General features: G+C 39.6%; 2 protein-coding genes, 1 long non-coding RNA gene and 1 pseudogene across 8 annotated transcripts; 3 read left to right on the top strand and 1 right to left on the bottom strand.

Moving 5' to 3' along the window:
- Positions 1–103,599: 103,599 nt before the first annotated feature.
- On the bottom strand, positions 103,600–104,942 carry LOC130091132 (uncharacterized). The gene is made up of 3 exons (XR_008807776.1): positions 104,874–104,942; positions 103,715–103,752; positions 103,600–103,637 (listed from the first exon to the last, which is right to left on the bottom strand). It is a non-coding gene; the product is annotated as an uncharacterized LOC130091132 (long non-coding RNA).
- A 57,367-nt stretch (positions 104,943–162,309) lies between these two features.
- On the top strand, positions 162,310–185,807 carry lepr (leptin receptor). 2 transcript variants are annotated; one of them, XM_056258835.1, is made up of 18 exons: positions 162,310–162,440; positions 165,333–165,527; positions 167,044–167,164; positions 167,557–167,735; positions 171,197–171,342; positions 171,566–171,704; positions 173,897–174,169; positions 174,268–174,373; positions 174,462–174,685; positions 175,582–175,733; positions 176,077–176,230; positions 178,729–178,811; positions 178,934–179,147; positions 179,531–179,734; positions 180,601–180,678; positions 180,954–181,047; positions 184,336–184,411; positions 185,016–185,807. In XM_056258835.1, exons 1-18 carry the CDS (start codon positions 162,368–162,370, stop codon positions 185,739–185,741), a joined length of 3,237 nt encoding a protein of 1,078 aa, XP_056114810.1. In that variant the 5' UTR covers positions 162,310–162,367; the 3' UTR covers positions 185,742–185,807. The 2 variants fall into 2 exon arrangements, with proteins under 2 accessions (XP_056114810.1, XP_056114809.1); XM_056258834.1 differs by having other exon boundaries at positions 162,311–162,440; positions 178,931–179,147.
- Positions 185,808–213,528: 27,721 nt separating this feature from the next.
- Positions 213,529–445,917, top strand: pde4ba (phosphodiesterase 4B, cAMP-specific a). Of its 5 annotated transcripts, XM_056258836.1 has the most exons (17): positions 213,529–213,900; positions 258,946–259,041; positions 290,370–290,608; positions 398,395–398,589; positions 399,651–399,687; positions 399,780–399,850; positions 401,269–401,318; positions 433,537–433,649; positions 441,101–441,194; positions 443,172–443,347; positions 443,440–443,538; positions 443,633–443,797; positions 443,889–443,988; positions 444,075–444,229; positions 444,343–444,465; positions 444,623–444,805; positions 444,905–445,917. In XM_056258836.1, exons 2-17 carry the CDS (start codon positions 259,000–259,002, stop codon positions 445,256–445,258), a joined length of 2,196 nt encoding a protein of 731 aa, XP_056114811.1. In that variant the 5' UTR covers positions 213,529–213,900; positions 258,946–258,999; the 3' UTR covers positions 445,259–445,917. The 5 variants fall into 5 exon arrangements, with proteins under 5 accessions (XP_056114811.1, XP_056114812.1, XP_056114813.1 ...); XM_056258837.1 differs by lacking the exons at positions 213,529–213,900; positions 258,946–259,041; positions 290,370–290,608 and adding an exon at positions 311,007–311,433; XM_056258838.1 differs by lacking the exons at positions 213,529–213,900; positions 258,946–259,041; positions 290,370–290,608 and adding an exon at positions 370,461–370,601.
- Positions 291,548–291,664, top strand: LOC130091155 (5S ribosomal RNA; annotated as a pseudogene).
- Positions 445,918–481,947: the final 36,030 nt, after the last annotated feature.

Genomic DNA, 481,947 nt, shown 5'->3' on the forward strand with positions numbered 1-481,947 from the left:
ACTAGAAAATGAATAAAATAGAATAGAATAGAATAATAGTACATCCAAATGTGCTATTTAGAGTTTTTAATTTTTAATGCATATTTTATAAAAAACAAAACTCAAAGACCGAAAAAACTATGCATCATGCATAAAAAATAATCTTTGGGATACACATTTCCTGTGATTTGGAACTTGCGAGATAAAAAAAAAAAAGTTTGTAATATTATTTTAAACTATGATAAGTTTTACAACTTTCCAGACAGTGAAAATGCAAGTATGTAAAGTTTTAGCCAATTTGCCAAAAATTAGTTCATAAGTTACAATGATGGCGTCCTACAAAAGTTCAAAGGTCAGATGTAGAAAACAAATTTTAGAAAATTATTTTAATTTTAATTATACATAGCCTAAATATAAAATAATTATCTTTTTAGAAATGTAATTTCACATTTCAATGTGCATGTGACAAAAAGCACTTTATGCACTCCAGGGTGTTATGGATATAACAGTGCAGCATATTTTACAGATATGTACCTAGATCATAACGGTAAATGGCCCGGGTCATTATGTTAAAAAGTGGACTCATTCCTCCACTGAGTGTCCATAACAAAAAAGCTCTTGTTTGAGCACTGATCCTTCTAACAAGGCAACTCTGAGTCATCCTCATAAGTGACTGTAATGGGGTGATCAAATTCTGCTCTATCAAGAACACTTCATATTCTCTCTACCATGTGAACCTGTCCTCTGGTCTTCTCAGTACTTGAGGCACATTGATAATCTACTCATTTTTTTGTTAAGATATTACCAATCATTATCCCTATAACCCAGAGCAAATGTGTTTCCTTATTGACTTCTGTAACATTTTGCCAGAGGTGGAAACTAAGTAACTAATTACAAATACTTTCGTTACAGTATGCCTACTTGAGTAGATTTTTCGATTTTTTCTACTTTCTTGAGTATAATTAAAATGTGGTACTTTTACTCTTACTTGAGTAGAATAAAAATAAAGTATTCAACTTCGCTACATTTATTTTTCACCAAAGGTACAAAGTAATAGCGCCTATACTACTTTGACAAAGGTGCCGAGACGGAGCAACAGGGCAAGCTGACATTTGACACATAGACATAATAAATACATAGACGCCCAATTCATGACAGGTCTGACTCGGGTACAAAACCAATCAAAACTTTCAGTTCGGCTGGGGGGCGGGGCGTTCAAACCGCGACATTCAATCACTGGCGCTCGTGTTTCGTTTCAATATTTCAGTGAATGTAAGTGAGCTATGCCGGTCAGGGGATCTCTGGATAATCCGTAATTCGTTTGTAATTATAAAACGAAAATACCGTTTTTCTGTTTTTTGTTTCAAAACGAAAAACCAAATAACCGTTTTTGGTGTCAGAATCAAAAAACGAAAAACCAATTAAAAACGGCCCGTTTTTCGTTTTTTGGCGATCATTTTATCGTTATTCCTTTTTGAACAAAGAATGAAGAGAGTCTTTAAACTTCAGTCAATTCGTTTTTCGTTTATAAACCAAAAACGGAAGTCACGTGGTCTATTCCTTTTTTGGAAGCGAAAGTAACCGGAAACACTTTCAAAATAAAAGTTGGCTAACTATAGTTAGCGAGGTGATTGTAGACTAAAACTGAACTAATATAACGTTTTTTAGTACAACTAAAGTAGCACTGGGTGTGAAAAAAAAAACACTTTAGTTTACTGAAATAAAAATTTAAAATAATAAAATAATAACTCTGGCTGTTAGGGAGAATTAAACATTTGTAAGACCATTGGTGACCTGTAACTTCAGATTAAGACAAGTGAACTCATTTTATATCTATCTTAGGATAGCAGGTAGCCTATTTATTTATAAGTTTCTATAATTTAATTCACATTTTAGTTTTGTAACATATTTATAGCCCTTCTTGCTATGTGGAAGCTCAACCAGCAGAGGTCCCTCTCCCCCTTCTCTACCCCCTTCAAGCACCGCTACCAACAGAAGCTAATCACTGAGTTTGAAGGGTGTGCAGAACTTCACCTGCCTTCCAGCTCCTCTTTCTATGGCACTATATCTGCTAAACACTCTCAGCTTCCACCATCTACTGTTACCCCTTCTGTGTCAAAACAAAACTCTTCCAAAACAAATCTATAAAGTTGTATACTTTTTATTTTCCTTTGCATTTTTCTCCAGTGTAATTTTTTTATGCAGCTTGTAGTTCTCATTAGTTATGTAGACCTACTTGTGTGTGAAACCTAGTATTACTCAGTCAAAAAATGATCTCTAGCTCTGGGACTTTCAGATCTTTTATTGCTTTTTTTGGGTTTAATTCTGTTTGATGAACCACCAGGGAAGGCAGTGCTCTGTACGCTTGGTACTTGTGTAAAGTAAAATAAAAGTGAAGTTGAATCATTTAGTTTTTCTCCCTGGTACTCATCTCAGGACCTTCCAGATTTGACCCAATACCTGGAGGCTGTGATCCTGTGCGCTGTGTGCGGGCTTTAAGGACTGATGATAGTACAGCAAGACTGGCCCCAGTCACCATCACTCTCTCTTCAAATAAATGCTGGACTGGCAGGACAAAGCAGCACACCACTCCTTCCTCCGGCACCATAAAAGGGCCTTGTTGTCACTTTCAGATATTTACATCATGGTTTATGGTAAGCCACATCTTTGAATTGTGGCACTACTTTTGTGGAATTGGATATTGAAATAAGTGTATACTAAGACTAATTGTGACTTTGGTGCTACAAGTGCGGCACCCAGTGTCACTAGTAATGCTTCTGTTGGAAATAGTGGGACACAAGTGCCACTAAATGGAGTGTAATGGAAACTGTTAAAAAGAGTGACCAGGGCACAAATTAGTGGTTGATTTTCCTTTATCACCAGCCCAACAAACAATACTACTATTATGTTTATGGTTAAAATTGAACATTCACCCAAACAAATTAATTTTTTTTTTAGTTGTCACAGGTAGAACTATTCGTTATGCTTTTCATTAAGTTATTTATTTAAATGTATTGTTGTTATTCTAGTTCTCATGGCTGTGCTGTGTTTATTTAATTTGCTTGACTGTTTCTTCTTTTGATTCTCCCTCAGTTGTTTTCTTATGTTAGCTGTTTATTGCTGTTATTTGGCTGGTTGTCTGGTTTCACACACAAGTAGGTCTACATAACTAATGAGAACTACAAGCTGCATAAAAAATATTTAATCTACTTAACTAACATAATAAGTAGGCTATATTACACTGGAGAAAAATGCAAAGGAAAATAAAAAGTATACAACTTTATAGATTTGTTTTGGAAGAGTTTTGTTTTGACACAGAAGGGGCAACAGTAGATGGTGGAAGCTGAGAGTGTTTAGCAGATATAGTGCCATAGAAAGAGGAGCTGGAAGGCAGGTGAAATTCTGCACACCCTTCAAACTCAGTGATTAGCTTCTGATGGTAGCAGTGCTTGCCTTCTCTTTGATATAAACACAAGTCAAAAGGTCAAACCCTTGTTGCCTGTTGTCGCCACAGAAAGAGTCGTGCACAGAAGGGGGTAGAAAGACCTCTGCTGGTTGAGCTTCCACATAGCAATAAGGGCTATAAATATGTTACAAAACTAAAATGTGAATTAAATAATAGAACCTTATAAATAAATAGGCTACCTGCTATCCTAAGCTACATATAAAATGAGTTCACTAGTCTTAATCTGAAGTTACAGGTCACCAATGGTCTTACAAATGTTTAATTCTCCCTAACAGCCAGAGTTATTATTTTATTATTTTTAATTTTTATTTCAGTTAACTAAAGTGTTTTTTTTCACACCCAGTGCTACTTTAGTTGTACTAAAAACGTTATATTAGTTCAGTTTTAGTCTACAATCACATCGCTAACTATAGTTAGCCAACTTTTATTTTGAAAGTGTTTCCGGTTACTTTCGCTTCCAAAAAAGGAATAGACCACGTGACTTCCGTTTTTGGTTTATAAACGAAAAACGAATAGACTGAAGTTTAAAGACTCTCTTCATTCTTTGTTCAAAAAGGAATAACGATAAAATGATCGCCAAAAAACGAAAAACGGGCCGTTTTTAATTGGTTTTTCGTTTTTTGATTCTGACACCAAAAACGGTCATTTGGTTTTTCGTTTTGAAACAAAAAACAGATAAACGGTATTTTCGTTTTATAATTACAAACGAATTACGGATTATCCAGAGATCCCCTGACCTATGCCAATATTCTGATTTTAAATTTGAATTAATCCCATTGATAATTCCAGAGCACTGAGCAGTTAAAGTAAATAAAAAACTCGGCTCATAATTTGGACGGAGCAAGAACAATGTAAGTGTCTAAAACGCGTGCACAGCTCAATTAAATGGTAAAGCTCGCCCTCTTTAACAATACAGTTAAACTAAATGTACGAAGCAAACGTTGTACAAAGCTGAAAAAACCTCAACAACAGTGAAATAAGATCGCATGATTTATCTGTCAATCAGAGGCATGTAAAAGTGTAACGTTAGTTCGTTACAATAGCAACAATGGCCTCCCAGCACATTATCGGTAGAACGAAAAAAAGGGTATTAATGTTAACCCGTACCCCACTTAAGTTTTTTTTTTTTTTACTGGCACTTTTTTATTCATAGGCTACTGTAGTAAATCTCTTTTTTATGGGTCCTCTCACTTCTTTGCTTTCAATTTTGAAATGATTCAAATGAAACATTTAAATGATCTTTCCTGGACTTACTTTTCAAAATCACAATACATGTCAGTTGTGTTTGAAATTTGTTTCATGTTGCTTCTTAACACAGAGTGAGAATATATTTATTTTATTAAATTATATGATACAAGCTATGTTGATTCGCATTGCATTAAAGGGTTGAGTGTTTAGTGCTCCATATCGCTATCATCTTCCCATTTTGGGTAAAAATAGAAAAATAATACTTAAGTACTTTGTAACGTAGTTACTTGAGTAGTTTTTAAGCAAACACTACTTACTTACTTACTTACTCTTACTTGAGTCATATTATTTTTCAGTACTTCTACTTCTCAAGTAAATTACTACTTAAGTAGCAATACTTTTACTTAAGTACAATTTGTTAGTACTCTTTCCACCACTGCATTTTGCCAGATGTTTTGATACTTTTCTAGGTAAAATATCGTCTAAAATTTTTTGCTTGCACATGCATACATCATATTGCATGTCCATACCTTTAAAAGTATAGTTCACCCAAAAATTTAAAATCCTGTACTCACCCTCCGTTTCAAACTTGTATGCATTTATTTCTTACAACATTTCAGGCGGCTTTGTTAGACTCCGGAGTAATTGATTCTGTGAACAGTATGAAGTCATCAAACTCTAATTCTATGTTTCCTCCTAAAATAAAAAGTTCAAATAATGGCAGAGATGTTTTGCTGAGCTTTTATTGCCTGCTTTTCCAGTTCTAAGCAATCCTCTATGTGGGGTGCATCAGGTCATTTGATTCCCTATTGGCCGTTAATGTGAACAAAACATAACAGTGTTTGTACAGTTTCTAAAGTAACCAAAATGGCAGTTTCATCACCATGCACCTGCACTGTAACTCACCTGCGCTATCAAAATGACGTGTACTTGACATGCATGGATATTCATGTAAAGATATGGAGACGTGCGTAGACAGGAATATGTTTTTGTAGTTGTCTGCGTCCTCCTTCACATCCAAATCTCAGTTGGCATTGCAGCTCCATTTATGTCAGTGGGCTGCGAGGATGAAGTTTTAACAAGGCCAGAGACGAGTCAGGCCAGAAAACTTTATGAGTGACAATAAAATAAAATGTGCTTAACACAAAATGGAAAAAAATGATTTTGTGGTCCAAGAGAAACATGAATACAGCACAAAAGCTGTCAGGATGGCAAAGAGGGACCTTCGTTTTGACAGTAGCTTAAATAAATATTGTGAAAGTTTTGCCATCTTGTGCAGATTAACATTCTGTTGGGTCTCTTTCTCTCACTCCTGCTGCTGCTCTCCAGGAATAAGTAAAAGTAATGCCCTAATTCTGAGCCAAGCCCCAAGGTTCAATTATAGCAGCCACATTAAAGGAGTAGTTCACTTTAAAATTAAAATTAGCCCATGATTTACTCACCCTCAAGCCATCCTAGGTGTATATGACTTTCTTCTTTCAGGCGAATACAATCGGAGTTATATTAATAAAGACCCTGACGCTTCCGAGCTTTATAATGGCAGTGGATTGCAACCATTGCAACCATCAGATTAAAGCTCAAGAAAAATATTCATATTTAATATGCCTTATTCAGCCAGCCGCCATTTTGATTCCAGAACGAGGCTGTGAGGGGAAAAAGGAAATATCAACAACCGGACATGGCCGTGTGGACTAGCAATCTAACGTTTCTTCCTCCTCTTACTATCAACGTAGTGGAGTCGGTGGGCGGACAAAGACTCAAAATTACCTAGGTCCATCCTCCTGAAGGGATACAGCAATTGGATTGAGGGGTATATTCACGATGTTGAAGGTAAAATCTACTTTTTTCGGCTTTCTTGTGCTGTTAGCTTAGCGAGGTGACAGAGCTAATATTACCGAACGGGCTAGTAAAATTATGCTGAAAGCATGTACCGATTGTATATGTGATGACAATATTAGCCAATTCAAAAACAGTTAACTGTAGTATTTGATGTATGTGATACCTGTGGTTTACAGTGAAGAGAAACGAAGCAGGCTGTAATGTTAGGGCCCGGTCCTTTCGCTCGATGCGAAAGAACGAGGTACCTTACACCATGAAGGTATTCTGTATATTTGTTTGCAATGTTCTGCAACCTCCATGTTCAGGATGGTTCATATGAAGTTCAAGGTTTTAGTTCGTTTTTTCAACCTTTTGTGTTGGTTCATACTAAATACCAGGGGCCTCATGTACAAAGACTTGCGTTGAATTCATACTAAAACATTGCGTACGGACAAAGCTGTAAATGTGCGTACGCACACAAAAAAGCAGATGTATGAATCTCTGCGTACGAAGGATCCCACGCATATTCTCTTTGTACATCCCAATTAACGTAAAATTGAGCGCACATGCACGAGCACAACGCCCCACCCAGTCTCCTCCCCCAATTAAATTAATTTAAATATGGAAATTAGTCCAATTTGGCAAAAGAAACCTGCAAGAACATGGCTAAAGCAAGCAAGAAACGAAATTTCACTGAAAATGTCTTCTATGTGAATATATAGTACAGTGTAATTTATTCCTGTGATCAAAGCTGAATTTTCAGCATCATTTCTCCATTCTTCAGTGTCACATGATCCTTCAGAAATCATTCTAATATGATGATTTGATGATCAAGAAACATTTTTGAGTATTATCAGTGTTGAAAACAGCTGTGCTGCTTCATATTTTCGTGGAAACCGTGATATACTATTTTCAGGATTCTTTAATGAATAAAAATTTAATTCAAACAGATATAGAAATCTTATAATCTTTTGTAACATTATAAATGCATTTACTCTCACTTTTAAACACATTCAATGTGTCCTTGCTGAATAAAAATATTACTTTCTTTTTTATCTTTACTGACCGAATTAATGAAGTTTATTTTTTATTCCTAGTTAAGCCAACGCTGCCATTGCTAGACGGGTTGTATCAGTTTGGACATGCTTTATATAGCCTATGTTCTTACTTAATTGCATAATATAATATTTTAATAAAACTCGTGTGACAATATGTCAAATAATTTATCAATTACAAATTATAAGCAATATCTGACAGCTGGTGGTGCGATAGAACAATTCGTAGTGTAATGTTTGCCACTTCACTTTATTGCCTCTATGAGTCGCCAACGGACAAAAATCACGACAAATGTACGTACGCCAGACATGAAGTTTACTTGGAGGAACGCACATTCTTACGTTAATTTCACTGTTAGTACATCTGGCCGTGAACGTGAAAGCTGACGTACGCCGTGTTTTTGTGCATACGCAGTGTTGATACATGAGGCCCCAGGTGTTTCGGGTATAACGAGTCATTACAGAATGTAGGTGATGTGAATATAGATTATTGATATAGAAGTATTCTAAGTAAGTTAGTGGAATGTTTGGAACACTTGTGTTCTTTGTAATCTATACGGATAGGATATATTAGCTCTTAGTTGTTGTTTTAAAATATCATGTTGTAGCAACTAGCAATGTATTATTGTTTAAAGGAAGGTACAACATCTTTACAACATAGAAATTAGCAATTAGCCAACAGGCTAATATGCAGAACTGATATTATATAAACAATGCAGCACTTTTACCTGAAAATTAGGTCCAATGCCGCGTCTAATTTTAACAATCCATGTTCTTTTTCCTGTGGAAATTTGTGAAAGGATGTATTTTCTTTATTTTGACGGCTGAATGGCCGACAACTGGACCGACACAACAGTACGCCATATAAACGCTCTATTCCTCACAGCCTCGTTCTAGAATCAAAATGGCGGCCGGCTGAATAAGGCGTATACTCTACAAAGTAAAATTCTAGCTTCCAGGCAAACGGCCATACACAGTCTACTTGCATAATGCGCAACTTATGACGTCGGAAGTAGCGTAGTGCGTCATGGCGTAGCATAAATATCAGCAGCCAGTACGGCACATTACTCGCATAAGTTGCGCTTCACACTTAAGTCGTATCCATATGTCTGTTTGGCCGGAAGCTAGTTATTTTACTTTGTAAAGTTTTAAAAATTTATATTTTTCTTACACAAACTCATCGTTTTGCTTCAGAAGGCCTTTATTAATCCCCCGGAGTCGTGTGGAGCACTTTTATGATGGATGGATGCAATTTTTGAGCTTCAATCTGATGGTTGCAATCCACTGCCATTATAAAGCTCAGAAGCGTCAGGGTTTATTAATATAACTCCGACTGTATTCGTCTGAAAGAAGAAAGTCATATACAGGTCCTTCTCAAAAAATTTGCATATTGTGATAAAGTTCATTATTTTCCATAATGTAATGATAAAAATTAAACTTTCATATATTTTAGATTCATTGCACACCAACTGAAATATTTCAGGTCTTTTATTGTTTTAATACTGATGATTTTGGCATACAGCTCATGAAAACCCAAAATTCCTGTCTCAAAAAATTAGCATATCATGAAAAGGGTCTCTAAACGAGCTATTAACCTAATCATCTGAATCAACTAATTAACTCTAAACACCTGCAAAAGATTCCTGAGGCTTTTAAAAACTCCCAGCCTGTTTCATTACTCAAAACCGCAATCATGGGTAAGACTGCCGACCTGACTGCTGTCCAGAAGGCCATCATTGACACCCTCAAGCAAGAGGGTAAGACAGAAAGAAATTTCTGAACAAATAGGCTGTTCCCAGAGTGCTGTATCAAGGCACCTCAGTGGGAAGTCTGTGGGAAGGAAAAAGTGTGGCAAAAAACGCTGCACAACGAGAAGAGGTGACCGGACCCTGAGGAAGATTGTGGAGAAGGACCGATTCCAGACCTTGGGGGACCTGCGGAAGCAGTGGACTGAGTCTGGAGTAGAAACATCCAGACCCACCGTGCACAGGCGTGTGCAGGAAATGGGCTAAAGGTGCCGCATTCCCCAGGTCAAGCCACTTTTGAACCAGAAACAGCGGCAGAAGCGCCTGACCTGGGCTACAGAGAAGCAGCACTGGACTGTTGCTCAGTTTTGCATGTCATTCGGAAATCAAGGTGCCAGAGTCTGGAGGAAGACTGGGGAGAAGGAAATGCCAAAATGCCTGAAGTCCAGTGTCAAGTACCCACAGTCAGTGATGGTCTCGGGTGCCATGTCAGCTGCTGGTGTTGGTGCACTGTGTTTTATCAAGGGCAGGGTCAATGCAGCTAGCTATCAGGAGATTTTGGAGCACTTCATGCTTCCATCTGCTGAAAAGCTTTATGGAGATGAAGATTTCATTTTTCAGCACGACCTGGCACCTGCTCACAGTGCCAAAACCACTGGTAAATGATTTACTGACCATGGTATTACTGTGCTCAATTGGCCTGCCAACTCTCCTGACCTGAACCCCATAGAGAATCTGTGGGATATTGTGAAGAGAAAGATGAGAGACGCAAGACCCAACACTCTGGATGAGCTTAAGGCCGCTATCGAAGCATCTTGGGCCTCAGTGGCGTAACGAGCCAACACCGGGCCCTTATGCAGGATTATCAAGGCGGGCCCCCCTACAGCATGTGATGACGCAATGTCCACGAGTAGGCTACCATGAATAGGACAATAGCCGCTTTCCGACCGGAGGGACTTTTGCAGTTCCTAGAACCTAACGTTCCTATAACCTTTTTTTTTGCGTGTTCCGACCGGACTAAGTTGGGGATTTTTTAGTTCCTCAGACCGTAGTTCCTATAACTCTTTCAGTACCTAGTCTAGAGCGAGGACTTTTTTAGTTCCCTTTCCCTAGGTCTACGTTGATTGGTTCAACTTATAAGTCACGCCCAGTGTCAACACATTTTATTCACTCTGTTGCAATTCGCCTATGTATGCTATGCTAACTCATAACATAACGCATTCAACCAGCTAATTGCTATGTTTGCTAAACTTACCCGTCGTTTTGTTTGTCTCCTGCGCTCTGCACTTCTATCTTCTTCCATTATATTACTTAAGATCATATTACGCTGGAGCCTTCGTCTTCTTTGTTTCTCTGTACAGAACTCAAGCATAGTCTTTAAACGCCGCCGTTCGTACTCGTTATTAAGCTCCCGGCAAGGCAGAACAGGAACATTCCGATAGCCTCCTCCATGCTGGTTTGTTGTTGTTGTATGTGGCGCCGCCGCCGCCGTGCTTGCGTCACTCCCTTACCCCTCCTACCAGTTCCCATGGCCACTTGGCCAGTGCGAATGCAAACAGCAAAACCGAGTTTGGGGGAGAGTAGTTCTTAGAACTGTTTAGAAGTGGACAGTTCCTATAACTAAGTTCCTGTAACTACTTGGTCGGAAAGCGGCTAATATGATCATAGAGACACAGCATATAAGAGATGAGATGACTGACAAAATCAGGAGTAGCCTGTCGATATTGTCTGTCTCAAGTTCATCGTTTTTACTGTTTTGCACGCAATACGCATGTTCACTTACCAACCCGGGGATTCCCCAGTCCCAATTCGAAACAAATTACACCAAAATCCATCATTGGTCTTTTCATACTTGTATCTAATGATCAGTACACTATGTTGTTGTCATTATTTATTCAAATAAATTCGCGATAAAGTAAAATGCGATCAGACTAAACGTAGTAAAATGCGTTAGGGGGCCCGGCTGTCAATCAATATCTTCCAGTCACGCGCGGGCCCCTGATTGGTCCGGGCCCGTAAGCAACCGCGTACCCTGCTTACCGATAGTTACGCCTGTGCTGGGCCTCAATAACACCTCAGCAGTGCCACAGGCTGATTGCCTCCATGCCACGCCGCATTGAAGCAGTGATTTCTGCAAAAGGATTCCTGACCAAGTATTGACTATTGAGTGCATATCTGAACATAATTATTTAAAGGTTGACTTTTTTTTTTTGTATTAAAAACACTTCTTTTATTGGTCGGATGAAATATGCTAATTTTTTAAAACAGGAATTTGGCGTTTTCATGAGCTGTATGCCAAAATCATCACTATTAAAACAATAAAAGACCTGAAATATTTCAGTTGGTGTGCAATGAATCTAAAATATATGAAAGTTTAATTTTTATCATTACATTATGGAAAATAATGAACTTTATTACAATATGCTAATTTTTTTAGAAGGACCTGTAGGTTTCTTTTGACTTTCTGATAATCGTATTTAATATTTATTGTAAGTATTGCTTTTATGTCTATATTTTCACTCCAATTCATGTGTATAATGTTATTTTAATTACCTGTGTGATTATTGTTTGTCATTTTACCCTTTTTGAGTTATGTCTTCTGCTAAATATGTGGAAATGAGAGCACATGCCGTGCCCCCCATTTATGAGCCAGAGTTTTGGTTTTGAATCCTAACTACCATCCACACAGAACTGTTGGTTCATTATGTGAAATTACATGACGACATTTACCCAAACACAGTCTCTTTCGAGTCAGGCAGGCTTCACAAATGTAATTGATCAGTTCCTTGAAGTGTGATTTCAATTGTTGATCTCTGTACCTCCTTTAGAAGTTAGCATTGCCACTGTGACATTTCCTGAAGATGTGTTTTATCTAACCCAGTATAATGGTACATTTTTATTCATCTCACAATGTTCAGAATGAGAAAATATTCCTCCAAGCTTACCGGAGGACAGGATCTCAATTTCTCTACTGGAAACCCAAGGACAGTCGTATGAGGATACATCAGCCCAGTATTGTTGTACATGTGGCAAAGAATAAAGACAAACACTAGAACTATATCAGTATGAAAAATGCACATCATAACTCAGAAGATATAAGTAGTTTATCTCTTCTTCACTTGTCCACTTCGAGACACCAGATATTAGTTTAGTCAATATTTAGGTTTTATTTTGTGGTTAAATGCTCCTGTGAATGTTTACATAAAATGAACTTTTGAATACATATTTTAACCAATGAATATATAAGGAAATATATAATATAATTTTTGATGCTGCAACTGGTCATCATTTTTAATCACCTTTAAGTTTTTGCAATTCAGTTAAATAGACCTGCTGTGTGACAAATTAATGTATAAAATTGAAATAGAATGATGATTAGTTATGTCTGCGTGTATGACGTAACAGATGATGTGTATGGAAGAGACAGTTGATGGAAGTGAAGTGTGTGTATGGTGCGGCTGCTGAACAGTTGTTAACGAGTTCACCGAAAGATTCAGTAAAAGTTCAAAGAACAGAATCATGGACATTGTATTATTTTGCACTATACAAGGGTTTACTACAAAAACAATGTAAAAAAAGTTAATAGATCATAAAAATTGCATAATAATTGCACAACTGAAATTTACAATAAAAAACAGTCGCTGTGGTTAACAGAACTTAACCGTAAAATATATGCTAGAAAATTTGAGGTTTTACAGATTTAACTTCATTTTACAGTAAAAAAAAATCCATTACATTAACTAATAATGTTAATATACCATCCTACTGAAGAACTAAAATCTGTTATAAAGATAAAATTTTGTATCTTTATAATACACTAAAAAAAAAAACAGCTGGTAATGAAGCCACATGAGTTCATCACACATAGCTTATCCACAAGCGGGTAAATAGTGTCAAGATATTTGACTGATATGAAGCGCACGACGAAGGAATAAACTAAATAGTCTTTAATTATAACTTCCAACACAAGAAACTGAAGAATAACGTGGAGAAACACAACCTTGTAACATAAATATCAACTTGTCCTGACAAGGGACAGACTGAAACTGAGGGCTTAAATACTTAGGGCAAGCATAGGAGTTAATTATTGAGGGACAGGTGAATAAGATGAACCAATAAGACAAACGGGAAAACTGGGTCTAAGGAAAATAGCAACAGAACACATTGAAAACTTAGGGTACGTTTACACGACAACAATATGCTTTAAACGGAGAAGTTTTTCCTTTGACTTTTTCGCGTACGTACAGCATTGTCAAAACGATTCCCATTCACACGGATCTGCGAAAACGACTAAAAACACTGTATTCTGCTGCCAGGCCATTAGATGGCGATCAAACAAGATTGAAGACATAATACGCATGTGCATGACATTATTTTTTAGAGATTTGCGTTTCTGTTGTTTACACGGAGACCGTTTTCAAAACTGTTCACTTTGGCTATGTTTACACGGAAACGATCTGAAGAGAAAACGCAAAAGTGGCGTTGCGTTATCACTTTTTATTCTGCGTTTAGACGAGCGTTATGGTTGGGAAATCCGCGTGCATATGGTGACGCAAAAGTGTGTGAAATTCGATGTAGTATGCACTCCAGGCGGCGCAAAAGTGTGTAAAATTCGATGTAGTATGCACTCCAGGTGGCGCAAAAGTGTGTGAAATCCGATGTAGTATGCACTCCAGGCGGCTAGGTGGCAATGTGAAGCACAGAACCAGGAAATATGACCATATTAGCCCGGTTCTGTCAACACTGCATTGGCTGCCTATTAAACATCGTATAAATTTTAAAATATTGTTGATTACTTACAAAGCACTAAATGGTTTAGCTCCGCAGTACCTGAGTGAGCTTTTAACGCATTATAGTCCTTCACGTCTATTGCGATCTCAAAATTCCGGCCAGTTGATAATACCTAGAATATCTAAATCGACTGCTGGCGGTAGATCCTTTTCCTATTTAGCACCAAAACTCTGGAATAGTCTTCCTACCATTGTTCGGGAAGCAGACACACTCTGTCAGTTCAAAGCTAGACTAAAAACACATCTCTTTGACCTAGCATACACATAATACATTATAGACTTCGATAATTCAATGTTAGGCTGCATAGATTAGGTCAGCCGGAACTGGGAACACTTCCCTTAAATCCTGATGTACTCGCTACATCATAAGAAGAATGGCATCTACGCTAACTTTAGTGTCTTTGTTTATCCCGAGGTTTTCCTGCAGCCTGCGGGATCCAGGGCGTATCCAGATCTGACGAAGGAGATTCGCCTGGACCCGATGACAATGCAGTCCTGAAGTGTCAACTATCCTCTCCCTATGGAGGATCCCTTTCCCACTCTACAGATAAAGCGTTGTTGAAAATCCGGTTCGTACCCCAAAGTGATAAAATAAAATTCTGTATCAAATTTATAGGCAAGACAAGTAGTTTGTTTAGGCATGGTTTGTAGGGAAATTACAAACCTGCGCACATATATTCAAACGAATATAACTATAGAATCAATTTTTAATGCGCATGTGAACGCCATCAGGTCACAGGTTCGCGTTTAAAGTCTGTTTAGAGAGAACGCCGTCGTCTTAGTGGCCCCTAATGTAATAACAAATGATAATTTTGCTGGAAGTGAATCAATCAAAACCAACTTTAGCCGAAATAACATTATTCAAAATCGCTATAAAGCCAAAACAATCTCTGTTACCGTAAATTGTATGTTTATCTCTGTAAAGCTGCTTTGAAACAATCTCCATTGTTAAAAGCGCTATATAAATGAAGATGACTTGACTTGACTTGACACTGCCACACAACAACACCAATATCTTAGAATATTTTGTACAACTGCTGAAAAGACTCTTGTATGTTTTTCAGAGCTGCTAGGGCAACTTGAAGGTCTGACGTATGGAAATAATCTGACATGTTGGTTGTTATTTTCCTGTACTGGCGCATGCATGTGACGTAAACGCGTACGCGACGAGAGCCACCGTGAGCAGATTTGCGTTTTTACCGTTTAGACGTGAACGCGACGGTGGAGCGTTTTTAAGATTTCCACTCTGGAGGGTGGTTTCACTTTTTTGCGTTTTTTAAGCCCCCAAAAAGGCCGTTGCCGTGTAAGCGAAAGGCACATCCGATAAAATATTTTTACGTTTTCACCCGGAATCGTTCTCGTGTAAACGGGGCCTTAGGAGCTGTATTCAAAAGTTGACGTTTTCAGGCACCTAAAACGCCATTGTCGTGTAAATGAACGGCCAAAACGCATAAAAAGTTTTACGTTTTAAGTTGAAACGGTGTCGTGTAAACAGCCAAAGACAAAACAAAACATAACCCTGATATACTCCCCCCTCCCGGATGGTGCGACCTTGCGCTAAAAGAGGAAGGAGGTCGGAGTCGTCATGACAGGTGACCAGGGTGATGAGGGCAGGCTAGGTAGTCTCCAGAACAGTACCGGTATTCAGGGGGCCGGGGAGGCGCCGGCAGCTCAGGAGAATCGACCTCCGGAGCTTGGCTCGGCCACTATGGCCAGGGACGCATAACACCAGGGCAAACAAAGGATCTAACGAGCTAATTAATGAGGGGACATGTGAATGAGATGAACCAATGAGAAAAATGGCGCCCTCTGTTGGCCAGCCGCCCCTGGTAATAAACATTAATTTAACAACATAAGATACCCTACTGAACAACTGATTACAAAAAACAATTATTTAAATGAAAAACTTACTGCTAACCAATTAACTTTTTTTTTACCGTAGCATTTTTTACTGTCTTTTACTGTTAAAATGACAATTTTTTTACAGTAGTGTACTGCTGTCACTGCTTGCCATTTCATGTCATTTATTTACCCAAGTCTGCACATTATTCCACACAGTTTATGAAACTGATATTGAACGCTCTTTTGAATGTGTTCCAGCAAAACCTAAAAATAGGCAATTTTCCGTCCTCTTTTACTGTTAATCAGGATACACATTGCAGCTGCCGCTGTGGAAACTACAGCTATAATAGTCAAAATAATAAATAGTTTGGAGGAGGTTTATGGGAAATGTTTAATCTTAACCAGAAAAACAGGTGTAGGGATTTCACACAGTAGCTTTGATGGAGCCATTTATTTCGTCTGTCAAGAATAGAAAGCTTTAAAATTTAAGATGAGCAGATAGCTGTGAACAGCTGTGAACTGAAATGCTGTGAGATATTGCAAAAGAGATTGTTGAGATTGTTTATGTAGGTAATGCAATGCAATGTTTACCACCTATAAAACAATTACATGGCGATTAGGACTCAATGGAATCAAAGGAATCTATCTTGACTGTATGCAAACAAATAGCATTTTAGTTTAATAATAAGATTTTCCAACAGGAGCTTTGCATATTGGATCCACTGTCTTGCTGATGTAAAGGAAACATGCTGGCACATAATAAACATTCTGAATATGCAAATACATACACATGTATTTTTAGTGAACAATCCATTACTTTTTAAAACCAAGTATTTGTTGCCTGGCAAATTCAGAATGAGTCTTTTGCCAAATCACACACACGCACATATGCACGCGCACTAGTTGATTGGTGTGTATTTCTGGCACTCCCTCTCAAAATAGCTTTATGTTTGCCTGGAGACCCACGGGAAAGTAGAGATGGGGTCTACAAATTCACTGGAAGAAAACTTAGCTCTCTTACTTTTCACTAACATTCACTGATGTTTTCTCACTTTTCAAGAGCACAGGCTGCATACAAACAAAACAGGTGAGTTTCTCAACTTTCAGCAAATCAGTAGCATAGTTCTAGATTCTTGTTTATTCTTGAGTTTGCAAGTGTATATCAGTAGCTGTAACTGCTGTATTTGGTAAAGGTATATCGTTGAAGCCTATAATCATATGTAAATGGTCAGCTGGTGAATTATATTTTGAGTTATTATTTTATAGGGTAGCTGTGATACCAGATGGAAAATTAATTTGAGGATTACATGTGATTTAGTTATGGCTTACAGATGCAACATGTGGACATGGCTGTTCTATCTACTGTATCTATTCCTTGATCCCTTAGTAGCCTCAGTTCGCCAACTTGATTCAAACCGAAGCCTAGGTTCAGGTTATGTCATATATTTACTCAGATCTTGCACAATGAGAGCTGAGGATTGTTTTGTTGTCCTATAAGGACAGAAAGAGAGCCCCTGAGTGCACCTTATCTGCTCCTGATCTAGTTGATTAAGCAGCCAGGTGGGGTCACCAACAGCAGCATCCCAAAAACGTCACGTATCTTCAGTTAATGTTCAAAAATCCTTTTCTAAAAACCCATTTGATATTTGATGGTGAATTATCCTCCCAGGTTTTCTTAACCCTTGTGTTATGTTGCGGGTCAATTTGACCCGTTTACATTTTCTAGTTGTTGGAAATACTGGTTAACTTTTGTTTGTTTTTCTTGATATTTTGTGACTTTTTCTCATTTATCATGATGAACATGCATGCATGTTCATTTTCAACATGCTGATGTGTTTTTACATATACAAACAAAATTACTGTTACGTTCATGATGTTCGCGGGTCAATTTGACCCACATATTTTAAAGCTCTAAAGCAACTGTACCGACCCTAAATAATAACATTTCTTGGTTATATTTTGTTATTTGGTTTTTTTACAACCTTATAAAGCTAAAAAAAAATAGCTTTTTCACACTTATTTCAATACAGAAAAATATTTTGTCAGCCATAGATTGTAAAAATGAGCTATCGTTTATTTTTTTAAGCTACCTGAAATAATATTAAACCTTTGTTTTTTTTTCTTGATATTTTGCGACTTTTTTTCATCTATCATCATGAACATGCATGCAAAGTTCGAACATGCTGCTGTGTTTTGACATATACAAACAAAATTAATATTACGTTCGGGGTGTTCGCGGGTCAATTTGACCCTCATAGGCAGCCATTCAAAAGCAACTGTACAGACACAAAATAAAAACATTTATTTTATGTATGTCAGGGCACATCAACTCCAGTTCTAACGTGCAGGTGTATCTAAAAGTGCTCTAACCCTAACCAAACACACTTGAAAAAACTAAAATCACATTGTTTCACAGATGAAAATCTTTGTCAGACACAGATAGTAAAAATAAGCTCTCATTTCTATATTCAATATATCTGAAATACCTAGCTTTTAACCAAAACTTGTATGTAGGATTTTCAAATGCAGCATTACAGAGCCAAACAATTAATAAAAAAAACATTTATTATATGTATGTTTTTCTTATGTTTGGTTTCTCACTCCCCTGTGAGTGAATGAGCTTTCCCACAATTTTGCTTAGTGTGGCACGAGACTTCAACATAGAAAGCAGAAAAAAATTGCTCCCAAAGTGTTACGAACTGGCAGGAATGAAGCAGAGAGTGAATCCAATCGCAAGCACTTTAATGATCCAACAAACGAGTAATCCAGGGTAAATACAGAGAACAAGGTACACGGAACCTCGCAACAAACAATAACCGACAGCCAACAACTGAAACACAGGGGTTTAAATACACAGACAAACAAGCTAAACAAGATAACAAGGGGGCGTGGTTAATCAGAAACACATGGGGAGACTAATCAACAAAACGGGGAACAGCTGAACATGAAACAAGACACATGGCAGGATAACATGACAAACAGGGAATCACATGACAGACAAGAACAAGGAACAAAACAAAACCCACACCGTGACATAGCCCCCCACCCTATGGGCGGCTCCCGACGCCCCTTAAAACAAAAAATACACAAGTTCCGGAGGGTGGTGATGCGGAGGTGGTCTTGGGGGAGGGAAGGAGGGCTCAAGTCTGTGCAGGGGAATGGGACCAGGGCATTGCAAGGGCGCGCAGGCGGCCACGGCGGTGAAGACCCCTCGGGCGGCCACGGCGGTGAAGACCCCTCGGGCGGCCACGGCGGTGAAGACCCCTCGGGCGGCCACGGCGGTGAAGACCCCTCGGGCGGCCACGGCGGTGAAGACCCCTCGGGCGGCCACGGCGGTGAAGACCCCTCGGGCGGCCACGGCGGTGAAGACCCCTCGGGCGGCCACGGCAACAGACACACACTGGCTCTAGTGTGTGCGCAGCCCACACACACCATATGGCTGTGGCCATAATGGCCAATGTGTTGCGGTCACTGAGGGTTCAGGCGGCGCACACGTGGCGTGACCAGTCTCTGGCTGAGCAGATGTGACGTGAACAGTCTTTGGTTGGGCAGACGTGACGTGAACAGTCTTTGGTTGGGCAGACGTGACGAGAACAGTCTCTGGCTGGGCAGACGTGACGTGAAGCTCAGTCTCTGGATCGGCAGACGTGACGTGAAGCTCAGTCTCTGGATCGGCAGAAGTGACGTGAAGCTCAGTCTCTGGATCGGCAGAAGTGACGTGAAGCTCAGTCTCTGGATCGGCAGAAGTGAAGTGAAGCTCAGTCTCTGGATCGGCAGAAGTGACGTGAAGCTCAGTCTCTGGATCGGCAGAAGTGACGTGAAGCTCAGTCTCTGGATCGGCAGAAGTGACGTGAAGCTCAGTCTCTGGATCGGCAGAAGTGACGTGAAGCTCAGTCTCTGGATCGGCAGAAGTGACGTGAAGCTCAGTCTCTGGATCGGCAGAAGTGACGTGAGGATCTGGCTGGACGTGAAGCTCTGGCTGGACGGTCTCTGGCTGAACGGTCTCTTGCTTAGGAGCCACCGGACACCTCGTTGAGGAGGCCATTCTTCTCCTCCGTCTCCGGACCACCGGACTCGGGACCACCGGAACTGGGACCAGTGGTGAAGGCCTGTCGTGACAAGGTATGAAGCTCTCCAAACATCTAGAGAGCGCCTCTCTCGAGCCCAGACCGGAGAGATCGGGGAGTTCCCTCGGGTTGACCTCCTTAGCCCCCAGCCGGTAACAGACCTTAATTGCCTCATCATCCAGGGAGCATGAGGCAGCAAGAGGAACAAACCCCCACGTATACTGGAACAGATCAAGGCTTTCCAGGGCCAAGGCCGCGATCTGTCCAGCAAACGAATCGGTTACCTAACGTAACCTCGGTTCTCTCTAGAAGAGGGAACGAGTATTGCGTAAGCTAGCTTACGCTGCGGGAAAGATTCATCTTTGCTGAGATATTGAAGCCAAAAAATTATTTCATAATTTTGTATCCATACACAACGCAGTTCCTCTGCGGCAGACCTAGAGCGGGCTAGCTAGCAGCTCATTGGTTCGCTCAGAGAGAACTGCTTAAGCCTATGGGAGAGCGGGGCTGAACCCGCTTCCAATGAGAGGCGCCCGCGCGCTCATTGCGTCATGACCCGCCAGAATGGGCGTGTCCATGGTGTATATAAGGCGCTCTCCCAGGCTTATATGTTGATTTATTTCAGCGTGAAGCGAAACGCTAGTAGCGCAAGCACGGCCGGGAACGCAATACTCGTTCCCTCTTCTAGAGAGAACCGAGGTTACGTTAGGTAACCGATTCGTTCTCTTACGAGAGGTTCTCTCGTATTGCGTAAGCTAGCTTACGCTGCGGGAACACCTGGCCAACGCCGTGCGCGCTACGAATCCACTCATGAAAAACCCAGGGATATACCGGGGGAATTTCTTAACGTGGAGTGAATGTACAAAGAGGCCGCAGAGCGGGCTCATGAAGTGTACACATAAGCATGTATGGGGCCAGCAGAGCGGGCACATGAAGTGTATAAGCATTACAGGAGAGCACAAGGGGCGAACCGGTTGTGAGGGACCTCCAGAAATGCAGCTTCTTAGAGAGCTGTTCGTCAGACAGCTAGTAATTTTGCCTGCAAGGCGGGAACTTCCAAGTTATAAAACCTGACAAAAGTGGACGGGGAGGCCCATCCCGCGGCCACACAAATGTCATGAATGGAAATTCCACAGGACCATGCCCACGATGAGGCCATGCCTCTAGTGGAGTGCGCCCTGATGCCCAGAGGGCAGGGCAGGCATTTAGATGCGTAAGCAGAGGCGATAGCGTCCACTATCCATCTAGACAGTGTCTGTTTTGAGGCGGCCAGACCCTTGGTGCGCCCCCCAAACGACACGAAAAGCTGCTCAGCGCGTCTGAACGCGGCAGCGCGCGTAGTGTACAATCTCAGAGCCCGCACCGGACAAAGGAGATTGGCATCGCGCTCACTATCGGATGAAGGCAGAGCCGATAGGGAGATAATCTGAGCCCTGAACGGGGTACCAATCGCCTTCGGGACATAGCCATGCCTAGGTTTGAGAATGACAATCGAATCATTCGGTCCAAACTCAAGACACGCGGCGCTGGATGAGAGCGCGTGAAGATCCCCAACGCGTTTAACTGAGGACAGAGCCGTCAGGAAAACGGTTTTGAGCGAGAGGTATTTCAGATCCACAGACTCGAGCGGTTCGAACGGGGGTGCTTTCATAGCTTCAAGGACTATAGAAAGATCCCAAACCGGAACCGACGGGGGCCGCGGAGGGTTCATCCTCTTAGCTCCCCTGAGGAAGCGGATGACTAACTCGTCTTTGCCCAATGACTGAGCGCGTCGGGGTTCCGCGAACGCCGCGACGGCTGCCACATAAACCTTGAGAGTGGAGGGGGACCTGCCCTTGTCCAGCATCTCTTGAAGGAAAACAAGCAAAGACGGCACCTCGCACGACCGTGGGTCCAGCTGTTTGTCGGTGCACCATTTTGAGAACACAGACCATTTAGACGCATAGAGCCTTCTCGTGGAAGGTGCTCTAGCCTGTATGACAGTGTTTCTTACTCCCTCTGGCAAATCAACGAATAGTCGTTGATCACCCATGCATGCAGCGCCCAGCGCTGTGGATGGGGGTGCCAGATCGTGCCGCGAGCTTGAGAGAGGAGATCTGCTCTGACTGGGATGGGCCACGGGGCTGTCTGTGACAGCTGCGTGAGCTCCGGAACCCAATTCTGACTCTCCCAACGCGGGGCTATGAGGAGCACCGAGTGGCGTGTGTCCCTGATCCTCTGAATTACCTGTGGTAACAGAGCGATCGGAGGGAATGCATAGAGCGGGCGGCGAGGCCATTCCTGGGCTAGCGCGTCCTCGCTCTTCGAGAAATATATTGGGCAGTGAGCGTTCTCTTCTGACGCGAAGAGGTCTACTTCTGCTCTGCCGAATAGTCGCCACAGTAACTGGACCGTCTGTGAGTTCAGGGACCATTCACCTGTGGAGATGAGGTTCCTGGACAGTATGTCTGGACCGTCGTTCAGATGGCCCGGCACGTGCGTCGCTCTGAGCGAGAGCAGGCGGCTCTGAGACCAAACTAGAATGCGGTGCGTCAGTCGACAGAGATTTCTGGATCTGACACCGCCCTGACGGTTGAGATAGGAGACCACGGCCATATTGTCCGAACGGATCAGGACGTGGTGTCCCTGGATGCGCGGGAGAAAGTGCGAGAGCGCGTTCTCGACCGCCAGCATTTCCAGACAGTTTATATGTAATGGGCTTTCCTGAATCGACCAGTGGCCGAAGGCCGGTGAGCCCTCGCAGACTGCACCCCAACCCGTGTTGGATGCATCTGTCGAGATGACTTTTCGGCAGGAAAAGGTCCCCATCGTGACGCCTAGACGAAACCATTCTGCTACTGTCCATGGCTGCAGCGCCGTGAGACACGTTTGCGTAACCCTGATCAGCTGGCGACCCGTGTTCCACGCGCGGTGGGGTACACGGCTGTTCAACCAGAACTGAAGCGGGCGCATGTGCAGAAGGCCCAGCTGAAGTACAGCGGAGGCTGAGGCCATGTAACCCAGCATCCTCTGAAAAGTTTTCAGAGGCCTGCGGGTGCCCATCTGGAACGAGGCGGCTAGACGCTGAACACTGTGCGCGCGCTGTGTAGACAGGCGAGCCGTCATCGTGACCGAGTCCAAATCTATTCCTAGGAAGGAAATCGATTGACTGGGATGAAGGGAGCTCTTTGTCCAGTTGACAGAGAGGCCCAGCGTTTCCAAATGGTCGAGGAGAACTGCGCGGTGCGACAGAAGCTCCGTCTGTGATTGGGCCAAAATCAGCCAGTCGTCCAGATAATTCAGAATGCGCAGCCCCTGGCTTCGCAGGGGGGCGAGCGCCGTATCCATGCACTTCGTGAATGTACGGGGCGCCAGAGATAAGCCGAACGGGAGAACGGCGTATTGATAAACAAGACCCTCGAAGGCGAAACGTAAGAATGGCCTGTGACGGGGATTTATCTGGATCTGAAAATAGGCGTCTTTCAGGTCTAGAGATATGAACCAGTCCCCTTGGCGCACCTGCGCGAGGAGTTTCCTGGTAGTGAGCATCTTGAACGGTCTCTTCATGAGCGCTTTGTTCAAAGACCTGAGATCTAAGATCGGTCTGAGGCCGCCGTCTTTCTTGGGAACCAGAAAATAACGGCCGTAAAACCCCGACTCGGTCATAGATGGCGGGACTCTCTCTATCGCGCCCTTTTGCAACAGCGTCGCAATTTCTGAGCGGAGCGTGCCGGCGGCCAGCGGGCTGACAGAAGATTCGAGCTGCGCGCGCGCACGAGGCGGGCGGCGGCGAAACTGTAGCAGGTAGCCGTTCTTTATAATGCTTAACACCCACGGGGAAATGCCTGGAATGGCTTCCCACGCTTTGGAGCATGCGGCTAGTGGCCGAATGGCTGTATTGCCCTGATTGCTGCACATAGCGGGCTGGACACAGTGTGTGGGCGCGCTTTGAATGTGTGTGGCAACGGGATTTGCACTCAGAGAGGAGTCTATGGGCCGTGACACAGAGCGAGCAGAGAGGGGACACGTGCACGAGCTCGTGGGCGTGTTTATGTTCTCTGATATTAGAGCGGGCTGTGCCCGTTTCATGTGATGGGGCTCTGATAGAGACACGGGATATGTTATGCTTGTGTGTATGGGTGAACACATGATTGTGGGCACATTTTCTACACAACTGGCAAAATTTCTCTTTTTGAGATTTCTCTGGGTAGCCGTAAAAACGGCTTTTTGTCGCTCGCAAGCGGGCTGGGACACCGGCTTGTTTGTGGCAGTCAACACTACAGCAGTCGGCGAAATAACGGGGACTGGCAGAGGGCGAAGCTTTGACGGCGGTCCGGCCGCGGCGGGAGAGCACCGTCGTTTTCTTGACATTGTTAGGCAGACTTCTGATGATCAGGCTTCAGCGTGATCTTGGGTCGCGGCCCACGGGGGGGCGGCGGTCTGCGGCGGCTGTCAGAGCGAGAGCGAGGGCGAGGGCGGCCGCTCTGACTGCGCTGAGTTGTTTGAGTCTGCGGAGGGGGGCGCTGTGATGGGGCTCTGGCGGAGGGCTCGTGAGAGCGGCCCGCTGAAGAGCTAGCGCGGCGGGGTAGAAACAAGTTCATCGCCTGAGAAGCTTTCTGTACTTCAGAAAAGCGATCGACAATTCCCGTGACGGCAGATCCAAACAGGCCCGTCGGGGAGAGGGGCGCGTTGAGAAACGCGGCGCGCTCAGAATCTCCCATGTCGGCGAGCGTGAGCCATAAGTGTCTCTCAGCAACACAAAGGCTGGCCATGCATTTCCCCAGAGCTTGTGCGGCGGCTTTAGTGGCGCGAAGGGCGAGATCCGTAGCACTTCTCAAATCCATGACGGCGGGGGGGGGTTTTCTACCGCCTTCGGCCCATTCACGGAGAATATCGCTCTGTAACACTTGGAGGACAGACATAGAGTGAAGCGCAGCGGCGGCCTGACCGGCGGCGGCGTAAGCGCGAGCATGAAAGCTCGAGGTCGTTCTGCAAGCCTTCGAAGGAAGCGTGGGTGAAGAACGCCATCTAGCGGAGGGCGGGCAGAGGTGTGTGGCGACCAAGTCCTCGACGGGCGGCATGGCTGCATAGCCTTTCTCGGCGGCTCCGTCCACCGAGCGCAGCGAGGCGGATACATCGGAGCGATTTCTAGCCGAGAGCGGTGCATTCCAGGATTTTGTCAGCTCTGCGTGAAGTTCAGGCAGGAATGGAGCGGCCCGGGTGCACGCGGGGGTCGAGCGCCGATGAAAAAAGCTACCGTCCATTCGGTTCGGGGCCTGCTCGGGTGGAGGAGACCACTCGAGACCGAGGCGTTCGACGGCCTGTGAGAGGAGGCGCATCAGCTCCTCTTCTATCCCGGCGCGGGTCCCCGTCGACTCTCTCGCGGATCCGAGAGATGACCAGTCTTCACTGTCAGAAGCGAGCAGTGAACAGGAGTCCTTCTCCTCCGCGGCGTCATCGGAAACAACAGAGCGGCCACTCGGCGGCAACTGAATGTCCGGCAGGGGCGGGGAGGGAGAGCGGGAAGCGGGAGGCGGCGGCGGCGGCCCGCATGTTTCCGCTGGGGGCTCCGGCGGCCTTTGAGAGCGGCGTTTCTTTTTACGCGGCGAGAGAATAGGCGGCGCGGGAGCGGTTTTCACTGCCAGAAGTCGTGCCCGCAGGGACGATAACGGCAGGCTTTCACAGAGGTCGCATCCTCCATCAGCGAGGGCGAGTTCTGCATGCTCGAGTCCCAAGCAGAGAGCGCAGATGACATGGCGGTCTCCGTCCTCGAGACGAGCGCGGCAAGAGCCGCAGGAAAAACGAGACATCTTTAAAAAGACGCTCGGCTCTTTTAGAAATAGAGAAAGGATACAATCGTCGGATGGCCTAGCTTGCTGGGCGGCTGAAGGTGGCGAAGACGGCCGGCTTCTTCAGGGTCCTTGAGCTCGCTAGAGGATGCCTTCTTCGACGGCGATGGCTTTTCTCAGGAACAGCAGAAGCGTGCAGCTTGCTGAAGATGAAATGAATCAACATATAAGCCTGGGAGAGCGCCTTATATACACCATGGACACGCCCATTCTGGCGGGTCATGACGCAATGAGCGCGCGGGCGCCTCTCATTGGAAGCGGGTTCAGCCCCGCTCTCCCATAGGCTTAAGCAGTTCTCTCTGAGCGAACCAATGAGCTGCTAGCTAGCCCGCTCTAGGTCTGCCGCAGAGGAACTGCGTTGTGTATGGATACAAAATTATGAAATAATTTTTTGGCTTCAATATCTCAGCAAAGATGAATCTTTCCCGCAGCGTAAGCTAGCTTACGCAATACGAGAGAACCTCTCGTAAGAGAACTCCCAGTCTATCCAGTGTAGATCAGGCGAGATCCGTGCTGCTGGATTCATATTTGGTCGGTTATTCTGTTACGAACTGGCAGGAATGAAGCAGAGAGTGAATCCTAGTGATGTGTCCTCCCGTATCGAGGCTTCGAAGCGTGTGTCGAGTAATCCGGGATGATTTCTGTGAAGCGCGTATCGAGGCTTGTGTCGGTGACGTATGTGGTGACGTTTGAAGCCTCGCGAGCCGCCTGTGCCACGTGACTGCTTCAGGAAGTGGTTCGCGGTTTGGCGGTCTATTTGAAATATAAGGGCCAGCAAAATGCAATAGATTCCCCCTCACATTTTGTGGACTTGGGACTTTGCGAGTTTGTTAGCGATCTATTCAAGCTTATTTTTCTTCATTCAATTCATTCAATGCTTCAGACACCAAAGCCATAGTGTCATTATAATCACACTGCACGTTTTACATTTATTGTCCACTTGATGGCACAATAGAGCAAATGAAGCACCATGAAGCTTCGGCACATGAGTGAACCAATTGGATGAAACGCTTCAATGCTTTATGAAGCTTCATCTCGCCATCACTAGTGAATCCAATCGCAAGCACTTTAATGATCCAACAAACGAGTAATCCAGGGTAAATACAGAGAACAAGGTACACGGAACTAGGAACCTCGCAACATCAAACAATAACCGACAGCCAACAACTGAAACACAGGGGTTTAAATACACAGACAAACAAGCTAAACAAGATAACAAGGGGGCGTGGTTAATCAGAAACACATAGGGGGACTAATCAACAAAACGGGGAACAGCTGAACATGAAACAAGACACATGGCAGGATAACATGACAAACAGGGAATCACATGACAGACAAGAACAAGGAACAAAACACAAAACCCACACCGTGACACAAAGATTGACAGTAAAATAAGTAATTTCACAGGTTTTTGACTGTGATACTGATACAGATGAAGATGTTTCAGAGTTAGAGGATGCTTCAGAGATTGAGGAAAATGTTGTTGAAGATACAGAAAATGAATGAAACTATGGAAACTATAGGGAACTATAGGTCTTAGGAAACTAGGGAAAGTTACTTTGGAAAATTAAACATTTTCATTAGGCTATACATCTAAATTTAATTGTTCAGTTATGATGTTCAAAGCATAAAATGTAAAAAAAAAAAAAAAAAGTAAGTCAGTATACTGTTTATTTTCAAATTTTGTCAAAATAAAACTGTTATAAAAAATGGTTAAAAAAAACATTTTCAGGAATCATATTTTTAGATATATTGTTTTGTAATGTTTGACAAATGTTGATATTAAAAGTTTACAGTTTGTATCTAAATCTTTGTTGTTTTTTATAGTGTGATTTTTAAGGAATTGTATTGAATCCAATAGAGTCAATTTGACCCGCTCTATACAGGGTGTGCACAGATATCGAACAGTGCACAAGGGTTTCTTAAACTATAATAACATAATGACTAAAAAGCTATCTATAATCAGAATAGTAACCAAAATATATTGTGCAGGTACCAAAACTATGTGTATGAAATCTCCAACAAACTATTTTACGTTTTGGAAAATTGGTGGCTAAATTGTAGAAATTAGTTTGATCTCATTCAAAGTGTTTTGTATAATCTGTTTCCGCCCCACTGACAGTTTTAGTGTTAAAATTCATGCTTACTTTTACTTACAAATTTACAAATTTATATGAATACGAAAATGCCACCTCATAGTCATAACATAGTTACGTTTTGGCATGAGATCAGGTTTAATGCTATAGGGAACCAGTGAAAGCTTGAACAGCACAAGGTTCATTCTTAAGGCGACAGAGTTTTCGGGATTCAAATTTTGATTAGCTTTTTCAGTATGTTGTAAGAATGGCTCATATGATTATCTTCACTGCATTAACACTAATGACAAGCACAAAAGCTGCGGACATGGTGAACGGCTGTTAGTGCGGGATGCAGGATTGTTTTGTTGATGGGTCATCCAACCATGACAGTTCAGCAGTTCCAGGAATATGCATGCTGTCTTATTCTAATGATCAATTAGCATTAGTGAATCAGTGCGGTGTGCTCTCGTTCCATTTAAGTAATAGTATAATCCAGTATGTGGCTATTTATGTGCCATTAGGGCCAAGCTATCAGGTCAGGTGGGTGACAGGAGCTTGTGCCAAGACTCCTTCGGAACTCTGATCATTCTAATGTTGATACTTTACTTGCAAAGAATTATTTTGTTGCTCTGCTGTCACTGGCTATAGCACTGCTGTGTTTATAATGTTGATTAATCAATGTGTAAATCACTAATGTGATATATTATAGTATATTAGATCTCTTATATGGTCAAATAAATGTTTACCACAGAGGCTCCTTGCATGCACAAGTGTAAAATAGAAGATCCTGTAAACTCATTCTGTGAGTTATCGCACACACACCATCAGTTATTTAGTTTGGCTCTATAATCTGAGTGGGTTCATTCAGAAAAATGGAGCAGTTCTGCACATGAATAAGTCTAATAGGTTTCGCATTCCCCCACCTGCTGGATGAATGGTGTTCATATAAGACTCTGAATGTGGATGACATTGTACAGTTCCCACATGCATTCCCTCATCACACATAATGAAAGATTATGTCGGTGAGTCTAACACCGTAATGTAGCTTTTATGGCCTATGCATGTATACATAACTTGCAACATGTTTTCTTTTTCATGTGCTATGTAAAGACATTAGAAGTTTGTGACATTTTCACATTATGTGATGTGACACAATCAATCATTCTTTATTGTGGAAAGGAAACTGAGGGATTTGTCATACAGTAATATCAGCTTACACCATCCACTTTCACAATCAGTCTTTTCTTGTCCATGTTTGGATGTTTAACATACAGTATGAGGATGAGGGGTGGTACTAAGGACCAGTGAGATGTTAGTGTGGGCGGAGCTATGTGGTACAATGGTGCATAAATAGAAAACAAAACATAGGCTGAGCTCAGAAGAGTATGTATGTTAAAGCTAAGTAAAAACTGTAAGTGTACACTACAATTCTTGTGCCTAGTATGCATAGTAATATAAATAGTGGAAGTAGTGTGTTCACACTGAAAAATTCCAACAGAAAAAGTGGACTTCAAATACTAGTGATGGGCGGATCGATCCTGAAGTATCGATAAGTTACTTCGATACTGACGTGGTATCGAAAAGGATCGATCCTCACATAAAAATATCGATCCAAATGTGTATTTTTTTTTACCAGTAATTTTTTATTAATTAAGCACGCAATTCAGTGCGTAAAATAAGCTTCTAAGTGGAGAAATAAGCGAATGTTAGCGGGTAATTGTGTAGGATAGAACCTTTTCTCCTAGTCATCTGTATACAAGACGAAACCAATCAATCACAGAGAGCGTTCGATGGTGGTGCTTCGCTGAGCTCACAGGCCCAGTGCGTTTGGGAAACGAAGCCTTGCTTAGATGACAAAGAAACAATCGGGAGTTATTTCGCAATAAACAAACCAAAACTGTACATAACGGTTTAAAATGTTTACGTCAGTAAGATCTTTTTTATGAAATTAATATTTTTATTCAACAAGGATAGATGCATTAAATTGATCAAAAGTGACAGTCAAGGGTTTTACACTGTTAAAAAAAACTACTTCATATAAATGCTGTTCTTTCAACTTTGTTCATCAAATAATTCTGCATAAAATGTTTCATGGTTTCCAACAAAATATGAACAATCTGTTTTCAACATTGATAATAATAAGAAATGTTTCCTGAGCAGCAAATCAGCATATTAAAATGAATTATCATGACTGGAGTAATGATGCCGAAAATTCAGCCTTGATCACATGAATAAATTACAGTTTACTATGGCATAGAAAACAGATAGCCTATATTAAATTGTAATATTACAGTTTTTACTAAGAGAAATAAAAATCTTACAGACCCCAAACTTTTGAACAGTATAGTACTATAATTAGGGTAGTTTTGTAAAAGTCACTGACTAATTAAAGGGGAGTTGAGAGCACAAATCACAAATCAAAAACGTGTTCAGATTTAGCATATTAATGATGCATTCACCTCATAAATCATGACACACTGCTCTAGCACAGGAAAGTGCATACAAGTTCAAATGCATGCTTTTAAAATGAAAAAGTATCGGTATCGGTATCGATATCGGCGATACTGGCCCTGTATTTACTTGGTATCGGATCGATACAGAAATTTGCAGTATCGCCCATCACTATCAAATACCTGGATGATGCACTTAATTAACTAAAAAAAAAAAAAAAACAATGGAATGTTGGACACTTCCTGTCACAGCTTTCCTTATAGCGGAAGTTCTATCTGAATATACACAACTCTGATTAATGGTTTGGAATAAAAGTGTATATTTTTAAACTAACATGTTTGCTCTATTTTGAAATCAACCTACCCCAATAACTTGGAAAGTCTGCTTTTAAAACCTACTTTTATGGAATTAAAGGGAAGAGAGAATTAAAACACTGCAGCAAGTTTTTTATTTTATTTTTCAGCTCATTGCTTGGATACAGTTAAACTGACTCTACAAATTTTGCTCAATTTATATCTCTTAGTGTTAAATCTTAATACCTGTCTTGGCTGAATAGATCTGCTACACTGCTGCTGTTGTTGATTATTGCCGCTGCTTTAGAGCAAGTACGGGACTTGCTACTGCCAATACATACACAACACACTGCTGTGAGAAAGTAAGACATGCTGTTGCTGTACAATATAGCGTACATGAATTACCCGTTGCAGATCTTGCAGGTGGAGCTGGGGAAGGTAAAGGGTTTCTGAAAGTGCTCTGCACTGCAGCAAACACTGACCAAGCATTTGAAGGTTGAGCATGCAAACTCATTGGCTACTGATACAGCAGGAACCAATCAGCTGTGCTCTAAAGAGAATTATATTATTGCAAGCATTTGAGTTAAGGACCTATTGGCCTTTAGCCTGCGCCATCTAGAGTTTTATTACAGAACTTTGTATTTATGCCAGAACAAGAGAAAAGTGCTGTTTTGACAGTTATAAACTGTAACCTCTAAGTAAATAACCCAAACTTTGTTTTTGATGTGTTCTCAAGCTAAACTATGTCAGTATTAAGAAGGTTGGGCTTCTGTTTTCTGTTTTGAGAAAAGGCTCTGGTTAAACACATCTGGGAAACTTTGTATGAAGGACATGATGTACATTACTGCTCAGTTTTATGCCAGCAAGATGTCAGTTATGAAATCCACATGTTTTTTGTGTAACCAGGCCACCCTGATGACACCAGACTCTTAGTGTTGCAATAGATTATTTAGAAGACAGGAAACGTACTCGGTTACTAACGTAACCTCGGTTCTCTCTAGAGAGGGAACGAGTACTGCGTAATAGCTTTACGCTAGGGGAAAAACTCTTTTCCGCGAGATATTGAAGCCAAAAATTATCCTTTAATTTTTTATTAATGCAAAACGCTTTGCAGCAGCAAGCAAACATAGGCGAAACAGCTCGCGCGCCTATTGGTTGCTCTGCAGCAAATGCAGCAGCCTATCGAGAGAGACTCTGCGTGACGTAATGACCAATGGGGGCAATTCGCGCCCATATCGTCACGTCCCGCCAGAAGGGGCGTGGTCTCGCCCTATAAATATGCTCGTTAGGCTGATACAAGCTGGTTTTTATCGCTGAAGCGAACCAGAGCGTATTCCACGCACGGCAAGATACGCAGTACTCGTTCCCTCTCTAGAGAGAACCGAGGTTACGTTAGTAACCGAGTACGTTCTCTTACGAGAGTATCTCTCGTACTGCGTAATAGCTTTACGCTAGGGGAACACAATGCAACACGCCGTGCGTAAAGGGATCCAACACCAAAGTCCCAGGGGCCGAAGCCCAGGGCTCATGTAGTGCATAATCACCATAAACTCACATAGAGTAAAGGAAGAGAGGCTGGAAGCGTCATTCCCTATAAAAAAGCACCCAGCGGGGCTATTATATGACCATCAAACGCGCAGCCAGGGTGAAAGCATTCAGCCTGATCTGGGCGGCCATACGTGAGTCAACACTCATGGGGCTGCAGTAAACTCAGCATCTGGGCCGCAGAGCGGGGCAGATAGCACTGAATTTAGACCGCCAAAAGCTTAGCTTGTAAGGCGGGTACCTCCAGGTTATAGTATTTTATAAATGTAGACGGCGAGGCCCAGCCCGCGGCCGTACAGATATCTTGCAGGGAAACCCCGCTAGACCATGCCCACGAAGAATGCGCCCTGACACCCAAGGGGCACTGTAAGCCCTTCGCAGAGTAAGCGAGCGCGATGGCATCCACTATCCATCTGGATAGGCTCTGTTTTGAGGCGGCGAGTCCCTTGGAACGCCCGCCGAACAAAACAAAAAGCTGCTCCGTCTGTCTGAAAACAGACGAGCGTGCCACATAAGCTCTCAATGCCCTGACGGGGCAGAGGAGACTTGCATCCTCCTCCTCACTGAGAACCGGAAGGGCAGACAGGGAAATGACCTGGGCCCTGAACGGCGTGTTGAGGGATTTCGGGACATACCCGTGTTTCGGTTTGAGAATGACCTTTGAGTCATTAGGCCCAAACTCCATACACGACGCGCTTACTGAAAGCGCCTGTAGGTCCCCTATGCGCTTCACTGAAGCGAGAGCCATGAGAAACACTGTCTTGAACGACAGGTGTTTCATGTCCACCAGCTGGATTGGCTCGAACGGGGCGCCTTTCATGGCCTCCAAGACCGTGGAAAGGTCCCACGTCGGGACTGAAGGGGGCCTTGGAGGGTTCAGCCTCCGAGCTCCCCTAAGGAAACGCACGACTAAGTCGTTTTTCCCAAGCGACTGGCCAGACACCGGTTTTGCAAACGTTGCTATGGCCGCCACATATACTTTGAGCGTGGATGGGGTCCTGCCCTTATCCAGTAGCTCTTGAAGGAAGGAAAGCACTTCCGCAACCCCGCACTCCACAGGTGAAAGGCTCTGGGCCTGACACCATGTAGAGAAAACAGACCATTTCGAGGAGTAGAGCCGCCTGGTAGACGGAGCTCTAGCCTGCGCGATCGTGTTTAACACTCCCTCTGGGAGGCTAGCGGGTACCCGTTGATGGCCCATGCGTGCAGGGACCATAACTCCGGGCGAGGGTGCCAGATCGAGCCCTCCACCTGAGAGAGGAGGTCTCTCCTCAATGGTACAGGCCATGGGGCAGTGCTGGTCAGCTGCATCAGGGCAGGGAACCACGTCTGGTTCGTCCAGAGCGGGGCTACAAGCAGCACTGGGCATCCGTTTTCCCTGATTCGTTCCAACACCTGAGGCAGGAGCGAGACAGGAGGAAAAGCATACAGGGGGCAGCGGGGCCAAACATGAGCCAACGCGTCCTTGCTTTTCGAGAAAAACGTACTCGGTTACTAACGTAACCTCGGTTCTCTCTAGAGAGGGAACGAGTACTGCGTAATAGCTTTACGCTAGGGGAAAAACTCTTTTCCGCGAGATATTGAAGCCAAAAATTATCCTTTAATTTTTTATTAATGCAAAACGCTTTGCAGCAGCAAGCAAACATAGGCGAAACAGCTCGCGCGCCTATTGGTTGCTCTGCAGCAAATGCAGCAGCCTATCGAGAGAGACTCTGCGTGACGTAATGACCAATGGGGGCAATTCGCGCCCATATCGTCACGTCCCGCCAGAAGGGGCGTGGTCTCGCCCTATAAATATGCTCGTTAGGCTGATACAAGCTGGTTTTTATCGCTGAAGCGAACCAGAGCGTATTCCACGCACGGCAAGATACGCAGTACTCGTTCCCTCTCTAGAGAGAACCGAGGTTACGTTAGTAACCGAGTACGTTCTCTTACGAGAGTATCTCTCGTACTGAGTAATAGCTTTACGCTAGGGGAACACAATGCAACACGCCGTGCGTAAAGGGATCCAACACCAAAGTCCCAGGGGCCGAAGCCCAGGGCTCATGTAGTGCATAATCACCATAAACTCACATAGAGTAAAGGAAGAGAGGCTGGAAGCGTCATTCCCTATAAAAAAGCACCCAGCGGGGCTATTATATGACCATCAAACGCGCAGCCAGGGTGAAAGCATTCAGCCTGATCTGGGCGGCCATACGTGAGTCAACACTCATGGGGCTGCAGTAAACTCAGCATCTGGGCCGCAGAGCGGGGCAGATAGCACTGAATTTAGACCGCCAAAAGCTTAGCTTGTAAGGCGGGTACCTCCAGGTTATAGTATTTTATAAATGTAGACGGCGAGGCCCAGCCCGCGGCCGTACAGATATCTTGCAGGGAAACCCCGCTAGACCATGCCCACGAAGAGGCCACGCCTCTCGTGGAATGCGCCCTGACACCCAAGGGGCACTGTAAGCCCTTCGCAGAGAAAGCGAGCGCGATGGCATCCACTATCCATCTGGATAGGCTCTGTTTTGAGGCGGCAAGTCCCTTGGAACGCCCGCCGAACAAAACAAAAAGCTGCTCCGTCTGTCTGAAAACAGACGAGCGTGCCACATAAGCTCTCAATGCCCTGACGGGGCAGAAGAGACTTGCATCCTCCTCCTCACTGAGAACCGGAAGGGCAGACAGGGAAATGACCTGGGCCCTGAACGGCGTGTTGAGGGATTTCGGGACATACCCGTGTTTCGGTTTGAGAATGACCTTTGAGTCATTAGGCCCAAACTCCATACACGACGCGCTTACTGAAAGCGCCTGTAGGTCCCCTATGCGCTTCACTGAAGCGAGAGCCATGAGAAACACTGTCTTGAACGACAGGTGTTTCATGTCCACCAGCTGGATTGGCTCGAACGGGGCGCCTTTCATGGCCTCCAAGACCGTGGAAAGGTCCCACGTCGGGACTGAAGGGGGCCTTGGAGGGTTCAGCCTCCGAGCTCCCCTAAGGAAACGCACGACTAAGTCGTTTTTCCCAAGCGACTGGCCAGACACCGGTTTTGCAAACGTTGCTATGGCCGCCACATATACTTTGAGCGTGGATGGGGTCCTGCCCTTATCCAGTAGCTCTTGAAGGAAGGAAAGCACTTCCGCAACCCCGCACTCCACAGGAGAAGGGCTCTGGGCCTGACACCATGTAGAGAAAACAGACCATTTCGAGGAGTAGAGCCGCCTGGTAGACGGAGCTCTAGCCTGCGCGATCGTGTTTAGCACTCCCTCTGGGAGGCTAGCGGGTACCCGTTGATGGCCCATGCGTGCAGGGACCATAACTCCGGGCGAGGGTGCCAGATCGAGCCCTCCGCCTGAGAGAGGAGGTCTCTCCTCAATGGTACAGGCCATGGGGCAGTGCTGGTCAGCTGCATCAGGGCAGGGAACCACGTCTGGTTCGTCCAGAGCGGGGCTACAAGCAGCACTGGGCATCCGTTTTCCCTGATTCGTTCCAACACCTGAGGCAGGAGCGAGACAGGAGGAAAAGCATACAGGGGGCAGCGGGGCCAAACATGAGCCAGCGCGTCCTTGCTTTTCGAGAAAAACTCCGGGCAATGAGCGTTTTCTTGGGACGCGAATAGGTCCACCTGAGCTCTGCCGAACGTTTTCCACAGCAGCTGGACCGTCTGCGGGTGCAGCGACCATTCCCCTGCTGGAACGTTGTTCCTGGACAGTCTGTCTGTTCCCACGTTCAGGTGACCAGGCACGTGCGCCGCTCTCAGTGAGAGCAGGTTGTGCTGAGCCCAAACCAGGAGGCGTTCCGTCAACCTGTAAAGGTTTCGTGACCTGACGCCGCCCTGGCGATTTATGTATGCCACCACCGACATGTTGTCCGACCGGACCAAGACGTGGTGGCCTGTTATCTGGGGACAAAAACGCCGTAGCGCTTTGTCGACTGCTATCATCTCCAAGCAGTTTATGCGAAGGAGCTTTTCCCGTTCTGACCACAGGCCAGCTAGCGGTCTGCCCTCGAGCAGCGCTCCCCACCCCGAGGTGGAGGCGTCCGTAGACACCACCCTCACGCTCGAAGCGGTCCCCAGACTTACACCTGACTGATACCAGTCGGTTTCTCTCCAAGGTTTCAGAGCTGAAACGCACTGAAGGTCGACCCTGAGGCGAAACAGACCCGCTGTCCATGCCCTGGGTGGAACCCGCGTCTTCAGCCACATCTGCAGTGGGCGCATGCGGAGCAGGCCCAACTGGAGTACAGAGGCTGCTGAGGCCATCAGCCCCAGCATTTTCTGAAACCTTTTGAGCGGGACTATCGCGCCGTGGCGGAAGGATTTCACGCCGCGCTGAATATTTAGCACGCGCTCTGGTGACAGGCGTGCTGTCATGGACAGCGAGTCCAACACGGTTCCCAGAAAGGAAATTTTCTGACTGGGAGACAGTGAGCTCTTCGCCCAATTGACTGTGAGGCCCAGCTTCTCGAGGTGCTCGAGCAATGCGGCCCTGTGTTCTATGAGCTCCGATCGTGATCGAGCTAGAATCAGCCAATCGTCCAAGTAGTTCAGAACTCGCATGCCCTGAAGTCTCAGGGGCGCGAGCGCCGCGTCCATGCACTTCGTAAATGTACGAGGCGCTAGGGACAGGCCGAACGGCAGGACTGTGTATTGATATGCCTGGCCCTCGAAGGCGAATCTCAAAAATCGCCTGTGATGGGACGCTATTTGTATTTGGAAATAGGCGTCTTTCAGATCTATCGACATAAACCAGTCCCCGAAGCGCACCTGCGCGAGGATTTTCCTGGTCGTAAGCATTCTGAACTGGCGCTTCACAAGCACTCTGTTCAGCTGCCGCAGATCTAAAATGGGTCTGAGACCCCCATCCTTTTTCGGTACCAGAAAATATCTGCTGTATAGGCCCCCTTCGCTCTGAGCCTGAGATAAAGGTTCTATAGCCCCTTTGCTCAGTAGTTTCGCTATTTCGGCACGAAGTAGATGAGATACTTCGTTTTTCACCGTAGTTTCGACGCGCGCCGTATAACGGCGCGGGCGTCGAGCGAATTGTAGCGAATAGCCTCTCTTTATAGTGTTCAGCACCCATTCTGAAACCCCGGGAAGCTTTGACCACGCATCTGCGTGAATAGCTAGAGGCAGAATGAAATCCGGGCTCTGGCCGCGACAAAACGGCAGCTCGAGAGCCTGGGCATACTGGGAACACAACACCGTGTTTACAGCGTTCGAGGCAGGGGGCGCGCTGATCACAGCGGGCGACCTGGCCGCGCTCAGCTTTTTTATGGCAGATTGTGCAGAAAAAGCGAGCGGGGGAGATCCCGTGGGAATCGGCGTGTCTGTGAGAAAATGTGGGCGCGGGGCTGCGGGCACATTTAATACACTGAAAACACTGTCGTTCATGGCCGACTGAATGTGTGTTGGTTTCGTTTTTACAGAAACCATGGGACACGCAGCATGTAGTGTGAGCGGGCATGGTGACATGGGCGCGTTCACTACATTGTTTGCACAATCGACCTGAGTCGAGTTTATTTGTGCTAGCCCTGCACCGTGGCGGGCTGTGTCTGGGTGTGGGAATGGGCACTGGGTGGACATTCTTACAACACTCATAACACCATCGGCCGTGGCCGGATTGTTTGTGCGAGCCCTGCATTTTTGCGGGCTGTGTTTGTGTGTAGAAATGAGCCCTGGGTTGTAGGCATTTTCAATACACTCATAACACCATCGGCTGTGGCCGGAATATCAGAAAATACACCATTTATGTGATTTATCTGGGTCGCCGTGGGAACAGCATTAGTGTGCAGGCAAGCGGGCATGGTACTGGCTTGCTTACTGCAAAATACACTGGAACAGTCACATTTTCTGGAACTGAACGAGCGAAAATTTCAGTGGAAGTCTGGCCACGGCGAGACTGAAACACCGTCAATTTCCTAGGAGGCTAGGAAGACTTGTGTTGGTTTCGTTTTACAGAAACCGTGGTAGTGTATGTGGGCACTGGGTTGTGGGCACATTCACTACATTTAATGCACAATTGTGCGAGCCCTGTACCGTGGCGGGCTGTGTTTGTGTGTAGAAATGAACACTGGGCTGTGAGCATTTTATTACACTTATAACACCATCGGCTGTGGCCGGAAAACCAGAAATACAATGATTTTTCTGGGTCGCCATGGAAACGGCCTTTATGTGCAGGCAAGCGGGCCGTGGTACCAGCTTGTTTACTGCAAAATACACTGGAACAGTCGCATTTTCTGGAACTGAACGAGCGAAAAGTTTCGGTGGAAGTCTGGCCGCGGCGAGACTAAATTTTTTTTTTTTTTTTTTCTGCTGCGAGAGCCGGGATCGAACACGGGTCTCCCGCGTGATAGCTTCAGGTTCCGCCACTGGGCCACAGGGAGAACTACACTAGCGCAAGCAGATAAGAGACCGTCATCACAGTTTTGTGTGTGTCGGCGTTTGTATGCAGGTGTGCGTGTTATACAACAGGCTCATTGCTGCAATAATGACATTTTCAGCCGCTCAAACTAGGAGCTGAGAAATGTTTGAGAAATGGAGATTAATCCGGCCTCGGCGGGGACTAAAACACACTCTTTTCTCATTTGCCGGTGACGCACGCCCATGGGGGGCGGGGTAGAATGCTGGCCCGTTTCCTTGACGACTCGCGGACAGAAGGCTGAGGTCCACAGAGCTCGCCTGTTGCGCGGCGGTTGCGCGGGCGCCTCCCAATCGAGGCCGATGCTTTCAACGGCCTGAGAGAGCAGACGCATCAGCTCAGTCTCAATGCCGGCTCTCTTACCAGTGGTCTGGCGGGAAACGCTAGCGGAGGGGAGATCCACGGAGCTCGCCCAATCCTCACTATCGGACGCCAGAAGAGAACACGCCTCGGAGGGTTCGTCAGGCTCGTGGATGGACGCGGCGGCAGGCGGCGGCCGTTGTCCGTCAGTGAGCGACTCGAGCGAAGCCGGCGAAGCAGGCGGGCGAACCGGCGAGCTTTGGCGGGCTGGAGATAGCTCGGGAGCGCGCTGGGCGCGGCGCTTTTTACGGCGCGGCGTCACGGCGGGCTGTGGTGAAGGCTCGGAGAATGATGCCAGGCGCGTCCTCAGAGTCACCATGGGCAAAAACTCGCAATGAGGGCATCCGCCGTCAGCGAGCGCGATAGCCGCGTGATCCTCACCCAGACAGGAAACACAGATGACGTGTCGATCTCCATCGCTGAGCGGGGCGCGGCACGAGCCACAGGAAGGCATCTTTAAAAAGACGCTGCTCTTTTTGTGAGAGAAGTGTAAGTCGCGTCAAGTAAGCGAACAAACACTTCTCAACAGAGAAATACACACAGAGTATTTGAAAGGATATATAACGCCGGAAAGCGCAGCAGGTACGGCAGATGAAGGCGGCGAGGCCAGCGACTCCAGAGCTCGTCCCGCTGAAAGGCTTGCTTCGACGGCGCGGCTTCTCACTCCGGATCCAGCGATGCGTGTGCTTCGCTGAAGAGGTAAAAATCAGCTTGTATCAGCCTAACGAGCATATTTATAGGGCGAGACCACGCCCCTTCTGGCGGGACGTGACGATATGGGCGCGAATTGCCCCCATTGGTCATTACGTCACGCAGAGTCTCTCTCGATAGGCTGCTGCATTTGCTGCAGAGCAACCAATAGGCGCGCGAGCTGTTTCGCCTATGTTTGCTTGCTGCTGCAAAGCGTTTTGCATTAATAAAAAATTAAAGGATAATTTTTGGCTTCAATATCTCGCGGAAAAGAGTTTTTCCCCTAGCGTAAAGCTATTACGCAGTACGAGAGATACTCTCGTAAGAGAACTCCGGGCAATGAGCGTTTTCTTGGGACGCGAATAGGTCCACCTGAGCTCTGCCGAACGTTTTCCACAGCAGCTGGACCGTCTGCGGGTGCAGCGACCATTCCCCTGCTGGAACGTTGTTCCTGGACAGTCTGTCTGGTCCCACATTCAGGTGACCAGGCACGTGCGCCGCTCTCAGTGAGAGCAGGCTGTGCTCAGCCCAGACCAGAAGGCGTTCCGTCAGCCTGAGAAGGCTTCGTGACCTGACGCCGCCCTGGCGATTTATGTATGCCACCACTGACATGTTGTCCGACCGGACTAAGACGTGGTGGCCTGTTATCTGGGGACAAAAAAGCCGTAGCGCTTTGTCGACTGCTATCATCTCCAAGCAGTTTATGTGAAGGAGCTTTTCCCGTTCTGACCACAGGCCAGCTAGCGGTCTGCCCTCGAGCAGCGCTCCCCACCCCGAGGTGGAGGCGTCCGTAGACACCACCTTCACACTCGAAGCGGTCCCCAGACTCACACCTGACTGATACCAGTCGGTCACTTTCCAAGGTTCCAGAGCTGAAACACACTGAAGGTCGACCCTGAGGCGAAACAGACCCGCTGTCCATGCCCTGAGTGGAACCCGCGCTTTCAGCCACATCTGCAGTGGGCGCATGCGGAGCAAGCCCAACTGGAGTACAGAGGCTGCTGAGGCCATCAGCCCCAGCACTTTCTGAAACCTTTTGAGCGGAACTATCGCGCCGTGGCGGAAGGATTTCACGCCGCGCTGAATACTCAGTACGCGCTCTGGTGACAGGCGTGCTGTCATGGACAGCGAGTCCAACACGGTTCCCAGAAAGGAAATTTTCCGACTGGGAGACAGTGAGCTCTTCGCCCAATTGACTGTGAGGCCCAGCTTCTCGAGGTGCTCGAGTAATGCGGCCCTGTGTTCTATGAGCTCCGATCGTGATCGAGCTAGAATCAGCCAATCGTCCAAGTAGTTCAGGACTCGCATGCCCTGAAGTCTCAGGGGTGCGAGCGCCGCGTCCATGCACTTCGTAAATGTACGAGGTGCTAGGGACAGGCCGAACGGCAGGACTGTGTATTGATATGCCTGGCCCTCGAAGGCGAATCTCAAAAATCGCCTGTGATGGGACGCTATTTGTATCTGGAAATAGGCGTCTTTCAGATCTATTGACATAAACCAGTCCCCGTGGCGCACTTGCGCGAGGATTTTCCTGGTCGTAAGCATTCTGAACTGGCGTTTGACAAGCGCTCTGTTCAGCTGTCGCAGATCTAAAATGGGTCTGAGACCCCCATCCTTTTTCGGTACCAGAAAATATCTGCTGTATAGGCCCCCTTCGCTCTGAGCCTGAGATAAAGGTTCTATAGCCCCTTTGCTCAGTAGTTTCGCTATCTCGGCACGAAGTAGATGAGACACTTCGTTTTTCACCGTAGTTTCGACGCGCGCCGTATAGCGGCGTGGGCGTCGAGCGAATTGTAGCGAATAGCCTCTCTTTATAGTGTTCAGCACCCATTCTGATACCCCGGGAAGCTTTGACCACGCATCTGCATGAATAGCTAGGGGCAGAATGAAATCCGGGCTCTGGTCGCGGCAAAACGGCAACTCGAGAGCCCGGGCATACTGGGAACACAACACCGTGTTTACAGCGTTCGAGGCGGGGGGCGCGCTGATCACAGCGGGCGGCCTGACCGCGCTCAGCTTTTTTATGGCAGATAGTGCAGAAAAAGCGAGCGGGGGAGATCCCGTAGGAATCGGCGTGTCTGTGACAAAATGTGGGCGCGGGGCTGCGGGCACATTTATTACACTGAAAACACCGTCGTTCATGGCCGACTGAATGTGTGTTGGTTTCGCTTTTACAGAAACCAAGGGACACGCAGCATGTAGTGTGAGCGGGCATGGTGACATGGGCGCGTTTACTACATTGTTTGCACAATCGACCTGAGTCGAGTTTATTTGTGCTAGCCCTGCACCGTGGCGGGCTGTGTCTGGGTGTGGGAATGGGCACTGGGTGGGCATTCTTACAACACTCATAACACCATCGGCCGTGGCCGGATTGTTTGTGCGAGCCCTGCATTTTTGCGGGCTGTGTTTGTGTGTAGAAATGAGCCCTGGGTTGTAGGCATTTTCAATACACTCATAACACCATCGGCTGTGGCCGGAATATCAGAAAATACACCATTTATGTGATTTATCTGGGTCGCCGTGGGAACAGCATTAGTGTGCAGGCAAGCGGGCATGGTACTGGCTTGCTTACTGCAAAATACACTGGAACAGTCACATTTTCTGGAACTGAACGAGCGAAAATTTCAGTGGAAGTCTGGCCACGGCGAGACTGAAACACCGTCAATTTCCTAGGAGGCTAGGAAGACTTGTGTTGGTTTCGTTTTACAGAAACCGTGGTAGTGTATGTGGGCACTGGGTTGTGGGCACATTCACTACATTTGATGCACAATTGTGCGAGCCCTGTACCGTGGCGGGCTGTGTTTGTGTGTAGAAATGAACACTGGGCTGTGAGCATTTTATTACACTTATAACACCATCGGCTGTGGCCGGAAAACCAGAAATACAATGATTTTTCTGGGTCGCCATGGAAACGGCCTTTATGTGCAGGCAAGCGGGCCGTGGTACCAGCTTGTTTACTGCAAAATACACTGGAACAGTCGCATTATCTGGAACTGAACGAGCGAAAAGTTTCGGTGGAAGTCTGGCCGCAGCGAGACTAAATTTTTATCTGCTGCGAGAGCCGGGATCGAACACGGGTCTCCCGCGTGAAAGCTTCAGGTTCCGCCACTGGGCCACAGGGAGAACTACACTAGCGCAAGCAGATAAGAGAGTGTCATCACAGTTTTGTGTGTGTCGGCGTTTGTATGCAGGTGTGCGTGTTATACAACAGGCTCATTGCTGCAATAATGACATTTTCAGCCGCTCAAACTAGGAGCTGAGAAATGTTTGAGAAATGGAGATTAATCCGGCCTCGGCGGGGACTAAAACACACTCTTTTCTCATTTGCCGGTGACGCACGCCCATTGGGGGGCGGGGTAGAATGCTGGCCCGTTTCCTTGACGACTCGCGGACAGAAGGCGGAGGTCCACAGAGCTCGCCTGTTGCGCGGTGGTTGCGCGGGCGCTTCCCAAGAGGCCGATGCTATCCACGGCCTGAGAGAGCAGACGCATCAGCTCAGTCTCAATGCCGGCTCTCTTACCAGTGGTCTGGCGGGAAACGCTAGCGGAGGGGAGGTCCACGGAGCTCGCCCAATCCTCGCTATCGGATGCCAGAAGAGAACACGCCTCGGTGGGTTCGTCAAACTCGTGGATGGACGCGGCGGCAGACGGCGGCCGTTGTCCGTCAGTGAGCGACTCGAGCGAAACCGGCGAAGCTGGCGGGCGAACCGGCGAGCTTTGGCGGGCTGGAGAGAGCTCGGGAGCGCGCTGGGCGCGGCGCTTCTTGCGGCGCGGCACCACGGCGGGCTGCGGTGAAGGCTCGGAGAATGATGCCAGGCGAGTCCTCAGTCACCATGGGCAAAAACTCGCAATGAGGGCATCCGCCTTCAGCGAGCGCGAGAGCCGCGTGATCCTCACCCAGGCAGGAAACACAGATGACGTGCCGGTCTCCATCGCTGAGCGGGGCGCGGCACGAGCCACAGGAAGGCATCTTTAAAAAGACGCAGCTCTTTTGTGAGAGAAGTGTGAGTCGCGAAGTAAGCTGACAAACACTCTCAACAGAGTAAATACACACAGAGTATGAAAAGGATATATAACGCCGGAAAGCGCAGCAGGTACGGCAGTTGAAGGCGGCGAGGCCAGCGACTCCAGAGCTCGTCCCGCTGAAAGGCTTGCTTCGACGGCGCGGCTTCTCACTCCGGATCCAGCGATGCGTGTGCTTCGCTGAAGAGGTAAAAATCAGCTTGTATCAGCCTAACGAGCATATTTATAGGGCGAGACCACGCCCCTTCTGGCGGGACGTGACGATATGGGCGCGAATTGCCCCCATTGGTCATTACGTCACGCAGAGTCTCTCTCGATAGGCTGCTGCATTTGCTGCAGAGCAACCAATAGGCGCGCGAGCTGTTTCGCCTATGTTTGCTTGCTGCTGCAAAGCGTTTTGCATTAATAAAAAATTAAAGGATAATTTTTGGCTTCAATATCTCGCGGAAAAGAGTTTTTCCCCTAGCGTAAAGCTATTACGCAGTACGAGAGATACTCTCGTAAGAGAACCATTAGTTCTTTGCATCATGTAACCATGTGTGAAGCTCATTGTTTATCTTTGCTTCTTAAAATACAAACTGAACTTTTTTCATACCACAAAAAAATAAAAAGGTTTTGAGGGGGGTTAAAAAAACAAAACATATGAACACTTGATGTGGTAAAACGTTTTTTAAAGTGACCTGTTTGCCTGCTGCCATTCGCTCACTGAGGAAGGTTTGTTTATGTCACTATTTAGGGCCCAAGCCTTGAAAAGGCGAAGGCCCTATTGTTTTCCTAAGGATTATTATTTATTATTATTAGGGCCCAAGCCTTGAAAAGGCGAAGGCCCTATTGTTTTCCTAAGGATTATTATTTATTATTATTAGGGCCCAAGCCTTGAAAAGGCGAAGGCCCTATTGTTTTCCTAAGGATTATTATTAGGGCCCAAGCCTTGAAAAGGCGAAGGCCCTATTGTTTTCCTAAGGATTATTAGGGCCCAAGCCTTGAAAAGGCGAAGGCCCTATTGTTTTCCTTAGGATTATTATTATTATTAGGGCCCAAGCCTTGAAAAGGCGAAGGCCCTATTGTTTTCCTTAGGATTATTTTTAGGGCCCAAGCCCAAAGGGCGAAGGCCCTATTGTTTTCCTTAGGATTATTTATTATTATTATTATTCTTATTATTTTTCTGCTACCTTTTGGACACTTTTGGAGGCCTTAACATGCTCAAAAACTCCTGAAACTTTGCACACTGGTCAGAACCCGCGGCCATCAGGGCCGGGCTGAAGATGGTACCCGGGCGTGGCAGGGGGGCTCGACAGCGCCCCCTGGAACGGGGTCCGAAAACATGGTCCATAAATCAAACACGCTTGCATGTAATAATATGAAACTCGGTACACATGTAGATCTCCTCGTTTCATATATACTTCACACTCTTACTTTTTACCCCAGCCCAACAGGAAGTCGGCTATTTAGGGTTGTTGGTAAAACACACGCAATGGAATGTGAAATACTCCTCCTAGAGAATTCAAACAAACGGCACGAAACTCGGTCAGCATGAAGTCAAGACATTGAGGATGAAAGTTTGCGAGGGGATTTTTGATATCTCGAACGGTTTGGCCGTGGCGAGGAAACAAAATTATGGCGAGAAACGTGAAACAGGAAGTGTGTCATAACTACTGCATACATTAACTGATCTTGATGAAACTTCACCAGTGTGTTCGCTGTAAGAGCCCGATCACATGGATGTGACTATTGTGAGTCAAAGTTATAGCGCCACCAACTGGCAGAAGGAAGTGTGTCACTTCCTAAATGCTTTGAAATCACCCTCTTATTTTTACCCGATTTGCTTCAAACTTCACTACTATAATGTAAACACACGGCAGATGTAGACCTGTGAATGGATTCTTGATATCTTAGATACTGTTGTCGTGGCAACGCATCAAACTTTAATATTCTTTTTTTATGCTTTTGAGACTCTTAGCATGCCTGAAATTGCTTAAAATTGCATGAAACTCGACAGACACATCTCATTTATTAGCCAGTAGACATGTGCAAAGTTTCAGAAACGGGCGTGTTGAGGGCTCAGTAGCGCCACCTTTTGTCAAAAGTGGGGGGATTAATTTTATCTACAGTAATAAAAATCGGTATGTGTATTGTTCTCCTCCAGCCAGACAAGTTTCTAATTTACACTCAATAGCTCCAACCAACAGGAAGTCAGATATTTTGGTTTGAAAATTGTCATTTTATGTCTCTCTCTCTCTCTGAGCCTACGTCTCTGTGTGTGTGTGTGTCTGTGAGTGTGGGGAGGGGGAGGGGGGCTAGATTAACCATTTGACTGCTGTGTTGTTTGGCCTGCATTAAAAAAGAAAATAAATGTCTTACGCCTTGTATTTTTTAAATAAGTTGTATTAATAAGTAAAGGCATATAACCAGTTGAATTGTAGTGCATTGAAAATAGTTTTATATAATTAGTTTATTAATTAAATTAACTTGGTCCATAAACTTCGTCAGAAAATTTGGTCCATAAATCAAACACACTTGCATGTAATATTATGAAACTCGGTATATAGATCTCATCGGGCCAAACAACTTTAAGCCAGCCCAACAGGAAGTGGGCTATTTTTGTCTTAATGTGGATGTTTTGCAAAACCAGGCTCTACATTTTTACCCACTCCTCTTAAGTGGTTTATTTTATTCCCACCAAACTTTTTCAACATGATGAAAATACATTAAAGAAGCATAATTGTGAATATCTATTGAATATCTCTAATTGTTTTGCTATGGCGAGGGATTAAAATCATGTAAAAAAAAAAATAAACACTAAAAGCCTCATATCTTCTAAAAATTTAATTATACACCATTTATTTCTAGATAAAATTATACAAATATCACAACTAAACCCATTTTATTCTTGTTTTCAATTTAAGAGTAATGTACAAGTTTAAAAACAGCCAGGATGCACTATTCAGTTAAAAAAATAAATATATCAAATAATACATAGGGCTATACTGCCCTCTTGTGTTCAAAATCAGGTAGGCCTATTGTATTTAAATATATTAGGTAGCCTATGTGACTCCGAGAATATTTTCTCACCGGTTATTTGACGTGTAAAACGTGTTAAATCGCTAAGTTAAAAGTGAAAGTAAAGTAAGGACGTCCGCACGGACATTTATAGTGGTGGCGCTCACAGTGCGCTCGAATGAATTTCTATGGAAGTAGAAATGAAAAAACATTCGCTCTGTTTTGCTCGCTCGTCGCCATGGACGCGCACCGTTATGAATTCCAGTGCAGCCGCATACTTTTTAGTGTCACTTGAAAATTAGCGCCATATCGGGGACCGATTGCTTCCGGTTTTCAGGGAAAAGACAACAACAAAAGAGTAAATGACAGATTCGCTTATATAGGCGCTTTTACACAAAATATTCCGTCATAATTTTTCCAGTCAGCTCTTCACTCTCGTGATTAATGAATTTTGACTCCTGTTGCTGATCTTTGCTGCAACTTTCGTTCTGCTCACAATTTAGTAAGCAAATACGTTCAAGTTTTAATTGTAGTGACTAAATGATTTTATTATACACACACCAAATTGACGGTGGGGGGCCATGGTATATTTAAATCTGCCAATTGTAATATCTGCTGGGCACCCCTAGTCTAGTCTTATTAAATGTATGCTTCATCTTTCATTTTTAATTTGTAAATTTGATCAATAAATTCAATTATTTAGAATAATAACCGTCATTAGGTGTCGCCAGGCGACCGTCTTAATGAGTGAGTCATTGATTCATTCGTTCAAATGATTCGTTCGAACGACTGAGTCATTCATGAATGAGACAATACATGTTTATGGATTGGTCATTGAATCTTTGAGTCAATCGATTCGTTCAAAATGCTGAATCATTGTGTCTCTTACAGCGACAAGAGTTTAACCCTTGTTCAAGTTTAAGGCCTTGTCTTTTTGGATATATATCTTTTTTTTAAATTCCAAAATATGCATACAACCCATATATTTTAAATGTATCGTTTGCTTTAAATTAAATTAAGATTGTATGTTTGGTAATTTAACCTGAGATGAATGTGCTATATTTCAGATCAATATATTTGTTTTCCTTAAAATTTGAACTAACACTAACTTTATTCTCATCTGAATTATAAATAACTTATTCCTGTATAAAATAAAAACACATTAGAATTTTCTTTTTTAATCAATGTAGAATGTGTAATTGAAAAATAAACAGATTAGGGCTCTGAGGACAATAAATGAAAATCAATGCGATATGGTGAATGTCCAAAAGATGGCTCCCACAGACTGTTTTAAATGGGGTTGGATAAATATTTTTTGCTTTTAGACAGTGTGTGCGTGTGATTTTAGTTGGGTGACAGTTGTAGGTTACAGTTTGACAAGAGTTTATAGTTTGACAAAAGCACTTTGTTGTGTTTTATTGCGAGTGTACACAAATATAAGTAAACACTTTGCAGTTTGAATGATGTCCTCTATGAACAAAATGACGGAGTATGTTTTTATGTGTAACAGTTCAATCGCACCCGCACCCGCACCCGCACCTCACCCACACACACACACAGACACACAGACACACACACACACACACACACACACACACACACACACATATTGAAACCTGAGTGAAGTACAAAGCCCATAATGAAGAATAGTTTAGCATCCAAATACATCGCAAATGTTGAAACAGTTTGATTCTAATGAGAGAGTTACGTGAGCCAAACACCACCTACTTTCACTTTCGCTTTCAATTATTTCGGTTATTTCTTAATTATAGTTTTTTTTTATTCTTGTTCTGTTCTGAATATCATTAAATTTAAAGAATTGCTTGTGTAATATTTTGAGTGTATCATCAAAACAGATTAATTCTCTCGGTTTAGTGATTCCCTAGTTATTTTTTTATTGTTTTCATTGTTCTAATCCGGTAAGGCAAGTGATATATATATATATATATATATATTTTTTTTTTTTATATATATATATATATATAATTTATATATATATATATATATATATATATATATATATATATATATATATATATATATATATAAATATAGCTGCGAGCAGCGATGAAGGGCCAAAGCCGGCGGCACCGCCACCCCGGTGCCTTTAGGTAACTAAAGGAACCGGGGTTGCGGTGCCACCGGCTTGGGCCCGTAATCGCTGCTCGCAGCTATATTTTTTTTTTTTTTTTTTCTCCTCTTTTATTTTTCTTACGACTATTCGGGCACTTTTGGGGCTCTTAACGTGCACGAAAACTCTTGAAACTTTGCACGCGGGTCAGAACCCGCGGCCATCAGGGTCGGGGTGAAGATGGTACCCGGGCGTGGCAGGGGGGCTCGACAGCGCCCCCTGGAACGGGGTCCGAAAACTTGGTCCATAAATCAAACACGCTTGTATGTAAGAATATGAAACTCGGTACACATATAGATCTCATCGGTTCATATATACTTCATGCTCTTACTTTTTACCCCAGCCCAACAGGAAGTCGGCTATTTAGGGTTGTTTGTAAAACGCATGCAATGGAATTTAAAGTACTTCTCCTAGAGAATTCAAAGAAATGCCTCGAAACTCGGTCAGCATGAAGTCAAGACATTGAGGATGAAAAATTGCGAGGGGATTTTTGATATCTCAAACGGTTTGGCCGTGGCGGGGAAACGAAATTATGGCGAGAAACGTGAAACAGGAAGTGTGTTATAACTTCTGCATACATTAACTGATCTTGATGAAACTTCACCAGTGTGTTCGCTGTAAGAGGCCGATCACATGGATGTGACTATTGTGAGTCAAAGTTATAGCGCCACCAACTGGCAGCAGGAAGTGTGTCACTTTCAAAATGCTTCGAAATCACCCTCTTATTTTAACCCAATTTGCTTCAAACTTCATCTGTATAATGTAAACATACGCCAGATGTAGACCTGTGAATGGATTCTTGATATCTTTGATACTGTTGCCGTGGCAACACATCAAACTTTAAAATTCTTTTTTGATGCTTTTGAGACTCTTAGCATGCTTGAAATTGCATGAAACTCGACAGACATGTCACATATATTAGCCAGTAGACATGTGCAAAGTTTCAGGAACGGGCGTGGTGCAGGGACTCAGTAGCGCCACCTTTTGACAAAAGTGAGAGGGTTAGTTTCATAGTTTTACCTGCAATCTTAAAACTCGGTAGGCATATTGTTCAGATCAAGCCGGACAACTTTCTAATTTACAGTTTTTGGTTCCGAACAACAGGAAGTCAGATATTTTGGTTTGAATGGGATGTTTTGGAGTAATCTCTGTCCCTCTCTCCCTCTCTCTGCATACCTCTGTGTCTGTGGGGGGAGGGGGATGTGTCTGTTTGAGTGACAAAGCTTTTAATTATTGTTGATCAAGGTTTCGGGGGCTTTTGGGGCCCTTAACATCCTCTAAAACTCTTGAAACTTTGCACACGGGTCAGAACCCGTGGCCATCAGGGCCGGACTGAAGCTGGTACCCGGGCGTGGCAGGGCGGACCGACAGCGCCCCCTGGACTGGGATTCGAACACTTGTCCATAAATCAAAGACACTTGCATGTAATAATATGAAACTGTGTACACTTATAGATCTCATTGGGTTAAACAACTTTCGTGCTCTAAGTTTTACGACATCCCAACAGGAAGCCGGCTATCATGGTTTGTTTGGAAACGCATACCCCTGAAATTCTATTTAATTCTCCTTGGGAATTGATCGGATTTCAAGCAAACTCGGTCAGCATGACGTCAAGACATTGATGATGCTAAATTCCGGAGGGATTTTTGATATCTCGAACGGTTTGGCCGTGGCGAGGAAATTAATTTTATGACTAAAAAAGGACACATAAAGTGTGTTATAACTTTGCTCGTTTTACCTACAGTTACAAAACTTGCCACGCATATTGTTCTCATCAAGCCAATCGACTTTCTAATTTAAAGTCATTAGCTCAGAGCAACAGAAAGTCAGATATTGTAGTTTGAATGGATTTCTTGTCCCCCTGCCATTCTGTTTGTGTGTGTGTCTGTGTGGGGAGGGGAGCAGTGGGGAGGGGAGCAGAGGGGAGGGGAGGGAGGGAGGGTTGGTGTCTGTGTTTATGTGTGTGTGTGTGTGTGTGTGGCTGGCTGTATGATTTTTCCTGCATTAAAGGATAAAGAAATCTCTAAGTCCTTGTCTTTTCGCATAACAATTTTTGTATTTTTTTTTAAATGACAAAATATGCATCACTCCTCTTAAGTGGTTTATTTTATTCCCACCAAACTTTTTCAACATGATGAAAATACATTAAAGAAGCATAATTGTGAATATCTATTGAATATCTCTAATTGTTTTGCTATGGCGAGGGATTAAAGTCATGTAAAAAAAAAAAAAAACACTAAAAGCTTCATATCTTCTAAAAATGTAATTATACACCATTTATTTCTAGATAAAATTATACAAATATCAGAACTAAACCCATTTTATTCTTGTTTTCAATTTAAGAATAATGTACAAGTTTAAAAACAGCCAGGATGCACTATTCAGTTAAAAAATAAATATATCAAATAATACATAGGGCTATACTGCCCTCTTGTGTTCAAAATCAGGTAGGCCTGTTGTATTTAAATATAGGTAGCTGCTATGTGACTCCGAGAATTTTTTCTCACCGGTTATTTGACGTGTAACACCGGGGGCTTTTATATCGCTAAGTTAAAAGTGAAAGTAAAGTAAGGACATTTATAGTGGTGGCGCTCGCAGTGCGCTCGAATGAATTTCTATGGAAGTAGAAATGAAAAAACGTTCGCTCTGTTTTGCTCGCTCGTCGCCATGGATGCGCACTGTAATGAATGCCACTGCAGCCGCATACTTTTTAGTGTCACTTTAAAATTAGTGCAATATCGGGGGCCAATTGCTTGAATTGTGAGTTCAATAGTCTATTATTTTTCACGGAAAACACAACAACAAAAGAGTACAATGACAGATTCGCTTAAATAGGCGCTTTTACATAAAATAGCCTATTCCGTCATCATCTTTTCAGTCAGCACTTCACTCTCGTGATTAATGAAATTTATTGCTGATATTTGCTGCAACTTTCGTTCCGCTCACAATTTAGTAAGCAAACACGCTTCAAATGTGTTTTTATTTTATTTTTGTGTATATATATGTGTGTGTATATATATATATATAGCTTATGTTTCAAATATGAGTTAATTAACAATCGTTTGAAAGAATGATACTTTTAAACATATCACTAAACCATCATTAGGTGTCGCCAGGCGACCGTCTTAATGAGCGAGTCATTGATTCATTTGTTCGAACGATTCGTTCGAACGGCTGAGTCATTCATGAATGAGACAGATTATGGATTGGTCATTGAATCTTTGAGTCAACCGATTCGTTCAAAATGCTGAATCATTCAGTAATGAGAACGCGTTGCTGTGAGATGCTCGATGGTTCTGCTGTGATCTTTGTTTAACTATTTTCGCTGCTGAAACAGAAAAAAGTCAATATTGCATCTAAAATGTAAGTGATTTGACTTGTGTGTGTCTGTGTCTGTGTCTGTGTCTGTGTGTGTGTGTGTGTGTGTGTGTGTATGATTGTGTCTGTTACAGTGATTGTTTAACCCTTGTTAAAGTTTAGGCCTTGTCTTTTTGGATATATATCTTTTTATATAAAAAAAATAGGCATACAACCCATATATTTTAAATGTATTGTTTGCTTTAAATTACATTAAGATTTGTATGTTTGGTAATTGAACCTGAATGAATTTTAAATGAATGTGCTATATTTCAGAGTTTTCCTTAAAATTTGAACTAACTTTATTCTCATCTGAATGATAGACTATTTATTTTTGTATAAAATAAAAAAGAGATTTTGGTTGGGTGACAGTTGTAGTTTACAGTTTGACAAAAGCACAATGTTGTGTTTTATTGCGATTGTACACAAATATAAGTAAACACTTTGCAGTTTGAATAATGTCCTGTATGAACAAAAGGACGGAGTATGTTTTAATGTCTACATTGTTCAATCACGTTTCACACACACACACACACACACACATACACACACACAAACTTTTTTCTAATCAGATCAGGCAAGTAATATTCTGTCTTGGCACACTTGATTTAACTTTCAATCTTGTGTACTTATTTCATGTGTCCATTAAGTCCATGAGACCGTAGGGTGTCTCATTTTTCATTTTAGGTTTCAGAAGGTTGCTCACGCATATGATATGTGCCCTCAATGCACACTTTTGCAGAGCCCACACCAATGCAAGCTCTACAGTACACATCTTCTCAACAGTCAAAGCGGGGTTAAGTTATTGCCCGTCATGCACAGTAACCCTAAAGGCACCAGGGTGGCGGTGCCACCGGCTTGTTTATATATATATATATATATATATATATATATATATATATATATATATATATATATATATATATATATATAAATATAGCTGCGAGCAGCGATGAAGGGCCAAAGCCGGTGGCACCGCCACTCCGGTGCCTTTAGGTAACTAAAGGCACCGGGGTTGCGGTGCCACCGGCTTGGGCCCGTAATCGCTGCTCGCAGCTATATTTATTATTATTATTATTATTTTATCGACTATTCGGGCACTTTTGGGGCTCTTAACGTGCACGAAAACTCTTGAAACTTTGCACACTGGTCAGAACCCGCGGCCATCAGGGCCGGGCTGAAGCTGGTACCCGGGCGTGGCAGGGGGGCTCGACAGCGCCCCCTGGAACGGGGTCCGAAAACTTGGTCCATAAATCAAACACGCTTCCATGTAATAATATGAAACTCGGTACACATATAGATCTCATCGGTTCATATATCCTTTGTACTTTTACTTTTTACCCCAGCCCAACAGGAAGTCGGCTATTATGGTTTGTTTGGAAGCGTATGCCCCTGGAATTTGATATACTCCTCCTAGAGAATTCAACCAATCGCAACGAAACTCGGTCCGCATGATGTCAAGACATTGAGGATGAAAAATTGCCAGGGGATTTCTGATATCTCGAACGGTTTGGCCGTGACGAGGAAACGAATTTATGGCGAATAATGGAAACAGGAAGTGTGTTATAACTTCTGCATACATTAACTGATCTTGATGAAACTTCAGCAGTGTGTTCGCTGTAAGAGGCCGATCACATGGATGTGACTATTGTGAGTCAAAGTTATAGCGCCACCAACTGGCAGCAGGAAGTGTGTCACTTTCTAAATGCTTTTGACAAAAGTGGGGGGGTTAGTTTTATCTACAGTAACAAAACTCGATATGTATATTGTACTCTTCGAGCCGGACAACTTTCTAATTTACCGTAATTAGCTACGACCAAGAGGAAGTCAGATATTTTGGTTTGAATGTGGATTTCAGATTCTGAGTTTTTAGCTACTCCTCCTAAGTAGTTTATTTTATTCATGCCAAACTTTTTCAACATGATGAAAATACATTGAAGATGCTAAATTGTGAACAGATATTGAATATCTCAAACGGTTTTGCTATGGTTGAGGGATTCAAGTAATGTCAAAAAAAGAATCAGGGCATGTCTCATATCTTTCTAAAATGTAATTATACACCATTTATTTTTATATAAAATTATACAAATATTAGAACTAAACCCATTTTATTCCTTTTTTTTCAATTTAAGAATTATTTTTAAGTTTAAAAACAGCCAGAATGGTTGTTTAGTCAAAAATAATAATAATCCAAATCATATATAGTGCTATACTGCCCTCTTGTGTTCAAAATCAGGTAGGCCTATTGAATTTATATATATTTATATATTAGGGATGTTACTATGGGAATATTTTCCCACCGGTTAATCAACGTGTGATTGTGTAAACCAATTGTGTAAACCTCCCGCTGGGGGGTTTAAAAACACTAACTTGAAAGCGAAAGTATAATATGGACGTCCGCACGGACATTGAAATGGTGGCGCTCGAATGAATTCCTATGGAAGTAGAAATTAACTAAACGTTCGCTCTGTTCTGCTCGCTCGTCGCCATGGACGCGCACCGTTATGAATGCCAGTGCAGCCGCATACTTTTTAGTGTCACTAAAATTAGTGCAATTTCGGGGGCCGATTGCTTGAATTGTGAGTTCAATAGTCTATTATTTTTCACGGAAAACACAACAATAAAAGAGTACAATGACAGATTCGCTTAAATAGGCGTTTTTACATAAAATAGCCTATTCCGTCATCATCTTTTCAGTCAGCTCTTCACTCTCGTGATTAATGAAATTTGACTCCTGTTGCTGATATTTGCTGCAACTTTCGTTCAGCTCACAATTTAGTAAGCAAACACGTTTCAAATGTGTTTTTATTTTATTTTTGTGTATGTGTGTGTATATGTATGTATATATATAAATATATCTTATGTTTCAAATATGAGTTAATTAACAATCGTTGGAAAGAATGATACTTTTAAACATAACACTAAACCGTCATTAGGTGTCGCCAGGCGACCGTCTTAATGAGCGAGTCATTGATTCATTCGTTTGAACGACTGAGTCATTCATGAATGAGATAGATGTTTATGGATTGATTGGTCATTGAATCTTTGAGTCAACCGATTCGTTCAAAATGCTGAATCATTCAGTAATGAGAACGCGTTGCTGTGAGATGCGCGATGGTTCTGCTGTGATCTTTGTTTAACTATTTTCGCTGCTGAAACAGAAAAAAAGTCAATATTGCATCTAAAATGTAAGTGATTTGACTTGTGTGTGTGTGTGTGATTGTGTGTGTGATTGTGTCTGTTACAGTGATAAGAGTTTAACCCTTGTTAAACTTTAGGCCTTGTCTTTGGGATATATATCTTTTTATATTAAAAAATAGTCATACAACCCATATATTTTAAATGTATTGTTTGCTTTAAATTACATTAAGATTGTATGTTTGGTAATCGAACCTAAATCAATTTTACATGAATGTGCTATATTTCAGATCATATATTTGTTTTCCTTAAAATTTGAACTAACACTAACTTTATTCTCATCTGAATGATAGATTATTTATTTCTGTATAAAATAAAAACACCTTTGATTTTTCTTTTTTAATCAATGTAGAATGTGTAACTGAAAAAATAAACAGATTAGGGCTCTGTTTGATGACAAGAAATGAAAACCAATGCGATATGATGAATGTCCAAAAGATGGCTCCCACAGACTGTTTTTAAATAGGATTGTTTGATATTTTTTGCTTTTAAACTGTGTGTGTGTGTGTGTGTGTGTGTAAGAGATTTTGGTTGGGTGACAGTTGTAGTTTACAGTTTGACAAGAGTTTATAGTTTGACAAAAGCACAATGTTTTGTTTTATTGCGAGTGTACACAAATATAAGTAAACACTTTGCAGTTTGAATAATGTCCTGTATGAACAAAAGGACGGAATATGTCTTTATGTCTACATTGTTCAATTACGCCACACACACACACACACAAACACTATTTTTCTAATCAGATCAGGCAAGTAATATTCTGTCTTGTCTCTTAAAAAAACAATATATATATATTTATGTATATATATATATATATATATATGTGTGTGTGTGTGTGTGTGTGTATATATATATATATAAATATAGCTGCGAGCAGCGATGAAAGGGCCAAAGCCGGCGGCACCGCCACCCCGGTTATAGCGCCACCAACTGGCAGCAGGAAGTCTGTCACTTTCAAAAAGCTTTGAAATCACCTGATTGCTTCAAACTTCACTACTATGATGTAAACACACGGCAGATGTAGACCTGGATGTAGACCTGACCTTTCAGAAGGTTGCTCTCGCATACTTTGTGGTTGATATGTGCCCTCAATGCACACTTTTGCAGAGCCCACACTGATACAAGCTCTACAGCACACTTCTTTTCGACAGTCAAAGCAGGGTTACGTTTTTGCACGTCGTGCACAATAACCCTAAAGGCACCAGGGTGGCGGTGCCACCGGCTTTATATATATATATATATATATATATATAAATAAATATAGCTGCGAGCAGCGATGAAGGGCCAAAGCCGGTGGTACCGCCACCCCGGTGCCTTTAGGTAACTAAAGGCACCGGGGTTGCGGTGCCACCGGCTTGGGCCCGTAATCGCTGCTCGCAGCTATATTTATTTATTATTATTATTAGGGCCCAAGCCTTGAAAAGGCGAAGGCCCTATTGTTTTCCTAAGGATTATTAGGGCCCAAGCCTTGAAAAGGCGAAGGCCCTATTGTTTTCCTTAGGATTATTAGGGCCCAAGCCTTGAAAAGGCGAAGGCCCTATTGTTTTCCTTAGGATTATTATTATTATTATTATTATTATTATTATTTTATCGACTATTCGGGCACTTTTGGGGCTCTTAACGTGCACGAAAACTCTTGAAACTTTGCACACTGGTCAGAACCCGCGGCCATCAGGGCCGGGCTGAAGCTGGTACCCGGGCGTGGCAGGGGGGCTCGACAGCGCCCCCCCGGAACGGGGTCCGAAAACTTGGTCCATAAATCAAACACGCTTCCATGTAATAATATGAAACTCGGTACACATATAGATCTCATCGGTTCATATATCCTTTGTACTTTTACTTTTTACCCCAGCCCAACAGGAAGTCGGCTATTATGGTTTGTTTGGAAGCGTATGCCCCTGGAATTCGATATACTCCTCCTAGAGAATTCAACCAATCGCAACGAAACTCGGTCAGCATGATGTCAAGACATTGAGGATGAAAAATTGCCAGGGGATTTCTGATATCTCGAACGGTTTGGCCGTGACGAGGAAACAAATTTATGGCGAATAATGGAAACAGGAAGTGTGTTATAACTTCTGCATACATTAACTGATCTTGATGAAACTTCAACAGTATGTTCGCTGTAAGAGGCCGATCACATGGATGTGACTATTGTGAGTCAAAGTTATAGCGCCACCAACTGGCAGCAGGAAGTGTGTCACTTTCTAAATGCTTTTGACAAAAGTGGGGGGGTTAGTTTTATCTACAGTTACAAAACTCAGCGTGTATATTCTTCTCCTCAAGCCAAACAACTTTCTAATTTAAAGTAATTAGCTCCGACCCTCAGAAAGTCAGATATTGTGGTTTGAATAGGGTCATTTTCTCTCTCTCTCTCTCTGAGCCAATATGGCAAGCCGCTTTAACATTTAATCATTTTAACCTACTAGTCTCTATTTTCATGCTACTAGTACTTATTTTTAGATATTAGTATCTATTCCATTAAGTACTGGTACTTATTCATTAGCGACTAGTGCTTATTCTTTAGTACTAGTGCCTATTCTTTAGATACTAGTGCTTATTCTTTAGATATTCTTTTGAATACGTATTAGTAGCTAATGAATAAGTACTGGTGTCTATTTAATAGGTACTAGTATCTAATGACTTAGTACTAGTATTTATTGAATAAATACTAGTATCTATTAATAGGTACTAGTATCTAAAAGGTCATTTTCTCTTTCTCTCTCTCTGAGCCAATATGGCAAGCCGTTTTAACATTTAATCATTTTAACCTACTAGTCTCTATTTTCATGCTACTAGTACTTATTTTTTAGATACTAGTATCTATTCCATTAAGTACTAGTACTTATTCATTAGCGACTAGTGCTTATTCTGTTTAGAATATTCAAAGTGCTTATTCAATTTTTTTGCTTATTTATATTTTCAGAGCAGAAAATCCGATTTTTCTGCTTATTCAATATTGCATCTAAAAATGTAAGTGACTTGACGTGTGTGTGTGTGTGTGTGTGTGAGAGAGAGAGAGAGATGTGTCTGTTACAGTGACAAGAGTTTAACCCTTTAAGGCCTTGTCTTTTTGGATATATTTTTTTTTTATTTAAAAAAATGTGCATACAACCCATATATTTTAAATGTATTGTTTGCTTTAAATTAAATTAAGATTGTATGTTTGGTAATTGAACCTAAATAAATTTTAAATTAATGTGCTATATTTCAGATCAATATATTTGTTTTCCTTCATTTTAATCAACACTAACTTTATTCTCATCTGAATTATAAAGAATTTATTTCTGTATAAAATAAAAAATCCCGAATAATCCAGACCAACCAGAGCGCACTATTTCTACAACATCATCAGTGCTGAAGCGAAACTACCAGAGCCGTTCGGCAGATAGCAAGCAGATATTTGTCACGTCGTGCACAATAACCCTAAAGGCACCAGGGTGGCGGTGCCACCGGCTTTATATATATATATATATATATATATATATATATATATATATATATATATATATATATATATATATATATATATATATATAAATATAGCTGCGAGCAGCGATGAAGGGCCCAAGCCGGCGGCACCGCCACCCTGGTGCCTTTAGGTAACTAAAGGCACCGGGGTTGCGGTGCCACCGGCTTGGGCCCGTAATCGCTGCTCGCAGCTATATTTATATATATATATATATATTTTTTTTTTTTTCTCCTCTTTTATTTTTCTTACGACTATTCGGGCACTTTTGGGGCTCTTAACGTGCACGAAAACTCTTGAATCTTTGCACACGGGTCAGAACCCGCGGCCATCAGGGTCGGGGTGAAGATGGTACCCGGGCGTGGCAGGGGGGCTCGACAGCGCCCCCTGGAATGGGCTCCGAAAACTTGGTCCATAAATCAAACACGCTTGTATGTAAGAATATGAAACTCGGTACACATATAGACCTCATCGGTTCATATATACTTCATGCTCTTACTTTTTACCCCAGCCCAACAGGAAGTCGGCTATTTAGGGTTGTTTGTAAAACGCATGCAAAGGAATTTAAAGTACTTCTCCTAGAGAATTCAAAGAAATGCCACGAAACTCGGTCAGCATGAACTCAAGACATTGAGGATGAAAAATTGCGAGGGGATTTTTGATATCTCGAACGGTTTGGCCGTGGCGAGGAAACGAAATTATGGCGAGAAACGTGAAACAGGAAGTGTGTTATAACTTCTACATACATTAACTGATCTTAATGAAACTTCTGCAGTGTGTTCGCTGTAAGAGGCCGATCACATGGATGTGACTTTTGTGAGTCAAAGTTATAGCGCCACCAACTGGCAGCAGGAAGTGTGTCACTTTCAAAATGCTTTGAAAGCACCCTCTTATTTTTACCCGATTTGCTTCAAACTTCACTACTATAATGTAAACATACGCCAGATGTAGACCTGTGAATGGATTCTTGATATCTTTGATACTGTTACCGTGGCAACACATCAAACTTCAAAATTCTTTTTTGAGGCTTTTGAGACTCTTAGCATGCTTGAAATTGCATGAAACTCGACAGACATGTCACATATATTAGCCAGTAGACATGTGCAAAGTTTCAGGAACGGGCGTGGTGCAGGGACTCAGTAGCGCCACCTTTTGACAAAAGTGAGAGGGTTAGTTTCATAGTTTTACCTGCGATCTTAAAACTCGGTAGGCATATTGTTCAGATCAAGCCGGACAACTTTCTAATTTACAGATTTTGGTTCCGAACAACAGGAAGTCAGATATTTTGGTTTGAATGGGATGTTTTGGAGTAATCTCTGTCACTCTCTCCCTCTCTCTGCATACCTCTGTGTCTGTGGGGGGAGGGGGATGTGTCTGTTTGAGTGACAAAGCTTTTAATTATTGTTGATCAAGGTTTTGGGGGCTTTTGGGGCCCTTAACATCCTCTAAAACTCTTGAAACTTTGCACACGGGTCAGAACCTGTGGCCATCAGGGCCGGACTGAAGCTGGTACCCGGGCGTGGCAGGGCGGACCGACAGCGCCCCCTGGACTGGGATTCGAACACTTGTCCATAAATCAAAGACACTTGCATGTAATAATATGAAACTCGGTACACTTATAGATCTCATTGGGTTGAACAACTTTCGTGCTCTAAGTTTTACGACATCCCAACAGGAAGCCGGCTATCATGGTTTGTTTGGAAACGCATACCCCTGAAATTCTATTTAATTCTCCTTGGGAATTGATCGGATTTCAAGCAAACTCGGTCAGCATGACGTCAAGACATTGATGATGCTAAATTCCGGAGGGATTTTTGATATCTCGAACGGTTTGGCCGTGGCGAGGAAATTAATTTTATGACTAAAAAAGGACACATAAAGTGTGTTATAACTTTGCTCGTTTTACCTACAGTTACAAAACTTGCCACACATATTGTTATCATCAAGCCAATCGACTTTCTAATTTAAAGTCATTAGCTCAGAGCAACAGAAAGTCAGATATTGTAGTTTGAATGGATTTCTTGTCCCCCTGCCATTCTGTTTGTGTGTGTGTGTGTGTGTGTCTGTGGGGGGAAGGGGGAAGGGGGAAGGGGCTCTTTGAGTGATAGTTTAGTTTAAACACCAACTCATACATAGGGCCATACTGCCCTCTTGTGTTCAAAATTATATACATATTTGGTATGTGACTGAGGATCGAGAGCTTTTAAATACGGACGTCCACATTGATAATGGTGGCGCTTGCAGAGCGCTCGAATGAATAAATTAACTAAACGTTCGCTCAGCTCTGCTCGCTCGTCGCCATGGACGCGCACCGTTATGAATGCCCAGTGTTTCCCCTAGGATTTTTTTTCAGGGGGGGGGGGGTGGGGGATTGGGGGAACTGCTAGTGTTGCGGAGCAGGTGTATTACGAATACGTGGTGTAAATTTTTTAGCAATCAAAAAGCATGTCTAATTAATTGAAATAGTGTATTATGAATCATTAAACGTATACAACATTTAAAAAAATATATGAAAAAAAATGTCACACTAATTCTGTGTTGTGTTTTTTCTGGTAATAAAATGAAGACATAAAACACAAATTTTATCATTTATCATCAATTTTAATCATATGAAATTAAATAAACTTTTTGTCAAATAACGTGCTGCACAATGAGCTTTACTGTTAAAATTAAAACATGGATTATTCCTTAAATTCAGTTTTGATGATAATTTATTTGGATTAGTGTTAGTATTATTACATTGGGACATATCTAAATTCTACTGTACACCGGTAATATATTTCTGTCAAGTTAAACCGAACTTTTATTTTGACGGGTTGCCGTGAAGACATTTTGAGTTTATGTCATAATGATAGTTTTTCTCAAATGAAGCGGTTAAATGATCACGAAGTGACTTTCGGAGTGGATCTAGAGCCTAAATACTAGTATCTATTAATAGGTACTAGTATCTAAAAGGTAATTTTCTCTCTCTCTCTCTCTCTCTCTCTCTCTCTCTCTCTCTCTCTCTCTCTCTCTCTCTCTCTCTGAGCCAATATGGCAAGCCGTTTTAACATTTAATCATTTTAACCTACTAGTCTCTATTTTCATGCTACTAGTACTTATTTTTTAGATACTAGTATCTATTCCATTAAGTACTAGTACTTATACATTAGCGACCAGTGCTTATTCTGTTTAGAATATTCAAAGTGCTTATTCAATTTTTAAGCTTATTTATATTTTCAGAGCAGAAAATCCGATTTTTCTGCTTATTCAATATTGCATCTAAAATGTAAGTGACTTGACGTGTGTGTGTGTGTGTGTGTGTGTGTGTGAGAGAGAGAGATTGTGTCTGTTACAGTGACAAGAGTTTAACCCTTTAAGGCCTTGTCTTTTTGGATATATATCTTTTTTTTTTTATAAAAAAAAAAGTGCATACACGCCATATATTTTAAATGTATTGTTTGCTTTAAATTAAATTAAGATTGTATGTTTGGTAATTGAACCTAAATAAATTTAAAACTAATGTGCTATATTTCAGATAAATATATTTGTTTTCCTTCATTTTAATCAACACTAACTTTATTCTCATCTGAATTATAAATAACTTATTTCTGTATAAAATAAAAAATCCCGAATAATCCAGACCAACCAGAGCGCACTATTTCTACAACATCATCAGTGTTGAAGCAGAACTACCAGAGCCGTTCGGCAGATAGCGAGCAGATATTTTGTGTCACGTCGTGCACAATAACCCTAAAGGCACCAGGGTGGCGGTGCCACCGGCTTTATATATATATATATATATATATAAATATAGCTGCGAGCAGCGATGAAGGGCCAAAGCCGGCGGCACTGCCACCCCGGTGCCTTTAGGTAACTAAAGGCACCGGGGTTGCGGTGCCACCGGCTTGGGCCCGTAATCGCTGCTCGCAGCTATATTTATTTATTATTATTATTATTATTATTTTACTACCTTTTGGGCACTTTTGGGGGCCTTAACGTGCTCGAAAACTCTTGAAACTTTGCACACATCTCAGAACCCGCGGCCATCAGGGCCGGGCTGAAGCTGGTACCCGGGCGTGGCAGGGGGGCTCGACAGCGCCCCCTGGAACGGGGTTTGAACACTTGGTCCATAAATCAAACACGCTTGCATGTAATAATATGAAACTCAGTACACATATAGATCTCATCGGTTCATATATACTTCATGCTCTTACTTTTTACCCCAGCCCAACAGGAAGTCGGCTATTAAGGGTTGTTTGGAAAACACATGCAATGGAATGTGAAATACTCCTCCTAGAGAATTCAAACACACGGCACGAAACTCGGTCAGCATGAAGTCAAGACACTGAGGATGAAAAATTGCCAGGGGATTTTTGATATCTCGAACGGTTTGGCCGTGGCGAGTAAACGAAATTATGGCGAGAAACGTGAAACAGGAAGTGTGTTATAACTACTGCATACATTAACTAATCTTGATGAAACTTCAGCAGTGTGTTCGTTGTAAGAGCCCGATCACATGGATGTGACTATTGTGAGTCAAAGTTATAGCTCCACCAACTGGCAGCAGGAAGTGTGTCACTTTCAAAATGCTTTTAAATCACCCTCTTATTTTTACCCGATTTGCTTCAAACTTCATGTGCATAATGTAGACACACGCCAGATGTAGACCTGTGAAAGGATTATTGATATCTTAGATACTGTTGCAATGGCAATGCATCAAACATTAATATTCCTTTTTTTAAGCTTTTTCATGCTTTTTTATGCTTTCGGGCACTTTTGGGGTTCTTAACGTGCTCGAAAACTCTTGAAACTTTGCACACGGGACAAAACCCGCGGCCATCAGGGCCAGGCTGAAGCTGGTACCCGGGCGTGGCAGGGGGGCTCGACAGCGCCCCCTTGAACGGGTCAGACAATTTGGTCCATATATCCAACACGCTTTACCCTATTTGCTTCAAACTTGATGTGTATAATGTAGACACAAGCCAGATGTAGACCTGTGAAAGGATTGTTGATATCTTAGATGCTGTTGCCGTGACAACGCATCAAACTTTAATATTCTTTTTGGATACTTTTGAGATTCTTAGCGCACTTTTGGGGCCCTTAACATGCTCAAAAACTCTTGAAACTTTGCACACGGGTCAGAAACCGCGGCCATCAGGGCCGGGCTGAAGCTGGTACCCGGGCGTGGCAGGGGGGCTCGACAGCGCCCCCTGGAACGGGGTCCGAAAACTTGGTCCATAAATCAAACAGGCTTTACCCGATTTGCTTCAAACTTGATGTGTATAATGTAGACACACGCCAGATGTAGACCTGTGAAAGGATTGTTGATATCTTAGATGCTGTTGCCGTGACAACGCATCAAACTTTAATATTCTTTTTGGATACTTTTGAGACTCTCAGCGCACTTTTGGGGCCCTTAACATGCTCAAAAACTCTTGAAACTTTGCACACGGGTCAGAACCCGCGGCCATCAGGGCCGGGCTGAAGCTGGTACCCGGGCGTGGCAGGGGGGCTCGACAGCGCCCCCTGGAACGGGGTCCGAAAACTTGGTCCATAAATCAAACACGCTTGAATGTAATAATATGAAACTCGGTACACATATAGATCTCATCGATTCATATATCCTTTGTACTTTTACTTTTTACCCCAGCCCAACAGGAAGTCGGCTATTATGGTTTGTTTGGAAGCGTATGCCCCTGGAATTCGATATACTCCTCCTAGAGAATTCAACCAATCGCCACGAAACTCGGTCAGCATGAAGTCAAGACATTGAGGATGAAAAGTTGCCAGGGGATTTTTGATATCTCGAACGGTTTGGCCGTGGCGAGGAAACGAATTTATGGCGAATAAAGGAAACAGGAAGTGTGTTATAACTTCTGCATACATTAACTGATCTTGATGAAACTTCAGCAGTGTGTTCGCTGTAAGAGTCCGATCACATGGATGTGACTATTGTGAGTCAAAGTTATAGCGCCACCAACTGGCAGCAGGAAGTGTGTCACTTCCTAAAGGCTTTGAAATCACCCTCTTATTTTTACCCAATTTGCTTCAAACTTTATGTGTATAATGTAGACACACGGCAGATGTAGACCTGAGAAAGGATTATTGATATCTTAGATACTGTTGCCGTGGCAACGCATCAAACTTTATTATTCTTTGTTGATGCTTTTGAGACTCTTAACATACTTGAAATTGCATGAAACCCGACAGACACATCACATTTATTAGACAGTAGACATGTGCAGAGTTTCAGAAACGGGCGTGGTGAGGGGCTCAGTAGCGCCACCTTTTGTCAAAAGTGGGGGGATTGATTTTATCTACAGTAATAAAAATCGGTATGTGTATTGTTCTCCTCCAGCCAGACAACTTTCTAATTTACACTCAATAGCTCCAACCAACAGGAAGTCAGATATTTTGGTTTGAAAATTGTCATTTTATGTCTCTCTCTCTCTGAGCCTACGTCTATGTGTGTGTGTGTGTGTCTGTGAGTGTGGGGAGGGGGAGGGGGGCTAGATTAACCATTTGACTGCTGTGTGGTTTGGCCTGCATTAAAAAAGAAAAAGAAATGTCTTACGCCTTGTATTTTTTAAATAAGTTGTATTAATAAGTAAAGGCATATAACCAGTTGAATTGTAGTGCATTGAAAATAGTTTTATATAATTAGTTTATTAATTAAATTAACTTGGTCAGAAAATTTGGTCCATAAATCAAACACACTTGCATGTAATATTATGAAATTCTGTACACATATAGATCTCATCGGGCCAAACAACTTTAAGCCAGCCCAACAGGAAGTGGGCTATTTTGGTCTTAATGTGGATGTTTTGCAAAACCAGGCTCTACATTTTTACCCACTCCTCTTAAGTGGTTTATTTTATTCCCACCAAACTTTTTCAACATGATGAAAATACATTAAAGAAGCATAATTGTGAATATCTATTGAATATCTCTAATTGTTTTGCTATGGCGAGGGATTAAAGTCATGTAAAAAAAAATAAACACTAAAAGCCTCATATCTTCTAAAAATTTAATTATACACCATTTATTTCTAGATAAAATTATACAAATATCAGAACTAAACCCATTTTATTCTTGTTTTCAATTTAAGAATAATGTACAAGTTTAAAAACAGCCAGGATGCACTATTCAGTTAAAAAATAAATATATCAAATAATACATAGGGCTATACTGCCCTCTTGTGTTCAAAATCAGGTAGGCCTGTTGTATTTAAATATAGGTAGCTGCTATGTGACTCCGAGAATTTTTTCTCACCGGTTATTTGACGTGTAACACCGGGGGCTTTTATATCGCTAAGTTAAAAGTGAAAGTAAAGTAAGGACATTTATAGTGGTGGCGCTCACAGTGCACTCGAATGAATTTCTATGGAAGTAGAAATGAAAAAACGTTCGCTCTGTTTTGCTCGCTCGTCGCCATGGACGCGCACCGTAATGAATGCCACTGCAGCCGCATACTTTTTAGTGTCACTTTAAAATTAGTGCAATATCGGGGGCCAATTGCTTGAATTGTGAGTTCAATAGTCTATTATTTTTCACGGAAAACACAACAACAAAAGAGTACAATGATAGATTCGCTTAAATAGGCGCTTTTACATAAAATAGCCTATTCCGTCATCATCTTTTCAGTCAGCTCTTCACTCTCGTGATTAATGAAATTTGACTCCTGTTGCTGATATTTGCTGCAACTTTCGTTCTGCTCACAATTTAGTAAGCAAACACGCTTCAAATGTGTTTTTATTTTATTTTTGTGTGTATATATGTGTGTATATATATATATATAGCTTATGTTTCAAATATGAGTTAATTAACAATCGTTTGAAAGAATGATACTTTTAAACATATCACTAAGCCGTCATTAGGTGTCGCCAGGCGACCGTCTTAATGAGCGAGTCATTGATTCATTTGTTCGAACGATTCGTTCGAACGGCTGAGTCATTCATGAATGAGACAGATTATGGATTGGTCATTGAATCTTTGAGTCAACCGATTCGTTCAAAATGCTGAATCATTCAGTAATGAGAAAACACGTTGCTGTGAGATGCTCGATGGTTCTGCTGTGATCTTTGTTTAACTAGTTTCACTGCTGAAACAGAAAAAAGTCAATATTGCATATAAAATGTAAGTGATTTGACTTGTGTGTGTGTCTGTGTGTGTGTGTGTGTGTGTGTGTGTGTGTGTGTGTGTGTGTGTGTGTGTGTGTGTGTGTGTGTGTGTGTGTATGATTGTGTCTGTTACTTTTTGGATATATATCTTTTTATATAAAAAAAAATAGGCATACAACCCATATATTTTAAATGTATTGTTTGCTTTAAATTACATTAAGATTTGTATGTTTGGTAATTGAACCTGAATGAATTTTAAATGAATGTGCTATATTTCAGAGTTTTCCTTAAAATTTGACCTAACACTAACTTTATTCTCATCTGAATGATAGATTATTTATTTCTGTATAAAATAAAAAAGAGATTTTGGTTGGGTGACAGTTGTAGTTTACAGTTTGACAAAAGCACAATGTTGTGTTTTATTGCGATTGTTCACAAATATAAGTAAACACTTATGAGATAGATGTTTATGGATTGATTGGTCATTGAATCTTTGAGTCAACCGATTCGTTCAAAATGCTGAATCATTCAGTAATGAGAACGCGTTGCTGTGAGATGCGCGATGGTTCTGCTGTGATCTTTGTTTAACTATTTTCGCTGCTGAAACAGAAAAAAAGTCAATATTGCATCTAAAATGTAAGTGATTTGACTTGTGTGTGTGTGTGTGATTGTGTGTGTGATTGTGTCTGTTACAGTGATAAGAGTTTAACCCTTGTTAAACTTTAGACCTTGTCTTTTTGGATATATATCTTTTTATATTAAAAAATAGTCATACAACCCATATATTTTAAATGTATTGTTTGCTTTAAATTACATTAAGATTGTATGTTTGGTAATCGAACCTAAATGAATTTTACATGAATGTGCTATATTTCAGATCATATATTTGTTTTCCTTAAAATTTGAACTAACACTAACTTTATTCTCATCTGAATGATAGATTATTTATTTCTGTATAAAATAAAAACACCTTTGATTTTTCTTTTTTAATCAATGTAGAATGTGTAACTGAAAAAATAAACAGATTAGGGCTCTGTTTGATGACAAGAAATGAAAACCAATGCGATATGATGAATGTCCAAAAGATGGCTCCCACAGACTGTTTTTAAATAGGATTGTTTGATATTTTTTGCTTTTAAACTGTGTGTGTGTGTGTGTGTGTGTGTGTGTGTAAGAGATTTTGGTTGGGTGACAGTTGTAGTTTACAGTTTGACAAGAGTTTATAGTTTGACAAAAGCACAATGTTGTGTTTTATTGCGAGTGTACACAAATATAAGTAAACACTTTGCAGTTTGAATAATGTCCTGTATGAACAAAAGGACGGAGTATGTCTTTATGTCTACATTGTTCAATTACGCCACACACACACACACACACACAAACACTATTTTTCTAATCAGATCAGGCAAGTAATATTCTGTCTTGTCTCTTAAAAAAACAATATATATATATTTATGTATATATATATATATATATATATATATATATATATATATATATATATATATATATATATATATGTGTGTGTGTGTGTGTATATATATATATAAATATAGCTGCGAGCAGCGTGAAAGGGCCAAAGCCGGCGGCACCGCCACCCCGGTTATAGCGCCACCAACTGGCAGCAGGAAGTCTGTCACTTTCAAAAAGCTTTGAAATCACCTGATTGCTTCAAACTTCACTACTATGATGTAAACACACGGCAGATGTAGACCTGGATGTAGACCTGACCTTTCAGAAGGTTGCTCTCGCATACTTTGTGGTTGACATGTGCCCTCAATGCACACTTTTGCAGAGCCCACACTGATACAAGCTCTACAGCACACTTCTTTTCGACAGTCAAAGCAGGGTTACGTTTTTGCACGTCGTGCACAATAACCCTAAAGGCACCAGGGTGGCGGTGCCACCGGCTTTATATATATATATATATATATATATATAAATAAATATAGCTGCGAGCAGCGATGAAGGGCCAAAGCCGGTGGTACCGCCACCCCGGTGCCTTTAGGTAACTAAAGGCACCGGGGTTGCGGTGCCACCGGCTTGGGCCCGTAATCGCTGCTCGCAGCTATATTTTATTATTATTATTATTATTTTACTACCTTTTGGGCACTTTTGGGGGCCTTAACGTGCTCGAAAACTCTTGAAACTTTGCACACATCTCAGAACCCGCGGCCATCAGGGCCGGGCTGAAGCTGGTACCCGGGCGTGGCAGGGGGGCTCGACAGCGCCCCCTGGAACGGGGTTTGAACACTTGGTCCATAAATCAAACACGCTTGCATGTAATAATATGAAACTCAGTACACATATAGATCTCATCGGTTCATATATACTTCATGCTCTTACTTTTTACCCCAGCCCAACAGGAAGTCGGCTATTAAGGGTTGTTTGGAAAACACGTGCAATGGAATGTGAAATACTCCTCCTAGAGAATTCAAACACACGGCACGAAACTCGGTCAGCATGAAGTCAAGACACTGAGGATGAAAAATTGCCAGGGGATTTTTGATATCTCGAACGGTTTGGCCGTGGCGAGTAAACGAAATTATGGCGAGAAACGTGAAACAGGAAGTGTGTTATAACTACTGCATACATTAACTAATCTTGATGAAACTTCAGCAGTGTGTTCGTTGTAAGAGCCCGATCACATGGATGTGACTATTGTGAGTCAAAGTTATAGCGCCACCAACTGGCAGCAGGAAGTGTGTCACTTTCAAAATGCTTTTAAATCACCCTCTTATTTTTACCCGATTTGCTTCAAACTTCATGTGCATAATGTAGACACACGCCAGATGTAGACCTGTGAAAGGATTATTGATATCTTAGATACTGTTGCCATGGCAATGCATCAAACATTAATATTCCTTTTTTTAAGCTTTTTCATGCTTTTTTATGCTTTCGGGCACTTTTGGGGTTCTTAACGTGCTCGAAAACTCTTGAAACTTTGCACACGGGACAAAACCCGCGGCCATCAGGGCCAGGCTGAAGCTGGTACCCGGGCGTGGCAGGGGGGCTCGACAGCGCCCCCTTGAACGGGTCAGACAATTTGGTCCATATATCCAACACGCTTTACCCTATTTGCTTCAAACTTGATGTGTATAATGTAGACACAAGCCAGATGTAGACCTGTGAAAGGATTGTTGGTATCTTAGATGCTGTTGCCGTGACAACGCATCAAACTTTAATATTCTTTTTGGATACTTTTGAGATTCTTAGCGCACTTTTGCGGCCCTTAACATGCTCAAAAACTCTTGAAACTTTGCACACGGGTCAGAAACCGCGGCCATCAGGGCCGGGCTGAAGCTGGTACCCGGGCGTGGCAGGGGGGCTCGACAGCGCCCCCTGGAACGGGGTCCGAAAACTTGGTCCATAAATCAAACAGGCTTTACCCGATTTGCTTCAAACTTGATGTGTATAATGTAGACACACGCCAGATGTAGACCTGTGAAAGGATTGTTGATATCTTAGATGCTGTTGCCGTGACAACGCATCAAACTTTAATATTCTTTTTGGATACTTTTGAGACTCTCAGCGCACTTTTGGGGCCCTTAACATGCTCAAAAACTCTTGAAACTTTGCACACGGGTCAGAACCCGCGGCCATCAGGGCCGGGCTGAAGCTGGTACCCGGGCGTGGCAGGGGGGCTCGACAGCGCCCCCTGGAACAGGGTCCGAAAACTTGGTCCATAAATCAAACACGCTTGAATGTAATAATATGAAACTCGGTACACATATAGATCTCATCGATTCATATATCCTTTGTACTTTTACTTTTTACCCCAGCCCAACAGGAAGTCGGCTATTATGGTTTGTTTGGAAGCGTATGCCCCTGGAATTCGATATACTCCTCCTAGAGAATTCAACCAATCGCCACGAAACTCGGTCAGCATGAAGTCAAGACATTGAGGATGAAAAGTTGCCAGGGGATTTTTGATATCTCGAACGGTTTGGCCGTGGCGAGGAAACGAATTTATGGCGAATAAAGGAAACAGGAAGTGTGTTATAACTTCTGCATACATTAACTGATCTTGATGAAACTTCAGCAGTGTGTTCGCTGTAAGAGTCCGATCACATGGATGTGACTATTGTGAGTCAAAGTTATAGCGCCACCAACTGGCAGCAGGAAGTGTGTCACTTCCTAAAGGCTTTGAAATCACCCTCTTATTTTTACCCAATTTGCTTCAAACTTTATGTGTATAATGTAGACACACGGCAGATGTAGACCTGAGAAAGGATTATTGATATCTTAGATACTGTTGCCGTGGCAACGCATCAAACTTTATTATTCTTTGTTGATGCTTTTGAGACTCTTAACATACTTGAAATTGCATGAAACCCGACAGACACATCACATTTATTAGACAGTAGACATGTGCAGAGTTTCAGAAACGGGCGTGGTGAGGGGCTCAGTAGCGCCACCTTTTGTCAAAAGTGGGGGGATTGATTTTATCTACAGTAATAAAAATCGGTATGTGTATTGTTCTCCTCCAGCCAGACAACTTTCTAATTTACACTCAATAGCTCCAACCAACAGGAAGTCAGATATTTTGGTTTGAAAATTGTCATTTTATGTCTCTCTCTCTCTGAGCCTACGTCTATGTGTGTGTGTGTGTGTCTGTGAGTGTGGGGAGGGGGAGGGGGAGGGGGGCTAGATTAACCATTTGACTGCTGTGTGGTTTGGCCTGCATTAAAAAAGAAAAAAAAATGTCTTACGCCTTGTATTTTTTAAATAAGTTGTATTAATAAGTAAAGGCATATAACCAGTTGAATTGTAGTGCATTGAAAATAGTTTTATATAATTAGTTTATTAATTAAATTAACTTGGTCAGAAAATTTGGTCCATAAATCAAACACACTTGCATGTAATATTATGAAACTCTGTACACATATAGATCTCATCGGGCCAAACAACTTTAAGCCAGCCCAACAGGAAGTGGGCTATTTTGGTCTTATATGGATGTTTTGCAAAACCAGGCTCTACATTTTTACCCACTCCTCTTAAGTGGTTTATTTTATTCCCACCAAACTTTTTCAACATGATGAAAATACATTAAAGAAGCATAATTGTGAATATCTATTGAATATCTCTAATTGTTTTGCTATGGCGAGGGATTAAAGTCATGTAAAAAAAATAAACACTAAAAGCCTCATATCTTCTAAAAATTTAATTATACACCATTTATTTCTAGATAAAATTATACAAATATCAGAACTAAACCCATTTTATTCTTGTTTTCAATTTAAGAATAATGTACAAGTTTAAAAACAGCCAGGATGCACTATTCAGTTAAAAAATAAATATATCAAATAATACATAGGGCTATACTGCCCTCTTGTGTTCAAAATCAGGTAGGCCTGTTGTATTTAAATATAGGTAGCTGCTATGTGACTCCGAGAATTTTTTCTCACTGGTTATTTGACGTGTAACACCGGGGGCTTTTATATCGCTAAGTTAAAAGTGAAAGTAAAGTAAGGACATTTATAGTGGTGGCGCTCACAGTGCGCTCGAATGAATTTCTATGGAAGTAGAAATGAAAAAACGTTCGCTCTGTTTTGCTCGCTCGTCGCCATGGACGCGCACCGTAATGAATGCCACTGCAGCCGCATACTTTTTAGTGTCACTTTAAAATTAGTGCAATATCGGGGGCCAATTGCTTGAATTGTGAGTTCAATAGTCTATTATTTTTCACGGAAAACACAACAACAAAAGAGTACAATGATAGATTCGCTTAAATAGGCGCTTTTACATAAAATAGCCTATTCCGTCATCATCTTTTCAGTCAGCTCTTCACTCTCGTGATTAATGAAATTTGACTCCTGTTGCTGATATTTGCTGCAACTTTCGTTCTGCTCACAATTTAGTAAGCAAACACGCTTCAAATGTGTTTTTATTTTATTTTTGTGTGTATATATGTGTGTATATATATATATAGCTTATGTTTCAAATATGAGTTAATTAACAATCGTTTGAAAGAATGATACTTTTAAACATATCACTAAGCCGTCATTAGGTGTCGCCAGGCGACCGTCTTAATGAGCGAGTCATTGATTCATTTGTTCGAACGATTCGTTCGAACGGCTGAGTCATTCATGAATGAGACAGATTATGGATTGGTCATTGAATCTTTGAGTCAACCGATTCGTTCAAAATGCTGAATCATTCAGTAATGAGAAAACACGTTGCTGTGAGATGCTCGATGGTTCTGCTGTGATCTTTGTTTAACTAGTTTCACTGCTGAAACAGAAAAAAGTCAATATTGCATATAAAATGTAAGTGATTTGACTTGTGTGTGTGTGTGTGTGTGTGTGTGTGTGTGTGTGTGTGTGTGTGTGTGTGTGTGTGTGTGTGTGTGTGTGTGTGTGTGTGTATGATTGTGTCTGTTACTTTTTGGATATATATCTTTTTATATAAAAAAAATAGGCATACAACCCATATATTTTAAATGTATTGTTTGCTTTAAATTACATTAAGATTTGTATGTTTGGTAATTGAACCTGAATGAATTTATGAATTTTAAATGAATGTGCTATATTTCAGAATTTTCCTTAAAATTTGACCTAACACTAACTTTATTCTCATCTGAATGATAGATTATTTATTTCTGTATAAAATAAAAAAGAGATTTTGGTTGGGTGACAGTTGTAGTTTACAGTTTGACAAAAGCACAATGTTGTGTTTTATTGCGATTGTTCACAAATATAAGTAAACACTTATGAGATAGATGTTTATGGATTGATTGGTCATTGAATCTTTGAGTCAACCGATTCGTTCAAAATGCTGAATCATTCAGTAATGAGAACGCGTTGCTGTGAGATGCGCGATGGTTCTGCTGTGATCTTTGTTTAACTATTTTCGCTGCTGAAACAGAAAAAAAGTCAATATTGCATCTAAAATGTAAGTGATTTGACTTGTGTGTGTGTGTGTGATTGTGTGTGTGATTGTGTCTGTTACAGTGATAAGAGTTTAACCCTTGTTAAACTTTAGACCTTGTCTTTTTGGATATATATCTTTTTATATTAAAAAATAGTCATACAACCCATATATTTTAAATGTATTGTTTGCTTTAAATTACATTAAGATTGTATGTTTGGTAATCGAACCTAAATGAATTTTACATGAATGTGCTATATTTCAGATCATATATTTGTTTTCCTTAAAATTTGAACTAACACTAACTTTATTCTCATCTGAATGATAGATTATTTATTTCTGTATAAAATAAAAACACCTTTGATTTTTCTTTTTTAATCAATGTAGAATGTGTAACTGAAAAAATAAACAGATTAGGGCTCTGTTTGATGACAAGAAATGAAAACCAATGCGATATGATGAATGTCCAAAAGATGGCTCCCACAGACTGTTTTTAAATAGGATTGTTTGATATTTTTTGCTTTTAAACTGTGTGGGTGTGTGTGTGTGTGTGTGTGTGTGTGTGTGTAAGAGATTTTGGTTGGGTGACAGTTGTAGTTTACAGTTTGACAAGAGTTTATAGTTTGACAAAAGCACAATGTTGTGTTTTATTGCGAGTGTACACAAATATAAGTAAACACTTTGCAGTTTGAATAATGTCCTGTATGAACAAAAGGACGGAGTATGTCTTTATGTCTACATTGTTCAATTACGCCACACACACACACACACACACACACACAAACACTATTTTTCTAATCAGATCAGGCAAGTAATATTCTGTCTTGTCTCTTAAAAAAACAATATATATATATTTATGTATATATATATATATATATATATATATATATATGTGTGTGTGTGTGTGTATATATATATATAAATATAGCTGCGAGCAGCGTGAAAGGGCCAAAGCCGGCGGCACCGCCACCCCGGTTATAGCGCCACCAACTGGCAGCAGGAAGTCTGTCACTTTCAAAAAGCTTTGAAATCACCTGATTGCTTCAAACTTCACTACTATGATGTAAACACACGGCAGATGTAGACCTGGATGTAGACCTGACCTTTCAGAAGGTTGCTCTCGCATACTTTGTGGTTGACATGTGCCCTCAATGCACACTTTTGCAGAGCCCACACTGATACAAGCTCTACAGCACACTTCTTTTCTACAGTCAAAGCAGAGTTACGTTTTTGCACGTCGTGCACAATAACCCTAAAGGCACCAGGGTGGCGGTGCCACCGGCTTTATATATATATATATATATATATATATATATATATATATATATATATATATATAAATAAATATAGCTGCGAGCAGCGATGAAGGGCCAAAGCCGGTGGTACCGCCACCCCGGTGCCTTTAGGTAACTAAAGGCACCGGGGTTGCGGTGCCACCGGCTTGGGCCCGTAATCGCTGCTCGCAGCTATATTTATTTATATATATATATATATATATATATATATATATATATATATATATATATATATATTTAGGGCCCAAGCCTTGAAAAGGCGAAGGCCCTATTGTTTTCCTAAGGATTATTATTAGGGCCCAAGCCTTGAAAAGGCGAAGGCCCTATTGTTTTCCTAAGGATTATTATTAGGGCCCAAGCCTTGAAAAGGCGAAGGCCCTATTGTTTTCCTAAGGATTATTAGGGCCCAAGCCTTGAAAAGGCGAAGGCCCTATTGTTTTCCTTAGGATTATTATTATTTTTTTTTTTTTTCTCTTTTATTTTTCTTACGACTATTCGGGCACTTTTGGGGCTCTTAACGTGCACGAAAACTCTTGAAACTTTGCACGCGGGTCAGAACCCGCGGCCATCAGGGTCGGGGTGAAGATGGTACCCGGGCGTGGCAGGGGGGCTCGACAGCGCCCCCTGGAACGGGGTCCGAAAACTTGGTCCATAAATCAAACACGCTTGTATGTAAGAATATGAAACTCGGTACACATATAGATCTCATCGGTTCATATATACTTCATGCTCTTACTTTTTACCCCAGCCCAACAGGAAGTCGGCTATTTAGGGTTGTTTGTAAAACGCATGCAATGGAATTTAAAGTACTTCTCCTAGAGAATTCAAAGAAATGTCTCGAAACTCGGTCAGCATGAAGTCAAGACATTGAGGATGAAAAATTGCGAGGGGATTTTTGATATCTCGAACGGTTTGGCCGTGGCGGGGAAACGAAATTATGGCGAGAAACGTGAAACAGGAAGTGTGTTATAACTTCTGCATACATTAACTGATCTTGATGAAACTTCACCAGTGTGTTCGCTGTAAGAGGCCGATCACATGGATGTGACTATTGTGAGTCAAAGTTATAGCGCCACCAACTGGCAGCAGGAAGTGTGTCACTTTCAAAATGCTTCGAAATCACCCTCTTATTTTAACCCAATTTGCTTCAAACTTCATCTGTATAATGTAAACATACGCCAGATGTAGACCTGTGAATGGATTCTTGATATCTTTGATACTGTTGCCGTGGCAACACATCAAACTTTAAAATTCTTTTTTGATGCTTTTGAGACTCTTAGCATGCTTGAAATTGCATGAAACTCGACAGACATGTCACATATATTAGCCAGTAGACATGTGCAAAGTTTCAGGAACGGGCGTGGTGCAGGGACTCAGTAGCGCCACCTTTTGACAAAAGTGAGAGGGTTAGTTTCATAGTTTTACCTGCAATCTTAAAACTCGGTAGGCATATTGTTCAGATCAAGCCGGACAACTTTCTAATTTACAGTTTTTGGTTCCGAACAACAGGAAGTCAGATATTTTGGTTTGAATGGGATGTTTTGGAGTAATCTCTGTCCCTCTCTCCCTCTCTCTGCATACCTCTGTGTCTGTGGGGGGAGGGGGATGTGTCTGTTTGAGTGACAAAGCTTTTAATTATTGTTGATCAAGGTTTCGGGGGCTTTTGGGGCCCTTAACATCCTCTAAAACTCTTGAAACTTTGCACACGGGTCAGAACCCGTGGCCATCAGGGCCGGACTGAAGCTGGTACCCGGGTGTGGCAGGGCGGACCGACAGCGCCCCCTGGACTGGGATTCGAACACTTGTCCATAAATCAAAGACACTTGCATGTAATAATATGAAACTGTGTACACTTATAGATCTCATTGGGTTAAACAACTTTCGTGCTCTAAGTTTTACGACATCCCAACAGGAAGCCGGCTATCATGGTTTGTTTGGAAACGCATACCCCTGAAATTCTATTTAATTCTCCTTGGGAATTGATCGGATTTCAAGCAAACTCGGTCAGCATGACGTCAAGACATTGATGATGCTAAATTCCGGAGGGATTTTTGATATCTCGAACGGTTTGGCCGTGGCGAGGAAATTAATTTTATGACTAAAAAAGGACACATAAAGTGTGTTATAACTTTGCTCGTTTTACCTACAGTTACAAAACTTGCCACGCATATTGTTCTCATCAAGCCAATCGACTTTCTAATTTAAAGTCATTAGCTCAGAGCAACAGAAAGTCAGATATTGTAGTTTGAATGGATTTCTTGTCCCCCTGCCATTCTGTTTGTGTGTGTGTCTGTGTGGGGAGGGGAGCAGAGGGGAGGGGAGGGAGGGAGGGTTGGTGTCTGTGTTTATGTGTGTGTGTGTGTGTGTGTGGCTGGCTGTATGATTTTTCCTGCATTAAAGGATAAAGAAATCTCTAAGTCCTTGTCTTTTCGCATAACAATTTTTGTATTTTTTTTTAAATGACAAAATATGCATCACTCCTCTTAAGTGGTTTATTTTATTCCCACCAAACTTTTTCAACATGATGAAAATACATTAAAGAAGCATAATTGTGAATATCTATTGAATATCTCTAATTGTTTTGCTATGGCGAGGGATTAAAGTCATGTAAAAAAAAAAAAAAAACACTAAAAGCTTCATATCTTCTAAAAATGTAATTATACACCATTTATTTCTAGATAAAATTATACAAATATCAGAACTAAACCCATTTTATTCTTGTTTTCAATTTAAGAATAATGTACAAGTTTAAAAACAGCCAGGATGCACTATTCAGTTAAAAAATAAATATATCAAATAATACATAGGGCTATACTGCCCTCTTGTGTTCAAAATCAGGTAGGCCTGTTGTATTTAAATATAGGTAGCTGCTATGTGACTCCGAAAATTTTTCTCACCGGTTATTTGACGTGTAACACCGGGGGCTTTTATATCGCTAAGTTAAAAGTGAAAGTAAAGTAAGGACATTTATAGTGGTGGCGCTCGCAGTGCGCTCGAATGAATTTCTATGGAAGTAGAAATGAAAAAACGTTCGCTCTGTTTTGCTCGCTCGTCGCCATGGATGCGCACTGTAATGAATGCCACTGCAGCCGCATACTTTTTAGTGTCACTTTAAAATTAGTGCAATATCGGGGGCCAATTGCTTGAATTGTGAGTTCAATAGTCTATTATTTTTCACGGAAAACACAACAACAAAAGAGTACAATGACAGATTCGCTTAAATAGGCGCTTTTACATAAAATAGCCTATTCCGTCATCATCTTTTCAGTCAGCACTTCACTCTCGTGATTAATGAAATTTATTGCTGATATTTGCTGCAACTTTCGTTCCGCTCACAATTTAGTAAGCAAACACGCTTCAAATGTGTTTTTATTTTATTTTTGTGTATATATATGTGTGTGTATATATATATATATAGCTTATGTTTCAAATATGAGTTAATTAACAATCGTTTGAAAGAATGATACTTTTAAACATATCACTAAACCATCATTAGGTGTCGCCAGGCGACCGTCTTAATGAGCGAGTCATTGATTCATTTGTTCGAACGATTCGTTCGAACGGCTGAGTCATTCATGAATGAGACAGATTATGGATTGTTCATTGAATCTTTGAGTCAACCGATTCGTTCAAAATGCTGAATCATTCAGTAATGAGAACGCGTTGCTGTGAGATGCTCGATGGTTCTGCTGTGATCTTTGTTTAACTATTTTCGCTGCTGAAACAGAAAAAAGTCAATATTGCATCTAAAATGTAAGTGATTTGACTTGTGTGTGTCTGTGTCTGTGTCTGTGTCTGTGTGTGTGTGTGTGTGTGTGTGTGTATGATTGTGTCTGTTACAGTGATTGTTTAACCCTTGTTAAAGTTTAGGCTGTCTTTTTGGATATATATCTTTTTATATAAAAAAAATAGGCATACAACCCATATATTTTAAATGTATTGTTTGCTTTAAATTACATTAAGATTTGTATGTTTGGTAATTGAACCTGAATGAATTTTAAATGAATGTGCTATATTTCAGAGTTTTCCTTAAAATTTGAACTAACTTTATTCTCATCTGAATGATAGACTATTTATTTTTGTATAAAATAAAAAAGAGATTTTGGTTGGGTGACAGTTGTAGTTTACAGTTTGACAAAAGCACAATGTTGTGTTTTATTGCGATTGTACACAAATATAAGTAAACACTTTGCAGTTTGAATAATGTCCTGTATGAACAAAAGGACGGAGTATGTTTTAATGTCTACATTGTTCAATCACGTTTCACACACACACACACACACATACACACACACAAACTTTTTTCTAATCAGATCAGGCAAGTAGTATTCTGTCTTGGCACACTTGATTTAACTTTCAATCTTGTGTACTTATTTCATGTGTCCATTAAGTCCATGAGACCGTAGGGTGTCTCATTTTTCATTTTAGGTTTCAGAAGGTTGCTCACGCATATGATATGTGCCCTCAATGCACACTTTTGCAGAGCCCACACCAATGCAAGCTCTACAGTACACATCTTCTCAACAGTCAAAGCGGGGTTAAGTTATTGCCCGTCATGCACAGTAACCCTAAAGGCACCAGGGTGGCGGTGCCACCGGCTTGTTTATATATATATATATATATATATATATATATATATATATATATATATATATATATATATATATATATAAATATAGCTGCGAGCAGCGATGAAGGGCCAAAGCCGGTGGCACCGCCACTCCGGTGCCTTTAGGTAACTAAAGGCACCGGGGTTGCGGTGCCACCGGCTTGGGCCCGTAATCGCTGCTCGCAGCTATATTTATTTATTATTATTATTATTATTTTACTACCTTTTGGGCACTTTTGGGGGCCTTAACGTGCTCGAAAACTCTTGAAACTTTGCACACATCTCAGAACCCGCGGCCATCAGGGCCGGGCTGAAGCTGGTACCCGGGCGTGGCAGGGGGGCTCGACAGCGCCCCCTGGAACGGGGTTTGAACACTTGGTCCATAAATCAAACACGCTTGCATGTAATAATATGAAACTCAGTACACATATAGATCTCATCGGTTCATATATACTTCATGCTCTTACTTTTTACCCCAGCCCAACAGGAAGTCGGCTATTAAGGGTTGTTTGGAAAACACATGCAATGGAATGTGAAATACTCCTCCTAGAGAATTCAAACACACGGCACGAAACTCGGTCAGCATGAAGTCAAGACACTGAGGATGAAAAATTGCCAGGGGATTTTTGATATCTCGAACGGTTTGGCCGTGGCGAGTAAACGAAATTATGGCGAGAAACGTGAAACAGGAAGTGTGTTATAACTACTGCATACATTAACTAATCTTGATGAAACTTCAGCAGTGTGTTCGTTGTAAGAGCCCGATCACATGGATGTGACTATTGTGAGTCAAAGTTATAGCGCCACCAACTGGCAGCAGGAAGTGTGTCACTTTCAAAATGCTTTTAAATCACCCTCTTATTTTTACCCGATTTGCTTCAAACTTCATGTGCATAATGTAGACACACGCCAGATGTAGACCTGTGAAAGGATTATTGATATCTTAGATACTGTTGCCATGGCAATGCATCAAACATTAATATTCCTTTTTTTAAGCTTTTTCATGCTTTTTTATGCTTTCGGGCACTTTTGGGGTTCTTAACGTGCTCGAAAACTCTTGAAACTTTGCACACGGGACAAAACCCGCGGCCATCAGGGCCAGGCTGAAGCTGGTACCCGGGCGTGGCAGGGGGGCTCGACAGCGCCCCCTTGAACGGGTCAGACAATTTGGTGCATATATCCAACACGCTTTACCCTATTTGCTTCAAACTTGATGTGTATAATGTAGACACAAGCCAGATGTAGACCTGTGAAAGGATTGTTGATATCTTAGATGCTGTTGCCGTGACAACGCATCAAACTTTAATATTCTTTTTGGATACTTTTGAGATTCTTAGCGCACTTTTGGGGCCCTTAACATGCTCAAAAACTCTTGAAACTTTGCACACGGGTCAGAAACCGCGGCCATCAGGGCCGGGCTGAAGCTGGTACCCGGGCGTGGCAGGGCGGCTCGACAGCGCCCCCTGGAACGGGGTCCGAAAACTTGGTCCATAAATCAAACAGGCTTTACCCGATTTGCTTCAAACTTGATGTGTATAATGTAGACACACGCCAGATGTAGACCTGTGAAAGGATTGTTGATATCTTAGATGCTGTTGCCGTGACAACGCATCAAACTTTAATATTCTTTTTGGATACTTTTGAGACTCTCAGCGCACTTTTGGGGCCCTTAACATGCTCAAAAACTCTTGAAACTTTGCACACGGGTCAGAACCCGCGGCCATCAGGGCCGGGCTGAAGCTGGTACCCGGGCGTGGCAGGGGGGCTCGACAGCGCCCCCTGGAACAGGGTCCGAAAACTTGGTCCATAAATCAAACACGCTTGAATGTAATAATATGAAACTCGGTACACATATAGATCTCATCGATTCATATATCCTTTGTACTTTTACTTTTTACCCCAGCCCAACAGGAAGTCGGCTATTATGGTTTGTTTGGAAGCGTATGCCCCTGGAATTCGATATACTCCTCCTAGAGAATTCAACCAATCGCCACGAAACTCGGTCAGCATGAAGTCAAGACATTGAGGATGAAAAGTTGCCAGGGGATTTTTGATATCTCGAACGGTTTGGCCGTGGCGAGGAAACGAATTTATGGCGAATAAAGGAAACAGGAAGTGTGTTATAACTTCTGCATACATTAACTGATCTTGATGAAACTTCAGCAGTGTGTTCGCTGTAAGAGTCCGATCACATGGATGTGACTATTGTGAGTCAAAGTTATAGCGCCACCAACTGGCAGCAGGAAGTGTGTCACTTCCTAAAGGCTTTGAAATCACCCTCTTATTTTTACCCAATTTGCTTCAAACTTTATGTGTATAATGTAGACACACGGCAGATGTAGACCTGAGAAAGGATTATTGATATCTTAGATACTGTTGCCGTGGCAACGCATCAAACTTTATTATTCTTTGTTGATGCTTTTGAGACTCTTAACATACTTGAAATTGCATGAAACCCGACAGACACATCACATTTATTAGACAGTAGACATGTGCAGAGTTTCAGAAACGGGCATGGTGAGAGCAATTAGAGAATAATGTTTAAGTTTAAAAACAGCCAGAATGGTTGTTTAGTCAAAAAAATTTTTTTTCCAAATCATACATAGTGTTATACTGCCCTCTTGTGTTCAAAATCAGGTAAAAAGCGAAAGTAAAATAAGGACGTCTGCACAATTCATTAATAATGGTGCAGAGTAGAGTGAGCTTTTTCAATTAATTCCTATGGAAGTAGGAATGAACTAAACAACGTTCGCTCTGTTCTGCTCGTCCCTCACCGTGGGCGCGCAGAGTTATGAATGCCCGTGCAGCCGTGAGCATTTTAGTTTCATTTTAAAATTAGCGCCATTTCGGGGGACGTATTACTTTAATTTATTTAACAAAAACACAATGTTGTGTTTTATTGCGAGTGTACACAAATATAAGTAAACACTTTGACGTTTGAATGATGTCCTGTATGAAGAAAATGACGGAGTATGTTTCACTGTTCAATCGCGCTGAGCCACCCAGACCCCCACACACACACTGACACACACACACACACACACACACACACACACACACACACACACACACACACACACACACACACACACACACACACACACAAACACACACACACACACACACACAATAATAAAACATTCAACCTAACATATACAAATTACACTGCTATGTTGAAATAGTCAGTAGTACAATTTGTATCATTCACAGTAAGCACCGCTCCACTGTGATTTTTCCAAGCACATTTTTGCACAAGTGAAGAGGATGATTTTTTCCGTCGATATTGGAACGTGAGTGAAGTACAAAGCCTGTAATAAAGAATAGTTTAGCATCCAAATACATCGCAAATGTTGCAACATTTAGATTCTAAAGAGAGATTTACGTGAGCCTAACACCACTTACTTTTACTTTTGTTTTAAATTATTTCGTTTTGGCTTTATTATAGTTATTTTTTTATTCGTGTTCTGTTCTGAATATCATTAAATTTAAAGGATTTGTTGTGGAATATTTTGAGTGTATAATCAAATAACACTAAACCGTCACTAGGTGTCGCCAGGCGACCGTCTTAATGAGCGGGTCATTGATTCATTCGTTCAAACGATTCGTTTGAACGACTGAGTCATTCATGAATGAGACAGATGTTTATGGATTGGTCATTGAATCTTTGAGTCAACCAATTTGTTCAAAATGCTGAATCATTCAGTAATGAGAAAACACGTTGCTGTGAGATGCAATGGTTCTGCTGTGATCTTTGTTTAACTATTTTCGCTGCTGAAACAGAAGAACAGTCAATATTGCATCTAAAATGTAAGTGACTTGACACGTGTGTGTGTGTGTGTGTGTGTGTGCGTGTGAGTGCGTGCGTGCGTGCGTGCGTGTGTGTGTGTGTGTGTGTGTGTGTGTGTGTGTGCAATCAATCCCAGGTAAGAGGCATGAATAATGAGAATTGGACTTCTAGGAGTGAGGTTAATATTCCGGAGACGGTTCCCTCGGATTGTGAAAAGGAGGCGGCGCGGGAGTGGCCAGGCATTGCGCTACTTCTATTTCAAAGTTTAAAACAATGCTAATATCATTTTTTTGAACGATTTCATTACAAATGTTTATTTTATATATTTATAAAATATTATAAAATATAATAACTATGTTTTGTCCTATTAACAAAAGACAGGCAATGTACTATTAACAAATGTTAATAGTTTTTTAAAAGTTAAAATGATACTTTATGCATTTGTTTTGTGTCAGATGATTAACAATATAAATTAAACAAAGCTTAAAACAAACAAAATAATAAAACGAAAACAAAGCTTGAACATTTTATTTAATTGAAAAGCCTTTTTGAAATAAAATGTGTTTTTTTCCCTCTGAAATAGCAAAAGCATCGCACACTTAGCTGTACCTGCTCTAAATAAATAATAGTATTTAAATAAAAATACAAAATCGAAATAAATAAATTATATAAAACAAATCAAATCAAAGAAAATAAATCTTATTAAAGTTATGCAGGCAGACATTTAACAATAATTTTCAAGTGACAAATAAAATCAATCAAAATTCCTTACACATGGAGTTAATCCTGACGATTCCTGAGGCGCCTTTCCTCATGACACTCGCTTTTTTTTTCGAAGATATATTTTCTTTGGTTTGATTTTGTTTTTGTAATAATTTATTTTATTTAGTTCGATTTTGTATTTTTATTGAATTACTATTTTTTATTTAGAGCAGGTACAGCTAGTGTGTGATGCTTTTGCTATTTCAGAGGAAAACAATAATTTTATTTAATTAATAATTTTTGTTTCAGTCCACCATATAATTATGTTGTGTTTGATCTATGGAAAAAAGTTAGTTGTGAAATGGTTGAATATTAACAAAAGTTAATAGTTTTTTACAAGTTAGAATAATACGATATATATATATAAACAAGCCGGTGGCACCGCCACCCCGGTGCCTTTAGGGTTACTGTGCATGACGGGCAATATCGTAACTCCGCTTTGACCTTTGAGAAGATGTGTGCTATAGAGCTTGCATTGGTGTGGGCTCTGCAAAAGTGTGTGTGTGTGTGTGAGGCGTGATTGAACAATGTAGACATATATATATATATATAAAGGCACCGGGGTGGCGGTGCCACCGGCTTGTTTATATATATATATATATATATATATATATATGAATATAGCTGCGAGCAGCGATGAAGGGCCAAAGCCGGCGGCACCGCCACTCCGGTGCCTTTAGGTAACTAAAGGCACCGGGGTTGCGGTGCCACCGGCTTGGGCCCGTAATCGCTGCTCGCAGCTATATTTTATTATTATTATTATTATTTTACTACCTTTTGGGCACTTTTGGGGGCCTTAACGTGCTGGAAAACTCTTGAAACTTTGCACACATCTCAGAACCCGCGGCCATCAGGGCCGGGCTGAAGCTGGTACCCGGGCGTGGCAGGGAGGCTCGACAGCGCCCCCTGGAACGGGGTTTGAACACTTGGTCCATAAATCAAACACGCTTGCATGTAATAATATGAAACTCAGTACACATATAGATCTCATCGGTTCATATATACTTCATGCTCTTACTTTTTACCCCAGCCCAACAGGAAATCGGCTATTAAGGGTTGTTTGGAAAACACATGCAATGGAATGTGAAATACTCCTCCTAGAGAATTCAAACACACGGCACGAAACTCGGTCAGCATGAAGCCAAGACACTGAGGATGAAAAATTGCCAGGGGATTTTTGATATCTCGAACGGTTTGGCCGTGGCGAGTAAACGAAATTATGGCGAGAAACGTGAAACAGGAAGTGTGTTATAACTACTGCATACATTAACTAATCTTGATGAAACTTCAGCAGTGTGTTCGTTGTAAGAGCCCGATCACATGGATGTGACTATTGTGAGTCAAAGTTATAGCGCCACCAACTGGCAGCAGGAAGTGTGTCACTTTCAAAATGCTTTTAAATCACCCTCTTATTTTTACCCGATTTGCTTCAAACTTCATGTGCATAATGTAGACACACGCCAGATGTAGACCTGTGAAAGGATTATTGATATCTTAGATACTGTTGCCATGGCAATGCATCAAACATTAATATTCCTTTTTTTAAGCTTTTTCATGCTTTTTTATGCTTTCGGGCACTTTTGGGGTTCTTAACGTGCTCGAAAACTCTTGAAACTTTGCACACGGGACAAAACCCGCGGCCATCAGGGCCAGGCTGAAGCTGGTACCCGGGCGTGGCAGGGGGGCTCGACAGCGCCCCCTTGAACGGGTCAGACAATTTGGTCCATATATCCAACACGCTTTACCCTATTTGCTTCAAACTTGATGTGTATAATGTAGACACAAGCCAGATGTAGACCTGTGAAAGGATTGTTGATATCTTAGATGCTGTTGCCGTGACAACGCATCAAACTTTAATATTCTTTTTGGATACTTTTGAGATTCTTAGCGCACTTTTGGGGCCCTTAACATGCTCAAAAACTCTTGAAACTTTGCACACGGGTCAGAAACCGCGGCCATCAGGGCCGGGCTGAAGATGGTACCCGGGCGTGGCAGGGGGGCTCGACAGCGCCCCCTGGAACGGGGTCCGAAAACTTGGTCCATAAATCAAACAGGCTTTACCCGATTTGCTTCAAACTTGATGTGTATAATGTAGACACACGCCAGATGTAGACCTGTGAAAGGATTGTTGATATCTTAGATGCTGTTGCCGTGACAACGCATCAAACTTTAATATTCTTTTTGGATACTTTTGAGACTCTCAGCGCACTTTTGGGGCCCTTAACATGCTCAAAAACTCTTGAAACTTTGCACACGGGTCAGAACCCGCGGCCATCAGGGCCGGGCTGAAGCTGGTACCCGGGCGTGGCAGGGGGGCTCGACAGCGCCCCCTGGAACAGGGTCCGAAAACTTGGTCCATAAATCAAACACGCTTGCATGTAATAATATGAAACTTGGTACACATATAGATCTCATCGGGTTGAACATCTTACCCCCGGTCAAGTTTTACGCCAGCCCAACAGGAAGTCGGCTATTATGGGTTGTTTGGAAAACGCTTGCTGTGGAATGTGAAGTACTACTCCTAGGCAATTCATTCAATCATCGCCAAACTCGGTGTGCATGAAGTCAAGACATTGAGGATGCTAAATTGCGGACGGATTTTTGATATCTCGAACGGTTTGGCCGTGGCGAGGAAATGAATTTTCATGACTAAAAAAGGACATATAAAGTGTGTTATAACTTAGTTAGTTTTACCTACAGTTACAAAACTCAGCGTGTATATTCTTCTCTTCAAGCCAAACAACTTTCTAATTTAAAGTCATTACCTCCGACCCTCAGAAAGTCAGATATTGTGGTTTGAATATGGTCATGTTCTCTCTCTCTCTCTCTGAGCCAATATGGCAAGCCGTTTTAACATTTAATAATTTTAACCTACTAGTCTCTATTTTCATGCTACTAGTACTTATTTTTTAGATACTAGTATCTATTCCATTAAGTAATAGTACTTATTCATTTGCGACTAGTGCTTATTCTTTAGTACTAGTGCCTATTCTTTAGATACTAGTGCTTATTCTTTAGATATTCTTTTGAATACGTATTAGTAGCTAATGAATAAGTACTGGTATCTATTTAATAGGTACTAGTATTTAATGACTTAGTACTAGTATTTATTTAATAAATTTTAGTATCTATTAATAGGTACTAGTATCTAAAAGGTCATTTTCTCTCTCTCTCTCTGAGCCAATATGGCAAGCCGTTTTAACATTTAATCATTTTAACCTACTAGTCTCTATTTTCATGCTACTAGTACTTATTTTTTAGATACTAGTATCTATGCCATTAAGTACTAGTACTTATTCATTAGCGACTAGTGCTTATTCTGTTTAGAATATTCAAAGTGCTTATTCAATTTTTATGCTTATTTATTTTCAGAGCAGAAAATCCGATTTTTCTGCTTATTCAATATTGCATCTAAAATGTAAGTGACTTGACTTGACGTGTGTGTGAGAGAGAGAGAGAGAGAGAGAGAGAGAGAGAGAGAGAGAGAGAGAGAGAGAGAGAGAGAGAGAGAGAGAGAGAGAGAGAGAGAGAGAGAGAGAGAGAGAGAGATTGTGTCTATTACAGTGACAAGAGTTTAACCCTTTAAGGCCTTGTCTTTTTGGATATATATCTTTTTTTTATTAAAAAAAGAAATTGCATACAACCCAAATATTTTAAATGTATTGTTTGCTTTAAATTAAATTAAGATTGTATGTTTGGTAATTGAACCTAAATAAATTTAAAATTAATGTGCTATATTTCAGATCAATATATTTGTTTTCCTTCATTTTAATCAACACTAACTTTATTCTCATCTGAATTATAAATAACTTATTTCTGTATAAAGTAAAAAATCCAGAATAATCCAGACCAACCAGAGCGCACTATTTCTACAACATCATCAGTGCTGAAGCGGAACTACCAGAGCCGTTCGGCAGATAGCGAGCAGATATTTTGTGTCACGTCGGGCACAATAACCCTAAAGGCACCAGGGTGGCGGTGCCACCGGCTTTTTATATATATATATATATATAAATATAGCTGCGAGCAGCGATGAAGGGCCAAAGCCGGCGGCACCGCCACCCCGGTGCCTTTAGGTAACTAAAGGCACCGGGGTTGCGGTGCCACCGGCTTGGGCCCGTAATCGCTGCTCGCAGCTATATTTTATTATTATTATTATTATTTTACTACCTTTTGGGCACTTTTGGGGGCCTTAACGTGCTCGAAAACTCTTGAAACTTTGCACACATCTCAGAACCCGCGGCCATCAGGGCCGGGCTGAAGCTGGTACCCGGGCGTGGCAGGGGGGCTCGACAGCGCCCCCTGGAACGGGGTTTGAACACTTGGTCCATAAATCAAACACGCTTGCATGTAATAATATGAAACTCAGTACACATATAGATCTCATCGGTTCATATATACTTCATGCTCTTACTTTTTACCCCAGCCCAACAGGAAGTCGGCTATTAAGGGTTGTTTGGAAAACACATGCAATGGAATGTGAAATACTCCTCCTAGAGAATTCAAACACACGGCACGAAACTCGGTCAGCATGAAGTCAAGACACTGAGGATGAAAAATTGCCAGGGGATTTTTGATATCTCGAACGGTTTGGCCGTGGCGAGTAAACGAAATTATGGCGAGAAACGTGAAACAGGAAGTGTGTTATAACTACTGCATACATTAACTAATCTTGATGAAACTTCAGCAGTGTGTTCGTTGTAAGAGCCCGATCACATGGATGTGACTATTGTGAGTCAAAGTTATAGCGCCACCAACTGGCAGCAGGAAGTGTGTCACTTTCAAAATGCTTTTAAATCACCCTCTTATTTTTACCCGATTTGCTTCAAACTTCATGTGCATAATGTAGACACACGCCAGATGTAGACCTGTGAAAGGATTATTGATATCTTAGATACTGTTGCCATGGCAATGCATCAAACATTAATATTCCTTTTTTTAAGCTTTTTCATGCTTTTTTATGCTTTCGGGCACTTTTGGGGTTCTTAACGTGCTCGAAAACTCTTGAAACTTTGCACACGGGACAAAACCCGCGGCCATCAGGGCCAGGCTGAAGCTGGTACCCGGGCGTGGCAGGGGGGCTCGACAGCGCCCCCTTGAACGGCTCAGACAATTTGGTCCATATATCCAACACGCTTTACCCTATTTGCTTCAAACTTGATGTGTATAATGTAGACACAAGCCAGATGTAGACCTGTGAAAGGATTGTTGATATCTTAGATGCTGTTGCCGTGACAACGCATCAAACTTTAATATTCTTTTTGGATACTTTTGAGATTCTTAGTGCACTTTTGGGGCCCTTAACATGCTCAAAAACTCTTGAAACTTTGCACACGGGTCAGAAACCGCGGCCATCAGGGCCGGGCTGAAGCTGGTACCCGGGCGTGGCAGGGGGGCTCGACAGCGCCCCCTGGAACGGGGTCCGAAAACTTGGTCCATAAATCAAACAGGCTTTACCCGATTTGCTTCAAACTTGATGTGTATAATGTAGACACACGCCAGATGTAGACCTGTGAAAGGATTGTTGATATCTTAGATGCTGTTGCCGTGACAACGCATCAAACTTTAATATTCTTTTTGGATACTTTTGAGACTCTCAGCGCACTTTTGGGGCCCTTAACATGCTCAAAAACTCTTGAAACTTTGCACACGGGTCAGAACCCGCGGCCATCAGGGCCGGGCTGAAGCTGGTACCCGGGCGTGGCAGGGGGGCTCGACAGCGCCCCCTGGAACAGGGTCCGAAAACTTGGTCCATAAATCAAACACGCTTGAATGTAATAATATGAAACTCGGTACACATATAGATCTCATCGATTCATATATCCTTTGTACTTTTACTTTTTACCCCAGCCCAACAGGAAGTCGGCTATTATGGTTTGTTTGGAAGCGTATGCCCCTGGAATTCGATATACTCCTCCTAGAGAATTCAACCAATCGCCACGAAACTCGGTCAGCATGAAGTCAAGACATTGAGGATGAAAAGTTGCCAGGGGATTTTTGATATCTCGAACGGTTTGGCCGTGGCGAGGAAACGAATTTATGGCGAATAAAGGAAACAGGAAGTGTGTTATAACTTCTGCATACATTAACTGATCTTGATGAAACTTCAGCAGTGTGTTCGCTGTAAGAGTCCGATCACATGGATGTGACTATTGTGAGTCAAAGTTATAGCGCCACCAACTGGCAGCAGGAAGTGTGTCACTTCCTAAAGGCTTTGAAATCACCCTCTTATTTTTACCCAATTTGCTTCAAACTTTATGTGTATAATGTAGACACACGGCAGATGTAGACCTGAGAAAGGATTATTGATATCTTAGATACTGTTGCCGTGGCAACGCATCAAACTTTATTATTCTTTGTTGATGCTTTTGAGACTCTTAACATACTTGAAATTGCATGAAACCCGACAGACACATCACATTTATTAGACAGTAGACATGTGCAGAGTTTCAGAAACGGGCATGGTGAGAGCAATTAGAGAATAATGTTTAAGTTTAAAAACAGCCAGAATGGTTGTTTAGTCAAAAAATTTTTTTTTCCAAATCATACATAGTGTTATACTGCCCTCTTGTGTTCAAAATCAGGTAAAATGCGAAAGTAAAATAAGGACGTCTGCACAATTCATTAATAATGGTGCAGAGTAGAGTGAGCTTTTTCAATTAATTCCTATGGAAGTAGGAATGAACTAAACAACGTTCGCTCTGTTCTGCTCGTCCCTCACCGTGGGCGCGCAGAGTTATGAATGCCCGTGCAGCCGTGAGCATTTTAGTTTCATTTTAAAATTAGCGCCATTTCGGGGGACGTATTACTTTAATTTATTTAACAAAAACACAATGTTGTGTTTTATTGCGAGTGTACACAAATATAAGTAAACACTTTGACGTTTGAATGATGTCCTGTATGAAGAAAATGACGGAGTATGTTTCACTGTTCAATCGCGCTGAGCCACCCAGACCCCCACACACACACTGACACACACACACACACACACACACACACACACAAACACACACACACACACACACACACAATAATAAAACATTCAACCTAACATATACAAATTACACTGCTATGTTGAAATAGTCAGTAGTACAATTTGTATCATTCACAGTAAGCACCGCTCCACTGTGATTTTTCCAAGCACATTTTTGCACAAGTGAAGAGGATGATTTTTTCCGTCGATATTGGAACGTGAGTGAAGTACAAAGCCTGTAATAAAGAATAGTTTAGCATCCAAATACATCGCAAATGTTGCAACATTTAGATTCTAAAGAGAGATTTACGTGAGCCTAACACCACTTACTTTTACTTTTGTTTTAAATTATTTCGTTTTGGCTTTATTATAGTTATTTTTTTATTCGTGTTCTGTTCTGAATATCATTAAATTTAAAGGATTTGTTGTGGAATATTTTGAGTGTATAATCAAATAACACTAAACCGTCACTAGGTGTCGCCAGGCGACCGTCTTAATAAGCGGGTCATTGATTCATTCGTTCAAACGATTCGTTTGAACGACTGAGTCATTCATGAATGAGACAGATGTTTATGGATCGGTAATTGAATCTTTGAGTCAACCAATTTGTTCAAAATGCTGAATCATTCAGTAATGAGAAAACACGTTGCTGTGAGATGCAATGGTTCTGCTGTGATCTTTGTTTAACTATTTTCGCTGCTGAAACAGAAGAACAGTCAATATTGCATCTAAAATGTAAGTGACTTGACACGTGTGTGTGTGTGTGTGTGTGTGTGTGCGTGTGAGTGCGTGCGTGCGTGCGTGTGTGTGTGTGTGTGTGTGTGTGCAATCAATCCCAGGTAAGAGGCATGAATAATGAGAATTGGACTTCTCATATTTTTTTTTTTTTATTTATTTAAAAGGGACAATGCATATGAATGAACATAGTTTTTAGCAATGTACATATGCCAAAATTAGCCCCCAGGCTATTTTACATTTGTAGTCCCATGTGAGGTCATCAAACATTACCCAATAACACAGCTAAACATTTAATTTAAACATGAATCGACATTTAAAAAAAAAAAAAAAAAAAAAAAAAAAAAAAAAAAACGATTAACAACAACCTATACGAAATGACACAGATTGGTAAACAGGGCATCTAATATGGCATAATCATACATGACGGGCACATGCAAAATACACATACATAGTAAAGTGCTACTTAAAGTGCATTAAGTGCTATATCAAATTCTTCAAGTGCTATTAGATGCTGCAAAATGCTAGATCTAGTTTGGTATACATACATACATACTTCTAGGAGTGAGGTTAATATTCCGGAGACGGTTCCCTCGGATTGTGAAAAGGAGGCGGCGCGGGAGTGGCCAGGCATTGCGCTACTTCTATTTCAAAGTTTAAAACAATGCTAATATCATTTTTTTGAACGATTTCATTACAAATGTTTATTTTATATATTTATAAAATATTATAAAATATAATAACTATGTTTTGTCCTATTAACAAAAGACAGGCAATGTACTATTAACAAATGTTAATAGTTTTTTAAAAGTTAAAATGATACTTTATGCATTTGTTTTGTGTCAGATGATTAACAATATAAATTAAACAAAGCTTAAAACAAACAAAATAATAAAACGAAAACAAAGCTTGAACATTTTATTTAATTGAAAAGCCTTTTTGAAATAAAATGTGTTTTTTTCCCTCTGAAATAGCAAAAGCATCGCACACTTAGCTGTACCTGCTCTAAATAAATAATAGTATTTAAATAAAAATACAAAATCGAAATAAATAAATTATATAAAACAAAATCAAATCAAAGAAAATAAATCTTATTAAAGTTATGCAGGCACACATTTAACAATAATTTTCAAGTGACAAATAAAATCAATCAAAATTCCTTACACATGGAGTTAATCCTGACGATTCCTGAGGCGCCTTTCCTCATGACACTCGCTTTTTTTTTCGAAGATATATTTTCTTTGGTTTGATTTTGTTTTTGTAATAATTTATTTTATTTAGTTCGATTTTGTATTTTTATTGAATTACTATTTTTTATTTAGAGCAGGTACAGCTAGTGTGTGATGCTTTTGCTATTTCAGAGGAAAACAATAATTTTATTTAATTAATAATTTTTGTTTCAGTCCACCATATAATTATGTTGTGTTTGATCTATGGAAAAAAGTTAGTTGTGAAATGGTTGAATATTAACAAAAGTTAATAGTTTTTTACAAGTTAGAATAATACGATATATATATATAAACAAGCCGGTGGCACCGCCACCCCGGTGCCTTTAGGGTTACTGTGCATGACGGGCAATATCGTAACTCCGCTTTGACCTTTGAGAAGATGTGTGCTATAGAGCTTGCATTGGTGTGGGCTCTGCAAAAGTGTGTGTGTGTGTGTGAGGCGTGATTGAACAATGTAGACATATATATATAAAGGCACCGGGGTGGCGGTGCCACCGGCTTGTTTATATATATATATGAATATAGCTGCGAGCAGCGATGAAGGGCCAAAGCCGGCGGCACCGCCACTCCGGTGCCTTTAGGTAACTAAAGGCACCGGGGTTGCGGTGCCACCGGCTTGGGCCCGTAATCGCTGCTCGCAGCTATATTTATTATTATTATTATTATTTTACTACCTTTTGGGCACTTTTGGGGGCCTTAACGTGCTCGAAAACTCTTGAAACTTTGCACACATCTCAGAACCCGCGGCCATCAGGGCCGGGCTGAAGCTGGTACCCGGGCGTGGCAGGGGGGCTCGACAGCGCCCCCTGGAACGGGGTTTGAACACTTGGTCCATAAATCAAACACGCTTGCATGTAATAATATGAAACTCAGTACACATATAGATCTCATCGGTTCATATATACTTCATGCTCTTACTTTTTACCCCAGCCCAACAGGAAGTCGGCTATTAAGGGTTGTTTGGAAAACACATGCAATGGAATGTGAAATACTCCTCCTAGAGAATTCAAACACACGGCACGAAACTCGGTCAGCATGAAGTCAAGACACTGAGGATGAAAAATTGCCAGGGGATTTTTGATATCTCGAACGGTTTGGCCGTGGCGAGTAAACGAAATTATGGCGAGAAACGTGAAACAGGAAGTGTGTTATAACTACTGCATACATTAACTAATCTTGATGAAACTTCAGCAGTGTGTTCGTTGTAAGAGCCCGATCACATGGATGTGACTATTGTGAGTCAAAGTTATAGCGCCACCAACTGGCAGCAGGAAGTGTGTCACTTTCAAAATGCTTTTAAATCACCCTCTTATTTTTACCCGATTTGCTTCAAACTTCATGTGCATAATGTAGACACACGCCAGATGTAGACCTGTGAAAGGATTATTGATATCTTAGATACTGTTGCCATGGCAATGCATCAAACATTAATATTCCTTTTTTTAAGCTTTTTCATGCTTTTTTATGCTTTCGGGCACTTTTGGGGTTCTTAACGTGCTCGAAAACTCTTGAAACTTTGCACACGGGACAAAACCCGCGGCCATCAGGGCCAGGCTGAAGCTGGTACCCGGGCGTGGCAGGGGGGCTCGACAGCGCCCCCTTGAACGGGTCAGACAATTTGGTCCATATATCCAACACGCTTTACCCGATTTGCTTCAAACTTGATGTGTATAATGTAGACACAAGCCAGATGTAGACCTGTGAAAGGATTGTTGATATCTTAGATGCTGTTGCCGTGACAACGCATCAAACTTTAATATTCTTTTTGGATACTTTTGAGATTCTTAGCGCACTTTTGGGGCCCTTAACATGCTCAAAAACTCTTGAAACTTTGCACACGGGTCAGAAACCGCGGCCATCAGGGCCGGGCTGAAGCTGGTACCCGGGCGTGGCAGGGGGGCTCGACAGCGCCCCCTGGAACGGGGTCCGAAAACTTGGTCCATAAATCAAACAGGCTTTACCCGATTTGCTTCAAACTTGATGTGTATAATGTAGACACACGCCAGATGTAGACCTGTGAAAGGATTGTTGATATCTTAGATGCTGTTGCCGTGACAACGCATCAAACTTTAATATTCTTTTTGGATACTTTTGAGACTCTCAGCGCACTTTTGGGGCCCTTAACGTGCTCAAAAACTCTTGAAACTTTGCACACGGGTCAGAACCCGCGGCCATCAGGGCCGGGCTGAAGCTGGTACCCGGGCGTGGCAGGGGGGCTCGACAGCGCCCCCTGGAACAGGGTCCGAAAACTTGGTCCATAAATCAAACACGCTTGAATGTAATAATATGAAACTCGGTACACATATAGATCTCATCGATTCATATATCCTTTGTACTTTTACTTTTTACCCCAGCCCAACAGGAAGTCGGCTATTATGGTTTGTTTGGAAGCGTATGCCCCTGGAATTCAATATACTCCTCCTAGAGAATTCAACCAATCGCCACGAAACTCGGTCAGCATGAAGTCAAGACATTGAGGATGAAAAGTTGCCAGGGGATTTTTGATATCTCGAACGGTTTGGCCGTGGCGAGGAAACGAATTTATGGCGAATAAAGGAAACAGGAAGTGTGTTATAACTTCTGCATACATTAACTGATCTTGATGAAACTTCAGCAGTGTGTTCGCTGTAAGAGTCCGATCACATGGATGTGACTATTGTGAGTCAAAGTTATAGCGCCACCAACTGGCAGCAGGAAGTGTGTCACTTCCTAAAGGCTTTGAAATCACCCTCTTATTTTTACCCAATTTGCTTCAAACTTTGTGTATAATGTAGACACACGGCAGATGTAGACCTGAGAAAGGATTATTGATATCTTAGATACTGTTGCCGTGGCAACGCATCAAACTTTATTATTCTTTGTTGATGCTTTTGAGACTCTTAACATACTTGAAATTGCATGAAACCCGACAGACACATCACATTTATTAGACAGTAGACATGTGCAGAATTTCAGAAACGGGCATGGTGAGAGCAATTAGAGAATAATGTTTAAGTTTAAAAACAGCCAGAATGGTTGTTTAGTCAAAAAAAAATTTTTTTTTCCAAATCATACATAGTGTTATACTGCCCTCTTGTGTTCAAAATCAGGTAAAAAGCGAAAGTAAAATAAGGACGTCTGCACAATTCATTAATAATGGTGCAGAGTAGAGTGAGCTTTTTCAATTAATTCCTATGGAAGTAGGAATGAACTAAACAACGTTCGCTCTGTTCTGCTCGTCCCTCACCGTGGGCGCGCAGAGTTATGAATGCCCGTGCAGCCGTGAGCATTTTAGTTTCATTTTAAAATTAGCGCCATTTCGGGGGACGTATTACTTTAATTTATTTAACAAAAACACAATGTTGTGTTTTATTGCGAGTGTACACAAATATAAGTAAACACTTTGACGTTTGAATGATGTCCTGTATGAAGAAAATGACGGAGTATGTTTCACTGTTCAATCGCGCTGAGCCACCCAGACCCCCACACATACACTGACACACACACACACACACACACAAACACACACACACACACACACACAATAATAAAACATTCAACCTAACATATACAAATTACACTGCTATGTTGAAATAGTCAGTAGTACAATTTGTATCATTCACAGTAAGCACCGCTCCACTGTGATTTTTCCAAGCACATTTTTGCACAAGTGAAGAGGATGATTTTTTCCGTCGATATTGGAACGTGAGTGAAGTACAAAGCCTGTAATAAAGAATAGTTTAGCATCCAAATACATCGCAAATGTTGCAACATTTAGATTCTAAAGAGAGATTTACGTGAGCCTAACACCACTTACTTTTACTTTTGTTTTAAATTATTTCGTTTTGGCTTTATTATAGTTATTTTTTTATTCGTGTTCTGTTCTGAATATCATTAAATTTAAAGGATTTGTTGTGGAATATTTTGAGTGTATAATCAAATAACACTAAACCGTCACTAGGTGTCGTCAGGCGACCGTCTTAATGAGCGGGTCATTGATTCATTCGTTCAAACGATTCGTTTGAACGACTGAGTCATTCATGAATGAGACAGATGTTTATGGATTGGTCATTGAAGCTTTGAGTCAACCAATTTGTTCAAAATGCTGAATCATTCAGTAATGAGAAAACACGTTGCTGTGAGATGCAATGGTTCTGCTGTGATCTTTGTTTAACTATTTTCGCTGCTGAAACAGAAGAACAGTCAATATTGCATCTAAAATGTAAGTGACTTGACACGTGTGTGTGTGTGTGTGTGTGTGTGTGCGTGTGAGTGCGTGCGTGCGTGCGTGTGTGTGTGTGTGTGTGTGTGTGTGTGTGCAATCAATCCCAGGTAAGAGGCATGAATAATGAGAATTGGACTTCTAGGAGTGAGGTTAATATTCCGGAGACGGTTCCCTCGGATTGTGAAAAGGAGGCGGCGCGGGAGTGGCCAGGCATTGCGCTACTTCTGTTTCAAAGTTTAAAACAATGCTAATATCATTTTTTTGAACGATTTCATTACAAATGTTTATTTTATATATTTATAAAATATAATAACTATGTTTTGTCCTATTAACAAAAGACAGGCAATGTACTATTAACAAATGTTAATAGTTTTTTAAAAGTTAAAATGATACTTTATGCATTTGTTTTGTGTCAGATGATTAACAATATAAATTAAACAAAGCTTAAAACAAACAAAATAATAAAACGAAAACAAAGCTTGAACATTTTATTTAATTGAAAAGCCTTTTTGAAATAAAATGTGTTTTTTTCCCTCTGAAATAGCAAAAGCATCGCACACTTAGCTGTACCTGCTCTAAATAAATAATAGTATTTAAATAAAAATACAAAATCGAAATAAATAAATTATATAAAACAAAATCAAATCAAAGAAAATAAATCTTATTAAAGTTATGCAGGCACACATTTAACAATAATTTTCAAGTGACAAATAAAATCAATCAAAATTCCTTACACATGGAGTTAATCCTGACGATTCCTGAGGCGCCTTTCCTCATGACACTCGCTTTTTTTTTCGAAGATATATTTTCTTTGGTTTGATTTTGTTTTTGTAATAATTTATTTTATTTAGTTCGATTTTGTATTTTTATTGAATTACTATTTTTTATTTAGAGCAGGTACAGCTAGTGTGTGATGCTTTTGCTATTTCAGAGGAAAACAATAATTTTATTTAATTAATAATTTTTGTTTCAGTCCACCATATAATTATGTTGTGTTTGATCTATGGAAAAAAGTTAGTTGTGAAATGGTTGAATATTAACAAAAGTTAATAGTTTTTTACAAGTTAGAATAATACGATATATATATATATATAAACAAGCCGGTGGCACCGCCACCCCGGTGCCTTTAGGGTTACTGTGCATGACGGGCAATATCGTAACTCCGCTTTGACCTTTGAGAAGATGTGTGCTATAGAGCTTGCATTGGTGTGGGCTCTGCAAAAGTGTGTGTGTGTGTGTGAGGCGTGATTGAACAATGTAGACATATATATATATATATAAAGGCACCGGGGTGGCGGTGCCACCGGCTTGTTTATATATATATATATATATATATATATATATGAATATAGCTGCGAGCAGCGATGAAGGGCCAAAGCCGGCGGCACCGCCACTCCGGTGCCTTTAGGTAACTAAAGGCACCGGGGTTGCGGTGCCACCGGCTTGGGCCCGTAATCGCTGCTCGCAGCTATATTTATTATTATTATTTTACTACCTTTTGGGCACTTTTGGGGGCCTTAACGTGCTCGAAAACTCTTGAAACTTTGCACACATCTCAGAACCCGCGGCCATCAGGGCCGGGCTGAAGCTGGTACCCGGGCGTGGCAGGGGGGCTCGACAGCGCCCCCTGGAACGGGGTTTGAACACTTGGTCCATAAATCAAACACGCTTGCATGTAATAATATGAAACTCAGTACACATATAGATCTCATCGGTTCATATATACTTCATGCTCTTACTTTTTACCCCAGCCCAACAGGAAGTCGGCTATTAAGGGTTGTTTGGAAAACACATGCAATGGAATGTGAAATACTCCTCCTAGAGAATTCAAACACACGGCACGAAACTCGGTCAGCATGAAGTCAAGACACTGAGGATGAAAAATTGCCAGGGGATTTTTGATATCTCGAACGGTTCGGCCGTGGCGAGTAAACGAAATTATGGCGAGAAACGTGAAACAGAAAGTGTGTTATAACTACTGCATACATTAACTAATCTTGATGAAACTTCAGCAGTGTGTTCGTTGTAAGAGCCCGATCACATGGATGTGACTATTGTGAGTCAAAGTTATAGCGCCACCAACTGGCAGCAGGAAGTGTGTCACTTTCAAAATGCTTTTAAATCACCCTCTTATTTTTACCCGATTTGCTTCAAACTTCATGTGCATAATGTAGACACACGCCAGATGTAGACCTGTGAAAGGATTATTGATATCTTAGATACTGTTGCCATGGCAATGCATCAAACATTAATATTCCTTTTTTTAAGCTTTTTCATGCTTTTTTATGCTTTCGGGCACTTTTGGGGTTCTTAACGTGCTCGAAAACTCTTGAAACTTTGCACACGGGACAAAACCCGCGGCCATCAGGGCCAGGCTGAAGCTGGTACCCGGGCGTGGCAGGGGGGCTCGACAGCGCCCCCTTGAACGGGTCAGACAATTTGGTCCATATATCCAACACGCTTTACCCTATTTGCTTCAAACTTGATGTGTATAATGTAGACACAAGCCAGATGTAGACCTGTGAAAGGATTGTTGATATCTTAGATGCTGTTGCCGTGACAACGCATCAAACTTTAATATTCTTTTTGGATACTTTTGAGATTCTTAGCGCACTTTTGGGGCCCTTAACATGCTCAAAAACTCTTGAAACTTTGCACACGGGTCAGAAACCGCGGCCATCAGGGCCGGGCTGAAGCTGGTACCCGGGCGTGGCAGGGGGGCTCGACAGCGCCCCCTGGAACGGGGTCCGAAAACTTGGTCCATAAATCAAACAGGCTTTACCCGATTTGCTTCAAACTTGATGTGTATAATGTAGACACACGCCAGATGTAGACCTGTGAAAGGATTGTTGATATCTTAGATGCTGTTGCCGTGACAACGCATCAAACTTTAATATTCTTTTTGGATACTTTTGGGACTCTCAGCGCACTTTTGGGGCCCTTAACATGCTCAAAAACTCTTGAAACTTTGCACACGGGTCAGAACCCGCGGCCATCAGGGCCGGGCTGAAGCTGGTACCCGGGCGTGGCAGGGGGGCTCGACAGCGCCCCCTGGAACGGGGTCCGAAAACTTGGTCCATAAATCAAACACGCTTGAATGTAATAATATGAAACTCGGTACACATATAGATCTCATCGATTCATATATCCTTTGTACTTTTACTTTTTACCCCAGCCCAACAGGAAGTCGGCTATTATGGTTTGTTTGGAAGCGTATGCCCCTGGAATTCGATATACTCCTCCTAGAGAATTCAACCAATCGCCACGAAACTCGGTCAGCATGAAGTCAAGACATTGAGGATGAAAAGTTGCCAGGGGATTTTTGATATCTCGAACGGTTTGGCCGTGGCGAGGAAACGAATTTATGGCGAATAAAGGAAACAGGAAGTGTGTTATAACTTCTGCATACATTAACTGATCTTGATGAAACTTCAGCAGTGTGTTCGCTGTAAGAGTCCGATCACATGGATGTGACTATTGTGAGTCAAAGTTATAGCGCCACCAACTGGCAGCAGGAAGTGTGTCACTTCCTAAAGGCTTTGAAATCACCCTCTTATTTTTACCCAATTTGCTTCAAACTTTATGTGTATAATGTAGACACACGGCAGATGTAGACCTGAGAAAGGATTATTGATATCTTAGATACTGTTGCCGTGGCAACGCATCAAACTTTATTATTCTTTGTTGATGCTTTTGAGACTCTTAACATACTTGAAATTGCATGAAACCCGACAGACACATCACATTTATTAGACAGTAGACATGTGCAGAGTTTCAGAAACGGGCGTGGTGAGGGGCTCAGTAGCGCCACCTTTTGTCAAAAGTGGGGGGATTGATTTTATCTACAGTAATAAAAATCGGTATGTGTATTGTTCTCCTCCAGCCAGACAACTTTCTAATTTACACTCAATAGCTCCAACCAACAGGAAGTCAGATATTTTGGTTTGAAAATTGTCATTTTATGTCTCTCTCTCTCTGAGCCTACGTCTATGTGTGTGTGTGTGTGTCTGTGAGTGTGGGGAGGGGGAGGGGGGCTAGATTAACCATTTGACTGCTGTGTGGTTTGGCCTGCATTAAAAAAGAAAAAAAAATGTCTTACGCCTTGTATTTTTTAAATAAGTTGTATTAATAAGTAAAGGCATATAACCAGTTGAATTGTAGTGCATTGAAAATAGTTTTATATAATTAGTTTATTAATTAAATTAACTTGGTCAGAAAATTTGGTCCATAAATCAAACACACTTGCATGTAATATTATGAAACTCTGTACACATATAGATCTCATCGGGCCAAACAACTTTAAGCCAGCCCAACAGGAAGTGGGCTATTTTGGTCTTAATGTGGATGTTTTGCAAAACCAGGCTCTACATTTTTACCCACTCCTCTTAAGTGGTTTATTTTATTCCCACCAAACTTTTTCAACATGATGAAAATACATTAAAGAAGCATAATTGTGAATATCTATTGAATATCTCTAATTGTTTTGCTATGGCGAGGGATTAAAGTCATGTAAAAAAAAATAAACACTAAAAGCCTCATATCTTCTAAAAATTTAATTATACACCATTTATTTCTAGATAAAATTATACAAATATCAGAACTAAACCCATTTTATTCTTGTTTTCAATTTAAGAATAATGTACAAGTTTAAAAACAGCCAGGATGCACTATTCAGTTAAAAAATAAATATATCAAATAATACATAGGGCTATACTGCCCTCTTGTGTTCAAAATCAGGTAGGCCTGTTGTATTTAAATATAGGTAGCTGCTATGTGACTCCATGTATGTATCGCTGCAGCCCGGAGACCTGCAGGTGGGAGGAGCTTACGCCGCAAGTGGGAGGAGCTTATGCCGCAAGTAGGAGGGATTTCACGAATGTGCAAGTAGGAGGAGTTTACGCCGCAAGTGGGAGGAGCTTATGCGGAAATCCCCAAGCTGTCATTGCCGAGGACGGCGGTGAATGAGTATGGCAGGAAGTAGCGACAGTAATGAAAATAAACGATCAAATATTACGTTCCTCATCATGGTCTGATATCTTACAGCTTTGTTATTATTGTGTGTGTCCAATACCACTCACTGTCAATGATGAAGTCACGTCTTTACACCTTTTTTACCATACTTAAAGTGATGGTGTTTTAAATTCATCAGGCTGTAGGCCTTATTTCAAGCATATTTCTGAATATTAGCTACATATTCTACAGTATCAAGTAAATTAACATTAAAATGTGATGCAATTGGACTCAGTGAAGTGAATGTGTAAATACATGAAAAACATTTCGCTAATGTAAAAAAAAAAAAAAAAGGTTACCATCCATTTTTACTGCATTTTTATTTTTTTAAATACAGACTAATGTTCTTCTGAACGTTTTACACATATATTACATTTAAATCTCAGGGTGGATAAACTATTTTTTTCAATGAATAAAATCATGTACAAGTCACTCAGAATTGATTGCAAAAGTGTTTATTTTATTTTATTATTTTTAGTCTTTTTTTTATTTTTTATTTGTAAGTACACTATATCAGCTCATTAGAACTGATCTGCATGCAGTGAAAACGGCAAAATCCAGGGTGGAAGGTTTCTGAATAAATGCCCTTGAGCTCGCCTTGCTTTCCCTTCCCAGCAAAACCTGGTGGATACACAAGAAGCACAATAAGAACTAGGGTTTATAGTTGACATTGAACATTTACAAACATTACGAATAATTTCTCAGCTCTGTAGCTCCATGCCATGCAAGTGAATGGTGTCCAGAACTTTTAAACTCCAAGGGATGACATAAGTAAATTAGATTTTTAGTTTTCCTTTAGACTAACAACTAGTTTATTCATCACCAATTTACACAAAACGTACCAGGTGTGCAGCATTTGTACTCAAACCCACACTCCAAACAAGTGGAGATTGAGTACATCCTCCAGAAGAGCTGTTTGTAGTGAGATGACTTATTTTTCCGGCATGCAAAACCTGAGCTGAAAAAAATGAACATAACATTTAACATTATCAATGATGTTCTTGTTATGCGTTTTATTTTTTAATGTCAATATTTACATTCTAGCCATAAGAAGTGTGCCTGATTCTGAACCTTGAGCAAGCCAATGACAGGGGCATGTAGGCAGCATCTTCTTATTGAAGAACAACTTCAAGTAGTATGTTCTTCAGCAACGCTCCTGATAACTGAAAAGATAGCAACAGTTAGCACAGGCCGTTAATTTTTTATTAAAAAAGCACATTATATAACATTATTCAACTACCTTGAAGATGCAGCATGATGGAGGGTCATCGTCTTTTAACAGCTCATCCTTAAAGAAAAATATAAGTGGATTAAAATCGTTCTATGATACACATTTTAAATCATCATTAAAATGATTATGGATACCTTGCTAAAAACAGAGGGCACAACTGGGGTTTGGTCTGCTAAAATGAAGTAATTTAAAATTAGCTGACCAATATTATAGTTACATAATTTGAAACCCAGCATAGTATATGTACTTTGTTTCATATCAAAGTTCTTACTTTCATATGCAAGTTCAGTTTTTTTCTTCCCATAGGTTTCAGGGAGTGCAGTGCATTTTTCTTCTTCTGAAAGAGGATTAGAATTTAAAAAAAGTGATAAAAATTATCCATTAATTTTTAATTTGACAAAATAATATCAGCAAAATATAAAAAGCTGACAATACCAGCTACAACAGCTCGTTTTCTCTTTCTCCCATGTCTTCCACAATTTGTTTGTCATGCAACAAAAACAAATAAAGTAAGCAATAGAACAAGTACAATATCAAAATTAATTGAATGCAAGGATGCATTACATTGATCACAAATGAAATTACAGTAAAGACTTTTGTAAATAAAAAAATAAAAAAATCTAATTAATGGTCCAATATAATTTTTTTTTTTTTTAAACGTATTCACCAATGAATACAACAACATTTCAAAATCTTGCCAACCCCTAATAGTATTAAGAACAGATATTAAAGGAGTTTGATAGAGCAAGTACAAGTAGTGTTTACACCTGCTGATTTTCATCATCACTGAAACACTTTGCTACTCCTTTTCACTCAAAGGGTCTGCAGAATATATTTTTACTGAAAGTAAAAGTAGTGTTATGAGCGAGTCACTAAATCATTCCGTTCCATGACTTCCCAAAACAGTTTACAGAGTGAACAAGATTTCTTCACTTCTTTAAGGGATTCTTAAAAACACCACGTGTTAAAAGTACAGCTAATTTTTTCACACTTACTCTAAAAAAAACTTTCAAGCAAGATGGCACACCACCATTTTCTTATGTTCTTCATGTTTAGCTGTGTACATAAAGTAATGAATTAGTATAATTTTCAATTATATTAAAATGCATGTAGCTACAAAAAAATAAATACTTACTTCAGTGAAGTCAAACTTCTGTCCCAGAACAACATACAGTGCATACTATAATATGCAAAGAAACACAAAAAAAGTTAAATGGGTAACAGCAATTGATTACGATTGGATACGATCTCCTATTCATAGTGAATATAACAATAATATTTTGGTCAACTTACACCCATGTACTACCACCCAAGATAAATGGGACTGAAGGTGGCCTGTTGCCTGGAAGTTCTCATCAAATTTGATATTGTCCTTAGGACAAAGCAGGCAGTGAAACTGTGTGCACTTGAGGCACTGGTACGCCTCAAGAGTGTCCTGCTCATCTTTCACTGATAAGTGAACCTAAAACACAATAACATGCGTTTCACATTTTTTTTTCACTGATTGATATGAGTAATACATTTTATAAAATAATTATGATATTAAAACAAATGTTTCAATTACATTACATTACATTGTGGATTACAGAGAAAAAAAGCATAACTACAATGATAACAAGTTTTAAAAGAATTGCATGCATTGTACAATTAAGTTAGGAGTTGTATTCTAATATCAAATCCATTTACAAAACGTTTAAGACATTTACAATTTGAAAATCAATGCAGTCCTAAAACGTACAAAAATTACACTGCCACAATACCTTATTATGGTCTTCAGAATCCATAATCTGGAGAGCAAATTGTAGAAATCATGCACGTTACAGATTTTGTAATTTGTGTGCTACTAAAAAAACTACAGAAATTTATTTGGATACACTTTACCCTTATTCTTTTTTAATACATCAAGACTAAACAGTGTACAAACGCCATAATGAAATGGTCTTTTTCAGAACTTATAATGCTTTTTTATAAAACTAAAAAACTGTACAACAAGCTTACTTCATCTCAACGGCACGCTGACATGTGATTGTGAACGCTGACATTTTCTTCTTTGTTTTCTAATGGATCGCAACAAAACTTACACATTACCGCCACCAACCGTGGAGCATAAACCAATAGCTACTACAACACACAGGTGATACTAAATAAACCAATCAAAATCCTCTGGAAGTTTGTACAGCCCACTTGCGGCTAAAGCTCCACCTACTTGCTGCTAACCCACCCATTTGCAGCTGGCTCCGACCTCCGTTTATACCCTACTCTGTGACTCCGAGAATTTTTTCTCACCGGTTATTTGACGTGTAACACCGGGGGCTTTTATATCGCTAAGTTAAAAGTGAAAGTAAAGTAAGGACATTTATAGTGGTGGCGCTCACAGTGCGCTCGAATGAATTTCTATGGAAGTAGAAATGAAAAAACGTTCGCTCTGTTTTGCTCGCTCGTCGCCATGGACGCGCACCGTAATGAATGCCACTGCAGCCGCATACTTTTTAGTGTCACTTTAAAATTAGTGCAATATCGGGGGCCAATTGCTTGAATTGTGAGTTCAATAGTCTATTATTTTTCACGGAAAACACAACAACAAAAGAGTACAATGATAGATTCGCTTAAATAGGCGCTTTTACATAAAATAGCCTATTCCGTCATCATCTTTTCAGTCAGCTCTTCACTCTCGTGATTAATGAAATTTGACTCCTGTTGCTGATATTTGCTGCAACTTTCGTTCTGCTCACAATTTAGTAAGCAAACACGCTTCAAATGTGTTTTTATTTTATTTTTGTGTGTATATATGTGTGTGTATATATATATATATAGCTTATGTTTCAAATATGAGTTAATTAACAATCGTTTGAAAGAATGATACTTTTAAACATATCACTAAGCCGTCATTAGGTGTCGCCAGGCGACCGTCTTAATGAGCGAGTCATTGATTCATTTGTTCGAACGATTCGTTCGAACGGCTGAGTCATTCATGAATGAGACAGATTATGGATTGGTCATTGAATCTTTGAGTCAACCGATTCGTTCAAAATGCTGAATCATTCAGTAATGAGAAAACACGTTGCTGTGAGATGCTCGATGGTTCTGCTGTGATCTTTGTTTAACTAGTTTCACTGCTGAAACAGAAAAAAGTCAATATTGCATATAAAATGTAAGTGATTTGACTTGTGTGTGTGTCTGTGTGTGTGTGTGTGTGTGTGTGTGTGTGTGTGTAGGCATATGTGGTTTATGAGACCAATTTTCGGGTTTACATACCAGCATTACAAGACCAATCGGTTTATGAGACCACTTTTAGTGACCTCGTAATTCTGAAATTTTTTATTGTAATAATTATTGACTAATAATAATAATAATAAAAAATAATGCTTGTATGTTTTCTACATTACTACTTGTGTTAATTAATGTATCTATTGCACTGTTATGACACTCCCTACCTTTTTTATAACCTTTACAAACACTGTCCTCTTAAACCATGATGTGTATGTGTGTACTCGGAACAGTGCCCCTGTAGGTGGGAATTAGTATTGCAAAGTATACACATTGGCGCCAAATTACACACACATTAGCGCCAAATTAACGCAGGTTGTTTACGGCAGAGAAGATTTGCAGCGCTTCAGTGAACAACGCAGCAGCTGGATCTATGGTGAAATAGTAAGTACTTGATAATATCTTCTTCTTTTTTTTTTACATAAATATGAAATCCTTGATTCCTCAGCGTTAGTTTCAGTTGTCAAATGTTTATTTGATGTAATTTAATCACTTAAACTGTAGTAATGGCGCGTGAGAGGAGCACTGCTTGTAGAATCAGCTCTGAGACGCAAAGATGATGTAGATCGCAACGAATGTGGTAATCATTAAAAAATACAATTTAAATTAAATATATCGTTGTGAAATAAAGTGGCCTTGGGCAGAGCACACTGCTAAAAGGTCATTGCGTCTAATAAGAAAATACTTCTGCGATATATATTTTCATAGTTTATCAAAGTTCAAATAATACGTTACAGTAGATCGACATCGGAATAAGCCCAATCTCCTCTAATGCCTCGTTTCCACTGAGCGGTACGGTAAGGTACAGTTCGGTTCGGTACGCAATTATTTGCGTTTCCACTGTCAAAAGTTGTGAATGGTACCAAAAAGCCGAACCGTACCGTACCACTTTTTGGGTACCCTTCCGTTGGGGTACCTAGCACAGTGGTACGGTACTAAAAGGTGGAGCTAGACTCACTGCAGAACGGTGATTGGTTGACAGAGTAACGTCACTTGCGCGTGCTACAAGGGCATTAGAAGCATACAAAATATAATACTACTGTTATTGTGTCACGAAATGTAGTTTTAAGAGTTTTTCAGGCGAGAAAGTAGTTTTTTAAAGCTTAAATCTGTGCATGGTTTATTTATAGATTTATGATCATTTGAAGATCCATTCCAAGCAATCACCGGGTGCTCGGCGCTCAAGTACCCCGCCTGGAGCAGCCTTTCCCCGGCTAGCCGTTCTGATGTTTGCCGCTGACTCTGACGTCTCTGTAGTGGTTAAACATGAGATATAATTCGTCTTGTACAGACCTAACAGGCGATCTTTGGTCTCGTGAATCTATAATTCGTTCCCTGGCCAATCGTTTTGGCAGAAGGCTAAGTGAAGTTTCATATAGGCTATTTGAGCGCTGAATTTGTATATTTGACTGAATTGTTTGCTTTGTGATTAAAGCTTTACTGTATATATTTTTGTACCTTTTACTTATACTTTTATAATGGCTATTATTATAAAACTGAAATTCACCAAAAATAGATAGTTTTGTCATTTATTTTATTTTATTACAAGATCATCTGTAGGCCTAATGTTGTTTATTGCAACATTTGTACCAATGCAATATGCAATTCATTGCCTGGAATATGTTTAATATTTTTAAATTTAAACGAAAAGAGGCAGGATTGTGTTTTATATTTAGTTTTGTTATAAATATAACGTTACATACATGCAGTGAATATAATCAATAGGCTATGCGTTGCCTGAACCACATTTGTGTGCTTATAATGTTTAAAATGTATTTAAATTAAATCGAAAAGAAGCAGAGTGGTGTTTTATAACATATTTCGTTTTATTGTTGCCTAAAATGTACATAACCGGAGTAGCAGAGCGAGCTGAGTGGCGCATTCAAGAACGCGCTGTTCCATCAGCAGAATTACTGGACTCGCGTCCTCGGGATCATTCTCCTGAGTCGGACTTTGCGTGGCTACTTGGTATTGAGAAACGCCTAATGCCAGCGCTTGTTTCTTGTGACAAACATCCCGAGAAGCAAGAACAAGATCTGCTGTCTGTCATCCATTGTTGTTTACTATGTCGCTTTTGTTCGCGCGAAAATGAGGTCGATCGCTTCTCTCCGGCATACACCACGCCTATCAAGTAGGGTACTGTTGGCAGTGGAAACGCGAGCCCCGATCATGGTTTAGCGACCCGACCCGAACCGTACCGTACTGAACCGTACCGTACCACTCAGTGGAAACGAGGCATAATGTCGCTGTCTGTGCGGTCGCGGCGGTCTGAGCGGGAGAGCTGGCAGGTTTAGCCGGCTGAGGTGCACTCCTAACACGAGGAGTCACGGCCTTGAGACTGGAGCTATTTTCTCACCCAAACAACTGCCGCGAATTTCACGGACGAGGAAACATTAAAAGCATTATTAGACGGTTTACAAGGCTGCATTATATGTTAAACCCATTTAATTATTATTAAATTATAATAAAGCATAATGCTATTGTGAATTAATAAACCCTATGATTTAAATAAATATATGCAATGCAGGTTTATACAGTATGCAATGTAATTATTTACATGCGTTACGTTACGTGTGTGCATGCCAGAGCAGCTCTGTTCACAATAAGTTAACTTACTCTGCTCCTCACAAACTTATCATTAAAATGCGTGGATCGTCTCACACTCTATCTTTGCATCTCAGTGTCGCTTTTAGTTATAATTACTAACTTTTTAGTAAAGTTTTCTGCCATTAAGCAGCTCTCTAGTGTGGAGCCATAGCTAATGATAAAAGCTTTTTTAAATATTTAACATCATAATAGTGAATATTTAACATCAAAATGTTTGTAGTATTATTTTTATTTTTGTATTTATAGTGTTTATAAATAATATTAATATTATTAATATTAATATTATACTGTTTATCTGTAAAGATTGACTTGATGATATTTTGTAGTGATACTGAGTCATCGGATCAGAGGACCAAATCCTCTAAAAGATGCAGAAATCAATGTAAAGCTGGGTAAGGACAACGACGTAATAACCGGAGATATATAAATCCTGTCAAAGGTAAGTTTTTTTTTTCTTTTTTTTTCATAAACCTTAGCCTATCTATTAATTAGTTAGTCGACTTCTATTATACTAGATACACAATGTTCAACCAGAAATACAATCTCTTGACGTGTACAGTGTAACATGCATGCCTTGGATAATCTAATAATGGAGTATAATACATTTCAAAATAGATCAAAGTGTCAGATCTAACCACAAAGAAGATGGAACCTAGGGTGTACTCACAGTAGATGATCTGATCTGAGCTGTGCCCGAGCACGTTTGACCCCCAGAGCCCGGTTTGTTTGACTAGTGTGAGGCCATCCTTAAAAATATTAGATCCTACTAGATATCTAATAGATAATACTAGATATCAACAAAAGTGGATTTTCAGAGGAAACAAATAGATTACAATTACTTTAGAATTCACAAAATAACAGTTGTTAATAACAATGTAATACCTAGGAGTAAACATGTTAGGCCCTGTCCCATTTCTCCCCCCTTAAAACTTTCACTTGGTTTTGAGTGCCCTCGAAAGTAAAGTCCCCTCAACGAGGGAAGTGGAGTTGAAGATCTTTCCCTATGAAATGGGACACCACTATATGCAAATTAGCGCGGCAATCCTCAATACGTCACGCGCAGCGTCAAAGTGTCTGTCTACTACTTCTACTACTATTTTCATTCATAAAATTGCCGGTTCCAGTTGTTGTGTTGCCTGTTGTGTGGGCTGTTTTCGTTTATCTACATCTGATGAATCAACAGAGAAGACATGTGGAATATAGAAGACGCATTTCCGGTAATTTTGCCATATATTTGTTTGTATCTGATCGTTTAGAAGCGCACACAAAACCCAAAGTTTGCTTGTCTAACGTTAGTTGCAATCCGTTTCCGAACGCGCGCGCGCCGCCATGGGAACCGGGGCAACGTCTCTTGCGCGGATCATTGTGCTTTTAGTAGCTGTTTTTACCAACAACGTCCCGCAATTTAGAAACCGCAGACACTGCACTTTACAACAATCACCGATTGTGCTCAGTGCTGATTCTGACGTTAGGTTTGGGTTTAGAGAGAAATGACAGCGCGCTGTGAAGGGAAGATGATGCGCTAGACGAACGCGGCTAGTTTTGAATAATTTTACCTCACATATCTTCTTTTTATAATCCTTGGAAGCCAAAATCGAAAATAAAATTAGATTAACTAACTTACCCAGATCAGATGTATATTTGATTTGCTTTTGAAGCACTCGGCAGATATCATATGAACATCGTCAGATAGCTTCGTGAAATATTTTCTAACATTAGTGTTGAAAACTCAACAGTCCATTGGATGTGCATCAAACTAACATATTCCAACATATTTCGACATTTTAACATGCGTATTTGCGAAAATATACTTAAAATAAAATTGTTCCTTTCCAGCGGTGTCCGCCATCTTAGTTGAAAAATTTGACCGGCTCGCTGAGTTCGCAAGGTATCCTGGGTAATTTCATCTTCCACTTCGTTTTAAGCCTGCATCGGACCGCACTATGTTTTGAGGGTTGATTTTAATGGCAGAATAGCACTCCCCCTTGCTCTTTGGAGTATTGGGACACCCTACCCCTACACGAGAACGCGCAAAAACAAGGGTTAGGGCAGAAATCTAGGGTAAGGGGAGGTATTGGGACGCAGCCTTAATGTGTTACATTAACAAATGCATCTAAATTTAGTTTTTCACCGATGTCTAGGGGCTGTTTACACCTGCCCACTAAATGCGTTTTCTCAATAAAGGATAGCTATCTGATTTATCAAAACGATCCATTTACACCTGATCACATACATTTCTTTTTGCGGATATAAATCCGATCTTCAATTCCCGCGCTATATGCAGATTTAATGGAGTGCACGTTGCTTTCGGTGATGAGATGCATTTTATTGATCATCAGCTAAAATGTCAAAATCAAAGACTGCAATAGGAGAGAGAACGTAGCCTACGTTTGTATGTAGGCCTAGGCAATTTATATTCACAATACTTACTAAAATATAACTAATATTATTTTATTGCATTTGTATTAGTTGTTTGAAGAGTTTAAAAAAAATCGGTCTGTCTTAACGCAAGTTTACAACCGACAAGTCGGTTGGACTAAAAGGGAAAATAAATAAATAATTGGGTCGGTCCTAAATTGACAGGGTCGGTCGGGTTACGGCAAACAAGAATATTTTTAAGGATGGCCTGATTGCTTACACACCTATTCATCTAAATCAGTGGTTCTCAACCCTGTCCTGGCGTACCCCCAACACTACACTACACTACATGTGATAATGAGCTGATGAGTTTAATCAGGTGTGTTTGATTAGGGAGATAAGGAAAACGTGTAGTGTTGGGGGTACACCAGGACAGGGTTGAGAACCACTGATCCAAATGCAGGGCTCCAGGTGCACAGGTGCTACTGCCCTTAAATGTTAGTCCTAAATAAATGTATTTAATACTTATAATTAGGTTGGTCTTCTTTTCTGTTTTTGGTTCATAATATAAAAAAAATGTGTATGTTTGTATAAGTGAAGTACTCTTCAAATGTGTTTTGGTCAAAGGCAGGGTAGGTGATTTGGTTCAAAAACATTTTTTGTTATGCTGGTTGAAATTCTCTTCACATCCTGATAGCAAGCACTAAGTTAAGTGGTTTAAATGTATTTATATCATCTGTGGATGGAGTAGAACCATAAAATGTCTGTCTAATCAAAATGCTCGGTCTAGGGATGGAAATTATCGATTAATTCATTAATCATTCATTTATTGACCTTATCGATCGATTAACGATTAACTGATAAGCGGCTATTTTCCTGAGAATGTACATTTCTCACGGTATCAATAGTGTCTTTAACATAAAAAGCAAAATATTGCTTATATACTGAATAAAAATGCATGTTATATTGCTCAAATGATGTTTTATTGTAACAGTTGGGATACGGTACAGAATGGCATTTATGTAGTTTAACAAAATAAATTATGCACAGAAAATTAAAATACATAAAAAATAATTGTGCACTGGCTCACCTGTTGCAAACATTTGGCTTAGCCTACACTATATTAAGCCTACATATAATAATCTATCTGGTAAACTACTTGTATGAAAAACTTGAATCAGTAGCAGCAGCACTTATAATCCCCCTTGGTCTGAGAAAGGTAACAGTAAGATTACTAGACCTGGAAATAGGGCTGTCGCGGTGAAGGAATTTCCCTTGCGGTAATTTTGAGTGGCTCAATAGCGCGATATGCGGTATTACCGCCATTTATTTATTTATATTTATTTGTTGCTATAAATACGTGTTATGATGTGGTCAGCATACACAAAAACAATGTAACCAATGTAACCGAAACTAAACAGCGCCTCTGCGCATATTTCATTTAGGTCGGGGTGTGTTTGCCACAACACGTATCGTGAAAGGTTCCTTTATTGTTCAATATAGGGGAACATCTTAGAAAAATGGAAGTTGAAAAAAACAACAAATGATTATACATACTACTTCAAAAACAGAGGGTGTGACTACTGGTAAGTAGACTGTATTTTGCTCTATGTAAATTCCTGTGCATCTTTTGAAATGTGTTTCTCAACCCTGAAACCAAATACCACACACAGTTTTGGGGCAGATTAAAATGATTACCAATTATGTATTCCTTTCTAGAGCATAACTTTAGTGAACATTTGTAACAACTACTTTTTTTTCTCATATAGCATTGATGCCTCCTCTGATGACGGTTCACTCTGGAGAAGCCAAATGGCAAAAGCCAAATGGCAAAATGAAGAAAATTGAACTGGAAGGAAAGCCTCATCTTTGTTTATTTACTGTGAAAGACATCAATAAGGGTGAAGAGATAACCTATGATTATGGAGGACATGACTTGCCATGGCGTTCTCGCTGTGGGCAGAAAACGTGCAAGGTAGAATATTTCCAAAAGTTATTAAAAAAATTATACTATTATCATCCAGTTGCTTCAGATTTCTTTCAGATTGCTCCTTTCTCCTTGTTTCTGTCTTCCAGCTTGTCCATGAGCCTGACGCTCCAGCCTTGACAGGAAGTGAAGTCACATCTCCTGAAGAGGTTTGTTAATACTTTTGACAATTAAGTTTCACACGCGTTATAACATGATCTTAAGTGAAATTATGTTATTGCTACTAAATGTGATTTAGCTGTACACTATTGTTAAAAACACTTGTGTGTGTTAACCGTACCATGAGTAAACCATGAGTAAACACACACAAGTGTTGTAAAAAAGTGGTCTACCGCTAAGTAGCATACAATAGTCATATGAGTCCTCATAAACGGAATAATGTCCTCATAAACCATGAGTAAACACACACAAGTGTTGTAAAACAATAGTCTACCGCTAAGTAACATACAATAGTCATATGAGTCCTCATAAACCGAATAATGTCCTCATAAACCATGAGTAAACACACACAAGTGTTTTAAAACAATAGTCTACTGCTGAGTAACATACAATAGTCATATGAGTCCTCATAAACCGAATAATGTCCTCATAAACCATGAGTAAACACACACAAGTGTTGTAAAACAAAAGTCTACTGCTGAGTCACGTACAATAGTCATATGAGTCCTCATAAACCGAATAATGTCCTCATAAACCATGAGTAAACACACACAAGTGTTGTAAAACAATAGTCTACTGCTGAGTCACATACAATAGTCATATGAGTCCTCATAAACCGAATAATGTCCTCATAAACCATGAGTAAACACACACAAGTGATGTAAAACAATAGTCTACTGCTGAGTCACATACAATAGTCATATGAGTCCTCATAAACCGAATAATGTCCTCATAAACCATGAGTAAACACACACAAGTGTTGTAAAACAAAAGTCTACTGCTGAGTCACATACAATAGTCATATGAGTCCTCATAAACCGAATATTATCCTCATAAACCATGAGTAAACACACACAAGTGTTTTAAAACAATAGTCTACTGCTGAGTAACATACAATAGTCATATGAGTCCTCATAAACCGAATAATGTCCTCATAAACCATGAGTAAACACACACAAGTGTTTTAAAACAATAGTCTACTGCTGAGTAACATACAATAGTCATATGAGTCCTCATAAACCGAATAATGTCCTCATAAACCATGAGTAAACACACACAAGTGTTGTAAAACAAAAGTCTACTGCTGAGTCACATACAATAGTCATATGAGTCCTCATAAACCGAATAATGTCCTTATAAACCATGAGTAAACACACACAAGTGTTGTAAAACAATAGTCTACTGCTGAGTCACATACAATAGTCATATGAGTCCTCATAAACCGAATAATGTCCTCATAAACCATGAGTAAACACACACAAGTGTTGTAAAACAATAGTCTACTGCTGAGTCACATACAATAGTCATATGAGTCCTCATAAACCGAATAATATCCTCATAAACCATGAGTAAACACACACAAGTGTTGTAAAACAATAGTCTACCACTAACTAACATACAATAGTCATATGAGTCCTCATAAACCAAATAATGTCCTCATAAACCATGAGTAAACACACACAAGTGTTGTAAAACAATAGTCTACTGCTGAGTCACATACAATAGTCATATGAGTCCTCATAAACCAAATAATGTCCTCATAAACCATGAGTAAACACACACAAGTGTTGTAAAACAAAAGTCTAATGCTGAGTAACATACAATAGTCATATGAGTCCTCATAAACCGAATAATGTCCTCATAAACCATGAGTAAACACACACAAGTGTTGTAAAACAAAAGTCTAATGCTGAGTAACATACAATAGTCATATGAGTCCTCATAAACCGAATAATGTCCTCATAAACCATGAGTAAACACACACAAGTGTTGTAAAACAAAAGTCTACTGCTGAGTCACATACAATAGTCATATGAGTCCTCATAAACCGAATAATGTCCTCATAAACCATGAGTAAACACACACAAGTGTTTTAAAACAATAGTCTACTGCTGAGTAACATACAATAGTCATATGAGTCCTCATAAACCGAATAATGTCCTCATAAACCATGAGTAAACACACACAAGTGTTTTAAAACAATAGTCTACTGCTGAGTAACATACAATAGTCATATGAGTCCTCATAAACCGAATAATGTCCTCATAAACCATGAGTAAACACACACAAGTGTTGTAAAACAAAAGTCTACTGCTGAGTCACATACAATAGTCATATGAGTCCTCATAAACCGAATATTATCCTCATAAACCATGAGTAAACACACACAAGTGTTTTAAAACAATAGTCTACTGCTGAGTAACATACAATAGTCATATGAGTCCTCATAAACCGAATAATGTCCTCATAAACCATGAGTAAACACACACAAGTGTTTTAAAACAATAGTTTACTGCTGAGTAACATACAATAGTCATATGAGTCCTCATAAACCGAATAATGTCCTCATAAACCATGAGTAAACACACACAAGTGTTGTAAAACAATAGTCTACTGCTGAGTCACATACAATAGTCATATGAGTCCTCATAAACCGAATAATGTCCTCATAAACCATGAGTAAACACACACAAGTGATGTAAAACAATAGTCTACTGCTGAGTCACATACAATAGTCATATGAGTCCTCATAAACCGAATAATGTCCTCATAAACCATGAGTAAACACACACAAGTGTTGTAAAACAATAGTCTACTGCTGAGTCACATACAATAGTCATATGAGTCCTCATAAACCGAATAATATCCTCATAAACCATGAGTAAACACACACAAGTGTTGTAAAACAATAGTCTACCACTAACTAACATACAATAGTCATATGAGTCCTCATAAACCAAATAATGTCCTCATAAACCATGAGTAAACACACACAAGTGTTGTAAAACAATAGTCTACTGCTGAGTCACATACAATAGTCATATGAGTCCTCATAAACCAAATAATGTCCTCATAAACCATGAGTAAACACACACAAGTGTTGTAAAACAAAAGTCTAATGCTGAGTAACATACAATAGTCATATGAGTCCTCATAAACCGAATAATGTCCTCATAAACCATGAGTAAACACACACAAGTGTTGTAAAACAAAAGTCTAATGCTGAGTAACATACAATAGTCATATGAGTCCTCATAAACCGAATAATGTCCTCATAAACCATGAGTAAACACACACAAGTGTTATAAAACAATAGTCTACTGCTGAGTCACATACAATAGTCATATGAGTCCTCATAAACTGAATAATGTCCTCATAAACCATGAGTAAACACACACAAGTGTTGTAAAACAATAGTCTACCGCTGAGTCACATACAATAGTCATATGAGTCCTCATAAACCATAAGTAAACACACACAAGTGTTGTAAAACAATAGTCTACCACTAACTAACATACAATAGTCATATGAGTCCTCATAAACCAAATAATGTCCTCATAAACCATAAGTAAACACACACAAGTGTTTTTAAACAATAGTCTACCACTAACTAACATACAATAGTCATATGAGTCCTCATAAACCAAATAATGTCCTCATAAACCATGAGTAAACACACACAAGTGTTGTAAAACAATAGTCTACTGCTGAGTCACATACAATAGTCATATGAGTCCTCATAAACCAAATAATGTCCTCATAAACCATGAGTAAACACACACAAGTGTTGTAAAACAATAGTCTACTGCTGAGTCACATACAATAGTCATATGAGTCCTCATAAACCGAATAATGTCCTCATAAACCATGAGTAAACACACACAAGTGTTGTAAAACAAAAGTCTAATGCTGAGTAACATACAATAGTCATATGAGTCCTCATAAACCGAATAATGTCCTCATAAACCTTGAGTAAACACACACAAGTGTTGTAAAACAATAGTCTACTGCTGAGTCACATACAATAGTCATATGAGTCCTCATAAACCGAATAATGTCCTCATAAACCATGAGTAAACACACACAAGTGTTGTAAAACAATAGTCTACTGCTGAGTCACATATAATAGTCATATGAGTCCTCATAAACTGAATAATGTCCTCATAAACCTTGAGTAAACACACACAAGTGTTGTAAAACAAAAGTCTACTGCTGAGTCACATATAATAGTCATATGAGTCCTCATAAACCGAATAATGTCCTCATAAACCATGAGTAAACACACACAAGTGTTGTAAAACAAAAGTCTACTGCTGAGTAACATACAATAGTCATATGAGTCCTCATAAACCGAATAATGTCCTCATGAACCATGAGTAAACACACACAAGTGTTGTAAAACAAAAGTCTACTGCTGAGTAACATACAATAGTCATATGAGTCCTCATAAACCGAATAATGTCCTCATAAACCTTGAGTAAACACACACAAGTGTTATAAAACAAAAGTCTACTGCTGAGTAACATACAATAGTCATATGAGTCCTCATAAACCGAATAATGTCCTCATAAACCATGAGTAAACACACACAAGTGTTGTAAAACAATAGTCTACCGCTGAGTCACATACAATAGTCATATGAGTCCTCATAAACCGAATAATGTCCTCATAAACCATGAGTAAACACACACAAGTGTTGTAAAACAATAGTCTACTGCTGAGTCACATACAATAGTCATATGAGTCCTCATAAACCAAATAATGTCCTCATAAACCATGAGTAAACACACACAAGTGTTGTAAAACAATAGTCTACTGCTGAGTAACATACAATAGTCATATGAGTCCTCATAAACCGAATAATGTCCTCATAAACCATGAGTAAACACACACAAGTGTTGTAAAACAATAGTCTACTGCTGAGTAACATACAATAGTCATATGAGTCCTCATAAACCGAATAATATCCTCATAAACCATGAGTAAACACACACAAGTGTTGTAAAACAATAGTCTACTGCTGAGTAACATAAAATAGTCATATGAGTCCTCATAAACCGAATAATATCCTCATAAACCATGAGTAAACACACACAAGTGTTGTAAAACAAAAGTCTACTGCTGAGTCACATACAATAGTCATATGAGTCATCATAAACCAAATAATGTCCTCATAAACCATGAGTAAACACACACAAGTGTTGTAAAACAAAAGTCTACTGCTGAGTCACATACAATAGTCATATGAGTCATCATAAACCGAATAATGTCCTCATAAACCATGAGTAAACACACACAAGTGTTGTAAAACAAAAGTCTACTGCTGAGTCACATACAATAGTCATATGAGTCCTCATAAACTGAATAATGTAGGGGTGTCCCCGACTAAGGATTTTCATAGTCGAATCAGATTCGTCAAGTCCTGCCTATAGTCGACTAATAGTCGAATCATGTGTGTGTTGTTGGGGAGGGGGCGGGGCTTTAACATTTTAAAGCCTCGATGTACAGAACATCACATAAAGATATAGAAGAAAATGTATAAAAACATTTTGGATCAATAAAACTAAGAAATAACATACATAACTGCAGAAAGGCCACACTGCAGATAGGATTTGCATTTCACATGCAAATCAAATTAAATCGGCTGAATTGCCTGTACGAGCATGTTCTAAGTAGGCCTACAGCGCAACATCGATGCACTGAAAAATAATCAACAATTAAGAACACAATATAGGCCTACATTTATAATAAATAAAAATACAAAACGAAATAAGTCAGAATCAAGTCACAAGAAGCAGAACAAATGTGTGCAAAATGCCTAAAGTGCAGGGGAACAAATATTCAAAACACAAGTCACAAATAGTTAAATTAGATCACCCTGAGTGATCAATTAATAAAATAAAAATAAAGAAATTATTAAAATAACGAAAGTATGGCCAGGATTGTCAACTTTGTCTTTTTAACTGCAGAAACAACAATAAACGCTAAACTGGAGCGGCAGTCTTTTTAGCTAAACATGTTCACAGTATCCAAAAATCAAATTAGAACCGGCTGAAATGTTTTGAAATCACTTGTACCCTACCCATACCTGATCGAGAAAACAAAATCCAGTCTTTCACTCGGCCTGTGTCCGTTTGAGTCTTTTCAAATTGTGTGCTCGGATAAAATACATTCTAAAACGCTTAACGTGAAAAACGCTTAACGGCTTTGTCCTAAAACTGTTATATTAAAAGATCAAATTCTATTCTGTACACACCTTATTAATAAAGCATAGCCTACTATATAGCCTACAGAAAAGCAGATGAGCCCAGAATATGAACGCAACGCGTTTTATTACGTTAAGCATTTTCCTCCCATAGAAACGCGTTAAAGAAAAAGCTTTACGTGACTTTCTATAGGAGAAACGCGTTGCGTTCATATTCTGGGTTCATCTGCTTATCTGCACATGGAATGGTTTCTTAAGGTGTGTAGCCTACTGTGTACATACATTAAGCACGTTAAAGTGCCATTTAAGCGTTTTAAAAGCTTTTTTCACGTTAAGCGTTTTGGAACGTCCCGAGGAAAACCAACCTGTTAAGGTTGGCCGGCAGAAGTGCGATCATGGTTTTCCTGATGCTTAATCCAGCCTTGGAGAATATCCAGTTTCTGATGGTGTGCATCTTTAGATTTTCTTATCCCAGACATTTTTAAAGTTTTAAATCCCTGCCGACAAGACGCTCCTCTGTCGGTCACGGATCGAAAGTGAAACTTAAATCTGTCACGGCCCGGGGTGTTTGGATTTATTCACGCTGCACGCACGTTAAAAAATATTTATTAAAAGCTTCTTTCTTTGCACATTTTTATTGACAGCATTATCATAATAGGCTGTATATTAACGTATTGACAGAAAACCAGTAGTTCTATGTGAAATCAAACATTGAGCACACTCATATAGCCAAAATGGCATAATCCTCGTTTAATAACACATCTGCAAAGATTCGACCATGAGATTGGTAGTCGAATCAGGCTCCTCCTATCGAAGCATCGAATCTTCGACTATTCGGGGTCACCCCTAGAATAATGTCCTCATAAACCTTGAGTAAACACACACAAGTGTTGTAAAACAATAGTCTACTGCTGAGTCACATACAATAGTCATATGAGTCCTCATAAACCAAATAATGTCCTCATAAACCATGAGTAAACACACACAAGTGTTGTAAAACAATAGTCTACTGCTGAGTAACATACAATAGTCATATGAGTCCTCATAAACCGAATAATATCCTCATAAACCATGAGTAAACACACACAAGTGTTGTAAAACAATAGTCTACTGCTGAGTAACATACAATAGTCATATAAGTCCTCATAAACCAAATAATGTCCTCATAAACCATGAGTAAACACACACAAGTGTTGTAAAACAATAGTCTACTGCTGAGTCACATACAATAGTCATATGAGTCCTCATAAACCAAATAATGTCCTCATAAACCATGAGTAAACACACACAAGTGTTGTAAAACAATAGTCTACTGCTGAGTAACATACAATAGTCATATGAGTCCTCATAAACCGAATAATATCCTCATAAACCATGAGTAAACACACACAAGTGTTGTAAAACAAAAGTCTACTGCTGAGTCACATATAATAGTCATATGAGTCCTCATAAACCAAATAATGTCCTCATAAACCATGAGTAAACACACACAAGTGTTATAAAACAAAAGTCTACTGCTGAGTAACATACAATAGTCATATAAGTCCTCATAAACCGAATAATGTCCTCATAAACCATGAGTAAACACACACAAGTGTTGTAAAACAATAGTCTACTGCTGAGTCACATACAATAGTCATATGAGTCCTCATAAACCGAATAATGTCCTCATAAACCATGAGTAAACACACACAAGTGTTGTAAAACAATAGTCTACCACTAACTAACATACAATAGTCATATGAGTCCTCATAAACCGAATAATGTCCTCATAAACCATGAGTAAACACACACAAGTGTTGTAAAACAATAGTCTACTGCTGAGTAACATACAATAGTCCTATAAGTCCTCATAAACCAAATAATGTCCTCATAAACCATGAGTAAACACACACAAGTGTTGTAAAACAAAAGTCTACTGCTGAGTAACAAACAATAGTCATATGAGTCCTCATAAACCGAATATTATCCTCATAAACCATGAGTAAACACACACAAGTGTTGTAAAACAATAGTCTACTGCTGAGTCACATACAATAGTCATATGAGTCCTCATAAACCAAATAATGTCCTCATAAACCATGAGTAAACACACACAAGTGTTATAAAACAAAAGTCTACTGCTGAGTAACATACAATAGTCCTATAAGTCCTCATAAACCAAATAATGTCCTCATAAACCATGAGTAAACACACACAAGTGTTATAAAACAAAAGTCTACTGCTGAGTAACATACAATAGTCATATAAGTCCTCATAAACCGAATAATGTCCTCATAAACCATGAGTAAACACACACAAGTGTTGTAAAACAAAAGTCTACTGCTGAGTCACATACAATAGTCATATAAGTCCTCATAAACCAAATAATGTCCTCATAAACCATGAGTAAACACACACAAGTGTTGTAAAACAATAGTCTACTGCTGAGTAACATACAATAGTCATATAAGTCCTCATAAACCGAATAATGTCCTCATAAACCATGAGTAAACACACACAAGTGTTGTAAAACAAAAGTCTACTGCTGAGTAACATACAATAGTCATATAAGTCCTCATAAACCGAATAATGTCCTCATAAACCATGAGTAAACACACACAAGTGTTGTAAAACAAAAGTCTACTGCTGAGTAACATACAATAGTCATATGAGTCCTCATAAACCAAATAATGTCCTCATAAACCATGAGTAAACACACACAAGTGTTGTAAAACAATAGTCTACCACTAACTAACATACAATAGTCATATGAGTCCTCATAAACCGAATAATGTCCTCATAAACCATGAGTAAACACACACAAGTGTTGTAAAACAAAAGTCTACTGCTGAGTAACATACAATAGTCATATGAGTCCTCATAAACCGAATATTATCCTCATAAACCATGAGTAAACACACACAAGTGTTGTAAAACAAAAGTCTACTGCTGAGTAACATACAATAGTCATATGAGTCCTCATAAACCAAATAATGTCCTCATAAACCATGAGTAAACACACACAAGTGTTGTAAAACAATAGTCTACTGCTGAGTCACATACAATAGTCATATGAGTCCTCATAAACCGAATAATGTCCTCATAAACCATGAGTAAACACACACAAGTGTTGTAAAACAATAGTCTACCACTAACTAACATACAATAGTCATATGAGTCCTCATAAACCGAATAATGTCCTCATAAACCATGAGTAAACACACACAAGTGTTGTAAAACAAAAGTCTACTGCTGAGTAACATACAATAGTCATATGAGTCCTCATAAACCGAATATTATCCTCATAAACCATGAGTAAACACACACAAGTGTTGTAAAACAAAAGTCTACTGCTGAGTAACAAACAATAGTCATATGAGTCCTCATAAACCGAATATTATCCTCATAAACCATGAGTAAACACACACAAGTGTTGTAAAACAAAAGTCTACTGCTGAGTAACATACAATAGTCATATGAGTCCTCATAAACCGAATAATGTCCTCATAAACCTTGAGTAAACACACACAAGTGTTGTAAAACAAAAGTCTACTGCTGAGTAACATACAATAGTCATATGAGTCCTCATAAACCAAATAATGTCCTCATAAACCATGAGTAAACACACACAAGTGTTGTAAAACAAAAGTCTACTGCTGAGTAACATACAATAGTCATATGAGTCCTCATAAACCGAATATTATCCTCATAAACCATGAGTAAACACACACAAGTGTTGTAAAACAAAAGTCTACTGCTGAGTAACATACAATAGTCATATGAGTCCTCATAAACCAAATAATGTCCTCATAAACCATGAGTAAACACACACAAGTGTTGTAAAACAATAGTCTACTGCTGAGTCACATACAATAGTCATATGAGTCCTCATAAACCAAATAATGTCCTCATAAACCATGAGTAAACACACACAAGTGTTGTAAAACAATAGTTTAAAGAAAAAAGAAACGTAACACTTATTTCCTAGTTCTGAACACTGTTTAATAGGTTTAATTACGCAAGTCAAATGCTTACATATATTTGTATTAGTTCAACCACGGAACAAGTTCTGGTTAAAAGGCACATGACTTAAAAATGGTAGTCAGCAATGCTAACAATTTAACATCTTGTTTGTTTTTAGTCTCAAGCAGAGGAAAGCGGACACCCAAAAGACCATGGACAAAATTTGAAGTGAATGAAGTAATGCGTCACTTCAGATCTCACATTAGCAAAGGTCACTTGGCTTTAATGAGAGAATGTGAGGTGTGCAAAAGGTGTGAGCATCCAGTGCTAAAAAACAGGACAGTTCAAAACATCAGAGACTTTGTTAGGAACCGAGGGCTTACCTTTAAGCGCATGGAGTTTAATTAATGACAAAAGTGACAATGAGTCACAATGTTCTGAACGCGATGTTATTGTTTTTAGAAGTAACGTTTTGTAATTCCTGTCACTAAGTGAAAATGTTCTGAATGTAATGTTATTGTTTTTAGAAGTAACAGTTTTTTTAATTCCCGTCACTGTACTCTATAAACAGAAGGTCTTGTTACACTACATGGTGGGCATGGTTTAATTTTGTGGTGTTGTATTCATGTATTCATAGTCTGTTTATATTACCCTGTAGGTATTCTGATTACCATTGTTGGTATTATCATAGATGTATTCATGTATTCATAGTCTGTTTATATTACCCTGTAGGTATTCTGATTACCATTGTTGGTATTATCATAGATGTATCCATGTATTCATGTCTCCATGTATTCATGTCTCCATGTATTCATGTCTTATTTTACCTTGTAGGTATTTGATTACCATTGTTGGTATTATTATAATTGTTAACTAAGGTCATATATGGTGTGTATTTAGGATGTGTTGTGTTTTGTTTATGTTTTTTGTAGTGCTGGGCAAGTTAACGCGTTATTATCGCGTTAACGCATTTATTAATTAATGCCGACAATTTTTTTATCGCGCGTTAACGCAGAGGTTTTTTTTAGTATTATTTTGAAAGTCCGTTGCTCACTGCCTCTGAATACACATAGGCCTACAGTCAAACCATGATCATGGGAGGGGTGGGATGTTGGTCAGCCAGCAAATAACCCACCCAAACAAGCAGTGGAGAGGCTTTGGCAGGTTCTCTCAGGTGAACAGAAAGGGAGACAGCGCTCCGCGAGTGAATGACAGGCGCTCTATGGATAGTAACCATGGCACCGGCTTCTGTGCGCTACGCAGCTGTAGCCTTTTTAACTTAAATTAAAATTATACATAACTTTACCTGATAGGCCTGCGTTTAGTTTAGCGGGGATGCTCTGCCATGTGAATTCCCTCCTGTTGATGTCCTGATAACTATTTAGATTCTGGAAACTCACAAACAGCGAGCCGAGGATCAGTCTCTCTTCCAATGATTTGTGCTGCGCGTCGTGTACAAAAAAGTAAGACAATTCAACTTCGGCAACGCGCGGGCGCGTGCGTGAGGCGAGCATGAACGCAACAGTTTCACAGGAACGCACCCGCTTGTCGCTGCACCTGTGCTCGACCACTTCACCTCAGTCTAGGCTGATTTATACTTCTGCGTCGGACTTACGCCGGAGCCTCTACGCTATAGACAACGCGTTGGTTTTCATTTATATATCTGCGTCGTTGTCCGCGTTGACGCGCAATTACACATGAGGGAGAGTGTGAAACCCGGGGAGCGGTTCTAGCAATCACAGCGCTTGCGGTACGCGTAGAATTGACGTTACATTTTTGGAGAGATGCACGTCAGGGTACGCGCGCTACACAGCTACGGCGTGAGTTCGATGCAGAAGTATAAATTGGGCTTTATCTCTGTTTAATGTAATCTTACGTGGGAAACCATGGCATGCCATGACCAAACCTAAGCTGCTATCAGAGAAGTAACGTTGGTCGACTTATATCTGTAGTCGTGATCATGACCCTTTGACTACATAGACTGTTTCTGCTGCTCCCTGATACAAGATACCTGTTCAGAAAAAAACACACAAGAAAACTGGACTCTTTTAACAAGCTAGATAAAAGGTAATGCCCTGGCATTGGCAAATAGCTTTGTTTAAATATTTGATTTGATTACATTAATGTTTAAGTTGAGATTTACAAGAAATATTTTATTGATACTGTGTAAAGGGAATACTGCTGGTATAAAAGCACCTTATTTGTTTAAAGTTTTTGCAAACCACATGTTATTGCACTTTTGTAGCAGTACATTTAAATCAAAAGTGCGCAATACACTACTAGAATTCATTATTCAATTTTGCGCGTAACAATGCGATTAATCGCGATTAATCGCAAGAAAATCATGCGATTAATCGCGATTAAATTTTTTAATCGTTGCCCAGCACTAGTTTTTTGGTATTGTTTTGCTTTTTTGGTGGAGGAGAAGGTTTGACATGTAATGTTATTGTTGTTTTTACAAGTAATGTTTTTTTTTAACTCACTGAGTGACAATGTTCTTTTTAATTACTGTCACTGAGGCTATGTTTACACGGAAACGATCTGAAGAGAAAATGCAAAAGTGGCGTTGCGTTATCACTTTTTATTCTGCGTTTAGACGAGCGTTATGGTTGGGAAATCCGCGTGCATATGGTGACGCAAAAGTGTGTGAAATTCGATATAGTATGCACTCCAGGCGGCTAGGTGGCAATGTGAAGCACTGCCACACAACAACACCAATATCTTAGAATATTTTGTACAACTGCTAAAAAGACTCTTGTATGTTTTTCAGAGCTGCTAGGGCAACTTGAAGGTCCGACGTATGGAAATAATCTGACATGTTGGTTGTTATTTTCCTGTACTAGCGCATACCTGTGACGTAAACGCGTACGCGACGAGAGCCACCGTGAGCAGATTTGCCTTTTACCGTTTAGACGGGAACGCGACGGTGGAGCGTTTTTAAGATTTCCACTCTGGAGGGTGGTTTCACTTTTTTGCGTTTTTAAGCCCCCAAAACGCCGTTGCCGTGTAAACGAAAGGCACATCCGATAAAATATTTTTACATTTTCACCCGGAATCGTTCTCGTGTAAACGGGGCCTAAGTGACCATTGTTTTTACCCATTTAAAAAAATGAATTTTCCATTGAACGTTTTTACTCTCCTGCTGATGCTGTTTAATTTTTTAAGGTTTTTTTAAACACCAAGAAAAAAACAATCAGCAATTTAAATAAGAAAAACAAATACAGAAATACAAACATCTGAACTGCCTCAGTTGATCATGAATATTGTATTACAGTTTTTTTCAGTCGCTAACAAGCGTTTGAGTTATGGATTGTTTTTGTAGTATTCACAAATGTTAACACACACCATCCCACAATAGCAAAAACAATATTCCAAACCTTGGATACAGTATAAAAACCTCTGCTTCTGCATTGATATCAGTTCAAAAACAATATATCTCAGCTGATAATAAACAAACAAAATGCAGTGAGAGGTGCAGATGCAGTGAGAGGTGCAGATGCAGTGAGAGAGGCAGGAGTAGTGAGAGGTGCAGGAGCAGTGAGAGATGCAGGAGCAGTGAGAGGTGCAGGAGCAGTGAGAGGTGCAGGAGCAGTGAGAGGTGCAGGAGCAGTGAGAGAGGCAGTGAGAGGTGCAGGAGCAGTGAGAGGTGCAGGAGTAGTGAGAGATGCAGGAGCAGTGAGAGGTGCAGGAGCAGTGAGAGGTGCAGGAGCAGTGAGAGAGGCAGTGAGAGGTGCAGGAGCAGTGAGAGGTGCAGGAGCAGTGAGAGGCAGTGAGAGGTGCAGGAGCAGTGAGAGGTGCAGGAGCAGTGAGAGATGCAGGAGCAGAGAGATGCAGGAGCAGTGAGAGGAGCAGCGAGAGATGCAGGAGCAGCGAGAGGTGCAGGAGCAGTGAGAGATGCAGGAGAGGTGCAGGAGCAGTGAGAGATGCAGGAGCAGTGAGAGGTGCAGGAGCAGTGAGAGATGCAGGAGCAGTGAGAGGTGCAGGAGCAGTGAGAGGTGCAGGAGCAGTGAGAGATGCAGGAGCAGTGAGAGGTGCAGGAGCAGTGAGAGATGCAGGAGTAGTGAGAGATGCAGGAGCAGTGAGAGGTGCAGGAGCAGTGACAGATGCAGGAGCAGTGAGAGGTGCAGGAGCAGTGAGAGAGGCAGTGAGAGGTGCAGGAGCAATGAGAGAGGCAGTGAGAGGTGCAGGAGCAGTGAGAGATGCAGGAGCAGTGAGAGGTGCAGGAGCAGTGAGAGAGGCAGTGAGAGGTGCAGGAGCAGTGAGAGGTGCAGGAGCAGTGAGAGATGCAGGAGCAGTGAGAGATGCAGGAGCAGAGAGATGCAGGAGCAGTGAGAGGAGCAGCGAGAGGTGCAGGAGCAGTGAGAGATGCAGGAGCAGTGAGAGATGCAGGAGCAGTGAGAGATGCAGGAGCAGTGAGAGGTGCAGGAGCAGTGACAGATGCAGGAGCAGTGAGAGGTGCAGGAGCAGTGAGAGATGCAGGAGCAGTGAGAGATGCAGGAGTAGTGAGAGATGCAGGAGCAGTGAGAGGTGCAGGAGCAGCGAGAGGTGCAGGAGCAGCGAGAGGTGCAGGAGCAGCGAGAGATGCAGGAGCAGTGAGAGGTGCAGGAGCAGTGAGAGATGCAGGAGCAGTGAGAGGTGCAGGAGCAGTGAGAGATGCAGGAGCAGTGAGAGGAGCAGGAGTAGTGAGAGATGCAGGAGCAGTGAGAGATGCAGGAGCAGTGAGAGATGCAGGAGCAGTGAGAGGAGCAGCGAGAGGTGCAGGAGCAGTGAGAGATGCAGGAGCAGTGAGAGGTGCAGGAGCAGTGAGAGGTGCAGGAGCAGTGAGAGGTGCAGGAGCAGTGAGAGGTGCAGGAGCAGTGAGAGATGCAGGAGCAGTGAGAGATGCAGGAGCAGTGAGAGGTGCAGGAGCAGTGAGAGATGCAGGAGCAGTGAGAGGTGCAGGAGCAGTGAGAGGTGCAGGAGCAGTGAGAGGTGCAGGAGCAGTGAGAGGTGCAGGAGCAGTGAGAGGTGCAGGAGCAGTGAGAGAGGCAGTGAGAGATGCAGGAGCAGTGAGAGGTGCAGGAGCAGTGAGAGATGCAGGAGCAGTGAGAGATGCAGGAGCAGTGAGAGGTGCAGGAGCAGTGAGAGATGCAGGAGCAGTGAGAGGTGCAGGAGCAGTGAGAGATGCAGGAGCAGTGAGAGGTGCAGGAGCAGTGAGAGATGCAGGAGTAGTGAGAGATGCAGGAGCAGTGAGAGGTGCAGGAGCAGTGAGAGGTGCAGGAGCAGTGAGAGGTGCAGGAACAGTGAGAGGTGCAGGAGCAGTGAGAGATGCAGGAGTAGTGAGAGGTGCAGGAGCAGTGAGAGGTGCAGGAGCAGTGAGAGGTGCAGGAGCAGTGAGAGATGCAGGAGCAGTGAGAGGTACAGGAGCAGTGAGAGGCAGTGAGAGGTGCAGGAGCAGTGAGAGGTGCAGGAGCAGTGAGAGATGCAGGAGCAGTGAGAGATGCAGGAGCAGTGAGAGGTGCAGTGAGAGATGCAGGAGCAGCGAGAGATGCAGGAGCAGTGAGAGGTGCAGTGAGAGATGCAGGAGCAGTGAGAGGTGCAGGAGCAGTGAGAGATGCAGGAGCAGTGAGAGATGCAGGAGCAGTGAGAGGTGCAGGAGCAGTGAGAGATGCAGGAGCAGTGAGAGGTGCAGGAGCAGTGAGAGGTGCAGGAGCAGTGAGAGGTGCAGGAGCAGTGAGAGATGCAGGAGCAGTGAGAGGTGCAGGAGCAGTGAGAGGCAGTGAGAGGTGCAGGAGCAGTGAGAGGTGCAGGAGCAGTGAGAGATGCAGGAGCAGTGAGAGATGCAGGAGCAGTGAGAGGTGCAGTGAGAGATGCAGGAGCAGCGAGAGATGCAGGAGCAGTGAGAGGTGCAGTGAGAGATGCAGGAGCAGTGAGAGATGCAGGAGCAGTGAGAGGTGCAGGAGCAGTGAGAGGTGCAGTGAGAGATGCAGGAGCAGTGAGAGGTGCAGGAGCAGTGAGAGGTGCAGGAGCAGTGAGAGGCAGTGAGAGGTGCAGGAGCAGTGAGAGGTGCAGGAGCAGAGAGAGGTGCAGTGAGAGATGCAGGAGCAGCGAGAGATGCAGGAGCAGTGAGAGGTGCAGTGAGAGATGCAGGAGCAGTGAGAGATGCAGGAGCAGTGAGAGGTGCAGGAGCAGTGAGAGATGCAGGAGCAGTGAGAGGTGCAGGAGCAGTGAGAGGTGCAGGAGCAGTGAGAGGCAGTGAGAGGTGCAGGAGCAGTGAGAGGTGCAGGAGCAGTGAGAGGTGCAGGAGCAGTGAGAGGCAGTGAGAGGTGCAGGAGCAGTGAGAGGTGCAGGAGCAGTGAGAGGTGCAGGAGCAGTGAGAGGCAGTGAGAGGTGCAGGAGCAGTGAGAGGTGCAGGAGCAGTGAGAGATGCAGGAGCAGTGAGAGGTGCAGGAGCAGTGAGAGGTGCAGTGAGAGATGCAGGAGCAGTGAGAGGTGCAGGAGCAGTGAGAGATGCAGGAGCAGTGAGAGGCAGTGAGAGGTGCAGGAGCAGTGAGAGGTGCAGGAGCAGTGAGAGATGCAGGAGCAGAGAGATGCAGGAGCAGTGAGAGGAGCAGCGAGAGATGCAGGAGCAGCGAGAGATGCAGGAGCAGTGAGAGATGCAGGAGCAGTGAGAGGTGCAGGAGCAGTGAGAGGTGCAGTGAGAGATGCAGGAGCAGTGAGAGATGCAGGAGCAGTGAGAGGTGCAGGAGCAGTGAGAGGTGCAGTGAGAGATGCAGGAGCAGTGAGAGGTGCAGTGAGAGATGCAGGAGCAGTGAGAGGTGCAGTGAGAGAGGCAGTAAGAGGTGAAAAAAACTGATTTGCTTTTTACTGAAATGCTTTTGAATGTGAACATTACTGCACATGTGTGGACATACAGTTCCCAACCAAGAAATGTAGTGTAAAAACGGTGGATTGCATGTTTTGCATGCAAATACCTGTAAAACTGAAACATCAAAGTCTATGCAGTTTTTTAATGTTAACAACAGCCAGTATTTTGAAACCTGGTGTACTTTGATTGACTGCATGTACCTTGTGAAGTGAAAACAAGTGTTATTCTTTGACAGAATAATTTCATTTTGAGACAGATTTCAAGTGTTTTGGTAAAGTTAGTGTGTGCAGAGAAAGATGTGTTCTATTTTAAAATGAAGAGTTAGTATATATTTAACAAATTGTGTTTTTGAGAAGAAAATTATCCATTTGGCCAATTGTGTTTTGTAGGTGTGAGTCTGTGTTAAGAGTTTAGAAAAAGTATCTGAAGTATGGGTAAGCGCTTGTTAGCGATTGAAAAAAAACTGTAACAGTAACAGTAACAGTCACACCAGTTGACGTGAGAGAATCTCGTGGAGAAATCAGAAAAAATTAGTACAGACAAAAAAACATATAGAACAACCACTGCTGTTCAAATTTAGTATTTACATTTATAGTTTATGATGTAGCCTAGTTAAGCAACATGAGACGGCCAGTAGTGTTGTTTCCCGGATATCAGCACGATTGCAGATTTAACATTGATTTTATTCACTCAATAAACAAAGTTGCAATAAGTGGCTTACACTTTTAAATAGAATACATTTTAAATTATTTCCAAAAAAAAAGATCACTGCAGAACAGTCACGCATCTCTGAGCAACACACAGTGGTGTTTCTTAACTGAATGATTCAGCATTTTGAATGAATCATTCAAGTCAATGATTCAATGATCCATTCATAAAGACAGGCACTTGCCTTCGTTCTTTAATGAATCAGTCGTCTGAATTAATTAGTTGAACTAAACAATCAAACACTCACTCATTAATTCAGTCGTCTGAATTAATTAGTTGAACTAAACAATCAAATACTCACTCATTAACACAGTCCTAAACTTGCATATGTGTATATTTTAAATTATAATTAATGAATTATTATTTTAAGCATTAAACCTTTTTAGTTCATAGCTTGATTTTTCAGTATGTCTAGCATTCAACATCTGTTGGTACTTTGTTAAATACATTTTTAAATATCTGCACATGTATTTTTACATTTAAAACGGCGTACTGATCCAAAATTCTGTTCAGAGTAAATTGTGTACGTTTTCTCAAATATCCAAGATTATCATCATTGCATTGTCAATTTTAATTAATTGAATTGTCAAAAATACAATAGAAAACGTAATATTGTGAACTATTTTCAATTTATAATAACTGTTTTTTATGTGAATATAGTTTAAATATATAATTTATGGACCACATAAATTATAATTTATTCCTATGATTGAAAGTTGAATTTTCAGCATCATTACTACAGTTGTCATATTTTTTTGTGGAAACTACATTCAAAAGTACCATTTAAAAATATATATATTTTTTTTTTATAAATACTTTTATTTAAATTGTGATAGTAGACCTTGTAATGTTTGTCAGTCCCCTTAAACCAGGATGAGGCTAGGTTTGTGTGTTGTGTGTAGAGTGACCTCATAAACCACAATTCGGCATGTTGTGTGTAGAGTGACCTCATAAACCACAATTGAGCATGTTGTGTGTAGAGTGACCTTATAAACCACAATTCGGCATGTGTGTAGAGTGACCTCATAAACCACAATTCAGCATGTTGTGTGTAGAGTGACCTCATAAACCACAATTCAGCATGTTGTGTGTAGAGTGACCTCATAAACCACAATTGAGCATGTTGTGTGTAGAGTGACCTCATAAACCACAATTGAGCATGTTGTGTGTAGAGTGACCTCATAAACCACAATTCAGCATGTTGTGTGTAGAGTGACCTCATAAACCACAATTCAGCATGTTGTGTGTAGAGTGACCTCATAAACCACAATTGAGCATGTTGTGTGTAGAGTGACCTCATAAACCACAATTGAGCATGTTGTGTGTAGAGTGACCTCATAAACCACAATTCGGCATGTTGTGTGTAGAGTGACCTCATAAACCACAATTGAGCATGTTGTGTGTAGAGTGACCTCATAAACCACAATTCAGCATGTTGTGTGTAGAGTGACCTCATAAACCACAATTCGGCATGTTGTGTGTAGAGTGACCTCATAAACCACAATTCAGCATGTTGTGTGTAGAGTGACCTCATAAACCACAATTGAGCATGTTGTGTGTAGAGTGACCTCATAAACCACAATTGAGCATGTTGTGTGTAGAGTGACCTCATAAACCACAATTCAGCATGTTGTGTGTAGAGTGACCTCATAAACCACAATTCGGCATGTTGTGTGTAGAGTGACCTCATAAACCACAATTGAGCATGTTGTGTGTAGAGTGACCTCATAAACCACAATTCGGCATGTTGTGTGTAGAGTGACCTCATAAACCACAATTGAGCATGTTGTGTGTAGAGTGACCTCATAAACCACAATTGAGCATGTTGTGTGTAGAGTGACCTCATAAACCACAATTCGGCATGTTGTGTGTAGAGTGACCTCATAAACCACAATTGAGCATGTTGTGTGTAGAGTGACCTCATAAACCACAATTCAGCATGTTGTGTGTAGAGTGACCTCATAAACCACAATTCAGCATGTTGTGTGTAGAGTGACCTCATAAACCACAATTCAGCATGTTGTGTGTAGAGTGACCTCATAAACCACAATTCGGCATGTTGTGTGTAGAGTGACCTCATAAACCACAATTGAGCATGTTGTGTGTAGAGTGACCTCATAAACCACAATTCAGCATGTTGTGTGTAGAGTGACCTCATAAACCACAATTGAGCATGTTGTGTGTAGAGTGACCTCATAAACCACAATTCAGCATGTTGTGTGTAGAGTGACCTCATAAACCACAATTGAGCATGTTGTGTGTAGAGTGACCTCATAAACCACAATTCAGCATGTTGTGTGTAGAGTGACCTCATAAACCACAATTCAGCATGTTGTGTGTAGAGTGACCTCATAAACCAGTCAGGAGAGATAGTAGATTAACATGGGAGGATTTGAACTTGAAAAACTGAATATACTGACGCCTTTCCGCAGTTAAAACAACATTCCTTCTGATGTTCATTCATATTTATTTGATGCTATAAATGAACTAGAAGGAAGAGATGATCGGTTCACGAGCGGCTTTAACTGAGGCTCTACAGCGATCTGTTAGACACATTAAAGAGTCACAAAACCGTATTTATTGTTTAAATTTCTTTCAAAAAATTACTTTTGAAAGGTGAGACTTTGTTTAATATGTTTAATATCAAAAGTAACCCGAAAAGTAACCTGGTCTGTTCTGTCTGTCAGCGTGTTGTCAGTCTCCTCTCTGATCCGCGATGTATTTTTCACTGCGTGAGAACATGGTTGTGTGTGTGTGAGAGCCAGGGGCGCAACTACCCTGTGTCAGAGGGGTATGCAGCAACAATTTTTGCGCCCCCTCCCCCGCCCCCCCAAAATAAATAAACAAATAAATAAAGTGTGCCATGTAATACGTGAGTAGGAATGAGTGAGAGCTAACAGATAAAATAAGTGCAAAATTGTCATTTATTAATACAATTAAACTATAGCTACTCCACTGTGATGAACCCCCCTAAAAAAAACTATAAGCTCCATTGGAACAGCAATACCAGTGTTTCTCACAGGATTTTAGGTAAAACTGTGGTAGGTGGACCTCTGTTTCTCTAGGGGGGTTCGGGGGCATGCCCCCCGTAAGAAAATTTTCTGTTCTTTAATGTTAAATTCAGCAGTCTGGTGCACTTTGAGAGTTCAAAATTAAAAGCTCCAACCCATATTCAGGGTGCAAATTAAACAAAGAAAAATTTAAACCTCTTTTAGTTAGTGTCTGTCTACATTACACTACTACATAATAATAGTTATAATATTAATCCCATGATAGTAATAGCCATATATTGTAAAACAAATGCACTGAAAAATAAAGAAAACTTTCATATTTAGTTTTGTACTAATTTCTATACTTGAAAGATATAAGCACATGATGACATGTTTCATGGGCCGGTGTGTCAGAAAAAAACTAACGCTGACTTTTTTTGCCCAATGCATTACACCGGCACTAACCCAGCGCCTCTAATTAAGCAAAAAAAAAAACGAATGGGCCGCCGATGTTCGAGTTTTATGGGCCGTTAAGACAAAAAAAAAAAAAAAAAGTATGAGAGTACGAAAAAGCACGTCGGCCCACCGGGAATCTCCCGGTAGCCCCGATGGCCACAGAGATATAGATAGCCTACATGCCTGGATGTCGCACTTTAAATCCTACCTGTTGGCTTTCAGCATGCACTTATTTAGCTGCTGTCACATCAAATGACATGCCATCTCATTTTCCCTCCTTCTTTTTCTATTTTTAGCCCCCCAGCATTTTGTTTTATCCATCTTTTTCGACGACAAGTCACTAGGCTACTTGTACCTCCTCGCTCAGCGCTCACGGCGCCCCTGCCCGCTCGCGATATTATTACCCCGCCCCCCTTCTCCATGAGGGCGCCTACTCTAGCCTGTTAGTCCTCTAAAATTTTATATAACATTGAAGAAATGCAGAAATGATTTAGAAACGCACAACAGCAGCTACATATAGAAAATACAATATATATATATATATATTTTTTTTATTAAATTTAAATTAAAAAAAATGTACCATCGCTTTGGCGCCCCCCATGGTGCTGCGCCCCTATGCGCCGCATATAGCGCATACCCACTTTTTGCGCCACTGGTGAGAGCGGCGTAGCTTGTCGGACATAGCGACTAGGGGTGGGACGATACAGGTACCTCACGATTCAATTCTGTGGCGATATGTGGTCCACGATATGATAATATCACGATTCGCGATATCTACGATATTCAATATATTGGAAGAAATCTCATCAACGATATATCACGATATATGTGACTGAAAAGAAAGATTAACAATGCATGTGTACATATTGAGAATTAATATACCGTAAAACTTCCCATGTTTTTATTTTCCCAAATCGTCGAACTGCACCGGCTTGTATTCGAGACAGGCGTCTATATGAGACAGGCCTTTATAATTTAGTGTTGAGATGTTGTTCATTGAGTTTAGGCCTAGAGTCTCTAATCTCTAAAAATCTCCAAATGCTCCACGTGAAACTGCGGTCTTCCGACCTTTTACTATCGTGTCAATTGATTTTGATTAATATGCGCGAGGGAGAGAGCAAGACAGCGCTCGTGTTGTTTGAAGACGTGAGAGTGCGCGCGCGCGGCCGTTGCGCTCTCTCTGCTCGTAAAACCCGAAGTGTCTCCACACTTTAGAGTGGAAACTAGCGGGTGGGTCTTTGATTCGTTTTATATTGTTTTCCGCCATTCTTCTCGCTTCTCTCTGTTGTTGTTAGTTAACTTGTGTTCTTCACCGGCCGCTGTTTGCGCCACTTTACCCCTATTTACTCGAACAGCGCCCCCCGCAAACAGAATGGTAGATATTGGGTAGTGACAGTGACACTGACAACGGGTAAATTAATCATTTTGTGTTGTAATAAAATATCGATATTGGGCGTTAGTGTATCGATTATTTATTGCGACAGAGAGCACAACAATATATTGCAATATCGATTTTTTTTCCCACCCCTAATAGCGACAGTAAATAAGGGGGGTGGGTCTTTGCGAAGGGTCAATTCGGCATGTTGTGTGTAGAGTGACCTCATAAACCACAATTGAGCATGTTGTGTGTAGAGTGACCTCATAAACCACAATTGAGCATGTTGTGTGTAGAGTGACCTCATAAACCACAATGGAGCATGTTGTGTGTAGAGTGACCTCATAAACCACAATTCAGCATGGGCCTCATAAGCCTGTGAAATGTCACATAATAATTATTTGTGTGTTGTAAAAGTGAAATTGCTATTTTGAAGCATGGATTGTTTTTTGTAGATCAAATTAAATTTTTTGACATGACTTTCATGTCGATTGGATGTTGGGAAAGGTGTGTCCCCGTAAACCACTAAAAAGTCACATTGACCTCATAAACCACATATGCCTGTATGTGTGTGTGTGTGTGTGTGTGTGTGTGTGTATGATTGTGTCTGTTACTTTTTGGATATATATCTTTTTATATAAAAAAAAATAGGCATACAACCCATATATTTTAAATGTATTGTTTGCTTTAAATTACATTAAGATTTGTATGTTTGGTAATTGAACCTGAATGAATTTTAAATGAATGTGCTATATTTCAGAGTTTTCCTTAAAATTTGACCTAACACTAACTTTATTCTCATCTGAATGATAGATTATTTATTTCTGTATAAAATAAAAAAGAGATTTTGGTTGGGTGACAGTTGTAGTTTACAGTTTGACAAAAGCACAATGTTGTGTTTTATTGCGATTGTTCACAAATATAAGTAAACACTTATGAGATAGATGTTTATGGATTGATTGGTCATTGAATCTTTGAGTCAACCGATTCGTTCAAAATGCTGAATCATTCAGTAATGAGAACGCGTTGCTGTGAGATGCGCGATGGTTCTGCTGTGATCTTTGTTTAACTATTTTCGCTGCTGAAACAGAAAAAAAGTCAATATTGCATCTAAAATGTAAGTGATTTGACTTGTGTGTGTGTGTGTGATTGTGTGTGTGATTGTGTCTGTTACAGTGATAAGAGTTTAACCCTTGTTAAACTTTAGACCTTGTCTTTTTGGATATATATCTTTTTATATTAAAAAATAGTCATACAACCCATATATTTTAAATGTATTGTTTGCTTAAAAATTACATTAAGATTGTATGTTTGGTAATCGAACCTAAATGAATTTTACATGAATGTGCTATATTTCAGATCATATATTTGTTTTCCTTAAAATTTGAACTAACACTAACTTTATTCTCATCTGAATGATAGATTATTTATTTCTGTATAAAATAAAAACACCTTTGATTTTTCTTTTTTAATCAATGTAGAATGTGTAACTGAAAAAATAAACAGATTAGGGCTCTGTTTGATGACAAGAAATGAAAACCAATGCGATATGATGAATGTCCAAAAGATGGCTCCCACAGACTGTTTTTAAATAGGATTGTTTGATATTTTTTGCTTTTAAACTGTGTGTGTGTGTGTGTGTGTAAGAGATTTTGGTTGGGTGACAGTTGTAGTTTACAGTTTGACAAGAGTTTATAGTTTGACAAAAGCACAATGTTGTGTTTTATTGCGAGTGTACACAAATATAAGTAAACACTTTGCAGTTTGAATAATGTCCTGTATGAACAAAAGGACGGAGTATGTCTTTATGTCTACATTGTTCAATTACGCCACACACACACACACACACACACACACACACAAACACTATTTTTCTAATCAGATCAGGCAAGTAATATTCTGTCTTGTCTCTTAAAAAAACAATATATATATATATTTATGTATATATATATATATATATATATATGTGTGTGTGTGTGTGTATATATATATATAAATATAGCTGCGAGCAGCGTGAAAGGGCCAAAGCCGGCGGCACCGCCACCCCGGTTATAGCGCCACCAACTGGCAGCAGGAAGTCTGTCACTTTCAAAAAGCTTTGAAATCACCTGATTGCTTCAAACTTCACTACTATGATGTAAACACACGGCAGATGTAGACCTGGATGTAGACCTGACCTTTCAGAAGGTTGCTCTCGCATACTTTGTGGTTGACATGTGCCCTCAATGCACACTTTTGCAGAGCCCACACTGATACAAGCTCTACAGCACACTTCTTTTCGACAGTCAAAGCAGGGTTACGTTTTTGCACGTCGTGCACAATAACCCTAAAGGCACCAGGGTGGCGGTGCCACCGGCTTTATATATATATATATATATATATATATAAATAAATATAGCTGCGAGCAGCGATGAAGGGCCAAAGCCGGTGGTACCGCCACCCCGGTGCCTTTAGGTAACTAAAGGCACCGGGGTTGCGGTGCCACCGGCTTGGGCCCGTAATCGCTGCTCGCAGCTATATTTTTGATTACTTTCCTGTCCTGACGTTCTTTGGCTGTGGGCGAAAGAAGCTGCGGTGAATCAAACCTGTTTGTTCTTGAGACCTTGTCCTCAGTCTTTATTACTTCAGTACATCTGAATGTCTCAGAGACAACACAATAAAGCGGACTGACACATTATGTGTGGTATTATGAGTATAGATGGTAGCTGGGGGAACAGAGGTGGAGATGGAAATTTGGAAGGCCAGTGGGTTCGTGCTAGGGTCAAATGGGGACATCGCTCTTCCTGGAGAAGCAGCTGATTTAGCATGTTTGAAGTTCACATATAAAGTTCTTGCAGGGCAAAATGTTCTGTTTTAAATATTTGAATGTACAATTTATTAATTTAAATTATTTAATAAAATATTTTGTATATTAAATGTTGCCTAATCATTTCACTGAAAAGCATTTCACTACAAATTTTATAATGGGAACCATGCATATAGGGGAATCTTTTTTTCCCTGTGTAAAAGCTTTTTTTGTTGCCAAATCTTTAAGATATGTGCCTATAGAGAAATTTAATTTAAGATATAAATCTACACAAGTCAAGTGTGACAACTTGCCCCAGGCTTATACAGAGCATGTTGTGTCATATACTAAAACATGCTAACTGACTGTAAAAACTAGCAAAAAAGCTCATACCATGTGAGATGGTTTCATTTGTTTTTGTAAGAAAGGGGAAGGAAGTGAATGGAAATGTAATTTGCTGTGTGCCCTGTTATAAAAACAAGTAGCAGAATCCCCTCCTCAGCAGTTTTAAGTTTTAACTTTCACTTTCTCTGAATTGTTTTCTTTTTCCTTACAGTTGGCATATAAAACACTGTTAAATTTGCTCACTTCTGGGAAATGAACATCTTTGGCTGAAGTTAGCCAGCTGCCGTAGGCTAGACTTGTCAACCATGTGACATGACTTAAGGAGTCGGACTTTATAATTTTTTGCAGACTACAACTAAGCCTTTACTACTGTGCTGATTATTTGCTCACACATATTAAATGCAAAACATATGAAAGTTTAATTTGAAGTCATTGAACTTGCAGATCAGCACAAAATCATAACAAAAACTTAAGAGAAAGAATCCAGAGCTCAAATGTTTCGTGCAAACCCATGTGCAGAGTGGGACTCTAGACTTACAACTGCACTTTTTATGACGTAAACTGTGCGATTAACCTTTAGGCTAGAGGTAATTTCCTTTCACTGTGAAGACAGCATTATTTATTCTGTCTCCCATGGTACTTAAACCAAATCTAGTTATTGATCTGTTGACATGCATTTCGTTTTCCTATATCTGCAGGCAGAAAAAAGTCTGGTTTGCATAATTTTGTAGAACAGCCATGATGGAGGCTTAAACCAACATAGAAGATTTCAGAAAAGAAAATCGTGGCAGCAGATAGCTGCATTTTTTCAAATAAAGGGATTATGCAAATCAGAGATGGTGTAAATGAGCCCGTTTTGAACTTTTATGGCAAAAGGTGCAATCTTTATAGAAAAGAGGTGTGTTTGCAGTGCACTGAAAGTCATGACGTCACAGTGGTATTCCAGTATATTTCTCTCATGATTAAACTGGATTGCGTATGTTGTAGACACATTTTTTAGACATATTTCAGAGTTTTGTGCTGAAATATAGTGGCACAACTGTTTAATGAAATCTCCCCACAGTAATTTAGCATCTCAATGTGACTAGTCACAATCCTCACACAGATATTCATTCATACTGAACCCTTCAAGCAACATGGCATGGGCTCAACAACAATAAGGTGGGAAAATATAGAGCTTTCACAGACAGAAAAAGGGCCTCTATGAATTCAGGAGAAAATAATTGCCCATGATTTCCACCTTTGCAGACATGAAGGGAAGACATTATCGCTTATTACGTAGTTACCTGTCTTTTGGCAGAAGTTGTTTTTCCAATGTGGCCTATGGTACACCAATTGCAATGGTAGACCCCCTAGAGACACCCAGTGTTTGCCTTGCTCGAGGACATAATAACATGGTAAAAGTGCTACTAACAGGTTTTGCATTAGCAGCCTGGATCATTAAAACTTATGCTAGCAGCACCACTTCTCTGTAATTTACATAAATGGAATGTAGACTGGTCTTGTGCCTATGCTATTTATTCCCTGTTAGGAGTTTGCCATCAGTATTGGATTATCAGTTCATGCCAAATATACAGTTCATCAGTCATTTTCCAAAAATCTCCCTTAGTTTCAGGTGAAAGAACATGGGATCCCACATACCAGTCCTGCTCCTGGAGGACCACTGTCTTGCAAAGTTTAGCTCCAACACCAATTAAATACACCTGAACCAGCTAATCCAGGTCTTACTGCATTCTGGGATTCAATACTGCCCAATACTGCACTTGAGTACTCATACTCATTACAATTTTCTGATACCAACAACCGATACCATGCAGCGTGTACAGTACAGTGCTTGTGACTAAACGCAGACAACAGAGCAAACAGAGAGCAGAATGGATATATCAGAGAAGGATGTTTATGAAGTAAATGTATCGAATTAATAGAATGTTATACAAATGAAATATTTACACCTATATAGCTGGTGTGCGCGAACAAACGCGCAAGCTGTTGAGCGCATCACTTTTTCACAGACACTGTGGAAATGTTGTAGTTCGGTCGGATATGTCAATAGCACATAAAGTAAAACGAGGCACATATTACTAATGTTAACTGATGGTAAAGGGAGAGAGCACACTTCTGTTGCATCCTGCTTGATTCCTGATCGTTCACTCAGAACACATGCGTCGTTTGGATAAAAACCAAATGAGCCACTGTGCCACCCAACAGACAACGAATTCTCTTTCACATCTTTGCGAATTCACATAAAATAATGTAAAAACACCTGTCTTTGGAAGTATCTTAGTAAACATAGTTGGTTATGTCATAAGTGAACGTAAACAATTGAGAAATAAAACGCATGTGTAACAGTACATTGGATCCGTGCATTTGGTCTTAAAGAGACAGCAGCTCAATAAAACTGCTGCTGTGTTTTATTGTTAACCAAATAATAAAGGACAAATAAATCACTCACTGCTCTGACTGAATGACTTTAGTAACTTTAATAAAGATTAATCTATATTTAATTTATACAGTGAATATGCAGTGTCATTTTACATTTGATTACTTTATTCAATTACCTGAAAACCTGAAAAGCACTGTTTTGTATTTATTTGTGCTATTTGTAACTGGATTATTTCTTATTTTATTACAGACTGTTTACTTGTCTTTAATAATGTTATAAATTTTAAATATGTATAATTATTAAAATATGATAGAGCAATAGGATGAACAGTGAAAGTAACTATACATTATAACAGGCACATTTAAGCATGAATAACTGAAGGAAATATATTTGCTAAACAAATTAAACCAATGAATATGATTCATATTCTTTTGGTTTCTCTACCTAAAATATTTAAAAATTACAAATGTAAGGTAGTGGTATCGGCGAGTACCAAAAATGAAAGTATCGATATCGGCCTAGTTCTGGAAAAAGTGGTGTCGGTGCATCACTAGAAACTTCCAGGCAGGTGTGTTGAGGCAAGTGAGCTAAACTCTGCAGGACAATGGCCTTCCAGGACCCGGTTTGGACAACCTTGCTACGGTGGCCCAAAAAAGTATTTAGACACTTAAAATGCCACACTTAAAATGTACAATTGTCATTGAATTACGTAATAAAATATCAAACCAAGAGATATTTATTTTAAAGAAAGGTAAGTAAAAAAGGCATTTTAAATTATAAAACAAACCAATATACGGTTCAAAATTAAGGCAAAATTTTTTTTTTTTGCAAGTAGCAATCCAGCCATACTGCATCCACCATGTTGGCATTGTCACGTGATCTACATCGCCACTTTAGTTGCTTCCTTGGCATTTGTGTCTCCTCTCCCTTGTAACAGTCTTCCAGCCTGTTACTATTTCTCTGACAGGCTGCAATTTCATTCCTCACAAATAGGGGGCGATCTAATGATGCTGGGTTTAGATAGTCAGTTGACCAGTAAAAGAAGAGAGTATGGCTACCTCTCAGGTATACCAACCTGCCTTGCTGGCTGTGTTTTGGAAAAGTCCTTGTTGGGAAATGTTTGGTTTCCTGCTCAACTGTAAGTAAGTCAAGATTATGCATGGACTACCGTGGCTTAAATGCAAAAACCTATCTGGATGCTGCTACCCCATACCTCAAATTCAGGATATTCTGGAATCAGTACATGGAGCGACAGTGTTTATTACACTTGACCTAAAGTCTGGCTATTGGAAAATGGAAATGGAATCAGAGAGTATACAGAAGACAGACTTTGTTACATCTGCAGGTCTATTTGAATTTTTGCGGTTTGCCTCAAAAATGCTGCTGCTTCCTTCCAGAGGCTGATGGAGCATGTTTTCCGGGACCTGAAAGGAAAATGTTGTCTTGTGTACATTGATGATGTAGTAGTTTACTCAGAAAATGAAGAAAAGTACTTACAACATCTCAATCAAGTGTTTAAGCTGTCTCTATAATGCAAGCCTCACTCTGAATCTTAAGAAATGCAACTTTTTTTTTCAGAGATCCCTTATTTTCTTAGGCCATCTCATATCTGGAAAAGGAGTCAAGACTGATCCGTCCAAGGTGTCTGCAGTATGTGAGTTTCCTCTGTTCCTCAATCTCTCAAGGACGTACAACGTTTTTTTTTTTAGGACTGTCAGGATGGTCTCGTCGATTTATACCCAAATTTTCAGAGAAGGCTGCTCCGCTACATGCCCTAAAACAAAAGAAACATGATCCTGGACGGATGATTGCCAAAAAGCTTTTGATACCATCAAGCGGGACCTAACCAATGCACCGGTGTTAGTTCCACCTGACTTTACCAAGCTATTCAAAGTACAGACGGATGCTAGTGTGGCTGGCTTATTTACTAAATGGTTTAAAATTCATGTTAATGTTTATGACCCTCCCTAAAATCATATTTATAGCACTTGTTCAAAGAAGCACGTGCAGTTATAGCCTGATGGGATGTCCAGTGGATGCGCACTTCAGAGTCTCGGCATAAGTATGTCATCTGTACTTTTCGCCTATGCTGTTTTATAAACACTGAAAATTCAGGCATCAAATACTAATCATTTCACATACTACTTTCCAACTTTTAATTAAACTTTAAAAAACATTTTTTTTCTATAATATATATAATTGATCTATTTTTGTAGTTATCACTTGATATTTTGTTATCAAAAAACAAAATTTCTTCATTTTTAAGTATGGCTTAAGTGTCCAAATTCAGAAATAATTTAAAACCAATTACACAGAAGCTTAAACTAGCTTGAGTGTGTGTGTTGATTTGTGGTGATCAGGCAGATGCTGCTGTATGAGTCAGCTCATTAGAGGGGGTTAATTGAAATGGTGACTTAGGGCTCAAATATGTGTCAGTTTGTCTGGGACCAACAGCTTCGTACTCAGAATTAAACATCTAAATCTGTTACTGACCTTTTCAAGGCTTATAGATCATGCACTGCATTGACAAGAAAGTGAGGTGAAGTTCAAAGGGTTTAAATTGGTTTCACAGATAATGTGTCCTGTTTTGGAGAAAATTAATATCTATAGCCACACTGAAAATAGAACATTTATAGCATTAAAAAACAAGATGTACAGTATAATTTCTCAGATTGGCTTCATTATCATTATTATATTCCACTATTATCCTCCTGCTGTCAATTTGTCTTCCTTGCTCTTCAGTCTTGATATTGTGATCTACAATAACACCACAAATTTTACTGTACTGTTTCCATCAAAAGACTGAGTCAATATAATGTTGTTGACATTTTGTTCACCACTGTATGTAGTTGATGTTTGCAACCTCATTACGGTAGATATGCTTCTCATTAGTTACCCCATACATCTTACAGTCCTCCTGACAATATCTCAACCCTGATTGTGAATGGTGGCTGGTCATTGGGTGCCAAAGGAAAGATTGTCGAATTGTAAATCTCCTTTTGTCTTCAGCATGCCGTAAAATTCGCCCTTACCCATTGCTTCATTTCTTCCCTAGAAGGAACAAATCTCGGTCAGAGCCTATTGTGTTTAAAATGGTTTAGCTTTAACGTCCAACTATATGTCTGAGCTACACATGCACCTCTGTTTTGGAATAATGGAGCATTTGACCTCCTTTATTTCCAAAACTAGTGTGTGAGAAAACATCTGAATATTTAATTAGTGCTGCACATGCAAGTTCTCTTGGGATCATGACATAGTGAGTGCATGAGGTTGACGTGCATGATCTCATGTGAGTGCATGAGGTTATAATAATAATAATTCATTACATTTATATAGCGCTTTTCTAGGCACTCAAAGCGCTTCACATGGAAGGGGGAATCTCCTCAACCACCACCAATGTGCAGCATCCACTTGGATGATGCGACGGCAGCCATAGTGCGCCAGAACGCTCACCACACACCAGCTTACTGGTGGAGAGGAGACAGAGTGATGAAGCCAATCAGTGTATATATATATGGGGATGATTAGGAGGCCATGATGGACAGAGGCCACTGGGCAAATTTGGCCAGGATGCCGGGGTTACACCCCTACTCTTTCGAAAGACATCCTGGGATTTTTAATGACCACAGAGAGTCAGGACCTCGGTTTAACGTCTCATCCGAAGGACGGTGCTCTTTGATAGTATAGTGTCCCCGTCACTATACTGGGGCGTTAGGACCCACACAGACCACAGGGTGAGCACCCCCTGCTGGCCTCACTAACACCTCTTCCAGCAGCAACCTGGTTTTCTCAGAAGGTCTCCCATCCAGGTACTAACCAGGCTCAGCCCTGCTTAGCTTCAGTGGGCAACCAGTCTTGGGCTACAGGGTGATATGGCTTATCCCTCCTGATGGTCAGAGATCCACATCCTATTCCTAACTAAAGGAATTTGACATAATCCACATCTTAACTAAAGGAATCTGAGCAGTGCATCCTCAGTCTTTTATCTAAATTGTTTCTTCAGTCACACATTTAGTGCTTTGATAGAATAGAATCAATATACACTCACCTAAAGGATTATTAGGAATACCTGTTCAATTTCTCATTAATGCAATTATCTAATGAACTAATCACATGGCAGTTGCTTCAATGCATTTAGGGGTGTGGTCCTGGTCAGGACAATCTCCTGAACTCCAAACTGAATGTCAGAATGGGAAAGAAAGGTGATTTAAGCAATTTTGAGCGTGGCATGCTGTTGGTGCCAGACGGGCCGGTCTGAGTATTTCACAATCTGCTCAGTTACTGTGATTTTCACGCACAACCATTTCTAGGGTTTACAAAGAATGGTGTGAAAAGGGAAAAACATCCAGTATGCGGCAGTCCTGTGGGCGAAAATGCCTTGTTGATGCTAGAGGTCAGAGGAGAATGGGCCGACTGATTCAAGCTGATAGAAGAGCAACTTTGACTGAAATAACCACTCGTTACAACCGAGGTATGCAGCAAAGCATTTGTGAAGCCACAACACGCACAACCTTGAGGCGGATGGCCTACAACAGCAGAAGACCCCACCGGGTACCACTCATCTCCACTACAAATAGGAAAAAGAGGCTACAATTTGCAAGAGCTCACCAAAATTGGACAGTTGAAGACTGGAAAAATGTTGCCTGGTCTGATGAGTCTCGATTTCTGTTGAGACATTCAGATGGTAGAGTCAGAATTTGGCGTAAACAGAATGAGAACATGGATCCATCATGCCTTGTTACCACTGTGCAGGCTGGTGGTGGTGGTGTAATGGTGTGGGGGATGTTTTTCTTGGCACACTTTAGGCCCCTTAGTGCCAATTGGGCATCGTTTAAATGCAACGGCCTACCTGAGCATTGTTTCTGACCATGTCCATCCCTTTATGGCCACCATGTACCCATCCTCTGATGGCTACTTCCAGCAGGATAATGCACCATGTCACAAAGCTCGAATCATTTCAAATTGGTTTCTTGAACATGACAATGAGTTCACTGTACTAAAACGGCCCCCACAGTCACCAGATCTCAACCCAATAGAGCATCTTTGGGATGTGGTGGAACGGGGAGCTTCGTGCCCTGGATGTGCATCCCACAAATCTCCATCAACTGCAAGATGCTATCCTATCAATATGGGCCAACATTTCTAAAGAATGCTTTCAGCACCTTGTTGAATCAATGCCATGTAGAATTAAGGCAGTTCTGAAGGCGAAAGGGGGTCAAACACAGTATTAGTATGGTGTTCCTAATAATCCTTTAGGTGAGTGTATATGAGCTATACAAAATACATAATAACATCATACTTTCTCAGACTTTTGGCATTTCGAAGACTTTTTGTAATTTTTTAGGGAAAAATGCACATTTTGCAGATTCTCAATTTGATGCACACTTCAGAATGTGGAAGTAGTATAGGTCATTCATACTTTTCGCATACTGTTTTTCACCACTACAGAAGTGAAGTATGTACATTCAGGTGCAGGGCTTGAGTTGGTTAAACTTAATCAGAAAAAAATGGCTTAGAAAAGTGTTTCTGAAAAAGGTTTAGCAGGAGTTAGTAATAATAATAATAATAAAAGTATTTATTTTTGCAGTTACCACTTGATTTGATAACTGCTTTTGCCTCATTCAGTGCTTTGATATGACAGATGCTATATATATGAGCTAAAACGGACATAATCACATGATTCTTTTCCAGACTCTTGGCATTTCTAAGACTTAGAAGTTAGTAATTTCTAGGAAAAATACATTTTTCAGATTATCCATTGAATGCACACTTCAGAATCTCAGCGGAAGTAGGATAGTAGGTCATTGTACTGTTTTATAAATATTGCTAATTCAGACCTACTACTTTTCACAGTATGCATATTCAGACAAGAATTAATATGGTTAAAAATATTTGTGAAAATTAGTTCAGAGATTTTTATTTTTGCAGTTACTTCTTGGTTTAATAACTGATTCTGCCACTTTTTCAGTGCTTTGATTTTTTTCAGATGCAATATGTGCTACAACGAACGTAAACACATGATACTTTCCTCTAGCCATTTCAAAAACTTAAAAGTTTGTAATTTCTAGGAAAAATGCATATTATGGTTCTTTAATTGGTTTATATTTTTTGATGCTTTTACAATTACAATCAGTGCAACAGTTGCTGTGCAGCCATAATGCAGTATTAGAGCCAGAGGCCATGTGACTCATTTGAAATATCTCCCTTGGTGATGCTCCCAGGCTCTAATGATTTAACCACAACTCATGCTATGCATGACTAGTCTCATTTTTCTAGGCCAGACCTGAGCAGAAGGAGAGTGTCAGCCCCTCTGCAGTCAAAGAACACCTACACTACACTGAGATTCATACAAACCATTTGCAGCCCACATGCAAACATTTACCCACACAAACACATCTGTTCTGCTGTCACCATTTACTGCGGCAACACCAGTAAACTCAGAGAGCCTGCGGGGAGAACAACATGAATCCTTTGAATGTTTTAAAACGAACAAGCATCTTATTGCATCTAATCACTGAACTGAGTCAATGAACTGAGAACCAACTCTTTTTGACATGTTAGATTCATAATGAACTGAAGGAATGTGCTGAAGCTTATAGAGCATGTGAAGTGAACTGGGGATTTGACTGATGCATGAGGCAAAAATAGCTGACGACTTCACTGTACGACAGTTTTATCAACCAATATGAAACATGATAGATAATAGTTTTAATACTTGTTTAATGTGAATGTGTTACATCCACCTGCTGGAGTGCCCCATGATCTCCATCAGAGGGCACTGCCTCGACTCCTTTATCTCACCATGAACTACATTTCCCATAACCCATTGCCTGGACTTGGTTTGATTACTTCCACCTGTGTGTCATTTGCTTTTCAATGTTGCCTATAAGATCTGGTTGTTTCTCAAATGGAAGGCTGCATCCTACGAAGGCTGCATATCTCGGCTGCCACGTCATCAAATGTTGCTAAAGCCTTCATTTTTTGTCTTTCATTCTGCCTGTTGTGAAGTATGCATCGGATGTATTTTTTGTGGCCCTATATTACCCACAATCCTTTGCACACATTCCAATTCACGGAAATAAACTGACGGAGAACGAGTCGGTACTGAGCTTGTCTTTGTTTATTATGAAATGTAAGACAAAAATAATGTTTTTGGACATGAGAGTATAGATGTCATCTTTGGTTTTGCTGTAAATGAATCACTAATACTGAACTGACTAATTTACTGTATTTCATTAATAAAAAGCCAGTTAATTAAAAGATTTGTAATACCAAGTATTTTTTTCTAAATGAAGTTTTATTATTTTCGTGCCGTGACTGTGGGGACGAGAACAAGCGCTCTTACTAGACCATCTCACTTAGCGTTTAATTGCTGAGGATTCTACAAGCCTCAGAGAAGGACTGATATTAGGAAGGACGCGTCTCGGTAGGATGCAGCCTTCTGTTTGAGAAACACCCTTCCACTCACACCTTGTGAAGACTTGTTGATATTGCAACTGCATTTCTGAGTTTGGTTTCCTGTTCTTTGGTTTGTATCTTCTGCCTGTTACCTGGATTGCCTTGTTTGCCTTATTACCTGTTTCTTGGACTTTGCAAATGGATTATTCTGTGTGTTTTTGACCTATTGCCTGTTCTTGGCTATTATGGATTACCTTGAAATAAAGCTGCGTTTGGATCTTTCACCAAGTCTCAGAACAGTTTGGTAACAGAATGCATCATATGTATAAAAAAAAAAAAACATATAAAACAAAAATATTTACTGGTAATTTTCTGCCAGGACATTATCTAGTAATTTTACGGAAATTTCCATTAACCCTTAAAACACAACCTCCTAATGCAATGCTTATTTCAAAATACAGGCAAAACACCTGTAAAAAAACCAACAATATTTATAATTTATAAATATTATTTATATTTATACACATTAATCACATTGTGCCCTATTTTTTATTTATTTATTTTTTACAGATTTTTACAGTGTTATAGCCTATATATATATATATATAAAATATGGTTGGCCAGTTGTACACACTAGGCTACACCTTTATTTTCCACAGTTTTAAATCCAATTCATATTGTTATGGATATATAATGGATTTTAAGGTTTTTATTAAACACGGTCACCATCCAAATTGCCTCCTGCTGACTGTCTCCGTCCTGCTGTGAACATCTAAGGAGATGGTGTTCTTGGTTCATAATATCACAGCATGAGAGGGGCCACACAGTGCATGTTTAAATGTTTATTGTGAGCACTGGGCTTGCTGTAGCAGCATTATGTGTATATGGGCCTGGAAAAAGCTGATAAAAATGGATAAATATTCAAGCCTCTGAGCATCATTGATAACTTCTATGCTGCTTTGGTGTTGGTATCTGCATTCACATATGCGACTCAAATTTTTGCGAGTATTTTGTGCATAGCCTTACCGAAAATCGCTTGTGGGTTCAACATCATCCAAGGTCTAATAGATGTCATAGCAGAAATGAATAATCGCCTTTATGTTGTTATAATATTTAGGTTTAATAATAAATAATGATGAAATATATTTTCTTGTGAAAGGCTAAAATAAGTGATTGGTCAAGTAAAAATAAATAAATAGATTGTAATAAGTGAGAGATGGGTTAAGTATTATGTAAATGTGTTCCACACTGAAAATCAGATGTGAAGTAAATTTAATTTGTCCACAGTTTGGCAAATCAGAGAAGCACGTCACGTGAGCGAGTGCCTCCTCGTGCTCATTTTAGATGATGGCAGCATGTTGAGATCATGCGGATGACGTTATGTTGCTAAACTATGGAGCCAGATCAGACTCATTAATAATTCACGCAAAAAATACGATTCACACATGCGTAGACAATTTCACATGCGTGAAACCTAATTCACGTACACACAAAAAAAATTCACGTGCGTGAAAAAAAAATATATTCACAAAAAGCAATTCACATGCGCAAAATAAAATTATATATTCATAAAATACATTTCACAAATGCAAAACACAATTCGTAGATATACAACTGTGCACAAAAACCTTTGAATCTTTAAAATGTACGAGTGTGCCCTTGAATTTGAATGTGCAAATCGTCATTCACATACGAATCGCCTTGGATGTGTGTGTGTGTATTTTTGAGACTTTCCTGGCAGCGCTTACTCGTAAAACAGAGCAGTCGTACTCTTCAGCCAATCAGATTTAAGCTTATCAATCGACCAATCAGTATCACATGAGGGCGGGCCTACCTGCATGTTACGTCATCAGCTTTCGACCAGTTCATGGCTGAGCAGAGGTAAGTGCAGTTACTCGTTCATTTCTGTGTTAACTGAAGTTAAAGAAGCTTGAGATCAGTTGATGCAATAGTTTATTAACTGCTGTTCAGTCCACATGTGAACATAAACATTTATTTTTAGTATTGATGGATTTTCATGTCCTGTCCACCACACATTCAACTGATGATAATGTATGTAATGACGTGCATATATAGGAGACATGTTTTGTTTTAAGCATCATATATTATGTAGTTTTATTGTTTCAGATTTCCGAGACAGATGATGTATGAAGTTGCAGACAACCAGAACTGTGATCTTACCATTCCTACTGTAAATCTTTGAAAACAGTCATGTTGCAAGCCAACCATTTTGACAGTTGTTTCAACAAGAGGTTGAAAGTGATGCATTGTTACTGTATTCATTTGTCTCCTGCGGACTATATGTACACGCTCTAGGAATACAGCCTTGCTATGCATGCATTATTAAATGTTCTTGTCAGAATGAAAAGATTCAAAGACATAGTTCAATTTGATGTACACGTTTTATTAATTTTAACGTTTCCGAAATTCTTTGGGAATAAAATATATATAAAATGACTTCATCATGATTTATGTTCCTGTTACATATGAAGATCATGAACATTCAGTACAGAGAAATATACATCTCTTCCAGAGTTGTGAGATCCAGTCAGAGTCTACTTTGCTTTTAAAGTATATAAATATAAGTGCAATACATCAAGTGAAAAGTGAACAAATGAATTGTGTTCAATCCAGTCATCAGTAGACCTCTCTGTTAGGACATATCAGATTTTGTCCTGATATTTAAAATAGTAACAACCTATAGTACGAGAGGTGCAGACAGAGGAAGTGGGAAATTAAGTGATGGTATTTGAATAGAGTTTACTGAGTAATCTTAGTCGCATAATCTTAATTGCCTCTCTATGATAAGTACCTTTGTCTTATCAGCACAAAATCAGATTTGCCTATTTTACTAAGCAAAGTAAAATTAAAGCTTCACAATATTGTCCTGTGAGACCTTAAGATGACAATAAAAAACCTTATTTAAAAACCTTAAGATGACAATACAGCACAAAACATAAGGAAATGCATGTTGAATATTGGTAACACTACAATATGGTACAATAACATTACTTAATGTATATTAACTAACCATGAGCAATACATTTGTTGCGGTGTTTGATAATCTTTGTTAACATTAGTTAAAAATATAGCTGTTTATTGTTACTTTACAGTGCATTAACTAATGTTAACAAGATTTTAATTAAGTATTAGTAAATGCTGAAATTAACATTAACAAAAAATAATTAAAGGCTGTTAACGTGCAGTTCATTATTAGTTCATGTTAACTAATGAAACGTTATAGTAAAGTGTTACCAATTAAGACATAAAAACAAAAGTATAAAAGAGAATAAAGAAACAACATGGATTAAGATGTTTGTGACTGCTATCCAGATGTCACACCAAAGGTGAGTAATCCTGAAAAATGCAGCGAAACAAGTGTTAATAATAATTTAACAACATACACAAATAGCAAATAAACACTGGGTGCTCATTAAAAAGGTCTATTCACCATTATAAGAACAATCTCGATGAGGCCAGTGCTGAGAGAGCTAGGGTGGGTATATTGACCACAGATGATTGTTTTGCAATCATTAGCGTGATGATTGTAGCTGAGAGCTGTCTAAAATACAACAAAACAAGCATCATCCTTCTTCATTTTTGACACGATATGGGACATCTGATTACAACAACACTTGCTTACATCAGTTAATAGTTCATAAACTATTGCTTCAACTGATCTCTAACTTCAGTTAACACCGAAATGAACGATTAACTGCACTTACCTCTGCTCAGCCATGAACTGGTCGAAAGCTGATGACGTAACATGCAGGTAGGCCCGCCCTCACGTGATTGGTCGATTGATGAGCTTAAATCTGATTGGCTGAAGAGTACGACTGCTCTGTTTTACGAGTAAGCGCTGCCAGGAAAGTCTCAAAAATACACACACACACATCCAAGGCGATTCGTACGTGAATGACGATTTGCACATTCAAATTCAAGGACACACTCGTACATTTTAAAGATTCAAAGGTTTTTGTGCACAGTTGTATATCTACGAATTGTGTTTTGCATTTGTGAAATGTATTTTATGAATATATAATTTTATTTTGTGCATGTGAATTGCTTTTTGTGAATATGTTTTTTTTTCACGCACGTGATTTTTTTTTGTGTGTACGTGAATTAGGTTTCACGCATGTGAAATTGTCTACACATGTGTGAATCGTATTTTTTGCGTGAATTATTAATGAGTCTGATCTGGCTCCATACTAAACTGCAACAGTGCAAGTCATGGGCGTCAGTTTGGTTTGAAATGTGCTGGGGACAGAGACCCATTCGAAAGTGCATTTTCAAAAGTGCTGGGTACAATGACACTTTTTTTTCTCTTTCGCGCAGGTCATGTTTTGAAAGACGATGTCCTGTAGCTTACTGATGTAAATAAATAAAAATGTATACAAAGATGTGATGATGTCCGACCAAAAATGTGATGGGTGGGGGGGTTAAATAGTACTTTGGGTTTAATTGGTCGTACAATGAGATCTAATATATGTTTAGTGTCATAGATCAGCCTAATGTATGTATGTACTACAATGGTCGAGTGGCAGAATTTTTCCCAAGCGTGTCGGAGGTTCTCGGTTCTAATCCACACGCCACTCGTATAGTTTTTTTTTTTTCTCATCAAAACCGATAATGTTTATCAGTGGTTGTATATCAAGCAGGGACACTTTGTTTGCATTTTGTTTTGCGATTTCACCGGAACAAATAGAGAATCTCCGCAACGGATTGAAGCGCGCGTCCGAGTGAAGACATTGCGGCGCATGCGCGAGCCACAACAGAACACTATCCGCGGCTCTGATCGCAGAGGCAACGAGCACATGATCACTTGATTAAAAAAGCAACACATTTCAGCGCTAGATCGCCTCTTATTTAACTAACGAACGAAACGAATGCTCTGCTAGTTAACTGGAGATGTTTTACTTGTATTGGTACATCCGAGATGTTTCAAAAGTGGTGGGGACAAAATCGACCCTGGCAAAATGTGGTGGGGACATGTCCCACCCGTCCCCCCCGTAAATGACGCCTATGGTGCAAGTGATACAGTCATACAGTATAGGCTATGACATTCGTTTTAACCAATTATTAGGCTACTCTGTTGAAACAGTTACGATAGTGTATTATTATTATTATTTAAAAATACCACATTATTGATTGAAGTGTGATCAATTTCAACTTTAACTTATTTCTGTTCTTATGTCGGAAGCGTTTAGGATTTAAAATAAAGAAATTAACATAAGCATGGGAAGCCAAGCCAGTAAGCCTACCCGAATATGAATTTCACTGGAATAGAATAGAATAGAATAGAGGTATTCATATATTTCCTCAAGGAAGGTGTGTACATAAAAATGTTGCAGACTTTCTTTTCCTTGCCAAAAATGAAACAATGAAGATGGTTATGGTGTGACGCAATAGGCTCCGTAGATGTTGCCCCTCCCTCCGCCGGGAAACTCACAGCACAGCGGCAGTGCTCGAGTTCAGGATGCCGACTCCGAGCTCTGGAAACATTCAGAAAGTTACACGCCTCTCCTAGTCTGCATAACCGACTACAGACATTCTTTATTACAGGAGGAAGAGTTTACCTCTGCATCTGAAGCTCATTTTTGTGAGGAGTAGGACACGTAAGACTTTGATAAGATAGTTGGATCAAATCTGGGGACAGGCAGAAGTGCGATTCAGGTGAGACATTCTTCACATATTTCACACTGTGAGTTCAAGCGGATGATCTCAGGCAGCAGTTATAACGGTAAAACTGATCGATCACTTCTAAGTCACTTCATCTCCCTTGTCATCTTTTAATCATAAAACCACGATGACGTTTTCATTCATTTCCTATTTGTTTAATCAGCTTTTATAATTCAGTAACCTGTTTTGTGCGCGCGCTTATCCAAACATTATGCTACACTAGATTTGTTCCTCCAGTGACCAGTCTAATGTTTTTTTTATCTACACAGACACGATTCATGTTGTGGTGTTGCTTAGAAGTTGAATATCAGAGGCAGTAGCCTACTTTTCTTGGGGTTTCCTCCATTCTGTGTCGGGAGCAACCTCGGTGTTTCTGTGTCCATGATGTCAATCGACGTCCAATTCGTGGACGAATCGTTATTTGAGTTGGTAGCCTACTTTTAGATATATAGCCGATTACAAATCGGCTATGCTTAACCTAAGGCTGAACAAGTGTTATATTTAGATATTTAAATACCTTGATTGTTTGTTTTGAAAGTGGAAGCATAAATAAATCGGTCTGAGCAGTTTGAGTCAACAACTCACTGAACGGATTAATTGAACTGGGAATCATCTCTTTCAGACATGTTCGATTCATTTGAGTTACAGCATGTGGACTGAACTGAGTATTTAACTGATGATGCGAAAGTTAATGTTTGTATGACAGTTTTATCACCATTTTTTAATGTAAATTCATTATTACAAGCGAATTTTACACATTATACTTAGATTCTTTGTTTTTTATAAAACTGTATAGAAATTACAGTAGCCTAAACATCGTTAGGCCTACCCCCCAAGGTACATGGTTGTTAGTAAATTCTTATTTTTTTTCATGAAATCTTGCTATTTGCAGTGTTTATAAATGATTTATCTGTGCACACCATTTTAAAAAAAAATCAATCTTAATAACTTCCCCTACCTCTTGCAGCCACCTCTAGTCTCTTCTCTGATTATGTGTTTTTTGGTGTGAGGGTGGGACAACCTGAGATCACAGCAATAGCAAACCAGAATGATCCAACAACCCAATTAATTCCTGACAGACAAAATAAAGTCCTGGCCTATAGTAAGGTGCAGAGGAGTTGTGTGTGACATGGAATCCTGTGTAAACATGATGGTTGTTGTACGTCTAGACTAAATATGAGCAGGCATTACTCATCTCACTTGCACAAAACAGATTCAATATTTCTGTATTTTATGTATTTAATCTCACTTTATTAACCAACGTCTTTGTTGCTGACCTTTGACGATCCAATTCAACCATACTAATAAACAAAAGTGACTTTAGTTAAACATCACATTTGCATTTCATTTTTTTTGTTTTTATTGCTGAAGTAAGAGGGTGCTTCTCATTTCTTATTTGTGATTCCTCGTTTCCTTTCCTCGCGTCTCAGCTCCACCCCCTGTAGGATGCGAGGGAAGGCTGCAAGGAAAGAAAATGAGGACGGAGGAATCGAGGGAAATCTTATTTGTATATTGGAATATTCTTGATCACCGGAGCATCAGTTCAAAGCGTCATCAGCAGCACTCAAAGGATCTGACCTTATGTTGTTAAAAGTTTTCTCGACAAGAAAGACTTTCCTCGCACATACTGTAGCTCCTCTCGAAGCTTCCTCACTCCTCGTTCCTCTCCTCCTCGCGGTGCTTTTAGAGAATTAAAATGTCCTTCAAGATGGCTGAATTCGATCGGTTTCCGGGTCACGGGCTGGAGGATGGAGGACGGAGGAGTGAGGAAACGAGGAAGTATCAATTTGAGTATTGAGAAGCACCCAGAGTGTTGATCTGTCTTCTCTGCAATCCAGAATAGCAGCACAGCGGAAAGGTTTGTTTGAGCTGCGCCCTCTACTGTACAGGCTTGAATTTTCATTTCATTTCACTTTTAGTGTAAAAGAGCCTTTCATCCATTTCAGTCGTATCCGTATGGTGATTCACTATCCATGAATTTTCTTGCCGATGATTTTTCTTCAGGAATAGGTCGCCAGGTCTTTCCCAAACCCTTCCCAATACATGGCTTGGGACTCTCACACACACACATGCATTCACACTTACGGACAATTTACTCTCCAATTCACCAATACCACATGTTTTCGCATTGTGGGGTAACCCACACAGACACAGGGAGAACATGCAAACTCCTCACAGAAAGGCCTCCTAGCTCGACCGGGACTCAAACCACTGAAAAAGCCTTTACATTTGCTAAAAATATAACTTTTTTTGTTGTTATTACAAACAAACAAGCAATTCCAGCCCAGGTGTAAAAAAGTAAAGCAGAAGTAACTTAACACATTCCATTCCATAAAAAGTAACTTACTCAATTAGTTACTTTTTTAGGGAGTAACGCAATATTGTAACATTACTTTTAAAAGTACATTTCCCCTATACTGCTGATTTTCAAAAAATGTTTTGCTTCAAATCAAAGTTTGTAACCACCTTGTAGCTCGTTGGTTTGGTTCATGGCTTTTATAACTCTTTCATGAAGACTTTTTAAAAAATCCCTATTGAAAAAATACTTCTGGAACCAAGGCCGCTAAAGAACAAGAAGCCTTTTGTATTTTTTTACCGGTTCTTTGAAAGGACCATTCAAAAGTGTACGTTTCGGACTTTGCGTTGCATGACAGTTCAGAAAATCAGAAAAGGCGTGTAGGATTCCAATTGCTTATCAACTTTGATGGGTTGATCAATTTCTGATCCTCTAATTAAAAGGCATTGTAATTAAAATGGTTAAAGATCTGTTTGGACTAGTAACTGAAAGGTTGTAGGTTCAAACCCCTTAAAATCTTTAATTATCTCTATTGTGTCACCTGAAGTTGGTCATTTGGGGGTAAACATCTATTGGTTTGATCTTTTTGCCCAGTTCTGCAGCATTTAATTTGATAATCACCTGTGGGTGCAATTGAAGGCACAATTCCAGAACATGTGGACTCTGTTTTGAGTGGCTGCACTATATCACCATTTTCCCTCATTGCAATAATCAAACCATTTCTGATTTGTTTGTTTCTGTCAGCTTCAAGACGATAGTTTTCTTTCTCATGTCTCTAGCTTTAAATATGCAACTTCGCTGCATAACGAAAGCATAAAAGTGACCATGGAGCTGGATATAAACTTATACAAATAGATGGTAGAAATTGTGACATTAAACATTTGGATTGGAATTTCGTGTTTGTCACATTGTTTTAACCGTTTGAGGTAGGCTAATAATGTTAGCATCCTCTCAGTCTCGACAGAAAACAATGCTGTTCTCTACTAATGCAGAATTAAGTCAAGTCAAGAAATTAATTACTTTATAATAATATGAAAACATGTACGGTAGTGTATTGTATAGCATACCGTTTTATTGTCCGTTTTAAATCCGCATCTGAAGTGTGCAGCGTGCGGGACAAATAGGGTGCGTGTATATGGCTGGGTATCGATTCCGATGTCCCGTTTCGATTCCGATTCACAAGATCTCAATTCGATTTGATTCTCTATTTTCGATTTGTTATTGTTTTGTTGTTTGTGCAGCCGTGCAAGTTCTCTTCCGCTTCAATGCTTAAATTGGCAAGGCTTGAAAACGTGTGCAAATTATAAACTTTCGTGTCCATGCAGCACTGGTCTGGTCTGGACACTGACAGTGTCCTTCAACTGTCCAGAACGTCTTTCATGCTGAAAGTCAATCTTGCATCCACCATGTTCAGCACTGAATGAATGTCAGGGTCCCCGCTGTAACAACGGCACGCGGTATGTAAATAAGAGAATGACATCTAGTGGAGAAGACTAATAATAAGATTGACGTCAATCAGATATTATGTTTAATGTTTGCAGGAATACATATAGAAAAAATATTGTTTCATGGCTTTTGAGAATCGATATGGAATCGACCACATTTTAAAAAACGATGAATAAAAAAAAATCTATTTTTTTTGCCCAGCCCTAGTGTCAAAACAAACTCCATGAGGCTTCAGTGATAGTTTTTATTTCGCCTATGAAGGCCGCTCTTGTAATGACAGCAGCCCCATCTCTGCCACTCTAGCAAGGGACGCAACCAAAGACTGTAAAAAAATGGACGCAACCCAGAAAAACGATCAATATATTTTTGGTATGATTTGGTAGGCCTACCTCTAAGATGTTCCAGCATTTGACCTGAGTGAATATTTGTTTAGATGAGCATTTGGTTTTATGTTGTTGACACAAAATTGAACATCATCAAAGTTGTTTTGATATTTGATAGGTAACTTTATATGAATATATATTATGTTATCACAAGAGCCTTCATGGAAAAAGGCCACTTGGCTTGTCTCCCTCCATATTCATGTCTGATCTGTTTTTATGTCAGATTATCTTATATCAAGTTTGGTTCAGCAGCAACTCCAGGTGGCTCTAACAGATGGTGTGTAAAACATTGCATTATGGGGTCTGTAGTGTTATATTTGCTGAATGAAAGTCAGGTAACAAAACATCAGTATTGACATTTTTTATACATTGACTTTGTTCACTTGTGTACTGGCCGGAACATCATTGCATAATTGTGGCAAAACAGGTTTCTGATTTCACAATATTGCTTGGAATAAAATGCCAGGAAATGCTTAAACATGGGCGTTGCTGTCGTTAACATGTTTGTGCAGGCATTCAATCAAAACAATGTTTCGCTTTGTTAATTTATCTTAGAATTTAAATACATCCACTGGCTGAGAAAACGGGATTCAGGGAAGCATGTCGTGCTCGTCATTGATTTGAACTAGAAAGGTGACTTGCCTCATCAGAGAGAGTATGCCAGTGAATCCAAACAAATATGGTTAGAGCAGAGTAATTCAGTCTGAAACTGGTGTCATATTACTGCCTGATACGTGAAATGCGTGGCAAAAACTTTTTGCCTGCTCTATTTTCCACTAAGTGATTCAGGAATGAAGTCTGTGTCCCTTAAGAGAGTCAAACTATGCCTACGCTTTTCTTCTTCAGTGTTTTCATGTTAATTGAATTTGTCTGTCTAAGAATTTTCCCACACAGAGGTTCTTGTCACCATTCCTCTCTTTTTCTCTCTCATTGCAGGCTCCATCACTCCACCAAGAAGAGAAATGAAGCTCACGATTAAGTGAAATGATGCAAGTATCTCTAATTAGATTTTATAAGGCCTTGGATTATAGCATTGAGGCATATGACTATTACTTGTCATTGATTACTCATTTCCTAATGGTTAATGAATTGTTAATGAGAGGGAATTTGCATTTCTGTAATTTGGTTGAGTTGTTTTGTTTTGGAGTATGTAAAACTAGCCATGTGATATCGCACACATTTCATGCAAAGAGTTTGATGACACATTCTTCTAATTGTCTTTCTTAACATTTTCCAATGTAGCTTGATGGGGAGAGGCGTGCTAATTGCTTTTAATAAATCTCATAGACTTTAGAGCTGAACTGTACTGTATATCGGCACCAAATTTCTTATTGGCTGACATTTTATCGGTAACGGTACCGTTTATCGGTATTTTATCTTATCACAATATTGTGAATGTTTAGTATTGTGGTGTATAAATGTGCATGTTAATTTACCTTTGTCCTCAACCACAGCTAAACTAAAAAATATATCAATAATTTAATTACACTGTTAACTTTAATGTAATCTTTAGCAAATTTTTCATACTGTACATTTATAATGTTATGATGCTTCAATTTACTTGAAGCATTTAAAAACATTAAAATAATTATCGCCTTATCGGTGTCAGTAAGAACTGTTATAATGGTGCATCCCTAATAGACTTCCATTGAAGGTGGGACCCGAGTCATATATTTGTTAATATTTGCCAATAGCGACCATTTAAAACACTCCAGCAGTGTTGTTAACTAAAACTAACACTATTAAAAATATTTTTTCGTTAATTGAAATAAAGATGGAATTAAATAAAAAATAAATATTATTTTGAGAAAATTAAACTAAAAAAACTTGCATGAGAATTAAAAATGTTTCTTTAGCAACTGATTGTAATGTTGAAGTACTAAAATTACTAAACCTAAATAAATAGAAATGAAAACTACAGTAAATAGAAATATTAAGAAAAATGACAAAAGCAAATAACAAAATTACTAAAACTTAAAATAAAATGAAAATATGAAAACAAAAGCTAATTCAAATAACCTACTGTAACATTGTGATACTTACGTTTCAATAGGTACTAGTCACATTTTAATTATAAAATGTTCAAATCTATGTCATTTTGTTGGAAGCTTTGTAATAAAACAACAACAGAAATCATTTGAATTAAGCAGCATTGGAATGGGACTTTGGTGTATAGTGAGTCAACTAAACACTGTCACACTGTTTGAGCTTAAATGAACACTCCACCGTTTTTTGAAATAGGGCTTATTCACCATCTTTCCTACATTTAGATAGGTGGGCAAATGCATTTTTGTCTCAGTGCATGCATTGTTATAGTTTGGCAGCGCCACCGCTAGCTTAGCTTAGCATAATGAATGGAATCCTTTGTTGCCAGCTAGCATGTTGTGAGTAAAAGTGATAACCCCCCCCCCCCCCCCCCCCCCCAAATAAAAAAAAACGTATTACTTCTTGTGGCCTGCGTATTCACAACGAGTACAAATAACAATGCAGATTAAGACTAGGTGATTTCCTAGGACAGAGATATCACGCAACACCTGAAATCCCCCAACTTCAGTCAACATACCGGCGTGAATAGTAGCTGGCTATTTTTCCTACAGTAGACATAGTGAATGGCGAGGAACATGGCAGATTTTGTGAGAGACGAAGAGGGTGACTTTTAAGACAGTCAAGATCCAGAACTATACCTCCATGAACCAGAGTTTTCAGAAGAGGAGCTGCGTTCTTTGGAAATAGAATGACAACAGGAGGAGGTTGCGATCGCTCAACAGCCTGAGGATGTGAGGATGAGAGCCAACATGAACTGGTGGTGTGAATGTATGTCCTTTGCTTGTTCTCATAACCTTTTGCTATGCAGGCAATTACCATGTTTGCTGTAACTTCTCAAACTCAACACAATCCAAAAGTGAAGATACTCGGTGCAGGTCACGCCGGTATGTTGACGGAAGTTGGGGGATTTCAGTTGTTGAGTGATATCTCTGCGCCCAAGTAGCGCCTGTGCTTCACCCCAATATAGTCCCAAGTCAATATCTGCCTAGGAAATCGCTTAGTCTTAATCTGCATTGCTATTTGTACTCGCTGTGAATACGCAGGCCACAAGAAGTAATTAGTATTTTTTATTTTTATTTTTTTATCACTTTTACTCATGACATGGTAGCTGGCAACAAATGATTCCATTCATTACGCTAAGCTAAGCTAACGGCGGCGCTGCCAAACTAAAACAATGCATGCACTGAGACAAAAATGAGTTTGCCCACCTATCTAAATATGGGAAATACGGTGAATAAGCCCTATTAAAAAAAAACAAACAGTGGAGTGTTCCTTTAAAGATTTGACCATTCCAGCATGGAAGAAGATAGTGAGTCATATCCTTACTGAACCATTTTACAGATGTCCTCTCTTTCCCACAGGTTTTTGTTTATCACGCTTCAGCTTCTAGCGAATTTCATTACCATTTCACAAGGTGAGTCGTTGATGCATTTACTGTAACTACTTTGCTAAAATGATGCTTCCTGTTTTCATTCAAATTCTCGGTGTTATCCTGACCCGCTATCTAGGGTCTTCACATTGTTTTCCATTTCCCATTTGCTGTCGAGGCAAAGACCTACAAAACATGCTGGACACCCACCAGCTGTCAACAGTCCCTCTGTCCACCTCAGAGATGCATTAGTGGGGGTTATGCTTGAGCGCACAGAGTGCAGGAGGCTGATGAATGGATGGAGAGATAGGAAAAGACAGAGAGAGAGAGAGAGAGAGAGAGAGAGAGAGAGAGAGAGAGAGAGAGAGAGAGAGAGATTGAAAGTAAGGGCTGGAGGAGGGTGATGATTACACCCACATCATGAATCAGACTATAAACCTTTAACGCCCCCTCCCAGGGGCCTCACGTATAGACAGATGTACAGATGAGAAAGGGCCACAGGCCTTCAAAAACAGTAGTAGTGCAACTGGTAACTGAAGGTGAAGTGTATTGTCGTTTAATTTTGTTGTTTTCTGCTAAATTAATGAATGTAAATGGATAGGGATGCACGATATGTCAGTGCCATATTGATTATCGGATGATTTTGGAATTTTATTAGTTAATAACATAACATTATGCCACATGGAGGGCAAAACAAGGCTTTTCTCAATTTCCTGCATTTTTACCAGGTTTGTACCAAGTGCTAATGTAGTAAGACAGTGCTATTAAAAGACCAAATTCAGTATACACCTTATTAATGATGAATACTATGTACAGGCAGGGAAATAAATCCATAATATAAATGCAACGCACAGTTTCTTGTTAAGAATTTTCCATAGAAATCTTCATAAAGAAAACAGCTAACCTTTTAGAGCGTTGCGTTCATATTCGGGGCTCATCTGCTTGCTTGTATATAGAATGTACCATCAATAAGCTATACAAGATCTTTTTATATAACTGTATTAAGGCATTTTAAGTGCTTGAATATACTGTAATACATCATTAAGCGTTTTAGATCATCTGTATTAGGGAAATACTGCAGCAGGTGCTGAATATAATTCTCAAGACCAAAACTTGCAATTTGCAATAAACTTGTCCACATATTTGAGTTTTTCTTCATTTGAGTGGTGAGCTAAATATTTGTGGCTGAAAACAGATGGAAAATTGAGAGGCCTGTCTGTGCTGCAGTTCAGTTCTGTGCATGTTTTGCCCTCGAGGTCTCTTGAGCTGTTTACACCTGGCCACTTCATGCGTTTTCTGTGATCGTATAGCTATCCGATCGTGAAAAGACCAGACGTGTAGCCTGGTTAAAACCAGACCATTCTCAGTTGTAACTGAGTTATGGTCTGGCTAAGCGTCATAGACAAATCATTTCCAGAGGGGCGTCACCAACGGACGTCGCGGATAGACCTAAAACCAATCAGAGCGATGAAGGAGATGACGTATGCAGAGCGGCGGAGAAACATCTCCGAGTGTTGTTCTTTGCTCGGTTTTTTAACAAAAAGGAAACGTTCAAATCGCTTAAAACAGACGCGATAGCTGATTCGAACGAGTGATGTTCGACGGCGGCATCCATCTTTGTGATGTAGGCTACAAAATCTGCTTCAAAATCCCAGCGCTGTCGTCATCGCGTAAAGCCCGCCCCAACGTTTCTGATTGGTGCCTCGATTTCGGCGGATTGGAAATGAGCTTGAATGAGCTCTTTGCCAGACTAACTTTCAGAGCAAATCTAAATTTGCCGGAAGTTGTCTTGGTTTTCCCAGGCTACCAGACGTGCCCTCCGAAACGCATTTGAATCCGATCACTCAAACCACATCAGGAGGAGGTCTGGGCCGCATTCCAGACGAAAGTGTACGCATCTGGTTGTTGAAACCACATATGTAAATTTTACTCCTCCCAAAAATGCTAAAAAATAAACATGTGAGATCGTGTTATAGGCTATAGCATGTAATGTTATAGCTATGACGGCGCTACTGCAGCACGCATTACCGCAGATGAGAAGCTGAGCATCTATTCATCAAGCCAACGAGCAAACTATCGCAATTCAAAGTGAAAGTAAGTCGCAGAAGCTTAACGCACAATCATCATCATTAAAAGTAAAGAAACGAAACAATCTTACCACTGTTGCCGCTCTCTCTTATTGCGGTCTTTGGTTTTGATTTTAGCTGATGCCCAATAAAATGCAGCTCATATCTGTTGCATTCGGTGACGTGCACTCCATTAAATCTGCATATAGCGCGGGAATTGAAGATCGGGTTTATATCCGTTTTAAATTGTTAAAAAACACATGTATGTGACCAGGTGTAAATGGAATCGTTTTGATAAATCAGATCCGATCTGAGAAAACACATGAAGTGGCCAGGTGTAAACAGCCCCTTTGTTAGTCATGTGACTGAAAACTGAATAGCCTAACACACAGTAATTCAACTGATGGCATTATTTGGGCCGGGGATATCTGTTTTACCGACCAATGACAGATGGGGGAGTGTTCAGGAAACTTGTTTGAGAATAGTCATAATTTTTGTAGTTCTGTGTGGTGCAGAAAGTTAACACACTACATTTAATATATTAATCGTGCTATTTATTAAGACAAAAAGCTTGAAGATGTTAAGATTTTCTTAGAATACGTGTGAGTACACACACTCATGATAAAAAAAGACTCTTTGTCTGGAAATATATGATAGCTCGCTTATGTTGCAGTTCTACACAAGTTGTGTCGTCCTTGAGCAGCTTTCAGATGAATGTTCAATTCTGAGCACTTCTAAGAATTGAATCTGTCTATAGATAAGATGTTTTTTTCTTATAATTGGCATTGGTCTGCCGTTTGTTTGTTTTTCCCCACTGCTTGATTGTTCAATTTGAACAGTTTTGACTCACGTTGAGATCCTTGTGTTTCAGGTCTTGCTGCTCTGAGTCCTTCAGATGGCAGGGGTGGTGTTTATGAAGACCTGAAGTGGACGTCTCTGCTATGTTGTGAGCTGCCCTTTGCTCAGACAGTTGACAGTGGTCTTTCAGAACACCAACCTGCAGAACCGTGTCAGCTGCTAAATGCTACAAAACCGGAATCCTCTAGTAAATCACTCACCCTTTCTGGTAAATTCATCACGTCTGATATTACAGTCATTGTTTTTATTCATTTATAGCTATAATGTTTACACTGGCATTTTAGGAATACAGAAAGATTACATAAAAGTACAGGTTTTTTTGTCCATGTTTGCAAAAATGTTGGAGTAGCAATATTTGTTGATAGTCACAGCATTGTCGATCATCTGCGTTAATATGTAATTGTCTTTTATTGGTAATTTCATATGTAATTGTTCTTTTTATTGGAGAAGAGCTATAAAATTCAATTGATTTTTGTTTCACAATTAAATGTCTTTATCAGCGTTCTGTCAGCATAATGTAATATATGTTTGTTTGTTTACGTTTTGACGTCAGTACCAGAGAAAGGTTCAATACATTGAATTTCCTTTAAATGTTTTCTTGCTCTGTCAGGAAAGATAAAAACATTTTATAATAAGTTGATTTTAGATAGTTATCAGCATTTTGTTCTACAGACACTAACGTTCAAAAGTTTGGAGTGATTAAATCGTTTTTTTTTTTTTTAATAAATAAATAATTTTGTTCAACAAGGATGCATTAAATTGGTCAAAAGTGACAATAAAGACTTTCACAGTACATTGTTACAAAAAAATCTATTAAATGCTGTTCTTTTGAACTTTCTTTTCTTTAAAGAATCCTGAAAAAAGTATCATGGTTTCCTTCTAACATATTAGGCAGCACAACTGTTTTCTTAGATAATAATAAGAAATGTTTCTTGAGCACCAAATCAGTATGTTAGAATGATTTACTGTTTTTACTGTATTTTTCATCAAATAAATGTAGCCTGAGTGAGCAAGTGACTTCGAAATCTAAAATCTTACAACCCCGAACTTTTGAACGGTAGTGTTCAAAATAAATGATAGACAATATGTGAGTTAGTCTTGCCATTTTCATTTCTCAAAAAAGCTGTTTAGTTTATATTTGCATGATATGACCTTGTCCATTAAGTGAAGAAGTCTTAGCTACAGCTATGAACCAGAGAGACCCCTCCAGACAAGTAGATGGGTGCCAATACACATGCTAATCAATTCTCATTACTGTCTCTTCTGTGCAGTAGGCCTCAGGACAAAGTCTACAAATAAATGTTGATTTAAATGGAAATAAGTTAGTGTTTACAATCCTATTAAAGTGTGAAGTAACTTTTCAAAAATAGACAAGGAATCAATACAAATACTCAGATGTAGATGCTTATTTTTCATTAAAAAAAACTTTTCATAACATTTTAAAGCATTCATAAAACTCAGTTTAAAGAGAAAAATAATCCCCAGATACTTTTATTGGACTCCTGCAAAAGTGCAAGTATAAAACTCTTAACTAGACTATAAAAAATGTATATTTATTCATTTGATGTTTCAATGCACCGTGTTTATATCTTCCATGTTATTTGCACACCATTTAATGACCCTGTGTTCTGACATGAATAATTTGCAGATGTTCTTTCTAGAGGCTTCTAATTGCGATAGGCTGTGATGAAAGAAGCTAACAAGGGAATGCAATCTCTTTTCAGGAAACTGTTTGGACATCCAGTGCTGGCTTGAAGGTGAACGGACAAATTTGATTTGTAATGCAAAGAGCCACAGAGCAGCAGCCGCTGCCAGTCTGTTCACTGTTAGTCCTCAACAATTAGTGTGAGTCCTCTGTTTTCATTCTGCTCTCCACAGACTACTGATTGGCTGAATGGCTGCTGGTGTATTGGTGCTCCCACAAATTAAGCGTGTATGTGGGGAGATTATGCAGATGATGTATAATACATCTCTAGACTATACTATTAATGGTTTTTAATTTTCATTATCATTTAAATCATATTATTTATTTTTTCCCCTGTATAGATAATCTGACTTATTACTACTGATTATTTCCCCTGTGAAAAATATTATCCTGTTTTGATCCCAAACGTAGGACACCTATGATGAAGCAACTGTTATTTATGTTGTCTAAGAGTGCCTAGGAGTCTTATTGTAGTGTTGTGGGTACAAAATAAGCCTTAATGATTGTTTTCCTTTTTTGTTTTTCATTTTAGTCTACAGATGGATATACTTTCAGACAAAAACCATCCTGCTCAGTGTGCCGGGGAAGATACTGCCACGTGCTCAGTTTCTCTTCATGGCAATGATGCAACTGTCTCGTTGACCCTCAGTATATCTGTGAATGGGACTACTGCACTGTCACCGAAGATGCAAATCAGCACATATCATCTAAGTAAGAATTTCATTTTGATTTATAGTTATTTTAAGATTTTCTTTTAAAGTATCATCCATACATACTACATCCATACATACATACTACATCCATCTATCCATCCATACATATTTCCTTCTTTCCTATGCATGTTTACTTTGGAAGCTGTTAAGTTACTAGTACTGCTGAGTTTCCTTTTTGCAAAATGCACTGCAGATTCAGGTATTTCATATTTCTACATGTAGGTCTTAAATATGGTCTCATATCACAAACCTTTATTGGGGACAACTGCTAAATTCCTTTTATTTTATTTGATAACTCAAGTAGAAATGGGCAAACATTTCAATTTACATTTAATTATTATTGTAAGTGATTATTATTTATTTACTAACCAAAGTAAAATGTTATGGTAATCTGATATAAGTGATCATACAGTCAATCATTATTTTTTTAGTTGTGAAAATATTTTCTGAAATAAAATTAATCTTCACAGTCATCTGTAAATGCGTGATTATAGCCTAATTGTTACTATGAAACATATGTTAAAAGCATGAGTTCATGGAGACCAATGCCAGGGCAACAGGTGTTTTTTTAGGGTGTGTTTGTTCCTTGGGCCGTAGAATACACATCTCTCTCAAGTGGTTTTCCAGGCAGTGGATTGAAATGGAATTTCCCAATGGCATGGTTAAATGACTTAGAGGTCCAAACCTTTAATCAATCTCTTTTTTTTTGGTCTTTTAAAACATTTTTTTATTTATTTATTTAAATAAATTAAATCAATAAAGTATTAAAAGCGATTTTGCACTTGAACAAATATTGTCCTTTTGTCGAATATTCTCATAAGAGCAGTAACATCCTAAATGAACTTAAAGAGTTGTGAGAAAATGAGATGTCCATCAGATCCGCGTCATGTGCAGCAGTGGCAGATCTTAAAGTGACAGCAGCCTAATAAACCCTTTGCTGTGATGTCTGTCATTAATGTTAATCAAAGAACAAAGGTAACAGAAAATTCTAGCTTTAATAAGGATTAATCTATATTTAATTTATAATTTATGCAGTTAACACTGAAGTGTTACAACTCTGATGTTTTTAATCGCGATTAATTACAGAAAAAAATGTGTATACATGTATGAAAAATATATATACATATATGAACGGCTATATATAGACTGTAGCCTGTTCTTAGAACTTGCTTTAGATCTTCTTAGTGCCTTCACATTATATACAGTATAATACTTAAGTATTTAACAACAGAAAGTGCACAGTCCACTTCATGACACTGTTTTTCATTTTTAACACTGCAAAGCTGTTTGCTTTAAAGCATTCTATTGTATAAAGTGCTATATAAATAAACATAATGTGACTTGACTGGAGTATCGAATTGCAGAGCTGGTGCAAACATATCCGTATTGCTATGATCAGATGCTTTCTTAACTGCTTTTTTCTCACCGCTGTTATTTTTGTTGCATGTTTATTTTGTCATTCAGAGGAAAGCGTGCAGCACATATTTACATATTCATTTAACCGCTACTCTCAGCAGCGCGGATGGCGTCGGGATGTTATTTGAGCTCTTATTCAGTGTGTTTCCTGATTATTGGATTTTGGCATGGTTTATATTGCAAACAACATGACTCTTGTCAATCTTCTTAGTGCCTTTATTATAGTGGAAGCCAAAATGAGTCCACACTTCTGCTCTGTACTCTACGGTGGGAGCTGGTATAATTATTTTGTCTTCCGTTGGTGGCAACTATTGAGCTGGGTTTGCTAATGCTAACGTTAGCAGTGCATCCTTGTGCTTCTCCCTGTTACAGTTTATGTTCAGATTAGATATAACAACAATGGCATCTAGTGGTTGAGGTTCCACTGCCACGAAACTTGAATTTAAACAAATATATATATATCAATAGAGATTTTTAGGAATCGCCAAAAATAATATCGCAATATCGATATTTTCTTATACCCCTAAGCCAAAAATCTTGACCAGCAGCTGTCAAATTCCAGAAAGGAAAATAAAATAAACAAAACTATAAAAACATCACTTTCACTGAAATTTAAGTCGTTATTCACCGAAAGTCACATGGTCACCGTTTAATTTCCTTGTATGGATTTGACATTCTGCAAAATAACTGTGTTCCATGGAGCAAAGAAAGTACCAACATGAAGGCGAGTAAATGATGACAGAATTGTCTTTTATTTTGCTGAATTTCCCTTTGAAATAAAAAGAATTGAAATCTACGTAATGTGTCTTTGTTAAACAATCTTGTTGTACCTGTACAATAATAATACATTATGTCCAAAGTTTATTTTTTTGGGTGAACGATTCTTTAAGGTTCAATATCAAGAGAACAAGTTGTCCTGACATTTCTTTGAAGTACATTGGACGTGTGCTGGAAAGAAGTAAATGAGAAAAATCATTAAATGAATAAAAAGTCCAATCAATGTAAGCCTATTTGTATTAAATGCAACTGCAGAAGCCATTTACTTTATAATATGTTAGTGTCAGTGAGGCGGTGTTTTTAGAAGATAATGCCTGTTAATAAAGACTGCCTCAACTGATTGCTATTAATGGTATTGCCATTATTGAAATAAAGAAAATTGCTTTATAATAAAGAAACATGAGGCTGAGGCCATCTTGTTCTAGACAGACTTAAACGCTGTCTGCAGAACAAAATAATATTTGAATTTGAACAGCTACATGTATGTTTTTAAATAAACAATACTAGCAAAAGGAAAACCATGGATTTGTTCTTAGTTTTGCTCTCATACTCTCTTAAAGAAATTCAGAAGTTCACCCAAAAATGAACATTTGCTACTAAAAATCATCTTTAGTGTTCTACTGGATGGCCTGAGGTTTGAGTAAATTAACAGCAAAATTTCATTTTTGGGTGAACTACTCCTTAAATGTTGATCACATACTCTCTTGATGTCTCTTGATGGTTCACATTCGGCCAGGCTTTTGTAGAATGAATGAATTTTAATTGCACTTGGAATTGGTTTCCATTTGCTGAAGATGTTTTGCTGAAGATGATGCCAGTCTTCGAAAAATGGGGATTCCCCTTCGAAACTGTGGAGTGTAGCAATGTTAAACGGGTGATTTTTGCCTAATTAACACCCTCCACCACTTTTTCTCATAATGCAATGTGTGGATTCCCCACCCTCAGACAACGGTCGAAGACACTCTCAAAAACAAAATCTCATAAGGATGATTAAAAAATAAAATTATGATACATCATGAGACGGCGTTCTATCTTTAGGATGTCTAGACATAGAACGGTTGTTGGCCTTACAGGCTTTACTAGTTGTTGTTTTGAAGTAACATCAAGTCAATTATTCATCAGTATTACTTATATTTAATGGACATGATGGTTGATCACGATCACCCATAACAACTGTAAAAATAAAATGATATTTATATATAAAATAATTTATTTTCTTTGCAAATAATAACAATTTAATATATTGTGAATTTCTGCCTTTCACAGGAAGACCAGACCCACCTTTCAATCTGCATTACAATGTGACGAAAGAAGGCGAAGTCATTTTCAGATGGAGTGGCACACAACCTGACAGTGATGCCATAAACTATGAGATCCGATACTCTTCCAATTCCTCGCTTCAGCAGTGGGAGGTAATTGGACTCATTTGTTGGTCTAATGAATATGTTGTAATGGCATTACAAAGTAATGTTTGTGAGAACTATGTAAAAATATATATTACGCACCACGCATAATTTAAACGTTAGTTTTATTTATTTATTTATTTTTTAACTAAAATCATCATTTCATGTAATATGGCAAAGCAATTTGACCTTCACAGTGTGAATGGATCTGTATGAACTGTGGCTCTTTTAGGTGGTGAAGGTCAGAGGTTGTTCATGGGTACCTCTGAATGAGCTCAGTTCTGGGATCAGATACATAGTCCAAGTGCGCTGCCAAAACTACTTAAACTACTGGAGTGAATGGAGCCAACCTTTCTATTTCACACTAGATGGTAAGGATCTGTAGTACAGAAGAACTCTACATACTACTTCCCTTCATGCTGTATGTTTATACATTCGAGTAATAAATTCATTTAGGTCTGTAATCAAAGACCCCCTCCCTTTTAATGACTCATCAGGTATAGGCAATCAGTAAATGTATGCAAATACTGACATTTGTGAAAGAGTACTTAAAATTTCTGCCTGATATTCTCAACAACAGAGTGCACAGGTTGAGACATTTACCCTTACATTAGCGGCTTTTAGTGTACGTCAGACTTCATGCAAAAGTGCTTTTGCTTTTCCAGTTATATGTATCTTTCAGAGAGATCCATTGTCTTCTCTAAGCCTCCATGTTAAGAGTTTAATGTTTGATAATTACATTCATATCTACTCTTTGCTACTCTGAATCCGAATAGTACTTTGGCTTGTTGCATCTCTTTGGCATCTAATTCACTGTCAATTTTCAGAATTAATAACCATGGTAAACAATGTTCAATGTTTTATAAAAGCATTAATATGCCATTTTCTTAGCAAACTGAGGTCAGGCATTGCATTCGCCAAGGTATAGGGTATTTGCATACTTATTACTATTAAATCAGATGTACACTAGGGCTTGTGCATTATTGAAATGTACATATTTTAATCATGAAAACTCTCGAAATAGTTTTAGCATGTATTTGGTCTTGGCGGACTAGACCTGCTACATGTATGGACTTGCTACTGCTAATAGATACACAGACACACTGCTGTGAGCATGGAAGATAAGCTGCTGCATGAATAGACATACAAAACCACAGATCTAGGCAGGTGGAGCTATGGGAGGTGGAAGGTTTCAGTGGAACTGTTATAGGACTAGCCTGCAGCAAACACTGAACCAGACTATTTAAATGTTAAGCAAGCAATGTCATTGGCTGCAGCAGGATCAGCAGAGGCCAATCAGCTTGTGTCATGCGGTAATGATGTGATTGTAGATCGCATGTAAAGGATCTATCAGCTTGCGCCTCTAGAGTTTCATGACTGAACTAGATATATAAACCGAATTTAATGTCAAAATGGTGTTAACAGGGTTGGATGTGTGCATGTATGTCCCCAGTTTAAAATAGTTGCAATATACTTTTAATCATTCACTTGTCGCCAACTGGTTGCGTAACAAGAGTTTTAAGGAGCATAAAATGCATCTCAACTCCTGTGAGTTTTTGTAAAAGGTCAGAACATTGCTTAAACGTGTGCACACACACCTGTACACACAAGCACACCTTACCGTAGAATGACTCAGTATTATGAAATAAGCATTTCTTTGTAACCTGAATGAAGCAACTTGAGATGAACTGTTAAGATATAAACACACCCCCATGGTAGAATAGTTTTTAATTTTTCTGCTTAGCCAAATTCTGACACTAATCAGCTGGGTGTCTTATCTTGCTATTAAAATACCCACACCACATCAGTGCCCATAAATAATATTAGATTAGTTATATAACAATTGAGTGCTGTATCCAGTCATAGGTACTGCTGCCAACTAATGCTGCACTTAGAGCTGTCTGCATATTAGATAATGTTTCAACCGTTTCAGCTTGATTTAACCTCATGATACAGCCATGAAAGACTGGATTCTGTCTGTTTTCCTCCTTGGACACGTTTTTTTTTCTGATATGTCAGTTGGGTAAGGGTTGTGTATTTTCAGAATCCATGCTGTGCAAGTCACCATGGCAACTAAGCTTCAGGTTGTTGACTAGCATTACAATAAAACAGCTTTCTCATTTCTGCAAGGGACCAAGATGGGAAGGGGGGGAAATAAGAATCAATACAAGGCTGAATCTCGTAACACCTGTCAGGAACATGTCCAGTTTATTTTTCCATCTTAAAATCAAAAGAAACATTTCAATGAAGCCTGTATTTATAATGCATTATTAGGGAATTCTTAATGCATTATAATACATGCATAATGCCATACAAACAACCGTATAATATGACAGTTGTACAACAGTTACAATACATTTTAATACTTCCCTAATAGAGCACAATGCATTATAACACCAGATGAAGCCTGCATTTATAATGTATCATAAGAGTAAAAATTAAACCAGACATGTTTTTTTTTACTTATATGCCACATGTTTTCTAAAGTTTGGTTTATTTATGTGTGTAATGCTCAAAACACTCACTATCTGCTTTTTTCACACACTTTTTCTGCTCCTCAAAGTCAGTTACATCCCTGCTGAAGTCTTCACGACGCCCGGTTCAGAGGTAACGGTTTATGCCGTCTTCCACAACCGCAGCTGGAATGCGAGTCAGGCTGTGTGGATGCTAAACGGGCAACAGAAGATTCCGGAAAGCCAGTACAGGGTGATCAACGATCAGGTTAGCGCAGTCACTATGAAGGTAGATGAACCCGGGTTTGATGTTCTGATGTGCTGCCAGCCGTGGGGAGAGAGGTTCAAATGCAGCATCGCCTATGCCAAAATATACACAGAAGGTGGGCTATGAATTATGGAGGACATCTTTAACCAGACAGTTAATCCAATTTTACTTGTTTGAAAAGCTAGATAATTTAAAATGGGCTCTTTTCTTCAGGGAGGTTCAATGCGGATATTACCTGCGAGAGCAAGAATTCAATGGTGGACACCATGAGGTGTGAGTGGAATAAAAGTGTTTGGGCACAGGTCAGACTCCTTTACAGGTATGAACACATTCATAGCTCATCCGTTTTCTATTCCCGTCAGATTGTTTGCTGCACAGATGCTAAAGATCTTACATTTTTGTTATAGACAATATACCTCAATATGTGAAACCATAGCAAAGACGCAGGGCAGTGAAGAAGCTGAAGAAAACATGTCTTTGGTAAAGGAGTGCCCATCTGGAGCAGGAGACCACAGAGAATGCACTTTAAGCGACCTTAGCTTGTTCTTTTGCTACAAAATCTGGTTGGAAGTGGAAGGAGGGCGTGGCAAAGTGAGATCACTTCCTGTCTATGTTTTACCCATTGACTATGGTGAGTTCCAAAGATTTCCAGCAGCATTATGATCCAATCTCCAAAGTTATAAATATTCTGTTGGCTTTCAATGACAGACTGAATTGCTGTCTGACAAATGAAACTGGAAACTTTCACTGAAAATTAATTAGGTCAATATAATATTATATATTAGTTTTAATAAATTATAAGTGTATTTTGAAATGTAAATATTATCTATCTATCTATCTATCTATCTATCTATCTATCTATCTATCTATCTATCTATCTATCTATCTATCTATCTATCTATCTATCTATCTATCTATCTATCTATCTATCTATCTATCTATCTATCTATCTATCTATCTATCTATCTATCTATCTATCTGTCTGTCTGTCTGTCTGTCTGTCTGTCTGTCTGTCTGTCTGTCTGTCTGTCTGTCTGTCTGTCTGTCTGTCTGTCTGTCTGTCTGTCTGTCTGTCTGTCTGTCTGTCTGTCTGTCTGTCTGTCTGTCTGTCTGTCTGTCTGTCTGTCTGTCTGTCTGTCTGTCTGTCTGTCTGTCTGTCTGTCTGTCTGTCTGTCTGTCTGTCACGGCAAAGCTGGTTTTTGAGCATCTTTATTCCAGTGTTCAGTGTCACATGATCCTTCAGAAATCATTCTATTATACTGATTTGGTGATTCTGTAACATTTCTTCTTACACAGTTGAAAATGGTTGTGCTGCTTAATGCTTTTGTGGAAACCATCATGTGTTTTTTTCAGGATTCTTTGATGAATAGAAAGAACAGCATTTATTTAAAATATATACTAATATATATATATATATACTTTTTGTCTTTGCTGTCACTTTTAATTCGTTTAAGGCATCCTATTCTTGCCACTGTATTCACGTTTCAAACTGAGATGAATAACAATTTCCCTCTGTGTTTTTCAAAGTGAAACCATCTCCTCCCTCAGTCCTTGAAGCGATCACTTTGCCAAACAAAACCTTGAGCGTAAAGTGGAAACCTCCCCATTTACCTGCATACGACATGGAGTATGAGCTGCGCTTCGTGCCTTTGCGTGGGATGGCAAATGTGCAATGGGAGGTAGGAAGACGTTTTTGGAAGATGGAGTCTCAGGTGGACAATGAAACCAGACAGCTGAAGAAAATATATTTTAGCTAATGCTTCATGCATAGTGCTCCATCACAGGGGGAAGGCAATGAAGTACTGTGGTCTGATCTGTTTATCTGTAATTGAGATGTTTCGGATTGAAATGATTAGCTAAACTGATCCTAAATTAATAAATCAAAGTTAAACGTTCCTCTTCTTATGCCCACTAAATTCTTAGAATTTTATTTTCAAATTATCCTTTTTAGATTTCAAAAGGAAGATGGTTATGTTCTGTACTGACTGGGATAATGTCTTCAATTTTCTGTGGCATTTACAGGTCATCAGTTCTCTATTGGAACCACAGGCAGAGATTCCGCTTGAAGATTCCTGTGTTCAGTTTAAAGTAGAAGTTCGCTGTAAAAGACTGAATGGCTCTGGATACTGGAGTGACTGGAGCAGGAGTCACACTTCGATGGTTTACAACAGGAAAGGTAAAGTTATCAATATAGTTCTGCCACTATTATTTATGTTATACAGAAGCCTTAATTTTCTTCTAATCTCAACATAGCAACAGGTATTAATTGCTCACCATTTCTCTGGTCATTCGCAGACCATTTATCTGTCAAACATCATTCTATAACCATGCAGACATCCTTTGAGCTGGCTGGCAGTGAAATTACCCATATGTTCTTCAAAGTGACTATAGTGTCGACGATAGTGTCATACTCCTTCTCAAATGTCTGAACTAGTCTCGGGTCAAAGAAATAGCTTTTGTTACCTAAAGATCAAGAAAACTTTTTTTGTTATGTTGAGATCACAAGGAAATTAAGATTTAAGGAAAACAACTTTTGTTATGTGGAGATCACAAGAAAATTGTCAACATCTTGAAAAAACTTTTGTTGTCTGTTGTAGTCAATGTATGCTTTTTTCCTGTGAGATGCATTTTTTTTGCATAGTAAAATAATACCTTTAGTTGTAGTTTGCCTTTTTTTCCAAATAATTTTTTAGATAAATAATACCATAACCAAATTTAGTTTATTGTTCTTCCCTCATATGTAATATATTTTAAAAATATGAAACATTTTCTTTATATTTCCATGGTTTAATCGAACTTGTAGGGTCATTAAAAACAAATATCCCCTCGGACATCGCTTTTGGCCACTATTGTATAACAAAATATATATGGAATGGAAATTTGATTAATTTTTGTTGAAATCATTTGTGATGAAACCCACATTACTTTACCAATAGGCTATGTATGACAACAGCATAAAAGAAGACCAAACTGGAACTGGTGAAAAGAATGTGCAGCTGAAGGCTGCTAGCTCTAAGGCAAGATTTAAAAAGATGAAAACAATTAAAAAGATAAATCAGAAGAAAAATCATTCTTTCATTTTGGCCTTGGTAGCCCATGTGATTCTTAACTTATTCTGAACACACACCTGCTTTATAATAGCCATTTGTATGTACATGAGTCATGAGTACTTTTGTAATTTGTGAGAACTTCACATGAATGAAGTATGAGTGATGTTTACAAGGATGTATTCAGAGGGCTGATGACAATTTAGAATTTTATTTCATTGTTTTATTTAGTTGTCAGAAACCCTGAATATAAGTTACTCATTGGTTTAATTTGTTAGTGTGATTGTAATCATTTAAATGGCTCTGCATATATTAATTGGCTTTGTCTTCATATTGAGAATGTTTTGAACTGAACAGAGTTACGTTAGAAAATCCATTTGGGTTAATGGAAATTGCACCACACATTACCCACCTAAACTGCAATGCAACTGCTGAGGTGAAGATCAATATGTTCTTACAACACCATTTGTCAGCTCTTCACTGAACCTTTCTAAAATGGTGAAAAAACCTTTCTTTACGTTGGTGCAGAGGTGTGTGCTAGTGCCAGAACTCATGCTAAGACATTTTCAGAAGAAACTATTGGTAGCAGAGTGTCGTCAACATTTCAGGGTATAATCACAATCATTCTTGTCTGGTACAGTAAGTATGGGGTTGTAGGAATTTGCCACACCTTCTTTCTTAGATACAAGAATACTTAACTGGAGGTTTGTAGTCAGAAGGTATGCTAGTGACAGATAATAGAGAAATATTTCATATGATAAGCTTTCTAGTAAAATTACAAACAATGTGGCAGTCATAGCCTTGATGACAGCGCTCCGACATACAGTATGGTGAGAGCGATTCGTGGCTCGATCCCATTCCCCTCTCTCCTATCAAATTATTTCCTGTCTTTCTGGGCTTGTCCCTTCCAAATACTGTAAAGGCAAAAAGTCCAAAAAAGAACTTGCTTACTGAATGAAAAATGCTTACTGTGTAATTTTGAAAATGTAAAGATGTGTAATCCTTTTTTTGAAGGTTAATTTAAGTTTATTATGCTTATATTAATATTTATTGTATAATGTATAACATTTATTTAAGAACAATCCAACTACATGAAGGAACCAACAACTTCTTTTTAGGTTTGGGAAGGTGGTTAAATACGAGTTTTTTTTGTGACCATTTCTCATTTCCATTTTTTTCCACTGGTTTATAATTAAAAAAATTATTTGAAATTACATTTTTGAGTTATGCCTATGTACACTACAGTCCAAAAGTTTTGGGATCAGTACGACATAATATATTATGTTTTTTTATATATTATAATGTTGTTATATTAAATTGTTGTATATTTACTATATTCCTGTTTTTACTGTATTTTTGGTCAAATAAATGCATCTTTGGTTAGCATAAGAGACTTATTTAAAAAAAAAAAAAAACTTTTGATCCCAACCTATACCATTCCCCTCTAATTCATCCATAGTTTCCCCATCCCCTCTTTTCTTTTCTCAGTAATAAATAGAGCAAAAGATCAAAAATGAGACATGGTCTATTGAAAAGACCACACTCTATTTCAGCTTTAATATACCTTTTTGAACGTTAGATATAGTGTTCTGGAAATATTCATAACTGTATAGCCTTGTAATTTCAGCACCAGAAATGGGACCAGACTTCTGGCGCGTTCTACAAGAGGATCCTGTTAGGAATGTGACAAATGTCACACTGATCTTTAAGGTTGGTAAAGATTGACGTGATTGACTTTCTTTAGCAGCCAAATGATTGTGTTATAAAAAAAGTCTGCTGTGTTTGAGCCTGAATGTTTTTTTTTTTTTTTTTATTTTTTTTTTTTTAAGCAGCCTGTCCTAGCAGGAGATCCATATAGTTGTGTGGAGGATCTCGTGATTGAACACCAGGCCTCAGGTGGAGCCGTGTGGTCAAAAGAAACAACCTTGGCTCAGTTTCACTCGTTCCAGTGGAGGAAGGAAGTGCACACAGTCACTGTAATGTCTCGCAACGCTTTGGGCATCTCTACACGGAATAGCAACATGACGCTGTTACATCAACCCAAACGTGAGCTGACATGCTTCATACCCTTCCTATAACATCACACAAAAGTCTTTCATATTCAGTCTAATGCATTTCCTATGTTTGATGCACAAGGAGTTTTGTTTGCCTTCAAACTAAATATTTGTCTATGTATGTGCCTAATGATGGTGTTTTAATTCATCCGGCCCTAAATTTTCAAAGTACCTGTTTTGATAGAAGCTTAATGTTGTTTTGTTGGTGAAAGTGTTAATGGAGAAGAAGATTTGGATTAGTTATCACATATATACAATGAAAGATAATAGGATTCTCTGATATTTTGTTCCTGCTTGTTATTATGTTCCCGCACATAGAAATAAAAAAGTGTCCCCTATTATTTGAATTAATAATGTCCTTCTTTCCTTTTTTAGGACGATGTGTACGTTCGTTCAGCGCAGTTGCAAATGTGAGCTGTGTGCATCTCTCCTGGAGCCTGTTACCTGATCAGCCGGTGCCTCAGTCATTTGTCATCGAATGGTTAGACCTGAACAAAGACCCTAAACAGGACGGATCTCTAACTGAGAGGCTACAGTGGGTCAGAGTTCAGTCCGCATCGAGGGATCTCTCTCTTTGCCGTATGTTATTTTTGTTGATATTTTCAGGGTTCCCACGCTTCTTGAAAGTACGAATTTTAGACACATGAATGGGGGAAAAACATGGAGGCAGCCCTGCATGATGAACCAGTGAGAAGCGTGGAGCTAGGGATAGTTCACCCAAAAATGAAAATTTAGTGATAATTTACTCACTCTCAAGTTGTTCCAAACATTTATGTTTCTTTCTTCTGTTGAACACAAAAGAAGATATTTTGAAGAATGTTGGTAATCAAACAGTTGACAGTCGCCATTGACTTCCATAGTATGAAAAAAAATACAATGGAATTAAATGGCTTCCATCAACTGTCCGGTTACCAACATTCTTTAAAATATCTGTTGTGTTTCACAGAAGCAAGAAGTTGAAATGTTTTCAATAATGATTCATAAAAAAAGGAAAACAAACCAGTGTGAAATAAATGTTAAAAGCAGGAATAAGAAAGCTGCAAACTGCATCTTTCGGTCAAACTCGCTCTCTCTCGTACAGATTCTCCTCATTGATTTTTTAAAAAGGTCATATGACCTTTAAATTTGATTTTAGTTGTCAGAATATGCCTTAACATTACTGCAGTAATGATAGACACAGGTTCAGTGGGTTTTTGATACTGTCCAGATTGGTAGTAACAAATCCACCTTTATTGTCTTTATTGTGCTTGATATAAAATAAAAGATGCTGTAAAAAGTCCTTGAAAGTCCTCGAATCTGGTATTCATGAAAGAGTAAACCCTGTATTATAACATAACATTCACATTATTTCTACAGATTTTCATATCAAAACATGACACAAATAAAAAAGAGTTTATTCTTAGCAGTATAAATGATCTTTGACAGAATAATTTGTTTTTGTACAGGTCGTTTTTATGGCTCAGAGAAGTTCACATTGTATCCAGTGTTTGTGGATGGTGAGGGGGAGCCGGTTCGATACACAGGTGGGTTTTATAGCAGTGACAAACAATGCATTGACGTCATCATTTGATCAATTAACCAACTGAAGCCATTTTTTTACACACATTTGGTGTTTGGCAAGTGGTCCCTGGTTGACATACATTGTAGTATTATCTAAAATATACATTTATTGACTGACAACTGTGTTCACATTATACAAATAGCTGTCTGAAAAAATAAATAAAAAATGTTCATCTAAAGAAAATATATGAAAATCATATTGATTTAATTGTAAGTTGTTTTTTGTTTTGTCTTCCAGCTACTAGGGGCAACCCTGCAGCGTACATACTGCTATTGATCATTGCGTTCCTGTCAGTGGTGCTGTTTGTCACACTCATGATGTCACAAAACCAGTAAGACCTACAACTATCTTCTCATGCTCAAGATAAAGATAGCTACAGTATCACAGGTTTTGTCTGCGACCCCTAGAGTATCCAGTGAGATACTGCAGGGGTCTGCCAAATATATCTGATATACTGAGTTTGTGAAACGATTAAAATAATTTAGGGCTGTCGATTAGTTATAGAAAAATAACGCAAATACAATTATTTAACGCGTTTAAAGCACACGCCCCACCCCAGAACTATGTAGATCATCTTTCATACAGTTGATTGGTGATGAACATAAGAAGGAGGGCAAAAACTCACTGCTTGATTTAGCCTATATAATTCAGTTAGAATGCCCCTAAAATTCAAGATATCAGGGCAAAAATACTCCTGTATGAGTTTTTGCCTTATATTTATATAATATGATATAGTTAACCAATGTCACATGAGTAACAAGTGCAATATTACGAGTGTTGTTTTTGTGCCAAATAAGTGCAAATGTGATATTGTTTTTATACAACATTCCAATAAATAAGTTAATGTTGTTATATTTTAGACACAATTTTGTCTGTTTTTGCTCAATTTTGCCAATGAAAATATTACCTGTAAAGCCAGAACAGAACTATTGTGCGTCTCCGAGCAACACAGCGGTGTTTCCTTTCTGAATTAATCTGCGTTTTTGAGCTAATCAATCTGGTGAACCAATGACTCAATGGCCCATTTATAAAGAGAGACATTTACTTAGAAATGTTATTTACTTTACTAGAAATAGTTCACTTAAAAATGAAAATTCTGTCATCATTTACTCACCCTCAATTGTTTCAAACCTGTATGAGTTTCTTTCTTCTGCTGAACACAAAAGAAGATATTTTGAAGAAGGTCGATAACCAGACAGTTGATGTACTCCATTGACTTCCATAGTAGGAAAAAAAATACTGTGTAAGTCAATGGGGTACATCAACTGTCTGGTTACCGACATTCTTCAGCAGAAGAAAGAAATTCACACAGGTCTGAAACAACTTGAGGGTAAGTAAATGATGACATAATTTTCATTTGTAAGTGAACTATTCCTTTAATTCCTGAACGAATTGAATGAATGAATAACTCATTTAGACATTTACCGCCACCTACTGGCAGTTTAAATTTCTTATTTAGAGTATCACTTAATTAAAAAATATATATTTTGGGAATAGTTTCCCCAAAAATGAAAATTTTGTTTATTTACATTACTCACCCTCACGTCGTTTCAAACCTGTATGACCTTGTATGTCTTTCCTTTGCGGAACATACAAAAATATATTTTCAAGAGTGTTGGTAACCAAACTGTTTTGGTCTGTAAATTTATCTAAATACCAATTCAGATGCAGCCATGGCCGTTGTAGCCATAAGGTTTATGTTTAATAAATTTGACCTAATTAATTACATGATGTGCCAATTAATTAATCTAAAAAATGTAATCGCTGGACAGCCCTAAGATAATCATTAAATCAAAATATATTAACTTATAAATATTAAAAAGCTTAAAGATAAATGTTTTGTTCACATTAAAATTAATTTAAGGTTAAATTATAATGTGCAATAATTATAAATGACTCAATAATAAGTATTTAATTGCTTTGCAATGCAACTATCATGACAAAGTATGTACCGGTACTGTAAATGCATGCCATGTTATAGGGATGTCACGGTACCAAAATTCCAGTAGTCGGTACCGATACCATTAAAATGTTACGGTTCTCGGTACCAATTTCGGTACCACAGCAAAATCAGTTTGAACAATTTTTTTTTTTTTTTAATTTATTTAACTATTTGAAAAAAAATAGATATATATTCAATTCAATTCAATGACTTTATTATTTATGATGGTAAATGTATGAAAGGATTGAAGGCTACATGCTGTTTAAACGAAAATATTGATGATATTGAGAAATATTGCTTATAAAAAAAGTCAAGTGAAAAATAAGCAACCTTCTATGCACACATTATTATTATTAGTAGTAGTATCTTGAATTAATGGAGACGTAGTTAAATCTATTGTACAGTAGCCTAATATAATTATTTCTGTCAATTTCTTTAAGTTAAACCAAACTTTTATTTTGACGGGTTGCCGTGAAGACCTTTGAGTTTCTGTGCGTGTATGATATGACGATAGTTTTTCTCAAATGAAACGGTAAAATGCTCATGAAGTGACTCTCGGAGATGAACTGAATCATAAATCATGTCATCATATCGTGAGGCAGCAGAGACTGAAAACAGCGCGAGCGTCACTCGATCGTGCTTGTGTGTGTGTGTGTGTGTGTGTGTGAGGTAACGTTTAATGAAACCGCGCGTCTGCGCCGTTCATTCACACAGAGACAAGCAGAACATGAAGGGTTCATATTTAAATAGTCGTTTTGCAGTTTAATATACACAGACACCACATCAGCAGCGCCGCCGGTCGCCATGTCTCAGCGCTTTCATGAAGCGGACGCAACTTCACGCCCTTCGTGCATGCATGCGCGCGCATCCAGAACCGGGTTTGACTGGGTACTCGGTACCACCGGGACTTGGTACCGTGACGTTTAAATTTTTTTAGTACCGACTTGGTACCGAAGTACCGAATATTTTGACAACACTACCATGTTATTATAGCCTTGCTGCTCTATTCACCAATGGATGATGGATAAATAATACTAAAAAACTGGCCTGAAAGAAAAATCAGTCAAATCAGATTATAAAATCACAGTTTATATACCTAGGTTACCTGTATTCTAGCAGAACACATTCAAAAGATTTAATGTGTTTGTTGGAAGCTACAGTGTATATTGATTTTGTAAGACAAGTTTGAATTAAAGCGAGGCATTGTAAGCTGATTTTGTATGGGATTTTGTTTGGTTGTATTGAATGTCAGATTTACAATACACAACTGGGTTTACAGAGTGAATAAGGAATGTAATGTACATAAATTGCTGTCGTAGTCGTTCTTAGCAATGGTGTAGTTTGCTTGAGGGTAAATATTTCACAGATAATTACCAAAGTAACTGATACAATCATATTGCTTCTCATCTGTTTAGACTTGTTCCTCAAAGGATACTATCGTGACTATGTGTACCACAAAAAGGGCCATGCCTATTAAGCCCTTTAAGGAGTGGCAGAAGTGCTTATTTTCTTGTTTGAGTACAAAATATATTTTGTGCATATACACACACATACATTTACATTACAGTTTAAAAACATTTTCGGCGTGTAAAATTTTTAAATGTTTTCGGAAGAAGGATACATTTGATTGATCAAAAATTCAGTAATATAATAATCCTATAATCCATCATTTTACAGGATGAGAAAACTCATGTGGAAGGATGTTCCAAATCCCAACAACTGCTCCTGGGCCAAAGGAATGGACTTCAGGCAGGTCAGTGTGACCAACTGTCACATAAACAACAAATTAGCATCCAGTGACAGAAGATTAGACCATTTCAGGTTGAAATTTCTGCCTTTCTGTTAAGGGCTAAAGATATTATTATATTTTAAAATATACAAATTAGAGATGGATCTGAATGGATTAATTAAGCAGAGTACACAGTTGCTTTTTCATCACACAGAGAACCATTGTTTGTATTGGACCATTGTTTAATTAATAAATGAAAACACAAGCGATTTTTTTTATTTATTAAATTGACTACGGAATGTTACATACATATTTCAGGCATGTAATGTAAACATAACAGCCCCATTCAATTCAATTCAATTTTATTTAATTCTCTCCCCTCTCACTTCTAGCTTCTTGATTGTAATATTTGAAACTTGCTTTTTCTGTAAAAAAAAGCACTATACAAATAAATGTGAATTGAACCGAATTGAGTAGAAAATACAGATCCGTGTAAATTCTGAAAAATCACATCCCTGGTGTTTTTGTAAAAAATATGCTGCAGGTAAAGCTGATAGGAGAAACTTTTAACACATTCAAAATACAGTTATCACATTTCCACAACACTTCTGTTTCTTGCTCCTTGCAGATTGACACCATGGAGAACTTGTTCCCTCACCCAGAAGGTCTCACTGCCTGTCCGCTGCTGCTGGTCTCTGAGAGCATCTGTGAGGTGGAAATCGAGAAATCCCCTCCCCTCATGCTTGAACATGAAAAAGAAAATGAAGTTCTCATTTATAACTCTGGAGAACAGGAAACCACAGACTCCTCTGAACCTTTATCACTGGAGGCTTCCACTGCCGCTGCTACCCCAGAAACATCAGGCCAGTCCTCAGTGACATACTCGACCGTTCTCCTCTCCGATCAGCCTGCTCTCCTTCGAAAGCAGCAGGAGAGTCTGAGCAGCTCCAGCGACGAAGGCAACTTCTCTGCCAACAACTCAGACATTTCTGGCTCCTTCCCTGGAGGACTCTGGGACATGTGCTCGGACAGCACCAATCCTCGCCATTCCAGCTCCTACAACTCCGTGGAAGAGTTCTCGGAAACATCGGAACAAGATTATGAAGCATCGGAAAGCATTGGTGTAGCCAAAGACCTCTACTACCTCAAGATGAATGAGGAGGAGAAGCAGGAAGGAGAAGAGGATATTGAGGAAGCACAGGATGGACAGGATAGGATTGAGATAGTTATGAGGGTGGACGCCAGGCCTCTTCTGGAAGGCAAAAATTCCACAGCCGTCGATTCCAATAATGTATCTCATAGCATTCCACTTTATCTGCCTCAGTTTCGAACTGACTGCATTAATCCACCCTGAAATAATGAGAACAGCACCACCTGGTGGTAATGTGGGATAATTTTATTCCTCACTGGATGGAAGTCCTCAGTGGCTTTCCAACAGGGCTTTTTCTGATTGAATTTTTGACTTCTGTTTATAAAGTTTTATTATTTTTTTAAAGCTCCAGGCTGAACAATTTGAGGGGAAAAAATCGATTTACGAATTTTGTGATTATACAGTATGATTATAAAATACAGCATTACTATAAAATTATACATGTTATTATCATTTTTTATTAAGATTATTAGTATTACTAAAATAAAAATACTAAGCAAAATAAAAATATTACTATTGTAATATTTCACTGTAGAATAAAAATAATTTAAGAAAAAATATAATAATAATATTTTATTTTACAGTATAACAGTAAAATTACATTACTAATATGAATGGCTATCATTTTCACAAATTAAACCATCAACTACTGGGAAAACTGCAACAGAGCCCTTAAAGTGTCTCTTTTGTTGACAACAGCCAGCTTCTCGTTACAACTTTGGGAAGATGCTTTTACGCAAAGCATAATTAAGCAGATACAGAGCAAATGCAGAGATGAGTTTGTGTGGAGCAGTATTTACTGAAAGACACTGAAAACACCAGATCATGAGCTGTGTGTGTGTAAAAGAACACAGTGTGGCGCTTCACTCTGAAACATGCAGCGCATATATTTATTTAATTAAATCGCAGCCTTTTAGATATGATAATTGCACTAAGCCATATTGCGATTTTGGTTTTATTTCCATTAATCGTGCAGCCCGATTTTCTACCCCCAACCTGTATCCAACAATATCTACCCTCCATTCCATGTCCTAATTTCGTCTATCTTGAGTAAAACAACCAAAACATTGTCACGTTTCACCTCCTACCAACTGAGTGTTTTAGTTAGACTCTCTTTTATGATCGGTTTGACTCACCTCTAATATAATATACATTTGAAGGTTTACAGCCAGATTTCCCAAGCTCTGCTGATAAGGGCATCCAAGCACAGTTTAAACTCTGAATGTCTCTGATGGGTTGATGATCAGCCTGTCATTGCAGGAACTCGCTGCTTCCCACCTTCATCAACATGGAACATTTCAAAAGTGTTTGAAGGCTGAAGTAAAATCTTATAAAGACCACACTAACTGGAATGAAGTGCTATAGCAGAAAGAGACTGAAGAAGGAAGGACTCTCTCAGTGTGGTGGTCACAGTCGCAGTCACGCTTTAGTGGCTGTTTGTGCTTCATCAAGTCCAGCTTATAAGTGAAGAGACTTTTTAAGACGCGTCCATCTAAATATCAGCTTTGTGAAGAAATAGCTTCTCATGTCTGCTTTTACATTGGGCTTATTCATTCAATATGAATGTATATTTTGTCAGTGAGGTCTGTGTTCTTTGGAAACTCAAATATTTTGAGTCTACAAAATGTCCTCTATTTTCAGTGTATGGTCATTTTTGATGAAATGAGGGTTGAATGTAACTCAGTGAATAAAACTGGTTAAATACATGTCAATCAGTAAGAATGTGTGTACAGTACACATGTATTTCTTGTCTATTTTTATGGTCAGAATAAACTATTTATTGCAGTTATGGGCAAATGTTATTTGTTTACTTCTATTTAATTAGTTACAACATTTCTACATATTTTAAGAAATAAAGCTTGTATCCATCTATCTGTTTACATTAGCTATGCCTGCTGCCTTTAACATTGAATGTGTTTGCCTTGAGAAAACCATTAGATAAAATGATTGATTTCAAGACATAAATTTCATTTAAGAAAATAACATGAAAAATCCAAATAAAGAGGATCACTATTATAGTATTTCTACTATGCGAGTTTCTGCTTAACGTGCATGTAGCAAGATTTTCTGCCTGTTGTTGCGGAATGTTGACTTTTGTGAAAACAATGGAAAATAGTGAATGGGAATGCATCTCTGCACCTCAGTAAATTAATTTACTAAAAGGTAGGGTAGGCAATAAACACTTCTTGTTATTCTGGTTGATTCTCTCTTCACATCCTGATAGCAAACAATTATAGAAGTGGTCTAAAGCCATATCACCCTGCAGCCCAAGACTGGTTGTCTACTGAAGCTAAACAGGGTTGAGCCTGGTCAGTATCTGAATGGGAGACCTTTGCTGTTGGAAGAAGTGTTCGTGAGGGCACTCACCCTGTGGTCTGTGTGAGTTCTACGCCCCAGTATAGTGACAGGGACACTATACCGTAACAAGCACCGTCCTTCGGATTAGACGTTAAAACGAGGTCCTGACTCTCTGTGGTCATTAAAAATCCCATGGCACTTCTTGTGAAAGAGTAGGGATGTAACCCAGGTGTCCTGGGGGGGTTAACTCTGAGCTCGAGCCGAACCTTGGGTTTGATCCTCCTCCGAGGACGTTATAGTATCCTGGAGTAACCAGGTGTCGTTTGTGTATTACAAGTGTTGTGTTCTTATCTGGAAAGTTAGTTGAAGAAGATGTCCCATGTTGGAGGCTTGCTGAATCTGAAATCGCCCCCTAAACCCTCATTCCCTATTCCCATACTGTTTAGTGTTCACTTTAAGGAGTGAATGAAACCGAGTGAGCAAATTCAGATAGCCGTTGAGCGTACATCGGTTGTACACTTAATTGCAGTGCAATGTGGGATTGAATAAGTGCACTCAATAACGTCCACTATGGTTTCAGGCACCACTACAAATGGCTGTCCCTTCAAATAACGCCCTATTTGAGGGTATAGCTGGCAATTTGGAATTCAGCCATTTATGTCTGTTGCTGTAACTGCTGCAAAGTAAAGGGTTATCTTCAACTCAATTCATGTATTAGTCTTATTTATATTGAAGATAATACAGACAGCAAGCCAAGTTAATTTATTATTAACCTTTAAGGCTGAATGGGCAGGCGAACTCGTGAAATGTTATGTTCTTTGAGACATGAGGTATTAACGCCAGCTTTGCTGAATCTGCTCTGGGATCCGTTTCCCATACAACGTAACTCGCTGCTTAACTACCGTAGTATGATGCATTGTTCAAGAAATCAACTAGCAAGTCACGACTGTTTCCTGAAACCATATTGTCGCAAATTGGTCGTTCAACCAAGTTGGTTAATGATGTCATGCACGTGGTTCATGGAGTAATGACTTTTTTAAATGAATCTGTTTGAGATCTAATTAATGCTAAATGTTTTGCTTTAAATTATTAAGGACATGGCATCTAAGGACTATTTCTCATTTTTCTCAGTTGTTTTGCTTTATTTCCAGATTCAATCATCGTTCTTACGTACTAGAGCACGTTCGCACATGCGCACTGTTCAAAAACGACGTTTTAAATCTCTTGACAAACTAAAAGACGTAAATGACATTTGTATGTATTCTAAATAAAAGATATAGATTGTACTGAATGTCAGCTTACTTATTTGGCTCAGGAAAAGGATGTATTGACTCCACATGCCATGCAAACAAGAAATTATATGCTTCTAACCACAGGTCGAGAGCTGTCGTTCCAAACACACAACTTTGCCATGCTGTTTGCACTATGGTTTCGGGAAACACTGACTCGTTGAACTATGCTGATAATGACAGAACGTGCGCCCATAGTTGGCTAACTATGCTTTTGGGAAACGCACCCCTGGCTGATCTGCACGTTCATGTGTTTTGAAGGAGGCGTGGCTTTGGAGACGCTCTGAAGGGAGGGTGGGATTAAATGCTTTCAAAGCTAGCTTGCTATTGCTAGCCGCTCCCAAATTGCCTACCCTACCTTTAATTTACACGCGCTTCATCATATGCACGTTACAGCAAACGTGCCCATTCAATATGAGTGAAAAAGAGAAATATCGAATCCGTATATTTTCATTTAATTTATTTTTTGTAAATTTGTTCACTGATACAATTATTTAAGGGGAATTCTACATGTAAATGCACGTTTGTGTGTTAATTGTAACGTTTTTAAGTGTTTTGTTATCCATGTGTTGGCTAGTTAATCAATTGTCATTAATAAATAAAATATAAATAAACAAATTAAATTAAATATAATAGAATTATTATTCTAATTAAGCAAAATTCTCTTTTTAAAATCATTGGTCATGATGGAGAGAGTACCTCCCAAAAGCTGATGCTGATGCAAAAACTTTAGGCTTATATCTGCAGGACAAACCACACTACACAGCTGTAAGCCGTACTTGGTATATCCATATTGATTCGTAGCACTTGGTATATCCATATTGATTCGTAGCACTTGGTATATCCATGTTGATTCGTAGCACTTGGTATATCCATGTTGATTCGTAGCACTTGGTATATCCATGTTGATTTGGCTGCGTTGGTTTTCCTGTGAACAGAGAGAAATTTCACTGCTTCTAGGTGGCCAACAGATGGCACTGTAACACTGTTATTTGCCATCATACACCTGCCAGCGCATTACTCATGCAGATCAGTCCTTCTTGTATTATTGTGTGTGTGTGTGTGTGTGTGTGTGTGTGTATGTGCGTGCGCGTGTGTGCGTGCGCGTGTGTGTGTATGTATATGTATGTGTATGTGAACCATAAGCACAGATAATGAAAACCTTCTTTGGTTTATAACTGCATTAGAGCAGCAAATGTTTCTGACCAAGGGACCCCCACCTAAGACAGAACAATAACTTAAATAAGATGAACAAATATAAACAGTATAGATCACATTATCTATTTCAATATTGAATTTTTAAGTAAATTTCTAAATGCTGCATGGCAGCATATGACCTCCTGTAACTCCATGGATGATGCACAAGGAGCTGTTTACATGCTTCACATTGCTTTTTATGCAACAATTTATATGATTTATTGTAATGTCTTTAGCTTCCCCAAAATTAAAAGTGTCTATTTCCCAATCATATCTTTGAGACGGAAAACAGACTCAATCCAATAATGGTTTAATCAACAGGTCTGAGTGCACTCCTCATCTCTGATACTTCGACACCGCTCCGTAATCTACTTAAGACAGCTTTAAAGATATCATTAGAGACAGGTCAATTGGTCATGCACTCACTCATTCTTATATCCTGCTTATCCTGCTCAACTAACAGACACACCTGCTTTAAAGAATCTCTCTGCAGCTCAACAAAAAATCTGATCCTTTGAAAGAAGTCTCTTGCTGGCCAAGGCTGCATTTGATCAAATAGGCTACAGGAAAAACAGTAGTATTGTGCAATATTATTACAAAACAATTTAAAATGACTGTTTTCTGTTTTAATATATTTTAAAATGTTATTTATTCCTGTGACGGCAAAGCTGAATTTTGAGCCAGTCTTAATTGCCACAGGATCCTTCAGAAATCATTCTGATTTGGTGCTTATTAATATTTCGAAACCATGTTACATTTTTTCAGGATTCTCTGAATAATAAAAAGTTCAAAAGAAAATAATTCATTTAAAATATAATTTTAGATTTTTTTTGTAACAATAAAGTATTTGGTGTTACTTATATAAATATATATAATTTTATTATTATTATTTTATTACCATAAGTTTATCCTGTCTTCACTGAGTAATAAAACATAATTTGAATTGATAAAAAGAACCAACATTAATTAATTGGCTGATTAATTAACTTAGCAAATCATGTTGTTGACATTAATGTGTGATAAAGGGTTTCTGTTGACAGGTATTCATAATTTCTGACAGATACATCAGTATATGAAAGTGTTTGACACTTGCAGTGTTTTAATTACGACACATTGACCAGTATTAATATGTGAAGCAAATGCTGCACTTGTCTTGTATGGTGTCCTTCATGTCATCTGAGAGAAAATATTACATTTTGTTTTTATAGGTCTTTTGTTCAGAAGCTATTAGATCAAATGTATTTTGTCTAAAGATGTTTTAACTGTTGGTGACGCCTAGAGGGGTTTGTGAAACTGGCACCGTGATATTGCGATCCACCCATAGTCTGCATAAGGATTTTCACAGCTGCCAGACTCCAGTCAGAACACATAGAATAAAAAGAAAAACAACAGATATGGTGCTTGGCCCCTAAACATAACCTTATGTTTGAAGATTTGGAAGCAATACATGCTTGTTAGCCAATCAAACTATTGGGAAGATTTTATTACATAAGATTATTGTGTTCCTTGAGGCAATGTACAACGAGAAAATGCTGTAATAATCTTAGAGATTTATGTCATATCTATTTCAGTTCTCCCTAAGAGTTGGAAGACTGATTATATTTGATTTATTGGCGCTGGATGTAAAAAGTGGTTTCAAACGGAAACAAAAAGTTTCTTCCATTTATAACCCTTTTATAAACACATTTATAAACACCTTTTCTCATTACCACTAGAGGTAAATGCTCCTCTGTGACTTGGGAATAATCTTCAGCTCAACCTTTATGGGCATTTTCTCTAAAGCTTTCACAAAGCTTCAAATATGAGACACTAAACAGCTCAGTAGAAACTCTGTGCAGGGTAGAGAGGACTAAATGGGTTGGAATAGAATAAGATTGTGGTGTGCTTGTTCAGGTACCAGTGAGTGCTGCTAAGTGGCTCTTTCATCCAGTGAACAGTCCAAAAATTGGACTCCTGCTGGAATCGGCATTTCATATGAGATACTCCATTAGGTTGCATCTGATGGACCTCACTTAGACTGCACAGGAACTGCTTTCACTTTGAGAGCCTCTGATGCAATGTAGTGATTTTGAGGTCATTGCAAGGCAGAAGAAATCATTATCTTCTGAAATATAAACACTGGAATAGTATCCAAATAGATATCGGAAAGTTTACTGTAAATGGGAAAGGATAGAGAGAAAAAAGCATAACGTTGATTTTTGAATGTGTGTGGCTGTATGAGAGCTGCTTTCTTCTGTACAGCGAAATGTTCAGGGAACAGATGGGATCGGTGATTTGAATGTAGTGGAACAGAAATAGAAGGAAGAAAAAGCATGGAACTTATCAGACGGTTGACTGATCAGTCAAGGTTATTTTCCTGAGGGCTTGGAAACACGTTACATAACTTGATGTATAGAAACATGTTAGTCCTCAGCTTACAGTAATTGAAGGGCAGGAAGAAAGTCACTCATAGTTTACATTCAAGTTTACATAAAAATAAATAGCATAGAAAAGCAAAAACTCATGAACGTTTCCCATAATACCGCAATCTGTTTTCACTCCCAAGGCATCAAAAACCTTTAGCGTCACTATTGATGAACTGTAGGAACTCCATTGCTTTCAATGAGGGCTTTGTCATTTTATCGTCATGAAATTATATATATATAAATAATGGGTATAATTTTTTTTACAATGACATATGTTGGGGTATAATTTTCAATTTAAACAGCAACAATAATTTTATATACATTACAATATTTAGACTTGTTTAAGCACCTAACCCTATAAACCTAACCCTAACAATTTGTCAATATATAAAACAATATAAAACCCATTAAGTAGATGCAATGTCATAATTTATTCAAAAATAACAAATTCCAAGTCTTGGAATAAGGCTAAACGATTGCTTTGTATGAGGAAAAACCCCAGAAGCGATCGCTGTCTCCATCAACCATAATGCTCAAATCACAGACACATTTAAGCTTTGATTGGGAAATTGCCGCCTACCATTGGCTCTAGTCTGTCTCGGAACCTATTGCACCATGCTAAAGTTCGGATTTTAAATGAGGTATGATTGTGTTAATGGAGCAGGGTCATTTTCAGCACTGTTCCTCACATAAAGATGTTGTAGCCTATGGCTTAAGAAGAAATGGAATGCAAGTCGTTTGTAACACTTGAAGGCTATATTATTCAGACTGGAAAACACAATAGCCCCGGGACGTCGGGCTAGCGATTTTGCGAGCCCTGTATATATATATATATATATACAGTATATATATATATATATATATATATATATATATTACTACATAAATACATACAGTATATACATACAGGTCCTTCTCAAAAAATTAGCATATTGTGATAAAGTTCATTATTTTCCATAATGTAATGATAAAAATTAAACTTTCATATATTTTAGATTCATTGCACACCAACTGAAATATTTCAGGTCTTTTATTGTTTTAATACTGATGATTTTGGCATACAGCTCATGAAAACCCAAAATTCCTATCTCAAAAAATTAGCATATCATGAAAAGGGTCTCTAAACGAGCTATTAACCTAATCATCTGAATCAACTAATTAACTCTAAACACCTGCAAAAGATTCCTGAGGCTTTTAAAAACTCCCAGCCTGTTTCATTACTCAAAACCGCAATCATGGGTAAGACTGCCGACCTGACTGCTGTCCAGAAGGCCATCATTGACACCCTTAAGCAAGAGGGTAAGACACAGAAAGAAATTTCTGAACAAATAGGCTGTTCCCAGAGTGCTGTATCAAGGCACCTCAGTGGGAAGTCTGTGGGAAGGAAAAAGTGTGGCAAAAAACGCTGCACAACGAGAAGAGGTGACCGGACCCTGAGGAAGATTGTGGAGAAGGACCGATTCCAGACCTTGGGGGACCTGCGGAAGCAGTGGACTGAGTCTGGAGTAGAAACATCCAGACCCACCGTGCACAGGCGTGTGCAGGAAATAGGCTACAGGTGCTGCATTCCCCAGGTCAAGCCACTTTTGAACCAGAAACAGCGGCAGAAGCGCCTGACCTGGGCTACAGAGAAGCAGCACTGGACTGTTGCTCAGTTTTGCATGTCATTCGGAAATCAAGGTGCCAGAGTCTGGAGGAAGACTGGGGAGAAGGAAATGCCAAAATGGCTGAAGTCCAGTGTCAAGTACCCACAGTCAGTGATGGTCTGGGGTGCCATGTCAGCTGCTGGTGTTGGTGCACTGTGTTTTATCAAGGGCAGGGTCAATGCAGCTAGCTATCAGGAGATTTTGGAGCACTTCATGCTTCCATCTGCTGAAAAGCTTTATGGAGATGAAGATTTCATTTTTCAGCACGACCTGGCACCTGCTTACAGTGCCAAAACCACTGGTAAATGGTTTACTGACCATGGTATTACTGTGCTCAATTGGCCTGCCAGCTCTCCTGACCTGAACCCCATAGAGAATCTGTGGGATATTGTGAAGAGAAAGTTGAGAGACGCAAGACCCAACACTCTGGATGAGCTTAAGGCCACTATCGAAGCATCCTGGGCCTCCATAACACCTCAGCAGTGCCACAGGCTGATTGCCTCCATGCCACGCCGCATTGAAGCAGTCATTTCTGCAAAAGGATTCCCGACCAAGTATCGACTATTGAGTGCATAACTGAACATATTTATTTGAAGGTTGACTTTTTTTTTGTTGTATTAAAAACACTTCTTTTATTGGTCGGATGAAATATGCTAATTTTTTGAGACAGGAATTTTGGGTTTTCATGAGCTGTAAAATCATCACTATTAAAACAATAAAAGACCTGAAATATTTCAGTTGGTGTGCAATGAATCTAAAATATATGAAAGTTTAATTTTTAGCATTACATTATGGAAAATAATGAACTTTATCACAATATGCTAATTTTTTGAGAAGGACCTGTATGTATATATATAGGCCTATATTTATATACTGCAAAAACTGAAATATAGGCCTACTGTACATATTTATATATATACATATATACATATGTATATGTATGTATGTACATACCGTATATATACAGTAGGTATATTTTAGTTTTTGCGGTCTGTGACTACTTTTATCTGTTTTATCTATCTTTTATGAGATTTATATTGTTGAGAAGTGGTCAGATATCGTCAGGGTGGCGTTGGGAGCTCAAAAATATCTATCGACGTAAATTGTATACAAATAATTTCTCCTAATACAAATGCATGCAAAGAATTAAATGTATCTTGATCTGAGGCAATTTCCAGTTAGTTGATATAGTGATGCCTATATAGTGATGCACAAGGGACTTGATTTGACTATACAGTTTTTGAAGAAATGTTTTTTTTTCAGAGTTTTTGAGAATGGTTTAGGGGAGACCGGGGACGGTTGTAACACGGGGCTAGTTGTAACACTACCAATTTCACCAATCAGGGATAAGATAGGAGTCATGTGACAGTTTCAGTTTCCTCAGGCTTCCTTTACGATCTCACACGGAGGTTTTTGAGGTTTTCAAGTCTTTGTTGCAATCTCTCCTGAAGCTACAGCAGAAAATCAAATTCTGAGATAAGAAAGTAAAAAAACATAACAGGATAATATTTTGTTTAGTACTTCTACCGTTGTAGATAATGTTGTATGAGTTATATCAGGTCAAACTGTAGTTTTTATACAGTAAAGAATGATGTATCAATCTCATGCTAATTTCAAAGCACCATGCTAATACAGCTAGTTAAACAATTGTGACAGTGGTGGGGTAGGTTGTAACACGTGTTTTGAAAGTGTTATTGTGTTAGTATATAAGTCCATTGTGACTTAAAATTCATTTCATTTGTTTGTTCTTGTCACCATTGTGACGTAAAATGCATTTCATTTGTTTGTTCTTGTCACCATTGTGACTTAAAATGCATTTCATTTCTTTTTTTTTTTTTTTTTCACCATTGTGACTTAAAAATGCATTTCATTTGTTTGTTCTTGTCGCCATTGTTTACACATGCACAAACACAAAATATGCACATACACCCCCCATATTCACACATATTTTATTGTTGCATCCATTCATTTAAAATAAAAATGTTGTTGTGGCATATCACTTGGAATACCCTTAGTTTTTGTGCATTTTGTCTACCTGTTACAACTTACCCCAGTGTTACAACCTGTTGTAACAAAGGACCACCTTGTATTCATGATCATCTCACAAAGTCTGTGATATATTTTGAAGAAATTTAAATTGTTGGCATTTGTAGTAGACAAATATGGGTACTTTGCCTAAAAGTTTCAGACGTGTAGCTAAAAAAAAGAGGTCGTTTTAGGTGCTGAAGAAAAAAGTGTTACAACCGTCCCCGGCTTCCACATAGCAAGAAGGGCTATAAATATGTTACAAAACTAAAATGTGAATTAAATTATAGAAACTTATAAATAAATAGGCTACCTGCTATCCTAAGATACATATAAAATGAGTTCACTTGTCTCAATCTGAAGTTACAGGTCACCAATGGTCTTACAAATGTTTAATTCTCCCTAACAGCCAGAGTTATTATTTTATTATTTTTTATTTTTATTTCAGTAAACTAAAGTGTTTTTTTTTTTCACACCCAGTGCTACTTTAGTTGTACTAAAAAACGTTATATTAGTTCAGTTTTAGTCTACAATCACATCGCTAACTTTAGTTAGCCAACTTTTATTTTGAAAGTGTTTCCGGTTACTTTCGTTTCCAAAAAAGGAATAGCCCACGTGACTTCCGTTTTTGGTTTATAAACGAAAAACGAATTGACTGAAGTTTAAAGACTCTCTTCATTCTTTGTTCAAAAAGGAATAACGATAAAATGATCGCCAAAAAACGAAAAACGGGCCGTTTTTAATTGGTTTTTCGTTTTTTGATTCTGACACCAAAAACGGTTATTTGGTTTTTCGTTTTGAAACAAAAAACAGAAAAACGGTATTTTCGTTTTATAATTACAAACGAATTACGGATTATCCAGAGATCCCCTGACCGTGTTTCCATAACCCCTTCAGTTATCTCTGGTGAATATACCTCTATATATATATACAGTGTGTGTGTGTGTGTGTGTGTCTGTGTTTTGCGTAAAAGCTTGATATGCGTGGTTTTGTATTAATCTTGTCACTTTAATATTTTAAAAGAGCATGAAAAAAGTTAATCATGTTCACTGAATAATACATGAAGCTGGTTTGTCCCCTTCAGGTATAGGTAAGGATGAATTCTTCCTCTGAGATACTTCAAAGGTGTTGCACAGTCTAATTCATATGATCTACTATCATGTGGCAATGTCCTCCAAGAGCGTAGGAGATGCTGTTGCCACTGCAGCGGTACCACACCATATTTTGATATTTGTCATTCAGACATGCTTAACTATTCAAACTTCTATTTTATTTCTGTCTATAAATTTATAGACTATAAAGTTATATCAGTTATGTCAATCCTCAAACTTTCTGTGTCATCTACAATTTATTATTATTATTATTATTTTCTTTTAGTGAAGGCCAATTATGGTAAAACATACTCAGATTTTGCCCTCTACATTTAACCCATCCAAGTAAGTGCACACACATTAGGAGCAGAGCAAAAAAAGATACACTTTCAGCTGAAGTAAATATTTCCCAGATTTTATTTTTATCTCTTCATTTGGGTTTAGTTTATCACAGTATAAAAGCCAATCATTTAATTTTTGGAACAAACATATTGCCCTTATAATATTATGCTTACTATTTTTATCATATTAGTTTCTATAAACTATATATAGCTGACTTCATATTTTAAAAATGGGGGTTCCTTTGAAAGTGATCATTATATTCTGGGCCTTTAGCATCAAACAGTTTGAAACCCTTTGGTCTAAATACCTGAGTGTAGATTTCTAGTATTAGACAGAGTCTACTTTCTGGATTTGCCACTGGAATTGAATCGAATTGCCAGAATCCTTTGAAGAGTCTGTAACACTACTAGGACTTCTATTCATATTCATTAAATTCAGCCACTGAGGAGAATAATATCTGAGTGATATTATTGAATAGCTTGTTTTCATATGACGTCACGCCACTGCGTTGCCATGGCGCGAAATGCAAATGGAGGGCAGGAAGTGATTTGCTGTATTTAGAAAGCACTATAACAAACTCAAAATGCCTATGTTTTGCGTCGTTTATGGTTACTTAAATCGATCAAACCACGAGGAGTTTTTATCGTGTACCAAAAGTTGTTGTTCATAAAGGGGGAAAATGCAAGAAATTGACCGAAAAACTCCGGAAAAACGGCTTGCAAACCTACGTCTGCGGTCGGGAGGAGCCGAATGGGAAAATGCCCGTTTGTGCAGTGATCACTTCGTCAATGGTGAGTTAATACAACTTAAGTGGCTATGTTTGTGTAACGTGTAACATTTACGAACTTTGTAAAGTCAAAGTATGTCTGTAAGACGAGGTAGTTGCTGATATCTACCGCCTCGATGGCAGGAAAATCTTTCAATTCAGTTGAAAATCGCTCCTCTTCATAACGTAAGGATCACGTCCAACATATGTTTGATTTTTTGTTTATATCTTTCTCTTGTAATAGCGTGTAAAGTAGTACAGTACGGACTTTCCTCCATCTCGTCCATTGCGCTCTTCACTCCCCTGCCCTCCATCTGAATTTCGCGCGTCATCATAATCACGTGACTGAAACCCAGCTATGACCGTGTTTGGGCAGCCAAATGACTTATTAACGTTGACCGGCCGCACCGCACAGTGGTTAGCTCAAATGCAAGAAGAAATAATAGACGAAATAAAAGGAGGGTGAGCTGAGAAGGTGGAAAGGAAATGAAGAGAACGACAAGAACAGCAAAATGGCTTGTTAACAAAAGAAGAATAGATGATTCCAGGGTGTGCGTGCAGGAGGGGAAAAAGCTTAGCAAGTAGAGGACAGGAACGTGAGGATTTAAGGAGGACAAGAGGAGAATTTCCAACAAGGAGAAGGAGACAGAGTGAACGAATGAAGATAAGTGGTATAAAGGAAGCAGAGAAGCAGGAGATATGGTTGAGACGTTTTAGTATGTGCATGTGAGGAGAAGAGTGATATTGGAAAGTCAAGAGTGGGAACTGACAGAGATAGAGCAATATAATGGAATGTGTTTCATAAAGGAATATGATAGACATATGTGAATGGAATCAGAATCTGATATAATCTTGTAGAAAGAAAGGAATAAGAGAGCGATGCGTAAATAGATTCAGGAGGAATTTTTGGCCTTGATAGTGACAAACTATCTGCTCAGAAGTACCCACAGCACAGTTCAGTTCCTGTGTTTTAGCTCCTGTTTCCTTTGTTTCTATTTTCATCTGGTTAGTTTCCATAGATACCCTTGTTTTTTTACCATGCCAACTAATCACCTACACCTGCCCTTAATTTAGCGCCTTGTCATCTTATAAAACCCCTCAGTTATCTATTGTTCTTCGTCTTGTGTTAACGTTTTCTGTTCCTTGTGTTCATTAAATGTGATTTCATCGTTCATCGACATCAAGCCTCTTTAACCTGGATTATCAAGTCAGTCCATTATGTGACAGTAGCATTATATTATATTATATTATATTATATTATATTATATTATATTATCAATTAAATAATATATATATATATATATATATATACACTCACCGGCCACTTTATTAGGTACACCTGTCCAACTGCTCGTTAACACTTAATTTCTAAGCAGCCAATCACATGGCGGCAACTCAGTGCATTTAGGCATGTAGACATGGTCAAGACAATCTCCTGCAGTTCAAACCGAGCATCAGTATGGGGAAGAAAGTTGATTTGAGTGACTTTGAACGTGGCATGATTGTTGGTGCCAGAAGGGCTGGTCTGAGTATTTCAGAAACTGCTAATCTACTGGGATTTTCACGCACAACCATCTCTAGGGTTTACAGAGAATGGTCCGAAAAAGAAAAAACATCCAGTGAGCGGCAGTTCTGTGGGCGGAAATGCCTTGTTGATGCCAGAGGTCAGAGGAGAATGGCCAGACTGGTTCGAGCTGATAGAAGGGCAACAGTGACTGAAATAACCACTCGTTACAACCGAGGTATGCAGCAAAGCATTTGTGAAGCCACAACACGCACAACCTTGAGGCGGATGGGCTACAACAGCAGAAGACTCCACCGGGTACCACTCATCTCCACTACAAATAGGAAAAAGAGGCTACAATTTGCAAGAGCTCACCAAAATTGAACAGTTGAAGACTGGAAAAATGTTGCCTGGTCTGATGAGTCTCGATTTCTGTTGAGACATTCAGATGTTAGAGTCAGAATTTGGCGTAAACAGAATGAGAACATGGAACCATCATGCCTTGTTACCACTGTGCAGGCTGGTGGTGGTGGTGTAATGGTGTGGGGGATGTTTTCCTGGCACACTTTAGGCCCCTTAGTGCCAATTGGGCATCGTTTAAATGCCACGGCCTACCTGAGCATTGTTTCTGACCATGTCCATCCCTTTATGGCCACCATGTACCCATCCTCTGATGGCTACTTCCACCATGTCACAAAGCTCTAATCATTTCAAATTGGTTTCTTGAACATGACAATGAGTTCACTGTACTAAAATGGCCTCCACAGTCACCAGATCTCAACCCAATAGAGCATCTTTGGGATGTGGTGGAACGGGAGATTCGCATCATGGATGTGCAGCCGACAAATCTGCGGCAACTGTGTGATGCCATCATGTCAATATGGACCAAACTCCCTGAGGAATGCTTCCAGCACCTTGTTGAATCTATGCCACGAAGAATTGAGGCAGTTCTGAAGGCAAAAGGGGGTCCAACCCGTTACTAGCATGGGGTACCTAATAAAGTGGCCGGTGAGTGTATATATATATATATATATATATATATATATATATGTGTGTGTGAGTGTGTGTGTGTGTGTGTGTGTGTGTGTGTGTTTGTGTGTGTGCGTGTGTCACTGTCACTGATTTTCCTAGAAAACAGATACATGACGCCCTTGCTCCAACTTATTTTCATGTTGTATTTATGAATTCTTAATTTGTGCGTGCTTTTACACACTTTACTTTGAGCCATGATAGGGATGGTAAACGATTGGATTTCCCTCTAATTTCCTAAATATAATTCCGACATGTCAAAGACACACACATGGCTGGCAGCTGATAAGAGCTGGTGGGGGGTTGGGGTAGGGGGTGGATTGGGTTGCTGGGTGCATCCCACGCTAATAAAAAATTATGTTTACCAAACGATGTTAATTACCCTTGTCCTGATGTGTGATCCGCTTCTCTCTCAGTTCTATTAATTACCTTAATCAGCAAGCTGAGACACCTCCAGCTACACGGTTTTTAAAACAGGAAGTGGGAAATAGCAATTTTCTATGTTATTTCCATGTTATCTTAATAAATATTATCCTCTCTCACTTTTTCTTCACATGTGCTCATAAGATGATTATTCATTATTAATCGCAGTGGCATGTCAGGATATATTACATAAGTGCTCTCTTCTGACAGGGAAACACCATATTCAAAGGGCTTTTTATCTTTTGGCAGGCTGAGCGAGGATGGAGATTTCCTAGCCTAAAATATCCTTATAAATGGCAGAATGTCATAAAATGTGTAACGGAGGGGAATCTGCCTTCATCTGAATCAGAATTTTAAGGTCATTATACTTGTTTATACGGTTGAATATTTCAGAAAAAAATGTAATTGTGCATTTAATGAACTATTTTAAAGGGATAGTTCACCCAAAAAGGAAAATTAGCCCATGATTTACTCACTCTCAAGTCATCCTAGGTGTACATGACATTCTTCTTTCAGTCGAATACAATCAGAGTTATGTAAAAAAAATATCCTGGATCGTCCAAGCTTTATAATGGCAGTGAATGGCTGTTTCTGTTTTGAAGTCCATTAAAGTGCATCTATACATCATAAAAGTGCTGAAGCAAAGTGATGCGTTTGTGTAAGAAAAATATTCATATTTACCACGTTACAAAGTACAATTCTAGCTTCCAGCCAAACGGCCATGCGCAGTCTACTTGCGCCTAATGCGCAAAATATGCCTTATAACCTTATTTTGAGCAATCTAAAGCCTATGTTTCAGGTGGTTTAAGACACCATTGTACCAAGAGCAACATAGTCAAAATAAGTAACATCTAAAAGTAACATAATCAAAACCTAAAAGTAACATAAAGCTCATAAAGTGGCTAAGCTCATATCTCTCAGACAGGCAACAATTGGAGTACCACAAGGATCTGTTCTTGGTCCGCTGTTGTTTTTGATATACGTGTTACGCAACATGGTAGTGGAAATAGCACGAAGATGAAGGAGGATGATAATAATGGTATTTAATGACAATACTCAGTAACCAGGAGAAAACCACACTAAGCATTAACGAGAACGGACAAAGACTTAGGGAGAATACACAAAGCAAACAAAGGAACTTAATTAGATAATGAACAGGACACATGTGAAAGAAATGACTAATGAAACAGATTGGGGAAAACTAGGTCACAGGGAAACACGACACAGAGCATATATGTAACACTACGTGCTTCCTCTGGGTCAGATCATCCGACATCATGGTCTTAATTGCCACAGTTATGCGGATGATACACAAATATATCTTTCTGTTCATCCCAATTCTGTTTTTCCTCCGCCCTTCATTATATCCTGCCTATTTGATCTCAAAGCATGGATGGCTCAAAACTTCTTAAAACTGAATACTGAAAAAAAATGAAATTCTGTTAGTTGGCCCTAAATCCCCTTTCTCCTACCAACATGAATTCTTCATTCATATTGATGGAGTCATAGTTTATTCTTCACATACTCTACACAATCTTGGGGTACTATTTGATTCCAAATTATGTCTTAAACCCCACATCCATCAGCTTAAGTCCTGTTTTTTTTCATCTCCATAATTTCGCCCATATACGACCTTCATTAAATCTCAAAGATGCTGAAACTGTTGTCCATGCTTTTATAACCTCACGTCTGGACAATTGTAACTCTTTGTTCTATGGCCTACCAACTAAAACCATCAATCGCCTTCAACTAGTTCAAAACGCAGCTGCTCGTGGCCTTACAGAACAAAAAATCAGCTCATATCACTCCAATCCTACAGCAGTTGCATTGATTCCCTGTCATCTAACGGATTCACTTTAAAATACTTGTCCTAGTTTTCAAGGCTTGTCATGATATAGCACCTTGTTACCTTTCAGAATTAATACACCCATATGTCCCTGCCTGTATGCTGAGATCAAGTTCTGAAAACTTGCTCGCAGTGCCTAAGTTTAAACTTTCTACTGTTGGTGGTAGGGCCTTCAGCATTTCAGCTCCTAAGCTCCCACAACACCTCCGTGCTGTCTCCTCCCTCCAGAGTCCAGACCTTTAAAACTGATCTCAAGACTCACTTATTTACACTACTCTATATGTTAACTAATTGTATACTTTAAATTTCAGATCCATGCTGTTACATGTGTGTCCTGTGTTTCCCCAGCTTAGTGTTTTTGGTTTAGTCCTGTCAGTTTTCCCGCTCCTCGTTAGTGTTCAGTTCATTCACCTGTGTTTAGTTAATTTGCCCCAGCTGTGCCTTGTTTCCCTAATCTGTTCTCTGTGTATTTAAACCCTGTGTTCTCCCTCACTCCAGGTCCGTTCTCGTTTATGTGCAGCGTGGTTTCTGTAATTCCTGAGTTTGATTATTAAATACAAGTTTCCTGTTCTTCCTCGTCTCCTCTAGTGATGGGAAGTTCGGATCATTTTACTAACTCTCTTGTTCAACCTCATTCATCAAAATGAACAAATCTTTTTTCGAGTCGTTTCGTTCATTAAGTGGCTTTAAATGTTATACATTTAACAGGCAAATTCCCCGAACACATCCACCTACGCAATATTGATCATATTCTGAATTAAGAAATCATTATTATGCAGGTCAAAAATAATTTACAGGGAACATAAATAATTACTTTACCATCCGAGTCTTTCGTTCATTTGTCACGTGACAGATGCAAAGAACGGATAGTTCATGAAAGACCCATCACTAGTCTCCTCATGCTTTTTACCACCACACCCGTAACAGAAGAATGGAACATAGACTGTACAAGGATGGCTGAAGACAAACTCCTCTCCATTTCCCAGAATGGGTGATTATTGGAGAGGTATGTGGAAGAGTTCCTGAGTCTTTATCATCAGGTGAGCTGGGGTAACTCTACTATTAATGCAACATGACATCATGACTTTGCGTAAACATACACGGCACTTTCAAGTCAAGTGGCGTGTTATCTATACGCATTTTGAGCTATCCGCGTGTATGTCCACGCCGAAACCAACCGTCATGTTTTGCGTGTATGTCTACGCCGTTAAATGTCCGAGCGAAACGAAGCAAAATGTAGATCTACATGGGGAGCGATATTTTTTTTTCCTAGGATGGTAGGGGAAGACTCATAAATGGTATTAACCCCAGTGACGGGTAGGTTTACGGACAGGGTTGGGGTAGGTCATATATTTAATATAACGTTAAGTCAACGGCGTTGATAAACACGCTGAAAAGCAATTTTGCGTGTTGATAGCACGCCAAAAATGGAAATACGAATTGGCGTGTCATACATACGCCATTTCATGAGATCAGTCTGATTAATGCCTGCTTCCGGATGGGACTGGATGATAATTTATTCAGATTTATCTCCTCTGATGATTGTTACAGGTCAATCCCTGACTTCATTAACTATATCCTAAAATTACATGGCTCTAATTTCTTTGTTGATATAGTAGAAGACAATCAATATCGTCATCCAGTCCCTATCTGAAAGCATGTAGATACCCCAGTTCACCCCGAACCAGCACCTTTTACATACCTCTCCAAGGGTTTGAAGTCCTCCGGCTCAGAGCCAGAGCTTCACATCACGCCTGCCGAGCCAGAGCTTCACGTCAGGTCACGCCTGCCGACCCAGAGCTTCACGTCACGCCTGCCGAGCCAGAGCTTCACGCCACGCCCGCCGAGCCAGAGCTTCACGTCACGCCTGCCAAGCCAGAGCTTCACGTCACGCCTGCCGAGCCAGAGCTTCACGTCACGCCTGCTGAGCCAGAGCTTTACGTCACGCCTGCTGAGCCAGAGCTTCACGTCACGCCCGCCGAGCCAGAGCCTTCTCCGCTGGTCCCGTCTAGTCCCGAGCCACGTCAGCCACGCCGAGCCTGCGCTCCACGTCAGCCACGCCGAGCCTGCGCTTCGCTTCAGCCCTGACGAGCCTGAGCTTCACTTCAGCCCTCACTTGTGCACTGACGAGCCTGAGCTTCACTTCAGCCCTGACGAGCCTGAGCTTCACTTCAGCCCTCACTTGTGCACTGACGAGCCTGAGCTTCACTTCAGCCCTCACTTGTGCACTGACGAGCCTGAGCTTCACTTCAGCCCTGACGAGCCTGAGCTTCACTTCAGCCCTCACTTGTGCACTGACGAGCCTGAGCTTCACTTCAGCCCTGAGCCTTCTCCGCTGGTTCCGTCCAGCCCTGCCGAGCCTGCGCTCCGCGTCAGCCACACCAGCCTGCGCTTCGCTTTAGCCCTGCCGAGCCTAAGCTTCGCTTCAGCCCTGACGAGCCTGAGCTTCGCTTCAGCCCTGACGAGCCTGAGCTTTACTTCAGCCCTGACGAGCCTGAGCTTCGCTTCAGCCCTGACGAGCCTAAGCTTCGCTTCAGCCCTGACGAGCCTGAGCTTCGCTTCAGCCCTGACGAGCCTGAGCTTCGCTTCAGCCCTGACGAGCCTGAGCTTCGCTTCAGCCCTGACGAGCCTGAGCTTCGCTTCAGCCCTGACGAGCCTGAGCTTCGCCTCAGCCCTGACGAGCCTGAGCTTCGCTTCAGCCCTGACGAGCCTGAGCTTCGCTTCAGCCCTGACGAGCCTGAGCTTCGCTTCAGCCCTGACGAGCCTGAGCTTTACTTCAGCCCTGACGAGCCTGAGCTTCACTTCAGCCCTGACGAGCCTGAGCTTCACTTCAGCCCTGACGAGCCTGAGCTTTACTCCAGCCCTGACGAGCCTGAGCTTCACTTCAGCCCTGACGAGCCTGAGCTTCACTCCAGCCCTGACTAGCCTGAGCTTCACTTCAGCCCTGACGAGCCTGAGCTTTACTCCAGCCCTGACGAGCCTGAGCTTTACTCCAGCCCTGACGAGCCTGAGCTTCACTTCAGCCCTGACGAGCCTGAGCTTCACTTCAGCCCCGAGCCTTCTCCGCTGGTCCCGTCCAGCCGAGCCTGAGCTTCATTCCAGCCCCGAGCCTTCTCCGCTGGTCCCGTCCAGCCGAGCCTGAGCTTCATTCCAGCCCCGAGGCTTCTCCGCTGGTCCCGGTCAGCCCTGAGCCTTCTCCGCTGGTCCCGTCCAGCCCTGAGCCTTCTCCGCTGGTCCCCTCCAACCCCGAGCCTTCACCACTGTTCCCGTCCAGCTCGGAGCCTGTCCCGGTCCCTAAGCACATCCCTGAGCCTGTCACACTGGGATATGGGGCCATGGCCGTCCGAAGGGGCGTCTCCGCCTTGGCCGTCCGAAGGGACGTCACCGCCATGGCCGTCCGAACAGCCTGCTCCGCCTTGGCCACCTACACTGCCAGCTCCACCCTGGCAGCCTGCACATCCTGCTCCGCCCTGGAGGCTTCCTGCCTCGGGTAGGCCACGCCCTCGTCAGCCTCCAGGGCGCCCGCGTATCCTGCGTGTCCAACTTATTATTATTATTATAAATACAGCTGTAAAAATGGAAATGTTTTGACAAATTTAAACAAATTTTACTTTCTCTGGAATTTTTTTTTTTCTGTTCTGTTAAGGGTTAAATAACGTTTTTGAACAGTTGTGTGGACGTTTCCATTGAACACCTTTCCATTGAAATCAGTTACAAGTAAGTCAAAGTTTGGAAAAAACGCATCTGGATTCTCCCACTGCGGCAGCTAAACATGAGAGATTCTTTATTACTTTTAGGTTGGCCGCCTTTATTTTTGCATGCATGCGTTTTTCTTTCAAACCACATATTTAGAATCAAAGAGAGTGGGATTATGCATTCAGGTGCATAAATAAGCAAGTATACCCATTACTATTATGCCCTGTTTGCCTGTAATTCATCAGTTCAAAATGAATGCTCTAAGCACTGCCTGGTGCACATTTGAATATGTAAATGATAGTAGGACTAAACGGAGACTGTTGCACAGTGATGTAAGAGTGATGAGTCATGCCTCAGGGTCGAGTGAGCAGTTGTTGCGGTGACGGCCTCTGATTTGGGTGGGAGGCTGCACTGTGGCTGCTCACGCCTCTTCCATTAGATGAGTAACACCCCACTGGGTGAACAGTACTGATGCTCAGCATGACTGTTACAGCGAATGCCACGTAGCTGTACTGAAGTAAACATACAGTCATCGGTGGTAATGTAGTCCTCAGAGTTAAAATCCAAAACATGAGAAAGTGTAATAAAAAGACACTGAAGGTCACCTAATGACATTAGCCAAGTGTGTGATGGTCATTTGTTTTGGGGAACAAATGCCAATGATCCCCACAAGAAAACAACTTAAAGGGGAAGTTCAAACAAAAATGAAAATTGTGTCATCATTTACTTACATTAATGTTATTCCAAACTAATATGACTTTCTTCTGTGGAACACAAAATAAGATATTTTGAATGCTTTTGTCCATACAATGAGGTCCGAAGTCAATGAGGTCCAGAACATCAATAGACACTGCTGACAAATGGATAAAATAAACACAAAAGACGTTAAAAAAAATTGTTGTTTAAGTGTGTGTGTTCCACATACAAGTTTGGCACGACATGTCATGAGTAAACAACGACATTAATTTGTCAATTAAATATCTCTCTACTAAAAACACCAAATACTGTCTTAATGAAAATCTAAAAAAAGAAGAAAGTTTTCTGTCGGACAAAAAAAGCAACAGAACAATGCAAAGTCTCACCCAGAAGTGAGCTAAATCTGACACAACAAACATAGGCTCATTAGAAAAATGTGCCTCATTTTTGTGGGTTAGGTGGTACGATATTTTTAACAGAATATAGCATTACCTTGCGATAGCCTTTTCTTCTCTATTGTGATTTGTGCTGTCTTCACATGCTATCTGAATTATAAATATGAGTTTCCTAGTTAAAAATTGGACATGAACGCTCTCTCAAGTCATATTTACCACTGGAAAGCTCTATAGGATCATTTTGATACCCAAGTTCCTAAGTTGAGCGGGCCATAAACATTAACATGGTGGAGGGGAGAACGATTGCAACTGTGACTATTATTTTTTTTCCAGGTAACACTTTATTTTAAGGTGCTTGTAATAAGCAGTAATTAACAGTTAATAAGACACTTATAAGACCTTATAAGATGCATATAAGATGCATATAAGCATTAACTAATGATAACAAATAAATTAAATTAAATAATAAATTTCTCAAGTATCAATACATTGCACTTTTAGAACAGCCGAACAAACATAAATGGTAACACAAACTCCCAGGCCCTTAAAAATGTACCTTCCCAAGAGGGAGTAGTTTCCCTGATCTCTTCAGGGCCTGGACCTTTAATTAACCCTTATATGAAGTAGTTAATGCTTATGCATCTTATATGCATCTTATAAGGTCTTATAAGTGTCTTATTAACTGTTAATTACTGCTTATTACAAGCACCTTAAAATAAAGTGTTACCATGTATGGTTTTATTCACAGCAAAAATAGCCTGCATTTGATCAAAATTGTAGAATCGTCAGCAAGCTGACAATCTCGATAGAGCGGTGAATGTTCTATATGATTGTCAATGAATGGGACGCTAAATAATTTTTTATAAGATTTTCCCAATAAATAGGCAGGAATAAACCTGTCCTCCATGATTCCTATTCTTTTCGACAACAAAGCACTTGAATGCGACGAGCAGGAAAGCAGGACATTTTCGATAGCACACGAAGGCAGCATAATATCCGAATGAAACAGCTTCTCAAACAAGAAGAAATGTGGGGCAGGACTTGATTTTGTCCATCAGGAATTAGTTTGATTGTTGTGGTTTGCTATTGCTACGATCTTATTTGAATGACGGGTTGTCCCGCCTTTGCTCCAATAATCAGGTCATCCAACGAGATGTCGCTGCAAGAAGGAGGGAAAGTTGTTTTGATTAAAGGTTACAAGGGCAAATTAATTTTTAAAAAATGAAGATGGCCATGGATAAATCATTCATAATAAAATGTCCACTCACTGGACATTTTATTTTTCAAACTTCTGCAATACTTATAACAACCAGTGTAATAAAATGTTGTCACATTCTCCTTCATCTGTTTTGAATAAAACAAAATGCTCCTTTAGCTCCACTCACTGGACACTTCGCTTTATGAAAATGCAAGAAGCAACGTAATATTTTTTTGCAGAAAAGTCGCCGTCGACATGTTTTTCCAGTGAGACTAGGTTGGACAAAACTTTGTTTGGGGACATCCTCATTTGTAAAAAAGGTTTAAAAGCAAAGTTTTTTTTTAAATGGTGGGTTAGGGTTATGTATTTGTGGTACTTAGGTATGTTGTGGAACTAGCTGTAGCCTACAAAAACGAGAAGTCTATGAAATCTCCCCATTTAACCAATGTGCCAGTGTTTCAGAACAGTTTTCGTCACTTCTAGACAGAAATTTTGTTTTCTGAAAAAGTATTGTCCTTTTTTTACTTTTCAGAAAGTTTTAAGAATTTTTAAGTATTTTCCTGTGACCCTTGTTCTACTGCATTTACAGTGAAATCTGTAAACACATGTAAAAACATATCTTGATTTCTAATCTAAACATTAAACAAGGCCTCTGTGGGGGTCATTAATCGCTAGGCTAATTGCTGGGTGGTTACTAATGAGAAGACAGTGCTGGTGTTACAGTGTGTGTAATTGTGTCCTCAGGGACCTCGATATCCTCCTGCTGTGTCTAGATTTAAAGTGGTGTGTCTGAGAAATCGAATGCTGTCTTATTTGTCAAGCTCTATCTGTCTACAGTGTAAGTGTGCCACAGGGCGAGAAGAGTTCGGAATATATGTTCTAATCCAAAAATATTTAAAGTGGACAAGATGTTTAGATGGACAATACACAAACACAACACTCTCTCTCTCTCATTTACCATTTCAGTCGTATCCGACTCTTGGTGATTCTATGGCCATCTCTTGCCTTACGCGAGAGACTGTCCATGAAGCCTTGGCAATGGGATTTTCGGGGATAGGTTGCCAGGTCTTTCTCCAACCTTTCCCATTACATGGCTTGGGACTCACACAGACAGACACACGCATTTACACGTATGGCCAATCCATTTAACCTGCATGTCTTTGGATGAATGGGGGAAACAAACTGGAGCACCCGGAGGAAACCCATCCTGACACGGTGAGAACATGCAAACTCCATACAAAAAGGACTCCTTGCTCGGCCAGCCCTCGAACCGGGGACCTTCTTGCTGTGTATACCAACTAAGCCACTGTGCCTCAAACAAAATATAAAGCATTTTTCTCATTGCCACTAAACTAGATGCTTCAGTAAAATGTTGGCCGTAAATGGTAAAGGCTTGACCATATTAAACATCTGTGTACGGGTTTTGTCATGAGTTTTGAATTAACGTGTGCATGACAGAGAGAGAGAGAGTGAGAGTGCACATGTGAAAAAGCTCCTGTCATTCTGACACAGGATAGCAGATGGTCTTGTTTCTTAATCATGGTCATGGTGCTTAAGCACTAAATCCTCACTGGAACAATACAACTGGGCTTTAGCTTTAGTCTTTGCCTGACCACCTCAAACACCCGCTTTTACTGGCACATACTGTACACTGGTCTTGTCCCAATTCCCTTAGTGGGCACACTAGCCTCATCTTCTTCTGCCGTTATTAGGGATTTTCAGCCATTAGTAGTCTGAGAATCTAATCAATGCTTCATTATCAAGTAGAGTAACTCCAAAGCCGATTATGAAAAAAATCAGTGAGAAAAATGTCATTAAGGTTCATAAATATGTTTTAACCACCTTGCAACGACTGAGTGCTTTTAACATCTGGTAGATTCCTAAGTGTTTTTTTTCCCGCCAAATTAAACATTAATGAATGAAATTGTAATGCATAACCTTGCATAATTGTATAACTAGACTCATAATCAGGTGGATCATTCAGCTGTTCATTCATTTCATCATCAGTATTGAATAGTGTCCAGATTTTGTTTTCATCATGTCTTCAGCTACATATTTTAGAAATTCAAATCTGACATTTCATGGTGTGTATAGATGAATGTTCTTATTAGACATGCATTTACATAGAAAATCTTATTAGACATCATCATAGAACGAAATTTAAACAAGTAACAGTGAAGATTAGTATAATCAATTTTGCCTTTGTAAAAATGTAAAGACACTTGAGCAGTGTGGCAATGAGGATCCCCAGTTTGTGCCTTTCAAAATGACAAGTATCTTTTCAGTATTTTTTTGACAAGCCATTGTAGTATTTTATGATGTCCAGTGCAGTTGGAATCATCAAACCTTTTCTCACCGTGTGTGTGCTGTATAACTGACACAGCCTCTTCATATCACGTGGTGCATTATTCTCTTTTTGCCCACTGTGTGTGTGAGAGCATGTTCAACATAGTCCATTTCTGCAAAGTTGATTTATACAAGCCTTTGGAAAAACTGTGTCAGCACTGCTCGTCACCTGATTTTAAAGCATGAATCAGGAATAGTTGTCAAATGGGGAAATTAGTCACAAGGTCTGTTTCAGAAACTACGTTTTTTTTAAAACACTGGTTTTAAATCAGTCAGTTTTAAAAAAAAATCATCAATATCTTTTATTTTTCTTCTAGCTGCTCAATAACAAGTGAACATAATTACACACCCTGGCATACATTCAGGGGTCATCTGTAGGCTATAATGAAGGTGGATTTTTAACCAAAAAGCTGAACAATACTCTCAAGACACGTATTTTAAGTTGTCATATTTAGGCTCATGCCCTGTTTCACAGACAAGGCTTACGTTTAGTCCCAGACTAAAATGCAAAAGCAACTTGCACTGACAAATCTTAAAATATATAAGTGCCACTGTTTTGTCTCAAGATGCACCAGTAATTTTTTTCTAAGGCATGTTTAAAAGCTTTTAATGTTCTAATTGAACTAAGGCCTAACCATGGCTTAATCTAAACCCTTTCTGTGAAACCAGGCCATAATATAATATAACATAATATAATGTTGGAACGAATGTGTAATAAAATTCTTCATAAATATAATTGGTTACACTTTATTTTAAGGTGTCTGTTACGTCACGTGGTATGGAAATAGCATGAAGACGAAGGAAGATGATGATAATGATCTTTAATGACAAAACTCAGGAACCAGGAGAAAACCACACTAAACATTAATTAGAACAGACTGAGGGAGAACAGGGTATAAATACACAGAGCAAACAAAAGGAACTTAATTAGATAATTTACAGGACACAGGTGAAGGAGATGACTAATTAGACAGACAGGTGAAAACTGGGTCACAGGACTAAACCAAAAACACAATGAAACAAGGGAGACAGACCATACGTGTAACAGTGGCATTGTTACAGTGTAATAATATATTTAAGTATTAAGCAACTACATGTACTTACTATAGGGTTGTGTAGGGTTAGGATTTGGTTGAGGGTTAGTTGCATGTAATTATGCATAATTTACTGTTATTATGGTAAGTAGGCTACATGTAACATTATGTAACAAATAAAGTGTTATCATATAATTCAATGATAATGTTTTTGTTAGACAACTTTTTTTTGCCTTTTAATCAATTTTATTTTTTATATTTGTTTTAAAACTAATCATCTGTCTGTATTATTCTCTTTGATGGTAGGTTCCCAATGTGATGACAAATCCTCATTTGAGACATAATGCTGTCACCCAAGGTCAGTGCGTGTTAACTGTATCTATTTTCCTAAGCAATAAGGGTAGAAATGTTCAAGAAAGAGTTTTTTGTTGTTGTTGTTTCTGCAGCCAAGGCTTAACTGTATGCTTGTAATGCTACCTGTAATAAAACTGACTTAGAAACACCCTTAAAAAAACACATTAACTACCGTAAAAAGTGACACTATCTCCAGTCTCAACCATGGCTGTAAATGACTCATACAGGAATGGACAAATGTTCTATTTGAACCGATGCATGGAGACGAACATAAAATAAATTCAATAGATTGAGCATTCATCCCCCCATCGAGTGACTTAATCACACGCATCCCACGTCTCAGTGTATATAAGCGCTCTCGTATTAGAGATCCTCCTCTGCTTTTGACAGGCACACAGTGAACGCTCAGCCCCTGAACGAAAGCGCAAGCCTGGTGCGCGTGAAAACCGCCTGCATCTCGCCAAAGCGAGACAAAAACCGAATACATTACCAGCATCTTTTTCATTGTATTATTGTAGTTGGAGTGCTCGTTTTCTGTACGGACCCCGTGTACCAGTTGAGACTGTCTGAGACTGACAGTGTTGAAGGACAGAAGCGGAGCGGGTTTCGATACCGGGACAGAAGATGCTGGTTCTTCTTCATTGACGGATCTGGTCCAACCCATGGGCTATACACACAAAAACACAACGGCACATCACTCGTGTTATAGATCACGAGTTTAAAACGGGATCCCTTTGTGCCTCTTTTTTCTCCCACGTGCAATAAAGTGGATCCGTATTTGAGGTGAGAATGTTATTTTCAGATGCTTGTTCCTGCTTTTGTTCTGTGCATTACACTGTTGCCTTTATTTGTGATATTAGAGTGTTAGGCTATATTTTGAAAACGGAGTGTGTGTTTTCATCTCCAGATTCTCAGTTGGGATGCTGAGGGCTGTTCATCAGGATTATTCAGTGACCTCTGATTAAGTTGCTCTGAGATTTGATACCAACGCTCATTACAGCGTTTTTTATTTTATTTACAACAACGACTGTACAAATTAGGTTTCCATAGATGATATAGGTACTTTTTGAGTATGTTCTTATAAATGTAGCCTACTATTCTGTCTCCGGTTGTACAGCAGCACATTGTAGTCTTTTGTAACCAAGTGTTAGTTCGGAATCAAAATAGTTAATTCATACTAGAATGTAAAGGCAGCCAGCGATAAGGCGGGGAATAAAAAAAGAAAAAGAACTCCACAGCTTAAAAAAAAAATGTTACAAGAACGGGTTGCTAACGTTCCCAAACGTTATTTCTGAATGTTCAAAAATCTTTTATTTTTTTATTTTTATATATTTCAAAAACGTTTTTTTCTTGGTTAGGCCTATGTGGACGTTAGAGAAAACATTAAGGGAATATTTTCTGTATTTCATCATTTTGCAAGCAAGTATTATGGGAACGTTGCTTTTGAATGTTCTCTGAACCATTTGAAAAAAAGTAGTAATTAGTACAAAAGCAATATTGCTCATGTGGCAAACCATAGCCTAGCCTAAAAACTGTTTTTTTTTTTTTTTTTTAGAGTGATTTATAGCACACTTTATTATGAACTATAGGCTATGCAAGTAAAGTAAAAGGACATATTTGAGCTAAGTTGAAGTTTGTTACAGTAAAATGCACAACAAATATAAAATTCATGTTTTTTAAATTAATTTCCTCAATTAATCTGATGCACCAGAAATGTTTGTCAGATTTAGTTTAATCTGTTGCAAGCACCCAGTTTCAAGTTGTACTTTCTTTCAGTTTGACTTATCCATGCACAATGATATCTCCACATAACCACATTACATTTTCATGTTTTTTTTTCTGTAGTAAATTAGTGTGTGGTTTCTTATTATGACCCCATTAGAGTTTTTGTGTCTTCAATACTTCTCCTTTCCCCCTTCAGTCCTGCCACATGTATGTCACACATTATCTGCAGCATGCTTGTCAATATAACTTTTTTTCAACACAGCGAGTAGGAAGATCTGTATTGCTGACATGTAAGATATTTGCATATTTTCTGCTCATATGTAAAAAATAGCACTTCGGTTTAGCAGTATTACCTACAGTAATCTCTCAAACAGAATTGTATCTGAATTAGCAAACAAGTCTGATAAACTATTATCATAGCATCTCTATATGGTGTTCCACTGGGAGCTGTTATAGGTCCAATTTAGTTCTCAGTGTAGATTCTTTTACCAGCTTAAGTTCCTTCTGTAGTCAATCTTGATGAAATAATAACATTTCAATTAAATTATTATCACTGTTCACATGAGTCCAGAGGCTCCTTATTAATATGACCCAAATATTTTCTAGGCCCATATCAGGCATAACTATAGCAAATATTTTTTTCTAGAATAACAGAAAAATGTAAGATCGATTTAGGTGATGCTTACACATACAAAAATATCAGTTAATCAAATTACGTGACAGTTTTTAACCATTTTTGATGGCTCTTATTATACACATTGCTCTAAGTTTAAAAAAAAAAAGACTATTGTCTTATTTTATGTCCGAATATACCACATACTAGAAACCATTGATGCATTAAATATCTCACAAAACTCCAGAGAAGGAGAATGTTTATGTGAATTCGTTTGGCCTCCTAATGCTACTTGGCTTTTCTCCTATTCTGAGGCTTTTCTCATAATTACTTGCCCTGTTCAGACAAGCATGTTTGCAGTGATCATCTCATGGACAATCAATCATACCTTGGTTGAACAGATGGACCCTCAGTGACACAGGATAAATGGTTTGTCTGATAAATTGCATACAAGAATAACACATGCAATGTATTGACTTGCAAGAAAGTCTGTATTGTAAAGTGTGAGTGCTGTGGGGAATTGCTCTCCCACTCAACTGAATGTGTGTTGTGAGCTTGCATCTATGTTATGAGGTATTTGTAACAGGCTAGTTTGCTTTCCTGAGCAGATATCCTAGGTCTTTTCTTGATGTTTGTATGTGTGCTATGATTTCTCATGTATAATTGTTGGTGCAGAACCTCAGCTACACAGTAGGCTCATCTGTTAGACCGTAGCATATGGCAGTTGTCATCAATCTCCCTGATTGTTTGTTCACTTTGGCTAATGAAAACCATACATTTCAGTATTTCAGTCCATTGTTTAAAAAATTATCTAGAATACTGAATAAACCTCTCTATTCTCCAAATATGGAAGGGATGAAAGACAGACACAGTTTCATGCTTCAGAAATTCGTTTTCTTGGTCAAAAATACAAATATAAAGGAAGAGTATTCTGAGGGTGGCCAAAAGTCAGGTAGGCCTATATGGTGACCTCCAATGTTCAAGACAGAAGCGATGGGTTGATCCAGAAGAGTAGGGCCAGGTGGTCATTGTTTAAGTGGCTTCCCAGTTAAGTTTAGCTATTTTGGACCTCAAGGACAAGCTCTTTATGTGCGGTCAGAATTGGCGTGAATTAGCGTTCCTTGTGCCCGACAGGCTGATCAGACTTGTCAACTCAGGACACCTTCCACCAATGGGCCAGAACTGGTGCAGAGATTGAGGTGGAGGGGTTTAGGCACTGGTGATAAGGTGCAAAAAGCAGCAGGTGCGTCTCATTGCACTCTGCCAGCAGCTCTCATGCACCTCCTCATTGCCATGCACTCCTATTGTGAGCCTGGCCATGGGCCAGTGAGAGGAGGGTCAGTGTGACATTAATTATAGCGTTTCATTCTGTGTCTGTTTGAATATGCATGAAGATGGATATAAAGAGTGCCCTCAAATTTCGCAGGACTTGGAGCCACCAGTATCTCTATTCACATTTAACATAGGGAAGTGATATTAAGGCTGCATCTAACATAAATTGTTAACATCCATCAGTTTAAAACAATGAGAGTCTGATGAAATTATTAGTTAATTTAATTTATTAATCTCCTTTCTCTTAAAACTTTTCTGCTTTAGCTTCAGGTTTGTGATTAATTGCAGATATTTATAATTTTCAAACTGGCTGTAACCTTAAAGGGGGCATGACATGGCACTAATTTTCCATTAAAACAAACCTGCAAGTTTCATAGCTTAAAATGTCTTCATCAGTAGGCTACAAAAAAGAGGATTTAAATAAATAAGATCCAAAAATGGCACATTTAAATGTGTTTTTTTTTTGTTAAGAGGGGCAAATACATTTGCAGATGACTGCCTCTAGTGCAAGACATTGATGAATATTTTTACATCATCGCACCATAGGCCCCTCCCACTGCCATTCAGTCGCTAAACAGCTGACACCTGCTCGCGAATCCGAGTGTCTTGTCAAAATGCAAATAAACTCATTATTATCATTGACACTGTTTACAACTGGATACAGACAGTAGAAAGATGCTTGTCAATTTCTTATCTACTGCATCCATGCACTTGAGCTGATCCTGACAACAGAACAATTGAGAGAATAAAATAACTTTTGCTTTGATGCAGGGGTTGATACTTTGTTCAATGCAATGACGTAAGCCAGTCATAATAGTTGCATTTACTAACAAGTCTTAAGGGTGACGGCCCCTTAAAACAGATCATTTTAGACAGTCATAATGAGGGTTGAAAATAATAATTTGTGCTAATATATGCATTTCTTTGCAAAAAAACTTTATTAACATTGTAAGTGAACCTCAAGAGACATATTAAAATAATAATGATAAAAAACATGACATGACTTCTTTAGTGAGGCAATTATGCTCAGTCGTTTCTGAAAACATTCACAGATGCAGTCTCAATATCACTATCTTAGGCTTATTACCGAAGCTATTGCTTTTCGTATGTTATTCTCCTTTCTTTTTAGTATTTTTTTTTTTACTTCGTGACCACAAAGTTAATAATTATGAAACTTTGCATGCCTGTTATTTCAACGAGCACAGGTTTTAAATTTGAAAAACGCACAGAATTTGAAATTTACTGCTATTGAAGAATGAACTTGCTGACAGTATGTCCATGTTCTGCTTTTTTTCGTTTATTAGTAACATGCTAAAATTTGTTGTCTTGAACCACTGAACGTTTTTGCTGAAATAACTGAAAGGGTAAACGATGACAGAGAAATTACAAAATGAATGTTTCAGTCAATGAGTTTCGAGTGCAAACAGCCCGACAAGCCTCTAGGAAGGAAGAGCACATGACCTGCTGATGTTGGGCAAACTTTCATGGTTGTGGTTGCAAGGTTTTAGCAAACTGAAATGGGTATGACAACATTTTTTGTTCTGCTTATTTGCATAACAATGACAAAACAGACATTTCCTCTCGCACGCCACTATCACTCTTCTAAATACATACAGTCACAGTAACATACTTTCTTTTCAGCATGTTCTCTGTAGATTGGAGCTTTTTGCATCTATACAAAAATACTTGATCTTTAGCAAGACATAATAGTATCCAGTTTCCATTATGTGGACTGTAGGTGTTTGTTGAAAAAAAAAAACTTAGAACATTGTCTCATGTCTTGTCATTGCAATTGCTAGATTTATTTAGTCTAATTTTTTTTCTAGATGTGCCGAACCAAGATTTGTGTCTTTTGCATGAGACCATGGGAACAGCATATTAGCCATGAGATATTTGTCAGCATTGGCCCCAGTCCATTCAGTTTTATGTAACACAGTTCATTAAATCTATAAAAGGCTGAGTTTTATTAACTTTTGATGAGATAAGTAGATGCATTTTGTCAACTGTGAATTTGCCCCTGTTTCAGTGGCATTTTCATAAGTCTACTCTAGACAGAATGATTGGATCATTCTTCACGTCAAGATTAATCTATTTTATTTGCCCACTGAAGCTCTTATGCAATCCTATCTTTAGGGTAATATGCAACTCAATTAATATATAGTTTTGACTGGTAATATTATAAATGCAGGACTTTAATAGCTCAATAGTATAAGTGATGATTGCATATGGTATAGATATGGTATAGAAGCAAAATTCATCATAGTTGGGTAAAATTATATAGCGGTGAATGAGAGAATACATTAATTTTTTTGTGCATGTTATGATACATCTATTTAAATTCAACAACAACGTTTTCACAACTTTCAAAAACAGAAAGTAAATAGAGAGAGGTTGATAATGGCAGTCAGAAGAGAGAGAGATGTCAACTTCACCGTCACTCCCACAGACGCTGTAGAACACAGGCTGTTTAGAAACACCCTCACAGCAGTGTTAACTATTATTTTGTAATTTGATGCAACTGTAATATAATACTAATTATCGTGTTATAAATGAACATAATAATAATATATATATATATATAACTTTGCAGGATTTACGATGCTGATGACCGTTAAAATGCGTCATCACAGTCTGTGAATAGGGTCCACATTTTAAATGATTTAATTAAATATATTTTTATAGCTTTTAATGAACCACCATAAATCATCCCTCTATAGGCTCAAATTACAAACTCCATAATAATAATCGTTGCTATCGATTAAAATGGTTTTTAATTTGAGAGTCACTGAGCTTAGTGTTTGTGTTGAATATGACATTCATATCCGATCAATTGACAGATTTCTTTTGTAGGAGCACAGCGCACAGTGCCAGCTTGACCTGATTCAACATGGCATTAACAGTGACAGTGATTTGAAAAGCTGCTGTTGAGATGATTTGTGGTTATCGCAGCTCTAGATACCATGGAGAGTCAGATTATCTCTTTAGATTTTAATGCATGGAAGTATTTTAACAAGCAAAAAAATCTGTATTCACTATGGTTTTGCAGCCTCTGAATTAGGGCACCAATTATTCAGATTACAAATGACAATAAAATCCTGGGTTTGCGCTTTGGCTTAAATCATCTTTGTTAGAAAATGATAAATGCAGAGTGAAGCAGAGATGTGCAGAATTGAGCTAAACCCTAGAAAATATAATCCGTGGCCCCGAGAATATTATGAAACTGAAATGACCAAGGTGGATGTTAAATAAAAAAATCACAGTCAAATGGTAGCAGGGATTGGTTTCTAGAACATGATTTGTTTACAATGAAGGTCTGTAGTTAAACCAGTCAGGTCTGTAGGAGACAGCAGGATTAAAATCAACAGTATATTCAATTAAAGCTTCAGATCCTTTATGTGGACAATTAACTGAATCCAAAATCCATCCACTTGGCTTTTTAATCATAGAAAATGGAGGAGGGCGCATAGTGTGGTGTATTGCGGCTGTGTCATGTTTTACTCTGTGGTGACTTATAGACTCATTGTGTGTGTGTGTGGAGAGAGGAAACCTGTTTTTTCCACAGGGTGTCTGGAAGGAGCTAATACATCATGATGAGGATGGCCAAGCTGCTCCATTTGATGCCTGCATGTGTGGCCTTTGAGAATTTATATGGTTTCAGTTCTGCTATTATAACCTTTAATAGATTATAGAATGAGAAAGCTGCTCCTAGATGGTTTATTTGGGAATTGTGATTGTCCAGATTTTATAAAAATAAAATTTCCCTTAGTTATACATGGCCTCTGGATGGCCACAGGCACTGAGTATACTGTATACTAAATAAATAAACACACACACACGCACGCACACACACTAACATTCAAAATATTGGGATAAGATTTTATAAAATAAGATAAGCCTATTATGTGCAATTAATGCTCCATTTATTTGATCAAAAATACAGTAAAAAATTATGATTACACAATTTAAAATTATTATTTTCTATTTTAATATTAAAAATGTAATTTTTACTCCAGTCTTCAGTGTCACATGATCCTTCAGAAATCATTCTAATATGCTGATTTGCTGCTCAAGAAATTTTTTGAAAACAATGTTGTGCTGCTTAAGATTTTTGTGGAACACCGTGATGCATTTTTTCCCCAGGATTCTTTGATAAATATAGAAAGTTCAAAAGATCTATATCTTTTTTTTTTATAAAACATTATAAATACTGTCACATTTGATCAATTAAATACACCCTTGCTGAATAAAAGTATGAATTTTTGTCTTACTGACCCCAAACTTTTGAACAATATATACACTTTTGTTTATCAAAGATACATAAAAATAGGCTCAATGTACAAAGGATACTTAAATAGGTAGCACTTTATTTTACAGTCCTGTTCCCCATGTACTTATTACAGTAATTACAATATGTGTAATAACTAGGTAATAACCCTGAACCTACCCCTAAACCTAACCTAACCCCTGTAGTTACCTTATATTACCCAGTATTTTCTTAGGTACACTGTAAGTACATGTACTGTAAAATAAAGTGCAACCCTTAAATATTTTAGGCCGCCTCATATTTCTAGCACCTCTTTGAGATACAAACCTGAACAAAAGTAAATTGCTGTTTTAATGTACAACCCAAGAGAGCTGGTCATCGTATAAGAGTGTGAACACTTTATGCATATGTCTCTATGCAATTTTGTCTAGGATAATAAAAAATGTGCCAACTATGCAGTACAAACCAAACCTAAAATGACAAACTAAGTCTGCATTTAATGCCATCCACTAAAATTTGTAGCAAAAACAGTTAAACCCTTTGTGACCCTCATGCTTATTATCTTGTGACAGCATATTTGATCTGAACGCTGGCTGAACTAGGATTTGTTACACAGTCTTCCTTTTTTATGAATACGGATAGTGCTGGTGGCTGTTGTGAGAATGGTTTTTCATTTAAATTTATTTGTTTAAGTGTTTGAATGTGTGTCTGAACCCAAAGCATATGTTCCTGTGAGACTGTGCCCAAAATCAAGCCAATGCTGCTCAGGTTCTGCTGGGCCAGATGTTGAATGCTTCTCTGCCAGCCAATTCACTATATCACAATGTCAATTGCTGGGAAGAGCTAACAGCTTGGCATGCTGTTCCCAGGTGTACCTAGTGTAATTTGGAGCTGTCTATGGAAATCGTGCCCCAGTTTGAATATTTCATATTGTTGTCAGGCTATTGTTTTGGGTTTGTCATAAAATGATGTGAATGTGTGTGTGTGTGTGTGTGTGTGTGTGTGTGTGTGTGTGTGTGTGTGTGTTTTAAAGATTTTCAATCCAAAAACTTGGTCGATAGAGAGACAGAGCAGGGATACCCTCTTGCATGCTGTGTAATAGCTATATGAGCAATATCACAAGAAGAAATATCGCTCTATATCAACACGGCTGCCAGAACTGACTCTACGCTTAATTTAAGTTGCATCTTATAAGGTGTTGTTAAAAGTAAAAACAACATCCTTGTTTACAAGGTATTGAAGGTATATTGAAAGGCTCCGTTAATTGTGATTTTGATTTCAGTGAAAGTTACATTATTACTCCATTAGATGGCAGAAAAGACTATCTTTATGAGTGAGTCAGTAAAAGGCTTTTATAATGAAAGGGACTGAAACAAGGTTGCAAACAAGGATGTTGTTTTTACTTTTAACAACACCTTATAAGATGCAATTTAAATTAAGCGTAGCGTCAGTTCTGGCAGGTCACGTTAGTCAAGCTTGCATCAGCTGACTCAGCTGATCCACGTCTACCTATAGGAATACGACGCCTATCACTGTATACATATATAAGCTCCTTCAGTATTATCAACAGCTATCGCGTTTCTCAGGAGCTTATTACCCTCCTCCATCCCCAGCTCCTCCTCTCGTGCAGTCAGGATTTGGCCTTCTGAGTGCCATTTGAATCAGAATAAATTCTCGAATTATGTTGTACTTAAAATCTTGAATTAATGATATCTGCAATACATTCATGTTGGTTCTGTTCTGTTACCCTAAGGGGGGTTATTGCTGCTCTCCCTGCTCTTATCCATGCTAGGCCATACCATACCGCTAATCCTAACTATATGCAATTGCCAATCGTATTTGATGATAGTGATCCTGACAGAACCATATCTACATAAGAGCCATTGGCAAATTCCTGAAGGACTGGCCGAGATCAAGGTGTTGTCAGTGGGTAGGCCTACATGAGTGTTGAGCGGCGGCTGAAGGTGTGAGCTCACATATCCGAAAATAGGCGCTGGTTATATAAGACGCATATTTGAGGTCTAAATAACTACATTTTCGCCTAAAAAACTATTCCGTGACACAACAACAGTAGTATTTGTAAAAATGTGGATGGATTTGCTCGTCAGCCATGACACTTGGTCTGAGAAATTCTGCAAGCGGAGTGATACAAACAGTGAAACCAGTGGCGGCCTTAAGCATCTGGGGGCCCGTTTCAATAACTAATATGGGGCCCTACCCACACAAAACATAAACATAATAGAGAAGAAAAAGCAAGGATTCCTGTTGTTTTGCATCAATGGCAAATTATTTTATTACGTGCACTTTAATGAACAGCCAGCCAGCTTCATGAACAGGCACCTCAACATAGAAATAATCCAACCTTATTTGATTAAAACTATACAATTACACAGCGTTTTACATTGGAATAAGCCTTGCCCTTTCACGCAGGGAAACTTCACAATTGATTTGCGCAGTATATTTTCAGCTGTCTATATAACGGCAAAAAAGGCAAAGGTATAAACACATACCGATATTATAGCCTACTTCAGATCGCTTAAAGGGTAACTGGCTAATATGGTCATGCAGAATAGGGCATTAATATGTGCTTTATAAGTACTAATAAACAGCTAATATCCTAGTAATATACATACTAATAAGCAACTAGTTAATAGTGAGAATTGAACCCTAAAATAAAGTGTTACCAAATTATAATATCACATTATATTTTATACAACATTTTTTTCTGGTTCTCAAATTTGATTGGCTGAGAGCCTTTTCCAGCCATGCGATATCCTACCAGCATCACCACGGGAACCGTTTCACCCAGACGCGGCCTTACCTACGTTTCACCCGTTTCAATTGAAACAGGCCCCGCCCTCCAAGGGGGGCACCAACAGACCAGTAAAATCCCATTCATTTTCTCCGTAGGATATTGATTTTCAAAGATAATGTCTAAACCATACTTGTACATTACATTACAATTTGACTTGATATTGGCTGGACAATAAAAATGTTAAACTTAAGCTGTGGTTGAAGTTAACTTGATGTTATATCATTTTTTTTTAATTTCTTCACGAAATTAATAATGGGCTGACCCCTTTTAGTACCGCTCGCAGACCCCCTGTTGAAGACCCCTGGTATGATGGAACAAGAATTGTTGTATTGAATTTATTAGTTTTTTCTTCATACTGTCAGATATGCCAACTTGCACCATCTGGTGTTCACCAGTACATGAGATGAAACGTCGGTAAGTTTAATAGAAAACAGGATTAGAAAAGCACATGTGATGAAAGGGGCAGAAATACTTGGATTTGAAGGAGCATGAGGGAGGCAGTAAAATGGATGTATGATAAACAATTCCACTTGGGAGGATTCTCAGAAAACACCTTGTAATTAGTTGGAAAGCACACTGTAGTTTCAAAGCACCTTGTCCTCTTCCCAGCCACCAGTGACTTCAAATTGCTGGAGGAGCTGGGTCAAAGGTAATGATCTCAGAATATTTGTTGCGGAACAAGCACTGCTCTAGGGACCTTCTGTTTGCCGTGTCTCTGCTTTTACGTTTCTCTATGCACTTTCTCAGTAAATAATGAGAGAAGGTGACGAATGGAAACGGAGAGTGGGAGGATAAGAGAGGGAAATTGGGCTAGAAACAATGGAAGCATGTGAAAGAGATTACATGAAATGGCTGGACAAAAAGATAACTGGCTGTGTTTTTCACAGAAACGTAAGAAGACAGAAGTGACAGAAGTTGGGAGAGAATGAAAAAGAGAATCAAATCACTGACAGAAAGGCCTCCATAGTTGCGTATAAACCCCAGAAATGGTCTCCTCTGGGATGATGTCTGGCTATTTTCTTTCCATTACACACAGAGGCAGCAGAATGCTTGTCTGTGGTCTCTAAGAACATTCATCAGTCTTCTTTCTTTGTGCTATATTTGGTACAAAGCAAAATGTGTATATGTATATATATATATATATATATATATATATATATATATATATATATATATATATATATATATATAATTTCACTTAGCTGATTGGTCACTAAAAACCCTCAGATCGTGTTTCTACGTTTAAATGTGACATGACATAAATCGGTGAGTGAGTTGTTTACTTACTTTTTAATTAGTCTTTCCATTAATACCATTATTTGTTTATCCAGACTGATTCACAGATGCAGAATGCGCACACAAAAACGAGGGACAGGATTTATCGCATGAACAGCCATCATAATGCTATGGAGGCATTGCCTCTTCTTACATGACTTTTCTCCATTCATTCTCAGTTACCAAAAACACTCTTTTAAGCTCCATTTTAGATACATAGATAGATATACATAAATATATTGAGATATAAATATATAAAAAGTTTTTTTTTTTAGTCTCTCATCTGTAAGGGATAATTGTGAATTAATGCCTTATTCTTCTATACATCTTCATCTTAATAATCCTCAGCGTTTTTTTACAACCATTTTAACACTGTTGAATCCTCTAACACTCATCCATGAATCTTCAGTTTGTGTTGATTTATTATTGGCACTGACCAGCTAAGCATCATTATTGAATGGGAAAATTTTACATAGACAACATTGGCGAGGTGACATTATTTTCGCTAATTGACAGCAGAGCACAGATGGCGTCGATAGAGCTTGACTTGTGTTTAACACTTTATGTTCCTTTAATATATTTTAGGTCTAAATTGGGATTTATTTCCATGGTATTTATTTCAGCATAAATCTGAGAGAAACCATTCTGTCACACCATATGCTCATAATGAAGTTCATTTTAAAATTCTGGACATTTAAATAACCGTGCCCTGTCAACCACCCACAAACACATGCCTACACATAAATATATGCACACACAAAGTAAAGTATTTATAATAAATGCTTTTGACTTCGTGTAATCTTTCTTTGGAATGAGATTAAAACAGCATGCCATAATACTTCAATTCAGCTTGGCAGCTCTATTAACTCATAAAAGCTAACTAAAGCTTTGTTGGTAACACTTTAGATTATGGAAAATATATGAACTAACTCCTATTAACTAGGAGGTTTCCCTCAATAACCCCCTAATTACTGCTTATTAGTTAGTGAGGTAGTTGTTGTAGTGGTTATGTTTAGGTATGAGGTAGGGTTAAGGGATCCGGTCATGCAGTATAAGTCCTTAATATGTGCTTATAGTAAGTACTAATAAACAGCCTATGCTAATATGCATGCTAATAAGCAACTAGTGAAAAGTGTTCCCTAATCTAAAGTGTGTTACCACTTTGTCACTTTGAAATCAGCCGTCCCTTCAGCTGCATCCGCTGAACTTATACTTCAGAATCAGAATCAGAATCAGAATGAGCTTTATTGGCAAATATGCTTACACATACAAGGAAGTTGTCTTAGTGACAGAAGCTTCCAGTGTACACACAGAATTACAGCGGATAATAAGACAATAAGATAATAAAAATAAATATATACAAATACTTGATGAAAATATTTGTATGTACAGGTTTGTTATACAATGCAAGGAAATGTGAATAAGAGGTATGGCATACTATATGAGTATAAATAGTGTACAGTGCTCTTACGATCAGACAGCAACAGTTCAAAGAGGAAGTGGGGTCAGGGGTCCAGAGTGATTTTACCAGCTCTTTTACTCACTCTGGATGAGTACAGTTCTTGGAGAGTGGGAAGGGGGTGTAGCGATGATTCTTCCAGCAGTCTGGACTATCCTCTGTAGTCTTCTGAGGTCTGATTTGGTGGCTGAGCCGAATCAGACAGTAACAGTGCGGAGGACAGACTCTATGACTGCAGAGTAGAACTGCAGAAGCAGCTCCTGTGGCAGATTCAACTTTCTCAGCTGATAAAGGAAAAGCAACCTCTTCTGGGCCTTTTTCCACAATGGAGCCTATATGAGTGTCCCATTTCAAGTCCTGAGAGATGGTAGTGCCCCGGAGCCTGAATGACTCCACTGTTGCCACAGTGTTGTTCATTATGGTGAGTGGGGGGAGTGTTGGGGGGTTTCTCATAAAGTCCACAATCATATCCACTGTTTTGAGCGTGTTAAGCTCCAGGTTGTTGTGACTGCACCAGACAGACAGCTCTTTAACCTCCTGTCTGAAAGCAGACTTGTCACTGTCCTGGATGAGGTCGATGAATGTGGTGTCGTCTGCAAACTTCAGTAGATTGACAGAGGGGTCTTTTTCAGTGCAGTCGTTGGTGTTGAGGGAGAAGAGCAGTGGGGAGAGCACACATCTCTGGGGGTGCCAGTGCTGATTGTACAAGTGTTGGATGTGAATTTTCTCAATCTCACTAGCTGTTGCCTAGCTGTCTAAAAGCTGGTGATCCATTGACAGATGGAGATAGGAACAGAGAGCTGGCTTAGTTTGGTCTGGAGGAGTGTTGGGATGATGGTGTTGAAAGCCAAGCTTAAGTCCACAAACAGGATCCTCACATAAGTCCCAAGTCTGATGAGATGTTACAGGATGTAGTGTAGTCCCATGTTGACCGCATCATCCACAGACCTGTTTCCCCAATTAGCAAACTGTAGGGGGTCCAGAAAGAGTCCAGTGATGTCCTTCAGATGGGCCAGCACCAGTCTTTCAAATGACTTCATGACCACAGACTTTAAAGCAACAGGTCTGTAGTCATTCCAACGCTATCTCACGACCAATTCGTACGAATTCGTACGAGTGATTAAAAGGTGGCTAATTCGTACGAATTCGTACGACCTCACTCATACGAATTCGTACGACCTCACTCATACGAATTCGTACGATTTGTCTAAACCCACGTGATGGGTAGGTTTAGGGGCGGGGTAAGGGGTAGGTAATTCGTACGAATTCATACGAATTTGGTTACTCGTAAAATTCGTACGAATTGCCGTGAGATCAGGTTGGTCATTCAGTGCTGTGATTTTGGGTTTCTCTGGGATGGGGATGATGGTGGAGCATTTGAAGCAGGAAGGGACTTTGCATAGCTCCAGTGATCTGTTGAAGGTCTTTGTGAAGATAGGGGCCAGCTGGTCAGGGCAGGATTTCAGACAGGCTGGTGAAACGCCGTCTGGGCCTGCTGCTTTCAATAGCCGTGTTTACACTCACAGGCCAAAGGCGAGCGTGCTAGTACGGGCCAGTCGCATTTACACTGTCACTTCCGGAGCTTGATTGGGCCCAAGGGGGTAATCCATCAGCCAGAAGTTGAAGCTGCCTCCGGGGGCCGCCATTGTAGCTGGCTATCACCTGCTGTTAGCATCCCATTGACTCCCATTCATTTTGGCGTCACTTTGACAGCGAATAACTTTACATCTGAGGCGTCCAAAGACTCCATTTGTCCATTATCTATTTCTAAAGAAACACAACAATGTATAAAAGGCTCCATTACTTTGTATCTTACGGTATGGCCCCGTAGAAGCCATTCTTGTAAAAATAGGCTAACGATTGCGTCATAACCACGAGACGCTCTGTCGCACAGTAGAGAAATTACCGTATAGACTGAAGTAGAAGCTCGTAGGCAATCGTTTACTGTCTATGAGGCAATCGGGTGGACATGGAGGCATAAAGTCAAGGGAGAAGCCCATAGATAGAGAGTTAATAAAAGCAACGGGACAAAATATTTCAACAACAGATTTGTTTCAGATTTCAATTCAGATTTGTCCCGGCACAGCTACTAGAAGGTCAGAACAGTTGCTCACGTGACAACTACGTCGTCAAGCTCAGTTTGAGCCTGCGCAGTGCGCTTGGCTATCAGGAAGTGAGTGCCCATGTTGGGCTTCAACTCTCTCCGTTGAAATCAACGGGGTCGCTGTGTCCATTTCTTTTACTGTCTATGATTGGGCCTTATCGGGACCAACTGCCAGGGGTTTTTTTTGACACGCCGAATACCTTGGGGTAACTGGGGCTTGAGGAGTGGTCATGAACAAAGGCAGAGTTTACCTGAGAGGGTCAGCACTGCTGCACATTATCATACCAAGCTACTAGCTAACCTAAAAATTTAAGACATTTAAAACAATTTTCAGCTCAAAACTTACTTTCAGACACCAGTATGTATGAAATAACTTACGATTGTGTTCTGATCACAGAATGAGGTAGAAATATATTTATATGCAATGCTAAAGGCTACGTATGCTAACCATTGCGATAATAAATGCACATTATGGAAAATACCAGAGACTGCTTAAAGAATGTAGACAAATCATATTTGATTATAATTGTGTATTTATTTGGTTTCATGTTTCATCTGTCTCTTTCCTGTGCCTTTGTTGATACCAGACTAGGTGTTAATAAATGCATGGAGAGAAGAACAGGTGGGGTTCTGACCTTCCCTCCACACATGAAAATACAACTATGGAAGCCAAATATGGAAAAGACAAACTCTTTAAATAGATTATTTTCTCAATGTCCAAAATGCTCTATATTTATATTTTTGTTTAGAAGCATACATACTTTATGCTAAACATACATACTATTCTATTGTAATGATAAAAGTACTGATAAAAGTATTCATAAAAAACATGCTATCTTTTCCTATGACTGAAAGGCTTGTCAATATATATATATATATATATATATATATATTTTTCCCGCATTGACTACTGCAATGCACTTCTTGCTGGGGTTCCTAAAACCACACTCAACAAATTGCAGTGTGTGCAAAATTCTGCTGCTAGGATCTTGACTGGTGTCAGGAGAAATGAACAGATCACTCCAACATTGAAGTCCTTGCACTGGCTCCCAGTCAGGTTCCGCATTGATTTTAAAATCCTTATGCTTCCATACGTATAAAGTATAAGGCACCTCAGTATCTGTCTGCACTTTTAACTTTATATAATCCTAAGTGTCATTTGCACTCCTCTAAAGCTGGTTTACTTACTGTTCCATGTAAAACACGTTTGCGATCTGTAGGGGACAGGGCTTTTTTCATCCTATGCTACTCTGGAACTCATATTAGAGATGCACAAAATTTAAGCCTTTTTAAATCTAATCTAAAAAATTGTTTGGGGGGGTTAACATTTTCTTTATGGTTTTACCTATTTTGTATTCCAGTGTGGGTTTTTGTTGTTGTTGTTTTGTACGCTTTGTATTTCTATCTGTGTATTTTTTTTTCCTTGTATTCTTTTTATTGTGTAAAGTGCCTTGAGAAGCTGCTTTAAAGGCGCTATATAAAATAAAGTTTATTATTATTATCATTATTATTACAACTCAGATAAATGGTATGTGTTTTTCTATTTTTATTTTATGTGTTCTAGTCAGTCAGCAAGCATTTTTAGTGTTCAGGATGATATGAGCAATTTTTACACAATTATTTCAATGTTTGTTAACTTTGACCTTTTATCTGCTGGAACAAATATACACATATAAGTAGCTGCTAATGACAGATGCAATATTCAGAAATGCAATTAAATACAGCCCTAAAGGCATTACTTGAATGACTAGATGTCAATAAACAAGTTGGTGTCATTTGGGGGCAGAGGCTACATCAGCTTTGCACATACTGTAGAACTTTAGCCTCTGGATGTTTAATCTTAGGATAAGAGTGTTCTCTATTGACTGTGCTCAAAGTCATTTTTCTTAATGCCTGGTTTTCCACTAAGTAATCCGCACTTCAGATTCTTGACACTTCTCAGTGCACCATGGGAGGGATATTCAAGTTCTTTATCAATCCCTTAGAGACCAAGTTGTGTAGTGATTAAAAGTTATTCTTAAATTAAAATAAATAATTAAAAAAATATTAATTAACTGTTTAGTAAGTAAGTAAGTAAGTAAAGTTTATTTATAGAGCGCTTTTCACAGATAAAATCAAAGTGCTTTACAAAGTGCAACCACAATAATAAAACAGTATACAATCAGTAAACATTTGATGGGTAGCCAGTGCAGGGAGGACAAAATGGGTGTGATGTGTGTCCTTCTGCCAGATCTTGTTAAAAGCCTTGTCGCAGCATTTTGAACCATTTGAAGACGATTTAGAGTAGATTTGTTACAAAAAGTAAAAAGAGAGTTACAGTAATCTAAACGTGAAGAAATCAAAGCATGGATAACCATCTCGAGATCAGAGTCCGATAAAATTACCCTCAATTTTGCAATATTTCTTAGATGATAAAAATAATTTCTGACCAAAAGTCTAGAATGGCAGTCCAAAGACATTGACTGTTCAAACCAGACACCTAGATTTCTGATGCTCGACTGGACAGAGGAGCTCAAAGAACCAAGGATGGATGGTATTTTATTGTCTGGGGCAACAATTAGGGTTTCAGTCTTTTCCGAATTTAATTGGAGACAATTTAACAGAAGAAATACATTCCAATAAATCCGTTAGTTTGTGGAACTCGGAGTCATTGAACGAGCAACACAACTGTATGTCATCAGCATAAAAATGGTATGACACATTGTTAAAATGGCTCAAAATTTTTCCCAAAGGGGTAATGTACAGTAAAAACAAAAGTGGACCTACTGGCTTCAGACAGTATACAATTTACATATACAGAAAAAGTTATGTCACTCAAGTAAGAGGAAAACCACTTTAAAACAGACCCAACGATGCCAATTTTTTTTTTATCTATTCAACAGTATTTTGCGGTCCACTGTATCGAAAGCTGAGGATAAATCCAATAGAACCAATACTGAGTACCTTCCATGGAGTCAGCAGCCATCTGTACTTCATTAGACACTTTGAGGAGAGCAGTCTCAATAGAGTGCATCTTTCTAAAACCAGACTGATACTCATCCAAAAGTTCATTGTTACTTAGAAAAGCTGTCAGCTGCTCAGCTACTATCTTCTCCATGACTTTTGAGAGAAAAGGCAATTTTGATATTGGCCTATAGTTACAAGGCTCCGCTGGGTCCAAATTGTTTTTTTTTTAAATGGGGCTTATCACTGCCTGTTTATAAAAGTTTGGGACGGTCCCAGTGGAAAGTGAGGTCAAGTGTTAATAATTTTGACGACAAGAGGAGCAACAAGATCAATCACTTTAAAGAACAAGGAAGTTGGTAATTTATCCAATGGGCATGAGGATGGCTTCATCTTGTTAAGTAAGACCATGACATCATCTAATGAGACAGCAGAAAAGCTAGCCCAGGAGCAATTTGGAGTATCTACAACAGTGGTGCTCTCATCAGATGGTTTTACACTTGCTCTGATCTCATTCACCTTATTTACGAAGTTTTAAAAAAAATTGTTGCAGTCATCAATGGTGAAAACAGGCACAGTGGAGTTGAGGGTGAAACAATATTCTAATAATGTTTACACAAACATTAAATGTATCATAACATGAAGTTTGGCAGGAGAATATTTACAATTTCTATCACCCACACATTTTGATCTCTGTGGTCAATGCCAGTGGTCATCATTGCTAACTGTTGTGAATTAAACTTTAAAAGGAAAAGGAAAAGGAAAAGGAAAATTCCAAGACTTTCAAGTAACAACTGTTTGACCTTTATTTTTCATCTGTTCACAGATTTAATAGAACATGTATTATTTATTTAAAAATAATTTCATTTCATTTGGAGCTCAATATACTGTGTAGCCTAATCAAATAGAGAGAGGTCTGCTATGACATTTCAACCTTCTAACTTATTGGAAAGGCTATTTATAAAGGTCAAAACAACTGCATTGTACAACTCTAAATATGCTTTTTTCAGTTTTTATACCATAGGTCAGTGAGGTGTAGAAATGTCCAAGGATCAGGAAACCAGAGAGTGTTTGAGGGCTCGTGTGAGATTTCAGCCTACTAGCTTACTGGGAGAACCATTACAAAGATCAAAGCTGCTGTAGGCCTTTGCCTAAATATGCATTTTCAGTTTACTTTACAGCAGGGTCAGAAAATCTGTAAAGAATATTTGAGTGTTTAAAGCCTTCCAGCTACCTGGGAAATCTTCTCAGGAATGAGAAAGCATTTGTATTTGTATATTTCAACTGGAAGATGTTTAAATGAAAATTGAATTCACTGGTCGCCACGTCTGCTATACTGTGTTTCTGCATTCAACAACATCCTGCATTCATGCTTACAATTCATTCTATCAACATAGTTGTGAATGCTGTAAGTTCAATACTCAGAATGTTTTCCTTTTTAAAATTCATTATGAAGGCCATGCTTCACGGCTTCCAATTAATACAATACAAGTAAAAAAATCTTAATTTTGAAGTAAAAAAAAGAGTAAGGCAGAAACAGATAATAGGTGTTATGAAGCAGCTGAGAAGGAGGAAGCAGGATCCAAATGCAAGCACAAAAATGGAATTAAACGAACAGGTAAATCATAGAAACTCAGGACAGGGGCAAGGCTACAAGCAACATAACAACTACATTAAGAACTCACAAACACTGTAACAAGACACAGGGTTTAAATACAGAGACTAACAAGCTAAACAAGATAACAAGAGGGCGTGGTCAATCAGAAACACCTGGGGATACCAATAAACTAGAAAAACTACAAAGGACTACAAAACATGACACAGAACAGGAAATAACTAAAGTTCACACAAGACAAGGGAAACACAGACAGGAATCAGACATGAACCCACACCGTGAAAATAGGAACAGTATAAGTCGAGTTTTGTACATGCAATGATAATATTTATTAGAAAAGAGTAAGAATATAGGCAATATAACTTCTTTTTTTTTTCTGATACCACCTCTACTAAATTACCAAGTTATACAATTTCTAAGGTAATTATAGCCATTTATTATTACATATATACTTGCTTTTTATATAAACAACATTTACAGAACATGATAAACCATTTAATAACTTTTAAATGGAACATCACTACATGTGCATCATTCTCTATCACAATCTCTGGCAAACATGAGTCTTTCTGTAAACATGAGTGCTGTCTGTCTGACTACTTGCACTTTTCAGCATTTCTGCTTGTGTTCAGATGACTGAAAGGAAAATAAGTTCCTATCTTCCATACTTAACGCTGTTTATTTTCACTTTGAAGTTTATAATACACAATATTCAGGTTAAATAAATATATAATAAAAATGCTAATAACAAATGTCAAATATTCAGTCCTTCAACAGTATTGGTAACTAACCTAATTACATAGGTTAACTACCAGTCTTCACTCTATTTTGAGCCAAAAATAGGAGGTTAGTATAATAATAAAGGGGTCAGCTGGGCATGGAGAAAAAGCACAGCTGCATAGAAGAAAATTGAGACACACACCAATTTAATTTAGAAATATAACAAAATTAGAATTTTGTTAAAAAAAAAAAGTAGTTTAGTCCTGTTCAGAGCTGTGACAGATAATTTCTAAAAACCCTCCAAACAAATCGTGTAGGCCTAGTATTTATATTACTAAAACGTGTATGTGTCAGGGTTGTGCAGGTAACTGAAGACGAGAAAACAGAATTTCAATGCAGCTGGTTTATTCACAAACTCAGGTGACAGGAAAGCAGGAACTCAGAAACACACAACCATACATCAACGACGACCAACAAACACTGAGGGAAAACACAGGGCTTAAATGAACAGGGACTAATAGGATGATTAACTGAACACAGGTGAAGGGAATAACTAATTAGTCAGAGCGGGAAAACTAACAGGACTGAACCAAAAATCACAAAAGACGGAGGTGAACAAGATCACAAAACTGAACTAATAACAAGACTAAACCAAAATCACAAATACAGGGGGAAACCAGATACCAAAACAGAACTTAAAGGAGAACTCCGGCGCAAAATGAACCTTTGGTCTAATAAAACATTGGTACTTAGTCAACTGTTCTCTGAGATTTGTTTTCATGATAATCAAATGTAAAGAGTTTTATCTCTAAAAACTGTTTAGCGTATAACGCTAGTAATGGGGGCATATAATAAGTAAAAAGAAATCGCTAGTTTATACCACTAACAAGGCTCAAAATAGCCCCACACGAACACAGTAACATAATGAGGGTCCCTACATGAACTCTATGAAGTTCGGTGAACTTCTGAACTGTATGAATGGCGTTCGTGGTTTGATTAGTCGAGACTGTTTTCCAAAGATGGCTCCTGTCTGTATACACGAAGTGGACTGTCTTTATCTTTATCTTCTTATTAAACGGTCTGTACACTTACAAAGTTCTCAATGCTTCGTTTTGCATGTAGGGACCCTCATTATGTTACTGTGTTCGTGTGGGGCTATTTTGAGTCTTGTTAGTGGTATAAACTAGCGATTTCTTTTTACTTATTATATGCCCCCATTACTAGCGTTATACGCTAAACCGTTTATAGAGATAAAACTCTTTACATTCGATTATCATGAAAACAAATCTCAGAGAACGGTTGACTAGGTACCAATGTTTTATTAGACCAAAGGTTCATTTTGCGCCGGAGTTCTCCTTTAAACACATTGAAACATGACAGTATGTGAAATATTATGACTAGGATGTCCATTTTCAGTTTTCAAGAATATTAATAATCAATTTGCATTCAAATTAATGATCGTTAAAATTTGTATGTTAAAATACGTTCTCACACTCTCTTAAACCAGTTTATTGTTCATTGTCTACTATTACTATGCCATTCATGGGTTTGTCTCCCTCAATAGTATAGCCATTGAGCCTCCTCAGGCACCATCAAAACACTGAGAGCGGCCCGCTCAGATCCGTCAATCTCTTTCTAACCGGGCATGGCTACTGTAGCAGGATGAGCCAGAGGGTGTTTAGCCGGTCTGGGACCATGGCTGATGTGTTACATGAGAAAACACATTCAGCTTCGGTTATAGAAGTCCAAAGCAAAATTTGCTGCATTTAGACCTTTTAACAAGTCATGAACACATCAAAGTGAATGGGCATTGTGATGCAACGCGCTACAATGGATGCTTCAATACCATACAACATCACGATGCACCCGTTAAGAGAGACAAATGTATTAGTTTATAATGTTTATTTTGATGTGTCCAGTGTAGACCGTCTATAATGGCGCGTCATGTCAAGAATGCGCTCGGTGCAGAAACGTTATTATAAGCAAGATGCCCGCGTTCGCTCTGGACAGAGTGTTTGCTTACAACACAGCTAAAAGTATTCCTAATATGTTGGATATGTTTTATTAAAAGTAGCCTGCTTTTACCTGTTGAGACATGCAGACAAGAGCTGTGCTTGTGATATTTGAGTTGGGAGAGGCGGAATGGGTGAAAAGCCATGTAAGGGGCATTTGAAATGTTGTTCGAAAATATGCTTTATTCTTGTAATTTTGCAAGGTGCCATTAGTGTCATAGAAGTTTAATACATCACCTTTATCTTGTTTAAAGAAGTTACTGCTCGCCACTGGAATGCATGTGTGCTAGACTGATGTTGCGCCAATTTTCCACACTTCCCGTCTGTCATAAGTGCTGTTAGCAGACACTGGAGGCACACAAATAGTGCTCTTAACATGAAGTGCACCAATCTATTAAAGGTAGGCAATTGCAGAGAGGCTAGCAATAGCAAGTTAGCTTTGAAAGCTTGAGATCCCACCCTCCCTTCAAAGCGTCTCGAAAGCCTCACTTCCTCCAAAACACATGAATGCACACAGCAGATTCTGAAAAGTGTTATACGAGAGACAGCGTTAAATTACCTCATGTCCCAAAGCACATAACTATACAATAATAATTTTTGATTATTTGAAGTTTTTTGATTGTAAAAAAACGTACAGAGCTCTGACTTGTACTACCTGACTGCTGCAGATTCATTTCGCCGCTGATTGTGTTGACATAGAAACGCATCAATCAGTCTGAGGACGTGAACAGCTCCGGGTAGAAGTTGAACGTCACGGGTTGCCATCTTGTAATTACTGTTACGACATGCTGTACACACAGCATAAGCTCATTGTTTTGGTTCAGAAGGGACTGCAAAAAGGCGGCTGCTGTTTTTCTACATATCTGCATAGCTTTACGGAACACGCTGATGATGTGTGATGTCTGCATGAGCAGGGTGTGCGGAGTTATGGAAATACATATGTTGACTGGCAGTGAAATGCAAAGACTGGACGAACATTTTTTGGTCCTGAGACTTCCACAGAAAATGTACATGTTTTAATATTTAGACCACTTCTATCATTGATTGCTATCAGGATGTGAAGAGAGTTTCAACCAGTATAACAAAAAGTGTTTCTAAAACAAATTGCCTACCAATGTTTCTGAGCCATGCACTCTATCAGATCCCAAAAGCAATACACTCACTATGTGCTGTAGACAGAGTACTGAAATACTGTATTTATATCTCCATACTGAAATCTCTTTTGGCCATGATAGTGATTCGTCTTTTCTGAATCGTCAAAATATCAGGATGCCGTGATCCAAGAGACTATACACAGTGAGTTTTTAAAAGCTTAGCTTAAATGTATGCTATACACAAATAGTGCCCATACAAGACTGTTGAGAACGTATTTTCAATTGAAACGGAGTGGAAAGCTTGGACCCGGAAATGGTATTAGTTACATCATAACTTAACAAGCAGATTTCTCCTTCTGCTCATCTGAACACGAGCAAAGATGCTTATAGACACACAGACAGCACTGACCTCTAACATCTCACTCACAGTGCTTATTCTAACAGAGAAGAGCTTATTAGAAATGACAGAGAGGCAGAATAACATTGTCACCATAAATAAGGCTGAAGTACTTGTTGCCATGTTATACTTTAGACATTTGATCACAGTGTTTGAGGTGCCCATAATTTTACTTGCAGATTAATTTTTTCAATCAAGGCAAGGGTGTGCGTTTTACATTATACAGTACATGCAGCGTGCAAGGTGTAGTGCGCACACTAACGTTGGATGATTTTATAGACGGTTTTCGCCACCTGCTTGTATGGTTACTGAATGCAGTTGTGCTGTAATTTAATCAATAATCTGTAAACCTAATAGATTAAATCATTAATCCAGATTAATTGATCAACAATTAATCATTAACATCCATAATTTGCTTTATATGATATAGCTATAACTAGTTATATACTGTGCCCTTCAGGTGAAGTCAGAAATATCGCAGTTATGAGTTCTGAGCACTTGACTGATCAAATGAAGTTGTATTTAAGTGGGAAACTGTATATAATGCATAAATTACCTTGTTGTGATGTTAGTAGGGAGTGAAGTGTCGATTTTAAACATTGCGGAAACAATTTTAATTGTATATGCTGCATTTCAATCATTTTAATGGTTTGATGTAGGAAAAATTTGTAAAGTTATTCATTCGAACTCAGTTACGGATTACAATGATATTTTGTTGGGCTAACAGTGTCATGCTAACCAGACAAACCTTGATCCCATGGCAAAAGCTCAGAATTAATATTCATTGAAGAACAAAAAAGGTTTGATTGTATTTTGCTTTTTTAATTAGAAAGCATGTGTCTAACTAATCAAAACCTAAGCCTGATGCAGTTAAGTAAATTCTTGGTATTGGTTCCTCAGATAGCTGTTGGGAACTGCTGTACTTAGAACTCCAGTTTGGAGAAGCAAAAGAAGTGTTTATTCACCATGTCCCACCTGAGAGCAGAATGCCAGTGTGACTGGTATCTGGTGGTGACATTACGTCAGCTGGGAATCCGTTGCACGCAACAGATCAGATAGAGCAAACAGGAAATTTTCCATGGTACCTTCATATGCATTGATTCCTACGTTCTTCTGACGTCCGGGAACTTGTTTCTGTCCTATAGGGAAGACTTTAAAAGGCACAGACCCACTGGGTGCAATAAGTCGCTCATTCATTATTTAACAGATCTGATGATGACACCTTAGAAATTAGATAAGCTGTATGATATGCTCAGGGACTGCTTTAACAAACTTATTTCCTCCTGAGTCCTGGAGCCCTTGTTTGTGTGTTTAACAAGTGCTGTAACATTGCTGTTGCTCGGTAATTGATGTTTGTGCCTCCTTCTGTGTACAGGTATTGAGTTTCCAGAGTACTAAGTGAGAATCAATGACAGATGGTGCTCGAAAAATATTTGCCTTTCCAATCTGTCACTTATTTTTTTAAAGTCTTAACTTTTCTATATGAATACCGGTATGTTTTGCCCATATAACAGTACAGCATCTGTTCCTTGCTGTTGCTTGTTTGTTCTTGTTCTTTGATATGGTGTTGGCACACTGCTCACACTGTGATGTAAAAGCATTCGCCACAAGCATAGCTTTCTGAGTTTCTGAGTTTCAGGCTTCCTTTGAGGAATGTTCTCTGGGCTCGGTTAAAGCAAACTGTGGGCTGACCATCAACCACACTTTAAAAAATAAATAAGCAGCAAAGCGAAAATAGCAACTTTGACCAAAAGAGAATTTCTAATCAAGAAGTTAGGAGGCTTCAACAACCTGATTAAATTGCTTGAAAGAATGTAATGGCATTGTGAATAGCTTAATAAAACTGCTATTTTCAATTTCAGCAAATAATATTCTCATTTTACTCTCTTTGAACGAACTAAAAGTGCACCAAACGTAGACAAGAAATACAGTATTGTGCAAATGATGCTGTAAATAAGGATATATTTTAAAAAAAAGTCAAATTTATCATTGAACTTCGAATCGCTAAATCAAAATAATATTTGGTGCCTTCAAAGCACACTTTCAAGGTAATTTGCAGGTAGGTTGTTGAGGTGAGCATTTTGGAAACTTTCCCATGCTTCATCTATGAATTTTTTCTTCACTTGCTTCAGTCTCTTAGTGTAATTCCAGGCTGACTCGATGAGGTTGAGATCAGGGCTCTGTGTGAGTCATACCATCTGTTGCAGTACTTGTTCTACAAAACTCTCATGGATTATGACAATATTTGGAAAAGAAAGGTTTGAATTTGGTTATTTCCTACTGAAACTCTAAAGCAGAATTTTTTTTAATTAACCATCTAATATTCACACGCTGTGTGGTTCTGGTGTGGCCACTGGAGAGCACCATCATGGATCAGTGTGGATTGTAATATCTATCTATCTATCTATCTATCTATCTATCTATCTATCTATCTATCTATCTATCTATCTATCTATCTATCTATCTATCTATCTATCTATCTATCTATCTATCTATCTATCTATCTATCTATCTATCTATCTATCTATCTAGTCTGTGTTCCCTCTTAGTTATAAAGCTCAACAGAAATGCTGATAATCCCTGATACATGTAAGCCATTTCCCCTCTTCCACTCTGGATTATTGCTTTACTGAAGAAATCCCCTGCTACAGACACAGGTTATTAAGGAAACCTAAATTGCCTCACTGGAGGGGAGAGCAGCTCAGTGACAAGGAGGTCATTTTCATTGAGATTATATCATTAGGACAGATTAAACACTAAAGACCCTTTATCCAATCGGAATCATTATCTGTTTGTTTTGATGCTCAAATGGGTGTGCGTGACTCTGACTAAACATTGTCATGGGAATGTTCCCTATGATCCAAAATACACAAATCTACAAGGAAGTATAGCATAGCAACAAAAAGTTTGTAGCTTTACCTGCTACAAGGATTTCAAAACACCATGGATTACCTGCAAAAGTCAGTCTCTTGCTCAAAATCTTTAGTTCATCTCTCAAAAGTAAATATCTGTGTCGATGAACATGTCAGTGCCGTCAGAATGACAAGTCCTTGTGTCATTGTGTACGGATAAGACAGTCAAATTGCTTAGTCATGTTGTCAATATAACAGTGTACTCTGGAGGGATGTTCTGATGTAAACTATGGCTAGGTTTGATGACAATTACAGTTTTTCTCCATTGGTTTGGCTCATTTCTTGAAATAGAAATTGCATTCTCAAAACTCTAAGATCATTTGGCAAAACAGTCTTACAGTTCAGCACAACACCATGGTTCACCTGCAAAAGCTCATACCTCTCCCAAAACAGTTCACTCATGTGTCAAAACTAAATTTCTTTCTCATTTAAACAGCCAGTGCCCCCAAAATGCTTCGTCCCTTTGGCATTGTGTAAGCACTGCAAGTCAAAGTGTTTAGATGTTTTGTCACTATGGCAGAGGACCATTGAAATATCCCTCATGTCCACCTTTCAGTCTTAGCCCAGTCCTTTATTGACAATGGTTACTATACTGTTTTAGCTAACAGAATACAATTGTGTATAAAACTGAAAAAAAGAAATAGGATTTTAGGGTAAGTGTAGCCTCCAAGGTTTGACATCACACATTGCACTCATATTGCCAAGGAAATTGTAACCATTATCATTCACACACATAAAGTGACTTCCATACATCAGAGTAAAAACAAAAAAGTATACAGCATAATATACTGTAATATAAACACACAAACAAAAAAACAATGAAAATGATATGCAGCCTACAGTGCTGTAAATAAAGCTGGAGTTTCACAACTAACAGTTCTTCACTGGTCGCTGTCCTCACCCTCCCTCTCCTGGCCACCGTACTCTATCGTCCATGGTGTCTTTGTGCTCCTCGGTCTCTTCCCCCTATTCCACCACCACGCACCCTTACTCCTCTTACTCCTCCTCCTCCTCTTCTTCTTCTTCCTCCTCCTCTTCCTCGAGCAGGCAGTTGCCCTTGTTAATTTACTTGGCCAGGTGCCTCCATGTTCAGAAATTGTACTGGTCCTGCATGGTCAAGCTCTTTACATACATGTTTGGCAGCATTCACAGTTATGGACAGCACCTGTCAAGTAACTAAACATACTGTTTGATTGGTCATCTGAGATGTGTGAAACTCCTTTGTTAGTCAAGTTCTAGTTTCACCTGACTGTTAATTGCTGTAATAAATGTATCAAATGTTCCAAGGGATTCATATACTGTATGCGTGTATGGTATTCATGGTATCATGTTCTTGACTAATTTTGACAATTGAACAGACTATTGTGCATGTGATGAATTATACAATGAAATGACGCTGACACGTTTTGGAGCGAACAACCATTAGACTGAGAATCAACAATCGGTTTAGATCAACAAGATCTATTCACTTGGAAATTGTGCTAAGTGTAGGCTACCTGTACTTAATCATTTGCAAAGATGTACTGAGACATTGAGACATGTACTTAGACATTTGCAATTTGATGAAAATGAATGAGAAATTCAATTCTGTTGTGAACAATTGCCAAGTGGTTTGGAGGTTTGTCCATGTTGTTTTGAGAATGTAATTTCTGTTTCAAGAAATGAGCCAAACCAATGGAGAAAAACTGTATTGTAAATTGTAGGTTACACCTTAGTGTATGTGGGCGTTTGATTGCAAGAGACTGGACAAGATTCACATTTACGCTTTTACTGTTTGTACTGTAATTTGTTGACAAACCATGTCATTGCGATACAGAAAGGAAAAGACTGCACTGCATAGCACAAAGGGAAAAAAAGAGCAAAAAAACAAAAGTAGAAATGTGAACAGGACAGATTTAGAAAAAAAGTATATAATGGAAATGTATATAAATATGCTTGCCATAATATGACAACTTGTTCAACTATTTTGCAAAGACTTATGCTATGAACTATGAGCCTAATGGGGGGTGAGACTATTCAACAGAGACCCGTTATATACATTTTGATCAACATGACATAAGCAATTGATAATGTAGGAAACAGCAGAGAATTGTACATAATCATTTATGTACCAAAGCATTTGCAACTTGTTCAAGGGACGGCTGCTCTATTATGGGCGCTGGGGCGCCGCCCCTCCTACCAAGTTTAACAAAAAATAAAATAAAAAAAAAGTTTAAGTTTGACAAAAAACATGACTTTCTTCTGTACAGGTGTACGTGTTTTATACACCAAGGACGGGGGGGGGGGGGGGGGGGGGGGTATTTTTGTCTGTCAGCTTCATCGTGTGCCGCATAACATCATAAATGTGTAGTTTTATGCTCGGGGCGCCGAGAAAGGGCGCCCTCGCTATCTAACCAATGGAGCTCTGATACGCTATTAAAACGTCACTAAATATGATCAATTCAACCAATCAGTGACGCGCAGTAATAATTCTCCGATGGGCGCTTTGCCTCTGCGCCCATCGGAGAATAACATGGAGTTTTACTCTACTTGGTGTGGTCACGTGGCAGTGAGATTCGGCGGGCGGAGCCAGCCAGTCAGTCTTTCTTGACAAGTTGACAATGGCGGCGCCGGCGGCACGAGAGAAAGAGACCGTGCAATCTCTTCTTCAAACTCCGTTTGAAAGACGACCACTGGCTGAAAAAATAAAAATAAAAGAAATGGGACCGGACCAGCCACAAATTAACATCAGACAGCAGGTGAAAGACAAGGAAGCGTCTTATACTAGAGGCTTTTCGCGGACATGGTACACTAGGAAGCCGTGGCTAACCGGCTGCGGAGTAGCTAACTCGCTGTTTTGCTTCCCTTGTTTGCTTTTTAAAACTGCAGCGACCGATCGAGCCTGGTGTGAAAACGGTGTTCAGGATATGAAACATTTTTCGGAAAAAATAAAAAAACACGAACACACAAAGATTCATATTGACAGCTGCCTGAAATTTGCGTTGCTGGGGAAGGCTAACATTGCTACTCAGTTGGATGATGGCCATCGTCTTTGTATAAGAAGGCACAATGAGGAAGTGGACAAGAATCGATATATTCTTTCTAAACTGATTGACTGTGTAAAATTTTGTGGTGCCTTTGAATTGGCTTTGCGTGGCCACGACGAGACTGAAGCCTCTGAGAACCCAGGCATTTTTAGGGGCCTTGTTAACTTCGCCTCGTCATTGGACGCTGCTCTGAAGGAGCACCTGGAGGGAGCTACTGTGTTCAGAGGTACGTCCAAAACGATTCAGAATGAGCTGCTGGACTGTATGCTGACTGTTGTTAAGGAGTACATTCACGAGGAGGTGACTGCGGCGGATTATATTGCCATTCAAGCCGATGAAACATCTGACGTGTCTGTCCAGTGCCAACTTGCCCTTGTACTTCGCTACATCGATCGCTACAATGTCATTCAAGAGCGCTTTTTTGAGTTCATACCGATTGAAAACGCGAATGCTGAAAACATCGCTCAAGCACTTTTGGAAAGGATGAGTGCATTGATCCCACCCAAAGACAAGACAAAATTAATAGCTCAAGCTTATGACGGAGCGAGCGTTATGCGGGGTGCCACTGGAGGAGTTCAGCGTAAAGTGATGGATGTGTATGAAAACGCACACTACGTACATTGTTACGCACATCAGCTCAATCTGGTAATGCAGCAAGCCACCTCAAAGATACCCAAGGTCTCCACATTTTTTTCGGAGCTAGGTGGATTTTGTGCATTTTTTTCAAGGTCGCCCAAACGGACCAGCGTGCTTGATGATGTTGTTGGCAGCAGACTTCCGAGAGCGTGTGCAACAAGGTGGAACTTTCACAGTCGCTCAGTGAACACTGTATATGAGCACAGGGGTGATCTTCTGAAGTGTTTTAAGACCATTCAGGACTCTGGGAACTTTGATGCTGTGACTGTGAGAGAAGCAGGAGGGTTTGTGAGGATGCTGGAGGATGGTACATTTTGCTTTTTTCTCCAACTATTTCACAAAATCATGCCACACGTCGACATGCTCTTTCAGCAGCTTCAGAAACGAAACATTGACCCCATCTTCATCAAAGCTGCCATCTGTAATTTTGCCGACAGCATTAGAAACATCAGGTAAATGTGAAAAATGTGAAAAATCATAGAAATAACATGAATGCAGAATAATGTAGTATTAAGCAATTGTTTTATGTTTAAACAAGGTCTTCCATATTCACTGTGCGAGAGGAGATTCCAGCTGCCAAGCGACAGAGGACACTGGGGCCCGCAGAACAACATCGGATTGCTATTGAGGTACAGCTTATTTCACTTTCATAGGCCTCCTCTTGTGCTCTAGTCTACAGTAGTGCTTCACAAACTGCTGCACGGTTACTGGTGCCACTCAAAGGTCCTCTGTTGTTCTATAGTTTTAATTTTGTGTTATGTTTGGAGCAGTTACTAATGTTTTGCCAAATCAAATTCACTTTATCCGTTAGGGACTTCATTTGCTGAGAAAGTGCCACTACAGATAAAAACATAGCACATGTACTGTACATTACAATAATTTTATTTTGGATTTCCTCTTAATCTCAATTCACCAATGATTTAGTTCTATTGTAGATCCTTGATTAGTTTTGGTTTAGACAACAGTATTTCATACTTGATTTTTGCATATCCACATTTACAACTATATTCAAAGTATTGTGACATAATATAATAAAGTTATATGTAAAGCAATTAATATGTTATTTATTTTCTATGTTTTACAGGTGTGTGATACCATCTGGGCTCAGACAAAGGAGCGCTTTGCGTTCACTGGGCACCTTGTGAGTTCAACACTGCTGCAGGGAGAGCTGTTCTCACAGCATGCTAAAACCTTTCCAAGTGCTGCATTGAATGCCACTGTGGAGGCCTATCCGATGCTGAACAAGGCTAGACTGAAGACAGAACTATCCTTGGTCTATGAAAACCCGGAGTTTGAAAAGTGTAGTGGTGCAGTGCCTCTGTATCAGTTTTTTATGGAGAACAACCTTCAGTGCACATTTTCAGAAACTGTTAATCTTCTGAAAATCCTTATCACTACTCCAATGACATCAGCAGAATCTGAAAGATGCTTCTCCACTCTAAAAAGAATCAAAACGTTCCTAAGGAGCACAATGTCTCAAGAAAGACTGAATGCCCTTGCCATGCTTTCTATGGAGAAAAAGATTGTGAAAGACATGCCCAACTTCAACAACAAAGTTATTGATAGGTTTGCAACCCAGAAAGAAAGGAGAGCCAAATTTCTTTACAAGTGACAGTGCATAATCATCTCGGCTGCTTCTCACCATCAGGAACTCAGCATCTCGTCTGCTCCTACAGGGACATAACAGCATCTCCACTACTCCTTCAAGCACTCAGCATCTCCACTACTCCTTCAAGCACTCAGCATCTCCTCTGCTCCTCAAAGCACTCAGCATCTCCTCTGCTCCTCCAAGCACTCAGCATCTCCTCTGCTCCTCCAAGCACTCAGCATCTCCTCTGCTCCTCCAAGCACTCAGCATCTCCTCTGCTCCTCCAAGCACTCAGCATCTCCTCTGCTCCTCCAAGCACTCAGCATCTCCTCTGCTCCTCCAAGCACTCAGCATCTCCTCTGCTCCTCCAAGCACTCAGCATATCGTCTGCTTCTCCAAGCACTCAGCATCTCCTCTGCTTCTCCAAGCACTCAGCATCTCCTCTGCTTCTCCAAGCACTCAGCATCTCCTCTGCTCCTCCAAGCACTCAGCATCTCCTCTGCTCCTCCAAGCACTCAGCATCTCCTCTGCTCCTCCAAGCACTCAGCATATCGTCTGCTTCTCCAAGCACTCAGCATCTCCTCTGCTCCTCCAAGCACTCAGCATCTCCTCTGCTCCTCCAAGCACTCAGCATCTCCTCTGCTTCTCCAAGCACTCAGCATCTCCTCTGCTTCTCCAAGCACTCAGCATCTCCTCTGCTCCTCCAAGCACTCAGCATCTCCTCTGCTCCTCCAAGCACTCAGCATCTCCTCTGCTCCTCCAAGCACTCAGCATCTCCTCTGCTCCTCCAAGCACTCAGCATCTCCTCTGCTCCTCCAAGCACTCAGCATCTCCTCTGCTCCTCCAAGCACTCAGCATCTCCTCTGCTCCTCCAAGCACTCAGCATCTCCTCCTCCAAGCACTCAGCATCTCCTCTGCTCCTCCAAGCACTCATCATCTCCTCTGCTCCTCCAGGGGAGATGCTGTTGTGCTTGGAGGAGCAGAGGAGATGCTGTTGTGCTTGGAGGAGCAGAGGAGATGCTGTTGTGCTTGGAGGAGTAGTGGAGATGCTGTTGTGTCTCTGGAGGAGCAGAGGAGATGCTGAGTGCTTGGAGGAGCAGAGGAGATGCTGAGTGCTTGGAGGAGCAGAGGAGATGTTGAGTGCTTGAAGGATTTTGATTTTATTTTTTGTGTGTGTCTGCCTTAGAGGTGGTTTGCTGAAGGATAAGATTCATGATTGACTCATGTGAACACTGGAGACAATGTATAGCATTTTTTATTGACTTGCTCCCCATTCCAATTAATGTACAGTCTTCTCCATCTAGTGGTTACTCCATATAATAACAGCGATTATTTAACTCTTTGTGTTTATTGAATATTGACTCTGTGCACTTACTGTAATTCATGCAAATTATAGCAATTAGTTCACCTTGTATGACTTGGTTTCCAAATGAATCTCAAATTGGCACGTCTTTGAAAGAACAATATTTGAAATCTACAAGGACGTTCTAAATTCATACTTTAATAATTACATTAGATGCTATTTGTTTTTGAGCCGTTACTTTGGTGTTAATGTAATAAATAAACGGCAGCAATTGTTTAATTGTTAAAATAAAAATTTTAAAACCACATTGCACCTCAGCCCCCCCTACTTTTTCCATCACCAGCCGCCACTGGAAATGAGAAACTGCTTTTTTGATGTGCACAAGTGACACAATGATGCGAAGATTGAACAGTTTTGAGAATTTCAATTCTGATCTGAGAAATGTACCAAAGCGTCTGAGAAAAACTGTATTGCAAATTGTCTGTCGTTCTTTCTACTTTGAGTAAAGATAAAGGATGGAGCAACATTTGTTTTACAAACGTTTATGTTACATCAGTCATTCAAGTTAGTGCTCTGCTTACGTATGCACCGTTAATGATACAGTTCCCACATGTGCACCAAAATAAATGAGAAATATACACATCGGTTTGTTGGTGGACATACTCTTGTTAATGCTGATGCTGAGGAATTACAGTTGTAACATCTCATAATGTACCTCAAACTGAGTATAGTCTATCACTATGACAATCAGAGCAGAGTAGGTTCACTGAAAGCAGGGATTTAGAGAGACTGATTCATCCGTCAAGTCTTTTGAGAATCCTTGAAAAATGTGGTGATGTGAAATGTATATTATGAGAAAATTAACTTTTTTTTGACCTGTGATGCATGTAAACCTGTTGTAGGAGACCTCCGAAACAAAATTAGGAGCCTTTAAAATATCATAATAGGGCCACTTTAACCCTCATCTGGTCTGGGAAGTAAATTTAGAATTCCTCAATGAACTTTCACACAAAGATTGGCCAACTGATAATGACTCACAAAAATGTCATTTAGAAACAATTCCAGCTTGACAATGTCCCAAAATGAACATTTTGTTTAAAGTAAATCCTGCTGGAATTTGATGGTTTGAATTTTATGAGTAGTAGGTACCTCCACAAAACAACAAATCGAGCACAGTATAATGCCAAACTCAACTGATGTACCAGGTGACAGGGTTTATTTAATCACTATGCTCTATGATGCAAAACATTGTTCTTCAGATTGTCTTTTATTGTTTATATGTGTTTTATAATGTAATAATGGTAACAACAAATACTTGAACATTGTCTCCTAGAGACAAGTTTTCTTTCAGTGATGTCACTAGTTCTGCTGCATGCAAATGGACTGTAACTAATTGTGTTTAACCACTGAAACACTGTCTTAGAATATGTATTTTTGCTTGAAGGGGCATTATACTTGCTGTCTGTCAGATGTCAAAACATCTGGCAAAAGAAGAGCTTTAGTCACAGTGATTATTATCAGGATGTCAGAGCCTTTCACAGAAGAACAACAAAACGACAGCAGTGGGACCAGATTGTGCTGTTGCCCAGAGGACGTCTCAACTATTATAACCCTTTATGTAATTGTCTAATGAGAATAGACTCGTCAGTGCATGTAATGCTGTTTTTAAAACTCAACGTTGTAGCAAAGTGAGCGAGCAAGCAAAGAGCATAACAACAAACTTGACTTTTCGGTCGAAGAAAAACTAAATCTTATTTAGTATTCCGTTCAATTTATTTGTGAAGTGCTTCTAAATATGCTTATTATTCTAAAGCAGCTTTGCAAAAAATAGTGGCAAGGAAAAACTCCCTTAGATGTTTGAGAAGACGACAAATAAATAAATAAATGCAAATTATGTAATGTAGCCACATAGTAAATGAAAATGATTAATAGTTTGTTGCTTAATTAAATGCAGCAGAGAGGAGCAGCAACTGGCTGTGGTTGAGACGGAAATATTCTGGCTGGCTGTGTACAGGCCGCCATGCGGTTTCGTAGAATTCTTGAAAAACCCGAAGAGTCTGTTTATTTGTATAGTTTGCATAGTAATTACAGTTATTACGTTACTGTGTATATTGCGTGAATGAGGGTTGGTGTTTGGGCAGATATTGTGTTTTGCGGTAGGTAGTATGCCATACGGAACCGTTGCCACTGAACCTGCTTTAACGACGACAGTGGGGCTCGACAGCCTTAGCCAAACGGGTTGGCGCGCATGGTTGGGTTGCGGAGAGATTGTGGTTAGGTCTCAGCAGCAGGAGGGATGTAAAGGTCAGCTGGGCTGAGTTGAGTGAGGGATGGGACACCAGAGTCACTGTCGAGCCCTCTTGAGGTGTCGTGGGCTAGTCGACGAAACACTGAGGACGGAAGGTGCCCACTTGAAGACCCTAGAGATGTCCCCTACTCGGCTCAATCCAGACGGTTGTCGTGCTGGTCCACTAGGGAGACCACACTAGTTGCAGCCGTTGTGTGTGCTGACACGCCAAGTACACTGCAGCCATTAACGCCGGACAGAAGGAGATTCACATCACCATATGGAAGGAAGCGTAAATGGATGGAGAAGCATAGGTTACTGTAAAGCTACGTCTTAGTTTGTGCTTATCTTGGCGAAAGCCGAGTACAAATCAGCATGACGTTTTAACATCTACTCTCGTGTAATGGAAATCATGAATACAATGACTAAAACAATAGGAATCCATGCAAAATGCATTTATTTTTATTAAACCAGAGAACAAACTATTTGAGTTCAAGGTCTATGGGGGAAGATACAATGTGAAGGAAAACAGGATTTGAGATCCACATATACTGACATATTCATGCTGCATCTGTACAAGGCTTTGTAATTAGTAGGGGGGCGTATATTGATTTAATGGGGATGGTAATTTAGCTGGCAGTGACTCACACAATTTCTGTTGTGTGCTGGTGATTGTGTGGATTGCAGCAGCTACAGTATTATATTAGAACACATTTATCATTCATTTACTCTTTGAATGGGGAGAGGTGAATAGGTAAATAGGTAATTAGGCCCTCAGCCTGTGAAGTGTCTGTGGAGCTGATGTTTTTTTCTGATGCCCCAGTGAATGTGCATCCATTCTTTAAATGGATAGGTTTGTCAAACTCCTGTGACTTTTATGTCAAGAGTTTCTGATAACAGTCTTGAAATGTAGACTGTAGACCACTTTAGACCTTCAAGATATTTATATGAAATAAGTCTCCCTTAAATGTGCTTTTATTTCTTGTAATTCAGATTTGTTTTATCTCAAATTTTATTTTGTTTCTCGTAAAAATGATTTTATGTCATTTTTATGATGATGAAATTATTTGATTTTATTACCCGTTTAATTTTTTTACGCTGAGGCTGAAATGTGTTTCCATAGTTGTGTGAAGTATTTTATATATATATATATAAACTAATAATCAATACTAAATACTAGGGGTGGAACGGTACACAGAAGTCACGGTTTGGTTCATACCTCGGTTCAAACATCACGGTTCGGTACGATTTCGGTACAATGGAGGGAAAAGCAAAACAAAAATGCAGAAGGCATTGTATTTTTTAAATAAGTTTTATTAATAAAGGCATAGAACCAGTTTATTTGTAGTGCACTGACAATAGTTTAATATAATTAGTTTATTAATTAAATTAATAAAAAGACAAAAAGACCTTGCGATATGTTTGGTAATTGTACCTGAATTAATTTAAAATTAATTTGCTATATTTTAGATCAATATATTTGTTTTCCTTAATTTTAATTAACATTATTTAATTATTTGAATTATAAATAATTGCTTTCTGTATAAAATAATTAAAAACACATTCGATTTTCTTTTTTAATCAATGTAGAATGTGTAAGATTAGTGCTCCGAGGACAAGAAATTAAAACCAATGCAATATGATGAATGTCCAAAAGATGGGACCCACAGACTGTTTTGAAATGGAGTTGGATAAATATGTTTTGCTTTTAAAACAGTGTGTGTGTGTGTGATTTTGGTTGGGTGGCAGTTGTAGGTTACAGTTTGACAAGAGTTTACAGTGTGACAAAAGCACAATGTTGTGTTTTATTGCGAGTGTACACACATATAAGTAAACACTTTGCAGGTTTAATGATCTGTATGAACAAAATGACGGAGTATGTTTTTTATGTTTCCACTGTTCGATCGCGCGCCTCTCTCTCTCTCGCACACACACGCACACACACACACACACACACACTCCAGCATTGCAATCTTGACATCGCAGCCTGTTCATTATGCGGCCACGGTCACACCAAACGCGAATAGAGCGTTAAATTCGCGTCTAGTTCGACGCTGGTCCAAAGCGAATAGGACCCGTGTATAAAGCCAACGTTTGAAGTGAACGCGCGTTCAGAGCTAAGCCGATGGTACAGATTATGTGTCCCTAAAGAACCCGGGTATCTAACAGTAGTTCCGCATTACATTAATTAATTTGCACGCGAGTTTTATTTATTTTATACCGTGTATTCTCCGTGTAAATTCGTGCACCGAACCGTGACGCCCGTACCGTTCAATACGAATACATGTACCGTTCCACCCCTACTAAATACTAATCAATACTGATATTGAACAAATCCTAAATTGGAACACAATGAAATATTGTCAGCAACACAATGAAATATTGATTAATGTGGTAATTGATTAATAAAGGGGTGGCAGTGGCTCAGTGGTTCATTGTCTACAAACCAGAAGGTTGGTGGTTCAATCCCTGGTTCCACCTGACCAAGTGTTGAGGTGTCCATGATCAAGACACCTAACCCCAGCTGCTCCCGACTAGCTGGATGGCGGGAATGTAATGGCTGGATTAAAAAAATGTAAAGCGCTTTGGTGGCCATGGGGTCTGTGAAAGTGCTATATAAATGCAGTCCATTTACCATAATGTACAATTGGTGGGTGATTTAAAAAAAAGAAAATTATTGAACGTTTAAAAAAACTGCCTGTAATATTCTTGGAAAATGTCTCGGTTACATTTTGATCCCTGAAAAGGTAACGAGATGCTGCGTCGCCTAGCCATACTTCCGCCGGGCCTGTGATCGACTTGCTTCAGCCTATCAAAAGCTGACATTGTATGGTTTGGGTACGCTTTATAGCTTCCTGGTCATGACGTCCCGTCACGCCATTGGATTAATTTCACACGTACTTCAGGACGCAATCCTTGACGCAGCGTGAAAACCCTTGACGAAGGATGAGTGACTGTCATATAAAAGACACATATACTGCCAGAGACTTCTTTCCACGCCACATATTCACCTAATTCAATGAAGTCAGTGACAGAGGCAATATGTTAAGTGAGCTCTTACTTACCGTTAGACCCGACAGGGCATTTAAATCCTTCTCTGGTTAATGTCAGTATGACCAGGCGGCTGAAAGCACATAAAACAGACAAAGTAAGAAAGCAGAGGTCAAATCAATAGAAAGTGGTTATGGAGTCTTCTCAGGCTTTCAGCTGTTGAGAGACAGCTGCCAAATTCCAAATTCCCTGCAGGCTGTACTGTCCGTCGTATTCAGTGGCTGAGGATTGAGCTTGGCACAGAAGTGGCTGACGGATTGACAAAAGAACTTAAAGTGCACCTATTATGCAAAATTCACTTTTACATGGCGTTTGAACATAAAAAAAGAGTACTGAAAAAACATACTCCAGTAAAATTACATTCCAGAGTCTATAGTGTCCAAAAAACTACTTGAGTAAGAGTAAAAAAGTAGCTCATTTAAAAGTACTCATGAGTAATGAGTACTGAGTACTGAGCTGCGGATTCTACCCCCTTATACTGTAATAAACACTGTGCACTACAATTAATAAAAGAAAAAAACATGGTACATACTGTAATTCACATTATCTTTTGTTCTTTGTCAGAAAGATTGAAGAATATATATCATCCATCTTTTTAAAATGCATCAGAACAGTACACTCATCACCGTTTAAATATTGTTTGAAAAAAAAAAAAACATTTAAAATTAGGCTTAAGGCCACTGAGCCTGAGCATGCTATTGTTGCACATAAAATATCAATGTTTGGAACAGTGCAAATAATTCAAAAACCTTTAGAAACTCATAAGATATTTCAGCATCACACACACAATGAGATGGGTTAAATAGAGAGATTAAAAAATACCCAATTTCTCTCCAAAACGGTACCAGTTTTTGTGTATTGATAAAGAAATGAGAATCATTAATATCATCAGTTTACCTCACCTAATGCACTGAAAAAGGCTAAGATAGTGAGAATGCAGTGAGAATGCACTTCCACAGCAGCCACGAGTAACAGCCGCGGTTAAAGTTTTCTATGCAGAATTTGATTTGACGACTACGATTACTCGATCCTATCACGTTGATGGATACATTTTTTTTTTTAAAAAGCATGTAACGAGTAACGACCACAAACGGAAGGAAAATAGAGGAGTAAAAGTACAGATACATCACTTAAAATGTACTCAAGTAAAGTAAAGTACACAATTTTTAAACTACTCAAAAAGTTACACTTCTAAAAAAAAAACCCACTTAATTACAGTAACGTGAGTATTTATAATTCGTTACTTCACACCACTGGTTGGCAGTGTGTACATAACCACCCTATAATGATGAAAATAAAACCCCATAAATCATAAGCAGCTGTCTCAGAACAAGCCGTTCTCAGATTCTGGGCAATGTGACGTACTTTTGCACAGGCCCCTCACACGACTGTTGACGGACACTGCAGTTTTAGCGTAGACCCGCCCTGAGTGAGCTAAACACAGTCCGCCATTGTTTCGACACCGGAGCAGCTGTAGACAAGAATATCTCCTAAGCGATTGAGGTGTTTTGTTGTTGGATGTAAGAATGAACATAGCAGTCTTCATTTACTCTCGTTTTTACTCGAGGATGGATCTGTACTAACTGTTGGTGATCCAGCTTATAGTCTCCGGAGCGATAGGCCTAACGTTACTGATCACAGTTTATAGGCTACTGTGTTTATTCAGCTCTTATGGTGATTTTCTGGAGTAAAACTAACACTTCATCTTTTGTGTGATGTACAATAAACTTCATTGAACTCATCAGTATATTTTTGGCCATCATTCGGATGCAGTCCACTACAACAGGCTTGTACTAATAGTGGATAAAAGCAAGATGAAAAATAAGTTATAACCGTAATTAAACTAGACTATACCTATTCTATTTCCATACAGCATATATTCTCTGGCTCCAACTCTGGGACGAAACAATGAACATTGCTACTGAGAGTTTCTGTTCTGATTTTATAATTATGTGAGATGAGATTGTCCTGACACTGAAGCTCGAGCTTGTGAGGCTCCGCACTCTTCTCCTCTGGGCCGGGAGCAACAGCTCATTTGCATACACACTAAAAGCCCCAAAAAGTGACAAATTTTGAGCCCCAAAAAGTGACAATTTAAACATGCTGTAAAAATTATCTGTTGGGTATTTTGAGCTAAAACTTCACACTCTGGGGACCTCAGAGACTTATTTTACATCTTGTGAAAAGGGGCATAATAGGTCCCCTTTAAAGAGATAGTGAAGAGAGAACCTTGGCAGTGGTTGCGAGACAACTACACACACAAAATAACAAGATGTTTATTAAGGATTACTTAGGGGGGAAAAGTGCTTCTTACACCATTACTTTTATTTATTAATTCACTTTATTCATTAATTAATTTTTGTCATGAAAACTCTCGTTTAAGTGTTTGGCATGGTAATGACAATGCTAATATGTTTGGTCTTGGTGGAGTAGATCTTCTACGCTGCTGCTGTTGTTGATTATTGCTGCTGCTTTAGAGGAACTACGGGACTTGCTACTGCCAATACAACAGACTGCTGTGAGAAAGTAAGACATGCTGTTGCTGTACAATATCGCATGCATGAATTACCAGATCTATACTGGTGGAACTGGGGAGGTAGGGTTTCTAAAGGTATCCTGCACACTGCTAAAGCGAACACTGACCAAGTATTTGAAAGTTGAGCAGTGAGCTCATTGGCTGCTGCCCTATAGAGAACGATGAGAACCAATCAGCTGTGCCCTATAGAGAACGATGTGCAAACAGATTAAGGCTAATGCCGCGTTCCAGGCAACCTGTAACCTGTGTTTTTCCAACTCGTAACTGGGAGTACATCGTTCCAGGCAACCTGTAACCCGTGTTTTTCCAACCTTATACCCGTGAAAGTGCACTGGAACGGCAGTCAAACCCGTGACTTCCCATCCGTGAACTCGTCCTAGATCGATGTACTCCCAGTTACGAGTTGGAAAAACACGGGTTACGGGTTGCCTGGAACGCGGCATAAGGACCTATCAGCCTGTGCCATCAAGAGTTTCATGACAGAACTTTGTATTTAATTATTTATTTATGGCCAATAAGATAATAAAGATTGACAGGAAAGTATATGGAAAGAGAGAGGAATGGGATTGGCATAATATGACATAGGTCGGTCTTGAGCTGATTGTAAACTACTGTAGAAATGTTGCTGAACAAACACACACACATATATAATAAATCTAAATAATTCCATACTGTATATGTGTTTTGTTTCAGACAGGGTTGTTGCTTACATATAGTTTTATTTTATTTTTCTTCAATAGACCGTTCCTTAAATTGATTTTTTAAAAGCCCTTGGAATCTTTACGGTTGAGCAGCTCCAATTTACAGCAACATTACATTGTCAATGTATTATTTTCTTTCTGGTTAATGTTGCTTGTTTTAATATCATATTCAAACTGGTTTGCAGTATTTAATTCATTCAGAGTCCTGCATTTGCTCAGCTATAAAAATCAGCCCATCTGTATGGTGATCCTCAATCAGCACACATCCATAGAAGAGTAGGATCCTCTAAATGATTCTTCTCTAAGCTCTGCCTTCCCTGGCTACTGTTGCTAACAAGCTTTATGTCAGGACTATGTTTAGTTTAGTTGTCTTTTTGTTCCCATGTTTGTTTCTGGTGGTTCGGTTTAGTCCTGATTTGTTCCCTTGGTTACTGATTACGTTCACCTGTCAATCATTATATCTCCATGTGTATTTAAACCAGGGATGGAAATTAACTTTTTTGTCCACCGGCCACTGTGGCTGGTGGATTTCAAAATCTACCAGCCACTCAATGTTTTTACCAGCCACTTTCTTGTTTTTAACCGACAATGTGTAACTGCATGTGAAAATTAATACTACAAGAATACTTAAGCAGTTCATTTAATCTCAAGTCTCAATGAAATACTGACATTTTCTCTTTCTCTCACCCTCGGCCTCATCCACCTAATCTGTCATTTATTTTTGTTTTGATGATAAATTGAGCCAGCCTCCAAAAGTAAATAACCTGTCCTGTGATTTTTTTTTCTCTCACACAACACTCTCCAGACACGGATTTATGAGCTATAGTATGTTGGTTGCCTTTACATTAGAATAATATTTAATATAATCTAGATATGAAATGGAATAAATAGCATTCAATACAAAATGAATATGTCTCATATATTGAAATCAAGTTTTATGTGATAAAATATTTGCTTTGTTGTGCATTAGAACCACATCAGGCATTTAGTACAAAATAATTTATTGAAGCATCCAGATACTTCACCACGTGACAGCAGCTAGGCTCCTGATTGGTTAACGCGGCACGAATTGACGCTAAAGTTCAGATTTTTCAACTCGGGCGGCAGACGCGAATTCGCGTCAAACGCGTGAATGCACAAAAGCACTCAATAAAATCATGCGCGCGGAAAGCGTCAGACGCTCAAACTTGCCGCGCGAATGAGGCGTATTCGCATCTACAGCGCCGCGCTCTACACCTCATTCACGCCGCAGGAATTTTTTACGCGCGTAACGTCTTTGCATTGACTTAACAATGAAATCACTTGCGCCAGACGCTCTATTCTCGTCTGGTGTGAACGCACCATGTTGTTTTCTCTGCAGACCTCTACGCCTGCGATGTAACGCCACATTTTGTTTGAAGGTGTGCCTCCTCTAAAAGTTTCCGCCGTCCGGGTGAAACAGTATGCTATTTTTATTTACCCGCCACGGTGGCCGGTAGGTGAAGCAAGTTTACCCGCCACAACACAAAATCACTCGCATTTTCACCTGTGATCTGTGTCTGTCTTTGTGGAGTAATAAAGCATTTGTTTGGGTTTTCCTGCATTGTGGGGTTACTTCAACCAGTATGTGACACTTTACAGAACATAAGAATCAACTGGACATTTATGTGAACAGCATGATTCAGTAAGATGTACTCATAAAATTGTAGGAATTGACTGAAAGTTATTCATCAACGTGGGATGGAATTATTAGTTAATATGTATGGGATAGAATGAATGATGATATTGCGAAGTATTTATATCTAGGTTATCATGTTTGTTTGGAAGAAACCGCATAACATAAATCAAACTTAAAGCTGCAGTCCGTAGCTTTTTTAAGTTAAAAATAATCCAAAATAATTATATTAAAAAAAACTTATTCTGCCAGTGGTCAAAACTATCTGCTTGCCATAGCTAGATTCAAAACGGTTAGCTTGTAATAATGATTTTAATTCCAGTGGTACTGGTGGGTTTCCGCGGGAAATTCGAGCATGTCTTTGCGTCATTACGTCACACCCGTACACATAAAGAAGGAGTTTCGGCTAGCCGGCTATACTGTGCGTGACGAGATGTTTAGATGTATAGACTTTTCTCGCAGCACTTTACATAATTAAACTTATGGCATCCAGAAAGATCCAAACAACAATCATCAGTGTCAACTGGAGATTCAGCAGTTATAAAACCCAAAAGACTTCGTACTTCGGATTTAAGGTGGCTAGAGAAAGAGAAAGAACCCGTCTCATGCGAACACAAGGATTTAAACATCGGCGGGGCTTTTGAAAAGTGCGTGAACTCCGTGTTTTGAAGGGGTTCAAAACGGAAGAAGAGACGGCTTTTTTCTGCTGAACAAGTAAGTTAAGACATTTCAATAGTTCAATCGTGTAACAGTACGTTTTCTTAATTCACACAGTTATGGAGTTTCCTTTGTTGTGCCTTTCTCGTTTTGCTATTATGGAGAATATGAATTCTGAACTACACAGGTAACCATAAAACACATTAAATTTAACATTAGTCACGCAATGCTGATGTGATGTTGTTAACATGAACAATTTGAGAACAAAGTAGGCTATAATTTGCACGGTTGCTGTAAATCGCGTTGATTAAATCTAACGAAGCTTATCATGTCGAATGCTTTTTCCCCCTTAGTTGGTCAGAACAAAAATGGATGTTACTTACTTGTTCAGAAGACATTTTCTTATGAAAATTCTTATGTTGGTCAAACTTTCAAAAAGTGAATCTGTGATTCTGTATGACAGTATCCACACAGCGCGGTGACTGACAGCACCACTCGCCTCAAAGCACTGTGTTCATCCGCGCTGTTTCATGCCGATTTACAACCCACGTAAAGATGATAATTCCGCGAATCACTGCAGTTACAGATTTCGAACAGAGAGATGGCGACAAAGAGGAAAAGCTACGGACTGCAGCTTTAAGGCAATCAAAAATATAGGTAACATCTTTTTACTGTCAAATTAAAAGAGAACAGGATCATTTGAAAGTGATTGCAAGTGAAAACACTAACGTAACATTTCTACAACACGCTTTTATTTTAATTTCCGCTATTACAACATCATGCACAAGGGATGTAAAAAACAGTCTCTGTACAGGGATCTTTTTGAGATCGTTTTTGCAAGTCAGTTTAGACAGGCTGAAAAAACATTGAGTGTAAAAGCTGATGAAGAGGTTACTGCAAGGGTTTAAGAGATACTTGTCACTGTCAGACTGCAGACAAACTCTGCTGCTCTCTCTATCACTCACAGAAGAATAAAGAAAGACTCTCTATCTTCACTTTACACTAAGGCATCTCTCACGAGCAAGCAAGGTCATATGTCTTTTCTTTCTTCTATATTTTTTTTGTCTTTGCTGAGAGAGATGATTGTGTGTTTGTGTTGTTTTGTGCAGGAGTGTCAGCAGAGCAGGCCTGTGCAAGACAAGGAGAGTAAAACTTCACAGAAGATGAGGAAGAGCCGGAGCGTTCTTACTGTGTCACCTAATGAGGTGAGTACTGGGAATATAACACATATTTAAAAAAAAAACGACTAATTGGTTGACTAATTTGTGTCAAACAGCTCTTTGGAATATTTGATCCTGATTGGTCATGTGCAGCATTGAGCGGTCAGATGTTTTGGAATTATTTAATTGGTTTTGTACAATGAATATTTTTGAGGAATTTTTTCCACACTTAGTTCCGGACCTCAAATTTGATTGGCAGAATAGTGCTCAAAGAGTGATGACATTTAGTCAAAAGCATACGGAGCCGTCTGCTCTCTAATCGCTCTCGCAGTACTTTGATGTCATACACCTATCGGCCTGTGTAGCGCCGCTTCAAGTCGAACATGCATTTTGTTCATGCGTTCCAGAAAACTTTCCAGATTTTTCCTTGATGCTTTATGCAGGTTACATCGTTTTGCCACTAGATCGCATCAAGTCTTTATGAGTGTTAATAGTTGTGTTCTGAATAACATACTATATATTATACACTTAAGGTCACATTTACTGTTTTTCTGTCAGGTCCATTAAGTCAAGAACACACAGACAAAATAATTTAGAATTTAATTGAATACATTGCAACAGGTTCATGTTCCTGAATTGAAATTTGGCGGTATGGCTCTGTTCAGGGAGTCCTCTGACCTTTCATGAGCACCATGAAATAGCAGAGAGTCAGAGGACAGCAGCAGCAGCATTAGGGAACGCTCACACAGTTTTAGACTGTGAGAGCTAAAATATCCCCCTGTGAACAGAGCAGGCAACATGACATAAGCAAATGCCACGTTATGCATAAGGAGGAGCTGGGGAGGTGGCGGGCAGCAGAAGCGAGCAGCAAGCCAGCAGAAGCGAGCAGCGAGCCAGCAGCAGCGAGCAGCAAGCATGTATGAGCAAGGTGAATGAGCTTTAAATAGGGCGCCTTGTTTCAGCTTTGGCCATTGAGCAGCGAGGGGAGTCAACCAGCTAATGCAGCTCAGCTGGAGCAGATCAGCTGACGGGACAGTGTTGATAGCAAATAGCATAAGCAGCGGCTTGACTACCTGGCCTGCCAGAACTGACGCTGACACTCAATTTCTGTCAGGTCCATTAAGTCAAGAACACACAGACAAAATAATTTAGAATTTAATTGAATACATTGCAACAGGTTGATGTTCCTGAATTGAAATTTGGCGGTATGGCTCTGTTCAGGGAGTCCTCTGACCTTTCATGAGCACCATGAAATAGCAGAGAGTCAGAGGACAGCAGCAGCAGCATTAGGGAACGCTCACACAGTTTTAGACTGTGAGAGCTAAAATATCCCCCCAAACAAAACCACACCTGGCACTCCTCTGTGATACAGAGGATGATTTATTTGACTACATGAGCTATTCCCCCCAAAACAAAATTGAGTGTCTCGAACGGTGTCGACTGAGCCGCCCTAATTTAGTGATTTATAATAGTAAAAATATTAATTAATTACTGAAATGACTAATCAAGACCGCAATAGCTAAAACATGCTGTTACCTAGATTATCTTTCTTTAAACTGTTTGACAGTCTACAGTGTAAGCTCTATGGATAGATGACTAATCCACCTCTGAGAACGAGCTAGATGAATAAATTAACAGCTGATAGCGCATTCAGGGGCGTTAACTGAGCAGAGCGCGAGCAAATTAATGATCAAATGTGTTTTATTAACGAAACAAATTAGAGACTTGAGCTCATGGCTTTCTGGGCGTCAAGAATATCCCGAACATCGGGGCGGAGGTATCGTTCGTAAGCAGCAGAAACCACCGCCCCATAGCTTAAAGGGTTAAACCGGCGCGAGTGTCGCCGCCGTAGTTGCTGCACAATGCGTAAGAATGAGCAGTATACGGTCCGGAGGCAGTCCGCAGAAGTTAATTCCTATCACAGCAAGCTGCTTGAATCTGCGCTGCATAGTGGTAAAAGTCAGCGTGAGCAACGCGATCAGTTGCCAATGACAACAATAGTAACGCACATAGCCAATATGATCGCATAGCATTTTACGAAAACGACTATTAGATAAGCCCAAATGCCACACGGATAGCATTAACAACAAGCATGTTGCCAACACACCGATGCTTTTAGCAATGAATATTAAAAGGAACTTAGCTTCGTGAAAACTTCAGAGATGAATGGAGAACGAATCACGTCGAATCCTGTGTCAGTATTGCAGCAGAAGCGAGCAGCGAGCCAGCAGAGCGAGCAGCAAGCATGTATGAGCAAGGTGAATGAGCTTTAAATAGGGCGCCTTGTTTGAGCTTTGGCCATTGAGCAGCGAGGGGAGTCAACCAGCTAATGCAGCTCAGCTGGAGCAGATCAGCTGACGGGACAGTGTTGATAGCAAATAGCATAAGCAGCGGCTTGACTACCTGGCCTGCCAGAACTGACGCTGACGCTCAATTTGTTTGTCAGATTTTCAATAAAGGGACCTTCTGTCTCAAGGACAGGGGACGATTTCCCATCCCCGCCCCGAGCTTTGGAACCTTTATGTTTGGCCCTTGAGGGGGACCAGCTAAGAGATGCTGGACTCCCAGCGGATGTAGTAAAAAGACTATTTTGAGTGCCAGGGCTCCCTCCACTAGAAGAATGTATGCCCTTAAGTGGCGTGTTTTTGAAAGGTTGTGTACTATACATCTTGCAGACCCAGTTCACTGCCAGATTGTTTCAGTGCTGGAGTTTCTGAAGGAAAAGTTGTCAGGCATAAGTCCTGCTTCCTAAAGTTCCATTTTCGACCATCCATCCGGTCATTCTTGAAGCCTTCTGTCCTCCGCCGTTCATTACGCCGGAGCAGGAGAAACTCCACTTTTTGTGTCCAGTTAGTGCTCTTCAGATTTACGTCCACCATACTACCCAGTGGCATAAGTCAAAGCAGCTTTTCATTTGTCATGGGGGCCGTAACCAGGGGGCTCCAATACAGACAATGTCGCATTGGGTGAGGGATACACTGTTAAGTGTCTACTTTTATTTGTATACACTCATAATTAAAACAAAATGTTGTGCTTTTTGAAAAAAATTAAAATAAAACAAACATGATGCGGGTTCTGCCCTCTCTCTTTCTCAGTGAACTCAGTGAAACCAATGCAAGGTTAAGTTTTTCAAGTCTTGCTTTATCATTCCTTTCATCGAGTTTGGAAGATGAGCTGTGAGTAATAAGCTTAGGATTTACCTCAGAAGAAGAAGAACGCAATCCAGCGGAGGCAAGTAATTTACTTACATTAGCTAACATGTTTTTATTACATAAACTTTTACTAGTTAAAGGGACATTGTGTAGGAATTTTTCCCATCTAGCGATGAAATTGTTTTTTTGCATTCAAACGAATTGTGCTCTCCAGCGACTCGCTTTTTCAAATGCGTGTTGCATCTACGGTAGCCGTAATGTACCAAAGAGCTATGACAGGATGTCTTATGATTAGGGCTGCAACAACTAATCGATAAAATCGATAATAATCGATTATGAAAATCGTTGTCAACGAATGTCATTATCGATTAGTTGGTCTGCTTACGTCACGGGGAGCGTTTACTGGTGATTGGTTGAAACAGGCCAATCAGGATGCTCTCTGTCTTACACGCGCTTCATGAGGCACACACGCAAGGTCTCTCTCCCTCCGTTGCTCTGCCGCGCGCTCGCGCTACACGGTTTAGAGCACAGTCTCTTCTGTCTCGCATGCGCGCTCTTGCTTGCGCGCTCAAATCCCGAGAGTTTGAACTAATTTGCGAGCCGCTATCAATATGCGGGTGACTTCCAGAACTTCCGGGAGACTTGGGATGTCTGTATTTTGCGTCTCGAGCATCAGGTTGCGCAATCAGTTCGCTCGCAACATAAGTGATGGATTAAAATAGTGCTACCGCAGAAATATTAAATTAAAACAGTCTTTACAAAGCGAAGCACTAAATATAAAGGCAGTTAATAACAGCAGCAGTAAATTATTGTTTTTTAGTCACTGTACTCAGTGGTTTTCAGCGAATGTTTGTGCACTAATGCATAATTTTTCCTGTTTTTTTTATCAAGCCTGTTAGCTTGCTGCGTACCTCCACTCCGCTCTCTTTATATAGCATTTGTCTACTATTAAGTTTTAATTGTTTTTCAAACGCGATCTACTGCGGCTCTACGTTCACACGCTTGTTTTCAGTCGTTCTATATTTATTTTTACAAATTATCCTTATAATTCAATTAATTTTGAATAAAAATTAAATGAATTATATATTTGAGATGTTTTTAGTTTATATCTTCACATCTGAACAACATGTCTGTAAATTTGTTTTAACAAAAATTGTGTTAAAACAATATGTTGGATATAATTTTTTTTTTTTTTACATTAATCATGGTTGTCAACTTGCCATCAGCAATTATCACTAAAAACAATGCAAATATTGATATTTGTAAAACTCAATGTGTGGCTTTTGCACTTTTTAAAGTACACTTTTACACATAAATATCCTAATTTAGGGTTTTAGGTACTTTATTTTACGGTGTCCTTGTTACATATGTTACATGTACTTACTGTAGTAATAACAGTAAATTATGCATAATTACATGCAACTAACCCTCAACCTAATCCTACCCTATTCCTATAAGTACATGTAGTTACTTAATATTACTCTGTACTTAAATATATAATTACACTGTAACAAGGACACCTTAAAATAAAGTGTAACCGGGTTTTATTTAGTCATAATAAACAAAAAATCTAAGTGAATTTTTTATCCGATTAATCGAAAAATAATCGTCCGATTAATCGATTATTAAAAATAATCGTTAGTTGCAGCCCTACTTATGATAGCAATTCGTCAAGTTTTCCTTCGGGTGAACAGGTTGCAAGAACAATCATATGCTCTATTAAAATATATTCTTATCGAATTTCTAGGTTACAAAAGTAAACTTACAAACCTTGTTTTTAGCACCTTCTCTACATAGCTGTTATTCATCAAAGAGCCTGTTTAACTTTTAACTATAAATGTTCATCTGTCTATATAATAAAGTACTCAACCAAGCAATGAAAAAAGCTTGTAATTAAGACTGTAACATTGACTTACCTGTCGAGAAGAAAGCAGGACTTCAGCGTCTCTTTTGAAATCTTTCTCCTGCTTTAACATTAGCTCTTTCCACTTGGAAAAAGCTATCCCGACATTGTTTTTTGTAATCTCCGGTCATGTTTCCTTTTACGTTCTATTTTGGACTTTATGTATGGTTTGCCATTAAAAATAACAGTGCAATGCAGCCTTTTAAACTTGCCGGGGCAGTGACAAGCGCCTCTCACTGCTGCTCCTCCGTTTCTGCTGCTTTCAGTTATGTGACGCTGGCTCTGAACGAAAACGCGTTGTGGAAACGCGTTGGCCTAGTACTTTTTGTCCCTCTCTTGCTATTATAGTTTTTCAAGATGGCGGAACTACATGGAAGCCTCCGTGGACCTACCCGTCCCATGTATATAAAGATAATAAATTCTTCGTTTACAAGGATAAGTCCGATAATTGGCAGAGGTATTTGTACACCATTGAGGACATATTTATGAATAAAAATATTGATTTTAGATAATAAAATACCTAAAAAAGTACACATTGTCCCTTTAAACTATTGCCAGACTACAATATGTGAAATCGATGGAAACATGTTGAAATATGAAATATAGACAGGTAGGCAACCTTTCTTCAATGCTAAATAAATATACATGTACGACACAAGGATCAAGGATCCCATTCTCCATCTTCATTAGTTTACGATCTGTTTAACAGTCCTGTCTAATATGTTATTAGATAGAACTATTATACAAAATAGGCAGTATATGAAAAAGTATTAGTATTTGCCGTGTGGTTGATGTACAATATCGCTAGCTGAGCAGAAATACATAATCATGTTTTGGTTGGTCCCCTCAAAGTTGCGTTGGATTTTCTCCTTAGCGTAAAGGCAGAGAGAGGTCCATCTATCACTGTTTTTCATGTTCGTAGAGTTAGTTTGTGGAGTAAAATATAGGCTGTATACACTGCTTTTTAAAAATGGTGGGTGCTGGTTTTTCACGTGTGTATGACCAATAAGCGTACACTTAGGTCACTGGTAGTTCCTATTGTGCTGGGTTCTATGAAATAGTCGTGATTCACCTCTTACAACGTAACATGCTCTTAACACACCTCTTAAGCACCAGCAGGGCCGTAGCTAGAGGATTCGGGAAAAAGTATTGATGTGGGCCCCCACCACCCTCCACCAATATCATATACTGTACAATAGATGAACATGGAGGCCCACATAACAGAAGATGGTGATGTTGTTGTAAAACCTTTATTTTAAAAGTTAAATGTTTATATAAAAATTAGAAACTAATAAAAAAGCAAGAAATTGTTAAATAATAATAAAAACAATTTTTAAAAAGTAATAATTTTTTTCCCCCATCAGTCTGTTATAATTCATAAATCAAAAAGTAAACATTTAAAAAAATTGACAAGAATGCAGTCTAATTCAAAAAATAAAAGCATTCATTGTCTTATTTTTTAATAAAGATAATATGGAACTGGTAATATTATTAAATAAAGCGAATACATTTATTCATCCAAGTGCAGTGTGTTGTATTCGTGTTTTCTCGATGTTTTAAATATCATCAGCCAGCAGGTCAGATGCATAATGCAATGCGTCGTGACTCGTGTAATTTTTTTTAAAACTCTAGTTACAATACTGTAAAAAGACAGGAATTTAGACCACGTAATCATTCGGTCGATTGCGGCGCGCAACGATAATAAAAAATGACTGTACACGGCAGACTGTAGACGGAAGTTTTCTAATTCCCAGCGAAATAACAATATATAACCGGTCTTTAAGAACGTCTTGATCGACTGGGATACAACCACTCTCCTTGCCTCCCTCTCCGTCTTTCCCTGGCATTTCTGGTTCCCTGATTTGTTTTCTTTTCCCCGACATTTTTCAGTCAGTCAGTCCTGCTCTTCCACCAACTTCATCGTTAACTTCAGGCTGCCGCCTCAACTCTGATTGGTTCTGTTCACGAGCTGGGGCGGGACTTACAATTTTATTGGGTCCATCTGATGTTTGTCACTGACTCTGACTGAATAATTAGGCTTGTTTGAGATGCGCCTTGCCTCGCCTGAAATGTAGTCGAGAGTAGGCGGCTGCAGTGAGAGGAGGAGTGAAAAAAGCGCAGGCAAGCCGGACAGATCGCTCTTCTCGCAGTGGATCTGACACCTGTGAGATCAAAGGCGGATATCGCGGGATTCACGGGATTCACACTCGTGCACGGTGTTGCTAATAAATGGATGTATTTTAAGTTTTGTTGCTTGAATATGAAAATAAATATAATGAACAAGACACCCAAAGTACTTATTTAATTCCATTTTAAATAGGCCTATATGTTTATGAATCATTTTTTTCTTTAATACAGATAGGCCTATGTGTTTTTTGTGTGTGTTTTTTTTGTGTGTTAAATTACATCACATAGATCGCACTGTCAGAGAGTTTGGGGATATCCACACATAATCTATACACATAAAACATGATATCAGAGTTTTAAAATCAAACATTTTAAAAGAGAACAATACATCACGGTTGTTTAAACCAATGAGCATTAAGCTGTGTCGTCAGCAAGTCGTTTCCCATCATGCTTTTGATCAGCGCAGTCGGTGGAGAGCAACTGTGCGCGACTGCAGAATCCGACACGTGCGCCTTGCGGTCGCGAGACTTTTTTGACTCACGTCAGCATGACATCAGAGCAAGGCGGACCGCACTCGGACACATTTCTAACCGGCATGCATCTCGCGCTGATCACCGGTGATCGGTTCTGCGCAGATTTTGCTCATCTCAAACAAGCCTATAAATACATACTTTAGGTCGGACTAAACCATTTTTATGGAGGTAAGAGAAGCAGATATTTGGAAAAATATTTACCCAAATTGCACGTTTTTGTGGTTTTCATTTAAATCTCAGGTATACAACTAATATAAATATTAGAATTATTCATACTACAGGGGCCTAAATAGTATAACTGCTGGATTTTGTGGGGCCCCCTGGGCAGCGGGGGCCCCTATAATTGTCACCACCTTTCACCCCACTAGCGACGGCCCTGAGCACCAGAATAATGTAAATTGACTTTTTTTCTAATCACGGCTTTGAACGATTACGTAAGCGTGGCATCCGTATCATAATTGCGATTAGAAATTCGATTAATTGTGCAGCCCTAGAGAGCGCTGTACCAACATCAGCAAGATTCTACATGAACATGGTAAACTGAAAAAACAAACACTTTAGGAATGACAGGTATGTTGAACAGGAACTGTTTCAGGAACGGCACAAAGGTGTGTGAATGTTCAAGTCTCTCCGTTTAGATCAGTGTGCTGAATAATGTGCCTTTTTGTCCGTTGTTGTGTATATTTGGATTGTGTTATGTTGTAAGTAAAATCCAAACAACCAAACTTTTAAACATACATAAACGTTTACATACATGCTGCTCACATTATTTTAGAAACAAGTCATGTTTTTCCTTTGAGGCCAAAAGGAGGCTTGTTGCTGCTACTTTCATGTCAGTGCTGGACTATGGTGATATTATATACATGCATGCATCTATTACAAGCTTAAAACTGTTGGATACTGTTTACCACGGAGCTCTTAGGTTCATCACAAACTTTAGAGCACTTACTCATCACTGTTCTTTGTATGATCGGGTTGGTTGGTCTGCATTGTAGACTTGTAGACTTAAGCTATTCTTGGTCTGCTTCCCTTATATCTTCAATCTTACATTAAAAAGAAAGGCACAGGAAGATATTGCCTTCGTTCTGAGGACTTAGTATTGTTATCCCTCAAGTCCGGACTGAATTATTCTGACGATCCTTAGCTGTTGTTTATCGCTTGTGATAAATAGATATGAAACTTTGATTTTTATGACCTTGTAACTCACTATTTTTTACCGGCGTAAATTGTTATATGTTTTATGTTCATGTTATATGCTATATGTTTTTATGTCTGCAACCTTGTTAATTGTGCTGCTGCCTGTCTTGGCCAGGACACTCTTGTAAAATAGATTTTTAATCTCAATGAGTTTTCTTTCTGGTTAAATAAAGGCAATATACATATTATTGTAGCAGAGTTTGTGCTGAATATAGTGTAATCAGACTTTAGCTATGAACATGTTAGAAGTAACAGAAATAAGCACAAATGTCAGTGAATGTCAAAACACCTCCAGGGCCCAGAAAACAGACCACAGAGGGTTAAGTAACCCGAGGCCTATTAATACCTACATATTACCAATGAGATCAGGCTGGAATTTTCATTGAGATCACACTACTTGCACTATATATATACTACAAAAAGGCACAGAATAGTGCCTCAAGGTGAACGCATACCTTGACGCTATAGGGTCAAACAATTAAAAATCAAGTCAGGAATCTCAGTGTGATTTTGGAGTCAGACCTTAGTTTCAGTATTCATGTCAAAGCAATAACTAAATCAGCATACTATCATCTCAAAAATATTGCAAGAATTATATGCTTTGTTTCCAGACAAGACTTAGAAAAACTTGTTCATGCTTTCATCACCAGCAGGGTGGATTATTGTAATGGACTCCTCATTGGCCTTCCCAAAAAGACCATAAGACAGTTGCAGCTCATACAGAACGCTGCTGCCAGAATTCTGAGCAAAACCAGAAAATATGAACATATCACACCAGTCCTCGGGTCTTTACATTGGCTCCCAGTTACATTTAGGATTGATTTTAAAGTATTATTACTGGTATATAAATCACTCAATGGCCTAGGACCTCAATACACTGCAGATATGCTCACTGAATATAAACCCAACAGATCACTCAGATCATTAGGATCACATCAGCTAGAAATATACAAAGGGTTCACTCTAAGCATGGAGAGTCCGCTTTTAGCTATTATGCCAGCCGCAGCTGGAACCACCTTCCAGAGGAGATCAGATGTGCTCCTACATTAGTCACATTCAAATCCAGACTCAAAACACATCTGTTTAGCTGTGCAGTTACTGAATGAGCACTGTGCCACTGTACGTCCGACTGATTACTCTGTATTTTATTTTTGCATCCTCCTTTTGATTCTTAACTGAACTCAAATGGCACTGAGAATTGGGTTAGAGACAAACATAAATTACTTAATTGGGGAAATTGAGAGATGAAACCATGCTGATGACCTGGGTCTGTGGTGGAGTAGTGAGTTCGATGTGTAATTAAACTCTAGGTTCTGTGGGGTGCGAACTAGAACGATTCCATTCCTAGAGCTTCCGAACAAATCTTTGGGGTGCGGACTGATGGGGCAGTGAACCTGAGGTTACCCCGTGAGTCAGTCCTAGAGCTCCTCCTGTCCGATTTTAGGGAAAAATCGGGTCCATCTGAGACGTCCAATAGATTTCTTAGACGTGCCGAAAGAACACCACAGACAGAGTTCAAAAACTCTGAAACCTTAATTCAGGAAAGAAGCCAGTGACTGTCAAGCCACTGTCTTCTTTGTAAGTGAATCATTGAATCAATCAATCAATCAACTGATGTATTTAAAAATACTGATTCATTTAGGAACTCCACCATTTCTTAATATATAAGGGTTATTACCTAAAATGGCTGGAGGTGCGTAATAATGGTTCTTGAGAGCAAATGTGAAGACAAGGACGTCAAAAGTTGATCTATATCCCTTAGATAGGGAATGACATGAGAAGGAATGGGTGAAGTTAAAAGGAACATAGAGGAGATGGAGAAGTGCAGGGAAATTGTCCCCAGATAAGAGCTGAGCCAGTGATCAAACCGTACAAAGTGTTCCTTGACAATCAGACTGTAGGAATAGGTGTCTGAAAAGATAAATGGTGAAGATAAACTGCATTTCTTTCAACTATCTCTCTTACTCATCCTCTCACTTGGTCGACATTCTTTTTTTTCACTGTGACGATCTCTGTTTCTTTATCATCTCTTGATAAAAAAAACTCTTGACTTTTTAAGTGGCATGTTGGTTGATTAATTAATGTGGTTAGGTTAAAGCTGCTGTAGGTAACTTTTGAAAAAAAATATTTTTTACATATTTGTTAAAACTGTCATTATGTCCTGACAGTAGAATATGAGACCGATAATCTGTGAAAAAATCAAGCTCCTCTGGCTCCTCCCAGTGGTCCTATTGCCAATTGCAGAAATACACGCTCCCGGTCAGAAACAACCAATCAGAGCCAGGAGGAATGTCTTAGCAGTGTCAATCACGCTCGTGTACGCGCTGATCACACCCCTCTTGCACAGCGCGAGCGCGTACAGTTGTTCAAACTCAAGATTGCCGGCGTGCTGCAGCTGTGCTTGTGATGGAGAAACAACCTAAACTGCCAATTCTCGAGTGACACCTGCTCATAAAACAAAGAGGTAAAAGGAAAAAGACCGCTGACGATAAACAAGCGAAAAAGAAAGAATTACACAGAGCCCATTGATTCGGTGTCAAAACTCTAGCCGCATAACATGTAGATAAAATGTCACGCACTCTGCTAAGCAACAATTGAAACCTGCTAATTCAGCCCTGTCTCATCCCAAGACGTCATATGACTGACGCTTTTGACCATACGTCAACATCCGACGTTTTAGGGTACCCTTTAACGTCAGTTAGATGACGCTATCTAATCCTAACCCTACCCCAGACCTAAACCTATCCGCGTCATCTAACTGACGCTAAAGGTAAAGCGTCAGTTAGTTGACGCCCTAGGATCGTCATCTAACTGACGTTAAAGGGTACCCTAAAACGTCGGATGTTGACGTATGGTCAAAAGCGTCAGTCATATGACGTCTTGGGATGAGACTGTGTTAGCTAATTCACTGGCTTGTCATGTTGCTGAAATAATGTACTAGCACACCTTATCTAGCATTATATATCGCTAGAATAATTACTTACATACTGTAACGTTAGTTACCGTTATATTAACGTTATCTTACTAGCTATTTATAACTTATAGAAAGAGTGCAACGTTACATGTATTGCAAAATACATTATGATTTGAGGACCAAGTTTGTAGTCAAAGTATGGGCAGGCTTTAGTCAATGTAAAGCATATTGTTGACGTTTAGTCCCTATTAGTGAATGTGCCATATAACTTTTTATCCACTGTTATCGACGGTGGCCCTGTTTACTAGCCTGCGCGTTCACGACAGGCTCTGCTGTGGAGGACGAGCTGTGGAGGGAGGGCTGTAGCGCAGTAGAGAGCAAGGGGGTGGGACCTGTGTATGTTGTACTTGTTCAAAATTTTAGGCTAAGTCAACGTTTTCTCAAAACTCCCTACTGCAGCTTTAATTCAAGATTAACCCAATTTTAACATTTTAGAATCATTTTACATTATCGAATATTAGAACTACAATAGGCTGGTTATTACTAACCCTGACCTAACAAACGTTTACATGTTACATAGCTGTACATAGTAGCTGGTGAATTTCAGTGCCTGATGACATTTGGAAGCAGTGTTTGAAGATCATCTAAGAAGGTAAACCAAAGGTCGATGTTTTTGACACATGAAGTTACATTTTTTAGTAGGACATTTGTGTTTGCAGGAGCCATTTCAAGGAAACTGATTTTTTTCTTCTCTTCCTTTTATTCTCACATGTACATGTAGCGGAGGCCAGCTAGTAGTTGCTGTGCGAGTAAACCTCACTCCTCTGAACTCAATAGGCGCTCTAGCGACAGATGCTAGAGGCTGCAGTCTTTAGCCTCCTTGTTAGAGCGCCTGACTCTCACGCCGGAGACCCGGGTCCGAGACCCGCTCAGAGCGGGGTGAGAAGGACCCGGGTGGAGGGGTTACATACACACAGACAAATGTGTCTGTCAAAACGTTTCAAAATGATTGGTCTTTAAATGTACTTGTCACAGTCATCGTCTGCACCATTCTGTCTTCGTCTGCACTACACTTCCCAGAATCCTTCTTGTCTCCACACCTGGGTCATGTTCAAGTTCAAAACGGTGCGCAACGTTTTGCTACTGTTTCCGGGTTGAACGTCATGTTTTCTGGAAACGGCGTGCAGCGGTGTACAACGGAGTCTGAGATACGTTTTCTCTTGTTTGGTGGGTGTGTCAGAAATAGAGTCATCAGCAGCAACATGTATATAAAGCACGCGGTAATAAAGTGAACTCGCACAATGGGTTCAAGGAAAGTAAATTACAAATGTGTTCGATGCAGCTCGGTATACGCAACAACTGAGGATATTAGAAGACATGTTTGTCGTAAGTTTTATTGTAAAAATATAGCATATCAACATAATGATGTAGTTGTTTATATTTTTAGCTTCATTGCAAGTGTATGACATATGGTATAGAAATAAACAATGGTAATTAAGTGCTTTTCCTAAAAATGAGAAAGGGTATTAAAACAGTATGAACTACAAATAAAGTCAATATGTGAGGCTAAATAGATGTGTTTTAGGCTGAATTAGGTAAGATGTGTACTTCCATTTCAATTTCCACAAATCCCTTCGATTGGGATGTTCTCTGCCATCGGGCATATTTTGTAGTATTAAACACATATTTATACCGACTTCATCAGGCTCCGAAAATTCTTCACAAAGAATGGCCTTCTCAGCTGCCATAGTTGCAACTCTTGCGTCATCAGAACAGTGTGTTCAACGCATCACCGTTTCTGTTTATAAAACGTTGTGCAACGTTTTGTCGGGGCTGAACGCAGCCCTGCATTTACTCCCTCATTTACCCTCACCTGTTCATCGTCATCATCGTTGTCACCTGTGATCACCTCTTCATTGTTTGATTTGTGTCTGTATTTAGTTTTCTTCTGTTCAGTTAGTCCTGGTCGGTTCTTGTTAATGTTACATTGTATCGTGTGTGTGTAAACCTTCTGACCGTCATCCCCGTACCTGTTTGAAATATATTAGTAAATGTTTGAATTGGAGCCTTTTGACTCTGCCTCTTCTTCAGCCTGCACCACATCCGTGACAGTACTACAGTATGGTCTGCAACCTTGGACCTATTAACTGAGCTCACAGTGCTGTGTTTAAAAATTGATAGAGACTGTTGCCAATGCCTGACATGATGAAGACATGAATCGCAATAGATTGTGTAACCACAAGGTCCTTACAGATGGAAATTTAACATAAAATATTTAATATAAACCGCAGAACACTACCAGACTCAGTATTTTTGAATTTATTGCAGAGAATTCTGGTTGTGGAGTATTTGAATGTGTTAACTTAACATATGCTCTGTTCCAAGAACCAGTGAGCTGCCGAGATACACTGCATTTTAAGGCATCATAGATGCAAAAGCTTATTTAGAATGTAAGCATTTTAATTATGCTGCCACATAAAAACCCAGTTTTCCAAATTCCATGGCTTACATCCTTCACACAGAATACAATCCCATGATGGGTTCACTGAAAAAAAAGAAACCCAAAATGGCAGGCGAGGCGAAATAAATGTTTAGAAATACAAACATACAGTATTTGATACAATACCGAAAAGTATTGATAAAATTCAGTGTAGTGATGGGAAACTTCTAATCAATTGAACCAATTGAGTCCCAGGATGATTCAATGAAAGCTCTAGCGTAAGTTCTGCCAGGAAGACTCAAATGTTAAGTCACTTATTACCTTCAGATCTATCTAACCAATAATGTTCTAATACTTGGAGTATAAAAGATCGGTATTTATACATGTCTGAGTTCGCAGATGCTGATGCCAACATTAACCTCCATCCTCCCAACCACCACCAGGATGGTCCCTGACCATACCTCCCAGGGGGTCAGCTGCGCCCCTTGCCTTCATCTTCAGGCAGGAAATGCAGAGTCCGTTACCCTCTGAATGTGAGCTATGGACGGGGTCTACACCAAAGAATCTCATAATATAATACCTACTTGCATTTGCTGGTCTGTTAATAAATGAATGCTCTGTTATGTCATTTTGCCTTCCGAGTCTTTCTGGTAGAACGGGACTCGTCCAAAGGTTGCAGACTGCAGATGATGGTGAAGATGGCAGGTAAACGATAAGGTAGAGAGTCAGGTAAGTCTTGCACATGGTGGAGACGAGACCAGACAACTACATGTGGGTGAGAATGGGTATATATGCAAGTCCCCAGGGCCGGATTAACCATTAGGGCAACTGGGCACTTGCCCAGGGGCCCACGACATCTAAGGGGCCCTGGGCCCCAGGGGCGGAGTGGCAATCGGGAGAGTCGGGAGTTTCCCCGGTGGGCCGGTAGTGTTTCGAGGCCGCGAGGGCCGGTCTGATAAATGTATTCATTGCAAGTTCGCCATGCGCACTTGTGGCCCAAGCGAGGGGAAGGAAAAAAAATATTTTAGATAACGGAGCGTATATTTGCACTAAGTGCCTGTCTTTTAAGTAAAAAGACGCCCGTCACGGAATAGCTACAGTGGCGTAGGTCCTAGCGCGTCAAGTGCTTGAAAGCAGGTTTTTTCCCGAGTTTTCAGCGAACTCTCTCTTCTCCCTTTTCCCAACACATATGAGATGTAAAATGTATAACCTAACATAAAGGTCTCTAGCGTTATATTTTGCCAACGAAATAAAATCGAAACCATGATATGGCTTTGTGCCTTTATAAAACAGCACAATACTTTAAGAATAGGCATCCTGTTTGTGCTGGGTGATTTAAAGAAAAGTGTGCACTTTGCTCACGCGATCAGCATGGTCATCTGGTGTTTTCTCCTAAATAAAAGCTCAAGGGTTTATTTCTTGCAAGTGAAGAAATTAGGACAAAAGTATTTTAATTTTCCTGTATTATAGTGTAATGTAGACTAAAATATACTTTTGAAATATTCATTTTCATTTATAGTACATTTATAGGCTAAATGGATTTTACGTCATAGGAATAATTATATAAATCATTATTACATTATTATAATAATTGTTTGGCATCCTAAAACACCATTGATAATGTAATGTAGACTGAGACTCTCATAACTAAAAAGATGTTTGAGCCCTCTTTATTGTCCTGGTACAAATCAATGCTTTTTCTTTGTTCAACGAGCAGTTCATGGGTTGAAGCTCTTAATTTTGATCTCTCAAAGAGCACCAGATTGATGCATTTAACCTTAAAATGTACAAAATTTTCTTCCCCCGAACCCCCAGAGACACAGAGGTCCACCCAACATAGTTTTACAAATTCCTATGGGAAAGAACTACCATTTATGAACTTTACTCCAGCATAGTACAACAAAGTTCCTTTTAAGTCAGTAAAACTGTTAATGCCATATTAAAATGTCCTTGGACAAAATATACATTTGGCCTGCCTAAGGGGGGGCCTACAAGACATTGTGCCCAGGGGCCTCTGAACTCTTAATCCGGCCCTGCAAGTCCCGGGTGATTAGTGACAGGCAGGGCCAGTGCCACGAGGGGGCAAAATGGGGCACTGCCCCTCAGATCTGATTTGTGCCCCCTCAGTTTTAATTTGTCTTACCCTCCACCCCTGAAACGCGATTGATTTTAACCCATTGATGCGTACGATCACACCGGTGCGATTAGAACGTTCAGTGCGTCACTGCTAAATTCAAACGTGCAGTCGCGCTTTGGCTGGCGCTGAGCCATAAGCTATGTTTCCATCCACACGTTTGTATCCGCATTAAGTGATATCGAATGAAAAATGCCTTATGGAAACAGTAAAATTCGATTGAATTTCATGAATATCGACTAAAATGAAATACAATCGGTCTCATCAGATTTTATCTTGATCGATATACGGCTTATGCGATAAACGCGGATGGAAACGTTATTATGGTGCAATCCATTTTGCCTAGTAAAACTTTGTTCGCAAATGTTGGCTTGAATGTTGTGCAATTCGGTGAGAAAATGCATGGAAACACCTTAACATGTCTCAAATCAATTCGATATACCAATTTGATCGCAAAACAGCATGCGACGTCATTACGCACAGGTTTTTATCCGCTTCAAAGCCGTATGATGGAAACACACTTTCACCAGCTTTATTCGCATGAGGTTTTTTACCGAACTTCAGATAATTCGATTGACAAGTGGATGGAAACAAGGCTATTGACGGACGTGCTCGGTGCATTTCATATATCACAAATATTCAGTGTTTTCAACCACATAATGTTTATTTGAGGTTTCATAGATTTAAATAGACATTTTAATGAAAATATATATATAGTTTATGGAAGATATTTATAGAAGACATTTATAGTTTGTTAAATTCAAATTCCATGATGTCTATGGAAGCTGCAATAATAATCCTTTCAATTATAATTTGATAAAGGGTTTTATTAATGGTTAAAATAACGTTAAAATAATGGTTGCCTTAAAAAACTCTGCTAATACTGAGCAGGGTAGAATCAAGAACATCATCACATGGTATCCAAGATCTCTCCTAAGGACCATAACCCTCCAAGTTGATAAGTATTCCAACTGGCTGCCTCGTCTTGAGTCGAGGATAGAGTGTACCGAATAGATGTGGTGTTCCAGTTCGATAGCAAGAGGAGGCACATCAGCTGCGTCAGACCCTGTGGAGAAGGGAGAAGAGAGAAGAGAAGGTTGTGAGGTTTTAAGAGAGACACATAGAAGGTAGGTGAAATTGTGTATTGTGAAGGTAAGTCAAGTAAGTGACTGGGTCGATCTGACTTAGGTAAATGGTCCGATGTATCTGGAACTCAGCTTGCGGCAGAGCAGCAGTATATTCCTGTGATCTCGACTGGATGGCCCCCTCCAGCCAGTTATGCCATTCTTCCAACAGCATATTGATAGCGAGAAGTCATTCTGTTCCACCGGGGATGACTTTTTGGAGAAAAAAGACACATGGGTGGAGTTTTGGTGGGATGTATCCCTGGCGAAGAGCCTCTTCTACATACTCCTCCATGGCCTTTTGTTCAGGAATGGATAACGAGCACACTCTTCCTTTAGGCAGGGTGGCACCAGGCAGTAATTCGATTGTGCAGTCCTGTGGCCGATCAGGTGGTAAAAGCATGGCTTGTTGTTTTCTGAACACATCCTGGATTCCCCAAATTTCACACATTTCAATTTGCGCAATTTGAAGGGTAATGGAAACGTGGCTTCTGATACAGGATTGTGAAGCAGAGAGGTTATTTTGGGATGTACATTAATGTTACTCATCGCTGGGCGAGGTGGTCGTTCAGGGCACTCTGACATCAGATGTCCCTCAACTCCACAATAAAGGCACAAATGTTGGTTTAAAAATATGATTTCTTTTTGGTGGTCCTTGCTAGTTGCTATTTTGTCATGTCAGGGGATCACATGCTGTATAGCTTGCAGCCAGTTATTATCTTGCTAGAGTTTCACCTTGCAGGCATGAGAGTTTGTCCTTGTATGCTTTCAGATGGAAGTCTTTGTGGTGGGCTGTGAAATTGGAAAAGAAGTCTCCCCGGTCTGTGCGTAGTTCAAACATGAGGTCAATAAGTACAATTCTGTTTCCACTTCATTTGTGTGCACTGGGGACACAGCCTGTCATCTTTCTCTGTCTACTTTTCTCTCTTCTGACCCTTTCTGCATGAATCTTTGGGTACTTTTCATAGTTACTGTGTTTAAATATTATGCCAATTTGCACTCTTTGGCGATAGATAGCACTCCAATGTACTTTTTTTGTGATGTTGCTTCTGTCCAATGTTTGAGGTTTAGGTTTTTCTCTGTTTGTGTTTTAATAATTTGTATTGGTCAATTTATTTTGGATTGCTAAGCCAAGTCCTGGACTAGCTAGCTGAAAGGGCTTCTGTCTTGTTTTAGCCATTGAAAGCTCAGAACTTTGCAATGGAGTGTTTTAGTCACTTTTTTTAGGTGCTTATAGAAATTAACGAATGACTATTTTGATTGTTTATTATTAGTAGATTATTAGTAGATACAATCTTAATTCTGTTAAATGCATTATTTACAATTCTGTCTGCAGAATCTGATATTCTGTCAGTTCAGAAAGTGTGTTTTACATTTATACACTATAAGAAAAATATCTATAGAAAAACAGAAAAAGTATTAGTAATTTTCTGCCAAGTTGGCAGACATTTCCTAATACACAAAACAATGCAAAATTCTAAAAGCAGGTAAAACACCTGTGAAAAAAAAATACAGAAAATTAATTGATATCAACAGAGATTCTGTGGATAAAAGTGTCTGTCAAATGCATGAATGTAAATTGGTCTCTGTTAGGTGTGTGTCCAATTTATTGAACTGTTGGTTTATGAGTAGCCCCCTGAACTCACATATATAGTGTGACGGGTCTCTACTGTCTCTCTAGTCACTATTAATGATTCTCTTTATCTGATTTGGGATAATTGGACTAGCCATTCACAAAGGTACTGAACATAGTTAAGCTACTTACCTCATTATATTTGTTAGGATTACGTGTAATTAGTTGTGAAAGTATGTCTTTACACTTGGGATTTGTATATAGAATCATTATTGTAGACACATGCTCAAAAGTCGATTAAAAAAGGCAACAATACCAGTCTTCCAGTATAGTACCAACTCAGTTCTGTACCTGAGGACTGTCTGACTGACATGTGGAGGCTTTCAAATCCCCAAATACTGAATAGGTTCTTTCCTTCAAAGAAAGTCAGAGAGAATCAAAAACCATATGGTCGAAGATATTTTGTTTGAGTGTCTGTGCTTTGGGTAATTTTAGTTTGAAGGAGAAAAGGTTCTCTTTAGAACACAGGGCTGTTTTATAGCTCAGAGTGATGCTGCATTAGTCTAATGAATTAAAAAAGAATGTGGTCTCGGGTGACTGCAGGCGCTGACAGCAGAGTGTTCCAAACACAGGGAATCTCAGGAGGTCACCTTGGTCATCCCTGGTCTGTCTGATTTCTCTGTCGTGCTCCTGTGCTCTCCCACAGAGTTCATTCGGGGACAAAACGCTATAATTTTTCACAAATAAAAATGAGTCACAAACAGGGCTGGGCCAATCGGCTGGATAACATCAACTTAGGAGGATACTGTCCAATCACAAAATGATTTGTTTACCGTGAGCTAATGTTTGGATCGGTCAAATGCAGATTAGTTGTCCTTTGCCTGACATCATGAGCTCATAGAGGACATCTTAATTCTGCAATAAATCTTCATATTTGGCCTTTATAGGGGGATGAATCTGAACACTGTGAACACACACACACACACACTTGTTTACTAGAGTATTATCATGTCTTCTGAAGGCATACAATATCTTTGTGAGAAACATACCAAATTAAAATCTTTGTTAAAGACCCCCTGTGGGGAAAATCAAGTTTTTAATGTTGTTTATATGTCTATGTGGTGTTTTTAATATGCTTTAAAGCCTGCCTGTAGTAAATCATTTTATTCATTAAAACTCAAATGTGATCACCAAAATGACATATTTAAAAGTTTTTTCCTTGAAAAACAAATGATCATGCATGCAATAGCTTGAATGTAACTCTACACCCTTGCCTCATTATGCAAATTAGCCCCGCCCCCATTCACCCACACCAGCTCAGAGATCCACTCGTTGATGATCACACGTTGACGTGATTTGTTAAGGTAGTTTGTGATGTCAGAAACACCAGCGATTTCAAAATGCGTTTCTGAAACTGTCTTTGGTTCACTGCAGTTTTAAGTTTGAAAATTTGCACATGGTTTGTCTTAAAGCATATTAAAAACACCACATGGACATTAACAATTATTAATTAAACATTAAAAGCTTGATTTTCACTACAGGGGGACTTTAAGACAAATGTGTTATAGACAAATGTCACAATGTCAACACCATTGCTGAGTATTTTCTCCTTTAAAGCTACAGTCCGCATTCTTTCCTCTTTGTCGCCATCTCTGTTCGAAATCTGCAATTGCGATTGTTCACGGAAATTAACAACTTTACGTGAGTTGTAACTCGGCACGGCACAGCGCGGATGAATCCAATGTTTGAGGAGAGTGTTTAGCTATAAGTCACCGCGCGGTGTGGATACTGTCATTCGCAATCACAGATTATTCTTTTGGAAGTATGACCAACATAAGAATTTTCACCGGAAAATGTCATCTGAACAAGTAAGTAACATCCACTTTTGTTCTGGTTCTGACATTGCAGTAAATCGCGCTGATTAAATCTAACTGTGACGATCTGCGGCTGGAGTGCCCGCTTGAGCCTCTGGGGGGCACTCCTTCCTAGTTTATTGTTTCCATTATGTTTTACCCTGGACTGATTATGCTTGATTTTACGCACCTGTGTTTTATTATCTTGTTTAGCGCACCTGTCTTAAGCCTGAGTTTTCCCTTGGTTCATTGCTCAGTATTGTATGTGTCTCACTGCATCCTAAGCGTTTTCCTAGTTTCCTAGCGTTTCCTTGTATTCTAGTGTTTCGGTTCCCTGATTATCTGCCTGTTCCCGGTTTCCCGTTTGCCTTATCCCTGCACGGATTTGATGTTTGTTTGGACTGCTCACCTGGTTTTGACCCCTGCCTGTTTCCTTGTACCTGTCTCTGGATTCTCCTCATAATAAAGCCTGCATTTGGATCACCTCTGTCCTTGTTCCACGTGCAGTTCATGACAGAATACTGAGCCACGACTGATCCAGCGGCTGAGAGAAACACGGACCTCGTCATGGAACCCACAGCGCAGATCGTAAGCCTCCGTCAAGGCGAACGTCCTCTCAAGGTTTTTGTGACAGATTTTTTGAAGCTCGCTTGTCAGTCCTACTTGAATGATTTCTGTTTGATGATGTTCTTTCGGGGAGGACTGTCTGAACCGCTCGGCTCTGCTATACCGTTTCCGAGTCCAAGCTGGACTCTTACTCAATATATTGACCTGGCCTTTTCCATGAGCGGTTCGCTTTTTACTGTGGATTTTTTGGAACTTTTCCTTCACAAAAGACCAGACGATTCGCCACTTTACAAGGTACCCACTGAATCCACGCATCAATTGTCTCCCGGCGAACCCGTGCTTCACTTCAGCCCTGCCGAGACCGCGCTCCACAAGCCTGCAATTCACGTCTGTCCAGCCGAACCCGCGCTTCACGTGAGCCAAGTTGAGCCTGCTTTTCACGACATGCCTGAGCTTCTTCCCGCCGAGACCGACATGCCTGAGTTTCTGTCTTCCGAGCCCGCGGTTCACGAGTCAAGTGAGCCGAGTGCCGAGTCAAGTGAGCCGAGTGCCGAGTCAAGTGAGCCGAGTGCCGAGTCAAGTGAGCCGCGTGCCGAGTCAAGTGCCAAGTCAAGTGAGTCAAGTGCCAAGTCAAGTGAGTCAAGTGCCAAGTCAAGTGAATCAAGTGCCGTGTTAAGTGAATCGAGTGAGTCAAGTGCCCAGTCAAGTGAGTCAAGTGCCAAGTCAAGTGAATCAAGTGCCGTGTCAAGTGAATCGAGTGAGTCAAGTGCCCAGTCAAGTGAGTCAAGTGCCAAGTCAAGTGAATCAAGTGCCGTGTCAAGTGAATCGAGTGAGTCAAGTGCCAAGTCAAGTGAGTCAAGAGCCGAGTCAAGTGAGTCTAGTGCCGAGTCAAGTGCCGAATCTTACCAAGTGAGTGAATCTAGCCAAGTGAGAGATTCAAGCCCAGTGAAGCGCCGTCGCAGAAGGAAGAGGAGGACTCGTTTGGCTCGCCAGGCTCCGGAGGGCGTTCCCAGATGCCTCGCCCTGCCGGCCCCGCCTCTGCGCCTCGCCCTGCCGGCCCCGCCTCTGCGCCTCGCCCTGCCGGCCCCGTCTCTGCGCCTCGCCCTGCCTGCGCCCTTCAAGCTCCGGGAGGTCTTTCCTGAACCCGTTTACCACCTGGAGGTTTCTCCCGTGGATTTCCCCAAGTATTTTTTTGGGGGGGGCAGGAGGTACCCTGTGAGGGTCATGGCGTCGACGTCGACATGGACCTCACCCTCGTCCGAGTGTGCTCCGCCCTGGCTCCCTTCCGAGTGTGCTCCGCCCTGGCTCCCTTCCGTGTGTGCTCCGCCCTGGCTCCCTTCTGAGTGTGCTCCGCCCTGGCTCCCTTCCGAGTGTGCTCCGCCCTGGCTCCCTTCCGAGTGTGCTCCGCCCTGGTCACCGGCCGAGTCTGGTCCGCCCAAGCTCTGTGGCCCAGGCCCGCCTGGGCTACTTCCTGGTCCCGTTCCCCTGCACGGGCCTGGCCCTCCATCCCAGCCCCCGTTTACCTCCCCCCGGAGCTCTTTGGAGCATCTGGAAGCCGCTCCTTTGAGGGGGGGCTATGTGACGATCTGCGGCTGGAGTGCCCGCTTGAGCCTCTGGGGGGCACTCCTTCCTAGTTTATTGTTTCCATTATGTTTTACCCTGGACTGATTATGCTTGATTTTACGCACCTGTGTTTTATTATCTTGTTTAGCGCACCTGTCTTAAGCCTGAGTTTTCCCTTGGTTCATTGCTCAGTATTGTATGTGTCTCACTGCATCCTAAGCGTTTTCCTAGTTTCCTAGCGTTTCCTTGTATTCTAGTGTTTCGGTTCCCTGATTATCTGCCTGTTCCCGGTTTCCCGTTTGCCTTATCCCTGCACGGATTTGATGTTTGTTTGGACTGCTCACCTGGTTTTGACCCCTGCCTGTTTCCTTGTACCTGTCTCTGGATTCTCCTCATAATAAAGCCTGCATTTGGATCACCTCTGTCCTTGTTCCACGTGCAGTTCATGACACTAACAATCGCTTATCATATCACTTAAAACCGTGCAAATTATACTTTGTTCTCAAATTGTTAATGTTAACAACGTCAGCATTGCGTGACTACATGTAATGTCCTTCCGATATGTATCCTTGTTTTCGCATGGGCCCGGTTGCTCTTTTTTTCTGTAGCCACTCCGAAGTCCAAACGAAGTCTTTTGCATTTTACAACGGGTGAATCTGTTGTCACTGGTGATTGTCGTTTGAACCTTTCTGGATCTGCCATCAAATTGATAAGTTTAATTATATCAAGTGCTGTGAGAAAAGGCTATAAATCTCCACCTCCAACATCCTCACACGCAATATAGCCGACTAGCCGAGACTCCTCCTTTATGTGTACAGATGTGACGTAATGACGCAAAGACAAGCTCGAATCTCCCGTGGAAATCCACCAGTACCACTGGAATTAAAAACATTATTACAAGCTTACCGTTTTGAATCGAGCTAAGGCAAGCAGATAGTTTTAAACACTGGCTGGTTATGTATTTTCTCAAAAATGTATTTTGGATAATTTTTAACCCAAAAAAAGCTACGGACTGCAGCTTTAAACTGCAGTAAAAAAAAAAGACAGTCTCAAAAACATGGTTTGAAATCGTATGTGTTTCTTACATCACAAACTACCTTGTAACTAATCTCCTCAACGTGCGAGCGGGCTTTTGCATATCATTTACAGTGCTGCGAAGCAGCAAGAGAAGCCAGGTTATCCCGGTATATTTTTCTGTTGATATGAAAAATTGTATGCATTTAGCAATAGTGGGTGAATTATGTATATGATGTATATTATGATGTTATGATGAACTATATATGCCTTTCTCCACTGATGTTCTAAGTTGTTCAACGCATTTCTAAGGATGCTGATTTTTAGAAGGCAGCTGTCTGGCTCGGAGATGGCGAATGGGAGCATGGTTTGTGTAACATTGTGCAAAGTTTACAGTAAAGTTGAGCGAGCTTATGTGAGTGAGTGGAGGTGAGGCTAATTTGCATATTCATGGTGCAGGTATATTAAATGAAGCTATAGGGTGTAGAGTTACATTCAAAATATTTTAAGGCTTGAATAATTTTTTTTTAAATATGTAATTTTGAAGATCCAAATTATTGACTACAGGGGGACTTTAACTGAAAATCTTACCTTTCAGAGAGCTGATTACACCACTACAACTGGATCAACTTGAATCATTCAGATTTATGAATAAATTAAAATGAATCAGGTTGATCGTGGCGGGTCAACTGATTCACTGAACAGATCTGACTCAAACGAATGATTTATTCACAAAACAAACATCGCTACATTGCTCATGAAAACACTTAAGTAGAGATAGACTGGATGTGAAGTTTTTCATTGAATAATGGGCTAAAGTCAGCATGAAATGGAAGTTGTGATAGTATATTCTTCTCTACTTTGATGTATATCTGAGTGAAATGGTTTCTCGAATGAGAAAAAATGTTGGGTGGGATCAATTAAAAATCTATGTACTATTGCTGTGATCTAATCACTGCGATGTGGGTGACTGGCAGGGTTATTATCATTAACTAAAACTATACAGACAAAAAGTAATTTAAAATATTAACAAAACTATAGTATCTTAAAGATACTAAAGGTGTGTTCACCGAATATTCCGACTTGTAAAAACAATTCATGTCCTCGTAGAACATGTAATTGTAAACTCAGAATTTTAAGAGAGCTCTGACTTGTACCACATGATCGCTTGAAAAGTCTCTGTAACATCTGTCTTTCTATAGTCACCTCTAGCCAGTAGACGTCTTGTCAGAAAGAACAGACCAAACCTTGAATAAATATCCATATATGTCTGTGCTGAAAGTTGAACTTTTCTGCTGTGTCCCTGTCAGAGTGTTTTTGAGTGTCAGCATGATTCATTCACCCAGGATGTGATAGGATAGCAAATTGTTCCCAGAAATCAAAGTGAATATTGCATTTAAGGACTAAAGCAGCAAAAAAAAAAAAAAAAAAGCACATGAAAGTCCCTGCTAAAGGAACTACATTAGGAGTAGTTTTGTTTACAGTCTTTAAAAAAAATGTAGGGTTCTACAGCAGGGTTGTGGAGAGTAAGACTTATACAGATATTTCTACAATTTGACCACGTATGGAGATCTGATTGGCCGGCGGTAATGCAGTTTCTATTAGGTTGGGGCATCATTTGGCCTCCTTGTGCTCTGTTTTCAGATGAAACCTTCCCCTTGAATTTGTTCTAGTAAAGAGAGTGTGTAGGAGTGCTTTTTTGTCTTAGCATCTAGATACTAGAGCTCTGCAGCTCTGACTGTTTAGATGAGAATTTTAGCAGATGCTGTCCACAATGTTCCTCTTCATAACATGGAGCTCTTTTCACTTCTGAGAGTTTTTCTCATGGTCCCTGACAGATTATGCAGAAATACTCTTCTTCTTTTCTCAGCTGTACTGATGATATCAGTTGCTGGCAAGTTTCCTTTGCTTTCTAGCCAGTGTTGGTCTGCTATCAAACACCTTCAGCTGCCCACGTATCTTCCCATCACACTCACTATCACTGTGTTGGCAAGGAGGAGGCAAGGGATGTAGTGCCTCCTTAAAACAATTGGATTAAAAAACAATCCACAGTACAAAAATAAAACAATGCAAATATTATGGAATATGGCATTAAAAGTGGCATATAAATTGATCCTTGTTCAGTTAATTATCTACAGTGGACAATGAAACTGAAACACTGGCCAATATGGGCTGCATCTGAAAACTTAGGAGGACGCATTTCAAGGTAGGAAGGCATCAAGGCACATCTGAATCCAGTGTTAGCTTCACTTCCTGTCTCCTGAGATATCTTCATCTGATTGATTTTTGAAGGCAGCATAGATGAATCCTTCGCTGTCTTTGATATCCCACAACCCTATGCGTTCCATTTGGTGACAGTTGAGCTAGAAAAAGAAAGATGGCATCTGAGAGTTACGGTTGCTGGCCAGTTTTTACTACTGGTCAGTAAATCCCTACTTCAGTATTTAAATATTTGTTTAGTTCTCACCAAAGCTCACTCTAATTTTCTGTAAATCATTAAACTGTTACTCTGCCCCAGAAGTCTGTTCAAAATCAGTTTTGTGACGTACCTTTGTGTGCACATGCTGCCTGCAGAGTAATTGCCTATAAGACAGCTAGGCAACTAGTCAGCTGCCTAAGTTTTCGGATACAGCCATAATGTTGGAGTTTTCATATGCTTGGTGGCCAATCTTCACTAATTTTACATTCCATCAGTAGAGCAGAGTGTGAAGGTTGAATTAGCAGAGCTATGGCACAGCTGTAAAATATTGCAATCGACACAACATAATTAGGAGACATATCAGAGTTTAAAAGTGGACAAATTGTTGGTGCGCGTCTCGCTGACTCTTCTGTGACCAGGACAGCAAGTCTATGGCCCTGTCCCAAATGGCGCACTTCATGCGGACTCTCGGTCTCGTGGACTTAAACTGCGCGTGCTCGCCGAGTCTACGAGTCCGTAGGCCGTCCCATTTAGCATTTTAACGCTCTGAAGTGTGCTCAGCAGCGCCCCCTTTGTACCCTTGAAGTGGTCTTCCGCGAAGCCCCCATAGATACAGGCTCCACGCACTTTAACTACCCAGGAATCCTTGCGAAAGGCCAATCAGACAACGGATGGGAGGAGATTTCGCTCACGGACAATTGTTAACATGGCTGAGAAGAAAATGTTTAAGTGTAATTATCATTACGGTTTTTATGACAAGTTTATTCAAACATTATGATCATCGACCAGTGGTTGATGTCTCAAACATATAGGCTAATAATAGCGAGCTGAATAATACGATCGCATTATGATTCATTAAATAAATAGAACAGAATGTTAGGGCTTTACTGAGTCATATGTAAACACAAGAACAATAGGCAGCATATTTCCCCGAACCTGTAGCTCCTGTCCATAACAACAACCAGACCGTCTTCCTGTTTCCGGCGTGACGATCGAGTCTGTCCCAAAAATACCTCTCAATGCGCCCTCGCGGACTCGCGCTAAGGGCCCTATAGGTCTGCACTACATGACGTCACCGAAGTGTGGACTCTGAGGAAGTCCACAAGTCCGGAGTGTGCCATTTGGGACAGGGCCTTTGTGGTGTATCGAGAGCTATGGTATTCTGTCAGCATACCACCACGTTGGATGAACCACATCCAACAGGAGTAACTGTCGATGCAAGATGAAGCTGTCTGAAAGGGATGTTCGGGTACTAACCCTGATTGCATCCAAAACACACAGACAGACACACAGCTGCCCAAATCATTGCAGAATTAAATGCGCACCTTGCCTCCCCTGTTTCCACCAAAAGTGGTCAATTGGAGCTCCATTTGTTTGTTTGACTACAGGTCGTGTGTATGTTTGATTTTGTGTGCTCCTTTTGAGGATGACTAAATTGAAAGAAGCATTTGCTTCAAACTTACAGTCTGGTAAGGTAATGGGAAATGTATTTACAACGACTACAGCATCAATCAATGCAAAGTATTTCTCATATCTCAGATCTGTGGGGGACTTTTATTTTTATTTTGTTTGTTTCTATTCCTTTTCCTTACAAAACGTACAATGGAAGTATCATAGTAAGATGTTGTTTTTAGGGTGGTAGAACTTTGCTAACCAGTATGCATTTATCATGGATTTTCATGGCACTCCAAAATACCTAAAACAATACCACGTCCAAAAAACACAACAGTACCATATTACTTTTTTTTGCTTGTTTGTTAGTGTTGTAACACGATTGAATATATAAGACTGAAGATTTATCTGACTCGCCTTAAAGGATTAGTTCACTTTTAAAAAAAACTTTTGCTGATAATTTACTCACCCCCATGTCATCCAAGATGTCCATGTCTTTCTTTCTTCAGTCGAAAAGAAAGTAATGTTTTTGATGAAAACATTCCAGGATTTTTCTCCATATAATGGACTTCAATGGTAGCCAAACGGTTCAAGGTCTAAATGACCGTTTCAGTGCAGCTTCAAAGGACTTTAAACGATACCAGACGATGAATAAGGGTCTTATCTAGCGAAAAGATCTGTCATTTCAAAAATAAATAAAAAAGTTAAAGTGTTATAGGCACAAATGCTCGCCTTGCGAACTCTCCTGTTCTTAGGGCTGGGCGATATGACCAAAATCTCATATCACGATAGAAGTCATCTCATATCCCGATAACGATATATATCACGATATACTGTAAAACATCAAATAATAGCCCGGGCTTTTATTTTCCCAAATCGCCGAACTGCACCGGCTTGTATTTGAGGCAGGCGTCTATGAGACAGGCCTTTCATTTAGTGTAGGCCTAGAGATAACGAAGATTACGTTTTATTTATAAATGTGTTTAACAAATCCGTTAATCTAAGAATTAGCCTAGGCTACTTTATTATGTCTAAAGGGGGTCGCTCACCGGACGAGAAGCGCGCGCGCCGTGTCTATAGCAACTCGAGGTATCGCACACCGGACGCGCGCTGTCAGTTTATGGCCAGCAAATTGTTATGTTTAAGGACATTATGGAATTAAGATCATGTCTGTACTATGTTATGATAGTACTGTACAATTAAATACAATCGTTGCTTAGTCTGCAGTCTGAACACTTTACCTCAGAGCGTCCGTTAACTGAATGAATTTGGAATATCACCTGAAAATCCGATAACAGCATCAATTTGAATTCAACCAGCTGATTTCTGTAAATGAATGTACAACTAAATGTATGTTGCAGCACAGGGTGAAGTCAGTATATACATAACGATAATTGTACATTTAATATAACCATAGCTTTTAGATTATTGGCAGAATTTAAAAAAACGAAACGATGTGACAGCCATGGGCTGAACAATACATTACTGGTAATATCCATCGAGCCTATGAACTTGTTGCCCGAAACACATCAACAAGAAAGAATGAAGGCTATACCCTGTAAAACGATCTCCTTCTCTCTCCGGCCTCCGCTAACTCTGCTTGCGCTAACAACTCCGCCCAGATGCGCGCAATCTGCACCACAGAACTGGTTTAAACAGACGATCTGACGGGTTTTAGAAGATTAAATACAAACCGAAACTAAAAAACAGACTAGGCCTCTATTTGAGACTGGCGTTTATTTATCCAAACCACCCTAAAATGGTCAATACAACAAATAGAAAGTTAACCAAACCATCTAGCCCCTCGTTTAGGAACGAGCTCCTCGGTTTGTTCTGGCTGGTTCTTCTCCTGCTCGGAAACACCCGGTTCTGTCACCCCTTCATTCATGCTGTTATTCACGTTTCTGCCTGCATCCCCATGGTGGCGTGAAAGATCGCAGTCATCCAAATTTTTGCCGTAAACAATGTTTTTTTGCGACACCACGATATAAACGATATGGCATAATATGAAACGATAGGCTTTTTATATCGTCCATCCGATATATATCGTCATATCGCACAGTCCTACCTGTTCTTCTTCTTCTTCTTTGGGCTTATTGGCGGTTCGCATTCTTAAAAAGAGCATTACCGCCATCTACTGTAGGTAATAGATCAGAGACAATTTCACAACTCCCAGAACAATCAGGACTCGTGCTTTCAATGTTGCTGCTGTTCAGCTCCTCCATCTACAGCCAAAGTCCCTCATCTTCCAGAGCGGGATACTGATACTAAAAACACTAATAGCCTATCTACTGTATATTCTATAGATCAAATTTGTTCTATTTAAAAACTTTATTATTAACCTACCCCCCTCTACTGAGTTTAAAACCATTTTTAATGTTAATTGTTGATTATCTTTAATCTCAAATTCTTCAATTATCTTACTTCTTTCTTCAGAATATTTATTACACTTGACTTAATAAGTACATGCTCCACTGTTTCTCTGATTCCACACCAATCACATAATCCTGTAGGATGTTTTCCTATTATTTGCATTGTTGAATTAAGTCCTGTATGTCCCAGTCTTAATCTAGAAATAATACAGTCTTCTTTCCTTCTCCCACTTGAATTCCTTCCTCTACCTACCAATGGTTGTATTAAATGTAAATGTCTCCCTGTTTCCTCATTATCCCAATACGATTGCCAATTTTTATTTATCTCCCGTTTAATTATTGAACTCTCCTGTTCGAACTCGTTCATCAAAATGAACAAATCTTTTTTCGAGTCAATGACTCGAAAAAAGATTTGTTCATTTTGATGAACGAGTCAATGACTCGAAAAAAGATTCGTTCATTTTGATGTACGAGTTCGAACAGGAGAGTTCGCAAGGCGAGCATTTGTGCCTATAACAATTTAACTTTTTTATTTATTTTTGAAATGACAGATCGTTTCTCTAGTCTAGATAAGACCCTTATTCATCGTCTGGTATCGTTTAAAGCCCTTTGAAGCTGAACTGAAACGGTCATTTAGACCTTGAACCGTTTGGCTACCATTGAAGTCCATTATATGGAGAAAAATCCTGGAATGTTTTCATCAAAAACATTAATTTCTTTTCGACTGAAGAAAGAAAGACATGGACATCTTGGATGACATGGGGGTGAGTAAATTATCAGCAAAAGTTTTTTTAAAAAGTGAACTAATCCTTTAACCAAATGTGAAATATTAATTGCAGCTATTTTCTGTTTTATTTAGATTCTTTCCACATTTAGAACTTATGTGTTTGTAGAGCATACTTCTATTAAATGTAATTTTATGTACAGTCTTTACAAGAAAGATTTAAATTGAATGTTAAGTGAAAGGCGATGATGCCCTCTAGTGGTATGAAATACTTTCCCACGTCTGCTCAAGTTATTGCCATACTATTCAGTTTCAGTTCTACTGAAAGGAATCCCCATCTTTACCCTCTCCTTTCACCCTCTCTTTCTCCAGGACAGCAAAGAGCCTCCGGACTGCAGACTAAGTGAATCTTTCACCTCTACTGGTTGCACGCTGGGTGTAGACCTGCACAGGAGGAGGCGCCGGTTCTCTGGGAACCTACAGTTGCCTCCTTTATCATGGCGGCAGATGGAGAGGTCACGCAGTCCGGATGACGAGTTCATGGCAAGACCAACTACCCTGCCCTTCATCGCACCCCCTCGCATTGACATCACACCTGTGGACTCTGAATGGTGAGTCCATCTCAATCAGCTCCTATCATTGCTCCTCTAATTTCAGAAATCTGATTCTCTTAAAAATCATGTGTGTAAAATGTCTGATGTTAGGGAACTTTCTCCAATCCCGGTTTAAAACAGTGTTTCTGTGGCACTTTGAGCTTGACAGTTGAAATGTTTGGGAAACAATCATTCATTCTTTTGGCATAGATTATATAAGCTTTATATTATATAAGCCTATATAATATAGGCTACACTAGCGTTCAAAAGTTTGGGATTAGTAAAAAGTTTTTAGTCTTTTATGCTTACCAAAGCTGCAGTTATTTGACCAAAGATACAGTAGAAATCTGTCAAATATTAGTACAATTTGAAACAACCATTTTCTTTTTTTTTTTAAATATATTTAAAAATGTATACTTGTGATGACAGCTGAATTTTTAGCATCATTACTCCAGTCTTTAGTGTCACATTATCCTTCAGAAATCATTATAATATGCTGATTTAGTGCTTAAGAAACATTTATTATTACTATTATTATTGTGCTGTTTAATAATTGTGTGGTACACTTTTTTTTTGCAATCTTTCATGAATAGAAAGCAATTTGATGCATCCTTGATGAATTAAAGGATTTATAGAAAAATCTTACTGACCCCAAACGTTTATAGTGCACGTTACTTATATAAGCATTAAAAAAGGTCATGTCAGGTGCCCTCGAACCCTATTAGCTTTACAAGTCGGGGTGTTGTAGAATTAACAACAATACAGTCTGCATAGCCCTTAGTGTCACTATTTAGTCATCTGTTTTTTTAGTTTCATTTTCGTGGACTTTTAATTTGCTTGTCATTACTTCCTGTTGTCTTTGTTCATATTTCCCACCACTTGTTTGTTACCATGGATATTCATTTAATCATCACAGCGGTTCATATTTGAATTTGTTATTATTGTATAGTCAGTATTGCCAGCAGCCATATCACCCTGTAACCCAAGACTGGTTGCCCACTGAAGCTAAGCGGGGCTGAGCCTGGTTAGTACCTGGATGGGAGACCTTCTGGGAAAACCAGGTTGCTGCTGGAAGAGGTGTTAGTGAGGCCAGCAGGGGGTGCTCACCCTGTGGTCTGTGTGGGTCCTAACGCCCCAGTATAGTGACAGGGACACTATACTGTCAAAGAGCACCGTCCTTCGGATGAGACGTTAAACCGAGGCCCTGACTCTCTGTGGTCATTAAAAATCCCAGGATGTCTTTCGAAAGAGTAGGGGTGTAACCCTGGCATCCTGGCCAAATTTGCCCAGTGGCCTCTGTCCATCGTGGCCACCTAATCATCCCTATATACTAATTGGCTTTATCACTCTGTCTCCTCTCCACCAGTAAGCTGGTGTGTGGTGGGCGTTCTGGCGCAATATGGCTGCCGTCGCATCATCCAAGTGGATGCTGCACATTGGTGGTGGTTGAGGAGATTCCCCCTTTTATGTGAAGCGCTTTGAGTGCCTAGAAAAGCGCTATATAAATGTAATGAATTATTATAGTTCCTGTGTAGTCCAGTTCATTGTCGGTTATTGTTTGGGTGTAGATGCACTGTTAATTGCGTTGGATTATTTTCTCATTAAAACTCATTCGTTTTGAATTTCTTGACTCATCTTTGGAATTTAAAAAACTGTGACTCTTAGATGAAACCAGTTGAAAAGAATGTATAAAAACTCATTATTTTTTGTTTTGGCAGTTTCTTTTGCTTTCTGGTCTGTAAATTATTCATAACCTTATAAAATATCTTGAGAGGAGTTGTGCTCATTCTTATGACAGCTCTCAATATCAAAAGTTTCGAGTATATGAAGGCTTGTGCTGTATATACATTTAAACATTTGTTGCCAGTCAATCACTGCATTGCCGTTGGACATTTTACAACATTAGCACTGTTATTTTCCTGTTTGTTAATGTGAAGTTGCTTTGAAACAATCTATTGTACAAAGCACTGTCTAATAAATGTCTTGACTTGGCTTAACTTGCTGATCAAGTTTTCGACTATGGATCATGGAATGGATCATACACATAAATATTTTCAGAAAACCAAATTTGCCAGATAAGAATTATCATTAGAATGGTGCAGAAATTGCACATTTAAAATAATGGTATTTAATTGCACTGGCATTTAATTTGTACAAATATTTTTCTTCAATAAAACATAGATGCAGTCAGTGGCTGTTTTGGTTTATGTGACTGTTGCTTCACGCATTCTCATCCCAAGGTGTCATAAACTGACGCTTTTGACATTTCGTCTAAATCCAACGCACATGGCACCCTTTAGCGTCAACATAGTTATGGGTAGGTTTAGGTCTGGGGTAGGGTTAGGCTTAGACCACTAGGAGGCGCCTTCTGGCCCAGATATATATCTGCGTCTCATATTGACGCTAAAGGGTGCCATGTGCGTTGGATTTAGACGAAATGTCAAAAGCGTCAGTTTATGACGCCTTGGGATGAGAACGGGCTCGTTGCTTTAGTAGCTGTTTCTGAAGTTGATTCTCAATTTTTTTCAGTGTCTTACAATGTTCCCTGACAACATTCAGATTTGAATGATATGAATAGTATTGAACTAGTTGCTGTAGATGTGGAGAAATGTCTGGAAAGCTGGTAAATAGTAGCCCTACACATATTACAGCACATTGAATAATTAGAAATCTCCTTAAATGGCTTGTTTGGTCTTAACAGCTTTACATATAGTCTAAAATTATGTAAATCTCAAACTGCGCATGATGGGAGATGAACTATATCAATTTTGCTTGCAGCACACTGGTGATTTAAGCTGCAGCTGCTCAGTGTTGTTGCCATGAGGAGAGGGAAATCTGTCTAGTTGCAGTTGGCTACACAGCAACAGCTGGTTTATAATCATCAATCAATCATTCATCAATCAATTTGTCTGGTAAAAAGACGTGATTTGACATCAAAGTTGCAATAGTTTGATCACCCCAAAGCAAATGCACTATGAGACCCAAAAACTTTTGTGTGTAGATACTTATAGTACTTGATCAATTTTGTGGGGTTTCTGCCTAAAAATATATTTTTTTCTTTATGCATTGATGCATTTGATAAATGTTTACCATTAGATGACATTTATTACGTTTGTAGTTGTTATCGTTTGCCAGTGGAGGGCAGCATTGAGACTAAAATACATCATGCCACCTATGTTTCTGTGTGACACCTGGGGTGCTTCTCATTTCTTATTTGTGCATCCTCGTTTCCTTTCCTCGCTTCCTTTCCTCGCGTCTCAGCTCCACCCCCTGTAGGACGCGAGGGAAGGCTGCAAGGGAAAAAAACGAGGACGGAGGAATTGAATGAAAGCTTTTTTAATACATTGGAATACTTGATCACTCGAGCGTCACTTCACTGCGTCATCGGCAGTGCTCAAAGGATCTGCCCTTATGTTGTTAAAGTTTGTTTATTTAAGAAATTCATAATAAATAATAATAAAGCAAGATACCTTGTTGAAATATGTGAGTTGTGTGGTTTATGTAAACTACAAAAGTAAAGTATAAATTCAAATGATTGTGACAGATGTGAAGGGGGAGGAGAATTGATACGTGCGTCATGTTTAGTCGATAAAACTCTTCCGCAAAGGGTACACCTGTGTATCCTCGCTCATAGCTCCTCTGGAAGCCTCCTCACTCCTCGATCCTCGCCTCCTCGCGGTGCAATTAGAGAATTGAGATGTCCTTCAAGATGGCTGAGCTCGATTGGTTTCCGGGTCATAGGATGGAGGACGGAGGAGCGAGGAGACGAGGAGGGATATTGAGAAGCACCCCTGGTTTAGTAGTCCTCGTGAATATTCATCCGTCTGCCCCCATCCAAAAACACTACAGACCCATACAATTAATCAATGTAGGCCATTTGGTTGCATGCCTTTTTCAAATGTATAGCAAATTGAGGTTATTCTGGATGTTTGTCTCAGAATGTTTATTTTAAGGAATAGTTCATCTAGCAACACAAGAGGTGAATGATCTATATAGTAGGTGCATTTTCTTTTGAGGATATTTTCAGTGAATTGTTGATCAGGATAACACAACATCTTACTGGATTATCATTAAAAAATTACTTACATTTCAGTCTGTTTGTCACACAAATATATTGTATGACAAGTTATACGGGCCATTTTTATGATACTTTAATGCTGCTTTTTGTTGTTGTTGCCATTTTGGCTCGAGTCATGGGAAAGCTGGCCAGATTTTTTCATATTTTGTGTTCCAAAGTAAGTCAATTGAGTTTATAACAATATGAGAGTAATAATTAGTTTTCAGTTTTCATCTGTTGGTGAACTGTTCTTTTAAAGTGAGATTTAAAGTGAGATTGTCACAGTCTAAATGCTTTAGACAGTATTGATGGCACTGCAGCATATGTGAGCCACAAAAATATATTAGTCCCTTTTTAAATTCTATACAGGTTCATATGTAAGCATGAACCTGTGCAGAAGCTGTGTAACCACACACACACACACACACACACACCCTGGAAAGCATTCATTATTTTCCTGCTATCTCACACTCATGCATTTCTGCTCTTGTTAGAGCTGTCTGTTTGATGTGTGTGTCAGGAGAAATGGGAGACAAGGTTTAGGGAAAGTGCTATATTTGGAGCACAATTATTTTTCTGCTGACGTGACTCCGATGCAGATTGATTTGGGCGCTCCCAGGTGGCTTGTGGGATAGCTTTATGGGCCAGGCATAAGCAATGATGCTGGAGGACAAGACACTACAGGGCACTGAGCTGTCTTCCGAATGAATTCATCAGTGACTTCACCCACTTTCTCAGGATCGAGCACTCTTTTATGTGCGTGTGTTCATGAGAGAAGAGAAAAAAAATTCTGACATCACGTCACAGATTCATTCAGAAATGCAATTATAGAAGACTCCAGGGCAGATCTCCTCACGCTCTTGGTCTGGGTCAGGTCGAGGTCTGTGCGTCCTAATCTGTCGCTTCCTGTACTATGAATGACTGGATGATGTAAGAACACGTCTGTCTTTGTAAAGTTTAGTCAATTGTCTTAAAGCAATATTTAATATACTGACCCTCATGTTGTGTGAAACCTGCATGACTGTGTTGTCAGAGGAACACAAAAGGAGAAGTTTAGCAGAATGTTGAAGCTACTCTTCTAATGACTATAATAATGGTTACATTAATGTAAACACCTTTACAAAAGTATCATTCACCCCAAAATGAAAATTACTCACTCTCACTGTCATTTTAAATCTGTATGATTTTTTTCTTTCATTTTCTTCTTTGGAACACAATAGACTTTTTTTCCTGAAAAATTCAGAAAAGAAATTCAGAAATTCGATTAAATTTTTTTTGAAAAATTTCTCAGTGTTGTTGTTTTTTCCCCATACAATGAAATCAATGGCATATAGATATTTTATATTGGCCAATATGTTGATTATATGCTCTAAAACTTTAAAATATTACCAGTTAATAAATAACATTTAAAGAAATAATTTATCTTTATTGGTTCATCTCTAGACCTTTTTCTAAATAGTTTTCTCTGTGCTCCATAATAGAAGAATAATTTTATGGGTTTGAAAGACAAGGGTCAGTAAATGATTAAAACATTCTGTGTACATTTGTGTCAGTGTTGTACCATATTTTGGGGAAAAATATGTACCCACCAGTGTACCCAGTAAGTCTGACAAAATCTCCTTTGGGGGCATCCTCATTGGTTAAAATGGTATAAAAATACATTTTACAAATACAAATGTTTTCTTTTATGGTTATGGGTGAGGTTATAATATTTATAACTAGCTATAAATTAAAACAATGGAAGTCTATGGAATGTACCCATTTAGATAGCGAAGTCAATTGTGTGTGTTCTTTCCCAGTCTGTTATGTTCTCATTTCTCAGTGGCCTTTCTTGCGAAAGATTAGAATTGTCTTTCTCAAAGGTTTTTTGATTTTGTCTGGTGTCTTTCTAAGCTTTTGGTGAAGGATTTTGAGACATCTTTCATATTACACTTCACCTGAAAATGGTAGAGGAGCCATCAGACGAGAGTCAGGATGAAGGATGGCTGGGACTCACTTGCTCGCTCACTCACTCACCTGCTGTATCATTAGAACTTGATCATACCACTGGTCATAGTCACACATATTGTGTGTGTGCAAATAATTTTGTTGGATTACTTTGTCATCAAGTTTTTGACTTTCAAGCTCGATTTGTGCTTAGAGACCATGTAATGGAGGCAGGCTGGGGAGTGGGACTGAGTAGGCCTACTACAGTAATCAGCTTCCCTCCAAATCAAACTGACCTGTATTTCCCACTGTCAACTGCAATGTGTCCTGCTGTGGATTGGAGTACTCATTCTAATCATTTAAATGAACTTACTAACAGCTCAGAGAGTCTGTCCCACATATCCATAAACTACAAGAACTGCAATTCAGTGCAACTCCAGGAGTTGCTGACTGCATGGCTATAGTGCAGTTACAAAAGCAGTAATTGAACTAGATTTACATTTCCTTTGCATTTAATTTTTTTTTGCCTTGGCTCTATGTAAATACAGCATCAGAGCTGCTTTGCCATTATTGGTACAATTGTGTCTTTACAATTAGTAGGCTTCTGTGCTGTTTTTGCAGTGAACAAGCAGTATAACGTTTATAAAAACTAAACAGATGAGACTTTGTTAATGTCACGGTACGGTTACCAAAAGTGAAGGAGAGGACTCAAGTGCAGCATAAGGGGTATATTTATTAACAAAACACAAAACAAAAACCCACGAGCGGGAAAACATAAAAGATAAAGCATAAAACAGAACCAAACTAGAAAACCAACCTGACAAGGAACAACATGAGCATGACAAGGAACAACATGAGCATGACAAGGAAAACCGGGGAAACATAAAGCAAAGATCCGACAAAGACTGCATACAAGGGGAGACTTATAAAGGGAACAAATCAAGAGGGAAACAGGTGGTTGAACTCAAACAATAATCAGGTAACGAGGGGGAGGGATCAGACAATGACATGAGCACATGGCCCAACATAACAAACACCCAAGTGTCACACAGGACAGGACAGACACGTGACACTACCCCCTCCCTACGGAGCGGCTACCAGACGCTCCATCCGGTGGCACGGGAGGGACACACCAGGGGGACACGGGAGAGACAGGAACATAGGGCGGCCAGGGCGGTGAAGAGCCCTCGGGCGGCCAGGGCGGTGAAGAGCCCTCGGGCGGCCAGGGCGGTGAAGAGCCCTCGGGCGGCCAGGGCGGTGAAGAGCCCTCGGGCGGCCAGGGCGGTGAAGAGCCCTCGGGCGGCCAGGGCGGTGAAGAGCCCTCGGGCGGCCAGGGCGGTGAAGAGCCCTCGGGCGGCCAGGGCGGTGAAGAGCCCTCGGGCGGCCAGGGCGGTGAAGAGCCCTCGGGCGGCCAGGGCGGTGAAGAGCCCTCGGGCGGCCAGGGCGGTGAAGAGCCCTCGGGCGGCCAGGGCGGTGAAGAGCCCTCGGGCGGCCAGGGCGGTGAAGAGCCCTCGGGCGGCCAGGGCGGTGAAGAGCCCCCGGGCGGCCAGGGCGGTGAAGAGCCCTCGGGCGGCCAGGGCGGTGAAGACCCCTCGGGCGGCCAGGGCGGTGAAGACCCCTCGGGCGGCCAGGGCGGAGACGGCCCATCGGGCGGCCAGGGCGGTGGAACAGGAGCAGGCACCGGCTCGGGAACTGCAGCAGGCACCGGCTCGGGAACTGCAGCAGGCACCGGCTCGGGAACTGCAGCAGGCACCGGCTCGGGAACTGCAGCAGGCACCGGCTCGGGAGCAGCAGCAGGCACCGGCTCGGGAGCAGCAGCAGGCACCGGCTCGGGAGCAGCAGCAGGCACCGGCTCGGGAGCAGCAGCAGGCACCGGCTCGGGAGCAGCAGCAGGCACCGGCTCGGGAGCAGCAGCAGGCACCGGCTCGGGAGCAGCAGCAGGCACCGGCTCGGGAGCAGCAGCAGGCACCGGCTCGGGAGCAGCAGCAGGCACCGGCTCGGGAGCAGCAGCAGGCACCGGCTCGGGAGCGGGAACAGACACCGGCTCGGGAACAGACACCGGCTCGGGAACAGACACCGGCTCGGGAACAGACACCGGCTCGGGAACAGACACCGGCTCGGGAACAGACACCGGCTCGGGAACAGACACCGGCTCGGGAACAGACACTAGAACAAACACAGTCGCAAAGACAGACACAAACACAGACACAAAAACTGGGTCAGGCTCAGGAACAGGCACTGGCTCTGCCTCCGGCTCTGGAACGAGCACCGGCTCCGCCTCCGGCTCCGCCTCCGGCTCAGGAACGGGCACCGGCTCAGGAACGGGCACCGGCTCCGGCTCAGGAACGGGCACTGACTGTTCCACTGGCTCAGCCTCCGGCTCGGAAACGGGCACTGGCTTTGCCTCCGGGTCAGAACCCGCAGACACTGGCTCTGCCTCCGGCTCAGGAACGGCTGAGACTGGCATATCCAATATCCGAGCCAGACGCTCCAGGTAGTCCCCGTTCAGGAAGGCAGAGGAAACAGGGACAGTCTCTCGCTGTGCAGACGGGACGGGGACAGTCTCTCGCTGTGCAGACGGGACGGGGACAGTCTCTCGCTGGGCAGACGGGACGTGAACAGTCTCTCGCTGGGCAGACGGGACGGGAACGGTCTCTCGCTGGGCAGTCGGGACGTGAACAGTCTCTCGCTGGGCAGACGGGACGTGAACAGTCTCTCGCTGGGCAGTCGGGACGTGAACAGTCTCTCGCTGGGCAGACGGGACGGGAACGGTCTCTCGCTGGGCAGTCGGGACGTGAACAGTCTCTCGCTGGGCAGACGGGACGTGAACAGTCTCTCGCTGGGCAGACGGGACGTGAACAGTCTCTCGCTGGGCAGACGGAACGGGAACAGTCACTCGCTGGGCAGACGGGACGTGAACAGTCTCTTGCTGGGCAGACGGGCCTTTCCTCCTTCTCCGTCCGCGACGGCGAGAAGCAGGTCTCGAATTGTCCCCATGGACCGATGAAAATTTGGTTGAGCAAAACGTAGCGATGAAGTAGTCCGGGCAATCCAAATACTCGTCATCCATGTGATGATTAACCAGATTCGCCCAGTAAGACTCCTCGTCCTCCATGCTGCTGAGTCCCTTAGTGGTCGGATCTTTCTGTCACGGTACGGTTACCAAAAGTGAAGGAGAGGACTCAAGTGCAGCATAAGGGGTATATTTATTAACAAAACACAAAACAAAAACCCACGAGCGGGAAAACATAAAAGATAAAGCATAAAACAGAACCAAACTAGAAAACCAACCTGACAAGGAACAACATGAGCATGACAAGGAACAACATGAGCATGACAAGGAAAACCGGGGAAACATAAAGCAAAGATCCGACAAAGACTGCATACAAGGGGAGACTTATAAAGGGAACAAATCAAGAGGGAAACAGGTGGTTGAACTCAAACAATAATCAGGTAACGAGGGGGAGGGATCAGACAATGACATGAGCACATGGCCCAACATAACAAACACCCAAGTGTCACACAGGACAGGACAGACACGTGACAGTTAAATGTTTTGGGCTGAATTAAAGCTGCAGTCCGGCATTTTTCCTCTTTGTCGCCATCTCTGTTCGAAATCTGCAATTGCAGTCATTCGCGAATTATCAACTTTACGTGAGTTGTACTTCAACACCCTCGACACGGCACAGCGCGGATGAACACAGTGTTTGAGGAGACTGTGAGGCTGTCAGTCACCGCGCCGGTGTGGATACTGGCATTCAGAATCACGGATTATTCTTTTTGGAAGTATGACCAACATAAGAATTTTCACCGGAAAATGTCATCTGAACTAGTAAGAAACATCCACCTTTGTTCTGGTTCTGACATTGCAGTAAATCACGCTGATTAAATCTAACAATCGCTTATAAGTTATCATATCACGCAAAACCGTGCAAATAATACTTTGTTCTCAAATTGTTAATGTTACGTCAGCATTGCGTGACTACATGTAATGCCCTTCCGATATGTATCCTTGTTTTCGCATGGGTCCGGTTGCTCTTTTTTTCTGTAGCCACTCCGAAGTCCGAAGTCTTTTGCATTTTACAACGGGTGAATCTGTTGTCACTGGTGATTGTTGTTTGAACCTTTCTGGATCCGCCATCAAATTGATAAGTTTAATTATATCAAGTGCTATGAGAAAAGGCTATAAATCTTCACCTCCAACATCCTCACACGCAATATAGCCTACTAGCCGAGACTCCTTCTTTATGTGTACAGATGTGACGTAATGACGCAAAGACATGCTCGAATCTCCCGCGGAAATCCACCAGTACCACTGGAATTAAAAACATTATTACAAGCTTACCGTTTTGAATCGAGCTAAGGCAAGCAGATAGTGTTGAACACTGGCTGGTTATGTATTTTCTCAAATATATATTTTGGATAATTTTTAACCCAAAAAAAAGCTACGGACTGCAGCTTTAATAGCAGAAAATTGCTTTTTTACATCACTGTAACTATAACCTGCACTCTAAAAGATGGATTTTCAGTAGCTGTAAATAGATACATAATCTCTTTAACTTGATACATTATTTACTTTTAAAGGCTGAAACCACAACTGATGCTCTCAGTGTTTGGGGTAAAGTAAATCTTACTTGTTCTTACAGATTCACAAAATACTTAGCAGCTCTGTGTAGGGTGAGAAATGTAGTGGAGAGATGTTGGAGTTTACGAGACAGCTTCTCACAAATTGTAATCCTGTGAAATGATTTTAAATTCACTCTGCAGGGGTTGTGTTTGCCCTCATTCTCATTCTGTCACTATACCACACTTCTCTCTCGTCTTAGCTTACTCGTAATGTTCCCATTGGTGGCTAGCATCTCTCATTCTTTTTACTATATGAACTAGCATTGTGAGCCATATGACTTCCCTCATTGCAGCAGTCAGTAGTAAGGAAATGTCTTTATGTAAGACCTCCAGTTATGTAAGACCTCTCCACTAAGGCTCCATCAGTGAATAGGCTCACAACACAGAAAGGTCAGAGTGACTTGATCACATTCCTCTTCATTGAACTCGATGCTAAACTTGCATTACTGCACAAGGTTTGGAATACACAGTAGTGCAAACCACTACAAAGGACTGTAGTAATAGTAGTTTAATAGTAAATGTGGGAGCGCAACCCAAAAGTTAGAGGTTCAAATCCTGGCAGCAGTGACTTATGAACTTTCACCATTTAGCAACCAATTTCACAAGAGGTTGATCCTGGAGGACTGTCTGTTGTGTAAGTGTATGCTAAATGGAAGTCCTACCATCTGCAGGGTCCTCAAATGGTGTTTACAGATTTGCACTGTAGTTTGCACTATGTTTTTATCTCTCTACATGGTACTTTATATGTCTAAACTGTAAATAGAATAAGAGCCCAGTTTCCCCTCAGTGGGAGCCAGTTTTTTTCCACATTGGTGAAGATCTTGAGGGAAATACAGAGCAGGTTAAACATTGACAGTCACCTTTACACTTCAAAGACTGCACTGAAGCCGTATTATGGCTGTGTTTACAGAACCAGAGCATAAAACAGTAAGTTTACCACACAGGCATATACTTTAAAGCTGAAAGTATACTCTCCTTGTCTGAGTTCTGCTCCGAGCACTAGGTAGTGCATATGTGTCGTATGACCATTTGCACTCATGGTCTATAGAGTATACTTTGAAGGCCTGCGCTGCAAAAATAATGTATATCCGGTAGAGGTCTGCTACCCGACCCGAGCCCGACGGGTCCCGAAAAAGGTGCGGGTTTCGGGTCGGGTTCGGGTTAATGTTTAATGAACAGCCTCGGGTTCGGGTCGGGTTCGGGTTTAACTAAGAAAAACTAAATAGGCTATATATAGTTTGCGTGCCGTGTGCTTTGCCTGCTTGCTGTGTTGTGGTGACCGGCACGCGAGAGAGAGAAAGTACATACGTGCGCAGATGTGCAATATGTGCATACACACAGACACACAGGCTCTCTCTCTCAAATATAATGATAATGATAATGATAATTTTTGTTTTATTTTATCATATGATTTGCGCATGAGCGCATGTAGGCCTACCGCTCTCGCGCGCTATTTCAGTCACAATACACACAGACAGCAGACGTGAAAAAATGGTATTTGCTGTGAGAAACAGAATGGACCTCGTGGGTTCGGGTCGGGTTCGGGCTTAATATGTAAATGTAATTGTCGGGTCGGGTCGGGTCGGGTTAAATGATCGCGGGTACGGGCCGGGTTCGGGCTTCAGTTTAAAGCCCGTGCAGACCTCTAATATCCGGGTCTTAACCCTCTGGGGTCTGAGGTGTTTTCTGGGCCCTGGAGGTGTTCTGACATGCGCTGACATTTGTGCTTATTTCTGTTACTTGTGACATTTTCATGGCTAAAGTCTGATTACACTGTATTTAGCACAAACTCTGCTACAATAATATGTCAGCAGCATGTATGTAAAAGTTTGTAGTTTTGAGATAATTACATTTATGCGTGTTTTGTGAAATAAAAAAAAAATTGTCACTGAAATAAGGTCATGAAACCCATACTGATTATTATCTCTTAATATAAGAATGTTGAAAATTGTATCACGTAGCCTAGAATATTTTCTTCAAAACTATGTGAAAATCATCCTGCGTACTCATTCAGATAAAACAATATATTGATTTAAATTTTGTAAGACAGGTTTTGTGTAAGAAAGCTCTATGCGAGGAGGGAGTGAATCATCATGAATATTGATGTGTTTCACTCCTGAGAAAGACAAAGACCCTCCCATAATGGCCCTATCAGGTGCTAACAGGCCCTATCATATGAGGAACCTTGCACAAAGAATGAGTAGAGATTTAAAAAAGAATGGCTTTTTGATTGTTTGGATTTATTTACAACACAACATAATCCAAAGATACACAACAAATGACAAAATAAGCACATTATTGAACACACTGATTAGGGATGTCCCGATCCGATCACGCGATCGGAAATCGGGCCTGATCACGTGGTTTCAGACTCGATCGGAATCGGACGTTACCTCCCGATCAGGACTCGGATATATGTAAATTAGTGGTGTAACGGTACATGTATTCGTAATTATTGAACCGTTTCGGTACGAGGCTTCCGGTTCGGTATGCATACAAACCGAACGATTCCTAGGACCATTTTTCCTGCAGACAAAATCTGCTCTGGCACGATCACCACGACGTTGCACAACATCAAATGGCAAACGTAATGAAAGCGGAACGAAACTGCGCTACTCATTATATTGTGCTTAACGGACCATTTATCAGTTCGGACCAGCAACATCTGTGCAGCGCGAGATCAAGCGACACTGTGCTAAGAGATCCAGTGAAGAAAACATTTGAATTCGCCACTGAAGTAATAACATTGCTGCGAGATCTAGTGAGAAGCATTCAAATTTCTCCGTTATTAACCGTAGATCTCTATTAGATCAAACAGCGCTGACGTGGGAACCAGGAGAAACATTGTGCCGTGAATGAACATGGATTTAATGTTGCACTTCAAAATTCAAATATTATAAATATATATTTAAATGTTATTTTTAATGTGATTACCAAAACATTATTTGTTCATCCTTCAAAGATTACCCCCATTTATAAACCTGAAAGTTTCAAGATATAGGAAAACTCAAACTTATTTAAAAATAGTTTTTCTTTTAATAAATAGGACATTTCTCTAGCATTTCTTTCTTTTTGCTGTATCGTATCGAACCGCAAATTTTGTGAACTGTTACACCCCTAATGTATATATATATTCTCATTATTTTTTTTATACACTTTTAAACCATTTTTATTTTTTGTTTGCATGCCTGCCAGGTATTTTAAGTTGAGGTGCTATTTGTTTTTATATTAGACTTTTTCTATATTTACTGTTGTACTAAAGTTCAAAAGTGAAGATTTTATGTTATTTATTACTTGATTGTTCAAGCTACCTCACAGAAGTGCTCTGTTTGTTAACAGAGTTGTTGAATGTTAAAATAAGGCGAATTAAATAAAAAATAAGGAACATCCTGGATCTGTTTTTTCTCTCTTCTTTATTCTTTTTTTATGTATTATATAAGTATCGGATCAGGACTCGGTATCGGTAGATACTCAAAATCAAATGACTCGGACTCGAGGGCAAAAAAACCTGATCGGGACATCCCTAACACTGATTTAAGACAGAGACTTGACCAGTCACACACCTTTGTGCCATTCCTGAAACATAGTAGGCTACATACCTGTCATTTCCAAGGTGTTTGATTTTTCACTTTACCATGTTCATGTAGAGACTCATGTGAATGTTTAAGTCAGCAGGACTCAGTGGCATCTGGTCCCTGTAAAAAAAAAAAACGGGAAAAAAACCCCGCTGTGAACATGCTGATATCAGGAGAAACTATAGGGCTGCACGATTTTGGGAATACATTTTAGATTTTTGTGGTTGAAATTGCGATTTAAAATTTACAAAATACACACACACACACACACACACACACACACATATATATATATATATTAGGGCTGTTTTCGACTAAGGATTTTCATAGTCGAATCTGATTCGTTAGATTTTGCCGTAGTCGACTGATAGTCGAACCTTTTTTTTTTTTTTTTAGATAGCAGCTAGATTTTTTCCATTTCAAACAAAAGAGCTAAAAAAAAACTAAAATAAAAACATGGTGTGTAACAAATACCTTTTATTCATTTAAAGCCAGATGAACAAAACATATCACACATATATCAAACATCAGAAAAGTTCACATAAAATAGGAACAAATTGGCTTCGAAAAACAACAACGTGCTTTGTTTTAAATAAATCACACACAGTAAACAAAACCTTAACAAAAAAACTTTGCAATGAACTCTGCAATTTAGACATGCAAACTGCGTGCCGGTGCGGTGAGACGTAGCCTACATGCCGGGGCAGATTCGGCTTGCGGCGTCGCGCGCGCTGTTACAAAAAAAGCTGTGCACACAGCCAAGCGAAATGGGGTCTTGCCGGTCTTGCGCACCCAACGCGTCATTTTTTGCCATGCGCACCTTCGCACTCGTGCGGACGCGTCGAGTATAAACAAGGCTTTACTCCGTGTCAGCGCGCGCTCTGATCGGTAAAGGGGCACAGACCTCTCCCGAATCATCTCCAGCACTCAGCCTCCGAAGCACCATTAATTCCGCCTCCGTTTCCCTCGTAAGATGATATAAGTATTTCAACATTCTCTATGATACATTTTTTTTTTGTAAAAAATATTTTAATAGCACGGTTTTGGCGGTTATAGAGTTCTAATGACGGTGTTCAACTATAACCGTCGGTCTCACGGTTATATAATAACCGTCACACCCCTATTGGTTACATAACACTTCCCTACTATTCGACTATGAGGTTCATATATATATATATATATAATGAACACCAGGTTTGTTGTGCCTTGTGGGCATATAGGCTATGTGTAGTGCTGCATAAAATAATAATTACAATAGCCTATAGCAGGCGGCCTATAAATTGTTAAAAAGGAACACTTCAGTAACACTACACTAGAGAAAAATATATGGATTATCATATGTTACTTCAAATGTTTCCATTCGTTATGACGTTATGAAATGAGATTGGAGTAAAAACACGAAGCCTAATGTTTGGCACGTTTTGCTTTTAAAACTCACAGTGCGTGCAGAGAACATTTACTGAAGCGATCGAGCCGCTCCAAACTATGAAACATTATTGTTACCATATTATACATATCTAAGTTTGAGCAGATATCCACAAACACAGTATTTAACAGTAAACAGGTCTAAACAATATTCACCATACTAGAGTAAACACTCATACTAGCCTACTTTTATCATGCTGTGTATTTTATTATCGTAAAACATCCTTGTGTCGTACATGTATATAAATTTAGCATTGAAAGGTTGCCTACCTGTCTAGTTCACATTCCAACATGTTTCTGTCTATATATAGATACATATACATGTACGGCATTAGGCTTCATATTTTTACTCCAATCTCCTTTCATAACGTACATTTTAGTCTGGCACCAGTTTAACTAGTAGCTACAATGTAAAGTTTATACAACAATAACATGCTTACTATTATGAGTGGAACTGTCTTAACTTAAAATTATTCTCATCTTCAAATCGCGTTCTTCTAATTCTTCTGAGGTAAATCCAAGGTAAACAGCACAGCACAGCACAGCACAAACAGTCTTCCAAACTCGATGAAAAGCAGAGGAGTACGTTACTGAAGTCTCTGATTCTTTGTTTTGAGGTGAGGAGGGCGTTTACAGTTCTGTGTTCCTTCACGTGGACCAGGGGCGTCACTAGGCCCTTTTTAGGGGGGCTTCAGCCTTCTGCCTACTTCTGCCTAAACTTCTGCCTAGCCCCCCTAAAAATGTGAGATTAATGTAGGCTACACAAATTCGTGTTCGCTTCAGTCTTGTTATAATCAGATTCAGCGCGTTCTTCATCTTCAATCCGCAGCGGCGCCGACAGAGAGCACGTCAGAAACAGAGGACAGGGTGTGTGTGTGTGTGTGTGTGTGTGTGTGTTCATGTGTGTTCATCTGAGCCTCATTGGTCTGTCACTGCTCGTCAATGTCAGAATATTTGAGATGACCAATCAAATCAAAGTAGGCAGGCTTTATGTTCACAGATGCTGCTGAGCGCGAATTTTAACAGTGCGACTCGACGCGTACGGTCAAGTGCGAGATAAGATGTAAGTAGCTAAACTTAACATTTCATATTTTACTTTTTTTAGGTCATAAATGTTAAACGAATGACAAAAAATAATCAGGCAAACTAATATAGTTTTGTCTAATTTCGCCATTTTGAACTGAAAATAGGCTGTAACTTGACTCATGTAATGTAATAATTAGTTTACAAGAAACATTAACAAAGCCGTTTTCATCATGTTAGGCACAAGATTAATAATGAATGTGTACATATTGAGGATATAATACAAATTGTAGCCTTTAGTAAATTAAAAAAGCTCAGCTTTAGGAGGGGAAGAGAAAGGGACGAAGAGACTGAGAAAAAAAGAAAGAGTGATGGAGATGAGAAGAGAGCAGGTATTGACAAATAATCTGCCCACTGACATGGTTTTAAAGCTATTTCTTATCCTTTTTTGGTCTTCAAACTTCTTGAAATGCACATATCAGAGAAATAAAAAATTTGAACCCCCTACCAACCTCAAATTTAGGACCTCTGTGACTAAAGCCCTGTCTACGGCCCTGTATTAGGCATAAGATCAATAATAAATGTGTAGCCTACATATTGTGAATGCATTTAATAAACTTAATTACCTTTAGTAGCTTTCAGTAAATAAACGCGTCTGAGAAAATGATTCATAGGCAAAATCAACCTATCAATTGACCCTAAGTTTACTTTCTTCACTGACAGACAAAAATGAAAAGCCTATATCAGTCAAAGCTCAGCTTTAGGAGGGGAAGAGACAGGGCAAGATAAAAACAAAGAGAAAAAGAGTGTGATGCTGATGAGGAGAGAAAAATAATCAGCTGCCCACTATCCAAGTTTTTTGGCCTTCAGAACATCTTAAAATGCACATATGTAGATCAGAGGAATCAAAATTTTCTCGGGGAGACCCCGAACCCCCTTATTTGCCCTACCTCACATTAGGGACCACAGTTATTATAAATCCGTGCCTTTGCATCGTAATGAAAATGGTTATTAGTGATCTTTAGATCCTAAACTAAAGTGTTAAATTTTTTTATTTAAAAAAAAAAAAATCATATTGGGGGCTTAGGTTTCCTGGGGCCGGTTGCACCAGCTGTGCGTAAGTTACAACTTAGCCTAGTTTTGACGTAAATGGGCACTAAGTTACAACTTACGCACTACTAAATATTTTTCCGTTGCACCATTAAACTTAGTTTAAACGTAACTCTACGTTCCAACTAAATATTTACGGCAGCTCCGATCAGGAGTAACGGTTGGAATAAAATATCAGACAGACTGAACTGCATCAATAAGCTCTTCTTTTACCTGACAGACTTCAATTCTTGAGACATATATGATAATGCTGACATTTACACTCGCTTACATTTTAAGAGAGAGAACATTATGTGAAAAGATTACTTTGTTAGCAGCTCTTTAACACGAACCCGTCCTAAACATAGACTGTAAAAAATAGGTCCTAAACAGCGCCGCTGTGTGCATCGGTCCATGTTGTGCATGTCAAATATCAGTCATAATCAATAAACGTAATTTCTTGTTTTTTGTATGAATATTTATTTATTGATCCTTATTAATTTCATTTCAAATACAGTTTCTGAATGTTATTTATATATAAAAACACTTATGTTATTCATGATCAAGTATCGTATTAAATGGAAACTTATTTTTACCGTTAGTAACGTGAGGCAAAAGAAGTTAGAATGAAGGATAAACTGAAATTCACGGCATTTCAACACAACTTCTGCTCACGTATTTGAAGGCTGCTATTGGTTCATCGAGGCTAAACGTCATATTATGCGACTACGCATTACTTTACGGAGAGTTTACGACCTACTAGCTAAGTTCTACCTTACGAACAAATGGTGCAACGGAATAAAGTACAGAGTTAGTTACAAACTAGCTAGTAGTTACTAAGCCTCTAGTGTGGACTTTACGTTACAATTTAAGAAAGAAGTTACGAACGGCTGGTGCAACCCTGGAGAGAAGGCATGTCCAAGATTTATCAGCTAGTAAGTGGGGAGCCTCAGGATTCAATTCTGGGTCCCTTCCTTTTTCAATATGGACAACCTCACTGGTCACAATCATAGCTCCTCAGGTGACCAGTGCATTTTTATGATGACCTTGTTCCAATTTGAATGCAGTAGACCAACTAGTTTCAGTAACCCTAAATGATATGGATACAGTCCAAACTGATACTTATAGCCATACAGATCTCAGTTGCTTTCTGATATCTGTTCTCTCCACATCAATCTGCAGAATTTTACCCCTTTTAGTTTCAACCCAGATCTTTACTTGCTTAACTGGGGAATTTAAGTTATCTATCATAGGTCTTCTGTGTTGAAAGATCTGTCAAAACATCACATAAAATATAAGATTTTACCATCTGTTCCAACTTTTTTGTTTATCCTCTCATTCATTAATTCATTCATCTTTTCCTGTTCTCATTACTTCCTCCTTTCCTTTGTCTCCATGGTGAAGTCCTGGCTGCCGGCGGGTGTTGACTGGCAGGTTGATAGCTGGCTAACATACTTCCATTCTTCCGCATGTCTCTATGAGAGCCGGAGATAATCCCGCTGTGCTGCTGTCACACAGGGCGAGCGATATGCTGTTTCACGTTCAAATGTGCTTTGAAGGGCATTTAACAACTCACCTTCAGAAATTGAATCACGGTTTTGCGATTTGTTTCTGTAGGTGTTTATTGATGTATAGGTGATTAGGTATCTAGGTCACATGTAACATGTAACATCCAATTACATGTAACATGAAATGTTATTTAAAGAAAGGTTTTGCATCGATTTTCCTGGGTGGTTGATCAAATTAAGCATGTTCTGCTAAATATGTATTGAGGACATTCACACATTTATTACGGTTTCTGTCTTTTTGTGTCTGTTTTATGCTCCCTGCTTTGTTTTCTTTCCACCTGTATGTTCCATTTAAATCATTTTCTCTTTCCAATTCACTCACATTATTTTCTCTTCAAACTAGCCACTTTAGCATCTAAACCCTCATTTAACTCAGAGCTATATTTATATTTCCCCAGACACTGCTAATCCTGGGCTTAAATTGCTTTTTAAATATTTTTTCTTTTATCAGTGTCTTGAACGCTACTGAGCTGTGAAAGGGCAGAAGCCCTCATCAGAATTCAGCCAGAGACACCCATCAAACTAACCACAGCTCAGCCAATCAGCTGCAAGGAGGGGCGGAGCTTTTACCGTCACTATGCACATTTTCTTAGGGTTTTTTTTTTTTAAATCCAAGGATCTTAAAGCTATTCTGCTTGTTTTAAAAGCAGACAGCACCTGGGGTAGCAGAGTAAAGTTCGCTCAGTCGGTTCTTTCCTCTGGGTCTCCTCTCCACATCATGAGAAGCTCTGCCTGGTAATTCCTTAAGAGAGGAGCCACTGATGGGAGAGAAGACCTGCTCTTGCCCACTGTTGAATAATTTAAGACGGAGTTTCCTGGAGCTGAGTTAAGTAAGTGCGAGTCTGAGGAAACAGAGTAGGAGGAGTGAGTGGGAGAAAGAAAGACATCTAAATAAATGAAAGAAGAAGATCTAAAGAGTCAGTTATGCCAGTGTAGGAAAGACAGAGAGGGCTCTTTTTTCTCTCTTTGCCTAAAAGGAGAAAGACAGAGAGAGGTGTGGTTAAAGAAAGAGAGAGAGAGAGAGAGAGAGAGAGAGAGAGAGAGAGTTTTTTCTTCTTCTCACAGGAAGGAGGTGTGACTGCACTGACGGGGACTGCTCTCAGTGTGTCAGTGGAACTGAACGAGAGAGGATTATTCTACTGCATTGCCGAAAGCCTAAGCTGACAGAGGAAGCTAGAGAATAGAGGAGCTCAAGCGCACACATTTATTCCTGTCTGACACACAAAACATCAGCCTGCATGGCATAACCTCTAGTTGACTGAGAGAAACGGAGGGAATAGTTGGTAGTGTGACTCAGAAAGGGCGAAATAGGGCTGTTTCCATCCTCAGCATCACCATGTCCTCCAATGAGTTGAGTGCTCCGGAATCGGACCCCTGCATTCGTACCTTTAAGGAGCACATGCATTTGGAGCTGGAGCCTCCGAGACTGGGTACTGGCAACAAACGCATTACCTCCCCCAAAATATCTCCCCGCAGCTCCCCGCGCCTCTTCCGCAAGCTCATGGTCAACAAGGGCGGCCGCCACAGGCGCCGATTCACCGTCGCACACACCTGGTAAGCGTGTCTGGGGTATGAAGGGTAAAGAGTGACGGGTCGTGAGAGGAAGTGTGAATGGGAGGGTTTTAGTATTATGCTGTTTTGAGGTTTTTTATGAATGACAGTGAATTAGTTTGGGTAAATGTTATTATGGGTCAGTGAAGTGTGATGTCACTGCAGGTATGAAATTGTATTGCTTTGACCAAAAATAGATCTTAATGACAAAAGAAACTAGTGAATGATGTTGGATGTATCAACTGCAAACCAGAGAAGCTGAAACAGGGTAATTCTGTCAATGTGACATGACATATTGTGATGCTCTCTTTGGTCTCTCTAAGTGGAACCGTCGCAGTCTCCTTTCAGGAATGAGTTAAGACTGTTAACCCTTTCTCTGCAAACTACTATACAGATTTTGAGGCAATTTATGTTCAAATTTTATAGGCTTATTTCACTGTTGGCAATGTCAACATCATAGCCTAAACATGGTCAAAACCAAAGTATTTAAAATGATGTGCATTTCTTAGTCATATTTACTGTATATTTTCCATAACACATAAATATGTAGACAATGTATAATGTTTATATGTGTAATGTTGAATTATTTTTTATAATTTGTTTTTATATGTAGCATCAAACTAGATTTAACTATGTTTATGTACATAATATAATGTAATATTACTTCTATAAACTAAATTTTTTAGTATATATTTTCTACTACTAAGTGATTGATGTTGATACAAAATAAACTCTCCTCAACATAAAATCTTAATTATTTGATACATTAATTTAGAAAATGAGTTGCTTTTCTCGTTGTTTCCCATTAAATGTGGCCGCTCAAAGCATCGGCTTTAAAAGAAGGTTTTGCGTCACTCAAAATAATAACATAGCAAGAGTCATATCCACTCTTATCACTTACTGTAACAAAATGAAAGCTTTGTGTCGTGAGATGCTTCCTGTCCATTGAAGAGATTGGATCAGTGCTAGGAGGATGTGGGCAGGATATGATGTGACATGGAAGGTTTTATCCTTTAGTAAATAGAACATTTGTCATCCTGTCTAGACTCTTGCTATGGTTATGTTATAGAACAATGGAACTGAGAGACCATTTTTATGAGATCCACAGAAAAATAGAGGCCGCATGAAAGAATATTTAAGTTTTATGTTCTAGAATGCAAGGTAATTGATTTGTTTGCAAGTTTTTCGTTATATTTGCGATGTATGTGGATTGGACGGGCCACTTGTTTAATTGTTTAGAATTTAAAGCCGTAAGATATGTTGTTCTTGGAATAGAGCCGTGGATATTCGCCACACATGTGCCTCTATGGTAACTGTTTCACATTCATTCTGTCAACATGAGTCCCTTCTGCTTAGTTAGCTAGGCAGTGTGTGTTTAATGTTTAATGTGTTAGGTACAATACACACTGTGACTAGATTACACCGTGAAACATGTCACAGCCACCAGCACCTATGCATTACTCATCCAGACAGCCATTAGACACAGACAGAAGAGTGTTTAATAGGGGGAGTTTAATGGTGCAGACTGCAATAACTGCAGTGATTTGTACAATTATAGTGTCTGAGACTTTTAGCACCAATCTGCTGCGCACGTTGTCAATGGAAGCGTAGGCTTTGGACTTCAACCATTCATAAATTGAACCACAAATGGAACCAGAGTGATCAGAAATGTCATATCTGGTCTCTAAAGGAATGCTCCTAGAGCCTTGAGTTATGGTTGTCATCAATTCTACTGACAGATTCAAACTTGAGTATAGAGAAGTGGTTCTCATGAACATTTCAAATGCAACCTGAATGTCCTCAGATTATCGGATCTAAACTTTTGCAACTCATCGAACGTCTTATCGCAGTTGTGCATTGCGTAACCAGTGGTTTCACATTTTGTGCAACAGAGCATCCACGTTATTGTGAGTGGAGGCTTGTGTCAGAGTTCTTTTTCTGGTTTGGTCGTTGCTGTGTTAGGTAACACACACCGGGAATGGAGGGAGGGGGCAGGATTGTCTTGAGGGAGTGAGGTGGTGCATGAACATGGAATTGAGGTGGAGAGAAGACAAGTGCAGTGGTGTGGAAAATGCTGAAGAGAGCCTCATCCCTTCATGATAAATGACGTTCAAGGAGAAAATGGAAGGATAATCTCTGATTAACCTTAGGTGTTTTTTTTTTCATATTAGCCTCTCTATCATATACAGATATATTTGAAAGTGACAGGAATTATTGGGAGATGTTGCAGGTCAGACTCAAACCCACTCAATGTCTTTAGTATGTGTCATAACTGCTGTGCATGTCTCTGACAAGAATTATTATTATTTTTTTAATGTTTTGACCTTGAATTAAAAAAAAAGGAATATAATACCATATCCTAGGTGTGACGAGCAATGAGCGCTTTCAATATCTTCCATCCCAACCTAAGTTTCTGTCCCAATCAGCTGCGACAAGTGACATGACATTTTGTTTGAGCGCTTTATTTTGTTTTTTGATCTGCTGGGTTGCCCCACCCACAATTAAATCGTCTCGGGTTATGAATGCAACCATTGTTCCCGGAGAAGTGAAACGAGACACTGCGTCCTAGGACGCTTTGGGGACTGCCTCCAGCGTGACCAGTTTCTGAAGCAAGTGTCTAAACACAACAATAACATTGGCCGGCGACAGCCTATGACGTCACTACCAGTGTGACCAGAGTATAAAAGGGCGCCTGTAAAACACGTCAACAACTTCTTTTGTCTGAAGGAGACGTTGCCAGGCATACCTGAAGCATGGCTATGAGACGCAGTGTCTTGTTCCCCTTTTCAGGGAACCATGGTTACATTCATTACCTGAGACGATCCCTTTCAAATGGGAACTCGCACTGCGTTCTAGGGCGGCTTTGGGGAACAAATACCCACTCTGCCATGCTGAAGGAATGAATGCCGTAACAGCTGACATAAAGTCAATGACTCCACGGAGCTAGGTCCAGAGTCACATTTCCCCATCATAGATGGTACGCACCAGCGGCTGTTGTGACTATTCCCTATGGCCTAAAACCCAGGCCACAATACCTCGCGGGAAGAGCTCAGAGCCTGGTATTTTTCCGAAAAACTTCAAGGGAATATGGCCAAGGATAAGGAATATCCTGCATGTCACTTCAGGGGACACTATACCCCTGACGAGTGAAGGTCTCAGTAAAACCTCTCTCAAATGAGAGGAGACCTAGCAACTCTTAAAAATATCATCAAGGAGAGCCAATGACTTGATATAGTAGCTCTAAGAACGGAGGCCTCAGCAAGAGAACTCTCTAAAATGAGAGGAGGCCTAACTAAGCTCTACGCTCAAAGATCACCTCACCAAGGAGGCTCACAGAGAGCCACACACCTTGAACGTTATGTTATGCGGAGTTCTGGGGAGTGGAGGTCTTAGCATGACAACTCTCTAAATCAAGAGGAAAGCTAACAATGCTCCCTAAGGGTGGTTCCGCCAAGGAGGCTCACAGAGAACCATACGACCCGGCGTAGAACCGGGTGCTGAGAGGCCTCAGCAATTTTTTTTTTTTTTACAAATTTTGACTACATGGTTTTAAAGTGAAGAAAAAGAAGTTTAAAAAGTTTGAAAGTTAAAAAGCATTATAAACAGTTTTATGGAATTAAATTCAAATTCCACCTCATGAACTGAAAAGGAGCAAATTCTTTAATTCTGAATTTTGCCCAACTCTGCTGATTGTTGTCTAGCAGTTTTACTTGCATGAGGACACAGTGAAAGAACATTCTGAATTTAATGAAGGTTAGACAATTTTCTTCAGGTTTTGAATATAAATCTGAAGGTTATCAAATGCACATTTAAAAAATGGAGGAACGTGCAAGGCAGATGTTACTAAATATATAACGATAACATTCCCCCAGCTGTATCTAAAAAGAGAAAAATCAACAACATCCTTCCCTTTTTTCATACTAATCTGCTTTCTTCTTCATCTAATGAGATATTCTTTCATTCTGCCTCCCCAGGGCCTAATATTTGGATCTGTTCCCTCTCTCTGTGGGAGACATTATACTGCATTAGCATACATAAACATCCGAATAATCTTTAAAAAGTTTGGTACGCTCTATTAAAAGTTAAGCAAACAACTCCTTTCCGTTACTGTGGCTTTGGTGCAAAACCAAGTGTGAAAGACTTTTATTCAAATATAATGTTTGGCAAACGCAAATGTCTCAGCATCACTTCAAACTTGGGTCAGTGTTTGCTCGAGGAAATCTGATTATAAACCTACGGTTGTATTTAAAGATTCTTTATTTGGACACATCATTGACTTGCATTTTTAAAAGGGCTAATTATGCTGGCGTGTCTTGCATTTTTTTTGTTTTGTAAACTGGCCCTCCTGTCCCCAGTCAGTTTGAAAGTGCTTGCTTACTCTGTGTTGTGCAACATGTAAGTGTTTATGCTCCTCTGCCTTGGATTCATCAGGCCACTGGACTGGAATGGTTGATATTCAGAAGAGTGAGAGAAGAAGAGAGATTCGTGCATGCATAAAAGTGCACTCATACACGTGCGGATCCTCTTACATATTTGCTTTCTTTAATGTGACAGGCCTGAATCAGATGCCATGGGGTCACATCTCAGCTCTTGTCACATATCAAGAGTTTGAGCCTTTTTTGTGAATTCAGTGTTGGCTTGTTATGGAAGCACAATGTGAGCAATATTCAGATTTAACTCGGTTTGGGCCTTGTACATTTAATCTTTTTGTACTGTAATGCAGTGTTGTTTGAATTCCATAACTTGTACAAAATGAATATGTGTTGTCATTTTAAGGATGTTCAGAAATGCAATCTGCAAAGATAAATACTGCTGTTTTCACTTCATGGCTAATTAAAGTTTGTACGGTCTATTTTCCTCCAGTGATGTCACTTCCTGGATGATGATGTTATTAAGCAGTAGAGGCTGACCAATATATAATTTTTACCGATTAATTGTAATGTCCATTTTCAAAAATACACTTTATGAAGTTGTTAAACGCAAATGAAACATTTTCTAAAACATGAGCACGGTACAACGTTCATGTGAAGGCACACAAGTTATATAAAGCCATTCTCTCTCTCTCTCTCTCTCTCTCTCTCTCTCTCTCTCTCTCTCTCTCTCTCTCTCTCTCTCTCTCTCTCTCTCTCTCTCTCTCTCTCTCTCTCTCCATTTCTTCTACATTATTTATATATTTCATATGATACTAAAATAAAAATAATAAAAGCATCTATGTGTCAGTAGTGATGAAAAAAATGTATAAAAAAAAATGTATAATTTTCTAATAAAGATCAGCACTATTTTATATGATATTATGGGTCGACCTCTATTAAGTAACTGGTATTTGTCAGTTTAGGGGATATTACAAAAGTTGTGAGCTGCAGTCAGTCTAGATTGGACTCATTTCACTTCCATTCAAACGCATGCAAATCACATTTATTAAAAACAGAAGGGCTAGAGTGCAAAGTCATATCCTGTTGTCCATATTATTGTTTCTTAATAAACTGTGAGCTTTACGAGTAAGTGCATAGCACTAGCACCATGCTAGTTTAATGTTTTGTACAATATATTAGGCATAGGGGACATGAACATGTAGAGATATGTTGACTGCTTGCTATCAGCACAAGGGAGGAGGGTGGTGTTGTCTTTTATCAAGGTGCTGAGTAACAGGATAAACAGAAGTAACATACAGCCATACTCTTGTTAGACACATACGAGGCCAAATGCCAATTGCTTTTTGAACCAAACTGACAGTTTACCAGTTGCATGAGGCCTCCTCAGGTTAGATACAATTAGAGCACAAGTAGAACAGACATGTGGTTCAGGCATCTCTTCCTCTGATGCGATTGAACTTGCAAGATTTGGGTTAAGAGGTCAAGATAACTTGCTGGTAAACAAATTTACCAGCAGCTTTACCAGAGCTGATTCATTGCTACAGATACATTTAGATTGAACTAGTGATTTCTGTTCTCACACGCTTTATTGCCATCATTAATGCTAATGCAGACATACAAACACATATGCCCTTTGTTAGCCTGTCAGTACATTTAATTAAAGGTCTAAAAAGGTGATACAATGTGTGTGTTATACTCTATGCTTGTGATCTCATCAGCCTCATGATTCATAGTAACAAGATAAAGATTACATATTAATTAGAAGTACTTTATTTTAGTGTCCTTGGTACACGCTACATGTAGTTACTATTGTAATAACTATAAATTATGCATAATTACATGCAACTACTACTAAACCAAACCCTAATCCTTCCCTAACACCATAGTAAGCACATGTAGTAGTTCATTAATACTACTCAGTACTTAAATGTATAATTACACTGTAAAAATGACACCTTAAAAATAAAGTGTAACCTGAAATTCTTTTAGCTATTTTTACATTGTAATTACACCTTTTGAACCCCACTGTATTCATTTTCAAAGACTACAATGTTGTGGCAACATTGTAAGAATAACTATACTGTATGTGACCTTTTGACTTGCCGGTTGTTGTTAATGCACCGGCTCTCAGACATTTTCAGGCTGTTAGAGTCACTTTTTGCCAGCGAGTTAATCAGTCTCCAGGGCTGAAGTATCTGGAACACAGTTGGTCTCCTGGAAGCAGATTCACTCAGCTGGATTTATGGCTGCAGTCTCATCTACTCCATAATTATTACTCTATCTTTCACAAGACTCCTGGTCAAGGCCCACATACTTAATAAAGTGAACACTAAAGGGACTACAGTTGCAGTTTAGGGTATGAGAAGCTAAGTTTCACAATTGATGCCATCAAACTGACCAAATCCTCAAAAACAGCTGTAAATTGACCTGCGAAAATACTCTCTCGCTTCTCTCTTTACAAAGTGGAGTCTTATATGAAGTCGTTTCAAAGGGTTGCAAATATTTACACGCACACGCACACACCACTTTATTAGGTACACCTTGCCAGTACTGGGTTGCACTCTTTGGACCCAGGTTGCCTTGATTCAACAAGGTGCTGGAAACATTCCTCAGAGATTTTGGTCCATTTTGACATGATGGCATCACACAGTTGCTGCAGATTTGTCTGTTGCAGATCCATGATGCAAATCTCTTGAGATCAATTGAGATCTGGTGACAGTGGATGCCAATTGAGTATAGTGGACTCATTGTCATGGTCAACGAATTTGAGCTTTGTGACATGTTTTTATCCTGCCGAAAGTAGCCATCAGAAGATGGTACGCTGTAGTCATAAAGGGATGGACATGCAGCAACAATACTCTGGTAGAATGTGGCATTTTAAACAATGCTCAATTGGTACTAAGGGGCCCAAAGTGTGCCAAGAATATATCCCCCACACCATTACACCACCAGCAGCCTGAACCGTTGATACAAGGCAGGATGGATCCATACTTTCATGTTGTTTATGCCAAATTCTGACCCTACCATCTAAATGTTGCAGCAGAAATCTAGACTTCTCAGACCAGGCACATTTTTTTAAGTCTTCATGTCTTCAATGTCTACATACCTAAATGCATTGAGTTGCTGCCGTGTGATTGGCTGATTAAATGTTTATGTTAATGAGCAGTTGAACAGGTGGCCAGAACACTATTTTTAAGAAATTTTCAATGGCAAAATATATGACTGGAAAAATAGTATTTTATTTGACTGAAAGTCACAAAATGCAAAACAATGCAGGTGCATTCATATAATTTTCTAATCATTTTGTAATGAATGCAACTTCAGTTCTACAATCTGAGTATGAATGATCACAGACCTTTTGACTTTCTTAGTGCAAGAAACTTTTGATTTTTTTTATTATTATTTGAAATGTAAAACTGAAGAATTTAAAGTATACAATAACAGTAATTTACAATATGCATCATTGTTACTTTTTGCAATGCATGCAGGCTTTAAAACTGCATTAAACATTCATGATTATCAGAGTGCTTAAAATGATATGTTCAAATGAGTGATTACTGTTTACTGACACATATTGCCAGCCTCCATCCCTCCACCCTTTTATTTTGCTGTCTTCTAGATCTTTAATCAATCAACGTGTCTCAGACTGAAAGTAAAAACTTGTGACATTCGGTTTTTTGTCCCAAAACTGAGATTAGGATATCAAAGTGGGCTCAGCGAGCTGGACAGCAAGAGGCTGTGAAGAGCTTTGCAGGAAGAGCTAATTTAATGACTGACGTTAATAATGCTGATGTCATGCATGCCCTGAAATGATAATCTTTCAGTGGCTACATGGATTGTATGAGATTACAGCAAATATATAATATTTTGATGCTAGGATTATGGTGTCCATTATGTTGCAAACTCATTTTTTATATTATTAAATTTTTTTCTTGAACAGTAAATGCCATATATTTCCTGTAAAATAGTATATATATATATATATATATATATATATATATATATATATATATATATATATATATATAATTGATTTATTTATTTAAAAGTTTGGAATAATTAAGATTTTTAAAATGTTTTTTAAAAGAATCATCCTATGCTCACCAAAGCTGTATTTATTTGATCAATTTTTGTTTTATTTGAACATTGATTTGATTTCTGAAATATCAAGTGAGTGACACTGAAGACTGGATTAATGGCTGCTGAAAATTCAGCTTTGCCATCAAATAAATAAATTACATGTTTTACTGTATTTTTGATCAAATAGTTCAGTTCAGTTAATTTTTTATTTCTGTCATGCCAAACATTTGGCCCATCCTACATGGGATTTACAAGACACCACAACCTTAATTTACAAACATCTTCCGGTCGCATATACAAATCATTCAGAGAAATACATGAGTACAAAAATAAATACGTACACACATGTATACACACACACACACACACACACACACACACACACACACACACACACACACACACACACACACACACACACACACACACACACACACACACACACACACACACACACACACACACACACACACACACACACACACACACACAAATCCTCATCTACAAATCATCTCGATAAAGAGCTTTTTTCCTCTTCTCCCAGGCTTTCTCAAGATAGTTGGCTATGTTTCATATGTGAACAGCCATCTCAATATTTGAGCATCATCCATATTTACCAAATCAATCTCTGGTTTTATCTTACAAAACAAAACAAAAAAATCACGCTGTTCACAATAAAATGGACAGTAGAAAACAAAATGAAACTCATTTTCTATATCATTCAAACAACACATGGGACAGATTCGTTTTTCAGGGAGCAGCTGATCAAATAAAATTTATATTTAATACAGCCTTTGTGAGCGTAAGAGACTTCTTTAAAAATAATTAAAAAGTCTTAATTATTTCATCCCAGGCTCATTGGGAAAACGTACCTTTGTATGTTTGATATGTTTGTATGTTCATAAATTGATATGTTGGATTATACACGTTTCATTATACTTTAACTAAAAAGTTGTCAAATGAGTGGTGCTAAAAGTGTGTTCAGATTTATCTGGAAATATTTTATTATGTTGGCTGTTGTAAGTAAGTACCATGGCAGTTCAGAATATCCGGTGAGTGGTGCTAAGAGGTCAATGCTCTAAACCCTAAACATACCCGATAGTGTTAACAAAAGCAAATGTGGGATAAAAACACATTTAAAAACCATGACATTTTGGCTTGCTTCGACAAGTCTTTGAGCTCTTTTATCATGGCTCATGTTTCAAGCGCTCCGCATTATAAGTGCAATGCAATGTGAGCCACTGAGCAAGTCTGCTATGCCAGAAAAGCTACACATAAGGAGCTAGTTATGTGATGCAAACATGAGAATGTATTAGTTTACAAATGATGCACTATGCTAATAGTTTTGAGGTCATAACATAGTATTGTGCAAGGAACCACACGTGTGAAAAGAAATTCAAATTGTTGCGGTTTCACTTGCTCTAGTGTTCATTTCAGCATTGGTTTTGGTTTTGCATGCATTGGTATGTTTTTTTCGATGAGCCTGTTGATTAATTTTGTTATAAAACATGATGAGATTGCACAAGAAATATCAACTCTGAATGTGGTTGTCTTGAAAAATACAGCTTATTGACTGACCTGACTTCCTTTACCATGACAGCAACCCCGTGGAGAGTTGCCCTCGCAATGTATTTTGGGACCATTGCAGCTTCTGCCATTGCAGTGGTTTTGTCATGAATAAACCAAAAGCCAAATGCACTCACTGCTCTTAGTGTCTCCGTTGTTTGAGTGTGTTATGTTGAAAAGCTTTAACGGACTTGCCCTACATGTGTGTTTGTGTACCAACTAATGGTCTGCTCTAATTTAAAGCATACTTGAGACATCGCGGTGCCGTTTACTCTTTCTATTCTGAAGTTCAAGCAAACACTTCTCTCTCTTTTTCCCTCTCCCTCCATTCATCAAGATCTCCCAGCCAGTAATTTATGACATTTATTATTGCACACTTATACACACTTTTCTTATCTTCTCCACGCAGAACTGTGTGCAAAAATGTTAGGATGAATGCTAGGAATGAATGTTAGGATGAATAGGAATGTTAATAGCTTTCTCCAGGTACACCATTGTACTTTTTTTTCGTCCAGCAAGAATGCATTACATTGATCAAAGGTGACAGTAAAGACATTTACATTGTTACAAAAATATACTATTTCTAATAAATGCTGTTCTTTTGAACTTATTATTATTTGATTATTAATCAAATAATCCTGAAAAGATCATCAACTGTCATAACATTGATAATAAGAAATTTTACTTGAGCGCCATTGTGTGACACCGAAGACTGCTGAAAATTCAGCTTTGCCATAACAGGAATAACATTACATTTTAAAATATACCTCAACTTTTGAATGGTAGTTTATCATAGACCTCCTTGGTTTTGCAATTAAAATATGACTTGTAAAGAGACTGTATGTTGCATATTTTTTGTCCTTGCATTTCCAGAATGGCAGGTGGACTTTGAGTCATTGGATCATCTGTAACACCAGATCAATTTGTCATCCTCTCCAGATTGCCGAACTGAATTCCAAGAGATTTATTAGGGGCTTAATCTGCTGTTTGATTCAAAAGCGGTCTCTAAATATGAGCATGCATCCTTTTATTGAATATATTATGTTCTCTTTTAATCACTACAGAGTGATAGCACAGGGTCCAGTGCAGTTTTCCAGTGCCTCATTAGTGCCTGTGAGATCCAATTTTGCTTCTTAAGAAAGTCCACCCACTTTCTCAAGAAACTTTTAGTGCTCATTAACAGCCTCTTCATTATGGAGTACCTACTGAACATATACACACCACAGGTGACCACTCTCCTACACACTGTACTCCCAAATCACAACTATAATTAGAGCAGGGAGCTGAATTTAGTTTTGACTTTTAACTCACTTTCATTCTCTGTGCCCAGCACAGCGTAGACATGAAACATTCTTGTGGGAATATGTTTCTTCCTTTGTGAAACTGAAAGTTTAGATTTGTCCAGTAAACCCCATCTGATACATGCTTAAAAGGGAATACTAGAAGAGCTTGTGCGGCTGAAATGTGTTGCTGTGGTAATTTCTTAAAAAGTATTTTAAAGTTTTACACTAAGAGATTAATAGTACTTTTGGAAAATAGGATTAAAATTATGTAGTCACAGGCCTGTCAGAAAGATTTTTTAATGTTTTTGAAAGAAGTCTCTTATGCTCACCAAGGCCACATTTAATGGATCATAAATACAGTAATATTGTGAAATAGTTACAAATATTGTAACTGTTTTATTGTATTTTAAAATGTAATTTATTCCTGTGATGACAAAGCTGAATTTCAGCAGTCATTACGCCAGTCTTCTAGCTTGACGTCGTCATACTCAGATTCTAGTCCGAATGTGAGTCTGATACTGCTCCATTGGGCTGTGATTATGGGGCGTTTCAACCGAACCAGGAAAGAAAATGCCTCTGCACTCAATTGGATTGACAAATGCCCCATCAATCTGCCTTCTCTGTTCCTCTTTTAAAATGAATGCGCTGTCGATATCTTCTATAACAAATGCGATGGCGGAATCTACACATCTCAAATCTCCAGCGGCAGCCATTCTTTTTTGTAAACGAATTCAACACAAGCGCTCTTTGGTGACGTGGATGATTACGTTACTGTTGATCATCGTCCATCATCGTATAAAGCCCGCCCTGACAATTTGATTGGTCCGAACAGCTTTGGTTCGGGCATACTTGCTTCACAACGGATCAAGTCTAGACCGAACTTCCCACCCTCAAATGTTATGGGCGGGGCTAAGTCCGGCTGGCATCCAGGCTACCAGTCTTCGGTATCCAATGATCCGTCAGAAATAATTCTAATATGCTGATTTGACACTCAAGAAAACGTATCTATTATTATGAATGTTGAATACAGTTTTTCTGCTTAATGTTTTTGTGTAAACCATGACACGTTTTTTTTTTCAGGATACTTTGATGAATAGAAAGTTCAAAAGAACAGTATTTATTTTAATATCTAATTTATTTAGAATCTTTTGTAATATTAGACATGTCTATACTGTCACTTTTTATCAATTAAATGCATCCTGGCTAAATAAAAGTTTTACCTCAAACTTTTAAATGTAGTGTACATCAGAGATGCTCACAAGTCTCTGAGCTAGAGTCCAAGTCAAGTCTCAAGTCTCTGAGCTAGAGTCCAAGTCAAGTCTCAAGTCTCTGAGCTAGAGTCCAAGTCAAGTCTCAAGTCTTTGAGCTAGAGTCCAAGTCAAGTCTCAAGTCTCTTGTGGTTATAAGTGTTGCATCACGTACAGCGACCCATCCAGGTTGCTTAGAACACTGCATAGCTTTATATAAGGAATTCAAAGCATGTAATATGTTAGGTTACACTATTTCGATAGTCCACTTTAGACATTCTACTAACCATGTACATTTTTAACTACATGTCAACTAACTCTCATTAGAGTATTAGTAGACTGTAGTAGACTGTCAGGTTATGATGTGGGTTCGGGTTTGGAGAACAAGTTGACTTGTAGTTGCCAAGTTACTTATAGTCAGTAGAATATCTGTTGGGGAACCAACAAAATAAGATATTATAATATATAATTAGCAGATATTAAGCAGACAGCCTACTAATACTCTAATGAGAGTTAGTTGACATGCAGCTGCAAAGTTACTTATAGTTAGTAGAATGTATAAAGTGGACTATCAAAATAAAGTGGTACCATATGTTATTATGACTCTAGATAGTTATTATGCTAATAGATATGACTATCTATTAGCATACAGTATCAGCTTTGATTTTGGTATATAATCAGTGTAAACAGGCTATTGCAACATGACAAAAACAGCAAGAATGCTTTACTTTTAGTTAATTTCTTTATTTTGCCTTGTAGCTTGAACATACCAAGACATAAGACCAAATATAGAAAATGATATAACTCGCAACACTAAAATTGACACTCCTATTTAGTGCAAAACATCAGTGTAGCTAAATGCAAATAAACTATTGCATCCAAATGAAATTAACACTACAGTGCACTTCCAAAACATTAAAATGCTCAAAATCTTTAGTGTAAATGTGAAGCAACTGACCAACTTATGGCATGTAACTTGTTAAGAACAAAATGTTTAGAAATAAAAAAATCCAAAGGGTGAGATCAGACTGGTTAACCTTCTCTTCTCTCAACACACTAGGTATGGGCCACAAAACATTTCTGGCTTCTTCTGGCTGCACTGCCTATGCAACTAATCATAGCTTATATACTGTAAGTCAACACATCCCAGACTCTCAAACCAGTGTAACGTTATAACTAAATGAAACAGTAACGTTACATGATCAACAATAAACCTGTTTGTAGACAACGGGCAGCCAGCGGCACGTAAATGATTAACGTTACGTTAATCGACCACCACAAGTTTGGCAATTAAACAAACGCTCATTCATATTTCATAAGGAAGACAGTCGGAGTTAACCTCTCGTAACGTTAGGTAGCTAAAGCAATAAGCAAGCTAACGGTAGATGGTCAATGCTGAGCTAAACATGTTTACTCACCTATCAGGGTGCGTTTTCAGATGCCTGATAAAATTAGATGTGGTTGAGCCAGAATCTTTTATCGTGATACTGCATATTTTGCATTGAGCGCTTCTTTTGAGCGCGTCTTGTTTGAAGTTTTTGAACCCAAAGCTAACGATGAATGGCACAGCAGCGGCCGGTGCAGTCGAACTTTTTGTTTGTTATCCTCTCATGTGCGGTCGCGCGCGCGCTGCCAGCAATAGGCCACGTAGTACGTGGTTACGTAGGCAGGTTATAGGTAACGGAGGGAGGGGGATAACAGCTAGCTCATCAGACGTTTCCTAAAAATAAACATTGTTCACGAGTCCCGCAGCTCGAGTCCGAGTCGAGTCTGAAGTCTTTCGAGGACGAGTCTCAAGTCGAGTCTGAAGTCACTGTGTGTGGGACTTAAGTCGCACTCGAGTCCGAGTCTCAAACTCGAGTCCCCATCTCTGGTGTACATTGAGCAGGTTGTCCCCTCATCGGTGGTGCCATATTTAAATCACATTTCATATAATACTACTACTAACAATAATAACAATAATAAAATGCGTTCATCTAAGTCACAAACATTGCAGATAGAGCGGTTCTAGTAATTTGATCACAATCAAATATGTGTATGAGAGAGAGAGAGAGAGAGAGAGAGAGAGAGAGAGAGAGAGAGAGAGAGAGAGAGAGAGAGAGAGAGAGAGAGAGAGAATGACAATGAACAAAAAACTGCAACAGTAAACAATCTTCATACACCCATGCCAGTAGTTGTCATTATAGAATCCAAAATCACTAAAACAAAGAAAAGCCAACAAATTCCTGTACTTACTCAAGCAACCAGTTCTTTATTTACCCTTGCACTGCAAATAAGCAGAGACAGTCTCCAAAATGTGTGTGGTACTTCATTCTAAATGGAGGCAGGTGGAGCTACTGTATGGGGTTTTACCAACAGTCTGTGGATCCACTGTAGTTATGAGTTTTAGTCACAAGCTCTTAGTATACAAAGTTATATTCAAGCTCTTGGGTGAAGTATAGCCAAAAAAAATAAAGTACAAAAAAATAAAGTACAAAAAAAAAAAAACGTTATTAACCGGTATTTTTTCTAATCAAACCGCAATGTTACATAAGGAACACACCAACAGTTAACGTTAAAATTCTGATTCTGCTCAAACCGATTTATTTTTTTAAGTCCTGTTAAGAGTGTTCTGTTATTTTCTTATAAAGAGCAAATTTACACTTTTTTTTCTCTCTTTTCAAGTTTCTCTTATTTCATCAGGCAGAGAGGCTTGAATTGGTTTGTTTTATCAATGTTAATCTTTTCAGTGACTTTTCCGAATATGGCACAATAGCCCTCATTTATATAGACAGAAGACATATTTGCTCTGTAAAAGTACAATGACCTAATTAAATAACCAATACATGGCACAGAGCTAGACTGGCACAGATAGAACCTGGTTAAACTGGTTTGTCGGTAGCAGGTCTACCCAGGTTTTTGTGCTGAAATACTGAGCACTATTTGGTGAATTTGTCAGTCTTTTTTCTCCAATGGTAATCACAGTATCCATGCCACAATAACAAGGACAAGAAAGGTGTCACATACATAAAAATGTGAGTGTTGCATGTTTATGTGTTAGCCTTCTCCACTCAGCAAAGTCTATTTAATGCTCTCAAACTTTTGTCCTCGAGCCATGCATGTGTATTTACAATTACTGTACATCTCAATATCTGTGTGCGTTGCGCAGAGTTGAAGTATTTCATGCAACTACATCTATAAGTAGAGGCAGCTATACAGTTGACATTTATCTCTGAGTGTGGATTAGTCATAATATAAGTCGTATCCAAGGGTATTCTGCCCTCACTGTTAGACTCAGACACAGCTATGCAGATAGATAAACTCCTCGACAATTGACAGTTGTGATGTCTTTTTATTGACGTATCCTTCAATTATCGACAGAGTGAAACTACAAAAAGAAACAAATGTGACCAGTTACGGAAACTAGGGACACAAGTCGTTCTGGAGCATTTTGAGTTATTCACAGATTCTGAAAGTGTGGTCTCCAAGCTTTCCAACGATGTGTAACACATGGAAATCTGATAATATTTGGAGAAGTTGTAGCCATTTGAAGTTAGGCACTCAAAAAAACTAAAAGTGGAGAAAACCGCCTCGAAAGATGTGCAGTTCTCACCTCTCTCTGCTGCTGGGAGTGACAATAGGGCTCATTTACATCTCATTTAGATAAGCCATACCCCCTGTAAAGCTCCCCCTGTGCTTTACAGCTTTTTTTTCTTTCCTGAGCTAGCTAATAACAATAGGTAGGTATGGGAAGGTCTAAACAGACTAAACATGAGATAACATGTACCTGTTCTTAGAATTAAAACAAAACGACAAACTTTAATGTTTAATGCAAACTCACCCCCAGGACCGGCGAATGCACTTCTGCCGCTCTAGGCGAAAAACAATTGTGCTGCCCCTCTATTTGCAACGTTTACCAGCAACAACACACAAAGACCAATATGCCATATACATATAACGCAAAACCAGCAACAACACACAAAGACCAATATGCCATATACATATAACGCAAAACCAGCAACAACACACAAAGACCAATAAGCCATAGGCCTACATATAACGCAAATAGTGCGCAACGTGCGTGTGCCCAAAATGTCAAGAATATTAAAGTTTATGCAGGAGGTAAATGCCTGCTGGCATTTTTATTTAAGCAGTCATGACAGGAATTTTCCAAATAATCATATTTCCTCCTCAGATTACTGTTGCAAATCTCTTTACACCACTTTCTTATGTGCGTATACACACACAAATGAAATGTCCGCAAGCACATTATATCATCAGCAGGTTCAGCATCTTACATAACGACTAAGGAGCAAATAAAGCTTAACTTACGTTTCAGAAACGCGCACGGCAGGCCTTCATCGCAGCAAAGGTCTTAACTGCATCCTCTATTTCGATTCTCTGTGCCAGTTCATGTTCTATGGAGATTGTTGCCAGTCCATTAAGTCTGTTCCCTGTTCACAAAACGTTCCCCATTCAAAGCAATCGGGACGTCACATACGAAACAGTTAGCCACCGCTGTCAGCGAGCCGAGCCGCCGTATTCAAGCACCGAGGGCGCGCGCGCCGCGCCCATACCTCCGGTTCAGTTTCCCGAGCCCACAAAGTGCGGCGAAAACATTTTCGGTGTAACTGCCACGGTTCAGCTCGTCTGCGACTATCTTTGCGGCATCGATCTTCATTGAATTTTGATATCAGACAGAGCCGGCCAGAGTGCTGCATAATAAGTAGCCACGCTGTTGGGGGGCGGGGGCAAAAGCGCCGGCGGCTATTCAGTATGTAAATACACACAGACAATGACACGCCCCTACTGCATGCTAGAATCTCCGAAAAACAAGCCGATTTCAACCTCAAAATGTACGCTTTTAAATATACCAATACTGTTATCTCAAACATGGAGAGGCTTCTTCGTGATCTCAACTAACAGATTCTGCAAAAAAGCGGAAATCACCAATTTTGGAAAAAAACGCTTCTTTCTCATTTTGCTCGCAAGTTGTGCTGCCGACTTGTGTCCCTGGTTTCCGTGACGGGTCACAAATAAACAGCATGTATTCTAATGCATGTTCATATGTATTTATGCAAAGTCTGGCTAACATTCATCAAAACTAAAAACTATCAAATATAATCTTGTTTAACAAAAATGTTCACAAATATTGTTTTCAAGACTAATATTAAACATAAAATACTCACAAGCAATGCTTTCTGTAAGACAACAAAGAAGGATGAATGTAGATCACGTCAGAAGTGGATTCTGCTGTCAGTCATATTTCAACATGTGCTGTATTTCTAACTCTAATGCTAGTAAAGGTTAAATATAACACTTGTAACAACTACAACGCCTCCTGCTGGAGGGAGAGAAAACTACTCCAGCACACTCCCCGCCTGACGTCCATAGGATGTCACCCTTAATTCTTGGACCGTTGGCTACATTCATTGGAGTTGCGCAGCAGAAGTACAGTCTCTGTAACTGGTCTCAAGAAAGATTTGCACGTACCCCCAGAAGCAACTTTTATCTCTACTTTCCTGACTTTTCCATCTCGGCTGGGGAAGGTATTGATCACAACTCCCATGGGCCATTGGCATCTTTTGGCTTGGTTGTCTTTGAGAAGTACAAGATCTCCTACTTGTAGATTTGGCCTGTTCGTCTGCCATTTTCTTCGATCTTGCAATGTTGGCAAGTATTGAGTTCTCCAGCGGTGCCAAAAGACATTAGAAAGATGCTGCACCTGTCTCCACTGGCGTCCATACAAGTCTGACTTGCCAAAGCTTCCAGGAGGGATAGGTGGAGATCCAGTCTTCTGGGTGAGGAGTGTAGCAGGTGTAAGAATGAAGGGACAGTCGGGATCAGATGAGACAGGAATAAGAGGTCGAGAGTTCACAATGGCGGTTACTTCTGCAAGAAGGGTTACGAGAACTTCATGAGTCAGCAGCTGAACTGAGTTGGTAGTTAACATTGAGTCGAGAATACGCTTCACAATCCCAATCATGCGCTCCCAACTTCCTCCCATGTAAGGGGCATGAGGTGGGTTAAAGACCCACGTGCATTCACTCTTATCCAAGAAATCTCGTAGCTCCGGGTTATCACACTGGTTTGAGGTTATACCAAGCTCCTTGCATGCACCCAGGAAGTTGGTTCCGCAATCAGACCTGAGTTGCTTTACTGGTCCACGAATGGAGATGAACCGTCGTAAGGCGTTGATGAAACCGGATGACTCCATTGACTCGATTACCTCGACGTGGATGGCCCTGGTACCCAAGCAGGTAAAAATGACGGCCCAGCGCTTACTATTGGCAAGACCTCCACGAGTTCGACGAGAACTGATAGTCCAGGGTCCGAAGACATCGACACCAACGTAAGTAAATGGTGGGCAGACAGTTACGCGATCAATTGGTAGGTCGGACATCTTTTGGGTTTCTGTGTTCCATCTCAGTTTGCGACATTTGACACAGTGGTGAATGATGGAGCTGATGCAATGTTTTCCGCCAACAATCCATAATCCGGCTGTTCTTACAGCGCCCTCTGTGAAATGGCGTCCCTGATGCTGTACTTGTTGGTGATGATGCCGTACCAGTAGTGTACTCACGTGGTGCTTTCCTGGGATGATGAAAGGATGTGCTTCATCATTTTGCATGTCGGCTTGTGAAAGACGACCTCCAACTCTAAGGCAGTCAGCGTCATCTTTGAAGGGCGAAAGGTTTCTGAGTGGATTTTGCTTTGGTATCTCTTTCTGGGCTTCGATGCATGCAAAGACTTCAGGATAAGTCTTGTGTTGAAGACAGCTCAGAATAACGCTTTTTGCTTTCCAATAGTCCTCTGGGGTGATACTTTTGCAAATATGCCAACCTTGACACTTGCTTCCATAAGCATTTCCCTTGTAGCATCTGGTGATATGAACGAGTCTTGCTATTGCTCTCCGCAGTGATGTCCAAGTTGAGAAGGACTCAAAGCGACTTGGATCTAGGAAAGAGTCTATGAGACGAGTTGCAAAGGCCGTCACCGTAGGGCGAATCTCAGGGTCAGAGTCTGGACTGAGTAACTCAAAACAGCACTTGGTCTCTTTTGCGTGCGCTCGAAGCAGGAAATCTGGTCCTTTGAGCCACATGCTGGACATCAGAGTGTTTGCTGGAATGGACCTGGAAGCTACATCGGCTGGGTTTAAATCTGTCTGCACGTAGTTCCATTGTTCTGGGCTGGATGATTTTCTAATCCTTTGAACTCGGTTACACACGTAGACATAGAATCTTCTGGATTCATTTTGTATGTATCCAAGTACTACCTTGCTGTCTGTGAAGAACCTTGTACAATGGAATGGAACATCGATCTCCTCTGAAATCAAGTCTGCAATCTCGATGGCAAGAACAGCTGCACATAGTTCCAGCCTCGGGATAGTTATCTCTTGTTGTGGGGCAAGTTTAGCTTTGCCAAACACAAATCCAAGTTCGCTCTTGCCTTCTGTATCTGTGACCTTTGCATAAGCTACGGCAGCAATAGCTTTGGTGGACGCGTCACAGAATATACAGAGCTCCCTTTTGGCTGCACCACAGAAGGATATGGATGTATACATTCTTGGTATTCGCACTTGTTCAAGATGCTTCAGGGATTCCTTCCATGTATTCCATTCTACTTGCATTCGTTCTGGAAGTGGGTCGTCCCATTCACCTGCATCTGTTGAAAGCTCTCTCAAAAGGGCCCTGCCTTTGATGCTGACCGGAGCTGCGAAACCTAGAGGGTCGTACAAGCTGTTAATGATTGATAGTACCCCTCTACGAGTGTAGGGCTTCTCAGCGGTAGACACTTGGAAGGTGAACTCATCTGTTGCTATGTCCCAGCTTATTCCAAGACTCCTTTGCATTGGTGGACTGTCTGCTCCTAGGTCGAGATCTTTCAGACCCTTTGCGAGATCCTCCTTGGAGAATGCTTTCATTACTGTGATGTCATTAGAGGCGATCTTATGCAGCCTCAAGTTAGATGAGGCCAAAGTTTCTTGAGCCTTTTGAATGACAGAGATGGCCTCGGTACTTGATGGCAAGGAGACAAGCCCGTCATCGACATAAAAATGACGTTCCACAAGATGTTTTGTTGTATTGTCTCTTTTCTCTTGATCTTCTGATGCCCTCTTGAGTCCATAGGTTGCTACTGCAGGCGATGGGCTGTTGCCGAAGACGTGTACCGTCATTCGGTACTCCACGATTGGTTGTTCCATGTCGTTATTCTGTTGCCAGAGAAAACGCAAAAAGTTCCGATGGTCCTCCCTGACCTCAAAGCAATGGAACATTTGCTTAATATCAGCTGTTACGGCTACCTTCTCTTCACGGAGCCGCATGAGCACTCCCAGCAGGCTGTTGTTGAGATTCGGACCGGTAAGAAGGACGTCATTGAGGGACACTCCTTCATATCGCGCGCTAGAGTCGAAGACAACCCTTATTTGGTCCAGCTTGCGGGGGTGATACACTCCAAAGAAGGGAAGGTACCAACACTCTTCTTGTCCAGTAAGGGGTGGCGCTATTTCCGCATGGCCGTTGTCAAAAAGGGTTTGCATGAATTCCTGGAAGTGACTTTTCATATGAGGACGTTTGTTTAGCATATGACGAACTGAAGCTAGGCGCTGGACGGCTTGCTGCTTGTTGTTGGAAAGGCGTGGTCTAGGTGAACGAAAGGGCAGCGGAGCAACCCAACTATTTGTATTGTCCTGATAGACTTCCTTATTCATTATCTGCATGAAGGCTGTTTCTTCTTGAGAGTAACCAGGTCTCTCATCCAAACTTGTTTGTTGGAACACGGTTTCTCCGATGGACGTGTTCTTAATAAGGTTAGGGAAACTGACCTGGCTTTGTGGGATGATGCGTTCCTTTACTTGGATGAAGTTCTTGCATGGAAGGAAGTGACTTGGGCGACCATTGTCCAAAATGTTCGTCTTGAAAACGCTTGCCAGTTCGGGTTTGTGAGCTCCACCCAAACAAATGTTTCCAATAATCACCCATCCTAGAGTTAGCTTCTGAGCAAAGGGTGCATTTGGAGGTCCATTGCGTTGGTCAAGAACTTTGTGTGCTTGAATAACATCCCTACCAATGAGAAGCAGGATCTTAGCGTCAGGATCAACATCTGGAATGTCGGATGCAATGTCTTGGAGGTGGGAATGGTTACGAGCAGCTTCAGGTCTTGGAATTTCGTTGCGATTGTCCGGCAGCATGTCACATTCGATAAGTGTTTGGAGCTTTAGGCGTGACTTTCTATCAACAGATTCGACGATGAAGTTGTATGCTCTCCTCCCCGTAGCTTCCTCAAGGCCTGCACAGGTTCTCAGCTTGTATGGGAAGCAGCCTTTGGTGATGCCAAACGTATCGAAAATTGAAGATCTGGCAAGTGACCTGTTGCTTTGATCGTCCAAAATAGCGTAGGTTTTGAGTTTCTTCTCAGGGGAGCCCTGCGGATAAATGAATACAGGACTGATCTTGCCACATGAGTGACTTTCAACTTCACTCCCACAGACTTGCGTACATGTAGACGTGGCCGTAGGTAAAGCTATATTGCACTCCCCGCCGTTGTCGGAAGCAGGCTCTGTGGTGGTTGCCCAAGGTGCAGGACCAGGATGAAGAGCAGTAATGTGTGAGTTGGAGTTACATTCTGCACAAAAGGTCTCGGCTTTACATATTTTTGCCTGATGATAAGTGGATGCACAACATCGGAAACATATCAGATTCCTCTTCAAATAGACCTTACGCTCCTCCAAAGGCATTTCTCTGAAAGCTCTGCATTTTTTAAGCCCGTGAGGTTTCTTGTGGATTGGGCATTCTTTATTTGGGTCATGGATGTTTGTTCCTGCAGTTGGATTTGGCTCAGTGCTGACCACTTCGGTCCGGATGACTGAGATTGCTTCTCTCTTACTCTGCTTGTCCTGAAACCTCATCTTAATGGGTACAAGACTGGGTTGCACTGAATGCTTAAAGCTTGGGTCGTTGCGCATTTTTGATTCCCTGCTAATGAAGGCGACAAATGCTGAGAATGGTGGAAACGATACAGAATGCTCCTCCTTGTATTTAGACCCATACGTCATCCACTTTTCTTGCATACCGAAGGGTAACTTCTCCACAACAGGATGAATGCCCCTTGCAGTGTCGAGGTACAGTAGGCCTGGGATATAGCCTTCGTCTTTTGCAGCCTCTATCTCTAGGAGAAGATCCTGAAGTTCTCTCAAGAGGTATGGGTCTTTGTTGGAGATTCTCGGAAAATGCTCAAGTCTGTCGAGTAGCGCCTTCTCCAGGGCTTCGGGGGAGCCGTAGCACTCGTCCAGTCTTTCCCATACTTTGCCCAATCCTTCGGAGGGTCTGTTAATATACACTGCTCTCAGACGTTTTGCATATTGAACGGACTCTGCTCCGAGCCATTTGATCAATAAGTCAAATTCTTCGCTAGCAGACAGGTTCAAATCATCAATAACATTGTTAAATGAAGATTTCCATCCCCAATAGTCGCCTGGCTTGTCACTGAACTTTCTGAGGCCGCCAGTGAGTAAATCACGTCGTGCTAGAAATCTGGCTATATCAGTCATATTGCCATGTTGTGGAGTGTATCCCGTACTTTGATGTGTCGGTAATGCTCCAAATGAAAGTTTCCGCACAGGAATGTTTTGGGAAAATTGGGGAACATCTTTACGTTTGTCTGCAATCGGGGGTAGATGGACGTACTCTGTGTCCGTCGACTGGCCTGGTTCTTGTTTTGGTGGCTCGTATGGGACAGTTGTTGCTAGAGTATCATTGTGCTCTGTGTTGCGAAATGGACTTGAATCTGCCTTTAGGATTATTTGGTGTTTTACATAGTCGCGAGTACGTTCTGTGGAATCTACCTTCACGGACCCCGATGCAGATTCTTCTTCAAGATCTGTGGCCGCTTTCTCAAAGACATACGCCTCAGCTTGTGCGGCTTCTGCATCACACTGCTGATGTAGTGCTTGTAGTGTGGCATCCAGGCGCACCTCTTCTACTTTAAGCTCCGCTTTCTTAACTTTCATTTCAATTTCCATTTTTGCAAATTCTGCTCTTGTACGAGCTGCTTCAGCCTTAGCTCGAGCATTGAGAGCGGCTATACTGGCAGCTGATTTAACTGAACCTTTAGAGCTCTTGGAGTGATGCGATTTCTTGGAGCAGATGGACGCTGAGCTTTTTCTCCCTTCTTCAGACATAGTTGATTATGCTGAGGCTGATGTAACATCCACTTGTTGTCGCGTAGATAGGTGCTTTTTCACTATTCTGCCCTCACTGTTAGACTCAGACACAGCTATGCAGATAGATAAACTCCTCGACAATTGACAGTTGTGATGTCTTTTTATTGACGTATCCTTCAATTATCGACAGAGTGAAACTACAAAAAGAAACAAATAAACAGCATGTATTCTAATGCATGTTCATATGTATTTATGCAAAGTCTGGCTAACATTCATCAAAACTAAAAACTATCAAATATAATCTTGTTTAACAAAAATGTTCACAAATATTGTTTTCAAGACTAATATTAAACATAAAATACTCACAAGCAATGCTTTCTGTAAGACAACAAAGAAGGATGAATGTAGATCACGTCAGAAGTGGATTCTGCTGTCAGTCATATTTCAACATGTGCTGTATTTCTAACTCTAATGCTAGTAAAGGTTAAATATAACACTTGTAACAACTACAACGCCTCCTGCTGGAGGGAGAGAAAACTACTCCAGCACAAAGGGATTCTTTAGTAGACAGTATATAAGACCTAATTCCTAGAAATTGGAAGGAAACTAATGTAATTCCCACATTCAGTCTTGCAGCTGAAGCATTGGAATGCACAGTGTGTAGTATGGCAATTGGCAACCTTTTCCTATCTGGCAACACACACATCATTTGAAGGTCATCGTGTCACATTTCTCTAGTGGAATGCTGTGATACCAAAAAGGTAGTCCGTTCTCACTGGTGTACAGTGCAAGTTTAGGTAATGGTATTTTCATTTCTGAGAAAGATTGCATTCTATGATGGAAATACCAGTGCTGGCAAGACTACAAATTATTACTATTATTATTATTATTAGTAAGCTTGAAATGCTGAATGATACTTAGCACTCACATTGGTTTTTCATCAGTTGTAGGAATGTAATAAGATGTAATAATGTGAATACAGCTATAAATGGTTAAATATATGATAGAAGGAAAAGGCCAATCAATGTTTATATTTATAGACCTTTAAATTACTGGAAATGGAAAAGGGTGTGTATTCATTTTCAATAATTCAACATTCTGGAGTAATTTCTTTTTAAGATTAGTTACCACCTCGGTACATTTTTCTGGAGTTTTTTTTTATCGCAGAACATGTTTAGAGATGCATCCCTAAAATAGTTTTCTCTGTAGAACAATGCTGTTCTTATGCTGCTGATTGAAATTATTGCTTAGAAACAGCCCAGTGTGCTACTAATTCAAAAGAGTCCTTCAAGCATCTTTTACAAATTTGAAAGCATTTGTCACATTTATACAGCTTGGAAAATGGCTTTGTTTATTTCCGTTTCTTTTGCTGTAAGGCTCTGAAATATTTTGGAATTGTTGTGTAACTGTAATACTGTCAAGAACTGAAACTACTCTACAGCATTCATTTGTAGGGAAAAACACTAAGCATTCTAGGGAGTATATGTTTCGTTTCTATGTTTACAAAAACAAAAATAGCACAGGGTGAAGTCTACAAAACAAACCTTAAATAGAGTCTGTCCAAAAATTGTAGAAATTTAATCATTCTAATTAGAGGAACCAAGCAATGGTAGCATATTGAAACGTAACGTAGTGAAGCGTATTGAAATTTTCATGTTCGGAACATATCATAGCCTACACAACAAGATTGAACATGTATTCTATTCTGTTAGTTTTGTTCTCCATTTCATGTAGTATATTGATAACATATTGTTTAAAATATTAATATTTACATTATTTACAGTATTAACTAATTTTAGAAAGAAGAGAACATTTTGTTTTCATCTCTAATTAGATGACACAGTGGACTAGCTTTTCATGTTGAATATATGCCATATAGCAGAATAAACAAACACACAGCATATTAGAGGATGAGTCATTTAGAGTTGAAGGAGAGAAGCACATTTCAGGAATCTGTTTACATGCTTCCTCAAGCGGCTGATCCGCTGTGTCCAGCATCTGATTTAATGAGCGAATATGAGAATCCCTCAAAGAGGTTAATGTAAGGACAAGAGCAGTGTGAAACTCTCTCTCTGATAAGCGTTTATAATAGCTCTATGAGCTCTGGTCTGCAGCGAGAGAGAGAGAGTTAAATAGAGAGAGATTTCTACCGGATAACAAAAATGTATATTTAATACAAATATTAAAAATGTAAAACCATGGTTTTAGTCATAATATGGTTATTATAACTAAAATATGATTATTATAGTTTGCGTTAATTGTGTATTTTAAGAGTTGTTTTAGAACTTAAAGGGATAGTTCACCCAAAAAGGAAAATTAGCCCATGCTTTACTCACCCTCAAGTCATCCTTTGTGTATTTATGACATTCTTCTTTCAGACGAATACAATCGGAGTTATATTTAAAAATGTCCTGGCTCTTCCAAGCTTTATAATGGCAGTGAATTGCTGTTTCTGTTTTGAAGTCCATAAAAGTGCATCTATCCATCATAAAAGTGCTCCACACAACTCACGAGTTCCTGTGTCCTCATGATCCAAATGGCTTAAAAAACATACTAAACTGTGTTTTTTTGTTTAATTTAAAAAAATGCCAACAGTTTTCTGTGATGGGTATGTTTAGGGGTAGGGTTAGTGTAAGGGTATATAGGTAACAGTTTGGATAACTTTGTCCAAAGTCACTTCCCATCTCTATAGCTTATGTTAAATCTCCCACAGTGCCTCTTTTTTGTTAGAATCAACGGTAGCCTATCTGTGCAAAAAAGAAAAAAGAAAAAAGAAAACACTTAAGAGGGTTCAAAAATCTTAAGTCTGTTCATTTTGAACCTCTCTTAGATGTAGCCTACATTTATGCCCGAATACTTTTTTGAAGTTTTGAAAAAAATACTAAATACAGATTACACCAATGAAAATATTTATGACTAAATGTGAGAATAATGGATCTTTTACCCTGCAGTTAAATAATGTATCCATATTACTTAGGCTATAGCATATTGGAGAGAAATATGCTCAGCATTCATTTCTAAGTAAAACTGTGTCTGTAAAAAAGACCTGACAATACTTCATAATTTTGTTTTAATGTGAGGAATATTCCACATTTTACCGCCACATGGAGTTCTGGAGGGTAAAAAAATAACTTACTGGATAAACAATTAAGGTAAAATAGTATATCTGAGTTGAAATGTGTTTTTGTTGTTTTACTGGGCTGAAGTAAATAGACCGTCAGTATGGCATGGTATTGGAACGGTCATCATGACACTAGCGGAGCTTGATGGATTCATGCCCCACAAATTGAAGAGCCTGTCATCCTAGTACAGCTTGTAGAGTTATATACTCATTATGGTGTGTGCGTGTAGGTGGATCATCAAGATAAATGAGGTGCTTCACTTATTTTTCGACAACAATATGCAGTTATACTGTAGGTGTTCAGCAGAAACACAGACACACTAATTTTAAGGTGCAATGTGTGTGTGTTGCTGTGTTAACAAAGTACAGGATCTGTATTGGGAGACTTCGTTTGGCTGGATGATTTATTGTGCCTGTTACGTTTCAAATGAATGCAATTGAGAATCAGTCGATAGCAGCGGCTGCTGTGTCATGCAGTCTCACTTTAACCTGTTATCCAGCATTCAACTTAAATATGATTCAGCTCCTCTGGGAGTGCAGAAAGTGAGAACAATGAGGAGAGAAGCACAGATATAGAAGATTGGAGAGAGAGAAAGAGCAGATAAAAAAGATTTCAGATATACACTAAAAGGGCCCTTGTTGGTTTCCGTTTAGTGTTTGTAAATCAAAAAGAAGTTGTCTATTTATTGCATCTCATGGAATACAATAGATACAAAGGAACCAATAGGAATAGATGCTTTGTCCTCTTTTGTAGCTCTCACAATGCTGGCTAAATCAAAGATTCAGGTGGAGCACAGCTGGTTACATGTTTTGTTGATGAGATGTGTTTGATCATGATTGCGGTTTTGGTGGAATCTCAGTTCCGATTGCCAGCACGTCTGGTCACATTACTAGGTTCATTATTAATTTGTGTGCCAGGATTCAGGCTTTGCTAGAAAAATGTCAAACTATAACATGGACTCTTATGGGTAAACATTTAAATTAACTGGTTAGAATTAGTTAAATAATATACTCAACCTGAATAAGTTTATAAAATCATATCACCTAGAAATAGCTACTTAAATGGATATTTCACCCCCCAAAAAATTAAATTCTGTAATCATTCGCTTATGTAATTTTAAGCATTTTCTTTTGTGGGAAACAAAAAGAGATATTTTGAATAATAGTGTCTCAATAAAAGGTCCATGTTTTGGACATAATAAAAAACCTAATAAAAAAACGATTTATTACTTGCTTAATCCCTTTGCTTGCTTGCCAGAGAATGTTTCATGATGAAGTCATAAAAAGGTGTCATGATTCTGCCATCATGTTATTGATTATTCCTAGTCTTGTGGCAGGATCATGACAGAACCAATGTTTTGTGTACAAGCGCATGGCCAATTGTTTGGCCATGTGCTTGTGTTGTCTCGTCTCTTAACCCCGCCCCCTTGTTATCCTGATTCAGTCTTGATTGCTTCACCCGTGTCACCTGTTATGTCTTGATTAGTCTCCTTATTTAATCCCCTTGTGTTTGCTGTCTTGTGTCGGTTCATTGCCAAACGTTACTTGTGAGTATCCTGTGAAAGTCTTGTCATTGAAGGTCTAGTTATTGTTAGTATCTCTCGAAATGTTGTTTGTTTTCTAGTATTTTGTCAGTGTCGTTGTCTAGTTAGTCACCAAAGTCCTGTCTTGTTTTGCCCCCTCGTGGGCTTTGTTTTCCCCTTTTTGTCTTCAATAAATTGTGTGAAGAGCATTCAGTCTACTTTTGGGTTCGTCAATCTGCATCCACATAACAGAATGAACCGACCAATACAGAACCCAGCAGACAGTATGTCCTCCCTTATCAAACAACAATCTATGCTCCGGGAACAATGGTGGTCGCCGTCTGTCTCCTACCCGAAGAGTGGTGGGATCTCCTTTCCCCCTCCTCTGTCTGAACGGGAGGAACTGTTTCTTCGCCCATTCCGGGAGTTGGTGGAGCATCACTATCGGGGGGAGCTGCAGGCTCCCGTCGTGTCGTCACCTCCTGCCTGTCTGCCGGTGATCCCGGAGGGTCGTATGTTAGGCGTCGTGACGCTTGGAGACCAGACTCGTCCCACTTCGACACCCGAGGCATCATCTGCACCCGCTGATCTCCGTGGCAAACGAGAGAGACGGCTGTCGTGGGAGTCGACTTCGGCGTCCTCTTCCGCTGAGACTGCAGTCCCTGCTGTACAGCCTCAACTGGTCATAAGCCCGGCTACGGCCTCTGCTCCGCGACCCAGGAAGAAGAAGAGGAAGAGGGGAGTCTCTTGCCCTCCGTCTCTTCCAGAGCCCGCTCCTGCAAGCGCTGTTCCAGAGCCCGCTCCTGCAAGCGCTGTTCCAGAGCCCGCTCCTGCAAGCGCTGTTCCAGAGCCCGCTCCTGCAAGCGCTGTTCCAGAGCCCGCTCCTGCAAGCCCTGTTCCAGAGCCCGCTCCTGCAAGCGCTGTTCCAGAGCCCGCTCCTGCAAGCGCTGTTTCAGAGCCCGCTCCTGCAAGCGCTGTCCCAGAGCCCGCCACTGCAAGCGCTGTTCCAGGATCTGCGGAGAGAGTTGCGGCCGATCTAGCCGCTAAAGATGTTCTGCAAGCTGTTTCTGCTCATCAGGAGATGCCGGTCATCATTGCGGCCAAGGCCCTTTCTAATTACCTGTCCCGTCTTGTCGCGATTCTTGAACCCCCTGTCTGTCCTGCCTTGTCCTCCGCATCCAAGCCTGTCCCTGTGAGCGCTGCACCCGAGCCGGTCGCCGTGAGCGCCGCACCCAGTCCTGCCCCGTCACCTGCCATGTCCCCCGCCAGAAGTCCTGTTACCTCATCCTCCGTGTCCTCTGTGTCCCCTGTGTCTGAGTCTGTTGCTGCAGCATCCCCGACTGTTTCCCCGTTCGTCCCTGCCACCACTAGTTCCCGGACTGTTTCCCCGTTTGTCCCTGTCGCCACTAGTCCCCGGACTGTTTCCCCTGTCACCACTAAGCCCCGGACTGTTTTCCCCAAGACCTCTCCTCGTGTGTCTCCGTCTAAACCTGCCCAGAGTTCTCGTCCTCAGCCCTCATCCCATGGACCCAAGATCCCCAGTCCTCCTGTCCACCCTGGACCTCACCCCATGAACTTTGTGTTTCCTCCACCCCCTCTGCCTTGCATGTTGTTCTTGATGTTTCACCCGAACCCTGTTATTGTTTATTCTTGTATGCCTTTGTTGATGTTCACCATGTTTTGTTGGTTCTTGTCCATGTCTCGTTCAGTCTTGTCTTGTGCTTCGTGTCCCTTTGAGGAGCGTCTGGAAGCCGCTCCTTAAAGTGGGGGTTCTGTCATGATTCTGCCATCATGTTATTGATTATTCCTAGTCTTGTGGCAGGATCATGACAGAACCAATGTTTTGTGTACAAGCGCATGGCCAATTGTTTGGCCATGTGCTTGTGTTGTCTCGTCTCTTAACCCCGCCCCCTTGTTATCCTGATTCAGTCTTGATTGCTTCACCCGTGTCACCTGTTATGTCTTGATTAGTCTCCTTATTTAATCCCCTTGTGTTTGCTGTCTTGTGTCGGTTCATTGCCAAACGTTACTTGTGAGTATCCTGTGAAAGTCTTGTCATTGAAGGTCTAGTCATTGTTAGTATCTCTCGAAGTGTTGTTTGTTTTCTAGTATTTTGTCAGTGTCGTTGTCTAGTTAGTCACCAAAGTCCTGTCTTGTTTTGCCCCCTCGTGGGCTTTGTTTTCCCCTTTTTGTCTTCAATAAATTGTGTGAAGAGCATTCAGTCTGCTTTTGGGTTCGTCAATCTGCATCCACATAACAAAAGGCCTGTTAAAAACCTACTTTTACAGTGAAAAAACGTTGCATTATAATGTGATTAATGTGTGACTAATAAATGTGGTCTTTTATAAAGAAGAAAATAACTACAATTGCTATGTAGGATTTTTATTATAGGGATTGAACACTCATTAATGAAAATGGTGAAAGCCTGTTTGGCTTTGTCCTAGAATTTGTTACTGGAGTGGATCAACCCGATCACACTAAATGCGTCTCTATAGCACGCAGTGTGTTTATCGTGTAATTTATACGCGAAAATGAGTTTTTACGTGCATAGGATACGCATGGGTTGGTTAGGGTAGGTTTAGTAGTGGTGTGGGGTGCGTGTGTATTATACGTTTGGGTAGACTTAGTGGTGTGCGTGTGTATTACACGCAAATGAACTGCGTATCAAATGCACGCGAAAACTGCGTATCATATGCACGTAAAAACTCATTTTCGCGTATAAATTGCACGATAATACACAATGCGTGCAATAGAGACGCATTTACGTGAGAACAGGCTGAGTGGATAGTGGCAGTTTTTAGATTCAAGTAAGATCTTACGGTTACGGACAGTCTGTCACAATACCAATTAATTCTCTGCATACGATTTGGTGACATTTTAACAAGAAATGTTCTTCGCCCACAATAATTCTTTTTTTTTTTTTTGTATTTCAACTTTTTAAAGCATGTCAAATAAATCAATATCTCTTGCAATAAAACTTTAAAGACTTTTTTACAAGGGATATTGATGTATTCTTCTTTTTACTATATTTAAGAAACCATGAAATGAACTGCGGATGCAGATTTCACTCATGTGTTTGAAAGGTTAGGTCAGGTCATTTTTGTTGGTCACCAAAATTTCTGGTCCATTTTCCCAGAAAAGTGAGACTGTAAAGGTTATTTTGTTAACATTCAAGGAGTAAATTAGTATAAATATGGTCTAAAAGCTGGCATAAACTAAATGCTACAGTTTGATTAAATAGGCTAAACTCACTTCACTTGACCTCCTAATGACCTTCAGAGATTTTATCGTTCTTCCTGGTTGAGCAAAAACTGCCTCATCTCAAAGTGTCCAAACATTGCAAAATACTTTGACTAATGATTGAGCACAGACTAAAATTCCCCTACTACGCTCTAGTAATACACCATTTGTTTAAAGACCCTTTACTACTTTATTTCTGTTTCAGACCAAACCCACATAAAAATGCTTGTCATATCAAACATTCATTTTGAGAGAAAAATCACTTTAAGATGAGCTGTGTTTCTCTTTCACTCTCTCCCTCTCCCTCTCTTTCTCTCTCTCTCTCTCTCTCTCTCTCTCTCTCTCTCTCTCTCTCTCTCTCTCTCTCTCTCTCTCTCTCTCTCTCTCTCTCTCTCTCTCTCTCTCTCTCTCTCTCTCTCTCTCTCTCTCTCTTTCTCTCTCTCTCACACACACACACACACACGTGATTATTCCCCTCACATACGCAGCATGTTGCCATGGGGACAGGCCCACCAGCTTGCCAAGGGTATAAATTACAGCAGGTTGTGTATCTGGTTGACCGCTGGCATCTCTCGTCTTTACCTTAATTTCTCCTCTCAGCACAGTAACTGCACCCCATAAACCTGTTGTCATCGCAGCACCTCTGTAACAAAGGTTTTCCTGACTCAGGAATGTGAGTCAATTGGTCGATTTCTCATTAGTGTAGGATGTTCAGAGAGACATTTTGTCATCGATTTTCCTGGTGAATCTTTTGCACATGCTGTAACAAGTGCTCTTTTGTTGGTTTGTTTTGATTCATAGGAGATGTGTGCATTTAAAATGTACTGTTTTTATTTTCCCAGAAAATGGATAAAGGATATTGATGACTCATACTGCACTATACGGATTTTAGTCCCATGAAACTTAAACTGGAATGTCTCTGTTTCTGTCACTGCGACTTCCCGAACAGGCGAACACGCACACGTGCACGCACACATCACTTTTGAAGTAAAATTGAAAATTTATGGTGCAGTGCATCGTAATGCATTGAGATATCGAATTGAACTGAATCGATGACATGATAATCGTTATCGAACCGTGAGACCAGTGTAGGTTTACACCCTAATACTCTGTGCTTAAGCGATACTTAATACTTAAAGCGAGTTAATACAAACAAACAATTTGTACTTATTCCCTCACCCAATGAGAATCGATAAGAGAATCGATAAGGAATCGAAATCGATAAGCAATATCGATAATGGAATCGAAATCGTTAAAGGGTTAGTTCGCCCATTTAAGACATGAAGTTGTATGCAATCCTTACCAGCACTATAGTGCATACACACTGACCCACTCTGTTGTCACCTCCCTGGTCAGAGTTCTGGCCGCTGGAAGTTTTTCAATAAAGTACTCCCGGTTATTTTCCGGTGCCACAAAACTGTGCGTTTTTACGTGAAAAAATTATTTGCGTTTCAAAGCTTGATTAATTTATAATAATAATAATAATAATTCATTACATTTATATAGCGCTTTTCTAGGCACTCAAAGCGCTTCACATAGAAGGGGGGAATCTCCTCAACCACCACCAATGTGCAGCATCCACTTGGATGATGCGACGGCAGCCATATTGCGCCAGAACGCTCACCACACACCAGCTTACTGGTGGAGAGGAGACAGTGATGAAGCCAATCAGTATACATGGGGATGATTAGGAGGCCATGATGGACAGAGGCCACTGGGCGAATTTGGCCAGGATGCCGGGGTTACACCCCTACTCTTTCGAAAGACATCCTGGGATTTTTTGTGACCACAGAGAGTCAGGACCTCGGTTTAACGTCTCATCCGAAGGACAGTGCTCTTTTGACAGTATAGTGTCCCCGTCACTATACTAGGGCGTTAGGACCCACACAGACCACAGGGTGAGCACCCCCTGCTGGCCTCACTAACACCTCTTCCAGCAGCAACCTGGTTTTTCTCAGAAGGTCTCCCATCCAGGTACTAACCAGGCTCAGCCCTGCTTAGCTTCAGTGGGCAACCAGTCTTGGGCTACAGGGTGATATGGCTGCTGGTCCACACAAAAAACACGCCGGTCAAAATTCATACCTCAGTTTTAATCGGCACTATTTTCTATCCATTTCTAGCAATCCGCTATCAGTTTTGTGGCACCGGAAAATAACCGGGAGTACTTTATTGAAAAACTTCCAGCGGCCAGAACTCTGACCAGGGAGGTGACAACAGAGTGGGTCAGTGTGTATGCATGCACTATAGTGCTGGTAAGGATTGCATACAACTTCATGTCTTAAATGGGCGAACTAACCCTTTAAATTCTTATCAATTCCCATCCCTACTTGGGACTGGGTTGAACCAGCAGAGATGAAGACAGCTTGGTACTGGACATGACCAGCGGAGACTGTACACCTTGAGACATTATACAATCCAGCTCATCAAAAAATAATTAATTGAAGACCAAGCTCATATCCATTCCACCGAACTCCACTAGTATGCCCTCAATGACGGACGCTGGTGCCAGCTCACGTCCGTGGTGGATGTGCTCCACTCGTTTAGGCTGGTATGAAAGAAGAGGCAGAGCGAGCGGTTCGAGTAAAGAGATGAGCTGTGCCAGATCTAAAGAATCCTTTGTGTGGTCCTCGAAGGAGCGATCCTCCTGCGAGAGCAGGAACAGGCATACAACGGGGATATCTATAATATATTTTCTTTTTAATCTACTTGTATAAATCCCTTTTTTACTCATGTTTAAGGTTAGGTGTTCTGTCACGGGAGCGTGTAGTTAAATCCAATAAAGAGAGTTGTGTGACATCTACCGCTTACATTAACGCAGAACCGTTAACAGAGAAAACAGGGGTTTACCCTCCTCAGGAACAAACAAACGAGTACTCTGGTATAGACAGTGTCAATGAAAACCATGACCTAAAAACTAAACTGAAACCTACTGAAACTAAACAGAACAAGATAATGAAACTAAACAAGACATATTGTGACAGTATTATGTAATTTATTCCTGTGATGGCAAAGCTGAATTTTCAGCAACCCTTCAGAAATCATTCTAATATGCTGATTTGGTGCTCAAGAAACATGTCTTATCAATGTTGAAAATAGCTGCTTAATGTGTTTTTATAAATAGAAAGATTTGATAATTTACCCTTTTTATTTACCCCATCACGTCTAGTAGGTCCAAGTGGGCCCATTTTTGACTGGTCAGCATGGGTTTGGGTCTGCAAGGTCCTACTGCACCACAAGCATTCATTTTAAAAATAAATATAAATATTCGGTAACAACGTCAAAGTCTTTACTGTCACTTTTGATCAATTTAATACACCTTTGTTGAATAAAAGTATTTATTTTTAGGCAGAAGTGGCTATTTCCTCATTTATTTAAGTATCCAGACAGAATATTTCAGTTACATCAGTGCCTATGACCTTCCAGCTTTGTCCTTGCTAAGATCATAAATATATGGCGTGTGACGACATTGTTCATTACATTAATTGCTCAGCTTAAAGAATGAAATGAAAGAAATGAACTAATAATATATTGTAAACAGTCATTGTTTTCAATACAATTTTATATTGTCAGACCATACTGTATTTGACCCAAAGCTCACAGGGGAATCAATTATGAGCCAAACTATTTTTAAACTACTGTGCAAGCTGAAATTTTGCTGATCACAGCGTCCGTTTCTGAAGACAATAGCATTTTAGTTTAGTATAGAGTCGTGACTGACTGTGTGTCCATAAATAATTCAACATGCATGTCACACTGTATTTTTGACTCGGGCAAATAGGAGCAAAGTCTAGGCCCCAGAGAAACAGGTGGAGCAGGTTGAACTGCAATGTATTTATGCCTCTATTAATATCTGGGGCAGGGCATCCAATGCCCCTCTTGGCCCTACTGTTCATCGCTGCCGTTGCTGAACCCCGTTCACAGACGGCACCAGCTCGGCCAACTGCTGCCATCTGTGCCACCACATTTGCAATGTTCCTGAACACAGAAAGAGAGAGAGAGAGAGAGAGAGAGAGAGAGAGAGAGAGAGAGAGAGAGAGAGAGAGAGAGAGAGAGAGAGAGAGAGAGAGAGAGAGAGAGAGAGAGAGAGAGAGAGAGAGAGAGAGAGAGAGAGAGAGAGAGGAAGGCGGGAATGGGGGCGTTTGGCGGTGATAGGAACAGTCGCATAACAGACCCATTGACGCCAGCACGTGGTGATGTATGTAGTGATGGAAATTACAGAAGGGAATTATCTGGATGATGATGATGATGATGATGATGATGATGATGATTGTATACTCCTAAGATTTTTCATGGACATGTTACAGTTGATAATACGCTTTCCTCCTGGGATCTGTCTGTCTGTGTTATTTTCGTATTACTTGTATACTAATGTTTTTAATTAGCTTTTATCGTTTAACGTTTTAACTACCTTAGTTAATATGAACTAATAATGAACAAACCTTCTTCACCATTTATTAATCTTAGTTAATATTAATTTCAACATTTACTAATACATTATTAAAATCAAAGGTTGTATTTGTTAACATTATTTAACGCACTGAACTAACATGAACAAATAATGAACAGGTGTATTTTTTTATTAACTAATATTAACAAAGATTAATACTGTAAGAAATGTTTTGCTCATTGCTAGTTCGTTGGTAACTAATGAACCTTATTGTAAAGTGTTATCATGTCATTTTATATTATGTTGTATATTTTCATTTAATTAATACATCAATGTTTTTCTTTTCATTAAGTGCCCACATCCTCTAACTCTCTACAACTCGTTGTCTTGTTCTCTGTGTCGTTCTCTGTGTCTTTCTCTCTCTCTCTCTCTCCACCCGTATCTCTTTGAGCTATTAGGGAGTGAGATCCAACTCTTACATAAGAGGAGGTGAAGTTAATGAGATGGGAGTTATACACTCTTACCTCCGGTATCGTATATCACTCTGCAATAACACTACTGAGGAATGGCGGTTGTACGGCTGCTATTACTTATGTAGAATTTATTTCTCTGCTGCCCTCAAAGTGAGTCAATAAACTTTTTAATTACAGGTCGCTTATACCACCTTCTAAAAAATTACCGTCTCCTTTTGTTGCATGAGTATCTTCTTCTTGGGGCCACTCAGCTTTGTTTCTCTTATCCTTGTTCAGTAAGATAACATTTCAGTTTTTAATTCGTCTCATAAATAAATGCTTTAGAGTAAAGAACAAGCAGTGAAATAGTCTCTTTATGTTTTGAGTTTGAGTTTTGAGGCCAAATGGCTGTATAGAAGTAGATTATCAGCTCAATTCCATCAGTGGCTGCTACTCTGTGTCACAATCCACAGATCCAGTTTCCCGTTCACTTTTTTTCCCATTGCAAATATACACTGAACAATATTATAAACGCAACACTTTTGTTTTTGCCCCTATTTTTCATGAGCTGAACTCAAAGATCGTTTCTCTGAAACGCCGTCTCGGCTTATGGTAGAGAAATGAACATTAAATTCACAGGCAACAGCTCTGGTGGACATTCCTGTAGTCAGCATGAATGAATGTGTTTGGGATGCTCTGGATTGGCGTATACGACAGCGTGTTCCAGGTCCTGCCAATATCCAGCAACTTCGCACAGTCATTGAAGTGTAAATGGACTGCATTTATATAGCGCTTTCACAGACCCAATGGCCACCAAAGCGCTTTACATATTGCCTCGCATTCACCCATTCACTCATTTATTCATACACCGACGGCGGTGTCAGCCATGTCAGGCGCAGTTGGGGTTAGGTGTCTTGCTCATGGACACCTCGACACTTGGTCAGGTGGAACCGGTGATTGAACCACCAACCTTCCGGTTAGTAGACAATCTACATGAACCACTGAGCCAAAGCCAGAGTAGTGGACCAACATTCCACAGGCCACAATCAACAACCTTACAGTAAAACTGCACATTTTAGAGTGGCCTTTTATTGTGACCAGCCTAGGCACACCTGTGTAATAATCATATGGTCTAATCACCATCTTGATATGCCACACCTGTGAGGTGGATGGATTATCTCGGCAAAGGAGAAGTGCTCACTAACACAGATTTAGACAGATCTGTGAACAATATTTAAGAGAAATAGGCCTTTTGTCTACATAGAAAAAGTCTTAGACCTTTGAGTTCAGCTCATGAAAAATGGGGGCAAAAACCAAAGGGGTGGCGTTTATCATTTTGTTCAGTGTATATGTCTCAGTGATGTGTTATTTTTAGATATAGAGTTTTTGTTGAGTTCCATTTAATTGCATTCTCCGCGTGTTCCAATTCCGTGGCCTTTATTTAATGTCTTCCATTTTGTTTGCCACAACTAATCAAATTGAACAACTCTGTGTTCCACTAACAGTATCAGGGTCTTTTGTAGCAAAATGGCCATTGGGGAAGAGAGAGAGGAAACATTGTGGCTCCAGAGGTGCAAACAAATCAAATCTTTGCAGGTTCAAGATCACTAAGCCCATTTCTAGCCACTGATCAATATTGTATGGCGGATGTAGGTAGCGGAAATGGCCGAAAGGGTTACCCTGGAAACAAGGTCTGTGGCATTTGCGTCCTTTAACCAGCCAGATTGTTCACCCAGAGGTTAATTGTCTCGTGTTAATACTGGAAATGGCGATATGGGTAGTATTTGATTTCTGTGGCATTTACAATGTGTAAAGACTCTTATTCTTAATTTGATGCAACATTCCATCATTATAATAAATGAAAAGCCATTAACATGGCTAATGTATTGAAACCTGATATACAGTTTAGTGATTCAAGGTCTTTTTGTGCAGCCACGGATGACAATGCTATAGAAAGATTTGTTTACATTTCATAATTTTGTGGTTATATCCCATCACATTAAATTCAGAATTCATACTCATATTTTGGCTAAAATATCAGTTGTTCTGCCTTGTGATTTTAGATTTGAATAAAAAGTGGTGCATATATTGTATGTGAGCATGTAGTAATTAAATAATGATAAATACTATTTTTTCCCTATGCTCTATTGTAACGGGGTGCGATGAAGCTGAGAAGAGGCTGGATCCAAATGCAGTGTGGCTTTATTAAACAGGTGACGAACTCAGACAGGAACAGGATACAAGGACTCAGGAACAGGAATAACTAACGTTAACTTCAAACATTCAACAACTCACCAGGACAGGGCAAAAACACAGGGCTTAAATAATCCGGGACAAACGAGCTAGACAGGATAACAAGGGGGCGTGGTTAACAAGAAACACCTGGGATAACTAATGGACAAGACAGGGAACCACTAAACATGACAAGACACAAACCCACATCGTGACATAACCCCCCCCCCCCCACCCCCCCCCCCCTTAAGAAGCGGCTTCCAGACGCTCAAAAGACGATCCAGGCGAGAGGTAAAGCGAAGGCGATCCTGGGGGAGGGATGGAGGGCCAGGCCCGTGCAGGGGAACAGGACCAGGACATAGCCACGACGGGCCTGGGCCGCAGAGCGAGGGTGACCAGGGCGGAGCAGGGCGCGATGGCGGCCAGGGCGGAGCAGGACGCAATGGCGGCCAGGGCGGAGCAGGACGCGATGGCGGCCAGGGCGGAGCAGGACGTGATGGCGGCCATGGAGGTTGAAGCCCCTTCAGACGACCATGGCGGCGCAGCCCTCATGGTCTCCTCACCGGACCCTTGGCCCCCCCCCCAAAAAATACTTGGGGAAATCCACGGGTTCAGGAAAGCCCTCCCGGAGCTTGAAGGGCGCAGGCAGGGCGAGGCGCAGAGGCGGAGCCGGCAGGGCGAGGCGCAGAGGCGGGGCCGGCAGGGCGAGGCGCAGAGGCGGGGCCGGTGCAAGCACCCTCTGAGTCAGCTGATGCAAGCTTGACTAACGTGACAGGCCAGAACTGACGCTACCCTTGATCTTTGCCATCACAGGAAAAAATGTCAATTGTAATTTTAAAATTGTAATAATATTTCACAATATAACTGTCTTTACTGTATTTTTTAATCAAATAAATGCAGGTTTGGGGAGCATAAGAGACCAACATTTTTAACATTAGTGTAGGTAAGATGTGCCACTGTCATCTATTCTCATTAACCTCATCTTCATGTTATTTTCAAATTTATATGCATATTTTTGTTCATATTACTTCATTCAGCACATTGTCATGTGTTTCAGGTACTGTAATTTACTACTATGGACTAGGTGTGATTGACAGCCGCATATTTGAATGTTTTCCCTTCCCTCCACCCTATGTTCTGTTCTTTACCTTTGATCCTGTCTGTATCCATTTGGCAGGCATTTTCTAAGATTTATGAAGCCATTTTAATATCAATTCCCCGACTTATCCACTCAGTAATATTTCAAGTTTTAATGCATGTTCTTTAAAAAAAAAAAAACCTGCTCCTGAAATGAATAAGGCAGGACTTATCAAAGGCTACCATTTATAGTCACGTTAACACTGCCTACACAGACATCAAATGTTCTTCCACTTCCATTTGCCCAAACAACTACATTTGGCACAGGAGCTTACCATTTAATCAGAACCTCTGGTTTTCATTAGTTTGTCGTCATCATGTATGGGGATGGGCTCTTGTTGTTTTTTTAAAGGGATAGTTCAGCTAAAAACTAGTTGTGTCATCATTTACTCACACGCTTGGAGCTTGACAACCCATTGTCACCGTTCAGCATCAACATTCTTGTAAACTTTTTTTTGTATTCTGGAAGAAAGTTAGGATTATGGGTTTGGTAAATAAATGAGAGAATGTTCATTTTTGTGAGCACTGTTCCCTTAAAAGTGGATGACGTGAACACTTTTAGAATACAGTAAAGTGTCCTTTCTTTTGAATCATTTGAACATGGCTATTAAAGACATTTTCGTAATTTGGTCATTCTCAAAGCATTTTGAAGTACCTGAAGAAGGAAGTACGAAGAAAAAGAAGAGGAGGAAGAAAAGCCTCAACTTTGTTGATGCCCATTTCAGTTCTGTTCTCATTCAAAGGTCTTCAGGTGCAGTATTAATCATTAGTTCTTGCACAGACAGATCATTGAAGTTGGCTTTACTTTGGCATTGTGTAATAGATTATAGTTTCTATGGTGCTGTGATTTGATCCATGGGTTTCAATTTCGTGCCAGACTCCAGGAGATGTCATGTGACATCTGTATGTGGAAGGGGGTGTAACACTGTTCCACCTGGGGGTATCAGTCGGTGCTGTGTGACAATGACATGAGGAAAAAGGAGCCTTTACACGCTCTTCACACAAAAGAACCAACGTCACTGATGATGTCATTCCATCACTGAAAGCTTTCTGGGTAGATTAGGATGGGATATTTTGTCACAGCACTTCCAGCCAGCATATTTTATAGTTAACTGGTACTGTTCCATTTCAACAAACAACAGTTTCCTATTCCAACAGATAATTTGAGATGATATCACGTGCATGATTGTTGAGAATTCAAATTCACAGTCAAAAATAATGCATTGCATTGTCCACGCCCACACCCCAGAGGAGGTTGAATTGGAAAAACAATAAGAGGATATTATGAATTGCAATTTAAGATATACACTGCCGTTCAAAAGTATGGGGTCAGTGATATTTTGTTTAAAAATCAGTACTTTTATTAAAAGTTTTATTCAAAAGTTACAGTAAAGAATTTAACAAAAATTTTGCAGGTCAAATCAAATCATGTTAATTTGTATAGCATTTTGCACAATATAGTTTCAAATCAACTTTACAGAAAATGCTTGTTTCAATGTTACAGTGCTATTTCAATAAAATGTTGTTCTTTTAAACCTTCAATTCATCTAAGAATTCTGAAAATTCATTCATTCATTCATTCTTAAGGATCATGTGACACTGAAGACAGGAGTAATGATGCTGAAAATTCAGCTTTGCCATCACAGGCTTAAATTAATATACATTTAAAAGTAAATTTAAAACAGATATTTTAACAATATTTCACATTACTGTTTTACTGTATTTTTGATCAAATAAATGTAGCCTTGGTAAAACATAAGATACTTCTTTCGAAAAAAGTAAAAATCTTACTGACCCAAAAATTTAGTGTCAAAGTGTCAAAAAATAAGTATCTGTCTGTCTGTCAAATTTGAATTGCAAATTTGAATCCAGTTTCAGGAATCAAAAAATTAATTTAAAAGGCCTTTTTAAGTAAATTCTGAAAGGCGGACAACCTACTACAATGTCTGGCTTTAAAAACTGTAGCATTCTGTCACGTCATTGTTGTATTTTGGTCTTTTTAAATAGTTTGTTTCTCTGGTTTCCTGCTTCCATTTATCTTGTGTTCCCGCACTTCATTTTTTGTCATAGTTACTAAGTATGATACTAATTAGAGCACACCTGTTTTGTATGTGGTTAGTTTGTCTGTGTATTTAAGACCTTCAGTTCCCTTTCAGTAATTTACATTCAACGTTACGTCGGAATGACATGGGATCTCGCCCAATCACCTTCGAGTGCAAACTAAATGAGCCAATGCATATTGGCATGCGAGATTTGCATCTTGCGCTCTGCCCCGCAGCGTGGGTTTAAATAAGGAAGCGGATGTATCGCACATTCAGGTTTTGCTTCAGAGCAGAGCGGTTCGTTTGTTCCTACTCTATCCAGTCACCTGAGTGAAGATTACGAGTGTCTGCAGTGCTCTTCGGGAAGAGGTCTTCCGGTGTTGGTGTGACGGCGCTGCAGCGGTTGTTGCAACTTCAATGAGATTCTGCGGTTCTCATACAGCCTAAAAGAGCTTCTCTGCACACTGCAGATTGCACTATAATCCTGCAAGCTGTGCCGTGGCCTTTTCCCCTCTGTGCTTCAGCTCTGTAAAAGAGCTATTTCCCTAAAAGAGAAAACACGTGTTTGATAAGACTGCGTTAAGACTCAAAGACTGCGTCTTTTTAAAGATGTCATTCCACCTATGTGTTTCTGGATGCGGTCGCTACCTGGCCCGAACCCCCGACTGACAGTCACGATTGCTGCCTCACGTGTCTGGGGTTAAAGAGCAACATGCAGGTTGGACACCCCTATATAGCATAGTGTATGTTGATGATAAAACAACTAGATTTTCTGAACCGGAGTAATATATATTTTGCCATTAACGATATTTTGAGATAAATTGTGATAAAATAACTTCCGCGTCTATAAAGCACTAACCGGAAGTGACGATGGGCGAGGGAGTCTGGTCAAGTTCAAGCTCAGGTTACAATGGATGTGAATGAAGAAACCGAGTTCTCCGATGTTGACGAGCATGCCTATGGCCCACAGGTAGGGATGGGGCCGATCCGATCTAGTGTCGGTATCGGGACAGATACCAGTGTAATTCATGTAACGGATTTTCCCGATCCAACCTGCGGAGATATCCGATATCCTGCTAAAATGACTCCAAAAGTAATTCCCGCCGGCCAGTCTGCTAGCTGGCTGCAAGCTGTGGAATGGATTTCCTGAACGGAGGCACGGCTCAATGAGACACAGAGACCCCTCTCAGGAAATCCATTTCGCAGTTTGCAGCCAGCAAGCAGGACAGCATTGAGCTGCCAACATGTTCGCTGTGTGTAAATACTTCACACTGGAAACACCGCAGAGCAAGACAGCAAAATGCAATGTTTGCAAATCCGTATTAATTAAACCATCTGTCTGTGATGCAAAAAATCTCCAGGTCTATAATTCTCCGGAGTGAAATGTGCGTTACAAACGACCGAGTGTGTGGTGACAGACGCGGCAGTGAAGTCTGCTCTCTTCACCTGCACAAAACGCACCCAAGAACGAAAAGCCTTGTTTTTCCTAAAAAGAAAATGATGGACACGATGTCCTGACAGGCTGGAATTCGTGCAACCAGCACAAACACAACAATTTACCATTATGGCATCTCTAAAACTCGATCTAAAACTTTCTCTGTCTCTCACTACCGCTCTAACTACAGCTGACCGCGAGCTCTTGTTTGCCTCGGCCTACGTCATATAACGCGTTGCTAGCGGGAAAGGCGTATTCCAGAGCCTAGCACATTTTCATCAAAATCTCTACATCAAATGAGATTTCATTAGTAATTTCTACATATGTGTTTTTAAAAGACCTCTTCAGACAATATCAAGTATTAATTCAGTTATAAATTCAACCTGCATGTTGCTCTTTAAAGCATGCTGAGGTGGTTTTTGTGGATGAGTCATGTACCCAACTGTGGGAGGATGACCATCTCTGTGTTGTGGTTGAGACTCGACTACCTCAAACGAGAGCAGTTGTGCGACGCAAGGACATGGTGCTCAGTCACCTCAGCCAGCTGGGGCTTCGGGTCAACAGGGAAAAGAGCAAACTCTGCGCCGTGCAGAGGAACGTGCTCGGTCAGAGGCTCCTTGGGGCACATGGCATCCGCAACCACAGTAACGCTGCTCAGATTGCTTCATATGAGGCCGCTTCAGCACTGGCTTCACGGACAAGTCCCGAGATAGGCATGGCAACGCAGCAGGCACTGGGTGACAATTCTAAGAGTTGCCATAGAACAAGTGTCCAGACATGCTATTGTCTCCACGGATGCCTCCACCACCGGCTGGGGTGCCACGGGCAAGCAGTTTCAGGTATTTTCACAGGACCCCAACTGCATTGGCACATCAACTTCGATGAGTTGCTAGCAGTATGGCTTGCGCTGGCCTGCCTCAAATCGCCGCTACTAGGCAAGCACATACTTGTTCATACGGACAGCACTGCGGACGCGGTGTACATCAATCATCAAGGTGGTCTACGCTCCCATCGCATGTCGCAACTCGTCCGCCATTTCCTCCTATGGAGTCAGAAGTATCTTCGTGCCATTTATATTCCGGATAAGCTCAATCATGCAGCCGACGAGCTCTCACGACAGCCTCTGCTTACGTGTCACGGTTGGTAAATCCTATGTCTGCTCCTTGTCTCGTGGTTCTGTTATTGTATGTGTTGTGTGCTGATTAGAGGGGCGTGGCCGCTCATCAGCGCTCGTCAGCAATCACCCATCATCAGCTGCAGTCTATCATTCATGTGTATATATTCTCGTCAACTTCTCATCTCCTTTGTCAGATCGTTGTTTGTGGTTCCCGGTGTGTGTGTTCCCAGTCTCGTTCAGTCGTGTGCTTCTCTTGTTCCGGTTCTTGTTCGTTGGATGTTGGATTACTGTTCGTCGTTGGATTTTCACCACCACTACCACTACATGCTGCACTGTCTTCTGACCATTGGAGTCCCTGCGCTACTAACCTGTTTGCCTGGACTTTGGACTGCCTATCTATTCCATCATTTCAATAAAAGAGTTAACTGCAATTGCTTCCGTTTGATCACTCATGACATTACGCAGGCGGCGGTCCAGCTGATTTGGAGGAGCTTTGGGCCCGCACAGGTAGACCTGTTTTCCACCCTGGACACGTCTCATTGCAAGTTGTTTTACTCCCTGACCGAGGGGACCCTCGGCACGAATGCGCTGGCATACAGCTGGCCCCGGTGCCTACGAAAGTATGCGTTTCCCCCAGTGAGCCTATTCGCACAGATACTGTGCAAAGTCAGGGAGGACGAGGAGCAGGTCGTGACAGCCCCTGCCTGGCGCATTCTTCTCTGGAAGGACCTGCTTTTTAAACCAGCCAATGCACATTGGCGTGCGAGATTTGAATCTCACGCTCCCCGCAGCGCGGGTATAAATAGGGAAGAGGATGCATCGCACATTCTCAGGTGAGATCCCATTATGTCAGTCATTCCGACGTTACGTCTTCATTCCCTCCTTCAGGGAATGGGGTGCATATGTAACCTAGATTTTCTCTTCACTCTTTGTTAGGTGTTGACTGCGTTTAAGAACACAATGTTACGTTTGATTAGGGTTGTAAATCGGAGCCTTAATGACGATTCGATACCGATTTCAACAAAAAAAAAATTGCCTTTTATTGAGAATACAGAAACAGTATTTGTGGCGAGCGGGACACGGCCGACGTGAGAGAACGGCGCGAGGCCGGTGGCGTGAGTGTTAATGAACGTCACCTGTGAGACGCACCGGTCTCTCGATCTTCAGCGTCGTCCCTCCTCTTTTTATGCTTCCGCTCCTCCGTGAGAGATGCGAGACCGGTGCGTCTCACAGGTGACGTTCATTAACACACACACCACCGGCCTCGCGCCGTTCTCTCACGTCGGCGGCGTCCTGCTCGCCACAGTATTCTATTCACATAATGTGTATGTTACACTATAGTGGTCTTCTTTGCAAACGACAACATCTCTTACCACTGATCCATCGGTTTTCCTGAAGCCAAAATACTTCCACACTAGTGATGCGCGGGTCGGCTTTTTTTCCAACCCGCGGGTCCCGCTTTTATGAAATGATTTTTACAACCCGCCCCGCCCCGCACCCGCGACCTTTAAATAGACATACTACTAGGCATTGTAATGTAAATGAAAACAGCCTTTATTTCAGCCTGAAAGTGCTTGGAAACATCGCCCTGTAAACTGGCAACAAGAGACGATTATGAATATTTCGACGATTATGATTATGACACAGACGATTATGAATATTTCAACAATTACAAAGCAGCGTTTGTATTCATCTAATAGGCTAAACCATTTTTTTATTTCTTAGACCCCCCACAAATATGTCTTGACATGCTTGAAGTGCCCGTTTTGTGGCGCTACTGTTTGTATATTTTTCACACGAGTTGCACTTCAGGTAGCCGATCTAGCTACTGTTGTCTCCTGCTGCAACTATTTCTGAGAACAGCTCCCAAACATTAGATTTAGCAAACTTATTTTTCTTTTCAATTTAATCAGGTAAATTCCCGACCTCAATTTCTCCCGCACCTCGTCTTCCATCTTCACTTTTATTTCTCCGTTGTTGTTGTTGTTGTTGTCGTGGCTGGCGGCGGGAGCTGCGGAGCTGCTTGGCGCGCCGCTTTCGTGACGGGTCACGTGACGCCAAAGGTTTATGGAACTCACGCAAGTTAGGTTACTACGGCATTCGTATTGTAACCTTATCAAATAACCTAATAAAATACGAAAATACATATTCCCAAATATTTAATCTAGGCTGGAAATTGCAAGCAACATACATGGATTAAAAAAACAATAATAATGACCCGCCCCGCAAATAAAGTGACAATTTCTTTACCCGCCCCAACCCGACCCGCGGGTTACCCGCGGGGTCCGCGGGATTCGAGTCGGCCCGCGCATCACTATTCCACACCCATTACTTGACGCCGACTGGAGTGTGTAACATTTCACTTTCATTGCCAGCTCGCTCTGATGGTTCCATCACTCTTGAAAGTCAGACTCAACAATGTGAATGTGTGTGAACATAGACTGTGAAGTGGTGTGAAGTAGAAGACAATAATGAGGTTAGCGCCACCCGCAGCTTAGGAATAGGTTGTACCCATATGTCGGAGCTGATGCTGAAAATAGACAGGCGGCAAAATAAGCACATTAATCAATACTCTTGCGGATGCATCGAATCGTCTGCTGTATAATCGATGGATCGATACGAATCGATTAATATTTACACCCCTACGTTTGATCATGTAGGAATATTGCTTTAGTTTGTTTTACTCAAGTAAATATCTTTATTTGAACTTAATCATACTTGTCTTCATCCTTGATGAGAAACCCATGACGCATTCATTGTTAAACACTATCATGTTTAAAATCAGCCTTTTAGAGACCTCTAAAGGGAATTATTTGCACTCATCTTAATAATAGTAGTGGGTTAATTCTGAAAATGAGAAGAGTTTGGAGCAGTGGCAGTTCTCATATGCTCTGAAGTGATTGTTCTTCTGAAGATGCATCACGCTGAGATGAGTGTTCCTAAGTGCATGCTTCACTCTTCTTGGAACGACCCACATTTTCCACTTATATGCAGCACTGAGCGCTCAAGAGCATATGATCCATGAGAAAATGAATCTACTGCCATGTGAAATGTATTTCGTATTGATTAGGAGGATGCCAAGAGTGATCTAACATAGCAGGGGATATAAAGGGACTTAACGCTTTTTGCAAATGCATCACAAAGTGGGATTCCCATCCGTTTGATGCTGATCATGTGATTTCCCCAGATACTTTTGATTTTAATAATGTATTAGTAAATGTTGATATTAACATTAAAAAGATTAATAAATGCTGTAGAAGTGCAGTTCATTATTAGTTCATGTTAACTAAATGTAGTTGACTAATGAAACCTTATTAGTAAAGTGTTAACATTTTATTTTTTCATTAAAAACCATTTACTGAGTCACTTATCACAAAGGCTGCTTTTATTTGATCAAAAATACAGTAAAAATAATGTGAATTCTTTTTACAATTTAAAACAGTCCTTCTGCCTAAAATTTTTGTGGGAACCGGGATATTGTTTTCATGATTCTTCGATAAATAGAAAATTTTAAAGAGCATAATTTATTTGAGACTGAAATTTTTAACATTATAAATGGCTTTACTGTCATTTTTAATGCATCATTGCTGAATAATAGTATTACTTAAATAAAAAGAGTAAAATTACGTAAATAAACGTAATTTTGAATAAATTCATGAGAAATAATTTCTTATCATATTAAGGCATGTGAGAAAATAAGGAGCATTGGATACAGTATGTATTCTTCATTCTCAAAGTTTGGCCACAAAGACAGCAGCTATGGTGTATATAAATATATACAGTAATGCCTTTCGGTTGCATTAATTTGCAACTCGTATAGATATAAATATACTACGTTGCATGTGTTGTTATACTTAGTAAATCAGGTCCTTAGTCATCTAGCCAATTGTGTAATAAATTTCATGACGATGAATTAATGTTTCATCTTCTGGGAAAAACATTATTTGGTTGCATTACACTAGTTTTGGGTCCAGAGGTTTGGAGGATTTCTGAATCACCATCAAATGTTTCCTGTGGGTTTGACACACCCTTTGTTTTATAGAGTAGTTTATTGAGCGGCTGTGCGATCTTGGCCTTGTTTCACAATAATCGGTTAACCCAGCCAATTAGTGTGGCAATAGCACACCATCCACATTTGTCACTGTCAAGCTGGCCAACTGCTTCTCACATGCACACGCACACACACACACACACACTATACCTGGGTCAGATTCTTGCAACAGTGCTAATATCTGTACTGGTAAAAACCAGGATCCAATTATCACCTCTAGAGGAGTACATGCTAAATACATAATGAAATTATACCATGTTTGGCATATTGCAAACAATTGTCATGGTAATGACAATTATGTATTAATACTTGAAACCTGCATTTAAATAGTTTCTTAGCGGTTTGTATAGCTATTCGCCCTACTGGAAGTCACGGAGGGTGAGATGGTGTTAATGTGTGTCATCCACATGTTACAGATATTAACACCCACCCACCCATGCAAGACACACTAAGTGTATATTTACTTTGGGAGGGGCACAAACCTGGTTGCCATGGAAACAAAAGTAGGACATTAAAGGGATTAAGCGACGCGGTTGCCTTGACCACCGTGCATGCATGCACTTGCGTGATCGTGACTAGCATGAGCATGACTACCACGTCATTGGAGTGTGGTGACGCTGTTTGCACATCATCATGAATGCTGTGTATCAGCTACATCCAGAGGAGCCAAGTTTTACTAGTGATTTATAGTGCATGTGTGAATCATCTGTTATTTGCTGAACAACACCACAGATGACACTTGAATGGAAGGGCTTTGGCTGGATGGATGGTTTTGGCTGATTGTGTATGAGTTTGACATGAATGTGAGAACTTAAATATGTCTAAAAATCTATTGTGGTTAATGTTAAGGTTGTTAGCTGCAGCATTAGGTTACTTTGACTCAGTTAAACATGGCTTGTAGCAATAGGATGATCAGGTTTAGGACAATACGAGATTGGGCATGGGATGCTCCCCTGCATTTGATGCATGACAGAATTTTGGAAAACTCAGTTAGTCATGTCAATAAAATTACTGATAAAAATATTTGATGTCAAAAAGTTTTCTTCTTTTCTTTCGTTTTGTCAGCATTAACAAGGATGAGACAAAAAAAAGACTTGATTGAGACTCGAAAAAGAATGTGTTTAGTCAAGTGATTAATACTAATAATAATTTTAGTATTAATCACAAAATATTTCTATACACTACCATTTAATGTTTTTTGTGTTTTTGTAAGCATTCTTTTTCTTTTTTTTTACCAAGGCTGCATTTATTTTATTTAAAAAACTAATATTTTGTAAAATTGTGAAATTTTTTAATTTAATATAACTGTATATTCTTATATATATATATATATATATATATATATATATATATACACAGAATATATTTTAAATTAGCCATTACTCCAGTGTCACATGATCCTTCAGAAATTATTCTAATATGCTGATGAAGAAACATTCATCAAAAAGTGTGTGTGTGTGTGTGTGTGTGTGTGTGTGTGTGTGTGTGTGTGTGTGTGTGTGTGTGTGTGTGTGTGTGTGTGTGTGTGTGTGTGTGTGTGTGTGTGTGTGTGTGTGTGTGTGTGTGTGTGTGTGTGTGTGTGTGTGTGTGTGTGTGTGTGTGTGTGTGTAATTAGCACTTTTGTTAAAATGGGCTGACTGGACATTTTGTTGTTTCAGGAATACTACCATTTTATATGCCGATTCCTCCAAAATTGGTTCTCTGACCAAATCAAATGTCCTTGGGTAGCGGCACATCATCCTATCTGCTTGTCATCCTATCATCCAAACTGCTTGTCTGATGGGCAAATTTTTATGACTATGGTTTCAGTTTTTTTACTAAAAATGTCTAATGATGCTTCAGAGACAAATTCACATGCTTGAAACACAGTCACCGTGACAACTTCAGAGGCAAATTCAGAGTAAATGCAGTGAGTTTACAATTATACAAATCAGATTGGAATCAGGGGAACCATTATGTCTTATGCTGAAATGTCCTTGTCCTCGCATTAAAGCCTGGTTGAAGAGTAAGTGCAGCAGAGTATAAAGGGACTTGTCCAAGCAGCATATGGCATAGACGTTGCTAACGGGATAGGCCATTGGCAGGTCCGAGTGTACGCAGCTTCCATCCGTATGTGCAAGCAACAGCTGTGTTTCATGTTCTAGCCTTTTGAGAGCCAAGTCTATCTCTAAGATGAATTTCCAGCATGGGTTTCTGGGTCCGAAACAGGTATTATCTCAGGCGGTTTCTCAGGATCTAGGCCGTAGTAAAAAAAACACCTGCAGAAGCCTGACCCAGCGAACTTGCCTCCCAAAGACAGATACCCTCTGCTCCAACAACAAGCAATTAATTAAACCAAAAACAAAGTCCAATTTCTGTCCCATTAATATCCAACCCCTGGATTTTTTACTACCAAAATTCCATGATTTCCATGATAAGACTAAAATAACTCAAGAAATAGAACACTTTATTACAACTAGGCCTGTCAACTGATTAATATGTTATTTTAATTTTTTAAAGTGAAAGTCACTATATAGTTATTCATGCCAGTATAGACTATTTTCAATTCTTCAATCATTAAAAAATGAAAGAATGATTACTTCAGTCTCATATGATTAATCATATTAATCACTAGGCACTCCAATGTGAACCAGTTTCATTCTAAAAAAAAAAAAAGCATTATCTACAATATAGGGTGAATTGCCCTAATGTGGGACATTTTTAGCACTTCAGACTTCGTTGACATATTGCGATGTGTAACCAAAACATTAAATCCACACCCAATACCATTTTAAAAAACCCAGTATGTGTCCTAATCAAATCAAAAGAGAAAATTCAGATAACCCGTTCATAAGAGAAATTATAGACATATTAGTGCTCTTATTGCAAGTTGTCTGAAATAATCAGCAGCTTCCTAATGTGGGACACTGAAAAATCTATGATAAAATACCAAAAATCACATTGATACATGTAGAATAGTAAAATCTTATTTTATTTTAGATTCTCTCTTAAATCAGTTAGTAATTGTCTTTGTTATGAATGAATGAAACATGTAAAATAACAAAATCTTTAGTTATCCATTTCCAGTAAACCAGTATCACAATCCATAAACAAGACCATTAGGCCTATATCAGTTATAGTGATGCATTTGTAAAACACCTAAAAAATAAACAGATAAACTTTGGACCAAAATAATTTGGTATAATTACAACTAAAAAATAAATGTACAATTGTTTCCTCTTTACCAAAACAGCATAATGGAGAAACCCATTCTTTAAACTTACTGATAAAATCATTACATGGATACTATCTAATTATTATTTTAAAGTGAGTTTCTTTGACTTATTTATTAGGAATTACATATTTATTAATATCTGACCACAGATTCTGAAAAAAAGGCCATGAAAATCCTGTTTCCATTTTATCAATGCCTTAGGTGAAACATTTTTTCTTTAGTTAAAGGATTAGTTCACTTTAAAAAAAAACTTTTGCTGATAATTTACTCACCCCCATGTCATCCAAGATGTCCATGTCTTTCTTTCTTCAGTCGAAAAGAAATTAAGGTTTTTGATGAAAACATTCCAGGATTTTTCTCCATATAATGCACTTTGCTGGGCACCAAACGGTTCAAGGTCCAAAAGACAGTTTCAGTGCAAACTGCAAACTGTTCAAAGGGCTTTAAACGATTCCAGACGATGAATAATAATCTTATCAGGCGAAACGATCGCTCATTTAAAAAATAAATAACAAAGTTTAAGTTTAATAATGTCAAATGCTCGCCTTGCTCTGTTCTGTGATGCACGTTCGTGACTCTCCTGTTCGAACTCGTTCATCAAAATGAACAAATCTTTTTTCGAGTCATTTGGTTCATTTAACGAACGAAATGAACGAATTGACTCGGAAAAAGATTCGTTCATTTTGATGAACGAGTTCGAAAAGGAGAGTCACACAGAACAGAGCAAGGCGAGCATTTGAGCTTATAAAACTTAAACTTTGTTATTTCTTTTTTAAATGAGCGATCGTTTCGCTTGATAAGACCCTTATTCATCGTCTGCCGCCTGGTGTCGTTTAAAGCCATTTGAACAGTTTGCAGTTTGCACTGAAACTGTCTTTTGGACCTTGAACCGTTTGGTGCCCAGCAAAGTGCATTATATGGAGAAAAATCCTGGAATGTTTTCATCAAAAACCTTAATTTCTTTTCGACTGAAGAAAGAAAGACATGGACATCTTGGATGACATGGGGGTGAGTAAATTATCAGCAAAAGTTTTTTTAAAAGTGATCTAATCCTTTCAGATTTGTCTAATATAAACATTATTCATATTTTTATTAAAATAAAAATAAAAAATGTTTAAAACATGCCCCACCACACCATTTTTGACTCATTGAAGTACTGCCCCACATTAGGCTGATCATACTGTCCCGGATTTGGAAACCACATTTCCTAATGTGGGACAATAGGAAATTTGATAAAAATATAAAATATATAGTTTTTACACATAAAGTTTTTTGATGGACAAACATTTCATAAGCATATTAGGCTAAAAAGTAGCAGGATTGCTTTGTTTAAAATCTATTTAACTCCTTAACATCAAATTTGTTAAAACTCTATGACTATGTCATTAACCTTCGGATGGTCTTCACACAAGGTGTCTCCTTTTTGATGATTGCTCCACCCTCAAATATGATTGGACATTTGATAGGTCATGTGATTTTGATCACATGACACCACAGCTTTGTCTAACTCTAACCCATAGTTTCACCATCATTCATGTATTTATGGGGGACCTACAAACACTAGACCTTGGGTGTCCCACATTAGGCAGTGTCCCACATTAGGGCAATTCACTACAACACACTTCAAAATAGAGATCATGATATATAAATAAAATAAATAAATAAATAATGCTATCAGTCAAATTCATCTTCAACTTTGTTCACTAGGTGTTTTTATCTTTTTTTAGCCATAGAATCACACTCAAAATATGAGTGTAGGGATGTGGACAGGGTTTATATACAAAAATAATTTACTGGTTGGGACTTCCTGCAGACTTCCGTTTTATGAATGATGGCAACCATTGTTAAGGTGCAATACTGCCACCTATGTTGGACTGTTATGGGATGTAATGGCTGGATAATTTACAATATTATCTTATGTGTATTTTTAACATAATATTGATACTTTATTTTTTAAATATCAGTTATTGTCAATACCACACCCCTAATGTAAACATTTGTTGATGCACTACATACTGTATATCTAAATGTAATTTAAAGTACATTAACACTTGCTATGGATCATTTATGTGAATGTGTTGCATGTAGACATAACCTAATCTTGTTGTGTGACCAGTTTCAGTTAGCTGTGTTCTGGTCTCAAATCACTAGTCTCAAATATACCAGTAACCATGTAAATATCTAATGCTGCTGGGGTGTGTGTGCTTTAAAATGATTTATGGAAGCTTTGTCTAGCTGTTCGTTTGTATGATCAGGGCAGGGAGAGATATCTAGCTGGTAAATATGATTGACTAGCCTGACTTCGTCATACTCATATTCTAGTCAGAATGTGAGTCTGATACTGCTCCATAGGGCTTTGATTATGAGGCGTGTCTTAACCGAACCAGGAAAAAAAAAAACTCTGCACTCAATTGGATAGACCTACAACCAATCAGAGCAACGGAGTAAGTCAGCTACATAGTTGCATAGCATAGTTTCAACAGAACTCAACTGCATGCACGCTGGAAAAAGTAGTAAAATAATGAGTGTTGCTTCTTTTACTTGGTCCTCCATGAGTGCGAGTGTGCGACCAAAGGAGAAACCACAACGACCACAGGGTTTTCATCGCGTCCCATCTTCTTAGTGACCATCGGAGCCAGCTGAAAAAATAAACTTTTGCTGAATCCCGTAGTAAGGACGGCAAACACATCTTTCCGATCGACAAATGCCTTGATTGCAGTTCTCTGTTTGTCTTTTAAAATTAATGCGCTGTCGATTTCTTTTACAACAGACACAATAGCGGAATCTCTACATACATCTATGCCGTGGGCGGCAGTGGCTCAGTGGTTCATGTAGGTTGTCTACAAACCGAAAGGTTTTGTGGTTCAATCCCCGGTTCCACCTGACCAAGTGTCGAGGTGTCCATGAGCAAGACACCTAACCCCAGCTGCTCCCGACGAGCTGGATGGCGCCTTGCATGGCTGACACCGCCGTCGGTGTATGAATGAGTGAGTGAATGGGTGAATGCGTGAATGCGAGGCAATATGTAAAGCGCTTTGGTGGCCATTGGGTCTGTGAAAGCGCTATTTAAATGCAGTCCATTTACCATTCCATTTTACCATTACATCTATACATCTCAATTCTCCCGCTGCAGTCATCTCTGAGGGAAACCAGTTCATTCCAAGCGCTCTTTGATAACGTGATGATTACGTAACTGCAGATTATCTGTCCATCATCGTATAAAGCCCGCCCTGGCAATTTGATTGGCCCGACTAATTTTGAACCGATCATAATTACTCCTCAATGGAGCGAGTCCAGACCGAACTTCCCGACCAAAAAATCTTGTGGGCGGGGTTCGGGCTGGCATCCAGGCTAATGATTGACAGTTGCAGCTTTACTCTGTTTTTCAGCTACTGATCTTTTTCTCTCCTTCAAAATGACAGTTGGCCTCTCTTTTTCTTCATCTAAGTCTACTTTTGGTCACACAGATAATTCCTGATAATTATACCAACAATTGCTCGCACATCCAAACACTTGGATGCTGCTTTATATTCTTTTCATATTTTATGTATTTGTTTTACTTTTATGTCTAAAATCTTTGGAATGCGGTTTCCTTTTCACAGCTGTTCTTCAGATTGACAATTTGTGAAATTGTGGCATCAGTTATTATAATAATTCACAGATCAATTCATAGGCTAATTGAAAGGCAATTATATCTTTGTAATGGGCAATTGTTTTCTACCTGGGTAAACTTCTGAATAACAAGAAGTAAATATTTAAACAGTTGTTAAGAGCATGTTTTCAACGGAATCCTGTTGCATATTGTGAAAAACTATCAGTGCTTTTAAACAAATCTTAAGTGTATATGATTCTATGCTTCCATGCATCTTGAATGAACTAGGCCAGGGCATCTTGTTCATGAATGAACTGGGACATCTCAATTTTGAACAAACTGAATGAACTGGGGCATGTCATTTATGAGCGTGTCTCTTCTGACGACTGAATGAGAGGAGGCACGTCGTTTGATATGTTCGTTTGTCTCGTTCACATCAAGGAGAGAAAGAAAGAGGTGCGTAAATCCTTAAGTGCGTAAAAACGACTCATGACTGTACACAAAATAATCTTATTGAAATCATATTTTTTTCGCTATTTAATATAGCTTTATATAAAAAAAAATAATAGTCAGCAATTGACAGATTATTGGAAGAAATTATAGATCTGCTTATGATAAAAATAAATAAATGCATAAACAAACAATAGCTTTTTAGCAGATTTGCAGACATGCATTGCAAACTTTAATAACGGATAAAAAAGTTGTAAATAACTATTTATTAAACACACCCCTCTCTTCATTGCTACACCTCTAAAGCTCACCCTCCAATCCTAACTGCCCTGCTCCGAGTCGGTCTCAAACCCCGATCGCTGGCATGCGAGGAGGGTGCACTAACAAGGACACTAAACAGTAAACTGCATTCTCTAGCACTCATCAGCCTGCACAACTCTCACTAGCTGGCCTCCGTTACACACGCAATGCAAGAGTGGATGTCTATTTATCATAGCAGAAGCGCAACAAAATAATGCTTCACGAAAAATTAAGCGAAGATGATGAACGGACGACAAGGAAGCACAAAAAATAACAAACGTACACAAGGGTAAATACAAACAAGAGTTCGTTGTTAGTCGCCAACAGCACAGCAGCTCCAGACAAACAATGACACTCAAAACCAGTGTTACTCATGAATAGATAGGAATCAATGCAACCTCCGCGTCTGTTTTCAGGACTTCCCGGTTAGCTCTCTCCAGCGCTGGAAAGCTTTTCTAATATTAACCCGGGTCCTAAAGCTCTTTCATAACCCTTCATTTCCCAGTGATATTCTTATGAGCTTTTTTCTTTTGTAATGTCTCTCAGCCATCTCTCTTTCTACAGTGTTTCTTCAAATCTCCCTCTTGATAGTTCTCTCTCTCCTCCACACTTTCATACCCTAATGCGGATTTGCTACACGTTTGTTGTCAAACAGCATTTTTCAAATATGGCTTACCCCACCTTTAACTCATCAAAATAAATTGAACAATTTTCCATTGTTTTTACAAGTTATACAAGATTCAACTCATTTTTAAGTCAGTTTAATGTAATTTAAATAGAAATTACTTAAACATCCAAGTTGACTGTCGTTAATTTAATGCAGCAACTTTTTTTACAGTGAAATTATTTCATGATGCTTTGTCTGTAAATGACGGTTTTCCCCATATATATATTAGTGCTTTCAACGTTAACGTATTAGGGCTGTCACTTTACGTTAGAAAATCGATTGCACAATCGATCGGACCAACCAACACAAGTATCGAAAACGAAAATGGGGGATCGATTTTAACAGCGTTCTCTCGGAGTGCGTCCAGCTCGTCACGACACGCCCGCAGCGAACGCGCGTCACACAGCAACTGCAGGTTCTGACAAACACACATACAAACTATACTATACTTCTGCATAATGTGTCTCTTTTTACAACAAAAATGTGAATTCTGCCGGTATTCAGATAGTCTCATGCATACAGATACAGATTACGTAGGCGAAATTTGTTTGACATTTCTAATCGTAAACACAGCCATGTTGAAGCCTGCAGTAATGTTTTTCATTGATGTTATGGCAGTCCACTCTGCTTATTGTTTTTCGAGAATCTTGCACTCCTGTTTGTCATTGTGCACGAAACTTCATGCCAATAAATCATCAGAAATATTGCTGACTTGTGCGCGTCTCAAGCGCACTCTTTACGTTCGTCCTAATGCCTGTTAGTTGTCCGTGGATTTGCCTATATTTGGCGTTGAAAATGGAAACGTCTTTAGATATGGAAAATCGATTTTACAATCGATTCAATGAACATTTATGTCTCAAAAATCGATCAGGATTTTTTCACAAAAGTGACAGCCCTATAACGTATGCGATACATTTTTGTCCAGTTTAACGCGTTCAAATATTTAACGGAATAAACGCAGCATCCGTATTTTCTGCCATCCTTTTGCTAGTGTTACATTATATGATCACGCTCTTTTTCATGCAAAGGCTTTTAACCCATTCAAGCGCGACAAGACAAAGAGAATGCGCTGCCTGTGAATATCCTGAAGCACACAGACACGACGCACAGAAAGGCACACGACAGTATCATGCGCACAAACAGAGCACCAGAATAGAGTTCTCTTTCGCGCTTGAACGAACAATAACACACACATTTATGCCAAAATGTCCGTTTTGTTAAGTATCCTCATAAGAGCAGTCTTAAATTAGTTAAAGTCTTAAATGAACTTAAAGAGTTGTGAGAGAATGAGTCGCGTGTGAGATCCGCGTATCTGTCAGCAGCGGCTGATCTTAAAGTGACAGCAACCACTGATTCTGTCTGTCAGTAAAGTTAATCAAAGAACAAAGGTACCAGAGAAAATTACTCACTACTCTTGACTAAATAACTTTTGTAGCTTTAATAAGGATTAGGCTAATCTATATTTAATTTATAATTTATGCAGTGCAGACTGTTATTTTCATTGAGACATCAGTTGTATTAGTATCAGTGATACTGGCCTTCATTGATAAGAAGATGCCATTAAACAAGTATTTAAAATATACTGTCTTTAAGTTGTTTCTATATTAATTTCGAGATTAACTGTGACATCATTACATTATAAAATATATTAAAACCGTATAAAAAAACTTGTTTTTAATTGTGATTATTCACAGAAAAAAACTTTGATTCATCTAGTTAATTTTTTTAATCGATTGACAGAACTAATATATATATATATATATATATATATATATATTAGTTCTAAGCTGCAACTGCAAAAAGAGTCCTAAATATAGAACCAAAATAGCCAGTCAGGGCCAGAGAGATACCAAATAAAGGGATCATCTGCTAAACTCTCTCCTTTAGGACAGAAAGATACAACTATAATGGATTTGGGATAAAGCATAAATCCTCTGAGACTATCATCACCACAGAGATCAGCTGGGCGTCTGGTTTCCATTTTCTAGACTGTTACCACGTGTACAGTCTACTTGTTGATGAAATCCATCAGAGAAACATTTAAACTGTGCAAGAATAATAGGTACATGTCTTATGTCTCTCTGTGCGATTGGAAACAGACTTACTGATTGTGTGACTGCCCCTGCACTCCGGATGTTCTTGTTTACTGCCAAGCAGAGGCCACCGTCTTCCTGTCTCTGAAAGTGAAGAGCTGCGGTACACACAAGAGACACAGTTTCTGCTAGGTGTGAGCAGACCTATGATACTCGACCCCCTGAGGAGGTAGAAGCGTGACTGACTGACAATGCAACCAGAGACTCCCACTAACAGATACAGTAACCCTCTCTCCGCTGCTCTGAGTCCCTCAAGCGTTTTTAACTGGTGGAAGGATGAGTTTAGAGTTCAAAGAGCTCCCTCTGCACAACTTCTGAATCTGTTGGGAATTTAAATATGACAGATTTGAACCTGCCAGAGAACAAGAGCTTTCTAAAGTCCTGTCTGAGTCTGGGCACCTTCGCGTACCGTCGCCACTCTTGGGTCTGGTAAGCACGAATGGGTGTTAGGTTATAACCACAGAAGAGACCTGTTAGTAAGTTTTGATTTATTGATTTAGCTTGTGTAACTTGTTGTAATGGCAAATTGAACTAATGTTTTAGAAGATTGTTGCACACACAGTTGTACAGTGTTTTGAGAGGATAATGTTAAAATTCTGCGGTTACAGTTTATCCATTGATTCAAAGCTTTTATTAGGGCCCGAGCACTGATGGTGTGAGGAGGACCCTCTTGGAATTGCTCTGTTTTGTTTGAATTGTATTTGGATACTTTTAATGATTTTGAAAGGCTGCATTTCATTCTTGACATTTTCATTCTCATTCATAACTTGAATGTGCCTGCTGACTAAAATCCAGGTGGATGAGGTTTAATTGTATTCATCCAGAGAGTTCTTGGCCTGGCAGGATAGCGCTGCTGTGAAAAGATTTTCTCTAATAGGACTTAAAATGTCTTAGAAAAGAGAGTGAATTTCTTAGAAAATCAACTGTTTTGCTCTTGAAAACGTTTGACCTTGTGCCATTCTCTCCCATTCACTGTCTCTCAGCTTGACATACTCTCATCGCTCTCTCTCATTGATAGACAGGCTCAATGGAGGAGCCGTGGTGGTTGATTTATTGCTTATTCAAGCTTTTTAAATATATTCAGTATAATACAGCAGTATGTTCTTCTTTCTCCTCTCTGGCCTACACAGAAATAAATATGTGGTGTTTCCACAATCATTCCTTGAGAGAAATGCTTGAAGGTGCACTGAGTAAATTCCTTTTGTTTTGCTGGCTGATATACAGGAGTCGTCTTCGACGTTATACTGACAACTAGTGGCATGATGTTGCAACTTACAAAAACAAAAGGTGTCCGATGCCATTATAGAAATGTGCTATTCAGTCTGTCATTATTCAGTGAGTGCAAGCGTCCAACAATTTAGGTGTAACCCAGGTAATGTGTGTAGTTTTTAGTAGGGGTGCTCCGATCAGGATTTTTGGGGCCGATCACAGGGTCTATTTGAAGACTTCTATTTATCATGTAGCATTACTTATTAAACTATATTTAACAACAATGTACATTAAGTATTACATTTAAGAGAAGACAATGTATCATGAATTGACACCTGTGTATTTTTTTGCAAGCAACATGTCCAGCATATTAACATAGCAGCTTGGTTATTGGGAACAGCTTAGGGCTTGACATACAACTTTCCTGTAGAATATAAAATAAATAAAAGACAGAACATCTGAGTCTTTAAATTTAGCTTTAGACTACTTTAAACTAAAAACTGCAACAAAAAAGGCTATAGCCAAAATAATGTTTTGAGTCAGTCAGCCATCAGTTTTTCTAATACACTTAAAGGACCACAGGTAGTAAAGTGCACAGCAACAAATAACTAACAACTTCCATATCTGTAGGCTATATATCTATAACTTTGCTTTTTTCTGGGATGCTTAGTCAGATTTAGTGGGCATTTAGAGAGGAAGAGAGAGGTAGAGAAAGAGAGAGGGGGGATAGAGATTATTAGATTCTCTCAATTTCTTTCTTTTTTTTCTTTTTTTTGCAAGAACCCTTGCAAAATTATTTTAAACAGATTAAGAAAGCCACCACTACTGGTCACATCTATATGGTTAGATTGATTTGTTTAGATCCAGTGAAGTCTGTCCCACCATGTACCTAATATAAATAAATAAAACATCTCCAGTTAACTAGCAGAGCATTCATTTAGTTTGCTATTAAAGCTGAAGTCGGCAAGTCTGGCAGATTGAGTTGATTTAGGCAAAATTTTGAATGTTTACAACTCTCATAGCCCTCCCCCACTATCAACGAATACCCTCCCACCGTGACCGAGTTCATGCTCGTCGGTGCGTGTGCACCAGATTTTCAGTGAACGCGCCCGTCTCATCAGCATCCATCAACACCATGGATTATTTGGAGGTATGCTCTCCTGGCTAATCTACCAATAGATTGCAATTGCTAATGTCATTTATACTCTAAATGAGCTTACTTGATTTTCCGCCATCACTCTTCGTTACTGCGCAAACTTCCGCGAACTTCAGGCGTGTGCATGTGATTGTAACGTGCGTGAGGGGTGGCGTGTGCCCGATCTGTGATTGACAGTCAGATCTCACACCCCCGCGCTGATTGGACCCGATGATCCGGGAGCTGTGGATTTTTCAGCGCCACGTTTTTGATGCGTCCCTAGCTCGGCGTCAAAGTCCACTGAAAGCGTCTCAGATGCGTTGGTCACTTCTTCAATCGGAGCGTTGTTTATTTGTTGTTCATTTGTCCTCTTTTGACGCGGCAAGCGGCGAAAATAGACCTGCTACCTATTCTCTGCAGAGCGGAGAGACGCTTCTGGGACGCTTCTGAGACGCGCTGCGTCCGCAGCTGGTGGACTTAAGAGCATTGACTATAATGGCCGCGATTAGCTCCGGCATCCGCGACGCTGACGTTCCGAGACGGATCCAGTAGATTTTAGGGGTTATGGATACAGTGTTCTCTGTGCCTAGCGCAGTCTTCACTCGGACGCGCGTTTCAATCTATCGCCGTTGCGGACTCTATTCATTCCGGTGAAATCACAAAATAAAACGCAAACGTGTTACTGCTTGATACAGACTGTAACCACTGATGAACATATTCAGTTTTGATGAGAGAAAAAAATATATACGAGTGCGGATTAGAACCCGTAACCTCTGACACGCTTGGCAAAAGATCTCCCCTAGACCATTGAAGAACTCAAACAAAGTTTGCGGATCGATGGATTTATTTACGGGTTGAGCAGAGAGGCTGCACAGTTTGACAAGCGACCGCGACATGGTACACACATTGCAGATTGCTAATGAATTGTCTTTTTCACACACCTTGTAGAATTGCCAGACCGGTGAAATTGTCTCGTGAGTTTTGCATCATCTGATCGGCTTTTCTGGATCGGCCTTTATAGAGTCCGCCGATCACACATCCCAAAGCAATTATCGGCCGATTATGATCGGCGACAGATCAATCGGAGCACCCTTAGTTTTTAGCTTGTCATGTGATCTCAAAATGGCAACCCCCATGACCCTCTCCATGTAAAATAAAATGGGTTTTAGTGAGCTACTGATATAACTGGAATCATAAGTCAGTGCACATGATTTTAAATCATGAGAGTGTAATCTTTTAAACGCATCTTTAGTTTTTAATTAGTGGATGTTAATTATGTCAATTCAGCTCAGTTTAACAATTTATTTGTGGAGCACTTGTCCTAATACAGATGACTGCAGAGCAGTTTTACACACAAAAAAAAAGTGCCTAACAAGAGAGCGAGCCAAAAGAGAAAACTTCTTAAAATGACGAGTAAGATGAGAAAGAACCTAAAATACATAACATAATGGAATAAATAAAGGCAGAGCTATAGAACAATTGTCTTAGGAGTGCAATAGACTGTCGCTTGTATATGCTTGCATTGTGATTGACAGGATTAGATGAACATGCTCCCCACAAACTCATTTGTGAAGGCTACACACGGGCACACAGAAGGCAGCTGTCATGCCTGAACAGAAGATCAGCTTACAGCATGCTTTGCGAGTCATGGAATACTCTGCTCTGCGCATATCATGTCCAACAACAGCTCTGACCCCTCTAATGGTGTAATACAAGTGTCCGTTATAGAAAAAAAAAAAACATGTTATTGTTATATCAACATACATCCAGAAAGCAGTGATGATCTTGTGGATTAAACTAACCTACATGATTTTTGAGTTTGGAAATCATTATGTTTAAAAGGGGTCCTATTATGCTATTTCACTTTTTACAGTTTAGTTAGTGTGTAATGTTGCTGTTTGAGCATAAAAAAAGATCTGCAAGGTTACAAAGCTCAAAGTCCACTCCAAAGGGAGATATTTTATTTAACAGAATCCACTTTTAAAGAACTACAACGAACGGCTTGTTTGGACTACAAGTCATATGGTGTGCGTTCAAGTCCTCCTGGGAAGTTCGTACTTACGAGGTGGGAAGTCGTGTTTACGATGGCAGGTGCGTTCAAGTCACTTTCGTCGGAGGAAGACGGCGGTGTACTTTCTCTTAATTAATTACACAAAAATACAGCAAGGTTCTTAAACTCTTCTAGAAAATGAAGAACAAAGAAATGACCATCCGGTGTGCTTTGCTTTTTTATGTTTTTAATTAATTTATGAAGCCACTGCTAACTTTATTGTTACATATTAGATTGTTATATTATAATGCCATCATATTCTGAGCAGGCAATTAGCTTACGGCGCTGTAAATAGAATAGCCTGACAATTTCAATGCTAAATACCTTTTAGTATTGTGGTATTCCGCCATATTTCTCACTGACATGCCCCCAACTCGTAAAGATCAGGGCTTAAAGAAAATCCAGAGCTTCCTATTTACCACATTGTGGTGGCGCTCATGTGCGTTCAACTCGTAAATACCAGCTCATTTAAATTATCCCCGCCCACAGAATACGCAAAAAAGTTGGCGAGGCCTGGTTAAGCTGCGCTAGAGAAGATTAAGAGTGTTGTCACTGTTTTTTTCCAACGCTGAAAAGGATTGTCTTAAAGCTAACAACCTTAGAGTTGTTACTCTGTCTGTACTAAACAACAGACAGAGTACGCACAAAAGCTTCTCCAGCAAGATGTAACTTAACGTTAGCCGTTCCCATTTTGTCAGGACAATCTGTGGTTTATGGATCACAACTTGTAAATATGTCTTATTATTTGTAGTTGTGTTTCTAGTTGCTATGGTAGCTATGATGTAACGAAGGGCAAAGCTTGCCTCCACTAGCTTGCTAACTAACATTACTGTAGATGCAGTGTTTACTGTAGCTTTTCTAAGCTCTTGCTTTTGGAAGACTCATCGCCCCTTAGGAAAATTATCCATAATTTTGTGATTGATTAAAGATACAATATGTAGGATTTTTCACCACCAGAGGTCGCTAACCTCTTACAATAACAAAGGCGTATATTGATGGTGCAAAGCATTAAGCGAAATTATGGATCTTTGTCATCAAGCTGATGGATCTTTAATAGATGAGTGAATACATTGATGTTTTTAACATGACTGGGATGAAGCAGGGCGCGATTGCTAATGAGAGAGACGTATACCAGCGCCACACACACACACGAGTCCCGCAGATATAAAGGAATAAGGACATTTCATTCTACCGAACTACACGCAAGTGCTGAATTAGGGCTGGGCGATATATCGCATCACATTGTTATGCGCATCTCGTCAGTAAAGCCGGTTCCTTGATTAGTAGTAAATCGCCTTCACCTGCTTTCAGATGGAGCGGCATTTACTACAGAGAGCCGTAGTTAACTGACAAGCTGAGCCATATCGCATTAATATCGCGGACGTATCTACGATTTACTACTAATCAAGGAACCGGCTTTACTGATGAGATGCGCATAACAATGTGATGCGATATATCGCCCAGCCCTAGGCTGTATAATACTGACACAGGTCAGTTAATTAGACGAATTAAACTTGAGGTAACGTTAACGCAGCGCTGTTTCACTTGCTCTAACAGTTACACTATCACACTAAACGGCATTTGAGTGTGTTGAATGTTGTTAGTTAGGTTGTTTGTTGGCTATATGAGACTAGCAGTAAGCTAGATCAACATTAGAATAACATACAGATTATATTCTAACATTTCATCATGTTGAGCTATATAACATTGATTAGTTTTATGTACATTTGCTCACCTGTCTAATACAGTATGCAACACTCGAGTCTCTGTCAAGTCGAAGTTAGTAACGCGGATATGACGCCAGTGACTGGCGACTCCTCACCCCTGCTCACACGTCCCGTTTCCTTGGTTAAAATCGCATTTTCTCATTAACAAATAGTTGGAAACATTTGGGATATTGTAAGTAATCAACTAAACAAAATATATGATTGGCCTAGTGATTTTTGGATATTTTACTAAAAAAATCCTACATATTGTACCTTTAACGTTACTGTTTGTATTACCATAGTTTTCTGACAAATAAGATTAACGTTAAATTGGTGCATGGTGGATAACATTCGTATCTATGAGAAAATTGCGAAAACAACATACCACTCTGAAAAGTCCTGTGGAATCCGTGCTTGAAATCCGTTCTGCACCATCCTTTTGTTATGAACATGACAGAGTCTGAATCAGGCTCGAATTGGTTTGAAATTGACACCATGGTTAATTTACATCTGAGAGTAGACTCCTGCTGCGTCCCAATTCGCATACTATCCGTCCTAAATAGTATTCGAAAATAGAATTAGTACGTCCCAAATCGTAGTAGGCCTATGTTGAAATGAGTGTCCCAAAGAGACCCGGATGGTCTACTATTTCCGGTCAGAATCCGAAGTGCAGATCGATGCACACTCTAACGGCTGATATTGCCCACAACCCATCGCGCGTTGGACGAGGATTCAGTTAGAACTACAAACACAAGTGAAAAGTGTTCAAAAACTACAGACATGGAGGACACGCGAGTCCGGCGGTTGTGTAGAGAGGTTTAGATAAAGGGGTTTGAGTGATTAATTGTCAGTATCTAACCTGACGAAAATGTATTTATTCAATGTTGTCCACATTATATTGCATCTTCAGCATTGTGAACTTTTGCAAAGATACGTTTAGCCATTCACTTTTAAATGCATTATTATATTCAAATTCCAAACACACGAGGAGAGTCTCGGCATGAAAGACCAGATGAACGTGCAACAACAATTCTCTCCGAAATGGTAAGAAGTTATATTAGACTGAATGGAGGATTTTAACTGTGACGAGATGATTGACAGGGCAGTTTACGGTGACAGATGCACGCGACAGATCTGTCCGTTAAAGATGACGAAGTAGTATGTCCCAAAGCTTGCCTACTCTTTTGCTACACACTCAAAAGTATGTACTTTTTCTTTACAAAAAGAGTACATACTTTTAGGGCGTAGTATAAGTAGGCGAATTGGGACGCAGCACCAGACCTCGCGGTTATGGAGGGGGCGGGACATTTCCCGAACACGCGCTAAGTGCTGCCAATCACAAAACACTGGGCCAGCTAACCAATCACAGCACATTTCGGAAGGAGGGCTTCATCGAAAACGACAATGATACAGACTGAAAAATAAATAATAAAGTTTTCTGATAATTTTATTTAGCAAAATATCTCACCATTTACTGATGCGTCCAGGTCGCACTCAGTCACCATGTGTGGTCTAAAACGCACCTGCTCTCATGTTCTGCCGCAGCCCGCAGGACAACAAATGTGAGTAAATTTTCTGTCATCTTTGACTTTGCAGGACTGTGATATGAAGAATGTGCAATAGGCCTATTTCACAAAATGGCCCCCGAGACCGGAAGTAGGGTAAACTCTTTTCCGGTGAAAGCGCTAGCAGTTACAGTCGGAGGACAAATGCGGAAACTATAAGCGCTTTAGTCCTGTTGCTTACCTTTTTATGGTGTTTATGTCAACCCAAAGAAGAAACAACCCTATTTATCACTTCACAGCTTTCCGCGTTTTACGGGTTTTCATGGATCAACTGGGGAAAGGTTAAATCACGCCAGACACAGACGGCAAAAAGACTTCTGGTCGCGCCGCCGCCCGCTACGATCGTCATTCATTTTCAAAATGGACTTTGAACAGCTTGTTTTCTCTCTCAGTCATTCATATAACGTTATTTGACAAAAGTAAGAATATCAGATGTTGTGCGTTTTGTTGATAGTTTTCAGGGAGTTGTGAAAAGATCGAAATTGGACAAATTCTTGACGTTTGCTTAGTGCTTACGTTAACGTTACATAAAAAAAGTTCCATTCATTTAAATGGCATGACACTTGATGACTAAGCTCACATTTAGCGTTAATATATCGAAAAACAATAAATAAATAAATTGAAATTGTCTGATTGTAGGTTATGAGTGAAATCTAGTGGCTTTTGTTAAAAAAATCATGTTATTAAGTGTTAGTCCAGGAGATTGCAGCAATCTTCCACTAGATTATGGCTCCTTTTTCATGTTACCATGAATGAAACTAAGAATTGTACATCTTTACAGTGAATTTGACCTAACGTTGCTAGTATGTCTTATAATGAAATTAAGGTAAATAAAAAAATAGTTAGACTAAAAACATGAATGAAGTGATTGATATTACATGTTTTAAAAAAAAATCATGTTTCAAAATAGTATTTAACTGTCTGGGGTCCCCTTATGAAAAGAAAATATTCCCTATATATGAATTATCAATATATGAAATAAAATATAATAAATAAAAGTGCATGACGTGCAAATCGGATAACAATCAAGTGCAATATAAACATGTTTTGTCAGGGCATCAGTCCTGAACCGGCATCAACACTCCATTTCAACATCTGCTTCCTCCTTATAACGCGCCTGGCGTGATTTAAATTCTCCCCGATTGTTCCATGAAAACCCGCAAAACACGAAAAGCTGTGAAGTGATCAATAGGGTTGTTTCTTCTTTGGGTTGAAACATAAAAAGGTAAGCAACCGCTTTTAATCTCCGCATTTGTCCTCCGACTGTAAGTGCTAGCGCTTTCACCGGAAAAGAGTTTACCCTACTTCCGGTCTCGGCGGCCATTTTTGTGAAATAGGCCTATGTAACATTTTAGCAACAAGTGAATAGCACATAACAGGCAATACCGGTATTATCTATTGGTTCAATATGCGTCACTTGACTAAACTTACGTCATCGTTTTCAAATACCTCCGGCTTCACAGTCCACACTACAACGCGAAAACGGTGTTTTCAAATTTATCCACTTTGGAGAGGGTTTTCAAAAAGCTTTGTTTTCAATAATAAAAACACCGTCTCAGTGTGGACAGAAGGCCAAAACGGAGAGAAAAGGATGCGTTTTCAAACGAAAACCTATTAGTGTGGACAATTAAGGCCCCAGACTGGGGAGAGAGGAGCTGTAAAAATATGTGGAAAATGTTTTTTGAACAATCAAGCATAAAAAATTCTAGTCATCACAATCACCAGCTGGAGTACCCTTGATAGCCACCAGAGGGCAATCCTCCCCAGACTATTGTCACTCTGTCATGGACTACATTACCCATTATCATTTGCCCCGACTCAACACTCATTCCATTCAGCTGCTGCTACCAATTGCCTTGTTTACTCACCTTACCCTATATAAACCCTGGGTGCTTCTCAATATCCCTCCTCGTCTCCTTGCTCCTCCGTCCTCCATCCTATGACCCGAAAACCGATCGAGCGCAGCCATCTTGAAGGACGTCTCAATTCTCTAATTGCACCGCGAGGATCGAGGAGTGAGCAATCTTCCAGAGAAGTTATGAGTGAGGATACACGGATGTATCCTTTGCGGAAGTGTTTTATCGGCTAAAAGTGACTCGCGTATCAATTCTCCTCCCCCTTCACATCGGTCACAATCATTTTTATTTATACTTTACCTTTGCAGTTTATATAAACCACATATTTCAGCAGGGTATCTTGCTTTATTATTATTTATTATGAATAAATATTAAATATTATTATATTATATAAATATGATATATTTATTATGAATTTCTTAAAGGGATAGTTCACTTTGAAATTAATTTTTGGTATGTTTTAGCTTACCTCAAGGGCATCCAAGATGTAGGTGTCTTTGTTTCCGCAGTAGTTTCAATTTTGATATTTTTAGGTCAAACCGTTCTTGTCTGTCAGTCATATAATGCAGGTCTATGGTCACCACCTCAAAGAGCATACACAGAGAAGTCCAAATTAAACATGATTTAATGACTCGTAAATGTAAGTACACATTGATGGCCTAAGACACGAAACGAGCGGTTTGTGTGAGAAAACGAACAGTATTTATATCGTTTTTACCTCTTGTAAACACAGCCACGTCCAAGTGATCTGAGGGCGCGGGCGCTTCGGTCTGCGCAAGCGCCGGAAGTGATCTCTTCCAAAAAAACAAAAACAAATTCAACGTTGTCTGTTGATATATCGAAATCGTCTTCCATTGCGATTTCCTGTATATCTAAATATGTTTATATCTTCACAGTGAAAGGTAACACTTCCGAAATCTCTGTGTAAACAATGAATGACGTATCACTTCCGATCACTTCCGGCGCTTGCGCAGACCGAAGCGCCCGCGCCCTCAGATCACTTGGATGCCCTTGAGGTAAGCTAAAACATACCAAAAATTTATTTCAAAGTGAACTATCCCTTTAAATAACCAAACTTCAACAACATAAGGGCAGATCCTTTGAGTGCTGCCGATGACGCTGTGAAGTGACGCTCGAGTGATCAAGTATTCCAATGTATAAAAAAAGCTTCCACCGTCTTCCTTTTCTTTCCTTCCAGCCTTCCCTCGCGTCCTACCGGGGATGGAGCTGAGACATGAGGAAAGGAAACGAGGATGCACAAATAAGAATTGAGAAGCTCCCCGTCAATTCATTTCTCTCAGTGCGAAGTCTTGACTTGTGTTCCACAGCATTACTGAGCGTTTCCGTGTTGTTCCTGGTGTTTAATTTCTGCCCTTATCCTGGATTTCTCGTTCCTGTCTTGCTCGTTCTTGTCTTGTGTAACAGACGTAGTTTGATTCTTATACAGTATACGCCACAGTAAAAGTATTTTAGATGTAAAATACCATCTAAAAGTACCTTTGTTTAATTAATGCACTGTAATTGAACTGTAAATTATATGATCTATAAGTTATGACAACATACTGTATATTTTTACATTGCTTTAACTCGTCTAGCAAATAAGTTTACAAGAATTTTTTTTTAATGTAATTTCAATTGAAATGACTTAAACATCCAAGTTGATTGTACTTAAGGCAGCAACTTTTTACAGGTGGGCAGCTTATGGCCATGATTTTAGCATGTCAAGGTTGTTTAATTGCTTTTATTTTTATTTTATATTTGAATAAAATATATTTTCAATAAACATAATTTAAATAAAATTCTTATGTTATTATTTAAAATATAAAATAGTATATTGCATATATTTTAGTGACATTTTATTATTTTATTTTCATGGCATATTCAGGGTGGTACAAGCCTTGAATATGGTCAGGGTTTATTATCCCTTACATATTTAACTCATACGGAGCATTTGAACTCATTGCCAGTGCATTGACGTTTAAAACATTCTCATTCCCAGTTCAGCGGCAGCCACTTTCAAATCGACCTGAAATGTAATTCACAGCTCCACATCCCTATCTCCACTTCCACATCTAACCTAGGCTATTACCTACGTGAGATTTGAACTGCATTACAGATGGAACTGATCCCAGTGTTTTAATACAGTTTATTTACTCAATTATGGAATACAGTATACGCATTAAAATGTAGACACGTGATGAGAAGTGGTTATGTGTTATTTTTACGATCAGCAGGCTGTTATCGTAGTAGCTGAAGCATAAGTGCTATCCTGTGTTTTTTTTTCCAGTCAGATAAGCTTGTATAGAGTGAGCAGTGAAAGCGTGTAGATTGGGTCCGCTGGGCTGTCAGTTAGCCGGCTTCACAGTGGGAGTCAGGCCCTTTTGCCTTCTACCATTCACCTCTCCATCTTCCTTACCTGTGCCCATCTGGTGAGATCACCCCTTACTCTGTCCTTTCATCTTCCCCTTGCCCTCTCACATTCATTTCCACCAGTTCTTTTCTTTTTATCACCTCTTCCCCTTTCTTATAGCCTTTCTGACTTTCTTTTGCTTCAAATGTGCTTTCATTCGCTCACTTTAAAGCAATAGTTCACCTAAAGATGAAAAATCATAATTTAGTTATTGACCATCATTTTGCTGTGCTCTATATTCTAAATCTTCTGAAGTAAAATTTAAGTCATTTCACTGTGCGCTTCATGCAGTTATTGAATTATTCACACTTCCCTTGTGCATTTCTGTGGAGCACACACAAAATAATATGTTGAAGAATGTTGGTAACCAAACAGTTTTGGTTCCCATTGACTTCCATTGTATTTTTTTTTTGCCCACGCATTGGAAGTCAATGGGAACCAAAACTTTTACCAACATGCTTCATAATATCATCTTTTGTGTTCCACAGAAAAAAGACAGTCTCACAGGGTTTGGAACGACATTGGTGGTGAGTGAATTTTAATTTATAGGTGAACTATCCCTTTAACTGTTCCTTTTTTCTCTCTTTCTCCTTGGCTGTCCTCTGTCTCACACCTGTCAGAGAACATCACATCTGTGAAGGAATCAAATAGATGCATGCAGTTCCTATTGGATGTGTTAGATTGAATTAGACAGAGCAGGTAAACAGAGGTCTGTGCTCTTTGATTAGAAGCAAGAGAGTGAGTTTGTCACATGAATCAGTGAAGTATATCCTAGAGTGACAGGTGTGTGATGTTATGCAATGATTCAGTGATTTCGAACACATTTAGACAGTATGAGACAATGATGTGCTGGTGTTTGCGGAGTGGATTGTAAAATATTTCTGTAAATGCTCCTCTGTGAGCTCTTATTAGTACTAGAGTTATAGTTAGAGAGAACGATTTAAAGACACTAAAGAGAACTATTTTGATCTCTATCATCGTATGTATTTCACTGATAAGTGCTCACACAGATTTTGTTCATAATTTACAGTTCATTTATGTTTTGTAAAAGGAAATTAGTGAGAGTCTAATCCTGTCATTTTTATGGAATAAATAATGCCTTTCATATTCAGTTTTCTTTCCAAACATTCATGGTATTCACATTTAAGATGTCAGAAATATTCCTGAGCTGTTTATACATTTAATATCAAAACTTGAATGAATTGGTTTTTAAATCAGCATTTAATTCATTCTTCCTAACTAGACCTTATGTAGCCCCGCCCCTTTTCTGCACTGCGTTATTTGTGTTCTTTATTCCATTTTTGTATTTCCACAGCATAAAGGTAAGATCTTATGGATTTCTGAATAAACCGCTCGCTTTAAAATCTTCCTGGTCTACTGACATTTTATGATGACATCCGTTTCAAACAACGCTCAGGATAACTTTCATTAACTCTGCAATAAGTAAATCCACTTCACCAGCTAATTACTCTTCGACAGAGATGCCATAGAAATATACAGAGCTATAATTGCTAAAACTGAAGTATAAACACAAAATTCTAAAGATGGCTGTGCACTTGTTTTTCTGGGAAAATATCGGAGAATATCTGAAAGTCTGAGAAAATACGTTGGGCACGATAATCCAAAAACCAACCATGTCCCCCAAATACTGTTTTATATTGGTCAGAATGATTCCCAATCAGTTTTGCTTTCTCACTGCTTTGTAGGTGGAGAGATCAGAATATTAATTTAGGTCATACATCAGTAATGAATTATTTGACACCTCATGCAGACATCAGATTCAGACTCACAAATTCAGTTTATCAGAATGCATAATGTAGGCTACCTACTTTGACATGATACACCATGGTTTTTTATGACCAATAAATTAATTTATCAATTTGCGACAGTACTGAGTTACTGTATATCATACTGTATCGAGAGAGTAAAAAAACAAAAACATTTTCCATAGAAAAAATGTAATTCTAATATTTTTGACACACTAATTCATGTTTTCTGAATCTTCTCCTCAGTAGTCCTTGTAGAATACTTGAGGTGAAAATTATAATCAAGGATAATGTGTAGCTCCTCAAAGTCAATCTCCAATCAACCCCAGACACCGTCAGGAAAATACCCATGACATTAGAACTGAGAGCTGCTGTGCTGCGGTCCTCTTTTAGTATCCTGCGTGTCAGTACTACTCAGGTATCAGGGTGTCAAGTATGAAGGTTAGATGTAAGTAACAGTCAAAGTAACCAAGTAGGTGAAGTCTGCTTAGTGACTCTGGACTGTTTTGGGTTCTCCTCAACCTCTTTGTAGCATTAGACGGTTAGTGGGTCACCTACTGCTGTTCGCACTGCCAGAGATGAGTGTCCTGGGATCAGCACTTCTTTTCTGCTGCATATCTAATGGATTTAAATACAGGATGTTATTTTTTAGAAACAATCAGTTGTTAATTTAATTAATTCTCAGTACCATAACAAGTGCACACGCGTATCGTTAATGTATGAGAAATATGTAAAGTGGGATTTCTTATATTTTTGAAGAAGTAAAATTAAGTATGTTAATGATACGGTCTTAATATGTTCTTAATTTTGGAAAATATTTGAAAGAATTAAATAAATAAACAATGCCCATTACTTATATTTGTCGTTTTACATTTACTTGAAATGTTTCTTGTATTGTTTTATTTTTAATAAGTTACATCAAAACATTTCAAACCATGTGAATTACAAACTATTTTTAACAAAAGCTAATCAAACAGAAGTCTAAATTATGAAATAAACAAATAAAAATACAGGGACAGTCAGAGGTCGTAAAATATTACTCGCATTTTGAGTCATCCTTTTATTTTAGTTACATTTTAATAGATTAATTCATTTAAATGAATTAGTCGCTCATCATCTCTCTCTCTCCCCAACTTAGACTAATTATCTAAAATAATCATAATAAAAAAGGTTTTTATTAGATTCTAGCTAAATCTTACTCAAGGCTCGGTTTTCTTTATTTGTAAAATGCTGTCATCCAGTGGCCAGTAAGGTGTACTATCGTCTTAAATGTTTTTGGCACTCTTACCAATGTTGCTGGTAATTCTGCACACTACCAACCCATTATCTCTTAACAACCATGTCCCTTTGCATGATTTAAATTAACATTCTTATTTAATCACAGGTTTAATCATCATGGCTCCTGAGGCTAGTTTAGTGAATTAAGTGAAGTCAAAGACATTTCATTTTGAATCTATTAGGTTCTTATATGTTTATATTGGAAAGATTTTGACGAATATTGTCTACCGTTTCGTTTTGACCGGTGTCAAAAAATTATTTCACACTGAGTCATCCTCTGCATTCACACCCCCCTGTTCGACTCATTCTTTCTTTTACTTTTATCATCAGCTGTACGGCAGACAGATCTTCCCCTGCACTGCCCTTGTCTGCTCTGTTGTCATCTCAGCCTCCACACTTGTGAATTGTTTTGTCTTGTGTCGAAGTTTACTCTGTTTAACGTCATGTGTCTCTCCACAGCTTCGTTTCCTATCATGCGCAAGTAAGCATTTTAGCAGTTCACGATGACGACAGATCTGTGATCTTTAAGGGATTTTTTATGATGACTAAAGTTTGGGATGTTTTGTAATCCTATAACAGAGAACACATTTTCTTCTCATCGATGGTACTATTTTTACTATGTGTTACGAAACTTAATGTGCTAGATGTTCCACATGCTCATAAACAAAACAAAAAACGTTAAAAATAAAGCCTTGGCCCGTCCGTCACCCTATACTTGGTGCTCTATTCACTTGCATTCATATGCGTGTGAATGAAATGCAAGACCGGAAATTCAAGCTCATGCAGTTTTGTCTTCCACTGCATACCAAAGTTCAAATTTGATAACCTCTGACCTGTGAATGAATGCAAATAGGACTTAGACATTTGACCAATAGAGGATCTAAGCGTCACAAAGTGACCTTTTGGAAGAATTCACGTAACGTATATACACACTGAAAAGCTGCATGTTTTGGTCGGAAGTTTGCGTGTTCATAGTAAATGTGACCACAGCTTAAGAAACTCATTACACAGAAAACTCTTCGACCACAAACTATCATCTTTCTCTTTTTGTGTCTGAAACTCATTGAGTCGTTTAGCTGTCTATCAAACTTTTATGCAAACAGGCACATAGTATGGACAGAACATACTATATATTAAATAAGGATGCATTGATATTAAAATTCTGGCAAATGTGATTAGCTGATCAATATTTTTATATATTTTACCCATAACTAATATGGACAAAACATACCATATAAAAAGATGCAATGGTATTAAAATTCTGTCAGATGCGAAATCAAATCAGCATATTAGAATGATTTCTGAATGATCATGTGACACTGAAGACTGGATTAATGGCTGATAAAAATTCAGCTTTCCATCACAGAAATAAATTATATTTTATATTAAAATAGAAAACTATTATTTTAAATTGTAATATTTCACAATATTACAAATGTTTTCTGTATTTTTTATCAAATAAATGCAGGCTTGATGGGCATATATAAGAGACTTCTTTCAAAAACATTAAAAATAGTCATGTTTCCAAACTTTTGACCGGTACTATATAAATATAATATATATATATATATTTAAAAAATTGTTTTATTATAGACTTTAGTTATGTATACTGTATATATATATATACAATTATAGTCTAAATAAAACAATATTAAAAATTACAGTAGAAAAAAATATATATAAAAATTACATTTAGTATTATTACATGTCTTATTGGTTAAAAATAAAAGTGGGCAAAGATCATTGAAATTTAAAACTAGAGGAAGTGAGTATGCCAACATCGACCAGTTCTGATAAAAAAGAGTCATTGCTCGCTCATGCTTTGTGTGTGTGTGTGTGTGTGTGTGTGTGTGTGTGTGTGTGTGTGTGTGTGTGTGTGTGTGTTTGCTTTGATGTAAGTTGCTTTGAACAGTCATTTACAGTTCATAAATATTACAGTTCATCACTGAGCTAGAAAATGTTTAATTTCAAAAGGTTGCAAAGAGATCCAAACCATTTAAACACTTCTTCAAATATATTCCGACCATGGTGTGAACAGTATGCAGAAAGAGATAAAATCATGTTAACGACCCTTCTGTAATGTCGAATGTTCTTCATGAAATCGTTTGTCCGTGTCTACAGCAGACATTTAGGAATGAAACTTCTCATTTGTTCAGACATTCCAAGTCCTTGTTGTTTCGAGCTCCGCCCCGGGTTTCATGTGCGGCCGCATTCTCTTGCCTAGAGCTTAGTTGAGTGGTAGCGCAGCTGGACTTCAAAAGGAAGTGGCTGTGCGGTGAAGTTGAGCTCTGTGGGAGGGCACAAGTGTTAGAGGAGACGCTACTAGAGCACGCTCAACAGCACAGCGGTGTGTCTCAGGGCCATGCTCCGCAGGTCGCCCTGCCACAGAGGCAGGGTTCATTTTGACTTCAGTGAGGAGGTTGTAAAGAGGCTGCACACCTCCACCTTAAGGTTAGAAATAACACCCTCTTTTTTCTGTCTTTGTTATGTCTAGAGTCTGTCTGGTTCACATGCTTTCACACACTGTCTCTTACTCTCTCTCTCTCTCTGTTTGCTGGCTTATTTATGTGGTCACTGCAGCTATGTATTTACGTGCTAAGTACTACTTTAAATATGAGCCCGTACTTGCCCATCTATCCGCCAGTCTATGTCACGAATTTCTGTCCCTTTCCTCTGGACCCTTGTCACACAGCGATCAGGTGTCATCTCCTGTTGTGTATCTTTTCTTTTGAAACATCTTAGTCTGCAGTATCACTTTCTATACATTTTCTCTTTCTCCCCCCTTTTTTTCCAGGCTTCTTTTTTAGTTCATTGTGATGATTTGTTGTTGCTCAAGCAGTTTGCGAGTGTGTTTGTAAGTAAACTGAGCTCTGTGTTTATACAAGAGTCAAATTGTTCACAGCTGTTGTACATTTTCCGTCAAGTCTATTGTGTGCATGCATTGGATCAAGCGTTACACACTCTTTGTGCTCGTGATATCAATTGATACATTCAGCTCCACTGTAATTTCACACCTGAGACCTCTTCTTGCTTTACATTGTCTGGGTAAACATCACCACACCGCTTTAGCTCAATTCCAAACCTATAAGCTTCCCAGATGACATTTTGCCCTAATTGGAAAGAAAGATTGGGTTTAAGTATCCTTGCGTAAGAAGTTTAGAAACAGTTTTATTTTATTTTAGTGTGAGTGCACTGTTTCTTCAGTTATGAATATGTCTTTGTGTCAGTCTGTAATGCGTGTTTATATACACTTTAAATGTCAAACACATGCATGAATGAATGAATGAGTGTGTGAACATCTGTGTTTATGCACAGCATGCTCTGACGTCCGGGAAGGGTGTGTAAAGGTGTCCAATGACTCCATATGCCAACAAAGATAATCTCCACGTTTGGTGGATTTTGTGTATTTACTAGTGTATTACTAGTTGCCATATAAACACTATATAGAGAAACATTGCTCCAAAATTAAACAAAAAATTCTTTGGAAGATATCACTGAACATTTATTTAACCATATAGCAAATGTTAGAGTTAATTTTTCATCTGTTTTTTTGTGTTTATTTAAAATGAGACAAATCTGATATTATTTTTATCTTATATCTGTTACTTAAGTTGAGATAGTTCTTTAAATGCTGATCTAACCAGCAGAAGACACAAACTGGGTTTACATCCCAGTTGCACAGTTTTTTGTTTTTCCCCCAGTTGCGCAGGGTTGCGTTGCAATGTGCCCCTATTAGAACTATGCTTCTATTCTATACTTTTATGAATTCTATTGAGAAACCATGAGAAAAAGGTGAATAAAGATAGCTATTATGTTTTGAACCATGCTTTAGCTGTGTTGTGTTTGTTGTCAACCTAAAAAAATAGTTTAGAATTAATTTTTTTAAAAATTAAGCTGTCATATGGTCGTGTTACAATGTGCCCCTCACATGTTACAACAGGCGTGTAGAGTCGCATTTCAATTCCATTCTTCCAGGGGTATATCAAGAAAAAAGTATACACTGCATTAATGAAACAAAACCACATAATTGTACTAGACATGTGTGAAATTAATGTGTTGAAATTAAATAATAAATTCTCTGAACCCCAAGTTGATTTACACAAACTGAGAAAGTCAAAAAGTGTTAGGTTGTGCTGCGCTCTCCCCTAACTTTGGAAACTAGCAATGACCAGGAACACAGGGAAAACTAGAACAGGGGGGGGGGGGGGGAACTAAAACACAATGGAAACTAACTAAACACAACCCTGACACTATTAAAATTGGCACAAACAAACATTCACTTGCATACCAACTGATTTTTTTTTTTTTCAAAACTACTGCGTCATCTTAAATGATCCCCAGAGTAGGGCATCTATTTGTTCCGAAATAAGCCATGGAAAAACAGCCTTGTTGAATGCCATTTAAAGCAGGGTCCACAGCCTTGAATGTTCTCACGGATCAGCTCATATGAACTTCCCTCTTCTGTTTCTGAGCCTCTGATGCCACAGTAGATTCCAGTGTAACTTGCCTTTAAAGTCCCCTTCTTCCCCACATGATCAAATCCTGCATTACAAAATATCTATGATGCCTGATAATGTAATAATTTAGTTGCTCATGTGTTACAGTGAAGTACATTTTGTCAATCATTTCCACTACAAGACCGAGGAACTGAAACACAGATCTTTATGATTTGCAACCCATTATAATGTCTCCTTGTGTCTCCATTGTTAGAGTGGTGGCCAGAGCCGGATTATCCATAAGGGCACTTGGGCCAGTGCCCAGGGGCACCAACCATTCACAACCACTAGGGGGGCACCACATGAGTCAAGCTTTAAAAATATTTTTCGTAAATTGTTATATTATTAACTTGAAATTCTTGACAGACCATAAATAAATCGTTTATGAACACTAATTTAACAATAATAATAACAATAATGATTTAATAATAAATTATAAATAAATAAAGATTACATGACCACTATCACTCCCCCCTCCCCAATCTGTCAGAGTTGCGTTGGTCCACAACAAATACGTGCAAATGTGTCATTTTTTTAACGGCTACAAAAAAATGAATTAAAATCAAAACTGGACAGACGTCAATTGAGTGGTTTTGCAAAAAGAAAGTTAAAGAAAGACAAGGACGCTAGACGTAGCTACAATTCACAATGTTCCAGGTATCGAAAGATTTTTTGTGAGAACATCACGGGAATTGCTATCACTAGCAGCGCTGAGTCTGACGAAGCCGGAGCTAACTGTGGAGACGGTAACAAAGAAATGGACTTTGGGGATGTAGTTGACACCTTTCCTTGCGCAAAATCAAGGAAGGAGCAGTTCTGCTAAACTTAATACATGAAAACGTTTTACCAGATTTAGTGCTACACTTATTGTCTCTTATTTGTTCCTCACTAAATAAGGTTTTTTTTTCACTAAATGTTCGATTTTATACAATTATTGTGCACTTGTGATTTTTCTAGACTAAATTTTACTGCTGAGTTACCCACTAATCTAGTTTATATAATAGAATTTTTGTCATAGGTTATGATCATATTTTTTTTTATTTGTTGTTTTTCTTTATAATGAAGTTGTCTGTATTAAGTAGATTATGTTTAACAGAAAATAGTGATTATCAGTTCAACACACAGAGTTATAGAAATTCTACTTGATTTTTTTTTTTTTTAACTGCGCTGGTATCGGATCGGTATAATTCAATACTAAGAATTTTTGGTATCGGATTGGATCGGTTCAGAAGAAATGGTATCGGGACATCCCTAATATTTTCTGGTAGGCTATATCTAAGTTACCCAGGAGCTCTGTTGACATAGGCTTAGCTAACGTTAGCTACAGCTTGATGAATTGAGTTGAACACAGCAGGAGAGAACGCAACATTAGCCAGCTAGCTAAAGCTCTGGTGGGAAATTATTAGCTAACGCTACGGAGGCCATAATATTTTTGACTCATGGCTGAAGTTAAGTTTCTCCAACTCTCCCCAGGTTGGCAAAAAAAATGCATCTCAAAATGCATCAGATTGATGCTATAAAATATGGAATATTTAAAAAATTTCTTCCGGGGGGGCATGCCCCCGGACCCCCCTAGAGGGGTAATATCCTTCTCACCTTTTTCACCCCTGACCCCTTTTCATGCCTGTAGAGGTAAGAAACCTGATAGATTTATTATTATTTTTGGGCAAACGTGAATTGACGCTGTCAATTAATTTATGTACATTTTTAATTGACACATTTGAATATAGGGGGCCTTTTGAGGTATAGTGCCCAGGGGCACCACACTGTCTTAATACGGCCCTGGTGGTGGCACTTACATTTTAAAGGACAAGTTTGCTATTTTACACTTAAAGCCCTGTTTTAAGATCGTTTCTGATGAAATAGAACGGTTAAAATTTGGACACATGGTGCTGGCCCGAGAAATTTCTGTGTAGCCCTCCTACCGGGTAGAATCTTGTGGCTCACAAAGTAAAAAAACTTTCTAAGGGATCTTAAATTTATCCACTACCCCGGTGGAGGCACATTTCCCTTCAATTACACTGTCAATATTACCCAGATCTCAGATCTTCACCTAATAGTGTCAGATTTATGTTTGCTATTTGGAAATGATAATAAAACACTACTGATTTCTCTTTAGATCTTAAAATACAAATCTTTCAAAGAAAAAAAACAAATTAACGTTATACGATTCTTTCCACAGGAAATCACACAAAATGATGCAGATCAATCAACATGTATTTATTCTTCGTAGTACTCTGTTGTCTTTGTTTTTTCCCCTCTTTGAATGCCCAAATAATTCAATTCACAAAGTCACAACCAATAATCACCATAAAATAAAATAATATAAAATGTCAATGTAATAAATTTACCCAGCTGGGATTTTCAGTACACAGATGGCGCGCTAGTTGGAGCTCTTTGATGCAAAAAACACAGTGTAGTAGGCCTACTCACGAATCAGGAAAAACAAGAATTCAAATTGCAGAATAATTCTCACTTCCCAGCTAGATGATACACAGCATCCGGGGCACAACCCACAATGACGTCGAGTGGAACTCAATGAACTCCTCCCTCCTCGTGGTGGCAGATGCATCCGCGAAAGTAGATCCCTCGACTTCGACGATCTTTCGGTGTTAAAACAATAAACACACACTTAACATAAACTCCCAACTACACCACTGCAATACTTTTACCCCAAATCAACCAAATAAACACGGGTATTCTTCCGGTTGTCAAACGAATTAGGCTACTAGCACTTAGACTTCAACACTGAACTTGAGAAAATAAACACGGGTATATTCTTCCGGATTTCACAATCTAAACTAATAAAACAAATCAACGATGATAGAAAAACAAAACAGATTCTCTCATATGGTATCCTCGTCGTGTTAGATCTCCTCCATCTCTCTCACTCACGCAAAACTGAAGTGCGCCGTCTCTCACCGAACTCTCCCGCAACGTTTTTCTTTCCGTGCTGAAAGCTGCAAAACCGATGCGTGAACGACGCACAAACTTTCGTCACCGAGCTGCTCCTCAAAATGTCCGTGAATGTTGACTGATATCAGTCTTCTCAGAACGGTGAACTTCACTGACCAATTTCGGGGGGAAAAAACAACAACAACCACTCTGTTTCCTTTTTTCTCTCTGTCCTCCCCCCCCCCCCCCCCTTCTTGAACTTCAGAGGTCAAAGTACACAGTTCTCATCGTCAGAATTACGCTCTTAGAAAACAAAATAAAATGTACCCATTTATGATTTGTTTTCCCTTACACCCACATTTGAAAAAAACTGTTTATATGTCTCATATATAAACATGAAAGAAAGAAATAAAGTCGATCTACACTTTATTTGAGTGTATTTTATCAGACTCAAATACAAATAATGAGATTCTCTTCTCATAAAAAAACCCCAAAAGTTATTTAGAAACCCAAACATTTATCCAGGTCTCTACATCTGTTTCTGTGGTTGCACCCCCGCCCCCCCCCCCCCCCCCTCCCCACCCCTCCCCACCTCCACGATGGTTGCATAGGTGCACAGGAACAATCCTTCCTAAAACGCATTAAACTTTAGTTTACAAAGACGTGAAACTCACCGAGTGGTCAGGGGTGTTCACTGATATGCTCACACAAAAATCGCTGCAAAATATGCTTTCCAACAGGTTTTATCGTAGTTTTGTCCAACTCCATTGACTTGACTTGGTACAAAAACTACGATAAAACCTGTTGGAAAGCATCTTTTGCAGCGATTTTTGTATTTCTATTTCATCAGAAACGATCTTGAAACAGGGCTTTAAGTGTAAAATATCGAACTTGTCCTTTAAGTGAAGTGGATAATAGAGACTATCTTTTGGATCAGCTCTACATAAACTATTGTTGTGTTGTGCATGTGCTAGACAGTGAGTCAACACCAGTCACAAGGTAATAAGATACTTACTTGAAAACAACATCCTGCTCTTTCTGTTTCATGGTGAGAATATAAACATCAAACAATCTTTATTCTTCTTTATAATTGCTGAAAAACATTTTCAATAGCTGCCCTCCCAACCATATGATATTCCGTCTTTGCACAATTATTACAAATGAAAACAAGTGAGGCAGTCACGTACAAATGTTAGATCTTAGCTTTAAGACAACAAGGGGTTATTTGTTGCACTGTGGTCAGCTCTGATGTCAAGTATTATTAAGCTCAAAATTGTTGATGATAACCATTCACTTTACATTAAATATTTTTTGCCCGGTCATTGAGCAGTGTTGTTATTGTTAGCTTATAAACAAACGGAAACTGTTAAAAATAGTTTTTATTAAGATTAAATAAAATAACATATAAATATTTTCAGCTAGTTACGAAGACAACAGTTTTCATTTTTGTTTAAGTTGAAGTATTAAAATTAAGCTAAAACTGAAATAAAAATAAATAAGTTACATTTAAGTATATATATATATATATATATATATACTTTTTTTATTTATTACAAAAGCACATAAGGAAATTTATTCAAATGAATATTTATGAAAATATTCAAATGAAACCTATTTCAAAATATATATAAACAATACTAAAATAACACAGGGGTAAAGAAGATTTTGAGACAATCTATATGCATGTGTACTCCTAAACATTGACATCATTATTAACATTTAGCAGATATTTAGTTCTGGTTTAAAATGCAGTTTTTCTCTTCTGGGGGAAAAAAGTTGATGACTCATCATGACCTACAGATTCTAGAATGAGAAAGTCCCTCCCCCATTGAGCCTATCATCTGTGATGTAAAAGCTTTTTGGGATATTACATTATTTATTTATTTTTAAATGCAGAACTATAGTTTAATAGAAAATACATCATCACAACACAGAAAACTGCACTTATCAATGGTGTTTTTTGGCTTTTAGTATGAATATATTAGCCTTTCTGTTATCTATAAGCTAGTGTGCTCCAAAACAATGACGCATTTAGAAGATTTAAGCATTCAGGACTCTCACTTCCGCAAATATGGATCAATGATTTTGATGACATCACTCTGCACTTTAGCTTCTCATCAGATTTTCTGTCCAATCAAATGCTTTCTAGAATGAACTAAAGTGTCCACTTATAGGGGATAGGGAATGATTCAGATAGTGTAAATGTGCTTTCCATTCGGGCGAATGAAGTCGCGTGAACTGCCGCAGTGCGCACACCGTCCGTTTCAGTCCAGAGACACGATAGTACAGAGTGGATCATATGTGCTCATATGCGGATGAGCTGTGATATAAATGAAATGCTATTGACTGTTTTAAAAAAGGGGAGGAGCTGTCCCACCCTGTCTTCCTGTATCAGTGGAAATTACGTCAACACATTGAATAATGCTGCACGTTTCAAGGCATTTCAGTGGGCCTTTTAAGTGTTCAGCTAAGTAAAGTTATTGTAAGATGTCACCTTGGCCACTTGAGACTTGTTCTACTTAACTTTTATAATTGTTTATTTCCTCCCAATGTAAAGCCACTATCACCTTTTACATGAACTCTGTAATTGTAATGTCATGGGAATCAGAGATACTGGTTACAGCTGAGGTCAGAGGTGTCATTTCCTTTTCAGTCTTAACCTCTCCAGGGAGCTCAAATGACCCAGACTATACTCTGCTTACTCTGACCCAGATAGCTATACTCAATGAAGATGTCAGTCAGACTAACACTTAAAGTTTCTTACAAAGAATTTCCATTGAAAGGATATTGTAAAAAGTGTGCAATGAGAAATACCACTCTGTGGATAAAAAAAAAACAGCTTCCTTCCAGTCCGTTTCAGTTTAAAGCTACAATATGTAATTTTTATCGCCACTAGGGGTCGCTAACCTCTTACAATAATAAAGCCGTAGGTTGATGACGCATAAGCGGAATTATGGAACTTGTCATCATGCTGATGGATCTAATAATGTTTATGGATGAGTGAATACATTGACGTTTTTAACATGACTGTGGGATAGGGCGCAATTGCTAATGAGAGACAGATATCAGCGCCACACGCGAGTCCCGCGGATATAAAGGAAGGACATTTCTTTCTACCGAACTACCCGCAAGTGCTGAATTACTACACACAGGTCAGTTTATTAGACAATTAAACTTGTGAGGTAACGCAGCACTGTTTCACTTGGTCTACTCTACACTGTGACTATTACACTAAACTGCATTTGAGTGTGGTGAAAGTTATAATGTTATACTATGTGTTAGTTTGTTGGCTGTATGAGACTAGCAGTGAGCTAGATCAACATTAGAATAACATACAGATCATATTCTAACATTTCATCATGTTGAGCTATATAACATTGATTAGTTTTATGTACATTTGCTCACCTGTCTAATAAAGTACATGCAAGAGCGGCGTCTCTGTAAAGTCGCTGATATTGATTCTCGTGTTAGTTCTCCTTCTGTCCCAAAGTCTGCTTGCCATGGCCCACAATGTTTGAACGAAACAACAACAGCGTGAGCGTGCCGCTAGACGTAACGCAGTTGTCCACATCTGTCGCCATGGTTACTATGGCAGTACAAGCAGAAACCAGGGATAACGCGGATATTATGTCATTGACAGGTGACAATGTCCAGGGACGAGCCATTATTTAAAATTGGAATTTCTCTGAAATTAAAAATCTTTGGGAACTTTTGGGATATTGTAAGTACACAACTGCAGGAAATATATTACACTGTGCAAGTGATTGTTGGATATTTTATTACAGTAATCTTACATATAGTACCTTTAAGTGTTTGTCTGGTTTTGTCATCTGATTTTTTTTGTTCAGCAATTAATGTTGAATCAAGAGCAGTTTTTGCTTTATATCATAGTGGAATGAATGGCTGAATGTACAGCATAAGGAGATAAATTACCCAAATTTAGGTCTGTTTCACACAGTATGTATAAGCAGTTTCAGTTACTGGCTTATCACACCCTTCCTGGACGTCATTCACACTTGCAGCGTAGCAGAAGCATTATAGAATTAGGTTGTGAATGTTGTTAAAAATAATCAATGTACCAACCCTTAAAAAATACTTTATAGTATATAGCTTTTCTGTATATAGAGCCGCAACTGTGAGACCCAGCAGAAATGCTGTGTGAAACAAGCATTGAGTACACATATCAGAACATCTCTTGTGGTTTTCCTTATTCGTAGTGCAGTGTCTCACTCCACATATTTGACTTATTATCTCATCTATCAAAAAGATTAATTGTATTGTACTTTTGTGTTAATAACTACATCAAAACATAATAATTTAAATAAACTCCAAGCATGCTTCAAAATGCATGACAGGAAACAACTGCAACTAACTGCAAACAAGAAGAACAAATACCAAAAAAGGGACACACTACATTGCAAACAGAAACACAAGAGACAAAAGAAAACACAAGATAGAAACATTTGAGACAAAATGAGAGATGCATTGATTGTAATCACAAGACAGAGTCAGTACAAATAAACACTTCAATATGACCAAGTAAACAGATGTGTTTATAATGTAGTTTTGAAGATGCATGGGAAGAGTTGAAATTATGCCAGAGGGAGGGAATTCCAGGATCTAGGGGCCGTGGTCGATTTATTGTCAGAGGAGGACAGTCTGAACTTCTGAACACTTTTTTTGTGTGAAATTACCTATAAAGCAGTTGTACAGACATTGCATGGTATTTCTTTAAGATTATCCATGAATTCATATCTCATTTGTACCAAAAACTGTGTTAACATTCTTATTTGCATATTTGCTGTGTTAATGTCATTGACCATTTGAACACTGCACACAACCTGTTTATACTGTAGAACCTCACTGATTCCTCACTATGCAATCCAGTTTGTCTTAAACAAATTTGACTGAAATTCACCCCCTTTTAAAAATACAAGTGTGAAATGTTGCTTTTTGGGGTTTAAAAAGATGATAACCCGGGGTTAAGCACAGTGTGAAAAGCCCAAATGCTGTTGATGGTGGTTGTGAATGGCAGGCTAACAGGAAAAAGGGGCACAATAGGAGGATGTTGATTCAGTGTTAGCTGCTGTTATCAGACGCCGGACCTCCACGTGGACCAGGCCACACAGTGACATCTCAATAACTCTTATTATCACTTGAGAAATATTTTTATGGAGTTATCAAATTCATGCATGCATGTGTGGTGAGTGTGTGTTGTAGTAAAATCAGAAAAACAAGGAACGGGTTTAGAATGGTTCTCCTATTCCCTAGTTTTACTTTTGTAGTGCATGTAATGTGTTTTTTTGTTGTTGTTTTTTTGCTTTGAGACTCTCCAGTGCTTGAGGAGCAAAAGTGAAAGGTCTCCAAACCTCTGGCACTCTGAGCGTAAAGACCATCGCTACTTCCTCCCAGTTAGATCTGAGATCACAAACACATCTGAATCGAACACAAGCGTCTTTTAAAACTGTTTATTTGAGTTGAGCGTAATGTGTTTCCCCATGTTTCTCTTTTGTTTGATGTGGGCTGAGACCATCTCCACTATGTTTCCTTATGGTTTGGAAAGATGAGACGTGCTTCCGCCCCAAGTGCTGGGAATCTTTGAGACTTTCCAGAGCTCTCTGGTCCCAGAGGACAGCTTGTGTATTTCTCCTGAAATTTTCATTAAGCTATATATAACTTATTTTATGGATGGCTAAGGTGAATCAGGACTTGTTTTTAGTTTCGAATGCAAAGTCTTAGTCTTCAGTAAGACAAGTGCATTTATATATGTTAAAGTGACACCAATCCAAGACCATTAAATAGACATTCATTTGTCCATACCTTAATTTCAATGTATTGTTTTTTGTGCCATTGCAGTTTCGATGTGGAAAATGGCCCTTCTGCAAGCTGTAGTCCTTTGGATCCCCAGGCCTCACCGGGTTCTGGCCTGGTTCTGCACACAAACTTTCCCAGCCACAACCAGCGGAGAGAGTCCTTCCTCTACCGCTCAGACAGCGACTATGACCTTTCACCAAAGTCAATGTCTCGAAATTCTTCTATCGCCTCAGAACTGTGAGTATAGTGGTATTTTTCATTGTTTTAATGTATTAGTAGCTACCTTTTATTTACTGAAACAGTTGAAAACAACAACTTAATATTTAATTGGTTTGCTGGTCCAAACTGGACTGGTTTCTGGGCTCTTGTCAGCTGTTTAGGCAGAAAGACCAGCTAAACTATCTTAGATCATCTAAAACCACCAAACCATCCTAGGCTGGTTTATTTCTTTGTTTTTATGAGAGAAAGATTTGTTGTAAATCTGAACACTTTTTCCTGCACAACGCATCTTTTAAGGATGGCTATAGTTGTCAACTGTTGTCATACATTTTAGTAATCATTAAATCATCTTCACTAATTAGTCAACTTTCTAGGAAAACACTTTTTTTTGCCACCATATCTAAATCATTCAGCATCTGGTAATCTGAGGACCTTGAAGTTGTTTAATATGCCTTTCTTTCTTCAACGCTAATATTTCTGTTTCCAAACATGTCTACTGAAAAGGTAAAAATGGAGGCAGGGCTGTTTTAGTGAAGTTGATTTATGCACTGCTGCTCATGGCAGTGAGATTTGCATGCCAGGACGTATCTCAATCAAGGCCTTATTTCCTAAGCCTTCTGGCAGTAACTGTCTGGAATTTTATGAGAACGCATTTTCCAGAGTCTTAGATGCCAAATATCTGTTGAACCCTGAGGAATGTGCTGGATTGTTCTTGTTAACCAATTTTTTTTTTTAGTGCCATTTAGGGTCCTGATACTAAAAGGAACCTCTCGTTACCTCTTTTGATAATAAGTCTGATTCTGAGTTCTAATTCCATGGAATATAAAATGACATCTGACATATAAAGTTGAAAGTCAACGTGAATTGCTGGTCGCAACCCACTTTACTTCTGTAATGCGGTGTATTTCAGAGTGAAACTAAATATTTAACACAGGAAATTTAGCCAGTTCACAGTAAGACCAGTAACAACCATTAAGGAAGTGAATAGGGTCCGTTTAGATTTTTTGTTGACTTGAAATAATAGCGTTTGCTTTGTTTGAGTGTCAGTTGCTCAAGATGTTATTCCCTCTTGATTGCAGGCATGGGGATGACCTGATAGTCACACCTTTTGCTCAGGTAAACACATCAGTGGCACGTTTCTTTAAGGATTATTTTTCAAATGGACGTGTGCTTTGTTTTACCTCAGCTTTATTTCTCACTTTTTCTAGGTTCTAGCAAGCCTTCGAAGTGTCAGGAACAACTTTACTGTCTTGACCAACGTTCAGTGCACATCTAATAAGTAAGTATTATTGCAAACAGAAGCTATGACATTAAACAAACTTAAATAGGCAATTCAAATAGACTAAATCCAACCCCACCCCCCAAAAAATAACATTGTATTTTACCGCCGAGTTTTTAAAAGGATTGTTTTTCGTTCAAAAAAGAAAAATTCAGTTTGATTCAAGAAAGTTTGTAAAAATTATTTTGACATTGCTCAGTTAAAAAAAAATGCACATGCTGTAATGCGATGGGTGTCTATGGGGCAAGAATCTGTTCAGTATTGTAAGAGAAATTAAAAATGTAAATACATGCACACTGTTTCACCACAAATCTTGACTAGAATAGAATCTCTTTCTAGCCTGAAGAATAAAATCACTTAATCTGTGAAAAGTTATATCCAATCTTACATCTCCTCTGACTATTTAAAGCAACTAAACTGTGTAACTTTCACATGATACATGAAGGAAACCAGAGGAATATGATGAAACTATCCACAAAATACTGTTTACATGGAGCAAACTCCACCAGCAGGAATTACGTCAGAAGGGCAGACCATAAGTGTTAGGAACAGTATTCTTAATGCTGCAAAAATGCCAATTTAGTTTTTAAAGCTCAAATAACACAGGTTAGTTTATGAAATAATTAATATAAGTGCTATAACAGCAATATGTACTTACAAATAATAAAAAAATTCATGTTTTAATAATAAATACGACCACAAGAGGACAGTCTTTCCTAATATTTGTTTTATGGACTCTGCCACCCATGCGCACACTGACATTTAACTAGAGCCATTTTCCACTTATCGTGTCACCAGTTTTCAAGATTTCAATCCCTACCAAAAATCACTTGCCTACAGAGAAGATTTTCCAGATGCCCCTAAATTCCATTTTTCCAACTGAGAGATGAGGGTAAATGGTGGAAAAGGTGTTTATTCGCAGTTATTCATGGAGGGAATATTTTCCCCATTTCAAATAACCATCTGCGTCAGGGCAATTATACCGCACTGTTAGAGGCTTTTGTTAGGCGCCTTTTCTTGTTTATTCGAAGGGAAAACCCGTTCAGAAGAACTTAATGGGAAATTCTTCAGAAGTATGTGCAGAAAAGAGGACACACCCTGTGATATAATAATAATAATAATACGTATGTGTTAGTATCACATCAAATCCATGATTCACTTAAGAAAGATATGTTGCAGAGTGCACAGACTTGAATATAGTTTCTTTAATTCTTCTTTAATGTGGAAATATGCTCTTTGCTTTGACATTATGCATCCTGTTATGGTTATAGATGACTCAATAGAATGGCAAATGGGTGTTTTTTCAAAAATACACACATAATTGATTGAAATGCAGGGGTTTTCAGCTTGTGTCAAAATTGTTTGTTTGTCTTTATTTGGCTACAATTTCAGTAATCTTTTAACATTTCTCCTTGCAGGAGGTCCCCCGTGTCCAACCAGCCCCCCATTACCAGAGTGTGCCTACCTGGTAAGTCTGCATATAATTTCACATATTCATAAATGTATCCCAAATGCGGTCCAAAAGTCTCAGACCAATACTGAAAGACAACCTTTTCAGATTTAATACAGTTTTTTCATTACAAATGATATAAAGAGCAAACTGATTTAAGTGAAAAGTGAGTGCAGAATCTTAAATATTGACTCTTCACTGTAGTTCCATGGTTCAAAATCCTAAAAAGAAACCTAAAAAACATGGTGAAACCCAGATTTTCAGTATGTCCTCTTTTAATATACAGGCATTTCCTATGCTTTTAAAGTAACTCCATCTTGAAGATCATGTGTTTGTGTGTGTGCCTGTAAACACGTGTTTTGCTGTGGTGTGTGTCCATATATTTTTAATGATAGAGAGACCTCTTGCCATGCTACGTGACTGCCCACGGCGTTGCCCTCTTGTATCCCTCATCATCACTCATCTCCGCCTCAGCTTCTACTGATTGACCGGGCAGTGTTGAAACGTTTAGTAGACTAACGTACACACACATTCAAGCATGGTGCCCATATTAGTGGCTGTTTTGTCTAGTTTTACAGAACGTGTTAGACCATAGGAAAAGGCCATGGCTGCTACATGTTGGTCTTTCACACGCACGCACACCAGCCAAACACAATAATGCAACGGACAACAGCCTGACACAGCCGAAGGTTTTGTATAACCGGTGGGAAAATTCCTCATAGTTCACTCTCTGTCCTTGAGGATGGCTCCCAGTGTGATATCAGAAAACACGCCAGACAGAGATTTCAGAAAAACTGTAATCTATTCTAACTAAACAGAACAAGGCCATTTACTGGAGCCTCTATTATACAGCCCAGACTGTTTCCTTAGAAATGTCAAGAAAACCTTGGCGGACTGAAGTCATTTCTGAAGGAGAATCAGAGAGAGATTGTTCACATTTCATCAAGGAATAGATGAAAGAGGCTTTATATAAACACAATCATTAGCAGGTTTTGTTTAAAGGGATAGTTCGGCCAAAAATGATATTTAACACATGCATTACTCACCCTCAAGCCGTTCGAGATGCATATGTCAATCTTGTTTCAGACGAACACATTTTCAGTTATTTTAGAAAATGTCTTAGACCCTTCAGTGGATATAATGTGAAGCAATGGGGTCCACCTCCTTCAAGTCCCAAAAATGTGCATACATTCTTCACAAAAGTAATCCATCCGGCTCCAGGGGGATAAACGAAGGCCTTCTGAGGGTAATCCGTGCGGTTTTGTCGTAAAAAAATATACATATTTAAAACTTTATAAATGAAAATATCTGACTGCCGGCAACGATCGACGCGCGTTCACGGGTGATGGAAGTCGGCGTACGAGGTAGGACGTAGCGTAGGAACCGTCGTGAGTGACGTAGAACGAACGCGCCAGCGCAGCCAGAGAGCAGAGCAAAACAAAACACTTCCATCACCCGTGAACGCGCGTCGATCGTTGCCGGAAGTCAGATATTTTCATTTATAAAGTTTTAAATATGTATATTTTTACGACAAAACCGCACGGATTACCCTCAGAAGGTCTTCGTTTATCCCCCTGGAGCCGGATGGATTACTTTTGTGAAGGATGTATGCACATTTTGGGACTTGAAGGAGGTGGACCCCATTGCTTCACATTATATCCACTGAAGGGTCTAAGACATTTTCTAAAATAACTGAAAATGTGTTCGTCTGAAACAAGATTGACATATGCATCTCGAACGGCTTGAGGGTGAGTAATGCATGGGTTAAATATCATTTTTGGCCGAACTATCCCTAAAATGCAATAAAATTGTGTAATTGACTGTATTCTTGTAACACAACGTTATGTATAAGAAAAGCTAAAGAATCAAAATGGTAACACTTTATTTTGATTGTCCCCTTAGACATTCTACTAACTAAGTAACTTTGTAACTACATATCAACTAACTTTCAGCTGAGTATTAGTAGACTTTCTGCTTAATGTCTTCTAACACAGCCTAATTTTGATGCTCCCCAACAGACATTCTACTGACTATAATGTTGTAAGTACATTATTTTACTGAACTACACCCTAACATCTATCCCTAACCTAACAGTCAACTACCATCTACTACTCTAATGAGAGTTAGTTGCAAAATTACTTCTAGGCAGCAGAATGTTTAAAATGGACTATCAAAATAGTGTATCCCCATATTGGATGAACGTTAGTATAAAAGCACTGTACAAAAAGTAGCGGTAGTAAAGGTGTTGGTGCACTTGTATCAGGCATGTTGTGCCTTGGTGCTCACTTGGGAGACAGGTTTGAATCCATCAAATCCATCTAGCAAAAGCCCTAAAATAAAACAAGCTTGCAAACTTCACTAAGCTCTTTTTGGGGGGTAAATTGGATTATAGAAGGAAAAATAAGCTTGAAATAGTATGGGAAAGGTTGAACTGTCAGTATAAGACTATAGATTGCTAGTGTTTGACCTGTACAGTCTGGTTTGGTGGCGGTAATATAGGATCCTGCATTCACAGTTGAATCAATATATTTCTAGGAAAGATGGAAAAATCAAATGAAGTGGAAGAGAAGGGACATACAGTAGAATATTGTCCATGTGTGTATCATTTAGCTATAAGGGGGCGGCAGGAGTACAGCTCCATCTAACACTGAGTAGATACGGTAAAATGCTCAAAGTGCTCTTGTAACGTCAATAATCGGGCCATACAGCAAGTCCGGCCTACAAAAAAAAAAAGGACCAGGGGCCTCATGTATCAACACTGCGTACGCACAAAAACACGGCGTACGTCAGCTTTCACGTTCACGGCCAGATGTACTAACAGTGAAATTAACTTAAGAATGTGCGTTCCTCCAAGTAAACTTCATGTCTGGCGTACGTACATTTGTCGTGATTTTTGTCCGTTGGCGACTCATAGAGGCAATAAAGTGAAGTGGCAAACATTACACTACGAATTGTTCTATCGCACCACCAGCTGTCAGATATTGCTTATAATTTGTAATTGATAAATTATTTGACATATTATTGTCACACGAGTCTTATTAAAATATTCTATTATGCAATTAAGTAAGAACATATATAAAGCATGTGCAAATTGATACAACCCGTCTAGCAATGGCAGTGTTGGCTTAACTAGGAAAATAAAAAATAAAACCTCATTAATTCGGTCAGTAAAGATAAAAAAGAAAGTAATATTTTTATTCAGCAAGGACACATTGAATTTGTTTAAAAGTGAGAGTAAATGCATTTATAATGTTACGAAAGATTATAAGATTTCTATATCTGTTTGATTTAAGTTTTTATTCATTAAAGAATCCTGAAAATACTATATCACGGTTTCCACGAAAATATGAAGCAGAAGCACACCTGTTTTCAACACTGATAATACTCAAAAATGTTTCTTGATCATCAAATCATCATATTAGAATGATTTCTGAATGATCATGTGACACTGAAGACTGGAGAAATGATGCTGAAAATTCAGCTTTGATCACAGGAATAAATTACACTGTACTATATATTCACATAGAAGACATTTTCAGTGAAATTTCGTTTCTTGCTTGCTTTAGACATGTTCTTGCAGGTTTCTTTTGCCAAATTGGACTAATTACCATATTTAAATTAATTTAATTGGGGGAGGAGACTGGGTGGGGCGTTGTGCTCGTGCATGTGCGCTCAATTTTACGTTAATTGGGATGTACAAAGAGAATATGCGTGGGATCCTTCGTACGCAGAGATTCATACATCTGCTTTTTTTTGTGCGTACGCACATTTACAGCTTTGTCCGTACGCAATGTTTTAGTATGAATTCAACGCAAGTCTTTGTACATGAGGCCCCAGGTCTTCAATGCATAACGTGGTAGAGAAGTGTCAAGTGGCATTATACTGAAGCAGAGAGCATGAAAAATGCAGTCAGTTGAAGTTCCTGTCAGGTGCGGTGGGTTGTGATTGACGTCAGTTAGCTTGCATGCGGCTTTGTTGACTTCCTCCTAAACCAGGTGGACTGAGATTCACTTCCTGATGCTGTTTAGGCTTGATCGGTCTTTGTGTCTCTGATAAGGGCTGCTATTATGCTGCCAGTTGAGTGTAACATCACAGTTGCTCACCTCTTAGTAAGCAGTTAGTTTTGTAATGTTGAAAATATGCAATAGTCATGCAGAATTAATGCAGAATTTGTTTTGATCATAAATGCCACATCATTTTGGAGGAATAGTTCACCCAAAAATGAGAATGTTGTCATCATTTACTCACCTTCAAGTTGTTCCAAACCTGTATGAGTTTCTTTCTTCTGTTGAACACACACAAAAAAAAGATATTTCAAAGAATATTGGCAATTAAAAAGTTGACAGTAGCCATTGACTTCCATAGTAGGAAAAAAATACAATGGAAGTCAATGGCTACCGTCAACTGTCTGGTTACAAACATATCTTATTTTGTGTTCAACAGAAGAAATAAACTCATACAGGTTCTGGGTCTAATCTACTTTTGATCATGCATGATAAGGAAGAGAGACTGCTACGATTGTTCTCTTTTCAGATTAGTCTCTCTATCTCTATCTCTAAAAAATAGCCGTCATTGCAAAAACATAGATACTTTCTCTGTTTCAAAACCAGTTTACACCAAGATCGATAACAATAATGTTGTACAACTAAAGGTAACTATATTAGTGTCACAGCATTAGATGATATTTGTTTATCATAATCATGCTTTAAATGCTTAAGTTCTTAGATTCTGATTGGCTATCAGTGTTTTTATTGTTCATCAGCTATACAACATCGTTCCTGTCATTATTGTTATAGCTGCAGTTAAATCTATTCTAATAGATTTAAAAACTTTCTAGTTATAGACGGTCACATCTCATAACTAACTAAAAAAAAACGTTTTTAGACGTTTTTTATACGTTTGTGTCTCTACACCTTGTATTTTTTCATTTCACTTTTCTGTGACTTGCATTTTTAAATGCAAAAACGTGGTCAGTGTGAATCACCCCTTATAATGCTAGCATCTATGTTTTTGCATTGACAGGGCTTTCTTTTATTTCATTATTTTTTAAATGCAGATAGAGGGAGTAATCTGAAAAGAAAACAATGGCAGTAGTCTCCCACTCACAATGTAACCCCCAACGCATGCAGAACTGTAGTGATGTAACCATAACTGAGACAATGAGACGGAGCCACTGACTTACTGCCTGCACCTAAACTGCCTCCTGTGTGTCATACAAACAGGGTCATTGGGCAGGAAGGAGAGCGCAGATTTTTCCTGTTTTTCCCATACCGCTGGAATCCTCCGGAACCCAGGAGGTGTTTTTCAGTGTGCGAGTGTTAATTCCTCACACACACAGGTCGTGAGATGAACTTGTCTGCGGCCTAATGACCAAATGGGGAAAATAGGATGTAGACTGACAAATACCATTGTCTTCTCTTTCAACACGCACTGATACGGACACGCGTGCACTCATAATGTGTGCGGGATCAGGTGCCTGTGTTTTGTAACACTGAGCTGTGTGTATATATAATCAGATCATTATATTAATTAATTAATTTATAAAAGTGTGCATTACTTTTGTGACTATTGGATCCATAGAATATAAACCAATGATTTTTCCACATTCCTTTTTACACTGTGTGTGGGGGAGTCCATTTATCCATGATTTGTGGTGTATGAGGAATTTGTTGTGATGGCCAGAATTTCCGGAACTCTCCGTCTCTGGCAATGGGAATGTTTTCATGTTTTTGTGAGAGCAGGAAAGTCACAGGTAAGACCCTGCCGTTCTTCTTACAGAGGAGGGAGGCAGCTAATCTGAGGTTAAGACAAGGAAGAGATTTCGATCTTGGTAACTGATCTTAGATCAACATCTTGAGTATTTACAGAGATGGCTGATATATTCCTGGAGTTTATCTAATGGCCTTTGAGAGATACGCTTCAGAGAAACATACAATAACAGTGTTTGTTCGACTTATAGCTTTACAGGAAACATCAACAAAAATGATGGTTGCATAACCTTAGGCCGAACCAGTCGAAAGGTTCATGACATTTTTTTTAGCATCGTTGTTCTGCAAACTATGATTTATGTGTTCAGTTCTTAGAATTGGCACATAATTGAGTTTTTATGCTCGAGGCCTTTTTAAAACGTTTCTTTTTATTGAGCATACCTCAGGGTGTGGGTTGCACACATCACTCATCACGTCACTCAAAACATTTGTTTTTTCGTGTGAGGAAGAGCTTCTAATTTGTGTTTCTTTGAATAATGTCTAAAAAAATATTTATTCTGAATTCTTGTTCAACTCTGTATACACATGGACTTACATTAGGTAATCCAATGACTTGAAGAGGAGAGATGGTTATATATATGAGAGATGGTGTATATTTACCTATATAATATATATATATATATATATAGTGTGTAAAATAGCCTATATTATTTAATGAAAGATTTCGCTTTGCATATTTGGTACTTTTCAAGATCCAGGACTCTTAATGAATACCTTCAGTTAAATAAAGCACACGTGGGACACTTTAATGGGAACTTTAATGAAGTTTTATGAGGGCTGAGTATAATGGCGTTGTGCCGGCCTAATGAAACGATAAACAGGAGGTGATGCGCAAGTGAACTTCACAGCCTTTTCCTTATCACATCCTAGTATCCTGTGCATTCACACGCATAGTTATAAGGTCAGTTTACTGTTATCTCTATAAAACGTGAATATGTCTGTTTAAGAATAGAGAGATTAACACACATAAGAACCATCACAACAGAAAAGTGCTGTCTGCGACACTGCTGCACGTAGAAGAAGCCACATGACTGACAGCTATAATGTGTTCACAGAGTACCTAGAGAAGGTCATTGAAATGCACCCTGGCCAGCTTACAAACTTTCTTATCAGCTGACTGCCCTAGTGTGGGATAGAGCTGGCTGACGTTCCCCACTTGAGTCAAAAACAAGCTCTTTAAAACATTGGAGTGCTATGAAGTGGCTTGTTATTAAACGTCTCTTTGATTTCCAAATGGACAAACAGTCCACCCACAGTTGTCAATTGAAAATTATTTAATTAGTCTTTACTTTACTTCACAAGTTCTCTTATCTGTCATAACCTGACAAAAGTGTTGCTGTTATTTGCTTAGATATTTCAGAATCCACAGGTTTCCCAGCAGCCAGATCCACCCAAACGTGGTGCCAGGAAGCTCCGTTCAAGGGCACCTTGACCAGTGTGCAGTTAATTTTAATCTGAAATGATACCAGTGTGCGATTCACCCTGAAAGAGCTACCCAACAAGGTTACCATGGTGATAATTTCCTGCAAGTGCTCTGTTACAGTATCTTCTTCATGAGCTGGATATAGTAGCACTTCCAGTCACAGGACTAGTCAGGGTTCACACTTTTAGGCTCTCTGCTTTTGTTTGTGTGAGCAGTCACTCTTATGTCCAGTAACTATCCATTTCCTTTTCCCCAGGGGAAATTCTTTATTTTCTTTTATGCTGTTTTCTGTCACTTTCGGGAATGGTTGTGTAGGTCTATATTTAGATTGAATTCTTCAGAACGTCACCATTTCAGAACCAGTTACTCACGGTTTCACCCACATTTTAGACTGCATTGTTGCAGTCTCTGGCTCTTTAAATTTAAAAAACAAAATTATTATTCATTTAATTTGTTTTAGATCATTTTAGGTCTCTCAGTTGGTGTATAATTCTGGGAGGAAAGAGTAAATTGAAGTAGTGTATAATGCATCGAATAAACTTGGAAAAATATTAACTCGTACTTGCGAGAAATAAAGTCAATTGCGTGATATAAACTCGTACTTGCAAGAAATAAAGTCAAAAGCAATTGCGTGTTAATATCTCACAATTCTGACTTATTTCTCAGAATTGCGAGATATAAAATAAATAGTCAGAATTGCGAGTTATAAGGCAACTCCGATAACTCCAACAATCCCCTTTGTGCAAAAAGACACACCTCTTGCTGGAGACCAGAGGTGTTTGAAGAAAAAAAAGACAGAATTTTCACAGAATTGTGACTTTATATCACACAATTCTGACTTAAAAATCTCGCAATTGCGAGTTTATATCTCAATTCTCAAGGAACTCACAATTCTGGGGGGAAAAGTCAGAATTGCGAGATATAAAGTCGCAATTACCCTTTTTATTTTTTGTTCTGTGGCGAAAACAAGCTTCCATATATACATCACAACTCATTTGTATAGTTCAACTTTTCATGTTTTACCAAAAATTGGCATCTCTCATTGAAAACTAATTACAAGGTCACTGTCAGTCTGAAAAGGCTTCAGATGTTGGAGAGATGTGAGAAATGCACTGGGAATGTTTTCTGGGAAAGCCCTTCAAGTTCTCGCCCCAGCCATCTTGTGTGCTCACGTGATTTGATCCGTGATGCTTACGTCAATAGCAACCTATTCATTCTGAACCGCAATCAGTTTCATTTGATAAGTTTTTATACTAAAGAGAAAAGATCAGAGCGAAGCTCATTTAAATCTGATTTTGCGTCAGAGCTTGAGGAATGGCTTGCTTGTTTGGACTTAGATTAGGATTGACAGGGTGAAATGTGATTTTAGGTCAAAATGTCAGAATTCCCTCTGAAGTTATTTCCCTGGCACAGGTTTTGTTGGCTAATGATTTTTGCGCTAATGGCTTTAGCTTTAACAAAACACTTAAACTCCCCATCTGGCATTATCTGGCAGAGGTGTTTTGGGAGGTTGTTTTCACTGGAAGTCACAATGGCGGACTTTATTGTGGTCCACCCAAGAGAGCGACAACCTGCGTCAGTGTCATCGTCATGGCTGTTGGGGTCGTGCTTCAGAATGACATGAGAGGTAATGCCTCATGTGTAAAACTGCAGGTTTAGTTTGTGCATGAGTGGAAATATTGTGAATTTAAAGGGTACTTTGGAAACTGGGTGGCCATAAATGTTTTGGCTAATTCCTGGAGGCATTGTCTCAGATTTCCCTTCCATTTCAACTGAAAATGAATGATGGTTCATAAAAAAAAACAGTATTAATTATTTGCTTTTTTTCCCTCCATTGAGTTGCCAATGCTGCATGAATAAATGTAAGCTCATACAGAGCTAGATGGATGACAAGAGCAATCAGAGTCTTTATGAGAGGTGAAGATTATGAAAAACTCCAAACAATGAGCATTGTATTTCCACTTGCTTGCTCGTTTGCCACAGGAAAGACCATAATAAGACATTTTATGATTATGACCAGGAAGTAAGGCAGACTCTTCCTGTTTGTTTTGCACGGATATGCAAAGCCACACATACCTTATATCTGTTGTTTTGCCTCTCTTCAAAACATAAAAAATTATGCAGGATCTATTGATTAGAATATGCTTCATCACTTATGTTTTTGTGCATGATATTTGTTTAGTTAGGCTAGTGCCTTGCAATATTGCTTTGCATGCAGTAAGGTCGAAACATCTGATACCAAATTGAATAGTTGTATTTTTATTATTTATTAATTTATTTAACAGGGCAGTGCACATTCATATTATGTAGTCCTTGGTCACAATCTGGGATTCAATTTAAACCAAATATAAAATATTCATATTTTTAGAAATTTAAGAAATATTTGAGAAACATTGACATGAAATTAAAGCTGCAGTCCGTATCTTTTCCTCTTTGTCGCCATCTCTCTGTTCGAAATCTGTAACTGCAGTGATTCGCGGAATTATCATCTTTACGTGGGTTGTAAATCGGCATGAAACAGCGCGGATGAACACAGTGCTTTGAGGCGAGTGGTGCTGTCAGTCACCGCGCTGTGTGGATACTGTCATACAGAATCACAGATTCACTTTTTGAAAGTTTGACCAACATAAGAATTTTCATAAGAAAATGTCTTCTGAACAAGTAAGTAACATCCATTTTTGTTCTGACCAACTAAGGGGGAAAAAGCATTCGACATGATAAGCTTCGTTAGATTTAATCAACGCGATTTACAGCAACCGTGCAAATTATAGCCTACTTTGTTCTCAAATTGTTCATGTTAACAACATCACATCAGCATTGCGTGACTAATGTTAAATTTAATGTGTTTTATGGTTACCTGTGTAGTTCAGAATTCATATTCTCCATAATAGCAAAACGAGAAAGGCACAACAAAGGAAACTCCATAACTGTGTGAATTAAGAAAACGTACTGTTACACGATTGAACTATTGAAATGTCTTAACTTACTTGTTCAGCAGAAAAAAGCCGTCTCTTCTTCCGTTTTGAACCCCTTCAAAACACGGAGTTCACGCACTTTTCAAAAGCCCCGCCGATGTTTTTAATCCTTGTGTTCGCATGAGACGGTTTCTTTCTCTTTCTCTAGCCACCTTAAATCCGAAGTACGAAGTCTTTTGGGTTTTATAACTGCTGAATCTCCAGTTGACACTGATGATTGTTGTTTGGATCTTTCTGGATGCCATAAGTTTAATCATGTAAAGTGCTGCGAGAAAAGCATCTAAACATCTCGTCACGCGCAGTATAGCCGGCTAGCCGAAACTCCTTCTTTATGTGTACGGGTGTGACGTAATGACGCAAAGACATGCTCGAATTTCCCGCGGAAACCCACCAGTACCACTGAAATTAAAATCATTATTACAAGCTAACCGTTTTGAATAGTTTTGACCACTGGCAGAATAAGTTTTTTTTAATATATTTATTTTGGATTATTTTTAACTTAAAAAAGCTACGGACTGCAGCTTTAATAATAAATATTAATAATAGTGCACTATTCATAGGTCACTAATCACATAAATTTGTGCAGATTTTCCCCCCAAAAAAATATATGCACTGTCCATAGTATTTCTCAGACTTTTGGGCCCAACTGTATAAAACAATGTATCTACCAAAGCTCCTTGGTTATTTTCTTTCCAGCAAAGGAACTGCAAACTTAGTAGGAGAAACCTCTTTTTAAAAACAACATGGTCAAATCATCTCTGTTCATCATCTACCTCAGACTTGTGTGCCATAGCAACAGCTCTAGCAACAGCCCACCCAAACCGGCAGGGTCTGGCAATAAAGTGGGAAAACGTCAACAGAATGGAAGCCTTTGAGGCTGGAAGACCATGATGGGTCAGTGATATTTAAGTACACCACATCCTTACCCAGTAAGGTCCTTGTACTGTAGCTGTAGACTGGAGACATTTTTCCTGGCCCTTTGTGTGCGTGGCTTATGTGTGTCTACGTGACCGTATCGTTGTCTTTGGTATTTGACCACTAGCTGACTTAACTGATGTGTACGAGTGTGTTTGTGTGAAATGTGTACATGTCATCACAACTCGACTGCCTGACTGATGTCTAGAGTGTGTGTTGATTCTGTGTGTGAAAGTGTGGAATGCCACACTCTCTTCCTAAAGCCCCTGGTCTACTGCTGGGTGCCAAACTGGCTTCAGATCCCTGCCCTGCACCATGTTTATGCACTCAAGACCCCTAGAGACGGCGTGACATCATCAATAATATTTTCAAACACCTCTGGTCTCCAGCAAGAGGTGTGTCTTTTTGCACAAAGGGGACTGTTGGAGAGTTATCGGAGTTGGATTGTAACACGCAAAGTTGCGTCATGCATGTCTACGTTATGTATCGATGCACCATTTGCCCACCTGATATCTTGACAGATGGCATTTATATATATATATATATATAATTATTTAATTATTTAATTATTTATTTATTTTTTGGGCTGTTAACATCAGATGGATTCATAGAAACTTTCATAGTCACCCCACATTGTTCCACCATGTAATAGTTATGGTATGAGCGATAAGACCACGCCTCCTGCCATAGTCTAAAGACAGTTGTTTTCAAATGCCTATATAAATGTAATGTATGCGACAGCATTGACGTCACCTTGAATTCTTCAGATGCTCGTACTGAAGTACTATTGAAACATGGGGCCTGATATATTACAATGACAAACCCTCTTCCTCTCCAAGGAATATTACATAACTCACTGCTCTCTATCAAGTTATTGTCTAATCAAATGTATTATACTTTTATAGAAACCTTTAGAAACGTCAGGACCAATTACCAATTTTTTACCAATTACAAAAATGTCTTAGTGTATGGGTTGACAAAATTAGTAAATATGTTGATGGAAATACTAATAAAATAAATAGAAGTGAAATAATAAATGTTTTTAAAAGATCTTTAAAAATATTTTAAATTTTATAATAAATACGCAATTTAAATATATTAATGTAGGCTACAATACATTGACAATTTTAATAGTCAAATATGTTTCAAATGTATGTGTACACTCTAAAAAATGCAGGGTTAAAAAATAACCCAACCTTAACCACGCCGCTGGGTCACTATAGGACAGAACACGCGCTGGGTTGGTTTGACCCAAGCGCTGGGCTTTTCTATTTAACCCATATTGTTGGGTCATTCATTTGACCCAACCAGTGGGTGAAATTGACCATCTTGCTGGGTTAAGTCTTACTCATGTGCTGGGTTATTTCCTGTATCATTGCCTAATTAAAATTAGTAACAAATATTTTTTATATTACCGTACTAATGTAAAATAATGATTGTCTCTGTAATACAATAAACCAGAGAGGCCACTGTATATGTGATTTCAATCATTTATTTTATTTTTTTACATTTTTAATACATCTTTAATATTTTTTTGTAAACAATTATTACAATTATACAATGTATACTCATTCTAAGGTAAAAAAACATAATGGTTCATTAAGTAAGGTCTTTATACACCACTGAAAACATAGTTATGTATATGATATTGCATTTCTGTTAACAGATCCTCCTAAATACAGTATTACACAATACACCTTTAAAAGTCAATAAGAAACTAATTTGAACTCTTATACGATTATGATTTCATTTATTAAGATGTGTTGATTTATTAAGAATAGCTACAAACATTTACAATACGACTAAATATCACAGGGTTTTCCTCACATTTGAGAGGACGATTCTTTTCCATTAATTTGATACACTGCTTCGTGTATTTAACATGAAAAACAAAATAAAACTTTGAAACAAAGATCACCAGCCTCCAGCAAAGACTCGGTCTCGATGACGTGGCCTGGAACAATGGCAACGGTCTGACGTGTCCCCCTCGACGCATCCCTGATGCTCCAGTCATTTTGTAAATATTCATCCATGTTGGTCCCCAACTGTTGATTACACACAATCACTTAGAGTGTTGCAATATAACTGACATGCAAGTTTTTTGTGAAAGTATTTATATTTTTTTTTATTGCAAACATTACCAAATATGGCCAAATGTGAAAAACAAACAAAATGTATATTTACCGGTACACATCTAAATAGACAATTAGCAGTCTATTCAGGATAAGACAAAAACACGATTTGGAAAATGGATTCATGATGTACTCGCTCATTATAAACATTTTGTAAATTTTGAACACAAAAAAAGTTATGGACTGCAGCTTTAAAAATGAACAAAAATATATTTTAAAAAAAATGCAATTTTATGTTGCAAACAGAGATTGCACCTTTAAATATTCTAAACCTAAATTAATTTCATAGTTATCAAGCATATCAAACTTACAGGTTGCATGTCAAGGACCTCTGAGCCTCTGTGGTGGGTCTGAAGCCCTTTCCTCCTCTCCTGTAACGTTAGATGGATGGGGGAAGCAGAGTTTGCAGGACCTTCAAAGCCAGCAGTCTAAACAATATGAGCATAATACATAAAGTTGCATTATCATTTAAATAGTATGCTGTATATAACAATTCATATTTCTAAAGTAGCATTTCTGACTTTTCTGCCCTGGTGTTTAAAATGGCGCTGTTGTGACAATTATAGCAAAAACTATTTATCGGCCTCAAACATCGCGCACACTTATTTGACATTTTATTTATTGAAGAGGAATAGCCCCTTGAGATGAGCCATCTCGTTTTCGAGGGGGTCCTCGATTCTAGATACAGAAATTCACCTTACAGCAGCAGTCAAATAAACGTAATAACAAATAACAAAACAAAAAAAAACATGCGTTACAGTAATAGTAAGTATTTAAATATATAAACCAAAAACCATACAAACAAGACATTCATTCATACAAGACACCCAAAAGGTGACACACTCCTCCCTAAATAAAGTAAACAATACCATATGTACCAAAACACACAACTAAACACAAGTAAACTCATATACAGACAAAAATATATACGTACCATACCAAAAATAGGTTACAGTGAAATAGAAAAAAAAAAATATATATATATATATATATATATATATATACACTCACCGGCCACTTTATTAGGTACCCCATGCTAGTAACGGGTTGGACCCCCTTTTGCCTTCAGAACTGCCTCAATTCTTCGTGGCATAGATTCAACAAGGTGCTGGAAGCATTCCTCAGGGAGTTTGGTCCATATTGACATGATGGCATCACACAGTTGCCGCAGATTTGTCGGCTGCACATCCATGATGCGAATCTCCCGTTCCACCACATCCCAAAGATGCTCTATTGGGTTGAGATCTGGTGACTGTGGAGGCCATTTTAGTACAGTGAACTCATTGTCATGTTCAAGAAACCAATTTGAAATGATTAGAGCTTTGTGACATGGTGGAAGTAGCCATCAGAGGATGGGTACATGGTGGCCATAAAGGGATGGACATGGTCAGAAACAATGCTCAGGTAGGCCGTGGCATTTAAACGATGCCCAATTGGCACTAAGGGGCCTAAAGTGTGCCAGGAAAACATCCCCCACACCATTACACCACCACCACTAGCCTGCACAGTGGTAACAAGGCATGATGGTTCCATGTTCTCATTCTGTTTACGCCAAATTCTGACTCTAACATCTGAATGTCTCAACAGAAATCGAGACTCATCAGACCAGGCAACATTTTTCCAGTCTTCAACTGTTCAATTTTGGTGAGCTCTTGCAAATTGTAGCCTCTTTTTTTTTTAGTGGAGATGAGTGGTACCCGGTGGAGTCTTCTGCTGTTGTAGCCCATCCGCCTCAAGGTTGTGCGTGTTGTGGCTTCACAAATGCTTTGCTGCATACCTCGGTTGTAACGAGTGGTTATTTCAGTCACTGTTGCCCTTCTATCAGCTCGAACCAGTCTGGCCATTCTCCTCTGACCTCTGGCATCAACAAGGCATTTCCGCCCACAGAACTGCCGCTCACTGGATGTTTTTTCTTTTTCGGACCATTCTCTGTAAACCCTAGAGATGGTTGTGCGTGAAAATCCCAGTAGATTAGCAGTTTCTGAAATACTCAGACCAGCCCTTCTGGCACCAACAATCATGCCACGTTCAAAGTCACTCAAATCACCTTTCTTCCCCATACTGATGCTCGGTTTGAACTGCAGGAGATTGTCTTGACCATGTCTACATGCCTAAATGCACTGAGTTGCCACCATGTGATTGGCTGCTTAGAAATTAAGTGTTAACGAGCAGTTGGACAGGTGTACCTAATAAAGTGGCCGGTGAGTGTATATATATATACATATATATACTAATCAAAAGCAATCACACGTATTCTGAAGATGTTGAACTAAATGATTTTTAAATGTTGGAAAAGAGGTTAAAGAGCGAATTGAAATTGGAAGTTTATTCCAATCATACGGTGCTTTATATTGAAATGCATATCTACCTATTTCTTTATTGATCTGAGGAGTGTAAAAATAAATTTGGGTGTTATGACGCAAATTATGAGATGACCTAAATGGAATTAAATACTGTTTTAAATAAACAGGGTAATTCATATAAATGCATTTAAAAATAAACTGTAACCAATGAAAACGCCTTCTATTTGATAAGGTCAGCCAGGACAATTGATGGTACATTTCACAATGGTGTGTTCTGTAGGGGCAGCAGAGTATAAATCTACACAGGCTATTATAAACTGTATTAAGAGACTGAAGACAGGAAGCAGTAGTGTTTTGGTATACAATGTCAGCATAATCCAAGATTGGCAATAGAAGTTGAGAAACAATTCCTTTTCTGACATGATAGTTAAAACAGTTAATTGATTGATATAAAATTCTAAGTGAGCAGTTGAGCTTATTAGTTATATTATGCACCTGAGTGCTGAAAGAAAGATCAGAGTCAAGCCAAAGGCCAAGATACTTAACCTGGCTAGTATGTTTTATAGGAGTTTGATCCAAAGATATAATATTTAGTGAGTTTTCTAGAGAAGAATTCTGTTTCGTTTTAAAAAGCATTGAAAATGATTTTGATTTGTTAAGTAGAAGCCTATTAAGCAATAGCCACCTCTGAACTGAATCAAAACCATTTTGTAATGTGGTGCTGATGTCATAGATATTAGGTTTGGAACAATAAATGACTGTGTCATCAGCATAAAGTTGAATATTGCATCCAGTGCAGCTACGCGGAAGATCATTGATAAATATTGAAAATAATAAAGGCCCCAAAGAGGAGCCTTGAGGAATTCCTCTATCAATGCCTGTAGAGTGAGACAAACTGCCCCCAAAGGACACACACTGGCGACGATTATGTAAATAAGAATTAAACCAAAGCAAAGAAGAGGTAGACAAACCAAGAGAGTACAATTTGTCTAGAAGTAAATAGTGATCAACTAAGTCGAAAGCTTTAGTAAGATCTAAAAATAATGCACCTGTACACATACGATTATCAAAACTCAAGAACACATCATTAGTAAATTTAAGAAGGGCTGTGGTGGTGGAAAAATGTTTTCTGAATCCAGATTGGCATTGAGATAATAGATCATTATTAGCTAAATAATTCGATAATTGGGTGAAAATTATTTTCTCAAAAACTTTTACAACACTGTTGATGATTGAAATGGGTCTATAGTTATTAATATTATCAGAACTGCCACCTTTATGAAGTGGAATAACTTTAGCACATTTCCAGGCCAAAGGAATCGTACAAGATGAAAACGATAAATTAAAAAGTAAGGCCAATGGCACTGCTAGTACATGAGAACCAATTTTAATAAACTTGTTCTCAATGCCATCTAGTCCAGCTCCACTGGTAGATGACAGTTCACTTATAACCTTTTGCACATCTGCTGGGCTGATCTCTGTAAATGAAAAGGAACTACCGGTATGGGGACAAGGAGCCAAATCTGGTTTAAAAGTATGGGTCTGAACTTGTGGTGCGGAAGAAAAATGTAAACTAAAAGCATTTGCAATAGTTACTGGATCATCTATCATTTCATTATTCAAATTTAAATTGGTTGTAGTCCGCCCTGATTTCCCAAGTACATTATTAACCTGTTTCCAGAATCTTTGTGGGTTTTTGAAATCATTCGATAGACAATTTCTAAAGTAACTGGATTTGGAGTTTCTTGTTTGCATGGTACAATTGTTTCTTAATCGTTTATATTCTTCCCAGTCAGCAGTGTGTTTTGTACGTCTAAACTTATGCCAAGCCCTATCCCTTTGTTTAAAGAGATTAATAAGGTCACCATTTACCCACGGCAAGTGACTACCTTTAACTTTAACAATAGTCCAAGGAGCATGCTTATTTATGACATTCAAGAGCTCAGTATATACAAAATGCCATGCATCATCAATAAATGGAATTAGATTAAGCCTGTACCAGTTAATTTGATGCAAATCGTTAATAAATTGGTCACTGTTAAAGAATTTGGTTTGCCGTATCTTAATAAATTTGGGAGGGAGACGTTGCTTCGAAATTTTCCAAACGCAATAGATCATGTGGTGATCACTAAAGCTGTCTGGTAAAACCCCAGATTTAATTATTCGTTCAGGGTGAGAAACTAAGGCCCAATCCAAAAGAGATTTAGAGGTAGGAGTCAATCTTGTGGGCTCAGCTATAAGTTGTGTCAAATTTAAACTATTAATCATATTTCTTTCAGTAAATGTAGATGAATGAAGCCAATTAATATTAAAGTCACCCATAAGTATCATTTCTTTATTAGGAACTAAGGAAGAAACAGTAGAAATAATATTTTTAAATGATTCCACTTTCAGAGAGATAGGCGGTCTGTAAATATTTCCAATAATAATTTGCTTATTTTCATGCAGAGTAATTTTAATGAACAGACCCTCAAAAAGTATTGGAATCTCAATAGGAACCATAAGTTGAGAATTTAAATGAGATAGTACATAAGTGGCTACTCCACCTCCCCTTGTTCCTCTGTCCGATCTAAATCATTTATAGTTGTCTATACTGATATCAGTGTCAGAAATGTTGCTGGTAAGCCAAGTTTCGGATAATGTAATAATACTTGGATTATTATAGGATAACCACGCTCGTAATTGATCAATTTTGGGAAGTAGGCTTGATCCATGACCACTGTCTTAGTAGTACTAAATTATTCTTAGTAGGCCTACCTCAGGTCCTAACAACTTATAATGGGTTCAGGGCGAGAACATGCTAAATATGAAATCGATTTATTTCTCATTGCCTCAGTCGCCGTTGGTAAAGATTGCACGTCAGACGCAGTCTGTGGTCAGACAGACGTCATACAGTTATTATTTGATTTTTTTTGGGTAAAAACGATCCTGGTTCCGACATAGACATTACAGAAGAAACACGCAGACTGTGCTGGAACTTACCCCCGTCGCTTCTTCTGACGAGAATTTCTTAAATGTGCCAGCAGACTTTAGTTTCCACACAGACTAGCTTTTTTCCCGCAGTTTTTACGTACGAGCCCTATAGGGACATAAACATAGGCTACTGCGCGTGCACGGAAACTAAAAACGCTTTTCTCACTTTTAATTACTAAACGTCCACAATAAATACGATATTTACGTGATGAAATTACAATTTAAACTACATATTTCATTAAGGCTGCTGATATAGCTGGTTTACAATGTGGCATTTTGTCAAAAAATCTAACCGGCTAACGTTAGCTGTTACTAATGTTTTACAGAATAAATACGTTATAGCCTACCCCTCGCACTTCCATATCAAAGACTGTATGCTGAACAGTGAAATTATTAATGTTAAAAATATTAGTAAACATATTAACTTACCATAAAACACTGCCTGCTCCGACCTCCGAGTGAAGTCCTCCTCGAGTCAGAAGTGAAGAATCCAGAAAGTTCCGCAAAAGAATAAACCGGTTGCTGGGTCAAAATAACCCAACCAGCTGTTTATTTGTGAATTACCCCCTTACAACTCATTTTACCCAGCATGAGCAACCCAATAATGTGTTTACAGTGCCCCAAACAACCCAGCATTTTGACCCAGCACAATCAACCCAACAATTTGTTTACAGAAACAACCCAGCATTTTTTTGAGTGTAGTGAACATATATCACGGTGTTATCAAAAAAATATCAAAAAAATCAAAAAAAATTGGGTTTAATATCTGTTTACAGATAATCGTTGGTTCCATTTGGACTGCTTACTCAACACTTCTTTTAGGCAATGACCTACACATTCTCATGGCAATTCGTAACTATTTTACTTTTTGTGAATTGGTGGCAAATTTATTTGAATTCAAATATCATTCATACGTTTTCATACAAACTGCTTACGCCCCATTGACGGTTAGGTTTAGGGGTGGACCTTCATGCTTACATTTTTCTAAATATCGTATGTTTCCGAACAAATTGCAGTGTACGAATTTATAAGAAATCGCCATTTCTCATGAGGTTAAACAGGGTTCCCATGGTCATGGAAAAACTTACAAATATATATGAAGATTTGAAAAATGATCATTTCCAGACCAGGAAATTAAAGCAATAGAAAACGCTTGAAATGCTATAGTAAATTAGTTTTTTTGTTTTTGTTTTTTTGGAGTGGTTGTGTGTTATGCTTAGCCTTAAACTTTTTCAGCGACTGAATTTTTGTTCTTGTGAGTACTATTGCTGGGTGTGGGAACACTGATTAAATATGAAGATTTCACTATATTAAACTAAATTATGCATTTATTTCAGGATGTTTTTTTATATTTTTTATATTTTGACGGTCTTTGAAGGACATTGGTTTATAGAACATTGGCCGATTCCTGTGTTAGAAAGTCAGTCTTTTAACCCTAGAATGCATAAAGGGGGTCAAATTGACCTGGAATGCTTTGATTTATTAAATATTTTACCAATGAAACCATTTATTTATTTCATATTCCATGAAATCTTCTAAAAACAGGTTTCTGACCCATTTTCAATTTTCTCATAGGATGGGGGGAAAAAAAACATTTTTGTTTCACTACCCCAAGAATGCATAAAGGGGATCAAATTGACCAATATTCATTTCCTATGAAATTTTGACTCAACACAGTTTTTGGATACATTTTTGTCAATAATATTTATTTTCTTGAAACTTTATGGATTCATTAAAAAAATTGTTTGACTTTTTTGCTCTGAGCCCAACCATATGTCTGAATATGCATATATCCTCTCTATATAGTAGGTGAAAAGCAGTATGTGACATGAGTATATGACTGAATTCCCAGTATTCATAAAACAGTATAGGCAAAAAAGTATCCGGGTGACCAGCTACTACTGCAATGATTTTCCAAGTTTAGATAATGGACACTTTATAGACCATGGGAGAGGAATCATAAATGGCAGGAAAACTATGCAACTATATTCTATATCTAGGGTTGCCAACTTCAGAAAAGAAAAATGCGGGACAATCGTGGTTCTTTACAGGAAAATAAGGGACACTCAAAATATTTGTACTGTATCACACAGTATATGTCATTTCTCAGACATAAACACATTTGTTTTGCTTAACCTATTTATGTACAATTTAATTCTAAAACGAATTTTAAGGTCACACAAAAAAAGTCACATTACACACAAACCATAGTTCAAAATAATAGCATTTATCTGAAATAGAAAGCTTTTGTAACATTATACATTTTAAAGAAATCAAAGAAAGTAATAGCCTACTTTTATTCAGCAAGGATGCATTAAAGTAATCAAAAGTGGCAGTAAAGACATTTATAATGTTTTAATGTTTTATAATCTTTTACAAAAGCTTTTTTTTATTTCGCATAAATCTACTTTGAACCTTCTATTCATCAAAGAATCCTGACTCTTTTAAAAAAAATAAAACATTAATAATAATCCGAAATCTTTCTTGGGCAGCAAATCACATCAGAATATTATTCCCTCAGGAAGATTTCATGTTTTCTTGCGTGGCTGGATGTTGGACTCATGAACAATAATCACATTCTAAATGATCTAAACCCGGCCGGACAGTGAAAGGGATTTGCCTTTAGCGCGAGTCCGGATCGAACCGGGAGCGACCAGACAGCATAGGATTCTGTTCGCAAATCAAACAATGATTTGTCCCAAAAGAATAATGAATTCTCAATTTAGAGTTTGTTATTCGTATGTTCTGATGCGCGTGAGTGTGGGCTGTGATTGGATGATGACCGGTGTCGTGATCATTCTCAAGTGTCGTGTTGCTGTTGTATCAGTCAGTGGTTAGATCAGCGTAGCAGTCTATTTAATCGGGACATGGGAGGTCCCATATGGGACAAATAAAATTAGGCACAAAATACGGGATGTCCCGGCTAATTCGGGATAGTTGGCAACCCTAGCTATCTCACATGATGCTAACATGGTGGCGGATGTAGTACATTCAGATTGCATTCATGCTTGATCATACTTTATTTGTACTGTACACATACATACTTTAACAGTCATGAAGACAGTTTGTGCTTTCAGATGCAGTAGATGAGTAGAGAAAGGCCAAAGGAAGCTGAAGGCCCAAACAAAGGAAGAGGTGCAAAAGTTATGCTTAGAAAGGTGCAAATATCATGTGAAATGTTCTGCCTCTGTCTGCAAAGATAATTTTTCACATGGTGTGTGAGAAATGTTGTGAAGGTTCAGACTGTGTATCATCATTTTAATTCATTCATTAATAGGACATGTTTTGTTTTGTTGTTGTTGTTTTTTGAAGAAAAATATTTTTGACCCTCTTTATGCATTTGTTTAGGTTTTTTGGCTTATGCATTCTAGGGTTAAAACTCCCTAACACACTTCGGAATTGGCTTGAACACCTTGTTGGCTCTTTATCTCCATGCCTTTAGTGTCCCCCGTAAGCCCAATCAGAGTCCATCATGCCAATATGAGCAAGAGGTCTATGCCTCAAAAACACTCTGCTATCTTTACTCACAGGGATTAAGGGGCATAGCTGGAAAAGCAGAGATATTATGGGTCAAAGAAAGTGTCAAGTGTTGGGAGTCAAAGATCATGCACAATTGATTGAAAAAAGTAATATATTTTACTTCAAATCTCAAAACAAAAAGTGTGAAGTCTCAGTCGAGAATTAGCACATTAGATAGACTATTCTTCTTTATATGATTCTAACAACAAGCTTCATCCAGACAACTGTATTGATTAATGTATAAGAAAAAGTATAACTTTAAGACGAGTGGTATATTCGATGAGAAGAACAGATGTCGGCTGAGACTGTTGTCTGAGGAAAGTCTGTCTCGGGTTTTAACATTGGCTCTGCTGTGGTGCAGCTTTTGAAAGCTGGGAGCATGCACCCTGCTAACTATTTGAGTTATGCCATTGACGTCAGCACAGCCATAAAGCAGACAAACTGCCCTTCCCCAACGAACAACCCTGCCAAATGGCCTGCATGTTTTCAAATAAGCTCAAAGAGAGAGTAAGAAAGAGAGAGAGTTCGGAGTAGATGCTTTTGTTTGTGTATTTTAATCAGGTTTAAATCTTCTGTGGACAGCTGGGGAAAACAGTCTTCAGTTATTTAAGATAAGTGAGACAAAAATGACATTACTGGCTCAAAGTTGTTGTTTTTTTTTTTAAGAATTTCAGAATGAGGAAATAAATCGCAAATACAAACGTGTGCGTCAACTTTTTGGAAGGTGCTTATGCAAATGCGGGTGAACCAACAGGTTTATTTGTTAGATTTTAATTAGAGCGGCTATTCAACATCCATTCCCACACAAGCACACATTCCATTTATGAGAAACGTGCACATAAAGCTTCACATTAGGCAACACGTTATTATTCTACACTGACTGCTCACAACTTTTAATTAAAGGATTAGCTCATCCAAAAATGAAAGTTTTGTCATTTACTTAACCTCGTATGTTTCTACAGCCGCACATTATTTTCTTTGTTCTGTGAAACACAAAAATATATATTCTATACAACAATTTTGGTGATTGCTCTAAAAAGTAATGACTTTTTCATGAAAGGCATTTTGAGAATTTGTTTGTGAATTTGTCAATTCAAGCAATGAAGATGTGAAAGAGAACAATTTTTTTTTATTCGCACGCTGTCTGAGACTCAGCTTTCTGTGTCCGTTCTTCTGTTGTGTGCGTACACAAAACTTCTCACACAGTGCACAAGTACAGAATTGAGTTCTCTTTCGCGTCTTCTTGCGCTTGGATGTTTAAATTGGCAAGGCATAAAAATGCATCCAAATGATACATTTTCGTGACCATGCAGTACTAGCCCGATCGGAAAAGTGACAGTATCTTCAACTATCCGGAATATCTGAAAGGCCTACATGCATCTGCCACATGTTAAGCACTGAATGAATGACAGGGTTCCCGTTGTAACATTGCGCAAGGTAAATAAGAGGATGTCATCTAGTGGAGAAGACTAATAAGATTGAAGTCAATATTATGTTCAATGTTTGCGGAAATAAATATGGGAAAAAGATTGATTCGTTGCTTTTGGGAATCGATATCGAATCGACCACATTTTTAAAAAACGATTAATTGGAAATCAATGTTTTTGCCCTGCCCTATTTATTCATAGGGGTGTGACAATATACTTAGCTCACAAGACGAGAAGAGACCCGGTATTGTGTGAATATTTAAAAAAATCTTCAATGACGAAATATATGATTGGAAAATTTGTCTCTTATTCAACTGAAAGTCTCAAAATGCTAAATGGCCCACTTTGCGTTCCCAAATGCACATTATTGGAAACCCAAACAAACACCACATGCAGAGAATGAGCTCTTGTGGACCAGCATTTGCTATAAACGGAGTCGCTCTGAGAAGAAACGTGTAACCTCCATGCATGTAAATATTGAAAGCGTCACACTTCACCTTCACTTCACTAAACAACTTCATTTCAACCTGCAGTGCATTTATTTATCTAATTATCACATGCAATAAAAAACAGAACAGTATAATGCAAGCACTGTAAAAGGTTTTGCCACAAACTCAACTCCGTCATGCTGATATCGCGAGACCGCTTTTTACTTTGATGAGAAATATTGTCACGTTTTAATATCACGAGATCTCATGGCACAAGATCTCGTCACACCCCTACTTCTATTCATCTAAACTGTTTCAGTCACATGACTTTTGTGCCCATACGCCATATTTATAACCAACTGTTGGGCACAGTAATAGAGGTGAATACTACTGAATACTGTGTGTGTAAGTCTTCTGGTGCCATTTACTGTAAATTAGAAACTTGTTGGCTGTAATCTTTTGTATCTCTTATAACTTATTTATGGTTGTCTTTTTCAAATTTTCAAAACCAGTAAGTTTAACTAGTTAGGCCTTAAACTGTATCTTTATTTAGCAGTATTGTATTATGGAAAATCACAGGTGACTGAGCTGAGATGCTCTAGACATGCAATGTCTGACTTGATCGTAAATCTTTCTGTCTTCCTCTTCTGTGCACATAACACATCCTGTCAATCCAGTTTCCCTGATGATAGAAGGGAAAGACATCTCAAAGTGACGGAACGGAGTGGTGAGCATGATGGCCGCAGGTTTGTTTTATTACTGTGTACAGTGTATGCTGTAAAATAGTTTTATTTTTTTACTTGGTAATGACATGAGTAGTCTCCACCTAACTCCCCTCTGCCATCTTTTATTCCACCCTAATTCATTCATTCGTATAGATTTGTTTATTGAACACATATAAAGTTACACGTGGATTAAAAAAATCCAAATGGGCATTTTTGCGCCCTTGAAGGACAAATATGCACATGCAGAATAATACAGCAATGCTCTGCCCTAGTTGGTAGGACATCATGATGTTTACTTCCAAATTGATTTCACCCATTATCTGGCTACGTTCCCAAAATCATTAAACGTCCAGCTGGTATCCAATAAAACATCCATCCTGAATTTCTTCTAGAATTGCTCATCATCCTATACCACCGGCCCCATATTCCATCGGGAATCTCTGTTGGCTGTTACAGTAATGGTAGGAGTGAAAGAAAAGCCAAACCTGACAAAAGTCAGAGCTAATTGGGTTACCGTATGTTGGCTTCCTAACCTATGGTAATGGGGTTGGAATGGGTCAGCGAGGTACTGACAAACAGCCCTATTGAGGTCTGTCAATACCCTATGCTTTGGTGGCAGGGTTCAAGCCAGGTGAAAGGACAAAGCCTTCCCTGTGTGTGTATGTTCACTTTAACCACCCAGGACCTCGTGAATACAAGGTTGGATGTTGTGTGGTCGCTTACCCCAGATCCCCTCACTGAACTGACTATTGACTCATGAAATGCTTCTCATCAATTCTGAATGTAACAGAACAAATTTGGAAATTTCCAAATGCCTCTGTCAACAGGGTAATCTCAATCGGATTCTTGGCGTAGCGAACATGCATTTTACTACATTTGGATAGACGCTGAAATGTAAAGTATTAACATATTGACAGCATCTCAAATGGATTGTAAACAATTTTACACAAACTTTAGAGACATGCTGATCTTTATCTGGTGTCAAATCAAACATTAATATTTGATTTTTTTTGTATTATTATTAATACAATAAAATTAACCTGTCATGAATTCAATATTCAATGAACCTTAAAGAATTCATAAACATTTGTATGTTTCAATTCAGGAATTACAATCCACCTTATTTTTTATGTAAGAGTCGGCATGGCCATTTGCAAATTGAATGTGTCCAACATAGTTTTTTTTTTACTGTACAAAACAAATTTGTACAAATCTTTGCTTGAGATTGCAAAATGGTATTTCTTAGCATATTAAGGTCCACTTAAGGTCCACTGTCTTTTGTGAATAATGTAGCGATGTATGAAGCACCGCTCACACAGTTTAATTTCATAACAAGAAGCTTTCTGATGGTCATTGCGGCGAATTGTTGCAAAATTTGTATGTGGAAATCTTTCGTCTTCACGCAAAATTCTAGATCGTGTGGATTCCTATTAAAATGACTGGATTTCACCTGCAAAAATGTATCAAAAGTTTGGAACTAATGTGATACTAATGTGATAATATTGATTGCGAAGATGAAATCCATTATTAAAACTAGGTCCAAATATGGACCTATGGTTGTTTTCTATCTATTGCCTCTTTTACAAGTCTAATTATGCTTTTCATTGCCTTATTGGGAAAATGTGAGTTTTCCAGCCTGGAGAGGCCTGTTGTGTGCCGTGGGGATGGGGAGATTTGGACCATAACTGAACGAATGGTTTCAGAATGAGGAGAAGGGTTTGGATCAAGATTGGGAAGGAGTTTCAAACCGCTTTGGCTCCTTGCGTGCCATGCCCTATCCTATAATTTTGCTCTTGGCAGTTATTTTACCCAGAGTTAGTTCTTGATTCTGATTCGTACCCTCCTAAATGAGTGCAGAATATTTTCTGGAATAGTTCTAGAGAGGCAGCTCTGTGATGGAGAAAAAAGGGGGCTGTTTTTCAAAAGACAGGCCTTTTAAAATTGGGGGATTTGACTTGGTCCCCATGTCTCTTACACCCATGCATTGAAATGGGGCCAAGTTGGTTTTACAGACTGTTTAAATGCAAACAGTTTAATGTTTTAACAATTTAATATTGAAACCGTGAAACTGAACTGAACAAATTCTAACCTTAATTTATTTGTGAAAGAAACTTGGCTCTCAGCAACACCATTGCTCATTGGCTGTTCTTTGCCATTTTCTCTTTTGAAAATGACTTCAAAGGCTTATGTTTTGTATGGTCTAACATGCCCAATTCAACAAGCACCCATTTCAACTTTTGCGAAGGACTTCCATTCATGTGGTCTGGTCGTCTGACTGCGGTCTTTTCCAGCACTCTTCAAGTTCCAGTTTATTCAATGTGTCTGTTGTAAAAGTCCTCAAAGCCAAAGCAGTGGCTTCTGCCTCCTAATGGAAAACATTTCATTTAAACCAGTATGGTGCTTCTCAGAAATTGCCATGTTGAGATGAAACCTCAATAAAATGAACTCCGGGAATGTCCAGTGTAGTTGTATGATGCTCCACTGCTGCATTTAGAAGTATGTAACATCTGTTGAGAGAGGTTATTGCATCATAAATGAGCACAGTATCATCTTTGTTTACGGTTTCAATTACTGAATTGTCTTTCACATTCAAAATCAAGATTCTTCAGTGCTTTGCCTCACTTTAGGCTCAGAAATGAGGCTGCTATTTGCTGTACCTTGAGTTCTTTGTATGTTCTTTGGAGATTAACAATTTTTCAACACTCAATGGGACTTTCAGCCCTCACAATCCCACACATTACTGCATTGACTTTTGGTTAATATTCCACTTTTAGCTCCAAACCCATGTGTGGCCATAAAGGGGGCGCTCTTGAGCATTCTTCTTAAACCACAATGACAAATGAGACACCCTATGGTCTCATGGACTTGACGGACTGTTAAAGTATAGAGAAGTATTTTCAATTGAATTCCAATTTGTTTTTATAACGCTTTTGGCAATTAATATTTCTTCTGTCTATCCATAGAAAGATACACTGTAAAAATGTTTTGGGTTTTTTTGTAAATGAAATGAAACAAGAAAATACTATTTCAGTTTTTCTACTTCAAAATATCACGTTTACTTCAGTGTGTTGCTGTTTCTTTGTAATTGTTTGTGAAATGTATTAACAATAATATATAAAACAATAAAAAATAAAAAATATTCGATTGGTTTCCAATCCCAAATAGCTACATAATTGCTTAATCTGAATTATATTTAATTGATCTCATAGATTTTTCCTCTAATTGAATGCGTTATCAAGTATTCTCTGTCCACGGAGAGAAACCCATCTGTTACGCTGTTTCACAATGTCCTTTGGCTATAAACAAGCTTTTCCAGAATTTCCCCAACTCTTTCTTTTCTTTCTCTTTCTCTTTCTCTTTCTTTTTCTTCTTTCTCTTTCTCTCTCTCTCTCTCTCTCTCTCTCTCTCTCTCTCTCTCTCTCTCTCTCTCTCTCTCTCTCTCTCTCTCTCTCTCTCTCTCTCTCTCTCTCTCTCTCTCTCTCTCTCTCTCTCTCTCTCTCTCTCTCTCCTCTTACAATCAGTAACAGAGGAAGTGCTTTCTTATAGGTCCATTGAGATTTGATCTGACGTCATCTTTTCATGCTTCCTCTTTATTGGAAATGCTATAGTTTATCCTTCCACTGCTTGACTAAGCGTTGAGACACTAGGCATTAATTCAGGAGGGGCATGGATGAAGAGAATGAGAGAGAAAGGAAAAATGACACATGTAAGCACATGCTCACAAGCTAATTCTCAACACACGCATCAGGAAGACAGAGAGATGGCTGTTACCACACACACCACATCCGATAGCTCAAACACATACGCACAACAGCGCTCAGTCATGACATAAACACCATAGACTAAAAGACTTGATTTTCTGATCTGAAGTAAGCTCAAATGACACGCATGCAAACACATTTTTGTGGCCGCAAAACACAAATACTTGGTATGCGCTGATACTTTTTCTTATAACACCACACCCATAATGCCCATAAGTGATGCAGTCAAGTCGTTCACACAAAGAAAGATATGTTAGTTTTGACGGGAATTATCAGAATGATAATTAGCTGATGAACACAATGGCAACATTTTACAATAAGGTCTCATTTGTTAATATTATGCATTAGTTGACATTTTTACTGCATTTATTAACCTTTGCAATTGTTGAAAAAAATGTCCATGGTGTTTGTTCAGTGCATTAATTAATGTTAACAGATACAACTTTTGATTTTAAAAATGTGTTAGTAAATGCTGAGGTTGACATTGAATAATATTAATAAATGCTGTAGAAGTATTGTTCATTGTTGGTACATGTCAACGAATGTAGTTAACTAATTTTAACAAATGAAACCTTATTGTAAAGTGTTACCAAAACAATAGTTTATATATACAGTTACACACATATATATATATATATATATATACACACACACACACACACTATATGGAGATTACCAACTTATCAAAACTCATTGGCTCTTTCAGCCTTCACAATCCCACACATTGCTGCATGGACCCTTGCTGCAAGGTCCACTCCAATGTGGGTGCATAGTGGGCATAAAGGGGGCGCTCTTGAGCATCCTTCTAAAACCTACAATGAAAAATGAGACACCCTATATGGTTTTATGGACTTGATGGACTGTTTAAATTAATAGAGAACAATGACAATATACAAGTATGTACAGTATGACACACATGCAAACACATTTTTGTGACAGCAAAAAAACAATAAAGTGAGTCACCCGCTCATTGTGAAGTCACATGACTACTTTTCTTGGGGGAAGTAGCTCTTAGCTGTCCATATTTTAGTAAATGTCACTGCAGGGTTATGTCCCCATTTTTCTGTTATTGGATGACCTCATGGTATGTGGGCAACTGCAGCATGACCATATGTCGGCATCTTGGACCGTTGCTCGCTTTTTCTGAATCCGCCATGATCATCTGTGCTTGTGTGTCTGTGTGTGTTACGTGTGTCTTGAAGAAAGATAACTATCCATCTATCTATCTATCTAATAATAATAATAATAATAATAATAATAATAAGTTTAATTTATATAGCGCCTTTCCCAAGCTCAAGGACGCTTCACAATAACAGTAAAGAACAAACAATCAGTTCACACATAAATGGACAATAGACATTTGCCCAGTCCAAGAAAATGACGATTGCCGTTGCATATCACATTACATTAGGAATACAGACAAAAACAAAGATCTATGGTTCCATTGCTCTATCTATCTATCGTTCTATCGTTCATTGCTCTATCTATCATCTGATCTTACAGCATTATTTATAGCTGATTTTGTTTATTTTTTGTATTTTTATATTGAACATAAATAAATAATTGTTTAGATTGGCAATTTGTTTAAACTGATCCAAGTATTTCATGTAAATATTCCCTAAAGCTAAAACTGAATTTTTAAACTTAAATATCAAGAAAAGACTTGTGGGTGGTCTTTTCACTTGGTTCAGTAAGCAACCACCTAGCGACCACCCAGAACACCCTAGCAACCAGACACCAATGCACTACAAACCACTTAGAACACCCCAGCAACCGCATAGCATTGGCCTGGCACTCAAGTGCATACCCTAGAATTATGGCTGCGTTTTTTCATGGGCAGGCACTATTCACATTTTCTTTAGCAATATTAAAATGTGGTTATACTTAGCTGCTCTCTTTTAGGTATAAAACTGTACCTTTAAGTTTTGTGAAGATGTAAATATTGTTACAAAAATCCACTTTCCAGCTTTTCGACTTAGCCTTGGTGTTGTAGTGTGCAGGTATACCCCTCCACACGCAAAAAAAAAAAAGAAAAGAAAAAAAGTGAAAAATAAATGATCCACATCAAAGAGCTTTTTCTCCCGGTGTTCAGAGAGCAAATATGTGTGTGTGGCTTTGAGCGTGTGGAGGTTAGAGAGAAGTGCCGTCATTCGACAGGGCCCTGCTAAAGTTCTGCTGCTGTGTTGTTCTGCAACTAGGAGACCCACCACAGCAAAGTCAGAGGAACACAAGGGTTCGTCTGTGTCCCAAAGCCACAGGGCACTGATTCACCAAACTCCCCTCTACTGTAAACACATCTATGCTTTAACCAGACCCACACACACAGCTCACGCCTATACGCTTCATGCATTTCTGTGGTGTGCGTGGAATGATGCAGGCCCATTTACGTACATCTTGACATTGATATAAGCGCATGATAAAACGTGATGGTTTATCATCTATGTGTGTATGTAAATGTGCTTGTTGTTTCTCTTGCTGCTTTTGTTTCTTTTGTAGTTTCGGGGTTGGAATGGACAGTATAGAGCAGGACAAACAGACTCAAAAACAGTTTCTTTCCTTGGGCCATTAGGTCACTGAACTCATATAGTGTGTGTGCGCTATGATGTGTAAATGTGGTGTGTATATATAGTTTACTTCCCTCTTCTTCTTTTATTTTTATTTTTTTATCTTTTATTGTTTATATATTTATTATATTATTATGCACTGGCCGTAGATGCACTGTAATTTCATTGTATACCTGATGTGCAATGACAATAAAGATTCTTACTTACTCTTACTTACTTACTTATAGCCATTTTAGTCTTTTGGCGTTATTTGATATCTCATTATATTTATACGTTTTTGTTCGCCAATGAGATTCAAAATGTTTAATATAGACAGCAAAATGCTGTAAAAATCTAATTAGCCAATGTAAAGGTCTTTACGGTCACTGTTGATCAATTTTATGCACCTTTGCTGAATAAAGTTGAATGGTATAGTTAGTTTTACTAAAACTTTTTTGTACATTAAAAATGCCATGCAGCGATGTGATGAAAATAAATCACAATTTGAAAATGATACACAAAAAATAATTTGTTTGCTACTAAAGTTTGAATCAAAGATGCCAATACAATGTCCCCTGGAATCTGGTCTTAAGGATTTCCTGTAGCTTAAATAGTAGAGCATTGATGCTTGCAACGCCAAAGTCATGGGTTCGATTCCCAAGGAAAGCAAGAACTGTTAAGAATGTAAATGTGTACCTTGAAATGCAATGTAAGTCGCTTTGGATAGAAGCGTCTGCTAAATGCATAAATGTAAGGAAACTTAATGGCCCAAAAAAAATGTTTTTATGTTTCTCAAGATGTTGCTTAATTGTACATAGCCAGCAAAATCATATCAGAAAATGTCTTAAAATGTCATTTTTACACAAACATCCCTTTTTGCGAGATAAAAAGTGTTTTTCACAACGAAAAAGTGTTTGTGTTCAGGTTCAAGTTTATACAGCGAGCAATGAGGCGATGAGAGAGAGAGTGAGAGATCCCAAACGGGTTAATAAAAATGAGAGAGCACAAAGCCAACAGGCAGTATCATCCCACCACAGCCAACTCTCAGACATGAGTGAGAGTGGCACACAGAGAGAGGCAGGAGGGGGTGAGAGGAAGGGGCAGGCAGCCAAAGAGGCAGTATCACCTAGCCACAAGCACCAGGCCAATGAGAAGGAGCGAGCAGGGGGGGAAATCTCTCACAGCTAGCTCTCAGAAGAACCCACTCTCACTCTCTCATACAGTCTGGGAGTGTGTGTGTGTGTGCGTGCAAGCCCAGGATGAAGGATTGTCTGGCGGGCTGTGCTCGAGTGGCCGTGCAGCAGGATTTTCACGGTGCCCCCGTTTCTGTGTCTCTCTGTCCAGACGAGTCGTACCAGAAGCTGGCTGTGGAGACCATGGAGGAGCTGGACTGGTGTCTGGATCAGCTGGAAACCATCCAGACGTACCGCTCCGTCAGCGACATGGCCTCCAACAAGGTGAGAAGGTGCAGCACATCACTTTAAGAGGTCCTCTGGAAGTTTTAGAAACTCTTGCACTGCTTGTCTCAATGGCCGCTTTGTGAATGGGGCTATTGAAAGTCGGTTCTTGTGCCAGTTAGCTTGGTTTAAAAATTCTGACTGCTGTTTTCTAGCATTCCACACAACACGTTTGCCTCCGTTTCAGATATAATCTGTTTTACTGTATTTGGATTTGCTAAATATATGCTGGATTGAAATTATATTTAGCTGTGTTGCCTTTACCAAGATATTTGAAGTATAAAGACTCTTGTTGGGATGTCACGCACTTCTTTATCCCAGCAGCCTGTCACATTGTCTTTATAAATGCTAGCAAGTCTTCCTAGCATATTAAACGGGTGTTAGCATGCCTTTCTTTTTTTTCAACACGTTTTTCCACATCCCTTTGGGTTGCTCTGATTTGATTGACAGCTTGTGTGCCAATTTATAACAAGGAAGTTAGTAAAGTTAAATGTTTTATTGGGATATCGAGGTTTTTTTGTTTGTTTTTTTCAAGACTTGAATATTTCGTACAGTATTTTACACTTTATTCAAGTTTACTCTATATTCAGAGCATTATGATAAACAATATAATTAAATTTGAAACACAAATATTTCCTTATGAATCGTCTGCTGATATGACAAGCACAATCACTGTAAGAGTTACAGACATAAATACGCATGTTTCAACCTGTATTGTTTTTCATCTGTTTTGTCCTTTAATCATTGTGTGTTGTTTTCAAATTGCTGTCACTGTCTGCTCATGCGATACTCTGCATAGCTCCACAGTGTGTGTGTGTGTGTGTGTGTGTGTGTGTCCTGCAGCTGTGACTCAGGTTTCCGGTCTCCTTCCTAAGCTCTAGCTGGGTCCAGACTACAATGGGAGTGAGTGCTGTATGGCAGGGCAAGGCTGCTCTCCCTGTTTGTTTCTCCTTCTGTTGACGTCAAACAGGCATACACTGCAACACAGGGACTTTTACTGCAGACAATAGGGATGAATACTCACTTAGTCCTGCACACACTCTCAGAGGCTCAGTCATACAGATATATGTTCAGGAAAGGGACGGATTTCGGGAAGAATTTTCGTTATCAGTATTTTTGGCCTGTTTTCCACTAGAAGTATCTAATCATCCGTAAACAATTTACTTGTAATGCAAATTTGCATGTTAATGCTTGAGAATTTCTTTAATTTTATTTTTCTTACTCTATCTGCTTATTTATTTATTCATTTATTTTTGCATAAATCTCACAAAATTGTGTTAGATTTATTCTTAAACAACTAAAAAAAGATGACTAATTCAATGAGAATATAAATTAATTAAAGAAAAATCAATATTTAAAATAACAAAGACTTTCTCTTTAATATTGCAGATAAATTTGCATCTTAAGTTAATTTATCAATCTAAGGATGTGTATATATATATATATATATATATATATATATATATAATTTTACTGGAAAACGACAAAACTACTGATTATTTTATGCAGTGCATGCAGGTGAACACAGTATTGCCACAACGTATTCACGAAGCCTGTGACCGTATCATGATAGGCTCAAGATCTGGGAGCTTATCTCTTATTTTCTGGGAGCTTCTGTATGAGTTTGTGGAAATAACATAATGATAGCCATCAGAGTTGTACAGAGACGTCTGACCTTTTGCTACCCTTTTGGAAATCTGTGCCATCTGATGTGCATTAAACTTTAGCTGCATGTGCTTGTGTGTGCATGTAAAATCCATATCAGCTATTCTCAAATAGAGTATAATTCAAATTGAAAAGTTCTGATTCTTTTTGGACTATTTTGATAGTTCAATCAAATTATATCAAAGGGTCATTATTTCTTTATTATATTATATCCTTAATTATATCTTTATTACTTAATCCGTCTCAGATGGACATTTTATAGCTTTGTTGTTGCTCTGTACCATTTTTTTTCCTATAGAGAAATTAAATGAGAAAGAATGAGACAATTGTTTCATTAGGAATATAGAGCTATGAAATTAATGTGATGTGAAATTAATGTAATGTGTGTTATAGAATTATTTGATGAGAAATATATGAATTGATACTAAATCTTAATATAATATAATAAGAATAATTGTATTAATATAATGTCATAAATCATACACATATATTTTTTTATATTACATTCAATCTTTTGATTATTTGATTGCAGACTTAATATTGCATCTTGCAGACTTAAGATTGCATCTTATTCAAAGTATTGAGATCTCACCTAAAAGGCTAGAGGAGATGTGTGAAATTAATTAATTTTTCTGGAGAAGAGGCAGGATACTTAAAAGTTTCGATTTCCTCTCTATAATCTCATGGCAGTCTAGAAGCAATTGAGACATTAAAGATCTCTTTTGTGATTTTCCTTTGGGTGCAGCATAACATTCTTGTGATTTGAAATTTAGGATTTCCCACAGCTGTCCGTGCCAGCTTTCTCTGATGACTTCAAGAGATCATATCAGTATGCTTGATCTGATTCCAGCGCACACTAGTATTTACCCTATAAACTATGTTGCAATGGTGTTAGTGTGTGTGTGCGCGCGTGTGTGTGAGAGAGAAAAGGAGGCGGTCCCATGGTTAGAGGGGGAGTGTGTGTATATAGTAACACACACACACACACACACACACTGAAGTGAAGAATAGTAAGCGCTCACTGCTCAAAGTTAGTCAGTAAAGCTATCTTGTCTGTCAAACACTGAACCTCAAGACAGGGTGACACGCTCACAGAAAGCAGGACTTACAAAACTTTACTCACTTAAAATGGGAGCTTGCTACTTTGAGACGAAAGAACAGAGAACGATTGGAAAAGTGAACTCTTTTGGAAAGGTGAGCCTTTGTTTTATGTTTTTACAAGTTATTAGTGCGCTGTTTATTTTTGTTGGGTGTTACTTGGTGGACTTTTCGGGGACATAACTTGCTTAAAGTAGCTTTCTGAACTTTTCTGAGCTTTATAGATGAAAAGTGAATGCTTGGAAAGGTTTTTTTGCACACTGCTTTCTTGTATTGACAAGTTGCATATGGGACAGTCAGTGTGGATGAAATAGTGTGGACAGGTAAGCAGTGGTCTTTAAGAGAGGATGTGTTTTACAGTCACATATCTATAATCTAAACCAATCGGAGCCCTGTAATATTGAACTAATGCTCTCAAGTCAAACTACTGTTCCTGCATAGTTAGTTTGGTTGTAGACTAAGTGTACCAATATCAGTTGAATGAGAATTGTTGTTAAAATGGTTGCAGTGTAAATGTTCGTTTTAAATGGTTTCATTTTTGCTGTCTTTTTCTGATCATCTCAAACCTTAGAAACAATCTCTGTTATCTGTAATTTTAAAGCTTTAAGTTCCTTTCTAATCTTAAGCGATTTAGCCTCTTCGTTGTGTGGATATAATTGAGACTAAATCAGCTAAAAGTGTTTTAATCTGTAATTTAATAACTCATTTAATCATTTACTCTGTCCAAATGTTGATTTCACACATACACGCATCCATGCACACATGAGAAGTTTAGAGGAAGTGTAAAGTCAGGCTTGTATCCTCAGGCGGTGATAGTTAGCACACAAAGAGTTTCTTTAGAAGCAGTTAAGTCGTGATATTATTGTTCTAATATACCGGAGAACCCATTTGTCATCTTGATGTGCGTCACGGCCTTTCAAAATCGTCTTCCAGGCATCGTCATATATCAATCACTGTTAAGAATTTGCCGATTTTGCAATTATGTGCTTCTCAAATGACATCATTCGTTGCAATAAAAACTCCCACAATTTCTGTCCAAGAAACTGATGGGGGTTTCCCCCACTAGATGACTAGATGATGTACACAAGACATTCAGATAGCTATAATAAAAAAAAAACATTAGTGTATGTAGTGTCATTTACATGATAGTTTCAGTATAGAGAAAGATATGGTTAGAAAAAAAACAATCTCAATTGACAGAGGACAACTAAAAGGTTAAATGTATTTTGATGATTGATTGACTCGCCTGTCCTACATCAAACACTGATACATTAGACAAGGTCATGATGAGAGTACAGATTGATTGAACATGCCACCGGCGAAAAGTGTGAGGTGACCAAACAATCTATCTCACTTAACATCTGTGGGTTTATACTGCCCACTAGTGGAGACAATTAAATAGCATCCTATTGCTAAATGTCCTATTTTAAAGAAATACACAAATAAAATCTTACCAGCTAGTATTATTCTGATCATATTTGCTGAAATTGATGCCGATGGGTAGTTGACAGGAAATACATTTGGTAAGTTGACACATACTATACTGTCACATACTATACTCCAAAACGGTTTAACACAGCATTTTAGCTTATTGTTTTTTAATTATAATGTAGATTTTATGAGTTAATGTTAACTGAGATACTGAAGGGAATGTTGAGAGAATATTTTTATTAAAAAGCATCACTTTGGAGGGTTATTTAAATGAACTAGTGATGGAAAAAAGGTGATTGAATGGTGAAATGGTTTCAGCATAACATTTTTTGCCTCTAAATGCATTACACAGGTAATCCTAGCTGATGGAATCGGTTAGCTTTAATCGAGTTTTTCTACAGAATGAAGGTCTTTGAGAATGACATTCCCTTCATTCACCCTTAACTCTTCTCAGAGCAGAAGTCGGTGCACATCCGTGTTTCTCACAGGGCTTAGAAAGAGCCACTCGCATGGATTTATTGATACGGATGATAAGAAGAAATGTGAGCCGCAGAAGGCACGGTCTATGATATGTCAGAGTTGTTTACAGCTCTGACTAGACATCTCGCGCACTGCTGAGAAACCCCCACTGCAGCATAATGCAGAGATTCTCCTCTATTTTCCCCCTGTCTCCCTCCCACTCTCTTTTTCTCATGAACGCGCATAAACACTGACACACACATTTCACATGGATATTCCAAAATCATTGCATGAATCCTTTTAGCTCCTCAAATGCCTGCGTTAATCAGCAGAAACAGTCTCTGCTGCAAATAAACAACGAATACAGCTGTATTTCAGTCTTTCTACTTCAAACTTTCACGTTTAATTCAATGTTTTCTTTGCTGTTTCTTTGTAATTATTTGTGAAATTTACTATTGGGGTAATTGGGCATCTACTTTCTGTTGGTTGTGAAATGCACCATTTTATCCGTCGTAGGCGAGTGTGATGGAAAGACTTGGTCTGGACTGCTGGCTTTAGTGGTTTTGGACACTTTTAAGATTGTCCATTTGGAGGGTTTTCCCTGTTAATGGACTTTGCTCGTTTGGGCTATATCAAGGACGGCTCATTGATTTTGTCCGTCTGCCCTCCTCCCCGTTTTAATGATTCGGGGGGTTGATTTGGCAGATGTTATTGAGACGCAGTGGTGTCCTCGTGATTACTGGGCTGCCATCTTTGGAAGCTAGGGAGGGAGGGAAGCCTCAGCGGCAGCCTGTGTCACATGACACTGTTGCCATGGCGTTGGGATGTTGGCGTAATTGGTGTTCGGATGTAGACGGGGAGGCAGAGAGAGAGCCTGGGTGGGGGGTGGGTTTAGTTGATGTCACAGAAAAAAGACAAAGGGAGGCAATTATCCAAGTCTTCTCTCCCACCATACTCTACAGTAAAAATAGCACAGTTGTGCATTATGGCAATGCAATAAATAAGAGTGGCCGAGCCTGAAAGAACCCAGACTCATCTAAAACTCCTATCTTCCCTGCATCACCTTTGCAGTACAAAAGGGTACTTAATGTTGTACTCAATTAGGAATCCCTTAAAGACAAAGGTCGATGAATTGTTCGCAAAAAGCCAAGTCCGTGCATAAATCTCCCTCTCTTTCTGTTCTGCCTTTTTCCTCTCGTGATTTCCCCGCATAACAAAGCGGGGCTCCCCCTCTTCTTTGCCATCTCTGTCAAATCATATGTGCCTATGGATCGTGTTGCTGGGGCTGACAGATTCGAGACTGGGGGTGAGACGCGAGAGGGAGGGGGCGAGAGAGAAAGACCGAGAGAGATGATGAAAGAGCGTGAGCGTAGTGCTGCAGCAGAGCGGCACTAATCCAGCAGAGGAAGACCCCCCTCCAGCCAGATGAGCATCCCAGCGTTTTTTCCCCTCATCCCTCCCTCCCTCTGATTTACTGCTCCTTCATCTCCTCCATAATTCATTGGCACTTTCAGACCCTCTGCTTCGCTTCTAGCTCCGGCCGTCGCTCTCTGGATCCTCCTCCAGCTCAGGACGGGTGTTCCCATCCGCTGTTGGCCCCCTGCTCATATCCGCAGCCATGGAGAGTCAATGCTGGAGCGATTCGGCCGAGAGCTGCCATGAAGACAGCTCGCGTCTGCTCATCAGCTACTAATCCATACCAAGCAGAGTAGGAGAGGAGAGAAGAGGGGGTTTTCCGTTTTTTTTTTCGCAACCAGAAGAATCCCTTTCGTCTGCCTCTCTCTGGCTCTTTTCCTTTGTGGTATAGGAGTGCGCTGTTGTGGATTTCGGGAGATTAAATACGATCCAAAATGCCTGAGGCCAATTACCTTCTCTCTGTATCCTGGGGTTACATTAAGGTGTGTATGGTGGCTACTGAGCTGTTTTCCGGATTGGTTTTGGTTTGGTGTTTGTTGGTGGTCTATGGAGACACTGAGGAGGAAAACCTACAGCAAGTCTCGCTGTGTGGCATCCTGTGCTGGAATGTCTAGACCCGAGCTCTATTTTGGACTCTTCTTTTTACATGAATCTGTTGTATTTTGGTTGATATGTTGATTTGGATGTCAAAAAGCACATCTATAAAGGTCGCTTTTGTGATTTATCCATTTTTAATGATGAAGCTTAAAAAATTTGAGATGTGGCGCAGGATATGGCTGCCGTTTTTTGACTTATTTAATTATATATGCATTTGTTTATTTATTTACTTCCAACATTGCGTCTTTTTGGTACCACATCGTTGTTTTTGGAACATATATCCATACATCAAATGTGTAAAAAATGCTAAAGAAAAATATTACTTAAACTTTGACAGAAAGTTTGAAAATTGCAATTTACAAATGAAATCTCAACCAGTGTCTACTTTGCCTCTTGTACTGCATTTAACTTCTTCAGTCTTCATACATTTGTTACATTCTTAATGCATTTGCATTGTTTATGCTTGGTATTAGGTATTAGAGATTTATTTAGAAATAAGAGAAATTAAGATGCTGCATAAATATTTTTAAAAGGAGATATTGATATTTCAATATATTAGAATTTCAATTATATATATATATATATATATATAATTTATTTGGTTAAATTTAGTATTGCGTACCCCATAACCCATTGTGGTATTGTATGTAAATGCATGTCCATATAAAATAATGTTAAATATTACATTTTTCAGGACTTTGGGGAAAGGAATCCCTGCTGAAGTCTCAATGTAGAACCTTTTAAGTTTTTTTTAACTAATGATTCTCCCTCTCTATCTTTTCCAGTTCAAGAGAATGTTGAACAGGGAGCTGACGCACTTCTCTGAGATGAGCAGATCTGGCAATCAGGTGTCGGAGTTCATCTCCAACACCTTTCTAGGTAATCACACACATATTCACCCTTTCAATAAAACACCCGCAGCCAGCGCTAAGCATTGACTATATACTGTATACGCCATTGTGGATTGAATTTGGGCTGCGTCATTTCCAGAGCTGAACTGCAGTTTAGACTCACTGTAAGATAAAGGCTATGAAAAAGTGAGAGGTTTGATAAGTGAATTATTTGAGAAAACTATATTACATTAAAAGATCAGACGGCACAAAGGCTCAATTTGTTTGTGGAATACCGTGAGATGGCATCAGACTTTAATTTCTGCATGAGGAGAGAGATCCCCAATGCAGCAGTTGGAAAAGAGGAAGGGGAGGGTGAAAAGGAGAGCAGAATTAGAGGAGGGAGGGAGGGAGGGAGAGATAGAGGGGGATGGTATTCTGCTGTAAAGTAATGCTGACGGTGGAACCCCCAACACGGAACATCCAGGCAAGAGAACCTGTGACTCATCCAGCTCCTGTGTTCTCATCGAGACGGCATCACATAGTCACACGAACAGGCACACATTTGGCCCATTACACAAGATCTTAACTCTTTCTCTTTCTGAGATCCTGTTTCACTACAAAAATAATTTCTTAATCTGTATTTTTGTCTTTTTTACTAGTGATTTTTTTAAAAACATTTTTAAAACAAGAAATCTATACTTTTTTTATATAAACTAATATAAAAGATAATACATTAGCATTTATTATAATTACAAATAAATGATGCTAATTTTATACTTATCTGCATAATGTAAATTGTTTTTCTTTCTTTAAATATAAATGTGACAAAGTATTGATGTTTATGTATAAAACTTATCTATTTTGGTGAGAAAAAAATTATGTTTAGATATATTTACTGATAAAAAAGGCAAAAATGTTGATTTTAGAAAAATATTTTTGCAGTGTAACAATTATTGAGATTTAAAATTTTCTGCAAAAATATTGGTGTACAACTTTGTGGCCGGATTATTTGGGACTAAAAGTAGTTTTATATTCCAGGGATTAAATGTTAGCTGTAAAAACATCTGTGTGCTGTGTCACATGTGACTGCTCTCTTTATGCCTCTGCGTTTTCACTATCTGCTTCAAAACGTGTGAGTTTAGCAGAGATAATGAGATTAAATCTGATCCAAACACAATGTTACAGCTTTTTTTTTTTTTCTCTTTTTCCCGAATCTTGGATCTGTATGCACAGTCTGCATATGTGGCTTGCCTTTGGTTAAATATTGGTTATGGAAATAAGAATACTGTCCACTCAGGGCCTGTGGCTTTTGGGAAAAAATTGGATTAGCATTTCCACATGAGAAAATCCTTAACATGAAGGTTTATGGCATTATTAACTGCATTTTTGCCCTCGAGATACGCCCTTCGTGTGCTGCCATTGTTTTTCAATTGATATCTCCTGAGGGTTGACCTTTGGAGATGCCATTTGAGGCAGACACGGGCTCCCCTGAAGTTTGTTGACAGGTCTGTCACAGTGAAAATGGAGAGTGGAACTAAAGGAGAAGGAAAAGAGGGGGCAAGCCCCGCTTGAATAGCTTAGTGGCAAAGTCGCTCTGAATTGGGTGTCTGTTCTGCCTTTCAAGGGCAGCGAATCCTGAGAAGCACACGCACGGAGTGCAGATGTGAGCTATTCAGCTATGGCCCTGCACCTGAACCAAAGGCGTCTGCTTACGTCACTTAGGGAAACATAATACATGGCCACCGGTTTTCCAACAATGGGCTTTTATGCGGACATGTGCAGTATGTGTCTGTGTAATAACTACAATTAAGAGTTTGAGTAATCTGGAATGTGATCTACCAACATCTGACACACTTGTGCATGATCTGTATAGAAAGATTTAGGGACCATCTTGGTTTCATGGTTACAAGTTTGCAAAAGGTCATTTTCCACATTTTCTATGAAAATTTGTGTTTATGGTTTTTAACCACTAGGAAAATGTCCAAAATGGTTCTAATCTTTTGGTTCTTGCTTTTCCTTACAGACAAACAGAATGAAATGGAGATTCCCTCGGAAACAGCAAAAGCCCGCGAGAAGAAGAAAAAACAGCAGCTGATGACTCAGATCAGTGGAGTGAAGAAAGTGTCCCATGGGCCCATCCTCAACTGCAGCCTCGCTCGCTTCGGCGTCAAAACCGACAAAGAGGATTTGCTGTCTAGGGTAAGGAGAAGACTAATGCTTGCTCTTTAGTGGGTTTGATTGTAAAAAAAAAAGTCCTGTTGATCTCATGCCCTTGCCTCTTCCCTTTCCAGGAATTAGAAGACCTGAACAAATGGGGCCTGAACATCTTTACCGTTTCAGAGTATTCGAACAACCGGCCTCTAACTTGCATTATGTATGCCATCTTCCAGGTCAGTTCTTCCTCCAGCCTATGACTTTCCACTTTTTGCAACAAAAATGTAATAATGTCCAGAATTGTAATAATATTGCATCTCTTTGTAACAGGAACGAGACTTGCTCAAGACGTTCAAGATCCCAGCAGATACATTTGTGATGTATATGATGACCCTTGAGGATCACTACCACCAAGATGTGGCCTATCATAACAGCCTTCACGCTGCTGATGTGGCCCAGTCAACTCACACTCTGCTGTCCACACCTGCACTAGATGTAAGAACGCTTTTTCTTTATGCACAATTTTAATATTTTTTTTCCTCAAAGGACTTCATGTATCTCACCATTTTCAATCTGTCCTAAATAGGCTGTCTTCACCGATCTTGAGATCCTGGCAGCCATTTTTGCGGCAGCCATCCATGATGTGGACCACCCTGGTGTTTCAAACCAGTTCCTCATCAATACAAGTGAGTGTTATTAAATCCCAACCTACTACCAGCGTAAATTTCCTGGTGACACATGGACTAATTGAGTATTTCCTCATTTCTTACAGACTCCGAGTTAGCGCTCATGTATAACGATGAGTCGGTTTTGGAGAACCACCACTTAGCCGTGGGCTTTAAACTTCTACAGGAGGAGAACTGTGACATCTTCCAAAACCTCACTAAGAAACAAAAACAGTCACTCCGAAAGATGGTCATCGACCTGGTGAGGTTCTTCCTTCCTTCCTTCCTTCCTTCCTGTCTTCCAGGCCATCTGCTTCATTTACACTGCAATGATTGATATGCTAACACATCTTGCTCAATGTTCCCTCTTAACAGGTACTGGCCACGGACATGTCTAAGCACATGGGCTTACTGGCCGATCTGAAGACCATGGTAGAGACGAAGAAAGTGACAAGCTCAGGAGTTTTACTTCTGGACAACTACACAGACAGAATACAGGTACAGGTCTTCCTGTTTTCCATCCCCTCTTAATGAAACTAATTTTCAAACAGTCATTAGGAAATCCAATGATGTCATAATCTCCAGCTAAGATGATTCAGATAAATTAGAGGCACATGATGAATTACAATTGGCTGAAACTTTGATGTTACTTCAGGTTTTGCGGAACATGGTTCACTGCGCCGATCTGAGCAATCCCACCAAGTCTCTAGAGCTGTACCGCCAGTGGACTGACCGCATCATGGATGAGTTCTTTCACCAGGGCGATCGAGAGAGGGAGCGTGGCATGGATATCAGCCCCATGTGTGACAAACACACCGCCTCTGTGGAGAGATCACAGGTTAGTTACTGTCTGAAATGTAGCGGTCTGTTGGAGGATATCCTAGAATAACTTACATTGTGCCCTACGACATCTAATGTGTTTTTTGTCTCTCTTCAGGTGGGTTTCATTGACTTCATCGTCCACCCGCTATGGGAAACCTGGGCTGACTTGGTCCATCCGGATGCCCAGGATATCCTGGACAACCTGGAGGATAATAGGAACTGGTACCAGAGCATGGTCCCCATAAGCCCTTCCTCGCCCTTCGATCAGGCTGACAAAGACGGCAACAGCGGGGGTTCAGCCCCTGACAAGTTCCAGTTCGAGCTCACGCTAGAGGAGGAAGACTCAGAAGGCACGGAAAAAGACGAACAGAGCCAGGGAGACGAGGAAGAAGACGACAGAGGGGAAGAAATGGAATCCACTACACTCATCCAGATAGTTACCGAAGACGCCTCACCGGTCGACACATAAGACTTCGCGTCCCTTGATAGGCGGTAGCTATTTTTTCCCATGCAAGAGGAGAAATCTTGCAGTTGATGCTTTTTAAAAAGCCCACATGGGGTGATTTTTTAGTCCCCCGTGGGAGGAGGATGTCTTGCCCTCCTTGCACTTACGTTTGGAGACAGTTTGTAGGAGCTCTCAGGAAATAAATGCTGCAGACATTTTGGACCTGAACGATTGGCAGGCGACTTTGATAAACGTGAAGGATTGGGGCCAACGTGAACAGTTTGTTTGGTTGTTTACCAGATTGTGAGGAGTAGACACTACTGAGAGGATTTCTCTTTTTTTTGTACCAACACAAACTTTTTGTAAAGCTATGGGTGTGTGATGAGGTCAAAAACGAACTACTGAAGAACAAGTATTTGTAAAGAGAGAAACTGTTTACTTTTCTGTACCATTTGTCTAAAGACTGTGTGCCTTTTTACTATTGTCTTTTTAATAGTCTTTTATTTATTGAACACATTTTAGTATAACTGTACGTTGAAATGTTTTCATTTTGTAAAGCAAACCAGACCGAACATGCAGAATTGTTTTATATCTACGCTGGAGAGAAAACTTAGTGTCTTCCTTTGTTTGGCAATATAACTTAATAATCCAAACATCTGACAAACGATCAGAAAACTAAGAAATTATGAAAGAGGCACTTTCTGTTTATTCTATCTATATTTGTGTCAGACTCCGTAACTATGAGCACAAACTGTTTATTTGGAACCATACATCATCCCATTCACATTAGGGTAAGAAATCTGTTCACAAAAAAACTTTAAATGCCCTTAAGTATGAAGACCCCATTTACTTAGATTGTAAAACAGAATACAATCACCCCCCAAAAAATCTAATCACAAGGGGTCTCGTAATGTACTAAAATCACAGGGAAGCCAAAGCTATATTGACTTAATTCACATTCATTCGCTTTCAATTCATCATAATTGTCTTCCTTACAGCAGCCATTTCCACCCTTCCCATCATACCTTAGAAACAGAATCAAGAAAAACAGTCTAAACTAGCTTTTGTAGCTTTTTACACACTTTGATATAGAACTTTTCCTCATTTGTCTTCTTAAGAAAACAACTTCTTTCTCCGATTGGCTCACTTTAAAGGTGGGGGGGGAGGGGCAAGATATGAAAAGAAAAAAAACTACAATTACACTTGTCAAATTTCAACATGCCAGTATTAGTAATGACATTAGCATTGTCGTTTCATACATTTTGTCACCGTTAAGGTTTAAGTTTGTGTGTAGTTCATGCTTTAAGGTACTTTAACTACCTTATGCTCAAAGTCTCAACAGTGGAAACAGTTAATGGCCAAAGTAGCATGCAAAAGTATGTTTGTGCGCACATATGTACGTGTCTACACATTACTGTGTTTGTGTGTATGAGCGTCCGTGGGGGGCGCTTCATCACCAGCCCACGCTTTTTACAACTCCTTCCATTCTCTTTGTTTATATGCGCTCAGATCGGTCCTCTACTGTTTATAACAGTGTATTTATTACTGTTAAATGTACATAGGGAATAATGTTTCTTTGTAAATGGTTTAATTTATATGCACTTGCATTACCGAAAATTGGTGGTGTTTCTTGTGTAGTGGGCTCTTGGACTGAGTCTGTTTTATTTAGTAATATTGTTTATGTTTTAATATAAATAAATATATATTATATATACTATGTATGAATATATTGCACAATTTTCAACTGCCCAGAACAGTAGCCTATGAGACACACGACCCATTGGTAAAGGGGAGAGTCTGTAGATAAGACAAATGCATACTGTAGACATCTGTCAGATATTAGAAGCTTTGTGTATCACTGTTTGGTGTAACATTGATAAATCAGTATCTCACGAGATTCTCCACAAAACGTGGCCCTCAAATATATACAACATTTTGAATGGAGATTGCTAAAAATGGCTCAGAGTTGGCATGTAAATGCACATTTAGGAATTGGTTACCAACATCACAATCTCTGAACCACAATGTGAAATCAATACAATTACGAAAATGTGATCTTCTGTAGTTATTTGTGCTAATGTGAACTATTTTTCTGACCTTGTTAGCAGTTTTGAAATTCAAATTGTCAGTAAAACTTTGTTAATCTATATGTCTGAGATCTTTTGGTCCGACTTGCGTCCAAAGGGATTCAACAGAATTAGTGCTATCTGCATGAGGGATGAGTTTTTATCGTCTGGTTATCCCACATTGTTGCAGGTGAATATTCAATGTTTCACACAATGTATGGTAATAATATTGTATATTGTGTTCAATAAAATCTGAAGCTACTTTTCTATGAAGTGATTAAAGACAAAGCATGAATATACTCCATGTGTAAATCTCTTTCTTCATAGCTTTTATTTTTGTTATTTGACCTTTAGTTTAGTTAAATCAATCTGTCAAAATTAGTTTTGAATTCATCCAGTTGATAGTCTAAAAGCATAAAACAGTGCAATATCATAATGAAATAAATCATTAGGTATCAAATTTAAATAGTACAGCATTTTTGTTGTTGTTTATTTCTGTTTCTATTCATTTTGAACAAATAAATGCAGCCTTGTTGAACATATGATACTTTTTTCAAAAACATTAAAAATACAAATATTAGCTTAGAACCTTGATCTTATATGTGGCCGTATTTGCATTTGAACCCTTTGTGAGGTTGTCTTGTTTGAAGCTGAATCCACTGTGACAGGTCACATTGCACCCAGTGAATATCGGTCCTGCACTGTTCCTCGAGCCAAGTCAGCCCTCAAATGACACAGTCCTCCTGTGTAAAGTCTCTGTGTGTGAATCATTCTAAGGCCTTTTGCCCAGAATTTATGTAAGACAAGAAGGTATAGCGAGAGAGTTAGATTAACATGAGCCAATTCAGGCCGTTATCCTTGTTTCATATTCATCTGATTATTTGAGATGAATTGCCAGTGTAGCTGAAAGTTTCCCTAAAGGTTTAGTTAAGGCTGAAGGTGTTGTGGTCATTCCGAAATTACCTACAACTTTAAACCAAATTTAACCCATTTTAAAAATAATCTTATGTCATTGTTTAACTAACTGAATACATTTAGTTGTCATTTATTTATCATTTTTAAGATTATTAATAAATATATGCACACAAGCAAATATTTTCACACATCACATGCCTTATATTTAATCTCAAGCATGCACCTATCTGACACAGTTGTGAAACTGAACACACTTTATGTGGACTAAATTGTTTATTGTGAAAATGTCTATACATACGGGATAGTTAATACAATTTATTTTACTGTTTGTTCAGTAATCATGTAGTTTTATCATGTTTTTTAAATGTAATTATTATTTTTTATGATTTATCATAATATTGAAAGTCTGAGTGCCGCACAAAAGAAAAAAAACAATATACTTTATGGAAATTTAGTACATTTTCGAAAAGTAAATTTTGAAGGCGTGATAAAAACTCGGACATAAAAGTGTTTGAAGTTTGAACACTGACCTGTATGCATATATTCTACTATGTTTTCAGTGAATCCCAGTTATACATATTTATAGGAGAACCATAAGATAAATGCCTGACATAAAATAACCAAGTAAGGTCACAAAGATTGCTCTCTCACATTCAAGCACCTTGCAGTAATGCAAGTAAATGTAATGTTGATTACTGTTAATGATAAATTCAAGATGGAGTGCTGTATATGCTGCAGGACCTCCATGGCTATGCATAATAAGTGTTTGGAAACACCATGCAGAGTGCTCAAAGAACCCCCTGAGAGTGTGTTGAAGGCTGTAAATCAGCCCCATGATGGCTAGCCAAAGCTATTTTTAACCTCCAACCAATTATGAGAAGAGACTGGTGACACTCTTCCTCCTTGTGTTGTGAGTGTCAAGAAGTCTATCTCAGCCTGCTCACCGACATCGGTTCAAAATGAAATCCATAATCACTCAAGAACACTGACATAATTACACAAACCCAAGTGTGTGTGGATATGCAAATAGCTCCAAACAAATTGTGGTTTGGTCACAACAACAGGCCACACACACACACACACACACACACACACACACACACACACATACAGTATATAGGCTACATGGAGGCAAGGGAGGCAGTGCCTCCTCGAAAAATGTAATGAGAAAATAATATTATCCATATCCATCCATCCAATCCTTATTACAAAAATAAAACAGTGCAAATATTACAAAATGTGACACAAGTGTTTAAATCACTTGCTTTTCTAAAAGAACACCCAGGTAAAGGTACGGCGGGAGACCGCGATCTTGCCTCCTCTGATCCCATTGATTTTTAAAAGACCCCCTAAAGCGTGTGCTGGGTTTGGTGGAGGATTTTTTGGGAGGGGGATTCAAAATTAATGGGGGAAAGTCAAGTGTATGATTGGATATGATTGTTTTGTGCGATAAATCCTGCATCTTGTTTTCGTGCGCATTCGTGAATCGTCTGAATGAACAACCCGATCACACTAAATGCTCTCTATAGCACGCAGTGTGTTTATCGTGTAATTTATACGCAAAAATGAGTTTTTACGTGCATAGGATACGCATGAGTTGGTTAGGGTAGGTTTAGTAGTGGTGTGTGGGGTGCGTGTGTATTATACGTTTGGGTAGAATTAGTGGTGTGGGGTGCGTGTGTATTACACGCAAATGAACTGCGTATCAAATGCACGCGAAAACTGCGTATCATATACACGTAAAAACTAATTTTCGCGTATAAATTGCACGATAATACACAATGCGTGCTATAAAGACGCATTTACGTGAGAACAGGCTGGAATGAACATTATGCCGTTAATGGGAAGACTAATTAAAAAGTAAGTAGCCACTTAGATATCACTGCTTTATTTCACGTCAAAAGCAATGACTGATGATCCAAAAATAAGTTGACTATTAAAAAGAACAGCTGAACATTAGTTCACAAATAAATTGTGTTTTTTAAAATTATTACTGCCTTTAGTTAACGTTTTGGAAAAAAAATGCTTAGAAACTAAATTGATAAGATTTATATTTGGTTTTAATAAATGAAACATTAATTAGATAGTTAATGTAAAAATACAAAATAGAATTTGGTTTCTCTTGTTTTAGATCTAATGGTTATTTAACCAGAAAATGTGATAACATTATGTATATTGGGGAACATTTTTTTTTAGCATCTGCAATTCAGTGAATGTTTGAGATAGAGTGCTCAAACTTTTATACAAAGCACCCAGATTTGTTTTGCTACAAAAGGCACCAATTGAAACCTCTGCAAGAATATCAGATCCCTTATGAGTTGATGTCAAATACATGTTTGTATGTACCCCTGCCGGGGTAGGTTGTAACACATGCTGGGGTAAGTTGCAACAATTAAACAAAAGATGCAAATTGCAATATGCTTAAAAAACGGGTTATTGAACCAATCCAAAAGAACAAAGAGTATCTCTCTTTCTGTGACTGACCATATCTCAACTCCACTCGTGTGAGATTGTGTGTCTGTGAGTGAATATTCTCAGAGTAAAAATGGTGCAAAATCTATGTTTTTGCAGGCTTGGTGGACCCAGAGACTGCAGGGCACAATTTACCCACACCAACGGACTCCACAGACATTATAAAACTTTTTGTTGTTTGAGGTCTCAGAATCCTTACCACTGGCTTTCAACATTTTTCTTGCAACTGATCTGACTGACCTGCCCTTCTTTGAAACCTTATCAGTTCCTTTATTAAAAAAAGGGGCCAGGCACACTTCTATCTATCATTCTTTTCCACGGCATTCTGTACGATTATTAAAAAGAAATTGTGGTAACACTTTACGGTAAGGGTACATGAATTATCATGAATTCGTGTATAAATGCATGAATGAATTAGGCATTAATTCATGCATTAATATCTCATGAATCATCAGGAACTAACACGAGTTCAACGTTTTTCATTCATGACTTCATGGATGAAAAACACCTTAATTAAAACATTATGATTTATTACGTATGATCATGATGTTTTCTTTGTTTACAAAAAAATGTGTCTTTACTATCCATTGTGTATCCAAAGCTACAGTTGGTACATGAATCATCATGAACTCATGCATAAAAAAAGCATTAATTCATGCATGCAAGACTACTCTTCGAATTATTAAAGGAATATACAAAAATCCACATTACCTCATGGATGCATACAGGCTAGAACAGTAGGCTATATCAATTAATGTGAGAACTGTTTTTCTGAATTATGATCTGAGTTTCCAAGCATGTTCATGTCTTCTTCATAGCCTGCAGGTAAATGGACAGACCCCAAAATTGGCCAATCACAGCAAATAGCACACGAATTCTGTTGACATTCAAATACAGTAGTCATCATTAACTAAGCATAATCTTTTAATGACTTCATGTGTGACTCAACTAAAGTGATGACTCATGATCACTTGGACACGATTTTCTTGGGTACACTGAGGTCGGAGCTGAAGAAGCCGGACTTCATTTCGGCTGGAGGGGTGGTCTCGATCGTACCATTCGCCAGTAGGGTGACGACCTCCGTGCGCATGACAGGGGCATTGCCACCCACCACGGTACAGTGGATTCCCCGGAGCTGGGAGGAGACCGTGCGAACTGAATCGCAAAGCCGAGCCTGATGATTCTCGTGAGCCAGTGGGACAGATTGGAAGCTCCAAAACTGAACCAGCAGGGTCATGTGAACCACAGACGTACCCACGATGGGGCAGCGAGGCGGAATGACCGGCCCAGACGTGGGAGGTGGAGCGTCCCGATGTGGGGGCACAGTCATATGCCGCATCCTGACAGAGGAAGGCCAGGGAAGGACCAGCGTTCCACGGGGGCCTGCTCTGTCAGGGGTCTGGCGACATAGGGGGACGAGATTGGCGAGGCTCGTAAGCGGCGCGCACTGCCATCCGCGCCCTCTGGGGGCTCAGAGCTCCCGGTGCTGCTGGGGCCGGGTGGCAGGGGGCAGAAGTCGCAGGAGGGCGCGTTCGGCGGCAAGCGGACTGAGGCATCTGAGCCGGCGGCTGGGTGGCAGCAGCTGGCCGCGGGGTCAGAACATGTTTGGTAGCCTCAGTCTGCTTCTGGGCGGCCGAGAACTGTTGGGCAGAGTCCTCGACCGCGCCGCCGATGAGGCCAGCCTGGGATATGGGGGAGTTGAGGAAGCGGATCAACCAGGTTAAGCCAGAGATGTCTGACCACGCATGTGGACATCACCTGACCCAGGGAGCGTGCGGTCACCTTCGTCGCTCATAGAGCGAGGTCGGTGACGGCATGCAGCTCTTGGATGAGCCCTGAATCAGCCCTACCCTCGTGCATGTCATTGAGCACCCTGAAGGATGGCAATAACATGCAGTGAGGCGGCAGCCTGCCCCGCAGCTCTATAGGTCTTTGCCACCGGAGTAGACAAAAAACCTACAGGCATTGGAGGGGTGCTTAGGGTCACCACGCCAGGTGGAGGCGCTGTAGGGACACAGATGTGTTGCCACAGAACACTGGGAACCCCAGTGTATCCTTGGCCGCGGCCTCTGCAAGGGAAGGCGGAAGAGGCCGCTGAGCAGTCGCGAAAAGTCAAAGGAGACTCCCACGATCTCATGACCTCTTCAAGCCCGTCCGGGTAGAAAGGATTTGGGTTCGCCTCCCCCAAAAACCAATCATCAGCCTTAAGTGCTTGGGACATGGCGGATGGTTCCACACAAGCCCGATACTCGCGGCGGCCCGGGAAAGCATAGCTGTCAACTCTGGATCAGACTCGTTATGCTAGCACACCCGAGGGTGGCAGCACAGACGAGCCCTCATCTCCAGAGGACTCCAGCTCACCTTGTGATGCGGCGATATACATGATTTCATCAGCCGGGGAACCGAATGAGATGCCGGGCCCGCTGGCGTCCTCTGACGTGGCTCTGGTCGGCGAACTCATTCGGAACCACGCGGGTTGCGATGTGAAAGACGGGGTGTGCCACCAGCCGAAGTATTATCTCGCGTGGAGAAAAGGGGACTCTCGCTCTATTGAGCTCATCGAGTCTCGACCGTTACATTGCGATGGTCATGTTCCCGCTGGGAGAACATGACGCATCCACGAACGCTGTCTGAGCGTGATCGAAGCCCAAACACGTCAAAACAGCGCTCGTGCCCATTAGCTATCAGAATACAGCACTCAGAAATTCACGGGCAGATCATCTTTAGAAAGACACGAGCGTGCACGCTCTTTTTGTGAGAGAAAAGCTCGCAGCAGTGCTGAAGTGCCCAGGGAGAAACACACACGCTGTTCATTTCAGCAGCCAGGAAGGTGAAACTAGCTGGAACTCGCCATCACACCAACACCGACTGGAAGCTGCTCGTATAGAAGATTCTCGAAGATAGTCAGAGAATAGGCAGCAGGAGTGAAGAGAACTTCTTGGCTCCGAAGCGAAAAACATATCTGCATATTGCGGCGTCCTTCCTTTTATACCCACGCGGTGGGGCGGAGTTACGCCATGCAAATTCCGCAGACCCATGGCATTTCCTTGCCATTGGCTCGTTTTATTTCTTTCGAAGATGAGAGGCTTCTAAGCGAACCCCATTTCGTCGTCATTCGACGTAACTCGAAGTGACAACGAAAGGGAACATCATGATCATGCATAAGAAATCATAATTCATGATGATGTACTCATCTTAGTTAATGTTTTAATTAAGGTGTTGTTCAACCATGAAGTCATGAATGAAAAATGTTGAACTCGTGTTAGTTCCTGATGATTCATGAGATATTAATGCATGAATTAATGCCTAATTTATATGATAATTCATGTACCCTTACCATAAGGTGTTACCGAAATTGTTTTATGTAAGAAGATGGTTGTAACACTTTTTAAAGATGTGTTACAACCCACCCCTGTCAGTTGTTGTTTAGATAGCTGTATTAGCATAATGGTTTAAAATTAGCAGGTTAAAAATTGCTTGAGAAACTACAATTTAATTATTTTATCCTAAACAAGTACTAAACAAAATAGTTTTGGTCACAAAATTACGTTCTTACCTAAAATAATTTTTGTCTTAATTAAATCTGCACGTGCCTATTTACAGCCTTACATACAACCATGGGATCATGGGACGAAGTGCGAATAATGAAATGATCAAAGGACTCCTAGCGTATTCCTGATTGGTGGTGTTCCAACTCTCCCTTGACCATACCCGGTCTCCCCCATATATAAACAGTAAAAACTGAGGAATTTGCCTCCTCATTTTCAGTACACCACTGTGAACCACTGATACATGCCTAAATGAATTTGTGCTTGGGACCAACTTACTATCATGGCAAAATCTCACTTGTTCATTTTTTTTTTACAATCTGCTTACACCCCATTGATGGTTAAGTTTGGGGGGGCCTTCATGCCTAATTTATTTATTTTTTTAATTGTATGTTTCTGCATAATCACATCGATCAATCATACAAGTTTATACAAAATTGCCACCTCGTAAAATAGTTTGATTTTGCTCTAAAACTTAATTTAAACCTAAATGTCAAAATTTCAGGGCTGGCAATAGATTTAAAAAAGTAATTGTTTGACTAATTCTCTAAAAAACTGTTTCTAAAATATTTGTAACACACTAGTACTTGCGTATAAAAATACGAGGCACAGATCTTTTCTTCTGTTGTGATGTTCATCTGATTATGGAAAAATAAAAAATGTTGGACAGGAATTTGATTCTATCTGTCAGTGGTTGATGGATTTTGGGCGTGGCACTCTAAATGATTGGAGAAGTCCTGTACGCATCACCACAGTCTGAGAGCCTGTTGTTTTCACTGAAAGGCCCAGTTATGACATTTTGATGAAACATTATGAGGTCAAGAAAATTGCAAAAATGAAACAATTGCATAAATTAATTGTTCACAATAAGATAACATGCATTTAAATTACTGTAGGAAACAAATTTTCATGCCAACTTTAATAAGCAGTGCAGTTGAGTGCAAAATTATAATGTTTTTGAAAAATTCAATTTGTATTTTTTTCTTGGAAATTTCCCTTCTGGAGTAGGACAAGGGGCTTGGTGAGTAGCCTACTCCTTGTTTTACTCTTTACTGCTATGACAAATTTGGAAATCACCCCGTCTCCCAGTGACAGTGAAACTTGAGCGCCAAAAATGTTAGAAACGGCCCCGTCTTTGAGACTGGTGGAATCATATAGGCCTTACACAAAGAGAGCTTTCTTTTGCTCTGTCTGGACAGCAACATTACATTGCTCCACTGTCTCACTCTCTGTTTGATGTACTTAACCAGAGAGTGCTACGAAATTCATTTTCCACACTCATTAGTTGCGGGTCAGCAGTGCTCCCTCACTGGGTGCTCATGCCGCAGCTGTCTAAGGTTTTCAGCACTGATGGTGTGTCAGAGGAGGGGTTTTTTTTTTTGTCTGCTTGCTGGTTGGCTGATTTATTTTATTGCTTGTTCTCAGTTGCACAGGAGACTGACTAGACATCATGGCTGAATAGAAACAATCAAGCAGTTTACAAGGAGCCTGATACAAGGGCAAAAACAGCTGAAATGATTGTGTGAATCTTTTGCTGTCTTTAAATAATAATAATAAAAAAACAATAAATAAATGAATTAATTAATTAATGAATTTGTCACATATGTTGTAATTTTGCTTTTAGAACTTTCTTTTTGTGAAAAATGCATTTTCATATGCATTTTGTCATGAAATAATATATACAGTATATGTAGGGCCACACATAATATATATATATATGGCTTGGTGTCCGAAATATTGTATAATATATATGAATATAATACATTGTATATTCATAAACTATAGATAGATATACTGTAGATATACCAACAGCAGTTATTTTAAAGAAATATATGCCACAATTTGATTTGCAGATGCCACTTGTTTTGATATTTTGTATCTAATACAAAGACTTTCCATCATTTTGAGTCTCCAAAAGAGTGTTGTGCATTTTACTGTAGATTGTCTAAAGAGTTAGATTCTATTTCACATTAATCAACTCATCTGGTCTGCATCAGTCTTCAAGTACTGAATAATACACAAAGTTAACAAATAATATAAAAATGGTGTGACATGGCGCAGTTTCAGTTAGCCGCATAATTCTCTAAATGATTCTTTCCCTCCACCCACACGTCCCTGCATCCACTCAGCTGTGTCTTCTCCAGGAGGGAGCAAAGCACAGCGCAGTGAAGCTGGCAGACAGAGGGAGGGATGGATAAAGAAAGGAGAGGAGAAGAAAAGGGAGCTGCTCTCCCCTGGGGGACAATGCTCTGCCTCAAATGAGGAACCCAAATGCTTTCTGACATTTGGTGGATGCAGCATGTGCCTGGCCTCAGCTGGCCCAAACGCTACTGTGCTCACGAGTGAACACACATTTACACAACACACACACACATTAGACACATGGATAAAACAGAGATTTAAATGCACTAATGTTCATCCATCTTTATACTTCATTTAAAGTGCTGGAACATGTGCATGACAGACTTACATAAAAAATCTGCAGTGGTAAAAAGTGATGAGAACATTTTCTCTGGACAGCATTGTATGGCACTTTAAGATGCCTAACTTCCCCACAGAGAAGGCAGAAAGAGAGAGAGAGAAAGAAGAGATTATATCATGATGAGTTGTGACCGTATTAAACATGTTAAATGCTAATCATCCTCTGTCTCTCCAACAAACATCAGAGCAGCAGTACAAGCTGCGCCAGAACATGTCTGAGGCCTCTGATGATCTGCAGTTACCATGGCAACCTGCATCTGGAACTCTGGGTATACCTCTGGTATTAAACTTTGGAAATTCTCAAGAATGTAACCTTACATTTTATATGAACATGAGGGCGTTTCACATTACAGAAGGGTAGACACACGATACCATTTGAGAGTGACTGTCTTATAGATTTTCAATCAAACCCAGGATTGCTGTGGTTACGTAATGTGGATTTAATGATCTGTGTGTTCAGAGAACATGACCGACAGCAAGCAGTGTGAAAACAAATGTAGACCATACCTCTTATTTTAAGACAATAGCTGTATCTCAAAATAAATAAGCTTCAGTGTACCCAGAAATCTTTTGTATTTGTTTTGTGTGTGTGTGTGTGTTTCCTCAGGTTTAGGTTTAGTTTTTTTTTTAACAAATAGGCCTCACAGGGAATTCTGTAATTTTGTTATGTCTGGAAGTCATGAACAATTCTACCACATCTCATATAATGTAATCACATTCTTTGGTGTAAATAGCCTATTTTTATTATTAAATTACTCATTTGTGTTGCTGACTGATTTAATTGATAGCGTTTTGTATGAAGTGACAAAGTTAAAGCTTAAAATGAAATCTGTTCACATACCGGTAAGATGATTTTTCCCGCCTTAGTTTTGTTCACATATTACACTCATACTGTCAAGCATGCTCTCTACAGTGACACTGTTGGTAAAAACTTGCGAAAAAATAAATAAAATAGAGTGCAGTGAAATCTATTTTACTAAATTAATTAATACATAGTTCCTACATGACGTCACAACATACGGGCATTTGCCGACCCGGCGCCATTTCTGTGGGCATGTTGTGGGCAGAATATTAAAAGAAGTGAAAAAAAGTGATAAAAAGTGAAAATGGTCATCTCCTGCTGGGTCAATGGATGTTCAAATCGTGCCGGAGGTTCAGTTAAATTTGGATTTTACAGTATACCCGTCTTTAGACTTCATGAATGTGAGAAGACTAAGCTTTTGTCAGAACAACGACGGAGGTTCTGGCTGGCGAGGATAAACAAGTTAACACTTTGCAGTTTGAATGATGTCCTGTATGAACATAATGACGAGGTATTAAAAACAACATTGTTTCCACTGTTCGATCGCGCCCGCGCCTTATTCACTCACACACACACACACACATTCCAGCATTCCAATCTCAGATTATGTCTTTAAAGAACCCGCGTATAAGTAGTTATTAATTAATTTGCACGCGAGTTTTATTTATTTTTATACCGTGTAACGTTATATTCATGCACTGAACCGTGACGCCGGTACAGTTTCGGTTCAATACGAATTGGCCTACATGTACCGTTCCAACCCAACCCTACACTGTACAAATAAGTACATGCATATTACAGAAAGCACCGATGACTGTTTTAAGGGGAACAGGGATTAAGTTGTGCAGGCTATGGCTTTTTAATAGACAGATAGTCTAGCATCATGCTACATACATTCGCTATGATGACTACTTTTCCATTGATTGCACTTGAGCAAACGTCACCAACCCAACCCTCGACAAACTGATTGTACGCCTCCAGTGATTTCCAGGCTCGGAATTGCTCACATGTGTAAAAAAATACCAGATAATGGTAACGTAAGGTTACACATGATAATACTGTATGAGGCAAAGCTGCATAATCAGTGCTCAGTGCTTCCTTCGTTATACGGATCCACACCATTTATGACTGAAATTTTCGCATTGTACCTCTCTCTGTCTTGTGTTAATAGAGTCTCTTTATAATCTCTGTCACTTTGTCTCTTCATGATTTTCGTAAGAATATAAACAGAAAGAAATATTCAAAATTTGCTTGTAAAACTTTGTAAACAGAGCAGCTTATGCCCTCAAAGATGGCGTCTCCGGGGAGGTCACGTGACATTAATTGGCCGTTATCGGTCCCATGTATTTACTATGGCCCTGTCCCAAATGGAACCCTAAGCACTCGCGGTCTTCCTCTGAGTCCGCACTTTCGCGACGTAACGCCGCTTTGAATGTCGGGAAGAAGTCTGCTGTGGAGTCCGCATCAGCGCGGGCTCGGCAAAAGTGCGCATCAAGGGCGCAAATCGACCGCAGAGGGGGCGCTCGCGAGCACCCTTCTGAGATCTAAAAATGACAAATGGGACACACTACGGTCTCACGGACTTAACGGACACGCGCACGCGGCAGCCATTGCACAAGACCGAAAGTGCGAAGTGTGCCATTTGGGACAGGGCCATTGTCTATCAGTCTATGATCGGTCCACTCGGTCATTGTTTACGTGCGTCTTAATCACGTGGTAACAGTTCCCCATGCTAGTCATCTGATCTCTTAGTTTTGAATTAGCTCTCCGATATTACCAGATTCTTTATATTTTACACCAAATTGTGGTGACGCATCTGCCCCTCGAAGAAAGCTGGAGTGTTTTTCCCTGTTTTTCTGTTAATGTTTGTAGTGGGAGAGTTTGTTTATGTTGTGAAGGGCAGGTCCACACACACACAGGCGGGTGTTTTTAGGACAGTGCGCGAAGCAGGAATCCGAGGATATGTGGTAATGTTGATTAATTTACTGGTGTGCTTTTATTTCGAGTTATGGGAGGAGGTTGTGGTTTCATTTATTAATTGTGACGTTGTTTTATTTGCTTCTCTATATCGACAACGCAAATCATGTGAATTCTTCACCAGCACTGCATCATGTTAATCAGTACTACTTTTGCTTAGTTGTCCTGTAAAAAATCCATAAAAATCTAACGTTACATGTAAGCATTCTTAAAATAAGATTAGATAACTAGCATGAGCTATTGACTAGTTTTCCAATTACATTTCCTTGGAATTCATTTTATTTTTCATTCTCCATGGGATTTTTTAAATTTATTGTTTTAAGCATAAACCTAGATGCTCCAAGTGAAGTTATGCTATGCAAACTATTAAGGTTAGGTTAAGATACTGTATGTTGTGTCTTTTAGAACTTTATTGAATGGGTTTGTTTGACAGTGAATCGGGGTAAAGATGGATTTGAGATGTAAGTTAAGGTAAGTAAGGCTAATTATGGGGAAGTTGTTTCTTTGGGATATTTGTGGATATTAGCTATAGAACATTTGTAGTTCTAACTACATCTTCTGCACACTTTGTGCTAGTGTACAAAAAATATGTTAAGTAAGTTTTGTACATCAGCTTTTAAAGGAGGATTAACAATTGTGTTTTTGTCTATAGGTGATACAACGGCAGTAAAGAGTGGAATCAGTGCAGTCGAGCTGGATCAGCCGGTTTATTCTCTATTTACATACGGGTTTACCTTATGGCAGCCACAACATGTTTTCTTCTATCCTAGGATCATATAGGACCACTTTTTCAAGAAAGTTACGGTAAATAGTTTGACCTGTATTTTCAAAGTTTTCATTTTTTGGGGGGTAATTAACCGAGGTAATACCCAACCCAATCTACTGTTGTTTACTGTGGTTTGGAGTTTGTCGTAACTAAGTGATGTACAGCAGCTGCATAACTGATAACATGATAATCTATTACACTTAAAACGCATAGATTCGAGCCTGCCAATTTTAGATTAGCGAATTTGTCTATTATTACTCTTGTTACAAAATAAAGACAAATACAGGGATCACTCTCCATTTGAACCTGGGGGCTAAAAAGGATGATGGCAGTTGGCAGTATCATGAAAAACACTATGATAATCCAAATTTATTCAACACAGAGGGATAATGAGTACAGTCTCATACAGTCTCTTTAATACAGATCAACCTTGGATTTTTAAAACTATGCACATTCTCAGTTTTTATTTTACATGGAGGCTTGCATTTTCACTAAAAAGGAACCAAACCTGTAAAAGATAGACTGTAACAAGTAAGGACTTGTGCTGGCTATGAAATCCTCAGAGGTTTGCTTTGCTGCTAACATTGTGAAAAACATGCCGTGTTAGCTTGTCAGATGAAGTGTATTATCTTCATGAGCTTACTTCTTTTTTAATAATAGATTGTGAAGACTGAAGGACATGATGACAGCAAGGTGAATGGGTTAGTGTTTGTGGGATCTACTGCTTGCAACACCTCCTTGAGAACTGGAGTACAGTACGTGACCCACTGCACACACTCAGCTCATGTTACACGTATCCAATATAGGGTAGCGTTTGCCTAAGACAAGACCCAGAAAATGACCTAGTAACTAGCCTAGACATGCTTTCTATTAAAAACTGTCCACTTTTTGCATTCAGTTCTCATTAACTATCCAACCAGCCACATTTCTTGATATTTTATTTCTTTATTTCTAAATATACTGCAAGGGGTATGCAAACGTATGGACTCAACTATAACGTATCTTTAGGCAAACTGTGCCAGCATAGTTATTTACCTCTGGTAAGTTATCCAGAGGCCATGCATTACTGTTTTTTTGCTTTCTTGTTTTTGCAAGAGAACTAATTAGAAGCTCAAGAACCTGTTTTGTCGAGATCAATAAGTCATTATTCCTCTTTACTGTCCTCATCTCGTGAATTAAGCAGCGCTGCATTTTGTCTAGTTTTTTCACAGATTAATTTCTATAAAGAAAATCAATGGACATGCAGAACGATTTCTAACTTTTCTCAAACACAGCCTGCATTGGAGCAACATCAAAAGTGCAGGGCTGTTGTATTCATGCAGCTTAGTGGGAACATTGCTAACCAGTCATTTGTTTTTAAACCAATGATTAGTTTATCATTTGTCTTAGTGAAGATCCTAAACGTAATTTCGGGAGTAATAAACCCATCTAATCTTTCAGTTAACTGCCGGAGCATATAAGCTGCCTCTCACCTTGCTCTGGCATCAGCTGTTTTGGCATCCCTCCACCTCCCCAACCCCACCAACATAATTTAGTCATCTTGCTACCAGACTCGTCGTCCAAGCATTAGTAGTCCCACTGGGGGGTGTATCTAAGCAGCAAGCCAAATACGTTTAACCTTAATAGCTTAAAGATTATATGGGCAAACAAACTTGTGAAACAGTTATATTTTGCTCTATTCTGTCATTTTGTATTTTTTTTTAGTTTTTTCATTATTTTTAATGAATTTTAATTAGATTTATGATAGTTTCAAATGATTCAAGCATGGATACTGTTTTTAATTATAGAAAACATCTTAGTGTTTTGCTGACACTTCTTGCCATCTCTTTCTTGGCTGCTCATACTGTTCATCTTTGGCTCCCAACTCACGATCCATTTGAAGTCAGTACAGTGTTTACTCACACTTACCTGAGGAAATCTAACAGCTGGTTACAATTTGTCACACAGCTCTGCAAAAGTCCACATTAAAGTGAAATCGGAATCGCAAAAAGTTGTTATAAGAAAGGGGGGGAATGGGGGACACTTGTCTGCATTTGAGACTGAAGGGAACTATCAGATCAATTTCCGAAAACTTGCAGTCGCATATCACAAATGCATGACACAGTTTGGATACAAACCACGTTTTATTTGAGATGTCTGAATGCCTAGCAACAGATGTGCTATTAATTAAGCAGATTATGCAAGTGACAGTGATTCAAACCCACTGTAATTGAAACAGCGATGCTGCCAATGCGCAGACGTTTCTGCTTGTTCTTATTTCAACTTGGCACGGCAGAGTGACATGATGTTGCAAGGTGGCTGTAACCGAAACCAAACCGTTACGTACGTCATACTTGTCATACCGCCATCGCAACCTCTGTTGACCCAGTCATGGCTCAACGATAGTTGCAGCAGCTGGCGTTTGCCTGACTCCTTTCACGTCCCATAAATCAGCACTCTATTCCAATGAGTGTTTGGCAGTGTCCTGTGACCTTGAAATTACTGAACCTAGACATAGGAGCCTGACAAAAATGCTCATTTAAAAGAAAAATGTCAGATGGATTTAGAGGTTTTTGCATCTGAAGTTTTCATATACAAGTTAAATGTTTAGTGTGGTTTTCAACCAGGGGGCCGGGGCCCACTAGATTATCAAGAAGTTAACTGAAAGCAGTCTTTTTTTTTCTTTTTTTGTCCACCTAAGTAACTTTTAGTTTTATTCAGCATACAGTTCCTGAAATGACCTGGAATTCTGGAATCAAAAAATGTGGTTAATTCACACAGTTTTTGTTAATAGAAAAGTTTGAAAACAAGCAGTTTTGTCATAATTAACATAAATGTCAGAGAAAATATCTTATCCTATTTGGGGACCTTTGAAGGGCTCCAGACTGCGACCAAATGGTCGCATTTCGCGACTAAAATTTGAGAGTGTGCGACTGAATTTTACATCCAGTCGCACATGTGCGACCAGTAAATTTGCCTCACGTTAAACGCATGGTTCTCTTTCAAGCATACGTTTCGGTGTCTCACTATGGGATACGCCCCTTCCGCGTATTCCTCAGAAGCCCTATTACATTACGCCAGCCCCAATTGGCTGGCAGACATGACGCTGTGTCTGGGAGTGGCTACCCCACCCCTCCGTATAAGAGGAGCAGCACAACGTCATTACGACATTCAAAAACCTCTTCTCGCTTCACACCAGAAGCCTAGAAGCCTTTGAAACTTTCTACGAACTCTTGGACGAATTACTGGCCACCACGCCGTTTTTCGTCTGACTCCTTCGATTTGCATTCCAGCCGATTGCAAGGACTGTTCGATACTATGATGGCTGCAGCAATGCAGACTATCCAGGCTAGTGAGGGAGATTCTGTGCGACTCTTTTCATGCGGGAACAAGATCTCATGCAAGGACACACACCAGGTCTGCTCTGCATGTCTCGGGCTGAAACATGCTCAACTGGCGATCGAGAATCCCGGCACGTGTGAACACTGCGCACGCTTCACCACGAAGAGCCTTCGTCGCAGGCTAGCACGCCAAGCTAGCCTGTCGGGCCAGGATCCCCTCATGACTCCTAGCCCTGCACCAGCTGCCACTCCGCAGGTATCCATTCCTGTAGAACTGCCCACCACGGCAGCTCTATCCTGGAGTGAACAGCTCGATGCATGCATGCCTCTTTCCAGTCTGCTCAGCATGGATGAGGAAGAGGATGCGGTCGAATACGAGGAAGAGGGGCAATCGGACATTCTTCTCTCTGACGAAGAGGAAGACTTCGAAGATTCTCCATTCCTCCCTCGGCCTGCGCACCCGGCACAACTCCTCGTGGCGGCGGGATCCACGGAAGAGGCGGACAGGACACCATCCTCCCCGCTTCTCAGTGTTGACCTGCAGGACGTGTGCAAACGCGCTGCGGGAAAACTTAATATTCCGTGGCCGACCGTGATAGCAGAGACTGCAAAGTCTCGCTATGAGGGTAAGAGACTGCCGAGTGCAAAACGGGCAGCACGACAGCTCCTTCCTGTTTTCCCGGAGCTCCTCGAGGAGGTAGCGGTTACATGGAAGGACAAGCCGTTCACAAGCAAGATGCCCGTGCAGGGTGGCTCCGTTCTAGATGTAGAGGGGATGGAAAAGGAGGGCCTTCTCCGAATGCCCCCCATGGAGCCATTAGTTGCCGCGCACTTGCAACCGAAGTGCACGGCGGCTGCAAATCCGACGCTGCCATCTAAAGCTGACCGTTTCCAGTCAAGCATGACGGAACGCGCTTACAAAGCAGTCGCGCTCTCTGTAAGGGCTATGAACGCGATCTCTCTGCTGACCGCATACCAAGCGGAGCTGCAGGACGAAGTGACTACCATGCCAGGTCAGACACACTGGGAAGAGATCTGTGTTGTAACGGATCTCTCTCTGCGTCTTCAGAGATGCGCGGTTCAAGCCGCCGGGAAAGCCATGGCCACAATGGTTATCCAGGAGAGAGCTCGATGGCTTAATCTCGCTAATCTCTCTGACAGGGAAAAAGAAGCCATCCTAGACGCACCGGTAGTTGCGGATGGCATTTTCGGCTCAGCTTTGACACTGATGCAAAAGAGATGCGAAGAGAAAAAGAGGGATGATGAGGCCCTGCAGCTCTGTATGCCGAGAAAGACGCAGACTGCACCACCTCCGCCACCCCGACAGACCTTCGCACAGGCCACGGCCCGCCCACCCCCCAACTTTCGCATTCCGAAACGGCAGAGACCTAACGTGAATGCAGCGGGTCAGAGCGGAGCACAGGAACAGAGAACTGCCTGGCCTAGGAAGAACTATCCGCCTGCAGCAGCTCAGACGGTCCAGTCAGCCCCTCAACCTCATCCTCATCCCCATCTTCAGGGAGCGAGGAGGAAGAAGAAGACGGTTTGACAGGGTCTTCACCAGGGAAGGGAGTCAACAGCCCCCCAGTTCGCTAACTCCCGACCCTCACATGTTCAGCGTTCGTCAAATTCCGAGTTCCACTGTTCACAGATGTTCTGTGGGGAAAACAGCGCCCGGTTGGGCCAGGGGAAGCAGAGTGGTGAAAAAGAAAAGAAACGGTGCAGTGGTGCACACCAACCCACTAGTCACAAGCACTTTTCATGTACAAAATTCAATAAAGTTTTCACTGTACCCCCAGAGAATGTTGCAAAACACAATGCCCCAAAAAATGTTGCAAAACATGTTAACAGAACACATTATAACATCACCTCAGGGAGCTTTCGATCCCTCAGAGGTGATGAGCCACACAGACTCTGTCCAAGCGCTAAGTGCCCACGCATGCGCAGTACAGACCACAAACTCATTCATGACTCAGCCACACCATGGCACCAGAACGCTGCAAATAAACAACTGGCGAGAGTGCACACAGTCCCGCTGGGTATTAAAGACAATACAATTCGGGTACAGACTGCAGTTTGCCACTTCCCCCCCCCCCCCCCCGCACTTCAAAGGGATAATTCATTCTCATGTGCGGGAAGAATTAAAACATGTTCTTCAGGACGAAATTTATTCACTACTGAACAAAAGGGCGATAAGAGTGGTACCACCCGAGAAAAGCCACAGTGGGTTTTACTCGAAGTACTTTCTAGTCCCAAAGAAAGGGACTCGTGCCCTTCGTCCCATATTAGATCTACGTGCACTGAACAAATACTTAAGGAAGTACAAGTTCAGAATGCTCACTCATTCTACACTCCTGAAACTGGTGCGCCCAGGCGATTGGTTTACATCGATCGACCTGAAAGACGCATATTTTCACATAAAGATATACCCACCCCACAGGAAATTCCTGAGGTTTGCTTTCCTCGGAGTGACATACGAATACCTGGTTCTCCCATTTGGCATGTCTCTGAGTCCAAGAGTATTTATAAAATGTACAGAAGCGGCCCTGACCCCGCTCAGGGAAAAAGGCATCCGTCTCGCTACTTACATAGACGACTGGCTGGTGACAGCTCAGTCAGAACAGGAAGTGAGATATCACACAACCATGCTTCTGGAACACATACAGAAACTGGGCTTAAAACTAAACACCGAAAAGAGTGTTCTGATTCCCGCACAGTCCATAACGTATCTGGGGCTGTCACTGGACTCGGTGACCTTCAGAGCGTGACTGTCACGGGACAGGGTGGTAAAATTCACCCGATGCCTGAACGAATTTCAGAGGGGGAAAAATGTCTCTTTCCGCACATGCCTCAGATTATTAGGACTGATGGCCTCAGCCCTAATAGTTATTCCCTTAGGTAGACTATTCATGAGAGAATTTCAGCGCTGGGTAGCGTCTCTGAGACTGGACCCATTAAGGCACTGCCGAAGGAGAGTGAGAGTGACGTCAGAGGCAGTCTTTGCACTGCGTCAGTGGAGACACCCAACCTTTCTGGTTCAAGGGGTACCCATGGGCGTGGTTCAGGCCAGAAAAGTCATAACGACGGACGCGTCGCTGTACGGATGGGGGGGCATCTACGAGGGCAGGATAGTGAATGGAAGATGGGGTCATCATCTGATCAATCTTCACATAAACTATCTGGAAATGCTGGCCGTGTTTCTGACAGTGAAGCATTTTCTCCCTTTTCTGAAAGGGCATCATGTTCTCGTGAGAACGGACAACACTACAGTTGTGGCGTATATAAATCGACAGGGAGGCCTCAGATCACTTCCCTTACACATGCTGGCACGCAAACTGATTTTGTGGAGCAATGCCAATCTTTCATCCCTGAGAGCGACGCACGTACAGGGTGTCATGAACCGGGGTGCGGATCTGCTGTCCAGAGGCAATCCACTTTACGGGGAGTGGAAATTGAACAAGGAAGTGGTCGAACAAATCTGGGAAATATACGGCAGAGCGACAGTGGATCTGTTCGCGTCGCACGACAATGCTCAGTGTCCTCTGTTTTTCTCCCTGAAAGATCAGAGCGCGCCTCTGGGGATAGATGCACTGGCACACGATTGGCCTCGCACTCTCCTCTATGCGTTCCCACCGATAGCATTAATATCCCCAACACTCTACAGAGTGAGGGAGGAGGGACTAAAGCTCATATTAATAGCTCCGAGGTGGCCGGGGAAATACTGGCTGGCGGAGATCATACATATGCTGTACGAAGACCCCTGGTCTCTCCCGTTACGCAGAGATCTACTGTCACAAGCAGGGGGGGAGATCTTTCATCCCCACCCAGAACGATTGGCACTATGGGCCTGGCCAGTGAGTGGTTCAATTTGAATATGACCGGTCTATCTGACAATGTTATCAGAACCATACAGAATGCTAGAGCTTCATCGACTAGGTCACTCTATGAATGCAAATGGGGCGTGTTTGAGCGCTGGTGCGCGGCTAAGCACGAGATTCCCTTTCAGTGTTCAGTGGCAGTTGTTCTATCATTCTTACAGGATTTGATAGACCAAGGGAAAGCATTTTCAACCATAAAAGTGTATTTGGCCGCTATTTCTGCTTGTCACATAGGGTTTGATAATAAAACCGTTGGGCAGCATCCTTTAGTATGCAGGTTCATGAAGGGCGCGCGTCGCGCTTTACCAGTTTCAAAACCGCTTTCCCCTTCATGGGATTTAGCACTGGTACTTGATGCTCTTTCAATGTCCCCATTTGAGCCACTGGACGAGATCGATTTGAAAATATTGTCGTTTAAGACGGCGCTGCTGTTAGCCTTGGCTTCGGCGAAGCGCGTAAGTGAGATTCACGCACTTTCGGTGCATTCAGCATGTACACAGTTCATGCCCGGGGATGCAGGGGTGGTTTTGAAACCTAATCCTGCATTTATGCCCAAAATAGTTAATTCTATCACTCCTTTGGAGTTAAGAGCTTTCTATCCACCACCTTTTGCTTCTTCAAAACAGCAAAAGCTAAATGAGTTGTGCCCAGTGCGTGCTTTACGCATTTACATCGAAAGAACCAAAGGGTTCCGGGAGTGTGATCAGCTGTTTGTATCTTGGGTGAAACCACGTATGGGGAAGCCAATTACTAAGCAGCGGTTGTCGCACTGGATAGTGGAGGTGATTTCACTGGCATATTCCAGTAAGGGTCATGAGCCCCCAGCTGGTTTACGCGCGCACTCAACAAGGGGAATGTCAACTTCGTGGGCTCTTTTTAAAGGAGTCACGATACAGGATATTTGCGAAGCGGCGAGTTGGTCCTCGCCGCATACATTTGCTAGGTTTTATAAACTGGATGTTACAGCGCAGACTTTAGCACATGCGGTATTGAGCGTTGGAGTTGAGTCATGACTCAAGACTCGTCCAGCCTGGAGGTGGTGCTGTGGTTGGCAGAGGACTTCGAGGCAGGCTATCTGGCAATACGGGAGTTAGGATATCCCATAGTGAGACACCGAAACGTATGCTTGAAAGAGAACAATAGGTTACTTGCGTAACCCCGGTTCTCTGATAGCATTAAGTGAGGTGTCTCACCAGATCACCCTCCTTGCTGTGTGAAGCGAGGAAGAGGTGTGCTTGTTTTGAATGTCGTAATGACGTTGTGCTGCTCCTCTTATACGGAGGGGTGGGGTAGCCACTCCCAGACACAGCGTCATGTCTGCCAGCCAATTGGGGCTGGCGTAATGTAATAGGGCTTCTGAGGAATACGCGGAAGGGGCGTATCCCATAGTGAGACACCTCACTTAATGCTATCAGAGAACCGGGGTTACGCAAGTAACCTATTGTTAAGCGTGGAAGGGGCGCGTCAATGAATCCGGAATGAGTGAGTGTGACAAGAATAGAGAGCGCGCGTGTCTGTGGGAAGGAGACGGAGACAAATATCACAAGCTGCTATGTGCGTCTGAGCAATGAGCGATCTATCGACTCGTTACCAAGCAGCGAATGCAAACAAAATGAAAGTGGAACGAAAATACGCTACTCATTTATGCTTCACGGACCGTTAATTATTCCGGACCAATATAGACAGAGCAGCGCATAGCCTTTCTTATGTATATCAATGGAGCAGCGCCCCGAACCATTGACAGTAAAATAAAGACCCGAACTTGCCAGTCGCGGGCCGATCTCGCTCACGCGACACTGTTACTAGGAGATCCAGTGAAGAAATCCATTGAATTCGCCTCAGAATTAATAACATCATCGCTACGAGATCCAGTGAGAAACATTCCGATTCGGCGCAGAGTTCTGTTACCATAGATATCAGATCAAACAGCGCTGACGTGGAAACCAGGAGAAAAACTTATAGAAGGCTTTTAAGTCCACAAATCAGCAACATTCACCATGGATTTAGGCTAATGTAGTAAGTAACTCTAACCATAAATATGATAATGTGACAGAAATAGTCAAACGCAGCCTACACATCTTTTCTAGCACTTCAAAACTATAATATCATATATAAATGCTTTTTTTAATTTATTTTTTATGTGATGACCAACACATTTTTTGTTCATCCTTCAAAGATTGTCCTAAAACTAAAAATTTTAAGATGTTGGATAACTCTTATTTAAACACTTATTAAAAAGAAATACCATTGTAAACAGTAGGATGTTTATTGGCTATGTTCACTCCTTAATATACATTTTTTCACTCCTTTTGTTTTTTAATTAATATTAAGACATTATGAATGATAATAATAACAAAAGTTAATTTCATCTACACCCTAAATTAAGCTTAATAATTTATTGTCACCCCCAGTGCTACCAGAATTTTTTTCTTTCTTTTTGTAGAACTCAGTGTGAGTTCTCATTTGAGGTGATGCTGCCCTCAAATTTGAGTCTGGAGCCCTTTGAACTTAAAATAAATCTGCATATCGTTATATCTGTACGTTAAGTCTCTTTATTATTAAAGAATTTGTCAGTATTACAGTTATTTTGGGGGAAATTTTAATAATTGCATTGCAAGCTGATTTAAGGTGTGCCCCTAAATTTTCTGCTTGTGCTCCTAAAATTTTCAGTCAGGGGCAACAGCGCTCCTAGTACAAAAAGTTAGTCTGGAGCCCGGTCTTCAGATCAAAAAGGTTGAGAGCCACTGTACTGCATTTGATGTTACTAATGCTAATTCTGCTGATTTTAATATGTCAAGTTACAGTTTTTCTGAATTGCTAAAACACATTTCTTGAAACCATCACTCACTTTCTCTAAACCTTAAACACAAAACCAAATTTGCACACCACATTCACAGAACCTCTGACTCTTCTGGCAAAATCAAACAATTGCCTCAAACCCATTTTATCTGTGCTCAAAATCAAACAATGCTCGCAGATCATACACACAGCGAGTCAAAATTATAAACACTACAGATCATTCATTAGACACTACATCAAAAAATGGAGAACACAGAATCCAAAGCATGCAGTTACAGAAAAAAAGTATATTGTAACAAAGTAAACAAATTACGTAAAAAAATATAGTAATGACAACTTACAGTAGTAAGGTGAATAAATTGTATACTGTATCCACTGCAAGTATAGTATTGTACTGAATTGAATAGTAGGCCTATCGAATGTCTGTATATTCACCACTTGCATACTGTGAAAATACAGTGACCCAACTGCAAAAGCCAAAAAGGTTACAGTAAAGTACACTCAGAAGAGTTGTGCAACTGCAAAATCAAGGTCAGTGAGAGAGATTTTATTCTGCTTCAGCATCATGTCTTCATGTTGGGTTCAGACTGAGGAGTTTCTCCACATCACAGACAATGTCATCTCTGCAGGCAAAGGGAAAACCCCTAAAGCAGATCCAGCCTTGACAACATTCTCCACACCTGCTCTTCCTCCTCCTCTTCCTCCTTTCCCTCTTATATTGTTTCCATCCATTGTTGGTACCAACATTCAGTGCAACATTTTGAGTAAATTTTGGGACTCTGAACTGACTTTTATTATGTACAGTTGGTTTGGTCACATCATTAAAAAATAGGTGTGAACAATTTTGAGTCGGTGTGTGTAAACGATAACAACTGTGTTGCAGTTGCAACATTAACTGTCTAACAAGTATGATGAAATAATTTAAGAATGGGTTATAAATGATCAACAAATCATTTTGCACAATATGACATTTTTGTTCCAATAGTAGAAACCTAACAGATAGTTTGGTACACAAATACCGATTTTTATCACATACAGTATAGCCTACAGATTTTTATTTATTTATTATTTTGTAAATGTTTGTAGGGCAAGTACAAATTCGAACTGGTCTGACTAGGCCAGCAGAGGAAATCTTTACTGTTTAGCTTTGCCGGATGAAAAAGCATGATGAAAGATGCTGGAATATTCTTGGTGAGCTGTTTCAGGCTAGATGATTCAGTCTTTGAGTGGGTTGAAGCTTCGTACAGTTCTTGTTAAAAACACAAAGGAAAGGAAACCCATTCTAATCTCTTCATAGTGTCTTTGCGCATGTTACAGCTTCTTTTCAAATCAAATGCTAGTTAACAGGCCCTAAATGAGCCAGATTACTTGTATGTAGTCTCTGCCAGCTTCATTGTGTGTTCCTTTACAGCTCCTATGCTTTGCCACACTGCCTGAAGGAGAAGAGCAGGCGCAATCGTTTCTCTTTCATGTACCAATGCAGATTTTTAGTGTGTAGGAGTGCCCTACATACAGGTTCCCTGTTTCTGCCGGATATCTCTCCTTCTACCGCTCCAGTCCCATAAGATCCAACCCCTGCGATTGACCTAACCCATGTAGGGTCCATTAGAGGGTCATCCAGTGGAAGTGATTCTTTCTCCTAGCCTATAAATGGAGCTTGGCCAAAAGTGTCAGTTCACTGTGCATTTATGTAGCTTGAGAAGTCCCACATCTATTAATGAGACCTGGTTATTTGTGCCAGTTAGCTAGTGCTGGAGTGCTTCTCCGTCACCACATACGCACAACCCACATTATAGTGACCTGTCTTGAAGTAATCCGGTCATACTGTAGATGCAATTCAATAATGAAGGGTATTCCAGGGGGTCAAGGTGTTCAAGCTCCCTTTTAAAATGTATAGAGACAGACAGGAAATGATTTTAAGGGATAATGGGATTGGTACATACAAAGCCACCACTTAAATAAAAAAATATAGTATCTTATACCCCTTATCTTGCACAAAATCCATGTAAAGACATCATGCACTGTTTTCTGCAGAGCTGCTTTATAGCTGATACGACTTTGACAGTTATTGAACTGTATCAACATTGAACTGACTTCAGCTAAATAATGGCACTTTTGTCATGTTTGATTAACAATTTGATCATATTTTTGAAGTAGCAGTGTTTACCCTGTCTTTATATAAATAAAACCACACACTATCCTATGTAGTTAATGTGCCCAGTTTATGGGAAGTATACTGCTCTGCTTTAGGTGTGGAGTGAGGGAGATGCGGGAAATGAGATCAGGGGAGGGGTACAGAAGTACATTTATGGCGCTTTTCCACTACACAGTACCAGCTCGCCTCGGCTCGGCTCGGCTCGACTCGACTCGCCTTTGTTTGGTTTTCCACTGTCTAAAAGTTGTACCTGTACCTGCTTTCGGGTACTTTTTTTCGTACCACCTCCGGCGAGGTTCTAAGCGAGCTGAGGCGAGCTAAGCCGATACTAAAATGTGACGTGAAAACAATGCCGACTGCTGATTGGTCACAGAGAATCTGCGTCATCATTGCACGCGCCAGATGGAGTATCCAGAATAACCCCGCCATTTTTAAATAGTTTGGCCAGAGATAGTTACTAAACTTACTACTATTATTATGGCAACTCGGAAGAATACGCCGTGGTCAAACGAGGAGGTGCAGACATTCCTTTGTTTGGTTGCCAAAGAGAGGATCCAGCGAGAGCTTGATGGGGCAACGAGGAACGAAATGCGTCGCTATGACGACCGGGTACTATTTGTGGCGGTACTTTCTGCAATGGAAAACGGAGCGAAAAGCGAGCCGAGTCGAGGCGAGCCAAGGCGAGTCGAGTCGAGCTGGTACTGGTAATGGAAAAGCGCCATTACTGCCTTGTTTAGTCAGGCCTAGGTCCCATCCAGAACCACTGCTGTGAGTTAAACTAAATATATACAAACACACACGCGCGCACGCACACACACACACACACACACACACACACTTTCAGTATAATGACACCAGGCTATTAGAGGTCCTAAACTGAGACCCTCTCTAGAGAATTTAAATTATAAGAGTGGTGCTAAACTTTCCAACTGTCTCGTTCTCAGCGGTGCTCTCAAGGCCAGTCAACGCACATGACATGACATTCTATTTATGAATAAATCCTGTGAGTGAACATTACAAAAAGTCTTTAGAATATTAATGTTTCATGTTATGCTGATTGGTTGAGTTCTGCATTCTGTAGTGTAATATTTTTGTATAATGACCTCTAAACTGTAAATTTGACTGCTGTTTCTGGCAAGCAGTCATGGCTCTCTGACACTTTCTAATCAACATATCAGTATTTCATGACCATTTAATTATTTATTCACCAACACGTCATAAATATAATGTGCAATCAGGCGGTCATTATTTCAATATAAACTCCTTCAGAATGATGCAACACTCCTCTGCTTCTGTCTGGGTCCTGTCTGGGGTTATTTGTGATAATGACTGGCTCATTGTACATTATTCTTGACTTATTTTTTAACAGCCAGTTTTGATTAGATCTTTTCCCTGTACATATATCACTGATTAGCATGAGTTGGTTATGGTAAGAATTACTAGATGTAAAGTATATGAGAATTGCTGTAACTAATTTTAGATGATTTTTTAATAAAGTAAAAAATATATTGATTTAAAGTGCGTGGCTCTTATTAGGTAATTCCTAATTCTCACATGTCCTCAAGGCTCTTTTATCTTAGTTATACACTTTTTTTTACTATTGTACGGGGAGACATTTTGAGACCAATGTTAGAGATTATTGGCACTAACAGAAATAGGAGTCAAATATTTTAAAATTGAATACTGCTACTGTGAATACTGTGATAATAGGCTTTTTATATTAAGAGCTTTTATGCTTTTATTTGATAGGAATGTGAGAAAAGTCAGGGGTAGGATCAGGAAATGGAAGGGTTTGTTGAACTTATCCGTGTGAATAGGTGATTTCTACCAGACAAGCACTTTTTTTAACTTATAGAGTACAGAAATTGTGCAACTTAATTATCGAAGACACAAGAGAAATGCATTAAAAATACATTTGGCTCAAAAAATCTGGGAGGCCACGTCAGTCAATGATTTGGAATGACGTTTCTGTCTGTACTTTTCAGACAGACTTACAAGAAAGATTTCACTGTATCTGCAAGTCTAGAACGTGATGGTTACCGTATCTCCTCGCAGCATTTACAAGCACTGCTGATTCAGACTAGCTTGCACTGAGATCAGCGCACACTCATGAAGTCATAGCCTCTCTTGAACCCAAAACTGAAGGGTAACTGTTAGACACGTCTGGACGTGTGGAAAGTCCCCACGTCTTCAGCTTTCTGTAACCCTGACTCTAGTTCCGTTGCCGATGAGCGACGATGATTACAGGAGTGACCCAAACCAAAACAACATTCCTGTAGCAAAGCGATGGCACAGATTAGCGACGTGCCCGTCTGCTCCTCTCCTTTGCCTACGTGCCGTTTGCCAAGCAATGCCCTGTACCAGACGGACAAGGGTCGTCTCACACTTTCACACACCCTCATCAGCTCACTTCCTGCCTTCTTGGTGACCAAAAGGAGTTAAGCTAGACAAGCTTTTAGAGCATATCGCAGCATCTCATATCTGCAGCAAATGCTGAATATCTAGCCTAAAATACAGAAAAAGGGTCAAATGAGACTTACACCTCTAAAAACTGTAACTCTTAAGCATCTTAAGACTGTAACTTTGATGATTTTAAAAGTTGTTTATCTGAGTTATGTTTCATATCAGTGAGTGACCCGCAAAAATCCCTTCTCCTTTGTAATGCTGACTTTGTTCATTAGCTCTGTTGTTTGTTCAATGTTTCTGACTGAGATGAAAAGATATGGCGTTATAGTGAACTATTTTTACATTTTTTACTGGAATTTGTCCTTTGGATATGCCAGTGAGTTTTTGAAGATATTATCTGTTTTTTTGTTTTGTTTTGTTTTATTGATACAGATGATTACGTTATGGCTATTAAAAGTTTATATTATTTTGCTTAAATACACTAATGTTCAAAAGTTTGGGGACAATAAGATTTTTTAAATGTTTTTGAAATAAGTCTCTTATGCTCACCAAGGATATTTTTAGTTGATCAACAAAATAGTTAAAACAGCAATATTATGAAATATCATAACAATTTAAAATAACTGTTTTGTGTTTTAATATATTTTAAAATGTAATTTATTCCTGTGATGGCAAAGCTGAATTTTCAGCAGCCATTACAATCTTCAGTGTAACATGATCCTTCACAAATCATTCTAATATGCGGATTTGGTGCGCAAGTAACATTTCTTATTATTATCAGTGTTGAATTTTTTTTTCCAGGATTCTTTGATAAATGGAAAGTTCAAAAGAACAGCATTTATTTGAGAGAGATTTTTTTTTGTTACAATGTTAAAGTTTTTACTCTCACTAAATATGCCCTTGCTGAATAAAAGTATACCCCCCCCCCCCCCCCCCCCCTCCCAAAAACAAAACAAAAAAACACAGAGAAGTGAAACCAATTGTTTGAAGTGCTACGAGTAATTTTAAGCATCACATTATTATGTACTGTATAAAAATCTATGTGAAATGTTGTTTAAATCCAAAAAAAAAAAAATTGGATTAAAATTATAAAATGTGTTATATATTATATAATACATAATACATTTAAATATGTTTGTTTATACCAGTAATAGTGAAATTTGTTTGTTGTAGTTTACATTTTATTAGTGATTTGCCTGGACCCGACAGTGTTTAGATGAGAAACGCAGTACACGTGTCAAACATTGCCCCTTATGTCTCCTGTGATCGCCATTGACTATGTTGGCCCCCTAAATAGGGATTTGCGAACGCCTATGGGTGGACTTTGTCTTGAGGGACAATCACACCCAGTGAGAAGGGCGGTCGTGGGCGGTTTTGAACTCAGCAGCACTCGAGGACCCATTTTTGACTCTTGGAGGACCATGGCAGAATTACACATTTACAAGTAGAGCACACCCTCAGAAGATCCTCAGATAAGCAGCCATTTACCGCACAATTAAGGCCTAACAGGTGCACACCCAGCACATGGACTCGCCCGCTTCTAAATCAGTTTGTGCGTGTGTGTGTACGTGAAGACTAATGATCCAGACGCCCAGAGCCTGTCTGCCATCTATTGGAGACTAAAAAAACACTTGGGGGGAAAAATAGGTCAGCGAACGTGGAGGAGGAGAGAAATGCAGGAGAAAAACCGAGATGTAGGAGAGCGGGATGATGGAGACAGAGGGAAGGCTTGAGAATATCACAGCTGGATCTCTTCACTGTCACACTTTTGTCTTTTGCTGTACTGTCTTTCTGTTAAATTCTCTCCCATCCCATTTTATTTGCCCAAAATATTGTTATGACAGAATAGGGTCAGCATAACATGAATCTCTCATGAAACATTGAGAGGTGTTTTACAAAGTATGTGGCTTTCACTAATAACTAGGCTTTGTCTGGCAGCAAAATTCACTTTCATCTGTACATAACTGAAGTACAGAAGTATTTTAGGTTGAATTAATAACAACGGCACCAAAACAATTTTCTTAATTAGTTTCCAGTGGACATGTATGGATGTGCAAAATCTGTTGTATTCTTTGAACTGGTTGAATTAAAAAGTAAATCTCACTTCAGCTATTTTTTTTTAATATCAGGAAAACCGTTTCTGTTCCCTTAAATTGCAGATTCATCTTCCCCTGTACTGTGTGGTGCATTCATTTTCCTGGATAATTCACTCAGGAGGAAACAGAAGATAAATCTGTCTCATGTCATTGAATAACACAAGGTGGCAGTGTTGCCTTCTTTTTTATATATAAGAATTTGAAGCAGCATGCAATATGAAACCATTCATTAATATTTTTGAGCAGTGGGATGCTAAATTGTTGCCAGTGCTGTCCATTTATAATTTAGTATGATTATTTATTTATTTTACAGTCCAGTCATATAAATGAGACTTTTGCCAGACTGTCAGGTCAGGTCAAGTGCATTGCATTGCGGGATACAGTCAGTATTACATACAGTGTGCTCTGTTATATATTACACATTTTTGCAAATGCAGTCTGTCATTCACGTATTCCGCGCATATGGAAAATTTTGGAAACTGAGCATTTTATACATACTGCACATTACAGAAATAGTTCAAATAGGGTGCATTTCATAGCCCAGGATTAAATTATTTTGATATTATACAAGGATTAACTTTTTAAATTATTAAATTACAGGTTCAAATAAACAAAAGTGTAAAAAGGAACATGACCTTTTAAGTTACTGTCCAGTTGGTTAACTACGCACGTGCGCGCACACACACACACACACACACACACACACACACACACACACACACACACACAGACACACACACACAGACACACAGACACATACACAGACACATACACACACACACACACACTCACACACACAATGTAATATAAACATGAACACACACACACACACACACACACACACACAGAGACACAGTGTCACTGACTCTGACATGTCCAGAGAGCTGTATTACATAACTGAAATCTTTAACAGACACATCATGAATCTGCTAAAACAGGCCCCGAAGCAAAATTATCATGGACGGTCACAGCTTTTCCTGTTCCTATTTACATTGTATGCAATAACATGTACCCAACAACTGGGGGCAGATTATTTTATATTTATGCACTTTTGGATGCTTTTATCCAAAGCAACCTACAGTGCATTTAACATTCATATTTTGAGAATGAAATCCTTAAAATTACCGTTGTTAGTTTCATGCTCTGTCAGAGCTACAGGGCCTTTAAAAAAAAAAAAACAATTATCAGCTGATTTTTGATTAAAAAGTTGTTCCTTTTTTAATGTAAATGGTTTAGTATAATAAGATTTATTCATGAAGATTTAAATGATACCATCTCTGTGTGTGTTGTGTGTTATATCTGTTGTTGTACTGTATGTGTGTGTATTCTGTTGGGGTTCCTGTGTTCTCTGTGTTTCTAGTGTTTGCCCTCTGTAGAGAAATAATTGGACTGTTCTCTCATCCCTGTTCTTTCATGTTTCAGATTGCTGTCTATCTGCTTCCAGCTTCTTTGACACTCTCCATCTCACTCTCTTTCATCTCTTTATTTAGCACCAAGAGACGCTGCTGATTGCTTCTCATGGACATTGACAAAGATGACTAAAGAACCTCTCACTGGATAGTTACTGAAATTGCATTGGTGAGTTAATATCATCCTTTTGTATGTGCACATATGTGTGTGTTACATGTGTCTGAATGTCATTGTGTTCCCTCTCATAATAACCTGTATGTGCTATTTTTGTATAGCCTAGTACAGTATGCTGAATGTTTTTGCTGCCACTTGCCATGAATACGGTACACTTTGGTGTCCCGTGACTTTTTTGAAAGCATTAGAGGTACAAATTGATAAAATACAAGACAAGTACAACTGTCATGTCATGCCTGAGAGGTCATGAACTTATTGATATCAAGTAATCTTATATCAAGTAACTTATTGATATCAAGTATCAATCATACAATAATGTCAGAAAAGAAACCTTCATTTATCTATTTAAAAATATTTTTAATTATGAACTCATTTTAATTTAAAAAAACATAATATTTAGTCCAACAATTCACTCATTTTGAATAGGTGAGATTTTGTATAGTGCACTCATTCAATCCCATAATACACCACAATGAAAAGTATACAGACTCTGTTATACTCTGTGTCTCGTTAAATGGAATCATGTTTGTGACAAAACCTCTCCAGTATCAGAGTCTGAATTCACACTATATACTGGTCCTTCTCAAAAAATTAGCATATTGTGATAAAGTTCATTATTTTCCATAATGTAATGATAAAAATTAAACTTTCATATATTTTAGATTCATTGCACACCAACTGAAATATTTCAGGTCTTTTATTGTTTTAATACTGATGATTTTGGCATACAGCTCATGAAAACCCAAAATTCCTGTCTCAAAAAATTAGCATATCATGAAAAGGGTCTCTAAACGAGCTATTAACCTAATCATCTGAATCAACTAATTAACTCTAAACACCTGCAAAAGATTCCTGAGGCTTTTAAAAACTCCCAGCCTGTTTCATTACTCAAAACCGCAATCATGGGTAAGACTGCCGACCTGACTGCTGTCCAGAAGGCCATCATTGATACCCTCAAGCAAGAGGGTAAGACAGAAAGAAATTTCTGAACAAATAGGCTGTTCCCAGAGTGCTGTATCAAGGCACCTCAGTGGGAAGTCTGTGGGAAGGAAAAAGTGTGGCAAAAAACGCTGCACAACGAGAAGAGGTGACCGGACCCTGAGGAAGATTGTGGAGAAGGACCGATTCCAGACCTTGGGGGACCTGCGGAAGCAGTGGACTGAGTCTGGAGTAGAAACATCCAGAGCCACCGTGCACAGGCGTGTGCAGAAAATGGGCTACAGGTGCCGCATTCCCCAGGTCAAGCCACTTTTGAACCAGAAACAGCGGCAGAAGCGCCTGACCTGGGCTACAGAGAAGCAGCACTGGACTGTTGCTCAGTTTTGCATGTCATTCGGAAATCAAGGTGCCAGAGTCTGGAGGAAGACTGGGGAGAAGGAAATGCCAAAATGCCTGAAGTCCAGTGTCAAGTACCCACAGTCAGTGATGGTCTGGGGTGCCATGTCAGCTGCTGGTGTTGGTGCACTGTGTTTTATCAAGGGCAGGGTCAATGCAGCTAGCTATCAGGAGATTTTGGAGCACGTCATGCTTCCATCTGCTGAAAAGCTTTATGGAGATGAAGATTTCATTTTTCAGCACGACCTGGCACCTGCTCACAGTGCCAAAACCACTGGTAAATGGTTTACTGACCATGGTATTACTGTGCTCAATTGGCCTGCCAGCTCTCCTGACCTGAACCCCATAGAGAATCTGTGGGATATTGTGAAGAGAAAGTTGAGAGACGCAAGACCCAACACTCTGGATGAGCTTAAGGGCGCTATCGAAGCATCCTGGGTCTCCATAACACCTCAGCAGTGCCACAGGCTGATTGCCTCCATGCCACGCCGCATTGAAGCAGTCATTTCTGCAAAAGGATTCCCGACCAAGTATTGACTATTGAGTGCATAACTGAACATAATTATTTGAAGGTTGACTTTTTTTTTTTGTATTAAAAACACTTATTTTATTGGTCGGATGAAATATGCTAATTTTTTGAGACAGGAATTTTGGGTTTTCATGAGCTGTATGCCAAAATCATCCGTATTAAAACAATAAAAGACCTGAAATATTTCAGTTGGTGTGCAATGAATCTAAAATATATGAAAGTTTAATTTTTATCATTACATTATGGAAAATAATGAACTTTATCACAATATGCAAATTTTTTGAGAAGGACCCGTACAGTAGGGAACCGTTAATTAGGTGATAGAGGATGATTTCTGATACAGCTACACAGTGTTTATTGTTTTTGTCTGCTTCCCTGAGCTTTCCTCCCTCATTTGAGTTATTTATGTCCGTGAAAGTAGGTGTGTGTTTACACACCTACCCAACCCTTTTAGCCTTTCCCCACAAATATCCTTTGACAAATATTTTGCACCCTAGGCAGGTTTGGGAGGATGTTGACAGAAGTTGGTGGTTGGTTGTAGATGATTCAGGATTTGTTATGCAGTACAGAGATGAATTCAGAAGATGCCCATGATCATTTATTGAACATGTAGCATTTTTAATCACATTAAATTGTAGGAGACAACCTCATGTGTGCTGTATATACAGTACTTTTCTCTATTTTAGTTACGCTACCGTTTTTCTGTATTCATCAAAGAATCCTGAAAAAACTATATCACATTTTCCACTGAAATATTAAGCCGCACAACTTTTTCAACTGTTATAATAATAATACATGTTTCTTAAGCACCAAATCAGCATATTAGAATGATTTCTAAATGATCATGTGACACTGAAGACTGGAGTAATGTCAGTAATTCAGCTTTGCCATCACAGGAATAAATGCCATTTTTAAATATATTAATATAGAAAACAGTATTTTAAGTAATTCATTTAAAAACTTTAAAAAGTATTATAGACTCCACACTGTTAACCATAATATTTGTATATCAAAATGGAAAACAATGTGATTTTTAAAAACTCTATCTATACCTAATAATATTGCACACAGCAATAACATCCCTTTAGTTAGGGTTGTTCCTGCTTATAAATCATGTGTTTGTCTGTATAACTCTCTCTCTCTCTCCCTGGACTGTTATGAGAGCAGACAGTTTTCCTTTGCACTACTGACTAATAATGACAAGCTGACTAAAATCATGTCATTTATATTAGTTATACTTATAGTTTACTGCATTAACATAAGGATTAGACCTTAAGGCTTTATTTAGCATCTTGTAAATACACAGACACAAACACTTGTGCACCTGCACACTGGAAGGATAAGATCTGGTCCACTGGGAGGTGAAGGGGGTTATCTGGGGTGGGGTAAAATCGGGTAAAATGGATGGAGTGGGGGAGGGGACTTATTCACAGGCAGCATCTGCTATAATAGGGAGGTTTGAGTCTGGGTGGGTTTTGTTTTAGGGCAGACTGTGTTGATTAGGAATAATACTGTCTAAGGATTTGACCATATTTTCAGGATTGAGAAGAAGATAAATGTCATTTGAAAACTGAAACTGAAAAT

The sequence above is a fragment of the Rhinichthys klamathensis genome, unplaced genomic scaffold (genome assembly GCF_029890125.1).
Source record: "Rhinichthys klamathensis goyatoka isolate OS25496 unplaced genomic scaffold, OSU_Roscu_1.1 h1tg000160l_1, whole genome shotgun sequence".
NCBI classification, from domain to species: Eukaryota; Metazoa; Chordata; class Actinopteri; order Cypriniformes; family Leuciscidae; genus Rhinichthys; species Rhinichthys klamathensis.

Coding starts and splice junctions, on each gene's coding strand:
- lepr (XM_056258834.1), top strand. CDS start 162,368: ATGTCCTCTCTTTCCCACAGGTTTTTGTTTATCACGCTTCAGCTTCTA. Junction 165,528..167,043: donor TAAATCACTCACCCTTTCTG/GTAAATTCATCA, acceptor ATCTCTTTTCAG/GAAACTGTTTGGACATCCAG. Junction 174,686..175,581: donor TGTTTTACCCATTGACTATG/GTGAGTTCCAAA, acceptor TGTTTTTCAAAG/TGAAACCATCTCCTCCCTCA.
- pde4ba (XM_056258836.1), top strand. CDS start 259,000: ATGAGGAAGAGCCGGAGCGTTCTTACTGTGTCACCTAATGAG. Junction 290,609..398,394: donor ACACCTGTGGACTCTGAATG/GTGAGTCCATCT, acceptor GTGCCATTGCAG/TTTCGATGTGGAAAATGGCC. Junction 401,319..433,536: donor TACCAGAGTGTGCCTACCTG/GTAAGTCTGCAT, acceptor CTCTCTGTCCAG/ACGAGTCGTACCAGAAGCTG.